Genomic DNA, 556,491 nt, shown 5'->3' on the forward strand with positions numbered 1-556,491 from the left:
GAGGCCAGGAGTTCAAGACCAGCCTGGCCAACATGGCCAAACCCTGTCTCTACTAAAAAAACAAAAAGTTAGCCAGGCATGGTGGTGCAGGCCTGTAATCCCAGCTACTTGGGAGGCTGAGGCAGGAGAATCTATTGGACCTGGGAGGCAGAGGTTGCAGTGAGCTGAGATAGCGCCACTGAACTCCAGCCTGGGGCATACAGCGAGACTCTGTCTCAAAAAAAAAAAAAATTAGCACAGATTTATTACTGTTGTCCCACTGTATTCTCAGGGGATTGGTCCCAGGACCCTAGGGATATCAAAATCCTTGGATGCTCAAGTCTCTGATAGAAAATTTATTAATATGCCAGGTGCGGTGGCTCACGCCTGTAATCCCAGCACTTTGGGAGGCCGAGGCGGGTGGATCACCTGAGGTCAGGAGTTCGAGACCAGCCTGACCAGCATGGTGAAACCCCGTCTCTACTAAAAATACAAAAATTAGCTGGGCGTGGTGGCGTGCGCCTGTAATCCCAGCTATGCAGGAGGCTAAGGCAGGAGAATCTCTTGAATCTGGGAGGTGGAGATTTCAGTGAGCCGAGATCGCACCACTGCTCTTCGGCCTGGGTGACAGAGTGAGACTCTGTCTCAAAAAAAAAAAAAAAAAAAAAAGAATTGCTTCATATTTGCATATAATCTATGTATATCCTCCTGTATACTTTGTAATCTCTAGATTACTTATAATACCTAATACAATGTAAATGCCATGTAAATAGTGTATTATTTTTAAAATTTGTATTATTTTAATTGTTGTATCGTTATATTTTATTCAGTTTTTTTCCCCCATTTTTTTTTTTGAGGTGGAGCCTCACTCTGTTGCCCAGACTGGAGTGCAGTGGCATGATCTCGGCTCACTGCAACCTCTGTCTCCAGGATTCAAGTGTTTCTCCTGCCCCAGCCTCCTGAGTAGCTGGGACTACTGGTGTGTGCCACCATGCCCGGCTAATTTTTGTATTTTTAGTGGAGATGGGGTTTCACCATGTTGGCCAGGCTGTTCTTGAACTCTTGACCTCAAGTGATCTGCCTGCCGTGGCCTCCCAAAGTGCTGGGATTACAGGTGTTAGCCATCACACCCAGCCCTCCCCAATTTTTTTTTTTTTTTGAGGAGTCCACCCTGGCCAACATGGTGAAACTCTGTCTCTACTAAAAATACAAAAAATTAGCTGGCCGTGGTGGCACGCACCTGTAATCCCAGCTACTCGGGAGGCTGAGGCAAGAGAATTGCTTGAACCCGGGAGGCACAGGTTGCAGTGAGCCGAGATAGTGCCACTGCACTCCAGCCTGGCGACAGAGTGAGACTCCGTCTCAAAAAAAAAAAGGAGGAGGAGTCTCCCTCTGTTGCCCAGTCTGGAGTGCAGTGGCACTATCTCGGCTCAGTGCAACCTCCGCCTCCTGGTTCAAGCAATTCTTCTGACTCAGCCTCTGGAGTAGCTGGGACTATGGACACATGTCACCATTAGCCTGGCTAATTTATTTGTTTATTTATTTGTTTATTTATTTATTTTGAGATAGAGTCTTGCTGTGTCACCCAGGCTGGAGTGCAGTGGCACGATCTAGGCTCACTGCAACCTCCACCTCCCAGCTTCAAGCGATTCTGTGCCTCAGCCTCCCGAGTAGCTGTGATTACAGGTGCCTGCCACCATGCCCGGCTAATTTTTGTATTTTTAGTAGAGATGGGGTTTCGCCATCTTGGCCAGGCTGGTCTTGAACTCCTTACCTCAGGATCCACCCACCTCGGCCTCCCAATTAAATCCCTTGGCTGGGATTACAGGCATGAGCCACCATGCCTGGCCCTAAATATGTTTTTGTTTGTTGGTTTGTTTGTTTGCTGAGACGGAGTCTCGCTCTGTCGCCCAGGATGGAGTGCAGTGGCACAATCTCGGCTCACTGCAAGCTCTTCCTCCCGGGTTCAAGCCATTCTCCTGCCTCAGCCTCCCAAGTAGCTGGGACTATAGGCGCCCGCCACCACGCCCGGCTAATTTTTTATATTTTTAGTAGAGATGGGGTTTCACCGTGTTAGCCAGGATGGTCTTGATCTCCTGACCCCATGATCCGCCCGCCTCGGCCTCCCAAAGTGCTGGGATTACAGGCTTGAGCCACCGCGCCCGGCTGGCCCCAAATATTTTTTATCCACAGTTGGTGGCATCCACCGATGCAAAGCTCCCGAATACACAATACACAGGGCCAATTGTATTTAGCTTTTTTTTTTTTTTTTTTTTTTTCTGAGATAGAGTCTCGCTCTGTCTCCCAGGCTGGAGTGTAGTGGTGCTATCTCCACTCGCTGCAACCTCCGCCTCCTGGGTTTAAGCGATTCTCCTGCCTCAGCCTCCCGAATAGCTGGGACTATAGGCGCATGCCACCATGCCCAGCTAATTTTTTGTATTTTTAGTAGAGATGGGGTTTCACTGTGTTAGTCAGGCTGGTCTCGAACTCCTGACCTCAGGCGACCCACCCACCTTGGCCTCCCAAAGTGCTGGGATTACACGTATTAGCCACTGCGCCCAGCCCGTATTTAGCTTTTAATAAACATGTGTGCCAAAGTCAGTTGGGAGAAATCCCACTTGTATAACTGGCCTCTTGACACACACAGACTCAGCTACACATATTCATTTTGAAAGTAATTTTTTCATAGTTTGGAATCATTCAAGCTGGCTTTGAGCTCTGTTGGGGTCTCCAACTCCATGATGCAACATATTCCTGAGATTAAGCAGTTATTGCAGAATAAGCAATGATGACACAGTGATTTTAAAGGTAAAGAAACAAAACTTAAGTTACTTCAATTCTATGTGACCACTTGTGCTAATTTATTTATTTATTTGTTTGTTTTTCGAGACAGAGGCTCACTCTGTCACCTAGTCTGGAGCGCAGTGGTGTGATCATAGTTCACTGCAGCCTCAACCTCTCAGGCTCAAGCGATCCTCCCACCTCAGCCTCTCAGGTAGCTAGGACTATAGGCACGTGCCACCACACTTGGCTAATTTTTAAATTTTTTGTAAAGACAGGGTCTCACTATGTTACCCAAGCTGGTCTGAACTCCTGGGCTCAAGCGATCCTCCTGCTTCGGCCTCTGAAAATGCTAGGATTACAGGGGTGAGCCACCATACCTGGGTCTTGTGCTAATTTAAAACTTACAAGTATTATTAAAACTCAATGATGGGCCAGGCGCAGTCGCTCATGCCTGTAATCCCAGCACTTTGGGAGGCCGAGGCAGGCAGATTGCTTGAGGTCAGGAGTTTATGACCAGCCTGGCCAAGATGGTGAAACCCTGTCTCCATTAAAAATACATAAATTAGCCAGGTATGGTGTCGTGGTGTCGCACATCTGTAATCCCAGCTACTCGGGAGGCTGAGGCAGGATAATCACTTGAATCCGGGAGGCGGAGGTTGCAGTGACCCAAGATCCTGCCACTGCACTCCAGCCTAGAAAAAAAAAGATAAAAACAAAACAAAACAAAAAAACTCAATGATGACCAAAAGTTTGTGTTTAAAATTGAAAACAGTGAGAACTGAAAAGTGTAATATTTTTGTTTGCTAAGAGCAAATTTTAGTAATCCCATCACTTTGGAAGGCCGAGGCAGGTGGATTACCTGAGGTCAGGAGTTTGAGACCAGCCTGGTCAACATGGTGAAACCCTGTCTCTACTAAAATACAAAAAATTAGCCAGGTGTGGTGGCACATGCCTATAATCCCAGCTACTCGGGAGGCTGAGGCAGGAGAATTGCTTGAACCTGGGAGGTGGAGGTTGCAGTGAGCCAAGATCGCGCCACTGCACCCCAGCCTGGGCAACAAGAGTAAAACTCAGTCTCAAAAAAAAAAAAAAAAAAGAAAGAGCAAATTTTAATTCAAACATGAAGTGTTTTACCAAATTTAAATAATATATTTAAAAGTTAAAGTTAATGAGCTGGGCGTGGTGGAAGACGCCTGTAATCCCAGCTACTCGGGAGGACTAAGTAGGAGAATCACTTGAACCCGGGAGGCAGAGGTTGCAGTGAGCCAAGATTGCGCCACTGCACTCCAGCCTGGGTGACGAGCAAAACTCCGTCTTGAAAAAAAAAAAGTTAAAGTTATCCTTTTCATTTTTTCACTTTTTTATTTTTATTTATTTATTTTTTTTAGATGGAGTCTCGCTCTGTCGCCCATGCTGGAGTGCAGTGGTGCGATCTCAGCTCACTGCAACCTCCGCCTCTCGAGTTCAAGCGATTCTCCTGCCTCAGCCTCCTGAATAGCTGGGACTACAGGTGCCTGCCGCCACACCCGGCTAATTTTTGTAGTTTTAGTAGAGACAGGATTTCACCATGTTGGCCAGGCTGGTCTAGAACTCCTGACCTCAAGTGATCCACCCGCCTCAGCATCCTGTCTCTATGACTTTGACTACTAATTTGGTAACTCATGTAAGTGGAATCATACAATATTTGTCTTTTTGTGACTGGCTTATTTCACTCAGCATAATGTCCTCAAGGTTTACCGGTGTTGTAGCATGTGTCAGAATTTCATTCCTTTTTAAGTTTGAATAACATTCCATTGTACGTATATATCACATCGTGTTTTCCATTCTTCTGTCTGTGGGGACTTGGGTTGTTTCCACCTTTGGGCTACTGTGAATAATGCTGCAGTGAACATGCGTGTGCAAATATCTGTCCAAGTCCCTATTTTTAATTCTTTTGGGCATCCATCCAGAAATGAAATTACTAGATCATATGGTAATTCTATTTTCAATTTTTTGAGAAATTGCCATACTGTTTTCCATAATGGCTGTATCATTTCACATTCCCACCAGCAATGCACAAAGATTCCAGTTTCCTCACATCCTCAAAAACACTGGTTTTTGTTTCCTTGGGATGATGATAACCATCCTAATGGGTATGAAGTGGTTTCTCATAGTGGCCGTGATTTGCATTTCTCTTTTTTTTTTTTTTCAGGTAGAGTCTCGCACTGTCGCCCATACTAGAGGGCAGTAGCACGGTCTCGGCTCACTGCAACCTCCGCCTCCCGGGTTCAAGCAATTCTCCTGCCTCAGCCTCCCGAGTAGCTGGGATTACAGGTGCTTGCCACCATGCCCGGCTAATTTTTTTTGTATTTTTAATAGAGACAGGGTTTCACTATGTTGGCCAGGCTGGTCTCAAGCTCCTGACCTTGTGATCTGCCTGCCGTGGCCTCCCAAAGTGCTGGGATTACAGGCATGAGCTACCACCCCCAGCCTGTGATTTGCATTTCTCTAACGATTAGTGATACTGAGCATCTTTTCCTGTGTTTATGGGCTATTTGTGTATCTTTTTTGGAGAAATGCCTATTTAAATTGTCATTTGCCTGTTTTTTAATTGGGTTGTTTTTGTGTTGTTGAGTTTCAGGAGTTCTTCATATAGTGTGGATATTAATTGCTTATCAGATATGATTTACAAATATTTTCTCCTACACTGTGTGTTGTCTTTTCACTCTTTTTTTTTTTTTTTTTTTTTTTTGAGACAGTCTTGCTCTGTCGCCCAGGCTGGAGTGCAGTGGCACGATCGCAGCTCACTGCAGGCTCCGCCTCTCAGGTTCATGCCATTCTCCAGCCTCAGCCTCCCAAGCAGCTGGGACTACAGGCACCTGCCACCTCACCTGGCTAATTTTTTGTATTTTTAGTAGAGACAGAGTTTCACCATGTTAGCCAGGATGGTCTCGATCTCCTGACCTCGTGATCCACCCGCCTTGGCCTCCCAAAGTGCTGGGATTACAGGCGTGAGCCACCGTGCCCGGCTGTCTTTTCATTCTCTTGATAGTCCTTTTTTTTTTTTTTCTGGAGATGGGGTCGCACTCTGTCGCCCATGCTGGAGTACAGTGGTGTGATCACAGCTCACGTTAGCCTCAACCTCTCAGGCTCAAGTGATCCTCCTGCCTCAGCCTCCCAAGTAGCTGGGACTACAGGCATGCACCACCATGCCTGGCTAATTTTTGTATTTTTTGTACAGATGGTGTTTCACCATGTTACCCTGGCTTGTCTCGAATTCCTGGGCTCAAGTGATCCTCACGCCTCAGCCTCCCAAAGTGTTAGTGAGAGGTGACAGCGTGCTGGCAGTCCTCACAGCCCTCGCTCACTCTCGGCGCCTCCTCTGCCTGGGCTCCCACTTTGGCAGCACTTGAGGAGCCCTTCAGCCCACGGCTGCACTGTGGGAGCCCCTTTCTGGGCTGGCCAAGACCGTGCGCCCGCACTCCTCAGCCCTTGGGTGGTCGATGGAACTGGGCACCATGGAACAGGGGGTGGCACTCATCAGGGAGGCTCGGGCCACACAGGAGCCCACAGAGGGGGTGGGAGGCTCAGGCATGGTGTGGGACTGGCAGGCAGCTCCACCTGCAGCCCTGGCGCGGGATTCCTGGGTGAAGCCAGCTGGGCTCCTGAGCCTGGTGGGGACGTGGAGAACCTTTATGTCTAGCTCAGGGATTGTAAATACACCAATCAGCACCCTGTGTCTAGCTCAGGGTTTGTGAATGCACCAATCGACACTCTGTATATAGCTAATCTGGTGGGGCCTTAGAGAACCTTTGTGTGGACACTCTGTATATAGCTAATCTGGTGGGGACTTGGAGAACCTTTGTGTCTAGCTCAGGGATTGTAAACGCACCAATCAGCGCCCTGTCAAAACAGACCACTCAGCTCTACCAATCAGCAGGATGTGGGTGGGGGCCAGATAAGACAATAACAGCAGGCTGCCCCAGCCATCAGTGGCAACCCGCTGGGGTCCCCTTCCACACTGTGGAAGCTCTGTTCCTTCGGTCTTTGCAATAAATCCTGCTACTGCTCACTCTTTGGGTCCACACTGCCTTTATGAGCTGTAACACTCACCGGGAAGGTCTGCAGCTTCACTCCTGAAGCCAGCGAGACCACGAGCCCACCGGCAGGAACGAACAACTCCAGACGCGCAGCCTTAAGAGCTGTAACACTCACCGCCAAGGTCTGCAGCTTCACTCCTGAGCCAGCGAGACCACGAACCCACCAGAAGGAAGAAACTCCGAACACATCTGAACATCAGAAGGAACAAACTCCAGACACGCCACCTTTAAGAACTGTAACACTCACCGTGAGGGTCCACGGCTACATTCTTGAAGTCAGTGAGACCAAGAACCCACCAATTCCGGACACGTTAGAATTACAGGCATGAGTCACCATGCCTGGCCTTCCCCTGTTTTCTTCTAAGAGTTTTATTGTTTTAACTCTTAAGTTTAGGTCTTTGATCATTTTGGGTTCATTTTTGTATGGCAATTAATTTTTAAAAATTCACTTCTGTGAAAACTTGTTCAAGAGCAGGATTCATCCTAGCACTTTGGGAGGCCAAGGCGGGCAGATCACTTGAGGTCAGGAGTTCGAGACCAGCCTGGCCAACATGGTGAGACCCAGTCACTACTAAAAAATACAAAAATTAGCCAGGCGTGGTGGCACATACCTATAATCCCAGCTACTCTGGAGGCTGAGGCAGGAGAATCACTTGAACCCCGGAGGCGGAGGTTGCAGTGAGCTGAGATCACGCCACTGTGCTCCAGACTGCGTGACAGAGTGAGACTCCATCTCAAAAAAAAGAGAGCAGAATTCAACCCCTGAGCCACCTGTTTGCCACCTTGGCTTTAGATGCTTTTTTTTTTTTTTTTTTTTTTGGTCTGAGATGGAGTCTTGCTCTGTCCCCCAGGCTGGTGTGCAGTGGGGCAATCTCGGCTCACTGCAGCCTCTGCCTCCTGGGTTCAAGCAATTTTCCTGCCTCAGCCTCCCAAGTAGCTGGGATTATAGGTTCACACCACCAGTCCCGGCTATTTTTTGTATTTTTAGTAGAGACTGGGTTTCCACCATGTTGGCCAGGCTGGTCACAGACTCTTGACCTCAAGTGATCCACCTGCCTCGGCCACCCAAAGTGTTGGGATTACAGGTGCGAGCCACCGCACACGGCTAGATGCTGGTATTCCTCAGGGTTGATCATTTTCTCTTCTTACTCACAGTTCTGAAATTAATCACATCAATTCTGAGGACTTAAATTATTGCCTTGGTGAGAGGCTGTATGGTGTGGTTAAGAGCATAGATCCGGAGCTGGACTACTGGAGTTGGAACCTTAGCTCTGGCACTTAGTTACTGTGTAACTTTGATTACTGTACACAACTGTTTTTTGGTCTTATGTTGTCCAAGGCACTGCCTGGGATTACAGGCATTAGCCACTGCACCCGACCTGCACACAACCTTTTGTTCCCTCATCTGTAAAATGGCAAGAGTGAAGGCACATACCTCATAGGGTTGTTGTGAGGAATCAATAAGTAAATGTACATAAAGATCCAACAGTAAGTTCTCAATAAGTGGTAAATAGCATTCATTGTCTTTTTTTTTTTTTTTTTGAGATGGAGTTTCACTCTTCTTACCCAGGCTGGGGTGCAATGGCATGGTCTTGGCTCACTGCAACCTCCACCTCCAGGGTTCAAGCAATTCTCCTGTCTCAGCCTGCCAGGTAGCTGGGATTACAGGCATGCGCCACCATACCTGGCTAATTTTTGTATTTTTAGTAGAGACTGGGTTTCACCACGTTGGCCAGGCTGGTCTCGAACTCCTGACCCACCCGCCTCGGCCTCCCAAGGTGCTGAGATTACAGGCATGCGCCACCGCACCCAGCCTCATTGTCATCTTTAAGCTGATGTCATCTTAGGCTTTCAAGTAAGAATCCATCCAGTCCAGGCCAGGCACGGTGGCTCACGCCTATAATCCCAGCACTTTGGGAGACTGAGGTGGTGGGGCGGTGGGGGTGGATCACCTGAGGCCAGGAGTTCGAGACCAGCCTGGCCCACATGGTGAAAACCTGTCTCTACTAAAAATACAAAAAATTAGCCGGGTGTGATGGCTCATGCCTGTAATCCCAGATACTTCGGAGGCTGAAGCAGGAGAATCCTTGAATCCAGGAGGTAGAGGTTGCAGTGAGCCAAGATCACGCCATTGCACTCCATCCTGGGCGACAAGAGCGAAATTCTGTCTCAAAAAAAAAGAATCTCTCAGGTCCAGACTTCTTTCCTGAGGTTGACAGCACATCAACTGGATGTCTTGCTAGTGTCACCACTCAACAAGTCCAAAACTGACATCTCTGACATATCTGTGACTCCGTCCCCAGTGCCCTCACCCTAACCCAGGCTGCTATCATTTCTGCCATCCTGAAAAGAGAAACAAGGTCTTCAATCTAGTCTCCGTACAGTAGCCACAAGCCTGTTCAGGACACTCCCCTGCCTAAATTCCTCCCGGGGCCTTCTCATTGCTCTTAGAATAAAAGGCACATTCTGTCTGGCGGCTTCCTGGGGGCTTCCTCACCCTGTCGCTCTCTTCCTCTCTTCTCTGTATTCCCACCCTCCTGGACTTGCCTCCTCACCTCCTCTCCGAGCCTCAGGGCCGTTGCACAAGCTGTTCCTTCTGCCTGGAACGCTCTCTCCTGCTGTCCCACTTTAGTTGGCTGATGACTGTTCAAATCTTAAATATCATGTTTTCCAGGAGACCTTCTTAAACCCCAGTGTTCTTTACCTACCCTAGCACAACAAACACCTCATTGTAACTGTTTATCTATTAAATGCGCCTCTGCCAAAATATGAGTCAGAAGAACAGGAACATTTGTTGTGTTCTCCACTGTGTCCTTCCCTAGCCCAGTGCCTGGCATGCAGTAGGTGCTGTCTGTGTATAATACATAGCTGATGGAGAGAAATGCAAGACGTGGGAGCCAGAATTATCGCAGGAGTTGGGGAGACTAACAGGGAAGAAGCATTTTTCTGGTGCAGTGTGAGGCAGGCAGGGATGTTGCCAAACGTCCCGGAAGCTGGGCAGGAATCAGGCACTGAGGGCTTTGTATCCTGATAGGCTGGGATGCTTGTTCTTCCTCCTGTGGCATGGAAAACCACAGAAGGGTTTTCAGTCGGGAGGTAATATGACTGCAGGTGAAGCACCAGCCAGCCAGGGTGTGGCAGCAGGTGGGCAAGATTGGAGACAGGGAGCCAGTTAAGAAGCTGTGGCAGTAAAAAGTGCCTGGAAGGAAACACTGAGAACTGGGGGCTGAGCGCAGTGGCTCACACCTGTAATTCCAGCAATTTGGGAGGTTGAGGCGAGAGCATCGCTTGAGCCCAGGAGTTCGAGACCAGCCTGGGCAACATAGCTAATCCCTGTCTCTGCAAAAAAATCAGGAAATTAGCCCAGCATCGTGGCACGCACCTGTAGTCCCAACTACGTAGGAGGCTGAGGTGGGAGGATCACTTGAACCACTTGAACCCAGGAGGTCGAGGCTGCAGTGAGCCAAGATCTTGCCACTACACTCCAGCCTGGGGGACAGAGCAAGACCCTTCTCAACAGAAAAAGGGGGGAAAAAAGAGAAACACTCCAATTCCCCACTTAAAGCTACTGGAAAATAACCTGGAAGATATATCTGGACAGTGCTGCTGGATTGCAAACATCAAAACACAGGTCCCTGTTATAAAGGAGGATTTCAGAAAACCAATAAATAATTTTTTAGTATGTCCCAAATATGGCATTGGACATACTTACATTAAACAATTATTTATTGTTTACCTGAAATTCACCTTGCATTGGGCATTCTGTATTTTATCTGGCAACTATACCCACTGACTTTTCTTCTTCTGACTATACTGCTAGACTCTTCCCCAAATTTTATCTTGAATGATTTCTTTTCTTTTATTTATTTATTTTTTTTGAGATGGAGTCTCGCTCTGTCACCAGGCTGGAGTGCAGTAGTATGATTTCGACTCACTGCAACCTCCACCTCCTGGATTCAATCAATTCTCCTGGCTCACTCAGCCTTTGGAGTAGCTGGGATTACAGGCATGCACCACCACGCCTTTTTTTTTTTTTTTTTTTTTTTTTTTGAGATGGAGTCTCACTCTGTCACCCAGGCTGGAGGGCAATGGCATGATCTCGGGTCACTGCACCCTCCACCTCCCAGGTTCAAGCAATTCTCCTGCCTCAGCCTCCTGAGTAGCTGAGATTACAGGCATGAGCCATCATGCCCGGCTGATTTTTGTATTTTTAGTAGAGACGGGGATTCACCATGTTGGCCATGCTGGAGAATGGTTTATATTACTTTAAAAATTTCTCCACTTTGGGAGGCCAAGGCAGGCAGATCACTTGAGGTCAGGAGTTCGAGACCAGCTTGGCCAATAAGGTGAAACCCCATCTCTAGTAGAAATACAAAAATTAGACAGGCCTGGTGGCACAGGCCTTTAATCCTAGCTACTCGGGAGGCTGAGGCAGGAGAATCACTTGAACCTGGGAGGCAGAGGTTGCAGTGAGCCAAGATCATGCCATTGCACTCCAGCCTGGGTGATAGAGCAAGACTCAATTAAAAAAAAAAAAAAAAAAAGGCCGGGTGTGGTGGCTTATGCCTGTAATCCCAGCACTTTGGGAAGCCAAGGCAGGCAGATCACCCGGGGTCAGGAGTTCGAGACCAGCCTGGCCAACATGGTGAAACCCTGTCTCTACTAAAAATGCAAAAATTAGCCAGGTTTGGTGGTGGGCGCCTGTAGTCCCAGCTACTGGGGAGGCTGAGGCAGGAAAATCGCTTGAAGGTGGGAGGTGGAGGTTGCAGTGAGCTGAGATCGTGCCATTGCACTCCAGCCTGGGGGACAGGAGCAAGACTCCGGCTCAAAAAAAAAAAGTCCCTCAATTTAATTATTATTATTATTATTATTATTATTATTATTATTATTATTCTGAGACAGAGTCTTGCTCTGTCGCCAGGCTGGAGTGCAGTGGCGCGATCTCGGCTCACTGCAACCTCTGGCTCCCTGGTTCAAGCAATTCTTCTGCTTCAGCCTCCAGAGTAACTAGGATTACAGGCACATGCCACCACGCTCAGCTAATTTTTGTATTTTTAGTAGAGAAGGGGTTTCACCATGTTGGCCAGGATGGGACTTGATCTCCTGACCTCGTGATCCACCAGCCCTGGCCTCCCAAAGTGCTGGGATTACAGGTGTAAGCCACTGCGCCCGGGCATGCCCAGGTAATTTTTGTATTTTTTAGTAGAGATGGGGTTTCACCATGCTGGCCAGGCTGGTCTCGAACTCCTGACCCCAGGAGATCTGCCTGCCTCGGCCTCCCAAAGTGCTGGGATTACAACACTTTTTTTTTTTTTTTTTTTTTTTTTTGAGACGGAGTCTCACTCTGTCGCCTAGGCTACAGTGCAGTCGCGCGATCTTGGCTCACTGCAACCTGCTCCTCCCGGCTTCAAGCGATTCTCCTTGAATCGCTTCCCAAGTAGCTGGGATTACAGGCGCCTGCCACCATGTCTGCTAATTTTTGTATTTTTAGTAGAGACTAAAACCAACATGATTGGTCAGGCTGATATTGAATTCCTGACCTCAAGTGGTCTGCCCGCCTCAGCCTCCCAAAAGGAATGGAATCTTAAAAAAAAAAAAAACAGTGATGGGAACAGGATCTCACTATGTTGCCCAGGCTGGTCTTGAACTCCTCCTGACTGAACCTCCCAAACTGCTGGGATTACAGGTATGAGCCACCATGCCTGGCCAAAAGTCCCTCAACTTTCTGTTTTAAAAATTGCCACCAGACTTTTCTGCAATGTCACCTGAAGGGTTCCTGGTCTCACACAATGCCCACCCCTAAAACACAGCAGCCTAGGCCACCACGTTCTGCCAGGCGAGGTGTGTGGTAGGAAGAGGGCAGGCAGCTCTGGCCTCAGGCACAAAGGGCTGAGTCCTGGGTCCTGGGGACAGGCACTGGCAATTGAATCTGGACACTGAGCACTGGGTCCTAACACAAGAAATCATTTCCTGGCTCAGGGCAGTGATCTCTGGGTCCTAAAAACTAGGACCAGAGCAGAGACCATAGGTCCCTTATCTCTGGGCGGAGGGTGCTGGGCTAAGTGGCAGTCACCCAAGGCAGGGCCAGGGGTAAGGAGATGCCCAGCCCCCAGTTGTTTTGTAACAGCTGCTGGACTGGGCTGGAGGGGAAATTTAAGGAACCAGGGGGTGAGGTAAGGAGGAAGAGGTCAGTGGGCAGGGCAAGGCCACTCGGGCATGCTGGATTGGTCCCAGGCCCTGGAGGGCGAGAGAAAGACAGTGGCTGGATCTCTAGGGCTCTCATTGGCAGACACTGGGGCCCCAGGAACTAGGGCAAGAAGAGTGGTGAGGATAGCAGGGAGTGTGTGCTACCCCCTACCCCCAACCCCCCTCTTTGTACCCTCCCCCCTTTGTCAACCTCCTGGCTCCGCTCCCAGGCCGAGGCAGCTGGAGTGATTAGTGTGGGTGAAGGAGTACAAATGCCAAAGGCTTGTCTCACGTCTCAGAACACAGGGATCCAGCCAGAGTGGATGGCACAACTGAGTGAGAAATGGAGACCGAGAGATAAACAGAAATAAACAGGGACAACACCAAAGAGATAGAGGAGAGAAGCAGGGCGGGAGACAAAAGAAGAGACCAAAGGCCCACACAGAGCAAGGGGGTTGTGGGGAGGGAGGGTTCAGTAGCTACAGGGCAGGCTGACCTTTTCCTGTCTCTTCTCTGACCCCGTCCTGTCTGAGTTCCCCTCCGCTGTGTCCCTATCCCAGGCTTTCTCAACCTCAGCACTGTTGACATTTGGGGCAGGATAATCTTGGATGGTGGGGGTGGGTGGGTGGGTGGGGGGTGTTCTGTGCCCTGTAGGATGTTTAGCAGCCTCCTTGGCCCTTATCCACCACATGCCATTGGCACTCCCCCAACTCCTCTGCTCTTGTGACAATCCAAACTGCCTCCAGATATTGCCGGATGTTTCCTGGGAAGGGATTGCTCCTGACTGAGAACTGTCCCCAGGTAGGTTCATGTTCTTGAGAAGAGGCTACCCCAGGGTGTCTGGCTGGTTCTCCCTTCGGCCCGTGTGCACAGGGCCCCCTGGCTCTAGCATGGCTTAAGTTGCCCTAAGTCAGAAGCCGGGGAAACTAGGAGAGCCACTGAGACTGAAGAGCAGTCTAGGTACAGCAGTAACGAAGTCCCTGCCCTCATGGAGCTTCTGTTCTTATTCCACCCAAAAGGCATCCCAGGTGTGTTTTGGGATGTGCTAGGGGTGTTTCATGAGTGGGTGTGCACTCTCGTCTCTAAGGGAGGAAGAAGAGATGGGCCCCCAAGTATGTCTGGACAAGATACAGGTAACAAATATGCATTTTATTCCATGATGCTTAGATGTAAGAAATGTCCCATTTATCCAGGCATGGTGGCTCACACCTGTAATCCCAGCACTTTGGGAGGCTGAAGCGGGCGGATCACGAGGTCAGGAGATTGAGACCATCCTGGCCAACATGGTGAAACTCCGTCTCTACTAAAAATACCAAGAAATTAGCCAGGCGTGGTGGCGGGCACCTGTAGTCCCAGCTACTCGGGAGGCTGAGGCAGGAGAATGGCATGAACCCGGGAGGCGGTGCTTGCAGTGAGCCGAGATCGCGCCACTGCACTCCAGCCTGGGCAACAGAGCAAGACTCTGTCTCAAAAAAAAAAAAAAGAATTGTCCCATATATTTAATTCTCTAAACCAGATGATCTGCTCCAAAAACCCCCTGCCAGGCTGGCTGGTGAGAAATTCAATCACAGTCATGTTTTGGGAATCTCTACCCAGTGGTGTGCTGGTGAATGTTTACAAATGGTTTGGGGTGCATTAGGGAGGGACTTGATTTGTCACATTTGCCAACTTCCATGATGTAAACACTCCCACCATGGCCAATTTCAAGCTGCCAACATAATGTCAGTGCAGGTGGAGCAGGGAGGAGTGAGCAATGGCACACTGTCACACAGGGTATTCACCCGGCAGATGCCAACAACTTTAAAAGGATTGATAATAGTAAACTGGGCCAGGTGTGGTGGCTCATGCCTGTAATCCCAGCACTGGGAGGCTGAGGTGGGTAGATCATCTGAGGTCAGGAGTTCAAGACCAGCCTGGCCAACATGGCAAAACCCTGTCTCTACTAAGAATACAAAAATTAGCTGGGTGTGGTGGCACAAGCCTGTAATTTCAGCTACTCAGGAGGCTGAGGCTGAAGAATTGCTTGAACCTGGGAGATGGAGGTTGCAGTGAGCCCAGATGGTACCACTGCACTCCATCCTGGGCGACAGAGTAAGACTCTGTCTCAAAAAAAAAAAAAAAAAAATTAGCCAGATGTGGTGGCACATGCCTGTAATCCCACTTACTCGAGAGGCTGAGGCAGAATTGCTTGAACTCGGGAGGCAGAGGTTGCACTGGGCTGAGATGGCACCACTGCACTCCAGCCGGGACAACAGAGCGAGACTCTGTCTCAAAAAAAAAAAAAAAAAAAAAAAGGCCAGGCTTGGTGGCTCATGCCTGTAATCCCAGCACTTTGGGAGGCCGAGGCGGGTGGATCACGAGGTCAAGAGATCGACACCATCTTGGGCAACATAGTGAAACCCTGTCTCTACTGAAAATACAAAAATTAGCTGCGTGTGGTGGTGTGCACCTGTATTCCCAGCTACTCGGGAGGCTGAGGCAGGAGAATCGCTTGAACCCAGGAGGCAGAGGTTGCAGTGAGTTGAGATGGCGCCACTGTACTCCAGCTTGGGAACAGAGCAAGACTCCGTCTCAAAAAAAAGTAAAATGTAGGAAAGTAATTAGGACATGATGCACTTTGAGTGTTAGTGGCCTTGAATATGCTATATTAAATTTTAAGTTTATAATTAATTTTTTTTTTTTTAGGTGGAGTCTTGTTCTGTTTCCCAGGCTGGAGTGCAGTGGTGCTGAGGCAGGAGAATAGGGTCTAGAGGCAGGAAACCTAAGGCTGATTCACACTGACTTCCTAGAGCTAAATCAAATGGAAACACTTCAGCTATGACAGGAAATATCCTTTCCATTTACATAGGGGTACACCAAGTAACCAATGGAAACCTCTAGAGAGTATTGAAACCCCAGAAAATTCTGTAATAGGGCTCTTCAGCCCCTTTGTCAGCCTGCCCCCACACTGTGGAGTGTACTTTCATTTTCAATAAATCTCTTTTTTTGTTGCTTCATCCTTTCCTTGCTTTGTGTGTTTTATCCAATTCTTTGTTCAAGACGCCAAGAACCTAGACACCTCCAACCGGTAACAGTGCGATTTGGGCTCACTGCAATCCCTGCCTCCCAAGTTCAAGTGATTTTCCTGCCACAACTTCCCGAGTAGCTGGGATTACAGGTGTCCGCCACTACGCCCAGCTGATTTTTTTTGTATTTTTAGTAGAGATGGGGTTTCACCATGTTGGCCAGGCTGGTCTCGAACTCCTGACCTCAAGTGATCTGCCCTCAGCCTCCCAAAGTGCTGGGATTACAGGCATGAGCCACTGCACCTGGCCATAATTAAATTTTTTATATTGCCCCCACCCCTTTGAAGCCCTGAGTATAATTCCTGGGGAGTTATCCAGTCTTGAATATTTAGAGAAAGACTCGCTGGTCTTCAGTCAATTCTATCCTTTTGGATCGGTTTGGCTTAGCCATAGAGGCCTGTTGCTGTGACTCCCAAGACCACTTCGTGCTCCCACATCCGTCCCCTCCCCACAAACAGCAACTTTGTGCCTAGCAGAGGTCCTGGGAGATCTGAATGGGAGTGGTGCAAAGTTGCTATTATTCAAGAAAAGACAACAGCAGCATCAAAGACACCCAGACCCATGTTCACTTTCTCTGGCTTGGGAAGACTCATCAAGGCTTCCTGATGGGTCCCGCTTCCGCCCCTCCCAAGCTGGGAGCCTTGTGCTGTGGAGTAACCCAGCATAGTAACCGGCTCCTGGAGCTGGGCCTTGGTAAACAAGAGCCCTGGCTGGGGGATGTCTTTTGGTGCCTGGCAACCTCTGCTTTTGGCCTGGCAATCCCAAAGCCTGTAACAACCGCAGTCCCCACCCCAGGCAGGAAGGAGTAAACACTCGCAGCAAGGAGACCAAAATGCAAATTACAACCTCAAGACGTTTCTCTGCTGCATTGACAGACCAGGCTAGTAGCAACAACCACCTGAGGCTCTGAACTAAACAAAAAGAGGAGTTCAGGCTAGGAAAGGAGACATTCTGGCTAGACTTCAAGAAAGACTGAAGACTTTTTTTATTTTTATTTTTTTGAGACAGAGTCTCACTCTGTCGCCCAGGTTGGAGTGCCGTGGCACGATCTTGGCTCACTGCAACCTCAGCCTCCCGGGTTCAAGCGATTCTCCTGCCTCAGCCTCCTGACTAGCTGGGACTACAGGCACCCACTACTATGCCCGGCTAATTTTTGTAATTTTAATAGAGACTGGGTTTCGCCATGTTGGCCCGGCTAGTCTTGAACTCCGGACCTCAGGTGAGCCACCCGCCTCAGCCTACCAAAGTGCTGGGATTATAGGCATGAGCCACCGCAGCCAGCCAAGAAAGACTTCTTAGCCTACCTGGAAGGAGACTAAACACAGGCACTGTGAGGGTAAGTCGGCTCCCCTCCAGGCTGCCCATGTGAGCACCCAAAGCTGACAGCCTCCCCCACGCTCTCTGAGCTTCCTCTCATAGTTCCCACTGCCTCAGGATGAAGTCCTGTTAATGGCTGAGTGCCTGGACCTTCCCTGTAAGGTAAGAGTTGTCATATGGATGAGAAAACTAAGGCTCAGAGAGGATAAGTCACTTGCCTGAAGGCACACAGCTAAAGCAGTAGTCAAGGGTGGGAATGTGAAGTCAGATCTGGCATCAAAATCTGTGTGCTTTTCCGGCTGTTTGACCTCACCTCTCATCTCCATCTCACCCCAATCTACCTTTTGCAGCCTCCCCCACCACTATCTCCATCACCCCTCTGCCCCCCGGTGTAAAGAAGGTGGGGGAAGGAAAGCACGAATTTATTGAGGAACTGCAAAACAACAGAATTATGTTAGTTATTACTGAATAAACCATAGTAATATTCTCTTTTTATTGTGTAGTTTTCTTTTTGGCATGTCCATGTAACCAACATAATAATTTTTTTTGTTTGTTTTAAGATGGAGTCTCGCTCTTTTACCCCAGGCTGGTATGCAGTGGCACGATCTCGCCTCACTGAAACCTCCACCTCCCGATTTCAACCAATTCTCCCGCCTCAGCCTCCTGAATAGCTGGGACTACAGGCATGCACCACCATGCCCAGCTAATTTTTGTACTTTTTGTAGAGACGGGGTTTCGCCATGTTGGCCAGGCTGGTCTTGAACTCCTGAGTGCAAGTGATCTGCCTGCCTTGGCCTCCCAAAATGCTGGGATTACAGACGTGAGCCACCATGTCCAGCCTTTTTTTTTTTTTTTTTTTTTTTTTTTTCAGAGACAGTCTTGCTCTGTTGCCCAGGCTGGAGTGCAGTGATGGAATCGTGGCTCACTGCAGCCTCGAACTCCTGGGCTCAAGTGATCCTCCCACCTCAGCCTCTCAAGTAGCTGGAACTACAGGCACACTGATACCATGCCTGGCTTATTTTAAAATTTTCTGTAGAGATGGGATCTTGCTATATTGCCCAGGCTGGTCTCAAACTCCTGGTCTCAAGTGATCCTCCCACCTTGACCTGCCAAAGCACTGGGATTACTGGAGTGAGCCACTGCATCTGGCCCAACATAATCATATTTTAAAGCTTAGTGTTACTGAACTTTTCCTCTCTAAGCAAGATGAAGAGTTTCTCAACCTTGGCACTACTGCTATTTTGAGCAGGATTATTCTTCGTTGTGAGGGATTTGTCTTGCGCATTGTAGGATGTCTAGCAGCATCCCTGGCCTCAATACCCAGTAGATGTCAGCAGTACTCCCCCATGCTCGGGGTTGTGACAACCACAAATGTCTCCAGACATTGCCAAATATCCTCTGGGGGATAGAATTGTCCCTGGTTGGGAAACACTGAATTAGACCAGATAATAAAGTGCCTGTTTCAACAAAGCAGGTCTTAGGAGTAAATAAAACGTGCCAGCAAGTAGCTTGGAGGAGATAGATCAGTGAGGTCCAGGCTCTTGCTTCTGATGCAAGAGGGGCTGGGGAAGCAGCTTCTAAAATCTGAATCCTAGTCCTCAGCAGGGCCTGGATGGATCCTCTGAGGACTGACCTTTGACTTTCCTGGGAATAACTGGCTTTGCAGGGGCCTACCACTATCCAATTTAATTCTGAGAGGAGTCAGTGATGTTACATTCACTGCCACCCCAAAGGGGACATCCCAACTGCAAAAGGAACTTGCTTGGAGTCAAGCGTGGAAAAAGAGTGGCAACAGTTAGTGGGTGCCACATCCTGCTTTTCCACAGGTGGAGGTAGAGAGGGAAGTGGGAGGGGCTGCAAGTATCTTCTAGAACAGTGCTACTCAAAACAAAGTGTGGTCCATACACTGGTTTTTTTCTGGTCCCCAGTGAATTGAGAGTGTTTAAAAACTTCTTTTTGGCCGGGCGCAGTGGCTCACGCCTGTAATCCCAGCACTTTGGGAGGCCGAGGCGGGAGGATCACAAGGTCAGAAGATCGAGACCATCCTGGCTAACACAGTGAAATCCCGTCTGTACTAAAAACACAAAAAATTAGCTGGGCATGGTGGCAGGCACCTGTAGTCCCAGCTGCTCGGGAGGCTGAGGCAGGAGAATCACTTGAACCCGGGAGGCGGAGCTTGCAGTGAGCGGAGATAGCGCCACTGCACTCCAGCTTGGGCGACAGAGCGAGACTCCATCTCAAAAAAAAAAAAAAAAAGAAAAAAATTATTTTAAAATTATAGGCTGGGCACAGTGGCTCACATCTGTAATCCTAGCACTTTGGGAGGCCGAGGTGGGCAGATTGCCTGAGGTCAGAAGTTCGAGACCAGTCTGGCCAACATGGTGAAACCCTGTCTCTACTAAAAATACAAAACAATTAGCTGGATGTGGTGTCGTGCGCCTGTAATCCCGGCTACTCGGGAGCTGAGGCAGGGAAATTGCTTGAACCAAGGAGGTGGAGGTTGCAGTGAGCCCAGATTGCTCCACTGCACTCTAGCCTGGATGACAGAGCAAGACTCTGTCTCAAAAAAAAAAAAAGTATATATATATATATATATATATATATATATATCATATATATAAAGTGTCAGCTTTGGAAACAAAAAGATGGGAGCCTTTGGCAGTGGTTCCCAAATTTATCTGTGCACTGGAATCACCTGAATCAACTTCAAAAAAATAGTGATGCCTGTGATCCATCCAGAGACTGTGATTTGCTTAGTTTGAGATGTGGTCTAAGTGTTGGAATTTTAAAAACATCTTGAGATGGGCCAGGTGTGGTGGTTCATGATGTAATCCTGGCACTCTGGGGGGCCGAGGAGGGAGGATTGCTTGAGCCCAGGAGTTTGAAACCAGCCTGGGCAACAAAGTGAGACCCTCTCTCCACATAAAAAAAAATTAAAAACCCGGGCATAGTGGTACGCTCCTGTAATCCCAACACATTGGGAGGCCAAAGCAGGAGGATCACTTGAGCCCAGGATTGAGCCCAGGGGTTCGAGACCAGCCTGGAAAGCATAGAGAGACTCTGTCACTATTAAAAAAAAAAAAAATTAACTGTGCCTGGTGGCACGCGCCTGTGTTCCCAGCTACTAGGCAGGCTGAGGTGGGAAGATTGCTTGAACCTAAGAGGTCAAGGCTGCAGTCAGTTGTGATCACACCACTGTACTCCAGCCTGGGAGACAGAGTGAGTCCAGGTCTCAAAAAGAAAAAAAAAAAAAATCAAAAAATTAGCAGAGCTTTGTGGTGCATGCCTGTAGTCCCAGCTACTTGGGAGGCTAAGGTGGGAGGATCACTTGGGCCCAGGAAGTGGCGGCTGCAGTGAGCCATATTCGTACCACTTCATTAAAGCTGGGGCAACAGAGCCAGACCCTGTCTCAAAACAAACAACAAAAAAGCAAACATCCTGAGATTACTCCAATATCAAAACAAGCTTAGTAACCGCTAGACTAGGGTATTCCTGAGGGTGGATACCCACTGACTGGTGAGGGAGTAACCATTTTCTGCTCAAGCTCAGCAATGAGGGGCTGCTTCTTGCCAATGATCAGTAGCAAACAAGCCACTGTTCCCCTGACTAGAGTGTTTGGTTTGCTTCTGGAAAGCAGAGATGGAGGTGACGCCCCCTTGGTCAGTCTGAGCAATGGCAAAGTTAACTGCTCCTCTCTTCCATAGGTGGCCCTTCAAGCATAGAGGGTCAGACAATGCTGCCGGTTCCAGTCTCTACTGATTTCCCTTTCCAGCTTCCTTTCTGTCCTGAGAGCCTCTTGTACACAAGAGATAGCTCTAACAACTCCTCTCTTAGTCATGACTTCAGTGTAGAAGAAATCCAACCCCAACCAACTCATTTATTGGCTCATGGCATGGAAAAGTCCATAGGTGCTGCTAATGTCAGGCGTGGCTGAATCCAAGAGCTTAACTGGTATAGCTGGGATTATGTGTTTCTCAACTCATGCTCTGCTCTCCAGCTGTGTTGGCTTAATTCTCAGGATGGCTGCCTCTAAATGGTGGCAGAGATGACCATTAACAAGTCCAGGTTGGTGCTTTTCCAGTTTAGCAATGCCAGGAGAAAGAGAGGGCCCTTTCCTCAGTGGTTCAGCCACGGTCTCAGGCTAATGCTCATTCCATCTGCTATCCCAGTTTAAGCCACCTGCCAATCACTGGGGGCCAAGGAAATGAAATGTACTTATCAGCCAGTCACCTGCTCACCTTGAAGTGAGAGTAGGGGAGGGATAGCTTTTCTTTTTTTCTTTTCTTTCTTTCTTTTTTTTTTTTTTTTTTTTGAGACTGAGTCTTGCTCTTTCGGCCAGGCTGAAGTGCAGTGGCGCGATCTCGGCTCAATGCAACCTCCACCTCCTGCGTTCGAGCGATTCTCCTGCCTCAGCCTCCCGAGTAGCTGGGATTACAGGTGCGTGCCACCATGCTCGGCCAGTTTTTGTATTTTTAGTAGATATGGGGTTCACCATGTTGGCCACACTGGTCTCGAATTCCTGGCCTCAAGTGATCCACCAACCTTGGCCTCCCAAAGTGCTGGGATTACAAGCATGTGCCACCACACCCAGCAGGGACAACTTTACAATGGATTATCAGAGTGCTGCTACCAGAAGAAGAGGAGTGGAAGGTGCTGAACTGGCAGAGCAACAGATGCCACTCTGCTCCTAGGTCAGCAGAGGGATACCATGTGCAGAAATTACAACAATGCAAGGCAGAGTCTGACAAACGCAGTTGGTGTTGGAGTACTCCTAAAAGAAGCAGATTCTGAACTGATGAGATAGGCCTTTGATAGGTGGGGCTGCTGGGGAGGAAGGGCATGAGCAGGAATGAGGAAGCAGGAAGTCCAGAGTATGGTCAAGGCAAGAACACATGACTGGAACACTGTGTATGAAGAAGCTAAGGCTGGTACGACATGGAGGCCAGATGCTAGAGGTTTAGAGCTTGTCTTTCATTCTGATGGCAATGGAGGGCCTTGGAAGGTGATGGTGAAGCTGGTGAGATCATCAGAGGTTATACCATGCAGGGCCTTGTAGATTACACTGAGGGTTTAGGGTTTGATCCTGAGGGCACTGGAGACAGGGGTTGATAGGATCAGAGTTGTACTTGAGGAACAACCCTCTGACTACCTTTTGTAGGATGCCTCTCTGCTTGGATGGAGAGAGAGGCCTGGGAGATCTTATCATAGCCAACACTTCATATTCCTAACTTTGGCCCAGGCACTGTTCTAAGACATGTTCTGTTCTTTGAGACATGTAAAGGCCTAAAACAGGATGGTAGAAGATTCAGTAGATGTTCTGGGGGCAGAATACAGTGGATGTTGTGACTGATGTAATATGGCAGATAAGATAGAAGGAGGAAGCCAAGATTCCTCTGAGATTTTGAAGCTGGGTGATCAGAAAGACAGAAGAACTCCTGGCCGGGCGCTGTGGCTCACGTCTGTAATCCCAGCACTTTGGGAGGCTGAGGCAGGTGGATCGCCTGAGGTCAGGAGTTCGAGACCAGTCTGGCCAACATAGTGAAACCCCGTCTCTACTAAAAATACAAAAAATTAGCCGGGCATGGTGGCGTGCGCCTGTAATCCCAGCTGCTCAGGAGGCTGAGGCAGGAGAATCGCTTGAACCCAGAAGGTGGAAGTTGCAGTGAGCTGAGATTGCCCCATTGCACTCCAGCCTGGGCAACAAGAGCCAAACTCTGTGAAAGAAAAGAAAGAAAGAAAAAGAAAGAAGGAAAGGAAAGAAGGAAAGAAAGAAAGAAGGAAAGAGAAAGAAAGAAAGAAAGAAAGAAAGAAAGAAAGAAAGAAAGAAAGAAAGAAGGAAAGAGAAAGAAAGAAAGAAAGAAAGAAAGAAAGGAAAGAAAGAAAGAAAGAAAGAAAGAAAGAAAGAAAGAAAGAAAGAAAGAAAGAAAGAAAGAAAGAAAGACAACTCCTAACAGAAACAGGAAAAAACTAAGGAAAGTCCATACATGACACACCTACTGCTGTCAATTCCGTGCTTAGCCAACTGCTGGGTTCTAGGAAGACAAAGAACAAACTAGTTGTTGCCTTTCAGGAGTTGGCTCTCCGTAGGTGGCACAGATGGGTGATTTCAACACATTGTGATGAGTGTGGTGAGACCTGTATAAGCAGCATGGGCTAGGGAGGTAGTACCTAGCTGCTCAAGCCAGAAACCTGGGGGTCGACTTTGACTCCTGCCCTTTCTCAGCCAGCCAGTCACCAAGACCAGTAGATATGATCTCCTAAATGTCCTCTGTTTTTTGAATCTTCCCACTTTTCTTCATCCCCACTGAGAATACACTAGACCATGCCATTGTCTCGTCTCATCTGGAATACTGTGATATAACTTCCTCACTGGTCTCCCCACTTTCACTCTGGTTTGCCCTAATCCGTTCTCACACTGTACCATAGTAATCCTTTAAAAAAGGAAATGTGGGCCAGGCTCATTGGCTTATGCCTGTAATCCCAGCACTCTGGAAGGCCGAGGTGGGTGGATCACCTGAGGTCAAGAGTTCAAGACCAGACTGACCAACATGGTGAACTCCATCCTACTAAAAATGCAAAAAAATTAGCCGAGCATGGTGGCACATGCCTGTAACCCCAGCTACTCAGGAGACTGAGGCAGGAGAATCGCTTGAACCCGGGAGGTGGAGATTGCAATGAGCCGAGATCACGCCATTGCACTCCAGCCTGGGCAACAAAGCAAAACTCTGTCTCAAAAAAAAAATAAATAAATAAAATAAAAATAAAAAAGGAAATGAGAATCACGTCCCTCCCCTGCTTATAAACCTTTCAATGGCCTGGGCGCGGTGGCTCACGCCTGTAATCCCAGCACTTTGGGAGGCCGAGGCGGGCGGATTATGAGGTCATGAGATAGAGACCATCCTGGCTAACACGATGAAACCCCGTCTCTACTAAGAATACAAAAAAAAATTAGCCGAGCATGGTGGCGGGCGCCTGTAGTCCCAGCTACTTGGGAGGCTGAGGCAGGAGAATGGCATGAACCCGAGAGGTGGGGCTTGCAGTGAGCCGAGACTGCGCCACTGCACTCCAGCCTGGGCGACAGAGCGAGACTCAAAAAAAAACAAAAACAAAACAAAAAAAACCTTTTAATGGTTTCCCATTGGTCTCAATAAAATCCAATCTCCTCAATCTGGACTGTCAGACCCAGTGGGATCCGGCTCCTTAGGACCTCATTGACATTATTGTGCTTCTCCTCCTATTACACTCCAGAGTCAATGGCAGACCTAACAACATTTAGGATGTGCCACGTTCCTTCAGGCCACAGCGCTTTTCCCTGTGTTTTTCCTTCTGTCTGGAATGCTCTTCCCCAATTCTTGGCCTGGCTAACTATATCGTTTATGGGTCATTCCCTTAAGGAAGCATCTCCTAAACTTCTAGCCTAGAACAGGACCTCCGGATTCTATACCAAGTCAGCAAGCCTTTTCTTAAGGGGTAAATCGTACATGTTGTAGGCTTTGCAGACCACAGTCTCTGTTGCAACCACTCTACTCTGCAGTCAGAGCAGCCATAGGCAATAACATGAATGCATTTATGGATGCTGAACTTTGAATTTCATATACTTTTTGCATGTCACAAAAAGAATATTTTCTTTTTTTTTTTTTGAGACAGAGTTTTGCTCTTGTTGACCAGGCTGGAGTGCAACGGCACGATCTCAGCTCAACGCAACCTCTGCCTCCCGGGTTCAAGTGATTCTCCTGTCTCAGCCTCCTGAGTAGCTGGGATTACAGGTGTGTGCCATCACGCCCGGCTAATTTTGTATTTTTAGTAGAGACGGGGTTTCTCCATGTTGGTCAGACTGGTCTCAAACTCCCGACCTCAGGTGATCCACCCGCCTCAGCCTCACAAAGTGCTGGGATTACAGGCATAAGCCACAGCGCCCAGCCAATAAAATTTTCTTTCTTTTTTCCCAACCATTAAAAAATGTAAAAATAGGCTGGGCACAGTGGCTCACATCTGAAATCCTAGCACTTTGGAAGGCCTAAGCAGGAGGATTGCTTTAGCCCAGGAGTTTGAGACCAGCCTGGGCAATACAGTGAGACCGTGTCTCTACAAAAAATTAAAAAGAAAAAAACAGCTGGGCGCTGTAGCTCACGCCTGTAATCCCAACATTTTGAAAGGCTGAGGTGGGTGGCTCACCTGAGGTCAAGAGTTCAAGACCAGACTGGCCAACATGGTGAAACCCCGTCTGTACTAAAAATACAAAAATTAGCTGTGTTTGGTGGCGTGTAATCCCAGCTACTCGGGAGGCAGAGGCAGGAGAATCGCTTGAACTGGGATACGGAGATCGCGCACTGCACTCCAGCCTGGGTGAAAGAGTGAGACTCCGTCTCAAAAAAAAAAAAAAAAAAAAAAAATGCCGGGTGTGGTGGCTCACACCTATAATCCTAGTACTTTGGGAGGCCGAGGCGGGTGGATTACAAGGTCAGGAGTTCAAGACCAGCCTGGCCAAAAACAACAACAACAACAAAAAAATAGCTGAGCATGGTGGTGCATGCCTGTGGTCCCAGCTACTTGGGGGCTAAGGTGGGAGGATTGCTTGAGCCCAGGAGGCTGCAGTGAGCTGTGATCACGCCACTGCACTCCAGTCTGTGGGACAGAGCCAGACTCTGTCTCAAAAACAAATAAGTAAATAAAAATGTAAAAATAATCCTAGTTTCTGCCCATACGAAAACAGGAGATGGGCCAGAATTGGCCCACAGGTTGTAGTTTGCTGACCTCTGTTCTGTGCTATCATAGCATATACCATATACTCTTCCTGCATTGCACTCATCCATTAGTAATTAATTATGCATGTGATAGACTTCTTAATGCTACCTCCCCAGTTGGAGGTAAGCTCTGTGAGGGAAGGGACCACATCTGTTTTGTTTACTCTTTTTTTTCCTGATCATCATAGTACAGGGCCTGACCCATGGTATGTGCCCACCAAATGAATGAAGTGATACAGTTTTCTCTGCTTTGAGAGGAACTCAAAGCCTCATGGAGAATGCAGACATACAAACAATTAACTACACACTTAACTAGGTAATGCTGTACTGGAGGGAAGAAGAGTTCGGTTTCTGGCAGGGTGGATTTGAGATACCAGTGGGAAATCAGGGTATGGTGGCTCCTATATATCTGGAACTAAGTGAGTTGACTCTAAGATGTAGATAAGGGAATAAGATGCTTAAAAGAGATGTAAAGCTACCTGAGTATGCCAGGTCACTCAAGGAGAGAGGTCACTCAGGGAGAGAGGCTGAATGAGGAGAGGAGAGGGCAGAGACTGGAACCTTGGGGTAAGTTTCTGGGCCAGGGAAGGGGCAGCGGTTGGTAGAAAGGTTGGAAGAGATCCAAGATAGATCTTGTTTTACTGTGCTTTGTAGATATGGCATTTTTTTTTTTTATAAACTGCGAGTTTGTGGCAACCCTGTGTCAAGCAAGTCTATTGACACAATTTTTCCAAAGGCATGTGCTCACTTTGTGTCCCTGTCACATTTTGGTAATTCTTGCAATATTTCAAACTTTTTCATTATTATTATATCTGTTATGGTGATCAGTGATATTCCTATCAATTAACATCAGTTATGTTACTATTGTAATTGTTTGGCAGTGCCACATACTGCACCCATATAAGTGGTAAACTTAGTAAGTGTTGTGTGTGTACTGACTGCTCCACCAACTGGCCATTCCCTGTTTCTCTCCTTCTCCTCCAGTCTCCCTGTTCCCTGAGACACAACAACATTGACATTAGGCCAATTAATAACCCTACAAAACGCTACAATGGCCTCTAACTGTTCATGTCTCTCACTTTAAATCAAAAGCTAGAAATGATTAAGCTTAATGAGGAAGGGATGTCAAAAGCCTAGACAGGCAGAAAGCTAGGCCTGTTGTGTCAATTAGCCAAGTTGTGAACGCAGAGAAAAAGTTCTTGAAGGAAATTAGGCCAGGCACAGTGGCTCACGCCTGTAATCCCAGCACTCTGGGAGGCCGAAGTGGGTGGATCACTTGAGGTCAGGAGTTCGAGACCAGCCTGGCCAACATGGTGAAACCCTGTCTCTGCTAAAAAAAAATATATAAATTAGCCAGGCGTGGTGGCAGGCACCTGTAGTCCCAGCTACTCGGGAGGCTGAGGCAGGAGAATCGCTTGAAATCAGGAGGCAGAGCCTGCAGTGAGCAGAGATTGCATCACGCAGTGAGCAGAGATTGCATCACTCAGTGAGCAGAGATCACATCACTGCACTCCAGCCTGGGCAACACAGCCAGACTCTGTCTCAAAAAAAAAAAAAAAAAAAAAGCCAGGCGCAGTTGCTCACGCCTGTAATCCCAGCACTTTGGGAGGCCGAGGTGGGTGGATCACAAGGTCAGGGGATCGAGACCATCCTGGCTAACACAGTGAAACCCTGTCTCTACTAAAAAATACAAAAGAAAAAATTAGCCAGGCGTGGTGGCAGGCACCTGTAGTCCTAGCTACTCGGGAGGCTGAGGCAGGAGAATGGCATGAACCCGGGAGGCAGAGCTTGCAGTGAGCCGAGATTGTGCCACTGCACTCCAGCCTGGGCGACAGAGCCAGACTCTGTTTCAAAAAAAAAGGAAATTAAAAGTGCAACTCCAGGCCAGGCGTGGTGGCTCACGTCTGTAATCCCAGCATTTCGGGAGGCAGGGGCAGGTGGATCACGAGGTCAGGAGTTCGAGACCAGCCTGGCCAAGATGGTGAAACCCTGTCTCTACTAAAAATACTAAAACTAGCCAAGTGCAGTGGCGGGCGCCTGCAATCCCAGCTACTTGGGAGGCTGAAGCAGAATAATTGCTTGAACCCAGGAGGTGGAGGTGGCAGTGAGCTGAGATCACGCCACTGCACTCTAGCCTAGGCAACAGAGCAAGGCTCCATCTCAAAAAAAAAAAAAAAAAAAAAAAGTGCAACTCCAGGGAATAAATGAATTTGATAAGAAGGCAAAACAGCCTTATTGCTGATACAGAGAGAGTTTTAGTGACCTACAAAGAAGATCAGATCAGTCACAGCATTCCCATAAACAAAAGCCTAATCTAGAACAAGGCTCCAACTCTTGTCAATTCTGTGAAGATTGAAAGAATTGAGGAAGCTGCAGAAAAAAGTTTCAAGCTACCAGAGTTTGGTTCGTGAGGTTTAAGGAAAGATGCCATCACCGTTACATAAAAGTACTAGGTGAAACAGCAAGTGCTGATGTAGAAACTGAATCAAATTTTGCAGGAGATCTAGCTAAAATAATTGATGAAGGTGGCTAAACTAAACAACAAATTTTCTCTTTTTTATTTTTATTTTTTTAGATGGGATCTCACTCTGTTGCCTAGACTGGAGTGCAGTGGAGCAATCTCGGCTCACTGTAACCTCTGCCTCCTGGGTTCAAGCGATTCTCCTGCCTCAGCCTCTCAAGAGGTTGGGATTACAGTCACCCGCCACCATGCCCAGCTAACTTTTTTTTTTTTTTTAAAGTAGAGACGGGGTTTCACCACATTGGAGAGGTTGGTCTCGAACTCCTGACCTTTGGTGATCTGCCTGCCTCGGCCTCCCAAAGTGCTGGGATTACAGGCGTGAGCCTCCGTGCCCGGCCCCTGACAGATTGTCAATGTAGATGAAATAGCCTTCCACTGGAAGCAGATGGCATCTAGGACTTTCATAGCTAGAGAGCAGAAGTCAATGCCTGGCTTCAAGGCTTCAAAAGACAGACTGATTCTCTTTTTTCAGGCTAATGCAGCTGGTGATTTTAAGTTGAAGGCGATGCTCATTTACCATTCTGAAAATCCTAAGGCCCTTAAGAATTACGCTAAATCTAATCTGCCTATGCTCTACAAATGGAACAACAAAGCCTGGATGACAGAACTTTTTTCTTTTTTGGGATGGAGTCCCACTCTGTCACCCAGGCTGGAGTGCAATGGCGTGACCTTGGCTCACTGCAACCTTCACCTCTGGGTTTAAGTGATTCTCCTGCCTCAGCCTCCTGAGCAGCTGGGATTACAGATGCACACCACCACGCCCAGCTATTTTTTGTATTTTTGTACAGATGGGGTTTCACTGTGTTGGCCAGGCTGGTGTCAAAGTCCTGACCTCAAGTGATCTACCCATCTCGGCCTGCCAAAATGTTGGGATTACAGGTGTGAGCCACTGTGCCCAGCCCTAATGTTGTTTTTATGCCTGCTAACATGATGTCCGTTCTATAGCCCATGGATAAAAGAGTAATTTTGACTTTCAAGTCTTATTTAAGAAATACATTTTGTGGCCAGGTGTGGTGGCTCATACCCATAATCCCAGCACTTTGGGAGGCTGAGGTGGACTGATTACTTGAGGTCAGGAGTTCGAGACCAGCCTGGTCAAAAAATGGTTTACGATACAATCAACTCTTGTTGTAAATGTTGTGAAGGCTGGGTGCAGTGGCTCATATCTGTAAATGAATGACAAGAATGAATAAATGAACCCAGCACTTTAGAAACCCAGTGCAGGAAAATCACTTGAGCCCAGGAGTTTGAGACCAGAATGGGCAATATACTGAGACCTCGGCTGGGCACAGTGGCTCACGCCTGTAATCCCAGCACTTTGGGAGGCTGAGGCGGGTGGATCACCTGAGGTGAGGAGTTCGGAACCAGCCTGACTAACATGGCGAAAACCTGTCTCTACTAAAAACACAAAAAATTATCTGGGTGAGGTGGCGGGTACCTGTAATCTCAGCTACTCGGGAGACTGAGACAGGAGGATCGCTTGAACCCGGGGGCGCAGAGACTGCAGTGAGCAGAGATCGCACTACTGCACTCCAGCCCAGGCAACAGAGTGAGACTGTCTCAAAAAAAAAAAAAAAAAAAATATATATATATATATATATATATATAGTGAGACCTCATCTCTACAAAATAATTTTTACAATTTTAGCTCAGCATGGTGGTATGCACTTGTAGTCCCAGCTACTTGGGAGGCTGAGGCGAGAGGATCCTTTGAGCCTGGGAGATGGCGGTTGCAGTGTGCACATATTGTGGGCCACTGCACTGCAATCTGGGTGACAGAGTGAGACCCTATCTCAAAAAAAAAAAAAAAAAAAAGCTGCGAACATTGTTGAAGTGACAACACAGGATTTAGAATATTATGTAAAGTTGGTTGATAAGACACCAGCAGTATGTGAGATGAGTGAGTCCAATTTTGAAAGAAGTTCTGCTGTTAAAATGCTATCAGAGCACTGCACGCTACAGAGAAATCTTTCATGAAAGAAATAGTCAACTTTTCATTTTCTCAGTGGATGAAAAGGGAAAAAAAAAAGAAAGGAAGAGTAAATGGATGGGGCAAACTTCATTGCTCTCTTATTATCAGAAACTGCCACATCCACCCCAACCTTCAGCAGCTATCACCCTAGTCAGTCAACAGCCATCAGCATAAAAGCAAGACCCTCCACCAGCAAAAAGTGACCACTTGCTGAAGGCTCAGATGACAGCATTTTTATTGAGACAGTTTTGCTCTTGTTGCCCAGGCTGGAGTGCAATGGCGCGATCTAAGCTCACTGCAACCTCCGCCTCTTGGGTTCAAGCGATTCTCGTGCCTCAACATCCCGAGTAGCTGGGATTACAGGCATGTGCCACCACGCCCAGCTAATTCTTTTGTATTTTTAGTAGCGACGGAGTTTCACCGTGTTGGTCAGGCTGGTCTTGAACTTTTTTTTTTTTTTTTTGAGACGGAGTTTTGCTCTTGTTACTCAGGCTGGAGTGCAGTGGCACGATCTCGGCTCACCGCAACCTCTGCCTTCTGGGTTCAAGCGATTCTCCTGCCTCAGCTTTCTGAATAGCTGGGATTACAGGTGCCCGCCAGCATGCCCAGCTAATTTTTTGTATTTTTAGTAGAGACCAGGGTTTCATCATGTTGGCCAGGCTGGTCTTGAACTCCTGACCTCAGGTGATTCACCAGCCTCGCCCTCCCCAAGTGCAGGGATTACAGGCGTGAGCCACTGCGCCTGGCCTTGGTCTCAAACTTCTGACCTCAGGTTATCCACCCGCCTTGGCCTCCCAGTGTTGGGATTACAGGTGTGAGCCACCACGCCAGGCTGACAGCATTTTTAAGTAATATTCTTTATTAAAGTATATATATTTTAGGTCATAACACTAGTGCACACAATAGACTACAGTATGATGTAAACATACTATATAACTTTAATATGCACTGGGAAACTTGGACTAACCTTACTGCAATCTTTGCTTTATTGTGGTGTTCTGGAACTGAACCTGCAATATTTGAGATATGCCTGTATTTCTTTTTTTCTTTTCTTTTTTTTTGAGACGGAGTCTTGCTCTGTCGCCCAGGCTGGAGTGCAGTGGCATGATCTCGGCTCACTGCAACCTCCACCTCCTGGGTTCAAGCGATTCTCCTGTCTCAGCCTCCTGAGTAGCTGGGATTACAGGTGCCCACCACCACGCCCGGCTAATCTGTAGTATTTTTAGTAGAGAACGGGTTTCGCCATGTTGGCTGGGCTGATCACGAACTCCTGACCTCAGGTGAGCTGCCCGCCTCGGTTCTCCCAAAGCGTTGGGATTACCGGCGTGAGCCACCGCGCCCGGCCTATGCCTGTATTTCTTAAAAGGGGAGCCAAAATTATGTATTTTGGTATCCATCTAGTTTACTACCGTGTTCCCAGTATTTTACACTGGGCATTGTATACAGTAGACACCCAGAAAATCTTTGAATTTAAAATTACATTGGTTCAGCCCCGTGGCTCACGCCTGTAATCCCAGCACTTTGGAAGGCCGAGGCAGGTGGATCACTTGAGGTCAGGAGTCTGATACCAGCTTGGCCAACGTGGCGAAACCCCGTCTCCACAAAAAGTAGAAAAATTAGCCGGGTGGTGGCATATGCCCGTAAAATCAGCTACTCAGGAGGCTTAGGCAGGAGAATCGCTTGAACCTGGGAGGCAGATGTTGCAGTGACCCAAAATCGCACCACTGCCCTCCAGCCTGGGCGACATAGGGAGAATCTCAATAAATAAATAAATAAATAAATAAAAATAAAATCAATTAAATTAGAACGTTTTAAGAAGCACTGCGCAGTACGTCGACCACAAGAAGTGCTCAAAGAAGGAAGAAAGAGTAAGCCGTGTGCAAGGAATGCTGCCGAAGCCACTAAGGGCAAGGGCTGATGTGGCGTGGTCTGCTACTTGAGTTGAGCCTTGCAGCTTTTCTCTTAGGAAGAGCATTAGATTTCTTTATTAATTGATGTGTACTGTGTCTACTTTTCTCTGGAGGTGCAGAAATCCATCAAAACTGATCTCGGCTCTCAAAGAGCTCACAGTCTTGTCGGGGAAGGCCCCGATACTTACAGAGTAAGATGCAAACTTACTGTGGGAACACAGGCATAGGGAGGAGCTAGTCAACTTTGAAAGCATCACAGATGACCTATGAGATGGGTCTTAAATGTTCAGAGACACTAGAGCAGAAATTCCGGAGGAAACCAGCCTGTGCAAAACTGATAAACGCAGAGATTCTCAAATTTGTAGGTGGGTAAGAATCACCCGAGAGATCGGTTTAAAATGTAGACTGCAGGGAGACACTCCCCGGTAAACTTTTGGTTCAATACCCCAGTAGCACCCATTTTAACAAACTTCCCAGGACGACAGTCAGAAAATCATAGTTACAGAAGGCAGGCTGGGGAGAGGCGGTTTCTGGGTCTCCGAATGAGGTCACACAATTAAAATTAAAAAAACGAAACCAAACCAACCCCTCCATTTGCGTTGCGCTTTCAGGGTGCTTGAGGCTTTCCTGTGCCTTACTTTGTCGGAGCCTGGCAACATCGCTGTGGGGTAGAAATTACAAGTCTCATTTCACAGGGGAGGAAACAAGTTTAGAGAGGAGGGATGAATTTGCTCAAGGTCACAAAGCGGAAGGGAGCGCAGCAGAGACCAAAAACAGGGAGACTCGACTTCCAACTCGGAAGCTTTTCAACAAGGCAAGCTGGCCCGGAGTGGGTGGGGCTCAGACTCTCCCTCCAGGCTGGTTCCAAAATGGTGGGGGCAGTGGCGTCAGCAACGCCCCCGCCCCTTCCGTCCACCGCCCTCCTCCATCTCCAGGCCACCCAGGCGGGGGGAGGGGACGGCCCCGAGCAACCCACGTGACCGCCGACAACCGAGCGCGTGACGCAAAGCGGCGGGCCCAACGCTCGCCTTGTCTTTTGGGAAACGTAGTTCTGATGGCAGCCAAGTCGGCCAGGAGAGGAGGGCGTAGGACTACATTTCCCAGGAGGCAGCGGGTCTACGCCGTCGCCGTCGTCGGAGAGCGGAGACGCTGGGCGCGCTGTGGGGCGGGGGCGAGGTTCGGGCTGGTTGTTCCGTTGCGAGCTGCAGCTGCGATCTCTGTGGTAGGCCCAGGTGAGTGAGCGCCTCTGATGGAAGTTAGGGCAGCTTAACCGGCTCTAGTGGTTTCGTCTCTTATCTTTTTTCCCCAGCTGCTGGTCAGGGGCTCGGGGAAGGCCTGGCGTGGAGTCGCTCCCCCCAGCTTACACCCTGGCCTCTTCTGAGCGGGCTCCGTTCCCTCCGGCTCCTCCCCTTCCCCGCCCTTTAGGTCTTCCCCTGGCCCCGGCCTAGCTCCCAAGGCTCTTGGTCGCCTTCTCTGCAGAGCAGCTCCTACGCCGCTTTATCTTGCAGTCGGCCTGGGGGCGGCCACTCCCTACTCCTCCCGTTTTGGTCGTATGAACCCCGTTATTTGGATTTCTTTTCCCGGAACTCCCGAGTGCCCTTCCCCCCACCCAGTCCCCATTGGCCTGGTTCGGTCTTCTCCTAGGGCGCATGTGGCTGCCACTCAGTAAATGTTAGTACCGCTTCCGTTCTTTCCAGCCTGGTGGCCAAAAACGGGATAGTCCAAATTTGTCTCCTACGGGAATATTAGAGTTCTCACTTTTTTCTTGGGCTGGAGCTGAGGCCGGCTTGCATTCCAGTGGCAATCGGCGTGAGTTCTGCTTATATGAGGTGAATTATTTTGCTTCTCTTAGCACCTAAGCAACTTTTATCAACTGTTGTCTTTGACTTTACAAATCTTAGGGGTGGAGCATGGCAGCAGAAGCTGGGGAGCAGCAATGGTGCACAGAAGTTGGAAGCCATCAGTGGCAGTACAGTGTTTATGGGGAATTTGTTACTTGGGGTGAAGGGAAAGCCTCTGAGAGTATAGAAGGACCTGGCAAGAGAGAGGCAGTGAAGCTTCTGTTGGGAGCATAACAGAAGTATCCTGAACCAGTTGGCTTGGGTTTAAATCTTGGCCCTGCTATCTTTTGATCTTAGGTCAAGAGTCTTCATCTCCAGCTGCCTCAGTTTTCTTATCACTAAAACAGCAGTAAGTAACAGTGACCCCTTTACAGGGTTATTGTGGAGACTAAATGAGATAAAATAAAAATCACTTAGCCACTGTTAAAAAGTAATATCATCATTTATAGGTTTTTTTTTTAGAGTGTGCGCCGAGAGAGATGAGGCGTGTATCACACCGTTATTTTTCTTCTGTTTCAGATGACCCTGACTTTTTTCGTTTGTGGAAGTACTGTTGTAGTCTGTTCTGTAATTCTAGACAGTCTGACGTGTGTATTATGATTTAGAAGCTTGTTAAATAGCCAAAACCGGCTCCTGCCATGAACAACTTGTGGAGCAAATCGGGCTCAGTTTGTTCTTTGCCGGGAGATGTATTTTGTGAGCCAATGTTCATACGTTAATGATAAGTTTTACTGCAGCCATTTGGGCTTAATTGCATTTTGTAAGAGAGTTGTGTTGAGGTTTCTGTAAGAAGTGATTTGATTAAAAACCTCTATATCCAGTGTAATTCCATCTCTTTGTTTTTTAAACGTTTTAACACCAGAGAAAGATCTCCAATTTTGGAGACTGATGTTTTTAGTTTTGTAGACTAGGTACAGTTCAATTTTAGCAGTGGTGATGGTAGTAGTAGTACCACCTTAGTGTATTTATTTAATACCAAATATATAGGTACTTTTAAATTTGGTTTAGCCTGCAAAATATGGATTACAAAAAGAGTGATCTATTTTGTTCCGAGGAATTGGAGGGAGGAAGCTTGGAATATTTCTGAGATTAGCACAGAGATGGGAAATGTTGATGACTGGGAGGGTACACAGACATACGATTTATTATTATTATTATTTTTTGAGACAAAGTCTCGCGCTGTCACCCAGGCTGGAGTGCAGGGGCACAATCTCGGCTCACTGCAACCTCCGCCTCCTGGGTTCAAGCGATTCTCCTGCTTCTGCCTCCTGAGTAGCTGGGATTACAGGTGTGTGTCACCACGCCTGGCTCATTTTTGTATTTGTAGTAGAGACGGGGTTTCACCATGTTGGCCAGGCTAGTCTTGAACTCCTGACTTCAGGGGATCACCTGCCTCGGCCTCCCAAAGTGCTGGGATTACAGGCGTAAGCCACCGCGCCCGGCCACGATTTATTATTTTTAGAATGGATAGTCCTAACCACTAAGCATTTTAGGGCGCTACCCTGTTTCTGTAGGGCATATTGACATCCTGAATGCAAGGAAGTCTGGTTAATGCTATTCTCTCAAATACAGGGTTTTGGTGGATTTTTTCACACATATTCTATAAACATCTAAGATCTGTTCACTGTTTGACTCTGGTTGATTGGGTAATTTATTCAACAAATACTACTTGAGAGCCTGTCATTTACCAGCTTCTGTTGTGGGCCTGTGAATATATTAGGGTGTGATGACAGATGAGGTCTTGTCTTTTGGAAACTTAACAGGATTGTTGGGGGCGGGGAACACAAAAGGTAAGCAAATAAACTACAAATTGAGAAAAGTAACATAGAGGTGTCCAGTTCAGGACTCTGATAGACACTGAAAAGGGGGAGACCTAAGGGTGGTCAGTGAAGTTCTTTTTGGGGAGAGTGAGGAAACCAATTTGTAGGATGTCAAGGAGAGGGTATCCAGGTAGAGGAAACAGTAAGTGCACAAACTGGAAGATGGGAAGAATTTAGTGTGCTTTCAGAACTGAAGGGAGGCCAATTGTGTTTGACACTTTGGAGAGTGATTACAGATGAGTTGGAGAGAGAAGGTTATTAGGGAAGCCATTGAAGCCTTCTGATGGTAGGAAGGATTGCCGTCTCTCTCTTTAATATGTATAGACACATACATATATAACATTATTTACAACTTTTTTTTTTTTTGAGATGGTGTTTCGCTCTTGTTGCCCAGGCTGGAGTGCAGTGGCGCGATCTTGGCTCACTGCAACCTCCACCTCCCAGTTCAAGCGATTCTCCTGCCTCAGCCTCCCAAGTAGCTGGGATTACAGGGATGTGCCACCACGCCTGGCTAATTTTGTATTTTTAGTAGAGACAGTGTTTCTCCATGTTGGTCAGGCTGGTCTCAAACTCCCACGCTTAGGTGATCCGCCTGCCTCGGCCTCCCAAAAGTGCTGGGATTACAGGCATAAGCTACTGCGCCCAGCCTACAACAGATGGAGGGAGGAAGGAAGGGGTTTCAGGGGTGATTTATGTTTTAAAATCATTTCACAGAAGTATGGAAAATGGATTGTGAGGTATGTTAGTTAAGAGACCGAAGATGGTAGTTACCTGACAGAGCAAGAAAATAGAGATGGAAGAGCAAGAAGCAGAGATTGGAGGGTAAGTAGGTTTAATAGTCTCTGTAGGCTGCAGTGAGCCATGATCATGACACTGCATGCCAGCCTGGGCAACAGAGTGATACCTGGATTCGAAACAAGTAAACATATTCTGCATGGCAGGACACTCTTTTTGTTTTTGAGACGGAATCTCGCTCTGTTGCCCAGGCTGGAGTGTGGTGGTGCGATCTCGGCTCACTGCATCCACCGCCTCCTGGGTTCAAGCGATTCTCCTGCCTCAGCCTCCCAAGTAGCTGGGGTTACAGGCACCCGCCACCACACGTGGCCTCTTTTTTTTTTTTTTTTTTTCTGTTGGTGGAGTCTTCCTCTGTTGCCCAGGCTGGAATGCAGTGGCACTATCTTGGCTCACTGCAACCTCTGTCTTCCAGGTTCAAGCAGTTCTCCCTGCCTTAGCCTCCTGAGTAGCTGGGATTACAGGCGCCTGCCACCATGCCTGGCTAATTTTTGTATTTTTTTTTCTTGAGACAGAGTTTCTCTCTTGTCACCCAGGCTGGAGTGCAATGGCATGGTCTCGGCTCACTGCTACCTCTGCCTCCAGGGTTCAAGCGATTCTCCAGCCTCAGCATCCCAAATAGCTGGAATTATAGGCATCCGCCACTATGTCCAGCTAATTTTTGTATTTTTAGTAGAGACAGACAGGGTTTCACCATGCTGGCCAGGCTGGTCTCAAACTCCTGACCTCAATTGATCCGACCGTTTTGGCCTCCCAAAGTGTCGGGAAAGGTGTGAGCCAGCGCATCTGGCCTAATTTTTGTATTTTTAGTAGAGACGGGGTTTTGCCATGTTGGCCAGGTTGGTCTTGAACTCCTGAACTCAGGTGATCCAACGGGCTCGGCCTTCTAAAGTGCTGGGATTACAGGCGTGAGCCACCACGCACAGCCTGCAGCAGGACATTACATCCTTAATCTATGGCCGGTGGACTCCAGGGAGCCCATGAACTCTGTAAAATATTTTTGAATAGGGGTGCATTTTCTCAAGGAAAATGTGTTCTCCTTCTACCATATTCGTTAGAGTTTCAAAAAAGTTAAGAAACAATGTTCTAGACCATATAATGCAGCTTTATAATCCATAAAAATGTAGGCTGGGCATGGTGGCTCATGCTTATAATCCCAGCACTTTGGGAGGCTAAGGTGGGAGGATCCCTTGACCCCAGGAGTTCAAGGTATTAGTGAGCTATGATTGCGGCACTGCACTCCAGCCTGGGCGACAGAGCCAGACCCTGTCTCTAAGGAAGAAAAAGGTAATTGCTCAAGGCTTACCAAGGCAGTAAGAGACATGGGTACCCTTTCTAAAAGATTGACTTTATTAATTTTTCAAGGGAACTAATTTTTTTTTATTTTTTGAGATGGAGCCTCGCTCTGTTGCCCAGGTTGGAGTGCAATGGTGCGATCTTGGCTTGCTGCAACCTCAGCCTCCCAGGTTCAAGTGATTCTCCTGCCTCAGCTTCCCAGGTAGCTTGGACTACAGGTGCCCGCCACCACACCCGGCTAATTTTTGTATTTTTAGTAGAGACGGGGTTTCACCGTGTTAGCCAAGATGGTCTCCATCTCCTGACCTCGTGATCTGCCCGCCTCAGCCTCCCAAAGTGCTGGGATTATAGCGGTGAGCCACCGTGTCTGGTCTACAGTTTTTTTTTTTGTTTTTTTTTTGTTTTTTTTTTTTTGAGAATAAGTAGTATGTTTTAATGATGTGCTGTAGAAATTTTAGTTTCTTTTTGTCTAGAAGATAGGGGCTGGTTTTGCTCATAGTGAGGAAGCTGAAATTTGGTGAGTCCAATTTGACAAAAATTCATTTTCTAATGTTTTCTTTCTTTGAATTTTGTTTACAGTACATATTTTAAGTGTTCCAGAAATGGAGCTTTTTGTTTGTTTGTTTGTTCGTTTGTTTGTTTGTTTTGAGATGGAGTTTCGCTCTTGTTGCCCAGGCTGGAGTGCAGTGGCGCAATCTCAGCTCACCGCAACCTCTGCCTCCTGGGTTCAAGTGATTCTCCTGCCTCAGCCTCCCGAGAAGCTGGGATTACAGGCATGTACCACCATGCCCAGCTAATTTTGTATTTTTAGTAGAGTTGAGGTTTCTCCATGTTGGTCAGGCTGGTCTCAAACTTCTGACCTCAGGTCATCTGCCTACCTTGGCCTCCCAAAGTGCTGGGATTATAGGCGTGAGCCATCGCGCCCAGCCTTTTTTTTTTTTTTTTTTTTTGAGACAGAGTCTGTCTCTATTGCCTAGGCTGGAGTGCAGTGGTGCCATCTCGGCTCACTGCAACCTCCACCTCCTGGGTTCAAGCGATTGTCCTGCGTCAGCCTCCCGAGTCGCTGGGATTACAGGTGCCCATCACCACACCTGGTTAATTTTTTTTCTTTTTTTTTAGACGGAGTTTTGTTCTTGTCCAGGCTGGAGTGCAATGGCTCGATCTCAGCTGACCGCAACTTCCACCTCCCGGGTTCAAGCGATTCTCCTGCCTCAGCCTCCCGAGTAGCTGGGGTTACAGGCATGGGCCACCATGCCCGGCTAATTTTGTATTTTTAGTAGAGATGGGGTTTCTCCATGTTGGTCAGGCTGGTCTCAAACTCCTGACCTCAGGTGATCCGCCCGCTTCGGCCTCCCAAAGTGCTAGGATTACAGGCATGAGCCACCGCGCCCAGCCCTGGCTAATTTTTTTTGTATTTTTTAGTAGAGATGAGGTTTCGCCAAGTTGGCCAGGTTGGTCTTGAACTCCTGACCTCAGGTGATCCACCTGCCTCGTCCTCCCAAAGTGCTGGGATTACAGGCTGGAGCCACCGCGCCCGGCCTAGAAAAGGAGCATTTTAAGTGTGCTTTCCTTCAGTGATTTATTTTGTCAGATGTATACTCATATCTTTTGTAGTGTATTTTTCAGGTAATAGTGTTTCTTTGGAAGCGTAGGATGTGCTTTCTGCCACAGAGTTGAGTTATACCACTGAAAATACATGTATTTAGGCAGATGTTTTCAACCTCTGCCTAAAAAGTTTTATGGACTAAATCCAATCTGCAGATATATTTTCTTTGGCTCATACAGTGTTGTACATTTGAATTAGTTGTCAACATTTAAAAAGGAGATTTTGTGTAAAAATGTGGATTCAGGCTGCTTTTGAAAAAGCAGATCTGGCAGCCATGGATCTGCTTTTCTGTTTTGCAGCAACCATCTTTTATAGTTGGGGCATGTCATTTCCAATTTGCCCTAGACCCTGCCAACAGTCTGACATGTAGCCCTGACCTGGACAGAGTGTTAGTTGGTATTTACTATTTTATACCTTTCTATTACTTGTCTATTTTCCATCTTTTATTACCTGTTCTGGATATATCATAGAGGTCTCTGATACTCCCATTCATAGTCACTTTGCTGTCTTACATTATCATTGACCTTTTTTTTCTGTCTTGGTACCTTATATCCTTCGTTTGTTTCTTCTTAAAAAAAAAAAGATTTTAGGCAGCTTTGAAAGATGGAGTTGAAGCAATGCAGGGGGAACCCCCAAAACACTGAATTACTTTGTTTCCAAACTGAAGAAAAACAGACTTTTGGAGAGCATAGAGGCATTGGTCTCACCCCTGCCGGTGCCTTGTTTAGCTGGTATGTGTTCAGTGTACTCACTTTTGTTCTGCTTGGTTTGCTTTATAGCATCTGGAATGTTGTCACTGCATAGCTTGGCCTGTCTCAGAAGATAGAAGGCCAAGCAGAGTTGTTGAATGTCTCATTAATAAGACTTTTGGCTCTTGTCCTGAGACATAACAACTAAGGTTATTCTATTGTTTTTTAAAATAATATACTGCTGTGAAGTCCATTGTATTGTTTTCAGTAGTGCCATGTGATTTTTTTGTGTGTATGTGAGGTTAACAACTCAATTTCCTTTTTCTCGATTTTAGTAAAAAGGATGGCATGAATAAAGGATTGATAGAGGAATGCATAGAGGTGAGACTGTATTGTAAAGTTAACGAGGAAGTTTCTTTACTCAGGGTCTTTCCTTTATAGCAGGGCTTCACAGAAGATGGTCCCAGTTTATCTAAAGACTATGTCCTAGAGTCTTGACTAATTCCTTTGGCTTGAAAGACTATCGGCTATCAGAAAAAAACTTTTAATATGAAAGTGATTGAGGAATTGGTCAGATTCCGGTGTTGGGTTGCCCAATAGAGAAAAAGATTTAGTGGCTGGGTGTGGTGTGGTTCACGCCTGTAATCCCAGCACTTTGGGAGGCTGAGGTGGGTGGATCACTTGAGGTCAGGAGTTTGAGACTAGCTTGACCAACATGGCGAAACCCATCTCTACTAAAAATAGAAAAATTAGGCAGGTGTGGTGGTGTGCGCCTGTAATCTCAGCTACTTGGGAGGCTGAGGCAGGAGAATTACTTGAACCCGGGAGGCAAAGGTTGCAGTGAGCTGAGGTTGTACCACTATACTCCAGCCTGGGCAACAGAGGAGACCCTATCTCGAAAAGAAAAAAGTTAAATTTTTAAATATAAGAAATTCTTGTTTCAGGCATAAGATGACCCTTTACATAGCCTTGCTTTGTATACTCATAAGTTCTTATTACTTAAGTGTTAAAGAGTTGCTGTATCACCTTGGCTTTGGCAGTTTTGATGTATCTTTGTACACATGTATCTATTACATTGGGAAATGTCCTGAAAGAGGCCTTTCTTGACTCCTCTATAATAGTACTCCTCTTCAAAAACTGTTGCTGTTTCCCTCCCCAACCCTACATTATTACTATATGACATGATATTTATTTTTAATCTATCGTGTTTCATCCTTCACGTCTTTAGAGAGTAAGAGGGATTTGTTTTATTCAATGTTGAATCTAGTCACTACCTAGGACATTGAGTTACGTAGAAGAGGCATAGTAAATATTGAAAAAAGGATGAGTTAATATGGGAATAAGTAAATAACTGGCTTGATGGCATTCTCTGAAGTGCTCCCATTGTCAAGTCCTAGTTCACTCAGGTTCTGTTAAGTTAGCAGTTGAAAATAATTTGTACAGTGGTAGGTGAGTAGATTGCCAAGGGGCAAGAGGGTACTTTCTGGAGTGATAGAAATATTCTGTTTTGGTCGTGGTGGTGGTTACACAGTATGTTTTGTCAAAACTCATCGAACTGTATCTTTTTTTTTTTTTTTGAGACAGTCTCACTCTGTTGCCCAGGCTGGAGTGCTGTGGCGCGGTCTCGGCTCACTGCAACCTCCCAGATTCAAGCAATTCTACTGCCTGAGCCTCCTGAGAAGCTGGGATTATAGGCACATACCACCACGCCCAGCTAATTTTTGTGTTTTTAGTAGGGACAGGGTTTCACCGTGTTGGCCAGGATGGTCTTGAACTCCTGACCTCAGGTGATCTGCCCCCTCGGCCTCCCAAAGTGCTGGGATTACAGGCGTGAGCCACTGCACCTGGCCATCGAACTGTATTCTTAAGATGTGTACATTTATTGTGTGTGAATTAAAAAGTTGATTTGGCCTGGCGTGGTGGCTCACGCCTGTAATCCCAGCACTTTGGGAGGCTGAGATGGGCGGATCACGAGGTCAGGAGATCAAGACCATCCTGGCTAACATGGTGAAACCTCGTCTCTACTAAAAATAAAAAAATTAGCCAGGCATGCTGGTGGGCGCCTGTAGTCCCAGCTACTTGGGAGGCTGAGGCAAGAGAATGGCATGAACCTGGGAGGGGGAGCTTGCAGTGAACGGAGATCGTGTGACTGCACTCCAGCCTTCCAGCCTGGGTGACAGAGTGAGACTCCATCTCAAAAAAAAAAAAAAGTTGATTTAAGGCTGGGCACAGTGGCTCATAGCCTGGGCATGGGCAACATGATGAAACCCCACCTCTACAAAATAAAATAAAATAAAAAATTAGCCGGTGTGGTGGCATGAGCCTGTAGTCCCAGCTACTTAGGGGGCTGAGGCAGGAGGATTGCTTGAACCCAGGAGGTTGAGGCTGTGGTGAGCCAAGATTGCACCACTGCACTCTAGCCTGGGTGACAAAGTGAGACCCTGTCTCAAAAAAATAAAAAATAAAATAAAAATTTGTATTCAAAACCCATTCTATCAAGGCTATTCTGCAGAACTGCAGGTAACTATAGTAAGTAGGTTGTGATAATGATAGTTTTCTGAGTTGTCCTCCTCCTTCAATCAGAACAGTTGTGCATTTATATTTTATACTTTGAGGCTCTGCTTAACATTTCATTTTTTCTTTTTCTTTTTATTTTGAGATAGGGTCTTGTTTTGTCACCCAGGCTGGAGTATGGTGGCGTGATCACGGCTAACCTCAGCCTGGACCTCTTGGGCCCAGGGAGTCCTCCCACCTCAGCCTCCTGAGTAGCTAGGACTATAGGTGCCCACCACCATGCCTGGCTAATTTTTGTAGTTTTATAGAGACAGGGTTTCACCATGTTGCCCAGGCTGGTCTCGAACTCCTTCCTCAGCTTCCCAAAGTCCTGAGATTACAGATGTGAGCCACCACACCCGGCCAACATTTTATTTTTAAAAAGATAAAACTGATAAGTCCCCTAATACCCTTCTACCCTACCCCAGGGTTTATTCAAGCAGAGCACACATTTTGTGAAAGCCCTGGTGGGGCAGGGAGGTGTCTTCATTTCTTCCCCCCTGCTCACAGACAGATGGTGGTTGAAAAAATTCAGACATTACAGAAATAGGAAATGTAGAAAGTAAAAGTTTCTCATAATGTCATTCTTCAGGCCAGTGTTTGGATATATAGAAGAGATTTTTACTGTTATGGTATGTCGTATGTATATATATTTTTTCCTTTGGTACTAGATGAAGGTATTTCTGAATAGTAAAGATAAAGAGGAACCGTGGAGGAGAAATAGGGATGCACTTCTTGGGTTTGTTTATTATGAAAGCTTAATATTTAGCATCTTGCTTCAGAAGAACTTAAATTGTAAAAGCCTGTTCTGATAATTCATCTTTTCCTTGGAAATTTAGAAGGTGACATTAATTCTTGGGTTAATGGTGAATGCTTTGTCTTATTCATTGTGTAGAACCTAGCTTGCCTCTTCTCTTCCTTTATTTCTGTTTCAGTCTTTTTTTTTTTTTTTTTTTTTTTTTGAGATAGAGTCTCGCTCTGTCGCCTAGGTTGGCGTGCAGTGGCACGATCTTGGCTTACTGCAACCTCTGCCTCCCGGTTCAAGCAATTCTCCTGCCTCAGCCTCCGGAGTAGCTGGGATTACAGGCATCCACTACCGCGCCTGGCTAATTTTTGTATTTTTAGTAGATTCGGGGTTTCGCCATGTTGGCCAGGCAGGTTTCGAACTCCTGACCTCAGGTGATCCACCCGCCTTGGCCTCCCAAAGTTCTGGGATTACAGGCGTGAGGCACTATGACCAGCCTGTTCAATTTTAAATGGAGGTAGAAATCTCTGTCTAGCTGCAGGGGGGGTTATTGTGATGGTTAGATGATTAACCCAATGACAGGCACGTGGTAGGTATTCAGCACATGAATATCATTATAATTTTCTTTTTTCTGTGAAGATTTTGACACCATAGATAATAATATTATTGTATATGGAAACAAGAAGATAGATTGTTTGGTAACTATTTGGAAAAGGAAAGTAGTCATAAGAAGTTAAGTCTGAAAAGACAATGAGAAACACTCAGAACCCTCAACCCCACAGCAGTTGGAAAGAACAAAGGATACCAAAAAGGCAATATTTTAAGATAGTGAAGGATGGTGTAATTATTCAGTAAATGGTTCTAGAAAAATTGGTTGACCATTTTGAAAATTAGATTATTAATACTGACAAGTCTCATATGAAAACCAGAGAGATACAGATGAAATTGAGATACCATTTTCTTCCTGAGATTTCCACCGTGACAAAAAAATATGATGATTATTGTTGGTGAAGGTTTGGGGAAATTCTCAAACACTGCTGGTAGCAGTATAAATTGCTGTAGACTTTTCTAGAGGACAACACTATGTACTTCAAGGAACACACCTTAAGGATTTCCTATTGGACAGGTCCTTAAAGATAAGAATAATCATTACAGTATTATTTATGTAAGTGAAAAACTGATAGCAACCTAAATATATGCCACCATGGGACTGCTTATGGTACATTCATATAGTGGAATGCTAGGTAGAAAAGAGATGGAGACAGGAAAGTCATGTTTATTGACATAATACAGTGAGTTTCAAAAAAGTCCAGGATTAATGCTTTTGTTTGGTTTAAAAACCTTTATGTCGGACTGGGCGTGGTTGCTCCCACCTGTAATCCCAGGACTTTGGGAGGCCGAGGTGGGCAGATTGTGAGGTCAGGAGTTCAAGACCAGCCTGGCCAACATAGTGAAACCCCGTCTCTACTAAAAATAAAAAAAAAAAATTAGCTGGGCATTGTGGCAGGTGCCTGTAGTCCCAGCTACTTGGGAGGCAGAGGTTGCAGTGAGCCGAGATCGCGCCCCTGCACTCCAGCCTGGGTGACACAGCGAGACTCAGTCTCAAAAGAAAAAAAAAAAAAAACCTTCATGACAGACTGGGCGCAAAAACCAAACCTTTATGTCTCTCCATTTCCTCCTTGATCAGTGTCTATTAAGTATATGTTGAGCTCTAAAAATTTAGTTCATCAGTCATACTAGCTATATAGAACTACATAGATATAGGACATTTCATTCTCAGAAAGTTCTAGTAGAGAGACAGTGCTGGTATACATTGCCCTTTTTCTTCCTTTCTTCCCTTCCTTCTTCCCCCTTTCCTTTTCCTCCTTCCTTCTCCCCACTCCAGTCTTCCTTCCCCTCCCTTCCCCTGAGCTTAACTGATCCTCCCACTTCCCCCTCCCAAAGTGCTGGGATTACAGGCTTAAGCTACCACTGCACCAGTCTACCTTGCCTCTTCATATCTTTGTCAGCATCTTCTGCCGGGGCCGGCTAGTACATGCAGTTTTCCATCCTTAGATTTCACAGAAGAGTTTCCGAATTTCCTTTGTCATTTATGTATCACCATTTTCATATTAACTAATTAAACTCTACCTCTCAGCCCACAATGGACATGTTCAGAATGCAGAGAGAATGCTGTTACCTCTATGCTGAAAGTAAACAATTTGGGGACAATTTTACTGAACCTCTTAGCTCTGGAGTATGCATATATATAACTTTGAGTTTCTGTTCTTTAAAAACAATGCTGGGTGTGGTGGCTCACAGCTGTAATCCCAGCACTTTGGGAGGCCGAGGCGGGCAAATCACCTGAGGTTAGGAGACCAAGACCAGCCTGACCAACATGGAGAAACCCTGTCTCTACTAAAAACACAAAATTAGCCAGGCGTGGTGGCGCATCCCTGTAATCCCAGATACTGGGGAGGCTGAGGCAGGAGAATCGCTTGAACCTGGGAGGTGGAGGTTGCGTGCCATTGCACTCCAGCTTGGGCAATAAGAGTGAAACTCCATCTCAAAACAAAAAGCAGCTAGGTAGGGGCCGGGCATGGTGGCTCATACCTGTAATTCCAACACTTCAGGAGGCTGAGGCAGGTGGATCATCTGAGGTCAGGAGTTCAAGACCATCCTAGCCAGCATGGTGAAATCCTGTCTCTACGTAAAATACAAAAATCAGCTGGGCGTGTTGGCAAGCACCTGTAATCGCAGCTACTTGGAAGGCTGAGGCAGGAGAATCGCTTGAACCCAGGAGGCAGAGGTTGCAGTTAGCCAAAATTGCTCCACTGCACTCCAGGCTGGGTGGCAGGAGTGAAACTTCATCTCAAAAAAAAAAAAAAAAAAAAGGCTGGGCGCGATGGCTCATGCCTGTAATCCCAGCACTTTGGGAGGCCAAGGCAGGCAGATCACTTGAGGTCAGGAGTTCAAGATCAGCCTGGCCAACATGGTGAAACCCCCTCTCTACTAAAAATACAAAAGTTAGCCAGGCATTGTGGCGGGCGCCTGTAATCCCAGCTACTTGGGAGTCTGAGGCCGGAGAATTGCTTGAACCTGGGAGGTAGAGGTTGCAGTGACCCAAGATCATGCCACTGCACTTCAGCCTGGGTGACAAAATGAGACTGTCTGAAAACAAAACAAACAAACAAAAAAAAACAACTAGGTAGGAAATAGGTTTTTTTTGTGTGTGTGTGTGTTTTTGGAGACAACCTTGCTTTGTCACCCAGGCCTCAGTACAGTGGCATGAACATAGCTGACTGTAGCCTCAAACTCCTGAGCTTAAGTGATCTTCCTACATCAGACTCCTGAGTAACTGGGACTGCAGGTGTGTACCACCATGCCTGGTGATTTAGCAAAATTTTTTTTTCTTTTTTTTAATAGAGACGGGTTTCACCGTGTTAGCCAGGATGGTCTGGATCTCCTGACCTCGTGATCCACTCATCTCGGCCTCCCAAAGTGCTGGGATTACAGGTGTGAGCCACCGCGCCCGGCGATTTAGCAAATTTTTTGTAGAGACAGGGTCTCGTTTTGTTGCCCAGGGTAGTCTTAAACTCCTGACCTCCAGCCATCTGCCCACCTCAGCTTCCTCAGAGTGCTAGGATTATATGGGTAAAACATCGTGCTCAGCCTGAACTAGAATTTAGATTAAGTACCACATTTGATGTTACTTGATTTTTCTGTTTGTGGGAAATTTGGAAATTAGGCATTAAGTACTTGCCTATGAGTGCTAGGCATTTATTGGAATGGAAATATGTGGTATGAAAAATCTTTTTTGATTCGTATCATTTTCAGATTTAATTCCTATCCAGATTATTTTTTTAGGGGTAGACTAATTTATTGCTTAGATTGGGGCTTCAAGTGTTGCCTTCAGGATACTGGATATTTATGATGAGTGAGCTAAAGCTTGTTTAGTGTCTATTTTGGGGCTATGGTAGGCAGATCTCTTCCCACTGGTTAGTGTTATTACAGCTGTTGTGATGATCTCATTGAATGTAGCTAAAATGGACTTTTAGTCAGCAACACTTTTAGAAGATTTAGTGTAATGAGTGAGCTTTTCGGGCTTTTGTTTTGTTTCGTTTTTTTGGAGACAAGGTCTTATTTCATTGCCCAGGCTGGAGTGCAGTGGTGCAGTCATAGCTTACTACTGCCCCTCAAACTCCTGGGCTTGAAAGGTGACTCCTGATCCTGAGAGGATCGAGTGATCCTTCCACCTCAGCTTCACAAGTAAGTAGCTGGGACTGTAGGTGCATGCCACCATGCCCGACTGTTCTTTCTTTCTTTCTTTATTGTTTAATTATTATTATTATTTTTTGAGATGGAGTCTTGCTCTGTCGCCTAGGCTGGAGTGCAGTGGCGCGATCTCGGCTCACTGCAAGCTCCGCCTCCTGGGTTCACGCCATTCTCCTGCCTCAGCCTCCCAAGTAGCTGGGAGTACAGGTGCCCACAACCACACCCGGCTAATTTTTTTGTTAGCCAGGATGGTCTCGATCTCCTGAGCTGGTGATCCGCCCGCCTCGGCCTCCCAAAGTTCTGGGATTACAGGTGTGAGCCACCATGCCCGGCCGTGTTTTTTTATTTTCTGTAGAGGCGGGGTCTCCCTGTGTTGCCCAGGCTGGTCTTTTTTTTTTTTTTTTTTTTGAGTCAGCTTCTCGCTCTATTACCCGGGCTGGAGTGCAGTGGCTCGATGTCAGCTTACTACAACCTCCGCCGCCCCTGCACCGGCTTTCAGCGATTCTCCTGCCTCAGCCTCCCAAGTAGATGGGATTACAGGTTTGCGCCACCATGGCCAGCTAATTTTTGTGTTTTTAGTAGAGACGAGGTTTCACCATGTTGCCCAGATTGGTCTTTAATGCCTGTGCTCAAGTAATCCTCTCACCTCGGCCTCCTAAATTGCTGGGGTTACAGGCATGAGCCACCTTACCTGGCCAAACTGGCTTTTACATTTCATCATCCCTGTAAGGCCTTTGTTTCCCTGGTTCTGGGTAGGTTAATCACTCTGTATCAAGTGTATTCTAGCAGGGATGGCAATATCTTTGATTTCTGTTTTCCTCCAACATTTTATTAGGAAAGATTTCAAGCATACAAAAAAGTTGAAACAATTGTACAGTACAGTGAGACCTATATGTCCATCACCTAGATTTTACATTTGTTAGCATTTGCTTAATTGCTTTGTCACTTCTTTCCACTAATCAACTCATTTTACTTTTTTCGTGGTAAAATATGTATAACATAAAATTTTATCATCTTAATCATTTGTTTTTGTGGCTACATTTCACAATTTATTTACATTTTAAGATAAACCTTGAGCTCAGAATGACATATCCCTATGTGTTTGTTTTTTAGTTGACTTCACGTAAAGGCATGGTTTGTTACACAAAGAATATAAATATTTACCATGTCTGTTACATGTAACACATAAGAACAGCTTGTAACAGAAATTCATCAACCCCCCTACATTAAGGTTCTCCAGAGGGACAGAACCAAAGGGTATATGTATAAATAAAAGTGAGTTTATTAGGAAGAATTGGCTCTCACAGTTACAGGGTGAAGTTCCATGATAGGCTGTCTGCAAGCTGGGGAAAGAGAGAAGCTGGTCACGTGGCTCAGTCCAAGTCTAAAAGCCTCAAAACCAGGGAAGCCAACAGTGCAGCCCTTAGTTTGAGGTGAAAGGGCCCGAGAGCCCCTGGGAGGCCTCTAGTGCAAGTCCTAGAGTCCAAAGGCTGAAGAACCTGGAGTCTGATGTCTAAGGGCAGGAGGAGAGGAAGCCAGGCATCTGTCACAGCATGAGAGAGAGAGCAGACTCAGCAAGCAATCTACTTATCCCCATTGTTTAGCTGTGCTTAAAGCTGATTGAATGGTGTCCCACCCACATTGAGAGTCCAGCTGGACATGTGGGCTGGTTCCTCTCACAGTCCACTCACTCACATGTCAGTCTTCTCTGGCAACACCCTCACAGACGTACCCAGGAACATTGCCTCAGCCATATAGCTATTCCTCTGTCCAGTCAAGTTGACACCTAATATTAACCATCACAGCCCTTAACATTTTTTTTGGTATAAATATAGGTATCAAAATAATCCTGGACATATTTTGGATTTTTTTTTTCTTGTGTATATTTTGGATACTTCTAGAAGTCAGCACCTGCACCGCTTCAAAAATTAACATAATTTGTGATAATATTTATTTTACCTGCTACTTTAAACAATTTTGGCTGCAGTTTTTCACTAAGCAAAATAGGTAAAGTGTGCCATTTCTGTTTTTTCCTTCTTAAGATTTTTACTTTTCGGCCGGGCGCAGTGGCTCACGCCTGTAATCCCAGCACTTTGGGAGGCTGAGGTGGGCGGATCACGAGGTCAGGAGATCGGGACCATCCCGGCTAACACGGTGAAACCCCGTCTCTACTAAAAATACAAAAAAATTATCCGGGCGTGGTGGCAGGTGCCTGTAGTCCCAGCTACTTGGGAGGCTGAGGCAGGAGAATGGCGTGAACCCAGGAGGCGGAGCTTGCAGTGAGCCGAGATCGGGCCTGGGCGACAGTGCAAGACTCCGTTTCAAAAAAAAAAAAAAAAAGATTTTTACTTTTCAGAAATACGTGCCGCTGACACCTGACACCTCTCACCACACTTGTTTTTGTAAACCTGAATTCTCTTTAGAGTACTTCAGGTTTATGTTTAAATGACAGTGCCCTAATGAGAAAAAAAATTGTGCTGTATTTTTCTTCCCATTATCTGAAATGATAATGGGTGTATATATATATATATATATATATATATATATATATATATATATACACATATATAAATAAATATATATTCTTACAAATGTCCAGGTCATGTTTACCAGCAGAAATTCTTAATGTGTGAGTATTTTGCATTGTGATATTTAATTAAGACATTAACATGAGTAGAAGGTTGACTGAAGTTTAAGATCCGCTAAAATTTTTTTTTTTTTTTTTTTCAGACAGAGTCTTGCTCTGTTGCCCAGGCTGGAGTGCAGTGGCGTGATCTTGGCTCACTGCAATCTCCACCTCCTGGGTTCAAGCAGTTCTCCTGCCTCAGCCTCCAGAGTAGCTAGGACTACAGGCACCCACCACCATGCCTGGCTAATTTTTGTATTTTTCTTAGAGATGGAGTTTCACCACATTAGTCAGGCTGGCCTCGAACTCCTGACCTCAGGTGATCCACCCACCTCGGCCTCCCAAAGTGTTGGGATTACAGGTGTGAGCCACCATGCCCGGCCAAGATCTGCTAAAATTAATTGTCATGGTTTTACTTCTGGTGGCTGTGGAAGCTACTTATTTTCTTTGGATGTCATTAGATGTCTTAGCTCTTGAAGTAAGTAGAACTTTAATGTTGTATGGATTTTGCCATTTTGCTAACACTGGTATGCTCCATGCATCCACAGTCCCGCTGGAATTAATTTTTCCATTCATAATAATTTTTGTTATAAACCTAACTGATGGAGCTTCTGGGTATTTAGGTCTACATTCTACTTCAGGTTATATATTCTGCTTTCATTTTTTTGTTTGTTCATTTATTTGTTTTTTGAGACAAGGTCTCACTGTCCCACAGGCTGGAGTACAGTGGCACGAACATACGAACTCCTGGGCCGAAATGATCCTCCTGCCTCAGCCTCCAGAGTAGCTGGGACCACAGGTGTGCGCCATGATGCCTGGCTAATTTTCTTTATATTTTGTAGAGACCAGGTCTTGCCATGTTGCCCAGGTTGATCTTGAACTCCTGGGCTGAAGTGAGCTTCCCAGCTTAGTCTCTCAAAGTGCTGGGATTACAGGTGCGAGCCGTCTGTTTTGATTTTTTTTTTTTTTTTTTTTGAGATGGAGTCTTGCTCTGTCGCCCAGGCTGGAGTGCAGAGACGCGATCTCCGCTCACTGCAAGCTCTGCCTCATGGGTTCACGCCATTCTCCTGTCTCGGCCTCCTAAGTAGCTGGGACTACAGGCGCCAGCCACCACGCTCGGCTAATTTTTTGTATTTTTAGTAGAGACGGGGTTTCACTGTGTTAGCCAGGATGGTCTGGATCTCCTGACCTGTGATCCGCCTGCCTCGCCCTCCCAAAGTGCTGGGATTACAGGCGTGAGCCACCACGCCCACCCTCTGTTTTGATTTTCTAAGGCATATAGATAGATTTGTCAGTCTTTACCTTTATGGTTTGTACTTATAGAATTTTGTTTGAAATCCTTCCTCACCCTGAATTCATACAGATATTCTCTTCTGTTTTCTTCTAAAAATTTTAAAGCTTTTCACAGTTAGTGTTTTTTTTTAATTGCTTATTTTATTTTATTTTGAGATAGACTGGGCATGGTGGCTTGCACATGTAATCCCACCACTTTGGGAGGCTGAGGCAGGAGGATTGCTATGATCATGCCACTGCATTCCAGCCTGGGTGACAGTAAGACCCCATCTCTAAAAACAAAAATAGAATGCTGATTGTGGCAAGCTGCTAATGTTGCTTATAAGTGGTTTGGGAATAAGATGCATTTTGTGAGGAACTTTCTTTTTTTTTTTTTTTTTTTTTTGCTCTGAGCCCAAATGAGGGTTTCTTTTTATTTTTTTATTTTTATTGATCATTCTTGGGTGTTTCTTGCAGAGGGGGATTTGGCAGGGTCACAGGACAATAGTGGAGGGAAGGTCAGCAGATAAACAAGTGAACAAAGGTCTCTAGTTTTCCTAGGCAGAGGACCCTGCGGCCTTCCGCAGTGTTTGTGTCCCTGGGTACTTGAGATTAGGGAGTGGTGATGACTCTTAAGGAGCATGCTGCCTTCAAGCATCTGTTTAACAAAGCACATCTTGCACCGCCCTTAATCCATTCAACCCTGAGTGGATACAGCACATGTTTCAGAGAGCACAGGGTTGGGGGCAAGGTCACAGATCAACAGGATCCCAAGGCAGAAGAACTTCTCTTAGCACAGAACAAAATGAAAAGTCTCCCATGTCTACCTCCTTCTACACAGACACGGCAACCATCCGACTTCTCAATCCTTTCCCCACCCTTCGCCCCCTTCTATTCCACAAAACCGCCATTGTCATCATGGCCCGTTCTCAATGAGCCGCTGGGCACACCTCCCAGACGGGGCGGTGGCCGGGCAGAGGGGCTCCTCACTTCCCAGTAGGGGCGGCCGGGCAGAGGCGCCCCTCACCTCCCGGACGGGCGGCTGGCCAGGCGGGGGGCTGACCCCCACACCTCCCTCCCGGACGGGGCGGCTGGCCGGGTGGGGGGCTGACCCCCCCACCTCCCTCCCAGACGGGGCGGCTGGCCGGGCGGGGGGCTGACCCCCCCACCTCCCTCCCGGATGGGGCGGCTGGCGGGCGGGGGGCTGAACCCCCCACCTCCCTCCCGGACGGGGCGGCTGGCCGGGCGGGGGGCTGACCCCCCCACCTCCCTCCCGGACGGGGCGGCTGGCCGGGCAGAGGGGCTCCTTGTGAGCTTGTGAGGAACTTTCTACTTAAGAATGACCAAGTGGCCTTGTGGGAAGGAAGAGGGTTGCCATTTGTTAATGGTGTTTATAAATTGCTATTGGATTAGTATAAGCTGCAAAGCAGCTACTAATTTATTTTCTTTAACTAGGAGAATCATAATATGGACATTTTGGATAGGCATCTTTTTAATTTTCTAAAGATTTCCAAAATTGGTAATGTTATTTCTAATTAGGAAGTTTGGTTGAAAATAAGTTTCTGAACTCTGTGTCAAATCTAGTAGCTACTTCCAATTTGTAATTAAAAAAAGAAAAAGTCTTCAAAGGTTGAATGTGCCTTCATGGATTCTCCAGCATGAGCAAACTGAAGTATCCAAAACTGAATTAAAAATTTCATCTAAATTATACCTTCTTCTTAGCTTTACTATACTTAGTGTCAAACTGATTTCTTAGATTTCGTAGTCACTTAGTTTTGAAACCTTGATTCCTTTCCTCTTCGTCACTTCTACGTCTAGTCAGTTATTTGTTGAATGCCATGTATGTGTAAAGCAGTTTCAGATTTCACTCCTGTGAGTTCTATTTCCATTGCTATTGGATGCCTAGTGAGGAAAGCTCCTTTTCTCATATCTACCTGTACAATTTTACTTGTGGGTTTTTTTTTTTTTTGAGACAGAGTCTCGCTCTGTTGCCAGGCTGGAGTGCAGTGGCGCAATCTCAGCTCACTGCAACCTCCGACTCCCTGGTTCAAGCAATTTTCCTGCCTCAGCCTCCTGAGTAGCTGGGATTACAGGCACACGCCACCACGCCCAGCTAATTTTGTTTTGTATTTTTAGTAGAGACGGGGTTTCATGATGTTGGCCAGGATGGTCTCAAACTCCTGACCTCGTGATCCACCCGCCTCGGCCTCCCAAAGTGCTGGGATTACAGGCGTGAGCCACCACGCCTGGCCAGAGCCAGGTTAACTACTAAGTCTTCCTCCTGAAAACCTTACTTTGTTCCTCTAGTTGTAAGTGGCCTTTGCCATTGTACCACTCTGGTGGTGCTGAGTTCTGACATGTATTATATAGATCTCTGCATGTGACACCCCCATCCCAATCTTTTTTTTTTTTTTTTTGAGACAGAATCTCACTCTGTTGCCCGGTCTGGAGTGCACTGGCACAATCTTGGTTCACTGCAACCTCCATATCCCAGGTTCAAGCGATTCTCCTGCCTCAACCTCCTGAGTAACTGGGATTACAGGCCTGCGCCATCACACCCGGCTAATTTTTTTGTATTTTTAGTAGAGACGGGGTTTCACCATTTTGGCCAGGCTGGTCTCGAACTCCTGACCTCAGGTGATCTCCCCACCTCAGCCTCCCAGAGTGCTGGGATTTTAGATGTGAGCCACCACGCCTGGGTCCTTTCCCCAATCTTACAGGTAAACAAACTCCTTAAAGACCTTAAATATGATAGGTGCATGTCTTGCTGACTGAATGATTCTGTTCCAGGGTCTGTTCACCTCAAATGTGATAGCTTCCTAACTTTGTCTTGCCCATCCTGATCCATCCCCTTATCCCAACAGTTTGCCTGCTTAGAAACATGCAGTGGCTTCCCATTTGCAGAGATAAAGTTTACTTTTCTTTTTACTTGGCATTTGAGGCTAGCTATGTTTTGGTTCTTCCCCTGGGTAAATGTGTCTCTCATTCCTTGTCTCTTGATCATTGCATTTTAATAGCCCTTGAACAGTTATATTTGCTTTTCCAGCTAGGACTTTTTATTTTTCGCTACTTCCTCCCCACACCCACCAAAATCACGTATTTTTCAGTCAGTAGCAATTTTGAATAAATTTAAGATTATAGTACATCTGATAATAAGAGGTAACCTGAGTGCATATCTGTGCTTACAGTCGTTCTAAGTACATTCCATGTATTAACCATTTAATTATTCCCTACAATCCTAGGGGGAGGTATGATTATAATCTGCATTTTACAGATGTAAGTGAGGCAAGGAAAGATGAAACAGATCCAGGATTGCACAGCTAGTAAAGGGGATAGAGCTGGATTCAATCCCAGAGTCTGGTTGTAGAGCATGTAAATCTTTGTCCATTTTTTCATGGAACTCCAAGGCACCTGGGGCTGGCAGACTGGTGCATGAGAGGATAAACAGTATTATATCTGTGAGAATTTCAAGCACAGTATATAGGAATATGTATAGAGTAAGACCTTGTCATTGGAGAAAAGTGGAGCGATCTTGGCTCACTGCAACCTCTGCCTCCTGGGTTCAAGCAATTCTCCTGCCTCAGCCTCCTAAGTAGCTGGGACTTCAGTTGCACACCACCATGCCAAGCTAATTTTTGTATCTTTAGTAGAGACGGGGTTTCACCATGTTGGCCAGACTGGTCCCGAACTCCTGATCTCAAGTTATCTCTCCGCCTTGGCGTCCCAAGGTGCTGGGATTACAGGTGTGAGCGACTGTGCCCAGCCTTTTTCTTTTTAAAAAATAAATAACATGGGCCGAGTGCGGTGGCTCACACCTGTAATCCCAGCACTTTGGGAGGCTGAAGCAGGCAGATCACGAGGTCAGGAAATCGAGACCATCCTGGCTAACATGGTGAAACCCTGTCTCTACTAAAAATACAAAAAATTAGCCGGGAGTGGTGGCCGGCACTTGTAGTCCCAGCTGCTCGGGAGGCTGAGGCAGGAGAATGGCGTGAACCCAGGAGGCGGAGCTTGCAGTGAGTGGAGATCGTGCCACTGCACTCCAGCCTGGGCGACAGAGTGAGACTCTGTCTCAAATAAATAAATAAATAAATAAATAAAATTACAGGCATAACTGCATATTTATCAAAATTGTATCAACGGTTCTTTTTCTAATTCTCTGAAAAAATTGATAATATACATTGTTCACATTATAACTTTTGCAAAAATATTGAGGGCTTCAGTTTTCTCAAGGGCCTTTCTTAGTCTTTTTTAAAAAATTACTTTTTTGGCCGGGTGCAGTGGCCCACGCCTGTAATCCCAGCACTTTGGGAGGCTGAGGCGGGCGGATCACGAGGTCAGGAGTTCCAGACCAGCCTGGTCAACATGGTGAAACCCTGTTTCTACTAAAGATACAAAAATTAGCTGTGTGTGGTGGTGGGCGCCTGTAATCCCAGCTACTCGAGAGACTGAGGCAGGAGAAGCTCTTGAACCTGGGAGGCACAGGTTGCAGTGAGCTGAGATGGAGTCACTGCACTCCAGCCTGGGCGACAGAGCGAGACTCCGTCTCAAAAAGACAAATTAACTTTTTTTTTTGAGTTGGAGTCTAGCTCTGTCGTCCAGGCTGGAGTGCAGTGGCGTGATCTTGGCTCACTGCAACCTCGGCCTCGTAGGTTCAAGCTATTCTCCCACCTCAGCCTCCTCAGTGACTGGGATTACAGGCGTGTGCCACCATACCCCACTAATTTTTTGTATTTTTAGTAAAGATGGGGTTTTACCATGTTGGCCAAGCTGGTTTTGAACTCCTGACCTCAAGTGATCCACCCGCCTCAGCCTCCCAAAGTGTTGGGATTACAGGTGTGAGCCACCACACCCAGCCTTAAAAATTAACTTTTAATTGTCAAGTATGATATACAAGAAATATGTGTACATTGTGGAATGGTTAAATCTAGCTAATCAACATATGTATTGCCTCATTTTTTTTGTGTGGTGAGAACACTTAAAATCTCTCTTGGCGATCTTTGAATATACAGTACATTATTATTTACTGCACTTACCATGTTGCCCAACTTATTCCTCTTAACTGAAATTTTGTATCTTTTGACCACATCTCCCATCTTCATCTTTTTTTTTTTTTTTTTTTTGGGAGATGGAGTCTTGCTCTGTCACCCCGCCCAGGCTGGAGTGCAGTGGCACGATCTTGGCTCACTGCAACCTCCACCTCCCAGGTTCAAGCGATTTTCCTGCCTCAGCCCCCCGAGTAGCTGGGATTACAGGCACACGCCACCATGCATGGCTAATTGTTGTATTTTTAGTAGAGACAGGGTTTCACCATGTTGGCCAAGCTGGTCTTGAACTCCAGACCTCAGGTGATCCGCCCACTTTGGCCTACCAAAGTGCTGGGATTACAGGCATGAGCCACGGTGCCCAGCCTCCTTCATCTTTTAATATTTAAAAAAATTATTCTTTTCTTTCAGGCCTTCATTTTTGTTCATCTCCTCAGTTGTTAACTGGTCTGACCCTGCCATATCTTTATTTGTTGGTGGCTTTGACTGAGTTTTGAATACTTTTATTGTAGAGATGGGGGTCTTGGTTTGTTGTCCAGGCTAGTCTCGAACTCCTAGCCTCAAGTGATCCTTCTACCTTGGCCTTCCTAAGTGTTGGATTGCAGGCCAGACCCATTGCACCCAGCCTCAGCCTCTTTTTTTTTTTTTTTTTTGTGAGACAGTTTTGCTTTGTCACCTAGTCTGGAGTACAGTGGTGCAATCATGACTCACTGCAGCCTTGACCTCCTGGGCCCAAGCGATTCTCAGCCTCCCGAGTAGCTAGGACTACAGGCATGCTTTATTTTTTTGTAGAGACAGTCTCATTTTATGGCCCAGGCTGGTCTTGAACTCCTGGCTTCCAGCATTTTATATTTCTTTGTATCCTCTGTAGTTGTGCTAGTTTCAGTAAATTCTTATGTATGTGAGGGCTCACTTGATTTATACTTGTGTCTTCACTGTTGCCATGCTTGCTCAGATGTTTATTATCTTGGGGCTCAAACTTACCTATTGAGCAAACATGATGAAATCTACCATGTACCAGGCATTGCGTTAGGTGTTGGAGGAGATACAAGATAAATATAAGGCACAGTCCCTATTCTTTTTCTTTCTTTCTTTTTTTTTTTTGGAGACAGTGTCTTGCTCTGTTTCCCAGGCTGGAGTGCAGTGGCGTGATCCTCAGCTCACTGCAGCCTCTTTCTCCTGGGTTCAAATGATTCTCCTGAGTAGCTGGGACTGTAGGCATGCACCACCACATCTGGCTAGTTTTTGTATTTTTAGTAGAGATGGGGTTTCACCATGTTAGCCAGGCTGGTCTCAAACTCCAGACCACAGGCTGTCCACCTGGGCCTCCCAAAGTGCTGGGATACAGGTGCAAGCCACCGCACCCAGCCAGCACAGTCCCTTTTTTTTTTTTTTTTTTGAGATGGAGTCTCGCTCTCGCCCAGGCTGGAATGCAGTGGCGCAAGCTCCGCTCACTGCAAGCTCTGCCTCCCAGGTTCATGCCATTCTCCTGCCTTGGCCTCCCGAGTAGCTGGGACCACAGGTGCCCGCCACCACACCTTGCTAATTTTTTGTATTTTTAGTAGAGACAGGGTTTCACCGTGTTAGCCAGGATGATCTCCATCTCCTGACCTCGTGATCCACCTGCCTCTGCCTCCCAAAGTGCTGAGATTACAGGCGTGAGCCACTGCCCCCAGCCCCACAGTCCCTATTCTTAAGGGACCTTCATGTTTAGTGGGAGAGACAGTTAATTACAATACAGGATGATAAGGGCAATAGTAGAACCTGGAATGAGATGCTCACTGACTCCTTCTGGAGAATTAGGGGAAGGTTTTACAAGAATTTACATTTGAGCTGTTGCTGGAAGGTTTCGAATAAGCGAAGCAGGTGGTGAGTGTGTGTGTGTGTGTGTGTGTGTGTGTGTGTGTGGTGGAGGTTGAGACAGGAGTGGTGGTTTGGTGAGAGGAGGCTATTCAAGGCAGTGGGACGAGCATGTCTAATGGTGTGGAACAGGAAAGTTCATTCTAAAAATGTAGTTTGATTAAGGGTAGAAGCATAGGAGTCAGTGGTAGAAGGTGGAGCGAGTAGAGCAGGATTGCAGTGTGCTTGTATTGAATTTTATGCAGTAAGCAGGAAGGACCTTTAATTGGAGGAATGACATGATCATATTTGTGACAGGTTATTCTGGCATCAAATTTGGTCTCTTGTTTATAGACGAAAGCAATCTAGAGAAGTTGGTTATCCTGGTGTAACGCCTTGGGTTAAATGGGTTATTAATCAAGTTTGGATGAAAATTTTTACAAAATTCGGCAATTACATAAGGTAGACTCTGGATATATTATCGACATTTCCAACTCTAAAATTAATAATTTTTTACTGACTGAAATTTCCTTCCAAATAGGCCCTTAGTGAATTAGGCATACTTTTTTTTTTTTTTTTTGAGACAAAGATTTGCTCTGTCGCCCAGGCTGGAGGGCAGTGGCGCGATCTCAGCTCACTGCAACCTCCGCCTCCCGGGTTCAAGCAATTCTTCTGCCTCAGCCTCCCAAGTAGCTGGTACTACAGGCGCCCGCCACCACACCCAGCTAACTTTTGTATTTTTAGTAGAGACCAGGTTTCACTATGTTGGCCGGGATGGTCTGGATCTCCTGACCTTGTGATCCGCCCGCCTTGGTCTCCCAAAGTTCTGGGATTACAGGCGGTATATTCTTATAATCAGAGATTTAGCATCCTCTGTGTTCTCTAGTAGAGTACAATTTAGCCACGTAATAGTGAGATTATTTAGGAATGTTTTCTAAGACTGACTTTATAAGACACATTAAAAAAATATACCTTAGAGGCTGGGCACAGTGGCCCACGCCTGTAATCCCAGCACTTTGGGAGGCTGAAGCGGGCGGATCACTTGAGGGCGGGAGTTCGAGACCAGCCTGGCCAACATGGCGAAACCCAATCTGTACTAAAAATACAGAAAATTAGTTGGGCGTGGTGGTGCGCGCCTGTAATCCCATCTATTGGCGCAATCTCAGCTCACTGCAACCTCCACCTCCTGGGCTCAAGCGATTCTTGTGCCTCAGCCTACTGAGTGGCTGGGACTGTAGGCGTGTGCCACCACGCCCAGCTAATTTTTGTATTTTTAGTAGAGATGGGGTTTTACCATGTTGGTCAGGCTGGTCTTGAACTCCTAAGCTCAAGTGATCCGCCCACCTTGGCCTTCCAAAGTGCTGAGATTACAGGTGAGTCACCGCACCTGGCCTGAATGTTCTTAATGTCACTGAACTGTACATATAAAAATGGTTAAAATGGGCAGTTGTATGTTATGGCACTGGAGATATAAAAAGGAATTTGATCTGATACCTGCCCTCAAGGAGTAGTTTACTTTAGTAGTAGTGCATGACCACTGGTTTTCAAGGAAATAGAGGCTCAAGTGATAAGGAAATGCTGGTAGCTTATAAAAGTTTTGTAATGTGATAAAAAGATAAGTTCTGGGAAAGTAGTCATTATGAGTTCTTGACAGTTCAGTCTGATCTACTGGACCGGGATAACTCAGATGGGAAAGTTACTTTTCCCCAACCTCTCTGCACAGCCCGAGAGCATGAGTTTAAAAACCATTGGTCTAGGTAGAAACGTTCAGGTGCATCAGTTGGCATGTTTGATTCCTCTCTGTGTTGTACATTGAGACCTTGAGGCACAGAATGATAGGGTTATTTAAGGAGCAGACTCATTCAACCTGGAATTAGGCATAGGCTTGGGTTTGTCGTTGACAGAGCCTACTGCTCTTTTTACAGGTTTTCAAGATGGAATTAGTGTCTTATGTTCCGAGTTTGCTATAAAGCTAAATTCTGAATTCGCATGAGAATGTAATTGTTTAATGACCACATGACTACCCAAACCAGCTTGTTGAAGTCGTGTCTTTTCACTGTCATTTTGATACTGGCCCAATTAACAATATTTATTGAGTACTCCTTTGTGCCAAGCACTTTTCTGAGAACTTTATACATATATTAATTTATTCGGTGTTCAACAACACTGTGAAGTAGGAACAGTTTTATAGATAAGGGACCACAGATAGTGAGATTTAATTAAGTCACTTATCCGGGGTCTCACAACTAGTAGTTGGTGGAGTTGGGAATCAAACATAGGCTTCAGAGCCAGATGTGCTCTTATTATTTATTGAGGAGTTCAGTTGCTTTGGAAATTGCTTTGGGATGACTAATTACTGACTTTTATTTGTTTTACTATGAGTTGCTGGGCATAAATATTAAAAAATATCAGTTCCTACCATTTGGGAGTCTTACAGTTTTGAGAATTACTATTCATGAGGGTTTATTTTTATTTTTATTTATTTATTTTTGAGACGGAGTTTTGCTCTTGTTGCCCAGGCTGGAGTGCAGTGGCGCTATCTTGGCTCACTGCAACCTCCGCTTCCCGGGTTGAAGCAATTCTCCTGCCTCAGCTGCCCAAGCAACTGGAATTATAGGCATGTGCCACCATGCCCCGCTAATTGTGTGCTTTTAGTAGAGACGGGGTTTCACCATGTTGGTCAGGCTGGCCTGGAACTCCTGACCTCAAGTGATCCACCTGCCTTGGCCTCCCAAAGTATATGTTTACAGGCATGAGCCACCGTGCCTGGCCAAGGTTGATTCTTAGTGGCCATCTGCACTAAATGCATTTGTTAGACAAATGATGAAGAAAAGGGGTTGATAACCTTTCCAAAGGGTCAGATACTTTAGGCTTTGCTGGCCAAGAGGCAAAGTTGAGGCTACTCTGTGGGTACTTACATGACAAGAGAGAAAACAACTTTGCACAAAGTTTTTATTTCAAAATACAATAATCAGGCTAGGCACCGTGCCTCACACCTGCAATCCCAGCGCTTTGGGAGGCTGAGGCGGGCAGATCACCTGAGGTCAGTTCGAGACCAGCCTGGCCAACATGACGAAACCCTGTCTCTACTAAAAATACAAAAAAATTAGCCAGGCATTGTGGCGCAAGCTTGTAATCCCAGCTACTTGCAAGGCTGAGGCACAAGAATCTCTTGAACCCGGAGGACAGGGGTTGCACTGAGCCAAGACCATGCCACTGCACGCCAGCCTGGGTGACAGAGTGAGACTCTGTCTCAAAAAATATATATAGATAGGCATATATATATATATATATATATATATATATATATATATATATAAATGTAAATAATGAGTATAATTTTTGTAGTAACAGGGCTATAAGAATGGAATTCTGCTTTTGGGGAGTACAATTTCACTTAATTGGGTTTCCAAGTTAGCAGTGCCTTTCAAAATTGATGGCAAATATTTATTTGTTAATGCTGATCTGTCGTGAAGTTTTATGTGTGTCATCTTTGAAAATGTCTTCACACAGATTGGGTACTGCCAAATACATTAATCATTGAGCATGTGATTTTAATTGAGCAGATTTATCTTTTGGAAGGCACAGAAATGTGTTAGATTCTTGATATTTGTCTTTTAGCATACCATAACATTGCAGATAAATCGCTTCCAATTGAAGATTAGATGGAAGCTCCTTAGCTGCACAGTTAGACAGATTTTGAAATATGGAGATTTAGTTTACACATGCATTAAGGTTGGAAATATGCTGGAACTGTAGTTTGAGCTCAGAAGATCTGCTTCAGATTTGTGTGGGTATGGAGATATCACTTCTTGTTCAACTTTTGACAGTATGAGAAGTGAATAAAGTAATTTGACATTTCTTGAAATTGAAACATTTATTGTCATTAGTATTATTTTATTACAGTATGTGTTTCCCATAGAAGTGCTGTTTTGACTTCTAATTTTGTTTTATTTCTTTGAGACAGAATCTCCCTCCGTCAGCTAGTCTGGAGTGCAGTGATGAGATCATAGCTCACTGCAACTTCAAGCTCCTGGGCTTAAGCGAGCCTCCTGTCCCAGCTTCCTGAATAGCTGGGACCACAGGCGTACACCATTGAGTCAGGCTAATTTTTTTTTTTTTTTTTTTAGTTTTTGTAGAGACGGATCTTGCTGTGTTCACTAGGCAGGTCTCAAACTTCTGACCTCAAGCTGTCCTCCTACCTTGGCCTCCCAAAGTGTTGGGATTACAGATGTGAGCTACTGTGCCAGGTCTTTGTAATTTTAAACTGTATTCATTAAGAAACATTATCAACTCTGCAGCAAAAGCTAACTTCAAAGCTATTTGGTATCCGCAACAGTAATAGTGGTTAAGGGTGGTTCTTGTTGAAAAATTTCATACTCAGCCCTGAGCTTTTCAAGAAACATAAAATTTTTCTGCTTCTAACTCATCAAACTGCCGTGTGGTAGGGCAAGTCAGGATATTCACCTTCTTTTTCTCAGCACTGCACTCCAGCCTAGGTGACGGAGACCACGTCTCAAGAAAAAAAGTCTGCAGAGAAACTGCTGATAAATAACCTTACATTTTCACAACGTTTGCCAGTTTTTCCAACTAAGTCCTTTTCTTCTCCACAGATATTTTTTACCGTCATTTGCTTTCTTGTAAGTTGGGAATATTGGTAAGATCAATGTATGTTATATTCTTGGCATATCTGTGGTGTCATTTCATAATAAACACAATGATTTGCTATCAAATTCAATAACAAAATGATTCACACTTCACACTGTGCCTTAAAAGGGTAACATCAACATCTGCTTTTCTTGTTTTGATGTGATGGATATGCACTGGTAATTAAAAATAATAATAAAATGTGATACTGCCTATGCATGGTATGTGAAATGCTGTTGAGTTATAACTGTGTCACTGCAATTTGTAGCAGAGCAAAGCAGTGAGACCACTGAAGGCAGTCCCTGTTGCAGCTACTCAGATCTCCTGTCTTAGTGTGCAAGTAGCCATATGTAAATGAATGTGACTGTTCCTATAAAATTGTTTATGGGTGTGTAAATTGGAATTTCCCCAGCCCAGCAGCTAATCTGGGGGAAAAAAAGAAGTTGGAATGTTGTATAATTTTAACCTCTAATGAAGTATTTTTTTGATAAAAAAAAATTTTTTAAAACAGAAACCATTCTTAGCTCATGGATGGTACAAAACCAGACAATGGGCTAGATTTGGTCTGTGTGCCTTAGTTGCCATCCCATATTACAGAAGGCTCTGTATACATGACTTATTTGGAAGTGATCTGTTTTCTCTCCAAACCCATTTATAGTAATTTCACCAGTCTTGGATCAATCTTGGTTTCCACTGATACCATGAAACCTACTTGGAGCAGACATTGCACAGTTTTCTGTGGTAAAAACTAAAGGTTTATTTGCTAAGCTGTCATCTTATGCTTAGTATTTTTTTTTTACAGTGGGGAATTGCTGAGATTACATTTTGTTATTCATTAGATACTTTGGGTTAACTTGACACTGTCTTCTTTTTTTCGCTTTTAATTGCTATCATCATGCTTTTGAAACAAGAACACATTAGTCCTCAAGTATTACATAAGCTTGCTTGTTACGCCTGGTGGTTTAAAGGACTATCTTTGGCCTCAGGTTCACAAGAGTGGGCAAAGTGTTTCCTTATGTTCTGTAGTTCTCAATAAAAGATTGCCAGGGGCCGGGTACTGTGGCTCGCACTGTAATCCCAGCACTTTGGGAGGCTGAGGCTGGCGGATCATGTGAGGGCAGGTGTTCGAAACCAGCCTGGGCAACATAGTGAGACCCTGTCTCTATTTAATTAAAAAAAAGAATGCCAGGCCAGGCGCGGTGGCTCATGCCTGTAATCCCAGCACTTTGGGAGGCTGAGGTGGGCGGATCATTTGAGGTCAGGAGCTTGAGACCAGCCTGGGTAACATGGTGAAACCCTGTCTCTACTAAAAATACAAAAAAAAAATAGCTGGGTGTGGTTGTGCATGCCTGTAATCCCAGCTACTAGGGAGGCTGAGGCAGGAGAATTGCTTGATCCCAGGAGACGGAGGTTGCAGTGAGCTGAGATTGCACCATTGCACTCCAGCCTGGGTGAGGGAGTGAGACTCTGTCTCAAAAAAAAAAAAAGAAAAGAAAGAAAGATTGCCAGGGGTACTTGAGGTGAGATAAGGAAAAAAAAATTCAGTCTTGTGTACCATAGGAGATACAAATGGTATGGTCCTAGAATGTTAGCGTTTACCCTTTGTTTGGATTTGGAAACTATATCGTCGTTTAAGGTCTACTAATGTGTGGAACATGGGAGCGTTCTGAGTGACACGCTGGTCTAAGGCACTGTTGTCCTTTATCTGGATCATTATTATTATTTTATTCTTTTTTGAGACAAGGTCTTGCTCTGTCACCTAGGCTGGAGTGCAGTAGTGTGAACATGGCTCATTGCAGCCTCTGTCTCTTGGGCTCAGGCAGTTCTCTTGCCTCAGCCTCCCATAATGTTGGGGTTATCGTTGTAAGCCACCACACCTGGCCTGCCTGGATTATTATTATTATTATTATTGTTATTATTGTTATTATTATTATTATTACTTTTTGAGATGGAGTCTTGCTCTGTCCCCCAGGCTGGAGTGCAGTGGCGCAATCTTGGCTCACTGCAACCTCTGCCTCCTGGGTTCACGCCATTCTCCTGCCTCAGCCTCCTGAGTAGCTGGGACTACAGGCGCCCGCCACCACGCCTGGCTAATTTTTTGTATTTTTAGTAGAGACGGGGTTTCACCATGTTAGCCAGGATGGTCTCCATCTCCTGACCTCGTGATCCGCCCGCCTCGGCCTCCCAAAGTGCTGGGATTACAGGCATGAGCCACTGCGCCCGACCCTGCCTGGATTATTTTGGGCATTATCTACTAATTTCTTCTATTTGTGACCCATTAAAATCTGTTCTCCACGCAGCAGCGAGCATGTATCATTGCAGTTTGTGGTATTTTGAAACATAATTATGCTCCTATTTTATGCTCTAAACACTCCAGTGGCTGCCCTCATTACCCAGAGGAAAACCAAAGTCCTTACTTTGATTGCAAGGCCCTGTCCATTCAGCTGTGTTTCTGACCTGATCTACCAACAGCTCATTGGTAACCGTTTGCATTGCAGACATTCTTTTTTTTTGAGACAAGAGTTTCGCTATTGTTGTCCAGGCTGGAGTGCAGTGGTGCGATCTCGGCTCACCACAACCTCTGCCTCCCAGGTTCAAGTGATTCTCCTGCCTCAGCCTCCTGAGTAGCTGGGATTACAGGCACCAGCCACCTCGCCAGGCTAATTTTTTGTGTTTTTAGTAAAGACGGGGTTTCTCCATGTTGGTCAGGCTGGTCTTGAACTCCCGACCTCAGGTGATCTGCCCGCCTCGGCCTCCCAAAGTGGTGGGATTACAGGTGTGAGCCACCGCGCTTGGCCAACATTGCAGACATTCTTATTTTTGTCTCTTCCTCAGACAGTCAGGCATGTTTCCTCCCCAGGGTCTTTGCATTTGCTGTTTCCTCAGATAAGGCCCAGTATACTCTTTTTCTTCCGTCTCTGCTCAGCTGTCTCATGAGAGAGGCCTTCCCTTAATGCGTGATATAAAATTGTATAACTTTTACTCCTCCAGGTGCCCTCATCTGCTCACTAGAATGTCAGTTCCAGGCATGAAGGGACTTTTAAATTATTGAACCTCCAGTGTTTAGAATAGTGCCTGGCATGTAGTCAGTACTTAATAAATTATTTGTTGAATAAGTGGACAATTAGTAATGTGTAGAAGGGAAGAGGGTCTATTGTGGAGTCTCCTTGCTAATACACTGCTGTTTGGCCAAAGGAGGTTCAGGAGATAGAGGCTGACAAGTATGCCTGTGGCTGGCCAGATGACATGCAGGACAGGCTAGGCAGGAGGAGGGCAACTGTGGTGGCAGGGGGTGACTCAGGGTTTCAGGTGTCTCTTCGCTGTCACAGAGTAACTAAAGGCCAGAGCCTCAGATTTGCTTATTCACTCATCGCAACAATGGGGAATTGAAGACTTGTTGGAATGATAAAATTCTTGCCAATATCCAAGAAGAGGTTAATTAATAGGAAATATGATGGAGTAATAAAATGGGAGATTTATGTGTGTGTACTTTTGCCATCTGGTTAGAATTAGAGGGAAAGATGGATGTATTGGAATAGATTGTGTTTTTTTGTTGTTTTGAGACAGAGTCTCGCTCTGTCACCCACGCTGGAGTGCAATGGCACGATCTCGGCACACTGCAACCTCTGCTTCCCGAGTTCAAGGGATTCTCCTGCCTCAGCCTCCCGAATAGCTGGGATTACAGCCATGTGCCACCATGCCCGGCTACTTTTTGTATTTTTAGTAGAGACATGGTTTCACCATGTTGTCCAGGCTGGTCTTGAACTCTGGACCTCGTGATCCGCCCGCCTCGGCCTCCCAAAGTGCTGGGATTACAGGCATGAGCCACCACGCCCGGCTTGGAATAGGTTGTTTTTTAAATTCAACATGTTACAGCATAAGAGCAGTTTGCAGTCCTGTAGCAGACATGGGATTTCCCTCACTAGCTAGGCAGAGCTGACTGATGTGAGCCCTCTGTGCCTCTGGAGTGAGGAATCAGGGGAAGAAGTTTTGGCTGATGTAACCTAGGCTGAATTAGAAGAATACATAGCGAGAAGACATGAAAAAGTATTTTGAGTGAGTTTTTTAAAGTGCTATATTTGTACTTACATTAATAAAGAAACACATACCGACATTGTTATTTGGTAAAGGATCTGAATACTAAGCCTCATCTGGATAAAACAGTATTATCCTGTTAGTAATTTTTTTTTTTCTTGAGGCGAAGTCTCACTCTGTCCCCCAGGCTGGAGTACAGTGGCGCGATCTCGGCTCACCGCAAGCTCCACCTCCTGGGTTCACGCCACTCTCCCACCTCAGCCTCCTGAGTAGCTGAGACTACAGGTGCCTGCTGCCACGCCTGGCTAATTTTGTTTTTGTATTTTTACTAGAGACGGGATTCCACCATATTAGCCAGGATGATCTCGATCTCCTGACCTCGTGATCCGCCCGCCTTGGCCTCCCAAAGTGCTGGGATTATAGGCGTGAGCCACTGCCCCTGTAATAAGAATAACAACAAAGTTTTGATAAGGCAGGAGTGAGGACATCTAATTACCTACATGAGCTTGCTGGTCTTGGAACTTGTTTTTCCTGTTTGTTTTGGAAAACGCTGGACATAGCTTTGATGTATGACCATGTTCATAGATCTGGGAATAGACAACTGGAGCAGAAGGGAATTTTTGTGCTTTTATGGGTAGGTACGGAGAGTTACTTTACCTTGAAATGCATTTGTTAAATTCATTTTAATATACTTCTGTTCATTGCTTTCTTATTTTAAACATCTGATTTTTGTCAGGTTCACCAGGTTGAGTTTTGTGGAGCTTGTGAATTAGTCTTGCATAATGAAAACCTTAGCACCTGAAATATTGCCAGTGAAAGTATCAGGTTACAGTAAGGAAGGCTTTTGCTTTCCATACTGTAGGAGGTTAGATGAATGAAAACCTGTCAGACAGAGGCAGACCATCTCATACTTTGAGAGAAAAGCTTGGGTCCTTTTGGAGTAAAGCTGAGGGCTAAAGTAGGGTTTGTGTTTATAGATTTTGAGCATCAGTAACAGAATCTGCATTTGGGTAGCCATTTTATCACTACTTATTTTCTCTCATTTCAGAAGTGTATGCTGACTTGTAAAGTGAAGAAGCCAGTGGTGCTGCGGGTGTTCTTTTGGGGTAGTGTCTGGGATCCAGTACGAGTTGAATCATTGTTCAAATAAGGTAAAAGCATGGTGGTAAAAGAAACTAATAACTTCACTAATTTGTAAAACCAATCTTACGTTAAGAATTGATTATTTCGAGACCAGCCTATGCAACATGGTGAGATCCTGTCTCTACAAAAAATAAAAAAATTTAACCAGGCCTGGTGATACACATCTGTGGTCCCAGCTACTTGGGAGGCTGAGGCAGAAGGATAGCTTGAGCTCAGTAGTTGGAGACTGCAGTGAACCATGTTCATGCCACTGCACTCCAGCCTGGGTGACAGCAAGACCCTGTCTCAAAAAAAAAAAAAAGAAAAGAAAAAGAATTGATTATCCAGATGATTCGTTAATGGAAGTTCTGGGTTCTTATGAAACAGTATTCGTTTGAAAAAGGCTGTCGGTAAACTTGACATCTGTAATCATTAATATTTTGGGAAGCAGTCCCTTTTCATGCTTATGTTACTTGGATATATACTTGTTTTAATTAAAATTGGGGGCCAGGCGTGGTGGCTCCTGACTGTAATCCCAGCACTTTGGGAGGCCAAGGCAGGTGATCACTTGAGGTCAAGAGTTCGAGACCAGCCTGGCCAACATAGTGAAACCCCGTCTCTACTAAAAATACAAAAATTAGCCAGGCATGGTGGCAGGCACCTGTAATCCCAGCTACTTGGGAGGCTGAGGCAGGAGAATCACTTCAATGCAGAAGGTAGAGGTTACAGTGAGCCGAGATCTTGCCACTGCCCTCCAGCCTGGGCAACAGAGCAAGACCTTGTCTCAGAAAAACAAAAACAAACAAAAGCTGTATATATTTGCAAAAACACTATAGTAGACATACCAGACCATCAGCTCCCTAGGGCTCTTTATGAAAAACAGCAGTCCTTCCCCACTCCCCTTCCCAGCCCCTTAGAAGCAGTCATTTTCAACTCTCCAGTTCCTTTTGGTATATCTCTCTAAATAATAAGCCTCTTTTGCTTTACAGTGTTTGTTATTATTTATTAACTTCACTCCTTAAATAGTGGTCGTTTTTGGTAGGCTTACCTGACCACCTCACATGCCAACATTAATTGTCACTCTGGGGCCAGGCACCTGGCTCACGCCTGTAATCTCAGCACTTTGGGAGGCCGAGGCGGGCGGATCACAAGGTCAGGAGATCGAGACCATCCTGGCTAACACGGTGAAACCCCATCTCTACTAAAAATACAAAAAATTAGCCGGGCGTGGTGGTGGGCGCCTGTAGTCCCAGCTACTCTGGAGGCTGAGGCAGGAGAATGGTGTGAACCCAGGAGGCGGAGCTTGCAGTGAGCTGAGATCGCACCACTGCACTCTAGCCTGGGCTACAGAGCAAGACTACGTCTCAAAAAAAAAAAAAAAAAAGGCACTCTGGTTATAATATAATTTTAGTCATGGCAGTATCATGGTTTACAACATTATTATGATTACGTAGCGCTTATTCACAGCCCAGTCATTTTACATGTTGTGTTTACTTTTCCTTTTTTGTACAACTATTTGTTTTCTGTTTTTAATAATCTTTTTGTCTATTTTGCTTAGTTTCTATGTCTTTATCAGTAATTTCTCCCTAAACTCTAACCATAAGTGTAAATCTTCCACAATACATTTAAGCATTTTGGCTATATTATAAATTTTATCTTGGGCTAAGCGCAGTAGCTCACACCTGTAAGCGAAGCACTTTGGGAGGCCGAGGAGGGCAGATCACTTGAGGCCAGGAGTTCGAGACCAGCTGGCCAACATGGTAAAACCCCATCTCTACTAAAAATACAAAAATTAGGCCGGGTGCGGTGGCTCACGCCTGTAATCCCAGCACTTTGGGAGGCCAAGGCGGGCAGATCACGAGGTCAGGAGATCGAGACCATCCTGGCTAACACGGTGAAACCCCATCTCTACTAAAAATACAAAAAAACTAGCCAGGCACGGTGGTGGGCGCCTGTAGTCCCAGCTACTCGGGAGACTGAGGCAGGAGAATGGCGTGAACCCGGGAGGCGGAGCTTGCAGTGAGCTGAGATCGCGCCATTGCAATCCAGGCTGGGCGACAGAGCGAGACTCCATCTCAAAAAAAGTAAAAATAAAATAAAAAATTAGAGCCATTTCTGTAAGCAGTTCATATGCTATTCCAAAAGGAAATCCCAGAGAGACGAACTACACTGATCACATGTATCTGGACTAAGTTCTGGTTGAGTGTGTGGATCTACCTGAGGTGGAGTTGGTGTCTCTAGATAGCTTCGAGTAGTATTTTAAATAATTTTAAGTGGAAGCAACCGGTCGGGTTCTCCTTGATTTCTTTTGTAAACTTAGATGATTAGTATGATCCAAAATGGTAGTAGATCTTTAAATCATTTTTGGTCTCTTACGTAGAGTTGTGTTTGTATTTAAGACATCTCCGCTGCTCCCCCAAACTCATGTGGAGAGTTACTGCAACAGGAAAGGCTTAGTGGGTAGAGACTAGAAATGGCAAGTATAAATGACAAATCTAAAAGTGACTGGACAGTACTAGATTGGGTTCTCAATTTGAAGATATAATCATCGTTGTTCTCAAGGACAGTGCTGCTCAAAAGAAGAATGTGAGCCACATGTCATTTAATACATTTTAGTAGTCACATTTAAAAAAACAGATGAAATAAATTTGAACGATATGTTTTATATAATTCAATATATCCAGTACATTCTTATTTCAACATATAAGTGATATAAAGAATGGTGAGATATTTTACTTTCTGTTTATACCAAGCCTTAGAAATCCCATGTTTATTTTATACCTGTAGCTCATCTCAGTTCAGATCAGCCACATTTCACGTGCTGAGTCTACATATGTATTGGATGGTACAGTTCTAAGAGTTCATACTTCTGAAGGAACAGATAAACTAGTATGATTAAGTTAATGAATGATGGCCTGCCACATTCCAAACATAATACAAAACAGTGATATAGTAATATAAAACAAAATAAATCTAACACACACGTTTTTTTCCTCCTCTAAACCTCCATGTGATCATCTTTGGGAAGATGATTTGATCTTAAAAAGACCATTGTCTGTAAAAGCTGTCAAACAGCTTATTTCTCCTACTGTAGTTCTATCCAGGCTTTATGTAGAACTCTTTGTAAACAGTGGATGTCTGTATATCAGTATGGGGGTGATCTGCAAAGAATGTCCATGGCCCACTGGCTCTGAATCCCATTCTCAGTTTCTTCAATTAGAATCTTGATGGATGGATATTTTTTTAAAGTTCTGTAGGTGATTACAGTATTTATCAGTGTTTAGCCCAAGGCTTTAATAGTAATGCTTCTATTTTATTTTATTTTATTTTATTTATTTATTATTATTATTTTTTTTGAGATGAAGTCTTGCTCTGTCTCCCAGGCTGGAGTGCAGTGGCGCGATCTCGGCTCACTACAAGTCCACCTCCCGGGGTCACGCCATTCTCCTGCCTCAGCCTGCCAAGTAGCTGGGACTACAGGCGCCCGCCACCAGGGCCGGCTAATTTTTTTTTTTTTTTTTTTTTTTTGTATTTTCAGTAGAGATGGGGTTTCACTGTGTTAGCCAGGATGGTCTCTATCTCCTGACCTCGTGATCTGCCCACCTTGGCCTCCCAAAGTGTTGGGATTACAGGCGTGAGCCACTGCACCCGGCCTATTTTATTTATTTTTTGGAGGCTCTGTCGCCAAGGCTGGAGTGCAGTGGCTTGATCACGGCTCACTGCAACCTTGACCTCCCAGGCTCAGGTGATCCTCCTGCTTCGGCCTCCTGAGTAGCTGAGACTATAGGCACAAGCCACCATGCCCAGTTAATTTTTGTATTTCTTGTAGAGATGAGGTCTTACTATGTTGCCCAGGCTGGTCTCAAACTCTTGGGCTCAAGTGATCCACCCGCCTTGGCCTCTCAAAGTGCTAGGATTTCAGGGGTGAGCTACTGCACCTGGACAATAATTCCATTTTTAAAAATAGTTAAGTGTCATGATTGGCTGCTTAATTTAGCTTAGAAAAGATTTATCATAATGAGAGCTGGAAGGAAACCACAGGTCGTTAGTTAATATAGATTATAGTGTCTTTATTAAGTTAGGAAAGCTGAGAATTTCTCTTAAGAATTGAGAAGAAAATATTCCCCAATGGTAACATACTCATTTAAAATGGGGGCTAAAATTACTGTTACTGTCCCTGAGAGACATAGGAGAGGAGCCTCTGGGGTGAATTGAATATTTTTTTTAAGCCGCCAGCTGTGCTATTCATTTTGTTTCCCCAATGATTAATTGCATAGATGATCCTGAGCTTAATAGACACGCATTGACTGAATTCTCAGAGGAGTATCTCAAGTTGCTTACACTGGGGATGTTTTGATGAAAAAGTTCTAAGTGAACTTTTAGCTTGCTGTTGATTTTCCCTGCTAACATCCAGCATCGAAGAGATTTGTCTTCCAAAGGTGAATGTGACCTTTTGACTTAGGTCTTTCTTGATAATACGACCTTTCCTTCTAGCACACCTCTTCAGTGTGACACATGCTAATTTAGCCAGGAAAGATATAAAATGCTTTATTGCTGTGTAGGAAGATACCTGATCACTTATTACTTGTAGGCAGATTTGGTTTTTGTTTGTTTGTTTTTTTGAGACGGAGTCTCGCTCTGTCGCCCAGGCTGGAGTGCAGTGGCGCAGTCTCAGCTCATTGCAAGCTCTGCCTCCCAGGTTCACGCCATTCTCCTTCTTGTAGGCAGGTTTTAATAAATAGCAAGAAAATAGAATCAGTTATGAAATCTGTTTACTCCCAGGGAAGTTCCTAAATCTCTCCCTCCAACCACTCTGGTTCTGTGGCTAAACATAGTTTAAGGTGTTTACTCACTTGTGTGTCAGGCACTGTGTATGTGCTTCCTTAATTCTCCTGGCAGTCCTGTAAGGTGTAGGTCACATTTGGAAGATGGAGAGAGTTAAGTATTTTGTCCAGGAATGGGTGGCAGAGCCAAGATTGAACCCAGTTCGTTTTTGCTACCAAAGCCTCTACTTACTGCCGAACCTGGCCCAGTATTACAAAGTGACTTGTCCATTTAGGACTGAGCATTTTAGAATGATAATTTGCTTTAGTGTATTTCCTCACCTAACACCCACCTTAGTGCCCCTCTTGAAGTAACACTGTATTATGGACATATGGACAGCCCAGAATGGAACGTGGATTCTAGTCTCAGTTGCTTATTGTGTGTTGAGATTATGCGCAGATTTGCTAGTTATCTATCTCTTTTGGTCTTAACTGTGAAATATTGGTAACATTACCTTTATCTTTTTTTTTAATATCTATTTGAGAATAGTTGAAGATTTATTGAAAATTGTGAAGATATACAGAGTTTATATTTGCTAGGGCTGCTATAATAAAGTACCACAAATGGAGGCTTCAACAACAGCAGTTCTATTGTCTCACAGCTCTGGAGGCTAGAAATTCAAAATCAAGGTGTCGGCAGGATTGGTTCTTCTAGAGAGCCATGACAGAAGGATCTGTTCCAGGCCCCTCTCCTTGGCTTCCCTGTGTCTCCGCATATCAGGTTCCAAATTTCCCCTTTTTATAAGCATCGTATACCTCACTAAAGACCCTTAACTTCAAATGAGGTTACATTCTGAGGTACTAGGGGTTAGGACTTCCCATATATGATTTGGATGGGTAGATGGGTCACAACTGGACCCATAACAGTTCCTATGTACCCCATGCCCAGTTTCCACTGTAAATAACATCTTACATTAGTATGGTACATTTGTCCCAATTAATGAACCAGTATGAAACTTTATTATTAACTAAAGTATCATCCTTGTTATGAGCACATAAGAAAACTTTAGTTCAAAGAGAAGCAACTTGGAAAAGGTCTTACTAGTAATCTTTTTGACTTTACTCTGGTGCCTTTTTACACTGTTAACCAATACAAACGAAAACCTCCAAAGTCACAGTATGAGCCTGAAAAGATTAAAAAATAATTTTCTACTTACAGTTAGGTGTACAAGACAGGAAACTTTTTTTTTTTTTTTTTTTTTTGCTGCATCTAGTGCACATGGCATGCATGGCACAGTAAGTGTTCAGTAAATCTTGATAAGATGAGCAGAAGAATGCCCTTGGTACTTGTTGGGCCATATTTTTGAAGCATAAACTCCAATTTTACCAAATAACTGTAAAGTATAGCAATTGTGAAATCTGCTTTAATGAGAAAGCAAAAATTATTTATTTTTTAAATTTTAAGTTCTAGGATACATGTGCAGAAAGTGCAGGTTTGTTACATAGGTATACATGTGCCATGGTGGTTTGCTGTACATATCAACCCGTCATCTAGGTTTTAAGCCCCGCATGCATTAGCTGTTTGTCCTAATCTAATGCTCCCCATCCCTTTGCCCCCTACCCCCTAAAAATTATTTTTAAAATTGTGAAATGGTCCAGATGTGGTGGCTCACACCTGTAATCCCAACACTTTGGGAGGCTGAGGCGGGCGGATCATTTGAGGTCAGGAGTTTGAGACCAGCTTGGCCAGCATGGTGAGACCCCGTCTGTATTGAAAATACAAAGATTAGCCAGGCATGGTGACATGCACCTGTAATCCCAGCTACTCGGGAGGCTGAGGTAGGGGAATTGCTTGAACCTGGGAGATGGAGGTTGCAGTGAGCTGAGATTGCACCACTGCACTCTAGCCTTGGTACAGAGTAAGACTCATTCTCAAAAAAAGAAAAAAAAAAAAAAGCCAAGCATTGTGGCGTACCTGTAGTCCCAGCTACTCAGGAGGCTGAGGTGGGAGGATTGCTTGAGCCCAAGATGCAGAGGTTGCAGTCACCTCTGCAGTAAGATTGAGCTACTGCACTCCAGCCTGGGCAACAGAGCCAGACTCTGTCTCAAAAATGACAAACAACAACAACAACAAACAAGAAAAATTCCAGTTCCTGTGTGGAAATCATCCTTGAGATAAGCAGTGCCCCTCTGCCTGCTGTATTTTGGAACCCATGGAAAATACATTTCTCATTGAATTTTCTCCACCTCTCTAAGTTACTGAGAAGTAATGTGGTCCTGTTCCTTTAAAAAGTAAATGATGGAAGGAGTGGAATTTGCCATATGATATGAGCAGAAACTAATTCACTCGCTGAAAAGGGGGAAGGAAATGTGATCTCTTGCTGGTTCTGATGGAAAGAAGCCAGCAGCACAGTGTCCCTCACCCCAGTAGGATTCTGTAGCCAAGCTCTAACTTGCTCTGGAACCTCTCATTTCCAAGTGAGGTTGGTACTACCTGAATTTGCATTGTCTCAGATGCAAGTGATAAGTTTAAGTACAGTCAGAGAAGGTAGGTGGCCAAGTCCCTGGACAGTTGATACCTATTTTCAGGCAGATTGGCTTGTTGTAAAAAAGGAGTAGATTATAATACGAATATTTATTTATTTATTTATTTATTTATTTATTTATTTATTTATTTTTGAGATAGAGTTTTACTCTTGTTGGCCAGGCTGGAGTGCAGTGGCACGATCTTGGCTCACTGCAGCCTCCGCCTCCTGGGTTCAAGCAATTCTCCTGTCTCAGCCTCCCGAGTAGGTGGGATTACATTTGCATGCCAACACGCCCGGCTAAATTTTTTTGTATTTTTAGTAGAGACGGGGTTTCATCATATTGGTCAGGCTGGTCTTGAACTCCTGACCTCAGGTGATCCACCCGCCTCGGCCTCCCAAAGTGCTGGTATTACAGGCGTGAGCCACCGCGCCCTGCCTATAATAAGAATCTTAAATAATTTCTTCTGCAATTAATTTCAGAGTCACAGTGTATGTGTATGTGTGGGTGAGGGTGATTCTCCTTTAAAAGCAAAGTTTCTTTACCACCTAATTCCATTTTTTAGGACATGGCTGAAGTAGTAAAAAAGGAATGTTCCCCTCTATTCGTGTATAATTTTTAAGTTTTTTTGTCAGCAATACAGCTGTTCCGAATCATCATTTTACTGATGAAAAAATAGAGGTAAAAACACATGCACCAAATAAGAGTTTGTGGTTTATTCAGTAGGAGCCTTAGTTTTGGTAAATTTCTCTCATTTAGGGACCCTGAACACTTGTTTGGCAGCGGTTATGTTTTTCAGCTTCTTACCTACTAGTGTAGTGAGATCAGTTCCACCCAATTCCAGGGGTATTGATACTTTGTGGGGAGAAGAAAGAGGGAAGAAAGCAATTAGTAATAGTCAAACAGGAGGCCAGAGCAGATTCTTTTGTTATTTGTTAACTGATACTAGGGCTTGAAAGGAGGTAAGTCAAGAAGAGGTAGGATGGGCTCCCTGCTGGATAGACGGGAGCCCATATTCCCCGCACCCACTCACAGAATACGGGGCATCCGGGGGCTTTCGGAGACTGAGTTCTGTTAGAAAAGGTCTGTTTTACAACTGGGAATCCAAAACATCCAAAGTGAATAGCAGTACTTTTAGAAAGGAATTACCCTAGGCCGGGCACGGTGACTCACGCCTGTAATCCTAGTACTTTGGGAGGCCGAGGCAGATGGATCACTTGAGGCCAGGAGTTCAAGACCAGCCTGGCCAATATGGTGAAACCCCATCTCTACTGACAATACAAGAATTAGTTGGGTGTGGTAGCACGCAGCTGTAATCCCAGCTACTCGGGAGGCTGAGGCAGGAGAATCACTTGAACCCAAGAGGTGAAGATTGTAGTGAGCCGAGATCATGTGCCACTGTACTCCAGCCTGGGCAACAGTGCGAGACTCTGTCTCAAAAAAAAAAAGAAAGGAATTACCCTTTTTCTTGCACTGAAGGTGACAGAAAAAAGGTCAGCATCATTTTTTTTTTTCTGTGCAGTTTAGTATGAATTTTCTGAGAATCAGATGACTCAGTGTGTTTTTTATCATCCAAAGAAATACTAGACTAGAAAAGGAAGAACAGAGATTGACATTTTGGACATTTTGGAGGGCTTGGAATTGAACCTCCATGGATAAGAGCCGGTCCAGTATTTGTTACATTGGCAGTGTTACACCAGGCTTGCCATTCCTTAATTGCTGTACTTTAAAGTACTTCAGAGGTTATTTTGGGGGAAACTGTTTTGTTTTTAAGGATAGACCCACCTTGCTGTGTCCTCCAGGCTGGAGTGCAACGACACAGTGGTAGCTCACCTGCAGCCTTGAACTTCTGGGCTCAAGCGATACTCCTGTCTCAGCTTCCATAGTACGAGGGACCATAGACACAAACCACTGTGCCCAGGAGAGAAACTTCTTAATGACTACTTAGAAAAGTAATCCATGTGTCCAATATGAGTTAATTTTTTTTTTTTTTTTGAGACGGAGTCTCGCTCTATCTGTCACCCAGGCTGGAGTGCAGTGGCACATTCTCAGCTCACTGCAAGCTCCACCTCCCAGGTTCAAGCGATTCTCCTGCCTCAGCCTCCCGAGTAGCTGTGACTACAGGCGCCCGCCACCACGCCCAGCTAATTTTTCTATTTTTAGTAGAGATGGGGTTTCACCATGTTGGCCAGGCTGGCCTCAAACTCCTGGCCTCAGGTGATCCACCTGCCTCGGCCTCTGAAAGTGCTGGGATTACAGGTATGAGCCACCGCGCCCAGCCGAGTTAGTTTTTTAATCTGGAGAAAACAATACACAGAATTGGGTATTTTGTCTTGGCAGTTACCTTGACAAGAGCTAAGGACCAAGTATTGTTTTTCCTGAGGGCATGGACTTTACTGGCATCCCTTAACCCTCCAATTTCTGAACACACAGGAGTGTTTTTGCTGATTTTTGTTGGTGGTGATGGTGAAATTTGCCAGGCTGGTTCCACTGGTTCTGCAGATGCCAAACAAACAGTTGAAGCGAGCTCACTTTTTTTTACAGTGGATTTCGGACACCATAGAGTTAGAAGCTGCAGCCTTTTGGGGTTGCTAATGAAAAAAAGTAGCTTACTATGTATTTTCTCCCCTCTCGTGATACTTTTCTCAGTGGTTATGAAGTATTCTCATGTCTAAAAACAAGTTGATGGAAGAGCCTCCACTGGGAATGACATTTTGGACTACTTCATGTCCTGTAATTGGGGGAGAGTTTAAGGTTGTACTTTGGAGTTTACTTTAGATGTGTTTGAGTTTGAGTTAGAATGTTATTTGCTGTAACTGATTCTCTTTTTAGATGTATTTGCAGAGCACACACGTGGAAAAGCACATAACCCAGGCTGTTGTGCAGTGGAGCAATCATTGCTCACTGCAGCCTGGACCTGGGCCCAAGCCATCCTCTTACCTCAGCCTCCCAAGTAGCTGGGACTGCAGGAGCTCACCATCATGCCCAGCTAATTTTTTTTTTTTTAAATCTTCTGTAGAGACAGGGTCTCACTATGTTGCCCAGGCTGATTCGACATCCTGGGCTCAAGCAGTCCTACCCCTCAACCTCCCAAAGTGCTGGGATTACAGGTGTGAGCCACTGTTTACAGCTGCATGTCTCTTTTTTTAAATAAAGTCTTTTTTAAGGAGGAAAATACACAAAAGGAGCTGCAGAAACTGGCTTTATCTATCCACACTTGTTCGGATTTTGACCAAGAATACAGTCTGCCTGCAGAGTATTGATAATGTTTGAAGCTGGATGATGGAAACACTTGGGTTCCCTATACTGTTCTTTCTACTTTTGTGTATGTTTGAATCAATACTTCTATAATAAAATAAACAGGCTGGGCACATTGGCTCATGCCTGTAATCCCAGCACTTTGGAAGGCTGAGGAGGGAGGACTCCTTGAACCCAGGAGTTTGAAACCAGCTTGGGCAACATGGCGAGACCTTGTCTCTACAAAAAATACGAAAAGTTAGCCAGCTGTAGTGGCACATGCCGGTAGTCCCAGCTACTCAGGAGGCTGAGGTGGGAGGATCGGTTGAGCCAGCCAGGGAGGTTGAGGCTGCAGTGAGCTATAATCGAGCCACTGCACTCCAGTCTGAAACAACAGAGTGAGACCCTGACACACACACACACGCACACAGGCACACGCACACGCACGCATGCCTGCTCTCGCAGCTATAAGACAGGCCCTTTTAAACCTTCTTTAAAGTCATAAAAAGGCAAAGTAGATTTACTGTGAGAAGATTTCCAAAATGGACATGGACTCTAAATAATTAAAAATACAGTTCTATTTGTTTAGGTTTTTGTTTTTTTTTTTTTTTTTGAGACGGAGTTTCGCTCTTGTTGCCCAGGCTGGAGTGCAGTGGCGCAATCTTGGCTCACTGCAACCTCTGCCTCCTGGGCTCAAGTGATTCTCCTGCCTTAGCCTCCTGAGTAGCTGGGATTACAGGCATGCCCCACCACGCCTAGCGAATTTTGTATTTTTAGTAGAGATGAGGTTTCTCCACGTTGGTCAGGCCGGTCTCCGACTCCCGACCTCAGGTGATCCGCCTGCCTCGGACTCCCAAAGTGCTGAGATTATTACAGGTGTGAGCCACTGCGCCCAGCCAGGTTTTTTTAATATCAGAAAAAAGCAGGTAGATGTTTGATTTCATATTAAAAATAAAATAATGTACACAACTCATGGAATGTTAACTTTTTTTTTAGAATAATGGGGGAGAAATCTCTGCCTAAAAAAATTAAAGTAAGAAGCAAGTGCTCCTGCCCTTTCTTCCCGTCTCATATCCCTCCTTCTCCTGTTCCCTTCCTGTTAGCTTCTTTCTGCTCTGCAGAAATAATCACTGATAACAGTTTGCTGTATGTCCTTATATAGATATGTCTTATATGTATGTCTGTAACTACAGATTTCATATTTTTAAAGTAAGTTCTACCAAATTCCACAGAATTCAGTATTTAAAGTTTTAAGAATTTCAGTACCAAGTTCCAGGATAATTTTGTTTTCATAACACAGGCAAATTTTTTTTTCCCCCAAGATGGAGTCTCATTCTGTTGCCCAGGCTGGAGTGCAGTGATGCGATCTCTGCTCACTGCAACCTCCGCCTCCCGGGTTCAAGCGATTCTCCCGCCTCAGCTTCCTGAGTAGCTGGGATTACAGGTGCATGCCAACACACCTGGCTAATTCTTGTATTTTTAGTGGAGACGGGGTTTCACCATGTTGGTCAGGCTAGTCTCGAACTCCTGACCTCGTGATCTGCCTACCTTGGCTTCCCAAAGTGCTGGGATTACAGGCATGAGCCACTGTGCCCAGGCTTTTTCTTATCTTTTTTTTTTTTTTTTTTTTTTTGAGATGCAGTCTCTTTCTGTCGCACAAGCTGGAGTGCAGTGCAGTCTTCGCTCACCACAACCTCCACCTCCCGAGTTCAAGCAATTCTCCTGCCTCAGCCTCCTTAGTAGTTGGGATCACAGACGCATACCACCACACCCGGCTAATTTTTGTATTTTTAGTAGAGAAGGGGTTTCTCCATGTTGGTCAGGCTGGTCTTGAACTCCCAACCTCAGGTGATCAGCCCGCCTCGGCCTCCCAAAGTGCTGGGATTACAGGCGTGAGCCACCGCACCCGGCCTAATTTTTGTATTTTTAATAGAGATGGGGTTTTCCCATGTTGGCCAGGCTGGTCTGGAACTCCTGACCTCAAGTAATTCACCCCCTTTGGCTTTCCAAAGTGCTGGGGTTACAGGCCTGAGCCACTGTGCCTGGCCCTGGATAATTTTTTTATTTTTTATTTTTTTTGTAGAGACAGGGTCTTGCCATGTTGTCCAGGCTGGCCTTGAACTTCTGGACTGAAAAGCAAGCCTCCTTCCTTAGCCTCCCAAAGTGCTGGGATTACAGGTTTGAGTCACCACGCCCAGCCTGTATCTTTAAATGTTTTAAACAGTTAAATTAAATGACCATTCTCCCCAGAGGGACATCACCCCCACTTTTTAGGAGAGTACCCAATGCACATTTGGATATTCTTTTCTATAAATTGAAGACCTTAGAATTGAAATTAGTATTTACTGATTTACCTTACTTAATAACTTGAGAGCCACTTAATAGCAGAGTACATGTCATGAAGGGGTCTCTGATTTGATTTATTCAGGGATGGGGTGGAGTATGAGGCCTTGGCAGAGTGTTACTCTAGAGATATCACAGCTGCCCTCTATTCTGTTTCTGTGTCTTTTACTCAGGAGATGATGACCTCCAGAGAAAAGAGTAAAATAGTAAACATGTTTCATATTTCACCTGAGCTCAGCTTTCCTCCCATAACTGTCCAGAGGCATTCAGAACGCAAGTCAGGCCCACCCCACTGCTTTGTCTAAAACGCTTTATGGGTGGTGGTATTTCTTTCTTGGTATTTTTGTCTGTCTTATCTCTATCAGTTGATGGCTTGTTCACCAAGAATTTCCTACTTCTTCCCTTTAGTGACTGTTGAAAGCATGGCTCTCCTGACTGGATGTTGGTGGCAGTGAAGTTTTGTTCAAACGTGGCACTAGTAAATGAAGTGTGTCTCCCTAACGAGATCAGTTTGGTCTTATGTGCCTTTGAATAAGGTGTAGAAGGGATGAGAATGATCTCAATTTCTAGGTTAGCAGAACTGTGATACATACATAATTTTATTCCTTGACTGTATTGTTAATATTTGATAAACTGATTTTTAAAATTATTGTTCCTTCTTGTGAAGAGAATGGAGATTGAAGAGGAAGCGTGAAAGTGTGTTTATTCATTTAACAAGTACAAAGTGTCCACTCTGTGGCTAAACGCAAAGCACTGAAGATGAAATGGAGAACAAATCAGATGTGGTCTCTGGTTCATTTTGTAGCCTCCTGGGTTTGGTATCCTGAATTGTTAAACTTATTTAGTTAACTCTTTTTTGTTACCTAACAGTCATCGAATGTAGCATTATCTAATCTGGAAAAGCATGCTGTCTTCTCAGCAGAGTAGAGACTTCGTCCTGAGGCCTGGTTAGAGGGATAAGGAGCGCAGGCTCACATGGAGTCAGTTCTCGGGAACTTTTCCCATTCTTTTAAGACAAGAAAATCTCAGTAGACACATTTCAGTGAAGTCCAGCACCTTCTCATTATAAAAATAGTCAACAAAGTAGAAGGGAATTTCCTCAATATGATAAAGGGCATCTATGAAAAATTTACAGCTAACATCATACTTAAAGGTGCAAGACTGAATGCTTTCTCCTTAAGATGAAGAACAAGACCAAGACAAGGCTGTCCACTCTCACCATTTTATTTACCATTGTGTACTAGACGTTCCAGCCAGAGCAGTTAGGCAAGAAAATGAAACACGAGGCATCTAAATTGGTGAAGAAGTAAAATCATCTCTTTTTGCAGATGGTGTAATCTTAAATAGAAAAACCTAAGGATTCTACTAAAAACCAATTAGAGCTAATAAATGAATTTAGCAAGGTTGCAGGTACAAGATCAGTATACAAAAATGAGGCCAGGCATGGTGGCTCACACTTGTAATCCCAGCACTTTGGGAGGCCGAGGTGGCAGATCATTTGAGGTCAGGAGTTTGAGACCAGCCTGGCCAACATGGCGAAACCCCATCTCTATTAAAAATAAAAAAAAATCAGCTGGGCGTGGTAGCACATGCCTATTATCCCAGCTACTGGGGAGGCTGAGGCAGGAGAATTGCTTGAACCCAGGAGGTGGAGGCTGCAGTGAGCCAAGATCACGCCACTGCACTCCATCCTGAGCAACAGAGCAAGACTCCACCTCAAAAAAAAAAAAAAGACTGTGTGTGTGTGTGTGTCACACACACACACACACACACACACACACACAGACAAAATGAGCTGTATTTCTATACAGTAGCAATGAACAATAAGAAAATGAAATTGTTAACAAGTGAAAATCAATCGTAAGTAATTTCATTTGCAGTAGCAACAAAATAATATATTTAGGAATAAATTTAACAAAGGCCAGTGTAAAACTTATATTCAGAAAACTGAAACATTGTGGAAAGACATTTCATGTTCATGGATTTGGAAGACTTACTATTGTTAAGATGGCAGTATTCTCCAAATTGATCTACAGATTCAGCACACACACTGTCAAAATCCCAGATGGTCTTTTTGCAGAAATTGGCATGCTGATTCTAAAATTCATATGGACATGTACCTAGAATAGCCAAAACTATTTTGAAAAAGAGAAAAGTTGGAGGACTCACTTTTTTTTATTTAAAAATGTACTATAGCTACACTAATTAAGACTGTGGTGTTGACATAAGGAGAGACAGACAGGTCAGTAGAATAAAATTGAGAGTCCGGAAATGAATCCTTACATTTATGATTAATTGGGCTTTTTTTTTTTTTTTTTTTTTTTTGAGTTGGAGTTTTGCTCTTGTCACCCAGACTGGAGTGCAATGGTGCGATCTTGTCTCACTGCAACCTCTACCTCCCGGGTTCAAGTGGTTCTCCTACTTCAGCCTCCTGAGTAGCTGGGATTATAGGCACGCGCCATCACGCCCAGCTAATTTTTGTATTTTTAGTAGAGACGGGGTTTCACCATGTTGGCCAGGCTGATCTCAATTTCTTGACCAAGTGATCCACCCGCCTTGGCCTCCCAAAGTGCTGGGATTACAGGCGTGAGCCACTGTGCCCGGCCAATTAATTGATTTTTGACAAGGGTGCCAGGACAATTCAGTGGGGAAAGAATAGTCTTTTTTGGCCGGGCGCGGTGGCTCACACCTGTAATCCCAGCACTTTGGGAGGCTGGGGCAGGGGGATCACGAGGTCAGGAGATCAAGACCATCCTGGCTAACACGGTGAAACCCCGTCTCTACTAAAAAATACACACACACACACACACACAAAATTAGCTGGGCATGGTGGCAGGCACCTGTAGTCCCAGCTACTTGGGAGGCTGAGGCAGGAGAATGGCATGAATCTGCAAGGCGGAGCTTGCAGCAAGGTAAGATCGCACCACTGCACTCCAGCCTGGGCGACAAAGCGAGAGTCTGTCTCAAAAAAAAAAAAAAAAGTCTGGGTGTGGTGGCTCACGCCTGTAATCCCAGCACTTTGGGAGGCCGAGGCAGGTGGATCACGAGGTCAGGAGATTGAGACCATCCTGGCTAACATGGCGAAACCCTGTCTCTACTAAAAATACAAAAAACTAGCCAGGCGTGGTGGTGGGCACCTGTAGTCCCAGCTACTTGGGAGGCTGAGGCAGGAGAATGGTGTGAACCCAGGAGGCGGAGCTTGCAGTGAGCTGAGATGGCACCACTGCACTCCAGCCTGGGTGACAGAGCAAGACTCTGTCTCAAAAAAAAAAAAAAAAAAGTCTTCTTTTTTTTTTTTCTTTTGAGATGGAGTTTCACTCTTATTGCCCAGGCTGGAGTGCAACAGCATGATAAGAATAGTCTTTTCAACAAATGGTGCTAGATCTAGATAGCCACATGCAAAACAACAAAGTTGGACTAGGTGTGGTGGCTCATGCCTGTAATCCCAACACTTGGGAGGCCGAGGTGGGTGGATTGCTTGAGCCCAGGAGTTCCAGACCAGTCTGGACAACATGGGGAGACCCCGTCTCTACAAAATACAAATATTAGCCAGGCATGGTGACACATGCCTGTAGTCTCTGCTACTCAGGAGACTGGGGTGGGCGGATCACTTGAGCCCAGGAAACTGAGGCTGCAGTGAGTTGAGATTGCACTACTGCATTCCAACCTGAGTGACAGAGTGAAACCCTGTCTCTAAATAAAGTTGGACCCATACTTGACAACATTCATAAAAATTAAATCATAATGGATCATAGACCTACATAGTGCTAAAACTAGAAAACCCTTACAAGAAAACCTGGGAGTAAATCTTTGTGACCTTGGGTTAGACAAAACCTGCTTAGACATGTCACACAAAGTACAAGCAACAAAAGAAAAACAGAGTTCAGCAGAGTAAAAAAAAAAAAAAAATGTGCTTCAAGGCTGGGTGTGGTGGCTCACACCTGTAATCCCAGCACTTTGGGAGGCCAGGCAGGCGGGTCATGAGGTCAGAAGATTGAGACCATCCTGGCTAACACGGTGAAACCCCGTTTCTACTAAAAATACAAAAAATTAGCCAGCTGTGGTGGTGGGTGCCTGTAGTCCCAGCTACTCGGGAGGCTGAGGCAGGAGAATGGTGTGAACCCGGGAGGCGGAGGTTGCAGTGAGCTGAGATCGTGCCACTGCACTCCAGCCTGGGCAACAGAGCCAGACTCTGTCTCAAAAAAAAAAAAAAAAAAGGTGCTTCAAAGGACAGCATCAAGAAAGTGTAAAGCTGGGCATGGAGGCTCATGCCTGTAATCCCAGCACTTTGGGAGGCTGAGACAGGCAGATCACCTGAGGTCAGGAGTTTGAGACCAGCCTGATCAACATGGTGAAACCCCGTCTCTATTAAAAATACAAAAATGAGCTGGGTGTGGTGTTGCACCAATGTAATCCCAGCTACTCGAGAGGCTGAGGCAAGAGAATCACTTGAACCGGGGAGGTGGAGGCTGCAGTGAGCCGAGATCACGCCACTGCACTCTAGCCTGGGAAATAGAGGGAGACTCCATCTCAAAAAACATAAATAAAGAAAAAAAGTGAAAAGAAAACCTACAAAATGGGAGAAAATACTTGCAAGTCATACATCCAATAAGGGACTTGTATCCACACTTTTTTTAATTTTTATTTTATTCTTATGTTTTGAGATGGAGTTTCATGCTTATTGCCCAGGCTGGAGTGTAATGGCACGGTCTTGACTCACTGCAACCTCCGCCTCCCAGGTTCAAGTGATTCTCCTGCCTCAGCCTCCTGAGTAGCTGGGATTACAGGCGCCTGCCACCACGCCTGGCTAATTTTTGTATTTTTAGTAGAGATAGGGTTTCACCATGTTGACCAGGCTGATCTCGAACTCCTGACCTCAGGAGATCTGCCCACCTCTGCCTCCCAAAGTGCTGGGATTGCAGGCATCAGCCACTGCACCCAGCCTCACATTTATTTTATTTTATTTTTTGAGATGGAGTCTTGCTCTGTCACCCAGGCTGGAGTGCAGTGGTGTACAGGCAGCTGCCACCACACCTGGCTACTTTTTGTATATTTAGTAGAGATAGGGTTTCGCCATGTTGGTCAGGCTGGTCTCGAACTCCTGACCTCAGGTGATCCACCCACTTCAGTCTCCCAACGTGCTGGGATTACAAGTGTGAACCACCACGCCTGGCTCACATTTATTTATTTTTTATTTTGGAGACAGATAACGTGCTTTGTCACCCAGGCTGGAGTGCAGTGGCACAAACATGGCTCACTGCATCTTCAACCTCCCAGGCTCAAGCAATCCTCCTGCCTCAAGTCTCCCAAGTAGCTGGGACTGTGGGCATGCACCACCATGCCTGGCCTTAAATTTATGGTCAGTTGGTTTTTGAAAAGGGTGAAAAACCAAATGAGTTTTTAGATGTATGGTCAATTGGGTTTTTTAAAAAATTATTATGATTATTATTTTGAGACGGAATTCAGCTTTTGTCACCCAAGCTGGATCGCAATGGCACAATCTAGGCTCACTGCCACCTCTGCCCCCCAGGTTCAGTCGATTCTCCTGCCTCAGCCTCCCAAGTAGCTGGGATTACAGGTTCCTGCTGCCACACCCAGCTAATTTTAGTATTTTTTTTAGTAGAGAGGGGGTTTAACCATGTTTGCTGGGCTGGTCTTGAACTCCTGACCTCAGGTGATCCACCTGCCTTGGCCTCTCAAAGTGCTGAGTGGGGTTACGGTCGTGAGCCCAGCCCCCCTTTTTTTTTTTTTTTTTTTTAAGACGGAGTCCTGCCTTGTTGCCCAGGCTGGAGTGCACTGGCGTGATCTTCGCTCACTGCAACTTCCACCTCCTGGGTTCAAGTAATTCTCCCTGCCTCAGCCTTCTGAGTAGCTGGGATTACAGGTGCCTGCCACCACATTTGACTAATTTTTGTATTTTTAGTAGAGACGGGGTTTTGCCATGTTGGCCAGGCTGGTCTCAAACTGCTGACCCCAGGTGATGTGCCTGCCTCGGCCTCCCAAAGTACTAAGATTACAGGCGTGAGTCACTGCACCAGGCTTCAATCGGGTTTTGACCGTAAATGTAAGGATAAATTTTTTTAAACACAATTGTGTTTTAAGTAAAACGCATCTGTTTTCAAGATCAAGGACCATTGATCTGCTTGGTAATTAGACAAGTAGTTTGAGTCAAGAAGGCTTGGGCTTCTGAAAAGGATGATGGGCTTGTGCTACCCTCTCAAGTGTCTCTGCAGAACAGTTTGAAAACAAATTCTTTCTCCTAGTGACAGAATTATATCTGAAATCAATTCAAAAGGCTGTTTGAAATTCTGTCCTTGTGCCAGGCGTGGTGGATCACGCATGTAATCCCAGCACTTTGGGAGGCCGAGGTGGGCGGATCACGAAGTCAGGAGATCGAGACCATCCTGGCTAACACAGTGAAACCCCGTCTTTACTAAAAGTACAAAAAATTAGCTGGGCATGGTGGTGGGCGCCTGTAATTCCAGCTACTTGGGAAGCTGAGGCAGGAGAATCACTTGAACCCAGGTGGCAGAGGTTGCAGTGAGCTGAGATCATGCCATTGCACTCTAGCCTGAGCAACAAGAGCAAAACTCTGTCTCAAAAAAAAATAAATAAATAAAAATAAAATAAAATAAATACATAAATAAAATAATTAGTTTCAATTCATGTTAAAGAGGAGGCTCCGGGAATGGGAGTCGGGGGGCGTCACAGTATTGCAGCTCTTGAGTGCACTTGTCAATTCTGGTAAGCTTAATATGTGCAGAATTGTTAAGTTTGGCTCTGTTTGTATTTACATGGCAGCTTTTCTTCATCTTAATGAAAATTAGCTTCTTAGTTTTCTAGTTTCTGAGTGTTGAAATGAGTGTTTCCTTTTCCACTAACTTGTTGCCCTTTTTTATTCTTTTAAAGTCTGATAATATCCACCTGTTGTGTAAGTCATCTGGATGGATTTTTATTTCTGACCCAAGTTAAAATAGAATGTTAGACAGTCTGTTACTAGGCAGACATAGATAGATATCCCTGAACTTGTGACAGAAATAAAGGTCTCCATTTGGCAAGAGTGAACCCAGAGAACCCCAAAATAATGCTTAAGAACAACCAAAAAAACAAAATGTATTTTTATTTTTAATATTCTCATTGTAAATTGTTTGTTTATACCTCCACCTCCCACTCCTGAATAACTTACTCCTTTATTCTGACTTCATATAGTGACACTACTGCCAAAAATAGCTCCAAATTGAAATATCTTTGACCTTGCTAGAGCTTGCAACAGTGTGATCTTTTTGGCAGGATTAAAACCGTGGGTTCTTGGCATCCTCATCTAGCAGTCTTTTACTCATCACCTTTTGTCTCTGACTTCTTATTAGTTTCTCAGTTCTCCTCTAAATTATGTCTCTAAGATTTTGCTTGTTTCCCCTGTGAGATGGAGCTATAGCAGCTTCCTAGGCGTTTTTTGTCTTTTGGAAAGTTCTTGAAATTCAAGTATTTTATTTGAATATAACAAAAATAAATACTACCTTTCAGTTTATCTATATCTTGTCACCTTTATCAGATTGTAAACTTGGTAAGGGTGGACACTTGGCATTCATTGGTTCCATAAGTTCGTTAGTACCCCTTGTATGCCAGACACTGCTCTAGACAGGCAATATAACATAGTGGTTAAATGTGCCAACGGTGAGGCTGGGCGGGGTGGCTCACGCATGTAATCCTAGCACTTTGGGAGGCCAGGGCAGGAGGATCCATTGATCTTAGAAGTTTGAGACCAGCCTGGGCAACACAGGGAGACCCCATCTGAATGAATTAATGAATGAGCAAGTCGATCGTGGTTTGGATTTTGGCAGTATGACCTTGGGCAAGTTAATTACTTTCTCTATGCCTCAAAATTCTTATCTGTAAAACGGGATTAAAAATGCCCTCCTCAAGGATAAAATGAATTAATAAAAACACTGGTTAAGCATTTGCTATTCTGGGCGTTGGGTATACAGCACTAAATAAAGAAAGATGAGGTTTCTGTTGTTATAGAGCTTACATTCTAATTAAAGACAGAATAACAAGTAAACAAGATAGTTTCACATACTGAGTTTTGCTCTGAAGAAACAAATAAGATACATACTGGACCTAGAGAATGACTGGTGGCTATTTTTGACTGGGTGGTCAGGGTGAACCTCTGAGGAGATAGCTTTTGAGCTGAGATCTTCAAATTCTGAGGGGTAGGAGGGGAGAAATATTTGATTATTATTTTCCCTTCACAGACAAGAGGCAGCATTACTTGGCAGAATCTCGCTAGGCAGCAAAGTGTGATAGAATAGGCCCTGGAGTTTGGGCCTGGTTTGGCTATTAATTAGCTTTGTGATCTTTGATAGATTCCTTACTCTTACTGTCTTTGATAGACATGTACTTTAGCACTTAAAGTTTTTACTGCTGGGAAGATGTCCAAGGCGCTAATAGAGTATAAAGGAGAGAAGTATACCTTGTAGACCAGGCGTTAACCTCTCAGGGCAACTTAGAGGCGCTCTTCTTTCCTGGAGGGGGAAAAAAGGAAAAAGACTATTTGTTTCTTGGTGGGAAAATGACCCTGAAAGAAAGTTGACTCTTTATTTTTATTTATTTTTTTTTTTGAGACGGAGTTTTGCTCTTGTCGTCCAGGCTGGAGTGCAATGGCGCGATCTTGGCTCGCTGTAACCTCTGCCTCCTGGGTTCGAGAGATTCTCCTGTCTCAGCTTCCTGAGTAGCTGGGATTACAGGCACCCGCCACTACTTTTAGTAGAGATGGGGTTTCACCATGTTGGCCACGCTGGTCTTGAACTCCTGATCTCAGGTGATCAGCCCACCTCAGCCTCCCAAAGTGCTGGGATTACAGGCGTGAGCCACCGCCCCCAGCTGACTCTTTTGTAATAAAGAGCTGGAACAAATTGATGGTTCTTTATGACTAGATGTGCCACATACTCTGTAACTAAGTTAAATTGCATGCGGTTTCTTCTCTTGGAACTAGGAAACCTGTCTCACATCTCCTCATTACTTTTATTAACAGCTGACTTTAGTCTCAAAGCTTCTTTGCTTACTGAGAAAAGACTGCATGCACCAAAATTAATAAGCACCCTCATTCTTGGTCATCTCTTACAGTATTACCCAGTTAGGGTTACATGTCAGGTTTTCCATTTGCTGCTGTGGCTTGGTCTGTTTGGGATTTGTACTACTAAGAAATTCCTTTTGATGAAAGAGCAGAGTGGTTTTTAAAAATCAGTCATTTCATCTTTTTTTTTTTTTTAATGTTACTTTCTGTTTTTAAAGTTTATTTTATTTAAACAGTTGTTTTTTTTGTAGAGGTGGGGGAATCTTCCTATGTTGCTTAGGCTGGTCTCAAAATCCTGGCCTCAGGCCATTCCCACCTTAGCCTCTGGAGTAGCTAGGACTACAGGCCCTTACCACTACATCCAGCTAATTTTAAAAGTTTTTACTTTGTAGGCCAGGCACGGTGGCTCACGCCTGTAATCCCAGCACTTTGGGAGGCCGAGCCGGGCAGATTACCTGAGGTCGGGAGTTCGAGACCAGCCTTACCAACAAGGAGAAACCCTGTCTCTACTAAAAATACAAAAAAATTAGCCGGGCATGGTGGCCCATGCTTGTAATCCCAGCTACTTGGGAGGCTGAGGCAGGAGAATTGCTTGAACCCGGGAGGCGGAGGTTGTGGTGAGCTGAGATTAAGCCATTGCACTCTAGCCTGGGCAACAAAAGCAAAACTCCTATCTCAAGAAAAAAAAAATTTTTTTTTTAACTTTGTAGACACGGGATATTGCTATGTTGCCCAGGCTAGTCTTGAACACCTGGACTTAAGCAGTCCTCCTCCTACCTTGGCCTCCCAGTGCACTGGGATTACAGGCGTGAGCCACCGTGCTCAGCCACTTTCTCTCTTTTTTTTTTTTTTGGAGATAGGGTATTGCTCTTTCCTCCAGAGCTGCAGTGCAGAGGTGTGATCACAGCTCACTGTAACTTTGCACTCCCTCCTGTCTTAGCCTCTCAAATAGCTAGGACTACAGGAACGCACCACTGTGACTGGCTAATTAAAAAAAAATTTTTTTTTTTTTTTTGTAGATATGGGGTCTTCTCAAGTTGCCCAGATTAAAAGAAATGTGTTTCTAAAATGTCCAAAGAGGTTCACATTTGCAAAGGAACTCACTCATTTGTTCTAATGCATTTTCTTACATTAGGTGTAATTGAAAAGTGATCCTCTCTTCAGAGATGTCAAAAACAAACAAATCCAAGTCTGGATCTCGCTCTTCTCGCTCAAGATCTGCATCAAGATCTCGTTCTCGTTCATTTTCGAAGTCTCGGTCCCGAAGCCGATCTCTCTCTCGTTCAAGGAAGCGCAGGCTGAGGTAAGGGGGTGTGACTTTGTATATTGAGATAATCATTGCATCAGTCGATGTGGATGTTTGAAGATCTTTTGTTAGACTTTTCCTGTGAGTGTCAAATGGACTGGGGGGTTGGCTTGAGGTGCAGGGTTGGGCTATAAGATATTCCAGGTCTCTTTAAACTACAAATCCAGATCAGCTTTGACTGCCATGCTGATTGCCTGATTCCTTTCCTCTGCCAGCACATAGTATTTCCCACCCACTTTGGAAGAAAGAACATTTTATTTTTATTTGAGCTGCTTGCTTCAAATCTCTATAGCTGATTATTTTTCACCAAATTATTTTTGAAGGCTTGAACCAAAGTTTATGTGCATCACTGCAAAGAAAGGATAGCTAAGAGGATTAATAATATGAACAACATGGCAAGGAAAAGAAGCTTCAACTCACTAAAATAAACTTACAGAAACTTATCAGGAGTAATTTGTATACAATGTGCCAATTACTAACAAGCTGCATCTGTTTAGTAAATGTATCTTAAAACTTTTTAAAAATCGCTATTGAAAACATCACTTTATCTTACTGAATATGAGCACAGTTCTTTTGAATTTATTGCCAGTATTTCCTAATTCAGTCAGTTTTCACACCTTCAGGTGGATTTCCCTATTTTAATTATGTCTTGGAATAGGATGCCAAACCTCCAGCGTCTTTCCTCTCTTGGTGTGTTGTGAGTTGGATTTTTCATTCTTTAAAAGTGTTTAAACTTTCTTTTGTGGATAGATAAGAAGCTTTCAGTAAATAACAAGTTTCTATATGTGAGTTTGGGAAATATTGGTGTATTTAAATTGGTGTGCTGAAGAGGAATCTTTGTACATTTTCATTCTTTTTCCCACAAGTACATTAGCAAGGAGATGATTTGTCATGTTTGACACTTGGAACCCCTGCTGTTTATTTCAGATGAGTATCTAGAATCCTTGTCTTAGATGAATTGATTAGCTGTTTATTTCAGATGAGTATCTAGAATCCTTGTCTTAGATGAATTGATTACGACATTTAAAATAAACCTCAGAAGTCAGTGATTAAACTTTTACTCTTGATGATTTCCAGAGCCCTATAGTACTTCTAAGGGGTCTATTAAACAAAGGATTAGTAGTTTTGTTTTTTTACCATTTAACAAAAACAAGGTAGATATTAAATGGAGTCTATGAGAAGCCAGCCTGAAAAAGCAGGTATGCATAAATATTGAAAAGGGAAACCCTAAATTTATTTACCTCAGGAAATTGCTTTTAAAGCCATGGGACCAGCAAGACTCTTAGTAACTCCTACCCTGTACCCAGAATCTTGATTTAGGGAGTTTAAACCTCAGTTTTAGCTCATTTGGTTATGAAAGATACCTTTTTAAAATTTAATCTAGTAACTAGAAGAAACTAAATAATTGGTTCAACACCAAGAGGCTATGCAACCAAAACTGAGAGACAAAATTGAATTGAAAAATGTTAACCAACTCTGAAGTATTTATGACAGCTGGAATTCCGGGCAGTTCTTTTCTCCTTGTTCTGCAAATCATTTGGCACTTGCTCACTGACTTGGCAAATGAGGAAAAAATATTTTAGGAAGGCAGTATGTGCTGGGGTAGGTCTAGAGACACTTTACATGCTATCATATACCTAGAAGAGACTTTTCTGGAGGAATTTCTCCACTAGAAAGTATGCTTTTATAATTGATTGTAATCTGACTTCTCTGTTTTTAGAAACAGATAAATTTGCCACTGGATGTTCAGTTTTTATTTCTGGCTTATCTGTTTCATGGTTTTTTCTTTTGTTTTCCCTCTCCTGCAAGGAAAGTATCTATCCAGAGAGTTTGAGAAACCATGCCTTTAAATTAACTAACTGCTGAGTTCTACAGAATTGGAGAAAATTGATTATTTCCTTGTATTTCACAGACTGTATCCTTTTAAGTGACATCTCTTAAATAACTTCATTTGCAATCTGCAGAGACTCATTTTCCTGCATCTGTGCAATGACTGTGAGTTTTGGATGCAGTATGCCCAGGGCCCTCACTAGTAATTGGTAACAGAAGCAGCAGTAGCCTGTGAGGATGGGAACATGAATTAAACCCTCCTTAGTGCTGGTGGTGGATCACCTCCCTCAAGCATAGCCCTTTAATCGGGTTGTATTCACTTTCATAATCTGCATCTGCCTCTCCCTTCTTTTCTTATATTGTTACTGTTTTCAAATGAAAAGTGTGGAAGGTAAGTTTTTTTTTAATTGTACTTAATTACAATAACAACCAGCAGTAAGATATATCTTTGCCAGTTGCTCTTATTCATGGTGTAGATAAAAAAATCTGAGTACAGTGGGCAATAAATAGTGGAAAACCAATCCCACTTTATCTTTAGATTAAATTGAATGTACTTTCTTCTTAAAAATACTGTTTTGTTTAGTTGTTAAATCCTGAAAAGAAACTAGTATATTTGCTAACTGGAGTTATTTGGAAAAAACAAAAATGCATCTGTTCCCAGTCAGATATGAGAAAGCCTGCTGATTAACTGAAGAGTTTTTATTCTATATGTAAAGAAAATATTATTTGAAAGAGTTTTCTAGTAAATTTTACTTATTTGTAGCCAGCTGCTTAGGAGTAGTGGTTAATGTCAATGATCTATATCATAGTAGATAGGAAAAGTGGATCCAAGAACCCCAATGGGTTTTTACACCAACATACGTAATTTTTGGCTTTTTGATGGAAACAAAGTTTCTCATCATTGACAAGCCTGACACTCAGGAATGTACAGTTAGGTTACTATCAAGTCTCTGTGGTTCTGGAAATTCATCTTGCTCTACCAGAGTTATATATTGTTAAATGGAGAAGAACACAACACTAGCCTTCTGTGCACACCGGGGTGGGGGTGTTTTTTAGTTACTCTTTGCTAACTTCATGCGTCCTTGGGTACTTTATGGTCCGATAGTGCCCTCTTGTGGCACCTAGTTAAGATCATGTAGCTCAGCCACAGAAATATGACCTAAGTAGTCAGACCATTTCCATTTTAAAAAACAATATTTTATGTTTTGCTTATGTGATTTTAGTAAGTTCTTTTAAGCTTTGAGCAGATGCATTCTCCCAAGTTTTCTTTGGTGTGTACCTGTTGTAACTATACTTTTAACGATCCCAAGCCTTAGTGGTATCTTAAGAAGTTCATCCCGCACAAGGGGGAGAGAGCTGACTAGGATAGGGTGTGGAGTGTTACCACATTGTAGATAGGGGTCAGAGTACCTGTCTAGGTACCACAGCTCACAGTTTTTCTCTCGTTTCCAATGACCTGGAGCCCTGTTAAAATCCCCGTGCCTGTGAAACTGTAAGCTATTATTATGGTATATTAAAATGGTCTTTGTGTGGTTTACTACCTTAAGAAAATGTTGATAGTTTTTCAGTCACTGTAGAAGTACACCTCCATTTTAAATGTGCTGCAATATGAATGAAGTGACCTGTGTTTCATCACTTGTTCAAATGATTCTTATCCATGTTTTTGTACTTAGTAAGGGCCATACGTAGTGGGATTAAATATTTGTGCCCTTGCTTTGAAAACAAAACTGAAAGTGAATGACACATAAGGGCAGGGATTTCAGAACAGATTTTTCTTGAATAAAAATGCTTGTGTCAAAAATTCAAACATTTGTCTCTTTCCTTTCCATTCCAGTTCTAGGTCTCGTTCCAGATCATATTCTCCAGCTCATAACAGAGAAAGAAACCACCCAAGAGTATATCAGAATCGGGATTTCCGAGGTCACAACAGAGGCTATAGAAGGCCCTATTATTTCCGTGGGCGTAACAGAGGCTTTTATCCATGGGGCCAATATAACCGAGGAGGCTATGGAAACTACCGCTCAAATTGGCAGAATTACCGGCAAGCATACAGTCCTCGTCGAGGCCGTTCAAGATCCCGGTCCCCAAAGAGAAGGTCCCCTTCACCAAGGTCCAGGAGCCATTCTAGAAACTCTGATAAGTCGTCTTCTGACCGGTCAAGGCGCTCCTCATCCTCCCGTTCTTCCTCCAACCATAGCCGAGTTGAATCTTCTAAGCGCAAGTCTGCAAAGGAGAAAAAGTCCTCTTCTAAGGATAGCCGGCCATCTCAGGCTGCCGGGGATAACCAGGGAGATGAGGCCAAGGAGCAGACATTCTCTGGAGGCACCTCTCAAGATACAAAAGCATCTGAGAGCTCGAAGCCATGGCCAGATGCCACCTACGGCACTGGTTCTGCATCACGGGCCTCAGCAGTTTCTGAGCTGAGTCCTCGGGAGCGAAGCCCAGCTCTCAAAAGCCCCCTCCAGTCTGTGGTGGTGAGGCGGCGGTCACCCCGTCCTAGCCCCGTGCCAAAACCTAGTCCTCCACTTTCCAGCACATCCCAGATGGGCTCAACTCTGCCGAGTGGTGCCGGGTATCAGTCTGGGACACACCAAGGTCAGTTCGACCATGGTTCTGGGTCCCTGAGTCCATCCAAAAAGAGCCCTGTGGGTAAGAGTCCACCATCCACTGGCTCCACATATGGCTCATCTCAGAAGGAGGAGAGTGCTGCTTCAGGAGGAGCAGCCTATACAAAGAGGCAAGTATCTCATTTCCCCTGCCTGGTTGTGTTTTTATCTCACTAGCTGGCAGTTTAATTGTAATGTGATCTAAGTTAGAGCTCTGATTAATGGTAAAAGGTAATCCCTATTTCCTAGACTTTTCGTTAGTAAACATTAAAAGCATCACCCAAGGAAACCTTTAGGTTAACTCTAGCTTTCCTACCTTCCTGAATTTGTATTGCAGCATAAACTTTCTTTAGACTACTCTGCAATGATGTTTTCACATTTAAAATTTGCCTTGGATTCTACCAATGTAAGCCAAAGAACAGTAGAGATTTGTGGGTCAGCTATCAAAAAAAAGTATGGTCTTTGCCAAAATGAATGGCCATTGGAGCTCTTAGACCCTCTAGCACCCACCATCTACTATGTTCGATCTGCATCAGCCTATCATGGTGAAGAGCTGCACCCTCAATACCCTCCAGTTGAGGAGACTGGGCAGAATGGGAAAGGCCAAGGCATAGTCCAGGAAGGCCTTGTTTTAAAACCACAAGGTGGGTGTATGTCCCAGTAGAAGCCAACACGGCTGCGTGTTAGGAGAGGACATGACAGTGCTTCCGTCTTTCTCCCCTGGGGGACACGGTGAGTTGGAACATGAATCTTTGTTTGTATGGTTGGATGGATTGGGATGGCAGAGAGGTTACAGGGAAGTTGCACTGGGACCAGGTTGTGGTCAAGAGGGACTAACCCAGCAAGTGGCTCCCCCTTTTTTTTTCTTTTATCGTATTTAGCATGTTTTTTGATCCCTTGATTCTTCTTGGCTGTATTAACACGACTTTGACTTGATTAAGCTTTCTGCATTAATGGTACAGATGAGATGTTTTGAATCTGTACTTGCCTTCAGTAAGTCTGTTTTATTTTATTTATTTATTTATTTATTTCAATAGGTTTTTGGGCGAATAGGTGGTGTTTGGTTACATGGATAAGTTTGTTAATGGTGATTTCTGAGGTTTTGGTGCACCCATCACCTGAGCAGTGTACACTGTACCCAGTGTGTAGTTTTTTATCCTTGCCCCCTCCCATCCTTCTCCTTGAGTTCCCAAAGTTCATTATGTCATTCTTATGCCTTTGGGTCCTCATAGTGTAGCTCCCAAGTAAGTCTATTTTAAAACATAAGTTTTGTTCCATGCCAGGACTGTGAATCTCTTTAGAAGACTTGAGCATGAGCTCTGCTTTTCCATAAGAAAGAGAATGATGATTTTTGCTGCTGTCACCCTCTCCCCCATTAACATGTATTTTGTTTTTATTTGTGTTCACAGTATATTTCGTATTTAGATCTTCTAGGTGACTTGAAGCAAATTTGAAGTCTCTTTTTAGACTTGTATTTCCAAATGTGAGTTGTATAAAAGCAAAACAGTCCAAGGTTGAACATTCTATGTTAACTTTGCTGAAAGCAGATTTTAAGTGACTGAGTGAAGGTTGGGTAAGACCTTAAGTTATTTTTTGCCCTAGATCACATTACAGGTAAGTAGGTTTTTGTTTTTGTTTTTGAGTATCCTAAAAATAACTTTTGTTGTTCTCTTTGGTTGCTTTTGTAAGACACAACTCCATGGATCATATATTTTTCTCTTAATTGGCAAGTTCATAGAACTGTGAATGGCAGTTTTCAGAAATTATTACGAAGTAACCGCCTAGAAAGTCCTTTGGTAATACAGGAATCCATAAGACATGTTTTTTTCAGAGAATCAAAAACCAAAAACGGTAAGGCACTATTTTAGAGCATGCTGTTAAGAAGCCTCTTGTGTCTCTCTCTTGTGTTTTTATAAATAGGTATCTAGAAGAGCAGAAGACAGAGAATGGAAAAGATAAGGAACAGAAACAAACAAATACCGATAAAGAAAAAATAAAAGAGAAAGGGAGCTTCTCTGACACAGGCTTGGGTGATGGAAAAATGAAATCTGATTCTTTTGCTCCCAAAACTGATTCTGAGAAGCCTTTTCGGGGCAGTCAGTCTCCCAAAAGGTATAAGCTCCGAGATGACTTTGAGAAGAAGATGGCTGACTTCCACAAGGAGGAGATGGATGATCAAGATAAGGACAAAGCTAAGGGAAGAAAGGAATCTGAGTTTGATGATGAACCCAAATTTATGTCTAAAGTCATAGGTGCAAACAAAAACCAGGAGGAGGAGAAGTCAGGCAAATGGGAGGGCCTGGTATATGCACCTCCAGGGAAGGAAAAGCAGAGAAAAACAGAGGAGCTGGAGGAGGAGTCTTTCCCAGAGAGATCCAAAAAGGAAGATCGGGGCAAGAGAAGCGAAGGTGGGCACAGGGGCTTTGTGCCTGAGAAGAATTTCCGAGTGACTGCTTATAAAGCAGTCCAGGAGAAAAGCTCATCACCTCCCCCAAGAAAGACCTCTGAGAGCCGAGACAAGCTGGGAGCGAAAGGAGATTTTCCCACAGGAAAGTCTTCCTTTTCCATTACTCGAGAGGCACAGGTCAATGTCCGGATGGACTCTTTTGATGAGGACCTCGCACGGTGAGATATGCTCCTTCTTGATCCTCAGTGCTTTAGTGGCCTAAGTGGTGTCGCCTAGCCTTTCTCCCTGGGGACATTCTGCTGTATTCCCCCTTCTGTCTTAAGCTTCAGTGGTGATACTTTCATGTCCACCTGTGTTCACTGGAGAGTATGTGTCACAGAGTGATTGTGTGCTTTTGAAGGGGGGCAGTATCCCTGGGGTGATGAAGTATCTCTTCAGTCCTTAGTGACTGGCTCACTCTCTGTTCATCACTGCACCCCCAAGTCCAATGCTGTTTCTTGTATTTAAGATAGCTTTGCCTGTGAAGCCATCCTGGATCCACTTCTTCGTTCCTAGCTGGGTTGCCAAAGTCTATAGTACGGCCCTTCCCCATCAAATAACGTAGCAATTTTATTGTATTGTATTGTATTTTTGAGATAGTCTCTCTCTCTCTCTTCTTTTTTTTTTTGAGACGGGGTCTCCCTCTGTCACCCAGGCTGGAGTGCAGTGGCGCGATCTCCACTCACCGCAAGCTCCGCCTCCTGGGTTCACGCCATTCTCCTGCCTCAGCCTCCCGAGTAGCTGGGACCACAGGCCTCCACGCCCAGCTAATTTCTTGTATTTTTAGTAGAGATGGGGTTTCACCGTGTTAGCCAGGATGGTCTCGATCTCCTGACCTCGTGATCCGCCCACCTTGGCCTCCCAAAGTGCTGGGATTACAGGCGTGAGCACCGCACCCAGCCCAGAATCTCTCTCTGTCACCCAGGCTGGCGTGCAGTGGTGCACTCTCAACTCACTGCAACCTCTGCTTCTCAGGTTCAAGCGATTCTCCTGCCTTAGCCTCCCCAGTAGTTGGGATTACACGCACCTGCCACCACACCTGGCTAATTTTTGTATTGTTAGTAGAGTCTGGGTTACACCATGTTGGCCAGGCTGATCTTGAACCCCTGACTTCAGGTGATCTGCCTGCCTTAGCCTCCCAAAGTGCTGGGATTACAGGCATGAGCCACCGTGCCTGGCCACAATTTTAGGGTTAAGGAAGGCAATACATCTACCCCTTGTCCCCTGAACTTTAGGAAAGAGTTGGGAGGCCAAGGCTGACTGGTTTTTTACTTGGTGTAAACTACTCAGGCAGCTGGAAGTCTATGTGAACAGCATTCCAGCCACACCCCACTCCCGCTTCATGACATCACCTCCCTGAATGGCCTTGGCTGGTCATGCTAGCTGATCTTTTTATTGATTGATTGATTGAAATGGAGTCTTGAACTCCTGGGCTCAAGTGATGCTCCTGTCTCTGCCTCCCAAAGTGTTGAGATTACAAGTGTGAGCCACTGCACCCAGCTGTAGTTTATCTTTTAAAATACTTTCTCATTTGTTGGGTGTGTTAAAACCAGCAGTGACTAAGGTTTAACACTTCACTCCACTTGAAGATTCCAGTAAGAAAGAGAAGAGAGAGATTTTGTATATACTTTTCCATAGTTACAGTGCACTGAGGGTTACTTTCAACTTCGGTAGGAAGAAAAGAAGTTTATAGATAGATTTAAAACTCTTCAAAAAAGTATTTTTATGGTTTTAATGTTCTTCCTGTGTATTGTGTTCTAATTGGGCCTCCCCATATTTCTTTTTCAGACCCAGTGGCTTATTGGCTCAGGAACGCAAGCTTTGCCGAGATCTAGTCCATAGCAACAAAAAGGAACAGGAGTTTCGTTCCATTTTCCAGCACATACAATCAGCTCAGTCTCAGCGTAGCCCCTCAGAACTGTTTGCCCAACATATAGTGACCATTGTTCACCATGTTAAAGGTGAGTCCAGACCCTGGCCTGCTTCAGGCTCGTGTTCCACACTTAGAAGAAGGATGAATGATGGGTGGATAAGGAGTTTTGGGGGACCTTGTATCTCATCTAAAGGGCCTTTGAAGCTAGGGGCTGGCTTGAAGGAAATTCCATTCAAGAAGCAGTTTCCATATTTTAATTGCAGAGCTTAGCATTTTGAAATGCTAGTAACCTGTGACCAAGAGAACAGGTGAAATCCTTAACACAAAGATTTAAAATGGTTGAAAACTGAGAAGCCAATAGCAAAATGACTTTTCTAGCATCTCTGTCTTCTCCCCTCTAAGTGATCTCTTATGGACCTTCTGGTGTGAATTTCTTCCCCAAAGTATTCTATCATCCCCCTGGGCAAATGGGGTTGGGCAAGTTAGGGAATGACTAAGAGAAGTGATGGAGAAGCTGGGTTGGGCCAGTTGCAGGTTCCATCTGAATATAAACTCAAGCAAGAGTTGGTGCTGTGCTTCTGAGGAGAATAAGCTTCAAGTTTCTCTGTCCTAAGACATGGGAGCTACAGTGGAAATCTAGTGCCCAATATGGGACCGTGTTTGAACCAGCCATTTTTCCTTCCTCTTCTCAGTATGTTTGTTGTGTGGATTTAACTACTTTAGGTGCATCTCTGTGGTTACGGGTTCCTGCAAAAGAGTTAAAACATTGTGTCTGCCTTTGGTAACATAATGTGTTTCTTTGTTTCTTTTTTTTTTTTTTTTTTTTTTTTTGAGACGGAGTCTTGCTCTGTTGCCCAGGCTGGAGTGCAGTGGCGGGATCTCAGCTCACTGCAAATTCGGCCTCCTGGGTTCACGACATTCTTCTGCCTCAGCCTCCGGAGTAGCTGGGACTACAGGCGCCCGCCACCATGCCCACTAGTTTTTTGTATTTTTAGTAGAGACGGGGTTTCACCGTGTTAGCCAGGATGGTCTCGATCTCTTGACCTCGTGATCTGCCCACCTCGGCCTCCGAAAGTGGTGGGATTATAGGCTTGAGCCACCATGCCTGGCCCATAATGTGTTTCTTTTAATCCCAACAGAGCATCACTTTGGGTCCTCAGGAATGACATTACATGAACGCTTTACTAAATACCTAAAGAGAGGAACTGAGCAGGAGGCAGCCAAAAACAAGAAAAGCCCAGAGATACACAGGTAAGGACCATGGCCTTATACTGGAGGTTGTAATAAAAGACTTTGTATCAGACATTAAACTCACCTTGTTAAATTCTGCTGCTAATGCACCTTTAATACAAAATTTACAGTAACATCCTTCAGACTCTAAGAGAGCTATAGGCATTTATATTTGAGAGTGTACAGGACATGCTTTGGGACAACAGTCTCTCACATTGGGCCTGAGGAAAACAGCTCTCTTGACATAGATTAACTCCTATATTCTTGGAAGCTGGCAAATGTTGCCTGAAATTACTGTGAGTTTCTGTAGGTAGAGTAAATGCTAGTTTCTTTTCTTGTCTTTTTTTTTTTTTTTTTTGAGATGGAGTGTTGCTCTGCCACCCAGGCTGGAGTGCAGTGATGCAATCTCGGCTCACTGCAACCTCTGCCTCCCAGGTTCAAGCAATTCTCATGCCTTAGCCTCCCAAGTACCTGGGATTACAAACGTGTGCCACCATGCCCAGCTGATTTTTGTATTTTTAGTAGAGACAGGGTTTCACCATGTTGGCCAGTCTGGTCTTGAACTCTCAACCTCAGGTGACCTGCCCGCCTCAGCCTCCCAAAGTGCTGGGATTACAGGCGTGAGCCACTGCGCCCAGCCTAATGCTAGTTTCTTTAGGTAAGCCTGTATATTAATATTTCATGGTAGTTTAATCATGGGTAGTTGGATTCTTCTGGAAGAATTTGCCTGGGGGCTAGAGGCGGGAGCTTGTAGGATTATCTCACAGAATTTTAAAGCCCAGCAGGTTTAAAGACTATTACATTTGGTTGTGGGAGTCAGTTCAGTGGATAGGGACTAGAAACAAAGTTGGCCTTATCTTTGAGGCTATGGGTGAGTCCATCTTTCTGTGTGTAGCAAAACCAGGAGAGAACAAAAACCTCTAACTTCTGTTACACTGTGGGAACCTGGGACTGTGTGTGTGTGTGTGTGTGTGTGTGTGTGTGTGTGTGTCTGCCTATGGGAGAGTATAAGTATATAAGAGTAAAAGTAATAGATACATAAGTCATGAAACGTAAGGAAAAATAATGCCTGTGAATCTATTAGCCAACTTAAGAGCTAGAATATTACCAGTATCATATTCACACAATGGAATACTATATCGTTTTGTATTTTCAATTTTAGGAGAATAGACATTTCCCCCAGTACATTCAGAAAACATGGTTTGGCTCATGATGAAATGAAAAGTCCCCGGGAACCTGGCTACAAGGTGAACTGTTGATTTGATCAGTAATTCCAACAAAATGAGTGCGTTGGGCATGAACTTGACAGAAATGTGTTTGTTTAAATTACTCTCTACTTAAGTTTGTGTTTTTCTTTTAAGGATGGGCATAATTCTAAAAATGAACTACAAAGGGTTAATTTTTATTAAATGTATCAACAACCTTTGTGAAGTGGTTAGAATATGGTAAATGACCCCAAAGTCTATTGAGGTGAGCTTGAGAAAAAAAAGAGAGGAGTTTTGGAACAAGTGCCCATGATGAGAGAAGAAACTTTTTGTGATATTTTTCTGCTTGTAAGTATTATCAAATCAACTGTATACATGCACTATTTCCAACCATGATTTCAGAAAGACATGCATGTCAGAGAAGAGTGAAATATTCATGTCTTAACTTAAGTAGACTGTTTTTAAACAGCTGGTCCAGTTTTTTTTCCTAACATTGTACCATATCTATCATCTGTCAATTACTGTTACTTTAAAGCTAAAGATTACTTTGATGGCCCAGCTACATTTGCAATGATGTGCACGTAAACACTGTTAAGAGGTTAAAGCTTGTATACAATCTGTTACTGTGAAATAACTAAATTGGGCTTTAAAAAAATCTTAGTATTTATTGATCTTCATTCACATATACAGTTGAAATTTAAAATAACAGATGGTTATTCCAATGCTGCTGAAACCTTTTCTAAAAAATACTTGTTTTGTTGGTTGAATGTGATGAGAGGCGCTTCTGGGCAGTCTCTCTTCTCTCCCACCCGTCTTTCCTCCTCCGAGTACCCCTTCTCCAGCTTTGTACTAGCCATGTAAAACCCAAGGTTTTCTTTAAAACATCAGAAGAGATCTCGTCCTCCATGCCCCAAAAAAGCCAACTCATTGGAGGTGTTACCCCTGGGAGCAGTGTTGCATTTGTCTTTTTGTCTTTTTTTGCTCTTTGGAGGATGCAGAGGCCCAGTTCCCTCTGTTAGGAAACAAATTAAGTGATAAAACAATAAACGGCCGGGCAAGGTGGCTCAAGCCTGTAATCCCAGCACTTTGGGAGGCCGAGGTGGGTGGATCACCTGAGGTCGAGAGTTTGACACCAGCCTGACCTACATGGTGAAACCCCGTCTCTACTAAAAATACAAAATTAGCCGGGTGTGGTAGTGCATGCCTGTAATCCCAGCTACCTGGGAGGCTGAGGCAGGAGAATCACTTGAACCTGGGAGGTGGAGGTTGCAATGAGCCAAGATCCCGCCATTGTACTCCAGCCAGGGCAACAAGAGTGAAACTCTGTCTCAAAAAAAAAAAAGGAAAAAAAAAAAAAAGAATAAACCTAGTTTCTGCCACTCCTGCTGTTAAACTTTTTTTTTTAAAAGTTTAGTAGTTCACATATGTAAACTATTAATGCAGAATGAACTGCTCATTTCTTCCTCCCTGAGTTACCTCCATGAGACAAATCCTAGTGTGGGATGTCCCGGAACTACCATGCACCTTTGCCCCACCGAGTTTCCCAAGAATTGTTGAAAGCCTTTGCTGCAGTGGTCTGAGCAGGTGTGCTGTTGCTGCTGCAAAACATACCTTCATAGCTGAACTGCTTAGGAAGCCAGCAGAGAAGTTTTTTCCTTCCTTCCTTCCTTCCTTCCTTCCTTCCCTCCTCCCTTCCTTCCTCCCTCCCTTCCTTCTTCCCTCCCTTCCTCCCTTTCTCCCTGTTTCTTTGGTTTCTTTCCCCCTTCCCCTTCCTTTCCCTTTCCTTTCACCTGATAATACCAGTTTATGAATTCCCCATAGTTTTTGATATTCCCTTTCTAGAGAAATTTGTCAGTATAACTCAGGGTTTTGAAGGCTGCTTAAGTCTTCCATTGTCTCTCTTTGGACTCAGTACTCAGAGATAATTCCAAGTGGAGGATAAGCCATGGGTGGATACTACAGTATAGGTAGGGGAAGGTGAGCTTTTCTACTCTTAGTGGTGGCTAATCCTGAGCCAGCCCAACCACCTACTTTTCCAGAGCTAATTTTAGCCTTCTCAACTTTTTTTTTTTTTTTTTTTTTTTTTTTTTTTTTTTTTGAGAGATAGTCTTGTTCTATTGGCCAGGATGGAGTGCAGTGGTGCGATCTCAGCTCACTGCAACCTCCACCTCCTGGGTTTAAGCGATTCTTCTGCTTTAGCCTCCCTAGTAGCTGGGATTACAGGCACACGCCACCTTGCTCGGCTGATTTTTGTATTTTTAGTAGAGAACAGGGTTTTGGTTGTTGCCCATGCTGGTCTTGAACTCCTGAGCTCAAGTGATCCGCCTGCCTCGGCCTCCCAAAGTTCTGGGATTACAGGCGTGAGCCACTGCACCTGGCCAGCCTTCTCAACTTCTAAACTAGCCAGAGTCATTACTGGGCCAGAAAGGAAACAAAGTGAGATCAATGCATAGCATTTTCAGAAGGCCAGCATCATTGTTTTGGAGGACTGGCGTGGGTTCTGTGAGGGATCCTTATGGAGTAACTTCTGTGGGACATCCTGCATCCCTTCCAAGCTTGGGTGAGATGCCTCACATTTCCCAGTGCTTCCTCTGCACCCCTCCATTGGAGTAAAAACCACAGTTTGTGGGATGGTTGAGTTGACAGCTCTGAATCCCAGAAACCTTAATTTTGGCTTATCTTTTGATAGGCTGAGGGAAAATACAAAGATGATCCTGTTGATCTCCGCCTTGATATTGAACGTCGTAAAAAACATAAGGAGAGAGATCTTAAACGAGGTAAATCGAGAGAATCAGTGGATTCCCGAGACTCCAGTCACTCAAGGGAAAGGTCAGCTGAAAAAACAGAGAAAACTCATAAAGGATCAAAGAAACAGAAGTACGTAAGCCCCTGTTACCCCTTCCAGACTCTTAAGTTTCTTGTCTGTCCCCTTTGGGCTATACACCAGAACTTTCAAATCAGAGGAGTTTAGGGTTAGTAATTATAGCAACCTGTTTCTTCTTTTAATCCATGTAAATGTCAGGTAGGGTCCCTAGTTTGAAAACAATTTCTACATCAAAATAGTGTGATCTTTGTCCAAAGAAGGCTTCATGAGAGAAGTTAATCTGTTAAATTGACCACAGGGATGGTGTGGAGAATCATTAGAATCATTTGGGAATTCCTTTTGCAGTTTTAGATGTACCTTTTTCATCACACATTTTCATGGGGAAGTTGTATTTTAGAAATGGCCCAAAGTCATTGTCAAGTAATAACACTGTTTAGTCAAAGAAACAGGGTGGAACTAGATAGTACATGATTGTTGATCTTAAGTGCCTTTTAAACTAGTTTTACAGACAGTTCCAAGAGAGGTGTTCCAGGTACTCCTTAAACAAAGGTGGCATTGTTGAACTTTGTGTGGCAACATTCATGCCTATGTCCTGATGTTTCTGTTTACGTTTTTGAATGTTCCATGACTTTTTAATCATGTGTCACGAAAAGTAGCACAGTTGAAGCCCCATACCTTCTGGTAAGAAGCAACACTTCTGCTGATTTTGAACTTTAGCTGGCAAGCATTTTTTTTTTTTTTTTTTTTTTGAGATGGAGTCTTGCTCTGTTGCCTAGGCTAGAGTGCAGTGGCGCAATCTCAGCTCACTGCAACCTCCGCCTCGCGGGTTCAAGCAATTCTCCTGCCTCAGCCTCCTGAGTAGCTGGGATTACAGGTGCCCACTACCACGCCCAGCTAATTTTTTGTATTTAGAGATGGAGTTTCACCATGTTGGCCAGTCTGGTCTTGAACTCCCGACCTCATGATTCACCCACCTCGGCCTCCCAAAGTGCTAGGATTACAGGCATGAGCCACCATGCCTGGCCGCGTTTTTATATCAGTTTTTCATAACCCCTTGAGATAAATTGAACAGTTGGTGTGATATCCATTTTGCCCATTTGAAAGATAAGCCAAGCTTAGAATAATGTGCCTTACGATCACAAGTATTGGCCGGGTGTAGTGGCTCATGCCTGTAATCCCAGCACTTTGGGAGGCCGAGGCAGGAAGATCACGTGGTCAGGAGTTCAAGACCAGCCTGGCCAATATCGTGAAACCCTGTCTCTACTGAAAAAAAAAAAAAATTAGCCGGGCATGGTGGCGTGCGCCTGTAATCCCAGCTACTCGGGAGGCTAAGGCAGGAGAATCGCTTGAACCTGGGAGGAGGAGGTTGCACTGAGCCGAGTTCTCAGCACTGCATTCCAGCCTAGGCGACAGAGTGAGACTTCATCTCAAAAAAAAAAAAAAAAAAAAATCACAAGTATCAGCTGACCTCAAACACGGATCTTTTGTTATACTTTGTCTCCCATTCCAATGTGTTACTTATGCATTAGGAGCCTTGGCAGCTTTTGGGGCCGCCCATAGATAAAGAACCTGCGAATCCTCAGCAGGGAATGGAAGTGGTAGTACAGTAGTGCCTGGGCCGCCACTTAGAAGTGGAACATGAACCCCTCAAGCATTTCAGAGTTGAGTCTGAATTACTAACTCTGATTTCCTCTCCCTGGAACACATGCCTACCTCTGACTTGCGATGTGACTTTGAACAAGTCCCCTGCAAACCCCGGTATTCTGTGATTTATTTATTTTTATTTTTTATTTTTTTGGACGATCTTGCTCTGTCACCCAGGCTGGAGTGCAGTGGCACGATCATAGCTCACGGCATCCTTGAACTCCTGGGTTCAAGTGATCCTCCTGCTTCAGCCTTCCAACTAGGCTGAGCTAGGAGTACAGGTATGCACCATGATGCCCGGCTAATTTTTAAAAATTTTTTGTAGAGACGAGGGCTTGCTATGTTTCCCATGCTGGTCTTGAACTCTTGGCCTCAAGTGATTCCCACCCACCTCCTTGGCCTCCCAAAGCATGGGATTACAGGCATGAGCTACCACACCTGGCCCGTTTTGAGACAGGGTCTTGCTGTGTCGCCCAGGCTGGAGCGCAGTGATGCAATCACTGGCCTACTGTGGCTTTGACCTCCTGGGCTCAAGTGATCTACCCATCTCAGCCTCACAGTCAGCTGGGACTACAGGTGTACACCATCATGCCTGGCTAATTTTGTATTTCTTGTAGAGTTGAGGTTTTGCCATGTTGCCCAGGATGGTCTAGAACTCCTGGGCTCAAGCAATCTGCCTGCCTTGGCCCTCTGAAGTGCTGGGATTACAGGCATGAGCCACTGTGCCCAGCCAGAACTTTTTTTATATAACTGAAGAATGACTTACCCAGGTGACACAGCTAATAAGAGACAATGCTGGCCGGATGCGGTGGCTCACGCCTGTAATCCCAGCACTTTGGGAGGCTGAGGTGGGTGGAGCATGAGGTCAGAAGATTGAGACCATCCTGGCCAACATGGTGAAACCCTGTCTCTACTAAAAATACAAAAATTAGCCGGGCATGGTGGTGGGTGCCTGTAATCCCCACTGCTCAGGAGGCTGAGGCGGGAGAATCGTTTAAACCCAGGAGGTGGAGGTTGCAGTGAGCCGAGATCGCACGACTGCACTCCAGCCTGGCGACAGAGTGAGACTCCATCTCAACAACAACAAAAAAAGACAATGCAAAGACTCAAATTTGAGGCCTTTTGAGAGTCTTTTTTTTTTGTTTTGTTTTGTTTTTGAGGTAGAGTCTCGCTCTGTCACCCAGGCTGGAGTGCAATGATATGATCTCGGCTCACTGCAACCTCTGCCTCCTGGGTTCAAGTGATTCTCCTGTCTCAGCCTCCTGAGTAGCTGGGTAGCTGGGATTACAGATGCTTTCCACCACACCCAGCTAATTTTTGTATTTTTAGTAGAGATGGGGTTTCGCCATGTTGGCCAGGCTGGTCTCGAACTCCTGACCTCAAGTGATCCAGCCGCCTTGGCCTCCCAAAGTGCTGGGATTACAGGAGAGAGCCACTACGCCCGGCCAGAGACTCTTATTTTTGAAAACCTCTTGAAATAGCACGGATGTTTAGTGGGGTCAGAGTTGAAGTTACATGAATCCTATCACAGTAACTTAGATTTCCCCTTTGTATGAATAAGTGTGTGTGGGTGAGGAGCAGGGAGCATGATGCCTTTCATAATGGAAGACTGAGGGAGGGAAGGACAATGATAGGTTACTGACATTTGGCTGGCTCTGCTACTCCTCCACTCCTGGGATCCTGGCCTTGCTGCCCCCTAGAGGTATTCAGTAACCTCCACTATCACATGGCAGGGCTGGTACTGACTTTAGTACATAGATAATGACTCATCGTATTAAGCTAATTTGCCCTAGTCTGTAATTTCCCCTAGATGAAGGAAAGGGAAGGGAAATAACTCTGGGAGAGTTGCGCCAGATCCTAGGCTTAGTCACACAACCTGTTTGAGCTCAGTGGGAGGTAATATGTGGAGTCGTGGTATAATTAGTCAGAGCTAGGTTAGAATCCAGACTCTGCTCGCTTCTCTCACCTGAGCCTCCTACCTGTAAAATGAGGGAAATAATACTGAGTTGTATTGTCCTTTACTGCATGCCAGCTATGTTGGTGTAAAGTGTTTAAACACAGTGTTTATTTAGAGAACCCTGTAAGACAGGTAGCATTCCTGTAAGAAATAAAAGTAATAGAACGCACTAACAGATGATAATATACAAAGCTATTTATCTGGCCCAGTACCAGATACTTTGGAGCTCTCAATATAGTGTTAATTTCCTTCTCCCTTATTAATTCATGCCTGTATCTTAGACTGAGCTCCTGGAGGCCATGGACTGTGTTTTGTTCCTGCTTCTATGTATGTCATATGTTTATCACAGACTCAGACATAGATGTGTCACTGAACATGACTGACAGAATTGAGAGGAAGTATCTTGGGTGGGTAGGTTGGGGGTGAGCTGGCTTTATAAGGTTACTCATCATCAGTTTCTTCCATCACAGGCATACTTTTGATTGCCCTGTGCTTATCCATGAGGCCCCAGCCAAGCAGTGTCCCTTAGAAAGATGATTGATCACCCTGGCTCTTCTCTTTTCACAGGAAGCATCGGAGAGCAAGAGACAGGTCCAGATCCTCCTCCTCTTCCTCCCAGTCATCTCACTCCTACAAAGCAGAAGAGTACACTGAAGAGACAGAGGAAAGAGAGGAGAGCACCACGGGCTTTGACAAATCAAGACTGGGGACCAAAGACTTTGTGGGTCCAAGTGAAAGAGGAGGTGGCAGAGCTCGAGGAACCTTTGTAAGACCTTCCCCTCTCCCCCTTTCTCTGAGACCCTTGCTCCTACCAGCTTTGATCACGTTTCATCAGAATACCAGTTTTGTTGCCTTTGACATAAGTAATCCAATCCAAAGACCCTGGAATCTTTGGTTCTCCTTCCCACATTTCCTGGCCTTTCCATTTTTTGTTACTTTTCTGTTCATAATCACTTAGCTAGAAAGCCTCTTATGGCTTCTGGTCTCAGAACTTCCCCCACTTAACCTTGACTACTGCTGTTTATAGGGAGGCCCTTGGGGCAGGTTTGTCCTCTGTGTAGGCTGCAGACTTGAGATGAGCAGAAAGGGAATGGCTGGAAACCAGCTGACCAGCATATGACTGGAAGACAGCTGTCTATTCCACACCAGAAAAATGTTTGAACAAAAAGCAGGGGGGTTTGTTCCCCATTCCTGGCATGATCCTTTGTTCTTTTTCCCTCATTTATTGCAATAGCAGTTTCGAGCCAGAGGAAGAGGCTGGGGCAGAGGCAACTACTCTGGGAACAATAACAACAACAGCAACAACGATTTTCAAAAAAGAAACCGGGAAGAGGAGTGGGACCCAGAGTACACACCCAAAAGCAAGAAGTATTACTTGGTATGTGTCTGGGGATAACCAGGAAGGGTTAGAGGGCCTTTGACACACAGAGTAGCTGATACCAAGCCTTAATTAGTTTGTCCAAAACTGCGATTAAATGTACGTGCAGGATTATTGCACTGGGGCATGTGTACTTGCATAGTGCTAACTAGATGGGTGTCCTCTAGAGAGGCAGTCCTGGTCTTCAAAGGGTTTATCACTGAAGATGTTTGTGGATTCCAAGATAAGCAAGAAGCATTGGTCTTGTCTTTTTAGTCTATGAACTTGTTTTACTGCTCACCCACCACCAACCTCAGCCTCCCTCATTTCTGTGGATACAGCCATAACCCTTCCCTGATGCCGCTGTCCCTCTCTGCCACTCCTTCATGCAAGAATGACAAGAAAGACCGCTCAGGATCTCTTTGAGGAAAGGGATGTCTCTCCAAAATGAAATGCCAGTGGGGCTTCTCTCATCTAGGCTGTTGATCATTCCTGTGCACTCTGGGCCTCCCTCAGATTAATACTTTTATAGGCTGAAGTACCTGGCCTTGAGTGAGCTCTCTTGGCCTTGATCTGTAACAGCAGACTAAGATCCAAGCTGGTGTGAGTGTTATAACTAAGGTAAAGGAGCAGCTGAATCTCCATCACTTGCCAAAATGGCTGGAATGGATCTGTATTGTCAGTTGGACAGCTAGGAAACAGGTTGTGTGTGGATGGCTATGCGTGGCCACCATCCCTTTTCTAGGGTTGCTGCTGCTGGAAGCTGCTTTGAGGCTACTAGAGGACCTTTGAACTTATCTCTAGGGAATTGTAGTTGGCTGGGCCCGGGTTAGGTGCTGGAGTGGGACTGCTGTAGGGAAAAGATTAAAGGCCCTCTCCCTTGCTCCTATCTGCCACCTGAGAGAGTATTGCCAGCCTGATTCGTTTAGTGTGAACAAGCAGCCATGGTCAGAAGAAGCTGACACCTGCTGAGCTGAGCTCCAACAGCCTAAGACCCTAGCTTTTGTGGGGGGGTGGTTTAGACTCTGAAGTCATGGGGCTGATAAGGTAATGACTGCTGGTTTTCAAAATGCTTTCTCCTTCATTGTTTGATTGGATCCCTCCTTCTGTCTCATGAGATTGTCAGAGCAAGGATTGTTTGAAATGTAGGTTAATCCTTTCCTTGAACTAAGTGAAAAAGAAAAAATGAAATGTAGGTTAAGTGTTTTTCCTACCCCGTCACACTGCCTCCTTGCATAAAACAGGGGAGATACAAAATGAGAGTGTGGAGGTGGAGGATCAGGAAAGCCCCAGCCCCAACATTGGATTCTGAGCATTTGGAGTGCAGTGGTATGATCTTGGCTCACTGCAGCCTCTGCCTCCTGGATTCAAGCAGTTCTCCTGCGTCAGCTTCCTGAGTAGCTGGGACTACAGGCGCACACCCCCATGCCTGGCTAATTTTTTTTTTTTTTTTTTTTTTTGTATTTTAGTAGAGACGGGGTTTTCACCGTATAGCCCAGGCTGGTCTCGAAATTCTGAGCTCAGACAATCTGCCTGCCTCGGCCTCCCAAAGTGCTAGGATTACAGGCATGAGCCACTGCACCCAGCCGCATTGCCTCCTTTCTTAGCTGCCTAACAACCCAGTTCACATGGAGTTGCACGTTTTGGTGTGATTGGCTTTCTCAAACCCACCCTTTGAGAGAGGATATACTAAATCATATGGAGTTGCTTAAAGTTCCTAAGCTTTAAGCACGTTTGCAGAGTGGGAGGTGATAATGATAGGGTAGATAGGAGAATTAAATGAGATAGTACATAAATGTCTTACTTCAGTGCTCAGTGACGTTTTTATTTTCTTTAAACTATTAAGGGTTCTTGCTCAGTGAATCATCATCATTGTCAATCATCGTTACAATGCCCAAGCTGTTACCTTAAAATTCCTAAATCACCCAACTGATATTCTCATGGATCTGAACCACTGGCATTTTTGGAGTGGGGGACAGGGAGAAGTGCAGAAAAGGATCAAAAGGCTGGGTTAGGGCACAGGTTCTTTTGGGAAAGGCACATTTGGGTGCGTGCAGAGAAGAGAGCTCTGGCCACATCTTGTTCACTCTGGCACTGATGGCAATTTTCTTTCCCCTCAGCATGATGACCGTGAAGGCGAAGGCAGTGACAAGTGGGTGAGCCGGGGCCGGGGCCGAGGAGCCTTTCCTCGGGGTCGGGGCCGGTTCATGTTCCGGAAATCAAGTACCAGCCCCAAGTGGGCCCATGACAAGTTCAGTGGGGAGGAAGGGGAGATTGAAGACGACGAGAGTGGGACAGAGAACCGAGAAGAGAAGGACAATATACAGCCCACAACCGAGTAGGGGCCACCCTTGACGGGATTCCTGCCCAGGGGAGAGAGGCGCTGGGAAGATGGCTGGTGAGGAGCTTAACAGAGGAACCTCAAGAAGATTCTGAAAATCCTACCCCCACCCCCCACCAGCCGCACAGATTGTACTACCGCGAGAGGCATCCCTGGCGCTGTCTCCCACTGGACAGAGGAGGCTGGCCATGGGGCCCAGGGGTCAGGCCCAGCTTTTGAGCAGAATACAACGCATTGGGCTTTAGCTGTTTTTCTCATTTGTTGGTGTGTGGGGTGGGGGCAGGGGTAGGGCGGGAGAGCGATGCTTGGATTTTTGTTTCCTATTAGAAACCAACAGTTTTGTTCTAATTTCATTTCATTTGGAGCTAAGATGACTAATTTGATGATTTTCGATCTCTTTTCCCCTGTCCTGATTTTAAAAGCCCCCTCCTTTTTTTTTTTTTTTTTCTTTTTTTAGGCATATGTAGTAATATTAGAAACATTTAATTTGGGAAACTTTGATTCTTGAAAGAGAAAACAAAAGCATGTGAATAAACTTTGAAGTGTTCACCTCAGTTTGGGACCAAACTGCTTGGATCTTTGTAAAAACCGGTTTTGTATGTCAAGGAGGAGTTTAAGGCCTTTCCGACCACCTTGTGTTCCCCTTTTCTGCGCAGCCATGTATCACGTGGAGTTGCTCCTTACCACACCTCACGTGCCCCTGAGCCCTATTTCCTGATTTCTTCTGGGCTGGACTTCCCCGTTCTCCACCAGCAGCTCCAGTATCCCAAACTTTCTAGTCCTGCTGATCCTCCCAGCAACGGGGTGGAAACTGGAGGGCAGTGTCTGGTCTGTTTTCTAAGAAACTTATGAATTCTATTATCTTTACAAATATGAGAAAATTTTTTCAATATTTTTTATTAATCTTTTTATAAAATGAAAAGAAACTCCTATGATCGATTAAGGAAGGTGGTTATGGCTGGGTGGTTCAGGGGTTTTTTTGGGTTTCTTTTTTTTTTTCTTTGTCTTTTTAACCTTAAGCTGTTTAAGTTGAAGCATTCTCAGATGTTTGGGGGGAAACATCCTCTTAAAATGGGTCCTTGTGCTTGCCTTCTGGGGAGGCGGTCCTGAGCAGGTGAATCATAAGGCATTTATGCATATGTTATATGCGGACTGCACCCACCTCTCCCCCCCAGCCTTTGCCTCTTGCGTTGTTGTGCTGCTTTCCCCTTACTTTGCTACATTTCTATAGTTAAGTTGGTTTTACTTGAATGATTCATGTTTAGGGGGAAAATGAAAATCTCCCTTAAAATTTGTTTCAACTCCTCCTGCAAATAAAATAAATGAAGTGGCAGATGTAAACGGGTTCTGTTCATTGTCATCCTGAGTGTGTGTGTGTGTTGAGGGTGGTAGATAACTTCCCACGGCAGTTTCAGAAAACCTGAAAGACAAAGGGCCTGTGGGGCCTTGCGCAGGCTGCTGGAGTCCCAGACAGACACAGTCCTTCCTGGGAGGAGCATTGTGTACCTTGGACACCCCAGGAGAAACAGATTTTTTCCACTGGTGTCATAGGCAAGGACTTTGGCTTCCTTCATCATGGTGGTGGGGCAGGGATCAAGGGATGTGGTTAGTAGGCTCAGCCTTCTACCTGAAAGAGCCTATCCCACATGGACTGGCCATAGGGTGGGCCCTAACCTTCAGACTCCTGCCGGCTGGGGACTCAACTGTGAGCAGAAATCTTGGAAGCTGGTAAAATTCATTCTCCCGGCCTAACTCCCAGGGAAAACCTGGAGGTGTTTTCTGAAACCAAACTAGACCTCTGGCCCCAAAGCAGGGGTCTTTGCTGTGTCCTTCCTATATGGGGGTAGAGAGTGGGTACGGGGCCAGAGAGGAGTACGCCTTGAAGGAAAGCAGACTGGAAGTGTCCACTCAAAGCTATTGCTGGTACAAGGGCAGCCACTTCATTCACTCAAGGCCGGTTTAGAGCGGTTGCTACTTGCTGGGGGGCCCCACCCTGGTATGTGCCTCTCCCCACCTTTTCCCCTCAAGCCAAAAGCTTGTGAGCTGGGGAAGGGTGGGCCTGGAAAGGCTCTGTGCAAATTGTAGCTGGGAGCCTCCGGGCAAAAGCTGAGGGAAAGGGAGAGGCGGCTGGCCTAAAATTTAGGTGGGCGGAAGAACCTGTGACGGAGCTGTGACCGCTGCACAGGCCAGAGACCCTGGAGTCCTCCTCACCCCGGGGTTGGGGGCCGGACCTGCTGAGCCGGGCCGCCCCCTCTCCACACCCACTCCCAGCACCTGGCCCGACCTATCGGCTGGCGGCTACGCCTCCTTTACCCTACTGTCTTGCCTCAGGTCGCACCCTGCGCGGGCCCAGTACTCGGCCGTCAGAGGGAGCTGCCAGGCTCTGGAGGGCGCCCCGGAAACCATGGGTAAGTGCGGAGGCTTTGAGGTGGCCTCTCTCTGCAACCGTGGACATAGCAAGAGCCCACACCACCCCCCGACCCCCGCTGCCCTCTACGGTGCTTGGGGACACGCCCGCCCTAGCCAGGCTGCCCGGCTGGGCCTTTCTGAGCCGCACGCCGGCCCCGTCTTCCGCCCGCAGAAGTCCTCGTCCTGGCCGGATACCGCGCGCAGAAGGAGGACGAGCTGAGTCTGGCGCCCGGGGACGTGGTCCGGCAGGTGCGCTGGGTGCCCGCGCGGGGCTGGCTTCGCGGAGAGTTTGGGGGCCGCTATGGCCTCTTCCCCGAGCGCCTGGTGCAGGTGAGGCCGAGCCAGGGGCGGGCTGTGGGGTCTCAGCGCGCGCCCCCCGGGAGCTGAGAGCGCCTTCCCCGTGCCCTGATTCCCAGGAGATCCCAGAGACCCTGCGGGGCTCCGGAGAGGCGCGGAGGCCGCGCTGTGCGCGCCGCCGAGGTGAGCGCAAGGGCGGGGACGGGCGCCGGTGGGCGGGTGCACGGAGCCAGTGCGACCCCGGCGTCTCCGGCTCTTAGTGACGGGCGCGGCTCTGGGCGGGACCTCGGGGCCGCCCTGCGGTCTGTGATTGGTTCTCGAGTGCAATGCTCCGCCCTGGGGCGGGGCTGGAGGGACCAAAGGCTACGTGCGCGCCTTGCGCTTCCCCCAGCTCCTCTGACTGGGGCGTCCGACTGGAGCTCAGCCGCGCTTGTCCGGTGCTAGGTCATCCTGCCAAACACCCGAGGCCCCAAAGATGGTGCAAAGTGAACTTCAGCTACAGCCCAGAGCAGGCGGACGAGCTGAAGCTGCAAGCTGGGGAGATCGTGGAAATGATAAAGGAGGTGAGGGGTGAGGTGATGGGACCGTTTGGGGGAGGATGATGGAACGCGCCTCCCTAGTGAGCGGGGTGGGAAGTGAGGGTGTGGACGGTGGGAATGGCGACGGTGCAGATACGGGGAAGCGCGGGAGGGAAGGAGGGAGGAAGGGGCGCTTGGGCAGAACCAAGGGTGGCAGATTATCCTAGGGACTCTTGGGGCAGAACCAGACGCCTCTGCGTCCTCCCCTCTCCCCAGATTGAGGACGGCTGGTGGCTGGGGAAGAAGAACGGGCAGCTGGGAGCCTTCCCATCCAACTTTGTGGAATTGCTGGACAGTGGGCCCCCAAGTGAGACCTCGACTCTGTGACCCTGTGACTCGCAATCTCCAATGACCCTCCCAGTGGCATGAGCCTGTGATTCACATATCCTGACCCTGTGACCCCTCTGACCCTCTCCCATGACCTAACCTGTGAATTAGCACCCTCCCTAACCTCACTGTCCCCCACTAGGCCTTGGTAACCCAGACATGCCTTCAGTCAGCCCTGGTCCCCAGCGGCCTCCCAAGGTAAGTTGGCTCAGAGTAGGCACAGAGGTGGTGAGTTCCTCTTGGGGTGGTTGGAGGCTCATCTAGTTCCTCCCTGCCCCTTCCCCCACTAGCTGAGCAGCCTGGCCTATGACAGCCCTCCAGACTACCTGCAGACAGGTGAGCACCCATCCAAAGGGTCCCCCACTCCCTCAGCCACTCCCAAGGTTGTGACTTGGTGGGCCAGCTAGGCTGATGGAGGTGGGGGCTGCTGATGGATGGGGGAGGCTTGGCTTCAGAGGACAGTGGACTGACCTCTTCCCAGTCTCCCACCCTGAGGTCTACAGGGTCCTGTTTGACTACCAGCCTGAGGCCCCAGACGAGTTGGCGCTGCGGAGGGGGGACGTGGTAAAAGTACTCAGCAAGGTGTGAGACGAACAGGGTGGGGGGGCCCAGGGAAGCCGGTGTTGAGAAAGGGTAGACCTGCACATGTACCCCCTGAATCTAAAATAAACGTTGAAATTATATCCATAAGAAGGAGTGGGACCCCGGAAAGGACCTTGGGGGACCTGGCTCACCTCCCCACTGGCGTGTTTCTTTTCCAGACCACAGAGGATAAGGGCTGGTGGGAAGGAGAGTGTCAAGGACGAAGAGGAGTTTTTCCAGACAACTTTGTACTCCCACCACCCCCAGTGAGTACAGAGCCAAGACACTCAGGTGGCAGGGGCAGGCTATTTTGGACAAAGGTGGGGATCATGGGCACTCTCCGGACCTAGCTGGAGGGTCACTAAATGAGGGTGGACCTAGACATGTGGGGGCTCCTTTTGGATTCTAATACCGGTTGAGTATCGCTTATCCAAAAGGCTTGGGACCAGAAGTGTTTCGGATTTGGGAATTTTTGCATATACATGAGATAGCTGCCGGGTACGGTGGCTCACGCCTGTAATCCCAGCACTTTTGGGAGGCCGAGGCGGGTGGATCACAAAGTCAGGAGTTCAAGACTAGCCTGGCCAACATGGTGAAACCCCATCTTTACTAAAAATACAAAAATTAGCTGGGCGTGGTGGCATGCATGTGTAATCCCAGCTACTCAGGAGGCGGAGGTTGCAGTGAGCCGAGATTGTGCCATTGCACTCCAGCCTAGGCAACAAGAGCAAGACTCTATCTCAAAAAGAAAAAAAAAAAAAGATAGCTTGGGAATGGGACCCCAACCTAAACACGAAATTCATTTATGTTTCATATACACCTTAAGCCATAGCCTGAAGGTGATTTTGTGCAGTAGTTTTAATAATTTTGTGCATGAAACAAATTTTGACTGAGACCTGTCACATGAGTTAGGTCAGGTGTGGAATTTTCCACTTAAGGCGTTATGTTGGTACTCAGAAAGTTTCAGATTTTGGAGCATTTTAGATTTTTTTTTTTTTTTTCTTGAAGACAGAGTCTCGCTCTATTGCACAGACTAGAGTGCAGCGGCAGGATCGCCACTCACTGCAACCTCCCCCTCTCAGGTTCAAGCGACTCTCCTGCCTCAGCCTCCAGAGTAGCTGGGATTACACGTGCATGCCACCACATCCAGCTAATTTTTGTATTTTTAGTAGAGACGGGATTTTGCCATGTTGGCCAAGCTGGTCTCGAACTTCTGTCCTCAAGTGATCCACTCCCAAAGTGCTGGGATTATAGGTGTGAGCCACCACGCCTGGCCTGCATTTTGGATTTCTGATTTTTAGATTAAGGATGCTCAACCTTTACTTCTTTTCGGCATAGATCAAGAAGCTGGTCCCACGGAAAGTGGTATCTCGGGAATCAGGTGAGTGCCCGGGGAGCCTGGGATTGGGGGGTGTTCTCTGGGAGACCCACCAGTCCAGTTGCTTATAAACACCCACAGCACCCCAGTGGTCCAGTATGCCCCTATAGGAGCCCCCTCACCTGTGGGTCAAAAGCTGGGTAGGAATGTACGTGAATCAATGTGTGGGTCAGTTTGTGTGTGTGTTAATATGTCAGTGTTGCTCTGTGTGTCTTGAGAATGTGGCTATTGGTGGGTATAGATTTGTTTCATTTTGTAAGGAAACATATGAATATGTCTGTTCATATATAAGACTGTGTATGTTCATGTGTCTTATGTGTCAGTGAATAGCTCTCTGTGTGTCTGTGGGATGTCTTTTTATTTATCTTTTTTTATTTATTTTTTTGAGACGGAGTCTCACTCTGTCGCCCAGACTGGAGTGCAGTGGCTCAATCTCGGCTCACTGCAAGCTCCACCTCCTGGGTTCACACCATTCTTCTGCCTCAGCCTCCCAAGTAGCTGGGACTACAGGCGCCCGCCACCACGCTCAGCTAATTTTTTGTATTTTTAATAGAGACGGGGTTTCACCATGTTAGCCAGGATGGTCTCAATCTCCTGACCTCGTGATCCACCCGCCTCAGCCTCCCAAAGTGCTGGGACTACAAGCGTGAGCCACTGCGCCCAGCCTTATTTATCTTTTAATGTAATATTTGATACATGTCAAAAGTATATATAACACATATGTTATAAAATTTAACACCCACGGGCCAGGCACAGTGGTTCATGCCTGTAATCTCAGCACTTTGGGAGGCCAAGTCAAGTGGATCACCTGAGGTTAGGAGTTCAAGACCAGCCTGGCCAACATGGCAAAACCTTGTCTCTACTATAAAAATACAAAAATTAGCCAGGCGTGGTAGGCATGCCTGTAATCCCAGCTATTTGGGAGGCTGAGGCAGGAGAATCACTTGAACCAGGGAGGGGGAGGTTGCAGTGAGCTGAGATCATGCCACTGTATGCCAGCGTAGGTGAGAGTGAGACTCTGTCTCAAAAAAAAAAAAAAAATTAACACCCACGAACACCCATGGTATGTCACCTAAACCTAAGGACTAGAACATTGCCTGTTGTTTGTGTCCTCCTCCTCTTTCCTATTCTACCACTTCCCTCACCCCAAAGGTAACCACTGTCTTCAATTTTATGTTTATGGTTCCCCCAAGTTTTTAAGTTTTCTTACAAAAGTATGTGTCTAAACACTGTATCACTAAATTCATTTTTGTTTTTGAGCTTCATAAAAATGGTAGCATGTTTATAGTCTTCTGAGACTTGCTGTTTTTTTTGGTTTGTTTGTTTTTTTTTTTTTATGGAGACAGAGTCTCTCTCTGTTGCCCAGGCTGGAGTGCAGTGGCACAGTCTCCCCTCACTGCAACCTCTGCCTCCCAGGTTCAAGCGATTCTCCTGCCTCTGCCTCCCAAGTAGCTGGGACTACAGGCACCCACCACCATGCCCGGCTAATATTTTGTATTTTAGTAGAAACGGGGTTTCACTGTGTTGCCCAGGCTGGTCTTGAACTCCTGAGCTCAGGCAATCCGCTTGCCTTGGCCTCCCAAAGTGCTAGGATTACAAGCGTGAGCCACCGTGCCTGGCTGAGATTTGCTGTTTTTTGTTGTTATTGTTTGTTTGTTTGTTTGATTGTTTTTAGACGGAGTCTGCACTGTCGCCCAGGCTGGAATGCAGTGGCGCAATCTGGGCTCACTGCAAGCTCTGCCTCCCGGGTTCACGCCATTCTCCTGCCTCAGCCTCCCGAGTAGCTGGGACTACAGGCGCCTGCCATCACGCCCAGCTAATTTTTTGTATTTTTAGTAGAGATGGGGTTTCACCGTGTTAGCCAGGATGGTCTCAATCTCCTGACCTCACGATCCGCCCGCCTTGGCCTCCCAAAGTGCTGGGATTACAGGCATGAGCCATCGTGCCCGGCCTAAAACCTTTAAAATGTTGCTTTTTATATTAGTGCTTTTATTCATGTAGTAGTGATTTTAATGAGTGATACAATTATACCTTTTTCCCTATGGACAATGAGTTGTTCCAGCATCATTTATTATTTTCTACATGTGAGTTTTATACAATTTGGGGGGTTTCTTTTTTTTTTGAGAAAGGGTCATTGGGTCTTTGTTGCCCTGGTTAGAGTACAGTGGCAATTGTAGCTCATTGCAGCTTCAACCTCCTGGGCTTAAGCGATTCTTTCACCTCAGCCTCTCTTGTAGCTGGTACTACAGGTACAAGCCACCATGTGCAGCTAATCTTTTAATCTTTTTGTAGAGATGGGGTCTCACTGTGTTGCCCAGGCTGGTCTCGAACTCCTGGGCTCAAGCAATTCTCCTGTCTTGGCCTCCCAAAGTGCTGGGATTAGAGGTGTCAGCCACGGTGCCTGGCTTAGTTTTATACATAAAACTATAATTTTCTTTTTTTTTAAATTTTTTTTGAGACAGAGTCTTGCTTTGTCACTCAGGCTGGAGTGCAGTGGTGAGATCTCGGCTCACTGCAAGCTCCGCCTCCCGGGTTCATGCCATTCTGCTGCCTCAGCCTCCCGAGTTGCTGGGACTACAGACGCCCGCTACCACGCCCGGCTAATTTTTTGTATTTTTAGTAGAGACGGGTTTCACCATGTTAGCCAGGATGGTCTTGATCTCCTGACCTCATGATCCGTCCGCCTTGGCCTCCCAAAGTGCTGGGATTACAGGCGTGAGCCACCGCACACGGCCATAAGACCATAATTTTCATAAGATTTATTCCCAGATATTCTTAGGTATCTCAGAGTTTTTATTGTGTCTTTTAAAAAATAGACATTCTTCTGTTTATTGCAGGAATACAGAAATGCATTGATTTTTGTATATTGTTTTTATAGCCAGCCATGGTGCTAAACTCTGATTATTTCCAGCAATTCATTTGTAGGTTCTTACAAGTTTCCTGTGAAGACAGACATATCATTTGTGAATAATAATTTTTGTGTCATTCTCTTCACTCCTGCCTTTTAATTTCATTTTGTTAATTTATTGTAGTTATTAGGATCTCTCATACAATATTAAATAGAAGTAGTGATGGTGAACATCATTGTCATGTTCCTGATTTTGAATCTAGTTTTCCCTTTTCTTCTTTTTACTGTCTTTTGAGACAGAGTCGCATTCTGTCACCTAGGTTGGAGTGCAGTGGCGCGATCTCAGCTCACTGCAACCTCCATCTCCCGGGTTCAAGCAATTCTCCTGCTGCAGCCTCCCAAGTAGCTGGGACTACAGGTGTGCACCACCACATCCAGCTAAATTTTTTTGTATTTTTAGTAGAGACAGGGTTTCACCATGTTGGCCAGGCTGGTCTCGAACTCCTGACTTTGTGGTCTGCCCGGCTTGGCCTCCCAAAGTGCTGGGATTACAGATGTGAGCCACCACACCTGGCCTATCTGGTGGATCTTATATAAGATGGGAATGGGCCAGGCTTGGTGGCTTACGCCTGTAATCCCAGCACTTTGGGAGGCTGAGGCGGGTGGATCATGGGGTCAAGAGACGGAGACCATCTTGGCTAACACGGTGAAACCCCGTCTCTACTAAAAATACAAAAAATTAGCCAGGCATGGTGGCACATGCCTGTAGTCCCAGCTACTCGGGAAGCTGAGACAGGAGAATTGCTTGTTCACCCAGGAGGCAGAGGTTGCAGTGAGCCGAGATCGCGTCACTGCACTCCAGCCTGGGTGACAGAGTGAGACTCTGTCTCACAATAAATAAATAAATAAATAAATAAATAAGATGGGAATCATCTTTCCTTGCAAGCTGGTAAAACTTGTCTGTAAATTCATCTTGCCATATTTTTTTTCATTATGGGATTATTTTAAACAACTTCTTCAATTTCTTTAATAGTTAAAGAAAAGTCAGGGTAAAATTCTTGAATCAATTGTGGAGTTACGTGTTTTTAACTATTTTATGTAAGTTTTCTAATTATTTGCATAAAGTTGTTCATAGTATACTCTTTTATTTTGGAGAGACAGGGTCTTGCTGTGTTGCCTAGGCTGGAGTGTGGTGGCACAATGGGAGCTCACAGCAGCCTCAAACCTCAAGTGATCCTCCCACTTCAGCCTCCCGAGTAGCTAGGACTATAGGTGTGCACCACCACACCTGGCTAGTTTTTAAGTTTATTGTAAAGAAAAGGTCTTGCTATGTTGCCCAGGCTGATATTGAACTCCTGTGCTCAAGTGATCCTCCTGCCTTGGCCTCCCAAAATACTGGGATTACAGTTGTGAGGCACTTCACTCAGCTGTTTTTGTTATCTTTTTAATGACAACTGTCCTAGTGGGTATGAAGTGGTATCTCATTGTGGCTTTGATTTGCATTTCTCTGATGGCTAATGATGCTGAACATATTTTCTTTTTTTTTTTTTTTTTTTTGAGACGGAGTCTCGCTCTGTCACCCAGGCTGGAGTGCAGTGGTGCGATCTTGGCTCACTGCAAGCTCTGCCTCCCGGGTTCACGCCATTCTCCTGCCTCAGCCTCTCCGAGTAGCTGGGACTACAGGCGCCCGCCACCACACCCAGCTAATTTTTTGTATTTTTAGTAGAGACGGGGTTTCACTGTGTTAGCCAGGATGGTCTCGATCTCCTGACCTCGTGATTCACCCGCTTTGGCCTCCCAAAGTGCTGGGATTACAAGCGTGAGCCACCGCGCCCGGCCCGATGCTGAGCATATTTTCATGTGCTTATTTCTTTTGGAGAAATGTCTGTTTGGATCCTTTGCCCATTTAAAAAATTGGATTATTTGTCTTTTTACTATTGAGGAAGAGTTCTCTATATATTCTAGATAAAAGTCCCTAATCATATATATGCGTATATATATATATGGTTTGCAATATTTTCTCCCATTCTTTTTTTTTTTTTTTTAGTCTTGCTCTGTCACCCAGGCTGGAGTGCAGTGGCATGATCTCAGCTCACTGTAACCTCTGCCTCCTGGGTTCAAGCGATTTTCCTGCCTCAGCCTCCCAAGTAGCTAGGATGACAGGCGTGCGCCACCACACCCGGCTAATTTTTTGTATTTTTAGTAGAGATGGGGTTTTGCCATGTTTCCCAGGTGGTCTTGAACTCCTGACCTTGTGATCCACCCACCTCGGCCTCCCAAAGTTTTTCTCTCATTCTTTAGGTTGTCTTTTCACTTTCTTCGATGGTGTCCCTTGATGTACAAAAGTTTTAAATTTTGATGAAGTCCCATTTATCTATTTTTTTGGTTGGCTGTGCTTTTGAACCAATGTCAAATCCCAAGATTACACTCCAAATTGAGCTGCCTTCAACTTAGCCAGTTAAGCTGCTGATCCTCACAGTTTGCCCTACCCTGCAGAACATCCATGTGGACCAAGCTGAGGGGCCTGGGATGAAAACGGCCCTAGGCAAGAACATTATCAAGCATACAAAATGCTCTGCAAATTATCCCAGCACTTTGGGAGGCTGAGGCGGGCAGATTGCTTGAGGTCAGGAGTTTGAGAACAGCCTGACCAGCATGGCGAAACCCTGTCTCTACCAAAAAATACAAAAATTAGCAGGGCGTGGTGGCGGGCACCTGTCATCCCAACTATCTGGGAGGCTGAGGCACAAGAATCGCTTGAACCTGTGAGGTGGAGGTTGTAGTGAGCCAAGATCACGCCACTGCACTCCAGCCTAGGTGACAGAGCGAGACTCTGTCTCAAAAAAAAAAATCCTTCGCAAATTATCTCATGCCTTTGGATAATTTCCAGAGCATTGAAATGGTTGTTGGATTTTTCTTTTTCTTTTGCGGGGGGAAGGAGTCTCGCTCTGTCTCCCAGGCTGGAGTGTAATGGCATGATCTCAGCTCACTGCAACCCCTGCCTCCTGGGTTCAAGCGATTCTCCCGCCTTAGCCTTCTGAGTAGCTGGGATTACAGGCACCCAACATCATGCCCGGCTAATTTTTTTATTTTTGTAGAGAGGGGGTTTCACCATGTTGGCCAGGCTGGTCTCGAACTCCTGACCTCAGGTGATCCGCCCACCTCGGCCTCCCAAAGTGCTGGGATTACAGGCGTGAACCACTGCACCCGGCCTGTTGGATCATTTTTGTCCAGCTTCATAGTTGCCTTGTGAAGAGAGGATTTGTCCACCACCTCATTCAGCCAGAGCCAAATCCTGCTTCTGTCATTCCTCCCTCCTAACATTGCTGTCACGCTGTTCATTCCTTGTCTCACTGCACCTCTAGTTTACAAATTCTCTAGCCTTTTGGCTCTGTTTACTCTGCTCTGTAACCCTGTACCAGTAACATAAGCAATATACATGTAAATAAGTGGATTTATGTTGCATTTCTTTTTCAAGAATGCTATTTTTCATCTCTAGTAATTCCATTTTCTGTGTGATAATTTTCCAAACCTGCATGGTTATTCCTGATTGTCCTTTGTTGCATGCACATCCTGAACTTCTTCAAATGTTTTATACGTATCTATGCAGTGTTCTCTACCTGACAGTTCCACTATCTGTTGTGTGTTGTGTCTGCTGACTCCATTCTTGGTGACCTGCCCTCTAGCGTGTTTTATGACCTTTATTTATGAGCTGATAGCTGGATTTTAATCTGTGGGACTCTTGCAGGCCTTAGTAGAAGAAGACTTCTTCCAGCGAGAATTTGCTTTTATTTTTTGTTTTGTTTTGTTTTGTTTTGAGATGAAGTCTCGCTCTGTCGCCTAGGCTGGAGTGCAATGATGCGATCTCAGCTCACTGCAACCTCCTCCTTCCGGGTTCAAGCAATTCTCGTGCTTCAGCCTCCCCAGTAGCTGGGATTACAGGCACGCGCCACCACGCCTGGCTAATTTTTGTAGTTTTAGTAGAGATGAGGTTTCACCATGTTGGCCAGGCTGGTCTCGAACTCCTGACCTCAGGTGATCCACTTGCCTCGGTCTCCCAAAGTGTTGGGATTACAGGCGTGAGCCACCGCGCCTGGCCGAGAATTTGCTTTTACTTCTCCCAGTAGCCAGAGAACACCACCCACCAGAAGCTGCTTCGGTCCTCCTGAAGAAAGGTAGCACTGCTGTGTGGTACTGAGCTTGGGGCCTGTGGTGAGGTGAGGGAGCAGAGCCCAAGGCCCTGGCTTCACATCACAGGGCCCAGGCTCAGTAGCCACAGAGCAGAGCTGCCCTCCCTCCCTCCGCCTTTCTGGCTTCAGTTCTCTCTCTTTTTTTTTTTTTTTTTGGAGACTGAGTTTTGCTCTTGTTACCCAGGCTGGAGTGCAATGGCGTGATTTGGCTCACTGCAATCTCCGCCTCCCAGGTTCAAGTGATTCTCCTGCCTCAGCCCCCCACGTAGCTGGGACTGAAAGCACTGGGATTACAGGCGTGAGCCACTGGGAGTGCTGGGATTACAGGTGTGAGCCACTGCACCCAGTCCAGTCCTCTCTTTTGTAGACCTCCTTTACCTCTTTTAAGTCCAATGGTGCCTCAAAATTGTGTCCTCAGCAGGATATAATTGCTTCCTAGTGGGAGCACCCTACAGAGCACCTAATCAGCCATACTGTAAGAATGTAAGAAGTCAAAGTTAACATTTACTGAGCTTTGACCATCTGGCTGCCAAACAGTCTTCTAAGCACCTCGCATGTATTAAGTCACTCAGACCTCACAACCACCCTACAAGGTGTGTGTTAGTTGTCCATGTTTTATGAATGAGGACATTGAGGCATAGATCACTTAGCAAGTTCTCATACAACTAGCAAGGAGTGGAGCTGAAATTCAGAGCCTGGTGTCTGGCTGTGGGATCCATGCCCCCAACCACTGTCAGATTTGTGGATTTGTATACGTATCTGCGTGTGATTATATGTAGGAGTTAACATCAGCACTTGTGCACATGCCAGAGTGGCTGTTTTTCTATGGATCTGAATGTCACTGTGTGTAACTGCCTTCAAGTGATGCTGATGTCACCTTAGTGTGCCCTTCTCTGGCCACCCCATTTAAAATGGTTCCTTCCTCTGCCTAGTGTTTTTTTGTTTTGTTTTTTTGAGACGGAGTTTAACTCTTGTCGCCCAGGCTGGAGTCCAGTGGCGCGATCTTGGCTCACTGTAACCTCTGCCCTCCCAGGTTCAAGCGATTTTCCTGCCTCAGCCTCCGGAGTAGCTGGGATTACAGGCGCACGCCACCATGCCTGGCTAATTTTTGTATTTTTAGTAGAGACGGGGTTTCACCATGTTGACCAGGCTGGTCCTGAACTCCTGACCTCAAGTGATCTGCCTACCTTGGACTCTCAAAGTGCCGGGATTACAGGTGTGGGCCACCGCGCCTAGCCCCTTCTGCCTAGTCTTGTCAGTCACGCTTAATAACTCTCTAACACACTATGTATTTTACTCCTTGTATTTATATCTGCTTCCCCAATAGAACACAAGTTCAGTCTGGCTGCTGTGGGAAGAACACACTCTAGGTGGGATGGGTACAGCCAAATCCCAGGTTGGAGGCTGTTGGAATGTCCAGGTGAAGGTGGTGGTGACTTGATCTAGAGCACTTAGTGGTGGAGGTGGTGACAAGTGATTGACTTCAGGAAATATTTGGACAGTAGTGTGGACAGGATTTGCTGATGGTTTGGATGTGTCTCATAAGGAAATAAAAGGAGTCATTTGTCATCCAAACAAGTGGGTAAATGAGCCAGATGGGGACTGTGGGGAAAGGGGTAGGTTCAAGGGGCATGGGTTTGGGAAGCAAGAGATTGGTTTGGGATATGTTAAGAGTGTGATGCCCATCAGCTCTCCAAGTGTAAATATTGAGAGGGAAGTCAGATATGAGTCTGGAGTCAGAGAGGAAGGAGCTAGAGATGAAAATTTGGGAGTCATTGACTTATTGATGAAAATTAAACCCATAAGACTGGGTGAGATCTCTTAGAGAGTAAATGAGAGAGAATATAAAGAATTCTGAGAGTGGGCTGGGCGCGATGGCTCACACCTGTAATGCCAGCACTTTGGGAGGCCTGAGGCAGGCTGGGTCACTTGAGGTCAGGAGTTCGAGACCAGCCTGGCCAACATGGTGAAACCCCGTCTCTACTAAAAATACAAAAATTGGCCGGGCGCAGTGGCTCACACCTGTAATCCCAGCACTTTGGGAGGCCAAGGCAGGTGGATCACGAGATCAGGAGATGAGACCATCATGGCTAACACGGTGAAACCCCATCTCTACTAAAAATACAAAAAGAAATTAGCCGGGTGTGGTGGAGGGCACCTGTAGTCTCAGCTATTCGGGAGGCTGAGGCAGAAGAATGGCGTGAACCAGGGAGGCAGAGCTTGCAGTGAGCCGAGATCGCACCACTGGGCGACAGAAGCAAGACTCCATCTCAAATAATAATAATAATAATAATAATAATAATAATAATAATAATACAAAAATTAGCCGGGTGCAGTGGCGCATAGTCAAACAAGATTAACCTCCTGCCCATAGTCCCCTGCACACAGCACAAGACAGGGCTAGCGACTGTCAGATGGATGAGTGCTCCACTCCTCTCTTCCCAGCTCCTATTAAGGAACCAAAAAAGTTGATGCCCAAAACATCCCTCCCCACAGTCAAGAAGCTAGCAACAGCCACCACTGGGCCCAGCAAAGCCAAGTAAGGAGCAGGATGGGGTTGGGGGAAGGAGGAGGGTAGGAGGCAACGCCCCTCCCTGTGCCCCACCCTGAGGGCCTGATGAAGATATGTTCCAGGACATCTCGGACACCCAGCAGGGACAGTCAGAAGCTCACCTCCCGAGACTCAGGCAAGGGCTGCCTTCCTCCAGTGCGGGGAGGACTGGAGGACAGGGATGGGGTGGCTGTGCGGAGGGACAGAGGTGGGAAGAGACTGAGGGTCAGAGTAGGCTTGGGTCCCTGAGGTTCTGCTCTCTTAGGCCCCAATGGTGGCTTCCAAAGTGGGGGTTCGTATCACCCTGGCCGAAAGCGATCCAAAACCCAGACTCCCCAGCAACGCTCTGTGTCCAGTCAGGTGAGGGGCGGGAGACATGGGAGAGTGGGGATGCTGGGCAGAGGCTGGTTCCCAGCTGTGGTGTGCACGGGTGAAGTCTCCCAGGCCAAGGGGAACCAGACTCAACCTCAGCTGAGACTTCACCTCCCATCACGGCAGGAGGAAGAGCACAGCAGCCCGGTAAAGGCCCCCTCTGTGAAGAGAACCCCCATGCCGGACAAGACTGCCACCCCAGAGAGGCCCCCAGCTCCAGAGAACGCCCCCAGCTCCAAGAAGATCCCGGCTCCTGACAAAGTCCCCTCCCCAGAGAAGACCCTCACTCTAGGGGACAAGGCCTCTATCCCAGGGAACTCCACCTCGGGGAAGATCCCAGCTCCTGACAAAGTCCCCACCCCAGAGAAGATGGTGACTCCGGAGGACAAGGCTTCTATCCCAGAGAACTCCATCATCCCAGAGGAGACCCTGACTGTGGACAAACCCTCCACTCCAGAGAGGGTCTTTTCAGTGGAAGAGTCCCCTGCCCTAGAAGCCCCACCTATGGATAAAGTCCCTAATCCAAAGATGGCCCCTCTGGGGGATGAGGCCCCCACTCTAGAAAAGGTCTTGACCCCAGAGCTTTCTGAAGAAGAGGTGTCCACCAGAGATGACATTCAATTCCATCACTTCTCTTCGGAGGAAGCCCTGCAGAAGGTCAAGTACTTTGTAGCCAAAGAGGATCCATCATCCCAGGAGGAGGCCCACACGCCAGAGGCACCCCCACCCCAGCCTCCTTCCTCAGAGAGGTGCCTGGGAGAGATGAAATGTACCCTAGTTAGAGGGGACAGCTCCCCACGCCAGGCTGAGTTGAAGTCTGGGCCAGCATCCAGGCCTGCCCTTGAGAAGCCCCACCCCCACGAAGAGGCTACAACCCTTCCAGAGGAGGCACCTTCCAATGACGAGAGGACCCCTGAAGAGGAGGCGCCCCCCAACGAGCAGAGGCCTCTGAGAGAGGAGGTGCTCCCCAAAGAGGGAGTGGCTTCCAAAGAGGAGGTGACCCTGAAAGAGGAATTGCCCCCTAAAGAGGAAGTGGCTCCAAAAGAGGAGGTGCCCCCCATAGAAAGAGCCTTTGCCCAAAAAACACGTCCTATCAAGCCGCCTCCAGACTCCCAAGAGACGCTCGCGCTCCCCTCGCTGGTCCCGCAAAACTACACGGAAAACAAGAATGAAGGAGTTGATGTAACGTCGCTGAGGGGCGAGGTGGAGTCTCTAAGGAGGGCGCTGGAGCTGATGGAGGTGCAGCTGGAGTGAGTGGGCAGTGGCGGGGGTTGTGGAAGGTAGGGTTCCCCCTAGCCCTCACCTGCGCAGCCCCTCACCTCCAGCCCTCACCTGCCCAGCCCCTCACCTCCGCCTCGGCCCGCAGGAGGAAGCTGACCGACATCTGGGAGGAGCTGAAGAGCGAGAAGGAGCAGCGCCGGCGGCTGGAGGTGAGGCGCGGGTCCCGGCGGGAGGGGGCTGACGGCGAGTGGCCCCCTGACAAAGTCTCCACCTCACTCCCGACCAGGTCCAGGTGATGCAGGGGACCCAGAAGTCCCAGACCCCGCGCGTCATCCACACGCAGACGCAGACCTACTGAGGGTGGGCCTGGGAAGGGACCGCGGCCTGACCTGGCTGGGGCCACCCACGTCCTTGCACACGACTTTGGGAAACGCGAGAAAGTAAACTCTGCCTAGCACGGCGCCACGCCGGTCTGGTCGCTGGGGGCGGGGCCTGCGCGGGGGCAGGGCCTGGGCCTCCGCATTCCTGACGGTCCCTCCCAGGCACATCTGGCCAACATGTGGCTCCCATTACCGTTCCCAAGGCCTGCGCGCGGCTATTTTTATCCACCGGATGGTGAGGGGCGGGGGAGGGTGTCTCCTTCGGACTCCAGCCGCGCACTGGAGAAATGGCGGGCAGGAGGGGCCCAGGCGGGGTCGGGCTCTTGACGCCCGGCCTAGATTCCGGAATCCAGCTGTGCGCCGGGGAGGAGCCGGGCGGGCCTTCTCGCCAGCTCGGACCCCTCCCAGCTGGCCTCCCTGTCCGCTCAGAGGGACTCCTGCCCTCTCGCTTGAACGCACCTCGGCGCAGACGTGAAGTCCACCGTCCAGCCCAAGCACGCATGCTTACACCGGGGCTAGCAGCACCTTAGCCTCGAGGTCAGGGTCCTGAGGCCTGGTGTGTGTGTCATTGCAGTGTATGAACCCAGGGCACTGTGGGGACAGGGCGACGTGTGTCCAGGCGTTTGCCGGTAAGGAATGCGTTTTGAATAAGGAATGCGCGCGCGCTTGCTCTGTGTGTGAGGCTGGGTGCAGGCCTGTGGGCTTCTGCTTTTCTGCTGGCTGTGAAGTGAATGCGGGCAGGTGTGCTGTATCGTCGGGTTGGTGGGTGGGGGTGGTGCAGCTAGGGTAAGGGAGTCAAGCTGGGCCTCAGTCCTGGGGCCCCTGCGTGGCAGGAGCCTGGGGGTCGCTGGGGGCAGGAGTAACAGAGGGAGAGACTGAGTCACTGAGAATGCAGCTTTCTTTCATTTGGTCACTTCACCTCTTCATCGACCCCAGAGAGGGAGTGGGGACCCTGCATGCTGCCCCCTCCCCGCCCCCGGGGTCTTCTGGCAGGACTGGGGAAGGGAGCCTCTCAGGGGGTGGCGGTCCACGCCCAGTAGCACCTGGGAGCTGTGGGGGCCGAGGCAGTCCGAAGGTGTGGGGTAGCTCTGAGCTCATGTGCAGGTCCGGTACCCCGAGCGCCTTGCAGCGGGAGCCGGGGCCCATCAGTAATAGTGCATGCGGCCCAGGGTGCCCGTGGCCGTGGGGCTGGGCCCCAGCGTGCCTGTGCCCAGCAGGTCCGGCTGCCCGGTGCGCCAGATCTCCCGCAGGATCCGTTCGCGCTCCTCCAGCCGCTGCGCCCGCTCCAGCTCCTCCGCCGACGTGAAGACGTTGACGTTGAGGGGCCCGTCCGGCTCTGCGGACAGCTCGGGGCCCGGCAGCGTGTCGTCGGGGCCCAGCCGAGTCACCGTGTCCTCCTCGTCCTCGTCGTCGTCCTCGGGCTCCAGGGTGCTGCTGCGGGGGTCCCGGCGCTGAGCCGGGCCCCGGGGCCGCGGGCGGGGCGCCCACGAGATGCTGATGACGAGCAGGCAGAGGGTGAGCAGCAGGCCGAAGCAGACGCCCAGCACGAAGTAGAGGCCGAAGCTCTCGGGGTTGGCTGCGGGGCACAGGGCGGGGGTCACGGAGAGGCCCGGACGGGTGGGGGTTGTCCCACTTCCGAAAGACCCCAGGTTCTAGGTGTGGGGGCGAGGCCTGTAACCCCTACTCGAAGGGCATTAGGGAACCGCCAGCGGGCAAGAGGGCGGGGAGCGGGGCGGAGGGGACGGACAAGGCGCTGGGGAGGGAAGGGGATGGTGGTCAGGGAAGGGTTCAGGCCCCCAGTCTTCCGGCGCCCGCCCTCACCGCGGATGTGCGCGTAGGCAGCCAGGCTGTTGCTGAGCAACTCCATGTCCCTTCGCGGGGCATCCATGCTGCTCTGGGGGGCAGCTCCCCTACCAGCCTGCGAGGTCAGCAAAGTCAGATCCTTCTCCCAGCCTGGAGCCCACCCCGACCCCTTCCGCGGGCAGCTCCTCTCCCGGGAGCCGCGGGCCCAGGTTCCACCCTGGAGAGAGCGCTTCCCTAACTTCGTGGCGGCCCGGGGCCCTGTCGGGGGGAACCCCTCTCCCGGGCGCGGACGCCCCTCCAGTCCTGGGAGCAGCGCCGGGGACCGCGGGAGGCCCCGCCCCCTGGTGAGGTCCCCAGCTGAGGCCCGGTTCCGCCGTCCCGGGGCGGGATGGAGGATAGGGACGCTGAGCCTCCACGCCCCAGGCGGGCTCCGGGAAGGGAAGCTGCCTCTCTCCTCGCCCGGCCGCCCCGCGGGGACCCACCGGCCCGGGGCCAGGCCCACTCACCGTCAGCGCCCCGCTTCCCGGCTGCCCGGCCCCAGCGCGTCCCGCGGCCGCATACACTGGGTCCGGCCGCCCCCGCCCGCTCGGGTCCCGCCGCCCCTCCGGCCCCGCTGGGCTCCCAGGCCGCGGCAGCACGGGCGGGACACGGACCGAGGGACCAGCCGGCGGAAAGTTTCCTCCGAGGAAAGAGGAGGGACGGGGCGGGGCGGGGCGGGCGGGGAGGCGGGGAGGAAAAGGGCTGGGAGAGGAAGGGGAGAGGAGCGGGCAGCCGGGAGGAGGGAGAGCCCGGCCCGCGGGCCGTCCGTCCCCCACAGGAAACCGCCGGGGAGGCCGCGGCAGGGACCCGCCCCCAGGCCACTAACAGCAACAACAGAGAGGCTGGAGCTCTGCCTGCGTGCGGGCCAAGGGCTAAACCTTGGACAGGTTCTTTCACTTACTCCGCCTGACAACCCTGCGACGTGATACCATTATCCCCACTTCGCAGATCAAATAAACGGAGTCTTGGAGAGATTGAATTGACTTTACCAAAACCGTCAGGATTTGAATCTGCTGCTCTCTGATCCTAAAGCCTGAGCTAGAAACCACCGCTCCCCCTCCTAGGAGGCCCCTTCCAGGCAAAGCTGCTTCTCTTCCCCAGACCCATGCTGGACTGGAAGGGAGGGGACTGTCCACCCCTCCTTCCAGGGCCCAGGCTTGAATGTGTCCCCTGGCCGAGCTCTGGTCTAGTCACGCAGGGTTAATGATTGTTGGACTCCAGCTTTGAGCCAGGGCCCGGCCAGCAGTCTCGCAGACCCCAGCGTGGGGCCTCTGTGCCTGCGAGCTCCTGCGCTCTTGTGCACCAAGCAGCTTGTGGCGGCTTGTGGCAGATCCCACCCCATCCCGTCCCCCACCCCAAGGCTAAACCTGCCTGTGCTCACACACGCATTTCCCACCTGGGCTTGTGCATGCAATGTGGTGTGTGATCAGTGTGTGTGGCGGGGGGCTTCCTTCTGCCCTGTCTCCACGGGGCCCCCCCATCATGGACCTCCCCTCCCTTGCTGGAGCTAGAATGAGGGGGAGGCCGCCTTGGCGGGAGCCTTAGAGAGGAGGAGGAAAGGGGGAGAGGAAATTGCAGACATAGCTGAAGGCGCTGCCTGAGGCCTGTGGGCCAGCGACCCTCTCCCTGTCCGGGCTGCAGACCCCTACTCCCCCAGTCCCGAGACTGGGTTCAAGTAGAGGGCAGATCTAGATGGGGGAGGACTAGGACTGACTCCTATGGGGATGGAAAAGGGACTCCTGGGTGTCTTTGTGACTGTTTAGTGTGTTCTGTGAATGTGCGGGCAGGTATTTTTGCCCACATCTGTATATTTGTCTATTAATGTGATGTATTTGAGTATTGTTGTGGGGGCGGGTATGTCTGTATATAAATCTGTGCAGCCACTAGTCAACAAATACTGTGTATGCCTAGCACTTCCTAGTCTAGTCCACAGCATCTGTGGGTTTAACCAACTTTGCATCAAAAATATTCAAAACCAAAATTGCATCTGTGCTGAACATGTACAGACTTTTTTTCTTATCATTATTTCCTAAACAATAGATATATTTAATTTTTTTTCTTTGAGACAGGGTCTCACTCTGTCACCCAGGCTGGAGTACAGAGGTGCTATCTCAGCTCATTCACAACCTTTACCTCCTGGGCTCAAGTGAGCCTCCCATCTCATTCTCCCAAGTAGCTGGGAGGGACCACAGGCGTGCACCACCATGCCTGGCTAATTTTTGTAGAGATGGGGTTTTGCCATGTTGCCCAGGCTGGTCTTGAACTCCTGGGCTCAAGTGATCCACCCACCTCAGCCTCCCAAAGTGCTGGGATTACAAGTGTGAGCCATCATGCCGGCCAATAGTGTATTTTCATAGCGGTTACATTATATTAGATATTATAAGTAATCAAGAGATGATTTAAAGTATACAGGAGGATGTGTATAGGTTAAATGCAAATACTGAACCAATTTATTTTACATCAAGGACTTGAGGATCCTTGGATTTTGGTGTCTATGGGAGGGAGGTCATGGAGCCAATCCCCTGAGAATACTGAGGGACAGTTTTTTTTTTGTTGTTTGTTTTTGTTTTTGAGACGGAGTCTCGCTCTGTCACCCAGGCTGGAGTGCAGTGGCGCGATCTCGGCTCACTGCAAGCTCTGCCTCCCAGGTTCATGCCATTCTCCTGCCTCAGCTTCCCAAGTAGCTGGGACTACAGGCGCCTGCCACCACGCCTGGCTAATTTTTTGTATTTTTAGTAGAGACCGGGTTTCACCATGTTAGCCAGGATGGTCTCGATCTGCTGACCTCGTGATCCACCTGCCTTGACCTCCCAAAGTGCAGGGATTACGGGCGTGAGCCACCGCGCCCAGCCCTGAGGAATAGTTTTAATGGGGATTTAACAATAAACAGAACAGACACAAATCCTTGCCCTCATGGAGCTGACACTAAATTGGAGAAACAATAGAAGATAATCTCAGATGCTTCTAAGTGCTGGGGGGCATGACAGGATAGGGTAATGCGATGGACAACACCTGGGAGTGGCTCTCACAGGGACATCCACAGTGAGACCTGAATCCTAAGGAGGAGGCAGCTGTGCCAGGATCTGGGGAGAGTGTCTGGGCAGGAGTAAGAACATGCTTGGGATACCTCCCTCCAAGGGAAGAAAGCCACGCAGATGGTGTGTGGGTGCAGGGGAGAGTGGCAGGGGCTGCCCGTGCAGGGACTCGATGGCCTTGTTGATGAGCTTTTTCTTTCTTTCTTTCTTTTTTTTTTTTTTGAGACGGAGTTTCACTCTTGTTGCCCAGGCTGGAGTACAAAGGCGCGATCTCTGCTCACTGCAACCTCTGTCTCCCGGATTCGAGTGATTCTCCTGCCTCAGCCTCCCGAGTAGCTGGGATTACAGGCATGCACAACCACACCCTGCTAATTTTGTATTTTTAGTAGAGATGGGGTTTCTCCATGTTGGTCAGGCTGGTCTCGAACTTCTGACCTCAGGTGATCTGCCCACCTTGGCCTCCAAAGTGCTGGAATTACAGGTGTGAGCCACCGTGCCCGGCCAGGAGCTTGGTTTTTAATGTAAGTGTGGTGGGGAGCTCCTGGAGCGTTGAGCAGGGGAGTGTCATGGCCCTGTGACACATTTTGGAAAGATCCCTGTGGTGGCTCAGTGTAGGGTGGGCCACTGTGGGCAAGAAGGGGAGCAGGGAGGGTGGTGAGTAGGCTGGCAGCTGTCCAAGCCAGTGAGGGCGGGGCCGGTGGAGAGGCGAGAGGGCTCAGACTCAGGTGGTGTTCTGAAGGGAGTTCCTGCACTGGACTTGAATGTGAGGGAGAGAGGAGTTTAGAACACTTTCATACTGGGCTGGGGCACCTGAGGAAAGCCCATGTGGGGAAGCAGGTTTGGGGGTAGTCAGTTTCACTGTAGATAGGTTAGACTTGAAATGTCCATTAGATATCCAGGTGCAGGTGTTGGCAATGCAAGTAGAACCCCCAGGAATCTGGCTGAAAATGATATTTGAGAGTCCTTACCACATAAGATGGATTTACCACCCCAGAAGTGGATGAGACCGAACATCTGGGGTAAGGGGGCAGAGAGAGAAGGGTCTGAAGCTCGAGCCCATTGAGGGGTCTCCTGGAGGTGAAGTCAGCAAGGAGAACCAGGCCAGAACAGGGATGTGATCAGCCATGTGTGATTGGGCTGAGAGGTGAAGATGAGGCCAGAATTTGCCCACTGCCTTGGCCGAGATTTGAAGACCATCAGCAATATTGAGTTTCTGTGGGTTGTATTCCTGTTTCTTCAAGGGGTGTATGTCAGTGACTGTTTGCACAGGTAGCTTATTTATGTGCAGCATTGCTGGGAGTGCATGAGCATGTTTAATGCCTGCCATCCACGGGAATATCGGTGTGTGCTACAGTGTGCTTGTATGACTACGTGTGTTGTGTGCCTCAGTGCCTCAGTTCATGTGGCACAGACCTGTGTCTGTGAGAGTCCACATGTGTGCTCCTCTATGTGCAGTCTAAAATTTTGGATCTGTTTCTGTCAAGCTGTTTCCATGCACCTCTGTGCTACGCAGCTCTCTGTATCTCTGCCTGCAGGCAAAAGTATGTTTGTGTCTGGGTTGGTATGTGACATATGTGTTTGGAGTGGGTCAGGTATGACTCAGCCCTAGTGGAGCAGGATGAGGGTTGAGATGATGGTTGCTGGTTGCTTCAGAGAGAGGGACGCACATTAACCAGAGTGCTGTCTTCTCCAGGGGCTTGCCGTGGCCAAGCCAGGCCAGGTGGGAGAAGCGGCAGCCTTGCCCTGGAGGGTTTTGAGAAGCACTGCTCCTGGAGGCCCTGGGGAAGGTCCCTGAAACCTTTGGCCAATGTGGCTGTCCCCATGGTCCACATGCCCTCCCCACCCCCTGCCTAGCTGCTTGACTGCCTGCTGCTCCCCAGCCCACCAGCCTGTCCGTGGGTCAGCCCAGCCACCCGCTTCGGATCTCTGCACGTGTGTCACCTGCTGTTCTGGCCCTCATCCCAACTATCCACCTGCCCATCTCCTCCCTACCTCCTCGCTGCCTATCTGCCCAGGACTTATCTGCTGTCTGCTCACCTGCCTGCTTGTTGACTGCTTCTCTGCCCTCCTATCTGCCTGTGAGACTAGAGATTTGTCACCTTGGAAAGCACGGAGAGTACTGCTAAGATGAAACACAGGAAGGACAGGCCTTGATGGAAGGTTGGGGGGCCGAGAGATCCAGAGCCTATGGGAGGGGACTTGTGAGTGCTGGCATATTCAGGACCCAGTGCAAACCCAAGCACAGCTCTGCTCCCGGCCCCAGTGGCCAAACTGAAGGCTTGCCCTGGCTATTCTGCCGTTGACATGGGCCTCACCCTACCACGGGGATAGGTCTTGGATGGAGGGAAGAGGGAGACTCACCGGGGGCCTCCTGAGTCCTTTGAGTGTCCCCATGACCCCAGCACCTGGGACAGCTGCTGGAAAGAGGGTACTGGCAAAAATTTGCTAAATGGACAATCATAGGCCCAGTGTGGTGGCTCACGTCTGTAATCCCAGCACTTTGGGAGGCCGAGGTGTGCAGATCACTGAAGTCCAGGAGTTTGAGACCAGCCTGGGCAACATGGCGAAACCCCATTTCTACAGAAAACTACAAAAATTAGCTGGACACGGTAGCACACACCTATAGTTCCTGCTACTCAGGAGGCTAAGGTGGGAGGATCGCTTGAGCCCAGGAGATCAAGGCTATGGTGAGCCGTGATCGTGCCACTGTACTCCAGCCTGGATGACAGAGGAAGACCCTGTCTCAAAACAAACAAAACAACAGCAACAACAAGAAAACAATAATAGGGACATTGAGTACCCTTTCTGGCACCTGGCACTCTGCCAAATGCTATGCACACTCCGCCCTTCAGTCTTCCCAGGAACCCTGTGCAGTTTGTAGCGTGGCTCACATTTGCCAAGAAGGAAGTGAGGCTCAGCGAGGTTAAGCAGTGCCTGTGGAGTCACATGGCTGCAAGTAGTGGCCTGGACTGGACTGCAGAGCCCATGCTCCCCACCGCTTTCCATGGGGCAACTCTAGGCCATCATTCTCCACCCCTCAGACCCAAAGCTGCCTTTTCATAATGCTTGCTGTTGCTCCCTTTATGCTCCTGAAATGAAATTTATGGCTAATATGCCAGCCTTTACATCTAATTAAAAATCATCCAATGGTTTTTTTGTCCTTATTAATATATAAGAAATAAAAGGTAATGATAATGTGTTTGTGAAGTGCCCAGTTGCTGGGGAGGTCACAGCTCTGTGTACAGACTGATGCTCGGGTGTGGTGGTGTCAACGTCTGAAACGATGAATTTGGTAAAGTTCTGAACACAATGAAGTGCACGTTTCCTTCTCTTTACACAGTAGTTGCATTCCTGGAAAATTCAATGTATAGTAGAATGCATACACTCTTTGTGTTTATATGCAAAATGGAGTTAGAGCCTTGGCTCTGGTAATGAAAAACAAGCCTTTCACTTATGTTGTGCAGGATGTAGAATCTGCCTTCCTTCCAGGGCTGTCTGGAGTCCCTGGCGCCACCCTTGTAACTGCCAGTCATTGTGATGACCAGTCCCCTCATCCCTTCCCCCACAGTGGCCACAACAGGAAAGATTCCCGCCCTTATTCATGGAGCTCAGCGTTTGAACAGGGGAGACGGGCATGATCAATAATTGGATATATGTCAGGTTGTGATGAACACAATGAAAAAAAAAATGAGTAAGGGGTTAGAGAAGTCCAGGTGGACAGGTGAGGGAAGGCCTCTCTGAGGAGGTGGTATTCTGAGCAGACACCTGAATGAGGCAGGGAGTCATGGAAATACCTGGGAGAAGAGCCTTCGAGAAAGAATAACCAGTGCAGAGTGTTAGGGTCACCCCGACCAGTTCCCCTCCTTTCGCATAGGTCTTACAATACAGTCCTTTGTGACCTCCGCACAGCTCCCCCAGGGCTAAAGGCAACCCCCACTGCCGCCCTGCACTGACCCTTCCAGTAACTGTTTGTCCAGAAGACTTCAGCTGAACTGGCAAACAGTTCCAGGATGCGGTCAGAACACCTGCTAACCAAAGCTGGCAAAAACATCACCAGGATGCAGTCAAGACACCTGCACCCCCAACTCGGTTCACACACCCCGACCCAGTTCCTCGCCCTGTAAAGCCCTGCTGCAGTCTGTAAGCAAGGCTGCCTCCTCTGCCTGTCAAGGAACAGCCTGGCAGGACAAATAAAAATTGCTTGCCTGTCTTTGGGTCTACTCGTCGTTTCTCTTGGCTAACCTTTTATTTTGGTGCCAAAACCCAGGAAGGTGGTAGAGTTCGGCCTCCCTTTCTCTCTCTTTCCTAACCACCACCCCCACTTCCCTTGGCTGAACTCCCCCTTCCCAAACCTGCCAAAGACCCAGAGGACTTCTGGGACCCTCCCATTGTTGGTGACTTCATCCATCACTATAGTCTGCAAAGGGGTGAGTAAGAGAGACCCTTGCCATCTACCCGGGACCCTTGACCGTCTCTGTCTTCCCAAAAGACCCAGTGCTGGGCCAAGGGCTCCCTCCGGCCTCTAGGCCTCCGACTCCTCTGTTTCAGGGACGCCTGACTGGGTGGTTGCCTTCTGTATACTAAACAAGGCCCACAGGACTGGGGACGTCCTCTCCCCCGGTCCTTGCCACCGGCAGTCTCTCTCCTTCCTCAACCATCTCCTCCATTCACCATGGGAGCCTATCAATCTACTCTGTCTAAAGCAACCCCCCTGGGGTCACTTGTGCAACCTTGAGACTCTCAGTTTTTGTGCAAAAGTTTGTCCCAAGAGGCTTATTTTCTATTGTGATACGGCTTGGCCACAATATAAATTAGACATAGGCTCCCAGTGGCTTGAAAATGGTACTTTCTATTTCAATATACTCAGGGACTTAGACAATTTTTGCCATTGCGATGGAAAATGGTCTGAAATTCCTTATGTTCAGGCTTTCGTCACCCTCTGTAACCGCTCTTCACTTTGCCAATCCTTCTCCGATTTCCAAATCCTCCTCACCCGCTCTAAGCCCAATTTACTCTCAGCAGACCCCCCCTTCACAGCAAGCGACAACTCCTCCTTTGACCCCGCCGGCTTTCCACCTCCCTGGCAACATCATAATCCTCCATCAGATCATCACGATCCTCCACCATACACTCCCGCTCCTGCCTTATCTCTTTCCCCTCCCCTCTCTAACCACCCAGCTTCTGAATCTGATTCCTCCCCATCTCTCCACCTCATACCCGCTCTCGAACTGAGCACGTCCAACAACCAGTCTCCATACTTCCCCTCCGAGAGGTTGCCAGAGTTGAAGGAATCATTCGTGTCCACGTTCCCTTCTCCCTCTCTGACCTTTCCCAAATTGAAAAACATCTCGGGTCGTTTTCCTCCAATCCCGACACTTATATTAAAGACTTCAAATACCTTACCCAATCTTAAGAACTCACTTGGCATGATCTCTATATTGTCCTCTCTTCCACTATCTTCCCAGAAGAGAAGGAAAAAGTGTGGCTCACATCTCAGGCACATGCTAATGATCTTCAAGCAAGGCTTCAAGGATAGCCCCCATTTCTTTGGGCAAGCCCTACCCCAAGACCTTGCCTCGTTAAACCTATCCCCCAGCCTCCTTCTCCAGTATGTAGATGACCTCCTTCTCTGCAGCTGCTCCCTAAAAGACTCCCATGTCCACACTGCCACCTTTCTCAATTTTCTTGCTGTTAAAGGCTATAGAGTGTCCCCATCCAAAGCACAGCTTTCCACCCCTAGTGTGACCTACCTAGAAGTTCAACTCTCTACCGGGTCCCAAGCCATGACCCCAGCATGAGCAGCCTTAATGGGCAACCTATCTCCATGTTCCTCAAAAAGTGAAATTCTTTCCTTCCGAGGGCTAGCAGGCTTTTTCAGAATATGGATCCTCAACTTTGCCCTCTTAGCTCACCCCCTCTATGAAGCAGCCAAAGGCCCCCTAAAGGAGCACCTAAATCCCTACGACAACATAGCCCCTAGCTTCCACAAACTTAAAACCGCCCTTATAATCGCTCCAGCCCTATGTTTGCCTGATATTTCCCAGCCCTTCACCCTCTACACAACTGAAAGCCAAGGAATAGCCCTTGGCATACTTGGCCAACCAGAACGAAGTCCTCCATCTTTTGCCCCCATAGCCTAGCTTTCCAAACAGCTGGACAATACCATTTGAGGATGGCCAACCTGCCTCAGAGCTCTAGCGGCAGCTGCCACCCTGGCCATAGAAAGTAAAAAGCTAACATTCGGTCAAGATACCACCATCCACAGTCCACATAATCTATAAGACCTCCTTTCCTCCCAAGCATTAAGCATTCTCCCCCGTCCCACATCCAGCTTTTTCATGCCCTATTTCTTGACAACCCCGAGTTCTGTCCTGCCAAAAGTTCCCCCCTTTAACCCCGCATCTCTAATTCCATTATCTTCCTTGCCTCCTTCCCACTCCTGTACTGAAATTCTAGACCACCTGCAACCACACTTCCCTAACATCTCCTCTGAGCCTCCTATTGACCAACTATTGGTCAATATAATGACCAACTATACCCAGATGGCTCCTCTTCCGGAGCCACCGGCTCTCCCAAAATTGCTAGGTATGCAGTAGTTACCTTAAACCAAGTAATTGAGGCTAAGCCCCTACCCCTAGGAACCTCCTCCCAAAAAGCAGATCTCATAGCTCTCACCAGACCCCTTACCCTCTCCAAAGGCAAATGAGTCAACATTTACACAGACTCCAAATATGCCTATCACATCCTCCATTCTCATGCCGCCATCTGGCAAGAGAGAGGATTCCTTACTGCCCAAGGAACCCCCATCACTAACGGCCCCCTTATTTACCAACTTCTTCAGGCCTCACACCTCCCAACTAAAGCAGGAGTTATGCACTTTTGAGGACATCAAACAGGATCAGATGAAATCTCAAGAAATAACAGAAAGGCCGATAAGGCAGGAAAAGAAGACTCCCTTTCTTCTGTCCCTGCCCCCCTCCTCCTTGTTACCCCAGCAATCCAACCCAACCCAAGTACTCTCCCACCGAAAAGGCTTCACTACTACAGCAAGGAGCCTCCCTTCAAGAGGATTAATCAAAAATCAAGAGTTCGTCCTCCCCCAAGAGGAGACCAAGGAAATTCTGACTTTTTTTTTTTTTTTTTTAGACGGAGTCTTGCTGTGTCGCCCAGGCTGGAGTGCAGTGGTGCGATCTCGGCTCACTGCAACCTCTGCCTCCCAGGTTCACGCCATTCTCCCGCCTCAGCCTGCCAAGTAGCTGAGACCACAAGCACCCGCCACCACACTCGGCTAATTTTTTGTATTTTTAGTAGAGACCGGGTTTCACCATGTTAACCAGGATGGTCTCGATCTCCTGACCTCGTGATCCGCCCGCCTCAGCCTCCCAAAGTGCTGGGATTACCCGCGTGAGCCACCGCGCCCGGCCTAATTCTGACATCTCTTCACCAATCCTTCCATATTGGTGCGCACCCCCTGTACCTGCTCTTTCGCCCTTATTTCTCCTCCCCCCGTATATTCACCTCACTAAGAGACATAACCTCAAACTGTCCTATATGCTCTGTTACTTCCTCCCAAGGGGCCTTCCGCTCTCCCTCCATCCCTACACATCAGCTCAGAGGAACACTTCTAGGGGAGGACTGGCAAGTGGACTTCACCCACATGCCTCCCGTCAAAAAAAACCCAAATATCTTCTTAGCCTCATGGACACCTTCTCAGATTGGGTAGAAGCATTTCCTACCCCGTCGAAAAAAGCTGCAGAAGTCTCTCAAATTCTTATAACAGAAATCATCCCTAGACTTGGTCTCTCTCGGTCCATACAATCAGACAATGGCCCTAGCTTTATCTCCCAAATCACCCAACAAGTCTCCCAGTCCCTTGGGATCCAGTGGCGCCTCCATATCCCATACCGAACCCAGTCATCCAGAAAAGTCGAAAGGGCAAATGGAATTCTCAAGACTCAGTTAACCAAAATAACTCACTCTTGAAGTCAAAAAACCACGGACCTCCCTTTTACCCATAGCACTGGCCCGCATCAGAGCCAGTCCAAAAGCCCCCTCCTTCCTCAGTCCCTTTCAAGTAATGTATGGACACCCTTTCCTCTTACAAAACATACCCCCACTAACTCTCACCTCCCAATACTCTCCCTCATCCGTCATCTCTTCCGCGAGCAAGCTGACCAGGCCCTCCCAAAACCCCACCAAGGTCCCGCCGACCAAACTCTCCTCCCAGGAGAGTATACTTCCTAAAAACCGTCACTCCAACAAACTTTAAACCAAAGTGGGAAGGCCCTTTCCAAGTTCTTCTCACTACCCCCACTGCAGCCAAGCTGTCAGGACGTAACTCTTGGTACCATCTTTCCAGGTTAAAAAGGGCTCCTGCAACTGACCTGCCACCGACTGTTCCCTGTAAATACTGTAACCAGCTGTTCCCTGTAAATACTCCAGCACCCTCCTTGGACCAACCTGACTCAGCCTTACACCCATCCCAGAAGACGCCAACCCACCCCCTCCGCCAAGAAACATAACAGATAAGTTACCACCCCTTACTGTTAAATATCGAAACCCTCATTAATGGGAATCATTTACTGCACTGCCCTTATAGGAGTTGCCTTACTTACTCTGCTCTTTGCCGTAGGAAGAGATACTGTAACACCCCCAGGGTGGAACTCTAGCTTCATAATCCTCCTCATAGCAGAATAAAGGCCACTAATAAGTGACTGCCCCTCCTAAATGTCCTGCCTTTGCCCTGTCTTGCCACTTCACTCTCTTTCTTACCCAGAACAACCCACCCTCACAGCACTCCTTAACTGGGTAACTGATCTCACCTTCCAAAGAGCCCTATTCGTGAGTTTAGCCCAGGTGAGACCAATTTCTTCACCTTCACTCTTATCCTTTGCCTGCTTACTCCTCCTTCCCTTCTCCTCCTCACTACGACTCCATCTACAACGAACCATCCAACAGGCACACACAATACTTAATCAAACCAATCCTGACCTCGCACGTAACTGCTGGTTTTGTGTCCATTCCTCAGAAACCACATCAAAAATTGCCTTCCTGGTCCCACTTAAAGATTGGACCCTTACCAACCTGACACTCCATCCTCACTATCGAAGCTTCGGAGGGGTAAATGCACTTAAAAGTTATAAAACCAACCTCACCCGCTACACCTCCAGGAGCAAACTTATCTTAGGGACACTTACATCTGATGCCAAATTAGACCAACAGGCACCCCTTTGTATACAGCACGACCTTCCCTCAGGAACCCCTTTAGGCACTCTCCCCACCGGCTCATGTAACTACACCCTACAACTCAGCCCACCTGCTGGTATCCAGCCGCTAACAGTATACAATCCCACTCAAATACTCAAAATTTCTGGTCCCCCAAAAATACAAACCACTAATCTCAACACAATAAACTCAGGTTTCTGCATCAATCCACACAAACCCTGTATGATAATTGCAGGATGGACTCCATGCCCTAGCCCCCGCCCAGCCTCCAACTGTCCACAACTCAGGTAGCCAGAGCCCCCACTGGGGAAAAACTTTTAGTGGACACATAATATTTCCTCCTACACTGGGAAAACAAAACAGTAGGGCTAGCCAACTAACCTCAACCCATCCCTTCCAACCACTCACCGGGGCGGCCCTGTCTTCCTCTCTCTCCGCTTGGCGATCAGAAAACAAGATCCTAAAGCCCCTCTTTGCCAAAGACCTCCAATTTTGCCTTCCTAGCCAGGGCATATTCTTTCTCTGTGGCACTTCCACCTAGCTCTGCTTACCCACTAACTGGACAGGAACCTGCACGCTAGTCTTCCTTAGTCCAAAAATAGACATAGCCCCTGGGGATAGACCCTTACCCTTCCAAATTCAAACATTATCCCGCAGACGCTGAGCCATACAGCTTATACCCCTGCTAATAGGGTTAGGCATTATGGCAGCTGCAAGAACTAGAGTCGCAGGAATTGCAACCTCTACCTATTACTACAAATCCCTATCCAAGGACCTCTCTGATAACACTGATGACCTAGCATCCACTGTATCAACCCTCCAGGCCCAACTAGACTCCCTAGCCGCAGTAGGTCTTCAAAGCCGCAGGGGCCTCGATTTACTTACCGCAGAAAAAGGAGGTATCTGCGTCTTCCTAGATGAAGAATGCTGCTTCTATTTCAGTCAGGCCTGGTTCAAGATGCAGTTAAAAAATTAAAGGACCGGGCTCAAAAATCAGGGAAAACAGTTCTTCCCCCTGGCCCTCCTGGCCCCTATGGCCCTTCAGCTCCTGGGCCTCCTGGCTACTCCCACTCCTTGGACCTGTCATAATCATTCTCCTTCTAATCTTTGGGTCCTGCCTCTTATGTCTCTTTACCCAGTGTTTTCTTAATTTTTTATTTATTTTATTTTATTTTATTTTTTTGAGGCAGAGTCTCGCTCTGGCACCCAGGCTGGAGTGCAGTGGCGCAATCTCTGCCCACTGCAAGCTCCGCCTCCTGGGTTCACACCATTCTCCTGCCTCAGCCTCCCAGGTAGCTGGGACTACAGGTGCCCGCCACTATGTCTGGCTAATTTTTTGTATATTTAGTAGAGACGGGGCTTCACCGCGTTAGCCAGGATGGTCTCGATCTCCTGACCTCGTGATCCACCTGCCTCGGCCTCCCAAAGTGTTGGGATTACAGGCGTGAGCCACGGCGCCCGGTCTCTTTACCCAGTTTTTACAGAAGCGCATCCGAGCCTTCATCCACAGAACCATACAAGACATGATGCTACTCCAAGAATACCAACAATTTCAAAGCCAGAACCCAAACCAACCCCTACCTTCCAGCCTCTCCCCCTAACCACCGCTCCCTCTCAGCTAGAAGCAGCCTGATGAGAACAACGCCCCCTTTTCTATCAACTATTAAAAGCTGGAATGTTAGGGTCACCCCGACCAGACTGTTCTCCTCCTTTCGCAAAGGTCTTACAATACAGTCCTTTGTGACCTCCGCATAGCTCCCCCAGGGCTAAAGGCAAACCCCCCGCCACAACTGACCCTTCGAGAGTAACTGTTTGTCCAGAAGACTTCAGCTGAACTGGCAGACAGTTCCAAGATGCGGTCAGAACACCTGCTAACCAAAGCTGGCAAAACTATCTCCAGGACGCAGTCAAGACACCTGCACCCCCAACTCGGTTCACACACCCCGACCCAGTTCCTCGCCCTGTAAAGCCCTGCTGCAGTCTGTAAGTGGGGCTGCCTCCTCTGCCTGTCAAGGAGCAGCCTGGCAGGACGAATAAAAATTGCTTACCTGACTTTGAGCCTACTCATCCTTTCTCTCGGCTAACCTTACACAGAGGCCGTGCGGTGGAAGCATGCTTGGCTTGTTCAGGATCAGGGGGCCCAAGCAGCAGGAATAGAGTGAGGGGTGAAGGGCTGAGAAGGTGGGGAGGTACCCAAGTGTGCAGACTCATGGTGTAGAGCCTTACAAGCCACACAGACCTTTGGATTTTCTCCTGCATGGAGGGTAAGCCATCAGAGGGTTGTAAACAGAAGAGGGACACAGTCAGGTTTTTAAAGGCTCACTCTGGCTACCACGTGGTGCCTGGACTGTGGCAGGGGAAGAGTGGGAGACCAGGAGGCCAGAGATGGAGGCTTAGGGTGGTTGCAGTGGAGCTGTGACAAATGGTCAGATTCTGCCCGTGTTCTGAAGGTAGGGCCAGCCAACAGGAGTAGCAGTGGATTGGACATGGGGTGTGAGAGAGAAGGATGAGAGGGAGGGAGGGAAGGAGGGACGGAGGGACAGAGAAAGTCAGGCCAACTTGGCTTCAGAGCCTGAACAATCCAGCCACCAAGACCATTCCTCACTCCCTTTCCACTTCTGCTAGTTTGACAGGTCCAGCCAGTGTCCCTGGCTCTTCCCAGGGACACTGGAGACCAGGGTGGCCAAAGGGGATGCCAGCTTCGCAGTTCTCATTTGGTTTGACCTTTCAGGAGCACGCGAGTGGTCAGTGTGGCCGCACTGGTCCCACCCATCCTTCTGGTACTTTCTTTTTCCTTTGCTGCCACAGGGCTCATAGTGAAACCTGTGAGGAACAGCGATCCAAGAAGTTCACTTTTGTTTTCGTTAAATTGACCAACTCACAGCCAAGAAACAGTTTAGATCAATACACCAAACTGTTCAGGAGTGCCAGAGTGTACAGGCCCAGACCCAGGTGCTGAGGAGGTAAGGGTGAGCAAAACGAAGCCCCTGCCTGTAGGGCGCTTGCTGTCTAGTGTTTTGCTGAATGTAAGAGTGACACGTGTAGGTGTCCAGGAGGTATCTGTGCCCTGAACAGAGGCTTAATGGGTGGCGGGACAGGAGTGAGGCTGAACATAGAGACAAGGTCCAGAGCTGAGAGTGGCACTGGTGGGCTGGGAGCAGGGGCACCTCCCAGCAGAGCATCCAGGATGGGTAAGGCATGGGCCAAATGTAATGGGCAAAATCTTTGGACAGCTGGCTGCTGGGGCAGGTGTGGAACTGTGAGGTGGAGGAGTGAGGGGCCTGGGGCTGTGCTCTGAAGCACTGCAGAGGATCAGAGCCTTCTCACATCTTGGAGGTGCCCCTCTTGGTCTGTGGACCCTTGACTGGGAAGGGGCTCTGCCTGCACAGATCTTGTTCCTTGAGTGGCCTGGGTATGGGCTCCTGGACACAGAAGTGTGTCCGCGTGGGTGCTGTGGTGTGCCGGGGGAGGGGCCAGCCTACCTCTAGCTTCATTGCTAGAATGAAGTGCAATCTGCAAAGTCTAAATTTTTTTTCTTTTTTGAGATGGAGTCTCACTCCATTGCCCAGGCTTGGAGTGCAGTGGCGTGATCTCGGCTCACTGCAACCTCCACCTCCCGGGTTCAAGCAATTCTCTGCCCCAGCCTCCTGAATAGCTGGGATTACAGGCACCTGCCACCATGCCTGGCTAATTTTTGTATTTTTGGTAGAGACAGGGTTTCACCATCTTGGCCAGGCTGGTCTTGAACTCCTGACCTCATGATCCACCCGCTTCGGCCTCCCAAAGTGCTAGGATGACAGGCATGAACCACCGTGCCCGGCCCAAAGTCTAAATTTAAGCAAAGGAAGGAAGGAAAGAAAGGAAGGAAGGAAGCCCTTGGCTTCCTATTGAGGAGAGGGAGGGGGAGGGTGGAGCAGGAAGAGGCCTGGCTGGGCCTTCTCCTTCCCTGGCTGCCCTGGATGGGCACATGGGCAGTCTGTCTGGGGCAGCAGGCTCCCCTACCCCAGATGGAGTTCAGCAGAGAGGATCAATACCCTTCAGCTGCTGTGGTGCTGGGATGCCCCGCTGCCTCCTGCATGCAAGGTCAGAGGGTGAGCCAAGCCAAGCAGGGAGCTCTCACTTGGGCAGTGGGCAGATGCACAGGTCTCAAGAGACTGCTGGGCACTTCAGGTTCCCCTCCCCCGCCAAGACAGTGGTGCCAGGTGCCACCCGCTGGCTGCGGGGAGCAGGGAGGGGGCACACTCAGAGCTGCAGGAAGCCAGTTGGGAATCCTGCACCACTCAGCTGGGATGGAGAGGGATGGGGCTGGGTCGGGGCTGGAGAGGCCGAGATGTAGGCAGGGAAGGCAAGAAGGCAGGAGACGCAGGCCACAGTGGTTCCAGATCAGGAAGTTTTATTGCTGACATGCAGGAAGAGTCCCCATGTAGTACAAAAATATGTCTTTATACAAACTTTTTTGTGACTTTTTCCGTTTCTTTACAATAGGACTTCTCTCAGTGTGTGACACCCAGTGAGGGCTGACCCATCCTCCTCTCCTTTGCTTCACCAGGAATGTCATCAGACACATGGCTTGACCTTGGAAGGGCCCAGTCTGTCTGACAGGGCTTTGCAGACCCGGCGGCTATTGCTTTGAAAAGGAGGAGAAAGACCACGCACGGGCAGCAGCCTGGAGGGACCCGGTGGGCTGCTGAGAGGGGGCTCCGCTGCGACGGGCCCTGGCCCAGCTTCAGGCCCTCACAGGAGGACAGTCAAGGGCTGGGAGCCCTAGGCCGGACTGCATTTCCGCTCCCGCAGGAGACTTTCTATGAAATAAATATAGAAAAGAGGGCATCCCCCAGCCCCACAGCACAAGACCCTGGCCCTCAGCGCTGGACAGCTGAGACAGACGCAGGCTCGCTGCTCAGGGGGAGTAAGTGCTGGGCTCCAGTAGGCTCCCACAGGCCCACTGAGGCAGAGGCATGAGTCGCCCAAGTGCTGGATGGGGCATGGGGAGAAAGGGGCGTGGGCAGCCCTGCTACTGCTGGCAAGAGGTGGCCCCATTTTTTCCAGATGGGGAAACTGAGGCACAAGGAGGTTTGGGAACTTGCCCAAGGTCACTCACAGTGAGTCAGCTTTTTAGGGGGAGGAGAGCGGCTCACACTCTGGGAAACACAGTCACCTCCCCACTGGGGAGCAGGGCCAGGCAGGAGGGGCCTCAGGGCCCATGACTGCCTGGAGGGGACACTCAGCCTCTCTGAGGACATATGGGGGGTAGGCCTCTGGGGAAGGGTCTTTGCTTGGCATCAGGCAGGGCCAAGTCCAGTAAGGGCAAGGGGAGGGGGCATTCTGGTGAGAACAGCATTTCTGGCAAGACGGGCATCCACTTCAAAATCTCGGCTCAAAAGGGCAGCAGGGCTGTTCTCAAGCCAGGCAGGCAGGGTCCCCCAATCCCTACAATTCTCCTGAGTCCCTCACCACCATGGAGGACCCTTGCTAGGGTCTACCGGGAGAGTCACCACATCTATTATGAGGCAAGGGCACTGGGATATGTTCCCACCATCCCCTAAACACAAGAGTAGGCTAGGGGAGCGTGCAGGCAGCCCCCGCTCACGGCCAGGCCTGCAGCCCAACCCATGGGCCCCTTCGCACTGGGAGTCCACGTGAGCTCAGTACCACGGGGAAGGATAGAGAAGGGAACAGGTTAACGCGCGTGTACAGCACCTCAGAGAAGCCACTGAGACGGGAGAGAAAGAGCCAGGTCTAGAAAGGCCTCCCATCACCGGCAGCAGAGAGGGACTGGTGGGCTGAAAGGGGACAGGGACTGGCAGGAGGGGCTTCCCTGCCTGGGGGTGAGGAGGGAGCTCACGTGTGGGCTGTGGATTCCTTGCTGTCCAGCCAGGCTGGGGGCAGGGAGTGGCCATGGACTGAGCCACCTAGAGATGGGAGAGAAGTTGGTATGGTAAAAAAATAAATATATTTGAGTTCGGTTTAAGATGAGGTGAAGGTTTTCCAAAGCTTGGACTGAGGGGCCTGGATCAGAAAGAGAGGGACGGAAAGAGGCTGTGGCAGGGGCCTGGGAGAGCAGGGAGGAGGGGAAGCTCGCTCTGGGGCCTGCAGCGAGCTGCACTTTCAGCTTATTTGGACTGTGGGGAGCAGCGCCCCAGGTCAGTTGGTGGCCGCTGGGGAAGGCCCTGGAGTGGGGTGAGCAGGCTCCCTCCTCCCTCTTGCTCAGTCCAGAGACAGCATGGTTAAAGAGACAGAGGTAGATTAAAACATCGTGATTAAAAGCAGATTAGTTATCTAGGCTTCTCAGATTTAAAAACCAAACAATCGAGCAATCATCCCAAAAGGTAGCTTCGTGGTACCTCTGCTGACCCCACGTGTGACCTGGGCTGTCCCTGTCCCTGCCCTGTCCCTATTGTGGCCCGGGAGAGTCCAGCACTACAGGGCCCAGCCCTGACAGCCACGCCTTTGGCTGGGGCTGGAAGAAGTGGCAGCAGTGCTGGTGGCCCCGGCTGAGGCTGTTATTTCCGCAGGTAGCGCTGCGCCAGGATGGCCGTGTCCAAGGAGGTCATGGGCTGTGCGTCGTGGCCCAGCCGTCGCACCGGTGGTGCGCTGCCGAACTGCCGCTTGGGTACCCAGCTCCGGGCGTCATGGATGGAGCTCTTCTCCTCGGCCAGCAGCAGCTGCTGACGCATGTAGTTCTCAAACTCGTACTGGGAGCACTCCTCCGTCACCTTCGCCTTTGAGGCGGGGAGGGTGGGAAGGAGACAAAGATAAACCCAGATGAAGGCAGCGCAGCAGACAGGAGGGCAGGCAAGAGTGCTGGCAGCCTGGCTCCTGCAGTCACCCTTCCAGGCACCACACCCTCAGGCCTCAAGGCCGGGGGTGGGAGTGGCGCTGAGGGTGGGTCCCTGACCCCCTCCAGCCAACCTCAACTCCCCTTGCAGGCCGCCCTGCGGACCCGGGACTGACGCAGACTCATGCTTCCTAACTCACTGGCTGCGTGAGAGGTCACTTTACCTCAGAAGCCTTAGCTGTCTGGCCCCTCGCAAAGGTTCTCTGAGCCCTGAGGCGGCTAATGCACGTCAAGAGGTACGAGCAAGCCCTGGGCTGGGGGCGCAGCACCTGGAGGAGCCACATACGCAGGGCCCCATGCTGAGCTCCCTGGGATGGTCTAGGCAGATGGTAACAGAAGCTGAAGTGGTGTCCCCGTGCCAGTCACCACAGGAGACAGCAGGGCTTCCGGATGAGACTTGGGTTCAAGGCTTAGCTCCACTACTTCTAAGCTGTGTGGCTTTGGGAAAGTCCTCTCTAACCCTGTTTCCTCTTCTGTAACATGGGGCTAAGAACACAGGCCACGCAGGCCCGCAGTGAGGGCTGAATGAGGTGCCCTCGGGGTAGGCACTCACTGCGGGCTAGTGATGATGATTTTAGCCAAACAGCTAAAGGGTGGAAGCTGGAGGTGGGTAGGGATTGGAACTCTCTTTCCTCGGGGGCCAGGAGGCTCTGGGAGGCTCTCCCAGGCACGGCCCCTCCTGGTCCTACCTGCACACTGCTCACTGTGGAGCTCCAAGGTGGGCCAGGGAGGGAAGGTCCTTCCAATATCCAGGGCCCAGCAATGCTGTTGCTCGGCCAAGCCCTGCCCTCCAGGGGGCACCCTAAGATCACCTGCCCTCTGCTGCCTGGTGCCCAAGTCTCTGCCCCCACCCTAGGCCCAACACTTTCTCCAGTGCAGGGAATGGGGAGGAAAGAAATAGGGAGAAATGAATCATCTGAAAAATGAAAAGCAGGAAGGGTGAGAGAGAACTCTGAGTCAGGGGGCAGAGAAATGTGACTTGGGCAGCAGGAGGAAGCTGAGAGGGCTGGCCTGGGCCACTTGGGCACTGGCTCCAGCTCGGCTGTCTCACAGGTCTCTCTGGCCAAAGATCTCCAGCTACACCAAGCCCAAGGCAGGCCCCAGGCAGCTCAGGCTGAGGACTGAAGTCTCCCTTTCCCACCCCAAGGCTGGGGAAGAAGACCAAGGAAACTCTGTGGCCTGCGGGTAGCTGCCACCTCTGCCCTTGCCCTGCCTGCCCCCAGAAGCCTGTCCCTTGGGGCTGGGTAATGGCCCATCTGCCCTCCCCAACTCACCTCCTGGGAGCTATCCGCATTGCTCATTTGGTCATCAATGTCAGGAACCACTTGCAAAGGCCCACTCAGAGATGACAGGGACTGCCTGCAGGGAGGCAGACAGGTCAGGCTGGCCCCAGAGAGACCAGGTCCATTGATCCCAGACTTAACTGGAGTCAGACACACCTGGGTTGTGTTCCTGCCATGAGAGACTGCTTCTCTGAGCCTCAGTTTTCTTATCCCATAAAGGGGGACAATTTCTCCCTTACAGGTGGTGGTGAGAACTCAGTGAGGCAATGCCCATGCCCCGCTGGCAGGGCCTGGGTAACTATGGCAGCCCATAGTTGCTCAACCTTCAGTTCTGCCTATGCCCTCCCAATCTTGTCCATGCAGAGAATCTGGAAATCTGACTCTAACTGGCAGAGAAGCAGGCTGACTACTGGCTGCTTTTCTGGGTAGGATGGGCAGAGGCCCTGAGGACGCAGCCTTGTGCCCGGTCAAGTGCCTGTCCACTTACCATGATGCAATGATGGCACTGAGGGCCTCCAGGACGTCGGCGGCGGCCAGGCGCTGCTGGGGGTCAAGGACCAGCAGCTTCCGGATGAGACACACGGTGTTCTCAGAAACCCGTCCATCCCTGAGGCAGGGAGTTGGGGAGGAGGGCTCAGTGGGTGGTGCTGGGTCTGTGGCCAGGATGCCCAGGCTCACTGTGCCGTTTCCCTGCCTTAAGCCCATCAGGCTGGCTGCCCCCCCCACCCCCCGGGAGGCAGGACTCACTCAGGAATGGTATACTCGGCAGCCTTGATCTTGCGGAAGAGCTCCTGCGGGATGCTGTCGTAGAAGGGGAACTGGCCATACAGCATGGTGAAGAGCACCACGCCCAGGGCCCACATGTCACTGGGCTTGCCACGGTACGGCCGGCCTACGGGCACACACATACCACACTGTCTTCAGGCCACAGCACCACCGTGGCTCACCAGCCTGGAATCCCACCTGGGACCCTCCACCTGCCACCCTCACTTCCAGTCCCCCCAGAGTCGTCCTCTGAGCTCCTGCCCGTGCTCCCCGCTCCCCTGTTCCTCAGGATGCACCTCTCCTGCCCCAAGGAGAGGGCTCACTCAGCACCTGCTCACAGCACCTGCCCCGCCCGGCCAGATGGCGAGCCCCTGGGAGCCAGGCATGGGTCTGCAGCCCCAGCACCCAGCACAGCAGCTCACAAGCAGGGGGTCAAGAACACTGGCACAGCAGATAACTAGCTGGCTCCAGATGAGCTGGCCGCTCCTCCTGTCACCGTCCCCACACCCCACCTGCCTCCTTCACAGCCCGGATGACTACTTGCAGGTCCCCTCCTTTGTCTACTTGTGACTCCCCGTCTCCCCTCTAGAAGGGAAGTTCTCAGGTGCAGGTGCCTCCCTGCGGTGTTCACTGCTGAGCCCCAGTGCCCAGCACGGACCCAAGTATTTGCTAAATGAAGGATGGCCACTTAATTCACCTCTCTGTGAGAGTTTCCTCATCTGTAAAGCGAAAAGGAGCAGGCATCTAACGGAGCACCCGCTTTAGGACAGCATGGGAAGAAACACTTTTATTTCACTAACTGTGCTCCACAGCTTGAGGACACTGAGGCCCAGTGATCTGCTCTGTCCAGGGCCACATGGCTGCTCAGTGGGCCCACATCTGACTGTCAGGCTCTGCTGCTTGCCTCCTTTCAGGGCAACCTGTCCACCCACCCAGCAGCAATACAGCCATTGTCTGACCCACTCCCCCAAATGCAAAATATGAAGACCACTGGAGCATTTGAAAGCTCTTGGCCCTGCCCACTCCCTGCGATGCACCCTCTGGTATACCAGCAGGCTGTGGCAGCCTGGACCCCAGAACACAACTCCGTTCTCCGTGGGTGTGGAAGAGACGCTGCCAGGCACCCTAGCGTCACCTCCCTGGGCAACCAGGGCCCAGTGAAGGGCAAGCAGTTTAACCGGGAGAGGGTGTGCCATGTGTGCATGGCAGTGCCATTACAGGCCTCAGCCTGCGTCTTCAGAAGGTACCACGGCACCTTCAGGATGGCACTGCCGCCTACAACAGAGGGCTGTTGTGGGGAATAAGCACCTGCCCTGGCTGGTATAGCAGGTAGTTCTGTGGAAGATGAGCTTCTCCCAAGCTCTTTCCAGGCTGTGTCATCCTAGGCTCTTTCCAGCGCCCGGTGCCAAAGAGCAGCTGCGGTGACTGTGTGGCTGACCCCATGGCTGACTCAAGGACAGCCCCCTTTTCCTAGAACTTGCTCCACCAAGTGGGGTTGCCAGTACAGAATCTATTACTTGTACCACCATTCTTAGCTCTGTATGGTTCCAAAAAAGGTGCTGCCTCTCCTCCCGTGGCTGGAAGATGCTTCCTGTTGAGCTGTCCTGCTGGCTTAGGCAGGAAGGATCTGCTTCCAGGACCTGTGTAGGGTTCCCTCAGCCCGAGCCTCTGTCCTGACCTGGAGGTATGAATGGCCCCTCCCCAGACAAACTCGCTGGGAGCCTGACCTGGGCAGGCGACCTTCCCTGGGCTTTGGCTTCTGAGGGGACACTGTACCCACAAGCTTCCCTTTCAGCAACGATCATGCCAAACACTAGGTTAAGGGCATTACATATATATATATATATATATATATTTTTTTTTTTTTTTTTTCCTGAGACAGAGTCTTGCTCTGTTGCCCAGGCTGGAGTGCAGTGGTGAGATCTCGGCTCACTGCAAGCTCCGCCTCCCAGGTTCACGCCATTCTCCTGCCTCAGCCTCCCGAGTAGCTGGGACTATAGGCACCCGCCACCACGCCCGGCTAATTTTTTTTATTTTTAGTAGAAACAGGGTTTCACTGAGTTAACGAGGATGGTCTCGATCTCCTGACCTCGTGATTTGCCCGCCTCGGCCTCCCAAAATGTTGGGATTACAGGCATGAGCCACCGCGCCTGGCTGGTTAAGGGCATTATTTAATCCCTCAAGTACTACTACTGCCATCCCTATTTTACAGATGAGAAAATGGAGGCTCAGAGAGGTCTGTAACTTCCCCCAAATTCACATGGTTATTAGCCAGACTATCACCTCCATGAGGGCCAGACCAGGCCTGCCTTTTCACAGCTCCATGCCCCATGCCCATGCTGGGCACATGGAGAATAAATGAAAGGGCAGACCTGGGTCGGAAACCCACATGGTAGGGCTGGTACTTCAGCTTCTAACCCAGGAGGGAGGAGGCTGAAGTCAGAAGGAGATTGGAGGCCGTGATCACACAGCTGGTTCAACAGCAAGGCCAGAATGAGAACCCAGGTCTCTGGTCTCCCAGTCGAGGATTCTCTCTGATTCAGTCAGATTCCTTTGTTTCATCCTCCAAGACTGGCACGAGTCTGGAAGAACCAGAAGGATAGGCTGCTGGCAACAGCAGGGAGGGCCACAGAGCCTCAGACTGCAAATGAAGGCCACTCTAGGCTGGTGCTGCAAGAGAGGAGTCCCATCCAGGGCTAGCCCACAGCCTGAGCCCTGCAAACAGGCACAGCCCCACTCACAGGCTGGGTGGAAGGAGGAGCCTGGCTCTATCTCCTATGGGGATGCTTTGGGGATTACTGTAGAGGGTGCCAGACTGTGCTGGGCCATGGGGGTGGTGCCCCAGGAGTTAGGGTATACCCCTGGCACCCAGTTCCCTCTAGCAGAGGCTGTAGTGACTCTAACCAAAACCCCCAGGTCTGGGGAATGGTGCTACTGTCTTTGCACACGGGCAGCCCTGGGGACAGGCCTGGCTCTCCAGCAGAAGCGGCAGCTGGGGGAGCCTCCGAGGGAGTTGTAAGTGCTTGTATTACAGCAGCCTGCTCACCAGGATGTGTGTGAAGAGCTGGGACGAGGCTGGCTCGGCCACTGCACGGAAAGGGCGCACTCATGTGTGGGGTGGGGATGAAGGATCTTGGAGACAACCCCAAGTTCTCCATGTTGGAGGGATGGGAGCTGGTGTAAGCCCCGGTTCCCTAAAGGATTTGGGCCAAGGACAAGGGGGAAAGAGAAAGCAACAGAGTCGACAGTGAAAGAGTTGCGAGAATGGGCTTTAGTGGGAGGCAGCCCTGGGGCTGCGCCTCCATTTTCCAGTTTACTATTTATTAGCTACGACTTTGGACAAGAGATGTCATCTCTCTGAGCCTCAATTTCCTCATCTGTGAAAAAAGGACTTAAGATAGATATTGGCCTCACAGGGTAGCTGTGTGGTTTAAACAGATAACGCGAGTCACGCTCAGCACAGTGTCTGGAACTTGGAAATCAGATCAGTGGGCAGTAACTTTATGAGTTTTTTTTTTTCTTTTTTTTTTTTTGAGATGGAGTCTCGCTCTGTTGCCCAGGCTGGAGTGCAGTGGCACAATCTCGGCTCACTGCAACCTCCACCTCCTGGGTTCAAGCGATTCTCCTGCCTTAGCCTCCTGAGTAGCTTGGATTACAGGCAACCGCCACCACGCCCGGCTAATTTCTGTATTTTTAGTAGAGACAGGGTTTCACCATATTGGCCAGGCTGGTCTCGAACTCCTGACCTTATGATCCCGCCACAGCCTCCCAAAGTGTTGGGATTACAGGCATGAGCCACTGCACCCGGCCTGTGAGTTACTTATTTGTTTCGTGTATTATCTGTCTCATCCCCACTAGAAAGTCAGCTCCATGAAGGCAGCAATGTTTGTCTACTTTGTTCCCTGTTGTCTCCAAAGTGTCTAGAACAGAGCTTTGGGCCTGGGTGGCCCTCAGCAAACAGTAACAGAATGAATGAACACAGACAAGGAGAGAGGGCTCTGAAACACAAACTCACAGCAGCACACTCAGTTAAGAACTGTTCAATGGCTTCCACTCGCACTTGAAGTAAAGGATGACATCTCTTACTGAGGCCTATGTCAGGCCTTGCCTGATCTGGCCCCTGCGCACCTCTCTGGCTTCCCCTTGAACCAGGCTCACTTTCTGAGCAGCCTGCAATTGCTCCAACGTGCTGTGCTGCCTCTGGGACCCTCAGCCTCAGCCTAGTCACACATACCCAGGGAATTCCTAGTTTCCCTTAAGATCATAGCTCAACTGTCACACCTTGTGGGGAAAGTCCTCCAAGCACCCTTCATCCACTCTCACAGCAATCCCGTTCCTCCCTAGCACTAACCTCAGAGGAATTAAACATGCATTCATGTTATCATTACGTCTTCCACCTCCAACAGACCAAACATTTTGTATGGGGAGGGACAGTACTGGTCTGGGCCCCCAGTGAAGCCCCAGCACCTTGCCCAGGGCCTGCCCACAAATTTGCTGAGTGGACTGTCACAGAGCCTGGCTGTATTGAGCTTAGAGGCCCAATGTCTGGCACACACACGTACCGCTGAGCACGTCGGGACTGATGTAGGCAGGGCTCCCTCTCTGGTCCTTCAGCAGGTCCCCCTCGCTCACCAGATGCTTCCCGAGGCAGAAGTTGGTGATGGTTATCCGATGTGTCCTAGGAGTGGGAGACAGAGTGAACAAACCTCAGTGTCTATAGCAACAGGCACAAGACACGCAGGCAGGACACACCTCACTGGGCCAACACCCAATCCTGAACAGTAGGAGGTAGGCTTCTCGTCAGAGGGTGAAGCAGCTGCCCCGACCCCCTCTCCAGGGAGCAGAGCAGAGGAATCAGGCCCCAGACTTTTCTGGCCACCAGCCGAGCTGTCCCAGCAGGGATCGGCTTCTCTCCCAGGTATCTGAGTGTTGCACAGGCCATCCCTGGACCTGCTGCCCGGGCTGAATCTCGGGGTACAGCTTAGGGCTTAGAACAACTTTCAGAGATTTCTCAAAAACAGCCTCACGTAATATTCTAGACTGGGAGTGACCTGAGATTTAGTTCAATTTCCTCATTCACACATGAGGAAAAGGAAGTCCAGCAGAGGTGAGTGACTCCACCTTGGAAGGTGACCCAAGGGCTGGCCCCGAGCCACCTCCGAACCACGGAATATGTCAGTTCTCACTTGGCCCCACAACCACTGCAGAGGAAGAAACTGACAGTGGCCAATGAGGGGGATTTTCTCACGGTCCTGTTTCAGATGATACAACAAAGGCACAGGGAAGTGAAAGGACTTGGCCAAGGTCATGCAGCTGGTGAGCAGAAGAGCAGGATCCAAGACCAGGTCTGCAGGGCCCCAGAGCTGCACACACAACTGACAGCTGCCTCATGCCCAGATGTGTCCCTGGGCAGGGCCCCAGGCCCCGAATGACTTTTCCTTCTGTTCCATCAAAGCTGACTCATCCCTTACCTCGTACTTGTGACTCTGCCCTGGCTAGAACATCACAGACCCTCCCTCTGAAAGGCGTGGGGCAGGGCAGCTTTGGGCTCTGATCCTTTGGAGAAAACTCACATGTGGACAAAAGGAAGTGCCCCGAGAGGACCCTTACACCTTACACCACACTGGGGGCTGGGAGGGTGGGCAGGCCCTGTCTAAGAGGCCTGGGAAAGGTTTCCTGGCCCACTGGGGCAGGCAGTGAGGAAGGATGCCTCTCTACCCAACTGCCCTGCTCCTGTGTCGGCTGGCTGGGTGGAGAAGCTAGGGGGAGAAGCTGGGAGGACAACAGGAAGGAGAGCTCCATGGGGGCCTTGGGCTGCCTCTCCCTACAATCAGCTCTCAGAGGCAGAGGGCATGTGTGGCTGCTGGCGGATTTCCCCGGGAGCCGCATCCAGGCGGCTCTGAGAGCCCTCGGTGATCTCGGGGAATTCTGCTGGCAAAGGGCTCGATGCAAAACAAAGGCCAGCCCGTCCTCTGGATTCCCCACGGAAACGCCAACTCCAGCGCCTATACAGGTCCGCCCTGTCAGCTGCCATAGGAGTCTGACTGGTGGCCCGCAGGCGGCTAGAGCCTGATCGCACAGGTGAAGGGTCACTGCAAAGGGTCACTTGCACGTCAAGGAGTGGGCTGCTCTAGCTCTGAAGCTCCAGTGCCGCTGCCCTGAATATGGGGCTGCTCGGGCCTCTTGTCCAGAAGGTTCCCACAGAGCAGAGGCACTGTGGGTTTTCTCCCCTGGTCAGAGATGGCCGCGGAAGCTGCAAATGCATCCTGTGGGTCTCTGAGGCTCAAGACGCTGAGAGGAGGACAGCTCAGGAGAAAGTACGGTGGGTTTGGGAGCCAGGTTCCTAGTCCTGGCTCTGCCACTTCCTTGCTCTGTGAATCTCTTGCTAAACCTCAATTTCCTCATGCGTACAACAGTGAAATCCCAGCACCAAACTCCAGAACTGGGTTAGGATTCAGCAAGATAAGATAATCTCATGGAGGGCACTTAGCCCAATGCCTGGCAAATAGTAGAAGCTGGTGTCCTCTCATCTCCGATGGTTGGCACACCTGGTAGGAAAAGACTCTGTCTTGGAGGCGGTAGGGGAGAGGTGCCATGGTGTGACAACAGGCCCCGGAGAGCACATGCCAGTGTGGCTGAGCTTTCAACTCAACACTGCTGGTGGGACTTTCCCACCCTCTGCCAGGGCACGGGCAGGCACAGCTGAGGCTCTGCAGGGCTGAGCGGCAGGCGCACTGGAGTCTCTCCACAGGAAGTGGCACGGGCAGCTCCAAGTCCTCCTGAGGTTTGGCAACACTCCCCTGCCCTGCCACCACCACCCAAGTGGGGGGTGCATGGCTCCCCGGGAGTCCCAGACCCCCTAGTCTGGTCCTGACAGGAGGGGGCAATGGCAGAGTGGGACGGAGGGAGGGGACGTGTGTCAGTAGGATCGGCTCTGAGTGAGTCACGCTTTAGCTATGGCCCTCTGGGCTGCCACAGTGTTTTTCTCCTTTTCTAGGAACTTGGTATGTTGCTTGCCTACCAAAAAGAAAGGAGGAAGGAAAAAGACCCCACAGCACCTCACATAACCCCAGAAGAGGATTTCGAATTTCGATCCTTTTAAAATCCAAAGCGGGGTGAACTTGTTGTTGCAGCTGCCTTGCCAACACCTCCCCCTGTCTGCTCCTTGAGAGCTCTCTGCTCTGCTGAGAAGGCCTCCAGCTGGTCCGCCTACTGCTCCAGTGGAGTTATAGCCTGGCATGATGGGTGGGAAGGGGCTGGAGTGGGCTGGAGCTCCTTCAGGTCAACTGAACGAGGTGAGAGTGGGGCCCCAGAGCGGAGGGTGTGCCAGAGGACACACACGGAGCAGTGAGTCTCTCTGCACCACACTACCCTGCCACTCTGGAGCGCCCATGACTCAAGTAAAAGGCAGCCAGAACCTCTGTCTGCCCTGAGACACAAAAAGGGGGATTTATCAGATTCAGGAAGTACAACCAGGACACTGGGTATGAGTGAGGCATTGGCATTCTGCACCCTGAGGAGCACGCACTCACACTCACAGCAGAGCTGCTACAGCCACGCCGGCGTATGCAGGGAGGTGCGACCCCTCGACTACACTCCCAGGACCAAGGGGCCCTGGGGAAGTGAGAGTTGGAAGCAAATCCCCCAGTGACACAAAGGGCCAGGAGTGCTGGTGTGGTTAGCAGGCATGAGCCCGGCAAGTTCCCATGACAACCCTGGGATGTTCATTTACAGCCAATGAATGGCTGCTGTGGAAGGTCTGGGAGCTCTCTAGTCCAGCTGGAGGGCACATGGGCTCTGCAGCCAGATGGATTTAGGTGCCCAAAAAATATGCTCTCTCTTTGTGAACAGTAAGCCTGTAGTCCACAGCAGGATGGGACTGGCCCAAGGCCCCAGAGAGGGCCAGGGGAAGGGGCAGGACCCAATTTCCCAACTTTATGACAACTGGCTCTCCACAGCCCAGGGCTGGTTTGCTCGGGGCTCCCCACCACCTCCTCTCATGATGCAGAGCTATGGCTGGGGGACCGCTGGGCCCTCACCAGGGGTGTCCTCGTTGGCCACTCAACATGCAGCAGGCCTCATCTCCAGAGATGTGAGCCCATGGGTCCTGTTCTCCTGTCTCTCAGCGACAGGCTCTCCAGTCCTGGCTACATTAGCACTGGGGTGTGCCCGTGATGCGCCAAACCCCATCATATTACGCAGCCTCACACCCACTGATTTGCATCTCAGGCCAATCTTCCCAGGAAGCCAGGATGACCTTCACTTTCACAGATGAGGAAATGGAAGCTCAGAGAAGTGCTTGGTACCTCAATATATGAATTCAATCAGTAAGTACCCAGAGGACCACACTCTCACGGTCTCCAAGATAACGAAGAAGTGGCACTGGGAAGTGAGCCAGGTCTGACCCCCATGTCAGTGCTGCTTCCGTCCTCCTCAACTCACTCACTCAGCCAGTCCAGGGTTCAAGCAGCTCTGGAATTTCCTGTTTCCCTCCCTTCCCCCTGCAGAGCATAGCAGGGCAAGGTTCTCATCCCTTCACTTTCTCAGCCTGGCAAATCCCAACTCATCCTTCACGAATTGACTCAGGTGGCAGCCACTGTCCCTCCACATGTCCCTTGCCCTCTGCACGCCAGTCCTCCACACATGATACCATCTTCTGGTCAGTACACCATCAGATGGTGGGCTCCAGAGGGTAGTGGGAACCACTGAGCGTTTCTGTCTGCAGCCCCAGCACCAGGTGGTGCTAGTCGAAGGATGGAGAATGCTTAGCAGCTGAGGTGCACAGCATCGTCCCGATGGCCTCTCAGGCTGGAGCTATGGGATCTGGAACCCCCAGCAGTAATTCCCCATCAGTTGAGATGGGGCACAAGGCAATGCCCCCTCCCCGGAGGCCAACCTCCAGGCAGCTTCTTTTCCTCTGACCACTGTGGCTTTGGCCTCTTTAGAGGACAGTGGGCCTCGGGCCCTTCCTGGGCTGGGCTGGCCACATCATGGAATGAATCACCCACCACAACACTTCTGCTGTGAGATTCAGGCTGCCTTTGTAAGCCCTTCAACCTGCTCAATGCCGAGTTGAGAGGTGACAGAGGGGAGCTCAGAAATAATGGGTGGGGGCGGAGTGGGGGAGATGTGCCCTTCTCAGCCCTGCATTTCAAGGATCATGGTAGCCCACAGAGTGGGCCCACTTCCTGCTGGTCCTGGGTTCCTACATGGTTGGTGGTCCCTCTAACATGGTGAGACAGTGGTAGCACTGTCCCAGATCACTCCAAAGAGGCCCAGGACCCTCTGTCGAGGCGGGATGACAACCTGAAACCAGGGCCGTGCTTGGTGTCCCTCTGCTGCTGGTTCACCCCAACAAGGGTGGGCCGCCAGATCCCCTCCAAGTCTAAGGCATGCTCTCCTTGCTGCTGAGAGAGCTGGTGGCATTTTACAGGTAACCACTCACAGCTGCATCCCTCTCCAGGAGGCCCTCTTAGCCAAAAGAAGCTGCCTTGCCTAAGAGAATGCCCCTCCCTAAGGACAGCAGACATTCAGTGACTGATTGCTGTGGGGGCACAAAGGCCAAGCGCGGGCCATCTGCAGGCCATCCCACTCTCGAGTTTTTCAGGCTGAGGCCCTGCTGGGACTTCACTGCGGTTCAGCTTCTCCCTCTGCCTAATTCCACCCCCTCACCCTGAGAGCACTTCACAGTAAACCTTCTGCACGTAAACCTCAGAGTCTGTTTCCTGAGGAAATTGACCTATGGCAAGGCATCATTTTGCTCGTTCCTTCACCCCATTTGTCCATTCAAAAAATATATATATTTTTGTAGAGATGGGGTCTTCATTATGTTGCCCAGGCTGGTCTCAAACTCCTGGGCTCAAGTGATCCTCCCGCCTCAGCCTCCCAAAGTGCTGGGATTACAGGCGGGAGCCACCGCACCTGACCATTTAGTCCATTTTTATAGTAATTTTATGAGTACCCACTAGGAGCCAGGTGTGACAAATAAATGGACAAGGGAGATCTAAAGTTCTTCCCAGAGCTCCCTTTCTGTGGCTCAAAACTCCCAGTCTCAGCAAGCCCCCAATTCCCATGTTCATCCCATCCCGAGCCCTGGGATTCCTGGAGGAAGTGGGTTGTTTTGAGTCGGAATCCTCATGAGGACACTTCAGGGCACTGGAGAGTTGCAATGTGTAGCCTGCCCCAGCCCCGGGGTAACTGTATGGATGTAGAGACAGGGATCTTACCTCTTGTTGAGCACCATGTTCCCCAGCTTCAGGTCTCTGTGCACGATATTTTTCTGTAAAACAACAGGCGTATGGTTTACATTGTCAATGTGAGAGGTGGGGTCAGGGCCCACCCTGTAAGATGGGGGCTCTCCAGGTGTTCGAGAAGGCAGGAAAAATTCTATGATGTGTCTCTTTAGGCTCCAAGCACAGGCAGATCAGGACAGTTCTAAGTTCGCGTGACCTGCGCGTCTGGATGGGGAATGAATGTGCACCTAGTCAGTGTCTCCCCATCTGTGGCAGCTTCTTTAGCTCTTTCTCCCCTCAGGGCAGTGGCTGGTGGCGAAAGTCACTCATTTTTTCCCCTCCATTAGACATTCCATGGACAGGATGGATCTGGGGGTCGGGGAGGAGCTGTCATGGCTTTGTGACTAAGTACCACAGGCTCGGCCCACAGAAGCGGCACACCGGGAAGAGGCTCAGGCTCTCCTATCCTTTGTCCCAGCGTGCCTGACACCTCTAATCCTACAAAAAGCTCAGATGTGCTGTAGTTGCTTGGGTGGGTATCTCACTGTCATCACTACATGGGGGTGGACACCAGGCCTCTTAACTGATGGGGAATTAACACAGTTGGCTGTGGTAATTACCACAGCTGGGCTGCAGGTCAGCCCTCACCAGGAAGGTGGCCTGCAGGGTGGCACTGTGCCTCACCCTGTGCACCTGCCATTCAGTCACTCTTCTTTTGGACACTCCCAGCTGCAAAGCACACCTGGGTGCACAGGACAGAGCTGCCTTCTGCTCAGCAGCAGCAAGAAAGGTGGCTTTCTGTGGCCAGAAGGCGCAGCAGCAGGGTGTGGCCTCACCTGGTGCAGGGCCTCCACCACGCGGACCACGTCGTAGAAGATTACCACAGTCTCCCTCTCGCTGAGCCTCTTCTCCTTGATGACGTAGTGCTGCAGGTTGATGAGGTCAGCGGTCTTATCGCTGAAGTCATGAGCACAGAGGCAGTCCAGGACGAGGCAGATGCGCTTCTTCATCTTCTTAACCATCCGGCTGGATTCTGTGTCCTCAACGATTTCACAGGTGCGGTCCTGGGAGGCAAGGGGGTAGCGCAGGGCTTGGCTGTGAACTTGGCAGGGCCAAGGCCAGGGCCTGGGACTCTCCTCTGGAGTGGGACACTCAAACCAGTGAGGGAGCCTGGAATTAGCCTGCATGTGCGGGCCAGAGAGGACTGAGGCCTGGGCAGCCTAGACCATGGGGCAGGTCAGCACTGTGCAGCCTCTTGTGTGCCAAATGCCAGGACCAGCAAGAGGCTGAAGCTAAAACATCTCAGGTGAAGGCTTAATGCTTTGATCATAATGCAAAGGATTCAGATCAGGTCTGGGCATTTAGAGCCCAAGGGCCCTCTTAGCCCAGTGCTCAAGCAGCAAAAATGGGAATCCATGGCACCCAGATTCCAGTAATCACCAACAGAACCCCCTTTTGATATCTAAGATGGCGGAAGTTAGAAAGAGGTCAATCTTGGCAGGCTCCAGAGGCCATACAGGTTCTGTGTATCCAGGACACCTGTTTTCCTCAAGTGCCTTCCTGCTTTCCTCTTTTCTCAGAAAAGAGGACTGTCGGGATGCAGTACTCCCGACAGTCACATGATGGCTAAGAGTGACTCTGACCTCAGACTGCTGGGTTCAGGCCCCAGCCACCTTGTCTTAGCTGTGGGACCTGGGGCAGTCTGCTTACCCTCTCCAGGTCTCTAGTTCCTCATCGGTAAAAGGGAGCTAGTAATCTTTCCCCCACAGCCCAAGAGAAGTAAATAAGACAATCCATGTCCTGTGCTTAGGTCATGCACTGCCAGGGCTCAGTAAGTGGGTACTGCCACCAATGTTGTGGCTGCGAGATGGACACAATGGTAGCAAACTCTAGACCCATTTTCCTTGCTGAAAGGTATTTCGAGTAAGACAAAAAACAGGGGGACTTCATCTGACCAGCTTGAGGAAGTCCTTGGTGTCATGCGGGGTAGACTGACTGTCCCCTCTGGGGAACTCCTGAAGGACTGAATATCCACATTTCTTCTTTTTCTTTTTTTTTTTTTTTTTTTTTTTGTGAGACGGAGTCTCACTCTGTTGCCCAGGCTGGAGTGCAGTGTCACGCTCTCGGCTCACTGCAAGCTCTGCCTCCCAGGTTCATGCCATTCTCCTGCCTCAGCCTCCCGAGTAGCTGGGAATACAGGTGCCCACCACCATGCCCGGCTAATTTTTTGTACTTTTAGTAGAGATGGGGTTTCACCGTGTTAGCCAGTATGGTCTCAATCTCCTGACCTCATGATCCGCCCGCCTTAGCCTCCCAAAGTGCTGGGTTTACAGGCATAAGCTACCTCGCCCGGCCTCCACATTTCTTCTTAAGAGCAGGACCACACCTCATATTTGCTTTTCCTAGCACAGTGTCTGGCACACAAACAGTACACTAGAAACACTTCTGATCACCCAGGTTCTCTCATCCAAAATGACATGAACTAAGGCCAAGCTTCTGAAGATATCACAGACAAAATACCAAGAAACCACAATCACCCTCAATTTGATTTCATGTTTATGGGGATACTCTAATTTTTGGAGTTGCCTAAAAATACTCTGAGTCACCTCTAATTGCAAATCTAAGAACAAAGACCTTGCTGGGGTGTATACATGGGGATGGGAAGTGTTTTCCCTTTGTTTTATTTTAGGAACTCAAGCTGACAAGGAGTTTTTATGCCTGAACAGCAATGATGATGACAGTGTTCCAGCAGCAGCTCAGTGCTTGACACAATCTCATTCATCGTCCCAACCACCAATGGAGGTAGGTACTGTTATCACTATCCCCATTTTATAGATGGGGAATCTGAGGCCTAGAGACCTTAAGTGACTTGCCCAAGGTCATACTAGCTGAATCCAGGACTGTCAGCATCAAAATGTGACTGCTCTCTCTGGCACTGTGTGCCTCTCAAACAGCAGGTCTGTCTTAGCAAGAGCTGGTCCTGGCCAGCAAACGGCTGAGGGCTCAGTGGATGCTCAGCTGAGGAATGGGGCTGTTCCCAAGCCTGTGAAGGAGGCCTCCCAGTCATTCTGAACCCAACTCTTCATTTCTGGAGATACAACTTCAGTGCTGCCCCAAGAATGGTTCTTGTCAGGTACACACTGTTAATCAATACCTTTCCTAAGGGATCTGACCACCTGTTCTTCTGCCTGCTCAGGCATTTCAGTTTGTCCAGTAAATGTCTCAAAAAAAAAAATTTTAAAAAAAAGGACAAGGGGGCCCTTTTGAGATGGAGTCTCGCTCTGTCACCCAGGCTGGAGTTCAGTGGCACAATCTTGGCTCACTGCAACCTCCACCTCCCGGGCTCAAGCGATTCTCCTGCCTCAGCCTCCCGAGTAGCTGGGACTACAGGTGTGCGCCGCCATGCCCAGCTAATTTTTGTATTTTTAGTGGAGACGGGGTTTCACCTTGTTGGCCAGGATGGTCTCGATCTCCTGACCTTGTGATCTGCCCACCTCGGCTTCCCACGTTGCTGGGATTACAGTTGTGAGCCACCGTGCCTGGCCTGGGCCCGGGTGTCTTTAAGTGACTTCTTGCTTTCCTCTTTTCTCGGAAAAGTGGCTCTTCAAAGAAAGCCTGGCTGCTGTTAAGATGCAAACTGTGTGCATTCCTGGCTAGGCTATAACCATCCCCACAGGAGCACAGCTAGTGTGGCCCAGCCTGACTTCCAGCCCAGCCCATCTCACCCACCCTGGAAGTCCTGATGTACCTAGCATGGCAGGGACACCCAAGGGTCACGTGAGCTGCTCGTATGGCTGTGGCCCCAGCAAGTGGCAGCCCACAGAGCCAGCCAGAGGTGAGCGCGAAGGGTGAGGGGGAAGGCCGCTCACCTGGAAGAGGCCGTGGTGGTGCACCACGCCATCCTGCGTGTGCAGGAGAGACAGCAGTGAGTACTCGGTGTGCAGCAGCATCTTGCCCTGCCGCTCTTCCTGGCTCTCTATGCCTTGGTCCCCCCTCTCCTCCAGGGTCAGGATCTTTAGGAAAGCATAAAAATAAAACCAAAACCAGAACACCTCACTTTACACAGCAGAACAACCAGAACGGGGGAAGCAGGGGGCTTTTTACCACATGACATTTGTGCACAATGCACACACAAACACACCAAGTGAAATCGTTTTTCTTAATATGATGGTGATGTAATTTATGCACAGACAAAACTCTTTAAATCAGAAGTTGTTCTGAGGGAGACTGTGAACTTGATTGCTTCTCGGGAAGAAATGGCGCTACTCTTGTTCACAATGACGCAGGTGTGAAGGTGGAGGAGGGAGGAGTGGGTTGGCATGACAGGCCCTGTTCCTGAGGCACCCTCACCCCCATGTCTCACTTACCTTCAGCTGATAGAAGTCATCCGTGCCATCTTTCCTCGCCAAACACTGCACTATGCTTGGCACCGGTGAGTTGCCCAGACGGGGACCTACGGCACAGAGAGCTGCTGGTCTACTTTTCAGAAGCCCTGGCTGTCACGACGCCAGGTCACCACGTGGTCTTTTACTAGACCTTCTATTCAGGAGGGCACCATAGCTCATGTGTACTGGACTGACCCTCCAAGGTCTCCTGGTGGAGAGTTTTCAAGGTCTCCCCTCCAAAAATAGAGGGGTATGTGTGCTCTGCCTGGAGCACATCCAGCTTTTGCAAACACATTTCCCAAAGAGAGGTTTTCAACCCTGGGTGCACGCTGGAATGTCTAGTGAGCATCTATTAAAAACAAGAGATCCAGGCTGGGTGTGGTGGCTCACACCTGTAATCCCAACACTTTGGGAGGCTGAGGTGGGAGGACTGCTTGAGCCCAGGAGTTTGAGACCAGCCTGGGCAACACAGTGAGACTTCTTCTCTACAAAAAATAAAATATTGGCTGAGCATGGTGGAGCATACCTGTAGACCCAGCTACTTGGAAGGCTGAGGTGGGAGGATCGTTTGAGCCCAGGAGGCTGAGGCTGCAGTGAACTGTGTTTGTGCCACTGCACTCCAGCCAGGGCAACAGAACAAAGCCCTGCCTCAAAAAAATCAACAAAACCCAAGAGATCCTGGATCCCCTGAAGAGCAACTTCAGGGTGAGGATCCAGGAAACTAGAGCCGCAACAGGTTCCCTGGAGATTCTGATACAGCCATCTGGCCCCTGTCCAAGTGCCAGCTTTGGGGACTTTCTGTACTTCTGGAGATGCACAGTGCTCACTGTCCCGTGACAGCACCTTGCCCAAGCTTTGAGAGTGGAAATCTGATGTCACAGTGCCACTGCTGCGTGAAAAACTCTTAACGAAGCTCCGCTGCTCTTGGTTTTCCTTTTTACCAGTGCAATGTTCACAGACCCACTGCTCTTAACATACCACCCAAACTCCTTTGTCTGGCCCCCAAGGCCTTGCATGATTCAGTTCCCGCCCACCTTTCTAACAGGATGTTCCATTCCCTGTCCCATGCCACACTCCAGCTCCTAATGTTGGGCTCCTAGTTCCCAACATGGTAAGCCCTTTCCTGCTGCTGGGCCTCTGCAGTGCTGTTTCTTCTGTCTGCAATGTTCTTCCCCAGCTTTCCCCACAGTTGCTGCTTCTCCTCCTCAGGTGTCAGCTCATATGGTGTTTCCTCATAAACAGGCCTTTCTTGCCTGCCCTACCTACGGGCCCTTCTCATCTCACGTCATCGTGGAACTTCCTTCAAGGCACTTGCACCACCGGTGATGACTGGTGAGTTGTTTACTCTGTTTCTCTGTGAGGGCAGGAACTTGTCTTATTCACTGCTGCATGCCTGGCAAACAGCACAGGCCTGGCAAACAGCACAGGCCTGGCACGTAGTAGGTACACACCATTAAGTATGTACTGAATGACTGGAGCTGGAACTATCCTGAGCCTGTAAGTCCAAAATGCTGTCCCAAAGTAAAACTCACGCCCAGTCTCTGGCTGCAACCCTGACTATAAGCAATTTGGACTGCTGGTCCTTATGCATCATGCAGAAATGCTTTGCTGCTCCTCTGGCCAACTGCCAACACCTGTGCCAGGATTTCTGTGCCAATTTAAATAAATTTGGGGGGCTATACAAAATGCTTTGTGAAATTATGCCATCCAAGAATGGCATAAAGCAGTGCCTTGGATGATAGATCTTGGGTTTTCATTTTATTTTATTTTATTTTATTTTATTTTATTTTATTTTTTTAGAGAGAGAGTCTCGCACCGTTGCCTAGGCTGGAATGCAGTGGCGTGATCACGACTCACTGTAACCTCAAACTCCTGGGCTCAAGTAATCCTCCTGCCTCAGCCTCCCAAGTAGCTAGGACTACAGGCATGTGACACCACACCCAATTAATTTTTATATTTTTCTAGTAGAGATGGGATCTCACTATGTTGCCCAAGCTTGCAAAGTCTTGAACTCTTAGCCACAAGTGATCCTCTCACCTCAGCCTCGAAAAGTGCTGGGATTACATAAGTGAGCTATTGCACCTGGCCAGAGCTTGGGTTCTAATGCAGCTAATGACTTCTAATGGGTGTGCTTCCTGTGAGCACGTCACCATTCTAGGGGCACACATAGGATTCTCTGGGGGGAGAGTCGGAGCCTAGCTATTGGCTAAGGCTGATCTAAGGCTGGTATGGCTAAAACACTGACAGCCCCTGGTACAGAGTGACCCAAGGCTTGGGTCTTCCACTGATATAAACATATTCTGTTTCAAGTAGTGAAGCTAGGGACCAAGCCTGGGGCAGGGCAGGACCACACACTGCTGTGGGTGGGCCACCTCACTCTGATGTCTGTAGGTCAGATCATGCGAGCCAATGTGCCCTGCCCCTGCCTCCCAGCCCACCCATTTTTCCCAAAGGTCAGAGGCTTACCAAGGATGAATGGTCCAGCTCTCTTTGCATTATTTCCAGAAATCCCACTTCCTAGAGCCTTGGCCCTGGCCGACGTTTCCCCAGCTCCTCTGTCTGATGCTCTCCGCTTCATTCTCAGCTCTAGACAAGACAGAAAGACCCCTTCTCACTGAGTAAGTCAGCGAGTTTCCTTATGCTAACCCAGCCTGCAGGCCTTTGACTTGGGATGCATCACACAGCTGCCGCTGCTGCCTCCAACTCCTCCTGCTACCAGGGGAGCATCCAAGGCTCCAAGTGACAAAGAACCACAGCTCCTTTACTTGGGATTAATTAGATGCTAAAGGTGGACATCCTTTAAGGCAGCATATACAGGGTACAGAGGCGGGGAGCCAACACACCACCACCAAGTGGCCAGTTAAATTCAGAGAGGAGAAAACTGGGCTTTGTGCAGATGCTAATGCCAAACAGAGCCCCAAGAGACTACCACAGAGACAGAGAGGAGAGCCAGCCCCATCCAGCTGAACCCCAGCCCTGAGGTGAGCAACTGTTCCCAAAGTGAGACCTGCCCTCCAAATACCTACAGCCTAATGACCCGAGGTGCCCATTCCTGGCCCGTATCTGGACAGTGGGCCCCAGGAATGGGATGCTTGTTACACGAGGCCTGGGGGCTTCTTATGCCCACGGAGTTTGATGACTACAGCCCTGAGAACCCCTCTCCCCATCTTTCCTTGACTCTCTGGTCCTCTCAGATGAAAGAACCCCCCAAAGTTGTCAATGGCAGGGTTTACTTTCTCTTCCCTCATAAACTCAAACTTTTCCTGAATTACTTTTCAGAAAAAGAAAATTCATTGTGTATTTAAGAGTCAGTTAAAGAACACTACTGAAGATCACTGAGCACTCTGATTTGCCTGATAATCCCGAGATCCTCCTGCGTAAAAATGAAAGGCGGACATTGGGGCCAGAGGCTAAAAGACACCTCTGGACACAGATTTAAAAATAACAGATAAAAACACAAAAGAGGAGTTGTCTCTTCCAGCTCTCCAAAGTCAAACACCTTGGCAAAGCAGGATCCGGGGGGGACAAGGAAACAGATGTGTACAGACGAGTTCCACATGGGGAAGGTCAGGGTCACAGGATGCCCAGTGTGGGTGCAGGGCTCCGGGAAAATTTCCCTAAGGATACAGGAGTGGGCCAGGCAAGGGGCAAGGACCTTCATGGTAGGAGGGCCTCAGTGAGCAAACATGCCCAGGTAAGAAATGGCATGCAAGCCACCAACGCCAGGTAGTTTGTGTTGCTGAAGCATCCAACGCGAGGCAGGGAGTGGTGAGAGGTGGCCCAGGATAGAGGCCTGACACCCACCTTAGGAGTGTAGCCTTTACCCTTCCATAATGGACTCAAAAACACAGAACTCCAGCCTGTTCCTGTATTTTTCTTCATATAAAAGTAACTGATGTTCTCTGCAGAAACATTAGAAAATACGCATGTGCAAAAATAAGAAAATAAGGTACCCATGACCTTACCTCCCAGATATAACTGCTGTTAACATTCAAGCATGTTTTTCCTGTGTGTGACTGTGTGTATGCTTATATAAAGTTTTATTATTACAAACATGTGGACCACACTGTAATGCTATTTTATGTTTCCTTTTTTCCCACCTAAAATACATTAAGGGAGGTCTGGCGCATTGACTCCATGCTTTTAATCCCAACACTTAGGGAGGCCGAGGTGGGTGGATCACCTGAAGTCAGGAGTTCAAGGCCAGCCTGGCCAACATGGTGAAACCCCGTCTCTACTAAAAATACAGAAATTAGCTGGTCCTGGTGGTGCACACCTGTAATCCCACCTACTTGGTGGCTGAGGCACGAGAATCGCTTGAACCCAGGACACGGAGTCTACAGTGAGCTGAGATCACGCCACTGCACTTCAGCCTGGGCAACAGAGTAAGACTCTGTCTCAAAAAAAAAATTAGCTGGGCATGATGGTGGGCGCCTGTCTCGGGAGGCTGAGGCAGGAAAATCGCTTGAACTGGGGAGGCGGAGGTTGCATGAGCTGAGATGGCGCCATTGTACTCCAGCCTAGGGGACACAGCAAGACTCCATCTTAAAACAAACAAAAACCATTAAGGATAAATTGTATAGTATGTGAAATACATCTCAATAAAGCTGTAAAAAACAAAACAAAAACCCATTAACATCCCTGCATCACAATATTCTTTTGCAACATCACTTGAGATAGCTACACAGGCTCCTTGGTACAAATATACAGTGATTTCTCTGACCATTCCCTATTTATGGACATCTAGGTTCTTTCCATTTAAAAAGAATTAGCCGGGCGCAGTGGCTCACGCCTGTAATACCAGCACTTTGGGAGGCCGAAGCGGGCGGATCACCAGGTCAGGAGAGCGAGACCATCCTGGCTAACACTGTGAAACCCCGTCTCTACTAAAAATACAAAAAAAAAAAAAAATTAGCTGAGCATGGTGGCGGGCCCCTGTAGTCCCAGCTACTTGGAAGGCTGAGGCAGGAGAATAGTGTGAACCTGGGAGGCGGAGCTTGCAGTGAGCCCAGATCACACCACTGCACTCCAGCCTGGGTGACAGAGTGAGACTCTGTCTCAAAAAAAAAAAAAAAAAGAATTAATAGTCACGCACATACAAGTATACATCTTGTCAGCCAAGCGCGGTGGCTCACACCTGTAATCCCAGCACTTTGGGAGGCCAAGGAGGGAAGATCACGAGGTCAGGAGATCGAGACCATCCTGGTTAACACGGTGAAACCCTGTCTCTACTAAAAATACAAAAAATTAGCCGGGTGTGGTGGTGGGCACCTGTAGTCCCAGCTACTCGGGAGGCTGAGGCAGGAGAATAGTGTGAACCCAGGAGGCGGAGCTTGCAGTGAGCTGAGATCGCACCACTGTACTCCAGCCTGGGTGACAGAGCAAGACTCCGTCTCAAAAGAAAAAACAACAACAACAACAAAAATATACATCTTGTCATACTTATCTGTCTCCCTCTGGATAAATTCCAAGAAGCAGAATTGCAGAGTCAAGTGGGGCACATTTAAAAAAAATCCCCATTAGGCTAATACAAGGGGGACATGTTTTTAAGGTATTTGACAGATGCTGCCAGGCTGCTTCCAGGATGGCTGTGCCAATTTACAGTCCAGTGAGTTCCAGAACTTACACCAGGACTGAGTTATTTCCTTACTCTTATAAATGGCTAATTGGGTGGCCAACAAAAAGCATAGCATTTTAAAATCCGTAATTCTTTCATTATTTCTGAGGTTGAATTTGTTTCATATGCTTACTGGCTGTGTCTATTATTTCTTTTATGAATTTCCTTTATATTCTTTTTCTATTTTTTACTGCTATGTATTAGTGTTACTGATTTTTAGAAACTCTTTCTATGTAAGGATGTAACTGACATATAGCTTTTTCATCTTTTTTTTTTAATTAAAAAAATAAAAAGAAATGGTTAAGGGCTGGGTGCGGTGGCTCATGCCTGTAATCCCAGCACTTTGGGAGGCTGAGGCGGGAGGATTGCTTGAGCCCAGGAGTTCGAGACCAGCCTGGGCAACGTTGCGAGACCCATCTCAATAAAATTAATATAACATTTACATTTTTTAAATTAAAATTAAAAATAAGGTTGACTTTTTATGTAGTTAAATATTTCTGTCTTTTCCTTTAGTTTGTTTTTGCTGATACTCCTGGAAGCCGTCTCCTACTCTGAGGACAGGTGTGTCTTCACCAGTAAGGTGAAATCCTCACATGCTATTGTTTTGGTCCTTATTCTTTTTTTTTTTTTTTTTTTTGAGACGGAGTCTCGCTCTTGTTGCCCAGGCTGGAGTGCAATGGCATGATCTTGGCTCACCGCAACCTCCGCCTCCCAGGTTCAAGTGATTCTCCTGCTCAGCCTCCCAAGTAGCTGGGATTACAGGCATGTGCCACCACACCCACCTAATTTTGTATTTTTAGTAGAGATGGGGTTCTTCCATGTTGGTCAGGCTGGTCTCGAACTCCCGACCTCAGGCGATACGCCCGCCTCGGCCTCCCAAAGTGTTGGGATTACAGGCATGAGCACCGCGCCCGGCCTGTTTTGGCCCTTATTCTAAACCCTAGGAGACTGACTATATGTGGTGCACCAGAAAGTAAGAGGGATGATCCATTGCACTGCAGGTCTAATCTACCAGGCTCCCAATTTGTTTTCAGAGCTGTGCCACTGGGGAGCACAGCCATGACTTAATTTTGAGAATAACTAGGATTGTGTAACTCACTGAGCCCCAACAGTCCCCAGATGGAGCAGAAGCCACAGTTAGGCTTGGCTGGGCCTTCTGCCAAAGAGGCTCATGCTGGAAGCAGATTCAGTGTCATTCACATAAAAGCAGAGAAGGGTAAAACTGCTTCTAGAAATATCTTTAAAAGCTGGGCAGTAATGTGTCTGGCACTGTGTTCCTGCTCTTTGCTTGCCTAACTCCTACGCATCCTTCTCAATCTAAGTATCACTTCCTCAGAGAAGTCTTCCTTGATAACCTCATGACCAGTGGGTCCCAGTTAGTCTCACTCATGGTGGTCTGTAATTTTCCTCCATAGTACTTTCCAGATTTTGTAACTATGTATTTATTTGTGTTTATATGCTTAATGTCTGCCCCCCTCCACCAGAAAAATTCCACCACAACTAAAAATTTCACAAGGAAAAACAAATGTATAAACATATATATAAAACCACTGCAGCCCACTGCCAGGCCCAGCAGATACTCCATGAGTGAACGGATACCTTCCCTCCAGCTGGTGACAGTCATTGCCAGGGTCGGCGGCCCTGGGCCTGTCCTGCGCTGCCCACTGCCTCCAATAGTAAGTTGGTATCACCACCCTTCTGATCCTGTTCTCTGTCTTCCCGGGAGCAGTAAGCCACCTCTTTCTTTCCCAGGTCCCTGGAGACCACCATGGAGGCGCGTAACATCTGTGTAGACGCTGCCTACGCGCCTACGCACAGGCATGGTCTAGACAACAGTTTGCAGGGAGCAGCTGCAGCACAGACAATCAGTGGGCTCAGCCTGACCCGCCCCTCCCCCATCTCAGGATTCGACTCAAGCAAATGGCGTGGGAACTGCTCCAAGACACAGGCCGACAGAAGGATGGCAACAGACGCGCAGGGAGATGAAAAAGATGCTTGTGGGGGAAGAGGGAGCAAGGCTGCCTCCCTTCCTGCCACCCCTTCATGCTACCCAGAGTTGACTGAAGCAAAGGAAGCGTCATGAAGAGGCAGGCCCAGAAAACCGGAAGCTGCTGCAGGCTTACTAGTAGGGTGAGCAAAGACACAGCTCCCAGGGACAGACCCCCCTTTCCCTGCCCCATCCTCCAATCATCTGGCTGTGCGTCCCTCCAGAGACACGCCTGCAAGTGGTCCACAAACACTCCTCTAGAGGGCCTGCTCAGAGGGATCCCGGCTTCACAGTGAGATCTGTGATGATGCCCCAGCTACTCTGGTCTCAGGAAGACTGGGAGCCCAGGTCCCCCCAGACACCTGGTCCTCAGGCTGGGGTGCATGGTCCACTACTCGGTGCCCCAGGAACTCAACAGTCCTTGCTTAGCAGTCTCCGGAGCTTTGAATCTGTTAACTCTTCTACATTCTTCTTCTTCTTTTTTTTTTTTTTTTGAGACAGAGTCTTGCTCTGTTGCCCAGGCTGGAGTGCAATGGCGCAATCTCTGCTCACTGCAACCTCTGCCTCCCGGGCTCAAGTGATTCTTCTGCTTCAGCCTCCCAAGTACCTGAGATTACAGGCATCTACCACCACACCCAGCTAATTTTTTTTTTTTTTTTTTGTATTTTTAGTAGAGACAGGGTTTCACCATGTTGGCCAGGCTGGTCTTGAACTCCTGACCTTAGGTAATCCGCCTGCCTTGGCCTCCCAAAGTGCTGGGATTACAGACATGAGCCACCACACCTGGCCAACTCTTCTACATTCTATCCTCACAAGTCAGCACCAGTCCCCTTAGAACCTGAACTCAACAGGAAGCTCAGAGAGGCAACAATGAGGGTGAGGGGAGGAGGCCAGGAAAGAGCAAGAGAGCCCAGCTGGCACTCCGCCGTCCGCAGGCTGTAGCTGTGCCTGATTCTGAAAGCAGGGGGTTCCATTGCTTTGCCAAGCCTGGGGAGCAACTGTGGGCCTCAGTGTGAGAGGGCCTCACCTGTGGGACAGCTCCCACTGCGTGGCCTGAGTAGGGGGTACCTGATCTTACTCTGTCAATTTGGGGCTAAAGTCATCTCACCCTAAAGCTACCAGGCAACGTGAGCCCAGATCTCCCAGCAAGGCAGTGAAAGCCAAGCCATCAGAGCCACATAAGGGTTCCAAGGCTGAAGATGCCCGGAGTCCAGTGGTATAGTGTGACCAGGTCCAGGAAAGCTGGCAGGGATAGCTCTACCCCATGGTTCCACCTGGTAGACACACCAATCTCCATAGGGATGAGGGGTACAAAGATGGCACTGAGCAGATGAAACGCCACCACTGATCTCCCCAGCTCAGTCTGTCCTCATGTCTACCCAACTACAAAGGAGCTGAAGCCTGGCCAAGGCATGGAGGGTCCCCCACTCTACACTGAGAAGCATCCCCACAGGCAGCCACATAGGAGCGCACACATGCTGGCAATTACCTACTTGACATACAGTAAGGGACTGTCCAGGATGAAGAGTCCGCCAGCCTCCCTGAATGGGTCTGTGGTCATGCTCCAGTTGGAGGTGAAGTGTGGGTGGTGGGGAGGAGTCTGGAATTCAGACCTGGTGCCTCCAGCTTAAGATCTCTTGGAGCAGGATTGCGGGAGGAGAGCAGAGCACATATATTGTGCTGTAAAACTTTTACTGCCGAAGGACATAGCTTCTGGGTGTGTGCACTGGTCAAAACAATTGAACAGCACAGTTAAAAGACATGTGAAATCACTGTGTGTAAATATACCTATATTTTTTAAAAGGCAAGCTGCAATCTTAACCAACTGGTCAAAGTTACTATCACCAATAACAGAACAAACTGGCATCACACACCTCCTAACATGATGCCCTTAATAAACATGTACTACTCATGCTATATATATATTTTTTTTCGAGACAGGGTCTTGCTCTGTCACCCAGACTGGAGTGCAGCTTCCACCTGCCAGGCCCAAGTGATTCTCCCACCTCAGCCTCCTGGGTAGCTGAGACTACTGGCACACATTACCATACCTGGCTAATTTTTAAAATGTTTTGTAGAGAGGAGGTCTTGCTATGTTGCATAGGCTGGTCTCGAACTCCTGGGCTAAAGTGATCCTTCCACCTTGGCCTCCCAAAGTGCTAGGATTACAGGCGTGAGCCACCACCCCCAATCTACTCATGCTATTTTTTTTTCCAAAAATGTATAATTTGAATCTAATCATGAAACAAACCCAAATTGAAGGACATTCACAATAGGCCTGTATGTTTCAAAAACATCCATGTCAGACAGTTAAAGAAAAGCTGAAGAATGATTCTAGATTAAAGGAGACTAAAGACATACAACAAAGAAATACAATGGGTGATCTGGGAGAAAAAAGGTATAAAAGACATGATTGGACAACTGGTAAAATCTGAATATAGACTGTTTATTAGATAATAGTATTGTATCAGTTAAATTTCCTGAACTTGCAAATTGCATTGTGGTTCTACAGGAGAATGCCCTTGTTCTTAGGTGATACATACTCAAGTGTTTTGGGGTGAAGGGTCATGAAGTCTGTAACTTACTCTCAGGTCCCCCGAGGCAGAGGAGAAAATCCAGCCTGCTCGAATAGCTCCCAAGACCTGATTCACAGGTTCAGAGGGACCTGTGGCTTGTGGGTACACAGCCCACAGTGGCAGAACTTGCAGTCTCATATATGTTGGGCAGAGCCAGCCTGGCATGAACAGGAATTCAGTCTTTTATGGCCCCCTCTCTTCAACACTGTGCTATTATCAAAGAATTGGTTGGGGGGGCGGGGCCTCCATGCAATCTCCAGGCCTGCCACCTGGTGGTGTCTTTCTGTAGTGCAGCTTCACAGGGTTTTTCTGCACCAGGTGCAGGATGGTGGGGCCCTGCTCTCCTCAGGCTGATCAGGAAGGATGCACTCCATGGGAAGAGCTCACCTCAGCCACCTGTGTAAGTGGGGCTGGGCAATCAGATCCCAGGAGGCTGCCGTCTCTCTGCCTGCTGTGGAGGTCCTCCAAGGGCTCCATGCTCTTCAGGAAGAACCCCAATTCCTCAGTGAGCCTAAGCAGACCTAGAATACTTCTCCAGCCTCACTGCCTTTATATGCACCCTAAATCCAGCCACACCAAATGACACAATCCCGAGTATGCCATGAACACCCCTGCCCCGCCCAACTCTCCCTGGTTGGCACATCCTTCTCCCTTGGTCCTCACTGAAATGTCACCTGCTGCAGAAAGTCTTCACAGAAGGCCTCCTGCCAAAGCTGGCTGCTCCTCCTCCAACCCCCAGAGCACCTGAGTACACCTCCGTCCCCTCCCACTGTGCTGCAACCATTGGTTTATCTGTCTGACTCCCCCATCTCAGGCTGTGGGCTCCCTTGAGGGAGCAACTCCAATCCACCGCTGCCTCCCTGCACCCAGCCCACTGCCTGGCGCAAAGCTGGAAGAGAACACAGTGTGGGGCTGTTTGCTGGGCATCTATAAGGCACCATGGTCCCTGCTGGGGCAGGAGACAGAGGCAGTTGAATAAAGAGGTACAAGGTGTGATTCACAGGAAAACTCTGTCCAAGGAGGGGCCAGTGGCTGGAGTGGGACCCTGAAGAAAGTACAGATGGTCAGACTAGCCAGTATCTGCCAAGTCATGGCTGGAGACAGGGTGCCACAGCTGTAGGTAACTGGGGCTGCACTGGATAGTCTGTCCAGGAAAAGTCCCATGTCAGAAATGCATGAGGCAGAATGGGGACTAGGCTGGCTGATTACCGGGGGTTTTGCTTAGACAGCATTTGCTGCTGGAGAGCAACCCCTACTGAAGAATTAAAACTGTTCATAACATGCCTGCAGCTGTGCAGAAGCCCTCACTGATGAAGGGATGGACCAGGCCCTGTGCGGGAGAATCCCCCAAATCCAGCCAAACGATCTGCTTTCCTGCGGCAAGATGTGGGGAGTGTGTGAGTGGCAGCCTGGCCTGTCCCTTCACACTGGTGACAGGTCCTCCAGGCCACTCCAGGTTTGTGGTGTGAAAGTCCTTCTGCTGGTCAGAAAAATTCCAACCACTTGCGCTTCTCTGAAAAGAGAACTTCTGGCCTAACCATGCATTTATCTGACTACACCTGGGGTGAAATGACAACACTCTAGGTGAGTGATGTGAAATCTGAATGCGCGATGCAACTGAGGTCACCACCCACGCTCTGCAGACCACCCGTGCACACTAGGTGGCTGCCAGGTCTCTTGTAGATTCCTGCGCACCTCTCTGGGTGGTGAATTTCAGACTTAAAACCTGCAAGGGCGGCTCACACTCTCAGATTAACTATCAGAACTAATTTTTACACATGGCTTTATAGTTTACAAAGCATTTGTGAATATAATGATCCCTCAATATCCATGGGGGATTGGTTCCAGGACCTCTGACAGATACCAAAATCCAAGGGTGCTCAAGTCCCTAATATAAGATAATGTAGTATTTGCATATAACCTGTGCATATACTCCCGTACTACACTTTTTTTTTTTTTTTTGATGGAGTCTTGCTCTGTCACCCAGGCTGGAGTGCAGTGGCAAGATGTCGGCTCACTGCAACCTCCGCCTCCTGGGTTCAAGTGGTTCTCATGCCCCAGGCTCCTGAGTAGCTGGGATTACACGTGCATGCCACCATGCCAAGTTAATTTTTGTATTTTTAGTAGAGATAGGGTTTCACCATATTGACCAGGCTGTTCTCAGAACTCCTGGACCTCAAGTGATCTGTCCACCTGGGCCTCCCAAAGTGCTGGGATTACAGGCGTGAGCCACCACACCCAGCCCCATATACTTTAAATCATCTCTAGATTTATAATACCTAATGCAACGGAAATGCTGTGTAGTTACTATACTGTATTAAGAAATAATGACAAGAAGGGCCGGGCGTGGTGGCTCACGCCTGTAATCCCAGCACTTTGGGAGGCTGAGGCGGGTGGATCATGAGGTCAGGAGATCGAGACCATCCTGGCTAACATGGTGAAACCCCGCTTCTACTAAAAATACAAAAAATTAGCCGGGCGTGCTGGTGGGCGCCTGTAGTGCCAGCTACTCGGGAGGCTGAGGCAGGAGAATGGCGTGAACCCAGGAGGCGGAGCTTGCAGTGGGCCGAGATCAGATTGCACCACTGCACTCCAGCCTGGGTGACAGAGCGAGACTCCATCTCAAAAAAAAGAAATAATGACAAGAAAAAACAGTCTGGCTGGGTGCCATGGGTCATGCCTGTGTAATCACAGATCATGTGATCCTGCCACTGTACTCCAGCCTGCGTGACAGAGCAAGACCCTGTCTCCAAAAAAAAAAAAAAAAAAAAAAAAAAAGGACTGCGTGCGGTGGCTCAAACCTGTAATCCCAGCACTTTAGGAGGCCGAGGCGGGCAAATCACCTGAGGTCAGGAGTTCGAGACCAGCCTGGCCAACATGGTGAAACCCCATCTCTACCAAAAATACAAAAAAATTAGCAGGGCGTGGCAGTGTTTGCCTGTAGTCCCAGCTACTTGGGAGGCTGAGGCAGGAGAATTGCTTGAACCTGGAGGTGAAGGTTGCAGTGAGCCGAGATCACGCCACTGCACTCCAGCCTGGGTGACAGAGCAAGACTCCGTCTCAAAAAAAGAAAGAAAGAAAAAAATGTCTGTACATGTTTAGTCCAGACACAAGCATCCTTCTTTGTTCCTGAACATTTTTGATCCGCAGTTGGTTGAATCCACAGACGTAGAACCCACGGATGTGGAGGGCTGGTACATAATGATAACTGATCACCTCCCCACAACACACACACACAACACAAAATTTTCTAGAAAAAGAAATTGAGCCCGGGCACGGTGGCTCATGCCTGTTACCCCAGCATTTTGGGAGGCTGAGGTGGGAGGATCACTTGAGCCCAGGAGTTCAAAGCTGGCACAGCTGGTAGACCCAGCTACTTGGGAGTTTTAGCTTGCTTAGTTTGGAGGACTGCTTGAGCGCAGGAGTTTGAGGCTGCGTGAGCCATGACAGCACCACTCTAGCCTGGGGGACAGAGTGAGACCTTGTCTCAAAAAAAAAAAAAAAAAAAAAAAAAGAAAGAAAGAAAAAGAAAAAAGAAATTGAGACTCAGAGCTGCCTGAAGTCACCTGGCTAGCTGTTGGAAGAGGTGGGATATAAACACAGCTTTTTCAATGCTGAATCCCATATTCTTTTTCCCTGACTGCACTGCTTCCTCAACTGCCCCTTCTCCACCCAATGTCTGCATGGTTCCAGGCATGCCAAGCACAGACTTACTTATAAACAATCATTCTCCTGGAACCAGGGTGCTGTCAAGCCAGAAAGCTGCAGGTGAGCAGGGAGGGAGAGAGGTCATGCTTCCCTCAGAATGAGGCATTTCAGGGGCTGCCGAGCGGGGCCTCTCTGGAGAAAAGGGCTGAGTCAGAGGTGGGTTACTGAGATATCCCTCCACCAGCCAACAGGCAGCATCCCCCACCCTTCCCTGACACAAACACTCTGGGCGCCACCCCTGATGCACTTAATACTCACATGTAGATGCTTCTACCAGGGATACCTACAGACCTGCTCTCCATCCACAAAGGCAGTCCAGGAAACCCAGAGGAATTCACAGCTCAGAGAACCAAGGGTTTCAAGCCATGGACAAGTTACGCAAATGCCAACTGGGATAGCAAGATGGATTTGGGGGTCATGGAGGTCCGGGCTCAAATTTCAACTTCTGACACTCACTTATTTTGTGACTCTACACTAGTCACCTACCCTTCAGGGGCCTCAGTTTCCTCATCTGTAAAACAGAGATGGTAATATGCCTTCACAGGACAGCTGAATGATGCTGTGGCTGGCGGTGTCACCAGGTCTTTGCTGGGTGAAGGGTGGGTGCTCCCTGCTCCGTGCTGAGGCCGCTTCCCTGTGGCAAGTCTCTGCAGGTATGTCTTTTTTTCATTATCATTTGATGGGCACCCACCGCTTGCCAGAAACCATTCCCAGTGTTTCCCAGATTCTCTCTTTAACTCGCACCACTTTCTGATGTGGATTCTCCCCTTCTATTATTGAAAAAGCAAAGCCTAAAGACTGTGGCCCAGGTTGAGGCTCTGGTGAGGGCTTTTCCACTGAGTCTGAATGACAGCCATCCCTGAAGAAGGCATGCACCCTCTCCCCGGGAGCTTGGTGGCTATGAGCAATCTCCTTAGGAACCCATTGGAAGCCATTTGCTTTGTGCTCAGGACAGATGCTGACAGGCTGGGGAGGCGGATAGAGAGGAGGATTAGTAATCCCTCGATTTCAGCCAGGACTCCCTGACGACAAAGATTCATGCATGTGCTGTCATCTTCACTGCTCCAAAACAGAGCGATGATTTTGTTCATTTTTAAAACGCAGGACATGTATAGCTCCAATTTGTCAAGAATACATAATATCACATCATTTAATGCATAATATCACATCTCCAAATGCTGCACTTTATTGCCTTGGGGGTTATAAGTGAACTGGCTGCTTCTAACCAGAGCTCTCTTTGTATAGGATGACCCCACCCCCTGAGGCCTGCTCTGCTCCCAGCCTGTGGGAGAGTACCTGCTGCAGCCAGAGAGGAAGTGACTCAGCCCAGTGGGAAGTGGGAGGGGCGGTCAGCAAGAGGGCCCTGCGCCCAGCCTGCTCCCCCAGCACATCCTCTGCCACCGCTGCCTTTCCTCAGCAGGACTCCAATGTGCTGAGCACAGCAGGCCTGGGGGCCAGGCAGGGCCTGAAAGTCCAGGGTCTGCAGCTTGGTGACCTAGCTCTAGTCTCCTCCAGGAAGCAAGGTTCATGAGTTAGCCCCACATAAGGAGACTGCGTAATCAGTGACATCCCTCCTCACCCCACTGCCCCGAGGAAGTCCCCACTGGGCTTTTCTGTGACCTCCTTTGGAGGCTGCAAAGAAAGCCTAGAAGCTAAAGGCCCCTGGCCAAGGGGGTGCATCCCAGAGAAATTCTGGAAGAAAAGTCTCAGGGCTGTGCACACAGAGGTAGAGAGAAGCTTTCTCTGCAGGCTCTCCTGGGGAAAAAATACATGGAGTTAGAGACCGGTCCCCATAGCCCTGAACCAGACCGGCTGCTCCTGGGAGCAAAGGGCTTCACCAGCAGTCACACTGAGAGCCACCAGAGCAGAATCCAGGGCAGCATTGCCAGCCCTGCCACCAGCTCTCCCCTCCCAAGGGCCTCCGGAAGCAGCTGATGTGACAACAAATAATCTGTCACTGTGTGTGGGTGTCAGAGGAGGAAGGGACAGACTTACAAGCTCTTTCTCTGGGCCGTACTGGCTTGGCCTCTCCATCCAGAGAGGTAGCCTGGGAAAGCAGCCAAGCACCCTGGCTTAGGGATGTTTGCGGTGGCCCCTTGGCTCTTCAGGGTGCCTTCTGCCATGCGCAGTGACGGCAGACTGAGTCACTGGCAGGTCTTCCCTGTCATACTGGCCTGCTCTGGCTCATTTGGACTAGAAGAGGAGATTGCAACAAGGGAGGTCCTGGCATGGGCATGTGACTAAGAGTCCCTTCAGCTCCAACCATCAGTTGTTGCTTTGTGCAGTGACTCAGTCCTGGAATAAGGCCTGCCATGGGGTCCCATGTGGAGTTCAAGTTCTTACCACCCATGATAGCCCAAATCAGGCAAGGAGAAAGCAGCAAGCAACCGCAGAACAACTGGTTGATTCTAAAAGCCACCATTCTGTCCACTGTGTGACCTGGACACATGCTTCTCTGCTCTGCAGTCTTCTCATCTGGAGGACAGGGACAGCGCTACTCCCAAAAAGGGTTCCCTTCAGGATTGCCAGGGCCCAGTACATAGGAGGCACTAGACGCTTAACTTAGAAATGTTACGTTTCCTGGCCAGGTGTGATGGCTCACGTCTATCATCCCAGCACTTTAGGAGGCCGAGGCAGGTTGATCACCTGAGGTCAGGAGTTTGAGACCAGCATGGCCAACACGGTGAAACCCCATTTCTACTAAAAATACAAAAATTAGCTGGGCATGGTGGTGGGTGCCTATAATCCCAGCTACTCAGGAGGCTGAGGCAGGAGAATCGCTTGAACCCAGGAGGTGGAGGCTGCAGTGAGCCGAGATCATGCCACTGCACTCCAGCCTGGGTGACAGAGCGAGACTCTGTCTCAAAAAAAAAAAAAGAGAAATGTTATGTTTCCTTCTTTCTATCCCAGATTTCCAGAGTGATAGAGAGGAAAGCCCAGCCAGGCCAGACCTAGGTGCTGCGCTTCTCTTTATACTGTTTTCAACAGCAAAAATCACCACAATTATCCTGTGAGAAAGGCAGTCTGGACTGGGGCCAGCAAACTGCCTTTCCTTAACTGCCTCTGTTAAAAATTAAATTAAATTTCATAACTTTAGGCCAGGCGCGGTGGCTCACGCCTGTAATCCCAGCACTTTGGGAGGCTGAGGCGGGTGGATCACCTGAGGTCAGGAGTTTGAGACCAGCCTGGCCAACATGGCAAAACCCTGTCTCTACTAAAAATAACAAAAATTAGCTGGGCGTGGTGGTGCTTGCCTATAATCCCAGTGACTAGGGAGGCTGAGGCAGGAGAATCATTTGAACCCCAGAGGCGTAGGCTGCAGTGCGCTGAGATCGCGCCATTGCACTCCAGCCTGGGCAACAAGAGCAAAACTCCATCTCAAAAAAAAAAAAAAATTCACGACTTTGACAGCGAGCAATACAATTCACTTTCTGAAGTTTGACTGAATGTTGAGGGCTATGGCTGCTCAGAGGGGCAACAGGCTGCCTGGTATGATTAGAAAAGCCAAGAGCAGGCGATCCCTTCAGAGTGCCCCTCTGTTGGCTTCACCTGCTCTGAATCACCAAGAGCTGGACACGGCAGATCACGAGGGCCAGCAGCCACCAGTGAAAGACTATGTCCATGCATTGAGGGCGTGTTCATTACCTGTCTGCTTATATGTAGGTCTCGAGAAGGGTCTGGTCCACCTCAGGCCTCCCAGGCTCTGCACAAGCCCAGAAGGTATGCAGAAAAAAGGTGTGAAACCATAGCCAACAAAGAAAAAGAAAATGTACCTGCCTTGGGCCCAGCAATGCCAGTTCCGGGGATGGATCCTGCAGATATACTCACACAGGTTCACAAAGATAATGTGCTCAACAAAAGTCCCTATAGAGCCACGTGTAGCAGCAAAAAACAAAACCATAAAAATCAACACACACACACACATGCCCCCAAGGCAGGAAACTATCTAAATGGCCATCCAGAGAGGACTGGTTAACTAATTATGTTCAGCTAGACAATGGATACTATGCAGCCTTTCCGACTAGGTCCACACCTGCTGATAAAGATGTCTATGTTACCAAAATAAGCACACTGCAGGAATATATGTACAACATAATCCTACTTGGGTTAAAAAAGATTATACACACTTTTGAATACGCATAGGCAACTTCTAGAAGAAATTTTTTTTTTTTTTTTTGAGATGGAGTGCAGTGGTACAATCTCGGCTCATTGTAACTATCACCTCCCCGGTTCAAGCAATACTCTGCCTCAGCCTCCCGAGTAGCTGGGATTATAGGTGCTCACCACCACACCTGGCTTTTTGTATTTTTAGTAGAGACGGGGTTTCACCATCTTGGCTAGGCTGGTCTTGAACTCCTAACCTCATGATCCACTCGCCTCGGCCTCCCAAAGTGCTGGGATTACTGGCATGAGCCACCGTGCCCAGCCTAGAAGAAATTTAAGTGGACACCTCCAGTCAATAGAACTAAGGGCCCAAGGAGGGGAGGGAGAGCTTTATTTTATATTCTCCCATATTATTTAACTATTGTACCATAAACTATTAAACTAACAATACTTTTTTAAAATCTAAAGATTTTCTGAACCCATTAGAATTATTAAGAGTAGTAGTGGAGCCAGGCGTGGTGGCTCACGCCTGTAATCCCAGCACTTTGGGAGGCTGAGGTGGCATATCATGAGGTCAGGAGTTCAAGACCAGCCTGGCCAACATGGTAAAACCCCATCTCTACTAAAAATACAAAAATTAGCCGGGTGTGGTGGCACTCGCCTGTAGTCCCAGCTACTCGGGAGGCTGAGGCAGGAGAATTGCTTGAACCTGGGAGGCGGAGGTTGCAGTGAGCCAAGACCATGCCATTGCACTCCAGCCTGGGCAACAGAGTGAGACTCCGTCTCAAAAAAAAAAAAAAAAAAAAAAAAAGTAGTAGTGGAATCAGGGGAGGCTGAGCCTCAGAGAAGGCAGACTTGAGAGAGTATGGCCTGGGAAGAGGTGTAAGCATAAGTGCCCTGGATGTGTGAGCTTGTGTGCCAATGCAATGGTGCAGCAAAAGAGTGAGAGGCAGAAGGACAAAGACAACACCCCTGCAGCTCTCCAGATAGGCTGCAAACATGCCTATAAGGAACTTCCTGCCTGCCCCCTGGCATCCATAAGGGCTGAAAACTGGCTCAGGATGCCTCTTTTGGTACACTCACAGGTTCACTGCCAAGAGCTCACCTGGGCCTTGCTGGAGCTGGCCCCTGGGTCCTGCCTGCCTGCCATGCACTAGGCTGAACGTGGTAGAGGCTATAAAGCCCTGTGTCTCATGACTACCTTAAGGGCAAGAATTGTTATGCCCATTTTACAGAGGAGGAAGCTGGGGTTGGAGACAGGAAGTGACTTGTTCAAGGTCACTCACTTCAGGTTCTGAAGCCACATCTGATCTGAGCCTAGGCCCTTAACTGCATGGTTGCAAGTCTCCTTGCCCACTACCCATAGGGCAGGTCAGGGAGGGACCTGTCTCAAGGCAGTGGCAGTTTCCATTTTTCAGGCAAAAAAAGGGACTGGTTCAGCTTTGGGGCTGGCTCTATGAGTCCAAGATTCTATGTGGGCTGGACTCCCTGGGACCAGAGCCTAGCCAGGATGGAGGAAGGGAACATGGGCTTTAGAGTCACACAAATGTGAGTTGGAAATCCCAGCTCTGCCCTTACTGGCTGTGTAATAGTAGACAGTCTTTTTACCCCGCTCTGAGCCTGAGTGTTCTCTGTAAAATAAGAGACAACCCTTACTTCCTTAGATTCAATAACGTATTGCAGTATTACAAAGGACCTGGGAGGTGGTGGGGCTTTTTTTCTTTTTTTTTTGAGACGGAGTCTTGCTCTGTCACCAGGCTGGAGTGCAGTGACACGATCTTGGCTCACTGCAACCTCCGCCTCCTGGGTTCAAGCGATTCTCCTGCCTCAGCCTCCTGAGTAGCTGGGACTACAGCCGTGCGCCACCACGCCTGGCTAATTTTTTGTATTTTAGTAGAGATGTGGTTTCACCATGTTGGCCAGGATGGTCTCGATCTCCTGAACTCGTGATCTGCCCGCCTCGGCCTCCCGAAGTGTTGAGATTACAGGCGTGAGCCACCGTGCCAGCCGGGCCTCCTTTTTTTGCTGGTTTCCTTCCTGTTTTTTCAGAAGGGACCACTCCAGGAGTCAGAAAAGAACACACACTATGAAACTTACCCCAAACTCAGTAATGCTGGAAGCGCCATACTTATTGCAAAAAGTAGCAGGACTCTTGCTCCCCAGGGTTGGCAGATGCCAGCAACAGGATTCCAAAAGCCCCACGGAATGCTGGGCTACACCAGGCCCAAGGTCCCCAAGGCGCTGAACCGAGCTTCTCCCTAGAAGCACTGCTGTCCCCTCAACACACCTCACATCAGCTCTGCCCCAGAGAGAAATGACAAGCACATCAGTCCTGCTCTTGCCAATTCCCACTACAATGACCAGTCCACTCTCTCTTCCTTCTGGACCCTTGCATCCAGACTTCCTAAAGGCTGAAGATCTTCTATCTCTTTTGCCAAGTAGGTGGCAGTGTGTAAACATATTTAGAGGGGACAGCTTTATTCTGCATGCCAAGACCCCTTCTCAGTTTTTCTACCTCTGGTGCTTTCCAACAACTAGAGTTCCTTTGAAACCGTCAGGCCTGTAGACTGCTAAGTTCTGGGGAGCCTGAACTCACACCCAAGACTGACTGTCATGGCCAGGAGAGAATGAACACCGTTGGGTTGTAGCCTCTTTTTTTTTTTTTTTTGAAACGGAGTCTCGCTCTCTCACCCAGGCTGGAGGGCAGTCACTGCAAGCTCCGCCTCCTGGGTTCACGCCATTCCCTGCCTCAGCCTCCCGAGTAGCTGGGACTACAGGTGCCCACCACCACGTCCGGCTAATTTTTTGTATTTTTAGTAGATACAGGGTTTTACCGTGTTAGCCAGGATGGTCTTGATCTCCTGACCTCGTGATCTGCCTGCCTCGGCCTCCTAAAGTGCTGGGATTACAGGTGTGAGCCACCGCGCCCGGCCTGGGTTGTAGCCTCTTTAGGGAGTGGGAACACCTGTGTTCCCCTCAGGACGTACGACCTCAACCCAAAAGAACAGATTCACTTGCTGGGGGAAAAATAAGGCTGCCCCAATTTATTAAAAGGAGACCTAGAAATTCTTTAACAATAATAATAATAAAGGATAGTCTTTGAGGCAGCAATTCACTTCTAGAAATTTATCCTGCAGATGATACCTAAGGTGGGCAAAATCATATGTATGAAGAAAGTCACTTCAGCAGAAGTGTTTAGAGAGTAGAATGCAGAAAATAACCCAAGTGTTTGTTAGCAGAGAGCTTGTTGAATAAATTACACTCACAGTGGGACACATCATAGCCACAAATGACCCAGACCTGCATGTGCCAAAGTGGAACTATCTCTAAGATAGTAAGTAAATCACAGCAAGCAATTGCATCCTTTCCCCTCTAGGATCTTGATTACAGAGCCTGGGAGGATATGCGGGGGCTGCTGTGGGCCCTCGACTACCTTCGAGGTCAGAGTCTCACCTGAGCAGGTGGAGGAGAAAGAAGTGCTCTTGTTTCAGATCATTTTCTCGTTTACTTTCTTTACACCACAAACCCAAGGACAAATCATGTAAAAAAATCTCCCAAATTCCAAAGGGCCTGTTTGAAGGCCCGCCCACCAGCACACCCCTCACTATAGTCCAATCCAGCTGAGGGACAGCTTCTGGCTCCCTTAGAACTTCAAGGGTCAAGGACACTGGGCAGCTTTCTCTCCCTTCCCTGAAGGTTCTGAGCAAGTCCTGGGTGGCCTCTGGCAGATATCAGTCCTTCCTGAGAAGAAGGACTGAATCTGCTGAGCCAGCTTCAGGCAGCAAATCCAATTTCCAGACCTCTCTCTAGATAAGATCTCCAGGGGGCACTGAGAAAGCCTCTCTCCCCTGAGGGTCTCTGCTGTTCAGGACCCCATCAGTGGGCTGTAGTATGCTGAATCGGGGTGGATATTGCCAGAGGGAAGGGTTGCTCTTAGGGCTATTGGAAGGCTGAAGATTTATCGCTTTATAGATGTGAAACATGAAGAGGTTCACCTCCCTGGTTAAATCTGGGCAGAGGAAAGGTGAAGGAAGGAAAGCTGCCCTTCTCCCAGGTGCTGATTCAGGCGAAAGCAAAGGGAAGCCTGGCCCAAGTCCAGACAGGGGTCTACAAGACCTTCCAACTGATCCTCTCCCGAGAGGGTGTGCCCAGGGTTTACTGAACGAAGCTGGCAGATTTCACTGGCCATTATCTTCTCCTTGAGCCATCCCTATCTCTGCACTATCATTCACTCTGTCACCCAAACCAAGGACCTCAAGGTTACCTGTCACCATTCCTCCTCCCTCTGGCATCACTTCCAAACACTCCCAGAGTCCAGTTGATTTCCCCCCAAACAGCTCATCTCTGCTCTTCTTCTCAACCCTATTGCCTCTGCCCTGATCCAAGCCCCTCTCAGCCCTTGCTGGGATTACTGCAACAGCCTCCTATGGGGACTCCAACCTCTCCCCAACCCACTCCATCCTCCAAAGCAGATGCAGGTCTAATGGTATGTTTCCTCCACTTAATGCAAGGCATCCATCACCAACAGAATACAAAATTCAAGCATCTGCGCCCTAGTGCCTGCCTACCTCTCAGGCACATCCTGCAGTCAGTCCCTTCACACTCTGGGCTAGAACTCCTGTGGTTCCTAAAGTGCCACACAAATTACCACATATCCGTGCTTGTGCCAGGCTGCTCCCCCTGCCTGGAGGGCTTCATAGACCCCCAGAAAACTCTATTCATTCTTCACGATCCAATTCAAGTTCTTTTTTTGAGACAGGGTCTCACTCTGTTGTCCAGGCTCGAGTGCAGTGGTGTGATTACAGCTTACTGGGAGTTGGGAACTCCCAGGTTCAAGTGATCCTCCCACTTCAGCCTTCCAAGTAGCTGGAACTACAGGTACATGCCACCACGCTTAACTAATTTTTTTCTTTTTTAATTTTTGTAGAGATGGGGTCCCACTATGTTGGCCAGGCTGGTCTTCAATTTCTGGGCTCAAGCGATCCTCCTGCCTCGGCCTCCCAAAGTGTTGGGATTACAGGTGTGAGCTGCTGTGCCCAGTCCCAGTTCAAGTTCTAAGGGCTCTCTGAAGTTCTCCCCAGTCTCCTCCTCATCCTAGAGCTCGATCACTTCTTCCACTGGGTTCCCCCACATGCTATAGACTTCTGTGAGAGACTTGCCAAACTGTGCACATGTTAACTGGTTAGGAGCCTGCCCCTAGATCACAACCTCCTCCATGGTAGGGCCTGCCTCTCCATCCTCCTCCTGCCCCCAGGACCCAGCAGAGCCCCAGCCACACATGGGAGCTCATGTATGTGGAATCAGGGCTCTGTATTTTGAGCTACCACACTCATCAGTGTGTGTGATGCCTCTTGATGCTGCTTATTCAGGTACCAGACTAGGGTTGCTAGCAGGGACACACAGAGAAGAAATTCTAAATACATTTACTCCCATGTATACTTTTTTTTTTTTGAGACAGGGTCTCACTGTGTCACCTAAACTGGAATGCAGTGGTGCAATCTCGGCTCACTGCACCCTTGATCTCCTGGGCTCAAGAGATCCTTCCACCTCAGCCTCCCTAGTAGCTGGGACTACAGGTGCGTATGACCATGCCCAGCTAATTTTTGTATTTTTTGTAGAGACGGGTTTCGCCATGTTGCCCAGACTGGTCTTGAACTCCTAGGCTCAAGCGATCTGCCCATCTCGGCCTCCCAAAGTGCAGGGATTACAGGCGTTAGCCACCGCGCCTGGCCAACCCATGTATACTTTAAAGTACTATTTTTTTCTCAGCAGTCCTACTTCTATTTTTAAAAATAGTTCTTTTAAAGAGCCAAACTGAATCATCTGCATGGCTCCCATACAGACTGGGTAAACTCCCCTTAGATTTTCTTTTCAGAAAGAATAAAATAAAACTCTGTGATCTTGTGATCCCTCAGGACACTTCTGACAGCTCAATGGGACATAGTTCTAGTTGCCATGAATTGCTGCAACTAATTCCTAAAAGTTCTTTCCTGTAGCCTGTAATAAGAGCTAACATTTACTACTCAGTGTCTGTTAAGTACTCATCCTGTAACATCTTACTTACTCCTCACAACTGCCCTATTACGAAGGTACTCTTATTGTCCCCATTTTACAGATGAGAAAGCTGTGGTGGAGAGAATAAGTAATCCCTAGTGACCAGCAGGGATAGAAGTAGAACACAGATCTGTCTGATGGCAGAGCCAAATAAGCTTTTTTTTTGAGACAGAGTTTCGCTCTTGTTGCCCAGGCTGGAGTGCAATGATGCAATTTTGGTTCACCGCAACCTCCGCCTCCCAGGTTCAAGAGATTCTCCTGTCTCAGCCTCCTGAGTAGCTGGGATTACAAGCATGCACCACCACGTCCGGCTAATTTTGTATTTTTAGTAGAGAAGGGGTTTCTCCATGTTAGACTGGTCTTGAACTCCTGACCTCAGGTGATCTGCCCACTTCGGCCTCCTAAAGTGCTGGGATTACAGGCGTGAGCCATCATACCCGGCCTCAAATAACCTCTTAACTATTACAATCTACTGCCTTCCCCAAAGGTCAGATTAAAAGCACAAGTTAGCAAACACAGCACCCTTTACAACTGGCCTTCTGAGAGGGCAGTCTTATCTCTCCAGCTGCTCAAGCAACCTACAATCCCAGGAAGAGAGGGGCACATGTGCCAGGCACTTCTGCGCCAGGCAGAGAAGCCCAGGCCAATGCAGGAGCTTGCCATCTGGCACTGGTTGCACATGGTGCTTCCTCAGCAAAGATCCATCGCCCCAGCACCAACTCTCCTCTCTCAGAAGCCTAGGTTTGTCTCCGAAGAGTTCTCCAGCCCTTCAGTCGCTCCTGTCCTCCTCCTTCCCTCCTCTACTGGGACTCCAGTGAAATCTTTCTAAAATATGTAACCAATCATGTCATTCCTCTGCTTCAGACCTTTTCACTTGCTCCCGGCTGCCCTGGGCATGATATCTCAAATTGCTAATATGGCATTCTTTCATGAACCTATACTGCTTCACTTGCACCATATCAACTTCCATACCACTAGATTGAACAATCTGAGATTTCTGGAATAAACTATGAGTTTATTTGTCTATCTCGCTCTCAAAGTATTCATTCTCACCTGGCTAAGCCTCCCCTCCTCTCCTTTTAGACTCAGCTCCAGCATCACTTCTGCCAAGCCTTTTCATGGCACACTCCCGTCCCCACCCCACCCCCAAGGCTGAGCTCACAGCTTTCTCCCTTTCTCCACTGGGCTCCCACAGTACTCTCTTGCTGCTGCTATTAGCTTCTTCTTCTTCTTTTTTTTTTTTTTTTGAGACAGAGTCTCACTCTGTTACTCAGGCTGGAGTGCACTGGCTTGATCTCGGCTCACTGCAACCTCTGCCTCATAGGTTCAAGCAATTCTCCTGCCTCAGCCTCCCGAGTAGCTGGGATTACAGGCCTGTGCCACCATGCCCAGCTAATTTTTCTATTTTCAGTAGAGATGGGGTTTCACCATGTTAGCCAGGCTGGTCTCGAACTCCTGACCTCAGGTGATCCGCCCGCCTCGGCTTCCCAAAGTGTTGGGATTACAGGCATGAGCCACGGCGCCCAGCCACTACTAGCTTCTTTAGACCACATTTCAACCATTTGTTTACAGGTCAATTTCCCTTAATTAGACTGTATGCTCCTTGAAATAAAAATAGATAACATTTATTGAATTCTTATTACGTGGCAAACATGGTTGTATGTTTTACATGTTAACTTTTTACTCTTCATAATATCTCTCTCTGTTATCATCCTTGTTTTATAGACGAAGACACTGAGGCACAGGGAGACTAAGCAATGTGCCCAGGTACACACAGCTGGAAAGTTGCTGAGCCAGAATTTGAACTCAGGAAGTCTGGCTCCAAAGCCTACTCTTAACCACTATGCTGTCTAGCACTTGCCTCTAGGCAAGGACTCTTGTTGTGGTCATGTGAGAAATGAATGAATGAATGAATGAGGACTGTCTAGATTAACCCAACCAACAACTTGCACAGCACGGCCATTAGGAAGCACTAAAGGAGCTCACAGGCACTGTTTACAAACAAGATTATTTTGGCCCTACAATTACACATTCTGCTCTTCCTTATCTCACGCAAAACTACTCAAAGAGGGAAAGGCGCCCAGCCCAGTATGCCTACCCTCTTCCCCACTGGTTCTCAAAACCAAAGCAAAGCCAACCGGTTTCCTCCAGTGACTTAAAACAGAGCAAAGTCTATCCTGCCACACAGAGGGCGGCTGTCATCTCTTCCTTCCGCTAACAAAAGGGCTTCAAACCTGGGGATTGGGGTGGGCAGAAAACTCGGCATCAGGAATCCGAATGTCCCTACCTAACTGGCTGGAAGGCGGGGCCAAGTGGCGTGGGAATGGGCGGGCCTGACCGGCTCGGCAGGTGAAACACTGACCACAGCAAGCTCTCCTTGGAAAAGGCCGGCCAAACGTGGCCTTGGCAAGCAGGTAGCTGTGACTCGTACCTGAACGCCGCCCGGGATATGAAAATTCCCCAGCAGCGGTAGCGCCCGTGCCAGAGTGAGGGCTCTTGGAGGAAGCCCTGGCTGGCCCTCCCTGGGGACTCGTTCTAACTATCAAGTCACCCTCGGGATTAGGAGGGAAACACGGAGAGGCAGAAGGTGTCTTTTTGGAAAGATCTGGCTGGATTCACACGCCGGTTGCTTCACTCACTGGCTGGGTGACTCTAGGCAAAGCTGGCAGTGCCCACTTCCCAGAGCTGCGGCGGGGACTGAAGCTCCCGCGGCCTCCCGGTACCCGGCGCGAGGCAGCCCTCGCCCCTGCCGCCGGGGAAGGGCAGAGCCCCAGCGGAGGAGGGGGCATTCGCCGGGGCCATTTCTGCTGCACTCAGATGGCTTCAGGCTGTCACTCCGATTCCACCGCCGCGGCCGCCGGGGCCCGCCCCGCCTACCCGCAACCCCCACCCGGCTCCCCGCTCCTGGACCCCTGCCCTCACCTTCGCCGGGTGGTCAGAGCTATTCGCCCATAGTCCGTAGCCCAGAGCCGGGGCTGCTCGGCTCTCCCTCCCGGGGGGCCGGGGCCGGGCTGGAGGCGTGCGAGCCTCTCACCGCCGCCTCCCAGCGCAGCCACCCGAGCCGCCGCCGCCGCCGCCGCCGCCTCCCTCCATGGCTGCGGCGCCGCCACCTGACAACGGAAGTGACGCACCGCCCCCCTCCTCCCCAGCCTTAGCCGCGGCCCCGCCCCCCCGGGCCCCGCCCTCCGCCTGCGTCTCCAGCCCCACGGCTTTCGGATTGGGGCGCCATCTTGACGATGGGCGGAAGACTTCAGGCAAGAGGCCAGAGTCCGATTGAGGATTGGTTCAGGGTGGGGTCTGGGCGAAACCTGTTACACGATTGGAGGCCGAGGCTCTAATGGGGCGGTACTTACTGCTGATCTATATCTGCGGCGAGGCTGGGACGGAGGCACCGCCCCGCCCGACCCCACAGAACCTCGCGGGCCCTACACTCCCCCTGCCGAGGTTGAAGTCCCCAGCGGTTGGAAGATCGGCCAATTGTAGTGTATTTATCAGAAAAGTGACTCATCCTTGATCCTCATTTCCCGGTTTGTGGAACTCTGTGAGGAAAGCCCTGCAGTTAGGCTCAATAAAAGACAGAAATTCCTGTCGCAGCGCTCATAATTCATTTCCCTCTAGGTCTGTCGCCTTTGTAGAAACCCCGAGGATGGCAACCTTCAACCTGGAGATCCCTGAAGCCTTGACCAGGGAGGTTTACAGTGAAGCGTTCCTATTAGCGACTACAGCTATCTAACCTCAGTTCCTCCTGCTGCAGTTTCGGTCCCTTTCTCCTCCTCCTCCAGCAACCACGCCCTCCATGAATCAGCTTCTTGCACCAGCAGATGAGCCCTTTAAAGGGATTGCATCAGGCAAGTGACTCACTGGGGCCCTCTAAGAGCCTGGCTTCCCTCCCTTGGCATGCAGAAGCAGCTAGAAGGGCTCAGTGGCAGCAGCACCAGCGGCCGTAGCCCCACTCCCTTGTCCCAGAGGTGTGAGTCAGGGTGTTTGCTGCTTATGATGTCTAACTCTTGGCTGTCTTTCCAGCTGTCCCCTGGGTCACTCTATATCCATGTGTGGGCACACGTGTCTAAGCTTGTGTGCACTGCTGGGTTTTCCTAGGGTGTGTGGCCACTTGTGTGTATGTGCATTTGTCATCTCCACATAGGCAGTGCCAGGACACAAGAGCTGATATGAGTGAAGTCTGGCTGCCTCTACCTGTGTCCTTTGTCTCTGAATGCCTGGTGCCCACTGAGCTGCTGATAGGGCTGACTAACAAGAGTAATCAGGACAGCTCCCACCGTTGTGCCACACTCTGCATGGAGCACTTGAGACAGTATTAGGTAGGAGGCTGTTTACAGCTGAGGAAGCCAGTGCTCAGAGAAGGAAATTAATGTGCCCAAACACACACAGCTAATAATGGCAGGGCTAGGATTCAAATCAAGTCTGATGGATTCCAAAAAACTTGGCTTTGAATCCCTGCTGCATCACTTACAAGCTGGGTGACTATGTGCAAATTGCCCAATCTTCCCCTTCTGTCCAAACAGGGATAACGCTTGGGGGATCACTGTGAGGACTCGGAGTTATAGAAACAGCTTTTTGCAAGACCCAGCGAGCACTCATACTCATCTCAGTTGAAGGGCTTCAATGAGGTGGGTGACCAAAAGACAGGCATAAAGAAGGCCCCAGCCCAGCAAGCTCCACTCTCTGACAAAACAAAAAGCCTAGGGATTCCGGAAGCCCTGACTCTGACAAAAATGAGTTCTGGGTTTTCCAGAGCTCTAATTATCAGCTAGATGAATCACTCTGCGCTGACACCACCATTCCTACCCCCAGGAGACTCTCAGCTGATTGAAAATCCAGGATTTTAACAAAGGAGAGGAGGAGGAACAGAAAGCTAGGAGGAGAAGAAGTAATGAATAGAAACCAAAGGTGCCAGCCAGAGGAAATGAGAAACTGTCATCAGGACACTACCATGAGGAGAACGCTGGGACACACACACACACACACACACACACTCACACTCACGCTGACATACTCTTGCTGGCTCTCCAACTCTAGGCTTACGGCAGACGGTGCTGCCATAACAAAGTGACGCCTGTCACAACAGCATGAGATGGTGGCTTGACAAGGTATAGGCAGATCTGCCTATCACAGAAGGAGGGAAAGAGACCTTCAACCCCCAGGGGCTTCCTCAGGCTTCTGAACCCTCGTCTCCATTACTGGTTGGCTCTGGCTTCTCTTTGTCACCAAATCGCAAGGCCTAAATCTGGCAAATTTTGAGTGTCAGACCTACACCCTGTGGCTAGGTACCACCACTGTGGTGAACAAAGGCACCTCTTATACTCTGTCATCAGTATGATGCCAAGAGTGCTGGGAAACAGAATAGCACAGCAGTTAAGATCATTGAGTTGGAGTCACACAGACCTGAGTTCAAATCCCCATTCTGTTGTTCACCTTGAGCAGGCCACATAACTTCCTTGAGCCGGTTTGCTCAAATGTAAAATGGTGCTATTAATATATGGGGTTTTTATAATGATATAATAAGATTACTTTCAGGGCTGGGCGCAGTGGCTCACTCCTGTAATCCCAGCACTTTGGGAGGCCGAGGTGGGTGGATTGTCTGAGGTCAGGAGTTCGAGACCAGCCTGGCTAACATGGCAAAACCCCGTCTCTACTGAAAATACAAAAATTAGCTGGACGTGGTGGCTGGTGCCTGTAATCCCAGCTACTTGAGAGGCTGAGCAGGGGGAATCACTTGAACCTGGGAGGCAGAGGTCGCAGTGAGCCAAGATCGCACCATTGCACTCCAGCTCAGGCAACAAGAGTGAAACCCCATGTCAAAAAAAAAAAAAAAAGGATTATTTTCATTCCACAAGATTGATGGAGTGCCCACTATGTGCAGAGCACTGAGCTAGATGCTGGAGATTCGGCATAACCAGACAACAGCTCTGCCCTTGTGGAGCATCAGAGCACCCAGCACAGGGCAAGTAGTAAAATTCAACAAAGAGTAGCTATTTTTCATTTATTTTATTTTAGAGACGGGGTCTTGCTGTTGCCTAGGCTGGAGTGCAGTGGCACAATCACAGCTCACTGCACCCTCAAACTCCCAGGCTCAAGAGATCCTCCCACCTCAGCCTCCTGAGTAGCTGGGACTTACAGGTGTGTCCCACCATATCCTGCTAATTTTTAAAAAAATTTTTATAGAGACAGGGTCTCACTGTGTTGCCAGGGCTGGTCTTGAACTCCTGGGCTCAAGTGATCCTCCCACCTCAGCCTCCCAAAGTGCTGGGATTATAGGTGTGAACCACTGCACCTGGCCAGTAGCTATTTTTCATGACCATTATGGTGCCCATCTTGGCACTCTGCCTCTAACTTAGCCATGGGACCTGGGGAGAGCCCCTTTCCCTCTCTGAGCCTCAGTTTCCTCAGCTGTAAAATGACAGAGTTGGACTGGGTCAGTAGCAGCAGTTCCCAACTTTCCCACCTTCAAAGCCTTTTTTAGTCTTTTTCCCTCTGCCTCCACACTATCCAGAATCTGGTGGGACAGTAACACTTTGCATTGTTTTTCATCTTTTCCTTGGTGTTCTCCCTCCTTCTCTTACACAGATAAGTTACTCTGTATTCATTACTTCGGGAAACAAATGATACAACAGAATGCAGGGCCTATTTTTAGCTTCTGAATTCCAAAAGCTTAGCTTTCAGGGAGGAATGGACAGAATTTCTGTGCAGACACACATTTAGAAAACTATAACGGGGATCTGGGAGTCTGAGATTGAGGAGGGGGGTCCCTGAGAAGAGAGAAGCTTCTCCTCAGTCTTGTAACTGGGAATATCATCTGGGTCCAAGGGATTGAGAAGCAGAGAGGAGCTGTGCTCCTTTTCCTGGGTGGGGCACCAGGGAAGTCACAAAACCCTCTGGAGAAATGGCTGCATGCTGCATTTTGGACAAACAGGGCCTAACTCACCTAAGACTCAAGAATTTCCTAGGCCTAACATGGCCTGGGGAAAGCAGAAAAACAAAACAAAACAAAACAAAACTCTGCACACCTGAGAGGGGTATGGGTTACACTTGGAGGGGTCTTTTGGTGGGGGGATGGGGAGCAACTCAGCAGCAACCTTCATGGGCTGATGACAAAAGGTCACAACCAGATGAGAACATCTCAGTGGATGCTAGTGTGACTGGATGACCAAATCAGACTATGCTTCCCATGCTTTGGCACCTTGAAAGGAAGAGCCCTAGAATTCCAACAGAATGCCAAGGAAAATGGGGGAACTGTGAATTGACCGCAATTAACTTTCTGCCACTCTGGCTGAGTAGGGCAAAATACAGGAATTCAAGTGAGTTAAAGAAAATTCAAGTTCTGTTTCTTGCACACCAGAAACTGGAACCAGCTACACTCTGTCCACAGGCCTTGTGTCATATGCCCCACCCCCTCCCATTTCTCCACTCTCATCTGCCTCCCTCTCCCCCAATAGCCACAGTGTTACTATTATTGTCCCAAATCCCCAAGCTTTCCCATCCCAGGACCTTTGCACAGGCAGTTTCCTCTGCCTTGTCCTGGCTTTTTAAATGACAGGCTTCTTCTCAGTTTAACTACTTTCCTGCTGGGTGGGGTGGCTCAAGCCCTTAATCCCAGTGACTGGGGCCAAGGCAGGAGGATTGCTTGAGGCCAGAAGTTTGAGACCAGCCTGGACAACATAGTGATACCCTGTCTCTTAGGGAAAAAAAAAAAAGTTACGAAATTAAGACACCACAGGTGTGTGGTGGCATGCACCTGTAGTTCCAGCTACTTGGAAGGCTGAGGCTTGAGCCCAGGAGTTCAAAGCTGCAGTGAGCCATGATCGCACCACTGCTCTCTTGCCTGGGCAACAGAGCAAGACTCCCTGTCTAAAAAAAAAAGATTTCACTTCCTCAGACTACATTTTCCAAAATAAAACTACCTGTTATTGTCTCTCAAAAGGCCCTGTTTATTTCCTTCAGGGCACCTGTAAATATTTTTACTTTTTTAGTTTATCTGTTTCCCTCACTAGAATGTTCACTTCCTGAGGCAAGACCCTTGTTCATCTTGATGTTCCCCAGTTGCTACCACTGTGCCTGGTACATAGCTGGTGCTCAAGAATGACCTGTGGAATGGCTGACCAGTGGCAGTTGGGGAGTTCCTGGCTTCCCACAGGCTGGTGGGCACTGGGCTCTCTCAACCCCTTCCTGGGCCCCTGATAGCCTTTTCCAGCAAGCCAAGACCAGATTACAAAAGACCCACCTTTGGGGTTTAAAGTCTCAGCTGTGCTCTAACCGAGGGGCTTGGCAAAAATGTGTCTCTGCAGGGCCTGGTTCCCCTCATTATCATCTGTCTTCCCAAGACCTTGCCTAGGAATGACAGAGGGCCACTGGGGTCTGGCACATGACACTTAAGGAACATGTCTTGAGCCTGTCTTCTCAGCAACCCACACTAGCCTTACTGCTTCCCTTGCTGCTCTGCTGAGGACGGAGAAGCCCTTGGTGTGCCATCACAGCCTCAGAGCTCGACCTTTCCTGCATCCCTAAGCCGAACCCCCAGCTAAGCCCTCTTCCATTTCTCACACACGGGCACACATGTGGGAGAGGTCTGCAAGGGAAGCTGCTGTGGGACTCCCACCAGTTCCTCATCTCTCTCCCCACTTGCGAGGGTATGGTGACGTTCCCACAGCGAAGGCCTTCCCTCTGCACCTGCCCTCTGGTTTCTCTTTCCAGCAGTCACTTTGTGGTGTCAGTCAGTCCTCTTAACTCCAGTTGTCAGAGGGGCCGGAAAATTCAGAAGTTTTCTCTGCTAGGACCCTCCGTTCTCCCTGAAGGCAAAGGGCAGAGTTAAGGGGATTCTAGACCTGTAGGCAATAAAATAAATACAGTATGCAAAAGAATCACGGTGGATGGGTGGATGTGAATGCAGATTCCTGGGTGCTAGACTCCAATTCAAGCTTGGGTAAGGAGGAGCCAGGTAAGTGCATTTCCTACACACATCCCAGTTGGTCCTGATGAGGTGGTCTGCAGACAACACCTGACACAGACTGAACTCGAATGTGAATGCAGTGCCCTTGGGCTGCTAACGTCCACATGAACATTCCTCTCAAATCTCCCTCAAGAATGGTAGCATCTTAAGGTCAGGGGCCCTGCTTTATTCAAAACTCTCTGCCACAGCAGTTCTCAAGCTGGATTTCATCTTTGGTTTTTTTTTTTTTTTTTTTTTTTTTGAGACAGTCTCACTCTGTTGCCCAGGCTACAGTGCCATGGCGTGATCTTGGCTCACTGCAACCTCTGCCTCCTGGGTTCAAGCAATTCTTGTGCCTCAGCCTCCTGGGTAGCTGGGACTACAAGCGCATGCCACCACGCCCGGCTAATTGTTCTATTTTCAGTAGAGATGGTGTTTCACCATGTTGGCCAGGCTGGTCACAAACTCCTGGCCTCAAGTGATCCATCAGCCTCAGCCTCCCAAAATACTGAGATTACAGGCGTGAACCACTGTGTTCAGCCTCATCTTTGTTTTCTTTGACCACCTCCCCCACTAGGATATAAGCTCCGATGCAAAAAGGTTCAAATCTCACCTGATAATGTGTGCTTGGCCAGACCCGGTGGCTCATGCCTGTAATCCTACCACTCAGGGAGGCTGAGGCAGGAGGATGGCTTGAGACCAGGAATTCAAGACAGCATGGGCAACATAGTGAGACCTTGTCTCTGTTGAAAACAAAACAAAACAAAAAGATGATGTGTGCTTAGCAGAAGGCCTTGGCACATGGCAGGTGTGGTGTGGATATCTGATGAGTTCAAACTCTCTGGATCCACAGGAGAAAGTCACTTTCTTTCTTTTTTTTTTTTTCCTGAGATGGAGTCTCCGTCTGTTGCCCAGGCTGGAGTGCAGTGGTGCGATCTCGGCTCACTGCAACCTCCACCTCCTGGTTCAATTCAAGCGATTCTCCCACCTCAGCCTCCTGAGGAGCTGGGATTACAGGTGTGTACCACCACGCCCGGCTAATTTTTTTTGTATTTTTAGTAGAGACGGGGTTTCACCATGTTGGCCAGGCTGGTCTCGAACTCCTGACCTCAAGTGAGCCACTTTCACTAAGACGGTTGTTTGCCTGTGGCAGGCCTAGAATGACAACAAGGCAGCTACTACAAGGACGTGGGTTCTAACCCTGAGAACCCAATAACTCTCAGATTAGAGATGGAATTCCTGCTCCCACAGGTGCAGGAATGTGTGTGCCGAGCTCCCACACCCCAGGGGAGGAGGGCCCAGGATACTGCAACCTCTCTGCTTCAGGAAACAGCAACAAGACTAACAGCCTCTTCAACAAGGACTCTGAATAGAAAAGCCATTTTCCACCTGACCAGACTGAAGTACTCTCCTACCATTCTAAAACTGCTACATATTAGAATTGCCTGGGAAATTAAAAAAACTCATAGCCCTCAGACCATACCCCATACCAATGAAATATGAATCTGTGAGGGTGGGACAGGTGATTCCAACGTGCAGCCAAGCTTGAGTCTGCCCCCGACTACACAGGACGGCCTGGGAGCGCAGCACACAGAAGGGAAAGCCTGGGGCACGGACCTGTTTGTATCCAAGTTGGGTTTCATGAGAAAATGAACACAACTGCATGAGAAATGGAGACACTTAGAGGTGGCTCAGGCTGAGCATGTTTAATTATCCTCACTGGGAGAGTTGAAAACTACTTGACAGGTTCCATAATCAATAAGTCAGAGATTCAGATCATCAAAAAGGGGGATTGTCACCTACCCCAAGGCCACATATAGGATTCTGGGTCCCAGAGTGAGTCTGGGAGGTGGAACCCTGTGAAAGGCAGCTTTGACAGGTGGTGTCTGTTGGACACCAGCTTCTGGCCTGGCCCTGCTTTCTTCTCGGGTACCAGACAGGGTGTGAGGGCAGGGAACTAGCTCCGGAGATCACTGGAGGACTCCGAGTTGGGGCCAGGGCTTGCTGAGGGCCTCACTTACAGTTTTTTGGGGGAAATTCCCACCGGCCTTGGCCCTTGCCACCAAAGTTTCGCACCCGATGGATAATCTGCAGCTGCTGCTCAATGGTCGAGGTGATGTTCACGTCATCTGGGATGTGGACGTAGCGGACATTGCGGCCTGTCACAAAGAGGTCATCCAGCTTGACCTGATGCCCCCAACGGTCCGTGTAGGTGACTTTGGCCAGGCGGATGTTCATGAAAGCATCGACATTGTCTATGCGTCCGTGGGCCACGCTCTCATCCCGCAGGTCCACAGTGGTTACCCGGCCCTGGAGGCCCTGCAGTAGGATGATCAGGCTGTTCTCAGAGATGGTCCGCTCCTTCACTGAATGGCTCACCGCCATTCTTCCACACCAGCTGCCTGCTTGCTGTGGACAGGAGCACACAGATGGCAGCTATAGCAGGGTAGGGGGTACAGTTGCCAACTCACCTCCACCAGGTTCTCAAACAAAATTCCCAGCACAGACCACCTCTGCAATTTTTGTATCTGTGGACACAGATGCTTCCCGCACATGTCTCATAGAATCCTCACACCAACTTGCAAGCCAAGGATTACTTATGCTCATTTTATGAATGAGAAAAATATGGCTAGGATGGCCAGGCGCGGTGGGATACACCTGTGGTACTAGCTACTCAGGAGACTGAGGTAGGAGCTTCACTTGAGCCCAAGAGCTCTGCTGACCTGCTTGGGCAACATAGCAAGACCCCAACTCTGATTTTTTAAAAAAACCTACAAGAAGGCTGGGCATGGTGGCTCACGCCTGTAATCCCAGCACTTCGAGAGGCTGAGGCAGGCAGATCACGAGGTCAGGAGATTGAGACCATCCTGGCTAACATGGTGAAACCCCGTCTCTACTAAAAATGCAAAAAAAATTAGCCGAGTGTGGTGACAGCGGGCGCCTGTAGTCCCAGCTACTCGGGAGGCTGAGGCAGGAGAATAGCGTGAACCTAAGAGGCGGAGCTTGCAGTAAGCCAAGATCGCGGCAGAGTGACTCCGTCTCAAAAAAAAGAAAAACCTATAAGAAAACGGTGAGCATTGGCCGGGCGCGGTGGCTCACGACTACAATCCCAGCACTTTGGGAGACTGAGGCGGGTGGATCACCTGAGGTCAGGAGTTCGAGACCAGCCTGGCTAACACGGTGAAACCCTGTTTCTACTAAAAATACAAAAAATTAGCCAAGCGTGGTGGCACATGCCTGTAATCTCAGCTACTCGGGAGGGTGAGGCAGGAGAATTGCTTGAACCCAGGAGGCAGAGGTTGCAATGAGCCAAGATTGCGCCATTGCACTCCAGCCTGGGCAACAAGAGCAAGACTCTGTCTCAAAAAATAAAGAAAATGGTGAGCATTTCTATTGGGTCAGAGACAAGAAAAGGATGCCTTTTATGGCTTCTAATCAACAGTAAAATGTAGGTAATGGTCAATGCAATGTTCAAAAAACGATTACGGAAAGAAGGGAAAGAATTTAGAGAAACAATAATTATAAAGGAAGATCACTGTCCTTGTTGGTCAATTATAAATTATATGATTATCTACATTGAGAATGCAAGACAAATTATTAGGACTAACAACAAAAGTCTGTATCATTCCTAATAATACATTAATTTTAAAAAATCAATAACTTTAAAAAAAGAAAAATATGGCTAGGAGAGGTAACTTGCCCAAGGTCACAGTAAATAAGTGGAATTGCTGGAATTCAAATCCGTAGCCACAGGCCGGGCGTGGTGGCTCCCCGCTGTAATCCCAGCACTTTGGGAGGCCAAGGTGGGTGGATCACTGGGGCTAGGAATTCAAGACCAGCCTGGCCAATATGGTGAAACCCCATCTCTACTAAAAATACAAAAATTAGTCGGGCATGGTGGTGAGCACCTATAATCACAGCTGCTCCGGAGGTTGAGGCAGGAGAATCGCTTGAATCCGGGAGGTGGAGGCTGCAGTGAGCCAAGATCACGCCACTGCACTCCAGCCTGGGTAACAGAGAGACTCTGTCTCAAAAAAAAAAAAAAAGAAAATCCATAGCCGTCTGGCTCCAAACCTCACACCAGGTGTGCATTAGAATCATCTGGTGAGTTTTTAACCCAACCTCCCCACCCCAGAGATTCTGATTCGTTTGGTTAGAGGGGTGGGCCCAGGTATCCTATTTTGTAAAAGCTCCCGGCTGGGCGCGGTGGCTCACGCCTGTAATCCCAGCACTTTGGGAGACCGAGGCGGGCGGATCATGAGGTCAGGAGATCAAGACCATCCTGGCTAACATGGTGAAACCCCCATCTCTACTAAAAATACAAAAAAATTAGCCAGGCGTGGTGGCGGGCGCCTGTAGTCCCAGCTACTCGGGGGGCTGAGGCAGGAGAATGGCGTGAACCTGGGAGACAGAGCTTGCAGTGAGCTGCAAGTGGAGTGCCACTGCACTCCAGCCTGGGCAGCAGAGTGACTCCATCTCAAAAAAAAAAAAAAAAAAAAAAAAAAGAAAGCTCCCCAGATAACTCCAAAGTGCTGAGGGGTACTGGTTAGAAATGCGCAATCTCAGGTCTCTCCCCAAGCCTGTTCTGAGATAAAATCCACTCCTTCACTGAGTGGCTCACTGCCATCTTCCACGCTGGCTGGAAACAGACTGCATTTTAACATGACCCCCTACGTGAATTAGATACACGTTAAGGTTTGAGAATCATTGGTTGACACCAGTAGTTCTCAAACATTAGTGTGTATCAGAATCATCTGAGGGGCTTGTTAACTCAGCTTGCTGGGCCCCACTCCCAGTTTGACTCAGGTCTGAGGTGAGGCCCAGAGATAAAGTCATTTTGAACATGTTCCCAGGTGATGCTGATGCTGCTGGTCAGGGGCCCACACTCTGGGAACTATTGGTCTACACCATGCAGCTGTTATGTAAGTAGAAATTAAGGTAATGAGGCCGGGTGCAAGGGCTCACGCCTGTAATCCCAGGATTTTGGGAGGCCAAGGCGAGTGGATCACCTGAGGTCAGGAGTTCAAGACCCGCCTGGCCAACATGGTGAAACCCAGTATCTACCAAAAATACAAAAATTACCTGGGCATGGGCGCACCTGTAATCTCAGCTACTTGGGAGGCTGAAGCAGGAGAATCGCTTGAACCCAGGAGGCAGAGGTTACAGTGAGCCAAGATTGTGCCACTGCACACCAGCCTGGGTGACACAGCGAGACTCTCAGAAAAAAAAAAAGAAAATAAATCTGGATAATGAATTGGGGAAAAAAACCCCCAACCGGTATTATATAAGGTACATAGGTTTTGAAGGTAGAGAAACCTAGGTTGGAATCCCCACTCCACCCCTAATTATGAAAACCTAGAAAAGTTAATGTCTCTGAACCTGTTTCCACATTTATTAAACTACAGGAGAAACAAAGCTACCAGAATCACACTCCACTAAAGGTACTCTCCTTTGATTTCAACATGCCCTGATAATGTATTAGTGCACTATGTCTTACCTATCCCTTATTTTCAGACCTGAGTTAAAGGGGGTGGAACGCTCTCTCTTTACGACCTCACTCAGCATCCCGTCCAGGGCTGTGCATTGTGGCACTGAGCGTGGCAAGCCAGACTAGGCCAGTGACGAGGGGGCCTGGGAGCTAGGTCCCTGGGCATGGCCTAACGACCAGCCACCCGGCTGCAGCCTGATGAATCTGCGATCAAGCAAAGGTATGGGGCTGCTGCTGCGACTGCAAAGAGCAGTCACCGGACCTCGAGTCAGGCCCGGGTTCTAGAACAGGCTTTGCCACCTCCTAGGAGGGCGATCACTTAGCAAACCACTTAGCTTCTCCAAGCTAGCTAAGCTACCGGTAAAACGGGATGAGCACCGCTTACTCAGAGCAGCGGGAGCGGGTCTGGGGAAAGGAGCTATACTCGGTAAATGGGGAAGAAAACGCTTCCTGGGCTCCGGCACCTCCTTCCGGAGGTCCTGGCATCCCCCGCATTCCGCCCCGGGGCTCCCTGCACCGCCGACCCGGACCCACCACGCGACATTCCTTCCGCTTTCCCCGTCTGGGTCGCCGCCGAAGCTAGCGGGCGCCTGGACTGGCTGCCTCCCGCCGGCTGCAGCAGGACGGAGAAACCATGCCGGCGACCGGGCCGCTCTGTCCTCCGGGCGCAGAGTGCGTCAGTGCTCTGCAAGTCACCGCGTCACGGAGAAACTACAATCCCCAGAATGCTTCGCGGCGCGGGGCTCGTGCTCCGCAAATCCCGGCCTGCGTCATTGGAGTCTCTTTCACTAGAGTCGTTCATTCATTCCGCACGCATTCATTGAACCGGCGACCTGGGCCAGGCTCCTTCCCAGGCTCCGGCATGGAGCAGTGACCAAGATCAAGTGGCTCCCTGAGCTGATGGCGCTGCAGGGGAGAGAGTCTTAAGAAAACAAAGAAGAAAAATAGGGAAAAATTTCTTCAGAAGATTAAAGGTGTGATGTGATGGTGACAAGGTGGTCTTTTATTGGATTGTCAGGGGTGCCCTGAGAAGGTGACATTTGAGTTGAGATTAGTGACATGAAGCCAAGCTTGTGAAAACTATGGGAGGAGCATTGCAATTAGCGGGAACAGTTTGTTAAGTAAAATTTATAGGAGGCAGGGCCGGGTGCAGAGGCCCACACCTGTAATCCCAGCACTTTGGAGGACAAGGCGGAAGGATCACTGGAGCCCAGGAGTTCGAGACCAGTCTGGGCAACAATGGGGAGACCCTGTCTCTACAAAAAATAGAAAAAATTAGCCCACCGTGGTGGCGTACACCTCTGGTCCCACCTACTTGGGAGGCTGAGGCAGGAGAATTGCTTGAATCCAGGAAGTGGAGGCTGCAGTGAGCTCAGAAAGTAACACTTCATTCCAGCCTGGGCAACAGAGCAAGACTCCGTCTCAAAAAAAAAAAAAAATTGGAGGCCATTGGTTTGAACAGGGCTCCTGCACCAAGCCCAACAGAACCAAAATGGAGTCACTCATGCTAAAGTTCTACATCACCAAGTGGAAACTAAGTTGTTTATCTGATATTCCGATAAATCAGAAGAGTGAGAGATAGCTAGATCTCCAAACCATCCTGTTTTAGCTGGCAGGATAAGGAAGTCCCCTCTGCTTTAGCCTTCAAAGTTACAAGGAAAGTAACTTTGAAACAACCAATCTTTTTGTTTTCTGTTTCTGCTTTCCTCAGCCCTTTTCTGGCTGTAAAACCAATCTCCTCTGCTCAGCTCATTTGAACACTCATTCCATTTTATAGAATGAAGTGTTGCCCGATTCTAGAGTTGCAAATAAAAGTCAGATTTAACAAATTTGGCAAAAAAAAGTCAAATCACCAATTAAAAGTTAAATTTTTTCTTTTCACAGTTCATGCAAAGAACCTGGGGGAAATGACCTTGACAATTTAGGAACACAGGAAAGGCCAGGGAAGCTGGGGAGAGTGGTATAACAAGAGGCCAGAGAGGAAGCAGGAACCAGAGCATATAGGGCTTTGTGAGCCAAGGTAAGGAGTTTAGATTTCATGGTTAGGAGTGCAGCCTCCGGATACAGTGCCTAGGTTCAAATCTACTCCTGGCTAATTGTGACTTTGGGCAAGTTAGTATCTTCTCTGTGCCTCAGTCTTCTCATCTAGTACTAGAAGTGCTATGACAGGCTATTGAAAGGGAGCGAAGTGATTTGATTTACTTGTAGAGACAGGTTCTCACCCTGTCATCCAGGCTGGAGTGCAGTGGTGTGATCATAGCTCACTGCAGCCTCAACTACCTGGGCTCAAGTGATCCTCCTACCCAAGCCTCAAGAATAGCTGGGACTACAGGCACACGCCACTGTGCCCCACCTGATTTACATTTTTTAAAAGTCACTCTGTATAGCCTTGGAAAAATTACTTTCTTCCTCAGCCTCAATTTGCTTGTTATGAAAACAAAAAATTAGGCCTTTCTCAGAGAACTGTAAGATTTAAGTGACCTTCATTAATGTGTGAAAGCATCTGGCACAGAGAAGAAGCTCAGTAAATTAGGCTTCTTGGCTGGGGGTGGTGGCTCACACCTGTAATCCCAACACTTTGGGAGGCCAAGGCAAGAGGACTGTTTAAGCTCAGGAGTTTGAGACCAGCCTGGGCAACATAGTGAGACCCCATCTCTAAATTTTTTTTTGTTTTTGAGATGGAGTTTCACTCTTGTTGCCCAGGCTGGAGTGCAATGGCCTGATCTCGGCTTACAACCTCCGCCTCCCGGGTTGAAGCAATTCTCCTGCCTCAGCCTCCCAAGTAGCTGGGATTACAGGTGTGCACCACCACACCCGGCTAATTTTTGTATTTTTAGTAGTGACGGGGTTTCTCCATGTCGGTCAGGCTGGTGTCGAACTCCCTACCTCAGGTGATCTGCCCACCTCGGCCTCCCAAAGTGCTGGGATTACAGGCGTGAGCCACCGAGCCCGGCCAAAAATGTTTTAAGAAATTAGCTGGGTGTGGCCGGGCGCGGTGGCTCACGCCTGTAATCCCAGCACTTTGGGAGGCCGAGGCGGGCGGATCACGAGGTCAGGAGATGGAGACCATCCTGGCTAACATGGTGAAACCCTGTCTCTACTAAAAATACAAAAAATTAGCTGGACGTGGCGGCGGGCGTCTGTAGTCCCAGCTACTCGGGAGGCTGAGGCAGGAGAATGGCGTGAACCTGGGAGGCCGAGCTTGCAGTGAGCTGAGATCGCGCCACTGCACTCCGGCCTGGGCGACAGAGCGAGACTCCGTCTCAAAAAAAAAAAAAAAATTTAGCTGGGTGTAATGGGTGCACCTATAGTCCCAGCTGTCACAAGAACCTTAGGGTGTCACTCTGCCATCTGGAAACCTCTGTGGCTAGCAGCGCCTGTGCTTGACTTTTGCTTGTGCCTGCTGGGCTCGTTCTGCCTGCTCAGTCTGGCAGGCTGGGCTCAGCTTGCACTACGGGCTCGGATCCCACGCCTGCCAAAGGCGTGCCAGGTGTGGAGCAGTGAGGGATGTGTGAGCGAGTGAGCACAGGGTCCGACCACTGCACACAGCCAGATAGGCCGGCTGCTGCAGCGGGTGGGCAGCTCCAAGGGCCAGCACTGGCAGCTCCAGGCGCCGGCACAGGCTTTGGCTCTGTGCAAGGCTGCGGCTGGACCAGACATACCGTAAGTGGCTTCTGCTGTGGGCACCAGCATCTGGACAAGGGGAACACAGTGGTGGCCGAAAGCTCAGAGACACCAGGAACCACAGAGCCACAAAGAGGGTGTTACAGTGTGTCACAGCCCTGGCTTGTGGAGCCCGGAGGTCTGGGCCCCAAGAAGGGCTGCAGCTCTTCACCACACGAGGAGCAGGGGCGGGGCATCTTGGGGGGCGGGGGCGTGTTTCAGTCCATATGTGTTACAGCTCTTTCAGTCCTACCGCTCAGTGCTGCCCTGCTCTGGCCCGTGGTTCCTGGGCTGGCTAGGCCCAGCCACCGCTTCCTGTCATGTGGCACAGCTACCCGCTGGTGGAGGGTGGGCCCCCGGAAGGGTCACCACTCTTCACTCCTGCAGTCTGGGAGTGTGTCACCACCCGCAGCTCAGCGAGCTGGCCAGGAATATGTTATACTCCTTTTACTCCCGCTGTTTGGCAGGTCCCAAGTTCTTGTTTCGCATCCAGGAAGAATGAGGTTATGTGGATAACTGGAGGGTAAGCAAGCTGGAGGGAGCTTTATTGAGTGATAGAACAGCTCTCGGGAGACCTGAAGTGGGTGGCTCCTTTCCGCAAGCAGGTCCTGTGGAGTGTCTGAGACTGGCTGAGTCTGGGGTTTTCATGTGCGAAGAATGGAGGAAGTGCATGCTGGTTGGCCCATGGGTGGCCATGGGTGGGCCTGGAAAAAGTACCATCCAATTGGCTGGAAGGCATCAATGAAGTTCTTACTCCTGTCCTGGGTTCCACCTGGAACTGGCAGCCCCACCCCCAGGCTTCAGGCCACCCCTGGCTTGAAGGTGGGGCTTCACTGGGCATCTGCCCCTTCTGCCTAGGAACCTGATTGCCTCCTGGCACTATTAACGTGCTGTCTGCTGGTGCCCAGATTGCCTGTGCTGGTGGGAGCCTGCAGGCCTGCACCAAGCCACCCTCAGTCCCCTGGCCTCCATCACATGCTTATTGGCACCCAAAGTCTGGGGGGGTGCTGAGGCAGCGGGGGTTGGTGTGTCAGTGTCGCCCACAGTGCACGCACATCAAGCTGGGTCACAACAGTGCCCGGGCTTAGCCACAACTTTGCTCTGCACTGGAGTGGGCGCCAAGAGTGGGGAGACTCCAGGGAGTGGGAGCAAGCACTTCTGAGCCTGCGGGGGCAGGGGCTTTCTGGGCCCTCAAGAGCACAGGGATGCCCGGGTCTGGAGCCATGGCTGGGTTGCTGCAGCTGTGCCCAGGAGTGAGGGCTCCATGCCCCGTCAACTTGGTAGGGTGTGGGGCTCCTGCTGGCATCATCTGTTTCTGGCCCCTGCTGGCTCCACAGAGCACGTAGCCCCAGCTGCACCTCTGCCTGGCATGAAGTGGTTGAAGCTGGCTGCTCCAGATGGGCCGCTGCTGCCATCACAGCTACGTGGGAGGCTGTGGCTGGAGGATCTCTTGAGCCCTGGAGGTTGAGGCTGCAGTGAGCTATGACTGTGCCACTGCACAGTGCACTCCAGCCTGGGTGACAAAGACCCTGTCTCAAAAAAAAACAAAAAACAAACAAAAAAAAGAGGCTTCTTTCATTCCTTCACTCTCTCATTCATTGATTTCCATCTCTCCTAGGAGGCTTCCCTTTTTATCAGCAATCACAGTTGGGCTCTTCTTATTCTAAAAATAAAATTGTCTTTCTCCTCCATGCAATCTACTGTTTTCTTACTTTCCACAGTCAAACTTCTCAAAAGGCCCTTATGCCAGCCTTTCCGCAAGTATGATCACTTTTCCAGCTATCTATGTGAGACTGGATTTGCTTCTCTTCTTTTAAATATTCAGTCTCCATAGAGACTGTCAAAAGTTGCCAATGCCGACTATATTGCAAGTTTTCATGGCTGGGTGTTGGGATTTTTCAGTGAGCGAGAATTGTGCCGCAGATAAACCTCATTGTTGATAATACTGCTACTTACATAAGTTTTAAACTTATGTTAGTGAGTTTATGTTTATATATATATATATACACACACACACACACACACTTTTTTTTTTTTTGAGACAGAGTCTTGCTCTGTTGCCCAGGCTAGTGCAGTGGTGTGATCTTGGCTCACTGCAATCTCCATCTCCCAGGTTCAAGTGATTCTTCTGCCTCAGCTCCCTAAGTAGCAGGGATTACAGGTGCGTACCACTATGCCTGGCTAATTTTTGTATTTTTAGTAGAGACAGGGTTTTACCATGTTGGCCAGGCTGGTCTCGACCTCCTGACTTCAGGTGATCCACCTGCCTCGGCCTCCCAAAGCACTAGGATTACAGGCATGAGCCACTGTACCCAGCCTATATTTTTTATATATATATATATATATATATATATATATATATATATATATATGTAAATGTATGTTAGTGAGCTTATATATTTTATGTATATACAAATGTATGTTAGTGAGTTTATATATTTTATATATATACAAATGTATGTTAGTGCATTTATATATTTTATATATAAATGTGTTAGTGAGTTTATATATTTTATATATACAAATTTATGTTAATGAGTTTATATTTTTATATATAAATTTATGTTAGTAAGTTAATATATTTTATATAAAATTTATGTTAGTGAGTTTATATAGTTTATAAATTTATGTTAGTGAGTTTATGTAACTTATATACATACATATTTATGTTAGTGAGTTAATGTGAGTTTATATAATTTATATATATAAATTTGTTAGTAAGTTTATATATTATGTATATACAAATTTATGTTAGTGAGTTTATATATTTTATATATATAGAAATTTATGTTAGCGAGTTTATGTTAGTGAGTTTATATAATTTATATATATAAATTTATGCTAGTGAGTTTACATATTTTATTTTATTTATTTATTTGTTTATTTATTTATTTATTTATTTTTTTGAGACGGAGTCTCGCTCTGTCGCTCAGGCTGGATGGAGTGCAGTGGCGCCATCTCGGCTCACTGCAAGCTCCGCCTCCTGGGTTCACGCCATTGTCCTGCCTCAGCCTCCCGAGTAGCTGGGACTGCAGGCGCCGGCCACCAGGGCCGGCTAATTTTTTTTTAATTTTTAGTAGAGACGGGGTTTCACCGTGTTAATCAGGATGGTCTCGACCTTCTGACCTCGTGATCCACCCGCCTCGGCCTCCCAAAGTGCTGGGATTACAGGCGTGAGCCACCGCGCCCGGCCAACATATTTTATATATATATATATAAATTTATGTTAGTGAGTTTATACATTTTATATATATATAAACTAATGCTGGTGAGTTTATATATTTTATACATGTATATATATAAATTTGTGAGTTTATTATATATTTTATATATAAAATATGTTAGTTTATATATTTATATATAATGTAAATTTATGTTCATGAGTTAATTTCTGAATGAATTAATATTACATTTTTATTTTAATTTCCAATATGACAGAAAATACATATAACCCACATAATCTGTCAATCATTTTGAAGAGTATGTAGAGGTTCCAAGACCAAGAAGAAGTTTGAGAACTGCTGCTGTACAGTGAGGCTTCCACTTTCTTTCTTTTTTTTTTTTTTTTTTTGAGACGGAGTCTGGCTCTGTCGCCCAGGCTGGAGTGCAGTGGCGGGATCTCGGCTCACTGCAAGCTCCGCCTCCCAGGTTCACGCCATTCTTCTGCCTCAGCCTCCGAGTAGTTGGGACTACAGGCGCCTGTCGCTACACCCAGCTAATTTTTTGTATTTTTAGTAGAGACAGGGTTTCACCGTGTTAGCCAGGATGGTCTCCATCTCCTGACTTCGTAATCAGGTCCGCCTTGGCCTTCCAAAGTGCTGGGATTACAGGCGTGAGCCACTGCGCCCGGCCGAGGCTTCCACTTTCTCACACCAATGGCTCTGCTTACTGGAACCTGGTTTCTACTCCCAAGACCCCAATAACTTTTTCAGCAAAGGTTGCTAATGATATCCCTGTTCCTAAAACCCATATCCCCTCTTGTAGTCCTCGCTTCTGGCATCCCCCTCAGTGCTCGAGCATTCTGATCACCCTCCTCCTTGGTATTTTGTTTTTTCTGGGCATTGTGTCATTTATCTTCACCCATTTCTCTGATTGCTTCTTTTCCATTTATCTCTTTCTCTCTTTTTAAGCCCACTTCATTCTCCTGTCCCCTAACGTGCGTGTTTCCTCTGGGGCTGTATTTCCTCTACCTGAGGGTAGCTGTCTTGAGCTGTCTCCTCCCATGCTGTTGAGTCCGGGTCTGTGCCCCAGCCCACACTGCTCTCTGGATCTCCATTTTCCCATGTCTTACACTGCTTATTCCCCAGATGTCTTACTGCTACTCAAAACCCAGTAGGTCTATTGAGAAAAATTCATCAAGTCCCTTCCAAATCAGTTCCTGCTCTGAATTTTTCCATTTCTGCAGTTGCTACCACCATTTTTCAGCTACCTAAGTTGGGCACCTTGAGTAACCTTGATAACTTCTATAATTTTTTCTTCCTTGCCTTTTTTTTTTTTTTTTTTTTTTTTTGAGACAAGTTATTGTTCTGTCACCCAGGCTGGAGTGCAGGGGCATGATCTTGGCTCACTGCAACCTCCACCTCCCAGGCTCAAGTGATCCTCCCACCTCAGCCTCCAGAGTAGCTGGGACTACAGGCATGCACCACCACACCTGGCTAATTTTTTTTGTATTTTTAGTAGAGACAGGGTTTCACCACATTGCCCAGGCTGGTCTCAAACTCCTGAGCTCAAGAGGTCCTCCTGCCTCAGCCTCCCAAAGTGTTGGGATTACAGGCATGAGCCACCTCACCCAGCTGATAACTTCTATAATTTCTTGATTCCCCCACACCTGTCACAATCACTCAGTCACTAGCCCTGCAAATTCTTTGAAGTATCTCTGCCATCATTTACTTACTTTTTTTTTTTTTTTTTTTTTTTTAATAGAGACAGGGTCTTGCTCAGCTGCACAGCCCAGAGTACAGTGGAGTGATCATAGCTCACTGCCGTCTCCAACTCCTGGACTTAAATGATTCTCCCTTCTCAGACTCCTGAGTAGCTGGTACTGTAAGTGCACACCATCATGCCTGGCTAATTTTGAGATGGGGGTTTTGCTTTTGTCACTCGGGCTGGAGTGCAATGGCGCAATCTCGGCTCAGTGCAACCTCTGCCTCCTGGGTTCAAGCAATTCTCCTGCCTAAGCCTCCACCTCCCGAGTAGCTGGGATTACAGGTATGAGCCACCACACCCAGCTAATTTTGTATTTTTTAGTAGAGATGGGGTTTCTCCATGCTGGTCAGGCTGGTCTTGAACCCCTGACCTCAGGTGATCCACCCGCCTTGGCCTCCCGAAGTGCTGAGATTACAGGCATGAGCCACCACGCCTGGCCTTAATTTATTATCAAAACCATCTCACTGGTCTTTGTGTTGCTTACAATTTTTTGCCAACAGATTCAAAACGCAGTTCTGATTCTATCATTTACCTGCTAAGAACACTTTCAATTTACTAGCAGAATAGATTCTAATGCTGACATTTAAGTAAGCCCTCCATAATTTGATTTTATCTTCTAGCTGGATCTCTGTTAGGTTCTCTGCCCAAACTCCCCAGTCTTCCTCCCTTCCTTCCTTCCTGCCTTCCTTCCTTCCTTCCTTCTTTCCCTTCCTTCCTTCTTTCCCTCCCTTCCTTCCTGCCTGCCTTCCTTCCTTCCCTTCCTTCCTTCCTGCCTTCCTTCCTTCTTTCCCTCCCTTCCTTCCTGCCTTCCTTCCTTCCTTCTTTCCCTCCCTTCCTTCCTTCCCTTCCCTTCCCCTTCCTTCCTTCCTCTTTCTTTCTTTCCTTCCTTCCTTCCTTCCTTCTTTCCTTCCTTCCTTCCTTCTCTCTCTCTCTCTCTTCTTTCTTTCTTCTGAGACAGAGTCTTGCTCTGTCGCCCAACTTGGAGTGCAGTGGTGTGATCTCAGCTCACTGCAACCTCCACCTCCTGGGTTCAAGCGATTCCCTGCCTCAGCCTCCCAAGTAGCTGGGATTACAGGCACCCACCACCATGGCTGGCTAATTTTTGTATTCTTAGTAGAGACGGGGTTTCACCATCTTGGCTAGGCTGGTTTCAAACTCCTGACCTCGTGATCTGTCTGCCTCGGCCTCCCAAAATGCTGGGATTCAGTGTTTCTTAAAGTGTGGTAGGAGAATGGGTTGCCTTAACACTATCTGGAATGCTTGTTAACCCAATCCCAGACCTATGGAATCGGAAGTAGGGCCTATGCATTTGCACATCTAACAATGTGCACTAAAATTTGATACCCGCTGGCCTACTCTCTAGTCAGACTCAGCCACTCAGCAATCCACAGAGGAACCCGACACTCTCGCCTCTGCCTTTGCTACCTGAGCTGGGAGCGATGTCTCTCTTCTGACCCCTATAGCATATTGCTCACACCTTTCCTAGTTTGCTTGTTGCATGCAGATTCACCATAGTTGTTTACATAAATCTTTTTTTTTTTTTCTTTTTTTGAGACAGGGTCTCACTGTCGCCCAGGCTGAAGTGCAGTGGCGTGATCACGGCTCATGGCAGCCTCAACCTCTCCAACCTCTCGGGCTCAAGCGATACTTCCACCTCCACCTCCTGCGTAGCTGGGACTACAGGCACGTAACACTATGCCCAGCTAATACATAAATCATACCTCCTCTGCTAGTCTCCTGAATGTTGGGTCAGAGAGAAGACCTTAGGAGGCCCAGATGCTTCACACTGTAAACTGCAGTGGTATGAGGAACACTAGTTTTATGAATGTGATGAAAAAGTGATCAGGATCTAAATGAAGATGGTCAGTTGCAGTGGGAATGGAAAGGAGGGATGAATGTTAAAGACCCATGAAAAGAGCCAGTCAGAATCCTTGGAGGCTGATCACATCTGGAATGTGGGTGGAAGGAGGAGGAATCAATTTTAACACTGAGGCTGAGCACGGTGGCTCATGCCTGTAATTCTAGCACTCTGGGAGGATGACATGGGCGGATTGCTTGAGCCCAGGGGGCTGAGACCAGCCTGGACAACATGGCAAAACCCCATCTCTACAAAAGTTTAAAAAACTAGCCAATTAGCTGGGTGTCCCTGCTACTCAGGAGGCTGAGGTGGGAGGATCACTTGATGGAGCCCAGGAGGTCGAGGCTGCAGTGAGCCGAGATTGCGCCACTGCACTACAGCCTGGGCAACATAGTGAGACTCTGTCTCAAAAAAAAAAAAAAATTGCCGGGCCTGGTGGCTCATGCCTATAATCCCAGCAGTTTGGGAGGCCGAGGCGGGCGGATCACAAGGTCAGGGGTTTGAGACCAGTCTGACCAATATGGTGAAACCCTGTCTTTGCTAAAAATACAAAAATTAGCCAGGTGTGGTGGCGGTGTAGTCCCAGCTACTCAGGAGACTGAGGCAGGAGAATCCTTGAACTTGGGAGGCAGAGGTTGCAGTGAGCCAAGATCACGCCACTGCACTCCAGCCTGGGTGACAGAGAGAGACACTGTCTCAAAAAAAGAAAAAAAAAATTAACACTGGGTATCCAGAGAGATTGTTAGTAATAAGAGGGGCAGAGTTGGGGTTGCTGCTTGTGGAGGAGATCTCACTGTTTGGCTACTCAGCAACTGAACTCCTTCCCTATGTTTGGGGAAATCTGACATTCTATGGACTTCAGTGGGAGAATCTCATCACAACAGATGATTTAAAGGCCAGATATTGTCTTTGATTCTTGTCTGCTATGATGTGGGCTTGTGACATAAATTCAAGTATTATCAGAGTTTACATCGGGAGCAAGTGACACAAACCAGCAGGAACTGTTCAGGCTCTGTCCTGGTGTATGCGTCATCCAGAGCTGCATTCCTGATGGTGGTTCCAGTGCTGGAATTATTCCCTCCACTGCCCACACTTCCTTGGTTCCTGGACATTTTCTGATGGTTCTCCCATCTTCCTGACAACTCTTGAGTTGCCTGATGTCCTTTCAGTAAATTCCTTTTCTATTGAAATAGCTAGAACTGGTTTCATTTTTTTGTAGCCAAAACCCTAACTAGTACAAGGTGCACTTGAAATGAGTTCATTCCAGGAGCCTTGAATTTCTCTGTTTTTTTTTTTTTTTTTTTTTTTTTTTTTTTCTGAGACAGAGTCTCTCTCTGTCACCCAGGCTGCAGTGCAGTGGCGTGATCTTGGCTCAGTGTAACCTCCACCTCCCAGGTTCAAGCAGTTCTCCTGCCTCAGCCTCCAACGTACCTGGCATTACAGGAGTAGACCATTACACCCAGCTAATTTTTATATTTTTAGTAGAGACAGGGTTTTGTCATGTTGGCCAGGCTGCTCTCGACCTCCTGACCTCAGGTGATCTGCCTGCCTCTGCCTCTTAAAGTGCTGGGATTACAGGCGTGAGCCACCACGCCCGGCCTGTCTAGTCTCTCTCTTTTTTTTTTTTTGAGACAGAGTCTCACTCTGTCGCCCAGGCTGGAGTGTAGTGGCACGATCTCGGCTCACTGAAACCTCTGCCTTCTGGGTTTAAGCAATTCTCCTGCCTCAGCCTCCCGAGTAGCTGGGATTACAAGCACCCGCCACTGTGCCTGGCTAATTTTGTATTTTTAGTAGAGATGGAGTTTCACCATCTTGGCCAGACTGGTCTTGAACTCCTGAACTCGTGATCCACCCACCTCAGCCTCCCAAAGTGCTGGGATTACAGGCATGAACAACCGTGCCCAGCCTCTCTGTTCTCTTTAGGTGAGCTCTGTTGTGGTTCTGTTTCCAATTGTCAGAGGATCACAAAATCCTGAGAGTTAGGGTCGACTCCCAGGTCACCTGCTCCAATTTACCACCCAGTACCAACATACCCTTTATGACATTCTGTGATGCTCCCCCCTAACCTCTATCTGAACCACTCCAGTGACAGCAACTCGCTTCTTTGCCAGCTGATCTACTTCACGGTCAGGAAGCTTTTGGTAACTTCTACCCATGTGCTTCCAGTTTTTTAAAACCTTTTTTTTTTTTGTATTTTTATTGAATTTACAAAAATGTCTGTCCAGTTATGACAGTAAAATGGGAAACCACAATGACAAACGGTGGCATGAAAAACAACACACACCCATCAGGAATTATATCAAACACTTTCCTTTTTATTCATTCAGAAGGGAATCCAATGCACAAATGTCAAATGTGAGCATTGTCATTTTTTTTGTTGTTCTAAGAAGGGAGAAAGACACTTATTCTGGCAGCTGCTTCTAGTTCTTTTCTATGGAAAACTGTCCTATTTTGTATTATATTTAATTAATAAATTTTCAAGGTTTTTTTTTTTTTTTTTTTTTTTTTTTTTTTTGAGATGGAGTCTCATTCTGTCACCCAGGCTACAGTGCAGTGGCACAATCTTGGCTTACTGCAACCTCCACTTCCTGGGTTCAAGCAATCCTCCTGCCTCAGCCTCCCCAGTAGCTGGGATTACAGGTGTATGCCACCACACTTGGCTAATTTTTGTGTTTTTAGTAGAGATGGGGTTTCATCATGTTGGCTAGGCTGGTCTTGAACTCCTGACCTCAGGTGATCCGCCTGCTTCAGCCTCCCAAAGTGCTGGGATTCCAGGCATGAACCACCATGCCTGACCTCTTCATGCCTTTTGAAAGTGAAGTAAATGTACTAAATCAATGAAAATGACTGCATTTTCAGACACCGGAGTGTGAGGTGATGTGGACCATCCATGGAAAGAGAGCCTGCAGCACAGGTGGGCATGGGATGACAACACAGAGGTTAAGGGTTGAAGGTAGTGACATTTTTGAAAAATAAGTGATGCAGAATAACTCTCAGAAGGGGTGTAAACCCTGCCGGGCACATCAGACATTGGGATCAGCAATGGGATGAGAATAAGGAATAGGCTGAGGATGAGAAATGGAGTGAGAGTGAGAGGTAAGGCGAAGGAGTGGGAAAGGAATGGGAAAGACAGCCAAGGATGAAATAATGATCCTCTGCCATTGACTTGGCTATTTTGACAGACTTTATAAAATGGCTGTGTTGAACTCTGTATCATACAGAGCAGTCCTCAATCAGAAGGCACTGAGGGAGAGAGAGGATGTATGGTCAGAAAGTGATGTGATTAGACCGGGCGCAGTGGCTCACGCCTGTAATCCCAGCACTTTGGGAGGCCGAGGCAGGTGGATCACGAGGTCAGGAGATTGAGACCATCCAGATTAACACGGTGAAACCCCCTCTCTACTAAAAATACAAAAAATCAGCCGGGTGTGGTGGCGGGCGCCTGTAGTCCCAGCTACTCAGGAGGCTGAGGCAGGAGAATGGCGTGAACCTGGGAGGTGGAGCTTGCAGTGAGCCGAGATCGCGCCACTGCACTCCAGCCTGGGCGACAGAGTGAGACTGCTTCTCAAAAAAAAAAAAAAAAAAAAGAAAGTGTTGTGATTAGAGCCACAGAGGTGAACGGTTGAGAGAGTTTTAGGAAGAAAAGGGTGTTTAGCAGGGCCAAGAGCTTTCAAAAAGCCAAGAAGCCAAGCGTGGTGACTTATGCCTATAATCCCAGCACTTTGGAAGGCCTAGGCGGGAGGATCACTTGAGCCCAGGAGTTTGGAGGCTCAGTGAGCTATGATTGTGCCATTGCACTCCAGCCTGAGCAACAGAGTGAGACCCTGTTTCAAAAACAAAACAGAAAACCAAAAAGCCAAGGAGCATGGTGATGAGAAAAGGCTATTGGATCTATTAATAGCAATGTTGGCACCTGGAGACCTGAGAGTTGAGATCTGTGCAGTGCAGTGCTGGCCCCATAGCCGAGAAGCTGATGAGTACGTGGTGAGGAACAGAGGAGAATGGCTAGAACAATGAAGATGGAGAGAAGCAGCCCCTGGAGAAGTAGGGGCCGAAGGAGTACCTGTGTTACCAGTTGAGGGTAACCAGTACTGGTTGAGGGTAACAGGTTGAGGTAACCTGACTGAATTGTCCAGGTTCTTGGCATTTTGAACAAAGAATTGGACAAAATGCACAAAGAAAGCAACGAGAGAAGAAGCAAAACAGAAGTACAGATTTATTGAAACAAAAGTACACTCCACAGAGTGGGAGTAGGCTCGAGCAAGCAGCAAGAGCCCTGGTTACAGAATTTTCTGGGGTTTAAATATGCTCTAGAGGTTTCCCATTGGTTACTTGGTTACACCCTATGTAAATGAAACCTGCCCCACGACCAGTCAGATTGGTTGTGGGAGGGGACCAATCAGAGGTACTTTCCATTTTTCATCTGTGAGGCAGTGGAAAGGGGGGGTTGCAAAGGGAGTAGCTTCTGATCCTTTCCTTACTTGGGCGTGGAGAGGTGGGGTTTTCGTTTTGATTCAGTTCTAGGAAGGCAGCGCAAATTGGCCTTAGGTTCTTGTCTCCTGCCTCCTGCCTCAGCTGGGCACGTTTGTACAGGAGGAGGAGAGCCTTAGCAGCCACTCAGATAAACACCTGAAGCAGAATATACTTGAGGTAGGGAGGAAAGATGAGGGACACATGCAATATTAATCAATATAAAACAAATATTAGCTTCTTGTCAGTTGTAACCTAAGCTGAGAGGTCTTGAGGATATCTAGAAAACTGGGGTCAAATGTCCTTTGCTGACACGGGGCCCCCTGCTGGGAAACCTGCTGGCCTCAGTGTTTCAAAAGGAAGTGAGGGAGCTCTATAAAGAAAATGAAGGACACAGTGATCTGAGGTGATTGTGCACATCTAGGCCCTGCGGCCTGCCTCTTGCACTGCTGGCACTGCTGGCACTGCTGGCACTGCTGGTGGTGTGTGGCTCCATCGGGCCTAATGCAATTGAGGTTTTTTTTTTTTTTTTTTTTGAGACAGAGTCTCGCTCTGTCCCCCAGGCTGGAGTGTAGTGGTACCATCTCAGCTCACTGCAAACTCTGCCTCCCGGGTTCAAGCGATTCTCCTGCCTAAGCCTCCGCTTCCCAAGTAGCTAGGATTATAGGCATGTTCCATCACACCTGGCTGATTTTTGTATTTTTAGTAGAGACAGAGTTTCACCATGTTGGCCACGCTGGTCTCGAACTCCTGACCTCAGGTGATCCACCTGCCTTGGCCTCTCAAAGTGCTGGGATTACAGGCGTGAGCCACCACACCTGGCCATGCAGTTGAGTTTTCATGCTGTCTTAGGAACTAACAGAGAAGGTAATGTTATTTTTGTCAGCAGAGGCACCACTGGCCAGAAACAAAAAGAATCTAGAATGTACACATGTATGGAGGTGGTGGTGGTGAAGTGTTAAGGTAATCAAATAATCAAAAACAATTTCCATTGACCCTTGGAATGAATCTTGACATTCTCACTTGCAAAGGGGTAAGTTATGATCTGAGAATTTACTTCACACCAAATCAGGAAGCTATGCAGGGAAGATTCAATGTGGAGGTTTCCTTATCCCAAGCCTGTCCTGTAATTCTCTCTACTGTCACCTGTCCAGGAATTTAGCAGCTGAAAAGGAGTTATCCAAGGCATAATTTGGAGAGAATAAGAGGTAGGTAGAGGTAGTATTAGTTTTCTGATTTTAATTTTGGTCTTTAAGATTAGGTATTATGCTAAATACATATTTTCTAAAATTTGCATTTCTCTTTCTATGGTTTCCTGTAGCTTGAGATGGTTCCAAAATGGACAGTGTGGCTCTATACTGAATGTAATCCAGAGTGACAGACCAGATGGTTATAGACTAGATGGATGTGGATGAGGGAATCTGATCCACTTTAGATCTGGGCATCTCCAGGATCTGGTTATGCTGAAGCCTGTTTCTCTCTTATTGGGATATCTGAGGGAAGAATTTAAAAATTCTTAGAAGGGCTGGGTGCAGTTGCTGACGCCTGTAATCCCAGCACTTTGGGAGGCCGAGGCAGGTGGATCACCTGAGGTCAGGAGTTCGAGACCAGCCTGGCCAACATGACAAAACCCTATATCTACTAAGAAAATACAAAAATTAGCCAGGCATGGTGGTGCATGCCTGTAATCTCAGCTACTTGGGAGGCTGAGGCAGGAGAATTGCTTAAACCCAGGAGGTGGAGGTTGCAGTGAGCTGAGATTGTGCCACTGCACTCCATCCTGGGCGACACAGCAAGACTCTGTCTAAAAACAAAAAATTGTTAGAAGGCTGGGCGTGGTGGCTCACGCCTGTAATCCCAGCACCTTTGGAGGCTGAGGCAGGAGAATCGCTTGAGACCAGGAGTTTGAGATCAGCGTGGGCAACATAGTGAGACCAGGTGTGATGGCACGTGCCTGTAGTCCCAGCTACTTGGGAGGCTGAAGTGGGAGGATCGCTTGAGGAGGTCGAGGCTGCAGGGAGCTGTGATTGTGCCACTACACTCCAGCCTGGGTGACAGAATGAGACCTTGTTTCAAAAATAAATAAAAATTGTTAGATACTCACGGGGACTACATGGTGAAATGGGCCCATAGACTGTTCTTTTGGATAAACGTAGACATTGATCCTTCTGCTGTTAAAGCTTGAAACTTGTATTTGTTTTATCTAAGTTCCTTTCTCAGGAAAGGACCTTCAGGCCCCTAAAAAATGGGATCAGAGAACTGAAACTTACCAGATGGGGGCACCAGATGCCCCCTTGCCCCTCCCTAGTTCTTATTTTGTTACACATTGTTACATTTCTTCCTTGCTATGTAAACCCCTAGCTTTAGTCGATCAGGGAGATGGATTTGAGACTGAGCTCCCATCTTCTCTGCAGCACCTGATTAAAGCCTTCTTCCTTGAAAATACTTATCTCAGAGATTGGCTTTCTGTGCGGTGAGCAGCAGGACCTAGACCAAACGCCTGGTGTTTCGGGAACAATGGGATGACTTTCTTCTTAGAATTCAGAGATAAATACATTTTCCTTCTTTTTTCTTCCTCCTTTGCTCTGGATTTTTATTACTTCTTTCTTCTGGGAGCCATTAAAGTCCTTTGGTTTTTGGCTTTTCTGCAGCATTGCTTTACTTAATCAACAGGGCATTCTAACACCCTAAGAACAAGAGTGGGGTGGTTTGAAACTTAGTTGAGAAGAGGCTACAGTCACAGAAGAGCTGAAAGAGAGCAGATATACCCCAAAGCAGCGGGGGGAGGGCAGCCTGGGTAAGACTCCCATTCTCAGGTCCCACCTGGGGCAGGGCCCAGGAAGCTATAAACTCAGGAACTTATCTGTGCAAGCTGAGTTTGAATTCTTTTTCTTTTTTAATAGATGAGGGACCCGAGGCTTGGTGAGGGTTAGTGGTCTAAGATGACATGGTGAATTGGGGGCGGGGATGGGGCCAGAGTGCAGTGTTGTGATTCTGACCATATGCCTTCCCCTTAAGTTCACTGGGCATTGGTGGATTACATGCTTATGCCCCTTTGCCATGGTTTTAAATGAATATGTGTGCTTTTAGTACTTTGTCCACATTTTAGGCAGAAAATAAAATCTTTTTAGAATCTTTATTTATTTTTATTGAGATGGGGTCTCATTCTGTCACCCAGGCTAGAGTACAGTGGCACAGTCATGGCTCACTGCAGCCTCGACCTCCTACTTTTTATCTACTTTACCTCCTACTGACTCCCATGCTTTCTCTGGAAGTCCTGAACCACCATGCAAATAAACTTGTTTTTCTTTTTTTTTTTTTGAGACGGAGTCTTGCTCTGTCGCCTAGGCTGGAGTGCAGTGGCGCGATCTCGGCTCACTGCAAGCTCCGCCTCCCAGGTTCACGCCATTCTCCTGCCTCAGTCTCCTGAGTAGCTGGGACTACAGGCACCCGCCACCACACCCAGCTAATTTTTTGTATTTGTAGTAGAGACGGGGTTTCACCGCGTTAGCCAGATGGTCTCGATCTCCTGACCTTGTGATCCGCCCACCTCGGCCTCCCGAAGTGCTGGGATTACAGGCGTCAGTCACTGTGCCCGGCCATAAACTTGTTTTTCTTAATATCTGTGCAAGTCTAGAGACATGAAACTCACAGATTGCCTCATCATGGAGCTGTCATACCAGAGATCTGCATCTTGTTTATTTACTGATAGGACAGATACGTTTGAAATCACCAGCATCGCTCTGGGATAGGTGGAGGGAGGAGGCTGCGGCTGCTTCTCGGCACCTCACGGCCCACCTCCAAGGCCCTGGGACACACTCAGAGCAGTGACATTCTGATATGTGACAGCAAGGTGGGAGCCGGACTCAAAACAGGTCAGAACCTTCCCATTCATCTGTCACCCAGTCAGGCCCCCCTGAATGGTGGCCAGATTGCTGAAAAGAGACTAAAACGAAAGGCACTTTGTACATCTGATGCAACAGGTGTTTTATAGCACAATATGCTTCTCCTCCCCAACAGACTTTTCGTGAGTATGTGGAGGGGGAGGGTGTCTTTATAGGTAAGGAAGTGTAACTTTAATGGGTAGGGAGCAATTAACATTTATTTGGTGATTTATATTCTTTTTTTTTTTTTTAATTGAGACAGAGTTTCGCTCTTGTTGCCCAGGCTGGAGTGCAATGGCATGATCTTGGCTCACTGCAACCTCTACCTCCTGGGTTCAAGCGATTCTCCTGCCTCAGCCTCCTGAGTAGCTGGGATTACAGGCATGCGCTACCAGGCCTGGCTAATTTTGTATTTTTAGTAGAGACAGGGTTTCTCTATGTTGGTCAGGCTGGTCTCGAACTCCTGACCTCAACTGATCTGCCCGCCTCGGCCTCCCAAAGTGCTGGGGATTACAGGCATGAGCCACCATGCCCAGCCCTTGGTGATTTACATTCTGTATCTAAACCCTTTGCCTTTGGAAAAGCCAAAGGGCAGCTTCCATTACATTCTAGAATGATGTTCACCTTGGTCCGTCCCAGGTGTGAGGGGATGGAGAGGTTCCTGTAGTTGGCCCAATCTCAGGCAATGTCCAGCTCAACTTAGTTTCTCTCCAGCCCTCTGCCATTCTGGATATTCCTTCCATAGGATTGAATGGGTCTGAACCTGCCAGTTACTCAGTCCTGGGAAGGAGCCTATGGCAGAGGGCTGCTGCGCCTTTCTGAAGCAGTAAGGGCAGCCCTGGCTGGAGACATTTTACATGGATTCCAGTGAGACTTGGCCTCCTGCTGCATCCTGCAAAGTCTGCTCCCGCCCAGGGAAGCGGCTCAGCTAGAATGCAGAAGGGAAAGGTGCATACCACACGTGCCTCCCATGCACCCAATCTAGGGTGCTGTTTGGTGACTCACGGTGATGCAGAGGAGACCGATGTCACAGTGCATCCTGCCGGGTATCTTTTTTTTTTTTGAGACATAATCTCGCTCTGTCACCCAGGCTGGAGTGCAGTGGCGCGATCTAGGCTCACTGGAAGCTCTGCCTACCAGGTTCATGCTATTCTCCTGCCTCAGCCTCCAGAGTAGCTGAGACTACAGGCATCTGCCACCATACCCAACTAATTTTTTTTGTATTTTTAGTAGAGATGGGGTTTCACTGTGTTAGCCAGGATGGTCTCGATCTTCTGATCTCGTGATCCGCCCACCTCAGCCTTCCAAAGTGCTGGGATTATAGGCCTGAGCCACTGTGCCCGGCCTATGCTGGGTGTCTTTAGAAGGCAAAGCACACTCAGGGGTAGAGGAAGACCCTGGGGGTAAGGAGTACATGTCATGCTGAAAAGAAGAAAATATTCTCTTGGTATACATGTCAGTATGGGATAAACTGACACCGCATGGATAGACGGACGTGCGGGAAGTACAGATGCTGGCATGTCCTGCCTGGGGCCAGCTGAGTGTTCCCTGTCACGGCCTTGCTTACTCTTCCTCTGAGGTTACAGTTCCTAGTGAGCCATGGAGAAGAGGGTCTTTTACACTGAGCCCTCACTGTTTATGGCAACTGCCTCGAACAGTCATTGATTTCAAGCTTGCCTACAGGCAGAATGTATCCCAGAAAGCCAAGGATTTTGTTAATGTTTACAGGCCTTTGTAGATCCCCACAGGAAAGCTGAAATAGTAATCCTGAAAATGACAGTAGGGGTGACCCCTTACCCACTCTGGGGCTCAAACCTATGGCTCAGGAGGCTTTTGGTGGCTGCCACAGAATTAAGAATAAAATGGGAAAGGTCAAGTTTAAAAGTCAGAATATATTTCACTGAAAATATGTGTATGTGTGTGCCTTCAAGAGTGAGTGCTCCTCAAGGGAGACTCACACAGTTCCTTACAACATAAATAAGAAATAGACGTAATGGCTTCACTCAGTAGAAAACTAGCAGCATCATTCTGGGCCATGGGGCATTCCCCAGGGGTCACCATCCAGCAGCCTCTCCCTGGGGGCAGAGGACGCCTGGTCAGAACAGCTATAACTCATCCATCATGGCGAGCAAATCGTCCCCTTTGCTGGTGCTCAGCCTTGGCTGCTCCGTGATCTCAAACTCCCCCATGATTCGAGCCAGCTCCTCGCTCCGTTGCTGGTCCTATGAGGGAAATGAGAGGTAAAAGGGCATGAAGAGGCTGTGCTGGCAGGCCGCCTCTTTGTGCACTAGGCACTTAGTTTTTTGTCCCATGACTGATATGTTTCAGTTGCGCACCTGTTTGTCAGAAAAGGGATTGTAGTTACAGGCTGATCAGAGAGAAGAAGAGGGTCTATATATTTTTTTTCTTAATCAACATGTATGTGACCAAGCATCCCTGGCTGCTACAGAATAGCAGATGGGTATAGTTAAGAAACAACTTTAATTTGAGCAGGGGGAATGACAATACAGCACTTAACAGCTATATTGTAGTCTGAATCCTGCTTGAAAAAGAGGGTCTCTGAAGTTCAACGTTATATAAGATGAGGAAAGGAGGAAGGGAGGCTGGGTACGGTGGCTCACCTTTGTAATCCCAGCACTTTGGGAGGCCAAGGCGGGTGGATCACTTGAGGTCAGGAGTTTAAGACCAGCCTGGCCAACTTGGTGAAATCCCACCTCTACTAAAAATACAAAAAAAAAAAAAAAATTAGCTGGGCATATTGGCGGGCACCTGTAATCCCAACTACTCGGCAGGCTGAGGCATGAGAATTGCTTAAACCTGGGAGGTGGAAGTTGCGGTAAGCTGAGATCAAGCCACTGCACTTCACCTGGGTGACAGAGCGAGACCCTGTCTCAAGAAAAAAAAAAAAAGATGAGGAAGCGAATACGATTGGACCCTGTGTTATCCCCTGTACGTACCTGGGTGGCTTGTATGTTGATAACTTCATAGGATAACTCTTCTGGCCTGGTTAGCGCTGCTTGTCTGGATGAGATGGTAAAGAAAATGGGTGCAACATTAGGGTTCTTTCCCTGCCAGCATGGCAAACTGGCTCTTGATCAGTTGGCAACCTATTTTTTCTGCCTCATCTGCCATTTCTCTTAAACTTTCTACCCCATCTCCCACCAATGTACCCTACGACCTAGAAAGTCAAGTTCTTTTATCTCTCTGTGACTTTGCACATTATAAGCCCTGCCAAGAATGTTTCTTCCCTTCCTCTGCTTGGCAAACTCCAAGACCTAGATCAAATGCCAGCTCCTTCAATCTGCCAGTGCAAAGTCAGTCACTGTCCTCAATTAGCGCATTCATGACACAGCACTGAAATAACTTATATCTGTACACGTTCACTCTCCCACTAAGCTGAGAGCTTCCTGAGGACAGGCTCTAGGTCTTACATCTTTGCATTCCCAGGACTTTACATAGTACCTGTCACACAGAATTAAACAAAAGAAGTTATTAATAGTTCAATGAAAGGTGACACTCACGCCAAATACTTGGTTTTGAGGAGGATCACATGAGATAATGCATGCAAAAGTGCTCTGTAAACTGTAAAGCACTATAAATCACCGTGGGTGATTTACTATTGCTGTTGGTTTTGGGTTATACTGTCTAATACAGGGAAATCAAGCTCCAACCTCACTCTGGTTTCTTAACACACTGTCTTAATCTGGTCATCCTGGCTTCTAACACTGCTTATTCAGCTGTTCTCTGATAAGTAAAACATTATAACTCTTTTTTTGTTTTGTTTATTATCATTTTTTAGAGACAGGGTGTTGCTCTCTCTCCTAGGCTGGAATGCAGTGGCATGATCACAGCTTGCTTAACCTTAAATTCCTGGGCTCAGACGATCCTTCTGCCTCAACCTCGTGGGTAGCTGGGACTACAGGTGCGCACCATCACACCGTCTCTTTTTTTTTTTTTTTTGAGACAGAGTCTTGCTGTGTCTCCCAGACTGGAGTGCAATGGTGCAGTCTTGGCTCACTGCAACCTCTGCCTCCCGGGTTCAAGTGATTTTCCTGCCTCAGCCTCCCGAGTAGCTGGGACTACAGGTGCGTGCCACCACACCCAGCTAATTTTTTTTTTTTTTTTGTAGAGACGGGGTTTCACCATGTTAGCCAGGATGGCCTCGACCTCCTGACCTTGTGATCCGCCTGCCTTGGCCTCCCAAAGTGCTGGGACTACGGGCGTGAGCCACTGCACCCGGCCCCATCTCTTTTTTTGAATGACTCTGGAAGATTCAGGCCATTTCATCCTGGTGGGCTATTTAGATTATTAAATTTGTTGGTATTTTATTTGTGATATTTACACAAATATTTATAAGTGCCACTGGTTTGTAATAGTCATTTTGTGTTCTTGTCATGCTTGGGATTTTTATATGTCTTTAACGAAACAGGTTTAAAACATACTCCTCTTCTTCATCGGTGGTAAAGAGATTCAACCGGAATCCGGGCTCAGGGCCACTGGGTTTCTTAATCTCCATCCCTCCCATCAGCCTGGCCAAGAAATTCAGCTCTTCTTTAGCAAGAGGGTTTGGAGCAATGCTTTCCTGCAGAAACAGTTGCATGATTTTTAGCCACATGAAGGCAATCACATTTCCTGCTAAAACCTCAGAGACACAGGTAGGTATTATAAAATAAGGTAGAACAATTGCTATTTAAATTATTTCTGGGTCCAAATAAAGTGTAGAAAGCAGCCTTAACCAAAAGAAAAACAATCACGTCAGTAGCAGAGGGAATGTAGCAACTTTGCAAACCAGAGATTTTCATACTTTCCGCAAGAGTGGAAGCCCCAGGGATCCACGTTTCTCCTCTCACTACCTTCCTCCTTGAAGAAGTGTATGGCTTCCTTTCCTGTCAATCGGTTTCCCTCAGCATTTACAAGTCGCCTCAGTCCAGTCTCCTTCCAGAGGCGCTGCCACACTGCCCTCAGGTGGTGACGGCCGGGAACACACCCTCGAGTCCATTCCCTCCTCTCACAGTCCTCATCCTGCCTCATCCTGTACCCCTCTTCCTTGTAGCCTGGCCTCCCCTGTTCTGCCTCTCCCCTCACTCCACCACCAGTTACCTAAATGCAGTTTTTGTCTCATTTCTCCCTGGCTTGAAACAAAGCCCTCTGCCTCCTGTCGAAAGAACAAAGCCCAAATTGTTTACCACCCTTCCTGGTCAGGCCCCAGGGTCCTGTCCAGGCGAGTCTCTGCCAGCAAGCCTCCATGATACTGTGATCCGTTACGTAAGCCTCGTGGGAGACACCGCCATCCTCCTCCCGGGAACACTCTTGCCCCTCTGTCACCTTGGTCCGTGTGCCCATTTCTCCCTCTCTGCTGTTTCATAGTTTACCTACTCTAGAGCCCCACTTCAATATCCCCGCCTCTGAAATGCCTTCTTGATCCCTGTGATCCCTGTCCACTGGACAGACATGAATTCCTCTGGCACAGCACTTTGTGCAGGATCCCCAGCCAGCCCTTCCTCCACCTCATTTGAGTTGTTTCTTTCACCGTCTTTCCCAGGGTACCACAGGCCCCTTCAAGATGGGACCACATCTACGTCAGCTTCGTGTCCCTGGGTCCCCAGCCCATAGAAGCAGTTTAATAAATGTTTGCTGAATAATTTAATATTCTGTGATCTCTCCTACAGCTAGCTGGGAGCTAGTTCAGCGAAAACTTCTAAGGATGGAATTCAGAGAAACTAAAACCCCCCACTCTGACTTAGCTACCACGGTGCTATAGAGGGAAACATTAAAAAGAAATGTTTTAATGATCAGAATACACACGAGTGCTGATGTCAGCAATCACGGACCTAATGGCACTGGTACTACGCTACTGCATATGTCCTGGTGTGTGGTTCCTCTTAATTATGGTGGCCGAGCCAAGCCTAAAATTACCTAATTAGTGAGATCACTGGAAGTCTCCATGAAAAGCTACAATTAAAACCTGTGTACTCGTAAGGTGGAATGGAGAAGATTGCACACAACAGGGGAAATGTTGGCTAGATCCGAAATCTAAAGCGTTCTCACCTCTCTTTATGTAGACTTCCGTATCTAGAGAGAAGCTGTGAGGGTAGGCAAGGAAGGCAGAAGCTCACCTGGGTCCATGAGGCTAAGTTCTTTGATGATCCAGACACATGAGTTTCCACAGGCTGATTCACGCTGTACCTGGTGTGTCAACAGAAAATGGTGACATTATCCAGCCCCTTTCCACGGACTTCTCTCTAACTCGTAAGCATAGTTTGTAGCTTTTATTCTGAGACATTAAATAGCATCCAGAAAGGTGCTGTGGGTACAGAATGCAACTGAGTGTGTGTTAACCATTCACATTTCACTTCTTCCTAAAGAAAAACACCTGGGGAGGCTGGGTGGCAATGCCTCCTCTTGTGAAGAGTAACACGCATCACTGAAAATATATGCAGCTTTACAGAACGGATAAGTCTTTCTGGATTTCCACTGCAACACAGATTTTGGCTAGTTCTCTTGCATGGCTATTGAACATCATGTATCTTTTCATTCTGTTGAGTTGCCTTATGTTTGGCGTTCCTGGGTGCCCTTTGAAATGTCAGGCCTCTGTATGCAGTGTACCTAAGGGGAAATTACTCCTATTGTCGGCAGGGATTTTCATAGCAGAAGTCTGGCTGTTTCTCTTTTTTTTTTTTTAAATGAAGTGACCTCCCTTGGACTTGAATTCACTCAGAGAAGAATTTGCTTACATGTTAGTTCCCAGTTTCAGGACTCGGTCTCCATAAAGTTCAAAAGAACCTTCTTTGGGTGCAGGGACATAGTTTCCACCATGCTTGAATTCTATCCTCTTCACTTCTTCACCTTTGTTGTTGAACATTCTACAATACAAAGTATGACATGATGGAATGTTCTCCAAGCTTAGGTAGTCCTGGAGGCTTCTTTATTCTTTGTACTACAGAACAAAAAAGGAATACATGCTCTCCTTCAAGATAAAGGTGCTGGTTGTAATAATAATAATAATAATACAATAATAATATTTATTGAGCATATGTATGTGCCAATTGCTTTGTAAGCACGTTAGAGCACTATTATCTTATTCATCCACACAGTAACCATTTAACAGATGAGGAAATTAGTCCTGGGGAACTGGGTAACTTGCCTCAAGTCCCTCTACTAAGTGACAAGGTGGGGATTAGAACCTGACTTTTTCAATAGCTGTTTTACTGAAGAAAGAGAAGGGCTGGGCAGACTGTGAGTGGCTTGGCAGTGCGGCATTCCGTGTGCGGCCCATGTGCTGATTTCCTAGCACCCCAAACATAGCTCTGATCATTGTTGGGAATTCACCTGATGAGTCCTGGAACTTCAGTTCCCCAAGGAACAGGCCCGGACACCGGCAACACAAAGCGACCGTTATTATTCTGAACTTTGTCCTTTAGAAACATGGATACCTGGAAAAAAATACATTTATTGTCATTTTTCTTGGTATATTTTCATAGACATCAATATTCTGAGGGTGGAAAGTGCGTAATGGTTTGGGAACATGACCTATGAGTTTATAACAATAAGAAGGGAGAGGCTGGGCGCAGTGGATCATGCCTGTAATCCCAGCACTTTGAGAGGCTGAGGCAGGCGGATCATGAGGTCAGGAGATAGAGACTATCCTGGCTAACACGGTGAAACCCTGTCTCTACTAAAAATACAAAAAATTAGCCGGGCGTGGTGGTGGGCACCTGCAGTCTCAGCTACTCAGGAGGCTGAGGCAGGAGAATTGCTTGAACCTGGAAGGCAGAGGTTGCAGTGAGCCAAGATCGTGCCATTGCACTCCAGCCTGGGCGACAGAGTAAGACTTCATCTCAAAAAAATAAAAAAATAAAAAAAAGAAGGGAGAAAAAATTACACTTGCAGAGTTAACTGTATTTTAACAAACAGAACTATTTTTTTTTTTGAGATAGGGACTCACTTTGTCACCCAGGCTGGAGTGCAGTGGCACGATCTTGCCTCACTGCCACCTCAGCCCCGCCAGCTCACGCGATTCTCCCGTCATAGCCCCCAAGTAGCTGGGACCACAGGTGTGAGCCACTGTGCCCAGCTAATTTTTATATTTTTTTGTAGAGATGGGTTTTCGCCATGTTGGCCAGGCTCAAAATCCTAAGCCCAAGTGATCTGCCTGCCTCGGCCTCCCAAAGTGCTGGGATTACAGGCGTGAGCCACCGTGCTCGGCTACAAACAGAACTACTTTTGAGCAGCGCAGCAAACCTTCCAGGTGAGTCCTATTACCCCCATTTTAAAGACGAGAAAGCTAAAGTAGAGAGTGAAGTGACTTGCCCAAAGAGAGCTAAGAGGCAGGGCCAGGATTCAAAACCAAAGGTGACTCCAAATTCCACCCGTATGCCTTGGTTCCCTGCCTACTTTCCATGCAGCTGCAGGCCTTGAGCTGTAAGAACCTCATATGGCCACTTTCTACATGAGGCAGCTCAGAGGTTAAGATGCCTCCTCAAGGTCAGCCAGCTGGTAAGGGGCAGAGCTGAGGATTCAAACTCCTGTGATTCTGACTTTGGAGCCCGAACCTTATCCACATGCTGGACTAGAAAGAAGGATGGGGCTGGGGCAGGGGGATCCAGCTGACATTTAAGTTTGAGGATCTTTTAGGTGACTGAAAACACATTACACTTATTCCTTCTCCTGGGTTCGTGTACTCTGTATAGAGGTTTCGGTCACTCACAGATTAAATCTCATAAAGATAGTAGCAGTTAATCAGTTTTACTGGGTCTTGGCTTCCTTATCTGTAAAATAAGAGATGAGCTTGAAGATCTTTTCAACTCTAATATTCTATAAGGTTATATTAGTAATATAATCAAGAATAAGTATCTTAGGCTGGGTGTGGTGGCTTACGCCTGTAATCCTAGCACTTTAGGAGGCTGAGGCGGGTGGATCACCTGAGGTCAGGAGTTCGAGACCAGCCTGGCCAACATGGTGAAACCCTGTGTTTAATAAAAATAAAAAAATTACCAGGGTGTGGTGGCTCATGCCTGTAATCCCAGCTACTCACAAGGACAAGGCACGAGAATCGCTTGAACCCCAGAGGTGGAGGTTGCAGTGAGCCGAGATCATGCCACTGCACTCCAGCCTGGGCAACAGAGCAAGACTCTGTCTCAAAAAAAAAAAAAAAAATGGAAAGAATAAGCATTTGTTGTGTGCAAGGCAGTGAAAATGCAAAGCGATAAGAATGTGTGAGCTGGCAGCTTGGCATACTGATGTTAGACTCTGAAGGCTTAAATACTGGACGGGCCACTTCTGGGTTTTTGGGAAATTACACAACCTTTCTGTGCATCAGTTTTCCCTTTGGTAACCTGGGGGTAATAATAGTAATAATAATAGATAACTCGGTGGGTTACTGTGACAACTAAATCAGACAGTGTATAAAAAGTAAAGCCGGCTGGGTACAGTGGCTCACGCCAGTAATCCCAGCACTTTGGGAGGCTGAGGCGGGAGGATCATGAGGTCAGGAGTTCAAGACCAGCCTGGCCAACATGGTGAAACCCTGTCTCTACTAAAAATACAAAAAATTAGCTGGGTGTGGTGGCATGTGCCTGTAATCTGGCTACTCGGGAGGCTGAGGCAGGAGAATCGCTTGAACCCAGGAGGTGGAGGTTGCATTGAGCTGAGACCTTGTCACTGTATTCCAGCCTGGGCAACAGAGCAAGACTCTATCTGGAAAAAAAAAAAAAAAAGCAAAGGCTGACACATAGACTATGTGCTCAATAAATGGTAGCCAATACTCTTATTATTACAAGTCTATTTGGACACAGGACACAAGCATAAAATGGAGAAAATAACACTTTAAAGCAGGACATGCTACATAGCAGGTGCATAGAAGCTTGCTGAGGAGAATGACTGCTGGCATGCCGGGAGTCTGGGGGGAGGCAGGCGTGACTGTGGGTCTGGAGCTGAGCCTGGAGGAAGAAGGTAGGTGTAGAGACACTTCAGAGATGGAGATGAGCAGGTGTGAGTCACGTTTTCAGGGGAACATGTAAACTGGTTTGGTCAGAGGGTTTGCTGGATGACGTTTAAGACATTTTTAACCTCAAGATTCTGTGACCAAGGGATGTGAGTACAAGAAAGGAGAAAGAAAATTTAGAGGGAGAATTGGGAATATTTATATGTGCTAGAAACTCTGTTAGTTTAATCTTATGAGGTTGACTATGGCATGGTAGATCTGAAATGTACAAATTTAGGTCATGTGTGTGTCTGTGTTTGGCCTGAGACTCTGCCAGTGGCTGGAGAGGACTGTTAGGTCTGTTTGCTTGCTCAGCCCCTCTGCTGGCCTTTTCTTCTCCCTCCACCCTTTCCTTTCCGAGGTGATCTCGTCTCCTCCCATACTCCAGGGCTCACCTCTGAGCTCATGGCTCCCAGATCTCAAGGTCCCACTCCAGCTCCTTCCCTGGCACTGACCCATCCATCCCATTGCCTGTCACACATTTCCATCTATGGGTCCCCTAGGATGTACCTCAAATTCCCCCTGCTCAGAACAGGGCCCATCTTTGTCTCTTCCTCAACCCTTCAGTTGCCAAGCCTTTCCTCTCCACCCCAACTATTGCTCCCTATGCAGGCCTTCACTGTTTTCTGCCTGCCCCACTGCAGAAGCCTCCTGTCTGGTCTCCCTGCCTTCCTTCTCGCCTGCTGTATTTTTTTATTTTAATTTTTTAAGGCAGCATCTTGCTCTGTAGCCCAGGCTGTAGTGCAGTGGTGCGATCTCGGCTCACTGCAACCTCTGCCTCCCGGGTTCAAGTGATTCTCCTACCTCAGCCTCCTGAATAGCCGGGACTACAGGCATGTGCCACCACACCCAGCTAATTTTTGTATTCTTAGTAGGGACGGGGTTTCACCATGTTGGCCAGGCTGGTCTCGAACTCCTGACCTCAAGTGATCTGCCTGCCTCAGCCTCCCAAAGTGCTGGGATTACAGGTGTGTGCCATGGTGCCTGGCCTCTTTTTTTTTTTGAGATGGAGTCTTGCTCTGTCGCCCAGGCTAGAGTACAGTGGCATGATCTCGGCTTACTGCAACCTCTGCTTCCTGGGTTCAAGCGATTCTCCTGCCTCAGCCTCCCGAGTAGCTGGGATTACAGGCGCCCGCCACCATGCCTGGCTAATTTTTGTATTTTTTAGTAGAGATGGGGTTTCACCATCTTGGCCAGGCTGGTCTCGAACTCCTGACCTCATGATCCACCTGCCTTGGCCTCCCAAAGTGTTGGGATTACAGGCGTGAGCCATGGCGCCTGGCCTTTTTTTTTTTTTTTGACACAGAGTCTTGCTCTGTTGCATAGACTGGAGTACAGTGAACATGATCATAGCTTACTGCAGCCTTGAAATCCTAGGCTCAAGGAATCCTCCGGCCTTGGCCTCCCAAAGTGCTTGGATTACAGGTATGAGCCATCACTCCCAGTCAGAATATTATCACGCCCAGCTAATTTTTGTATTTTTAGTAGAGACGGGGTTTCACCATGTTGGCCAGGATGGTCTCGATCTCTTGACCTTGTGATCTGCCCGCCTTGGCCTCCCAAAGTGCTGGGATTACAGGCGTGAGCCACTGCACCCAGCTGAAAGCCTTTTCATTATAATGAATTTTATCTTGTCGGAACTGGGAAATCAATATGGCTGTTTATGTTACTACCAATCCATAAAATAATACCCAAATATGCAGCCCTGATAACAATATGATACAGAATTTTTAATATTTCAAAATTGTTATTTTAAATTTAATGAAAAACTTAATCTTATTTGTACTTTCATATTTTTTATTTTAATCAATGACAGAGATCTTAATTTATATTGATGTTATTATTGCTTCATCCATAGCAAATACAATTCTTCATGAGAGTTAAAAATAAGGCCGGGCGCTGTGGCTCGCGCCTATAATTCCAGCACTTTGGGAGGCCGAGGCGGGTGGATTGCCTGAGGTCAGGAGTTCAAGACCAGTCTGGCCAACGTGGTTAAACCCCGTCTCTACTAAAAATACAAAAAAATTAGCTGGATGTGGCGGTGTGCACCTGTAATCCCAGCTACTCGGGAGGCTGAGGCAGGGGAATTGCTTGAACCAGGGAGGTGGAGGTTGCAGTGAGCTGAGATGGTGCCACTGCACTCCAGCCTGGGCGACAGAGCCAGACTGCATCTCAAAAAAAAAAAAAAAAAAAAAGAAAGAAAAATTTGGCATCAGAATTGAAATCTATTTATCTTCCTTTGTCCATGGAAGGGAAATACAATAAGGCACTAAATACATTGCATTTCTTCCCCTTTTTAAAATTTTATTTTGCCCAGGTACAAAACTCAAAGTTCTCAAAAGGGTATACATAATGGAAAGTCAGTCTCCTTCTCCTGTCCTCCATATAGTTCCCCACTCCTGGAAGGCAACACTGTGCACTGTGAACAGTTTCTTGCATATGCTTCCAGAAGCACTCTCTCTGTATATGCACAAACAAATACATATATGTTACATATGCTGTTTCAGTTAATCCAACAAAATTAGGTATTATAATTTTCATTTTTCAGATGAAGAAACTAAGACTTAAGAGAAGTTATTTTGCCCAAGGTCATGGAGCTAGTCCTATAGTTGGGATTCATTTTCTTAATTAAAAATTGTTTTATTTTGGCTGGGCATGGTGGCTCATGCCTGTAATCCCAGCACTTTGGGAGGCTGAGGCGGGCGGATCGCCTGAGGTCAAGAATTTGAGACCAGCCTGGCTAACATGGTGAAACCCCATCTCTACTAAAAATACAAAAATTAGCCAGGCGTGTTGGCAGGCGCCTGTAATCTCAGCTGTTTGGGAGGCTGAGGCAGGAGAATTGCTTGAACCCGGGAGGTGGAGGTTGCAGTAAGCCGAGATTGTGCCACTGCATTCCAGACAGAGTGAGACTCTGTCTCAAAAACAAAACATTTTATTTTAAGGACAGAGTCTCACTATGTTGCCCAGGATGGTCTTGAACTCCTGGGCTGAAGTGATCCTCCTGCCTCAATATCCCAAGTAGTTCAGACTACAGGCACTCGCCACTGTGGCCAGCTCTGGAGTTGAGATTCAAAGAGAAAGGTGAAGCTGGGCACAGTGGCTCACACTTGTAATCCCAGCACTTTGAGAGGCCAAGGCAGGCAGATTGCTTGAGCTCAGGAGTTCAAGACCAACCTGGGCAACAAAGCAAGATTCTGTCTCTACAAAAAATACAAAAAATTAGCCAGGCGTGGTGGCATGCTCCTGTAGTCCCAGTTACTCGAGAGGCTGAGGTGGAAGGTCACTTGAGCCCAGGAGATTGAGGCTGCAGTGAGCCATGATTGTGCCACCATACTCCAGTCTGGGCAACAAAATGAGAACCTGTCTCAAAAAAAAAAAAAAAGAGAAACATGTCTGGCTCCAGAGCCTGGGCTTGTTTTACCATATCATACCATCTTTCCCACATCAGTTGGTTAAATTGTGGCAGGAAACAAAGCCCTGTCCAAGAGAGACACATTCAAAATTCAGAAGCTTAGAATTTTTTTTTTTTTTTTTTTTTTTTTGAGACATGGTCTCGCTCTGACACCTGGTCTGAATCATGGATCCACCATGGCTCACTGCAGCCATCCTCCCATTTCAGCCTCCTAACTGGGACTATAGGCATGCGCCACCATGCCTGGCTAATTTTTGTTTTTGTAGAGATGGGGTTTTACCATGTTGCCGAGGCTTCAGAAATGTGTTTTTATTTTATTTTTATTTATTTATTTATTTTTTTGAGACAGGGTCTCAGCCCAGGCTGGAGCACAGTAGCATGATTTTTTTTTTTTTTTTGAGATGGAGTCTTGCTCTGTCGCCCAGGCTAGAGTGCAGTGGCACTAACTCAGCTCACTGCAACCTCTGCCTCTCAGGTTCACGCGATTCTCCTGCCTTAGTCTCCCGAGTAGCTGGGATTAAAGGCGCCTGGCTAATTTTTGTATTTTTAGTAGAGACGGGGTTTCACCATGTTGGCCAGGCTGGTCTCAAACTCCTGACCACGTGATCCACCCGCCTCGGCCTCCCAAAGTGCTGGGATTACAGGCGTGAGCCACTGCGCCCAGCCTAGTAGCATGATCTTGGCTCTCTGCAGCCTTGACCTCCTGGGCTCAAGTGATCCTCCTACCTCAGCCTCCCAAATATCTGGGAATACAGACACGCACCACCTTGCCCAGTTAATTTTGTATTTTTGGTAGAGATGGGGTTTGTCATGTTGCCCAGGCTGGTCTCAAACTCCTGGGCTCAAGTGATCCGTCCACCTTGGCCTCCCAAAGTGCTAGGATTACAGGCATGAGCCACTGTGCCTGGCTAGAAAATGTGTTTTTAAAAGTTAGGATGTAGAATTGCCTAGCTATGTAGGCAAGGCAGGAGGAGAGGGGCCCAGTTGGGAAGCATAGCCCACAAGAGTATGAGGGCCTGAGCCAGGATGGTGGCAACAGGGATGGAGAGGAAGGCGTGCCAGGGCATGGTGGCTCACACCTATAATCCTAGCACTTTGAGAGGCTGAGGGAGGAGGATCATTTGAGCCCAAAAGTTAGAGACCAGCCTGGGAAACATAGTAAGACACTGCCTCAAAAAAAAAGGAAAAGAGGGTGTAGATATTGACAAGGCCGACTCTATTTTTGTTTGTTTGTTTGTTTTTGAGACGGAGTCTCCCTCTGTCGCCCAAGCTGGAGTGCAGTGGTGCGATCCCGGCTCACTGTAACCTCCGCCTCCTGGGTTCAAGCAATTCTCCTGCCTCAGCCTCCTGAGTAGCTGGGACTACAGGTGCTTGCCACCATGCCCGGCTCACTTTTGTATTTTTAGTAGAGATGGGGTTTTACCATGTTGGCCAGGCTGGTCTCAAACTCCTGACCTCAGGTGATCTGCCCACCTTGTCCTCCCAATGTGCTGGGATTACAGGCGTGAGCCACTGCGCTCCGCCGACTCTATGGGTCTTAGAAGCAATTGGATGAAGATCAGGGAAGGGGAATCAAAGGTGACATTCTGGTTCTGAGTCAAGTGAGTAGGAGAATGGTGGTGGTGCCCTCAAAAGAAATGAGAAAGTCAGGGCAGCACCTGAACTGTGGAGATTAGTTTAGCTACAGACAGCAAGTTGTAGGCACTGGTGGGCATCCTGGTGGGAAGTTTCAGCAAGGTGGTGGAGATGTGAGTCTGGAGGGCAGGGGTGGGGCCAGGGTAGAGTAGAGGTTAGACTCAGGAGTCACAGGCAGAGGAGTTGGTAGACAAAAGGGTGAGGAAGGAGATGCCTAATTAGCAGGAGGTGGGTAGAGACAGGAGTAAGGTTTGGAGACAGATGGCGGGAGAGGAAGGAGTAAGAGGCATTGAGATGGGAGAGGGAAGGGAAGGGAAGCCCAGGATGGTACAGAGCCATGAAAGACCTGGAAAGGTGAGAGTTCCATGGAGGAGGGGCAGCCTTCTGACAGTGTCAGTACTGGAGAGGTCAAGGAGGATACAGCTCAACAAAAGGTTTTGCAGTTGAGATCAGGCTGTTGACTTGACAGCATATTTCCTCTGGAGAAGTAACAGAAGAAACTATATTTCCAAGAAACTCACAAGGTAATCAAAAAAGAATGGCAGCATCACTGTCTTCCTTGGTCCATTTAAAAACTGCTGAGATGTATTATCAATATCTTTATCATTAGAGAGGCAAACCCTGAGGACATCACTAACTGGGCAAAATCTCCGTCCTTGTTTGCCCTCATGACTACCAGGGTTGTTTCCCTGGTACAGCAGCTCCTGAGTGTTCCCAGGGCTGCCTATTGACTTACTCGGATGTGCAGGTCTTGGAAGAAGATGAGGAGTGTCTGCCGGATCAGCTGGAACTCCCCTGCAGAGAGACCACCATATATCTGCCAAAGGCAAGCAGAAAGCAGCACTTCACTTTCCAAGAGGGATGAGTAGTACGCACCGGCAGGGCAGATGGGTACTCAGGGATGGGAGCCAGATAGGTAAGGAGAGGACTGGGCTGCTGGGCAGGAGGGGCAGCGGGGAGACCAGCAGTGCTGCCTCTCCACGGTGACAAAGCCTGTTACCCCACACCTGAGCAGGGGTACACTTCCTGTCTCCCATTCTCCACAGACCTGGAGAGCCTGTTCCCCAAGATTTAGCAGAACATCCACCACCAAGTCCCTTTCCGAAAAGTGAGGAGAAAATGGCTATGCTCTGTATATTGCTTTTCCAATTGTGAAGGCATCAGTAAGAGGACATAAGATGATGATGCCTGTTACATTACCAAAATGGACACGGATTGCTTTTCAGAATGTTCTGGGAGAGTGGCAGGCTTTGCCATTCCTCATCCTGTTCTCTCTGTCATAGATCTACCTGTTCTTAACAGAGGGATGAGAAAAAGTACTGGGGCTGAGAGGCGAGACACTGATGGCACTCTTACTTCTGTCAGCTGCCGCAAAGTCTCGTCCACTTGCTGCAGGATGGTTGGGGAGTCTCGGATGAATCCCTTGATGGTATCCAAGTGATTGAAAGTGACCAGCAGCACATCCTTGGGTCGGGGACACAGCAATACTTGATATTTGAAAGCCATGGTCATCAGGTCATAGAGCTGCCAACCCACACACAAGCAAAAGAAATGGGATCATATCAAAATCAGGTGTGAGAATCTCCAAACAGTGATTCAGTCAAGCATTTACTGAAAACCAACTCTGGGCTTGCCATACAGCTCGGGGGACCATATCACTTATCACCCAAACCAAGACACTTCTGAGAGTCAAGGCGGGTGCTTTTAATAATTAAGCCAGGAAAACAGGAGTAAGCCAGCACATTCCTGGGCAAACCAGGATTTCTGGTCACCTGATGTGTATTGTTAATGGGATACGTCTGAAATAATATTGGCAGCAGCGGAGTCCCAAAGTGAGCACTGGATCTGGAGAAAGAAAATGCAAATTTAAGTACTCCTTTCCTCCTAACTTATTGTATAACCTTGGCCAAGTTTCTTAACCTCTTTGGGCCTGAGTTTTCTCATCTGTAAAAAAATACTCTCTAATTTCCCAATGTTGCAGAGGTGCTGAGAGCAATAAATGAGGCAATATGTGTGCAAGTGGCAAGCATAGAGTTCTACAACTTTATAAGAATCATTTTAAATGATGAACTATGTGGATATCAACAAGCCATCTCCACATAGGTGTGGTATGACCATACATGAAAGATCAGAAGGGAGGAACTGGTGGGGACCAAAGTGGTGAAGGCAGGCTTTGTGGTACAAGTGGCCTTATATAGCCCTCGAGGCAGCTGCAGGATTTAAATTGGCTGAGGGCAGAGGAAAGACATTCCAGTTGAGGGAAACAGTACATGTGAGGGCCTGGAGGCAGCAATGAGTATGTTATTTTTCTGGGAGAAAGAGGAGAATGGCCTGAGGACAGTTTGTGTTGGGGATGGCAGGTAATAAAGCTGGGTAAGTATGGCAAATGAAGATGGCAACAATAGAAACTGGGGACTGCAAGAATGGGGAGGGAGGGAGGGAGGTAGGGGTCAAGGGCTGAAAAACTAACTATTGGGTACTATGCTGACTACCTGACTGATGGGCTCACTTGTACCCCAGACCTCAGGATCACGCAATATACCCATGTAACAAACCTGTGCATGTACCTCCTGAATATAAAATAAAAGCTGAATTATTAAAAATAGAATAAAGTTTTTGGGGAGATACACAATATAATTTAGACTAGATGTAGTAGAAGTTAGGGGGTTAAAGTTTTCTGGGCTGACATGATCAAAGTGGTGACTGAACGAGATCTGGCAATGATGAGCTGTGACAGAAGGGAGAGACTAGTTAGGGGGAGTAGCTAGCACCTGGTTCCTGAAAAGATTACAATAAATATCTACTGATTGCATGAATGAAAGAAATGTTGTTGGAGCAATCCAGACTTAAGGCCTGGAAAAAAGATAGTGGGAACGGAGAAGTCAGGGAAAGGAAGATCACGCGATATTTAGAAGGAAAAGCTGTCAGTAGGTGGTGACTGCCTAGATTTGGGGGATGATGATCAGGGTTGTCCAGAAGGACTGCACCTTTTCAGCCTAGTGCGGGTGGGGAGGGATGATGCTATTGATGGAGGAAAAGACGTCTGAGGGATGTGGGAGCGGAAGAGCCAGGAGAGAAGATGGACGGTTAACTTAAGGACATGTCTGGGGCAGGATTGAAACGATAAACAACTACCATCTGAGTGTCATGCCAAGCACGTGTATATATATTACCTCATTTGATCCCATTTATTCTTCACAAGAACTCTATGAGGTAGGTATTAGCCCAGTTTAATAATGAGGAAACTTGCCTAATTTCATATTGCTGGTAAGTGCAGAATGATATTTGACCTCAAGACTATCAGATTCTAAGGCACTTGCCAGGACCCTGCTACACAATCCCATTTCTCCTACCTGCAGCCAAACATTTCCACTTAGAAGGTGGCATACAACCAGAATAGCTAGCCAGATGCAGTGGCTCACGCCTGTTATCCCAGCACTTTGGGAGGCCGAGGTGGGTGGATCACCTGAGGTCAGGAGTTCGAGACCAGCCTGGCCAACATGTTGAAACCCCATCTCTACTAAAAATACAAAAATTAGCCGGGTGTGGTGGTGCGTGCCTGTAATCTCAGCTACTCAGGAGGCTGAGACAGGAGAATTGCTTGAACCTGGGAGGCAGAGGTTGCAGTGAGCCGAGTTAGTGCCACTGCACTCTAGCCTGGGTGACAGAGTGAGACTTTGTCTCAAAAAAAAAAAAAAAAAAAAAAGAAATTAAAACAAGCCCCAGAAAACAGGAATAGCCTGGTGTGTGTGCATGGGGATTGGGAAAGTACAATACTGGAGATACAGATTTGAGACTCTGCCATCATTGTCAAACATTAAGTGCTCGTATATAGGAAACCATGCTAGAAATAAAGAATAAAAACAGGTATAAGATGAAGGAATGCCAGTTCAGAGTAATTCAGTAAATTGGGTCTCACAGCTAGTAACTGGTAGAGCTAAGGCTTAAACTCAGCTTTTTTAATTCTAAGTTCTGTGTCCTTCCTCTATGGAAATTTAAACTTCCTTTTCTTTTCTTTTCTTTTTCTTTTTTTTTTTTTTTTTTTTGACATGGGGGTCTCACTCTGTTACCCAGGCTGGAGTACAGTGGCGTGAACACAGCTCACTGAAGCCTCAACCTCCCCTGCTCAAGCTATCCTCCTGTCTCAGCCTCCTGAGTAGCTGGGACTACAGTTGTGTGCCACTGTGTGACCAGCTAGTTCTTCTAATTTTTAGTAGAGATGAGGTCTCACTATGGTTTTTTTTTTAATATGTTAAAAAATATTAGAGACGGGTTTTTGCTATGTTGCCCAGGCTGGTGTTGAACTCCCAGGCTCAAGTGATTCTTCCACCTGGGCCTCTCAAAGTGCTGGGATTACAGGTGTGAGCTACTGTGCTCAGTCTCTAAACTTTTTTAAAGGCAGAGAGAGAAGAGCAAGCAGAACTGAAAATATAATTAATATTTATTGAACAGCTATATGCCAGGCCTAGGTATGTTTCTCACTTAATTATCCTAATAATTGATGAAGTAGCATTTATTATCCTCATTTTACAGATGAGAAAATGAAGGCTCAGAGAGTTAAAGTAACTTTTTTTTTTTTGTTTTGAGACAGAGTTTTGCTCTTTTTGCCCAGGCTGGAGTGCAATGGCGCGATCTTGGCTCACTGCAACCTCTGCCTCCCGGGTTCAAGCAATTCTCCTGCCTCAGCCTCCCAAGTAGCTGGGATTACAGGCACTTGCCACCATGCCCAGCTAATTTTTTGTATTTTTAGTAGAGACGGGGTTTCACCATGTTGGCCAGGATGGTCTCGATCTCTTGACCTCGTGATCCGCCTGCCTCGGCCTCCCAAAGTCCTGGGATTACAGGCATGAGCCACCGCGCCTGGCCGAGTTAAAGTAACTTTCCAAAGGTAAGTGGCAAGAGGTAAGAGGGCCCAGTTAAAGGCAGTCTGTCTCCCTGAGTCTTCTAAGTACCAGTAATAAGTGAGTGCTGACTCTGCAAGTCTAACTCCCACCATCAGTCATCATGATTTTTAAAATTTTTCTTTCTCTCTCTCTCTATTTTTTTTTTTTTTTTTGAGATGGAGTCTTGCTCTGTCCCCCAGGCTGGAGTGCAGTGGCGTGATCTCAGCTCACTGCAAGCTCCGCCTCCCAGGTTCACGCCATTCTCCTGCCTCAGCCTCCCGAGTAGCTGGGACTACAGGCGCCCACCACCACACCGGGCTAATTTTTTTTTTTTTGTATTTTTAGTAGAGACGAGATTTCACCATGTTAGCCAGGATGGTCTCGATCTCTTGACCTCATGATCCACCCGCCTCAGCCTCCCAAAGTGCTGGGATTACAGGCGTGAGCCACCGCGCCCGGCCCTCTCTATTTTTTTAGAGACAGGGTCTTGCTATGTTGCCAAGGCTGGTCTTGAACTCCTGGGCTCAAGCGATCCTCCTGCCTTGGCCTCCCTAAGTGCTGGGATTACAGGCATACGCCATTACACCTGGTCTTTTAAAATTTTTTTGTAGAGATTTGGTCTTGCTGTGTTGCCCAAGCTGGTGTTGAACTCCTGGCCTCAATCCCAAAGCACTGATATTAGAGCTGCAAGACACTGTGCCTGGTAGTCCTCTTTCACATGGTGGGAGAAGTTGTAAAGGAATTATTATTATATTTTACATTAACTAAAGACCAAACTTTAAAGATTTCATTAGTTTCCCCCTGACATCCTATTTCTGTTCTGAAATCCCATCCAGGACACCACATTCTATTCTGCTGTCCTGTGTCCTTGGGCTCCTCTTGGCTGGACAGTTTCTCTGACTCTCCTTGACTTTGGTGACCTTGATAGTTTTGAGTACTGGTCAGGTATTTTGTAAGCATGACCAACCAACAGTATTTGTGTGATGTTTTTCTTATGGTTAGCCTGGGGTTTGGAGTTTTGGGGAGGAAGACCACAGAGGTGAAGTTCCATTTTCATCACATCATGTCAGGGTACATACTGGCAACCTGACTCATCACTGTTGATGTTACCTTGACCATCCGGTTGGGGTAGTTTATCAAGTTTCTCTACTGTAAAGCTAATTATTTCTTCCCTCCTTTCCATACTGTACTCTTTAAAGTGCAGCCCCCACCTAAGGAGGGGGAGTTACACTCTCCCTCCCTGAGGGCAGAGTATCTACATAAATCATTTGGAATTCTTCTAAACAGACTTGTCTGTCCTCTGCCATTTATTTATGTGGAATTATTATTATTATTATTATCATTATTATTCAGAGGTAGATATATTCTTGAAGGAATTATTATTTAAAAAATCACAGCATCCCAATACTTTGTTTCCCAAAGAAATAGATATGTTCACATTATGAGTAAAGACTGTTTTTGAACTTGCTCTAAAAAATATCTGGTTTCTACATTGCAGAGCTGAGATTTGTGAAGAATGAGGCAGAATTAAAGTTTTGGGGTTGAGTGCTTTTTAAAAATTGTTTATTTATTTTACTTATTTATTTTTGAGATGAAGTCCTACTCTGTCGCCCAGGCTGGGGTGTAGTGGTGTGATCTCATCTCACTGCAACCTCCGCCTCCTGGGTTCAAGTGATTCTCCTGCCTCAGCCTCCTGAGTAGCTGGGATTACAGGTGCATGCCACCACACCCAGCTAATATTTGTAATTTTAGAAGAGATGAGGTTTTACCATGTTGGCCAGACTGGTCTCGAACTCCTGACATCAAGTGATCCGCCTGTCTCGGCCTCCCAGTGCTAGGATTACAGGTGTGAGCCACCATGCCCACTCAGGGTTGAGTGCTTTTATTGTGTTAAGGCATGTATTCCTGGGGTTCATAAATATGGGCATGAAAGCCAGCACTCTTGTCTGGGTGCAGTGGCCCACACCTGTAATCCTAGCACTTTGGGAGACTGAGGCAGGAAGATCACTTGAGCCCAGGAGTTCCAGACCAGCCTCGGCAACAAAGTGAGACCCCATTTCTACAAAAATTTAAAAATTAGCCAGTGTGGCCAGGCGCGGTGGCTCATGCCAGTAATCCCAGCACTTTGGGAGGCCAAGGCGGGTGGATCACCTGAGGTTGGGAGTTTGCAACCAGCCTGACCAACATGGAGAAAACCTGTCTTTACTAAAAATACAAAATTAGCCTGGCATGGTGGCGCATGCCTGTAATCCCAGCTACTTGAGAGGCTGAGGCAGGAGAATCGCTTGAACCCGGGAGGCGGACGTTGTGGTGAGCCGAGATCACGCCATTGCACTCCAGCCTGGGCAACAAGAGCGAAACTCCATCTCAAAAAAAAAAAAAAAAAAAAAAAATTAGCCAGTGTGATGGCATGTGCCTGTAGTCCCAGCTACTTGGGAGTCTGAGGCAGGAGAATTGCTCAAGCCTGGGAGATCAAGGCCGCAGTGAGCTATGATTGTACCACTGCACTCCAGCCTGGACAACAGAGTGAGACCCCATTTCAAAAACAAAAAAACACCCAAAACAAATCAAACAAATAAAACCCAGCACTCTCTTTGGGCAGGTGGAATGTCATAAACAACAGAGGGGTTGTTGTGGATGATTTCTGAGGTCTTTCCCACTCTGAAACTCAACAACTACTAGTATTTACACATGCCTGTTTCTTGCAAGGACCATTGCATACATCATCTCATGTGACCCCAGTCTATGATCATCCACAAAAGGTACAAAAAATGCAACCAAGATGACAAAGGCAGCTGTCTGCTCACCTTATCCATGCTGGCCTGGTTCAGTTTCATAATGGAGGCATGAGCCAGGCGCTCATAGACAGTCCTCAGGGCCTTCTTGGAGTAGAGCTCTTGAGGCTTGAATAATTCCTCCATAAACTTTCTATTGAACATGGTGGAGATGATGTCATTCAGAACTGCAGAGACAAGAGAGAACACAGCTGAGCAAAGTACTGAAGCAAGCCTATCCCGAAATGCTCTTTGTGTGCAGGTACAGGAGCTGAGCGTGTACAGTACAGAATTGGGATGCTGTATGCTTGGTGAGATCAGCTCCCTGAGGGGACCACACAGGTGTCCCGGTAGAAAGCAGGGCTCTGAGAGTGCTTTATGACACCATTTCAGGGAAGACATAAATGAAGACAAGGCACTAATGTGTTGTGCTTCAGAGATTATAAACTCCTTATATAAATATTATCTCACTTGATGATAAGAGGAATATTTCTTCTTTCTTTAAAAAAGATTACTGGCTGGGTGTGGTGGCTCACGCCTATAATCCCAGCGCTTTGGGAGGCCAAGGCTGGAGGATCACTTGATGCCAGGAGTTTGAGACCAGCCTGGGCAACATAGTTAGACCCTGTCTCTACCAAAAATTGAAAGCAATTAGCTGGGTGTGGTGGCGGGCCTGGAAGCTGAGGCAGGAGGATCACTTGAGCCCAGGAATTCAATGCTGCAGTGAGCTCTGATTGTGCTACTGTACTCCAGCCTAGGCAACAGAAGGAGATCCTGTCTAAAAAAATAAAATAAAATAAAAATAAAAATTCCTATAATTTTTAAAACCAAATCTAAACATTTTTACTTAAAATTAAATATTATAAAAATGGGACCAACAATGGTAATTGACTCTTAATAATACCTCCTGAAAATAGACAAGTCTACCCACTGGTTAGAGATTAAAACACTTGTAATGTTGCTATAAGACATGTACTTTGAATAGCACCATTTTTGAATGCCTTAATTTCCACATTTGATCTATAATCTTGATACTACAGTGTAGTGCTATATCTCACACTGCTGTTCAAATGGAAAATTTCCCTCTGGTGAGAAAGAAGTGTACAAACTAAAGTGTCTATAGTTTTAGGTCTTCATTCATCTAGATATTTTGCACTACTGAAATGAAATATCACTAGTTAAGGGCCAAGAAAACCCTCAGGTATGAGAAATAGGAAGAGGTATGGTTGAACATAGATTATCCTTAATTAAACCAGTTATCCTCGCCTAAATGTGAGCATATGTGGATACTGAGAATATACACTTACAGAAATTCAAATTTGAAAGAAAACTGGGTTACTTAAAATAATTATACAAAATCACTTATTAAACATGAGTGGTTATTATTGAAATATAGAAATTCCTTCTTCTTTTGCTGAACACAAAGGACACTCCAGATGACTGCCTGTGGCCATGTCTCTTTAGAGCAGAGGCAAGGTAGAGCAGTGAAGTGATTATTTTAGGCACTCTCAACCTGTAAGTAATTGACAGAAGTACCCGGAGGGCTCAGGCCCGCATTTTAAAGCATTTCAACACATTTTATGGGGGAAGGGGGAGCTGAGGGCTGGTTGTACTTAAATCTTAAATGGAAGAGCTACAGAGAGAGGGGAGAGGGGATACATCCCCAACACACACACCCCCGGTGACACAAATGAACTGACTGTGGCTCCATACAGAAATGCTAAACTCACACTTGACCTTTAGATTTTACACTAGACTTGATCCTATTACTCAGTGAGGGAGAACCAAATCCATTACCAACACAGGATGTCCCTGACATCTGACAATTTCAAACCATCCCAGCTTGCCCTTGATGTGCCCTAACATTTCCCCACCGTGGACAGCTTGGAGAGACATAGAACTCTGTCAGGTTTGCCTCATGCCTGACCACCTCCATTGCACTGAAACAAGAAAGAACCTGCAATAAACTGGGTTTTCTAACCTTTTTCTTACCATAGCCTACATAAAATGTAGCATTTGCAAGGAAACAGGCACAATTGAAAAGCCACACATAAGTCCTCAAAAGAGAGAATATGAAGAATTTTCCACAGACTTACGTAAGCCAGGGAGGAGGAGTGCCAAAGAAGAATTCAAGTTGAAGCATCACATCAACTCTGGTTAGGTTAATGCTTACAAAGGGCTGCTATTCACCTAGGTGCTGAGTCATTTCTCTGGGGTCTTTGAGCCCTTATTAGGAGCTAGGGAAATAGCTTACACCCAGATAAATCAGTTCTGGACGAAAGAATACCCCAAGGTGATTGTTAGCTACTCGGGCAAAGTGAAAAGCAAAATGAAGTCTTTCCCCGTGGGAAGTGAAGAAGCTCTGGAGCACCATGGCTCCTGGCGCCAGCATCCAGACAGTTCACCTGCTGGGAAGAGGACGGCGGGGTCTGTCCTTGTGGGCAGAGCAGTGAGTACAAATGCCCCCAAAGAGGAAATGGCAGTTTAATGGTTGGGCCACGACACCTAGGGCTCCCTCTTCTCGTTTCACTCTTTGGAAATAAGATGGAGGCACACGTTAACATGTTTTTGTCTTACAATTTGCTTCACCCAGCCCTTGGTTGAGGCAGACCTATTAGGTACCAGACAGTGAAATAAACACCACAGGCACAAAGAGGAAGGAGATGTTATCCTGGCCCTAGAGAAGCAGCACATCATCTTTAGGTTAAACCTGAGAAATAGTTTTTTTAAAAAATTTAATTAGCGTACGGGCGCGGTGGCTCACGCCTGTAATCCCAGCACTTTGGGAGGCCGAGGCGGGCGGATCACGAAGTCAGGAGATCGAGACCATCCTGGCTAACGCTGTGAAACCCCGTCTCCACTAAAAAAAAATACAAAAAATTAGCCGGGCGTGATGGCGGGCGCCTGCAGTCCCAGCTACCGGGAGGCTGAGGCAGGAGAATGGCGTGAACCCGGGAGGCGGAGCTTGCGGTGAACCGAGATCGCGCCACTGAACTCCAGCCTGGGTAACAGAGCGAGACTCCAGCTCAAAAAAAAAAAAAAAAAAAAAAGTAATTTGTTTTTTATTTTTTTCCCTTCATCCTAACATCCCTGAAGAAATAGTTTTAATCAGACCCGCCCATTAGTCTAAGTGTTGGTTTTTGGCATGCAAATGAGTTCTGCATACTTTTCACGAGGCCGGAATATACTAGGAGCCGGATTTCAATAGGAAGAGGCTAAGGGGGGCCGGGCGCAGTGGCTCACGCCTGTAATCCCAGCAGTTTGGGAGGCCGAGGTGGGTGGATCACCTGAGGTCGGGAGTTCAAGACCAGCCTGACCAACATGGAGAAACCCCATCTCTACTAAAAATACAAAATTAGCCAGGCGTGGTGGCTCATGCCTGTAATCTCAGCTACTCAGGAGGCTGAGGCAGGAGAATTGCTTGAACCTGGGAGCGGAGGTTGTAGTGAGCTGGGATCGCTCCATTGCACTCCAGCCTGGGCAACAAGAGCGAAACTCCGTCTCAAAAAAAAAAAAAAGGAGGCTAAGGCAGGGGAGGGAAGGGATTTTTCACAGGAGCCTCAGAAAGTTGGTAATTGGGTTCTCAACATAGCAAGCTTCTAGTCCTGGGTTCAGATTATGAAGCCAGTTTCTGTTCATTATTTTTGAACATTTATGTTAAAATAAATTTCAATGATTCAATTATGTATATGAAAAGCTCTCAAAATCCACACTTCATACCTGAAATTCTGCTATGCATCAAGGGAGGGACGGGTCAAAAATTGCTCAAGAAGTGTCAAACGATGGTTGTGAAATGTAATAAAGTGTACCAAGTACTTCAATTGGGCTTTTTTTCGAGACTGGTCTGATGAAATAATTATCTTGATGAAAGCAATCAAGTTTTTACCAATTACCTCTGCTCTAAATTGACTTGTTTATGGGAATATGAAATTTGGAGCCAAGAATTTAGAGAGAGGCTAGGAAACCCTCCTGAATAGTTACCATGTTTCAATCCTTTCTATGTCCCAGGCACTGGGCTTAGAACTTTATATGCATTATCTCATTTAAACTCCAAGACAACTCTGAATTATTATCCTCATTTTTTTTTCCTGCCAGACCACTTATCGTTTTATATTATCCTCATTCTATTAAGGAGGAAAACTGAATCAGAGAGTTTAAAGTCCAAGGTCACACAGCTGGTGATGGAGCTGAAATTAGAATTAGGTCTGTTTGATTTAATGCCTGTGCTTTTAAATATTATTATTATTATTATTATTTTTGAAGTGGAGTCTCGCTCTGTCGCCCAGGCTGGAGTGCAGTGGCAAGATCTCGGCTCACTGCAACCTCTGCCTCCCAGGTTCAAGTGATTCTCCTGCCTCAGTCTCCCAAGTAGCTGGGATTATAAGTGCCCACCACCATGCCCAGGTAATTTTTGTATTTTTAGTAGAGACAGGGTTTCACCATGTTGGCCAGGCTGGCCTCGAACTCCTGACCTCAAGTGATCCTCCTGCCTCAGATTCCCAAAGTGCTGGGATTACAGGTGTGAGCCACTGCACCTGGCCTCTTAAATATTATACAGGTTGTCTTCCCAGCATACTTGGTGTGGTGAGAGCATTTAAAATATTGAGGAGGATGGCTGATGATAGGCACACACCACACCCAAATGTCAAATGACAGAAGGTATCTGAGATTTATTTAAAGGCTGAGAAAGTCTAAGGCTTTATTCTGAGGAGTCGACAACTTTTTCAGGTTTCCTGCTTGCAGTAGGTAAGGGGAAACTGAAGCTTTTGCATGATGAGGCCACACTGCATGCATGATGTCATGCCTTCTGCCCACAGTCCTGGCAGCCATGCAGTTACATGCTTCAATTTTTCTCGGTTGCTCTGTGAGCTTAGGAGAATGGCTCAGGGAGGGTCACTCATGTTGAAGCACAATTCTTTGGTTACATGACAAAACAAAGTTGTTTTAAGGACTACCAAATAGGATGACATACCCCAAAGTATGGCTATTGCCCCAGCTGTCCCAGCAAAGCTTGGAACTGAGAAAAGGAGACATATCCCTCAAGTACAGTGTGGCTTTTTGGTCAGAGTTTGCTTAGTTTTCATCTTAACATGCTGTATTTCTTCCTCTTAAGTAAAAGATTCAAATGTATAACCAATATCTCAGCTAAAGACAAACTCATGCCTATTTTCTTACTTTGACTTTGAAATGTTTCAAGCGGTCCCATTTTAAGCCCTGCTGATAAAGGCCTGAGTGAACCTGTGGATGCACACTGAACACATGCAGCCCGGAGATAGCATACCTCGTTTTCTGTCCACCTCTGTCCATTCATCTACATGAAGCATACAAAAAGAAAACACCAGTTCATGAAGCAAGAACATTATTTTCAAGGAGGCTTTAAACATACCAATTCCAATGATCTTATCTATGAAACTTTACTTTTCACGTTGGCATTTAATGTCTAATGTGAGCACACTGCCTTCTATTTGAAACCTTTAAAAGGATGATGGATAAACAACATATTTCAAAAAAGCTCAAGAAAGGCTATGTCTTACAGAGACTGGCCTAAGAAGAGAGTAAACTGAGGAGGATTAGCTATCCTGTGGTTCATCTTGAAAGGCCCAAGAAGCCCCGCTCTCTAATGCTACAAGAATACATATCATTCAGTAGTAGGCTTTTAAAGACGCTAGCCTCCATGAGGAAGAATAATTCCAAGAACAGGCAGAGAAAAGAGTTTCTTTGTATACAATCTGAGTTTTCTTTTCTTTTCTTTTTTTTTTATTAATGTAAGATTTCCCTTTCTAGAGGACAGATGGAACTGCTCAAATTAGAAAACTTGAAATGTGAATTAAAAGGAAAATGTCAGCATTTGTTTCTGTTTTACTTTTTATATATATAGATGCATGATTTCCATGTAAAAAGAAGCGAATAATGATGGGACCACTATGAAGAAAGCTTCTGAGGACAAAGGCAGCTGGGGAGATCCCAAGAGGAGACCAAATAAGGAAAAATGCAGTTGGCTAGAGAAATCGGTGAGAATCAAGACTCTATGGGTTGAAACCTGGCTCTACTTACTGGCTATATAAACTTCAAGCAACTTGTTTAACCTCAGTTTCCTTCGTAAAATAGGGATCATAATAGCACCTATCTTACAGGCCTATTGTGGGGATAAAGCATAACACACATCAAATACTTAGCTGGCTTCCCTTTGAGTTCTGTTTCCTCTACTGAGGGACATTAGACACCACCCATAAAGGATGGAAGATGACTTTTTTCCTTTCCTTAATTTTTGATGGAGATTTCAATCTAGAAGAACCACCCCTAGATAAAAAAGTTCTATACACATCTGTATTTCAAAAACATTTTGGCGAGGCACAGTGGCTCATGCCTGTAATCCCAGAACTTTGGGAGGCCAAGATGGGCGGATCACCTGAGGTCAGGAGTTCGAGACCAGCCTGGCCAACATGGTGAAACCTCATCTCTACAAAAAATACAAAAATTAGCTGGGTGTGGTGGTGCACACCTATAGTCTCAGCTACTTGGGAGGCTGAAGCAGGAGGATTGCTTGAACCCAGGAGGTGAAGGTTGCAGTGAGTGGAGACTACGCCACTGGGCGACAGAGCAACACTCCATCTCAAAAAACAAAAACAAACAAACAAAAACCCCAAAACCATTTTGTAATTAATAGTTTCTTTTGGAAACATTTGCCACTAGATTGTGGTATTAGGGGTGATTTCTGAAGTTATAATCAAAGTATACACATGGCTTCAATACATAATACCAAAAGCTCCCAAGAGAGCAGTCTGAAAGCATGGCCAGTGCCATGTCCTAACCGGCTGCAAAGGGTTTCCATTGCAAGATCACACTCCTCTGGGAAAATTCACCATCTTCCCCCATCAAGAGTCATGGGCTTTTGAAAAGAAAATATTGGGAAAGCAGCACCAAAAGTTTGGCAGATACTGTTTTCTTTGGCACAATGTCCACATCTATCTTTCTGTGGCATTTATTTATTTATTTATTTATTTATTTTTGAGACAGGGTCTTACTGTGTTGCCCAGGCTGGAGTGCAATGGTGCGATCTCGGCTCACTGCAACCTCCACTTCCCAGGTTCAAGCGATTCTCCCGCCTCAGCCTCCCGAGTAGCTGGGATTACAGGCACCTGCCATCATGCCGGCTAATTTTTTATTTTTAGTAGAGACGGGGTTTCTCCATGTTGGCCAGGCTGGTCTTGAACTCCTGACCTCAGGTGATCTGCCCACCTTGGCCTCCCAAAGTGCTGGGATTACAGGTGTGAGCCATCACACCCGGCCTGGCATTTATTTTTTATTTGTTTATTCTGAGAGGGAGACTTGCTTTGTCGCCCAGGCTAGAGTGCAGTGGCGTGATCTCAGCTCACTGCAACCTCTGCCTCCCGGGTTCAAGCGATTCTCCTGCCTCAGCCTCCTGAGTCGCTGGGATTACAGGCGCCTGCCACCACAACAGGGTAATTTTTGTATTTTTTGTAGAGATGGGTTTTCACCATGTTGGCCAGGCTGGTCTCGAACTCCTGACCTCAGGTGATCCACCCACCTCGGCGTCCCAAAATGCTGGGAATATAGGCGTGAGCCACTGCGCCCGGCCCCTGCAGCATTTATTTAACTGGTGGTATAGTGTGATAGACTTGTGGGAATTCAAGGAGGTGGAGTTTTAATCCCCTTGCAGGTGTGTTTGGGGAATAGTGGTGCTGCAAGGGGGTCATCTCTGAAGGACAGTGACTCTCGCTGATAAAATGGAACTGGCAGATGCTCCCGAAGGCAGGCAGGCTGAACGCCAGCAGGGGTCTCTGTAGTGCTGTGTGCTCCCCTACTCCTTTCCTCCTGAGAATACAGGGAAGAGAAACACCCTCTTTTTCTATTATTTCTCCAGATGACTTATTTGTGACAACTCCACTTTAGTTCTGTTTTGAGTGGGGGCAGGCCCAAGGCTATTCAGAGCTAGTCGTTAAACTGGAACTAGAAAAATAAAACCAGAGTCTCACTGCCCTTTGGTTGCTTGTGCTACACTGTGATTGGCATGTCTTGGAAAAATCACTTTGTGGCCACATGCCTCAGTTTCCTCTCCTGTAAAATGAGGAATGTAAGCAAAAGATAATAAGGTCTTATTTATAAATATTTTTAAGAGGCAAAGGTAGCTTTTATTATTCTCGCCATTGCTTTAAACAGGAGACAACATTCAATATGCAACACTCGATAGTTGCCTCATAGAGAGAGCACTTCCTTTCTGTTGAATGCTAAACTAGAGGCTGCGTTGTGGGGGAAGCTGCAACATCTGCCTTGGCCTTGTGGGAACAGGGATGGCCTCCAGGAGACCAATTAGTCGTATAAGATAATGAAAACATCTAGAAGAAATATGATTTCCACTCAAAGCTTCGAAGAGGACTAGTTTACCAAGTCTAGTGTTTTATAGGCTCCTGTGTACAGGGATCTGTTACAGGGGCTCTCGCTCCTGTGGCCACAACAACTTTAAATGGTGGAATAGGTGGAAGACATGAGTATTTCTCAGCCCGTTGAATCCTATGCTCTCTACCCTGTTTTCTCACTCTATCTTCTACAGATCTCCAACAGCCAACTATTTTGTCATTTATTTGATAAAATCAGTGGGTATATTGGATATATATTTTTCAGACTCCTCCCTCTCCTCCTGACCTACCAACCCCCACTAAGATTCTGATATAGTCCCCAAGGTATGGCAGCAGAGTATAGTGGTTATAGTAAGGGGACTAAGTGGTTATAGTAAGGGGACATTGGCTGAGTATGAGGACATTGGTTATATGAGGGGACATTGGTTATAGTAAGGGGACATTGGCTGAGTATGAACTTTGGAGCCTGATGCCTTGGGCTCAAATCCTTTACTTTTCCTCCTACCAGCCATGTAACTCTGGGCAAATTAGTCTTAGTTTCTCCATCTGTAAAATGGGGATAGTAATATTACCTATGTGTTACAATAGTTGGGAGGATTAAGGTGTTTAAGAGGAGCCCTTGGTACAAAGTAAGTGCTTGATTTTTCATTGTTTTATTGTTGATTGCTGTCACTAGAATCAGTTACTGGAGTGGACTGATCAATAGCCCTACCTCCAGTGAATGTCCAGAAGGGCTGCATCAGGCTCCATATAGTATCTCACATAGTGTTTGACACTCAGTCAAAATCTGTGGAATGAATGAGTGTGCGAATGTAAATTACTAAAGATGGCCGAAACTCCCAAAACCATATTTAGCAAAAGCAGAAAAAAGGCTATAACTCCTAAAGGTAAAGCTGTCCTCTAGTATTCCAAGGGCCTTGTCCAGACCTCCTCTTGAAAGATACCTATTACTCATTGTGTTAAACATATTAAATACATTATTTCATTCAATCCTTACAACTTTGCTTTAACATATATGTATTATTACCATTTTATGGAGAAACAGGTTTATAGAGGTTACACCCAAAGGGCATGCAATTAGTTAAATGGTAAAGCTGGAATTGGGATCCAGGTCTGTAAGACTCTAGAGAGTATGTTCTTAATTGCTAATTTACACTATCTTCCAAGATGCAGACTACCTACCAGTCTGAGGACTCCAGCATGTCACCTCATTGGTGCCACTAGCCTGAATGAAATCAGATCACACAGGCACCAAGGAAAACAGAACCCTCTCAAAGGAAAAATGACAATGCTATATAAAACTGCCAATTTAGATAATCAGTTCAAAAAACATTTTGTGATCACTAATTTATTCTGGTCTAGGAATTATGGTAGGTGCTGGAGTACAAAGATGAATAAGACAATCAAGCGGGAGATAGACATATACACAGATCATTTCAGTATAGCATGGCCAGTGGTAAGGTACTGAGGAGCAGGCATGGGGTGCTATGGGAGCACAGGCTGCTATGAGAGCATGCACAGGCCCTTTCTGCATATGGGGAGGATTCCTGAAGGAGATGATTCTTAAGCCGAATAATGCAGGATTGAAGGGGAAGAATGTAGGGATGGGAATTACTAGCACAGAAATACGAACAAACATGGTTTAAGCGGAGATCTATGAGCAGTTTGGTATTATTGGGAAACAGGAGGCAGGCAGTGGTGGAAGAAGGGACTGCAGAGGAAGACAGAGATCAGATAAGGAAGGGCCCTGAAATGGCCTGTGCAAGGACTTGGTCTTAACCCAGATGGCAGTGGAAAGCTGACAAAGGGTTTTAGGCAGGGGCAAGTTTGGACAGATACACATTTTAGAAAGCTCATTGGCGGCAATGTGCAGAATGAATGGAGGGGGTATGTTATAGGGAGTTATTTTTAGCTCTTTATGCATGGACTTGCACTCAGTCACACACACACAATAGTTAATATCTGAATATGTATGCTTAGCATCTGAATATGTATGTTGAACATCAATTGAGCATACAAAGATTAATGGAGAGAATGTTTTAATTGGCGGCCATGTCAATTGCCTTTTCAACTTTTCCTCCTCCACTTTGAAATATAATATTTCCTTCATACTTAATCCTAGGAAATTTGGTATAAGCAAGTTGTTTGCCGAGAAGGGAGGAAAAGAGGAAAAGGAACAGAGTGGCAGAGTGTTCTGAGTCGTCATTTTTCTGGGGATTAGTGTGGTGTCCATGGGAGGCAGATTTTGCATTTTCGAAGCTCTCATATAATTATTTTCACAATTGTATTCCCCTCCAACACTTGTGAGGAGATTTATAACTTTCTTATTTTTTTCATATTTATCTATATTATTTTAGAACACCAAATTTCTAGAAATACTTCTGAGATGAGTAAGACCAATCTCCAGCTTATGTGGGAAGATACTACCATAAAGAAATTAAGAATCTGAACCTGGGCTGGACGCGGTGGCTCACGCCTATAATCCCAGCACTTTGGGAGGCCGAGGGGGGCAGATCGTTTGAGTCCAGGAATTGAAGACCAGCCTGGGAAACATGGTGAAACCCCATCTCTACTAAAAATACAAAAATTAGCTGGGTGTGGTGGTGCATGCCTGTAATCCCAGCTACTTGGGAGGCTGAGGCACGAGAATCGCTGGAACCCAGGAGGCAGAGGTTGCAGTGAGCCGAGATCGTGCCACACACTCCAGCCTGGGCGACAGAGCGAGACCCTGTCTCAAAAAAAAAAAAAAAAAAAAAAAAAAAAAAAAATCAGAACCTGTTCCTTGGGGGTAAAGAGGATGCTTGGACTAGCAAGGGGTATGATACTAGATGGTGGGCAGCTGGGACTCCTACATTTGGAAGGCACTGATTGACAAGAGAGACTGGGAAATCACCTCTCCCATTTGAAGAGATGGGGAAATTAGGGAGGTCAGGCACCCTAGTGTCCACTGGGAGTATTAAGTTCCTCTGCTGTGAAAAAAGCTTTTGGGGGGATTTGACTCCCGAGGGGCTCCAAATGGATGTGGCTTGTAAGAAAGGTCCCTGGTTATAAGAGTGAAGTGTGTAGGGGTGCGGGTCTGGCTGTGGGTGTTAGGGCGATGATGAGAGGGCCGGGCTGCTGGCTGCGGGTCTGGCTGAGCGGGCCGGGGGCCTCTCACCTTTGCGGGCCTTGTCTCCCGGGATGTTCTGGGCCCGCAGCCGTTGGTCGAGGATGTAAAGCATCTCCCCGCCCAAGTTCAAGAAGAGCAGCGGTAGCGTCCGCACCGACATGGTGCTGGAAACGAGCTGGACTGGTGAAGAGCCCCGGGGTTCGGTAGCCAGTGGCCTGAAGGCCAGGCCGCAGCGTCCCAATAGTCCGGTTGCTGGGGCAACGCCGTGACGGGAAGAGCGAGCCAATCAGAAGGCGGTTTGGTGGGAGGTGCCCTGAAGACGGGAGCTAATTGGTCTGGGTGGTGGACCGTCCCGGGGGGATTGGTCCGAGCCAGAGGCCGGCGCGGCGTTGGGCGCGGCTGGGGAGCTGTGCTTCTGAGAGTAGGTTTCCCTCGAAAGGGCGAGGGCCGGGCCAGGGCTGGGGGTGGTCTCGACACAGCCAGCCCGGCGCTTGGGACCCCGGCCGCTGGCGCGGGGCCTCAGGTTCCTATAACAGAGGAAAGCCCAGGCAGAACGGCATTAGAGCAGGCTCGGGTCAGACGGACCTGGGTTGGAATCACGGCTCGTGATTTCTTGCTGTGTGACTTCGGGCAGGGTTTGAGCCTTGGCTTCCTCTTACGTAACATGGAGCTGGCACTCACATCACAGGGCGGCTGAGAGGAATCAGTCAGATCATGGAAAGGCCCCGAAAGCACTCAATAAAAATGGTAACTGACTTTTCTTTTAGACGAGGGAAGGATCAGAAGTCCTGAGTCGTTTGCATCGCCTCCCAAAAGTTTACTTGAAGTGAAGCCCCTCCTGGTTTCATACTCCATGAAGCAAACCAGTCCCGTCCGTCCCCGTGTGTCCAGTTCCCAGAGGATGCGCCTGGGGGCTCTGGGAAGTTCCCTCCTCGACGCTGTTCCGAAGGCCTCCCAACCATTTCTTTTTTCTTTTTTTTTTTTTTTTGAGACGGATTTTGCCCTTGTCGCTCAGGCTGGAGTGCAGTGGCGCCATCTCGGCTCATTGCAACTTCCGCCTTCAGGGTTCAAGCGATTCTCCTGCCTCAGCCTCCCGAGTAGCTGGGATTACAGGCGCCCGCCACCATGCCCGGCTAATTTTTGTATTTTTAGTAGAGACGGGGTTTCACCATGTTGGCCAGGCTGGTCTGGAACTCCTGACCTCAGGTGATCTGCCCGCCTGGGCCTCCCAAAGTGCTGAGATTACAGGCGTGAGCTATCACGCCCGGCCCCAACCATTTCTCTTTGAGGGCAGCGACTCCCTTCCTTACCTCCATCTTAAGCTCCAGGATTACTTTTTGCCATCTGCTGTATATTTTTACTCTGATGAACAACCATTTCTGTAAATTTCAGTACTTCCAAAACCTACTAATTATCTTTCCCTCCAGCTACTCAAACTTGAAACTTGGGCCTTGGCTTCCAAATCTGTTTCCCAGGGTCTTTTATCAGTCATCATATTATGCTTTTTCCTCCAACACCTTTCTTACATTCATCCCTTCATTTGTTTTTCTGTCTGCATTGCTATGTTCCTCTGTATCACTGTTCTTTTCTCTCTTCTACCTTGCACTGGCTGCTAAGCTAAATGTCAGAAGACATCACTTTTTTTTTTTTGAGATGGAGTTTCACTCTTGTCGCGCAGGCTGGTGTGCAATGGCACGATCTCGGCTTACTGCAACCTCCGCCTCCTGGTTTCAAGCGATTCTTCTGCCTCAGCCTCCTGAGTAAGCTGGGATTACAGGCATGGACCAGGGCACCATGCCCGGCTAATTTTGTATTTTTAGTAGAGATGGGGTTTCACCATGTTGGCCAGGCTGGTCTCGAACTCCTGACCTCAGGTGATCTGCCCGCCTCGGCCTCCCAAAGTGTTGGGATTACAGGCATGAGCCACTGCGCCCGGCCAGCATCACTGTCAACATGACACATCCCTTCAGTGGTTTCCTACTCTTTGCCAGATCACAGTCTAGATGCCTTGGCATGGCATTCCAGGCTCTCCACAGGCTCCAGCTACCTTTTTTTTTTTTTTTTTTTTAAAGAGATAGGGGTCTTACTTTGTTGCCCAAGGTTGGAATGCAGTGGCACCCTGGTGGCTCACTGCAGCCTAGAACTCCTAGCCTCAAGTGATTCTTCCACCTCAGACTCCTTAGTTGTTGGGATTTCAGGTGAGAGCCACCATACCCGGCCAACTACCTTTTTAAAGCCATCTCCTGCACCTGGCCACCTCCTCTCCCCCAGTCCAGTTGAACTTGTCAGCAGGCTGCCTCTTCCTCATTACCACACCACTGAAAAGTCTTGTCCTGCCATAACTGAGCCCAAGTCCTTCCCATATTAACATTCTCCTTCCATCCCTGCTAGTCTGTTTTCCTTCCTTTCCTTCCCAGTGAAGTGTTTTGAACGAGTTGACAACACTCACAACTGGAACCTCCTTAACATCCTCACTCCCCACCTCATTGCAACTGGTATTATGCTCCCTGAACCCCACTGAAACTGCTTCACCATGAATACTTTTTGGTCCTTCCCTTAACTGATATCTCAGCATCAGGACTATACAGTATCCCATGGCTGGCAGCCCAAGGCTTTGTTTAATTTGGTTATTTTGCCTGCTCTGTGCTCTGTTTTAAAAGGGAATACAGGCCAGGCGCAGTGGCTCACACCTGTAATCCCTGCACTTTGGGAGGCCAAGGCCAGCAGATCACTTGAGGTCAGGAGTTCAAGACAGGAGTTCAACACCAGCCTGGCCAACATGGTGAAACCCCATCTCTACTTCGCTGGGTGTGGTGGCACACACCTGTAATCCCAGCTACTGTGGACGCTGAGGCAGGAGAATCGCTTGAACCTGGGACGGGGAGGTTGCAGTGAGCCAAGATCACACCACTGCACTCTAGCCTGGGGGACAGAGCAAAAACTCTGTCTCAAAAAAATTAAAATAAATAAATAAGAGGGAATACAACTAGGATAGGAATGTAATAAACACCTTAGCATCATTACTTCATGTTAGGCCTTCATGCATTTTTGTTACCTGCCTTGCTCCCAAAAGCATTTGAGTTTGCTGTAGTGTACTCTTCCCTTAGCTTCTCAGACCTTTTTCTTGGTCCCTAAGCAGTGTGGTATAGTGAACAGGACATAGGCTCTGGAGTCAAGACAGAGCCAGCTTTGAATCCTAGACCTTTCTCTTCCCAGCTATATGAATTTGGACAAGTTACCTAACCTCTCTGAGTCTCAGTTCTCTCATGACTCTCTCATCTCTCATGGCTAAAATGAGGATAATTAGCCAATGTGCAGAGTAAAGGTGGCTGTGAATATTAGATAATGTGCCTAAGGAAGCAGTTAAAACAATGCCTTTTGACCGGATGCAGTTGCTCGCGCCTGTAATCCCAGCACTCTGGGAAACCAAGGCATTTGGGAGGGCAAGGATTGCTTGAGGCCAAGAGTTTGAGTAACCTGGGCAACATAGTGAGACCCTCTCTACAAAAAATAAAAAAATTAGCTAAGCGCAGTGGCTTACACTTATAGTCCTAGCTACTTAGGAGGCAGAGGCAAGAGGATTGCTTGAGCCCAAGAATTTGAAGTTAGTGAATTATGATCAGGCTACTGCACTCCAGTTGGGGCAACAGAGCAAGATCCTGTCTCTAAAAAAACAACCAGCCAAACCAACCAACCAACCAACGAAAAACACACAAATGCCTTTGCAGTAGGGCCTGATCCATTAAAATGTGTTCCTTTTTCTTTCCTTCCCCTTGGCTAGCCCCCTTAACTGTTAGTACCTGGCCCTCTGACACACTACCTCTAAGTAGCCGTGGCCACTTGGAAGTCCTGGCCCATTAAAGGCCTTCCCTACAATTCCTGGAAGTGATATCTGAATAGTGGATCTTCAGTTCTGAGCCTCTCATTTCTGCTTCTGCAGACACCCAGGCTCTGTTCTACCCCTACTTCACCTTCTCCTCCAGCTCAGCTGCTCCTTCTGACTTAGGCTAAGCTCTCAGGGATCATCCTTCCCATCCAGACATGGTCCTTTTTTCTTATACACTCCATCCCTGGGCAGTTTCACTTATGCCCATGGGCTCAATCACCCAACAACTCGCAAACCTCTCTAGTCCAGACCTCTCTACTGAGTCCTAGATCTAAACTTCCAACTGCTCTTTGGATAGCACTTTAGCACACCTTTCTCCCTTTTTGGCTTTCCTCAGTGGCTTCCCTTCCCAGAGTGAAGTCCAGTGTATTTCTCCAGTGTTATGGGCCGAATGTGTCCCCGACCAAATTCATATGTCGAAGCCCTAACTCCAATGTTACAGTATTTAGAGATGGGGCTTCTCAGAGTTAACTAGGGTTACATAAGGTCGTGAGTACGGCCCTCATGATGGGATTAGTGGCCTTGTAAGAGTGAGCTCTCCCCACTGCATGGACCAAGGGAAAGGCCATGTGATGACATTGAGAAGGTGGCTTTTCCAAGCTAGGAAGAGTCCTCACCTGAAACTGAATTGGCTGGTACTCTGATCTTGGAATCCCCAGCCTCCAGAACTGTGAAAAAACGAACTCAAAATAAAAATCCTGTGAAGTCACCTAATCTATGGTATTTTGTTATGGCAGGCTGAGACACCCAGAAAGCTCTACATCACCTGGTATTTGCCTACCCCTCTGACCTTGTCTTCTTACTATTCTCTTTGTTCTGTTTTAGACACATTGTCTTCCTTGGGTTCTTCAAACATACCAAGCATGCTCAGGCTTCAAGGTGTTGGCACTTAACTTGGTGTAAATGGATGGGCTTTATGGGGAACGGGGATCCATAACTCCCTAGAATTTATAAGCAATGCTTTTGCATATGCTTCCTGGGGATAGGACTTGTAGTTTTGATCAGATTCTCTACGTGAACACTGATATCCTCCAGCCCCAGTACACTGCTCTGATCTCTCCTCCTCCCATCTACCATCCACACAGCTGTTGCTTAACTATCTAAAACACAGACCTGTTAATTGCCATCACTCCTTCAGTTTTAAAACTTGAACTGTCTCCCCACTCCCTAGTGGACAGTGTACAATCTTCTCAGCCTAGCATATAAAGCTTCTCACACTTCAGCTTCAGCTTACCTTTCAAGCTTTATTTCTCATTCTCCCCGTTCTCTGAATACAGCATGCCTCTCTAGACTTCCTTGCCTTTGTACTTGCAATCCCTTCTGCCCAGGAGGCCTTCCCTTCCTGTCTCTATATAGTGAATTCCTACTCATCCTTTAGGACCCAGTCCAGAAGGCAGCTCCTACAGCAGTTCTTCCTACCCAGCCGGCCACACTTCCACTGTGCTGTCACATGCTCTGTCTTGCCTCCACTGACACACATCACCTGGATGACAGGTACTTGTTTGTATGAGTGTGTGGGAGGCATGTCATAAGTGTGTATCCTCTGGTGGGTGAGGCAGGGACTCTGCCTCAGAAAACTCTGGGATCTCAGAGCTGAATGAAAGAATAAATTCCTTCTCCTCTTCAGGCCAAAAAGAGCCCCATCATCTCTCCTATCATTCTTCAAGACAGAAAGAAATGATTGAACAGAATTTATTGGCTGTCTTTGAGTGTCTTTGGTATGGCTTTGGCAGGGCTGTCTGGGTTCCTCCGCTTTGCTTGTTTTTGGGCTGCTGCTGCAGCCTTTAAGGCTCTTCTTCGCTTCTTCAGCTTTTGAGTCTCCTGGAAAACCTGGGGATGAAAAGGGGCAGAAAAAGACCTTGTAATCCTGTGCAAAACCTCAGACTTGGAACAAGTGGGATGGGAACTATTTCCCCCAGATGGTAACCCCAGCCTTTCTCCATGGGGTTGGTGGCCTGTGACCTCCCTGGATCCATTCCAGGGCCTGGGGCCAGTTCCATGCCTCTAACAGAAACAGATGATCCCTCCCTTCTGCTTCCTCCATCCCAGTCCCTGAGTGGGGCCAAGCAAAGCCGCAATTCTGACTCGTACCCGAATGCACAGAGCCTTCTTGGTCACGAATCGGCGGTGGGCTCTTCGGTAATACAGAGGGGGGAAGGTGTACTCAATTCCCAGCCCCCAGCATATCTTCTCAAAGACATCATAGTTGGTGTTACGGAGGTTTTTGAGCATCTTTTTCCTCTGGTCAATGCTCATTAGCAGATAGCGTTTGTGGGCTTTGTCCTGCAAGAGATTCTCATTACTTTTAGTATTATATAAGTGTTACTGTTGTTCACAGTAACAAACAATGGTCATTTTATCATTTCACTGAAATTTCTCAGTAATCTTATGCAAATATTAATGCAATTCTGAAGGAGGTATTATCATTGTTATTCCCATTTTACAGATGAGAAAACAAAGGTTTAAAGATGTTATCTGATTCACAAAAGGTCTTTAGAACTGTGAGTGCTGAGATAGGGTCTTGAATCTCTATCTATTGGTCTGACTTCAAACCTCATGCTCTTTCTCCTACACTACCCACTCAGACTCTCCATAGCTTAGCAAACTGTCAGCTGGGGTAGAGAGGAAGGAAGGCCTTGTGCTCTTCCTGGAAATGCCTACCCACAGCTGGCTGCTGCCCTGTGAAGGACCTCTGCAGTAGGGCTGCTGTCCCACACCTCAAATAAGCAAAACTGTGATCTTTAAGAAGCAGGCTCCAGGGAACACTGAGGTGCCAGGCATGGTGCTGGACCAGTCTGTATTCACAATCATTTGTTTATTAAAAATAACAGCATTTGCCTAATTACAGCAGCTCTGTGCCAGACACTGTGCTGAGATATGGTATAATGGTTAAGAATATGGCTGGCCATGGTGGCTCACACCTGTAATCTCAGCACTTTAGGAGGCCGAGGTGGGGAGATCACGAGGTCAGGAGATTGGGATCATCCTGGCTAACACGGTGAAACCCTGTCTCTACTAAAAATACAAAAAATTAGCTGGGTGTGGTGGCATGCGCCTGTAGTCCCAGCTACTCAGGAGGCTGAGGCAGGAGAGTTGCTTGAACCTGGGAGGCGGAGCCTGCAGTGAGCCGAGATCGCACCTCTGCACTCCAGCCTGGGTGACAGAGCAAGGCTCCATCTCAAAAAAAAAAAAAAAATATATATATATATGGGTCTTGGAGCAAGACTGCCTTGTTTCAAGGTCTCAGTACATCACTTCCCAGTGCTATGCCTTAAGGAATAACTTAATCATTCCATGACTAGATTATTCCTCGTTAAGATGGGAAAAAAAAGTCATGAGAGTCAAATAAGAAGATGCATGTGAAGTACTTAGCACAGGGCCTAAAGACTTTATATGCATCACATTGGCTGTTATTATTATTTCACATAATCCTTGCAATCCTGTGAGCAAGTATTTGTATGATCTCCATCTTATTGAAAAGAAAACTGAGGCTGAGACCTGTACTTCCCTAATATCACACAGCTACTTAAGTGGAAGTGGCAGAGCTCGGATTTGAACCCAGGGCAATCTGACTCCATTCATGCATTCAACAAATATTTACTGAGCACTCAGCATGTGCCAGACACAGTGATCATGCTCTCAAGTTTGTGTTCTTAACCCCTGGTGACACTCAGCATGGCCTTGTAAGGCTCCAAGTCCTCTGGAGGCAGGAGGGAAGCATTTTCAGTGGCTTCTAAGCCTCCTTCTCTGGACCCAGAGCCCTTCCCCTCCGGACCCCTTTCCCCCAGGCTGCTGCTGTTTAACTGTGAATGACGTCCAGAGTTTACCTTTCGATGTTTCTCCAAGTGTTCTTCATAACTGCGGATCTTGACAGACAAGGCAATAACTGAAACCACAAACCACAGAGGATGAGAGTTGGGCACAGAGGAAGGAAGGGCCCAGGCCTGGTTTACGTTTTAAGAACTCAAGGAATAACAATCACCAATGCTCTGTACAGCTCTCTATAAATCCCAAATCACTCTGAATTTCAAGATTTCAAAGGCTTATCTTAGACATTACCTTCCCTTAAAAAGCAAAATCCAAGGAAGGGACATCCCTTAATATTATAAAGATATCATCCAAAAATCATAGCAAATAGCATTCTTTTTTTTGAGACGGAGTCTCGCTCTGTTGCCCAGGCTGGAGTGCAGTGGTGCGATCTCGGCTCACCGCAGCCTCTGCCTCCCAGGTTCAGGTGATTCTCTTGCCTCAGACTCCAGAGCAGCTGGGATTACAGGCGCCCGCCACCACACACGGCTAATTTTTCTATTTTTAGTAGAGACGGGGTTTCACCATGTTGGCCAGGCTGGTCTCAAACTCCTGACCTCAAGTGATCCACCTGCCTTGGCCTCCCAAAGTGGTGGGGTTACAGGTGTGAGCCACCGTGCCTGGCCGCAAATAGCATTCTTAATGGTAAGACTAGCCATTCAATTCAGGAATTAGACCAGGATACAGTGCTATCATGGTTAACAATTCAACATTGTATTAGAGGTCCAAGCCAATGCAGTAAAGTATTTTGGCACAAATAAGATTCTAAAACTGTCACGGGTCTACTCCTTGCCTCTCCCCTTCCTGCTGCCACCTTTATCTCCATGCTTTGACTAATGAATTTTCAGAATTATCAGCTCCCACTTGTCTCTCAAGAACCCAGGATATCGTTCATTCAGGCATCCTCTTGTTTAATTTACCCCCTGTACTGCAAAGATGGGGGCAAAAGCAGAAGCTGGCCCCAAAGAGAGGCTGTCACGACAGCAGGCCCTTCCCAGTACATACTGAGTTCTGGGAGCACTGCAGAAAGTGCAGTGGGAACCCTGACCCCGACCACATGGCTCCATCACAGCAACTTAGGTGTAGAGTGGAACAACACAGAAAGATAGGCCTTGGTTCCTGAGGGGTTCTCTAGAGCAGGCACTATGCTAGAAGCAACTGGCATTCAGAAAACTGAGTAATAATGGAAAGGCAGAAGTGACATCTGTGGGCTGGGCGTGGTGACTCATGCCTGTAATCCCAGCACTTTGGGAGGCTGAGGCAGGTGAATTACTTGAGCTCAGGAGTTCGAGATCAGCCTGGGCAATATGACAAAATCCTGTCTCTACCAAAAACACAAAAATTAGCTTGACATGGTTGTGCATGCCTTTGGTCCCAGCTACTTGGGAGCCTGAGGTAGGAGAATTGCTGGAGCCCCAGAAGTTGCGCTGTAGTGAGCCATGATCACACCTGCCACTGACTGCATTCCAGCCTGAGTGACAGAGTGAGATCCGGTCTCAAAAAAAAAAAAAAAAAAAAAGAATCAAAACTTGTGCTTAAAGACGACCCCAGTAACCACCTTGCCAGTCCAGGCCATTTGTTCCTGCCAACCTGGGGATTTCAGTAGTGATAATGCAGAAACAGGTGAGGAAAGATAAGCAGGCCTTTTGTGGCTGAGCTGGTCCCTAGCCCAGGGCTTTAGCAGGGCAAGGGAAGCTGAAACTCATCTTCTCAAAAGAGGCTATGGAGGACCCTTGAGTCCAGTTCTCAATGGGGTTTTAGTATCCAAGATGAACTCACCAGACTTTAATCCCTGGCAGAGGGAGAAGAAAAGAATGAAGGGAGAAGAATGAAGGCAGGAGGGTGGAAGAGGAGGAGGAGGCTATAATATAGGCCAATGGCAAAGGAGAGAAAGTGTGCAGATCCTCTGCAGGTCCACTAGTCTACCTCACTTGCTCTCAGTGGGCAATGAAGAGAAACTGCACCCAGAGAGAGGGGGAAATGGTGGTGCTTTTCACTCACATCTAATGAGGACTACTGCCAGTTCTAGCCTGAACCAAAGTAGCAACATTATTCCCTTGGGAATGCACCATGGTGTCTGTCTGGCACAAGAGGGTTCAAAATGTTGGTCTTATTTTTTTATTTTCGAGACGGAGTCTCGCTCTGTTGCCCAGGCGAGAGTGCAGTGGCGCGATCTCGGCTCACTGCAAGCTCCGCCTCCCAGGTTCACGCCATTCTCCTGCCTCAGCCCCAGTAGCTAGGACTACAGGCGCCCGCCACCATGCCCGGCTAATTTTTTGTATTTTTAGTAGAGACGGGGTTTCACCGTGTTAGCCAGGATGGTCTTGATCTCCTGACCTTGTGATCCACCTGCTTGGCCTCCCAAAGTGCTGGGATTACAGGCGTGAGCCACCGCGCCTGGCCTAGTCTTACTATTATTATCACACATCGTGAGCTTTAGTTTCCAAGGTGTGTTTACATCCCCTAGCTGCCTCTCACAATGCTGCCATGAGGTGGGTAACATTACCTCTGCTCTGCTCTCCCTTATTCCCCCATTTCCAGATGAGGAAGCAGGGGCTCCAAGAGAGGGTTGGTGACTTACCCAAGCTCACACAGTGGTACAAGGTCCAACTGGGTGTTGACTCCAGCATCAGAGCTTGGGATACAGGGTCCAATTTTCATTGCCCTAGGTCCTTCATGTCTCTCCCTTTCCCCAGCCCATGTGCATGTGCTTGTAGACAAGAGCCCTAGATCAGGTCCCAGCTAGCAGGCTTCCCTACACCCCCACTCCCCAAGGGTCCCCGACCAACTTCGAGCCTCCAGGGATCTGGTGTCCTCTGGGTTTGCAACAATCTTCTTCATAAACTGTTCTTGCTTGATTTTTAGCATCTCCTTCTGTTGAAGACAGAGACAGAGAAAATCTGTGGAGTCTGCCACCCTCTAAGAACTAGCCCTCCTCCCCCCAAGGGCCCTGGCTACAGTTATAGCAACTAGGGCCATAAGGCTCAGGGCCTGACTTCACTCTGCTCACTGTGGCCTTGACCAACCACATGGCTATCCACATCCAGGTGAGCCCAAAGCCAAAGCCACTGACAGAGGAAATGACTTGTTGCATGAATGTCCCCAAAGCTTGCTCATTCATTTATGCTCATTCATTCATTCACTGAGCACCTGTTTGTCAGGTGCTAGGGGTATGGTGGGGGAACAAAAGTGTCCCTGCCCTGAAGATGCTCTGTCTAGGGATATTGACAAATGGAGGCAGAATGACAGTGGGCTAAGTGCTGTGACTGGAGAAGCATGAGATGCGGGGTGCTAATCAGGGTAGAAGGGAGTCCCAGAGGAGAAGACTGCGGGAGGCTGAGGCTTGGCAGAGGCTGCTCACCTTGTTGGCCATTTCCAAAGACAAGAGTCTTTTCACGACATCATCAACCCTGTGGATAAACCACAGCAATGAGACAGACATTGGGGGAGAAGAGAGGAAAGCAATGCTGGTTTCATTTTAGTTTGAAAAGCAAAGATGATTGAAAAATTCCTTCTGTAGCAAATGAATCTCCCTGGAGGTGGGGAGCCATTTCCCAGGGATTAAAAGTCAGTGTGGATCTGGCTTGCTGGGCTGAAACTACAGAAACTGGGGCTGTCAGCTCGACTGTTCCGGTCTCATCACAGGGAGGGCAAGGAGAGGATTTCCATTTTAGCTACAACATGGTTCAATCTGTTTTGAGACATTTCAAGTTAAATTGCACAGTGGGAGGGACTGACCAGCTCCCACCACACTGCATAGGAGCTGAGCAGAGGGCCTCTGGCTTTGGTGTCAGTCAGCCCTGGATTCAAACTCTAGCTCTGCCCTTTAGAACTGTATGACACTGGACAGCTTGAAAATCTATAAAATGGGGACATACAGCTTTTGTGAGGAACAAGAGATGAGAGATTTCTACAAAGACCTGTGAAGTATGTTAGCTCCTTGGAATCTAGTGGTACAGGGTGTTCATCTAGAGTACAAAAAAACCCCCAAGTAGCCGAGCTCCATGAGTGCCATCTGCCTTGCTGACCACCCACCCTCACCACACCTGGACACCTGGGCCCCTGCCTCCTTCTAGATCAAGCTTCAGCTACAGCAAGCCAAGTCTCAAAGCCACTGTCTTTCCCCACTCCCCGACAATCCTCCCAGGGCCCCCTGCCTCCTCTACTAGGTTTCTTCCTGCTTACTTCTCAATTCCAGGGACATTCTGGTAGTCTTTGAGCAGCGTAGAGGGAGGTGGGTCATCATCCAGCCTAGACTGGGCTGTCAAGTAAATATGGGGATAGAAAACACCCAGAGTCAACTCTCGCTGCCCACCCTCCCAGACCTGGCTCTTTTCACCCACTCTCCAACTCCAGAAGGGACATTCAGGGTCTCAAGCAAAGCACTGGATATCTCTCGGCTCAGTTTCTCCTTTGCAAACTCCGTGGGCACCTGCTTTGATATTTCATGTTGCGAGTAGGTGGCTTTTCCCAAGACCCTACACTGTGCCTGCACCTTTCACACACCTATCTGGCTCTACAGTTCTCAGATCCCCCACTAGGATGGGTCCTCCTGTGGATAGGACAGAGTTTGACTCCCTTGGAATCCACCATAGTCTGGCCCATGGCTCAGCCTAGACTAGGCACTCAACAAACACTTGCTGGCTGACTGCATGTATGAATTAAGGGGGTTGAGGAAAGGCAGCTAGCTGTACGATGCCTGAAATGTAAGCACCAAGTAGAGATCACAGGAAAACCTCAGTCTTGGTGTGTGCACCCCTGCTATCCCTTGGAGATGAGGAAGAGGCATAGAGTAGATGGACTTATCCTCTCCAGTCAGACCCTGCTATGCAAATAACATTAATGGGCCTCTTCTGTCTGTAACAGCTCAAGTTGATTCTGATAGGGAGGCAGAAAAGAATTATATTAAAAATATATTAATAGCAATAAATTCTACTTATTTTATTTTTTGTAGAGACTGGGTCTTGCTATGTTGCCCAGGCTGGTCTTGAACTCCTGGCCTCAAGTGATCCTCCAGCCTTGGCCTCCCAAAATGTTGGGGCCATGTCCAGCCAATAATTTCTTTCTTTTTTGTTTTTTTGAGATGGAGTCTCGCTCTGTCACCCAGGCTGGAGTGCAGTGGCACGATCGGCTCACTGCAACCTCCACCTCCCAGGTTCAAGCGATTCTCCTGCCTCAGCCTCCTGAGTAGCTGGGATTACAGGCGCGCGCTACCACACCTGGCTAATTTTTTTCTGTATTTTTAGTAGAGACGAGGTTTCACCATGTTGGCCAGGCTGGTCTCGAACTCCTGAACTCAAGTGATCTGCCCACCTTGGCCTCCCAAAGTGTTGGGATTACAGGCGTAAGCCACCGCGTCCGGCCCCAGATAATAAATTCTAATATATACTATCAATATATTTAATTGAGCACAGCGTTAAGGGTGCTTTTCGTGTATTATCGCTGAATCCTAACAATCCTTGCAAATGGATACTTTCACACTCATTTTAGAAATAAGAATCAGAGAGAGGAAGTACCTTGCCCCATATCATTTACCTAATAAGAAGGATCTTAACTACTATGCATACTGAGTTGCAATGGGAAATTACATCCTGCATCTCAGAAGCGCAGACACAAAGTGCCATACTCTAGGTAGGCCTGGGTGGTGCCAGCCATGCACTCCCTCTGGGAAGCTCATTTTCACTCATTCACCTGGAAAGCTCCTGCTCCCGCCCTTCACACCCCTCTGTCCCCATACAGGCTGCAGGCCTAGGGCTTTGTGTAAGGTGGACGTGGGGTCTTTTGCTCAGGACCTCTGGCTCACCTCATCTAGTGGCTCTAATTCGCCACATCGGTCCCCTTACCCACCCCAGCCTTCCAGGAGGTCTCTCTTCCGCCCCAAGTCCCACCTTAGGAACTCCTACCTGGTTTCCGGACGACATATCCGCGCGCGGCCTGGAGGAGGAGACCTACGCAGAAAAGAGAGGGCTGAGGACCATCTCCTTAAATAGCCCACCCCTCAGTTCCTTTCTGTGCCCCTCGCATTGCCCGTCCGCCACGGTCTATGCGCTTCTGAACCTAACCGCTGCCCCATTTCTTCCCTACCCCTTGTCTCTCACATCTTGTTTCACCTCTTGCGCAACCACCGCCCTTTCCCCCTTATCCTGACCGCTGTATATCTCCCCTACTCCTGTGCTTCCTTATTCCCTATCTTCGCCGAACCCTGTTTCCCTACGCCCGCCGTCCCATTTCTCAGCTCCTCACTTCGAGGCTGCAGGCCCCACTGGTTGAAAGGAAACTTGGCGCTCCCACCGCCCGGCAGCCCGGGTACTAGGACCTGGGTAACTGCCCGGGTCCGAATCAAACTCAGCGTCCTCCACGCGACCCTCAGCATGGTGACCTCTAACCCCCGCGGGGCCCGCGCCGCGGCCGCCGTTCGCTTTGCGGCACGGACCGGGTTACATGGGCGCCGCCATGCTGGCCCAGGATCGACCAATCGAGGCAGTTGCAATACCGGAGCAGACGAAGACCGAGAGAATGGATTAGGTGGCGTGACTCTGATGACGCAACGCACGGGGCGGAGCTCAGAGACCGGGTTCCCGCTGCGCGTGATCGGGCCGTGGTGGTTGTGTGCCCACGTTTAGCAGCGTGCTGGGGTGCTGTATAAATTCTAAAATGCCACTTTTTGGAGGGCATGCGTTCCGTCCTTAATCTCATTCCTGGCCCTCGGGCCAGGGTTATTTTGGGAGGTCCATGGCGCCTGCGGTAGCCTTCTACCCCCAACCCAATCCCCTCTCCACCCCACCTCACCCCTCCCTTAGACAAGGATGGGACCGTGTAAGAACTACTACTGGGTTTCAGCCATGTCTCTGGCAGCCTCGTAGCCTGGAGACTAAAGTCGCTGAGTTTGGAATCGCACAGTCCTGGTCTGGAATCCTAACTCAGCCATTTACTCAACATGTGATCTTGTGGGCAAGTCACTTAACCTATGTGGGCCCTGTAGGGATAGTAATAACAATATCTCTCTTTTAGGTTGTTGAGAGGATTAACTGAGTTGTATGCAGACCACCTGGTATATAGTGAGCATTTAGTAAATCTTTACGGTGACGTTATTTGTGAAATGAGTGGTGTAAGGGTGGATACAAATTAGAAGAAAAAGAAAATTTAATTTTCCCTGGCGCAAAAAGGGAAAAGACTCCTTCCCCTCACTTTTCTGAGAGCATTTACTTTAGAAAACTTGTAATTGTGAATACTTTCTCTACTGCTTTGCGATGAATGTAAATCTTCTTAAAAGGTAAATAAACCTCTTGCCAGTTTTACAACCCCGGAATGTTTTTCTCAAGGACCTGGGGGCCAACCCTTTGAAATGTAATAATTAAGGAAGATAGTGCTCTCTCTCAGTTCCTGTGGGAGGGTAGGAGCCTAACTTCAGTTGGTGCCTAGCTCTTAGTTGCAACCTACCCTTTGTTATAAAGATAGGGGAAATCGATTTTTCCTTTGGATAAAGGCAATTAGCAGACACAGGTGGCTTCCCACTTACCAGGTAAATTTAGAGTGAGGTGCAGCCAAGTCCTCTTGCTTGAGGACCAGTTATTGTTTATCTTGAGAAAATGGATACAGTAAGTTGTATTCACTTTGCTACATAAAAGAGTAAGATTTTTGTCTCTTTGCAGTCTCTTTAGTGGATCACCAGTGTATCACATTCCGGTTTAATGCTTATTCAATAATAACACTGTTTTCTTTCTTTTCTACCCTTGTGAAGAGGTTTTCTGCGTTGGCAGGGGATTTTGTCTTTAATTTTATTTCCCCAACAGGGGTTAGTTTTTCCAAAGTCTCTTCACCGTGTCCCACCGCACTGTCACTCCCCCCGTGTAACCCATGCCACTGTGCCCTAAGGATCAGTTTTCAAGTCTCCACCACTAGAATGCAGCTCTCTGAGGGTGAACTGAGCTGAGTCGTTTGCATAGGGCCTAGATACTGAGAGCTAGCAGAAGGAAGCAAGGGAAGGAAGGAGGGAAGGAAGGAAGGGAAAGGAAGGAAGGGAGGAAGGAAGGGGGGAAGGAAGGGAGGGAGGAAGGAAGGGAGGGAGGAAGAAAGGACCAACTCTGAGAAGTTTCCCCCTGACTGCTGGGCCCTGAAAAATAAATAACAGAGACTCAGGTACACCCAAGAGTGTCTATAAACAACAACAAAAACTGCAAACCAAAAACTAGTTTACAATACTGAAGTTATAGGAAACAAGCACAAAAGGCCATTGGGTGGGGCTGGATGGAGCATGATCTGGTCCTTAAAGTATGCAGATCGCCTGGGAGGCCCAGCCTATGGAGATTGGGAGGAGAGGGAGATGCTGGTGACTGGAGATGGTGAGAGCCTGGGCTGGGGTAGTTTTTAGTCATGGGCTTATGGACCCTCCCCTCTTCTCCAGCTAGCTCAGGCCTTTAAGAGGCAGGCCCAAGAAGGGAACCCCAGGAAGCCCTAGAAGCTCCCCAGCGCCTCCATCCCATGGACCCGGATCCCCTGCAGGAGGGGGAAGTTGAGCAGTGGCCCAAAGACACAGTCGTCCTCCTGGCTTGGGGCTGGGGTTACCAGGGTCCCCAAGGGGCTGGCCTGGAACCAGAGGTTCTCATAGGACTTGGGGCTGGGGGTGAGGCCCGCCAAGAGGGGCTGAGTGGAGTCACAGCGGAGATAGTGCCCTGGCCCTGGGCTTGTGGGGCTGCCCAGCAGCTGCCCATAAAGGACCTGATCGCTGGTGCCAGACTGGGATTGGGGCTGGGTGGAAACTGCTCTTGGGTCCCCCTGGAGCACATAGGTCTGGACCAGAGTGGGGAGGCCACAGGTCTCTGAGCTGTTATGGGACTCCCAGGGCACCGGCTTCTTTTCATCCTCCTCCAGCACTGTGAGCTTGGTGATGGGTGGCGTGCCAAGGCCGGGCAGCTGGAAGGCATCCTGCACACAAGGATGTGGGGTGAGAGCACGGCTCATTTCAGATGTCTGCCCCAGCCACTGTCCCTGTCTGGGTCCGGGCAGCTGTGGGGACATTCAACTGTTGTTACTGGTGGAACACAAAGGGTACCACTTGCAAAGCACTAGTATGTTCCTCACACATGCCTGACACATGCCATGCACCGTTCAGACTCAGCATGGTCAGTTTTTCCATATCACAGGGAGGTGACTGAGGCTTTGAGATGGACAGAGGTGGGATTCAAAGTTGGGTCTGCTTCAGTCCAAAGGGACGAGATGTTGCCGGAAGTGACAGGAAGGCCTGAGTACTTGGCTTCAGAAGGTGTCCCTTCACTGAGCCTGGGCCGACATCCCCATCTCATTTCCCTCTCCCTCCTGGATTCTCACCTCCTCCATGATTGTGGGCACCCAGGAGCCCAGGCTGCTGTGAGCTGGGTCTGGGACACTTGGCCAGAGGGGATTCTTCCTGCTGGAGAAGGGGGCAGGTGGAGGCTGAGTCAGACACACCCTCCGATCTTTCCATTTTTTGTCCCACCCACCCCACCTGAAGAGGTGCAGCTGCCCTTAGTGCAGAGAGAAGAAGCTGGGGGCTGGGACTCTCAGACATGGGCCCCAAAGTTTGGGAAGGCTGGAAGGGACTTAGATGGGCCCATCTGGACCTGAGGTTCCCTGTGGGTGGGGGAAGCAGGATCTCAGGTCTCTCAAAGGGACTCACTTGGGGCTGCAACAGAGCCAGGCAGTTCCACAGAGGCAGGTGAGCAACAGCAGGAGGCCGAACAGGCCCAGGATGATGTGTAGCTCCGACCCCTCTGCAGTGAGGGCAGGGCCGGAAGAAGTTAGAATGCATGTTGGGAAGGCTGGGTCTCCTCCCTCCGACCAGGGGATTCAAAGTCAGTCCCCAGCTACTCTCAAAATCAGCATCCTTTGGGTGGGGTACCCTCCAAACAGCCATCTCTGCCCAGCCCCCGTCTCCCCTTACCTGGGGTCAAGGTCATCAGGGTGAGGACTGTACTGTTGGTGGCCCCAGCCTGGCTGGCAGCCATGAGGTGGATGTGATACAGACTGGCGGGCTCCAGGCCATGGAGGACAAAGCCACGGGAGGAGGCATTCAGGATGGCGGCTGGGAGGGGTGTACGGTCAGCATAGGCCTGGATGGTAAAGCTGCCTCCGTGGCAGCTGAGCACCCCCTTCCAGGCCTTCTGGGGCTGTGGGGGAACTGAGGATAGACTCACAGAAGGACTGGTTCTGAGCGTTGGTCCAGAAGATGGTGTAGTGGGTAAGGGGGCTCTTCCCCAGCTCAGGGGGCTCAGGCACCCACTCCAGCTGTGCCCAGGTCTTGCCAATGTGCTTTAGATGCAGCTCTGGGGCATGGGAGGGAGCTATGGGAAGAGAGAGGTGCGGGGGCTGAAGGGAGTGGGGCAGAGCAAGAGCCCGGTTGGACTTCTTGTGGCTTCCCAGACACTGTGGGGTGGGTGAGAAAAGAGTCCAAGGGGACTCATGCCCAAGCCTCATTTTTCCCAGGGATTTAATCCAGATTCCATCTACTGCTAATAAGTGTCTGAGCCAGGATTTGAACCTGGCTCTGCTTGACTCTAAAGCCTCACTTTCTGATTTCTACCAGGCCTGATTTCATCTGATTTACTCTCTGATTTCTGCCACTCACTCTCCGAATTTATGCCAGGTCCTCTGTCCAATTTCTTTTTGTTTTTGAGACAGGGTCTCGCTCTGTCACCCAGGCTGGAGTGCAGTGGCGCCATCTTGGCTCACTACAGCCTCGACCTCCTGGGCTCAAGCCCTCCGATCCTCCCACCTCAGCCTCTCAAGTAGCTGGGGTTACAGGCATGTGTCACTGCACCCAGCTAATTTTTGGTTTGTTTGTTTGTTTATTTATTTATTTATTTATTTTTCTGTAGAGACAAGGTTGCCTAGGCTGGTCTCAAACTCTTGAACTCAGGGGATCTGCCTGCCCTGGCCTCCCAGAGTGTTAGGATTACAGGTGTGAGCCACTGCACCCGGCCCCTCTGTCCAATTTCTGTTACATATAACACCTTATTTTTGTCTGGGAAATGGTTTGATTTTTGCCAGGTTTGCTCCTTGAATTGTGCCAACTCCCTACTCAATTTCTATCCCAGCACCTGATTTCTGTCCAGCTGTAGGGATCCAGTGTAAGCCAGGGGATTGGGAGAGATCCTCTCCAGGGCTGGAAGTATGGTAGGAAGGCAATGTTCCCTATACTTCTGATTGCTGGGGACCAGGCAGAGCCTTGGGAGAGAGAGGAGAGGATTCTGGAAAGGGGCCTGATAGTTGACAAACCCATTTCTTGAGAGTAGGCATAGACATGCTGGGAGGGTCCCATGGTGTCCTGGTACAAGGGAGTCACGATGATCTCATAGAGCTGAAAGGGCCTGATGTTCTCTGTAGAGAGAAAATGGGGTAGGCACTTCTGTTAGGGCCTAACCTGTGCTAATGATCAGGAGCTAGCCTCAGACCTCTAGTGAGGGCTAACCTGGCCTCATGATTCAGGGTTAACCTCCACAATATCTTCTTTAGATCATTTGATGAGAATTAGGGAAGAAAAGTGGAAGAGAGAGCTAGAAGGGTGGCAGAGTCAGGGCTATAGAAAAAGGATCAGGTTAGACTGTAGGAAGAACTTCCTGATTATGAGGATATGAAATGAGAACAACGAAGGATCAAGAAAGGCTGGAGAATCCATGTCTCTTGGGCAGTTCAGGTTGTCCCATGCCTATTGTCAGATAAGCACTGCCTCCCTTTGTCCCTGGCCCTGCCCAACTTTCCAGGCCAGCCTCACCCTTCAGCAGAAACCCCGTGGCTCTCCCATTCTGTTCCATCCTCCAGGTCTTGTTGCTATTGCTCGCGCTGGGGGGGCCCAGGCCCCACTCAATCACATAGCCCTGAGGCCATGGATTGGGGGGCTCCCAGCCTACCCAGAGGCTGTGAGGGTCTCGGGCCATGGCATGGAGTCTGGTCAGAGCTGGGCCTGGAGACAGGGTGGGAAATGGTGGAATGAAGGTGAAAAGAATGCAGGCCCTTGAGCCAGAAGCCTGGGTTCAAATCCTGGCTTTGCTATTTACAGGCTGGGTGACCTTTGGTAGGTCAACATCTTAGCCTCAGTTTCCTCATCTGTAAAGTAGAAATGATGATAAAAGTTCCTAACTCATAGGGTCTTAGTGCAGATTAAATGACTTGATGCACGAAACAAGCCTGGCATAGCGCCTGGCATGGAGTAGTTCTTGTTAGTGATAACAGCTAACACTCTATTGTTCTTGGTATGTGTCAGGCGTAGTCCTTGATATATTTTATTTTATTTTACTTTACTTTACCTTACTTTATTTTATTTTTTATGCAGAGACTTGCTCTGTCGCCCAGGCTGGAGTGCAGTGGCGCCATCTCGGCTCATTGCAACCTCCACCTCCCAGGCTCAAGTGATTCTCCTGCCGCAGCCTCCCGACTAGCTGGGATTACAGGCAACCGCCACCATGCCCGGCTAATTTTTGTATTTGTAGTAGAGATGGGGTTTCACTATGTTGGCCAGGCTGGTCTTGACCTCCTGACCTCAGATGATCCGCCCGCCTCAGCCTCCCAAAGTGCTGGGATTACAGGCGTGAGCCACCATACTGGACTCCTTGATACATTTTAATTCACTGAGTCCTCTAATAGTCATACCCAGGAAGTACTACTCTTTTCCCCATTTTACTAATGAGAAAACTGAGAGACACAGAGAGGTTAAGAAACTTGTCTAAGATCACACAGCTAGTAAGTGGGAATATTAGCTATGATTATTGTTATTGTGATTATTAGTCCCACCTTGCGAGGACCAATGTTTAGGGAAAGCAGTGGGTGGTGGCAGCTGATTTCCTGAGAATGAGCAATGAACTCATAGACCAGGTTCCAAGTGGAAAAGCCTGGGGCTTTCTCTCTTGGCTTTCTTGGCAGAATGGGCTGTGAGTGTGTGTGTGTGTGAGAGAGAGAGCTTAACCTGGTCTGGCTAATGATAATAACAACAGCAGACACATGCAGAGCAGTTACTTTGTGCCAGGCACTTGTCTTAACTCATGTACACCCCATGGCACCGCTCAGTAGGTGCTGTTATCATCCCCATCTGCTGGATGTGTAAACAGAGGCCGGGGATGGGAGGTAACTTACTCAGGTCACACTGTTAGCAAGTGATAGGACTCGTTTTTTGTTTTTTTTTGTTTTTTTGAGATGGAGTCTCCCTCTGTTGCCCAGGCTAGAGTGTAATGGCGTGATCTCAGCTTGCTGCAACCTCTGCCTCCCAGGTTCAAGCAATTCTCCTGCCTCAGCCTCCGGAGTAGCTGGGATTACAGGTGCCCGCCACTATGCCTGGCTAATTTTTGTATTTTTAGTAGAGACAGGGGTTTCACCATGTAGGCCAGGCTGGTCTTGAACTCCTGACCTCGGATGATCTGCCCACCTCGGCCTCCCAAAGTGCTGGGATTACAGGCGTGAGCCACTGCGCCCGGCCAATAGGACTAGATTTAACCCAGGCAGTCTAGCCTTTGAATTGATGCGCTTGACCTCTGTGCTCTTCTGGCTGCCAGCCCCCTTTACCTCTGCTTTCTGAGAAGACCACCGGAGTGGGACGAGAGGTCCCGGCTGAGTTATAGGCCACAAGGGCCACCTCCTGGGCTTCTGAAGGCAGGTGGAAGGTGCAGCTGAGCTCTGTGGTGTTGCAGAGGGGCAGGATGGCCCCAGCCTGGCCTGAGGGTCTCCAAGAAACCACATAACCTTGGATCCGTCCGCTGTCTTCCTCCAGGGGCACTGGCTGTGGGGCACAGGAGGAAAAAGAGAAGGGGATGTGCAGCTCATCTTGAGTCAAGGAGAGCCTCTAGGTGGGGTGGATGGATCATACAAACGGAGCCTCCCCAGGCTGGGGTCCAGGCTTCTCACCCCCCTCCCCTTTTCCCTCTGTTCCCTTGTGCTAGGTTCTAGGAAGGAGGGCAGGAAGAAACAAGTTGGTGGACACAGCAGGCTCTTAACTATTCACTGAACCACACTGTGACGTGCGTTACAGTCTGTCCAAAAGCTAACTCAGCTCCCTAGGCACATGCAAAGTGCATGCAAATCACATATAAATGCGTCCACGCCTCCCAGACCTGTTGGAGTCCTAAGCCCCGGTTTGTAGGGATCTGTTTGGACTGCGGGAGGTGTCGAGGTGGAGGGATGGCCTTCAGAGGGAGTCACCTTCCAGAACAGCTGCACTGTCCTGGGGTCCAGCTGCCTCTGCCGCCACCATGTGTCCAGTCTGACAGTGGGGGCTGTGGATGGAACAAGAAGAGGGGGTGCCAGTTGGGGAGGGGCCTGGGGCCTGGACTGGATACTGTTGGCTGCTCCCAGCCTCTCATCACCTCCTTACCCCGTTCGGTAGTTCTCAGCTCCAGGCTGGGGCTCCAGTCGCTCCAGTGGCCAGGCAGGGGCCAGCGGATGCAGCGTATCTGCAGGGTGTAGGCCGTGGCTGGGAGGAGCCCGCAGAGCTCATACTGAAGGGCCTCCAAGGGGAGGGGGCCCACCTGGTGAGGGGTGGACAGGACTCTGAGCCTTGGATCGCTGGGCCATTCTAGGGCCAGCTCGAGCCCGACTTACCCTGCCCCCTGCCCCCACCACCTCAGGCTCTCCAGGTTGCCCTCTGCCTCACCAGTGCCCAGCTGGCTTCTCCACGCTGCGGCTTGTGGCGCAGCTCACACTTCTGATTTATGTGCAGGCCTGGCTGCCATGGCTCCCAGCACAGCTGTAGGCAGCCTGCCTGGGGAGGGGCCGCTTCAGGGCTGGGGTCCATGGTCCGCAGCATGGGGGGCTCCAGTTTCACTGCAAGGAGTGGGGCTGTCAGAAGGTCTCCCTATCCCACCCTAGAGGGCTCTGCCTTAGCTCCCTCTTGTCTCCCTGTCTGTGGTTCACCATCTGTCCACGTTGCCAATGACACGTTTCTGTGGTTCGATCTCTATGTGTCTTTGTTTCTCTCTAGGTCTCTGTTTCCGCTCTTGCCCCAGGGCCTTTGCACTGGTTGTTACTTCTGCTTGAAATGTTTTCCCTCCAGATATCCAGCGGCTTGCTCCCTCATTTCCTTCAAGGATCTGCTCAATTGTCACCCTCTTAGTGAGGCCTTTCTTGACCAGCATATTAAAATAGCCAGTGCTCCCCTTCCCCCCTCTCTCTCTATGCCCTTCTCCTCCTTTAATTTCTCCTTTCTGCTTATTGCTATCTGAAATTCTATCTTATTTTCCCCCCCACTTGAATCTAACATTCTGAGGGCATTTTTGATGCTTTGTATCCCCAGTACCTAGAGCAGTGCCTAACATGTAGTGGGTGCTTTAGGAAACACGCTGAAAGCATGACTGAATGTGTCTCTTTGCCTCTGTGTCTCTTCCTGTCTCTGGGTCTGTGTCCCCATTTCTCTGTCTCCAGCTGCACCTTTCTTTGTCTCTGTCCCTCTTCTGTGCCTCTGTCTCTAGGTCTTCCAGTGTCTTCTTGTCTGTCGCTAGTTCTGTGTTTCCCTCTCCATTCCTCTCAGTGTCTGCCCATTTTGGGGATCCCCTCCCTCCCCTGCATCACCCACCAACATCCATGGGATCAAGACACAGTTGTGGGGACATGCTGGTCCCCAGCGCATTCTCTGCCTGCACCCAGATGCCCATATTCTGGTACAACAGCAGGTGTTTGCGTGGGATGCAGCAGTGGCTCTGCCCGTCCTTGGGCACGCAGTCCAGGATGGAGTCCCCTTGGGTCTGACAGTTGCCCCGGCTCCTGCCAATAGTCCAGGCTTGGGTGCCAAGCAGAGGAAGAAAGCGAGGCTCCCTTCTCCCTCCCAGAGGCATGCCCAGCATCCTACCCATGCCCTACCCCAGAATCCAAAGGGAGGGGACCAAGGTGGGGGCCCCTCCTCACTTGAAACTCTTCAGAGTGAAGCTGGTGGGTAGGTGGGTCTCAGGTCCTGGCTCCCACTGGCAGATGAGGCTGCTGGTTGTGAGGTTCATGAGGCAGGAGAGGTTGTGGGGTATGGCTGGAGGGTCTGCATGTGGGTGGGAAGAGTGTGAGGGCTTTGGGTGGGACCACTCAGAAAGCTTCCTCTGGGACCAGCTGGCCCTGTTGCCTTGCCCTGGCTTGGTTCCTCTGTTGTCACCTTGTCTGTCCCCCTGTCTCCAGGCAGAGTGGCTCTGGAAGGGCAGCCCTGGGGGAAGCTAAGTTGCAGGCATGCACCGGGGCAAGCATCACAGACTCCCAGCAGCCCAGTGGTGGCCCACTTCCAAGGCCCCCAACTCTAGACCCTTTGTCAGTGACAGTGTAGTGTTTGAGTTTTCATCCTGGTCCTGCCATTCATTAGCCCTGTGATCTTGAAGTTATTTAACTGCTCCATGCCTCAGCATCCTCATCTGTAAAATGGGGATAATGGTAAAATCCCACCCCCTAGCGTTATCACAAGGGCTAAATGACTCACTCTACATGAAGTGCTCAGAACAGTGCCTAACTTACAGGAAATGCTATGTAAGTGTTAGCAGTGGCCATTACTGGTGCTTTTTTTTTTTTTTTTTTTTTTTTTGAGACAGAGTCTCACTCTGTGGCCCAGGCTGGAGTGCAGTGGCGTGATCTCGGCTCACTCGGCTAATTTTTGTATTTTTAGTAGAGACGGGGTTTCCCCATGTTGGCCAGGCTGTTCTCAAACTCCTGACCTCAAATGATCCACCTACCTCAGGCTCCCAAAGTGCTGGGATTACAGGTGTGAGCCACTGCACCTGGCCCATTACTGATTCTTAAACAAGAACCTCGGTCTTTGTTTTTTCCTTATGCCTCAGCTTGGCACAAACTCCATCCTGCTCAGTTTGAAAGGAAGTTTGAAACTGGGGTGGGGGACAAGCCCAGCTGGTAGAGGATGTTCTCCCTGGAGACACCCTCAGATGGCTGAGGACTTGGGCTATGTAGAGTAGTGGTCACAACACTGGCTTTAGAGCCACACTGCCTCCATCCTTATTAATGTGTGATAAGGGCAAGTCACTTACCCTCCCTGAACCTCAGTTTCATCATCTGCAAAGTGAGGCTACATAGTAGTACCAACTGGTACTACTGTTACCTGATATCATGCCCATAAAGTGCTTATTAGATAAGAGCTCAATAGGTAGTACTCTTTTTTTTTTTTCTTCTTTTTTTTGAGACCAAGTTTCGCTTTTGTTGCCCAGGCTGGAGTGCAGTGGTGTGATCTCAGCTCATTGCAACCTCCGCTTCCTGGGTTCGAGCAGTTCTCCTGCCTCAGCCCCCCGAGTAGCTGGGATTACAGGCACCCGCCACTATGCCTGGCTAATTTTTTTGTATTTTTAGTAGAGGCGGGGTTTCGCCTTGCTGGCCAGGCTGATCATGAACTCCTGACCTCAGGTGATCCGCCTGCCTCGGCCTCCCAAAGTGCTGGGAATACAGGCGTGAGCCAACGTGCCCGGCTGGTAATATTCTTATTAGTATTGGCAGGAGGGTGTTGGAGGCAGAGTAGTTGGATGGCTGGAAGGACTTACAGCCTGCGCGCAGCTCAACCTGGTCCAGGATCTGCAGGCTGTTGCCCCAGTTCAGGCAGCAGGAGAGAAAGGCCTGAGTGTGGTTGAGGTGGGGCAGGGTGATGATAGATTCCTGGGTCCCATCAGACAGACGCTGCTGCCTGCCCCCGGGCTGAAGCTCTGCTCCCAGTCTCCACAGAATCTGTGGCTCCGGGTCCAGATGGCTGCAGTTCTGCTTGATGATGCAGGAGGCTGTGATGGGATCCCCCAGGTGGACGATGGGGGCTGAGACACTGATGTGCCCGCACTCCTCCAGACCTGGGGTGGAAGAGAATGGGCCAGGAACGACGCCTCTGCCTAGCAGAGCTGGGCTATAATCTAGGCCTTTGTACTCCTAGACTCAGAGGCCTCACCTTCCTGTCTCACCCTTCAAGATATGGGGGCTGGAAATGGAAGGATGGGGACGGAGACTTCGAGAGGCTACGGGGGTGACACAGAGATAGTGATGTGCTGGTAACCGTTTATCAGCCAGCTTGGCAGAGAAAAGCAGACCCTGGTTTGTAGTGTGTGCCTTTCCGCGGTGTAAGTGCTCTCACTGTAGCTGATTTCAGCCTATTGATGTGACATCATTGATCGGGGAGTTGGGAAGAGATGTGCACAATTAGTTTTTGCAAGCCAGCACCAGCACACCACCAGATGGAGACTGTTAACTCCCCAGTGCCCTCCCCAAGGATGGTGCAAGCAGTGATTAGAGTGATAAGAACCCATAGCCACAGCAATCTTTTCACAATTCAAATCTGATTCTGCTACCCCATCTCCATCGCAGCACTTCAATGGCACATTATTGCTCTGAAAGGCAGTGTGGTGTGATGGATGAGTGTGGATGTTGGAACTAGACTGCCTAGGTTTAAATTCTGGTTCTATTGCTTATTAATTACATGATCCTGGTATATTTCTAAGACTTCCTGTGCCTCAGTTTTCTCATCTGTAAAATGGGGATAAAAATCGTCCCTACCTTAGTGTTGCTGGAAGGATTACATGCGATAACATATGGAAGGCATTTAGAGCAGTGTCTGGCATGTGAGTATTTGCTGCCATCATTAGGATAAACACTCAAATCCTTCAATAGCTCCTGTGGCCTGGCCCCTGCCTGACCCTCTCAGTTCCAGCTTATACCGGTCTCTCAGCTCCAGCTATTCTGGCTCATTCTTGCTATTCTTTGAAAACTCCAAAATCTTTCTAATCTCTGGATCTTTGTCCCTGCTGTTTTTTTTTTTTTGTTGTTGTTGTTTTGTTTTGGTTTTCTTTTTCTTTTCTTTTTTTTCTTCAAGTTCTTGCTCTGTCACTCAGGCTGGAGTGCAGTGGCACGATCACGGCTCAGTGCACCCTTGACCTCCTAGGCTCAAGTGATCTTCCCACCTCAGCCTCCTGAGTAGCTGGGACTACAGGTTCATGCCAGCACACCTTGCTAATTTTTTGATTTTTTTTTTTTTTGGTAGAGATGGGGTTTCACTATGTTGCCTAGGCTAATCTTGAGCTCCTGGGCTCAAGCAATCCTCCTGCTTCAGCCTCCCAAAGTGCTGGGACTACAGATGTGAACCACTGTGCCCGGCATGCTGTTCTTTTTGGAGGGACTCTTCTTTCTCTCTCCCACCCCTGTTTCACCTGGTTAACGCTTAGGCATCTTGAAGAAACCAGACCAGGCACTAACGAACTGGAGGAGGCCAAGGTCCCTGTACTTCCTCAAAGCTCTTATTATCCTTCATAATTATAGAGTCTTATGATTATTTACTTATCTATCACTCCAGCTAGACTATAAATTCTGTGAGGCCAGCAGACCTTGGCTGTTTGCTTATTACTGTATTCCCAGTGCCTAGTACAGAGTAGGACCTTGGTGAATATTTATTATTATTATTATTTTGAGAAGGAGTTTCGCTCTGTCACCCAGGCTGGAGTGCTGTGGCACAATCTCGGCTCACTGCAACCTCCGCCTCCCAGGTTCAAGCGATTCTCCTGCCTCAGCCTCCCGAAAAGCTGGGGCTACAGGCACGCACCACCATGCCCGGCTAATTTTTTTTTGTATTTTTAGTAGAGATGGGTTTTCACCATGCTGGCAGGCTGGTCTCGATCTCCTGACCTCGTGATCCACCCGCCTCAGCCTCCCAAAGTGCTAGGATGACAGGCATGAGCCACTGCGCCCGGCCGATGAATTTTTTTTGATAAATAAATAAACAAACAAATCAACATACACTTTGCCCGCAATGCTTTCTGTCCTCTCTCAGGTGTTCTTAGGCCCGTTTTACTGATGGGGATGCGAAGGCCCTAAGAGGAGAAGCAGTTTGCCCAGGGTCACAGAGCAAGTTCATGATTCTCAACAAAGGGCTTCTACTGCTTCACAGGCTCAGGATTTCTTTTTTTTTTTTGAGACGGAGTCACTCTGCTGCCCAGGCTGGAGTGCAGTGGCGTGATCTCGGCTTACTGCAAGCGCCGCCTGCTGGGCTCACGCCATTGTCCTGCCTCAGCCTCCCGAGTAGCTAGGACTACAGGCACCCGGCACCATGCCCGGCTAATTTTTTGTATTTTTAGTAGATACAGGGTTTCACTGTGTTCACCAGGATGGTCTCGATCTCCTGACCTTGTGATCCACCCGCCTAGGCCTCCCAAAGTGCTGGGATTACAGGCGTGAGCCACCGCGCCCGGCCCAGACTCAGGATTTCAGGCTGGAAGAAACTTTACAAGGTTGTTTGCTTCAAAACTCTACCTGATGCTCTGCCCTCTACAGCAGGGCTTGAGTGGCCTATTTTTGTATAGCCTAACAACTAAAGATGTTTCTTACATTTTAAAAGAGTTAAAAACAAGCAAAGCAAAAACCAAATAAAAACATGCCACAGGGCTGGGCGCGGTGGTTCATGCCTGTAATCCCAGCACTTTGGGAGGCCGAGGTGAGTGGATCACCTGACGTCAGGAGTTTGAGACCAGCCTGGCCAACATGGTGAAACCCCATCTCTAGTAAAAATACAAAAATTTGCAGGGCCTGGTGGCAGGTGCCTGTAATCCCAGCTATTCGGGAGGCTGAGGCAGGAGAATCGCTTGAACCCGGCAGGCGGAGGTTGCAGTGAGCTGAGATCCCGCTACTGTACTTCAGCCTGGGCAAGAGAGTGAGACTCCATCTCAAAAAACAAAAAAACAAAAACCAAAAAACATGCAATAGGCAGGGCGTGGCGGGTCATGCTTGTAATCCCCATACTTTGGGAGGTCAGGGCAGGTGGATTGCTGGAACCCAGGAGTTTGAGACCAGCCTGGGCAACATGGCAAAACTACATCTCTACAAAAAAATACAACAACAAAAAAAAATTAGCTGGGTGTGGTGGCATGCCCTGCACTACCTTGGAGGCTGAGGCGGGAGGATCACTTGAGCCCAGGAGGTTGAGGCTGCAGTGAGCTGCGATTGTGCCACTGCACTCCAGCCTGGGCAACAGAGGGAGACCCTGTCTCACAAACGAACAAACAAACAAACAAACAAACAAACAAGGAACAGAGACAGTATGTGGCCTGCAAAGCCTAAACATTACTGTCAGAAAAAGTTTGCCAACCCCTGCTGCACAGCATCTTTATCAATCCTGGCTTTAGCTTGCATACCCCTGGGGATGGGAAGTTCTCTACCTCTCAAGACAGAGTTTCCATGGTTGGAAACCAAGCTCTGCCTGGGCTTCTTTATTTCAGGATGAAACCTGTCCCCTTGTAGCTTCCATCCTGATCCCTTTGCTGCCCACCAAGGCTGCATAGGACCCATGGGTTGCTTCTGACAGCTTGGTAGAGATTTGCGGACAAGATCTGCGCCTCACTGGCCTTTTCCAGGATGACCAGCCCGGGTCGTCTCACCATTCCTCTTGGGTGGTGGTTTGCCTGTGGAAGTCTGTGGGTGGGAGACCAGCTACCCCACATCTGTGGCTCAGACTTGAATCTTGTGGGATTCTCTGGGAATCCCAGGAGCCATGTGGCAGTGCAAGGAAATTCCCAATATCTCTCCTTGTAGCTTCCCCTCCCCACTGCACCCTCATCCTTGGCCATACTCACTTCCGGGGAGCAGCAGGATGATCAGGGCAGCCCAAGTCAGGCTGCAGTTTCCCAGCCTTGCCATAGCACCAACTTGATGTTCACCTGTAGGCAGAAGGGTTGTTTAAGACCATGGGCTTTGGAGTCAGAGCTGATCTTAATCCTTGTCTGTCACTGTGCAGCTTTGACTAGGTTGCTTGACTTCTCTGAGCCTTCGTTTCTTTGCAAAATGGAAGTAACAGCAGCCTATACTGCATGGGACTTTGAGAGGAAGACACAAAATGATGCAAGTCAAGGGCTTTTCACAGTGCCTGGAACATAGGAAATGACAGTGACAGCCACAGTTATTATACTTGCCTTCCAGGAAAGAGCAGGGAAAGGAGCAGTGAGGAAGAGCATTCTTCCGCCTTCCCAGCTATCTAAGCTAGGCTACCCCTAGAGAGCAGAACCTGAGATGAGGAATTGCATGCTGGTAGTTTATTTTGAGAAGATCCTAGCAGCAGATAAGGGACTGGGGAGAATGAAACAGGGAAGGAGAGAAAGCCAGCACAAAGTTACATCATCATGTTGGTCACCTCTATGGACAACTGGGGCTCTATCCTGCTGGAACCTTCCAAAGAGCCATGTAGAACACTTCTCAGAGCTGTCCACTGGAGGGTCAATTTATCCCTTGGATGGGAGGGAAGATGGAAAGATTTACCCACTGACTCCTGCCCCCCATTGGTCAAGGGATGCCTCTTGGGGTGTTCATTCCCTGGCACATCCAGGTTGGGCATGCATGAGTACTAGGCAGGTTCTCCTGGGGAAGCCATGCCAGTGTTGTCAGGGACACTCCCTGGAAGAAAGGGAGAACTCTATGGAGCAGCTGAGGCAAGGGGCTGTCAGGTTATGCCTGCAGGAAGCTGGCTGCCTCAGCCATGTGGGCTGAGAGAATATCAAGTGGGGCACCCGAAGGGTCCAGTGTGCCCCCAATTTTGGGCACAGACCTCTGGTGGCCTTCTGGGGTCAGGCATCATGAGGTCACGGCCATAGCACCTGGATGGAGGGTGCCTTGGCTCCAGTCTTAGGAAGTATGCAGAGGTTTCTACCACTTGGGTGGGTGTCCAGCCTCATCTTCACCCTGCTCCCATTGGGGTCTTGGAGCCAACACCTGATCCTCCAGCACGAGTTGGTGCTCTTGGTGGCAGATCAGTGGGAATCGCTGGTCAGCTTGCACGTACATATCTGGACACATACACGCAGGTGGTGTCCCAGCAGATCCCTCGTGCTCAGCAGGGAGAAAGGTAGGAGAATCCTTTTCTCTTCCTCCCAGACAGAGGTGTGGATAAGAACTGCCCAGATACCCAAGGTTGTTACTGCTCACAGGGGTCTTACCCAAACCCCCAGTCTATCCATGTATATATTGCAGTATCGGAATACCCAGTGACTGCTAGCCCGTAAGTCTCCTTTGTGCAAATCAGAAAGAAAGCACCCCTTCCTCTGGATGGATGCAGCACCACACTAGGACCTGGCAACTAGGGAACAGCCTGGATTTCGGCTCCAGTTACTCCTCAGTTTTGTGCAGTGAGAAACCTGTACAAGTATCCCGAGCATCTGTCTACCCATCGGTGGTTGGTAACCTTCTTACTATAGCATACCAGTTTGATTATCCCCCCGCAACACTGGTTGGGGAAGATTTAGCCTCCAAGGCCCAGATTTTGGGACACTGGTTTTCATCTCCATGTGCTTTTGATCCTATCCCAGCCCTGTTGCCCTAGCCAGGGTCAGCTTCAGGCCCAGCCTATGCCCCGTGCAGTACCACCCTATCCGCCTCCACTGGCTCCTGTCCAGAGTAGACAACCTAACCCCAAGAGGCCCCGGCATCCTTCCCCTGGGTGCTGGGTGTTGGCCTGCTTGGCCTCAGTCTCTGGTCCTCCACTGCAGCCCTGGACGTCCCCCAGCCTGGTTAAGTGGGCCTAGGACCTGTTGGAGCATGGTCTCACTCTCTGGGGGGCCGATATGCAGAGAGGTTTGGAGCCCAGCTCAGATTCAGGTCACCTGACTTGATCTCCAGCTCCGCCACTTACCAGCTTTGTGATCTTGGACAAGTTACTTCACCTTTCCGAGCCGAGCCTCAGTTTCCCCATCTGTGGGAAAGAAATAACATTAGCACTCACTCCTCAGCGTTGTTGTGAGGATGAAATGAGATTATTTTGGTAAAGGCATTTAGCCCTGTGCCTTGCATGGAGTTGGCACTCAGCAACCATAGGTTATTTTCACGAGCCATAAATAGCAGGTCAGCAGCTCACAGAATCCAGCACAGTTCAGTTTTCCCCTCACCCCTGCCTCCCTCACAGCCTGTGTGGTCACACCTCCCAGGACTGCCACCTTGCTTTTGTCTGTGCCACACTGCGCAGTTCCAAAGCCCCCTTTCTGGATCCTCTCCTCCTAACTCCTGGGCCCCCTGGCCCTCCTGTCACTGCGGCCATCTCTGCTGGGCTCTGCAGGTGCTCACTCCTGTGGCCCAGCACAGCTCGATGTCTCCTGGGCTGGCTGCCTTCACATTCCCTCTTTCTGTTTCTCCCTCATCACGCTCAGCCCTCTCCCCTCACACTCTCTTCCCCACTTCACACCCCTCGCTCCCTTGCTGTTTCTACTCTCACCTCGAGATTCTTTCTGTGGGAAGGGTGGGGAGGGAGGAGGGGGCTGGGAATAAACAGAGGGGAGAGGCATTTCCAGATATGCTGCAGATAAAGAAAAAGAGAGAGCAACAGGAAGAGTGACAGAGTGAGGCGGTGACTGAAATCCACACAGACTGAAACGACAGAGAGACTCGCCAAGAGGACGATTGAGGCCAGAGAGATATCGAGAGACAGAGAAAAAGGGCCCAATGTACGCCGACCCAGAGAGTGGGCGGGGGGGGGGCACTCGGAGGCCTGGAGCCCGGGAAGCGTCTGTTACCGAGAGTTTAAGATTCAAGAGATAGCAGGAAATATGCGAGACAGAGAAACTCAGAGAGATAGCAAGCCAGAGAGAAGCTGAGGAGGAAAGATGGAAACAGAGAGTGAAATAGAGACCCAGACGGGGAGGGGTTGCGCGGCTGGAACTCACAGACACACACGTCCTGAGAGACAGAGGCATGGGGAGGGGAGAATGATTATGCCTGTCCCCAGCCCAGCTCAGTGTCCCCAAGGAGATACTTGGCTGTGAGTGACTTCCCTGGTGCAATACCCCCAAAAGTAGGGGCATCCTGTGAAAAGAGACTCAGTGTCCAGGGCTGGGGTTCCAAAGGACGAATCCCGGGCCCCAGGCCTAGGACCCCGGACATGAACACTTGGCAGAGCTGTGGGGAGTGGCCCCAGGATTCCAGCTCTCCATCAAGCCCAAGGCTCAGCCCCTCTCTAGGGATCCCCTACTCACGTTGGCACCTCTGGCCCAGCCCCTGCTTGGCCTCCTTGGTCTCTCTTCTCGTCAAGAGAAGTTCCTGAAACCAGCTGCAGTCCAGCTTCTCTCCCCGAGCTCTGTCGTTAATGGCTCAGCCTCTGACAGGCCCGGGGGCTGGGGATTGCAACACCTTCCGAGCCTCCCTCCTGCCCTCCCTTGCGCCTTCGAGGGCACAGGCAGCCCCTTCCTCCCAGGAAGGAGCCTGTGAGGGAAGCTGGTGAGGCCCGGGCAGCCTTCCTGCCTTGGGGGTCTTAAAGGGCTGGGGAATGTGGCAACGATGTCCCCCTCCCCTGCCTCCGGATTTCCTGAGCTCAAAGCTTTGAGGCTGGGCAGGGCCCAGGCTCCCACCTGGCTGGGTGCCATCCTTATGCCCCCTGCCCTGGGGGAGCATCACTTGGAGGCAGGCCCTGGCTGGAAGGCTCACCCGGCCCTAAGCCTCTTTTCAGCTCTAGCCTTGGGGACCACATCTTCACAGTACTCAGAAGGGTGTGTTCCAGGTTCCAGGGAATTGTGTAACCCAATACTCACTGCTCCCCTCTTCATTACGTATTCTGTGCATTGCCCATAGACCAGGCAGATGGAGAAACAGGAATTCTGGGGGCAAGACAGGAGGACGTCTTGGTGAGGCACGGGGTCTTTATATGTTCACTAAAAATTAGGAATGTTTACCCACAATGGTTCTGCAACACTGAATATTTTGTAATTGAGTGAAATAGACTACATTTTATGTCTTTTATTGTCTGTATTCATGATTCTTCTAAAACTACAAATAATTTTCTTTGCATTTTCTGAGAAAGGTTCAAACTGCTCATAGTTTATTGGATTCATAACCCAAAAAAGGTTAGGTGCCAACAGACCAGCAGACTGTCCTTAACATATAATCCTTTTGAGGCATCTGGGTCTGGTGTGATGCTGCAGACCAGGGCTGTAGTTCTAGTTCCAAGTCAAATGACCTGACTGCCTGCTGCAACCCTCCCAAGATATCCCACAGGCTCTGCTCGCTCAGTGAGTCCCATGGACTCTCTTCTTTCCAAATATAACCAGAATCCTGGGTATTCACTGTAAAGTTCAACTTGGCTCTACGTTTGAATATTTTTATGATAATATTTGGAAAATATAAATATAACTGAAACCAATACTAGCCAGCTCCAAGCTACCCTCATCTATTGCCTAGATAATCGCAATAGCCCCCTGCCTGCTCTCCTGCTTCTATTTCATCCTTGTTCCCGCACCTGTCTGTAATTCCTTCAGCAGCCAGTGCGATATCAATCAAACAGAAGTCTGATCAGCCCATCCTCGTCCCAACCTTTCCAATGGCTCCTGTCTCATTCAGAGTCAAAGTCAAAGCCCTTTGGATGGTCTACAAGGCCCTACAAAACCTGGTATCCCTGTTACCTCCTGGATCCCTCTCCTGTTATTCTCCCCCTTGCTGCCTTGCTCCAGCTACTCTGTGTTCTTTGCTTCTTGAACTTGTTATGCTGTCTCTTGCCTCAGGGCCTTTGCACTTGCTGTTTCATTTGCCTGGACTCTTTCCCCCGCAAATAGCTACATGGGCTGGTCCCTCCCCTTCTTCAGGTCTTTGCTCAAATGTCACTTTCTCATTGAGGCCTTCTCTGAGCACCCTTTTCAAAATTTGCAAGCCCCTTCCCTCCCACTCCCTATCTCTCTCTCCCCCAAATCCCTTTTCACCATCTGATATTGGCTGTCTCAATCCCCACTAGACTGAAAGTTCCATAAGAGCAACAGTTTTTATCTGTTTTGTTCAAAACTTTATCTCCAGTGTCTATAACACTGCTTGCCACACAGTAAGGCCTCCATGCGTGTTTGTTGAATGAATGATCAACTGGATGAATCTTCCCCCACTTCACCAAATCTGTCTCTAATCCCCACGTACCTTGTCATGGTGAATTAACCACCATCCCCTCCTCTCCCTAGTCATGCAGCTCAGGGACTCAGGAGTCATTCCTTACAACCCTTTCTCCACATTCCCATGTCCAGTCAGTTCTTTTAGTTCTTTTTTTTCTTTCTTTCTTTTTTTTTTTTTGAGACAGAGTCTCACTTTGTCACCCAGGCTGGAATGCAGTGGCGCGATTTTGGATCACTGCAACCTCTGACTCCCAGGTTCAAGTGATTCTCCTGCCTCAGCCTCCCAAGTAGCTGGAATTACAAATGCCTGCCATCATGCCTGGCTAATTTTTGTATTTTCAGTAGAGATTGGGTTTCACCATGTTGGCCAGGCTGGTCTTGAACTGCTGACCTCAAGTGATCCGCCCACCTCAGCCTCCCAAAGTGCTGGTTTTATAGGCGTGAACCACCGCACCTGGCCTTCTGGTCATTTTAAATTTATTTTTTATTTTTATTTTCATTCTTTTTTTTTGAGATGGAGTCTCGCTCTGCCACCCAGGCTAGAGTGCAGTGGCGCGATCTCGGCTCACTGCAACCTCTGCCTCCCAGGTTCAAGTGATTCTCCTGCCTCAGCCTTCTGAGTAGCTGGGACTACAGGCACGCACCACCACGCCCGACTAATTTTTTTGTATTTTTAGTAGAGACAGGGTTTTGCCATGTTGGCCAGGCTGGTCTCGAACTCCTAGCCTCAAGTGATCTGCCTGCCTCGGCTTCCCGAAGTGTTGGGATTACAGGCATGAGTCACCGCGCCTGGCCCCAGTCAGTTCTTAATGAAGGAGAATGGGCCTTTTGTTCATCATTCAGAGAACTTGCTCCTGGAGCAGGTGCAGGGACACAATGGTGAGACACAGTTTTAGTTCCTGCCTTTATGGAGCTCCCGTCTCAGCCTTGCCAATGGCCCTGCAATCCTTCTCCTCTCCCTGTCTTTCTTCAGAGGCCCGTCGTCACATCCTAACTCCTGAACCGGACATGCAAGTTACCCTCGCCTCCCTCTCCTGCCTCACCAGCCCCTGCTTCCTCAGATCCAGCCCGTCATGCTCCGGTCATGCCAAATTCACTAGTATTTCCCTGCCTGCCCCAGGCTCTGGAACAACCCTGTGCCTTTCTTCTGCGGAGCGCCTGTCACCTCCTGCTGGCTGAGTCCTGTTCCTGACCCAGTTCAAGCATCCAGCCTGAGCTCAGCATCCCTCTGGGCTTCCACACCTTAGTCAAGCTGAATTAGGGGCCCTTCTCCCCATTCATCCTGTAATACTGTAGTAGGCTGTTGGCCGCCTGCCTCCTCCATTATACTGTGAACTCTTTGAGGGCAGAAACTGTATTCTCACCTCTGCCTCTCTAGCCTCAGTACAGTGCCGGACACACAGAGGATACTCAATGCATATCTGTTGGGCTGCAGAACCTTGGAGATGGTGTTTACCTCTTCCAAGCCTCTGTTTCCTAATCTGTCACAGTGATAATAACTCCTCCCAGGGATTTTGTGATAATTAAATTAGCTATCAGAAATACAATGCCTAGTATGGTAACCAGCGCATAGTAGGTGTTCAATAAAGTTGCTTTCCTTTGTTCCCTTCTGCATAATTCAATATTTAGGAGGGAGATTCTACTATTCTCCTTTGTGCTCCATTCTCTGTTGAGGACCTGCACCAGGAAATGGAGCTGCAGCAGCCAGAATAAAAGTTAGATTTAAGGAAATGAAAGTTAGATTTAAGGAAGAGCTTTCTTTAGAGTGTACTGAGGTTAAGATGATGAGCTGAGGAGTCAGGCTGCTTCAATTTGCCACTTGCTGCCTGTGTGACTCCAAACAAATGTTTAATCTCTTTAAGCCTCGGTTTTGTCATCTGTAAAATGGGGCTAACAGTATTGGCTTCATAGGATTCTTGAGAGAAATCAGTGACCGTAAGGCTTGTGGAACACAGCCAGGAACACAGTAAATGCTTAATAAGTGTTTACTATGGTGCACTGAAGAGCACAAGACAGACGAGGAGTCATCCCCTCTACCCGCACCCAGTGTCGGCTTTGTGGATACTTCCTCTTCCAGCTGTCCTGCCTCCCGCCCCTCCTCCATCAGACAAGGCCTCTGTGTGTTGGAAACCCTGGGTAAGGGAGTGCTGGTGAGGGAACCCTATTCTTGGCAGCCTAGCTACTGAGCCCCGAGTTGTTTCTGTTTCTGTTACTGCCTGTGATGTGTGGGGCTTCTGGGTAGGTCAAGGAGCAGCTTGTTTCAGAGGGGCCGGGGCGGGGTCCAGGTGGGCAAGCTGGGGTGAGTGCCCGGAAGTTGAGGCTGTGGTGCTCAGCTGCCAGGGCCGGGGTTGGCTGGAATACAGCAGGCAGCTAAGATTGTGCAAACAGGTCATTGTGCAAACGCGCCCCTGTGTGTGACCTCGATTGTGCAAACAGGTGTTTACTGGAGGCTGCTCCGCTTGGACAGCCCACTTACAAAAAGCCCTTGAGCTGTTGACTTAGAAAGAAACTGGACACTCCTTCTTCCCTGAACCCACCCTGAACTTTCCGCCTCCTGGCCTTTGCTCAGGCTGTTCTCTCTGCCTCGAGTGCCCTCCCTCACCTCCACCTCAACTTGCTGAAATTCTACTCATTCTTCAAGGCTCAGAGAAAATGCCACTAAGTCTTTTTTTCTTTTTCTTTTCTTTTTTTTTTTTTTGAGACAGAGTTTCATTCTTCTTGCCCAGGCTGGAGTGCAGTGGCGCGATGTTGGCTCACTGCAACCTCCTCCTCCCAGGTTCATGCGATTCTCCTGTCTTAGCCTCCCAAGTAGCTGGGATTACAGGCGCCTGCCACCATACCTGGCTAATTTTTGTATATTTAGTAGAGAAAGGGTTTCACCATGGTGGCCAGGCTGGTCTCGAACTCCTGTCCTTAGGCAATCCGCCTGCTCGGCCTCCCAAAGTGTTGGGATTATAGGCGTGAGCCACCGCACTGGGCCACTAAGTCTTTTTTCATAAGCTTTCTCCTCATTTGTAGAGTGTGTCCTGTGGTATACCTTCAGTGTCCTGATGATGTTTTACCTTATGGCGCTTTCCAGATCTGTAACTTCAAGGATCTTTCCTTATTCATCCCTGAAAGGTTGGGAAGCTGAGGCCCAGAGAGGGAACGTGACCTGCTCATGTCCCACAGCCATTTTGAGGCTGAGCTGGGCTCTAAATAAGGCTTCTGCATTTTCTGCCACACTCACCACCACTCTTTCAGGCCCCATCCACCTCTGACCTCGGACCTTTGCTCTAACCACTTGGTTGAGGTGGGAACTGAACAGATGGGTGGGACTTGTATGGAAGAGGGGAGGTATGCTGGGCAGGGGAACAGTGAGAACAAAGACATGGAGGCTGGAATGGGTGCCATAACAGAGGTAGAAGGTGGCCCAGGCCTGGGAATGACGGTGGTGGTGGTGGTGGGGAGGGAAGGCCTGCATTCTAGACCCACAGATGATATTGATGCTGCATGACCCTGAGTAGCACCTCATAGTCCTGCCTCTCAGACCCCCAGCTCCCCTTGAAGCTCCACACACATCAAAACTAAACACGCCTCCCAGCTGAGCTCCTCCATGTTTTCTCCTAAAAACCTGCTTTTCTGTCCTGGTGAATCCAGAAACTTAAACTGGTCCTGAACACCTCCCTGCTGGTCACCCCCTACATCCAGTCTGTCGCTCCTTCCAGTGCGATTTGTCCCTTCTCTCCCACCTTATGGCCCCTGCAGGAAGCCAGTCCATCATTGTTGTCTCCTTGGATGACGTCTCGGCTTCCTCCTGGTCTCCCTGCCTTCATTCCTGGGATACACCCTTGCTATACTTAGCTGGAGTGCTTCTTCCAAATTGTGAATTCCAGTATGTCACCACCCAACAGAAAATTGGCTGGACGCTGTGGCTCATGCCTGTAATCCCAGCACTTTGGGAGGCCAAGGCAGGTGGATCACCTGAGGTCAGGAGTTCGAGACCAGCCTGGCCAACATGGTGAAACCCCATCTCTACTAAAAATACAAAAATTAGCCAGGCGTGGTGGTGGGCACCCGTAATCCCAGCTATTCGGGAGGCTGAGGCAGGAGAGTCACTTGAACCCGGGAGGTGGAGGTTGCAGTGAGCTGAGACCATGCCACTGCACTCCAGTGTGGGTGACAAAAGCAAAACTCCTTCAAAAAATAAAAAAAAAAGGCATCCATCCATTGGTTCCTCGCTGTCCATGGGCTAAATTTCTAAGTCTTCCTCATGTCCTTTGAGGCCCTTCAAAACCAGACCCTGAAGGGGTGGCCTGCCCCTCCACACCTGTGGGTGTTTCTCATCGGACTGACAAAAGAGAGAGACACAGAAACAAAGTATAGAGAAGGAAAAGTGGGCCCAGGGGACTGGTGCTCCAGAGGACCCGCGAAGGCACGGGTCTCTGAGTTCCCTCAGTATTTATTGATCATTATCTCTACCATCTCTGAGAGGGGGTTGTGGCAGGACAGTAGGGTAATAGTGGGGAGAGGGTCAGCAGGAAAACATGTGAACAAATGTCTCTGTATCATAAATAAGGTTAAGAAAAAGGTGCTGAGCTTTGATGTGCACATACATAAACATCTCAATGCATTAAAGAGCAGTATTGCCACCAGCATGTCTCACCTCCAGCCTTAAGGCGGTTTTCTCCTATCTCAGTAGATGGAACATACAATCGGGTTTTACACCGAGACATTCCATTGCCCAGGGAGGAGCAGGAGACAGATGTCTTCCTCTTATCTCAACTGCAAAGAGGCCTTCCTCTTTTACTAATCCTCCTCAGCACAGACCCTTTACAGGTGTCGGGCTGGGGGACGCTCAGGTCTTTCCCTTCCCACGAGGCCATATTTCAGACTATCACATGGGGAGAACCCTTGGACAATACCTGGCTTTCCTAGGCAGAGGTCACTGTGGCCTTCTGCAGTGTTTTGTGTCCCTGGGTACTTGAGATTAGGGAGTGGTGATGACTTTTAACAAGCATGCTGCCTTCAAGCATTTGTTTAACAAAGTGCATCCTGCATAGCCCTAAATCCATTAAACCTTGAGTCGACACAGCACATGTTTCTGTGAGCACAGGGTTGGGGGTAGGGTTACAGATTAACAGCATCTCAAGGCAGAAGAATTTTTCTTAGTACAGAACAAAATGGAGTCTGTTATGTCTACCTCTTTCTACATAGACACAGTAACAGTCTGATCTCTCTTTCTTTTCCCAACATTTTCCCCTTTTCTTTTAGACAAAAACACCATTGTCATCATGGCTTGTTCTCGATGGTCGCTGTCTCTTCGGAGCTGCTGGGTACACCTGCAGACTGGGGCCTGCCTCTGGGGAAGGATTAATATGAAATTTACAATAGTAGTACTTCCGATGGTCTTAACCCACGTGACAGGGTTAAGATTTGTGAGGCCATCAGCAACTCCCGCGATTACCTCAGTTCCTGGTACCAAATTTAAATGGGCTTTTGATGCTTCGAAAATTTGTTCTTTTAATTTGGAAATGTCTAAAGTGGGATTATCTTCTCTTCCCTGCAGATGGCGTCTAACCATGTCCCAGTGATGCTCAGACTCATTATAAACTCGGGGTGTAATACAAAAATCTGATGTATCCCAGTCACACTGTAACTGGAAACGATGTTCTAGGCTCATGAGCCTATCTCCCATCAGGATTATCCATCCATGTGACTGCCTGAATTAAGGGCGGGAAAGGCACATAGGCCCAGTAGGTATAATTAGCTGCAGCTGCTCCTGCAGGCATGGGGAGACTTACCACAGTTGATACAATCATCAAAGCTGCAAGCAGCATGTTCTCTGGAGTTTGTGTCACCTTTGTGTTCTCTAGGCTTTTTTTTTTTTAGTTAACTGTGTCAGCTTCTTTAATTGTGCCCAAGTCGGCGCCTCCACCTTCTTGGTGGATGGCAACTTCATCTGTTCTTCTGACATCACCATTCTGTTCATCTTGTGAGTTGATGGTGCTTGATTGCAGTGTCTCCGTCTCCGTGGAGGCGCTTTTCTTTGCATCTCCAATGGGTTCATTGTAGAACTTCAAATGTCTAGTGGGTATCCAAACAGGAAGCTGATTTTCTCCTGGTGAAACACAAGCAAAACCTCTCCCTTACGTTACCACCTTCCCTATTTCCCATGTCTTATTTTTGTTGTCTTTCCACCAAATCAGTTTTCCTTCATATGGGCTCTTCTTTTTAGTAAGATGTTGTTCTGCAGAAGTAGTAGTCTGATTTCTATAAATGTTTAAAAAATTTAAAGTATAGAGGGCTAGATTAAGTTGCATCTGAGGAGTGGTACACTCCTTACTGTCTTCCCCTTCTTTCTGTTTAACTAATTGAGTTTTGAGTGTTCTATTAGTTCTTTCAACTATGGCCTGTCCTTGGGAATTATAGGGAATTTCTGTTGTATTTAGGTTGCAGTGAGCTGAGACTGTGCCACTGCACTCCAGTGTGGGCGACAAAAGCGAAACTCCTTCAAAAAAAAAAAAAAAGAAAATCATCCATCCATTGGTTCCTCGCTGTCCATAGGCTAAACTTCTAAGTCTTCCTCATGTCCTCTGAGGCCCTTCAAAACCAGACCCTGAATCCTTCCTCACCCTGCAGCCTCATCTCTCTCTCTTTTTTGTCCAGGTCCTAATCCCTGGAACCTGTGAATATGTCACCTTACATGTCAAAAGAACTTTGAAAATGTGATTAAGCTTAAGGATGTTGGGATGAGGAGATTATCTTGGATTATCTGGGTAGATCCAAGAGCCTCATCTCTTGATACTCCCTTTCCCAACTCCTCTTCTTCATTTTTAAAAAAATTAATTAATTTTTTATTTTTTTTGAGACAGAGTTTCGTTCTTGTTGCCCAGGCTGGAGTGCAATGGCTCAGTCTCGGTTCACTGCAACCTCTGCTTCCTGAGTTCAAGCGATTCTCCTGCCTCAGCCTCCCGAGTAGCTGGGATTACAGGCATGTGCTACCACGCCCTGGTAGTTTTGTATTTATTTATTTATTTTTTGGAGACAGAGTCTTGCTCTGTTGCCCAGGCTGGAGTGCAGAGGTGCAATCTCGGCTCATTGCAACTTCCACCTCCCGGGTTCAAGCGATTCTCCTGCCTCAGCCTCCTAAGTAGCTGGGACTACAGGCATGTGCCACCACATCCGGCTAATTTTTTGTATTTTTAGAAGGGATGGGGCTTCACCGTGTTAGCCAGGATGGTCTCGATCTCCTGACCTCGTGATCTGCCCGCCTTGGCCTCCCAAAGTGCTGGGATTACGGGTCTGAGCTACCGCGCCTGGCCCTCTTCCTCTTCATGAACCTGACACTTCAACCATTCCAGTTACTATCATCGTCTAATCATGTGCTGCTTTTTTCATGGCTCCAGGCCTCTTCTCATAGTTTCCCTCTGCTTCAGAATGTCCTTCCCTTATTTCTATGTCTGAAGAAATCTCTTTCATCCCTCAAAATCCAGCTGGCATGTCACCTCTTCTGTGAAGGCTTCCCAGATTTCCCAGGCTGCATTAGGCGTTGCTCCGAGATGCTCTGTGAAGCCTGGGATGGATCCGTTACCTCAGTACCCAACATGAGGTCTGGCATGGAGGAGGTGTCCATGAAAGGTTGCTGTACAGTTTGGATGTTGGACCTGGATTTTCAGGCCTTGGGGCCCCTGTGGCCATCCAGTTACCTACTGAGAGATCTGGAGGTCTCTTCCAACATGTGGCAGCCAGCACTGCATTCTCCTGCTTCCCTGGTGCTCAGCTGAGCAGGATTTCCTTCCTTTGATTGGTGCCCCAAAATGAGAAATGAATTAATTAGGACGTCGTTGATACCGAATACTGGTGGGCAAAACACCCCAGCCTCTCTCCCCAGGCTGCAGAGAGGCTGGGATGGCTGCCCAGATGCTCTCCCGGGGCCTGCCTCTGGGGAAGGAAGCAGAATTCTAGCTTTGAGTGGGCAGAAGAGAAGACTTCCCCTCCCTCTTATCCCCTGCTTGTGGTCTTCTGGTCAGGAGGGCCTTATCTCTGCTCTCCGGGCCTGGCCTGCCGTGGTATGGCTGGGGAGGGGCATGGTCCTGGTGGTCGGGGTGATGCGGAATCAGAGACTGAAGGGAGATGAAGCTCGTATGCTTATCTTGGCTCAGAGGAAACCTATTCCCTCTACAACCCTGTGGCAGGAGGATGGGGATGGGTGCGGGAAAGAGTCCCTAGGCCAGGCCAGTTACTGCCCTATTAGTGGGCTTCCTTGGGTGAGGGAGCTGGACCCATCTTTCTGGGGTCTGAGGCCCCCTTTCCCATCGGGCAGCTGGTTTATGTCCCCACAGCACTGGGGTGGGCAGGTGGAAGGGAGAAGACAGGGCCATTTTTCCTAAAATTCTTGCCAGGAAGAGTGGCCAAGAGAAGTCAAATGACCTGTGTAAGGACAGAGAGAGGCAAAGGCAGGTTCAGAGATTCTGGGATCAGAGCCTAAGGCCAGCATTCTCCCCTGCTTCCTGGGGAGTCTGACCTGGATCCTGAGAAGGAAGAGGAGTTTCCAGAGGTAGCCAGTCTGCTCCTTTGGTCCCATGTCCTCTGCCATTGCAGCCTGGAACCAGGGGACACAGATGGGGGCTCCTGCCCATAGATAAGCCTCTAGGTTGGGGGGCACAAGGGAGTAGAGGGATGGTGGCTTTTGCAGCCTCCTTGTGGTTATACTGTTCTTATGAGTGGTCTAGACTGCTGAGGTGAGGCTGGATGTGTTATCTCTATCACATCTCTGACCTCCCAGGCTATTCTATGTTTCCTGGAATGTCCAGTTTATTCAATTCATGCACTTATTTATTTACCCACTCCCGTGCCCCATGAGCTCTTCTTTCTATTCACCCTCTCACTCACCCATTTATTCACCCATCTACTTACCCATTCATTCATCTATGCACCTACCCATCCATCCATCCGTCCGTCTGTCTGTCCATCTGTCTGTCCATCCATCTGTCCGTCCGTCCGTCCATCCATCCTTCCATCCAACCATCTAACTATCAACTCAGTCATCCATCCATCATCTACGCATCCATCTGTCCATCCGTATATCTATCCACCCTACCATCCATCCATTCACCCACTAATTCATCCATTTATTATCCATGCATCCATCTGTCCATAAGTCTATCCGTCCACCCACCACTTATCCATCCATCCATTTACCCATCATACTCATCCATTCATTCATCCAGCCACCACCCATGCACTCACCTATCCACCCATTCAGTCATTAATCCAGTAAAAAATTTTGAGCACCTACTACCAATCAGGCCCTGCACTTGGACCTTAGGGTAGTGTGTAAATAAAACCCCAGGCTGTAATGGTCTGTGGCAAGCAAACTTTCTCACAGGACCTCTGAATGCCTGCCATCCCTAAGGATACCACACTATCACCCTGCAGCCCTTATGAATGGAGGCAGCTCCTTCTCCCAAACTCCAGGAACCAGAAATGACAGGATCCAGAAATGTGGTTGGATTTCCTCTTGATTCCAGATGTGTTACATGCAGATGTGACTCCAGTATCCTCATTTAAGGCTCTTGCTCTATGAAGCTGCACCACCTTCTACGACTCCCCATCACCCTCCTGCTGGCCTCCAGTTACTTGGCTTCTGTCTTTTTTTTTTCAGATGGAGTTTTGCTCTTGTCACCAAGGCTGGAGTGCAGTGGCACGATCTCATCTCACTGCTACCTCCGCCTCCCGGGCTCAAGTGATTCTCCTGCCTCAGCCTCCCGAGTAGCTGGGATTACAGGTGCCTGCCACCATGCCTGGCTAATTTTTGTATTTTTGGTAGAGATGGGGTTTCACCATGTTGGCCAGGCTGGTCTCAAACTCCTTACCTCAGGTGATCCACCCGTCTCGGCCTCCCAGAGGGCTAGGATTACAGGCGTGAGCCATGGCACCCGGTTGGCTTCTGTCTCTTGACATGAGTAGCCCCTCACAGTCTTTCTCTCTACTCCCATCCTGCCACCATCTGGGGGAACTTTACTGGCCACAAGTGTGCTGTGCTGACCCACTGGTTTTCAATTCCTTGACTGGGTTATCTCTAAGGGCTTTTCCATTTTAGACACCCAATATCTTGTTTACATCATGGACCTTGCCATCACCTGGATCTGCTCAACCTCTAGAACCTTCCACTCCAACACCTCCTCTTTGTCCATGGGCCTCCCTCCGTCCATCTCTCACCCCCTCACCCCCACAGCTCCTGCTCTCTAAACTCGGAGAGGCCTCCAGGCTCTGCTCCCTCTATTTCCTCATCTATCACCTCCTCCTCACTTCCCTTCCTTTCTCTCCCCCTCGGGATCCCGGCATTAATTCACTGAAGATTCTCTTACCTGTGCTCCAGGATTTGTGCAGTCCTGTCCATCCATCTCCCCGCCCAGCAGAGCTTCACGGGTTGGATTATTTCTTTTTGGACTGGGTCTCATCCTGTCACCTAGGCTGGGGTGCAGTGGCACAAACATGGTTCCTTGTAGCTTCGACCTCCCTGGCTCAAGTGATCCTCCCACCTCAGACTCCTGAGTAGCTGGGACCTCAGGCACACACCACCAAGCTTGGCTAAATTAAAAAAATTTTTTTTTGGAGAGATGGGGTCTGGCCATGTTCCCCAGGCTGGTCTTAAACTCCTGGACTCAAGCAATCCTCCTACCTTGGCCTCCCAAAGTGCTGGGATTACAGGTGTGAACCATCTTGCCTGGCCTGGATTGGATTCTTAAGGTAAACTTTTTATTGACAAATGATGTATATACACCATTGTAAAATTCTAATTGCAATTTTTAACCTTACCATAAGTGTATATAACTATATACACATATGATTTTAAGTGCTTAATTTTGACATAACTGAGGTTTATATAAAATTTGCAAGGGCTGGGTGCAGTGGCTCATGCCTGTAATCCCAGCACTTTGGGAGGCTGAGGCGGGTGGATCACGAGGTCAGGAGATTGAGACCATCCTGGCTAACATGGTGAAACCCTGTCTCTACCAAAAAATATAAAAAATTAGCCAGGCATGGTGGTGGGCGCCTGTAGTCCCAGCTACTCGGGAGGCTGAGGCAGGAGAATGGCGTGAACCCAGGAGGCGGAGCTTGCAGTGAGCTGAGATCGTGCCACTGCACTCCAGCCTGGGCGACAGAGCAAGACTCCGTCTCAACAACAACAACAAAAAAATTGCAAGACTAGTGGGAGAAAACTCCTGTATACCCCTCACCCAAATCCTTAAAATGTTACCAACATTGCATCAAATTTGCTTTCTCTCTTTCTGTGTGTGTGTATACACGCGTTCACAGGTATACACTGTGAACTGTTTTTTTCTGAACTGTTTGAGAGTAAGTTGTATGTGTGATCTTCCTTTACTCCAAGTTCTTCCATTGCGTGTTTCCTAAAAAACAAGGACATCATCTTACATATGACCACAGTACAGAAGTTACCACTGCTACAATATTACTAGCTGATCTACGGATTTTATTCAGATTTCAGATCTTATTCAGATTGTCCTAGATATAGATTTTAAAATGTATTATGTAACATTTGATATGTAAGAATGCTTGAAAACGATGAAATGTAATAATAAAATGGTCATCTGTCAACCAATCACCAAACTTAAGATCTAGAACAAGGTCAAGAAACTACGGTCTGCAGGCTAAATCCAGCCCACTGCCTGGTATTGTGGCACAGTCACATCCATTCATTTACACCTTGTTTATGGCTGTTTTGGAGGTACAAAGCTGCAGAGTTGAGTAGCTGTGACAGAGACCTTATGTTCCATAAAACTAAATCATTTACCACCTGACCCTTTACAAAAAAGTTTGCCAACCTCTGGTCTAGAGCAGAGCTGTCCAGTAGAACTTTCTGTGTGATGGAAATATTCTATAAATCTGTGCTGTCCGATACGGTAGCCACTAGCCACATGTGATTAGCATTTGAAATGTACTAGTGTGTCTGAGGAACTGAGTTTTATTTTTTTAATTGTTTAAAAAATTAAAAAAAATTTTTTTATATTTATAAAATAGAGACGGGGGTCTCACTGTCTTGTCCAGGCTGGTCTTGAACTCCTGAGCTCAAGCAATCTTCCTGCCTTGGCCTTCCAAAGTGCTGGGATTATAGGCATGGGCCACCATGCCTGGCCCTGAATTTTAAATTGTATTTAATTTTAATTAATTTAGATTAATTAATTGACTAATTAATTATTTTTTTTGAGACAGGGTTGAGCTCTGTCCTCCAGGCTGGAGGGTAGTGGCGCCATCATGGCTCACTGCAGCCTTGACCTCTCAGGCTCAATTGATCCTCCTACCTCAGCCTGTAGTAGCTGGGACTACAGGCATGTGCCACCATGCCCAGCTAATTTTTGTATTTTTTGTAGAGATGAGGTTTCACCCTGTTGCCCAGACTGGTCTTGAACTCCTTGACTCAAGTGATCCTCCCACCTTGGCCTCCCCAAGTGCTGGGATTACACATGTGAGTCACCGTACCTGGCCAATTAATGTAAATTTAAGTCAAAATGTCTACATGTGGCTAATGCTATCATATTGGAAAGCATAGTTCTAGAATGTCACTTGTATCTTTTCATCCACTCGTAAACTCCTTCCTATTGTACTTCCCTGTCTCCTCACTCCCAGAGACAACAACAATGGATTGTGTTTATCATTCCATTTCTATTGCAACATATAATTATCACATTTGGTTTTGAACTTTATAAAAATGCTATCATTCTGTACGTAGTGTTTTGCAACTTGCATTTTTTCATTCTGACTTACATTTCTGCCATCTTGTGATGGGTAATTGAAGCTTACTCACATTTCTTCCCTGTATGGTTCACTGTGTACCTATACCAAAATATAGTTTTACCCATTTTCTGTTAATGCCTGTTGGGATGGTTTTCATTTTTTGTTACTGGGGACATTCTTGTACATTTTTTTCTGGTGTCATAAGTTCATGAGTTTCTTTAGAAGAAGAATTGCTGGGCAAGTAGAATATCAAATGTTCAGACTTACAAATGGTATCATCTTGTTTTCCAAGATGTTTGTTTATGCTTATTTATGTTCCCACCAAGCAGGGTATAAAAGTTCCTATTGATCCGGATCTTTACCAACCATTGGTGGTGTCAGCGCCTTCTTCATTTTGCCAACTTATTGGGTGTAAAATTGTATCTCGTGTTGTCGTAATTTGCAGTTTTCAGATTATTAATGAAGTTGATCTTCTTTTCATGTGTTGATTGGTCTTTTGTGTCCCGCTTCTGAGAAATGCTCTTGTTCATGTCTTTTGCTCATGTTTTCAGCTGGGCTGTCAGCTGTGTATGTTGCAAATAACTACTCCCAGTTGGTGGCTTGCCTTTTCATTTTCTTTATTATGTCTTGACAGAGAAAATTGCTTAGTTTTAATGTAATTGAGTTTATGAATATATTCTTTATGGTTGGTACTTTTTATCTTGTTGAAGAAAGCCTTTCCTATTCTGAGGTCATAAAGATATTCTTCTATATTTTCTTTTATGAGTTTAAAAGTTTTGCCTTTCCTGTTTGTTTTGAATCCACCTGGAATAGATATCACTTATGATTTGGTGAATGGATTCGATTTTATGCTTTTCTGTGTAGATATTGAACAATTCATTTATTGAATAGCTCTTCCCTTCCCCAGTGATCTGCAGTGCTACCTCTGTGTCATATATCACATTTCCATATATTTGTGGCTCATTTTGAGGCTCTTCATTCTATTCCATTGGTCTACTTCATCATCCCTGTGTCAATCTCATTCTGTCTCAATTACATTACATTTATAAGTCTTGATATCTGATAGGGCATGCTATCCCACCTTGTTTTTCTCCCCAGTTTTGCCTATTCTTGTGCCTTTGCTCTCCCTAAGGTATTTTAGAATTAGCTTGTCAGGATCCACACAAATTCTGTTGTGATTTTGATTGGAGTTGCATTGATTTTATAGATCAATTTAGAGGAAATAGATATATCCAAATACTGAGTCTCCTTATTCATGAAGGATTTTTAAAAGTTATTATTTATTGTCTCTATTTATTTTTTCTTTTTTTGAGATGGGGTTTGCTCTGTCGCCCAGGCTGGAGTGTAGTGGCATAATCACAGCTCACTGCAGCTTAGAGATGAGGTCTCGCTATGTTGCCCAGGCTGGTCTCCAACTCCTGAGCTCAAGTGATCCACCCTCTTTGTCGTCCCAAAGTGCTGGGATTACAGGCAGGAGATATTGCACCCAGCTGTGTCTTTAACGTTTATAATTCTTTCCATCCAGGTCTCACATATCTTTTGTTAGCTTTATTCCTGGTTACCTTATTTTTTGTTGAAATTGTAGATGATATGTATTTTTAAAATGCATCTCTTAAATATAATTGCTTTAACTAAAGGTATTTTTCTCCTTTCCTCTTATATATTGTTTTTAAAATCTAGCGACTTTGTTAAATCTCTTATTCTAACATTTTATTTGTAGATTTTGGGGTTTTTCTATTTCTTTCTTTCTTTTTTTTTTTGAGATGGAGTCTCGCTTTGTTGCCCAGGCTGGAGTGCAGTGGCACGAAATTGGCTCACTGCAACCTCTGCCTCCCAGGTTCAACCAATTCTCCTGCCTCAACCTTCCAAGTAGCTGGGATTACAGGCGCCCACCACCATGTCTGGCTAATTTTTGTATTTTTAGTAGAGATGGGGTTTCATCATGTTGGCCAGGCTAGTCTCGAACTCCTGACCTCAGATGATCCGCCTGCCTCGGCCTCCCAAAGTGCTAGGATTATAGGCATGAGCCATCACGCCTGGCCTGATTTTGGGGTTTTCTAGGTAAATAAACATAGAATCCATGAATGATGCACATTTTTTCCCTTCCAACCTTTATATGTTTTATTTCATTTTTTTTTTTTTTAGTTTCACTGCATTGGCTAGAACTACCAGTCTGGCTTTGAAGAGAAGCAGCAGTGGTGAGCATCTTTGCCTTTTCGTTATTTTAAAGGGAATGATAATGTTTCCCATTAAGAATAAAGTTTTCAAGCTGGGCATGGTGGCTCATGCCTGTAATCCCAGCAGTTTGGGAGGTTGAGGTGGGAGGATAGCTTGAGTTCAGGAGTTCAAGACCAGCCTAGCCAATACAGCAAGGCCTCATCTCTACTAAAAATAAAAAAATTAGATGGGTGTGGTGGTGTGTGCCTGTAGTCCCAGCCCCCACTCTGGAGGCTGAGTCAGGGGGATTGCTGGAGCCCAGGAGATGGAGGTTGCAGTGAGCTGTGATCACGCCACTGCACTCCAGCTGGGTGACAGAGTGAGGCACTGTCTCAAAAAAAAAAAGACATTTTCCTTCTATTCTTAGTTTTCCAGGAGTTTTAAAAAAAAAATCATGAAGGTTAAATCATATAAAATACTTCTTCATCTATTAAAATGACAGTTAATAATGTATTGCACATTTCAAAATTGCTAAGAGAGTAAATTTTCAATGTTCTCACTACAATAAATGATATGTATTTAAGGTGATAGATATGTTAATTAGCTTGATTTAATTATTCCACATTATATTTATAAATCATAATATCAGTTTGTACTCCATAAATATATACCATTATAAGTTGTCAATTTACAATAAAACATTTAAAAATTTTTTAAAAAGAAAAAATAATGTAGTGTTTCTCATGTAGTCTGTTAATGTGATGAGTACATTTATAGCTTTATAATATTGAAACTTCCTTGCAGTTCTAGGATACACCCAACTTAGCCATAAAATATTGTCATTTTTATGTACTGGTGGATTCAAGTTGATATTATCTTGTTTAAGACTTTGGTGTCTATGCTATTGAGTGAAATTGGCCTGTAATTTTTCCTTTCTCACACTCTCTTTGTTAGATTTTGGAATCTAGGTTGTACTGTCCTCATGGAAGGGGCTGGGGAGTGCTCTGTCTTTTTCTATTCTCTGTAAGGGCTTTTTAAGTTGGAATGATCTGTGCCTTGATACACAGTTGATCACAGTATTTCACTTTCTATCTTTCTAGTATCTTCTGTATCTGTAAATATGTTGCCTCAAAATTTTTTAATAAGAATTTTTGGTGACTTCTCTCTTTTATTTTCCATCAATCTTGCCAGAGGTCTGTCTTTTATTAGCCTTTTTGAGAAACCAATTTTTGACTTTGTTGTGTGTGTACATTTTTTTTTTTTTTTACTGCACCTTCACTTTGATGTAATTAATTTTTCTTCTTAGTTTTATTATTACTTCCTGTGGACTTATTTTATGGTTCTTTTTATAAGCTCTTAAGTTGGGGCTTCATTTATTAATTTTTGGGCTAAACTTTCAAGGCTCTATATTTTGTTAGAAGTGCTGCTTTGGCTCTCTCTGTTTCGATAAGCACTGTTTTCTTTCTCTCTTTCTTTTTTTTTTTTTTTCTTTTGAGACGGAGTTTCACTCTGGTTGCCCAGGCTGGAGTGCAATGGCGTGATCTCGGCTCACCGCAACCTCTGCCTCCCTGGTTCAAGCGATTCTCTTGTCTCAGCCTCCTGAGTAGCTGGGATTACAGGTGCCCACCACCATGCCCAGCTAATTTTGTATTTTTAGTAGAGACAGGTTTTCTCCACGTTGGTCAGGCTGGTCTCGAACTCCCGACCTCAGGTGATCTGCCCACCTCAGCCTTCCAGAGTGCTGGATTATAGGCATGAGTCACCGTGTCTGGCCGATTAGCACTGTTTCCATTATCATTCTGCTTTAAGTGCCTTAAAATATATAGTTATTTCTTTGACTTATGAATTACTCAGAAGAAAGCTTTAAAGTTTTCAAATGTATGTGAATTTTAAATTTATCTGTTTCTCACTGAGTTCTAATTTAAATGCAGCACAGTTAGAGAAAATGATGTGTGTGATGATGATTCTTTGGAATTGAGTCTTGCTTGATAACCTAGTACATGGTCAATTAAAATAATTTTTATAATCTCAGTATTTTGGGAAGCAGAGGTGGGAGAATCCCATGAGACCAGGAGTTTGAGACCAGCCTGGGCAACATAGTGAGACCCTGGCCAGGCATGGTGGCTCATGCCTGTAATCTCAGCTCTTTGGGAGGCTGAGGTGGGCGAATCACGAGGTCAGGAGTTCAAGACCAGTCTGCTGAAACCCCGTCTCTACTAAAAATATGAAAATGAGCCGGGCGTGGTGGTGCGTGCCTGTAATCCCAGCTATCCGGGAGGCTGAGGCGGGAGAATTGCTTGAACCCAGAAGGCGGAGGTTGCAGTGAGCTGAGATCACACCATTGCACTCCAGCCTGGGCGACAGAGGGAGACTCAGTCTCAAAAACAAAAACAAAAACAAAAACAAAAACAAAAACAAAAACAAAAACATAGTGAGACCCTGTCTCTAAAAAAAAATTAGCTGGGCATGGTGGTATGTGCCTGTAGTCCCAGCCACTGGAGAGGCTGAGGTGGGAGGATTGCTTGAGCCCAAGAGTTCAAGGTTACAGCGATCTATGATTGTGCCACTGTACTCCAGCCTGAGCGACATAATGAGACTCTGTCTCTGAGAAAAAAAAAATTAAAAAAATTAAAAAAAATGTGTGCTTGAGAAGTTTAGTCTCTAGATGCAGCGTTCCATAAACTTCCATTCCACCTTGCTTGCTATATATTATTCAAATCCTGCTTGACTAATTTTCTGTCTGCTTGACCTGCCAGTTATGGAGACGTGAGTCTTCAAATCTCTCTCCATGAGGGTGGGTTTTGTATTTTCCCTGCAGTCTCATCAACTGCTGATTTATAATTTTTGAGGCTACTTTACATGTAGATTAAGAATTGTGTCTTCCAGAAAAAGCTAACTTTTCTATCCCTTTTAAGATGCTTTGCATCTTAAAGTCTGTTTTTCTTCTGATTTTAGTGTAGCTCTCCCAGCTTTCTTTTTTAAAAAATGTCGTAAATTTTTTTTAGAGACAGGATCTCGCTCGCTCTGTCACCCAGGCTGGAGTGCAGTGGTGTGATCATGGCTTACTGCAGCCTCAAACTCCTTGGCTCAAATAACCCTTCCACCTCAGCCTCCTGAGTAGGTGGAACTATAGACACACACCACCATGCCTGCTAATTATTTTTTATTGTAGAGATGGGGGTCTTGCTATGTTGCCCAGGCTGACCTCAAACTCCTGGCCTCAAGCAATTCTCCCACCTCATCCTCCCAAAGTGCTGAGATTACAAGTGTAAGCCACTGCATTCGGCCTCCAGCTTTCTTTTGATTAGTGTTTGTGTGGTCTTTCAATCTATCTCCTTATGTTTCAGTGTTTTAGATATGCCACCATATGCAGCATAGAGCTGGATTCTAAAAAATCCAATCTAACAATATGTATTTTAAATAGCACACATAGACTTTTAGTTTATTGTGATTATAGATACATCTCGAGTTATTTTTGTTATCTTTCTTATCCTATTCCCCCTCCCCCTATTCTTTCTCTTCCTACTGGTTCTTCCTTTGGATTTATTGAGTTTGTTTATTTTCTTACTCTATGCTTTTCTACCTCCTTTATTGATTTGGAATTTATATACCCTACTTGTATATTTCTATTGAAATAGATAGATTGCTTCTATATTTCTGTTGAAATAGATAGATTCTATTGATTGCTTTTGAAATTCTATCCTGCATACCTAAAGAAATCTCAGATTATGAGTTTCTCAACCACCTTCCTAAATAATAGACTGAACTTTGAACCCTTTGGCTGTGATCTTCCCCTACAGGTTTACATACTCTCTTTTTGGTGCAGTTTTTGAATTATTTCCTTACTGTTCCCGTCTGTTGTCATTATTTTATATAATATTTGTATAGATTTATTTGTTTATCAATTTCTTTGCTTACTATTCTTTTGTGCATACCAGTCCTTCCTTCTGGGGTAATTTCCCTTTTTCTTGTAGCATATTCTTCAGTAAAGATTTGTTGTTGGTAAATGCTTTTTGCTTTTCTTTCTCTGAAAAAAATCCAGATGTTTCCATTTCACCGTCAGCTTTGGAAGATGGTTTTGCTAAGTTCACAATTCTAGGTTGACAGTTATTTTCTCCCAGAACTTTGAAGCTCGTCCCTGTCTTCTGGCTTTCACTGTTGCTTTTGAGAGGTGTGCTGTCATTTAATTATCCTTCCTTTGTGGGTGGCATGTCTTTTCTGTGTGGCTGCTTTTAAGATCTCTGTCTTTGGTGTTATGCAGTTTCTCCACACTGTGATTAGCTGTGAATTTCCTTTTATTTATGTTGTTAGATGTATGTTACGTTCCCAGTGTCTGTGAAGTCATGCCTTTCATCAGTTCTGGAAAGTTCTCAGCCATTATCTCTTCAAATATTGCCTCTCCCTCTTTCTCTCTCTATCCTCTTTCTGGGACTTTTATTCTACCTGCTATTGCTTTTAACCTGTCTTTCATATTGTCCATTTGCTTGTCTCTGTGCTGAAAATTGTGTAATGTCTTCAGATTAATCTTCCAGCTCACTCTGTCTCATCAACTGTGTCTAATATGCTGTTTAACCCATTTGTTGAATTTTTGGTTTCAACAAGTTATTTCATTTCTAAAAGTTCTCTGCTGTTCTTTTCCAGATCTATTTTTAAAAATTATCTCTTGTGATTTGATCACTTTTGTGATTTCATTTTTTATTTCTTTAAAATCTTCAATTATAGTTATTTCATTTACTGTAATTATGATAATTACAATTTCTGTTATCCTTAGGGATCTATATCTACTGTATGTTATTTCTGCTAACAATTGCCTCTTGTGTGTTTGGTGATTTTTTTTTTAATTGTGGATTTATATGTATAGTTGGTCCTCTGTATCTGTGGGTTCTGCATCTTGGATTTAACCCATCGAGGATGGAAAATACTTGGAAAAAAAATTCCGCTAAGTTCCAAAAAGCAAAACTTGAACTTGCTGTGTGCCAAGTACTATTTTCCTGTGTGCCAAGTACTATTTTGAATCCATTAGAACAAAGTGATGTGTATGCATTGTATTAGGTATTATAAGTAACCTAGAGATAATTTAAAGTATATGAGAGGGTGTGTGTATGTTATATGCAAATACTATGGTGTTTTGTTCTGTTTTGAGACAGACTCTCACTCTGTCTCCCATGCTGGAGTGCAGTGACACAATACAGTTGCTCACTGTAGCCTCCACCTCCCAGGCTCAAGTGATCCTCCCACATCAGCCTCCCAAGTAGCTGGGACTACAGGGGCACAGGTGCACACCACCACATCCAGCTAATTTTAAATTTCTTCTTATGTATGTATGTATGTATTTATTTATTTTGTATTTTTAGTAGAGACGGGGTTTCACCATGTTAGCCAGGATGGTCTTGATCTCCTGACCTCCTGATCCACCCGCCTCGGCCTCCCAAAGTGTTGGGATTACAGGCATGAGCCACTGCGCCTGGTCTAATTTCTTTTTAGAGATGGGGGTCTCACGATGTTGTCCAGTCTAGTCTGGAGCCCCTGAGCCCAATCATCCTTTCACCTCGGCCTCCCAAAATGCTAGGATTACAGGCATAAGCCACCATGCCTACCCCACTGTCACTTAAGATAAGGGACGTGAATATCCACAGATTTTGGTATCTGTAGAGGTCCTGGAACCAATTCCCCATGGATACCAAGGGATAACTGTATATTCTTTGGCAATCTTGAGTGCCTAAGTTGGGGATGCTATCCTTCAGAGAGGCTTTGTTTGCTGCCTGGTGCTATGTTGTGGGTAGCAATAATAGTGCTTATTATATAGGATTGTTAGAAATATTAAATAGGGCTGGGCATGATGGCTGACTCCTGTAATCCAAGCACTTTGGGAGGCCGAGGAGGGCAGATCATTTGCACTCAGGAGCTCAAGACCAGCCTGGCCAACATGGTGAAACCCCATCTCTTACTAAAAATACAAAAATTAGCCGGGTGTGGTGGTGCACACCTGTAATCCCAGCTACTCAGGAGGCTGAGGCATGAGAATTGCTTGAGCCTGGGAGGTGGAGGTTGCAGTGAGCCGAGATTGTACCACAGCACTGCAGCCTGGACGGCAGAGAGAGACTCTGTCCCCCGCCCAAAAAAAAGAAACAATAAATGAGATACTAGATGCGAAGCACTCAGCTCGATGCCTGACACATAGTAGCTGCTCAAAAAATATGTTTTTTTTTTCCTGTTAAGGATTGAATTATTTGAGGTTAGGAGCCCTGTTATTTTTTATTTTATTTGTTGAGATGGAGTTTCACTCTTGTCACCTAGGCTGGAGTGCAATGGCGCAGTCTCAGCTCACTACAACCTCCGCCTCCCTGGGTTCAAGTGATTTTCCCACCTCAGCCTCCCGAGTAGCCAGGATTACAGACACATGCCACCACGCCTTGCTAATTTTTGTATTTTTAGTAGAGACCAGGTTTCACCATGTTGGCCAGGCTGGTCTCAAACTCCTGACCACAGGTGATCCACCCACCTCGGCCTCCCAAAGTGCAGGGATTCCAGGCGTGAGCCACTGCGCCTGGCCAGAATTCTGTGTTATTTATTTCACTGGTCTCCATTCCACCCAGTGCAACACCTGGCACAAAGGGACCCTTAATAGAGATCTGATAAGTGAATGTGTACATGACATCTCACTTTTCCAAACAGAACTACCCTTCTTGGAGCATTTCTAGTTTCCATAGCCTGGGGTTCTGCAGCCCCCACCCCGCCCCTGGAAGTATTTTGAAAGCTGTCAGAAGACCAACTACAGTTGTCTATTCTCAAAAGATAAAATCTAGCCAAGAGCTGAAACATGTAGAGAAAATTCTAGCTTTTCTGAGCTCTAGCCAACAGGCAGTCCATATGCTGGGGTCCCTGAGTCTGTTATCTCCAAGCTCGCCTGACACAGTGCCTACCCTGTGCTTACACTGAAAATTCTCCATCTGTTCTTTTTGTCAAATTGTTTAGAAGATTTAGAAGATTTTATGATGTCACACCATGTCCCGATATGAAGCCCCATGTGAGAAGCCTCTTTCAGAATTTGTTCCTGGAAATATTTGTCCCTGTGGAGGAACTGATCTGCTTCCTCTTTTCTGATAGTAAGAGTGTTTCAGTTTTTGCCCCGGCTGCCAGGAAGCTCAAGTCCAAATTTCCAGATTAATCACAGCATCTATGGCAACCCTTAAGATTGCTATTTTTTCTCTTGAGCAATAAGAATCCATTGAATGAACGAATCTTTCCTATTATAATGCCATTTCATGTCCTTTTGGGAAAAAGATGAAGCATACATATTTTTCAAAATTATGACAACAGCATGGTCAATGGAAGCCATGTAGGATACTATTGAGAGCTGCAGCTCTGGAGCCAGAATGACTGTGTGCAAATCCTAGCTCTGCCTTTCACTCACTTAGGGCTTGTGTGCAAGTGTCTGGTGGAGCCCCAGCCCTTCAGCTAATGTACCAGGGAGCAAGTAACTAGTTGCAGCCCCCTCTGGGCCTCAGTACCTTTATAAAATGAGTTCTTAGAATTCTGAAGTGAAGCAAAGGATGTTAAAGACAAAGAGAAAGCCTTTGGTGAGGAGCAGGTGACTTAGGCAAGAGCCATTTCTGGGCACGGAAGGGGAGGAATCAGGGGTCACAGGTGCTGACCTCATGGGGCAGGGGAGGGAGGGGAAGGGGAGGCAGAGAGAAAGTCCAGAGCTCCTGCTAGACAGGGTGTGGGGAGTGGGCATTTGGAGTGAGTTGCCCCTCCCAGCCTGTGCCCTTCAGCCCTCCTGGAACTCCTGGCTGGGCCACTGTTTCTTGCTGGGGGTGGATAATGGAGAGTCAGTCACTCCTCATCTGGCCTTGGGTTTGGTTTTTGATTTTGCTACAGCTGCACCAACGGCTCTTTCAGTGGTGTGGCCAAGATATGTGGGGGTGGTGGAGGGGATGGACTTGGGGGGACAGGTACATGGAAAGGTAGAAGGCAGTCACTGCCCTTGAGGGCAGTCTGCAGTCTCACTGGGCAACCCAAGGCAGTCTCTGGAGGGACCAAGCAACAGACACCATAGGCTGAGTCCCTAGGTGCCCTCAGGATTTGGAGGAGACGGGCAGCTAAGCAAAGCTGGCTTTTTGAAGGAAGGCTTCTGGTACAGGTGGGAGAGGATGTGGGGCAGTAGAACAGAGGGGAGTGGTCCACGCCAGGCTCAGAGGGGACAAAAAAGCTGTGGTGATGGGGTAGGTGATTTGTTTCAGGGGCAGTTTGGGGTGTGGTCCCTGCTCCCTGAATGTGTGGCCCAGAGTAGGTGCCCTTCGAACCTGCTGAGCACTGAGATGGAGGACTGTGAACCCCATTTGGTAGGGGTTCATTTAGAAAGATTGCTGGTATTGGGGAGGGCAAGTTGAGGACTGACAGAGAGAGCGAGGCCTACATCATTCTGCTCCTGTTTCAACAGTCCCTCCCCTATTGCCAGTGCCCCAGCGGAGGGGCTCAGTCCCATGCCCCAGACCTTCCAATGGCTCCCCATGGCTGCAAGCTCTTCATGGTCTGATGGTGGATGGGGATCTAGAGAAACCAGGAAGACCAGCATGGGACACTCCTCTGACTGGCAGCCTGGTGGGGTGGGAGTGGTGGGGGGTGGTGGAGTAACTCTGAGAAATCGAGAATGGGATTAGGAGTCCCTTTGGGCCCAAGCCTGGTACTGAGAAGGCAGAATTTTTCTAACAGGTGACATGTGGGGGAACAAAACCATCAGAGAGGTCCTTGCTGGGGCAGAGATTGGGCGCTCCAGGGCAAGACACAGGGGAGAAGAAAAAGAGCTGGGTGTCAGAGTGGATCTGAGCAGTGTGAGCCACTGCACTGCAGAAAGACAGTGAGGGGGAGCGTGGGGCAGGGTGTGTAACATGAGGAGGACTTCACCTGCCCAGAGAATTGTGGGGGCAGGGATAACATAGGAGCTCAGAGTCCTCTGTTACCCTGCTGTCTGGAATTTTCCATAATAAAAAGTTTTTTGAAAAGAAGAGCGCACATTTTGCTACAATCACTGTCATTATTTCTAGGCCACTGAGATGTTCCATCAGCCTCCAGAATGTCCCGGGGGAGCCCCCTGCAGCATCTTGGTAGCCTGTCTGCCCTAGACAGGGTCCAGGTGGCCTCCCCTGGAACTGGAGTGATGCTTCTTGAAAAATGTTTTCTTGGGATGGAGAAGGCCTTTCTAAGCAAGGCACAAACTCAGAAGCCATAAAGGAAAGTACTTTCAGGTTTGACCTCATAAAAATAAAAATCTTCAATAAGACAAATAACACCATAAACAAAGTTAAAAGACAAGCAACAGACTAGGAGTTGAAGGGTAAAAAAGAAAATAGCCTCAATATTCCCCACAAACATCTCTCCGTATGAGGAGAGAAGTCAAGAGGAATAATTCCTCTGAGGGAGGTCTTGGTGCAGTGGTGTCTCCACTGGAACAACTATGAATTAATACAACAAAACTTCCTCTATCAGCCAGAAATGAAATCACCCTTTTTAGGTGGACCACCTGCATTAGTCAGTTTTCACACTGCTGATAAAGACATACCCAAGACTGGGTAATTTATAAAGAAAAAGAGATTTAATGGACTCACAGTTCCACCTGGCTGGGGAGGCTTCACAATCATGGTGGAAGGCAAAAGGCACGTCTTACATGGCAGCAGGCAGAGACAGAATGAGAGCCAAGCGAAAGGGGTTTCCCCTTATAAAATCATCAGATCTCGTGAGACTTTTTTTTTTTTTTAAGACGGAGTCTTGCTCTGTCGCCCAGGCTGGAGTGCAGTGGCACGATCTTGGCTCACTGCAAGCTCCACCTCCCGGGTTCATGCCATTCTCCTCCCTCAGCCTCCTGAGTAGCTGGGACTACAGGCGCCTGCCACCGTGCCCGGCTAATTTTTTTTTGTATTTTTAGTAGAGATGGGGTTTCACCATGGTCTCGATCCCCTGACCTCGTGATCCACCCGCCTCGGCCTCCCAAAGTGCTGGGATTACAGGCGTGAGCCACTGCACCCGGCCAAATTTTTTTTTTGTGCTTTTAGTAGAGATGGGGTTTCATCGTGTTAGCCAGGATGGTCTCGATCTCTTGACCTCGTGATCTGCCCACCTCGGCCTCCCAAAGTGCTGGGATTACAGGCGTGAGCCACTGCGCCCAGCCCAGAGACTTACTACCGTTGAACAGTATGGGAGAAACTGCCTCCACGATTCAGTTATCTCCCACTGGGTCCCTCCCACAACACGTGGGAATTATGAGAGCTACAACTTAAGATGAGATTTTGGTGGAGACACAGCCAGACTGTATCACCACCTCAACAGGGAAGAGTTTGTAGTTCATTTTTCATGGCTTCCCATTTAACAGATTCCTGGGTAGGTTTATGGGGCCAATAGCCTGACACACCTCACATAGAGCCCTGCAATTCACTAAGTGGCTAGTACCTCCTGCCACAAGCTAGTTCCAGTGGAGAGTTTGCACGTCTCTACTCCCTCCCAGACATGATTCTCGTTAGTTGATTCCCTGCCACCAGCACAACATGAATAATGCCATCCCCACTGCCTGCCCATCTTCTAGTGATCAAAAGCCCAGCTTGAAGGAAGCAAGGAGGATGGTTCCATGCAGGGGACACTATGGGCAGGAGAAGGGGTGGTGGCAAGATGTGCACATTCATGGTCATTTGGATGGCCCTCGGGATCCTCAGGTGCCCTAACAGCCCAACTGTGGCACCTGTGATGGATACAGTGATCCTCCCCTCCAGCCACCCTGCCAAGTGGCCGCTGATACCCTTAGGGTATGAGTGCCTGGCGAGTCCTGCCAGGCTGTCCTCTAGGGAGGCCAAAGAGCTTAAGCAGCAGGGACTTGACACATGCAGACAGCGTGGATTCCACTCAAGTGAGGACTAGAAGGATGGAAGGGTGATGGTTCCACTCACTTCACGGGCATACTGGAACTGAGGGTTCTTAGGTCCAGCAAGCTCCTGGGCTGTCAAACATGTCAGTGTAGGCTCGGGAATGGGGGCGCCACCGCTCTGTCCTGCTGGACTCATTCACAGGCCACTTATGGAATCCCCAGGGTAAATGGGGCTCTTGAAAGAGTGAGAGTTGGCTGGGCACGGTGGCTCATGCCTGTAATCCCTGCACTTTGGGAGGCCGAGGTGGGTGGATCACCTGTGGTCAGGAGTTTGAGACTAGCCTGGCCAACATGGTGAAACCCTGTCTCTACTAAAAATACAAAAATTAGCCGGGTGTGATAGAGGATGCTTGTAATCCCAGCTACTCAGGAGGCTGAGGCAGGAGAATTGCTTGAACCTGGGAGGTGGAGATTGCCATGAGCCAAGATCGTGCCATTTGCACTCCAGCCTGGGCAAGAAGAGAGAAACTCTGTCTCAAAAAAAAAAAAAAAAAAAAAAAAAGAAAGAGCGAGAGTTTCAGGAGTGGTCAGACAGCAGCTGCTCAGAGCTGCCAGACCCCCTCGTGCTCCCATCTGTTCTCAGTGTGCGGATCAAAGGGAGGAGGGACAGGGGCCCTGCTAGAAGGCTCAGGACCCTCCTTAGGTGCACTGCCATGTCATTGTGGGCACTGGGGCAGACAAAGTCACACAATGAGAAACTGTGCCAAGGGTGGTGGGAACAATGGAGATGCCCCCAAATACCATCCTTTGACCTTATGAGCCCCACAAGATGACTTTGACCATCTAAAGAGGGACAGAACTCCAGTGAGTTCAGCCTCAGTTTTTCTGTTCCCAGGTGGCAGAGAATGTCAAGCACAAATGGGAAGAAGCCTGACTTCCTCTTTTTTTTTTTTTTTTTTAAGACAGGGTCTTGCTCTGTTGCCCAGGCTGGAGTGCAGTGGCACAATCACGGCTCACTGCAGCCTTGACCTCCTGGGCTCAAATGATCCTCCTGCCTCAGCCTCCCCAGCTGGGATCATAGGCACATGCCACCACACCTGGCTAAATTTTAAAAAGGAATGGAAAACTAAACATCGTATGTCCTCACTGATATGTGGGAGCTAAGCTATGAGGACCCAAAGGCATAAGAAGGATACAACGGACTTGGGGGGAAGAGTGGGAGGGGCGAGGGATAAAAGACTATGAATAGGGTGCAGTGTACACTGCCTGGGTGATGGGTGCACCAACATCTCACAAATCACCACTAAAGAACTTACGTAACCAGACACCACCTGGATCCCAAAAACTTACAGGGAATTTTTATTTTTATTTTTATTTTATTTTTTGTGGAGACGGGGTCTCCTTATGTGGCGCAGGCTGGTCTTGAACTCCTGGCTGAAACGATCCTCCCATTCTCAGCCTCCCAAAGTGCTGGGATTGCAGGCATGAGTCACCGCGCCCAGCCAAAACCCGACTTCTAAAGGCAGAGGCCCACGTGAGAAACTCTTTGAGGGAGTGAGCCACAGAGGATGAGTCCTTACATTTCTCATCTGTGAGAGTCAAAGCCCATGGGTTGAGGTGGATTGCTTGCCTACAATGCCCAGGCTTGTCCTTCCGGGATTCAGAAGGCATGTGCAGTACCTCCTGTGGTGTGAGAGAGTCGTCCTTTGGTGTGTGGGTTCCCGACTGGCATTCTCAGCTGGAGTGCCCAAGTCTGGGGCCACTGTTTTCATCTTCATGGCTACTGGGAAAGTGTATTTGCTTGGGGGCTTAAACAAAAGGAAAGTTTCTTTCTGTGTCATGTAGAAGCCCATTTGGAGCAGCCCGGGGCTGGAGAGGGGCTCTGCAGTGTCCGGGGCACAGGCTCCTTCCAGCTTACTGTTCTCATCCCCAGGGTGCGGCCTCATTCCTGTGGTTGCAGATGGCAACTCCAGAAACAGCTTGGAGGATAGGGTACAGAAGGGGTGCAAAAGGCCAGCCCCAGCCTTCTTTGCAGTAAGGTTCCAGAAATTGCCACACAACACTCAGATCCAGGTTGGGCATGGTCGCTCACACCTGTAATCCCAGCACTTTGGGAGGCGGAGGCAGGAGGATTGCTGGAAGCCAGGAGTTCAAGACCAGACTGGGCAACATAGTGAGACCCCATATCTACAAAAATAAAACACAAAAACTCCCCAAATTAGCCAGGCAGGGTGGTGCACCTGTAATCCCAGCCATCTGGGAGGCTGAGTCAGGAGGATCACTTAAGCCCAGGAATTAGAGGCTACAGTGAGCCATGATCATCCCCACTGCACTCCAGCCTGGGTGACAGAGCAAGACCCTTCCCCCAACCCCCCCAAAAAACCCCAAAGAACAAAACACTCAGATCCAGGGGCATGGTGACATGACCAGACCTAGTTGCAAGAGAGTCTGGGACATGTGGGTTTTATGTGGGAGGAGAGCACATGTGTCAACTGGGCGAGTTTAATGGAATTTTGATAAATAGGTAGAAGACATATTCAACAAAAAGAACAATGGGACCTGTTGCCACATTTTTTATTCATGTGATGTTCATATATTGCTTGCTATGTGTTAGTCATTCCAACTAAGCCCTTTCCATGTATTAACCTGTTTAACCTTTTCAAGAGTCTGTGGAACAGTTAGCAGTGGCTCCTGTTTTTTTTCTTTTTTAGTTGGAGTTTTGTTCTTGTTGCCCAGGCTGGAGTGCAATGGAGTGATCTTGGCTCACTGCAACCTCTGACTCCTGGGTTCAAGTGATTCTCCTGCCTCAGCCTCATGAGTAGCTGGGATTACAGGTGTCTGCCACCACGCTCAGGTAATTTTTTTTTTTTTTTGTATTTTTAGCAGAGACAGGGTTTCACCATGTTGGCCAGGCTGGTCTGGAACTCTTGACCTCAGGTGATCTGCCCGCCTCGGCCTCCCAAAGTGCTGGGATTACAGGCGTGTGCCACTGCGCCTGGATGGCTTAACCCTTTTGAACGGAAGTGCCCACCTAGGTGGATGGGAAAATAGGGGAACTCACGGCTGGTAGGGGAGTCTTTCCTCACAGTGAGAATGAGGAAAGGCCTCCAGATCAGGGAGCCAAAAAAGCCAGCAAGGATCCTTCTCCTCCCCTTGGCCTCCAGGCAGAGTGGCCACACTGCGAGGTCCTCTGTTTTGGGTGGCAGTGATGTCTTGGGGGACTCAGCTGAGAACAGGGACTCTGGTGTCCAGCCTGGATGACCACCCCTTTTTGCTCTTTCCTCCCAGGGCCTATGGGAGAGGCAGTGGACATTCTGTGCAGGGTGCTGAGATGATATCTTGCAGACAGTCTAACGGGGTGGGAGCATTTTTCTTCTCTTCCAGAGCCCTTTCACCTGTCCTGGTCGGGTGGTGGTGGCAGCAGCGGCGGTAGAGAAGCAGCAGGAAGAAATGGAAAGATAATCCTTTACTTCCATCGAGGAGCCAGGACCCTTCCTGTTTCTAAGGGTCAGCTTTCCCTCGGCACTCAGGGAGCGAGTGTGTGCGTGTGCACACCCATATTGGGAGGAGTGGGGGTTGTGGGGGGTTTCTGATGGTCCTTTAAATTCTCTCTTTTGGGCATTTTTGTGAGAGGAAAGAAGCAGAACTAGGGTTGTGTGTGGGGCAGCTCTACAGAGGGAAGGACCAATCAGGGGACAGAGAGACAAACCCAGAGGCCATGAACAGCTGGAAGCCATGACCACTCTTAGGCGGGAGAGACAAAGGGCGGAGGCCAGGTTCCTGGAACTCAGGGGCTGAGTTAGCCTTGTGGTGAGCCTGGCAGCGAGGAGGAAAACAGTGGCTGTCAGAGGTGCTACCTGAGGTGGGAGGGAAGCTGGGACATGCCCTGGCCCTTCCTCCCATCCTCCAATCTCCCACCAAGGCCTCTTTCTGATTGGCCAAATCCAGGCAGAAGCCCGTAGACCAGGACCCTGGGACACACAGCCTGCAGGGGTCAGCCCCCCACTGCAGAGTACAGGAAGGGCAAGGAGGGGTTCTGTGGGCCAACAGGTCTGGCCCACATGGGGAGAAACAGGAGGAGAAGCTGGTGGGGAGACTGGGGGTGCGGGCTATCTCCCGACTATGCTGCAGAGCAGGGCATTACCTGTGGGCTGCTGGAGCGTCCTGCCAAGGCCTAGGACCAGAGGACTGACTCGGCCCCGTGTCCGCGGTGTCTTGTGAGTGCCCTGCTCCCTGGTAGGGGATGAGCTCCCTGCTGGGCACGCAGTCCTTACACAGCACGAGCATGTGATCCTCTGGGCACACAGTCCTTACATACCACGAGCGCGTGATCCTCCAGGGCACACAGTCCTCACACACCGCGAGCGTGTGATCCTCTGGGGCACGCAGTCCTTACCTATCGTGAGTGTGCGATCCTCCAGGATGCCCTAAACCCTCAGGGGACCACAGGGACCTGGTGGGTCTGGGAGAGGTGGCAGAGGAGCTCCTGGAGCTGCCTTTGTGGCTGGAGAGGGGCACAGCAGTTGGAAGGTACCTCTGTAGTGATGTGGAGGGAGGCAGTGGACAACACACAGAGGCGATTGTAGGTGGCCCAGGCCATAGGATGAGAGAAAATCATGGATCTGAGAGATTTCAAGGAGGGAGAATCAGTAGGACTTAGACACTGATTGGTTGCGACCAGGGGAACATGACATGGGATACATTTTCCATCAGATAGGAGGAGGAAATAATGATGGTCCCAGGTACCCATGTGTGATGTGGGCAGCCACACCCCCGGGAGCTTCTAAGGGGCAAGTCCCTATGTCACACATCATGCCTGGTTCAGAGAAGCTTCCAGGGAGAGCAGGCTCTGGGGGAGGGCCAAGTGGGGCTGTGGAGGCTGCCTCCCACCCTATTCTGGGCTGCCAGATCCCTGAAGTCAGGGGGCAGGTGGGGGTGCCCAGAGGAGCCCCACACCAGGTGGAAGGGTGTGAGTAAGCCCTTGGAGCTCTGGGCCCAGTCTGACAAGGGCGAGGCCTGCCACTGGCCTGAGTCTGGGGACGAAGGCTTCAGCTGGCCAGATGCCTGTGCTCCGGTCTGGTCCCTGAAGGTCTCCAGCATCCTAGGACACCCTGACCCATGCTCCTCAGGCACAGGGACCCAACTCCACTGGTCTGTAGGCCTTGAGCCTTTGCTGCCTGATCTGCAGCTATGCTGATCAGTCCCTCCCCACTCCTGCTCAGACCTTGGCCCTGATGGACATTAGAGCCACTCCCCTCGTGACCTGCCTCTTTCCCTGCCCAGGTTCTCAGCTCACTGTAGGGCTTGCTTGCCTTTCCTGGGAAAGAGGAATTACCAGTAGGTCTGAGGGCAGCACAGCTTCCTCCTGGATGTGAGAAAGCAGATATCAGAGATGGCACCATTGGACTATGAGCCCTGGGCCCAGGACAGACCTGGGCCTCCACCTTGTCCCATCACACCCATTTCACAGACCTAGAGAGGGGATGTCATTTCAGGTCACCAGATGGTGCTGGGGCTAACCCATCCACAGACCTGGCCCTCGGAGGAAATGAGTCTCCCTGAGTTAGTGACTCGCGAAGGGGTCCCTCTTCCTTGCAACGTTCCCAGCTACACCCCGACTGCCCCAAGTCCAGGCTCTTCCTCCGGGCAGGCCTTTTCTTGTGTGCTCCCTGGCCTGCATGCCTTAGAACCCCCTGACCTCCAGGCACTGCCTTTAGCTTCTCCCAAACCAGACTGTGGCTCCCCATGTTAGAAACTGGGTGATCCCCTCTTTTCTGAGGTCCCCAGTCCACAGAAAAGTCTTTCAGACTTGAATGAAAGATGTTTCTTTTCCAGGGCTGGGCCCAGACCCTGGGGCTTGGAGGGAAACATGCAGACTTGGAGAGCTGTGACCTGCCCCATGAGCCTGGTCACCACCTTCCCCTGGGCCTGTCCAGGAGATTCTGGTGGGGTCTGAGACAGGAAGAAGGACCCAGGGTTCCAATCTAATGCCTTCCTGAAGCTCCAGTCTCCACATCCCAGCTGGCCATTGGGAGAAAGAGACAAAGGTCTCTTGTATCGTCCTCCTAATGGTCAGCAGGTGGCGCTGTGCCCCCAGCTTTGCAGGCCTCAGGTCCTGGTTCTGCAAGTTTGCTTTGCCCAGGCGGGGGTCTGGGCTGCAGTCCTGGAGGGCCCCCTGAATGCTGCCAGAGTTCCTCTGTGGCCCCCTTCCTGCCTCTGCTGGTGGTATCTGGTGGGGTGAGATGCCTCCCAGGCCTCAAGAAGTCTGAACACAGGTTCCTGGCGTGTTCCTTGCCCCAGCTCATGCTGTCCCGAGAAGCCTCTTGGCTGCCCAGGTTGTCTGTTCTCTGTAGTGGGCACTGTGTCAGGCGTGGCACACCCATCAGCTCCTATATTCACCAGCAACTGTGTGAAGTGGGTGCCCGTTGTACAGATGAGAACACCAAGGTCAGGAAAGGCCAGCAAGTCCACTCAGCTAGCATGTGGCAGGGCTGGGTGTGCCGCCCAGGCCTGTTGGACGCCCACGTGTGTTGTCAACCCCTGCACTGGATTGTAGCTGCGTTCCAGAGGAATTATAGCTCTTAGGCTAAAAGTCCCAAATCAGGAACTCTCCTAGCCTCCCTCACCCCAACACTGGGATTCTTTGTCCACCCACTCGAGGCCCTAAGCTGAGCCCCAGGGAGCAGTCTAAGCCTGTGTGATCGGGAGTGTCGCAACCTGACCACTCCATTCTGCTGTGGGTGCAGGGGACGGGGACCAGAACGAGAGAGCAACCCTGGGAACCACATGGTGGAAAGGAGTGCCCAGCTCCTCTCTCTGTCTGCTCTTTTCACACCGGGCCTCTTCCTCACCCTGCTTCTCCTTAGCTCTGCCCTCTTCCCCTTCCTCAGCTGTCTAGATGCATCTCCCTCCCTGACTCTGTCCCTAGTACCCTCTTTTACTCTGTCAGCCTGTCTTTCTCTCTTTTCATGTCTCGTCTTTCTCCAACAGAATCGGAGTTAAGTGACAAAAGAAAAATGATCCCCTCCTGCCAGGGTTATTAAAATCATGTTCTACAATTGAGCCGCCAGGAGAGCCCGACTAATGACGGATGATGAGGCCATGGCGTCCCCACAGCTGGGAGTGAGGTGATAGGCCCGGCTGTGGGATTACCACCAATTACTCTGGGCAGAGTGAGCAGCGCTTCTGTTCTCCTTCAAATCACCTCCCTCCTGCTCCTGGGAGATAAAGTCTCACCCCTGGCGGGGAGGCTGGAGCTGGGGTGAGGGGAAAGAGCTGGAGCTGCCATATAGCCCCCAAGGTAACTTGCCCAAGGTCACACAGCCAGTAAGTGGCAGAGTGGGTACTTGAACTCCAGACTCCAGTGTTTTAAAAATTCATTAGGCAGCCTCCCCTCTGTGAACGGGGCATGAGAAATTATTTTGTTTGCCAGAAAATGATAGTCCTTGGTCAACTAGACTTGGATCCTACTGGGCCACAAAAAGAGTAAACAAGGCCAGGCATGGTGGCTTACGCCTGTAATCCCAGCACTTTGGGAGGCCGAGGCGGGCAGATCACTTGAGGCCAGGAGTTTGAGATCAGCCTGGCCAACATGGTGAAACCCCATCTCTACTAAAAATACAAAAATAAGCCGGGTGTGGTGGAGAGCACCTGTAATCCCAGCTACTTGGGAGGCTGAGGCTTGAGAATGACTTGAACCCAGGAGGCAGAGGTTGCAGTGAAAACACATTGCAGCAAAGTGAATTTTAGTTAGACACTAGGAAGGACTTCCCCAAGGAGTGGGCTCTAAAATAGATGACTGAGAGTCTGTAGTTTCTTCCTTGGATGGTCTTTCACAACAAGAGGGGCCCTCTTGGCAGTCTTTCTAAGCTAGACAAGGTGCTGGTGCTATGGAATCCATCCAGTGGAATTTGAGGATGAAACATGCTGGAGTCAGGGAGGCTTGACAAGGTAAATTGCAGAAGAGATAAGGAAGCCTGTATGTTAGACCCAGCCCTAAAGCCCAGAGCCCTGCTCATATGTTAGACCCAGGTCAGAAGCCCAGTGTGGGTGGGGGAAGCCAGGGCCCTTCAGGCCGGGGTTGGTTTACTGAGTCAACTCAGGTATAGACGCTGCTTCGTGTGGGCAGGGGGTCACAGCTCACAAAGCCCTCCCATGTGCAGCTCATTTAAATCTCCCATCCACCTGTTGGGGCAGACAACTGAGAAATTATTATCCCCATTTTGCAGGTGGGAGAATGAGTCTCCAAGAAGGGAGTTAGTCAGCCAAGGTCACACAGAGACAAGGCCCTCGTGCTGTGGCTCGGACCCCAGACCTTCCCATGTCACCAGGCTGTGAGACCAGTGGGGGCTGTAAGCTGCCCCGCACCCTAATCTGCCTTTCTGTTCCAGTCTGACCAACTGCTCTTTAGCTCCCTCCACCTTGGGGTGAAGCTAGTCGGGGGAGGGCTGGTGCCAGCGCCACAATCCGTACAGGACGAATGAGTATCTCTTTCCCATCTGGATTTTATTATTTTTCAGTTTATCCTGGTCAAAAAACGCAAGATGAACGTCTGGAGGAAAAAATATATAATCTTTGAGAAAATTGAAAATATATATCATTGTTTGGGGTTGGGGGCTCAGGGGCCCTGGAGGTTGGCTCTCCCTGGCTTATTCCTGGGCCTGGCTCAGCCTGTCTTTGCACACAGCCTGATTGCAGGCTCCGGGGGATCTCCAGGGGAACTCCCTCCCAGACTTCGGGGCTCGGTCTGGGATCTGGTCTCGTGTGTGTGTGTGTGTGTGTGTGTGTGTGTGTGTGTGCGCGCGCGCTCACGTGCAGGGGCTGCTGGGGAGGAGAAGAGAGGTCTCAACTTCCTTCCCTGGGGATATGAGCATTTTCTGGATACTTCTGGAATCTCCAGATTGTTCCCTGTAGGAGAAATAGCCACTTCAGCCATAATAGCCAGGGTGTACCGAGGCTTTACTATGTACCAGATACTCTTCCAAGTACTTCCCATGTCTTCTAAGGACTTTTCATCTCTTTTATTCCTCACACAAACCCTGTATTTAGGTACCATCTTCTCCTTGTAGCTGAAGAAGCTTAGGTACAGAAAGCTTCAGAAACATGCCCAAGTTCACATAGCTGGGAAATTTCAACCATTCAAATCCAAGTAGTTGAATTCCAGAGTTCAGTTCTCAACCACGACTCTATAAAGCTTTTCTTCACTGGAAAGAGAAAAGGAAGAAGGCAGGGAGAGGGCGAGAATGTGCACATAGGAAGATGTGAACACGTCTAATGCGTGTCCCTGGGCTGGACTGTGTGTGGTACACAGCTGCAAGTGTCCTGCGTGTACTTGGCTGTAGTTTCATGTATCCACACCTTCATTACCCACCTACCCACTCATGTTCATCCATCTGTCGGCCCGTCCATCCATCATCTGTTTTTTTTTTTTGAAATAGGGTCTCACTCTGTCTCCCAAGCTGGAGTGCAGTGGTGCAGTCTTGGCTATCTGCAACCTCTGCCTCCCAGGTTCAAGCGATTCTCCTGCCTCAGTCTCCCGAGTAGCTGGGACTATAGGCGTGCATCCCCACACCCGGCTAATTTTTGTACTTTTAGTAGAGACGGTGTTTCACCATATTGGCCAGGCTGTTCACGAACTCCTGACCTCATGTGATTCGCCCGCCTCGGCCCCCTGAAGTGCTGGGATTACAGGCGTGAGCCACTGTGCCCCAGCCCATCATCAGTTTTTAAGTGTGGGGTCACAGGTGTGTGGCTACTTCCAGGTGTGTCTGTGCACATGCATGCATAATTGGAATGTGTGTGATGGGTGTCAGGACATATTCAGATGTACAGACCTGTGACCGCCTCCCACCCCCTCTCCCAAGGCTCTTCCCCCAAACCTGAAAAGCCACAGGATGGAGGAAGAGGCCCAGCCTCAGCAGGCCTGCCTTGGTCCCTGGCTCCCCTCCGAGCCCCAGCGGAGAGTTAATTAAATCCCTTTCCCAACAAGGGTGGTAATTAGTGCTAATGGTTCGGCTTCCACTCAGAGGCTGGAGAGGTTCCTGCTCCGTGTCTGTGTGTGTATGTGTGTTAGGGGGTGGGTAGCAGGGCCTTCTCAGTTCCAGAAACTTATGGGGTGTGGAGAGGGGCTTCTGAGAACTCCCCAGTCTTTTCCTGCTCCTGTCTCCTGATCTTACGGGCTCCAGGAGGCTGGGAGTGTGGTGGGTCTCCCGCCAGCCTGCCTGGGAAGAACCTGGTTGTGGTGCCCTTAGCTTGAGGCCTGTGGCTCTCTAGGAATCTGTTTGTGACTGAGGGTGTGCTTCTGTGTGTGTGTGTGTTTGTGTCTGTGCGCGTGCACAAGGGACACTCTGAACCATGCTGTGTGCATATAAATGACCATATATATAACAGTGATATATGAATGGTGCCCCCTGGAATTGTGCAATGTGGTAGCCCTGATTCACAGACCCCAAGTTGGCATGTCCATGATGTGTGCAATGACTCTGTGTTTCTGGGTGTCCTCTGTGTGTTTCGAGGTGTACCTGAAGGTGGGTGCCAGTGAGTGTGGGCCTATGTGTGTTTACATGTGACAAAATGCAAGGAGCAGCAGGGCCGCTGGCTTCTGGGGCCTGACTGACACCCCTTGCAAATAAATGTGACAATGAAATACAGTCCTGGAATTGCTTTGGATGCTCCGTCAAGCAGGCGACGCAGAATAGGTGAAGCTGTAAAGTGTTCCCTGGGGAGCTGTGTGGCTGAGTGACAGCCCCGTGCTGGCTCCTGCCTCTCTGCCTGGCTCTCCCTTGTGAGACCCTGGGGCTGAAGACACTCATCCTGACCACAGCCTGGAAGACTCGGGAGAACCGGCTTCCACAGCCTGTGAGGAGTGAAGGGCAGAGGGGACCTGGCAGGGCTCCATCCCTTCACCATTGTCTCATCGCTCTCTTCAGGTGGAGTGCCCAGAGTAGGGCTGTGTCCCATCCCCGTCATATGCACTCAGACTGGGCTCTCTCAGGACAGGGTCCTGTCTCCCCCCTCAGACTGGGCTGTCTCAGGACAGGGCCCTGTCTCCTCCCTCAGACTGGGATCTCTCAGGAAAGGGCCCTGTCTCCCCTCTCAGACTGGACTCTCTCAGGAAAGGGCCCTGTCTCCCCCCTCAGACTGGGCTGTCTCAGGACAGGGCCCTGTCTCCTCCCTCAGACTGGGATCTCTCAGGAAAGGGCCCTGTCTCCCCTCTCAGACTGGACTCTCTCAGGAAAGGGCCCTGTCTCCCTCCTCAGACTGGGCTCTCTCAGGACAGGGCCCTGTCTCCTCCCTCAGACTGGGCTCTCTTAGGAAAGGGCCCTGTCTCCCCTCTCAGACTGGGCTCTCTCAGGACAGGGCCATGTCTCCTCCCTCAGACTGGGCTCTCTCAGGACAGGGACCTGTCTCCCTTCTCAGACTGGGCTCTCTCAGGACGGGGTCCTGTCTCCCCCCTCAGACCCGGCTCTCTCAGGACAGGGTCCTGTCTCCTCCCTCAGACTGGGCTCTCTCAGGACAGGGTCCTGTCTTCCCCCTCAGACTGGGCTCTCTCAGGACAGGGTCCTGTCTCCTCCCTCAGACTGGGCTCTCTCACGACAGGGTCCTGTCTCCTCCCTCAGACTGGGCTCTCTCAGGACAGGGCCCTGTCTCCCCCCTCAGACTGGGCTTTCTCAGGACAGGGCCCTGTCTCCCCCCTCAGACTGGGTCTCCAGAGGGCAGAGTTCTGCCTTCCTCTCCGGGGCTCCCTTGAGTGGGGATGTTTCTCCTAAGATTGGGAGACCGCTCAAGAGAGGGCCGAGTCTCCCTGTGAGGCCCGAGCCCCTGAGCACCCTCCGCTTGGTTTATGCGTGTATCGCACACTCATGCATGCATATCTGGCTGCAGATTTGGAGGTTGCAGAGCTGTCTGCATGAGCCTTAGCTCTGGAGACCTGGGTTCAAATCCCACACCTGCTAACTTCATTAGCCATGATCTCAGGGAGGTAGTAACAGCTTCCACAAAGTCAGGGCACTGCTTAGGGCTCTGGTTAGGGGCTGACAGGACACTTTTTTCTTTTTTTTTCAATCACAAAAGTGCCTTCTGCTCGTTAAGCCATGTGCCCTCCCAGGTGGCACCTCATTCTAATAGTTAGGCCAGGGGTGCCTTGTTAAATTCTCCCCAAATAGCAGGGCAGGCTACCATGGCCCTGCACAGAGGGTGTGGCGTGCCGTGGAAAGTGCTTGCTCAGTGCCCGGCCTGCTTCCAGCACCCATGGAGCCAAACACCACCTCTGCCAGGTCTCCTGGTGGTGGCAGTGAGTGCCAGGGTCCTCTCTGGGTCTGCCAGCTGCATGGGGGACACTTTGGTATCTTTGTTTCACCCCTTTATCTTTTTGGGTGTCCACTTGTTCTTAGAGCCAGAGGTTGAAGTGTGTGTGTGTGTGCACATGTGCACAGGCAGGGGAGGTTGCAGAATGAAGTTTGCATGAGCCTTAGCTTTGGAGACCTGAGTTCAAATCCCACAGCTGCTAACTTCACTAGCTGTGACCTCAGTGAGGTAGTCACAGCCGTCCAGGGGAGGGCTGTGGAGAAGGCACAGAGAGAGACTATTCCTTTTCCTTGTCCGTCAAGCTAGGTCCTCTCGGTTCTCTGTCAGAGACGTCACGGGCCTTCCACCGCACGTTCTGGGACTCTTCCTGCATCTCTCTCTGTGCTCGGGGATTCTAGGTCATGTGCAGAGACTGTATACACACAGGGAAGCTCTTGCCATCTGTCTTGCCTCTCAAGCAGCAAGCCCCAGGAGGGGCTGTGGACTGGGACAAAACCTATCTCATCTCCTAAGGAGGCCACAACCTGTCCTCGGGCAGTGGGACCCCCACTGTAAAGAGCCTGCAAGGACTGTGAGCCCCATGAGAGCCCTGACCGTGGCTTCTTCATAGCGACATCCCTGCTTCCTCGCACTGAATAGCTGCTCAATAAATATTTGCTTCATGAGTGTGTTATGATACAGCATCCATCAGCATCTGTGGCTTCTAGCATTGTGTGTGTCATGACAAAAATTAAGGCTGAGATTGCATGGCTGCTGGTAGAATGTTCTGGAGCATTTATAGACAGGTAACATATCCCACGCGATAGGGGTCAGTCCTGGCTCCAGACTGATTAGCAAAGAAAGGTTTTCACACAACTTTTCTAAGCCCTAAAGAAACAAAAACTTCCATGTCTCCTTCTACCGATTTCATCTCCATCTCCATATGACTTTCTGGGCAGGAGAGACAGTTTGGAGCTATAACTTTTGCTCTTCATCCTGAAGTGTCTTGGCCCAACCTTGAATCTTCCAAATAGGCCAGCAGCTGACCTTTGACTTGAATATTCCTGAATTTGAGACTATGGATAACAGAGAGAGGGAAATGGACATGACCACTTCCCCTAACCATAGCCTTGCTTACAGACAAGGGTGTCATCATTAAGCCTCGGTCTGGAGGCCTCTAGATGGAACAGAGGTGTGTATTCTGGCCAATTTAGTCAGAACAAAGGGAAGCCATTATGCAAATGTCTGATCGTTTAAAACCGCTCTGGCTTTCCTGGAAGAGAATGGGGGAGGAAGCCACGTTTGAAAGTGTCTGCCCACGCCTAGGTCGCTGCTAATTTCATTTTAATATTACACCATTGTATGATGAATAACTACGTACCTCAACAGAGCGAAGGGAAGACAGAACGAAAGTGCTCACGGGGAGGCGGGGAGCAGAGGGGTCGATAGCACAGATGTTGGCTCTTCCGCTGAACAGCGGGCGGCCTCAGGCACAGGACTCGGCCACTCAGTGCCTCAGTTTCCTCATCTGTAAGACAAGAATGGCACTTCCAGGGCTTTTGAGTATGAAATGAGATTATGCATATACAGTGTTCAGTTCATCGTGGGGCAAAATATTAGCTAGTATTATATTGTTACATTCAGGTGTCTGCATGCATGTGTGTGTGTGATGAATGCTTTCGTGTGTGTGTTTGTGAGGAACATTTGTGTGTATTTGTGTATGTGATGAACACATGCATGTGTACATGGATATGTGTGTGTGTATGTGATGGATGACTCTGTGTGTGTATGTGACAGACACGTGTGTGTGTATGTCAGTAACACTGCCTGTGTGTGTGTCGTGATGGACTTATGTGTGCGCATGTGATGAATACCTGTGCGTATGGGTCTGTGATGTGTATGACACCTCCGTGTGTGTGTACACATGACAGGCACCCACGCGTGGGTGTGTATGTGATGGACAGCTGTGAGGGGCCAGCACGGGAGGATGTCTGTGCACGTGGAGGTATGAATGTGAAACAGTGCGTACTATTCACATAGTGAAATAGTGGAATAATGTGAAAGGGCAGAACATAAGCCAACAGCACGTGACTGAGAACTGGGTCCTGTGAGTCTGATTTCCATCTCTACCACACACTTAATATGTCTGTGACACTGAGCAGGCCCTGCTGCCTATTTTCTCATCTGCGAACTGTGATAAAAGTGATAGCGATAACTGTAGTGATGTTTAGTGAGTGCTTACTATGCGCCAGGATAACAAACCTCATTCTGGCTACTCCACAGGATCGGTATTAGATGCAAGGGTGGTGCAGAAGTGCTTTACACACCAAGACATCCTGGCACACAGGAAGGGAGGCCACTGTGGATGTGCACACGTGTGTGTGTGTGTGTGTGTGTGCAGAGCACAGCGTCTTTCTCTGTTTCAAGGCCGGGCTGAATGAACACACGCCTGTGTATGGACAACTGCACCCACCTGGGTGTCCATATGTACCCCCCCTACATGGCCACATCTGTGGTTTAATGTCATACCTGTGTTCACACATGTGCACCCAACTCAGTGCATGCTCACCTCCATGTCCCCACACGGCACATGTGCGGGCACGTGCAGCTCTGAGGCTGCACCTGTAATGAATGGTGGGCCCAGGCAGCCAGGGACAGTGAGTGAGGCCCAAGCCCCTGAGGTGGGCTTTCTGCTTAGCACTGATGAGATTAGAAAGTACTTATAAAAATTATCAGGGCACGGTGGCGGGCACCTGTAATCCCAGTTACTCGGGAGGCTGAAGCAGGAGGATGGCATGAACCCGGGGGGCGGAGCTTGCAGTGAGCCAAGATCGTGCCATTGCACTCCAGCCTGGGTGACAGAGTAAGACTCAGTCTAAAAAAAAAAAGAAAGTAACCCCACATCTGCGCTGAAGGAGCTGACCCTGAACCGGTAACTCCTAGACCCTCCAGCCCCTTTGCTAAGCAGGAATTCTCTCCATAACCCTCTGACAAGCACTTGCCAGGTTTTGTTTGTGCACTTCCAGTGATGGGGAGCTCATTTTCCCCCAGAGTGACCTTGACAAGATGCCCTTTCTGGCTGCTGCCCTGAGTTGGCCTCAAGTCATTTTGCCCATGGTTTCTCCTTCTGCCCTCTGCGGCCACACAGCAGCAAACCTGTTCCCATTTCTAAACTGTTTCCCCAGCCTCCTTTTTTGTTTTTTTTTGAGATGGAGTCTCACCCTGTCACCCAGGCTGGAGTGCAGTGGTGTGATCTTGGCTCACTGCAACCTCCACCTCCCGGGTTTAAGCAATTCTGCCTCAGTCTCCCGAGTAGCTGGGACTAGAGGCAAGCGCCACCCTGCTTGGCTAATTTTTCTTTTTTGTATTTTTAGTACAGATGGAGTTTCAACATGCTGGGCAGGCTGGTCTTGAACTCCTGACCTCATGCTCTGCCCGCCTCGGCCTCCCAAAGTGCTGGGATTACAGGCGTGAGCCACCACGCCCGGCCAGCTGTTTCCCTTTACCAGCAAGCCTCCACTACTTCTTTTGTCACATGAGTTGTAGCCCAGCCTATACAAGCGAGGCAGACTTTTAAAGAAAAATGTGAACAACTCTATTATTTCTCTTGATTTAAAAATGTAATACATGGTCATTAAAAAAATTCAGACAATACAGGAAAAGAAGAAGAAAGCAAAACCACCCATCACCCCAGCAACCAGAGATAACCAGGGTTCACGTTCTTTAATTTAATTTTTGAATAGGCAATACATTTGCAGGGTTCAAAATTAAAAATTATAAAAGGGTATTATTCAGTAAAAAAATTTCCTCCCACATCTCTGTTCTCTGGCCTTAGTTTCCCTCCCCACAGATTTAAAAAGTCTTTAATTTCTTATGTATATTTCCAGACGTATTTTAAGATATGGAAGGCTATTTTAAGATCTTTTAAGATATTATGTTTATTTTAAAAGATTTTAAATAAATTATTGTTATTATTATTATTATTATTTCTTTTTTTTTGAGACGGAGTCTCGCTCTGTCGCCCAGGCTGGAGTGCAGTGGCGCGATCTTGGCTCACTGCAAGCTCTGCCTCCCGGGTTCACACCATTCTCCTGCCTCAGCCTCCCGAGTAGCTGGGACTACAGGCGCCCACCACCACGCCCGGCTAATTTTTTTTATTTTTAGTAGAGACGGGGTTTCACTGTTTTAGCCAGGATGGTCTCGATCTGCTGACCTCGTGATCTGCCCACCTCGGCCTCCCAAAGTGCTGGGATTACAGGCGTGAGCCACTGCGCCCGGCCCTGTTATTATTTTTTGAGATGGAGTCTTGCTCTGTTGCCCAGGCTGGAGTGCAATGGCATTACCTTGGCTCACGGCAACGGCATTACCTTGGCTCACTGCAACCTCTGCCTCCCAGGTTCAAGTGATTCTCCTGCACAGGAGGCCTCCTGGATAGCTGGGATCACAGGTATGCACCACCACACTGAGCTAATTTTTTGTATTTTTAATAGAGATGGAGTTTCCCTATGTTGGCCAGGCTGGTCGCAAATTCCTGGCCTTAAGTGATCCACCCACATCGGCCTCCCAAAGTGCTGAGATTACAGGCTTGAGCCACTGTGCCCGGCCTAAAGGCTATCTTAACGCACACATGGACTCCCTCTTTCTCTCTCTCTCTCTCTCTTCCCTCCCCAGCCCTCACTTGTGGTTGCCCCCTTGTTTGCTAAACAGTATATGGCTGAACTCTCTTTTTTCTTTTTTTTGAGATGGAGTCTTGCTTTGTTGCCCAGGCTGGAGTGCAGCAGCGCGATCTTGGCTCACCACAACCTCCGCCTCCTGGGTTCAAGCGATTCTTCTGCCTCAGCCTCCTGAGTAGCTGGGACTAGAGATGCATGCACCACGCCTGGTTAGTTTTTGTATTTTTAGTAGAGACGGGGTTTCACTATGTTGGCCAGGCTGGTCTCAGTCTCCTGACCTCATGATCTGCCTGCCTCGGCCTCCCAAAGTGCTGGGATTACAGGCATGAGCCACCACGGCCGGCCAGAACTCTCTTTCTGTCGGTTTTCAGAGGGCAGACTGTTTACCTGCTGCTGTTTCCCTTCATGCTCTTGGTCTAAATGCATTGTTCTGGACTTTGGGGGTCATTTTCCATTCTTCTGTTGGCCCTTCCAGCTTAATGGCATCTTTTCATCTTCAGATGTATTTGTCATGCAAATCCGCAACGACCCTTTCCAATGACACCGCCTCTGAACCATTTAATCAACACACAGCACAGCTTCAATCAACATATGATCATATTTTACCCAGCCTGCATTTTACAGAAATCAACATTGCTCTCTCGGGAGAGTGCCAAATGCGTTTCTGAAATGTCTCTAGTGCTCTTGGACTCATCATTCCAGAAATGTTGTTCGAAGTGGACATTAGCAGGATGTAACCTTTTAAAGTGAACCACTGTTGATTCCTGGTGATTTCTCTTTTCTCCCTGAGGTGTTAACAAATGACGATGATCACCCAAAGGTGAACACAGCGAGTGCTCTCCACCTGCCAGGCAAGGTTTCCAAATCTTTACATACGTTATGTTGTTTACCCCGGCAAACAACCTTATGAGGAAGGTACTATTGCCATTCTCAATTTACAGGTAAGGAAACACTCTCAGAGAGGTGAAGTAACTTGCCCGAGGCCGTACAGCTTGTAGGAGGCAGAGCCATGTTGCTTTGCTAGTGTTATCACATCAGCAGAATAATGTGCTGCAGAGTTCTACCAGGGACTGGCCTGAAGGTTCTGCCCCAGGCACGACCACCATCTTGTAGGGCCTGCTTGGCACAGTGATCCAGGCCTCTTGATGGAGTCTCCTCTTCACTGGGCTCCAGAGGGCGCTTCACTCTCTGAATGGCCCACACTCCTCCCTGGTGAATCTTCTTAGGGCAGTTTTGTGGAAAGAGTTTTAATTCACTGGAACTGCAGCAGCAGGTGTGAGTCTGGCAGTCACAGCCAACAGGACTTATGGGGACTGGGGATAGTGTAGTAAAGGGTAATGATTAAGAGTACAGGCTCAGGGTGAGGCCTCATGGATTCCAGATGGATTCCATCCCTTCCTGCTGTGTGTCCTTGGACAAGTTACTTAACCTCTCTGAACTCCAGTCTCTACATCTCTACAGTGGGGAGAATTACAGACGATGTGTGGAAAATGGCCAGTGTCAAGGAGGTGCTCTGTAAATGCACCATCATCCCAGCCTCATTTGTCAGACTTCAGTGGCCTGGACCCCCTCTCTTACCAATTTCCTCAATTAGTTTCTCTCCAGTGGCACAGTTCAGGTTCTGGACTGGGCAGGGCGTTGCTGGTGCTGGATAGGTGGGTGGGCTTGGTTACTGGCCACCCTTGAGGTTACTGGTGTGGGTTGGGGTGGGACAGCCAGAGACCCATGCAGTGACAGATGGGGGAGCTGAGACCTGGAGAGAGGAAGTCTGCGTTGGCCTGCTCTGTCCTCTGAGGAAGGGGGGTTCCCTGGCCCCTTCCAAAGGAGACTGGTTCCCAGATGCACCCCTGCTGGCACTGTGACTGTGTGGTCTTTTTGGGCTTCTGTGTCTGTCCTGTGGAGACACTGGCCTTTTGCCTGGCCCCTTCTCAGACCAGGGGATCCCTTGGAAGGAACCACATGTCCCTCAGACTAGACTCCTCCAGCCTTGACTTTACCTCCATTCAGACCAGGGCCTCCAATGACAAGGCCTCTCCCCTCAACAGAGCCTTCCAGAACATGTGCAAGGCTGCCCCCTCTGACAGGGGCTATTCCAGGGCAGGGCTGTGCTGTCCCTGTCAGAATGGGGGGTGCCCAAAGAGAGGCTGTGCCTCCCCAGACCAGGACATGAGTTGGGTCTTCCCCCTTAGGAAGCTCCTTGAGGGTCAGAAATGTATCTCTCCCTTCACGGTTGAGATGCTCAAAGAGAGGTTGTAGCTTCTCCTCCACAATCTGGGGCTCTCCAGAGACAAGGGTTGTGTCTTCCTCAGAGGAACTGGGGTTCCCCTGGGATCAACTTGTGTCTCCTCCCTCAGACTAGACCTCCCCAGCCTGTTACCTCTGGGCTGGACTGTCTCTTCCCTCAGACTAGGGCTCCCAGGGTGGGGCATTTGTTGCCCTGTGGCTGCTCCCCCATGCCCTGGCCGAAAGTTCAGTGCCAGGCAAGTAATTGAATTCTTGCACATTAACAAGTCAATTACGGAGTCTTAATGAGTCCTGAGTAATCTCAGACCTGCATGTTAATTGAATAGCTGTCCCGGTTCTAATCCACTGGAAGTTAATCATTAGGGAATTAGGAAATGTCAGCTGGGAACTTCATTAAGCTAGTGAGGGTGGGTTCTGGCTGGGAAAGAGAGGGATCCAGGGATGCAGTGATGGAGGAGAGTCCTGAGTCATAGGATGGGGTGGCCCATCAGGGGGTGGGGGTGGGGCACATGGCTGCAGGGTCCCAACCTCCTCTGAAGATCAGGGTCAGGAGTGACCCCACCCTGAGTCCTGGGAAGAACCCCTACTTCCCCTGTTCCTCATCCCCGGGCTGGTCCTGCACAGGCCTCCCCGCCCCCGCCCTGCCTCAGTCTCCAGTCCAGGAAAGCCCAGGAAGAGGCAACAATGCCCAGAAAGTGCTGAGTGCACAGCAGGGCGGGCACGGGAGGGCTCAGAAGCAGGAATTCCCTCACCCTTCCTGGGTTTGCCACACCCCTGCCCTGCCGCCAGCTCTCCTACCCCTCCTCTGCCCTGCTGTGTACCCCGGGAGGCAGAACCTGTGGAGGGCAGAGCCCCCTCTGGCTTCCAGTTGGGTCTGGCTAATGGGAGGCTTCTGTGAGGGGGCAGCCCAAGGCTTCCCCATCCCTGTTGCCCCTTTAACCCTGCCCACACCTCTGCAACCAGGGCAGGTGTGAAACCCTCTCTCTGGAGCCCTGAGCAGTCTGTTCCCAGCCAGAGCCCTGATTAACACACCTGCCAGAATGATCCTGAGCCAGGGAAGGGTGTGTGTGTGTGTGTGTGTGTGTGTGTGTGTGTGTGTGTGTGTGGTGTGGTGGGGGGGATGGGCTGGGGGCAATGCTAATTGGATACAGCCTCGCCCAGTATGAGGGCAGGTGCCCACCAGGGGCCTGGCATCTCCGTGTCCAGTGAGGAGGCAGCAGCAGGCTGGGGTTGGAGTTTGGAGGCCACACCTGGGACAACACTCCAGGTGAATTCCGGGCAGAATGCTTCGCCCTGACTGGCATCTGGCCTCGGAGTCCTGAAAAGTCCCATTAGGAGGAAGCTTTGGGTTCCAAGTGTTGGGCAGAGAGAAATCTTGATTTATACAAAGACTTGGGCTGGGCTCTGGGCTGTAACTGGGAAGCTGGGCAATTCTGGTGATGCGACTTGGGATGAGAGATGGGGCCTTGGGCTCTAAGAGTTGGGGGTCCTGGGGTCAGAGGTCTGTGCAGTAGTGAGCTCTGGATGGGTTGGTGGGTGTTTCATCCAGGGTTCTCCAGAGGAACAGAACCAATAATTCCAACTGGTTATGTAAGTATAAACAATTACTTTTTTTTTTTTTTGAGATAGAGTCTTGCTCTGTCGCCCAGGCTAGAGTGCAGTGGCGTGATCTCGGCTCACTGCAACCTCTGCCTCCCAGCTCCAAGAAATTCTCCTGCCTCAGCCTCCTGAGTAGCTGGGATTACAGGTCCCTGCCACCATGCCCAGCCAATTTTTGTATTTTTAGCAGAGACAGGGTTTCACCATGTTGGCCAGGCTGGTCTCAAACTCCTGACCTCAGGCGATCCACCCGCCTCGGTCTTCCAAAGTGCTGGGATTACAGGCGTGAGCCACTGCGCCTGGCCCCAATTACTTATAATAAATCTTTTTATATATAATATATATTATACATAGAGATTATTTTATATATAATAAAAATACATAAGAGATTATTTTATGTATAGACATATATAATATAAAATATAAATATATAGAGGTACATAAAGAGACATATAAAGATATACGTAATCATATATGTAAAAATATTTATTATAAGTAATTGACTTGTGTGATTATGGAGAGTAAGAATCCCCAAGATCTGCAGTCAGCAGGCTGGAGACCCAGGAGAGATGATGGTATAGTTCCAGTTTGAAAGCTGGAAGGCTCAGAAAAAACCAACCAAACAAAAACAAAGCAGAGAAAGCTAGTGTTTTAGTTGGAGTCTGAAGGCAGGAAAAGACCCACGTCCCAGTTCTAGACAGTTGGGTAGGAGTTCCCTCTAACTTGAGGAAGAGGCAGACTTTTTGTTTTCTTCAGGCCTTCAACTGATTAGATTCGGCCCACCACACTGGGGAGGGCAATCTGCTTTACTCAGCATGATGTTGTGAAATACAGATTTGCTCTTCATCCAGCTTCCTGGCACACACGTCTAAAACCCTTGGAATCTCTTAGGTGATAGGTGCCTCCTTGAATGCTAATGAGATGTCTTGTGGCTGGGGGTTCAGACACTGATAGCCTCAGGATGGAGGCTGGTTGCCACGGAACCAACCACATGATTGGAAGGTTGGCATTTTCAGTCCCATCTCCAACCTCCTGGGAATGGGAGAGGGGCTGAAGGTTGAGTTGATCACCAGTGGCCAATGATTTACTCAATCATGCCTAAGTAATGAAGTCTCTATAAAGGCTCAAAACGACAAGGTGTGGGGAGCTTGCAGACAGCTGAACATGTGAAGGATGGTGCACCTGGGAGGGCATGGAAGCTTTGCAGCCCTTCCCACATGCCTTGTCCTATGAATCTCTTCCATCTGCCTGTTCATCTCCTGTGTAATATACTTTATAATAGATCAGTAAACATAAGTAAGGTATTTGCCTGAATTCTGTGAGTTACTCTAGCAAATTAAACCTGAGGAGGGGACTGTGGGAACCTTGATTTATGGCTTTTTGGTCAGAAGCACAGATGAAACGATCTGGGGCTTGCAATTGACATCTGGAGTTCAGGCAGTCTTGTAGGACTGAGCTTTTAACCTGTGGGATCTGACACTGTCTCCAGGTAGATGGTGTCAGAATTGAATTGAATAAGAGGACTCCACTGCAGAAATGGTTGTGTGTGGGGATTTTTGATGCCAGAGGTGCAGTGTTCTGTGTTAAGAGTATTTTGTTAACTGTGTGTGAGAGTAGAAAACACAGTTTGGTTTTTTCCTATCTCAGACACTCAGTCTACCAGCTAAAATGTTAATCTCATTAAGAAAACACCTACCTTTCCACCCCCACACACCCAGAATAATGTTTGACCAAATATCTGGGCACCCTATGGCTCAGTCAAGTTAACACATGAAATTAACCATCACAGTGGGTCACTCCAGGCTTTGAGCAATGAGAGTAAAAGTCCTTCCCAATTCAGCAGTCTCCAAAAGTTGGGCAGAGAAGAAAAGCCTGGCCCAGGAAGGATCCTAAAGCCAGTGACCACCACTGCCCACTGCATACCCCATCTCTGGCCCCCTGTGTTCAACCCCGACTTAGCCCTGGGGGCAGGTGCATTGGAAGATATAGGTGGTCAGTTCCTGCTCTCATGGTCTGGGAAGCTATGGAAGGAGAAGTCATCTGGGATCCCCCATTCTCTAAGGCTCCAGCTGTGAATCTGGGTAATATGCATGCCCCTTTATCCCAGCATTCACGTGCGTTTTTCCCTAGTCAGTTTTCTTTACCCTGGACTGGACAAGTTGAGGTTTTGAACAGCTATTCTGGGCTTAGAATGTGGCCCCATCAAGTGTCTGGGTCTCTATGGTGGGTTAAAGATGGCCATGCATTCTTTGCCACTCCTTCCATAAGAGGTGGAATGTATTTTCTTTCTCTTTGAATTTAAGCTGGCCTCTGACAGCTTTTACCAATAACAAAAGTGATGCCGTGTAATTTCTATGGCCAAATCTTATGAGATCTGCGACTTCTACTTTTGTTGCTTGTAACACTTGCTCTTAGAAGGCAGCTGCCATGTAAGAAGGCTGACTATCCTACTGCCATATTGTGAGGAAGCCTAAGCTAGCCACATGGAATGAGAGAGACCATGTGGAACAACTTTGAGGCACTAGACAAATGAATGAGATCTCCTTGACCTTCCAGCCGAATCCACTTGTCAGCTGAATGCCGCCAGTAAATATCCCAGCTGAACTCACACACAGCAGAAACACCACTCTGCTACCAGATAACTTGGTGTATTGGGACTTCTGTGAGGCCAGCACTGGCAGTCCCAACTGGGACATGGCTATCATAGCCAAATGGTGATTCTCAGACCACTGCCAACATGCACTGTTGTTGCGGGCGTATTTTTCTCTCCCCTGGGGATATAATTAGGGTAACTTTTCTGGCTATATCCAAGCTGTGGCTATATCCACGTGTGGATGACTTGGATCCACATGTGATGACCCATGCAGCCTGAGCCTAGCATAGGGTGCTTCACCAGACAAAGAGTCATCAAAAGTTTTCTTTTCTCACCACCTCCATTTTGTGATCCTATTCCCATAGGAGATCATGAGGTTTTGTGTTAAAAGCGCTCTGCAATCCATGTACCTGAAGATTGTAGCTTTGCCTGATGGCTGGGTGGCTCCAAAATAGCAAATGCAAGTCACTGGCTGAGCTGTGGTCACAGCGTCTCAGAGTCCTCGCAGTCAAGCTCTTTGATCCACTTTGGAGTTTGCTGGGGCTTTGCGGGATTAACTTCTCTCTCTTCTGGGCTCCCACGGTGCTCTGTGGGAACATCTATTTCTGCTTATTTTATTCTCTGGTCTTCTCCCATCAACTCGTATGTGCCCATCAACTTCCCTGGCCCAAAGCTGGGGGGAAGAGTGATGGCTGGCTCCCTTTAGTCATGGATTTTTAGCTGAGCTCTGGCACCTCGATGTTGGTAGGGACTCTTCCCTACCCTGAGCCTGATGGCTAAGGTTGCTATTTCACCAGGCCAGCTCACTGCCTTGAAATGTTTTAAAGCCAATCTCTCATTCTGTATGGATTTCCCACCACAGCCTTGATTGGATCCTTGTTCGAATTTGGTTTGTCCTAGTTGATGACTTTAAGGGGCCATCAGCAGTGTCTCTGTGAGCAACACTTGGTTTTGTCTCTCCCAAAGTCCCCAGCACACTCTGGGCCTATGCAAGGTGGCAAATGTGCCCTTGTGGGCGAGGTCGTTGCTGATGCTGATGGTGCCAAGGACTGTAAGCCCCTGGCCTATGGTTTCTAGAATCCATGTCCCTTTGGGAGAGCCAGAGTTGCATCTGCAGCCCCATATGAGAAGGCCACCACCCGTTCCAGGCTTGAGTCCTTTTGCTGCTGACACCAGCCATGCTTGAGCCTGCACGCACTCAGACCCGAGACTGCATTCATCTGGCTTGGGGAGAGGAGCTCATTTCCAGCTGCACTTTCTACCTGAGCTTCCATCTTTCCTCTCTCCTGGTCACGTTTGTTTGTTCAGCCCTGTGTAGATTGGGCAGTTAGGGCAGCTGTGAGTCAGACAGAAGCAGAGTGGCTTTCTCTGTGCTGTGGAGGACAAGCACGCTGGCCCCGGGCACGGCCCGCTGGGTCACCCAGCTTAGCCTGGTATGCCTTCCCAGCGAACTAACCTGCTGCTTATCTAGAGTTCCTGCTAAGAGGCCAGGAGATCCCAGTTCTCTAGTTTTTAAAAAGAAATCTGCCTTTCAACAGGCAATCAGCCAGTCTTCCTGAGTTTGAATTCTGTCTCTATCTCTCTCTACTGAGAGAGGTTGAGTGATTTCAGACAACCTCTCTGTGCCTCAGTTTCCTCCTCTATACAACTGGGAGAATAACAACACCCATTTCATAGGACAGGCAATGAGAACAGTGCCTGGCAGCTAAGTTCTCAATAAATGTTATTCTCCCTGAAGGCCAGCTTCTAGATCTATGTCCATAATGGTCTGTTTTCTACCTGCTTTCTTCCCTTCTTCTCTTCTTTTTTTAAAATTTTTATTTTTTTTCACCATGTTGCCCAGGCTGGTCTCACACCCCTGGGCCCAAGAGATCCACCCGCCTCGGTCTCCCAAAGTGCTGGGATTATAGGCGTGAGCCATCGCACCTGGCCTCTTTTATCCCTTCTTTTCTTCCTCATACAACTATTTAATAATAATGATGATGATTCTGTACCTTCTCCTTGTTGCCAGATTGGGGATCTTGGAGCGAAGGGCACCAGGTCCCTGTCCTGTGTATTTACAGGGCAATTGCAGGCAGTGGGCTGTGGAGAAGTAAATGATGTGCCTAGGGCAGGTGGAGCACAGAGGCAGGTGGCTAAGGGCTGCAGACATTTATGGGAAGGCCTTCATTGTTTATGGGAAGCTCCATAGAGTGAGTAGATTTTGAGCTTGTCCTTAAGGGCTTCCTTAGGTTAAGGTGAGTAGGGAGGTGACAGGTGACTGTAGGCAGAAAGAACAGGAGGTGGGGAACTACGGCAGGTGTCAAGAGCAACTACATAGAATAGAAGACACCAAGCTAGTGGACAGTTTGGGAGCGGGTCTGAAGGACCTTGAATACCACGTTAAAAATGTGGCTTTTACTCCCACTCTTTGGGGAGTCCTTGCAGGCTCTTGAGCAGACAGGGAACAGGGTCACAGTAGGGATCTGAGAAGGTGAATCTGGCATGTGGGAAGGATGGAGGTGGGCTGGAGGGGAGTTTGATCAAGGGCTTCCTGTGCTGGAACAGAGGTCTAAGGGGTGGGCCCAGAGGAAGCTCCTGCTGTGGTTTGAATAGTTATCCCCTCCATACTCATGTTGAAATTTAATTCCCAGTGTAGCAGTATTGAGAGATGGGACATTTAAGAGGTGATTGGGTCATGATGGTTCTGTTCTCATGAATGGATTAATCCATTCATGGATTAACAGATTAATGGATTATCATGAGAGTGGAACTGGTGGCTTTATAAGAAAAGGAAGAGAGATCTGGGCTAGCACCTCAGCCCCCTTGCCATGTGATACCCTGTGCTACCTTGGGACTCTACATAGAGTCCCCACCAGCAAGAAGACCCTCACCAGATGTGAGGACCTTGGATTTCTCATAACTGAAATAAATAAATTCCTTTCTTTTATACATTTTGCAGTTTTAGGTATTCTAAGTAGCAGAAGACAAACTAAGGCACTCACCCTTGCTGCTTCCAGGCCCACCGGGGGCTCCTGGCCTTCTGTCTGTGTGTGGGGGCTGGGTTGGAGTCATTCTACCAGTGGAAAGAAAACTGGATGGCAGGCCCTTGGGTGGGGCTGGGGGATTTGGGCCATGGTGCTGGCTGAGGGGCCACTGGGAGAGTGCCCTGTGGGCCAGGTCTCTGCAGGCTGATAAGGGACAATTCCTGCTTGGCTCAGAAGGAACACCTCCTTCTGACTTCTTGCTTTGGGGTGTGCAGATGTGCTGGGTTTTGATGGCACTTGTGTCCATTGTGCATGTCTGCATAACTGAGTGTGCACATGGATTAAGTTTTTGCTCCCATATGAGAGCAAAAACTTAACCCATGAGCACACTGACAGGGTTTTTCTAATCTCTGTATCCCCAGTGCCAGACTTAAGGGTGTCTATATATGGTTTTTCAATGAAGAAATGAATATTGAACTTACCTAAGCCTTATGCTAGCCCTTGGAGGTAGTTACTCTTGTTATCCTCATGCAGAGATAAGGAAACACGTTCAGAGAAGTTAAGCAACTTGCTCAAGGCCACAGAAATGGTAAGGTACTCAGCCGGTTTGCAAAGCCAGGCAGTCTGTATGAAAGTCTGTGTCAATATGTATAATAATGGCAGCACACACTTATTATTATGTGCCAGATACTGTTCTATGTTCTTCTATTACAGATTAACTCATTTAATCCTCACAACAACCCATGATGAGTAAATTGAGGTTCAGAGAGGAGAGTAAACTAGCCCAAGGTCACACAGCAATGAGAAAAATGAGAAACAGAATTGAGATTTTAACCCAGGTTAGTCTGCCTTCAGAGGTTTCACTTTTCACTGGCAGACTCCATTGTCCCACAGGTGTAAGCATGTTTGTGTGTGCACACATGTGTGTGCATATGTGCAGATCAAGGAGAGCAAATCCAGTGGGTGGAGGGACAGGAAACTTTATGAAGGAACAGCATCCCCAGCCGCCGAGGGAACACTCCTAGTCCTACTCTCTGTCTAGGCATTGGGGAGGGGCAGACATTAGGAATGCCCCTCTCGCCCAACAAATATCTACAGTTGGGATGGGACTGCAGGTGGGGAGGAGACTGTGCCCAGATCACTTAGATGACCTTGGGCAAGGTCCTACAGCCTTGCCCCTGTTGGGCATGGGTGCCCTCCAAGTGGCTGGAGAATGCCAGCCTCCTTGGTCTTGGGGTCCCTCCCCCAGACCACTGCTCGCCCCTCCCCTTTCTTCCTGTATAGCCTCCCATTTCTCTTCTTCCTCCCGTTCTTTCTCCCCTGCCTCTAGTCCCCTAAGTAACGCAAAGGGAAACTGCCATCTGGAGTTCCATCTTGTCAGATGTCTGGTGTTGGCTGTGTCTGTCTCCCCCCTCAACACTGTTTGAATCCCACTGCAAATAGCTTTTAACGCCCAAAGAGAAATCTTTATTTTCCTCTCATCCCATAACAACTTACCTTAGGGGATTGAGATCAGAAGGAAGGACAGGATGGGGATGGGTAGAGGGTGGGAAGGACAGAGAATGATGGAGTTCATGGAAACATATTTTTATATTTTCCCAGATTTCTGTCTCTACCTCTATGGTATATGCAGATTCAGCACCTGCCCCTAACCATACCCCGCCTTGGCCATCATGATGGTCATCATCATGATCATCACCACAATCACTGGTATCAATGAAAATAGTTATTGAGCATGTATGTATCAGGCATTTGGTGTTGTATGGTCACATGGTATTTTATTTTATTTTATTTTATTTTATTTTATTTTATTTTATTTTATTTTTGAGACTGAGTCTCACTTTGTCATCCAGGGTGGAGTGCAGTGGCACAATCTCGATTCACTGCAACCTCTGCCTCCCAGGTTCAAGTGATTCTCCTGCCTCAGCATCCTGAGTAGCTGGGACTACAGGCGCCCGCCACCATGCCGGGCTAATTGTTTTTTGTATTTTCAGTAGTGATGGGGTTTCACTATATTGGCCAGGCTAGTCTCGAACTCCTGACCTCAGGCGATCCACCTGCCTCGGCCTCCCAAAGTGCTGGGATTACAGGTGTGACCCACAGCACCTGGCCAGTCACATGGTATTTAAAACACCATGAAAAACCCTCCAGTGGCTCCCTATCTTGTCTGCAATGAACTCTGAAGTCCTTCTCATGGCCACAGGCACCTCTCTAGGTTAGTCTCCTGGCATGCCTCTTGCTCACTTTCCTCAGCAATATTTGGTCCTCAGACACTGTGGGCATGCTTCTGCCCCAGGGCCTTTGCACCCACCCTTCCTCCCATCTGGACGTTACTCCCCTGATAGCCACATGGTTCTCTCCTTTACTTCATTTAGATCTTTGCTCAAATGTCACTTTACAGAGGTAAAGACTCTGGACAAAATATAAGCACTTCTCATCACTGTCTACCTCCCTTCTCCTGCTTCATTTTTCTTCAGAGCACTTATTACCACCTGAAATACTGTGCTATTTGTTGTTGTTTATATGTTGCCTGTTTCCTTAAGAGAATTAAACTTCTTAAGGGCAGGGGTTTTGTTTTGCTAATCTCTGTATCCCCAGTGCCAGATATAAGGGTGTCTGTGTGTGGTTGTTCGATGAAGAAATGAATATTGAACTTATTTAAGCCTTATGCTAGTGCTTGAAGGTAGTTACCCTTGTTATCCCCGTGTAGAGATAAGGAAACACATGCAGAGAAGTTAAGCAACTTGCTCAAGGCCACAGAAATGGTAAGGGGCTCAGCTGGTTTGCAAAGCCAGGCAGCCTCACTCCAGATCTCTCATTTTTACCACTATTTTCTGTTTGCACCTGATCTTGGCATGGGTTGACCTCATGCTATTCTCTATTGTGGTCAGGTCAGGGGCTGGCTGAGTGGCCTACAAAAGGCAGGACTTTCATGGACTTTGCTCCTGCACTGCCTTGCATGGCTTTTCACTCTTAGCCTTCCTGGAGTCCACATCGCTCTGGTGAGGATCCCAAGACAAGCACTGGAGGTGAGCTGCCTTGCAGGGAAGAGAGAAGGTGTCACCACCTCACTGCCCGATTCACTAGCCTGGTCCTCCCCTTGTCTTCATTACACTGAGACAAAACAATTCTTTCTTAAGAAAAGCCACACCAGAGTGGGTGACACTGGGGCCAGTACAGGTCACAAGAGGATTCAACTCAGGTTTATTTTGCCCAAGGAAGCCTTCCATGATGTTAACCTTTACCATTTGTAGCAGACATCACTGAGGTTTGTGTATATCAGGTTTGTCTTTCTTTCCTCCACGCCTGGAACCCCACACTATCCAGCCCCCGTGCAGTTAGACAGGGCCTCGAGATAGTCCCAACCAATGAAGTGAGTGGAGAGGACGTGTCTCATTCCTGAGCAAGGCATTTAAGAAGCTGGGCGCTCACTCTTCCCACTCCGGGGCAATCTTGGAGGTCCCACGTTCCAGATGGCACAGCTATAATGGCAGGGTAGCACTCTGTCAGTCCAGGTCCCCGAATTCCACTATGGGAAGCAGAGGCTCTCTTGCTGAACCCGGTCGAACCTGCACTGTGGGCCAGAAAGAAATCTTTGTTGTGTTATGCCACTGAGATTTTGGGGTAAATGTGTTCCTGCAGCTTGGCCCAGCCATTCCAGCTAATACACCACTTCTGATCTGTTTTTCATATCTTCAATATTAGTGGCCTGTCTCATTCACCACCAGTGGGAGTGGAAATTGGTACAACCATTCTGGGAGATGATCTGGCAGTATGTGTATATGAAAAGCCCTAAGTAAGTGTATTGTCTTTGACTCAGAAATTTCACTTCTAGGAATTTATGCTAAGGAAATAATTGAACAAGTTCAGAAAGTTGTATGGATGAGGAGAATATTCATCACATAAAATGGTGAGAAATTGGGTCAGCCTAAATATCCCACAAAAGCAAATTGGTTAAATAAATTGTGGTCTGGCTCTTACGATGGAATCCTAGCTGCTGCCGGTGGTACATATTTATTGACATAGAGAGAGCCACACTCTGTTGCAGTGCAGTGTATGCATAATGTGAGCCCATCTTTGTTAAAAAAATATATTTGCAGGCCCGGCGCAGTGGCTCACGCCTGTAATCCCAGCACTTTGGAAGGCTGAGGTGGGCGGATCACGAGGTCAGGAGATGGAGACCATCCTGGCTAACACGGTGAAACCCCGTCTCTACTAAAAATACAAAAAAATTAGCCGGGTGTGGTGGCGGGCACCTCTGGTCCCAGCTACTCGTGAGGCTAAGGCCGGAGAATGGCGTGAACCCGGGAGGTGGAGCTTGCAGTGAGCCGAGATCATGCCACCGCACTCCAGCCTGGGTGACAGAGCGAGACTCCATCTCAAAAAAAAAAAAAAAGATATATATATATATACATTTGCACGAAGACAGTCTAGAGGTTAGTCAGCAAACACTTGACAATGGTAATTTCTGGGTGTGGAATCTCAGGTGATTTTATGTTTATTGTTTTTATTTTGCTTCTTTTCAGAATTTTTTCATCAGCGATTTTGTATCATATGTATAATTAAAAATTAAATGGGAGGAAAAATCACTGTGGATTGTGGACAGGTGAACCTCTAAGTCATGATTTCCTTATCTGAGAAATGGGCGTATCATACCCACTTCATTGGGCAGTGGTGAGGATTCAGTTAGATCATGTGGCATGAAGCACCTGGCACCTACTTGGCGCTCAAAACCCATAGCCTTTGTTATCAGTTATCGGTGAACTAAGGAACCCTTAGAGGCTAGTTGGTTCATTCGTTCATCCATCCATCTATCCATTCACGCAACAAGCATGTCCTGAAACCTACTGTGCACTTGGACATGTACTGAATAAATATAATAATGGCAAGAAGACAGCAAATACTTGAATGGTACTTAGTGGTGCCAGGCACCATTACAAGCACTTCACACTGATTCATCTATGCAGTAACCCTATGAAGGGGTACCATTCTTAGCCCCATTTTATAGATTATGAAACTGAGGCACAGAGAGGCCAAGTAACCTGCCTGAAGTCACAGAGATAGTAGGAGGCAGAGTCAGGCAGTCTACACTCTCAACTGCTGGACTATACCATCCGAGGAAGATGGAGGTGGTGTCTGCCCCTCTATGGGGTCCCATCTTGCTCCCAAGCCAGGAGTAGCAGGGATAATGCAGGAGGGGCCCTGGCTGGGAGAGGTGCAGGTCTGAGATACTGGAGAGGTGATGAGCAGGTGATTAGGGGATTTCTATTAGTATGAAGCCCCTGCCTGAGCTGTGGATGCAGGTGGGACTGTGTTAGCGGAGGGAGCAGCCTCTGACCTTGCCTCTACCTGGCTCTCTCAACCCAGGCTTGGCTCACAGGAAACTCAGGCTCCAGGTGGGTGGGGGCACCAGCCCCTGGGAAAGCTGGGTGGGAGCCAGTAATGGCAGCATGGCCCATATGTACTGTGCACCCCATGGACCCAGTGCTGGGTAAACACCTTCATGCATTATGTCATTTAATCCTCATGGTGACTCTGTGAAGTAGGCGCTATTTTATAGAACAGGAAACGGAGACTTGGGAAAGCAAAGCGCCTTTCTGAGAGCCTCACAGCTAGTAAACGGGAAGCCTAGATTCAACCGAGGGTCCTGGGCTAGGGTCTTAACCACTCTGCTAAACATCCCTTGGGGCCAGGGCTCCTCCATCTCCCATCTGCCCTCAGGGGGTTGTGGACACCGTGGGGAGCTGGAAGACTTCGTATTTCAGGGACACCTTTGGCAGCTATTGCTGCCCTGACAGCTGTCGTGGGTTGGCTGGCCCCAGCCATGAAACTCTGTCACATCAGGGCAGAAGCAGGAGAGGAGCTGGAGACCTCCAGGGCCAAATGGGGACCCACAATGGGAGTAAGCTAGTGGGAGGAGAGCCCCTCAGGAGTCCCAGGGAACAGGCTGGAAGGGAAAGAACGAAAGGATCACCTATGCTTTGGGCCATCCCTCGGGCTGTCCCCCGTGCTTGGCATTGCACTCAGATTTTCTCCTGCTGTCCTCACCACAATGTTGGGAGGATGGAATTATTACTCCCATTTTACTGATGACGAACTGGAGGCTGTGAGTGGTGATGGTACTTGCCCAGGGTCCTCCAGTGAGCTGGGACTGGTACTTGAGTCCAGGTCTGGGTCCTTATGATTCTAAAGCCAGGATACTTTTCTCTGCACCAGCTGTTTCTGCTGGGATCCCACTGACCCTGGAAGGCAAGTTCTCAAAGGAGGATCTACTGTTTCACCAGAAGGTGGAGCATGAGCTGAGGCTGGGGTGACGTGGAGGGACAGTGGTCCCTAAGCAGTGCCTGGGTGTCTGGGACTCTTCTGGGGCAGGAGAACATTTAATGGAACATTCTTAGACCATCCCCCGCTTTGGCCCCACAGTTTTGGCCCTTGCCCCAACTTGGCTCTCTGAGTAGTGGCCTGAGCCCTGGGGGATCACTCCAGCCCCAGCAGCGGTGGGGGCACTCTGTGCTCTCTTCTATGATCTACAGGTCTGTCTGACCTGTATGGTATGGGATTAATTCTGTTGTTAAAAAAATTCCTTGGCGCTGTATCTTCTCTTCTCTCAGCAGAGTCTCTGAAAATAATCACCCGTCCTCTCCATCACCCACTTCCTTCTTCTCATTCTCTCTTGAGCCCGCTCCAGTGAGACTTTGTCCCCCATCGGTCCACTGGGTTCCCAGTGGCCTCTAAGTTGCCAGTTCAGTCATCAGTTCTCAATTCTTGGTGGCATCTGAGAGCTGATTATCCTCTTCTCCTTGAAACACTCTCTTCACTCAGCCTCCAGGGATCCCTCTCCCCCTTGTCCTTTCACCTCCCTGGCTGCCCCTTCTCAGTCTCTGGGAGGTCCTCCTCCTCCCAACCTCTGACTGGTGGATGGCTCTGGGTTCAGTCCTCAGACTGTTATATTTTGGGGTCTATGTACATGTTTTCCTGGGTGCAGGGAGCTGGACCAAGTGAAAGCTCATCCTTATAGATACATTATTTACTACTGGCTCATTCCTCTCATTAAACAAACATGGAGTGTTTAATTCTGCCATATATATATATGCACAATATAATTCTGCCATATATATATGCACAATATAATCTGCCATATATATATTCTAAAATGTATATGGAATATACATTATATATATATTCTAAAATGTATATGGAATATACATCATATATATTCTAAAATGTATATGGAATATACATCATATATATTCTAAAATGTATATGGAATATACATCATATATATTCTAAAATGTATATGGAATATACATCATATATATTCTAAAATGTATATGGAATATACATCATATGTATTCTAAAATGTATATGGAATATACATCATATGTATTCTAAAATGTATATGGAATATACATCATATATATTCTAAAATGTATATGGAATATACATCATATATATTCTAAAATGTATATGGAATATACATCATATATATTCTAAAATGTATATGGAATATACATCATATATATTCTAAAATGTATATGGAATATACACTATATATATATATGCGATTTTAGAGAACAGGAAATGGAGGCTCAGGGAGGCAAAGTGCTTACTGAGAGTCTCACAGCTAGTAAATGGGAAGCCTAGATTTAAACTGGGGTCCTGAGCTAGAGTCTTAACCACTCTGCTAAATGTCCCTTGGGGTTGGGGCTCCTCCATCTCTCATCTGCCCTCAGGGGATGCTGGAGACCCCGGGGAGCTGGAAGACTTCCTATTTCAGGGACTCTCTTGGCAGCTATCGTTGCCCCTGCAGCTGTATATATATGTGTATATAAAATATATATATATGTATTATATATACACATATATAATATATATTATATATACACATATATAATATATATTATATATACACATATATAATATATATTATATATACACATATATAATATATATTATATATACACATATATAATATATATTATATATACACATATATAATATATATTATATATACACATATATAATATATATTATATATACACATATATAATATATATTATATATACACATATATAATATATATTATATATACACATATATAATATATATTATATATACACATATGTAATATATATTATACACACACATATAATATATATTATATACACATATATAATATATATTATATATACATATATAATATATATTATATATACACATATATAATATATATTATATATACACATATATAATATATATTATATATACACATATAATATATAATATATACACATATATAATATATATATTATATATGCACATATTAGATATATGTGTATATATTATATACGTATATATTATATATATGTGGACTTTCTATTTTGTTTCTTGGTTCTATATGTCTATCTTTACTCCAATATCACACTGTCATAATTATTGTAGCTTTATAATCAATCTGGAAATCACATAGCATTAGTCATCCAACTTTGTTCTTTTTAAAAATTGTTTTTACAGTTCTAGGTCCTTTGCATTTCCATATACATTTTAGAATCAGTTTTTCAACTTCTACAAAAAATCCTGTTGATTTGATTTTGAGAGGGGACAGCCTTACCTTAATCCCAATCTTAGGGAGAAAGTATTCAGCCTTTAGCCATTGGTATAATGGTACGGTAGGTTTTTCCGTAGATGCCCTTTATCAGGCTAAGGAAGTTCCCTTCTATTCCTAGATTAATTTGGGGGGAGAATTGCCATCTTAATAATATTGAATCTTCCAACCCATGAACAAGATATATCAGTTTATTTAAATCCTCTTTATTTTCTCCTCACCCATATTTTGTATTTTCAAGGTATGGGTTTTGCATATTTTTTTGTCAGATGTATCCCTAATTATTTAAGAATTTTTGATGTTATTGTAAGTAGTATTGATTTTTGGATTTCAATTTCCAAATGTTAGTTGCTAGTACATAAAAATACACTTTTTTTGCTATATTTTTCTTTCTTTCTTTTTTTTTTTTTTTTTGAGACTGAGTCTCACTTTGTCACCAAGGCTGGAGTGCAGTGGTGTGATCTAAGCTCACTGCAACCTCTGCCTCCTGGGTTCAAGTGATTCTCGTGTAGTTGAGATTACAGGCATGTGCCACCATGCCCGGCTAGTTTTTATATCTTTAGTAGAGACAGGGTTTCACCATGTTGGCCAAGCTGGTCTCAAACTCCTGGCCTCAAGTGATCCACCCACCTCAGCTTTCCAAAGTGCTGGGATTACAGGCATAAGCCACCATGCCTGGCCTTCTATATTTTTCTTTTATCTTACAATTTTGCTAAACTCACTTATTAGTTCTAGTAGCTTTTTGGGGTAGATTCATTGTATATTCCACATAGATAATCATGTTATCTGTGAATAAAGTATTTACCTCTTTTCAATCTGAATGCTTTTTTTTTTTCTAAACTCTTTGTTTTGTTTGGCTTCATTGCACTGGCTAACATCTCTAGTACAGTGTTCAGTTTATGTGAAGAGAGTGGACATACTTACCTTGCTCCCAATCTTAAGGAGAGAGTCTTCAGCCTTCAGCCATTGAATAATGATACCGTAGATTTTTTTGAAGATCCCCTTTACCAGTTTAAGGAAGTTCTCTTCTACTTTTAGTTTGTTCAGTTTTTTTAAAATCATAAATGAATATTGGATTATGTCAAATTCTTTTTCTGCATTTATTAATCTGATCACATGTTTTTTCTTTTTTTGTGTGGTAGACCAAATAATGGCTTCCTAAGGATGTCCATGTCCTAATTCCTGAGACCTGTGAAACTAACATGACAAAAAGAACTTTGCTTAGATGATTAAATTAAGGAACTTGCCATGGGGAGAGTATCCTCAATTATCCTGGTGGGCCCACTGTAATCACAAGAATCCTTAATAGGTGGAAGAAAAAGAAGAAGATGGAGAAGAAGAAAAAGAAGAGGAGGAAGAAGAAGAAGAAGAAGAAGAAGAGTAAGAAGAAGAGGAAGAAGAAGAGGAAGAAGAAGAAGAAGAAGAAGAAGAAGAAGAAGAAGAAGAAGAAGAAGAAGAAGAAGAAGAAGAAGAAGAAGGAGAAGAAGAAAAAGAAAAGAAGAAGAAAGCATGTGCGAGAGAAACAGAGGGACTTGGAGATGTTATGCTGTCAGCTTTGAAGATGGAGGACGGGGCCATGACCCAAGGAAGGGAGACAGCCTCTAGAAACTTGCAAAGGCAAGGAAATATATTCTCCCCTAGAGCTTCCAGGATTAATGCAATCGTGTATCACCTTGATTTTAGCCTAGTGAAATCCATTTGGACTTCTGATTTCCCAAACTGTAAGGTAATTTTTTGTTGTTTAATCCACAAAGTTTGTGGTAATTTGTTCTATAACAGAAGGAAATTAATATGAATTACATTGATCTAATTTTCAATGTGAAACCAACTTTGTATTCCCAGGATAAACCTCCTTGGTCATCATGTATTATCCACTTTATATATTGTTGGATTTGATTTGCTAAGATTTTGTTTAGAATTTTACATATATGTTCAAGAGGGATATTGGTCTGTAGCTTTCTTGTAATGTCTTTGGCTTTGTCATCAGAGTAATGTTGGTCTCATGGACTGAGTTGGAAAGTGTTCTTTCCTTTTTAATTTTCTGGGAGAGTTTGTGTTGAATTGGTGTTATGGCTAAAACCCAAAGTGTTTCTCCTACTCTCACACACGACTCAACACAATACTTCTGACACCAGATGTGTGTGGGTTGTTTCTCCACACACCACGCATTCTCCAGTGGACCCCAGCTGGAAGTCCTCTAATTCAATTCAATTCTGACACTGTCTACTTGGAGATAGCTTCAGACCGCCCAGGTTAAGGGCTCAGTCCCACAAGACTCCCCCTCACCACAGATGCCAATTGCAAACCCCAGGTATGACCTGTGCTTTTGGCCACCCAGGGGTTCTCAGGATTCCTTCCTTAGATTTGAATAATTTGCTAGAGCTGCTCACAGAACTCAGGGAGACACTTTACATTTACCAACTTATTTTAATGAATTTTTGAAAATTTAAAATTATTTTTAAATTAAAAAAAAATTTTGAGACAAGTGTCTCACTTACACAGTCTGGAGTGCGGTGAAGTGATCATAGCTCACTGCAACCTTGAACTCCTGGGCTCCTGTGATCCTCCTGCCCCAGCCTCCTGAGTAGCTGGGACCACTGGTACATGCCACCATGCCCAGCTCATTTTTAATTTTTATTTTTTTGTAGAGACAGAGTCTCACTACGTTGCCTGGGATGGTCTCGAATTCCTGTACTCAAGCGATTCTCCCACCTCTGCCTCCCAAAGTGCTGGGATTACAGGTATGAGTCACTGCATCAGGCCTATAAAGGATGTTACAAAGGATACAGATGAACAGCCAGATGGAAGAGATGTATAGGGCAAGGCATGGGGGAAGTGCATGGAGCTTCTATACCCTCTCTGGATATACCACCCTCCAAGAATCCCGTGTGTTTGGCAGTCTGGAAGCTCCTCCAAACATTGTCTTTTTGGATTTTTATGGAGGCTTCATTAAACAGGAATGATTGATTAAACCATTATTCCATTGGTGCTTAACTCAACCTTCAGGCCTTCTTTCCTCCCTGGAGATTGGGGGTTGGGGCTGAAGTCCCAACCCTTTAATCATGCTTTGGTGTTTCTGAAGCTGTCATTCTGAAGCTGTCTAGGGCCTGCCAGCCACCAGTCATCTTATTAGCATATGCTATGGTCTGAATGTTGGTGTACCCCCAAAATTCATATGTTGAAACCTCACCTCCAAGATGATAGTACTAAGAGATGGGACCTTTTTGGAAGTGATTAAGTCATGAAGATTACACCCTCGTGAGTGGGATTAGTGCCTTTATTAAAGAAGTTGGAGGGAGGTGCCAGGTCCCTCCTGCCCCTGGCACCGTGTGAGGACACAGCGGCGATGTGCCATCTGTCCTGCACAGAGTAAGCCCTCACCAAATACTGAATCTGCCAGGACCTTGATTTTGGACTTCCCAGCCTCCGGAACTGTGAGAAATACATTTCTTCTATTTATAAATTATCCAGCCTAAGGTATTTTATTATAGAAACCAGAATGGACTGAGATAGCATACGAAAGACACTCTTGCCATTCTGGAGATTCCAAGGGTTTTAGGAGCTAAGTGACAGGAAATGGTACAAAGACTAATATATATTTTACAATATCACAGCTTCCTTAAATGTTTCCTAAAATTCCCCACTGAAGTCACCTGGTTCTGAAAGTATCTTTGTGGGAAAGTTTTAACTACAAATTCAATGTATTTAATAGATAGTCTTTTATTCCTTTCAATATTCTTAGAATCTGTAGTGATATAATTTCTCTCATTCCTGATATTGGTAATGTTTTGCCTTCTCTCTTTTTCTGTGATCAGTCTAGCTGGAGTTTTGTCAATTTTATTGACTTCTTCAAAGAATCAGCTTTTGTCTTTGTTTGCTCGATTATTTTTCTATTCCATTGATTTCTGCTCTAATCTTTATTATTTATTTTCTTCTGCTTACTTTGGGTTTAATTTGCTCTTCCCCGCCCCCGCCCCCCCACCCAGTTTCTTAAGATAGAAGCTGAAGTCTTTGCTTTGAGACTGTTCTTTTCCACTATTGGTATTTATTACTATCAATATCCTAAGTACTGTTATAGAGGCACCCCACTAATTTTGTGTTTTCATTTAGTGTTTTATTTTCACTTTCATTCAGTTCAAAATACTTTATAATTTCCCCTTTCATTTCTCCTTTGACCTCATGGGTTATTAAAAGTGTGTTCTTTAATCTCCAAGTATTTGGCTGGTGATTTTTACATATCTCTGTAATTCCAATATAATTCTATTATAGTCAGAACTTCATTTGTATGACTTGAATTATTTTAAGTTTATTGAGACCTTTTTTATGGCTAAGAATATGATCTATCTTTAAAAATATTCTCTGCGCCCTTGAAAATGATGTGTATTCTGATGTTGGGTGGAGTGTTCTAAAAATGTCAATTAGGCCAAGTTGTTTTATAGTGTTATTAAAATCTCCCAAATCCTTAGTGATTTTCTGTCTGCTTGCTTTATCAATTATTGAGAGAAGAGTCTTGAAATCTCCAACTGTATTTGTGGATTTGTCTATTTCTCCTTGCAGTTCTATCCATTTTTGCATCATGTATTTTGGAGCTATTTAATTAGATGCATAAACATTTTGAATTATGCCCTCTTCATTGACTGACCCTATGATCATTATGAAATGAACTTTTTTAATCCCTAGTAATATTTTTATAATCTGAGATCTATTCTGTCTGATATAGTGCAGCTATTACAGCTTTCTTTTATTTGGTGTTAGTAGGCTACACTTCTTGACATCCTTTTACTTTTACCCTATTTCTGTCTTTATATTTAATATATGTCTTTGAAAGAGTACATAGTTGGGTCCTGATTTTTTTTTATCCAATCTGACAATTTTTACTTTTTAATTGGGGAGTTTGGATCATTTACATTTAATGTGATCATTGACATGGCTAGGTATAAGTTTATCATCTTGTGATTTGTTTTATATTTGCCCCATCTATTCTTTGTTCCCCTTTTTATCTTTTTCTGCTTTCTTTTGGGGAAAATGAGTATTTTTTGTGTTTCCAATTTATCTCTATTGTTGACTTATTAGCTATAACTTCTAATATTGTTATTTTAGTGGTAATTTTAGGGATTATAGTATGGATCTTTAACTTATCACAGTCTACTTTCAAATAATGTTATACCACTTCAGGTATAGTGTAACAATCTTTCAATAGCATACCCCTACTCTTCCTCTCTCATTCAGTATTCTATTGTTGTCATACATTTAATTTACATATATAAAAAATAAACTGGCTGGGTATGGTGGCTCATGCCTGTAAATCCCAGCACTTTGGGAAGCTGAGGCGGGTGGATCATTTGAAGTCAGGAGTTCAAGACTAGCCTGGCCAATATGGTGAAACCCTGTCTCCACTAAAAATACAAAAATTAGCCAGGCAGTGGTGGCACGTGCCTGTAATCCCAGCTACTCTGGAGGCTGAGGCAGGAGAATCACTTGAGCCTGGGAGGCGGAGGTTGTGCTGAGCCAAGATTGCGCCACTGTACTCCAGCCTAGGTGACAGAGCGAGACTCAGTCTCAAAACAAAAACAACCCCCCCACAATATATATTTTTATTGTTTAGATAGCCACTTATCTTTTAAAGTGCTTGAAATAATAATAAAACATATTTACCCATGTAGTTACCACTTTTGGTGCTTTTCATTCCTTGGATCCATATTTCCCACTGTTATCATTTTGCTTCTGCCTAAAGGACTTCCTTTAATATTTCTTATGATGAAAGTCTGTTGGTGATGAATTCTTTATGCTTTGTATATCTGAAATAGTCTTATTTTGGTTTTGTTTTTGAAAGTTATTTTTGCCGGGTTTGGAATTACAGGCTGACACTCTAATCACACATATATTAGGTTGTTTAATGTTGAACCACAGATCATTGATGTTCCCTTTTAAAAAATTTGATTTTTTGCCGGGCACGGTGGCTCATGCCTTTAATCCTAGCACTTTGGGAGGCAGAGGTGGGTGGATCTCGTGAGCCCAGGAGCTCGAGACCAGCCTGGGGAACATGGCGAGACCCCATCTCTGCAAAAATACAAACAACTAGCTGGGTATAGTGGTGTGTGCCTGTAGTCCCAGCTACTCAGGAGGCTGAAGTGGGAGGGTTGCTTGTGCCTGGGAGGTGGAGGCTGTAGTGACCTGAGATTGCACCACTGCACTCCAGCCTGAGCAACAGAGTGAGACCCTGTCTCAAAAAAAAAAAAAATTGATTTTTCTTTCTGTGTGTTTCATTTTGGGTAGTTTCTATTGCTGTGTCTTTATGTTCACTAATCTTTTCTTCTGCAATGTCCAATCTGCCATTCCTCCCATCCAGTGTAATTTTCCCCTCTGTTTTTGATCTCTGTAAGTTTGATTTATGTCTTTTTAATATCTCAATCCTCCACTTAATTACTATTATTAACATCTATGTACATTCTGAGTCAGTTTCAATTAATTAATTAATTAATCTTCATTATAGAGCATATTTCCCTGCTTCTTTGCATACCTGATAATCTTTGATTAGATGCCAGACATTGTAATTTTTACCTTTTTGAGTATTTTTGCATTCCTTTGGATACTCCAATTACATATACATTAGGAGTTCTTTATATTCTTGGTTATTTTTGCATTTCTACAAATATTCTGAACTTTGTTCTGGAATGCAATTAATTTATTTGCAGGAAGAGTTTGATCCTTTTAGGTCTTGCTTTGAAGATTTGTTAGGTGGGACCAGAGCGGCATTTAAATTTAGGGCTAATTATTCTTCATTGTTGAGGCGAGAATCTTCTGAGTATTCTACCCCATCTCGCACTAATTATGAGGTTTTCTAGTCCTGGTGAGAATAGATGTTATTCCAGGCCTTGTGTGATTGCTGGGTACTGTTTCCTCTATACCTCTGGATGATTACTTGTTCAGCCTTGGGTATTTTCCATATACACATGTGCTGATCAGTACTCCGATGAATACTTGAAGGGGACCCTCTGCAGGTTTCTGGGGTTCTGGCTGTCTTTGTAGGTCTCTCTCCTATTGAGTGCTCTGTCCTGCAAATTCTTGTCTTTGTCTTTCTGGACCCCTAGCTCTATCTTCCCAATTTAGGATGTTTCCCAGGCACTACTTCCATTCCTACTTCCTGTGATGCAACAGAGAAACTCTACCAAGACAGTATGCTGAGATGATTTTAGGGCTCACCTTGTTTGTTTTCTGTCTCTAAGGGATACTATCCTTTGTTTTCTGATGTCCAGTATCTTGAAAACCATTGTTTTATATAGTTTGTGTGTGTTTTATTTGTTTGTTTCAGGCGAGAGGATAAATCTGGCCTCTGTTGCTTCATCTTGGATAGAAGTAGGTGCCTCTCTCCATGGCTTTAAACACCATCTATATGGTAATGACTGCCAAGTTCACCCCTGAACTTCAGACTCCTATATCCAACCTGGGATAGTCATGGCCAGCACCTCAAACTCACCATGCCCAAAATGGAACTTTTCACTGTCCTCTCATCAAATCTTTCCTTCCTGCCATCCCCATCTCAGGAAACGTCACCTAGATGTTCAGGCAAAAAACCTTGGACTTATCTTTTTCCTCTCTTTCTCTCACATTCTATATAGCTCTACCTCAGTAGCTCTTTTTGGCTTGAACTTCAAAATGCATCTCAAATCTGAGACCCTTCCATTACTCCCACCACTGGTTAAAGCTCCTGTCACTATTCACCTTGAACCTTGCAATAGCTTTCTAGCTCCGAACCAACTGCGTTCACGCCTCATCCCTCCTGCCGTCTGTTTTTCCTTCAGAATCCAGTGAGCCTTTAAAACTTTTAGCCCCCTCGTGATTGTTCAAAACCCTCCACTGGCTTCCTAACACAACTTAGAACAAAGCCCTAGACCCCTGTCGTAGTGCACAGGACACTATCTGATATGGCCTCTACCGCCTCTCTTGCTTGCTCCACTCTGACCACCCAGGCCTTCTCGCTGTCACTTGAACATGCCAAGGACCCTCCTGTGTCAGGGGCCACTTCCTTTCCCAGTGCCAGAATTGCTTCTCCCTACACATTTCCCCATCTCTTCATCAATCTCAGCTCAAAATCATCCCCCTAGAGAGCTCTCCCATAGCTGTCTGATCTAAGATAGCTCGCTCCCTGCTGCTGCTTCTCCCCTACTCTGCTTGATTTTTCATCATAGAACTTCTCTCCACCTGACACCCTACATATTTACTTGTTTGTGCATTTATTATCCCTCTTTCCGTGGAATGTAGCCTTTATGAAGGTGAGGGCTTTGTCTTGGTCGCTGCTGAGTTCCCTGTGCCTATTACAATGCCTGGGGTAAAGTAGGTGCTCAATGAAGCAGATTGAGCGAATGAATGAGTGCTCTTCTTGGCCACTAGGTACGATCGACAGGCTGTGTGACTCTGGACAAGTCCTTTGCCATCTCAGGGCATGTCTTTTTTAGGTGGGTGCTGGCTAAAAGCCCTGGCGTTTGCTGTTCAGTTCCCCACCACGCTAGGCGCCACACTGGAGGGGCTGGGCGATGCTGGCCATCCCGCGCTTGGAGGCTCTGGGCTTCGGATAGTCACGATTACCACCAGAGGGCGCTCGATGCTCAGATTACGGACCAGGGGCTCTGGGTAGGTAGACGCGTCACTGAGACTGTATTTAGGACCTGGGTATACAGGTGGTGTAAATGTGTTGGGGAATGGGGAGGCATTTCTAGGAGTCCTGACTCTGGGGTTCAGGATGTGGAGTCTCAGTTCTGCAGCTCACCCTCCCATGCTTGCTCCGCACCCACAGACAGACCCTGGGGAAAATTTTCACCTGTGTCTTCCTGGGGAAGGAAAAAACGGAGTCCACTAGCATGGAAACTGTTTGGGGGGGGTGCTCAGTGGCTTTCCACATGTCCTAGATCCCAAGATCTCCTTGTGGCTTTGGGTAAGACAAGTAAACCTCCTGGCATCACTGAGCAGGGTGGCCCTATTGTCCTTGGGGTCCCTCCAAGGAGCCAGAAACCTGGCAAGCCCGACCCAGCCTCCCAGCCGCCTTTAGGGCTGAGTCCTTCGTTGTCCCTCCACAGGTCAAGGAAGACCCCCTTCCCCAGACTGTAGATGGTTTCTCAGGATCCCAGGGCTCTCGCAGGGCAATCTCAGGCAGGAGTGAGGAGATGCCTTCTGAGTGGAGAGGCTCACCTGTGAGCAAGCTCATTTCATTCTCTCAATTAGTCGCAGTGTTTTTGCTATTGACTCACATTGCAAATGGGGATACCGAGGCCCAGAAAGTAGGAAAGACAGTGAGAGGTCACATATCAGCATGTGGCACATTTGGTTCCACTGCTCCCTCTGTTTTGTGTGTGCTCAATGCCTCTTTGGGCCATTCTCTTTCCAGAGAGTTATCTTTCCCAGCTCAAACACAGCCTCTGAGCCTTTGTACTTGCTGTTCCCTTTGCCTGGAACATCTTTCCCCACGATCTTCAGGTGCCTGGCTCCTTCATGTCACTCAGGCAGCAGACCAGATGCCACCTCCTCAGAGAGGACTTCCCTGACTATACCCTGTCTCTCTCTATCTCACCAGCTTGTCTTATTTCCTCTACAGCACTTAGCACCATCTAAAATTAATCAATTTCCTGGTTTCTGGTCTATGCTATGTTTTCCCCATCAGAGTGAAAGCTTCACTGGGACAAGGACCCTGCCCAAACGCGTTCCCAGTGGGCCACATTTCACCTATGGCACACAGTATGAGGAGACCCATGGATATTGAATGAGTGAGTGAGGGGGAGGGAGAGTTGCCTGTCACCCATGCGGGTCCCCAGACAAGGTCTCAGTAGCACAGAGTCACACCTGACCCCTTCCTGAAGGTCCAGGCTTCATGATGCTCTGGGGCCGCTGTGCCCACTTCTCTCTGGGGTTCTTCCTTCCCCATCTGCACCCCGATGAGAGGGATGCTCCTCAGACAGGCAACCATGGAGTGTTTGATTTAAGAACAGCCAACACCAATATGTGGGAGAAGGAAGGAGGGGAGCAGTGGACCCTGAGGGTGGGCTGCAGCCTATGGTGGTCTGAGGAGTGAAGCTTCCAGGATCTGGGGTACAGTTGGCCACACCTGTGATTGCAGAGGTGCTGATGCCTTTGTGTTTCAAAACTCAGGCTAAGTGTGTGCATGGACTGTTTAGCCATAATGACTGCCCTCTGTGAGATGGTCAGAGGACCTGTCTTGCGAGGAGCTGCAGAGGGCATCCACTTCACTATGTGTGAGTGCCAAGTGCTCCTAAGCACCAAGAATGCTGACTTGCAGGATGGCTTGGTGACTGGGTGGAGAGCAGACAATGGATGCAGCAGGAGAACGAGTTGTGTTTTGGGCCAAGAGGATCTGGATTTGAATCCTGGCTCAGTCACTTCTGTGCTGTGTGACCTTGGACAAGTGACTTCCTCTCTCTGAGTTAAGAAGAAATGAACTCTGAGAACTGTGTTTTCCTGGGACTAGCTCTGAAACTCCACCCTCCCAGGCTCAGCTTTTCTGTCTAGGGTTCCTGGTCACCATTCAAAGCCCAGTATAAAGCGCCCCTCCTTTGGGAAGCTATATCCCCATCCCATACCTGGAGGTTCAGGTTCCTCTTCCTCTGGGGTCTCTCTATTCTGCCTGTATCTACAGCACATTGGTGTTGTCTGTTTTTATGTCTGACTCCTTCCCATGATGCTGGAGACCCTGGCAGGCCGGCAGTTGCATTGTTCATTTCTTCATCCTTCCTGCCCAGCATGGGGATGGCACACCGTAGGTGTGGTGGTGATACTGAGTGAGTTGGGTCCCTGAGACTGGGTTGATTTCTCTGCTCAAGGATCCCTCAGGATAAACTTGTCATCCTCATCACCCCAACATGACTCCTCGTCTAGCAATCCCTGCCCTCTTTACCACTTCAGTAGGGTTGCCCAGAGTGAGATAACATCACCAGCAGCACCTAACTTACCGTGTGCTAGGCATGGTGCCACACACTCACGTGTGTTATCTCACCCAGTCCTCATGGCCACACTATGATACTATTTTCATACCCATTTTAGACATGAACAAACTGAAGCTCAGGGAGATGAAATAGCTTGCCTGAGGTCACTTGGCTCACAAGTGGTAAAGCTGGTGGTGTACTGGTAAATGTTGAATAATCAGCTCTCCAAACAAACATGTACAAGCTTCCATATGTGGAGTTTACTAATTTCTGTGATGCTCCACAGAATTTCAAGTTATCAACATGACATCACTGAACTTGGAGTTGGGAAGAGATGCCCACAGCTGGTTCTTATGAGCAGGTAAGAGCTTGCTTCAGCACGTCATGGGGCAAACCCAAGTCTGTTTGATCCTGACCAATCAGCATTCTGTCTAGATTCCTAAGATCTGCTATTAAGTGATAAAAGTAAGGTGCATTAGGGTACATATCAAAGGGAAAAAAGAATATATATATATACACACACACACATATGAAAGAATATACACATATTATGTGTAATTTGCTTGTGTGTGCAAATCTAAAAGGATTTGCCAGGAACTGATCACATCATTGGTTTTCTCCACTGGGTAGTAGCTGGAAGGCAGAGTGGGAGAGAGATTTTCTCTGGGTATTCTTTTGTACTTTTAAAAATTCGAGCCATATGGGTGTATTAACTATTCCAAAAAAAAAAAAAAAAAAAGAACAAACACGCAACAAATCCAGATGACCAAGCAACCAACCAATCAACCACAAACAGACTTTGGGCCTGCAGCTCTGTCCTGGGCTGGTCTGCGGGCCTGGAGCTGGGCAGGGGTTGCTGAGTGGCTTGATCAGGGCTGCCCACCAGACCACACTGCCTTTCGGCAGGCCTTGGTCTGTGCAGCCAGGCTGGTGTGTGGGGATGATGGGGAGGCTTCCATGCCTGGAGTCTTCCGGGAATATGAGGGATGGGTGCACTTGTTTTAATTCTCACCCGTGCAGCTTGGTCACTGAGACCATGGCACTGCATTCTAAACTCAATTAGAAATTTAACAAACCTTATAAATCCTCCCCAGCCTGAGCCTTGTAAATCTCTGGAGCGGGCCAGCTTAGCACTTATCCATCTCCGGCTTAATGACCTCCCCAGCCTGGCCTGGGAATGATTCAGGGCTGGTGACAGGTCTAATTAGTGAGCACGAACTGTAGCTCCAAGTATAGTGAGGAGGAAGTGCGTGCTTGGTCTCTGCCCCCGTGGCATTAGAGAGGTGAGTGAGTCTTAGTCCTTAGTCCTCATCCAGCCCAGATCTTGGGATACTGGCACATGGGAGGAAGGGGCAAGAAGGGTGTGGCAAGTGTCTCTTTGATTTTGTGTGTGTATGTGTGTGTGTGTGTGTTTGAGACCAGGTCTGGCTCTGTTGCCCACGCTGGAGTGCAGGGGCATGATTACAGCTTCTTGAAGACTCAGCCTCCCAGACTCGAGTGATCCTCCTGCCTCAGCCTCCCAAGTAGCTGGGACTGCAGGCATGCACCACCACGCCTGGCTAACTTTTAAATTTTTTATAAAGACAGGGTCCCACTATGTTGCCAAGGCTGGTCTTGAACTCCTGGGCTCAAGCAGTCCTCCCACCTTGGCCTCCCAAAGTGCTCAGATTATAGGTGTGAGCCACCATGCCCGGCCCTCTTTGACTGTTAATATAACCCTGTTGATGGTGTGTCCCCCATGTAATTGTTCGGGGAAGGCTGTTGTGTGGCCTCTAACATTACTGCATCCAGGGCCATGTGGGAGCCAAGTAGGCTCCTAGGGAGGCAGTGAGTTTGTAGGTATATCTGAAGTCCTGTTGATGGCATGGGTGGTGAGTGCTTGGAGGGTGGGTTCTGATCTTCTTGGGCCTGACAGAATTGTGTTCCAGAGATACACATATGAAATCAGAGAGGGTCCAGTTAGCCCCATTTTTACGAGCTCAGGCTTCAGATTTAGTGAGAGGATGGATTTTCCAACCAAGCTAACTAGGCTTGTGAGGTAGTGAGCTCCCTGTCAGTGGACAGAACACTTGGGATTCTCTACCATTAATGGAAGACCAGCTGTGTGCCCCATCAGACACCAAGTCTGCCGGTGCCTTGATCTTGGGCTTCTAAGCCTCCAGAACTGTGAGAAATAAATGTGTGTTGTTTATAGGCCACTCAGTTTATGAGATTTTTGTGATAGACGTTCAAATGGACTAAGACACTGGGGGTGGGTTGGGTCTGAGGCCCTCCTTTTTTACCCATGACTTTTCTTGCTTAAATGCAGGAAGCAGACGGACATTGGGGTTGCGTGGGTGGGGACGCTGGGGTGACAGATGCCACCTCTCACACCACCAGCCCCTCTGAGCCTCCCACCCCCGCCCCCAACCCCAGAACAGTAACCAGCAGGAGGCCTGGGCAATTGTTTCCAACCAAGCCTCCTCCTCAGTGGCGGGAAAGGGAAAGTCATATTTTTATCTATAACTCACAATGAATAAAAATTTAATTACACTGAAAAATTTAAATTTCATAAGAAATAAATATTAATCCTGGAGAGTGACTTTTGTAGGAAGATAACTTTCAAATGTCGTCAATCTGGAGGTACTGGGGTCTGAGAGGGAGGGGGAGCCTCCAATCAGGCTCTTGGTCTGGGCTGGGGGGTCTCCACTCCTGAGACTGAGGGTTCAAGGACTCAGATCTCCACTTAGCAAAGAGCCCACCTCTCCCCAGCTATGGGGGCAGCAAGGTGGCCACTCTGAAGGTGTGATATCTTCTCCTCTCCATTCGTGCCTCGGTACCCATCAACTCCCTCCCACTTTCAATGGTAATTCATCAGCTGCCATGCGCAGACATTTTTCTAGGTGCTGGGGACAGTGCAGGGAAGGAACCAGATGTCATCCTTGCCCACGTGGTGCATAAGGTCTTGTGAAGGAGGCAGACATGAAATCAGTAGCCACCAATACCACTGCCCAGTGAGTGCTCTGCCGAGCACTGCACCCCGACCTCCACTTGGTTTACCTGACGATTATTGTTATTTGCTTAAAAAATTCAAGTAAAATGCACAAACATAAAGTGCGTACAACATAAGCCCACAGCTCAATGACTGATGACCGTTGTATGAATACGCACTCTCCGGGTTAAGGAATGTAACACTGGCTCCCATGCTGGGGATTTGACGGAGGGGAAGGCCCTGCCTTGGGGACCTTCACAGACTGTTTGATGGATGATTCTTGCTACCTGGCCAGGGAGAGAATGATCTGGGGGTACGGTGGCCTAATATTAGTAATGACATCTCAATACGTACTGAACATTTATCATATGCCAGGCTTGATTCTAAGTGCTTTGTGAGTATTAGCTCATTTAACCCTGACAAAGAAATCCCCATGAAGTAGGTGCTGTTATCACCTGTTTCATTTTATCAATGAAAAAACTGACACACAGAGGGTAAGTAACAAGTCCAGAGTCACCCAGCTGATGGGAGACAGAACCTGGTGACACCTGAGTCCCTGGCTTAGAGTCCCCAGCCTCTTCTGTGATGGGAGAGCCCGGGTTTTGAGTACAGGACACTTGGGATCTGGTGCCCTGGGGAACCTCTGCAAATCTTTTGATGTTACTCCTCATTCAAAATGAGATCTGCTGTGCAGCCTCTGGCAAATGTCTCAATCTCTCTGAGCTTCAGGTTCCTTCAAAAAGGTTTGGAGAAACGTAGAGAAAAATCCTCATTCTGTGCCTCCCAGGGTTTGTATGGGGTGGGAAGAGGTAACAGAGGTGGATATTATAACCTGGTCATAATCGCGGTCAAACTAGTCCTAACAGTGAGCCACTCTGGGCCATGCCCTGTGCTGATGCAGATGCACCAAGCACACTTAGTGAGGCAGGCCCTGTTATTATTCCCATGGGTGAGGCATGGCACCAGGGTCTCGGGAGGAGTCTGAGGACGGTGAGGTGGTCACCTAAGCTTCCTTGGGGAGTGCTGGGTTAGTGAGGTGCTGCTCTGAGCATGGGAGTGAAGGCAGGATATGGGACGTGCTTTCTAGTAGGGGTCCCACGGGAGCAAAGGCACGGACATGTGGATGCTGTGTTGCGGGCTGGAAAAGTGTTCTCTGATGGGCTAGGGTGAGGCCGGTGTAGATTCTGAGCTGGCCACCCCAATGGAATCACTTCTCCATTCCACAGTTGCTGGAGCCGAGACCATCCTGAGTTGGAGCTGCAGAGCCCGGGTCTACGGATGTGCCGCACCTAGGCGGAGGAATGGGAAAATAGGCCCAGGAACGTGGACTTGGCCTGGGAAGTAAAGTCCTTGACTTTTGAAGCTGAGACCAAGGGTAAAGCAGGTAGCTAGCCCAAGTGCCAGCTTGGGGCAGTGGGATGATGACAAGAGGGCCTTGTCCTGCAGTTGTTAGCGATGTGCTGGGCCGAGACAACCATAGCCCATGTGTGGCAAGAGGAGTGTGGAGGAGGCTGGGGCCCAGGGGTCTGATTTGCACATGAAGACCCTCCATGGAGACTGGTGCCAGAGACCTGCACTTCTCCAGGGACCAAATGGACCGGGACTCCTTAGTATTGGGAAATACCTTAGATTTTTATTTGGCTGGCCCAGGGCCCAGAATGACAGTTCTTTAGGCGGCAGATGGGAAATTCATCTTTTGCAGCAAAAACAGCGGAAAGCTTCACTACTCCCCAAACACCAGACCCAGACACTAATATTCACATACACACATATCCAGAGAAGGAGATGCATGCAGCCGTCCGTGTACAGTGTGCATGCAGACACGAGGGCTCATGGGGACACGTGTGCACACACATGCTTGTACAAGGTGCTTGGACAACCATAGAGACACCCGCGTGCTCCTGCATCCCTGGAACCCACTCTCCTGGCTGTGTTCTGCTGATGGAATGCTGTAATATTTTTCTATTAAATGTTGCATTTGTTGTGCCTTTTAGTAGCTTCCCTCATTAAAAATGATATTATCCCCATAAATAAGCCAGCATCTGAGAAGAGTGCCCGACTCCATTTCTCTTCCTAATTGAGACACTTAGCTTTGATTTGCACGCCGGCACGTACCGAGCGGATTAATTTTCAATTAATGCTCCTAGGCGGGTGGCTACAGGCAGTGTGGGCTCAAGCAGCCCAGTAGCCTGGGAATAGGCACAGTGGGAGCCGGGGACAAGGACAGATGGGGACTGGGAGGACCTAGTGAGGGTTTTTCTCCAGCATTTCCTGGCCACGTGAAAGAGGCCCCTGGGCTGTCTGGAGCTTTATGGTTTTGTTCTTTGTGGGAAAGAGGTCCCTGGGGGCATCATGTATGGGAAGCACCCTAGTCCTGTACCAGGAGAGGGCCCCAAACTCTAGCCCTTACCTAACAGAGGCTACAGGGTCTTTTCAGTGCTTGGCTGTTATAGGCCCTACTTGGTGGGCCTGGCAGCTTAGAGTAAAACTGGTTATGGTGGCCTCAGTTTTGTCATATGAACATTTATGAGACATAGGCCCTCAGCCCCTCTCCCCCAAGTATAGCCACCTGCACGTCGGGCGCCAAGTCTGTGGCCTGATGTGCAGGTGGCTCTACGTGGTGGGGAGGGGCTGAGGGCCTCTGTCGCATAAATGGTTAAGAGCCTGGGTTCTGGATCCAGACAGGCCTGGAATCACAGTCCTATTCTGCCACTTCCAGCAGGTGCCTTTAAACCATTTTATCTTCTCAAGACTTAGTTTCCTTATCTGCAAAGTGGGGATAAGATCAAGTGCTAAAAACGTTATGGTGATTCAACGAAACAATGCAAGTAGTGCTTGGTGCTCAACAACGCTTAGCTCTCCTTCCTCCTTCTGCTCTTCCTCTTCTTGCTCCTTCTCCCTCTTCTCCTCCTCTTCCTCCTCCTGCATGTCTATCCATAAGGTGAATTTCCCACCTATACCTGCCACTCTGTCTGCTCAGATCCTTTGCTTTAGATCTGTACCTGCAAAGAGGAGCCTGCTTGCCCCGCCTGGGGGCAGCCGTCACTGGGAATCTGTCCTAATGGCCTTTCCCCTTGGTGTCTGTGGGTCTTTGGTGGCTCAGGGTCCTGACATGCTTCTTGGTGCCCTGGGAATGCCTCCACTGCAAGCTTGTGGTCCCTCTGGGCTGCAGCCTCCTGTGGTTTGGCCTTCTTGTGGAACCCATATAAGAGTGAGCAGCTGCATTTCAGTCTCTGCTCGTTGTCACAGTAAAAGACACACTAGTCTGGGAGCCAAAACATGGAGAAATCCCTGGAATGTTTATCAAAGTCTTCTGAAGAACACTAAAGAAGATTCTGTTTCTGTTTATAAGAAGCAGCATTGCATCTTTTTTATTTTTATTTTTTAGATGGAGTCTTCAGAGTCTTGCTCTGTTGCCCAGGCTGGAGTGCAGTGGCACAATCTTGGCTCACTGCAGCCTCTGCCTCCTGGGTTCAAGTGATTCTCTTGCCTCAGCCTCCTGAGTAGCTGGGATCACAGTTGTGTGCCAGTACGCCTGGCTAGTTTTTGTATTTTCAGTACAGATGGGGCTTTGCCATGTTGGCCAGGCTGTTCTCGAGCTCTTGACCTCAAGTGATCCTCCTGCCTTGGCCTCCCAAAGTGCTGGGATTATAGACGTGAGCCACTGCGCACAGCCAGCAAAACCCTAATTTTTGCTATCATCTCTCTCTCTCTCTCTCTCTCTCTCATATCTATCATGCATGGCTGCTGTCCCTCAAACCTGTCCCCTTCCTCTCTCAGGACTCCCACAAACTCCCCCTTCCCACCAAATCCAGCCTGTGCTGGCTGTGGTCCAGAGGTTGCAAAATGGTGACCCAAGAGCCTATCTTGCTCATAGACATATCTTATTAGGTCTGAACAATCTTACATATATATTTTTTGAAATACTGGGCAATATAAAAAAGTGGATTTTTTTTGGAAAAGGTAAGCAGCATTGAAAAAATGGGGGATTTCCCGTTGAGTGTGAACTTCCCACTTCACTTGAAGAATCAGCTCTGGTGACACGGGCCCACCTCACTCACTTTGGACACCTACCTGGCACCTGTTGGCATCTGAGTGCGTGACCCTTGCTCTTGTCTTCCTCTCCCTGCACCCCTTCTAGGCCTGCTCACTTTCTCACATTTATATTTTTTTCTTCTGTGGCCCTTGTGAGGTCATTCCCTGAGCCTGAAGCCAGTGCAAGTCCTCCCAGTTGCCGGTCCCCGAGGCTGGAGCTCCTCCTTCTCATCCTGGCTCCAGGGCCTCTTGCCAGTCCACTTAAAAATTCTTCTCTTCCAAGCTAACCATCCCCAGCTCAGAGCGCTCCCATCAAAGCGAGAGAAGTTTCCAGAACCAGCATCTCTCTCTTCTAGATATGGCAACACCTGCTTTCCAAACTACAGTTTCCTCCCTTGCTGAGGCCAAGGTTTCTCTTGAAGAAACCTGTATTTCCTAATGCCCTCTGCTCTTGTATCATCTGAGCCCTCCTGCCCATCCTCAGGACCTCACTCCTGGTGTGGCTCACATAATTCCAGGTCATTGACTTCTTAGGCAAACGCTGGAGAGATAGATGGTCTAGCACTGGGGCCCAGTGGGCAGACTATGGCCAGGTGACCTGGGTCCTAACCCTGGTTCTTCTGCTTAGCATTGTGATCGTGAGGAACTTATTCCATTTCTCTAAGCCTCAGTGTCCTCTGTGAAGCAAGGATGATAATAATAATGCCTGTCTCACTGGCTATTGTGCCAACCAAATGAGATAAAGCATTAGCACCTTGATACTCAAGGTGTGGTCTTTGAACCAGCAGCATCAGTATCACTTTGGTACTTACTAGAAACACAGAATCTCAGTCCCCATCCCAGACCTGCTGAATCTGCATCTGCATTTCAACAAGATGCTCAGGAGTTCCCTGTGTGCAGTCAAGTTGGAGAAGCTCTGGGTTAGTGTAACTTTTGGTATAAGGTAATGGTAGCTGTCACGACTGATAGTCTAATAAGAATCCCTCATACTAAGGCAGGTTCTGGTTGTGGAGAGAAGACTGTGGGCTCCAATCCTGTTCCTGCAAATTAGTATTGTGTGCCCACTTCAGCCTTCCTCCCTGTCTCCTGATCCCTGTCTATTAAAATGGAGATAATTATGCCATTTCTTGGAGTTGATTTGAGAGTTAGATAAGATTAAGCAGAAGGTGCTTCAGAGGATTGTGGAAAGTGATTCCAAGATATTGAAGCTCTGAAAGCATCTTTGCACATGTTTTATGGGCACTTCCTGCTATTGTTCCCACCTCACTTTATTTTTATTTTGTTTATTTTGTAGAGACAGGGTCTTGATCTGTTGCCCAGGCTGGAGTTCGGTGGTGTCATTGTAGCTCCTGCAGCTTTGAACTCCTGGGTTCAAGAGATCCTTCCACCTCAGCCTCCTGAGTAGCTGGGAGTACAGACGTGTGCCACCACATCTGGCTAATTTTTTGTTGAGATGGAGTCTTGCCATGTTGCCCAGGCTGGTCTCGAACTCCTGGCCTCAAGCTATCCTCCTACCTTGGCCTCCCAAAATGTGGGGATTTCAGGCATGAGCCATCACGCCTGGCCTTGTTCCCATTTTATAGAGTGAGAAGTTGAGGCATTTCAAAACCAAGGGTTTGTCCAAGCTCATGTAACCAATCAGCTACAGAACTGGGTCTGGTTCTCAGGCCCTGAGTCCATGACCAGTGCAAGACCCCTTAGAGATCTAGATCTGCCAGATCAGGCTGCCACCGGGGTCCTGGAACCTCTCCTCTGCTTGTCCCCCATCTACAATCCTCCAGCGGTCCCTCTCACTGTATTGCGCTGTTGGCTGGTTGCTTCTTGCTTCTGTGTTGGGGACGATAGTGGCTGCAGACCAGGGAGGGGTTGGGGAAAGGAAGGATGGGGCAGCTCTGGGAACTGGCGGTTAATTAAAACGTCCTCAGAGGCGATCAATTCACAGTCAGTGGCTTGAATCCGCAATGACCCAGCACCTCTCTGGCAGAGCACATGGCCTTCCTGGGGGTGGCAGGCAGGAGGTATGACTGTCCTCCTTCTGGTCCTTGGAGCCCTGGCAATGGGCAGTGCTGTTGATGCTGCCTCCAAAATATTCCCATCTTGTTTCCATAATAGCTTCTGTCACCGCTCTTGACAGGCCAGCCATTAAGTCTTTGGCAAAACTGTAAGAATTATTAACATATGAGGTTTTATATTATTTGACAGCTGTCGGCTCCTTTAGAATTTCCATCACCCTGTCCCCTCCCTTCCCTCCCATCCTTTCCCTCACCTTCCCCCTCCCCAACCCATAAGGATGGGAGGGGATTCTCAGTCACTGGGGAACTGGGAAGAGACAAGTCGCTCAAGCTTCACTCACAGTCACTTCTGCACATCTGTGGAATGTTCCTTGTGACCCCTCTGCTCTTAACCTGGAAACTTCCTCAGCATCGGCCACACCTCGTGTACACCCCCAGCATCAATGGCTTCAGTGACGACTCTCTGCTCTCCACCTACCTCCTAACTCTGCCTCCTGAGCCCAGACAGACACACAGCTGTCTCCTGGACATCTGTCAGATAGATGCTCAGTATTCCTGACCCAGCATGACCCAAACCAAACCCCTCCCCTTGCCCCGCCCCACTTCTTTCTCTGGAGTGCAATACTCCCTCATCTGATGCCCCGCTCCATCATCCATCCCATTCCCCAGGCCAGAAATCCAAGGGTCACCCTGGTCTCCTCTTCTTCCATGACCTCAGGGGCTCAGGCCCCCTAGCCCTGTCTATTCTGCTTCCTAAAAGCCTCTTGAATTTACTCTCTCCTCCCCACCCCCATTGACCCCATCTAGGGCTCACTGGCAGATGTCCTGCTCAGATTCCCTTGGGCCCTCCCATCAGAGTGCTTACCTGTCCCACGCCAAATGCCTGTAGCCTTTCTCTGGGGCTGCAGCTCCTCCCTCCACCCAGGCAGGCAGGAAGTGCTGGAGAGTTAATGCCCCTCCCTGCTTCTCAGGGCTGCTCTCAACCAATGGCTGCTGGGAGTACTTGGGTAGGATATCTACTGCTCTCAACCAATGGCTGCTGGGAGTACCAGGGTAGGATAGTACTTGGGAGTACTTGGGTAGGATAGCTCTGAGGCCCATGGTCTACCCTGTGGATCACTGAAGTCTCTGTGGAGTGAAGCTCCATTCCCATGGTTGCAACCAGCTTGATCAAGGCCCCTTTGGCCTGCTGCCTTCTTTCCCTTTCCCTCTTGGTGTTTCCTAGGATCTCCTCTCAAGCAAACTGCTTGCACTCAAATCCTTGTCTCAGAATCTGCTTCTAGGGGGACTCAAATGAAGACAGGACTCAGTCTCTGTCTGTCCTGCGTGCACATCCGACTCTGCCAGGCTCTTCTCAGGACTCTGCGGGTTGGGGGTGGGGTGGGGGGTGTCCCTAATGCTTCAACTCTTGCTGCTACTGAAAGGGAGGTCTTCCTAATGCCCATGGGCCTCGATCCAGAAAACCTGACTATAGAAAGTATTTGGGGACTGTTATTTACGTTTGAAAAGGAATTGCCACAGGCCTCAAATGGTATGCTTTTCTGGTACTTTCATTAAATAAAGTTTAGCATTAACACAGCTATAAAATAATAAAGATATAGGGCATCCGTGTTAAAGAGAAAATATATTCTCATATCAAAATATATCACAAAGCTATGCTCAACAAAACTTGTACTGGTTAGCACAAAAATTAACCAATTAACAGATATGCCAGAAACAGGACCCTAATGAATGATAAAAGTGGCATTTCAAATGAGTGTAGAAAAGACAGATTAGTCATGAAATGATGGTGGACACTTGGTTAACTATTTTAAACTCATCTACTTCATGCAAATTCCAGGTGGATCAAAATGTTCACATTAAAAATGAAATCATAAAAGAACTAGAAGAAACAAAGGTGATTATTGCAGGATGAGTTGGGCTTTTCCAAGCATAAACACGAGGGGAAAAATCACAGATAAGCCTGTAAGAACTGACAAAATAAAAATAAAGAATCTCGAAGTGAAAAGGCAGATGAAGTGGGAGATATATTGGCAGTATATACTGCAGATTAACAACAACAAAAATCAATTGAATGGGGTTTAGGTGAATCAACAGTTTTTGTTTGCTCAGGGCACCTAGTGTCAAATACTTAAAAAATCAGTCAGATCTAGAACATACCCTGAAAAGGCAAATAAACATCTGGTCACCTGCTTGTCAAAGTGCTTACCTTTATGAGGAGGAAGTTCTTCCTGATGTCCAGCCTGCCTTCCTCTTGCTGGCAACAAGAGCCTCTTCTCTCTTTCAGTTCTTAGGGGAGTGGGAGGGCTTTTCCTCGAAATAAGTTCACACACTATGTGTGGCCTCCAGGGTTTCCAGGCCAGGATGTCTTGGCACCTGCATGTATTGTCAGAGGTTCAGCCACACTTGAGGTCCAAGAGGGAACAGACTTCTCAGAAGGACACATCAGATTGTCAGCTTGGACGCACAGGCTCACAGCTGGCCTGATCTCATGCTGTCCTCCTCCCTGTCCCATCTCCATCCTGAGCACACCCTGATCTACTCCATCCTGAGCCCCATTCTAAGCCCCATCTGGATCCCACTCTTGTCCCTTACCCTTCCCATCCCAGACCTTGGTGGGGGCCCCCATGGCCAGGTCTGGCTGGGTTGCATGGCCACTCTGAGCCAGGCCGGCTGTGCAGGGAACAGATGGGCTCCCTGTAGAAGCGGCAGCGGCGCAGAAGCTAATCCACTTTTATCTCGTTATGGTGACAGCCACCCTGTTAAATGGAATGGACTATTGATTCGGGGCTCACTTCCAGCCCGAGGATTTTCCATCACAGGCCTGAGTAGAATAGGAGAAAAGCAACACTTATAAACTTGGGTGCCAGTCAGGGAGAGGCTGGGGTGGGGGCTGGAGCTGGGCAGGCGCAGGCGCCAGGGCTGGCAAGCCAGGCCTCCAGGGTGCTGGGGAGCCAGGCTCAGACCTAGCATCTGAGGGAGCCTCTCCTTCCCTCCTCCCTCAAGGCAGATAGGGGGACAAAGGTGCAAAGGTGCATGACACAAATAGCATGCATGTTCACACAACACTGATGCACACATACACCCAATGCTGATGCACATATACACACAATACTGACACCGACAATGCTGACACAGATATACACAAGCATGCTGATACACAGCAACACTTCTACCCATCACTGACACAGATATACATACGAACCCACTGTCGACACACAGCTACACACTCAATGCTGACACATGTGCAGACACACAACACTGATACACACCCAACACTGATAGACACACTCATGCAATGCCAGCACACACATACACACAACACTGACACACATATGCATACAATGCTGGCACATCCAAACACACAATGCCGAAACAGAGCACACCGTGCTGACACATGTATATGTATTGGCATGGGCACACTCACATACACACTCAACACTGACACACACATGCACACAGTGCTGACTCCTATCTATACAAATCACGGACACAGATATACACACACACACCACGATCCTGTGTACTCATACAACACTGATGCACACGTATACACACACAATACACAACCATAGAATGCGGATGCTGATTACATGAGTACGCAGGCACACAGCAACACATACACCCATCACTGACACACATATGAACCTACTTTGACAAAAATCTACACAAACAGTACTGACGCACGTACACCCGACACTGACAAAATACACATATGATGCTGCATACATATACACACAACACTGACACACATACTTACCCAGCATGGACCTACATATACCGCCAAGGCTGTCACACATATATGCCCAATGTGGACACAAACATACACACACAATGCCAACACAGACACGCATATACAGATGCTGATACCATGTACGCACAGCACTGACACACAGATGCTGACACACATATATCCACAGTACCGACACCTCCTAACACTGTTCCATACATAAACACACGCTCACTGGGCCTCATACTGCAAACACACCCAGTACCCACCAGCATCCACACCCAAGAGACGCATGTGCCATGCTGGTAACCTAATGCCAATAGAAACAAACACAATAGTGATACTGGCATAGAAATTTGTCACCTATTACTGACACATAAGTTAATGATGCACACACACAAAACACACACCTATACATAATATTGAGGCACACCTGTGCGCACACACACACACACACACATGCACACATTGGCAGCCTCCTGTGTTCAATGCCTGATCATTATGGATCGCTAGTCCTGCTTCGCCCTGGGGGTGCTAGGCCTGGAAAGGAGAGTAAACCTCGGTCTCAGCTTTTGAGCAGCTTTGCCTCTAGTTGGGGAGGAGGGGTGCTCACATAGAATATAGAGCCACATCGTAATTACAGCAGACTCATCTACAGCACTTATCATATGCCCCTCACTGAAACACAAATCTTCACATAGAAAACACAAATCCTCACAACAACCTTTGGCTGTAGGTTCTATTATTAGCCCCAGTTTGTAGATGAGGGACATGGGCACAGAGAGATTAAGTGACTTGCCCAAAGTTGCACAGCTCTGAAATGGTAGAGCTAGGATTTGAACTCAGGCCTTCAGGCTCCAGAGTCTTCAGTGTAACTTTTATAAAGACCGTTTCATCACACCTGATTCTGGCTGAAAAACCCCCATGTGCCACTGTTTTAGGCCTAGACCCACCTGCATACACAGACACACACCCACAGTACCTGCGTGGCCCATTTGGAATGAACTACCCAGGGAAATCCACCCCCTGTTGGCACCTGGTCACTCTGCTGTGACGGCTGCGTGCCTGCAGGACTTTACTGTGACCCACCCCAGAGGGGAGGGGCAGCTCATGCTGGAAAAAGCCCTGGAGAGGAGTTCTGAGCAGCAGGGTTGGGAACTCTTTGCCAGGGGAGGAGATGCCTGGGCCGGCAGGTGTCCCATGGAGGAGGCCAGCTCTCCTGGGCCTTGTCTTCAGTCGACCGGTCCCCCTTCCTCTGCTTGTGCTCTAGAACGTTCTTCCACAGCCCAAGCAATGGCTGCTTTATTGCAGCTGGGTTTTCCCAGGGACCAGGGCCTGGGGGAGAAACACTGCCAAAGAACAGATTTTCTCAAACAGAGAAGAGGGGAAAGTGAGTCAGGAATCGAGACAGCAGTGAATTGGGCCTCGAGGTCTTGCTTCTTCAGATACATTCTGGAAAGGTGCAGCCGCAGTGACAAAGAGCCGGGAACTAGGCTGGACTGATCACATTCAATCCCTGTTCAGCCCGGACCACTTCTGCCTGACCGCAGGCAGGTTGTTCTCTAGTCCTCAGTCTCCCCATCTGAAAAATGGAGCTAAGAAGGTCATCTGACACACTTGTAATTGGGGGCCTGGGATGACGCCCTCCAAGGGCCTGCTCCATTTGGACACCATGGGACCCGAGAGTTCAGGGTCATTCACAGCCCTTGGGGGAGTCTCTGAGGGCAGTGGTGGAAGGTGAGGCCCACAACCCCCGTCGCCTGCCCGCCTGCTCCATTGCCTGTGGATTTGTGGGGGGCGGGGGGTTAGGATGGGAAAAAGTGCTTCCACCTGTGACCCTCCCCTGACTGTGGCCTGGAGGCTGCAGGGTCACAGTCTGGTCAGGCCTTCCCAAGGCATTTCTGAAAAGTAGGATGTGGTCCCAAACAGAAAATACATGGGGACTTGTCCACTGCCAGTGTCTCTACTGCTGTGCCATTAGCCAGGTGTCCTGCCTGCCTCAGCCCAGCTGTCCCCTCACCTCAGCCCAGCTGTTCCCACCTCAGCCCAGCTGTCCCTCACCTCAGCCTAGCTGCCCCCTCACCTCAGCCCAGCTGTCCCCCACCTCAGCCTAGCTGTCACCACCTCAGCCCAGCTGTCCCCATCTCAGCCCAGCTGTCCCCCACCTCAGCCTAGCTGTCACCACCTCAGCCAAGCTGTCCCCTGCTTCAGCCCAGCTGTCCCCACCTCAGCCCAGCTGTCCCCACTTCAGTCCAGCGGTTCCCTCACCTCAGCCCAGTCCCCCACTTCAGCCCAGCTCTCCCCTCACCTCAGCCCAGATGTCCCCCACCTCAGCCCAGCAGTCCCCTCACTTCAGCCCAGCTGTCCCCATCTAAGCCCAGCTCTCCCCTCACCTCAGTCCAGCTGTCCGCCACCTCAGCCCAGCTGTCCCCACCCCAGTCCAGCTGTCCCCTCTCCTCAGCCCAGCTGTCTCCTCACCTCAGCCCAGCTGTCCCCCACCTCAGCCCAGCTGTCCCCACTCCAGTCCAGCTGTCCCCTCACCTCAGCCCAGCTGTCCCCCACCTCAGCCCAGCTGTCCCCACCCCAGTCCAGCTGTCCCCTCACCTCAGCCCAGCTGTCCCCACCTAAGCCCAGCTGTCCCCACCCCAGTCCAGCTGTCCCCTCACCTCAGCCCAGCTGTCCCCACTCCAGTCCAGCTGTCCCCCACCTCAGCCCAGCTGTCCCCACCCCAGTCCAGCTGTCCCCTCACCTCAGCCCAGCTGTCCCCACCCCAGTCCAGCTGTCCCCCACCTCAGCCCAGCTGTCTCCTCACCTCAGCCCAGCTGTCCCCCACCTCAGCCCAGCTGTCCCCACCCCAGTCCAGCTGTCCCCCACCTCAGCCCAGCTGTCCCCACCCTGGTCCAGCTGTCCCCCACCTCAGCCCAGCTGTCCCCACCCCAGTCCAGCTGTCCCCTCACCTCAGCCCAGCTGTCCCCACCCCAGTCCAGCTGTCCCCCACCTCAGCCCAGCTGTCCCCTCACCTCAGCCCAGCTGTCCCCACCTCGGCCCAGCTGTCCCCACCTCGGCCCAGCTGTCCCCCACCTCAGCCCAGCTATCTCCCCGGCTTTATCCAACTACTCTCTCAGTATAAGCCTAGATGCTCCTGAACATGAGTCACAGTGTCCTCCCATAGGAACCTGGAGCCCGGCGGCTTCCCCACATGAGCTTTGCCATTCTCTCACATCCACCCACCTGTTCCTCCATCAGTTCAGGGGTTTCCTGTGCCCGCCAGCTCTTCCCTTTGTTATGCCAGTGGCCCTGCTCTTGCCCCAGACCAGGCATTCCCGCCCCTTTGCTCAGCTGCTCTCCGCCAGCAGCCGAGCTCATCCTCCTCAGGTCAGCCTCAGCGCTGCCTTCCACATCTCCGCAGCTCTTCTCCCATCACATCAGTCACGCTGTCTCCGTCGCCAGAGCTTCTCCCCTTACGTGGGTGCACTCATTCTCTTTTCTGGGCACCCTCTCAGTGAAAAGACTTTATTGGGTTCCCCCGGCAGCTTCTCTGGCATTGCTAGAGAGTGACCCCTGCTCCACCCCTACTTTCCTCAACATGGGGCCAGGGTCCTGGGTTGTGGTGTCTAATCCTAGAGTCATACCTGGCTCTTCCCTGAGAGGGACAGGGTACGGGGAGGAAGCAGCCAAGACTGGAAGGAGAAAGGAGGGTTCAGGCATCCCTGTCCCCTGAAGACAGGAGGGACCCCAGCATTGTCCCCAGTCCTTCTCGAAGCTGGGGGCAGGGTGTACCTGGTATGACCCCATTCCCAGAGCAGCAGGAGGGAGCCCAGGCATTCCACAGTCACCCAACTCCAGATAGGAGAGGTGCCCCCCAACATCGCCTGCCCGATCGCCACGGGAGCAACTCCTGGAATCATCTTCTCCACCCTCATCGGAACCCCCAGAGGAGAAAAGACAGATCCTGATTCAATATGCAAATTCAAGCAGATGGCGGAGCTGGGTGATGGACGGGCTGTCAGGAGAGCACGTCACCATGAGACATGTGTCTGTGTGATTAGTGTGGGGACACTGTGTGGGGGAGGGGCCTGGGGCTGTGTCGCTGCCTCTGGGGAGTCTGATGGGGAGTGTGGGAGAAGGGTGGACGAGGAAATGGGGTGACTTTCCACCACGGGCCAGTCAGGACCTCTCTGTGGCCAGCTCACCAGGCCTGTCCTGGCCCCTCTCAGCCAGGATGTTAATTCCACCAGGTCAGGGCTGGAACAGGAGGGGATGCATTAGTATAATCTGCACCTGTATCTCTGCTCTTGCCATCGGCCAAACAATAAAAGACACAATATTTACACAACTTACCGGGGGAAGCAATATTGGGCCATTGATTTTGTGTCCCTCGGATTTTCATGGTCTAAACCTTAATGGTTTTTAATCATAAAATATTAGTGCTGCAGGGCACTTAGCACTGGCACCTTGCTGGTGAGGGATGGCCTCCTCCCCTTCACGGCTCCAAGGGGAGCACCCCTTGGAGGAGGGGCCGATATCGCCCTGCACACACACCCAGGGCAGCAGAGCCTCCCACGTGCCTGGTGTGGAATTGGCCCAGGCCTGGGCACAGCGTGGGAGCCCCTGGAGGACAGAGCATCCTACCAGTCAGTCCCCCTAGTTCTAGAGGCAACCAGCTCCTCAAAACTGATCTGCCTTCATTAAGATTTCTTAAAAATAAAAGCTTCTGCCTTTGTTTCTCTCACTCAGATACACTTTTCACCCCATCTCTGCTTGAGGACCCCACCCCCCTGTCCTGTCTCCTAAGTGGGGTGCTGCACAAGGATCAGACCAGCTCCTATTCATTTCTGTATCTTTGGTGCCTGGCACAGTGCCTGGAACAGCATTGGTGCTCAGTATTGGTTGAATGAATGAGTAGATGTGTTAGACTCTAAAGGCAGGTTTCAAAAAGGAATTTTCCATTGACTCATTCATTCATTCAACAAATATTTATTGATCACCTACTATGTGCCTGATCTCAGAGATGAATCAGACCCAGGTCCTGCCCCCACTATACTAGATGCTGTACAGGGGACATCCCATATGCTAGGGCCTGGTGGGAGCTCAGGGAGGGGATCCTGGAGGATGAGATAGAAAGGGCTTTTCAGCAGGGAATCTGAGCCTCCTGAATGAAGCTCAGCCTCCTCAGGGGACCACTTTGAAAGCCCAAACTTGTGAGATGTAGAGATATGAACAGATCGCATGTCTAAGCCCTCTCTCATCCCAACCAGGGAGGGCTTCCTGGAAGGGGCTTCCTTGAAGAATAAGGTTTGGATGTTGTGAGTGTGTTTGTGGGAGCAGGAAGTCCTGCTGGCTCTCTGGGAGAGGCTGATTCCTCTGGTGCAGAGGAAGACATGGGTGGGAGGTGATTGTTGCTGTTGTTTATTTGTACCAAAAATGAACACATTGCATACCCCACCCAGCTTCCCCCATCCCCAGCGCCTACGGGGAAGTCAATAGCAATGGATTACACAGCGAGGGGAAGGCTGAGAGCACAATTGGAAGAAAGATAAAGATAATTAAAACTAATTCCAACTGTTCCCAGAGAAATCAATTTCATAACTTCAGTGTGTCCCTAAGCTTGTTTCTGAGGCTCTGCAGCACTGAGCACAGGGCATGTGTTTGAGTGTGTGATGTGCAGACACTGGTATGTGTATACACGGGTGCCTGTAATGCATGCGTGCATGTATGTGGCTTCATGCACATGTGTGCATGTTTGTATGTACATATGCATACTTTGTGTATGTTGGGGGGACACACAGGTGTGTTGGGCAGCAATTCCTCTAGGTCTCCATGTGGTACCAGCTTATGGCCTCACCTTTGATTCTGGAGGAGGAGGGGTGGAAAGGGTAAGAGAGTTAGGGTGGCTGGGTAGGGTTAGGTTACCCTCCCCTATACCAAGGCCTTAGACACCACCTGTCTAGTCCAACTCCCCCTTATACACATGGGGAGACTGAGGCCCGGAGAGGGGAGGCTTGCCATGGGTCACGCAGCAGGTGAGATGCAGCAATGGAACGAGAATGCTAGTCTCCTGGGTTTCCTCTACTCTAAGGACTTGCTGGCCACTGGGACAAGGACAGCCAGGGGTGGAAGGAGTGGTAGATCTGATTTTATATGGCTGGGAAGCTCCCGTGTGAATAACCCCTTAATTATCTAATTTCTTCATTCTTCTAACATAGGCTGAGCACCTGCTATGTGTTAGCCCTGTGGGTTCTCTAGCTTGTCTAGGGGACTGGGGGTTGTCATAGCTGGCTCTGAGAGAGGTTGGTTCCTCTGGGGGAGAGGGCTGCTTGGCTGTGGTGACTGGTGGATGGTGGCCTCTCCTAGTCCCTTATGGGTAAGTCTCTGAAGCAGTGCTCAGGACAGGGCCCCGTCTAAGAAGCATGGGCTGCCAAATGGCCTTCCCTGGCTGAGGATGGTTCTGTTGGCATTGCTGTCACGGCTGGTGACTTCTCACAGGGACCTCATGGTTTGCCTCTCAGGGACTTCCTGGTGTAGCCAGGAGTCCTGCCCATGCCCCCCAGCCCCTTGGTGAGTGTGCCTTGGGCAGCGTCTGATATGTCCCTGAGTTTCCCAGGACCTGGCACAGACCCCAACACACAGTAGGTCCTCCCCCAGCACAGGACTGGCAAACGAATTAGCGAACCTTTGAGGACTGAAGTGATCCCCTCCAGAAAACCAAGCCAGGAAGTTTATCACTCTAAATGAACGGTTCCCTCTACCTACCTGTGCCTGTGTCCTCGACTTTTAAATGGGGCACTATTATCCACATGGCAGCTTCAGTGAGTGTGAGACGTGGTGGCACATCACTTCGTTTCCCCTTCTTACAGGCCCTGAGCTTTCCCGTTCATTTTCCCTTCTTATAGCGACTTCATTTTCCTTTCTAACAGGCCCTGAGCTTCCGTGAAGAGGGTCACTCCATGAGCAAGGAGCCAGGGAACAGCTCATGGCCATACAGCTTCCTGGAAGTAGGGGGTGGGTGAGGTGACGCTCCCAGCGCCTCCAGGCAAGGTGTTTGGGCACTCCATCCTTGGTCCAGCCTTCCATGGTGGGCCTTGGGGGTGGGGATCCTAGAGGGCTCCTGGGCAGCGCATCGGTTCCTGAGGTGCCCCGGATGACCTCTAGATGGCAGCATTGGCGAGCGGGAGCCAGATAGGAGCTGATGGGGGTGGGCTGGGCCTGTGGGCTAAGACTGCAGCTCCTGTCCTTAAGCCCCCACCTTGTCCCATGGTCTGAGAGCAGAACGTGGGTGGGGGTGGGGTGAGGGAAGAAGGCACCTTGGGAATTCCTGGACTGGGGAGTCAGGCTGGTCCTTTCTCTTCCTGAGATGGTCCTTCTGAGAGCTGGATTTCCAGCTGTTGAATCTGGAAGTCAGCAGCTGGGCAGGACACTGTGGCTGGAACCTCTTCTCTTAAAGACCCTCACACCCTAAGGAGTGGGACCTCCAGGGGTGTGGGCATGAGGGTTTCTTTGGCAGCAGGGCAGTGGACAACCATGCGGCTAGGATGCCCAGCAGCCCCAGTGTGAGGAAACCACTTTCTGCTCTGTTCTACCCTTCTCAGCATCCCCTCCTCTCTCTCCCTTTCCCCAGGAAGCCGGAGAGGAACAGATGGGAACTGTCAGCAACTCGTTAGGGTTACAGATGGGGTGCTGGGGTCGGGGAGGGAGGAGGGGAGTTGGAGGGGGCAGAGTTCTTGGCCAGGTCCCTGTGGAATCCCAGGCAGGGCCCGCTGTGGGAGGGCACTCTAGTCTTTCCTCTCAATTCCTTTCCAACCTGGGGAGAGGCCTGGGAGAAATCCCAGGCTCTCCTGGCGGCTGCATCTGGTAGTAATCTGAAGGTGAGATGGGAGTTCAGGGGCTGAGAAGCTTGCAGGCATCCTTTGTTTTTTCCAGGGCCTGGCCTGCTGGTGCGGGCTAGATGGCAGTGCTCCTCCTCACTGCTGTCATTCCAGGGCAGCTCTCAACTTCCCTGGGAGGCTAGGGATAGATTTGATATAGGGTGGGAACTTACAGCACCCCCAGATCACAAGGGAGAGGGGACTGAAGACCATCTTTGGTCTGCAGGTGCTCTGGGGAGGAAACAGTGGGTGAGTGTAGACTGTGGGGCCCTGAGCCACCTGCCATGGCCTCAGGTGCTGCGGCAGGCAGCTGTTTATAGAAGGAGGATATTTGGGATAGGTCACTGAGCCTTGACTGCCCAGCTAGCCTCTGGTGTCTTGGCCACAAAACACTGAAGCAGCTGCACGGTGCAGTGCCTCAGTGCTGCAGTGCTGCAGTGACAGAGGAGGCCTGAGTGCGGGTGTCTGGTCTGCTACCAACTCCCGGTGACCTTCACCAACTCATTTTCCCTCTCTAAGCCTTAATTTCACCATCTGGTAAATAATAATAATAATAACAATAATAATAATGGCTCCCTTCCATTGAACACTTACACAAGATACAACATTTTGTGTGGATTATCTTATTTAATGCTCACAACCCCCCTATGGAGAAATGAAGACTCAAAGGGGGTGAGTGACTTGGCCAAGGTCACACACCAAGGGGCAAGAGATCAGACCCAGCACTGCCCGAAGTCAAGGCCTCGCTCCTCCCCTGTCCTTTCCATAGGGCTGTCTGCTCTTTCTCTGGTGGGTGGGGGCAGAGGGCTGACACACATTTCCTTTTTTTTTTTTTTTTTTGAGACGAAGTTTTGCTCTTGTTGCCCAGGCTGGAGCGCAATGGCACGATCTCGGCTCACTGCAACTTCTGCCTCCTGGGTTCAAGCGATTCTTCTGCCTCAGCCTCCCGAGTAGCTGGGATGACAGGCAGGCGCCACCACGCCCGGCTAATTTTGTATTTTAAGTAGAGACAGGGTTTCTCCATGTTGGTCAGGCCGGTCTTGAACTCCTGACCTCAGATGATCTGCCTGCTTTGGCCTCCCAAAGTGCTGGGAATACAGGTGTGAGCCACTGCGCCTGGCCCCGAAACTCCTATCCTAACGTCTCTCCAGGAGGCTTAGGAGTGGGTGAGTGGAAGAGTGGTTATCGTAGAATTCTAGATTTAGCCAATAAAAATCCAGGATGCCTAGTTAAATTTGAATGCCAAACAACAAGTTTATAAGTGTGTTCCATGCAATAGTTAAGACATACCCATACTAAAGAATTACATATTGTTTATTGGCAACCCTGGCCAGTAGAATGCATTGCACTGTGCGTTTACTAATTTCCAGGAATTGTTCTGGAGATTGGGAGATGAGGGCTGGGTGGAAGAGAGCAGAGATGTGTATGGGTCACACCCAAGCTTTGCCACTCACTGCTAGGGCTGCCTCTTCGGGCTCAGTTCCTTCATCTGTCAAATGGGAAGAAGGACCGTCTCCTCTGCCCTCCTAAGGGATGATATAAGTATCCAACACCCAGTTAGTTGTGAGTGTCTTTGAATAATCCAGACAGCCTTGCCAAGATGAGCCCTGGTCTGGTTACTGGTGGGTGCCAGCCTGAACCCAGCCTTGTCTCCACCTCCTAAGCACCCACTGGTGAGCCTCCTTGCCCACCATCACCCCCAGCTCCACAGAGGCCCACGCGGCAGGCTGGTGTCCATGAAGGATTCTCACTTACGATTCACAGGAAATCAGTAATCACTTAAACCTCCTGTGTGTGGGGGAGCCCTGGTCAGTGATAGGCCTGAGCGGCCTGTGTTTTCAGCCCAGTGCCACCATCGTCCAGCTGGAGAAGCCCCTCACTTCTTAGGGCCTCAGTTTCCTCAACTGTGGTGTGGGAGAAAAGGATGGACATCTCCGAGTTCATTGTGAGAGTCCAGAGAGATGGCAGACAGTAGACACTCAGAACACGCTGGCTCTGCCCTGTCCCCAGCTTTATCTCGTGGCCAGGGACTCAGATCACATAACCAACAGTCAGGCCCAACTCACTTGTCACCTTCATCTGCTGCAGACGGATGATAGGGTGGATAATCCGTATTTTGTAGTGGTCTTGGCTGAGGCTTGTCTGCTGGGGTAAGTGATGGGGACACTCATATGTGCTCTCATAAATACCTGGGCACAGATCCACATGCATTCAGCCCACACACGAGATACACACACCCACACAGACAGGAGGCTCCTCTAACACATCTCCTCTCGACCCTCGCCTGACTGAGCTTCGCCTTTTCTCTGTGAAACACACAGCCTGATGTCCATCCCACGCAGACCTTGCCATCCACAAAGCTGCTCTCTAATGAACTAGCCTGCGGGCCTCTGCTCCCTCAGGCTGAGTTACAGGCTTACAAAGAGTCAGTTGTATTTGTTTCCAGATTGGTTTATGCCACTAGCCCTTGTTATTGAAATTCTACAATTTAATTAAATAATAAGTACTCCACAATACTGTGAGCACACAAAAAGTTGTTGTTTCTATAAAATGAAATTGAAGTCTCTAGAAAGACTCTATAAAGGTGAATTGCTTAAAAAATTGCTGTCAAATTAGGTGTGGATAAGCAACTCTAAGATAAGATTGGGAACAAAATTGTGAAGACCTAGAAGATGTGGCACTCATATCACTTTACAAGAGTCTTCTTACCTTCTTGCTCCACTTTAGAGAAATTGAAATAGGAAATTGAGAATGAAGTGTGGGTTTGGTTTACCCAAGAAAGAGGACACAGCTCCAATCATTAGAACCACAGGCAAACCAAAGACTTTGTCCTGCTTTAGAGAAAATTCAAAAGGCAAAAAACGTATATGCTTTTTGAAATAAAATGTTGATGTTGTGTATTTTTTTTTTTTGGATATGGAGTCTCACTCTGTCACCCAGGCTAGAGTGCGGTAGTGCGATCTCGGCTCACTGCAAGCTCTGCCTCCCGGGTTCACGCCATTCTCCTGCCTCAGCCTCCCGAGTAGCTGGGACTACAGGCACCCGCCACCATGCCTGGCTAATTTTTTCTTTTGTATTTTTAGTAGAGACAGGGTTTCACCGTGTTAGCCAGGATGGACTCGATCTCCTGACCTCGTGATCCACCCACCTTGGCCTCCCAAAGTGCTGGGATTACAGGTGTGAGCCACAGCATCTGGCCCCGATGTTGTGTATTTTTTAATGATTTCCCCCAGAACCAGTATTTTGGATTATCCTGCTACCCAAACTTAACGGTATTAGTTTAACCAGAAGGCTTTTTCTGTCAGTACACATTAGTACACACACACACACACACACACACACACACACACACAGAGTCACACACCCTCATAAGCATATCCATGTACACACATTCACACATATGTACCCCTGCACATTTACAACCCTGCACACACATATATACCCATGGATACATGCACTCACCCAAACCACATACTCACACACAGACACATGTGTACGCACATTCTCACACTCCCAGGCTGACACATGTCTACTCAGAGGCACACATGCCCATCAGTAACTCACACATACCTGAGCGCACAGGTGCATACATACACAAGCTGAACCCTTTCCCCCCTGCAAGAACAGCCAAGGCAATAAGTAGAGGCTGGTTTTTAATCAGAAATTCACCCTTTGGTGTTTTTCTCACCTTGGCACGCTGGGGGATTGGGAAGGACAATGAGGAGGGAGGAGGGAGGCTGGGGAGGGAGCCGGTGGGAGGAGTTAGGCCTGGGGCTAGATTCCTCTAGCTGGCACCCGGCTGGGGAGACATGTGGCTGCTGCAGGTGAGCTGGGTTTGAGCTGCATTATTGAGTGCCCTGTTCCACTTTTATCTAAAATGTAGCAAGGACTGGCTGAGAAGGTGGCCCTTTGGGAGGGCCAGGAGGGTGGTGGGAGGAGGGACTCCCGAAAAAAAGGAAGGGGATGCAATCCCACCTACTTGGGAGGCTGGGGCAGGAGAATTGCGTGAACCCGGTAGGCAGAGGTTGCAGTGAGCCGAGATCGCGCCGTTGCACTCCAGCCTGGGTGACAGTGTGAGACTCTGTCTCAAAAAAAAAAAAAAAAAAAAAAAAGAAAAAAAAAAGAAGGGGAAGGGGAGCAGGCTTTGCGGGGATTCAGGGTTGGGCTAGGCCTGTTCAGCCCAGCCTTCCCTTGCTAGGTCTGATGAGATCCATCTGGGATGTTCTGATGTGGGGCTTCTAGACCTGCATCAGATCTCTGGGCGCTAGCTCAGACCTGCTGCATCTGAATCTCTGTGAATCAGGCTAAGGAATCTGCATTTCTAAACTTCCCTTAGTACTTTGATAAGCAGCCAGGTTTGGGAACCTTAGTAGAGAATACTGCACTTCCATAGAAAGACCTCTGTCTTTGGGGATCCCCAGAGATGTGCTGTCTCTCTGGTATCCTCAAGACTCTGTGTGATCCTGGCCAGGAGTGGGGAGCTTTCTAAGAAAAGGGTAGAAAGTCCTGGAGTTCTGGGAGCTGGAGGTAATCTCATTCTTGGGTCCTTTATTTTCTAAAAGGGAAGACAGAGACCTGCAGGAAACAGGACTTGCTCAGGGTCATCAGAGAGTCAGTGGAGTTGCTGGGATTTGAATCTGAGCTATCTGATTCCAAAGCTCATATTTTGTACATCGGTCAGGATCGGCCAGATTGTATGTTGCCTTAACAAACATACCCAAGTCTCAGTGGTTTAAAACAAAAAAGATTTATTTATTATTCCTGCAATGTGTCCAGCAAGGGTCAACAGAATCTCTGCTCATCTTAGTCACTCAGGACCTGGCTTGCCTTTTGTCAGTTTTGGGGCAGAGGGAACAAGCACTCAGAAGGGTGCGTCGGCACTGAAATTCTCTGGCCCAGAAGAGACCACACCACTCTGTTCCCAGTCATTGGTCAGAACTAGCTGCATGCCTCACTTCCACCTACAGGAAGTGAATCTCACCACCTGCCAGGAAGGGGCAGAACTGGAAATATTAGGTGTATTGCACCAGTCACGTCCAGTCTCTGCCAACTGCACGTGACCCTGGGGTCCAGGAGCCCCACTATGTCCCTGATGGGAGCCGTCTAGAGAGCCAGCCTGGGGCAGCCCTTCCCCTCCCCTCTTCAAGTCAGTGCTAGCCTCTCCAGCTCTGTCTCTGTCTCTGTCTCCTCCCTTCCCTGCTCATCTCCTCTTAGGCCCACCTTCTCCATCTTATGCTCCGATCCAGGGGTTTTACGTTCCAGTCCTGGCTTTGCCTCTAACCCACTGTGCAGGGGGACGCAGGATGGGTCTTTTCTCATCCGGTGGGCCTCAGTTTGCCCATCTGCACATTGGGACTCTGCCTGTGAATCTTGGCCCCCACTGCTTCTGTGGAAAGTGTTTCTGGAGGCCGCTGCTTGTTGAGACAACAGACCTAGGGGAACAGACTTTATTTTTCCTCCTTTCCTGTCCCTGTTTTAGAAGATCCCACATATGTTGGGCCTGAAGGCATCCTACGCGTCCTGGGAGCTGAAGGGGCTGCTGCTTCTGCCAGGAAAATTCCTTCTCGAAGGTGGGGAGCTCTCCCCAGAATGAGGCCAGGCCAAACCTGTTCCCTCTCCTCCTCATCACGTCCATGGGAGTGGGGGCAGGTCCCAAGGCAGCCAGCAAGGGAGCCTTGGCCAGTGCATCAGACTAGCGGCTGGGCAGAGAATCCTGGCAGCTCCCCTCTCCCGCTCACCTGGAGACAGCCCGAGAAGTGAGCTTCATATCTTGAAGGGTTTAGATTTGATGTCTGAAAGGGCTTCCTGGCAGAGGCAGTGGCTGCACGGGGGAGTGGAGGACAAGGGAATCTTTTCTGATATAGATTTAATTTTTAATTAGCCTACAAAGCTTAAACATTTCTTACATTTTTAAAATTTGTTTTTAATGTTACAAAAATAATACATTCTCACTATAAAAAACAACACACAGAAGTGTGTAGAGAACAGAGTGAGTGTTCCTCCCTCCCCCAGGCCCATCCTCCAGGGGCAACCAGAGTCGGCAGCTCAGTGTGTGTTCTTCCAGGCCTTTCTCCACATACATACAAATGAGGCCAGAAGGTTTTAGGATCCATCTTTATAAAAATGGGATCATGTTTTTGTTTATACATAGAGTTCTGCAAATCACTCACCCACTTACCCACCCACCCACCCACCCACCAACTCATTCATTCACCCACCCACCCACCTACCCACCACTCACCCACTCACCCATCTACCCACTCACTCACTCCCCCACCCACCCACTCACTCCCTTTCCCCCCTGCCACAGCTAACGCAGTCGCCCACTCACCCATTCACTTTTGAGACATGCACTGGCCCCTGCTGCATGTCTGACCCTGCATTGGTCCCTAGGGCTCTTCTGTGGGCCTCCCTCCCTGGATTCCCTAGCTTAGCTGACGGGGAGGGCACTGCTATCTCTTACTGAGTGCCTGCTGTATACCAGATGATTTCCTACATGTTTCTAACCATTCTAGTGCTACCTGGATTAAATGCCACCTCCTCCAGGGAGGCTTCCCTGGGTGGGGGTGAGTGCTGGTCTTTCTCTTGCTGCTGTGAACTCCTGTGCTCTTTTCACTCCTGTATGTACCCCCTTCAGAGCAATGGCCTGTTCGTGCCTCCCACCTCCCAGCAGACTGTAAACAGCTCCCTGAAGACAAAGATTGGGGTCTGGTTCAAATCTGTACCTACCATTTCTAGCACATGGAAGACACTGGCTCCAAAAATGAGTGCAGCTTCCCGTTAGCCCCATACAGACTCAGGACTCAGGATGGGACCTAGAGTGGGAGGTTCCCCTCCCCAGGCCCTGCGTTCTTTAGAATGGGGACAACTCTAACTGCCTTCCCCCACTTTCCATCCTGTCCCAGCCAACAGATCTTGCATAGATATCCAGGTGGTCTCAGAACCTTGTCAGAGAGAGTGGTGAGTTTCTGCATATCCTTGTCATAGTTTGAACATCTTTTTGGATGGGAAACTCACCACCACTCACATAACCCCTTCCTGTCTGCTAAGAAAGCCTTCCTTGCAAGGAGCCAAAGTCTGTCCCTGATACTGGTAATCACATCCAGTCAGCTCAGGATGGGCCCTGGATGCTGGCCAACCAGCTCACCCCACCTTTCACAAATGAAGGCATTGCATCCAGAGAGGTTAAGCGACTTGCTCGAAGTCACACAGCAAGTGAATAGAGGATTGGAATCCCTGCTCCTCTCCCCACCAAAGGTCCTGGTTCTGACCTCTGGGCCTCACTGACCCGTGGGCTTCCTTTGTCTCAAGGGTTGGATGACTGAGGCCCTGACGTGGGAACCTCTCCCATCCTGACCACCCCTCTCCAGACTGTTCGTGTGTCGGTCCCTGGGGCAGAGCTGATTGGCCTTGAAAGGCTGCAGTTCGGCCCCACCCCCCACCTTGCCTCCTCCTTCCCCAGCTCCTCTCATTTTTCCTCTGAAAGGAAAGAATTAATAGAAAATGTAAGTGAGCAATCTCACAGACGAGGCGGGTTTTCATTATTTGCGGCTGGGGAAGGCAGGCTGGGGCGAGGATCCCAGTGAAGCATGGATTCTGCCAGGAGCCTCGGGAGATAATTGAGCGGTGGAGGCAGAGGCGGCGGGCACTGGGTGGGTGCAGGCTCGGGAGCTGTATTATCATTAGAATTTACATGACACATTAGCCAGAAGTGGCAGCGTTCATCTTTCTAACCAAATCTCATTTACCAAATGAGCAGCCGACACTTGCTTTATCAGCTGGCTCCTTCTCCATGCAGCTTTTTGCGCAGAGCGCTCCGAGTGGCCTGCTGTCCCTCTGGGCGTAAGAAGGAGAGGCTACCGGCAATTACTGAGTTCCCACTGTGTGCCAGACACTTGTTTACATGTTATTGAATCCTCCTAATTCTGCCTACCCTCATAATTCTCGGTAGGCAGTGTTATTCTACCCATTTACGGGCAGGAAAACTGAGGCTTAGAGAGGTGAGGCTATGCTTTAGTTTTCCACTGTTCTAGCAATAATAATAGTAAACTTAAAAGGGTGGACTCTGAAGCCAGACTTCCTGATTTCGAATCTTTGCTCTTCCACCTGCCAGCTGTGTGGTCTTGGGCAAGTTGCTTAACCTCTCTGGATCACCCTGTCCTCAATTGCAAAATGGTATTAATAATCGTACCTATATCAGGGCTATCGTGAGTTCTAAATACAGCACTGAGAGCAAAGTGATGAACATTGAGTGAGTGTAAACCCAGTGAGCACCTTGACATGCATTAGTTGTTATTATGATTCTTTTTACTGCTTGCATTTATTGCGCCCTCACTAGGTGTGTTGTGCTAGACACTCTCCATTCAAGACAGCATTTGATCTTCCCAACAACACAGCACTTTTTCTGATGAGAGACATGAGGATCAGAGAGGTGAATTGGCTGGCCCAAGGTCACTCAGCTCCTGAGTGGTAAAACTTTTTCCTGAGCTGGAATCGGGTCTTTTTGAGACCAAGACAGATGTCCTTCTGTCTGTACCAACTGCTTTCCTGCCCAGAAAGGGAGTTTTCCTTCAGAGAAGGATGGCGAAGTCCTTGATGCTCCTCTCTGAGCTGCTCCCCTCAGCTCTGCCTCTGGCCCCTCCTCTCTGCCCCAAGGGACCTGTGGAGGTGGGGGTGGGGGATGGTGGCTGCTTCTGCCCCAGGAACGTCTTCTGCTGAGCACATCACTCTTGCCGGGAAGGTAGGGAGGGTTAACGACAGGGAACCCCTGATTGAACACCTACTACGCGCTGGGCCCTGGGGTGAGACAGAGATGAATGAGATGCAGCCTCCAATGACAACACAAAGGGTATCACCTGACAGAACATGATTAATTGCAGAAGGAACTGCACAGACAACGGCTAGGGCTGGAGTTTGCAGGCAGAGAGCCCCGTTCTGAACAGGGAGCCGGAGCCTCAGCGCGGTGACGAAGCACTTATTCATTCATTCGGCAGATATTTGTTGAGTGCCCACTATGTGCCAGGTTTTTTTCTAGGTGCTTGGAGCTATCACTAAGAACAAGCCTTTGCTTGTCTTAAAAAAAGTCTTTGCTCACCTGGAGTTTAAAATCCCATGGGGATGACAATGAAGCTAATTTCAGATGGTAAATGCTCTGAAGACAATGGAAAAGGCTGGTGAGGCAGATGGACTGGGGAGGCGTTGTTAGATGTTGAAGTCAGAGGAGGCTTCCCAGAGGAGGTAGCGTTTGATCAGTGACTTGCAGCTGGAGGAGCCGGCCATCTAGGCAGGGGAGACAGCGTGGGGGCGTGGCTGGAGGGTGTCGTGGGAGGGGAGGGGAGAAGGAGATGAGGTGGGAGTAGGGACCCTACCTCTTCTCTGAGCAGCCTTGCTCCTCCCCAGGTTGGCCTCTTTGCGTGTCTTTGTCTCCGTTGTCAATGTCCTTTTCTGCTTGAAGGTCTTGTGGATGCACCCTGAGGGTCACAGCCAGCTCCTGGAACCAGGGTTTCCTCGTCCCCATCTCCGCCCTCTGGCCTCACCTGCCGCTGCTTTCTCGGCTCTGCACTCCAGACTTCAGGCTCTTCACACCACTGTGCCTTTGCCCAAGCTATGCCTTCCATTTGGAATTCCTCTCTGTTTCAGCTTGGCAAACTTCTGCTCCTCCTTCTAGACACAGCTAAAACGACACCTTCCCAGAGAGGGTTGACACCCCCTCCTCTGAATCCTTCCATCCCAAGGCTCCCTCTCTTAGAGCACAGGACACATTGCAGTAAAACCACTGTTTCCCGGAGGTGGGCCCTATTCATCAGTGTCTGTTGATGAGTCCAAGAAGGAGGTCCCTTTTTTGTCTATGGCTCTTTAACTTCTGAGGGGACTCCTGGCTGGGGTTGCAGCTGTCACCTTTGGGATCTCTCTCTGACTCTCTCTGAGGCTGAAGGGGGAAGAAAGAGAATTTGCTCTCTTTGTTTCCTCCTCTCCCCCATGGGGAGGTACCCGACATACTGGCCTAGGCTGGGGGTGGAGCAGCCCCCTGGCTTGGGAGTTTGCACTTCTCTGCACCAGGAAATGACTTGGAGATGCTCTGTCAAGCACAAGATATAAATTGCAGGCAGTTTTTAAACGTTTGGAGAGATTGCTTTTTGAGTGGCAACCTGCATCTGTGCATATCGGAGGGGGCGGGGCAGGGCTTCATTTACTTTTCTCTATTCTCTCTCCTCCCTGGGGCTCAGTCCCTTCTTGGCCAGGCAGGACCCTGGCTCAGGCCTGGGGTAAGACGTAGGGGGCTCTGGACACCATGGGGCCTGGTTGCAGGGGTTCCCCAGGCCCAGCCTCTGACCTCCTTCTGAGGGGAGCTGAGCGAGGGGTTGGCAGGCCCTGGCCAAGGAGTCAGTGGACAGGCCGGCAGACAGGTAACAGGCTTACCTGCTGGTGGGCGGTGTCCCCATCCCCACTCCCCGCTCTCAAACAAGATAGGCTAAGGGGACTTGCTTTCAATGCTTCTCTGCTAGACTGACTTTCAGGGCATTTGATTCGACTGCATTTCCTTCTCTTTAAGCCACACTCATCAAATCCCAGAGAGGCCCCAGCTCAGCCTAGATGTTCTCATTTTCTAGACCTTCTGGGGCCATAGGCTGGGCTTCTGTGTCTGGCTGTGCAGGCTACTGAGGCTTGGGGTTAACGGGAGATAATCTGTCAACCAGGATGATTGCAATGAGGCCAACTGCTGACCCCAGAGGCAATTATTCATTTGTTTCTTTGTTCATTGATTCATTCATACAAGAAATGTGTTTGAGTGTTTACTCAATACTAGGTATGGCTTAGGAGCCTGGGAATAGCAGGGTGAATTAACTGGAGTAGGGGCTGCCGTCATGGAGTTTACATAGGAATTTGTTCCTTAGCTTCAGTTCAGCTTTCTCATTGTTTCACAGTGATAGGAACAGTGCTCCCCACACGGGAGGTTTGAGGAATCAGTGACGGTGAGGCTGTAAAAGCCCTATGAGGTGCAGGGAGGGCTTCATAGGTGAGAACCACACCCTGCTTCTGGTGTTGTCCTTATTAGCCCTGCACCCTTAGGAAGCTTCCTGAACTTTCTGTGCCTCAGTTGTAAACCGAGAGTGATAGTAATGAGGTATGGACATGGAGGGTTGTGGGGAGGATTGAATGGAAGCCACGCCTGGCACAGGGTGAGGGCCACGGGGTGTTTGCTACCCTTTGCCCCTGTGGTATGCTGAGGGAGGGAGGAGCCAGGGGGCATTCCACGAAGGCAGGGCCATATCTCCCCCTCTCACTATCAAATCCCAGGCCCCAGCTCAGGGCCTGGCACACAGTAGGCATTTGGTAAGTAATAAAGGGCACGCCCGTCCCCAGTAAGTGAGTAAAGGGCATGAGATGCTCTGCTTGAGGAAAGACCCAGCTCTGTTCTCAGGGAGCCCCAGTCTAAGGGAAGGAGTCCTGGTGTGAGGGGAGCCGTGTTCCAACCCTGGAAAAGCCCCGGGCTGAGGAGAGACATGGCAGAAACTTCCGGTCCCAATTCTCTCATTCTGACTTCCCAGATGGATCACCCCTGACCTCTCTTGGAGCCCAGTCCCAAACCTAGCACAAAGCTGAGTGAGGACTTCCAAGTCAGCCCTGGTGGGGCTGGTGCTCCTGGCCCCTCCCTGCCTGTCCCTGCCCCTCCTTGCCCATCCTCCCTGCTCATCCTTGTGCCCTGTGCTCCTGTTGGGTCCCTCGAGGGATTCTTGCAGGCCCCAGAAGCTTCTTCCAGACAATAACCCTGTCCCTGCTCCTGGGGACATGAGGTCCCCATCCCAGGAGGAGGAGAGGGGAAGCAGAGCTTCCTGGGCAGGGGTCAAGGATTTGCAGTCAAAACCCATAGGGAATCAGTTTGCTGGGAGGTTGAGGGTTGCTTCCAACCCCAGTAAGGCTTTGGGCCATGCCATGGTCCCTGCTCAGGTGGCCCTGCAGTCATGTCCCCTCACAGAAAAGCATCCCTGGGAGGTGGACTCAGCTGGACACAGGGCAAGGGGCCCTTGAAGGGTAGGGGCCTCCTGGGCAGGCATGGAGCTGGGTTGAGGGCAGAGGCCATGCAATTCCCCCTCCCCACCTGGAAGAGGGAGCTGCCAGCTCCTCCGCAGCAGTCAGAAGGGCTCCCAGAGGACCTGGCCTCCCCAACACGCTTGGAGAGCTGGTTACGGTTTGAGTTAATGCTCCTTAGAAGGAGCCGATGGGTCCCTCCGGGGCCTTTCGGGAGATTACAGATCGCATTCAAACCAATCCACCCTGGAGAGGAAGGGGGAGAGGGAAGGCGAGTGCACTAAATCAGCCATCTGAGCCCAGGAAGCCAGGAAACCTGGAGAGGGCTGGAGGCAGCACCAGAACAGTGGTAAGGCAAACAATTCCAGAGAGCAAACTGTGTGCTAGCCCTGGTCCTAGTAGTCTAAGGGATCAGCCTCACCTTGGCCTATCGGGTAGGTGCTATTATCGTGCCTATTTGACAGATGAGGAAACAGACTCCAAGAGAGGTTAAGCCACTTGCATAAGGTCACAGGGCCACTAAGTGGGGCATCAGGGATTCGAACCCAGGCAGCCTGGCATCCCAGCAGCACTGCTTACCACAGTGCTGCAAGGTAGAGCAGCACCTGGCACTACATCAGGAAGTGGATACAACCAGGAGCTGGTGCTGATGTTGAGACCTGGCTGAAGCTGTGTGGACAGGCGCTGGCCTGAGCTCATGCCTGCAGAGAACACTCCCTATTCTTCTTTGTGTCCAGTGGGCTTGTGGGGGAGACATGGAGCTCACATTCCTGGGATCCCTTCCTCTCGTTGGAGTCTCAAGGGATAGGGGGTCTGAGAGATGGTCCACCTTTACCACTCCTGGCTCACCCTGCCTGGATGGTTGACCATTCACTCGTACTGAGGCCCAGGACAGAGTCTGCTTCTCCGATATTTTTTGGGAGGAGATATTCAGGTCTGGGCTGTGCTCTGCTCTGAGGGGGCTGGTGGGAGAGGGTTGGGCTTTCAGGGAAGGTTCTAAGGGGCTGGTAGCTGCAAGGGCATTTACATCAGGAATAGCACACTCTCAGTCATGGGTAGCCCTATCTCCTACTCCTGGGCCAAGGCAGATCTCCATCTGACCTCAAGCTGGCTGTGGGATATGACAAAAGTTCCTAACCCGGAGCTGGAGGGAGGGTGGGTGGGTGTGGCCGCAAAACAGACAGCCGAAAGACACTATCCTGAGAGACCAAAGAGCCTTCTCCAGCCCTCCTGTCCCCCGGAGTCTCAGGTACCTGAAGTCCCAGGCCACTTTCTTGCTTAAACATTTTCAATGATTTGTAATTGCCTGCAGAATAAAGCTCAGTTTGGGCTGCATCTGATTTCCAAAGTTCTTTCATCTTAGCCTGTTGCGGCCAGTCAGTGTACAAGGAGTCTCAAGGGAAGAGCCGGGACAGGGCTGGGAATGTGCAGCCTCCAAGGGCCCCTTGACAGTGTCGCTATGGAGGTATTCAAGGTTACATTGTTACTTCTCTGGGACACACACCCACTCAAGGCCTGGCCAGAGGGGCGGGCTCATTTGTGTGGTTCATTAGGGGATGAATCCCTTCCTTTCTTCCCCTATGGGCTGGGCTTCAGAGTCCCTTTCTCTGTACTTTTTGCTGCCTTATCCCACAGAATCCTGGATTTGGCAGGGTAACTGATACAATGAAAAACGGCAAATTGCAACTTCGGGGTGTAAACAAAATGCAGCATTATTTGTTTCTCCCACTGTGCTTTTGCATTTTATCCTCATGGCTTATTGTTTCACTTTCAGGTAAGAAGGCCATTAAAAAGTCACTTTTAGGCATAAAATAGGTTTCAATTACAAAATAAGGATGTATAGTCCCAGACGATAATCCACATTTCACATCTGATTTAAAGTCGAATCTTTTCCCTCTTGTGGAGGGAATCTGGCTTGTGACCAGAACAGCTGACAGATTGCAGGGGACAGGGCATGCTGTAACTGAGTCCTCCAGGGCTGGGGAAGGGGATGGAGGAAGGGAGGAGGGCAGTGAACTTCCTTTCTCATTCATTCTTGGGTGCTGACTGACGATACGCATCTCCGTCCGTTTCCCCTCAGCTTCCACGTCTCTAATGGGCCCTCTCCACACAGACTGTTGCTGTTGAGTCCCAGCTCTTCCTGGAAGTCCCCGTGGGCATGACTCAAAATGGTCCCGAGCTGTTCTCTTTCTGGGCTCAGCAGTGAGCACACAGCCTTTGTCCCCTCATGCACTGGGCATGCAGACACCCCCAGGGCAGCTGCTTCTCTTCTGCCATAGTCTCTTGCCTATGGTAGGAGTTAGACCCCAGGATGGAGTCTTAGTCAGGCCCCACACTTCATTAGGCACTGTCTGTTGCATCTTGGTGCCTCCGTGAAAACTTCTTTTTAAAATCCCAACGCGTTACATGTGTCAGAGGACAGTTCCGCCTCCTGCCTACGACAGAGGGTTGGTAACAGGGTGTCCAGAACCAGCCATATCCAGCTGCCTGTGGCGCCCCCCTCAGCCCTTCCCTGCACATTGGCCATCAGGCAATAAGACTGATAGGAAATTGTCAATCTGAGTAAACTATAGAATATCGAACCCCAGTTCTATCCTCAACTTGGTGTGTGACCTTGATAGATGTTGTGGCTTCTTCATGCTTCAGTTTTGTCATCTGTGAAATGGGCACACTAGTATTTACCTCATAGATTGTTGAGAAGAATAGATGAGACAACCAAAAATACTTCGAGCAAGATGCTTGGCACACAGTAAATATCAATAAGTAACAATTTATTATTGTTCTTATTATCTACATACTCTGGAATTTGGGGGGAAGTGGGGAATAGTAAGAGCATGGGCTATGGAATTTGGAGCAAGACAGATCTGGTTAGACTCTGGCTCAAGTTTTGTGACTGGCCAAATTACTAACCTTCTCTGAGCCTCAGTTTCCACAGCTATAAAATGGGCTGCCACTCTCCCAGTTTGCCTCAGGGTTGTTGTGGGGATTTATTGAGAAAAAGTTGATAATGCTCTGAACTCAGAATTTAGTTTATACTAGGCAATTGATAAAGCGCAGCCATTGTATTCTATTACTGACGGGATACTGGGTTTTCCCAGAGCTCTAGGAAGTGCCAGTCCTCACCGATGCCCCTTTAAATCAGCCACGCTGCCCTGACTTTATCTGTGCCACTTTAATCACCAAGGAAACAGTGGAGGGACCCAGATATCACTGAGAAGCCCTTGATTGAGAATTACTGCACCTCACAGGCAGGAATCTCTCCTCCGTTGCCCTTGTCCTGGTGTTGCATGTTGGAATGCAGCTCTCCATGGTCAAGACCTGGGAACTCAGCCTCAAATTAAATGCAAACAGATGGATATCTCTCATCTGTGTTTTACTCCGACTCTCCAAGCCATCCTGGAGAATAGGGGAGCTGCGTCTCGGGCCTGCCTTGCTAATGAGCAGGATCATTTTCTGTACCCTCCTCTTGCCATAAAAAGAGAAGAATTGCTTTTCTGTTTGGCAATCCAGTATCAATATTTCCAGAGTGATATGACAAATAAAACAACCCCAGGCTTTATGAATCTTCTGATAGCTTGGGGAGACTGTGGGAGGATTGCTGGGAGTGTGGCTCCCCTCTTCCTTGGTCTCACCCCCTACCCATGCAGAGCGACCCAGAGAGTCAAGCTGGGTTAGAGACTCACAGGTGGAAAAGCCCCTTGGAAACAGACGGAGGTCCAGACAGAAGATGGATGTGCCCAAGTTCGCAGGACAGAGCTAGTACTAGAAACAGGTTTCCCAGCTCCCTGTTCCATACTTTCCCACTAAACTGAGATTTCCAAACTTTTAAAAAGTTACAGAATCAGGCCAGGTGCAGTGGCTCATGCCTGTAATCCCAGTACTTTGGGAGGCTGAGATGGGTGGATCACGAGGTCAAGAGATAAAGACCATCCTGGCCAACATGGTGAAACCCTGTCTCTACTAAAAATACAAAAAATTAGCTGGGCATGGTGGTGGGCACCTGTAGTCCCAGCTACTTGGGAGGCTGAGGCAGGGGAATCTCTTGAACCTTGGAGGCGGAGGTTGCAGTGAGCCGAGATGGCGCTACTGCACTCCTGCCTGGCGACAGAGTGAGACTCCGTCTCAAAAAAAAAAAAAAAAAGTTGCAGAATCTAATACAGAAATTCAACACAGAAAACAGATAAAGCAGAGATGCTCCGGTTGAAGTGTGTTTGGCAGAGGGGCAGGAGCTCAGCCTAGTGTCCTCCCACACCGTGGTTGGCCCTTGAAACTCATTCAAGGAACCCTAGGGTTCTATGGCACCCAGTTAAAAAAATTCTGCAGATTCTCAACATCTGCATTTGGGGAAGAACGTTTGGAAGTTTGGACTCTAGTCTTTTTGAAAACAACCAGAATTTTGGGATTCTGCTTTGTTGCCTCTCCTTCCCCGTGAGCATTTGCTAAGAAAGGACAGGGCCAGGTGCGGTGGCTCATGCCTGTAATCCAGCACTTTGGGAGGCCGAGGTGGGCAGATCTCCTGAGGTCAGGAGTTAGAGACTAGCCTGGTCAGCATGATGAAACTCTGTTTCTACTAAAAAAAAATACAAAAAATTTAGCTGGGGTGGTGGTGCATACCTGTAGTACCAGCTGCTTGGGAAGCTGAGGCAAGGATAATTGCTCAAACCCAGGAGGCAGAGGTTGCAGTGAGCCAAGATCGCACCACTGTACTCCAGTCTGGGTGACAGAGCAGGACTCTATCTCAAAAAAAAAAAAAAAAAAAGAAAAAAAAGAAAGGATGGGGAAGCTGCCGTTCAGTTTCAGAAGAAAGGGTCAAGAAGAGACAAAGCGTCTGAGTGGGATGGGATGGAATCTTCTTCTGGGACCTGACTTCTCTCTAGCTGGGTAGGGTCAACATTTCCTCTCGGTGAGCAGTAGGAGCCAGTCTGTGAGGGACTGCCTCCCCTCCTCTGGATCCTGGAAGGGGAAAGGACTCCTGGGTTCTCAGTCCTGTGCTGTTGGGGGCAGCTGTATGTCTGCTGGCAAGGCAATTCACTGGTCTAAGCTAAGCCTGTTCACCTCTGAAACAGGCACGACGACATGACCTGGGTTGTTGTATGATTCAGTGAGCGAAAGGGCATACAGGTGACTGACCAAGTTCCTGGTTCATAAGAAGTGCTCTATAATTGTTAGTCCTTAACTTCACGTGTTCATTTTTTATTCAACAGATGTTGATTTGAAGCCCTGGGCCCTGGGCTGGTTGCTAAGGCTACGGAGCTGGCTGGAATGATTGCTGGTTGGAAGAGGTGGGGCTGCACAGGGTTCCTGGCCCTTGCTGCTCGTACCTGTGCTAATGCCCTCCCTCCTTTGTCCTCAGCCCCTTCTTACCAGAGCAAAAAGGGATTACGGAGTCCATTGGTTTTTCAAGTCTTTTTTTTTTTTTTTTAAAGCAAGAAGCTGTTTGTAAAAATAAGTAATAATGATGGAATTCTTACTATGGGAACAATTTTAGCTCCTAAATATCCTGTGATTCTACCATTATGTCCATTTTGCAGCTGAAGCAATTGCTTCAGGAGGTTAAAGAATGTTCCTAATGTCAGCCATTCTACATGGTGGCTCACGCCTATAATCCCAGCACTTTGGGAGGCCAAGGTGGGTGGATCACCTGAGGTCAGGAGTTCGAGACTAGCCTGACCAACATGGTGAAACCCCATCTCTACTAAATTCAAAAAATTAGCTGGACATGGTGGCGCATGCCTGTAATCCTGGCTACTCGGGAGGCTGAGGCAGGAGAATTGCTTGAACCTGGGAGGCAGAGATTGCAGTGAGCCGAGATTGTGCCATTGCACTCCAGCCTGGGCAATAAGAGAGAAACTCCACCTCAGAAAACCCCCCAAAAACAAACAAACAAAACAAACAAACAAACAAACAAACAAAAAACCATGTCACAGAGCTTATGTGAAATTCTGATACATGAGGAGGATCTAAACAGGCCTCAAAAAAGAAACTGGGGCTCCAGCTTTCCCTTTAACCCCTCCCTGCCACATAGTCCTAGCACGTAGTTTAAGCACTGTGGATGCAGGTCAACTTTCTCATCTGCTGAAAGAGGGAAGTGAGGAGCCTTGGTCAAGGTCATTCATTTAACCCAGTGGCAGAGCTGGCACCTAAGCCCAGGGCTCTGGACTCCCGGCTCAGGGCCACATCCTTGGCTGCATCAGGGGACATGGAGCATCATTTTGGCTATGTGAGATGATCTCCTTGGCCCCTTTTAGTGAGATCACTTCTGAGCGCTCTTCTGTAGTGGGGCTGGGCTGGGCTGGGCTGATCTGGGCTGATCTGGACTAGGCTGTCCTGTAAGGGAGGCTGAATAGAACCCTCCTTGAGGGGAGAAATGGCTCACTTCTTGGACTCCCAGGCAGCCCCTCGTTCAGACTTCTTTTCTTTTCTCTTTGAACTTCCCCAAGTTACAAACCACACAATTAAGGGCTCTCTAGTAAGCCATCCATCTTGTCCCATAAAGAGAGAGCTGCAAGCCTCCCGCCGGCTTCCTCCTCCTCTGGGAGGGGATCAATACCTTATCTCAGTCGGGCCTGTGTAGAGAGGAAGGAGGGAAATGAAAGCACTTAATTAAGGCGCAGAGGAGCGGAAAGGGAACACTGCGTCCTCCCTGCTCCCATATCTCCCCTCTGAAGGCAGCGGGCAGCTGCAGAGTCCATGAGACTTAAGTCTCGTCTGCTCAGGCTGCAGCCCCCGCTGCAGGAGGCCGAGGAAGAGGTGTTGAAGTTAAGAACTACAGGGGGCCCTAATGTCTGGGCCCAAGCTACAGCTTGCCCCAAATGCAAATACCCCATTTTTTTTTTTTTGAGATGGAGTCTCGTTCTGTCACCCAGGCTGGAGTGCATTGGCATAGTCTCGGCTCACTGCAACCTCTAGCTCCCGGGTTCCAGCGATTCTCCTGCCTCAGCCTTCCGAGTAGCTGGGACTACAGGTGCGCAACAGCACGCCTGGCTAATTTGTGTATTTTTAGTAGAGATGGGGTTTCACCATGTTGGCCGGGCTGGTCTCGAACTCTGACTTCAAGTGATCCACCCATCTCAGTCTCCCAAAGTGCTGGGATTACAGGCATGAGCCACAGTGCCCGGCCCCCATTCTTTATTGTCCAGCCCACTGCCATCCCAAGCAGGCGCGGCCCTGGCTGTGGACGGTGAGGAGGGGTAGTAAGCAGCAAGCATCCTGCCTGAAAGTGCCCTCCGGGGCCTAAATTTCCTCCACGAGAGTGTATTCTGTCAGCTAAGGAAAGCTTTCTTGGCTTTATGTGCCTTGATGACTATAAATGCTTACAGGAGGGAGATCCTCTTCTGTGCTGCAGAGAGAAAGCAGCTCGGTTCAGGGTCCACATTTCCCTTCCTGTTAGGCCCTGGGAAGTACTTAAAAACAGCCCTCCGTGCACTGGGAAGGTGAGTGCCCACATGGAAAAGCATCATGCACTTGAAAGACCTATTGCCAGAATTTTCTGGGCTGTTCAAAAGTCCCTCTGCCACCCGAGGTTCTTCCTTGCTATCCTGTGTGACTCTCTCCTCTGGGAACCTGGCTGTTGACACTCGGGCATCTCTTGCCTCCTTGGCTCCTGGTGCCTTCTGTCCTGACTGATGCCAGACTGTCAGCCTTCACAAGCCCTGTGGCTGCCTGGCCTAGATGTGATCCTTGCCTCTGGCTTTTCCAAAGGTGACTCTCATCACACCTCTAGCCTTTCACATCCAGCTCCAGGACAGTGGGTGGCACCTTCTTGGCCCCGTGACCCAGACAGTCCTGCCCCCAGGGGGAGTACTGATGGGGTGAGAGTCATTTCCAGAGGATCCGGAGCTTGGGTGGAGGGTCCCCAGCCAAGCAGTCCTGTTCTGCCCTTCCCTGGGAGGCCTGAGGTCCACCTGTAGCCACCACCCCTCCCTGCCTACTCCAGGGATTCAGTGGTGGAGAACTGAGGGTGTTTGAGCCACAGCTGGGGGAAAGTTGACTGTTCCCACAGGGTGGGCCCTGTTTCCTCATCACCCATGAGGGCCAGGCTTAGTGGATCTACTCAATGGGACCAAAGGGGATGTTCCCAAGGGGAGAGTCCTCAGTGTCGGTGCGCCCCTGAGAGCAAAGGTTTTTGAGATAATTTATTAATTTGATTTTTTTTTTGAGGCAGTAAAAGGGGGAATGGAAAACTGATCCCATCCCAGGGGACGAGCCCTGTCAAGTTTTAAAATTAACGTGAGTGTGGTGTGTAGAATTGTTGTCCGCTGCTGGTCACCCACAGGTGTAACTACAGTGTAGCTCTGACCTTGACCTCTTATTCCTCCTCACCAGGGTATGGGCTGAGCCTTAGTCAGAGGTCTCAAGGCTGGTTTCCTTCCCAGTGCCCATCTCAGCCTCCCCTCCACTTGTCTCTTGGGGTGTGGGTTTCTCTCTTACATTGTTCACTCCTGCGTCCCATCTGATGTGACCAGGCTGCTTCCTGCTAAACTCATCAGGGGCCTTGCTGTCCGTCTGCCTGTTCTTGTTCTGGGTATAATCTTGTATGGGCATCTCCCATGTCCACCTTTCACTCCAGCCATTGCTACCACCACCAACTTCAAGCTATTGTACTTAACAGCACCTGGGGCAGCTATACCACACTTCTCTCACTTCCTGCCCCAGGGCTTCCCTGTGCAGAGTTTAAGATTCCTGTAGGGACACACTCAGCACCCACGTATATACAAACCTGGGCGTGGGAGTCGGTGAGCCAGCTCATACCAGTTTGCAAGAGCTGATTGTTAGATATTCAGAACATTTACTAGACAGGTGCTAAACCAGCGACAGCTTGAAATGAACTATGGTGGGAGTATTTACACCCATGGCAATTGGCAAATAATACAAATCAGTCTCCCCTTCACCCCAAGAGCCGATTTACCAGCACACTACTGGACGGCATGACCACTCATCCTCTGGGGCCACCCTTCACCAATGGGTAGTGGATAAATACTCTCCCCTTTCATTCTTCAGATGGATAATTCTGAGGTGTGTTCTACACAGCACAGAAGGGTCTCAGAAGGCCCCCGCAAAATTGAGCTCCAGTTTCCCACAGCAATGGCTGGTCAGATAGTGACCTTTGTCTTGAATTTTCGTATTTCTCTGTTTTATTCTCTTCAGCCTCCCACTCCTGTTTCCTGGCATACTTTCCAAAATAAATGAATGGGATGCAAACCTTTGTTTCAGACTTTAGTTTTGTGGGTAGGGGCACAAGCTAAGACTATTTCTTTAAGTACAGACTATATTTGCCTACCTGATGTGCCATCTCTCTGCTTTTATTCCCTTGGTTTTTATTTCTGTATCTAGCTGTGATTGTACAGAGTCCTCCCAAAGCAATGACTCCTGCATTGCCTTGGAACACCTTCTGTAGAAGTGGAAAGGATTTTAAAATATTCTGTCAATTTAGGCAGCAAAAAGAACATCTTCTGGCTGGGGTACTCTCTGCAAGTCTCTTGCCTGTTATTCTAGCAACTTTCCTCTATGATTGATTTCAGTTTCCATTTGCAAGTATAACCACTACCTGTGTCTTCTCCTTGTGATCGATTTTCTCTATAGTATTCCCCCATCACAGCTACCCAGGAACCTTAAAGCTGAAGGTACCATCTTAAGTAATTTGGCCAGCCTTCCCCTAAACAGATTTTACATGTCATCATCTTGTTTCCAGTTTCTAACCCAAATCATTGGTCCTGATTGACCTCAAACTGATATGTTGCTGATTGTTGAATGTTCTGACCTGTGACTCAGTTTCTCATTGTTAGCAGAATTCCATGGGTTGCACTTAATGGAGCAGATTGGGTGAAGGTTGGAGAGCTTTCTAATGAACTGGGTCATGAACAGTAGCTGTGGTGGTCCTTGTGCTTTTCTCCTTGAGATGGTCATGCCCCATGAAAATTAGATTGGGCCAGAGTGGAAGGGGGCTGGGTATTCTTCCCCTACTTGTCCCTCTACTAGGGCCAGGTCCATTTGACCCACACAGTTCCATGAGTTATCTGCCCCATGTCATCAGTCCTTGATGGGGGATGGAAGGAAGGATGAATAAAGAAGAGGTCATGGTCACCAAGACCCGGAGGGAAGACACAGGGAGGAGAGAGAAATGGTTATGGTCGGTAGAACAACCTTCCATCCAGGAGCAGGCTGACTGAGAAGATCCCACTGGGCCATCCAGGGGATTGGTACCGTCAGGAACCTCCCAGATGCTCCACATCAGGTGCTCCTAGGAGTTCTCTCAATTCTGTCTTATGCCTCAGATGTGGCCTTGAGTTTGTACATCTTTCATATTCCATCTGCTGAACTAAGGAGAGGATGGCAATGTATGGAGCTAGCCTCTCTTCTCTCCCTCTCAGGAACCTTCAGCCCATGGAAACTGGCAAATTTGCAGACTGGTACATTTTTTAAGAACCTGCTGGGAGACCCTAACAGGAGAAGCAGAGACCAATGTTCTGAGACTAGTGTTTGTGGCTTCTCTTCGTAAAGAGAAGGCAGGCTATTCTCTACCTCCTGATTCCCTGACTTTTGAGTCCCTAGAACTCAGGCCATATGACAGAGACCAGTTGGGTGCTCCAAATACCCACATGCTACTGCTTATTCTCAGCCTTCCTTGCAGTTAGGTTGGGGCCATGTGACTGGTTCTAGCTGATGAGATGAGTGCAGAACTGATGTAAGTTTCCTCCAGGATGGCTTTTGAAAACATCTCATGAAAGTATCCAGTCCTCTTTTCCCTTTCTGTGGCAAAAATGAAGGCCACACCTTGAGGATGGCAGTGCTACATGACAGAGAAGCTTGGATCCCTGAGTCGCCACTGGAGGAAAGCCACTCGACCCACTGGGTTAGGCAGAATTTTGGCCCCAGTGATCTTTTCTCTTGATTTTATATAATATGTTATGTTCCATGGCAAAGAGGACTTTGCATGTGTAATCAAGATTATTAATCAGATGACTTTAGACAGGGAGATTATCCTAGATTATCTGGGTAACCTCAGTGTAATCAGATGAGTCCTTAAAAGAGGAAGAGGGAGGCCCAAGAGGAAGTCAGAGAGATTTGAAGTGTGAGAAGGATATGACACCCCATTGCTGAATTTGGAGATGGAAGAGGCCATGAACCAAGTAATATAGACAGCCTCTAGAAGCTGAACCTGACTCCTAAGTGACAACCAGCAAGGAAATGGGGGCTTTAACCCTATAATCTGCCAACAACCTGAATGAGCTTGAAACTGACTTCCCAGAAACTTCTGATACAAGCCCTGTTGGCTGACACCTTGATTTTGGCCTTGTGATACTCTTAAGTAGAGGAACCAGTCAAACCCCAGCCTGGACTTTTCACCTATTATGAGATAATACATGAATATTGTTTTAAAAGCCACTAATTTTTGTGGTAATTTGTTATGGCAGAAAGAGAATACTAATACACCCACCTAGGACTTTGTGTGCATAAGAAAAAATCTTTTGGCTGGGCATGGTGGCTCATACCTGTAATCCCAGCACTTTAAGAGGCCAAGACAGGAGGATCACCTGAAGCTGGGAGTTTAAGACCAGACTGGTCTCTCTTTAATGAGACCTGGACTCTAAAAAAATTAGCTGGGTGTGGTGGTGCATGCCTGTAGTCCTAGCTACTATGGAGGTTGAGATAGGAGGATCACTTGAACCCTGGAGTTTGAGTCTGCAGTGAACTATGATCATGTCACTGCACTTCAGCCTGGGTGACAGAACAAGACTCTGTCTCTTAAAAAAAAAAGAAAAAAGAAGTCTTTTAAGCCAGAGAGATATCATAGCTTGCTTCTTGAAGTAGCTAATGAAGCTTCCTCTGACTAACACAGGCCCTGTGGCTACCAGGGTGCAGGGACCTCCATCCTGGAGGCAGAATGGATAAGAAACTGGGTTCTAAGGCATCTGAATGCCTGTTCAGGCCTCCTGGGAGTTTCAACAGAGAAAGTTCTCAATCAGCAGTGAGGCTGAGGTCTCATGAGCCCTGGGGAGCAGGAATATGGCCCAAGAAGAGAAGTCTAGAGGAGAGAAAGGTGATTGTCCAAGATTAACAGCAAGATATTGGCAGAGCTGGGGCTAGAACCCAGGCCTCCTGACCCTAAACCTGGGCTGTTTGCTCAGGCTGGGTGTAAATGAGCTTTTGCATGTGCAGGTTTGCTGGCTCCATGAGTGCCTGCCCTGCTGGATTCCTCTTCTCCAGCTCCTGGCTCTCCAGGGTTAATGCTCCGCTCAGAGGCTGAGAAGTGCAGCCTCTCTACTTTGGTAATTGAAATCAATTTCTCAGCCTTATCTTTAGGAAACCTATATAGTCTAGACTGCAATCTGAAAGCTTGGGCTCAGGCAACTTTTAAATGAAAACCCCTCTGCGAGGGGGGAGAGGGAGAAAAGAACAAGTGGCTCACCTTGCTCCGCAATTTCTTGAGAAGCAGATGAGTGTGTAAGTGATGTCTCTCTTTTTCTCGGGGTATTTGGCTTTGGAGTATGTGAGAATGTGTTTAAAGATGTGTGAACTTAGATGTATGTGAGTACGTGAGTGTGTGATGGCGTGAAGTGTGTTGGTGTGCATGTGTGGGGATGGGGGATGCGGAGGTCGATTTAGGTGTGTGTATGCATGTGTGTGCGTGTGTGTGCATGCATGACTGGATACAAGTGTGATGGCGATGGCCTTCTTTTTGTTTTTGTTTTTGCCTCTGAGATTGAGAACATAGGGATGAGGGAGGTGGATGAGAGTGTGTTCATGAGCATAAATGTGTGTGTGCAGGTGCCCAGAGTAAATTCATAGGCTTGTAAATATGTGTGAGATCAGAGGATTTATGAGTATTTATGTTTCTTATTTCAGAGGGCATTTCCCAATGGGGCCTTACTTCCGAATTCTCCCTGGCAAGGAATAGTCTCTTTTAATGCCTTGAGTGGCCTTCTGGAGCAGCCTCTTACCCCTTAAGCCTTCATCCTACCCCTCTAGCTTTCCCCTGTGCCCATGGAGGAGAGATCCTGCATTTGCTTGCCCTGGATAGGTTTCTCCAGAGTCTCCCCAACCACCTCCCTGAAGCCTCCCCTGCCTCCCTCGGGATGGCTTCTCTCAAAGGGTTGATGTGCCAATGGACACGGAGCCTTCTTTGGTTGATCCACTGGCCCAGCCATCCTCAGCACTCTGCATGGGTCCCTAGGAAGGCTGGAAGCAAGGTTAGGAGGATTTTACAGCCTCTCCTTGCAGCCTCTAGGTGAGGCCTCCGAGGTATCAACCCAGTGGGTGGATGCTCCTTTGTCAGAGCTGTGGTTCTAAACACAGAGGCCCATGCAGGTGAAGGCAGCTCCCCCTGTCCCCACCCCCACCACAGCAAAGGATCCTCCGCCCTCTCCGAAGCCCCATGGATTTCTCATTTGAAGTCAATCAGCCTTGAAATCCCTCCCAGTGCCTGCAGAGTAATTATGGGGCTGGTAATCAATGCCAGACACTTGGCTGCCCAGGGTGGGAGTGGCATAGGTATGGTTTTTCCTGGGCTCCAGGAAAAACTGGAAGTGGTAGTGACAGCCGGGATCAGGAGGGCCTGGCCCAGGAATGGATTTGCCCCATTTGGGGTTCCTGCCTCCCACTTAGATAGGGGAGATTTTGGGAGGTTGGCATTTAAGCAACTACCTCTCTGAAAGGTGTAAAGGCAGAGGGTGGCTGTGGCATCAGAAAGGATGAGCATTTTGTTAGCTTGAGGATAAGGAAGAAGCCTGAGGGGTCTGTATGGAAGTGTGGGGGATGCAGGTGAATGCAGCACAGGAGTGGGCAAACTCATCTTGGGTTGGTGACAAACGAGCGTCAGCCTAGGAAGTATCTGAAATGGGCCCCTCTCACCTTTCTCACTTAGTTCAGGTCCCATTTTAAGATATCCAGACACTAAGTGCTCTGGTAAGTGACAAGGATGGTGGTGGTGCTAGGGGTGGTGAAGGTAGTGATGGATTGAGTGACAGTGGGATGAGGAGGTGAATGGTGGTGTTGGGGATTACGCTGCCATCAGAGGTGACTCGAGGAAAAGGTGGTAGTGATGATTATGGGGAGTTACAGGTGATGGTGTTGATGTTTTGGGAGTAGTGAAGGTGATGGGGATTGTGACTAAAGGGACAGTTTTGTTGGTAGTGATGGTGGCAGTGGCGCGGATGTGAGAGGTGATGTTGGTGGTAGTAACTATAGTGTGATGGTTACCACCCATGGGGGATGGGCAAGGCGGAGCCAGTTTGAAGCCTATGAGTTGTCCATGGTGGGAGGAGACATTTTAAGGTACGACTGGCTAAAGCTAGGAAGAGGGTCACCAGTTCAGCAGTCCAGGGGTGTTGAAGGCCCCTTTGGGGCATGCAAGTCTGTGAAGGCAAATCTTGGATCCCAGGGAAACAGCTGAGACAGAATCAGGATCCCAAGCAGGGAGCTGAGCAGGCAACAGGGAATCCAAGGATCAATTATATAAGAAGGCAAAGCTTGGATCCCTGCTGTTGGTGGGAAACAGCTCAGATGGAATCAAGATCCCAAGCAGGGAGCTGAGCAGGCAACAGGGATTCCAAGTACCAATTGTAAAAGAGATTGGAAACCAGACTCCTTCACCATATCCAAGGGTCAGGGAGATGCTCTGGTTGGGCTTTGGGAATTAGAGAAATACAGATTAGCACCATGGACAGAGAACAATGATGATGGATAGGGACCCATCAAACCCATGGCTTTATTACAATCTATCTGTGTGGTTTGGCTTAAAGCAGAATGTAGAATGGAGAAATCCCGCCCCGTGGAGACAAACTCAAGGTTCCCCAAAATAATAGATAAGTGCGTGGGAGGGTGGGTGTAGGGGGAGGGAGTCTACAGATCCTAACAGCATTGTACCTGGCCTTAAATACACTGGAAAGAAGGGGAGCCTTGAACCCAGATGGAGAGCCCAAGCAGTAGATGAGAGGACACTCAAAGTGAGATGACTGGGAAAGTAGAACAAGCATTGGCTTGGTAACCAGACAGACCAGGGTGTGAATACAGATTCTTATTAGCTGTATAATCTTGGGCAAGTTACTTAGCCTGAGATTTTGTTTTCTCCTTTATAGACTGGAAATAATAATACCTATCTTGAAAGGATGTTGAGAGGATTAAATACGCTGATGTGTGTCAAGGCAAAAAATAGGTGCTCAGTAGAGGTGGCATCCTCAATTCCTTCAAGGTCACCTTCCTTCACAAATGTCCTCAAGCCTATCCAGGAGTGGAAAAGTGGATCTGCTGTGAGATCTGGAATGCAGAGAGATAGGCAGGAGCCAAGGGACAGACTCATATTGTCTCCAGGAAGAGCTGACAAGAAGAGCTCCAAGTCAGCAAAGTTGAGGGGCCCATCCTTGCAGCCATGGTCAAGATGCCAACCTGAGGATGGGGAGGAAAATGTCCCCTGTTCCTCTGGGGCTTAGCAGCCTCAGCCCTGGTGTTCTGGGCTTTAGCAGCCTTTTGCACTCTTAGGTGTCAAAGTCAGATCAGTGACTGAGGACCCGGGTGCCTGACTGAGTCTTTCTTGTTCAAAAAGACTCAGAACCTTGTGTCCTGGGGCAGGCTGAGGGTGCTGCATAACCCCTAAATGACAGCACCTGCTCCTGCCAAGTAGGTAGCTGTGGGCTTACATCTGGGTTTCCCTTTTGTAGCATTGCCCTGTGACAAAGGGCTCAGGTTGTGAAAGTGACAGGCCAGGGTTCAAGTCCTAGAGCTGTCTCTTTCTACTTGTTTGACCTTGGGTAATGTCCTTAATGTTGATAAGACTCAGTGTCCTTTCTTGTAAAATGGGGGTGGTGTTACCAATTCTCAAAGTGGCTATGAGAATTGAGTGTGGCAGACACTCATCCAAGTGGCCGCCATAATCCCTGCCTTTTGGTGTTCATGCCCTCACTGTAATCCCCACTCTCGAGCATGAGCTGGATCTATGACTTGCTTCTAACCTAGAGAATATGTGAAATGGATAGGCCATCACTTCCGTGATTGTATTTAACATCACAAGGCGGTAATGCCATCTTGCCCTGAGACTCTTTCCTTTGTTAGCTTTGACAAAGCAAGTGTCTGTGTTGGGAGGCCCATGTGGCAAAGAGCTGAGGGCAGCTTCTAGCCACCAGCCAGCAAGAAATCAAAGCCCTCAGTCCTGCAACCTCAGGGAATTGGATTCAACCAACAAATATGTGAGGCTGGGAGTAGATCCGTCCCCAGTCAGCCTCCAGGTGAGAGCCCAGTCCTGGCTGGCATCTTTACTGCAGCCTTGTGACACTTCTGGTCCACAGACCCCATGAGAGAATAAATGTGTGTTGTTTTAAGCTGCTGAGTTTGTAGTGATATGGTTACACAGCAATAGATGAATATAGTGAGGAACAGTCTGTAAAGCACTGAGTCCAGTGCTGGCATGTGGAGGTGCTCTGTAAGGAGTTGTGTTATTACTGTTGTATTGTTAGTCTGCTGATTACTTGCCTAATGCTGTGTGGGGCCTGGCTTTGCCCTGCCCCGGTCCCTAGTGGGGCCAGGTTCCATGGCTCTGACTAGCCCTGCTGGTTCTCATACCCTGGTACAGAAAGAAAGATTCTATGACTCAAACACACACACACACACACACACACACACACACACACACACACACACACACACCCCAGAGCCTTAGGCCTTGGTCTCCCAAGGATTGATATCCCAGCCCAGTCCACATGATTCTGAATTGCACCAGCTGGCTGCATGGACCTAGAGATTGCTGGAGTTTTGAAAGCAGCATCGGTGCACTTTGGAGCAACATTCTCCTTAACCATAAATGAGAAAATCACTCACTGTATGTCTCTTCTCTTAGAGGAGTCGGAAGGAGGGAGGATGAGTGGTTGAAGATGGGCAAGTACAGGTGGGAATGTGTGTGGGAGAAGGAGTTTCTGTAGCAACTCGGGTGGCCCAAGGACCCATTACACAGGAGAGGGAGGCAGAGATGGGGCAGGCACAGGGGTTTCTTACCACGAACCAAAGCTAAGAGATGCAGAAGCAGAGAGACCTATAGACAAAGGACAGAGAGAAATGGAGAAACACAGAGACAGAGAAGCAGATGGAAGGAGGGGGAGAGAGGAACAACCAGAAATAGGTCAGAACAGAGTGACACACACTGTGTATATGCGCGTACAGTGACATGCACAGGAAGACACAGGGACACACGACTGACAGGGGACAAAGACTCACTCAGAGAGAGAAACTGCAGAGACACAGACGTGGGCACACACTGACATAGAACCCAATTCACACAAGGAAACACAGACATGTGAACCCAGACTCAGAGGCAGCACAGCGAGAAATGCAACCAGACACACAGAGAGGCACATCCACACAGAGAAACAAACGTGTGTGTGCATGTGTGAAACACATACACACACATCCACCCACTAGGGAGTGGAGCATGTGCAGAGACAAGGCCAAGCAGCAGTGCACTATTCCTGGGCACAGGGCTGGCTGAGCTAGGCTGGCCCACCCCAGTAAGTGGCTGCTCTTTCACATCCCCTCCAGATGGGGCTGCACAGTGGGGGATGGGAGCATTTCTGGGTGATGAATGGGGGCTCAGAGACCTGCTTCTATTCCTGGGCCAGCTGACCCACACCCCACTGTGGAAGGTTCCTGGTTCTGTTGGTGGAGGTTTGTTGGGGAGGGGCTCGAAGGAGAGGAGGGTGAGGTGCAGGGTCAGCGTGGGCCTATCCATGGCTGCCAGAGGCCGCCCCCACAGTCCTGCTGCTCCTGTGCCCCATGCAAGGGCCAGACATGAATGTTGGTATCCGTCCCCACCCTGCTACATTCCCTGCATAGACACCAGGAGGCCTTCTCTCAGGCATTGCCTCCTGAGGCTCTTTAGAGGCCACTGTACCCAGAAATGAGGCCCCTGGGTGACCCCAGGACAAGCCTCAGTGCCCATGCTTAGCAACAGCACCTTGAGGGGCTGGCGTCAGGCTTAGGGTGACTCTGTAAATCAGAGCATTTTAATGCATAAAATCTGGAAACACGAGTCTATGAATTGTAATCGAGCATGACGAAATCTCATCAACAGAAGTAAATATGAAATGCGGGGCGATGGGGAGATGCACAGATGTGGTTTCTGCATCCTGACCCCACACCCCAGCTCTGGCTCACAGCTCCACCCACAGATTTATTCTCTGCACACAAGAAATTAGCTCGAAGTATTTCTGTTGGTTCAGCTCAGCTGCTGCACTCTTCCTGTCTGTCCCTCGAGGAGCTGGAACATTCTCCTGCCCTCCACCTTCAAGGCATGAGCCATCTTAACTTTGTTGTCCATTGAGGCATAGACTTTTGGCTGGAAAACAGTCTGGAGAGGCCAATTTCTCTGCAACAACTGCAGACCTGGAGCTAGTAATAGTGGGCATCTGTTTACCATCTGTATCTGTGCTAAATGTTATTCCTGCCCCACTTTCTTGCAGGCCTTCTCAGAGCCTTTGCTCTGCTAATCTATAATGCAAAATTCCAAGGAGGGCTGAAGCAGGCAGGGTTTCACAGACTTATTTGGCCATAGGCAACTTTCTAGCCATAGTTCATCTTGGCCTCAGCATCTCCTGGGCTAATATTCCATTTGGATAATGTTGGTATGAGGCCTGTAAGCTCATTACCTGATTGCAAGGCCATTTGGGTCCCAAACAGGACCTCAGCCCAACTTGGGGGCAGAGGTGTCTCAGCCTTCGGACCTCCTTTTGGAGAGAGCAGTGACTTTGTAATCTCATGACAGGTTGGGGCGGGGAGATGCCAGGGAGTGGCTTCTTCTAAAGAGCAGGAGTGAGCTCTGTCCCTAGTTAGGCTGATCTTGCCTTGGAGTGAGTCATACCAGTGTGTGTGTGTTCATGCGTGTGTACATGCACATATGTGTGTATGTGCACATGTGAGCCATGTACAATGATAACTCAGCACCTCTGAGATGCAGACCAGATGCTGCATGTGGCATGTGGTGGAGAGTACAGGACCCCATCTTGGGAAACGCCCATCGGCAGGAGAGCTGAAATCCTTACATTAAAAAGTCCTTGGTCTGATGGAGTTCTGGACTTCAGGGGCCCCAATCTTTATTTAAGGAACCTGCAATCCCACTGGGAAGAAAACAGCCCACAGAAAAGCACACTCATGGACATACACACATGCATATATGCACCCCAATATACAACCACATGTACATATAGACCCAGACATACGTGTGTGTGATATATGTATATATATATATATAAAATACACTGTGGAGTGCAGAATTCTAAGATGGTTCCCAAGAGTCCTACCCCCTTGTGTACATGCCCTGTATAATCTCCCCTTAAGTGTGGGTGGGACCTGTGAACAGGATGGGATATTACTCTTGTGACTAGGTTATGCTTTATGGCAAAGGTCAAAGAATTTTTCAGATAAAATTGAAGTTCCTGATCATTTGACTTTGAATTAATCAAGAGGGACATTCTCCTGGGTGGGCCTGGCCTAATCAGATGAGCTGTTAAAAGAGGCTCTGGAGGTCAGAGAGAGAGTGTCTTCTGCTGCCCTTGAAAAAGCTGCCATGAGGGCTACAGCTATAAGGAAACATGATCTGCCAACAACCACGTGAGCTTGGAAGAGGACCCCAGGCCTCAAATTTGATTGTAATCCTGGCCAACACTTTAACTGTAGCCTGTGAGACCCTAAGCAGAGGACCAGCTAGGCTGTGTCTGGACTCCCAACCCACAGAAATTGTAAGATAATAATTGGGTGTAGTTTTCAGCTAAGTCGCGTTGATTTGCTATGCAGCAGTAGAAAACTAATGCGCAAGCATTCCATTCGGTGAAAGTCACAAATATACCCGAAGATATCCACATGTACATAGGTGTATATACATGCAGACATTCACATACTTCCATTTACATGTACACCACACTCACTATACTTATATTTACATACATAAATATGTATACAGACATAAGCACATATGCATTCTTAGGTACACACACACACACACACACATATATACACACACGCATCCATCCATAAACACAGAGGCATGTAAACAATCTATACATCCACATTTACATGAATATTCAGGCACAGGTATATGCACATATTATACACATAATCATAATGAGGACAAACATTTATTGAATGCTTTCTATGTGCCAGGCACTTGCCTAAGTTCTTCATATTAACTCACTTAATTGGTAATCCTATAGACGTGCGCATGTGTGATATATGCAGCCGACCTGCATAACACCGAACTTCTGCAAAATACTACACCACCATATACTGCAGGGGCACGAAGTGAAGAGCTCTCAGCTGGGTCAGTTTCTCAGGGAGGTTTCTGGCAGAGTGTTTTTCTTTTTTCCTTCCTTTAGTGCCTGACTGGTGGGTAAGTCCAAGCAACTTCACTCTCCTTCCCTCTGCCAGGAGGGGCCTGGAAGCCACCCACATGCGGACTGCAGTCTTTCCACTAGGTGGTGCTAGACTAGCATCTGTGGGCTTGATGGGTGGAGTCCTGGCCGGCTCTGGGGAGCAGAGCTTAACCATGGATGAAGAATAGATACAGGAAAGAAAAAACTTCTGGCCATAACACCCCCATTCCCCATCTGTTCAATATATTCTTGGAGCCCTAGGACCATTGGTGTCTACCTCAACCAGGAGCCAAGCCTCAGGTGACAGTGCTGACCAGGTGCTGGCTTTGCTTGACACCCTGCTGAGGACATCCAGATTTTATTAATTTATTTAACAAACCCTTATGCACCATATCGTGTGGCCTAGCCACTGTTCTAAGTTCTTTACAAATATTAATTCATGTAATCCTCGTAACCATCCTATGACATAGTTACTATTATTATTACCATTTTACAGATGAGAAAACTGAGGCACAGAAAGGTTAGGTAATTTGCCCAAGCTCACACAGCTAATAATTGATGAGAGGGAAGGAGACAGGGCAAGGATTCTTCATCCCATTTTAGAGATGGGGAAAGTGTATAGCCCAGTACCAATCCCAGAGAGTCAGTGGAGGAGCCTGACCTTGAACTCAGAACTTAAGTTTAGCGCAGGGCATTTCTCCCTGGGCCCTGAATTGTATGGAGATAAAGGCTGAGGCTGCTGTTGAGTTGGGGGTTGTGACAGGAGCAGGAGACACCCTCCTCGGCATGCTCCAATGACCCCTAGGATTTGGAGCTCAGGAAGCAACTTCCTGGTCAGTGGGGATCTCTTTGGGTTTTCACCTGGATTCTACATAAAGGAATAAAAGGTAGGGCCAGCTCCCAGCTGATGCCCAGCCACGGGTGAGTCTGTAGACTCAGATGCTGGAACGGGCCTTTTACAAGATACACAACCCATTCTACACTCAATTGCGTCCTATAAATCAGGTTAACCTTTTCAACGTGGCTCGGAGAAAATTAATTACTCATATCGGAGCACATGACCTTTTTCCTGGGCAGGATGAAATGAGCTGCTCTGAAGCACTGGGCTCCTTATTCTCCACACTGCAGCATCCTAGCCTTTAGGTACCCATCCAATGACCTACACAATCAACCAAGGATGGCAGTTACCTGTGTACTTCCCAAGGGTGACCATAATGGGCTATTCAATGCTCCTCCCAGGGACTGGGTCCTCCTCATTGGGGCTGATGATGGGAAAGGAGCACCTCCTTGGTCCTCACAAGCTCTGGCTTCGCTGGGCAGAGGGAGGGAAAAAGGGAAGGGAGAAGCATTTGAAGGGTTCTTTATTCCCTGGGAGAGTTTTTTTTAGAAACCAAAGAGAACCCCCACTGGGTTTTACATGGTAGGTTTGCCACTCAGGGAAAACCCCTACCTCACCCCACACTCTGACAGCATCCAACTAGCTAACCAATATTGACTAATTGGTCCATCCAACCATCCAAGCAACCAACCCATCACCCACCTAACCGACCAGTAGAAAACCATGCAGAAAGTCTGTATTAAATTCTTTGTGCAGCCTTGGGAATGTGGGTGAAAAAGAACACAGGTCCTGCCCTCTAGGGGCTTATAGTTCAGTTGGAAACAAAAAGTGTAAAGCAGGGAAGAAGATTGTGTAGAATCATTGAATAGGTAAGGGCAGGCTCTGGATTAATCTTGGAACTTGTCTGTTCTTGTAGGGATTGGGTAGCTTCTGTCTTTTCAGTACCTATAGTTGTCAGCTGCTGGCAACAGAGGGTGGGTTATTCAGTAATGTGTAGTTGTCCCTAACTATTATCTCAGCCACTTATGCATGTCCTGGTCCAGGGTTTTGCCTTTCAATTTGGACAGATTTTCTACTTGAATCCTGGCAGTCCTTAGGCAAGTTACCTAACCTTTGATTTTGTTTTCTTATCAAAAAATGTGTATAACAAAACCTACCCACAGGGCAGCTGTGAGCATTCAGTAAGATAATGCTTGCAGAGTGCTTAGCACAGTGCCTGGTACATAGTAAGTGCTCATTAAATATCAGTTATAATAATTATTATTATCAGTTGCCAGAATGATTCATGGCAAACCAGTGAACACAGTTCTTAACCCAATGCTGGCGAAAGCATGTGTTTTAAAGTAAGTGCTCTCAGGGATACATTGAAAGTTTTCTGTCAGTCAGCTTGCTTTTAGGGATTCTGAGGCTGAGAGGTCTTTGTCTGTCTTGAAGCATGTATGGTGGAGGGGCCTGAACCAATGTGCTTGTGCTCCTAGCTGTAAGCAGGACCCTGAGTCTCTCACCGTTTTGTTTCATCTAAGGGAAGGACATTCAGTGATCGGACCTCTGAATGCGAGAAGCCTTTCTTCTCATTCTCGCCATGGTCTGGGGCTCTAGATCCCATTAACAGGATCACCTGCCTGGGAGGGCATGAGTGACTGTTTCAACCCAGTTATCTGTGGTCCCCAATCTGGGAGATTTCTTAGATGGTGATATGCAGGAGGGTGGGGCTGGGGTAGGTGGAGACGAGGGGCTGAATGAAGCCAGAAGACTCTGTGGACCGCAGTCTTCAATGGGGAAGAGATGCTGTTACGGGCAGGGTATGGGATGGTGGGCGCCAAATTCTAGGATGGAGGCAGCCAGGTGAGAATGGGGCTGTGGGGGACAGCATCCAAGGCTTCTCTAAGCTGTGGAGGGTACGAGTCTAATGAGGAACTAAGGGTGCTCTTGGGGATGGGGCTCATAAGGTGCGCTCCCCCAGGTCCCATCCTCAGCCCTGGTGATCCCACGGTTCCTGTAGCTTTGGCATCACTCACCTTACGATGACTCTGACACAGACTGACCCACCATCAGCTGCATTCTTGAGTTCCAGGCCTGCACATCTGAGTCCAGCAGGACACCACACCTGGCTGGCTCGGGGCGCCTCACTCACCAGCCCGATGCTGACCTTTGTCCTTTAGACTCGTTTGTCTGAGAACTGCCAGGCATACCCGAAGGGTGGGTTTCTGTGTGACTCCGCCTCCACGGCCATTCATCACTGATTGGACCAGCTTGGACAACTGACTCAAGTGTGGTCACTCAGATTTCTCTCCCAGTCTTGGAAATGATTGATACTGGTCAGTCTGGGGTGCTCTTTGAACTGAGGCACTCTAAGCTCAGGAGTGGAGGCAGCCATCTTTGGTTAGACCTGTGCATGTAGAAGCTGAAAGAGAAGGAAGGGGAGATAGAAAGAAGACAGAGGGAGAAGGTCAGGGCTCCCATCAGTTTTGCAGTCCTTTTGAGGCCGGGTTCTGGTCCTGTCCTGGGGTTTCATAAAACACTCCTATATCTGATAACACTCTGCTTTTAAAAAATCCTGTGCGTGTCCTTCAGGTTCTGTTTCTACCCATCCAAAACCCTTTCATGCCGCTGTTAGGAGAGGCTCCTGCCCTTGCCAGCACTGGGAGGGGAAGGAGGATGAAGGGGCCAGGGACAGAAAGAGACAGTAACGGAGGCCCAATCAAATGTGTGTGACAGGGTGTTTTACAAGGAGTGTGAGTAGGACAAAGAGATCAATAGTCTGTGGGTCATGTTTGTGTGTGAGACATGGACACACACACTGACAGAGAACTAGTGAGTGAGAGAGAGACATAAAGTTGATCAATGACACACACCTACGTGCAGAGGGAGAGAGAACAAGGGAAAGGCAAGATACGTGCCCCCAGCAGAGGGAGCAGCGAGGAGACCCACGGAGGACACCACTGGGGCACGCAGAGAATAAAAGTACGAGGTTTTCCCCATTGCCCACTGGCCCCAGAGGCTGCCCGCCTGCTACCTGTGGGGATTGAAGTGTCTGTAGATGGCCAGGCTATAGCAGGTGACTCAGACAGACCCTGCGCCTGTGCCTTTCTGCCTCTGTGGCCACAGGGCCCAGCTGGGCAGAGGTCCACTTCCAGTCTGGGGAATTTTTCTTCTCTCTGGCTGCCTCCTTCCCATCCACCTGGCTGGATGGCCTCAGCTGCATGGAGCTGGAGCAGAAGAGAAACCTGTGCTCGAGCCCAGACACTGATCTGTCTCTTGCCGTCATCCTGACCCCAGACATCTGCACAAATGGACACAATGACATATGCACAGACACACTCATGCAGACACAGACACACACCAACATACACACACGGACACACTGATACAGTGACATCTGCACAGGCAAACACACTGGCATATGCACAGACTCACCACACAGACACAGGCACACACCAACACACACACCCAGACATACCGATACACACAGTGACATACACACAGGTACACTGACACACACACACAGACACACTGTCATACACACAGCCATACATATATGCATCAACACTCAGGCAGACACACTGACATACACACAGACATACATATATGCATCAACACTCAGGCAGACACACTGACATACACACAGACACACTCACACAGACACAGATGCACCCTGACACACACACACGGACATACTCATACACACAGTGACATACAGGTACACTGACACACACAGACACACTGACATACACACAGCCATACGTACACACACTGACACACACACAGATACACTGACATACACAAGCACTAATGTAGTCATCACACAGACACAGACACACAACGACATACACAGACACACACTGACATACAAACAGCTGTGCACACACACATATACACTGACATACACAGCCATGCTCACACATACACACACACAGTGACATATATGGAGCTATACTCACACACACACACATAGACACAGATACACAGGTGCAGACACACGTAGGTACAAAAGCATAGAGACATACATATGCCGACACGCTCCAATATACACAGCTTTGTAGATTCACACAAATGTATAAGAACACCCACAGAAATGATGATCCAGAAATATACAAACCCAGATACAGAAATGCACAGACACACAAATGCAAGTAACAGATATGCATAGAGAGTCACAGATACCCAGACATTCACAGATGCATGCAGATAGATGTGCAGACCTTCACTGAATGCCAAGGCAGACATGGGTAGCACAGATACACGAACATAAACACACAGGTGCAGGTGCACCCAGGCACACAAACATGCGCAGACACACAGCTCCATGCAGACATGGCCATGGGCCCTGGCGTGAGCTGAGCTTGATGGCACAGGGGGTCCTGGTAGAGGGGGTCCTGCTGGTGGGCCCCCAGGTGTTGTTGTCTGGTGATCCTCTCATTTTACAATTGGGGAAAGAATTATGGGGGAGGAGGGAGGTGACTGGTCTCCAGCATGGTGTGTGGTGAGTGGGCTCCAGGACAGGGAGGGGCCATGGCAAGGCTCCTGGCAGGTTGGGAGCAGTAGAACCTGAGGAAGCTGGGCTCCTGCTGCAGGCTGTCAATCAAGCCTGGCTGTCACTGGCCTGAGTCTGGCACAGAGAATCTGGGCTTGCAGGAGCCTCCTTGGAGCTGTGGCCTTCCCAAACTCCTACCCAGAACCAGGAGTCCTTCGCCTGGTCCTGGTGATGTGGCTGTGTTAGTGTATGTGTGTGCAAGTTTGTGTATCTATGCGTGTGTGTTTGTGGGTCCGTGTGTGTGTATATGTATGTAGGTATGCCCACAGTTGTATAGGTTTACGCATGTGAAGGCACATGCACAAACACACATGTTTATATGCATGCAGACACACGTTTATAGGTTTGATGTGTTTGTATATTGCAGGAGCATCTATGTATGCATAGGTGTGTGCATGTGCATGCCGACATAGATGTGTGTACAAAGTCTGTGTACGTTTATGGGTGTGGATGTGCACAGCATGAGAGGGCTGTATTCTGAGCTGTCATCGCTGCCACTGTGCTCTGCATATCTCAGCCTGGGGCAGCTCCAGATGTTGTTCCAACATTCCTCATTTGCTGCAGAAAATCAAACAAACACATGAAAAATTAACGCCATTGTTAGCCAGGAATTCTCCTGAGCTGAGGAAGCTGCCTCTAGCCAGCCCAGCTGCAGCAGATGGTGGAGACTCCTGGGCTTACCTTGGGCCTTGGTGCTGGTGTAGACAGGATCACCAGGAGGCTGGCAGAGGCAGGTTGCTGTGGGTTGGGTCCTGATGTGACTGCAGAAGGCTGTCAGCGCCTCAAAGGAGGGTCTGTCTTTCCTACCCATCCCCATCCTAAGGGTCTCCTAAGGTGTGGCCCCAGGGCAGGAGGGCAGGGGAAAGCAGGAGGAGATGCACATGCATGGGGCACCTAGCATATAGTAGGTGCTCACTAAATGCTGTTGATGACTGAACTTTATGTACACAAGCCGTATACATAAAGTTTAGTGTAGACTTTATGTATCCTGAACTTTATGTATACAATGCTCACAACAACAGCATTTGACAGATCAGGAAACTGAGGCTCAGAGAAGTTATTTAGGTTGCCCAAAGCCACACAGCTTGTGAATGGAGGTACTGGGATTCAAACCCATCTCTAACACCCTCTCAAATCCAGGGTTTTTTCACTATACTGTCAGTGTGATACACATGGTGGTAGATGAAAGATGGCTGCAAAATTTCCACCACTTTTCCGGTTGAAAGGTGGAGTCTAATTCCCCTCTCCATGAATCTGGGCTGGGCTTAGAGACTCCCAAGGCTAGGCGATAAGAAGCCTTGTAGCTTCTATTCCATTAGGAAATTGTCTCTCTGAGCCACCATGCAAAAAGTCATCAGACTGTCCTGCTGGAGAGGGCATGCTCAGGTGTTCTAGTTGAAAGTTCTGGCTGAGTCCAGCTTTCCTCATCTCTGCCAAGGCACTGGAAGTGTGAGTGAAGCCAGCTTGGACCCTCCAGACTATACAATTCTCCAGCTGAATATTGCCACTTCTATTGACACTCCGTAGAACACAGGAGAATTTTCCAGCCAAGCCCATCTTGGATCTCCAATCCACAAAACCATGAGCTGTGATTAAATGATTGATGCTTTAGCCACTTAATTTTGGAGTAGTTACACAGCAACAGACAACTGGAGTAGACACATACTCACATCAGCACACACACACCACAAACACACATGCTCAGATACACACACACCACAAACACATGCTCAGATACACACTCAGAGCAAGAACATCTCTCTCTCTCTCACAGGCACTTGGGTCCCTGTCTGATTTCAGTTCTTCCAGCACCCCCACCCCCCACATCAGGCTCCTGGGTGTAATTACATCCATGTTTTCTGGGGGTGAGAAGTGCTCACATCCAGATAAATGACAGTGGCTCCTCATTATCCATCCAGTTTAATTGTTTGTGGGCTTTTCTGATTTGAATTCTTCCCAAGGAATCAGAATGAGTAATTTTATATGGAAATGTATAAAAAAACAATAATTACCAGTGGGTGTGGAGTAGTAAACAGTTCTGCTGAGTGGGTCCTATCCATGCTTGGCTATGCCTTTCACGTCCATCCGCTCCAGCCTCGAACCTACAACCGGGAGCTGGATGAACTGGGCTGCTGGGCAGACAGGCAAGGGAAGGAGCAGAATGTGCTGGAAGGAGGCAGAAGGCTTCTGAAAGTGTCGCGAAAGAAAACAACCAAACACAAAAAGAGCTGAGAAAGGTTGTTTTAGTCCTCAGGTTCCTAGAAACTACCTCCCAGACATCACCCGAAACCAGCTGGCCTGGCTGTGTGTGTACAAGTGCACGTGGGGATCTAGGAGAGTGAGTGGGTGAGGCGTGCCGTCCTGTATGCGCAGGCTGTGTCTATGGGTGTGAGACGGTGTGAGTGGCACTGTGTGTTACAGGTGGGGGCACATGTGTACCAGTGTCTACATGTGAGTGTGTGACTATGGCTGTGGGTGCATGACCACCCATGTAACAATGCATGACTGTCCTGCGTGGTTCTCTGTGGGTGATTACATATGTTCATGCACATGCATGCCTATGAATGTGAGTGTGTGGGACTGGGGAGAACCACATGGCTCTATGTGCTGTGTATGGCCAAGTGGTTCCATATGCCTGTGTATGACAGCATGTCTCTTGTGCCTGTGCAAGTGTGTGTGTGTGTGTGTGTACGTGTGCCTGCCACCAAAGTGTGTGTGCGTATGTGTGCATGTCACCAGGCCCCTGTGTGGGCCTGATGCTGTGTATTTTGGTGAGAAGCCATACTCCTGTTAAGGCAGCATGGTGGTGGTGGAATTTACTCATAGTTGGAGGTCATTTCTGATGTCGGGCACTTGGGTGTGCAATAACAGTCGTTCAAAACATATTTTTTTGAGCATTGATGTTGGAGATACAGTGAGGAACAAAACAGGCAAAGAATCTGCATTCCTGGAGCTGGTAGTCATGTGGAAAAGACAGGGAGGAAATAATAATTATAAGATAGTCTAATAATTACATTATCATAATTTGATAGTTTCTATGAAGGCAAAGAAGTCAGGGTTGTATGAGACCTTAAGGGTCCTCATTTAGCTTGTGGGGGGCAAAGGTTAAGAAGGGCTTCTTTGAGGAAGTAACATTTAGGCTGAGGCCTGAAGAATGAATAGGAATTGGCTAGGCAAAGGGGTATAGTAGATGGGTGTGGGGAGGAAGAGTGTTAAGGAAGAGGCAACAGTATGTGAAAAGACTCTGACGTGTAACAGAGCAAGTTTCTTGGAGAAACTGCAAGAAGGCCAGGGAGGAGGCTGGAAAAGTGGCAGGCACCAGATCTTTGGGGCCTTCTGGGTCATGACAAAGGCTTGGGACTCCTACAGGCAACAGAAGGCAGGGAGAGTTCCCATGTGATCATGGCTGCTGTGCTGAGAGCTGGTTGTCAGGCTGCAAATAGTGGAAGCGAAAAAAATCAGAGAGGAGGCCGATGCATTGGTCCAGGCAAGGGTGGCATTGGCTTTGCCCAGTGGTGGGAAGTAGTGAAGATGGAGAGAAGTAAAGAGAATTCAAGGTCTATTTTGAGGTTAGAATTGACAAGCATTGGTGGTGGGTGGCACATATGAGGGCAGGAGAGGGAGGTGTCCAGGATGACTGCAGGGTTTTGGTTCTGGATTCTGGCTTGTTGGAAGTGCCAGTGGCTGAGATGGTGAAGCAAGAGGAGGAGCACATGCTTAGATGGACGGAGGAGTGAAAAATTCTAATTTGGGCATGTCGAGTTTGAGATGCATTTGAGACACAGGGGTAAAAATGTCCAGGAGGCAGTTGTAAACAAAAGTCTGGAGTTAGGAAGGAAGGTTTAAGCTGGAGACAGGGGTTTATGTAGAGTGGAAACCAGAACTGGGAGGAAAACCAGCTTTGGTGAGTAGATTGGGGACAGAGGGGTGCCTTTCTTTGCTTTGATTGCAACGTCCACTGTTTAGGGACAGTTGGACATGGTCATTAAGACTCTGAACTCTGCTTCTGGGTATATATCTTTTGATTTGAAAGCAGGAACTGGAGTAGATATTTGTATACCCACGTTCATAGTAGCATTATTCGCAACAGCCAAAAGATAGAAGCAAATGTCCATTAACAGATGAATGGAAAAAACAAAACGTGGTGCTGACATACAAAAAAGTGTTATTTAGCTTCGAAAAGGGAGGAAATTCTGACACATGTGGTAGCATAGATGAACCTTGAGGATATTATGCTGAGTGAAATAAGCCAGACACAAAAGGACAAGTACTGTATGATTCCACTTCAATGAAGTGCCTAGAGTAGTCAAATTCATAGAGACAGAAAGTGGAATAGAGGTTACCAGGGGCTGGGGGGAGGGAGGAGTGACGCGCCATTGTTTAGTGAATACGTGAATACGTGTTTCACTTTGGGATGATGGGAAAGTTCTGGAGATAAATGGTAGTGACAGCTGTACAACAGTGTGAATCTATTTAATGCCACTGTATCAAACACCTAAAATGATACATTTCATGTTATGTATATTTTACCACATTTAAAAAATAAGATTCTAGACTCTGGAGCAACCAGACTACTGTATTTGAATCCCAGCTGTCTCACAAACAAGCTGTGTGATGTTGGGCAAGTTGCTGGGCCTCTCTCTGATTTGGTTATCTCATCTGTCAAATGGATACCTTAATAGTACCTATCTTAAGGGCTGCTGAGGGGATAAAATGAGTTAATATATGTGCAGCGTTAAGAATGTATCACATGCTTTGTGAGTTGGCTGTTATCCTTAATAGCAGCAGGCCAGAACCTGGGGGTGAGCCTCTGTTACTGTAGTCTGTAATCCCAGTGCTTTGGGAGGCCAAGGTGGGTGGATCGCTTGAGTCCAGGAGGTTGAGACGAGCTTGAGCAACACGATAACGTTCTGTCTCTACAAAAAATTAGCTGGCTAATAATTAGCTGGCTAGTAATACAGTAGTCTGGCGGGCTCCAGAGTCTAGGAGCTTATTTTTTAATTGTGGTAATATATACATAACATAAAATGTAACATTTTTAAGTGTTTGATAGAGTGGCATTAAATATATTCACATTGTTGTGCGACTCCTGGCCCCTGATTCTCTCCTGGCCTTGACTGGGACATGCAGAAGTGTTCAGGTCTCCCTGCATCCCCCAGCCATTTTCTGATCTATTTCCTATAAAGAGCCACTGCGATCTCCGCTACATGAATCTGACGGTGCCACTCCCAGCTACAGGGATAGAGAGCATGTGCTTTTCATTGCCTAAAGGCCCTGTTTGCTTCCGACCTATCCTCTCCAACCATGTTGATCCCCAGTCTGTTCTCTGTCCTTCTCTCCACATGGCCTTTGAAGATGCTGGTTCTGACTTCTTAGAAGGATCCTCCACCTCTTACCCAGATCTCTTGATCCCCATCCCCTGAAATCTGCCCTGTCTCTTCTCCATCGGGCCAGGCTCTGGGCTGGACACTGAGGACATGCAGGTGGGTAAGACATGGGCCTGGATGAGGAGAAAGGACACAATGGCAGTGGATGGAATAAGGAACAGTGGAGCGGAGAACCGTGGGGAGAGAACCGTGGGGGGAGAACATGTCCTATCCCCAACATGACTTCCTTGAAAGAAGTGCTGACTCGGCTAGACTCACATGCTGTGTCCTCCTTACTAGTAGGCAGGGTTCCTGTAAATGGGAGGCCAGGTGCATGGTACAAACTCTCTCTTCTGGTCCTCATGGTGGGATTAAAAGCTGAGCTGAGCAGTGTCAGCATTATGGGGTGGCTTTGGGGGAACTTCAGCACCCTCCATCTCCATCAGCATTTCCCCTCTGAAGTGGCATGGAATAAAATTTGAAATCAAAACGTGTGCTTATTATTCAAATGTGCCTTCAGAATAAGTCCTCCAGCTGCCTGTTCTGATTGAGATGTCAACCCTAACCCATGTAGAAATCCTGGAACCAAGGCTGGTGCCAGGCATCAAGCCTCAGTTTTTTTTTTTTTTTTTTTTTTTGAGATGGAGTCTTGCTCTGTCCCCAGGCTGGAGTGCAGTGGTGCAATCTCGGCTCACTGTAACCTCCGCCTCCCGGGTTCAAGCGATTCTTCTGCCTCAGCCTCCCAAGTAGCTGGGTCTACAGGCCACCATGCCCAGCTATGTTTTGTATTTTTAGTAGAGACGGGGTTTCACCGTGTTGGCCAGGATGGTCTTGATCTCTTGACCTCATGATCCACCTACCTTGGCCTCCCAAAGTGCTGGGATTATGGGTGTGAGCCACCACGCCTGGCCAAGCCTCACTTTCTTTTCAAACAATTCTCCTACAGAGTCTCTGTTGTTTGGGGCTTGGCCACTGTTTTAGTTGTCTATTCTGCATCACAAATGACCCCAAAATTGGTGGCCTTGAAACAGTAAACTTTTTTTTATCTTACAGTCTTCTGGGGTTCATTAATTTGGGAATGGCTTAGCTCAGTGGTCCCCAAACTTTTTGGCACCAGGGACTGGTTTCGTGGAAGACAATTTTCCCACAGATAGGTCGGGGAGATGGTTTTGGGATGATTCAACTGCATCACATTTATTGTGCACTTTATTTCTGTTATTACATTGTAATATATAATGAAATAATTCTACAACTCACCATAATGTATAATCAGTGGGAGCCCTAAGCTTGTTTTCTTGCAACTAGACGGTCCCATCTGGGGGTGATGGGAGACAGTGACAGATCATCAGGCATTAGATTTTCATAAGGAGTGTGCAGCCTAGATCCTTTGCATGTTCAGTTCACAATACGGTTTGTGTTCCTATGAGAATCTAATGCCACTGCTGGTCTCACAGGAGGTGGAGCTCAGGCAGTCATGTGAATGATGGACAGTGGCTGTGAATACAGATGAGGCTTGGCTCACTTGCCTGCCGCTCACCTCCTGCCGTGTGGCCCAGTTCCTAACAGGCCAGGGGGTTGGGAAGCCCTGGCTTAGCTGGTGTGGCCCTGGGCCCAGGCCTGTCATGTGGTTGCAGTCAGGACATCAGCTGGGGCTGGAAGATCTGCTTCCCAGACAGCTCACTCACATGGCTGTGGGCAGGAGGCCACAGTCCTCACTGGCTATTGGGAGGAGGCCTTAGTTCCTTGTTACACAAACCTCTTGATACTTAAATGTCCTTATGACATGTCAGTTAACTTCTCCCAGAGCAAGTGATCCAGAAGGAATGAGTGAGGAGGAAGCCACAGTGCCTTTTGTGACCTAGTCTCTGAAGTTGCTCACTGCCAATGTCACTTCATTGTATTCATTAGAAGCAAGTCACCAAGTGCAGCCAACTCTCAAGGGGAAGGAAATCTGGTTCCATCTCTCTATTTTTTTTTTTTTTTTTGAGACAAGTTCTTGTTCTGTTACCCAGGCTGGAGTCAGTGGCCCGATCATGGCTAACTGCAGCCTTGACCTCTTGGGCTCAAGCGATCCTCCCATCTCAGTCTCCGAAGTAGCTGAGACTATAGGTGTGTGCCACCATGCCCAGGTTTTTCTGTAGAGACAGAGTGTTGCCGTGTTACCCAGGCCGGTCTTGAACTCCTGGGCTCAAGTGATCCACCCACCTCAGCCTCCCAAAGTGCTGGGATTGCAGGTGTGAGCCACTGTGCCTGGCTGGCTTCATCTCTTGAAGGAAGGAATAGCAAGGATTTCTTGGACTTTTTTTTTTTTTTTTTTGAGATGGAGTCTCTCTTTGTCGTCCAGGCTGGAGTGCAGTGGTGCCATCTCGGCTCACTGCAACCTCCGCCTCCCGGGTTCAAGTGATTCTCTTGCATCAGCCTCCTGAGTAGCTGGGATTACAGGCGTGTGCTACCATGCCCAGCTAATTTTTGAATTTTTAGTAGAGATAGGGTTTCGCCATGTTGGCCAGGATGGTCTTGGTCTCTTGACCTTGTGATCTGCCTGCCTCAGCCTCCCAAAGTGCTGGGATTAGAGGTGTGAAACACTGTGCCTGGCTGGACATTTTAAAAAACCACTACAGCCACTAATGTGGTAGGGTTTAGATTTAGGGTTAGGACACTGGACACTGACCCAGCTAAGAATGAGTGGCCATTTTGCTGTTTTTCCTTGGGTGTGTAGTTTGAGGAAGGGATAATTAACAGAACAAAATGTACGCATTCCTAGGGCCTCCAGTCAAACGCCACCCACTAAATCAAAACTTCATTTAGAATACTAGTGCGAATGACTAACTCTGCCTTGGTGAGGGGGAGAGAGAGAAAACCAGGGAGGGCTTTGCGTAGGAAATAACACTGTAACATCGGGTCTTGAAAGAGGAATAGAAGTTCTTGAGGAAGACAATTCATGAGGCAAGTGGGGCAAAGTAGGAAAATACAAGCTTTGAAGTAAAAAGTGACATAAGTTCAAATTCTGGCTCAGTTACTCGCTGTGTGAGCTTTTGCAAGTCACTTCCTCTCTTTGGGGCTGTTTCCTTACCTGTAAATTAGAGATTATAAAACCACTGATGCCGCTGGGTTATTGTAAAGACTGGCAATTGTGCATATGAGGTGCTTGGCAGGCTGTGGGTATTCAATACACAGTAAGCCAAAATCCTTGTTTGCAGGCACCCATATTCAGAAGTCTGGCCCTGAAAAGGTCTGATGTGTGGGGAGCATGGATGGCAATTCTGTAGGCTCAGTCATGTTCACGGAGCTCAAGTTCTTTCCTGTCTCCTGCCTCAGCCCAGCCAAATTCACTGCAGTCATTGACTCGACCAGCCACTAATGATTAACTTACACATGGAGGAACCTGGGTTCCCGCCAGGCTCAGGCTGCAGGCACGGCTGAGGGAGCAGGTGAGGAGGGGGTGGTTTTCTCTCCCTTGTCTGCTGTCCCCAAGTCAGTTCTATGGGCAACTGACATCCATCTGAGGGAGTCTCAGAACCGCAGAGATGAGTCTTGTCTGAGTGCCCTCCTGTCAGCCCCATCGCTGCCCTGCTGGCCTGCTCTGCTGGCCCTGGTGACAGCCGCATTCTGCAGGCAGGTGTTAGGATGGAAGAGATCAATGCCTCACACATGTGGTGGGCAGGGTGGGTCATCGGAGGGCGAGTTAGGTGGTTGGAGGGGAAATTGCCTGGGTTTGCTGGGCAGGTTCTGTGCTGACTCCGTATCAGCTTCCCTCCCTGGCGTATGTGTGCAACGGTGACTCCACGGCCTGGCTGCAGGTGGTGCGGAGTTGGGCTTTTCCTCTACAGTTCATCCTGGGTCTTAGAGGGACAAAGTGGGAAGAGCTGGGAGCTGTGTTCCTTGGGCTTCATGCTACTCATGCCACGTTTTTAGGGGATTGGGGGTGTATTTCATCATTATACTCTGAACCCTCCAGAGAAATTCATTGTACGTGTTGTCTTCCTGTAAGACAAAGCAGGGAGCTCATTGGAAAGGAGAGCTAGAGACCTTAGTGAAGATCCCAGCTCTCCTTGGGTGATCTTAGGCACATTATTTTACCTCTCTGAGCCTTAGTTTCCTCATCGGTTGAAGGGGGATCCCAGGCTGCCAGGGCTGTGTAAGTTCAGATGAGCTAATGGCTGTGGATGAGTTTCAGCTGCTGTGGGGATGGGCCATGAAGGCAAGAGTGGAGGGTCTCTATGCTCACTGGACTCCTGGAAGGGTCTGAATCCTTTTTGATGGGATGGGCCCTTTCTTATCAAGGGTAGGGTCTACAGAGTCTTTGGTGCCAGCCCCTTGTTCACACAAACCCTGTGAACACAAGTCCCAGGTAGGCATGTTTTTAGAAAGAGGCTGCAATTAGAAGCCTTGAAGGCAGATGTTCTTAGAGAGTAGGACCTGGACCAGCAGCATCCACTGGGAGCTTTTCAGAAATGCAGATTCTCAGGCCCCATCCCAGACCTTGTGAATCAAGCTCAGGCATTGTGGCCAGCCCTCCCCTCCAGGTGATACTGATGTGAAATGTGAGAACTGCTACGCCTTCCACATGGTTCCCCCTCCTTCACAGCTGGGGGCTCCTCCAGGGGAGGGGGCTGCAAGGCCTGTACTGAATCTCCCTGCTACAGAGAACCCTGGGCATGATGCGGGTCTCTTTCCTCTGACTGACTGAAGACATCCTGAACCTCACCAGTGGGGTTGATGTCAGGATATTTGCATAGCTCATTAGCTCTACTCTGGGCTTCCTCTTAATTAGTTTTGCAAAAAATCTGCATTTAAAAAACCTAAACTCATCAGAGACGAAACACAGGTCCTTGCTAAGTTTGTCTTTGTGCTCGTGTGTGTACGTGTGAGCACATGAGTGTGTGCTGAGGGAGGGTGTGTTGTGGGAGTGCGAGGGGGTGTGCTTGTGCGTGTGGGTTTCAGCGACTGTGAAGGTGCCTATGTGTGAGTGCCGTGTTGTGTCTGTGCTCACACAGCCTCTTCATCTCCAGGGGTCCCCACAAGGCCGGTTACTCCTCCCTTTCTCACAAGTCACTATTTCTAATGGAGCCAAATTGCAGGGAAACATCAGGCTTTCAACCTTCCTCTGCCCTGGTGTTTTGCTTGTCTGGTGCTCATTGCTCAGCACCAGCTTGCCTAGTGTCCCCAGCTCTGGGTCTTGTGGCAAGGACAGTCCTGGTCAGCTGAGGAGCCAGGGAATAGCAGTGCCCCCACTACTGGGCCATCCTTTGGGTCCAGTCTGAGGATTTGAAGAGCCTGTCAGGTGTTGCCTTATCTGTGTGCCATCACCTCGTGCCTGGAGCCTCCACCCCTCCTTGTTCCACCTGGGGCCCCTCTGCTCCTCTGATTGGGCTGCAGATCCTCAGGCTGCCACCCCTACCCCCATCCTTACCCCTACCCCCACTCTTTGGAGAATCAGCCAGCAACAAGGCCACCTATGGGACTGGGGAGAAGTATAGTTTTGTGGTGAAGGGGTTGGGGGTGTCTAAAGATGCTTAGGCATAGAGTCTGGGGGGACTCCCCTATCACCCTGTCCCCACTCCCCTACTGCAGTCTCTGCTGGGAACAACCCTATTTGGAGCCCAGTAAATTTATGGCATAATCCCGCATGGAAATGCATGGAAATGCTGCCAATTACCATTAAGCCAAGAGAGGAGGCTGCATCCCCTGGCATGCCCTCCCCAGTTGGCTGTCTGCAGGCTCCCAGCCTTCCAGAAACCACAGGGACTAAGGAGCTAGCTGGGACGGCCTAGATTGGTGGAGTGGGACCATTTGTATAAAACTCTTTATTCATCTCACCTGGCCTTGAAGGTTTGCAGCCGGAACGGCGCCTTTGCATTAAACCTGAGCAAACCAGGGAAATGTCATTCTCTGAGTCTCAGCAAAGCCGACAGCTGATGCGATTTATCTAGCTGAGATCAGTTCATCAAATTTGGGAAGAGCTGAGCCGCTGGAAAGACGGGGGAAATCTGATACAACTGTGTCTGCTTAAAATGCAAAGGCTTGTGGAGATTTTGGAACACTGTAAGGAGAGTCTCAGTGAAGCCAGGAGGAACGTTTAGCAGGCACCGAGACGGAGGTTGGGGGAGTGCTGAGGGCGGGGGAAGTTCCTGCTCTATTGGGGAGGGTGGAGGCTAGGCGGAGGCCGTGTGCACCTGCAATCTCTGCCCTGTGCTGACCCCTGTTGTCCTAGGTCAGATCCACTCCAACGAAGAAGGAATGCCACCTATGATGCGAAGATTCAAATTGGCCTCTGGAGCTTTGGGGTGTGGGTGATGTGAAACATGGCCCCATCCTTGAAAAACTCACAGTCTAATGGGGGAGGCAGACAGAGACATGACAACTTGTAAACATAATGAAGTCTATGTCCAGGGTCCAGGGTTTATAACAGAGACTAAAGGTGCTGATAAGAGACCAAGGGCAGGAGAAGGTCAGGGTGATGCACTCAGATAGGCCTGGCTCAAAGCCTGGTCTTTCCACCTATGTACCAGCTGTGTGTCCTTGCATGAGTCACTTAACCTCTCTGAGCTTCACTTTCTCATCTGTGGAATGGGTGTAACAATTCCTGCTTCTTAGGGAGCTGGGAGGGTTGATGAGATACTGTTATGTAAAATGGTTGGCATCAGGCTTGGTGCACAGCAAGTGCTCAGTAGTGGAGCTAGCATCCCACTGCAGGATGTGGGAAGGGCTCTGGGAGGAGGTGGGGATGCCAGCTAGGCCATGAAGGATGCAAAGGACTTTAGTTTGTGGAGAGGGTGAGGGAATGCTCGTAATTATGAAGAGAGGCATAGGACCTGGCTGGCTGCTTGTCACTATCCCCACCACAGTCCTGGTAGAGGAAGAGGGAGAGGCTCTGAGGACTGGGGTGATGGGGGTGCCTATCTTAGTAGAGCAGGGCCTCTCCCCTCCCCATCAGCCCCATAAGCCCCTGGCCCCAGTAAGAGGGTGTTGTGCCCCTCCCCCCGTTAAGCCCTCCCCTCGCTCCATCTTGCTCTCCTCCCCGCATCTTGCTCCCCTCTCCATGAGGATTTATCAGTCCTCCTGCGATAGGCTTAGCGGGGACCAATTTCCTGCTATCAGTCAGAAGGGGTGGCATTTGTAGGGCAGCGCCGAGGCCTGGGAGGGGAAGGAGGGACCCACCGTGTTTTTCCTCTGTGCCTGCTTGTTCTGGGCTGCCCTCCATCCTTCAAGTCTGTCTGCTCTTCTCTCTGGCTGGGGCTCTGCTGCCAGGAGGATGAGGAGAGATGAGGGGACGAGGTGAGGTGGGGCTGGGCTAAATGGAGGGGTTGAGCCGGGGGCAGGGGTGGCAAGGCAGTGGGGGCCATCGTTCAAAAGGGCACCGACTTTTGTATAAGCAGGTGCTCCTGAAACAGGTCATTAATATTCTGGATTCCTTCAACTCTGTGGCTCTGTGTCATTCACAGCAGGAACATGGGGGCTCGTGACAGACTCCAGTCCCAATGGGAAACTGATGCAGCAGCTCGGGTCTAGGAACAGGTAAGCAGAGGCTGTGACTCAGGCCTCCTGGGCTCATGGATTTCAGGGGTCCAGGCTGTGGCAGTCCTCTCTGCCTTAACAAGAACATTATTAATTTAGAGTTCTGGGTTGGCCTCAGGACTGCAGCTGGCCATTGCCAACAGCCTCCTCCAAGAAGCTTGCCTGGATGCAACCAGGCTACCGAGGCCTCCTTTTGGGCTAGGAGTGATAACTGGGTCTGCAGGGCCTCTGCAAGTCCCTCTCTTCTTAACTAGACATGGAGCTACAATCTATTGAGCATTTATTATGTGTCAGGCCCTGGGCCAGCACTGGATGTATATTAACTCATTTAATTCTTTATCGACCTGGAAAGACAGACATGATTAAAATTACCTTAACTTTTAGGGTAGGCAGGTAGGTAGGTAACCACTCAAGGTCTTCTTTCAAATGTCATCTTCTCAGAGACTCCTTCCCCGACTGCCTATTTCTCTATCCCCTATTCCAGTCCACCCCTGGCCTTCCCCATCTCATCATTTTCTTTTATTTTCTCCTTGTTTATCATCTCCCTCCCCTACTAAAGTGTAAGCTGCATGAAGACAGAGACCTTGTCTGTCCTGTTCCCTTGTGTGTCTCAAACAACGAATGTTTGTTGAATGAATGAATGCTACGTAGCTAATATGGACAGAGCAAGGATTCCAACTGGGTTGTTCGGTTCAAAAAACACGACCTAGGCTGAGGCAGGTGGATCACCTGAGGTCAGGAGTTAGGACCAGCCTGGTCAACATGGTGAAACCCCGTCTCTACTAAAAATACAAAAATTAGCCGGGCGTGGTGGCACGTATGTATAGCCCCAGCTACTCGGGAGGCCAAGGGAGGAGAATCGCTAGAACCTGGGAGGCGGAGGTTGCAGTGAGCCAAGATCGCGCCACTGCACTCCAGCCTGGGTGACACAGCAAGACTCTGTCTCAAAAAACAAAAACAAATAAAAAACCCCACAACCTGCTTGTGGTCCCTGCAGCAACACTGACTGTCTCTGTCAAGGCTAAAGCAGTGTCCAGAGGAGGGGTCATCCCATGTAGAGGAAGCCTAGACTGGGGTCCCAGTGAATCTGTCTCAGCTCGATGGCAGCCACGGAATGAACAGTGTTAAATCTGAGATGCTAACATTCCCACCCCAGCCCCTCCTGTGGTCAGTGGATAGAGACAGAGACTAGTTTTGAGTAGCTGGGGTGGAGGTAGGGGGCTGGGAGAGGAGTGATGACTTTCTTTGCATTCAGCTGGGCTTCTTACCTCATCTGGGCCTGCTCTGGATTTGCTATCTAGACTGAGCACAGCTGGGGTAGCTGGGGGGCTCTGCACAGCTGGTGCTGCTCCTTGAGCTCAGATGTTTATTAGGATTGGGGGTTGAGGGGAGGGATTCTATTTGAGAATGACGGGGACGGGGAGAAGGGCTTTCCGGAGATGAGTGGCAGGAGAGATAAGCCTGATGTGTGACTTTCTGATGCTTGGTTGGTTTGAAAATGAGTTCTGGGCCCAGATATGGGATTGACAGGGGGATCGGAGAGGGCTGTGAGTCAGGAGACCGGGTCCTAGTGCCAGGGGAGGAGGCAGCTGGGCCCTGGGTCACCTTGGCTGGTCTGCTGGGGAAGGATGGGTTGCCAGGCTGGTGTGTTTTGGAATCAGCCTCGGTGTCTCCAAGTGCCTGGGCTTGCCTTTGCTCCTGTTCTCAAAAGAAGCCTGAGTGCTTGGAGCTCACAGACCAAGGGCCAGAAATTATACTAGTGTCAGGTGGCCAGGACTGAACATCCTCCATGTGCCTCTCCATATCCACCCTCTCCCCATCTTGTGCTGCAGAAGGCTGGTCCGTGCCCACATCTCAGGGAGCTCCTTTGTCCCTCTGCTGGTTGGCTTGGCCAATGGGAGACATGGGCAGGGAGGAGAAGGGTGACCATAGCTTTCATCCCCTCCCTCCTTCCCTGCCATGTGGTTGGGGGTTGATTGCAAGCCTCTACCGAGGCCACAGCTGCTGTCATGCAGCCCTCCCCCTATAGCTACAGTCTTCAGGTTCCCTTCCCTTTTAGGCCTGGGCTGTGACAACTCTCCACTCTTGCAGGCCCTGAGATCCTACACCACCCCTTATTGACTTTGCTTCCTGCCTATGCCTCTGTAAATAGTCTCTCTCTTTTTTTTCTTTTGAGGTAGAGTCTCACTCTGTCATCCAGGCTGGAGTGCAGTGGCCCTATTTCGGCTCACTACAACCTCCACCTCCCAGGTTCAAGTGATTCTCCTGCTCAGCCTCCCAAGTAGCTGGGATTACAAGTGTCTGCCACCATGCCCAGCTAATTTTTGCATTTTTAGTAGAGATAGGGTTTTGCCATGTTGGCCAGGCTGGTCTTGAACTCTTGACCTCAGGTGATCCACCTGCCTCGGCCTCCCAAAATGCTGGGATTACAGGTGTGAGCCACTGTGCTTGGCCTGTAAATAGTCTCTTTACTAATTTCTATTCAATTTGAATGTGACATCCCTTCCCTGCTGGGATCCTGACTAATATATCATCCTTGTTCCAAATGGTTGCACCTAAGCGTGACTGGCAGTCCCGCAGATCTGTCTCTTGCTTCAGACAACAGTATTTTCATGGAGCAGACCCGGGACTCCCCTTCTTCTAGCCTCGATTGCTCCCAATCTCCTCTTCAGTCACAACCTCTGGACCATCTTCTTGGCCACTCTCTGCTTCCTGGACCAGCCAACATTGTTTCTGTGGTGAGCTCCCAGATTCATTAGAATTATTTCACCCATGTGGAGGCTGCCAGCAACCGCCTGGTCCACCCACATCTGCAGGCTTCCCGGACCTACCTCTTTCTGGGCTTTCATTTCAATCTTGATGATGTGGCTTAGAGGGTGTGGGACAATGTCGAGTTGGTGGAGGAGAAGCCTGAGGGCTCTGAAAACTTGAAAATTTGAAATTTTCTTGGAAACGCAAAACCAGCCCTGTGGTGCCAAACCAGGACCCTGGCTGTACCCTCTTCTAGGACATGCAGAAGCTATCCCATGATGAGAGGGGTGAAACCCTGGACTGCATGGTAGATGTCCTGGCTCTGTAGAAGAACCTGAACCAGGCCCTTTTACATCTGTGTTCCCTGGGTTCTGTCCACACAGGCCCCACCTCTCCGACTTCCTGGAGAGCCAATTTCTTATCAAGAAGATGAGCAACCACCTAACCCACCTCTGCAGGCAAAAGGCTCACCCTCAAGCAGGACAGGGACCTTCTGGAGCCCAGAGGCCTTTCAGGGGCCTCTCTGCACCCCTCTGGTAGCAGGGCTTCTGCCTGAGCTGCTTCCTCCAGCCATTAGGCAGCTTTTTAGCCATCCTGGAGCCCCTCGTCCAAGGCATGGACCAAATAGAAACAATAAAGCTTTTTGCAGCAAGGAAAAAAAGTGCTCCCGTGGGTATTCCCAAAGTGCTCATCAGTACAGAGATCATGGAAACAGGTGTGTTGCCTGGATTTCCAAAGGCTGCTTTCCTGCCTATGCAGGTTGGCCCAACCTCAGGGCAAAGGGAGAGCCTCACTACTAGGGGTTAGGAGACATAGGTGGCAGATCCTCGGCCTTTCCCTTCTGTCTTCTCAAGATCAGTTTTCTCATCTATAAAATGGGGGTAATGATAAGTGTGGTGACCACTAGGTGCCTGTATATGCATGACCCCATTTGTCTTCCTTGAAGTCCTGTGAGATGGCCTCTCTTCACATCCCTAGCTGATGGGCAGGAAACAGAAGCTCAGAGAGGTGAATTGCCTGGCTCAAGTTCTCACAGTCTGAAAGTGGTAGACTGGAATTTGAACCCAGGTCTCTCTGTGCCCTACATCCCTTTGCTTTCTCTGCTCATCTTTTTGAGGCATTTGAGACAGAGGGAGGGTTCACTTCTCATTCTTTTTAATGGCTACCTATATCTCATTGGATGCACACCCCACTATTTAAGCAATCGCCTATGGATGGACATTGAGGTTTTTCTTATTTAAAAAATTCTTTCCGATAATGATACTAGGAGTAATTTTGCACACTCACCAATTCACACACGTGCATGCATATCTTTTTGTGTAATTCCTAGAAGTGTAATTGCTATGGCAAAGGGTATATTGATAGATGTTACCAAATTGCCTATCTTTCCATAGAGATTGCACAGGCAGCAATGTGAGATGGCAACTTCCTCTCATCTTCACCAACACAGTATGTTAGTAAGCTTTTTGATCTTTGCCAGTCTGATTGGTAAAAGGTGTATCAGGTGATTTTATTTCACATTTTTCTTAGAGGTGAGGTTGAGCATCTTTTCAAATGTTCAAGACCTATCTATTTTCTTTGCTGGGAACTATTTTCATATCTTTGTTCATTTTTTCTACTGTGTTACTGGTCTTTTTCTCAATAGAATTGTAAGACGTTTTTACACAAGTGGGAAATGAACCCTTTATCTGTGATAAGCACCAGATATTTCTCTTGGTTTGTTGTCTTTTGACTTTGCTAATGGTGATTTCTGCCATGAGGAGATTTTCTATTTTTATATATACACATTTAGCAGCGCTTTTATTTTTTTGGCTTCTGGGTGTCTTGTCAAAGGCCTTCTCACATGAAGATTATTTTTAAAAACTTCCTCATGGTTTCTTCTAGGCTGCTTATTACTTCATTTAAAAATATTTAGGCCGGGCGCGGTGGCTCACGCCTGTAATCCCAGCACTTTGGAAGGCCGAGGCGGGTGGATCATGAGGTCAGGAGATCGAGACCATCCTGGCTAACAAGGTGAAACCCCGTCTCTACTAAAAATACAAAAAATTAGCAGGGCGCGGTGGCGGGCGCCTGTAGTCCCAGCTACTCGGGAGGCTGAGGCAGGAGAATGGCGCGAACCCGGGAGGCGGAGCTTGCAGTGAGCCAAGATTGCGCCACTGCAGTCCGCAGTCCGGCCTGGGCGACAGAGCGAGACTCCGTCTCAAAAAAAAAAAAAAAAAAAAAAATATATATATATATATATATGTGTATATATATATATATATACACATATATATATATACATATATATATTTAAATCCTTGAATTTAAACAAATTCATCTGGCATTTATCTTGGTATAAAGGGTGAGAAATGGACCTAATTTTAATTTTTTTGTCAATGGCTGCCCCGTTGTCCTAATAACATGATTGAATAGTTCATCTTCTCTTCAATGACCTGCCCCCTCCAACAGCTGTATTGAGGTATAATTGACAAATAAAAATTGTTTGATTTATGGTGTATGTTTTGATATGTTTCAAAATGACTGAATCAGACTAATAAACATATCCATCACCTCACTTTTTTGGTGGTGAGAGCTCTTAAGCACTAATCTCTTAGCAATTTTCGAGTATACAATAGCACACAATACATTGTTAAATATATAGCTACCATGCTACACAGTCTATCTCCAGAACTCATTCATCCTATTTCATTGAAACTTGGTACTCTTTAATCAACATCTCCCAATTCCTCCCTCTCCCTACCCAAACCTTGGCAACCACCATTCCACAATCTGCTCCTATGAGTTAAACTTTTTTAGATTTCACATACAAATGAGATCATGCAGTATTTGTCTTTTTTGTGCTTGACTTATTTCATTTAGCATAATGTCCTCCAGGTACAACCACATTACCAAAAATGTCAGGATTGCCTTCTTTTTTAATGGCTGACTAGTATTCTATTGCATACAGATACCACATTTTCTTATTTATTTATTTATTTTTTTGAGACGAAGTCTCGGTCTGTCGCCAGGCTGGAGTGCATTGGCACAATCTCGGCTCACTGCAACCTCTGCCTCCTGGGTTCAAGCGATACTCCTGTCTCAGCCTCCTGAGTAGCTGGGATTACAGGTGTGTGCCACCACACCCAGCTAACTTTTTGTATTTTTAGTAGAGATGAGGTTTCACCATGTTGGCCAAGCTGGTCTCGAACTCCTGACCTCAAGTGATCTGGCCACCCTGGCCTCTCAAAGTGCTGGGATTACAGGCGTGAGCCACTGCGCCCCGCCCAGATACCACATTTTCTTTATTCATTCATCTGTTGATGAACACTTATATGGATTCTATATCTTGGCTATTGCAATAATGCTGCAATGAACATGGGAGTGCAGATGTCGCTTCAAGATCCTGATTTCAATTCCTTTGGATAGATCCAAATTTCTTTGAAATTGCTAGATCCTATGTAATTCTATTTTTAATTTTTTGAGGAACCTCTATGCTGTTTTCCGTAATGAATGGCTATGCCAATTTGCATTCTCACCAATAGTGTACAAGGGTTACCTTTTCTCCACATCCTTGCCAACACTTGTTACTTTTGTCTTTTTGATAACAGTCATCCTAACAGATGTAAAGTGATATCTCATTATGGTTTTAATTTGCATTTCCCTGATGATTAGTGATGTTGAGAATTTTTTCATATACCCATTGACCATTTGTATATCTTCTTTTGATCCTTAATGATTTTGAATGCTCACATTTTAAAATTTTTCTGTGCTTTTTGTTTTGTTCCATTGACATATTTGTCTGCTCACAACTTACTACCATACTATTCAAATTATTGCAGATCTATAATAAGTTTAAATATCTGATAGGGCTAGTCTCCCCTCTCATTACTTTTCAGAATTTTCCTGGCTATTTTTTCATTTTCTTGTTTTTAAATATGAACTTCAAACTTACCTGATTACACATAACATTCTTATTGGGGATGAGTGCAGTGGCTCACATCTATAATCCCAACATTCGTGAGGCTGAGGTGGGAGGATCACTTGAGCCTAGGAGTTCGAGACCAGCGTGGGCAACATAGTGAGATCCCATCTCTACAAAAAAAAATTAGCCAGGCATAGTGGTGCAAGACTGTGGTCCCAGCTACCCAGGAGGCTGAAGTGGAAGGATTGCTTGAACCCAGAATTTTGAGGCTGAAGTGAGCCATGATCATCACTGCACTCCAGCCGGGGTGACAGAGCAAGACCTTGTCTCAAAAAAAAAAAAAATTCCTTTTGGTATTTTTACTGGAAAATGTAAGTGTCATAGAATAAGAGAATGCTGATACAACTTCATGATGTTGATTAGTCCTATCTAAGAATGCGATATGCCTTTCCATTTACTCAAGTCATCTTTTGGGTTCCTCAGCAGCATTTTAGGGTTTTTAAAAAATATTTTGTATACTCCTAGGCATTTTATCTTTCTCATCATCTGTTCTTCCAACATATGCCCCAACTGGTTGCCACTGTAAAATATGAAGGCCATTGATTTTTGCATACTAATTTTATAGCTGGTCACATCATTGAATTATCTTATTTTTGATAATAGTTTTTAGTTGATTCTCTTTGGTGTACAAGGTATACAGTCATATCTTCTGCAATCAATAATTTTAATTTCCCTTCTCAATTTTTATATAGTTAAATTATTTTTTCTTACTTTATTGCAGCAGCTGGTACCTACAGAACAAAGCAATGTAATAATGAAAATATTGGATGTCCCAGTCTTGTTCCCGACTTTAATGGGAATGCTTTTAGTATTTCCTCATTAGGAGTTAAGATGGATATATTTTATCATGCTAAGAAGTAGCTGTTCTTATTTCATAAGAGTTTAAAGAAATTAAGAATGATTGCTGATTTATGCAGATAATCTATGCTTAAATCCTCTAATATGGTAAATTAATAGATTTTCTGACACTAACCTCCTAGCATTTCTTAAACTCCACTTGACAGATATATTATTTTTTTTCTGCGCTGCCAGATTCTGTATGCTACTGTTTTACTTAGAGTTTTTGCAGTGAAATTTATAAGTGAGATTGTTCTTTTGTGTGTGTGTGTGTGTGTATGTGTATGTATATGTATGTGTGTGTATGTATGCGTGTGTGTGTGCGTGTTTGTATGTGTGTATATATGTGTATGTGTGTGTATGTGTATGTGTGTGTGCATGTGTGTGTGTGTGTGCGCGCACATTCTTTCAGTTGGGTATTAGTATTAATGTTACACTAGCTTCATAAAAAATCTAGAAACTTTCCTTCTTTTTCTGTGCCCTGTAACAGTTTAAATAGCACTAGAGAGATCCATCCCTTAAAGATTTGGTTGAATTCCAGGGTGCCGACCTCAACCTGCTGCTGGTACCTGGGAAGTGGGTCTCGATGACTCAGATAATTCTGTGACCTGTGCAGTTGGTCCAGCAGGACAGTTTCAGGGTGCTGACCAATTTCAGAGGTGCAGACTCCCAGGTCCTCTCTCCCACCATCTTGGATCTCCATGCTGGGCGGGCCTACAAACATTCCAAATGAAAAGGGCACAGTGAAGCTGGGTGGGCAGACACAACCCAGGGCAAATAGGGCTGGATTTGGAGGAGAGCATTTCCTCGGGCTGGCCTTAGGTGTATGGTAGACTGCTGAGGTTGGGCTGGGCTCTGAGCACCCTTTACCTACCTTCCCTCTCTGGGTAGTTGGGTCTGCCCAACCCACCATCTACAATGGTAGCCTGCTGTTCTCTCTGTCTTTGGGTCTCCAGGTGGTCATGAGGCCTCTGCCTTTTCACGGTCATTTTACCATCTGCTGTGGCACTTTGTGACCAGTGACCAGCCACACGTGGGCAGCCTCCAATCATTTCTGTGTCTTGGCCAAGGATGCTTCTTGCCGACACTCCTAAACAGTACGTTATAAGCTGCAGGTACTTCTCCCCACCTCCTCCCCGCCCTCCCTGCTGCTCCCACCCCTTTAGGCCTGCTGGCACAGCTTAATTTCCAGCCCTGGTATTTCTTCCTAGCCCGTGACAACCTCAGGTGGAAGCAATTTCACCGTCTTGTAACTCACCAGGTCATTATAATTAGTATCCGGGCACCCAGGGCGAGGGCGGAAGGAAGGAAAGGAAGAGTTGATCCAGCCAGGCGGAGAGCAGCCTTTGTAGGGCTGGGGGCTGGGCACCACTTTCTCCAGCTCCAGCTTGTAACTCAGATTTTCTCAGGGCTCTGATTCCACCAGCACCCACCTCCCCTCTGTGTGTGTCGGGTGGGAATGGATGAGGAATCAGGACTCTCTGGCCTGAATGAGGGACCCAAGAGCCTACACCTGAGGCTGGGGTGGGATAAGGGGCCCTGAAAGGAGAGGGCACAATACTTCCCACCTCCCCCTGCCCTAAAGGACCCAGTATTCCACCATGCCACCCCTCCCTGCCTCTGGGTCCTTCAGAACCAAAGCCTACCAGAACTGGTGATGGTGGCAGTGGGGTAGACATGGGTATAGCCCAAGGCACTGCCAAGAGTCTGTGTGACTCCCAGAGAAGCTCACAGGGTGAGGAAATATGACTTATCAGGCCACAAAATTTCTCATGTTGGTGAGGGTTTTTTGGTTGCAACAGAAATGGACATAAGCAAGAAAGAGGGTTTATGGTCAGGATGTTGGGCTGTTTGTCTCAAAGTTAAGAGGAGATCAACCAGCTTGGGAAGAGTCAGGACTGAGGTAGCCCCAAGGAACCCAGAAATAGAAAAGGGTGGGTCTTCAGCTTATGCAGCTAGTGGGAATCAGTTCCCATAACACCCAGTCTCTGCGTTTCCAAGTGAAAAGTTCAAATTCCTCATAGAGACCCATTTATTCATTCAATATTCATTGAACCCTCTGGGGCTGAGGGTCCATTTGACCAACTGCAGAGGTCACAGAATCAGTAGTGAGAATCAGTTCCCATAACCCTAAGTCTCTGTGTTTTCAAGTGAAAAGTTCCAAATTTCTCATAGAGACCCATTTATTCGTTCATTTGTTCATTAAATATTCATTGAGCCCCTACTGTGTGGTAGGCAGAATTCTGGGCACTAAGGATACAGCAGTGATCCAAGGAGACAAAAATACTTCTTTTGCATCCTACGTTGTAGTGGGGGCAGAATCTGATTGGCTCGGTTTGGGTTAGGTGTCCACCTCTAAGCCAGTTGGCTGTGGTCAGGTGGGGTTCATGACCTGGGAGTGGATTCCACTACAATGATCAAATAGCTTTTTAAGACACAGATCAGCTCTTGATTGACACTGCAGAAAGCAGGCAGTGGGCTTCTGAGAAACAAGGCATGGTTGAGTCCATTCAGTCACCGAGACAGCAAGCATTTGCTCTGGGCAGCCTGGGTGTTCCCCAGGAGCAGCTTGTTCATCCCGTGTACCTCAGGCTCTCTGGATCCTCCACTTCCAAGCAGGAGGAGTGGGGCTGGGGAAGGTCCTCCCACACCATCAGTTTTCTCCCTGCACCAGACCTGCCTCTCCAGGACCTGTGGGAGAGGGTTGGACTTCTCCCCCTTCCGGTGTCCTCTGTACCTGCCCTGACTGGAAGGTTCCACAGACAGGGATCAGGCTTGCTCTTTCTGCTGTCCGCCACGGCAAGAGCCAGCCCAGGGGCAGTCGTGGTGAGGGTTGTGACGTGTCTGTTCCCCACACTCCATCTCTGACCATCCCATACCCCTAGGGACCCAATCTGTTTAGTTCACTGGCCCTCCCCTGATTCTGCAGCTCAGAAAGGAGGCTCACAGGTCCTTTGCTCCCCCTTCTCTTCCAAACCCTGGGTTTTCCTGCCTGAGCCTTGGGAGCCTTGGCTTAGCTGTGCCTGGTTTCAGCAGAAAGTGCCTGGGATGGCTGTGTGGACTCTCCAGGAAATTCCCGAATCAATCACTGGGGGCTTCCCACTTCAGACCCAGTCTGTAAGGTCCAGGGCCACCAACCCTCCTGGTCTGGAGCCTTGTAAGGGGACCGTTGATAACAATACCATTATTCTCCTTAGCTGGGGGCAGGCTGAACCCTCACTGAAGCAGGCTTGCCATTAGAACCCTGCAGAAACAAAGTAATAGCCTGCACAGAAAGCCATTTGTAATGTTGCTATAATTCCCATGATTCATTAAACAGGAATGGAAAATGATAACATTTCCCCTGGAAAAAAACTCCTCCTGGAGTCGCATGCTGGGTTCGCTTGGCTCAACTATTTTATTGACTAAGCATCTTGTTGTGCTGATGTGAAGAGCACACAGGCCCAGCACCATCTAGTTTTACATTCCCTGAAATGGAAACAGGGGAGGGGGTCCTGCCAGGGCCTGGAATTGACCTTGGAAATGGAACCTCTACACTGTTTGGGTGGCCATCTGGTATCCCCTGCAGGCCTGGACTTTCTGGGGCCGAGGGTCCATTTGACCAACGCCCCTTCAGCATCCTCTCCTCCAGGAGGGGTGCAGCATGGGAGGGTTGGGTCTGCCTGTGTCAGAGCTCTAAGCTGGCATTGCTCAGCCCCGTGGGATGCCTGCCTTGGGAAATGCCATGCAGTTTCCCAGCCATCCTACACACGTGACCTGTGATGCCCAATGGCTCCCTCATCTCCTCCTTTTCCTTTAAATGGTCTCAGACCACCAGGCCCTCCAGAGTCCCCGACAGAGAGGCCTCTGACACCCAGCTTGCTTCTGGCTCCTCTTCTCCCTCCGCTACTGCTGCCCTAGTTGAGGCCTTACCATCTCCTGCCCACCCAGCCATGCCATGCTCTGCTACTCAGCTGCTGTCCCCAGTCTCCCCAGTGAGGCCTCTATACAGTGGCCAGAGCGATTGTTCTAAAAAGCAAATATGACCATGTTTACCATCTTGCTTAGAAGCTTGGCGGGCTCCCCACTCTCCCATGGGCTCTATCCAGAATGCATTGTGTGGCATTCAGGTTTGTTTCCAAATTGGCCTCAGTTGACCTTTCCAGCATTATCTCCAGCCACTTCCCACCCTTGCCCCACCATGCTCTCCAGGCTTTAGCAAGCCCTCATGGTCACATGGGGCCCCCAGGCCACATCATATGTGTTCGGGCCTTTTCTTTGCTATTCCCTCAGCCTAAAATGCTCTTGCCTTCCTTCGTTTCTTGGGAAATCCTGGCTTCCTCCTGGAACAAGCTGCTCCTGTAACTTTCCCATCACAGTTAATGGTGCTGCTCCCTTCTGGTTGTTCAGCTCCAAACCTTGGTGTCATCCCTTTCTCCTTTCTCTCAGCCTCTGGGTCCCTGTGTCTGACCTGTCACCAAATCCTGCTGGCTCTAACTTCTAAAGATAGCAAGACTGTGACTGTTTCCCAGCACCAACTTCCTGGGGTGTGCCTGGATTCTTGTGGCCAATACAGAGTACAATGCAGGTACATTGCCGCTGTGGGCACTTGGAGCTTAATTCTGCTGGACACAATGTAGAACATGTCTTGAAATTGTCCCAATCAAGGGGCGAAGAAACTGGGGTGTTTGTTCACCAGCTCACATCAGTCATTGGCCATCACTCACTTTGAGCACTTCCACCCGGCCCTGTGTATGGTTGGAGCATCCACCAGCCAGCTGGTCACTGGGGTTGCAGTGAGCTGGGGGAACATGGACAGGGCCCTGGCCACATCTGCTCTATTGCAGGATAGGTCCCGTCTGCCTCTGGCATTTCTTCTCTGGGCGCTCGTGTCCTGATGCGTGCATCCCCTGGCCTCTCTGTCACCCCCATCGCATTGGCTCCACTCCCGCAGCTCTTCTCCCCTCTCTCTGGCCTGCTCCCTGCACAACCCAGTGTTGCCGTCCCTGATCTCTCCCATCCAGCTCCCCAGCAAGTTTTCCAGCTCCTGTCTCTGCTTGCTCCAGGCCATCTCTTTCCCCTCATGCTGCCAGCACAGGCTTTCAAAACTCCCCTGTTGCAGCACTTCTCATGCTGCACAAGTGTTGTCAGGTTGACGCGACCTGCTCACCAGTTGATGTCCTCTGTAGTCTGAGCTCAGGAGGGTGAGATCTGAGGATCCTGCCCGAGTCACTTAGTAGGTGCTCAGTAAATGTTGATTGCACTGAACTGGCAATGCAAATTCAATCATGTCTCTCCCCAGCTTAATAGCCTTCACTGGCTCCCCAGTGTCTCTAGTGGAGAGCCCAAACTCCTCAGTCTGATGTACAAGGTCCAGCATTGCCTGTCCCTGCTGACCTCTCCAGATTCGGGTTCCAGAATGTTCTCTCCCAGGCCTCCATCTGCCCATGCAGGAGCCTCGTGCATTCCTTCCTTTCCTTGATTCTAACAGGGTAACAGACTCAGGGTCTGCAGGGGTGAAGCAGGCTGGGTGTATGGCAGCAGGGAGTGGCGGTGACTACAGCGAACTATTGAGAGCTCATGTCCCACCTACCAACATTTATGTTCCAATGCTTAGAGAACTTGGTGCCTGTCAACCCAGCCAGGCTCTGCCCATGCAGCCTGTTTGTTGGCAGTACCCTCCTCCTGCCTTCCTCTTGTGAAATCTGGCTCCCCCTTCAGAGTCCAGTTCCAATATCACCACCTCCATGAAGTCTGCAAGGATTTTCCAGCTGGAAGGACTCTGTCTACTCTGTGCTGTCACTACCTTTGGAATGTCTAGTAGACTATGTGTGTTCCTTTTTAAAAAATTGAGCACTTATCCTGTATAAAGCCTCATCCAGGGGACTTCTACGTACTTTATCTCATTTAATATATGTTTTTCATTTAATATTTTTGTGACTGAGAAATTCAACACATACACAAAAAATACCTAATATGTAAATGTACAATATAACAAGTAATGATAATGAAACTCTCCATGTAAACACCACCCAGGTCAAGAAATAGAACTTGGCCTGGTATGGTGGTTCACACCTGTAATCCCAGCACTTTGGGAGGCCTAAATGGGAGGATCACTTGAGGTCAGGAGTTCAAGAACAGTCTGGCCAACATGGCGAAACCCCATCTCTACAGAAAATAAAAAATTAGCCAGTCGTGGTGGCACATGCCTGTAGTCCCAGCTTACTTGGGAGGCTGAGGCAGGAGAATTGCTTGAACCCTGGAGGTGGAGGTTGCAGTGAGCTGAGATCGCACCACTGCACTCCAGCCTGGGCAATAGAGCAAGACTCTCAAAGAAAAAAAAATAAAAGAACTTATTTGATTGATGAGGAAACATGGGCCCCAGACAGGTGAAGTGATTGCCCCTGGTTACACAGCCAATTAGAGGGAGAACTGGGATTTGACCTTGAGGATGTCTGGCCCAGGTGCATGATTTCATCACATCACAGCTATCTCACTCATGACTACAGTGCCAGATTTAGCAAATAAAAATACAGGATGCTCAGTTTAATGTGAAGTTTAGATACATACTGAATAACTTTTTAGCATAATTATATCCCAAATACTGCATGGGGCATACTTATCCCAGAAAGTTATTTGTTGTTTATCTGAAATTCCAATTTAACTGAATGTCCTGTGTTTTAACTGTCCACCTTATGGCTCACATTGCTTGGTCTTTCTTGTGTGGTGGTCATTTGAGTCTGTGCCTGTCCTTTCTCTCCTGAGGCTCTTACAGGGCAGACCTGTCTTGTTTATGTCTGAGTTCCCCATGTACACCACAGGACAGGCTCAGGGCATTCTCAGTAAATGCTGCTTGTATGGATATGACACAGATTCTTATCTCTAAGCAAGACTCTGGGCAGTTTCTGTTGAACTTGGCCCTGCCTTCTTCCTTCACAGATCTTGGATGTTTTAGAGAAAGGAGATGAGGCTGGGTGCAGTGGCTCACACCTGTAATCTCAGCACTTTGGGAGGCTGAGGCGGGCAGATCCCTTGAGCCCTGAAGTTCGAGACCAGCCTGGGCAACATAGCGAGACCTGATCTCTACAAAAAATATGAAAAATTAGCCGGGAGTGGTAGTGCATGCCTGTAGTCCCTCAGGAGGCTGAGGTGGGAGGATTGCTTGAGCCGGGGAGTTAGAGGCTGCAGTGAACTGTGATTGTGCCACTGCACTCCAGCCTGAGCAACAGAGCAAGATCCTGTCTCAAAATTAAATTAAATCAAATTAAATTCAATTAAAAAAGAGAAAGGAGATGAAAAGCAGTTGAGTCTCTCCGTCTCTTCCACTTTGACCCCTGTCCTAGCCGTGGCTGTCTGTTCCTGAGACTCAAGCTCACTCTCTGAGGACCAGCTGGGGTGGCGGGATCTGGGGTTCCTGATCTGAATGTGGCCCTCTACCCCAGGAGCATTGAGGGTCTTAGAGGTGAGGAGTATTGTTCCCATTACGTAGATGAGAAAACTGAGGCTCAGCAGGGTGAAGTGGTTTGCCAGAGCTGGTTTGTTTGTATTTATTTATATTTGAATGGGATTTTCACAGCTCGGTGGAAGTAGGATTTAGTTCCAGGTCTTTCTGACTCTTGTTCTGTCCAGCTCCCTCTCCTGCCCCATGACTGTGGATTCCCAGTCTCCATATCTCTTCCTGGAGAGAGAAATGAGTCTTGGGCTGGTGGTGCTTGGGATAGGGAAAGTTGGAGGCTGTTCCCACAGACTTCAGTGGGGAGGGTCTAGGGACACTGGGCTGCTCTCAGTCACAGACACTCCTGGGTAGGAACTCCAGGGGCCTAACTGCCCCCACCCATGCGCTTCGGGGTAGGCAAGGGGGTGGGCTGGCTAGGGGCTGGCTTCTTTGCTGTTGATGTTTCAGGGCAGACCCCAGGCTCAGATTGTTGTCATTGCTTCAGTCTTATTTCACCTCATTAACAAAAAAAACCAAGTCATTGATCAGCTTCCACTTACTGTGTAGCTGGGCCAATTGCAACCAAGTCATTGCTGTTTGGCTTTGCAGCTCTGCTAGCTCTGCTAGCAGCCTCAGGGCCCTCTGTCTGCTTCCTAGGATATGCTCAGGGCCTTGGCCATGCACCAGCCCCAGCCCTGGTGTCAATCTCAGTCCCAGTTCCAAAGTCAGCTCAACCCAGTTCCATCCCCAGCCCCAGGCCCAGTCCATCTCTAGCCTCCAGGGGTCTGATGGCTCCGGGATCTCTGGCCACAGTAGCCCAAGAACCTTAGGCTCACTTTCTCTGGGTTCATCTGAGGACTCACTCTGCCTCCTCAGTCCCACCACACAGCAGCCAAGTCTGCAAACAGGAGACTGCTGACTGCTGTGTCATCCCTGCAAGGGTCTGTCTGTGCACCCTGAGGCCGCTTCCAGCTAGCTCTGCCAGGGTGCTTTCAGATTCCCAGCCTTCTCTGCAGGCGGAGGGGCTGGAGCTGGTCCGGGCATCCTCCTGGTGTGAAGGTCACCTCTCATCCGCAGCAGGCTGCCTTGTGATATTGCCCTGACGACCAGGGCAGCACTGGTGCCTGGGTGGTGTGTGGGTGTGGATGCGAAGACCTGAATGTGTGCACGTCTATGTCGTGTCTGCATGTGCTTCTGCACCTGCACTGCTCAGCGCACACCTGGGTTCCTATCTACTCCTGAGTCCCAGACATAGGAGGGACACACACAGTCTCTGGGGAGACTGGAGTGTACCCAGAGAAGAGGTGGGAGGGAGCAGAGAGGGAAGATGCTGGGCACCGTGGAGGGCAGGCTCCATGGTCGCTGAGCTGTACCAGCTCTGGGTACAGAGGGCAGTTCTCTTTACCCAGCTCAGGGTTGTGGGCGGAGATGAAGTGTGTCCTGGGCTAAGACCACTGTGGCCTCCCATCTTGAGCTGTTCCCTGGTAACCAGAAGCCGTGAAATGAGGTGTTTCAGTTCCCTGAGCCAGAAATGGGCAAACCACAGGGAGGGTGATTTGCTTTTCAGATACAGCTGTTCTGGCCACAGGCTATGCACCTGAGCAGCCACTGCTCCCCACCCTATCCAAAATGCTGGCTGGCCTGAGCCAGGGAGGCCTGGGCAGGCTTGGGCACACAGCCCCCTGCTCATCCCTAAGCCCTGGGAAAAATGAGGACAGGTACACCATCCCATCCCCCAGCTCCCACAGACCTGAGGACCCTGTGGCCTCCCACGACCTGGGCAGCCCCAACCTCAGGGCATCAGCATGTCACTTCTACTCACTCAGACAATGGGTATTTATTAAGCACTTCCTTTGATTTAGGTCTTTTTCTGGGTGCTGGGGAACATAGCATATAAAAACCCTTGTACTCCTAGAGCCATCATTCTGGGAGGCGGGGGAGATGGACTACAAAAATTAATAAGTGAAATAGAGAATATGTGAGACGTGACAAGTTTCAGGAAGAAAAATGAAGCTGGGATGCAGGGTAGGGAGTGTTAAGTGTTGCAACTTTAATTAGCAAGGCCCAGGGAAGAGATGTGAGCCAGGACTCAAAGGAGACACGAGAGGGAGTTGTGCAGGTTCCTAGGGGAGGAGAGGGCTAGGCGGGTGCTGGCTGATTCCCCTGGCTTGAGGGCACATGGTGAGGTGAGACTCCTCTGTTGGGGGTTTAGAGCTGGAGAGTGAGTGATAAAATCAAAGACCGACAGATTCATCATCTCACAACCATGTACTGAGCGATGTTACCCGCCATGATCTTTTCCAAACATCTCCGCAATGCTGTCTCAAGAATTTCATGATAACCCTGGGAGGTCCGGAGTAGGATTATTCCAATTGAATAGAAGAGGGAACTGAGGCTCGAGGAGGTCACATGTCTGTTCAAGGTGACAGACTGAGCCTTGATTGGAATCCAGATGGGTCAGACCCCTAATCCTATGCTCTTAATACATCATAGTCTCTTGAAAATGAGAATAAAAGAGCTACCATTTCTTACACCTAGCCCCACTTTGGGGAGATTTGAATTTAGTCACCCATGGTTTCCTCTGGAAGGTAACCCCTAGAGTAGAACTTTCTGGGTGCTTGCTTCTTCCTGAATTTTCCCTTTCTCTCCACATTTAGGGGTTCTTTTTTTCCCATGGACCATGCACACTTGGGCTGCTTGGAGTCTCTGTGGGTCCACACCAAAGTCTGCCTACCATCTTGCTTCCCCCAAGAAGTCTTTCCTGATTGAGCCTTTGATACCTGGTGGCTGCCTGTCTCTCTGCCCAGTCCTGACATCAAATAGCTCCCTGGCCCTATTTTGCTACTTGCCTCCTGTAATGGGCTGAACTGTGGCCTCTTCCCAACCAAATTCACATGTTGAAGTCCTAACTGCAGAATGTGACTGTATTTGGGGATAGGGTCTTCAAAGTGATTATTATGGTAAAATGAGCTCATTAGGCTGGGCCCTAATCCAGTATGACTGGAGACCCTATAAGAAGGGAAGATTAGAATGCAGACACCTACAAAGGGAAGGCCTTGTAAAGACACAGGGAGAAGATGGCTCTCTACAAGCCAGGGAGACTGGCCTCAGAAGAAGTCAGCCCTACCCACACCTTGATCTTGGACTTTCATCCTCCGGAACTGTGAGAAAATAAATGTCTGTTCTGTTGTTTAAGTCTGTGATACTGTGTTATGGTAGCCCTAGCAAACGAAGACACTGCCTTCTCCCTTTCTCAAACCCCTGCTCTGGATGGGAGGGCAATGCCTCCTGGGCTACCTCCCCGATGCTAGGATCACAGCAAACCCCTACCTCTGTGTTATCGGCCCTGGTCCCAGGGAATAGAGGTCAAGGCTTGCTGACATCCCATCCACCGACAGCCCGTCAAAGTAGCATTCCCCCAGCTGACACTCCAATATGCAGCTCTTCCACCACACTGCCCTTCTGACACACAGGCGTTCTGCCACCCTGTCATTCTGATGTGCTAGCCATCTGCCTCGCTAACATTTTGCCACAGCAAAATTCCACGGAACTGACATGGAGAAACAGACTTTGGCCGCAGCTGCATCCTGCCACGCTGCGTCTTGCCCCCTGGATGCTCTTGGGGCTTGAATATACTGACCCCTCCACATGCTGACCTTCCTGTTGGAACGTCAGGGTTGGTCAACCCTTCAATTTCACTGACTAATGAGCATATTGTTCATCTCTCTTTCTCCGTGTGTCACTAACATGTTCCAGCCGCCTGCCCACCACCCCATAATCCGTTCTGCTTGTCCTCACTGTAGCCCTCTGCACAGACCTTGCCCCATCCTGCTCCCATCCCCTCAGGCCATGTCCCCACTCCCTCCCCCTAAGTGCCCCCATGAGGCCCCAGTACACTAGACAGGCCTCAGGCTGCTCACACCACCTTCTGGGGAAGCGTTCGCCCCCATCGCCTGCTGGGCATGCAGAGGGCCACAGGAGCTGCCCCAGCTCACAACCAGCCATAAATGGGCACTTTATGTAAGACAGGCCTTTCCATAGTTTGGTCATGACCCATTGAATTGCTTTTAGTCACAATGCTTCTGACACCAAATGCGTGGTGTCTTCCAACACCAGTAATTGTTTCTCTGATTCTCTGGGCACCAACTGGGTGTCTAACAATTTAATTCAATTCTGACAGTATCTACCAGGAGTTAATGTCAGACCCCACAGGTTAAAGGACTCCTTCCTACAAGACTGCCCCACTTCAGATGCCAGTTGCAAGTTCTGGTCCTCCTGTACTTCTTACTGACTGGCTATAAATTGGGGGTTCCTTTGACCTCCACCTCAGGTTTGATCCCTTGCCAGCATGGCTCACAGAACTCAGAAAGGCATTTTACTTATGTTTACCAGCTTATGATAGAGGATACAACTCAGGATACAGCATCCGCATGGAAAAGATGCATGGGGCAAGGTATGGAGGAAATGAGCGTGGAGCTTCCATGTCCTCTCCGGTGTGCCACTGTCCTGGCATCTCCCAGCAACCTGGGGTTCTCCAAACCCAGTCATCTAGGGGTTTCTATGGAGGTATAATTAGGTCGGCATGATTGATTAAATCATGGCAGTTGGTGATTAAACTCCCCTTCCCAGAGTTCGGGGGTGGGGCTGAAATTTCCAACTTTCTAATTATGCCTTGGTCTTTCTGGGGACCAGCCCCTTTCTGAAGCTAGCTAGGGGTCTCCAGCCACCAGTCATCTAATTAGCATACAAAAGACACTCCTTTCACTCTGGAGATTCCAAGGCTTTTGGGAGCTGTGTGCCAGGAGCTGTGACAAAGACCCAAGTATTTGTTTTGGTATCAAATCCATCACTTGTGTAATTTCAACAAATCCCCTTTTCCCTGAAGTAAGGAATGAGTCTGTCTGCAGCCACGGAAAGACCCCCAGCTAGTCTCCTTCTTATACTGACTTTAGTGTCTCTTTTAGCCTTTTCTCGCTGCCCCATATCTACCCCCTGCAACCCTGGAATCCTGGATTTTAAACTCAGCTATCTGTGTATTAGCTGTGTGACCTTGGGCCAGTTCCATTGCCAATCTGAGTTTCAGTTTCCTCATCTGCAAAACAGGGACAGGAATAGCAGTATCCACCCCACAGGGTTGCTGTGAGACCCCAGTAGGCTCAGAAGGATGGAGTCACATGGTCCAGGCCACACAGAGAGGGCAAGAGATCTGCAATTCAAACCCATGCCTGTGTGACTGCAGAGTTCATGCCCAATGAACTCTACCTTCACCCTGAGCTGCTCCATTTTCAAGGTTTGGGGTTCTATAACCCCCCTTTCTGAGCAGAGCTTGTCTCTTACCCTCTCACTTCCTAGAGATGTCTCTTGGGGGCCTACAGTCATTGAATGTGCCCCCTGCCCCTAATCAGGGTCCATCAGACCAGGTGTTTGTCTCAAGATTGGCCACATCGTTATCTCCCACACCCTAGGACCCCTTGTCTGTTACCTTTCTGTCCCTGGGCCAACCTGAGGAAGACCTGGAACTGGTGAATGAGTACTGAACTTAGAGTCAGGTTCAGGGATTCAGGGCTGCATGGCCTTGGGCAGCTTGCCTAATGTTTCCGGGCATTTGTAGGTGTGGCTGATCATGCCTCCCATGCATTAGATGAGATAAGGGGTAGAAGATACTTTACAGACTTCAAAGTGCATGCAGGGGCTGCTGTGCATCCCACACAGTCACATGCTCCACTTTGAGCTGGGTTAGGGCCTGGACCCCTGAACTGCTCAGGGATCCATCACTCATCTATGAGGAACTCCTTCTCAGAGGGGAAGTGGTTTCATGTCGCTGGATCAGGGGCTCCCAGGGGATAGGCTATGTCTGAGCTATCCTGTATCCAGCCTCATTCTGCACAGGGTCTGACATGGGTCAGAGTAGTGTTTGTGGGTTTGAGTTTCAGCTCTGCCACCAACTTTACAACCTTGGACAAATCATATCACCTTTCTGAACCTCTGTTTTTTTGTTTAAATGTATTCTTAGTTTGTTGTGAAGATCTATCAAGAGAGTGTATGAGCATAAGTGGGAGCTAAGCTATGAGGATGCAAAGTCATAAGAATGATACAATGGACACTGGGGATTCGGGGGAAAGGGTGGGAAGGGGGTGAGCAATACAAGTCTACAAACTGGGTTCAGTGTATACTGCTTGAAGATGGGTGCGCCAGAATCTCACAAATCACCGCTAAAGAACTTACTCGTGTAACCAAATGCCACCTATTTGCCAAAAACCTATGGAAATAAAAAGAAAGAGAGTGTATGAGGGCCATTTATAAATGCTGACTAGTAAAGCCCCTTGCCCCTGATCTTGCATTTGCCCCCAGGCCCTCTGACCACCTTACTGGCCTCTGGTCATTAACCACCTTCTCCTCCTTCTCTCTTGGGCTTGGCCCAGCCCCCATGCATGTCCTGGATCCTGCTCCCTCCATCAGTTGAGCCTCCACCCATCAGTGCATCTCCAGTCTGTTATTTTTTAAAATTTATTTTATTTATTTTTTGAGACGCAGTCTCGCTCTGTTGCCTAGGCTGAAGTGCAGTGGTGCGATCTCAGCTCACTGCAACCTCCGCCTCCTGGGTTCAAGTGATTCTCTTGCCTCAGTCTCCCGAGTAGCTGGGAGTACAGGCATATACCACCATGCCCGGCTAATTTTTGTATTTTTAGTAGAAATGCGGTTTTACCAGGCTGGTCTTGAATTCATGACCTCAGGTGATCCACCCGCCTTGGCCTCCCAAAGTGCTGGGATTACAGGCGTGAGCCACGGCACCCGGCCATGTTTATGTTCTTTACCTATAAAACAATTTCCCTCAAACACAAAGTTTCTTGAACATAGCACCGCCCCCTCCTACATAGCTTAGCTTTCCCTCAGGGTCAAATTTCTAGAAGAAATAGTCTAGAGGTAGTTAATCACATTCTGGCTTAACTTGCAGCTGTGTGTCTTGGGCAAGCTCCTTCATTTCTCTGTGTCTCAGTTCCCTCATCTGTAAAGTGGGCTTACTATCCTTTACCTTACCAGCATGTTAGGAAGATTAACTAGATCATCCATGCTAAGCACATAGTGCAGTCTGGTACACGGTAGGGGCTAATTAAATAATTAGAGCTAACTGAATCATTAGTTGCTACTATTATTGTTGTTGTTATATCCTTACCTTCCATGTTATCCTCAATCAGCTACAGCTTGGCTTTCTCCTGCCACACCCATCACCTGACCAAAAACCCTCTCTGGTTGAATCACCAATGACTTTCCAGTGGCCATTCCCCATCTCCCTTCCCGGGTATCCTCCCAGTTTCTCTGCAATATTTGACACTGGTTTGAATCACCAATGACTTCCCAGTGGCCACTAACTTCCCAGGCACCCTCCCAGCTTCTCTGAAATATTTGATATGGTAGGGAATGATCAGGACAAGGTTGAAGACCCACAGAAGTCCTGCGGGGAATGTCAATCTGTGGCCAGTGGGAAGCTCATGGGCCAGCCTCACACGAATGAAGAAGTTGATACGGGGCTTGGGACATTGTTGGTGCTCAGTGTTTGCTCATGAGTAGATGGGCCCTCCCAGGAAGAGCTCTGAAAGTCAAGGAACCAGGCTCCCATGAGTGCCAACGTGTTTGGAAGTTGGTTCTGGGTTGAAACTCGGCCATTCAGAAGATGTTCATAAGGAATTTGGACTGGCACCCCCTCGAGGGCCAGGACCACGTTTCCTTTGATGAGTGCAGAGTAGTATCCACAATTGTCTGTTGAGTATTAACAGAGGGACAGGGCTGAATGTTCACATGGAACCAGCTCCGGCCCGTCTGTGTAGTTATGAGGAGGAGCAGGGGTTAATGCTCCCATGGAGTGAGCACACAACTCCGTCTCTGCACTTCCAGGGAGGAATCTTTTTCCTTTTTAGCTCAGGCAGCCCAGCGCCTGCATTGCACAGAGTTGCCTGGTTTGATCTCTTATTTATTACAGAGAATATTCTCTGTTATGGTGAGTGTAGCGGGAGGGAGTTCCAGCGGCCTCAGTTTTTCCTGCTGACTTTGCAGCCAGCCTTTTGGGGACCTCTAGCACCTCTAGTGGCCACCCTGGTACTGCATTCAGTCTCCCACTCATCAAACGTATTGAGCACCCATCACGTGCCAGATCCCAAGCCAGGTATAGGAGAGGCCAGAAGAACAAACATGAAAACTGCCAAATAGACTGAATAATGGCCCCCAAAGATATCCATGTTCGAATCCCTGGAACCTGTGAACATTACTCTATATGGTAAAATGGAATTTGCAGGTGTGATTAAGGATCTTGAGATGGGGAAATCATTCTGTATTATCCACACGGGCCCAGTGGTATCACAAGGCTCCTTAAAAGGCAGAGGCAGAAGGAGGTTGGGCACAGAAGAGGAGATGATGATGGGAGCAGAGACTGAAGCGATGTCCTTGCTCTGTGAAGATGGAGGGAGAAGCCACAAACCAAGGAAAACAGGAAGCCACTAGAAGCTGAGACAGGCGAGGAAACAGACTCACCCCTAGAGCCTCCAGAAGGACCCAACTCTGCCAACACCTTGACTTTAGCCCGGTGAGATTGATTTCAGACTTCTGACCCCCCAGAACTGCAAGAGAATACATTGGTGGTGTTTTAAACCATTAAGTTTGTGGCAACTTGTTACAGTAGCCATAGCAAACTAATATAACTGTCTTAAGGTACTCAACAACTAGGGGAGAAAATGGACCTTTGCACAGGGATTGGTGTTGTAATAGGTACAGTGGGAGGGGGAGGGGCATAACAGAGGATGTGATCCACCCTGCAGGGTTGGGGAGGTGCTGTCAAGGCTTCCCTGAGGAGGAGCTGCTTGCTGAGCTATATTGCAAAGAATGTGTAAGGATTCCCCAGATGGGTAGTGGTGGAAAGGGAAGGAGGAGAGGGCTTTAGGAACAAAGAACAGCAGGTGCAAAGGCCAACCTGGAGTGTGGAATAACAAGGCATATTTGGGGAGCTGTGGGAAGTTAGGGAGTGGACCGAAGTTCAGAGAAATAAGAGATGAGGCTGGAAAAGTGGCCACGGTAGCTCATGGAGGGTCTTCAGGTCAGGAAGTTGAGACTTGACCCTGAGGGCAATGGGAGGCTATTGTCGTGAATCACATGAATGGCTCCAATTCTTCAGCCCTTCCTGTACCCAGGCTGTTGCTAGGTGTCTTTGTACATTCTCCCATCAAGGTGAGATGTATATTTTTCTGCCTTGTGATACTAGTTCAGCATGTGTCTAGCTTTGGACAATAGAGTGATGTGGATTGACCAAGTGACAATTCTGAGCCTAGGTCTCAAGGGACCTTGCATGTTTCTGCTGGTTCCAGGAGGGATTGTGCCCCAGTGAAGCCCAGACTAGAGACAAGCCCCCAGCTCACCTGCAGACCACTAATGACTCCAGTCAAGGTCAACTGATGCAGCTGACCCACAAATGCATGAGCTATTGTATAAAAACAAATGACAGCTCTTCAAAGCCACTGAGTTTTGGAGTGGTTTGTTATGCAGCAACAGCAGCTGATTGACCCATCAATGAGGGTTCATAGAAGAGTGAAGAGTGTGACATGGCCAGATCTGCACTTTAGGAAAACCTCCTTGGCGTTGAGTTGCTGGAGGATGGATTGCAGGAGGTGAGTCTGCAGGCAGAAATCCAGGTGAGAGGTGGTGAGGGCCTTCCCTAAGGCAGGAGCAGGGGAAGGAGGAGACAGATACGAGCAGTGTTAAGGAGGCAGACCATACAACAAACCTAAATTACACATTAGAGTGGTCAAAGGAGGGAGGAGATTTGGAAGTTGCCAAGATTTCTGGCATTGGAAATTGCATCAGAATAAGGTACACATGCGGATAAAGTGATAAGGTAATGACAAGCTTTTTGTGTTGGTTTCCAGTGCTATTGCCAGGACAAAGTTACAATTACAAGTCTGGGGCTTGAAGACACAGACTAGGGAACCATCAGAGAATTAGTGACAGTGAACTAGTGATGAGTTAGTAAAAGTAGATGAAGTGTTTACAATAAGCAGAAAAGAGGGTGAGTTTTGGGTCCTGGGAACCCCCACCATTTATGGAGCAACTGGAGAAAGAAGAGTCCAGGAAGGTAATAGAGAAACAGTCAGAGAGGAGACAGGAGAACCAGGGAGGAGCTAGATTGCAGAAACCCCAGGGAGGAAATGAATGGTCAGCAGGGTTGTGGGCACAGTGCCAGGGAGGATGAAGACCCAGGAGGCTGAGGGGTAAGCCCAGGATGTGGTCATGGGTCACTTTGCTGAGAGAGGTTTTGGAGGCTGGAGGCTGGCTGGTGGGAGATTGCGAGGGGCAGGGAGTGGAGAGTGACAGTTAAGGAACACCCTGATGTGAGGGGGGCAGGTGAAGCGTGGGCTTGGGACAGTGCTTTTTCTCATGATGGAGGGACCTGAGCATGGCTTGTTGTCAAGGGTTCTGAGCAAGTGAAAGAAATGGTCTGATTTAGAAATTTTATTTTATTTTATTTATTTTTTATTTTTTTTTAGATGGAGTCTCGCTCTGTCACCAGGCTGGAGTGCAGTGGTGCCATCTTGGCTCACTGCAACCTCCGCCTCCCGGGTTCAGCCACTCTCCTGGCCTCAGCCTCCCGAGTAGCTGGGACTACAGGTGCACACCACCACGCCCAGCTAATTTTTGTATTTTTAGTAGAGATGGGGTTTCACCATGTTGGCCAGGCTGGTCTCGATCTCTTGACCTCATGATCCACCCACTTCGGCCTCCCAAAGTGTTGGGATTACAGGCATGAGCCACCGTGCCCCACCTGATTTAGATTTTTTAAAAGATCATTCGGGATGTTGTGTGGCTACTATATCCTAGGGTAGTAAGTTGTGGGAAACAGGGAGACCAGTGAGGAGACTAACTTGACAGTGCAGGAGACAGATGACGGTGGCTCTGACCAGGGTGCTAGTTGTGGAAGTACACAGCCGGAAGAAGCGGCCAATTTGGGATTTTGTTTTGTTTTGTTTTCTACGTTAGGACCAGAAGAAATTGGCTATGGATTGGATTGTGTGCACATGCATGTGTGTGTGTGTGCATGTGTGTGTGAGTTGTGTGCACATGCATGCACATGCACGATGAGAGGAATGTAGGATGACTTCCAGGTTTTCACCTGAGTAACTGGGAAGAAAGGCTGAGGGAAGAGCAGAAACAGGTTTTGCTGAGGGGGAAGTTTGTGGACTCATTTTTGTCTTAGAGACTGTGAGTTTAAAATGCTTTAGAAACGCAAACGTAGATATTAAGGAAGCTGTTGAAAGTGCACATCTGGTGTTCAGAGGAGACGTTTGGGCTGGAGATACAAATTCGGAGTCATCAACGTACTCGAACATTTAAATCTGCATGGCTGGGTGAGAATTTCCTGAGAGAATGGAGTTTCTTTTGCTCAGTGTCATGTTCTCTGCTAGCCTCTAAGTGTTGTGAAAGCAAGGCCCTTGTCTGCCCCCTCGTGCATGGCTGCTTGCCCGTGCCTAGAACAATGCCTGGCATAGTAACTGCTCCACACATGCTCATTTGAGGAATGAGAGCAATGAGTGTCATAGGATGCGGGAAGTTCAAGCTGCTGAGAGATCTGAGTATATCAGCCTGTGAGCGGGAAGCTGCCTTGTTACAACTCAGGAGGGAATGATCAGGAATCATTTCTGTTTCCCACTTGCCACACCTTTGCTCCTGCCATTTCCTCTGTCTGGAATTCCCTGTGACCCCCTGCATCCCAGACCCACAAGGATAAATCCTGCTGACCCTACCCACTGAGTCATTACGAATGCCCTGAGCTCTGCCATCCAACTCCCTCTTACTTGTCTGGTCCACAGGAGTTTGGGAGAATTCTCCAAACCCCTGGAGTTTCACTAGGTTGGCGGTCACTCGATAGAACAGGAAATGAGGTGGGTCTGGCAGGCCTCCTTCCAAGACTTGCCTTCCCTGTGCACACAAACTGACGTCCTAGGCTCTTGCTGGGATGAAGACCAAGTTAGGAAAATGCTCCTTTTCTACGTTTCCCAAAATGAAGACATTTTGCTTGTTTGGAGTTTTCTTGCCCTCTTCTGTCCTCTAGGATTTCTTGGCTTTCTTATCCTCTCAGACAGGAGTCTTTCTGGGGTTTGGAGATATGTCTTAAGCACCTGCCTGTTACATTTCATTCCCCTTGAAGCTTTGGGGGTTCCTGTGGTCTGTGTAGCTCTCTGCTTGGCCAGCGCTCCCCTGCCGTCTGTGCAGACACCCTTTACATCTGGGCTTACCAGGGAGCTGCTTCCTGAGACCCCTTCAGATCTGCCTGTCCTTCCCTATTGGGACTACTCCAGGTCCTGGTTGACTGTGACATTTCTGTTCACCGCTCTGGAGCTGTCTTCCCCTTTGAAGATCCAGACAGGGGCTTGCATCTTTCTATCAGGAAGATTCTTTAAAATCTGCCCTTTTCTAGACGAGGTGCATCTGTCAGACTAAGTTCTGCTTTTCTCCTCTCTGGCCCCACAGGGGCCGGCATGGCTAAGTCCCTTTGTTCCACTCACTTTTGTTTCCCCAGGGGTGAGTTATTGGCCAAAGTCTCTCCAGAAAAACAGTTTTTCTTGTCGATTCTTTAACTGATCTGAGCCTGGCTTCTTCATTTCATTGCACAATGGAAATGGTAGCACCTGCCTGCTAGGGTTGTTGCCAGGATTAAATGAGATGATATATTTGAATCTTCTTCGCTTCCACATACAATGGAAATGATAACACCTGCTTGCTAGGGTTGTTGCGGGGATTAAATGAGATGATATATTTGAAACTTCTTCGCTTCCACACACAATGGAAGTGATAGCACCTGCCTGCTAGGGTTGTTGTGAGGATTAAATGAGATGATGTATTTGAATCTTCTTTGCTTCCGTATACAATGGAAATGATAGCACCTGCCTGCTAGGGTTGTTGTGAGGATTAAATGAGATGATATATTTGAATCTTCTTCGCTTCCATATACAGTGGAAATGATAGCACCTGCCTGCTAGAGTTGTTGCAAGGATTAAATGAGATGATATATTTGAATGCTCCTAGCACCGTTCCTGACCTTGAGCTGGCACTGAATAAAGCCCATCACTCTTCGCCCTCCGCTGCCTCCCTTTGATTCCTGGCATTTCCTTTCCTCTCTTCCTCTTCCTGTGAGTTATGAAACTGACAGGAGTCAACTACATCTTGCCCAAGCTGCTGGGTGGAGGATGGAGGGTGATGCCCTTCTCTCCCATGGCAGCTCCGGCTGGCTCTTCTACAGGGGAACCAGCCATCTGGGTTTGCCTAGAACTGAGGGGCTTCCTGAATCATGGGATTTTCCTCAGAAAAGTCCCAGGCAAACCAGGAGGCATTGTCACCCTACTTACTGGCCCTCTCCCTCATCATTTTAGAGGCCAGGAGCAGGCTCCATGTGTACTATTTCTGACCTCACCTTGCATGGGGCATGTAGGTGGTGCCTTCCAAATCTGATGGTTCTAGCCTTGGCAAGGGACAGCAGTTCTTGGCTCTGCCAGCAAGCTTAGTGTTCCTATCCTACCCCCTACTCAGTCAGAGGCCTCCCGTCTTCACTTCTTTGGGAGTGGTTCAGAGCTGCAGGCAAGTGGCTCTGAAACTATCAAAGGCACCGGTGTTGACTCCTTCACACCATTGGTTACTGACACTCCCAATCATTTTCCAGCAGTCGCTGACACCACGGTGCCATGTGCAAGTCAGTTCCTATGCATAGCCCCAGGAACTCATCTTCAGTCTGGGTCTGCTGTGATAGAATCAATACTCTTCCAGTGTTCTCCCTGCCAGCTCCTGGCTGGTCCTGGAAAGCAGGTCTCTGAGAGGCAGCTGTCATTTCTGCTGCATCAGCATGAGGCTGGGCCTCTTGGGCCGGGCATGGGGCTCAGGCTGCTGCCCTGGACCATTCATATCAGGAAGCCAGGCCCCTAGCCCACTGGTCTGGCCTGTACCTGCTGGTGGTACAGCTCCTGGGGAAAGAGTCTATGTGAACAGGTACCTGGGCTCCCCTGGGCATGAATGACCTGTGGGTTTTGAGTCCTTTGATGCAGAAAGACTTGGTGTTTATTCCCAAGTCTGCCATATACTCACTGTGCAACCTCAGGGACATTCGCCATCCTCTCTGATCTTGCTCCCTTATTTATGAAGTGGTCATACCTTGAAAACAAGATCACCAAAGGAAGAGCACCCAGCACAGTGCGAATGTGGTGCCAGGCAAGAATCTGGTAAGCGCTGCTCCTTTCTTTCCCTATTTCCTTTCCTGTGGGACTTTGGTTGTTTGTCTGTTTCTTATCTCACTGGTATTACCATATCTGCCAGCATCAAGTGTAGTTGGGATAATAATAAGCAAAGACAGTCATAATTTGAGTTTTTTTTCCAAGGCCTGGAACAAGTTAACCCAATTTGACATGGCCTTTTATCTATCTATCTATCTATCTATCTATCTATCTATCTATCTATCTGTGTATCTATCTATCTATGCATCTATCTATCATCTATCTTAGAGATGAAGTCTTGCCATGCTGCCCAGGCTAGATTTGAACTCCTGGGCTCAATGGATTCTCCCCAGCTCCAACACAGCCTTTTAAATGTGGATCAATCACATCCCAGCTTAATTAGAGCATTGGAGGTGGGGCCTAAGGGCTTTGGCTGACTCAGTCATGGAAGGGAAGAGACGCCTCTTTTCACACCCTCACCTCTTCCTTTTGCCTAAATGTGGGTGGCAGACTGGCCTCCAGGCAGGGCATGGCCTCAGGGTGCTGCCTCCAGTCCCCATTTTCTCCTGATGAGCTGGTATCCTGGGAGAAGCTTCCAAACTTTTCTGAGCTTCCGTTTGGTCATTTGTAATTTGTAATTTTGGGGGATATTGATGTCTACCTGCTAGGAGTTTTGGTAGGCTTCAAGAAGCTAGCAAGCACTAATGTTCATTGCAAAAAACAAGGTGCTGAGTGCCCAGGAGTGTGAATGAGGTGACTATGTGATGGTTGGGGGAAGTGTTGGGTCTGTGGCCTGCTTTTCCTTAGAGTCATAGTGGTGGTGGCGAGGGGACATAGGATGGGTGAGGTTTTTTTTTTTTTAAGATGGAGTTTCGCTCTTGTTGCATAGGCTGGAGTAAAGTGGTGCAATCTCAGCTCACTGCAACCTCTGCCTCCCGGATTCGAGCAATTCTCCTACCTCAGCCTCCCAAGTAGCTGGGATTACAGGCACTTGCCACCATTCCTGGCTAATTTTTGTATTTTTAGTAGAGACAGAGTTTCACCATGTTGGCCAGGCTGATCTGGAACTCCTGACCTCAGGTGTTCCACTCGCCTCGGCCTCCCAAAGTGCTGGGATTATAGGCATGAGCCACTATGCCCAGCCTGGTTGGATGAGTTTTGATGGTAGAAGGTGGGGGCTAGGAAAAGGGCCTAAGGGGAGAGGGACTGCTGTAGACAAAAGGCCCACTGTCCAGTCATCTGGGCAGCTTGCTCTCGCTGCCTCGCCGTCCTCGCCCTGCCTGATGGCATTGATTTACTGGAAAGTTTTTAATGGGTTATAATTGGAAAAGGCCTGGGTGAAATTTGCATATTGATTTGACATTTAAGTATATGATTAAATAAAAGCTGACTGAGGTCATCACTTGACTAAATTGGCTTAATGAGTGTTGATTACCCTGTGCATGTTAATTTCATTTACCCTGATTACTCCATCTATCTTTCTCAGGGATCTATTAGCACCTTTGACTCAATTGTACTCGATGGAACAAGAAGCAAGGCAGGGGTCAGTGGGGGGTGGCCCTGGTCCATCTGCCTGTCCATCTGGCTGTCTGCTGAACCCCAGAGGTTCTGACCCCCTATAGCATTTTATTTTTCTCTCTCTCTGGCTCCCACCCTAACTTCCTAATCACAGAATCTGATCACCACCTCTTTCTAAACAGGAGTGCCTCCACTTTAGAAATCAGGTGCTGGGGAGGGCAGGGAGAGGGGACAGGTTATGATACTGAAGAGAAGATGAGAAGCCTCTCCTCTCCCTGTCACTCCACCCTTCCCTCCTGACACACACAAAAACATACCTTCCTCCTTTGAGCCTTTGGGGCCCCAAGGACTGGTCTGTTCCCTCTTGCACAGGAAGGACAGTGGCTCTGAAGGCAGGGATCCCTAGAGCTGGGTTTGATTGGTGCCTTCTGTTTGCCCCTCTGGACCCATTCTCTGCCCCCACCAACTCTGCTCTGGTCCGTCCACCCTGCTGACCTGTCTGGCCCTGACAATGAGCTCCTTTGCCCTCTGGTTTTCTGTGGGGTTCAGCCAATAGGGAGCCTAGCAGGAGATTGGAGGGAGGGAGGAAATGGGGGTTGGGGTAGTTATTTCCCGGCTCCTCCCTGCTGGCTGACTAAAGGTCTCAGTCTCCATGGCCAGCCTTCTCCACGAGGCTCTCTCTGGGTTCCATGGCCATCTGTCCCCTTGCTCCTTCAGCCCCAGGGTGGCAGCAGAGTCATGATCCCCTTTCCCCATACAAGCCTGAGGGAGCTGCAGTAACCCATGGCTCCCCTACACGCTGCCCACACCTTTGTAAATAGACCCTTCATAAACTCTCCTTCAATTACCCAATTTGAGTGTGCCATCTGTTTCCTGCTGAGACCCTAACTGATACAGCAGGCAACAGATTTTCCCATTCAAAAATCGGGACAAACATCCCGACAAGTCCAAGCATGGTTGTAGGACAGAGGACCAAGCCTAGATCAATCCAGCAATACCTCCTTTACCCTGTACCCTGGGTCCCTGGGCACTGGTGGAGGATTCACTTACTCAGGACCTCCACCATCAGAGCCCTTCTGCCTCCTCCCGGCAGCCCATTCTTCTCACTGGCTGCACCAACCACCTTGACCTTCCCGAACCCCCTGGTCCCTGCTTTTCCGCTGACTCTCAGAAGACACACCCCCCTCCAGCTTCCTTAGAAAAAGAGGCTGTTAGTTGGGAATGTGCCTTAATGCTGTGCTCTTTCTCACCCAGACACAGTTCATCTCTTTGTTCTCATATTTTTTGTTTCCTTCTGTCCGAGACAAGTATCCCCACCTTTGCCTTGTATCCCTTCCCATCCGTTTCTCCACAGACTTCCCTGAGGTGCCACAAGTTCTTTCCTCTCTATTGTTTCTTTCCCTTAGTCCAAAAATGCATCAAAGTTTCTCCCTCATCCTCTCCATCCTCTTCTCCTTCACAGGCAAACTGCACTCATTTTCATGGCATCTTCTGCCCTTCTGTTCCCACCCTCCATGGTGAGCTGCTCCTGGCGCCTCACCAGTGACCTCCATGGTAACTTCTCAGACCCAGTCCCCTGGGCTGAGGGTTGCCAAAAGCAAAACCCCTCTCTCCTTTCCCATGTCGGCCTGAAGATTATGTTCCCAAATTGCCCAGCTTGGAAGCTGGGAAGATGATGAGATGTGATGTTCTGACACACCTGCATGAGTCAAATCAAGGGCCCATCGGGATACGTCTGAGCCTGGGGCCCACCTTCATCCCACTAGGCTCCTGGACATGATGCCATCAGCTCTGCCCTGTTATCTAGACTTCTTCCCCTTCCCATTCACTCTCTCCAATGTCTAACAGGCCACACGTTCAACTGAATCTGTCCCTTCCTTTCCATTCCAGACAACACACCCCAGTCCCGGCCTCATCATCTCTTACTTGGGTTGTTACTGCAGACCCTTGGCAGTTCTCTCCAAACCATCCTGCGTTCACAGCAACCAGAAAGACGGCTCTGAAGTGCAAATCTAATCCTGCTATGACCCCTCTGCTTGAAACTCTTGGTGGCTCCTCATCTCCTTCCAGTGCAAGGCCAACCATTTTTTGCATGGCATACACTGTGGGAAACCACACTGGGTCCAGGGAGCTGCTATTTATCCTTTAAGGTCCATTCATTGGTCTTCTTCTTGGTGAAGCTGTCCTGACCCCATCCCAGTAGAGCCTGCTCCCTCCTCTGAGCCCTGCATCACCTCATTCTTTTCTCTGCCAGAGCATGCATGATGGGGTGCCATAATGATCGGTGTCTTTGTCAGCTTCACCCACTGTCTGGGAGCTCAAGACCATGTCTAATGTGTCCCTGTAGCCCTGACAAAGCCTGGCAGAGAGAGTAATTCATTCATTTAACAAATATTTATTTGGGCTTCCTATATGCAAACTGTTGTTTAAGGATAAGGTACTGGGGTACTGCAGTAAACAAAAGCAGACAAAAATCCCTGCCCGCATGAGCTTACATTCTAGTGGAGGGAGAGACAGAACAAACAAGATGATTTTAAAGAGATGAAAGTGCCATGAAGAAAACATTGCAGGGCGATGCATTGGAAACTGGGTAGGAGCAGAGTGGTGGCTAATTTAAGCTGAGTGGTCAGAGAGTGCATTACTGGAGAGGCAGTGGTTGAATCAGACAGGGAGCCAGCTCTAGAGGTCCAAAGGCCCTGAGGCAGAGGTGAACTAGGAACAGAGAAAAGATCAGCATACCTGCAGCAGTGGCTTGGTGAAGGAGGGCAGCAGGGGAGTGGTCTACTTCGGAGGTAGATGTATTTTATCACTGACATTTTTAGATTGGTCTCTGTGCATGATAATAATAACATGCAGATTAATTCTTTGTTGGTTTTGTTACCATGGTAAGAAAATTGGCACCTTGGGGAGTGAGTCTCCAACCACTTAGTGTGCAGGTGAGTGTGTGGAAGATTCTCTGCAAGATCTGAGAGTGTTCAGCTAGAGGTCTGGCAGGAGGACCTAGCCACATTCCCACTTTGTGTCCTTGGACAAGTTGCTTGACTCCTCTGGGCTTTATCACCCAACCTCCTGCTTCTTGCATGGATAAGTGTGCCTTTGGGGCCTTCTCCTGTTACCCAGACTGGAGTACAGGAGCAAGATCATGGCTCACTGCAGCCTCAATCTCCCAGGCTCAAGCACCCCTCCCACCTCAGCCTCCCGAGTAGCTGGAACCAGAGGTGCGAGCCACCACGCCTGGCCAATTTTTATAGTTTTTGTAGAGACAGGTTTCACCATGTTGCCCACGCTGCTCATGAACTCCTGACCTCAAGTGATCTGCCCGCCTCGGCCTCCCGAAGTGCTGGGATAACAGGCATGAGCCACCACCCTCAGCGGGCTTTTCAGGCCAGTGCACAGAACTCCCTGCATGCCTCTCTGTCTCTAGACTGGTTCCTGGGGAAATTCTGATGGGTATACCCATTCCACAGACCTCTTCTCCACCCACCAGTCCACCTGGATCTTTCTCTGTATATGTTAGGTGGAAGGGTAGAACCCCTAGGCTAAGGGCAGTGGATCCTGGGGCTTCCATTGTTTGTCCGGTGGAATCCTAGGCTAGGTAAGAGGGAGGTTATTTAGCCTAAATTTCAAGGCTCTAAGAGGGGATGTGGCTTTCTCTCGATCATAGCAAATCAGCAGAAAGAGCAGAACTTAAACTCTGCTCTTTTGATTGAAGTCTATTGCTTCTGTCATCTCCCCCAAGGTGATTAGTGGACCTGGGTTGAAGTCTTCTCTGGAGGATGTGCCCAGCCTCCCAGCCTCTGTTTGTCCATCAGTAATGGAGGGGAAGTCATGCTTGCCTGCCTTCCTTGGGGGTTGGCTGGTGTGTTAGTTTCCTAGGATTGCTGTAACAAATGACCACAAACCAGGTGGCTTACACACACACACACACACACACACACACACACACACATACACACTCTTATTCTCTCACAGTCCTGGAGGCTGGAAGTCTGCAATCAGTGTCATCAAGGTCATGCTCCCTTGGAGGGATCTAGGGAAGAATCTGTCCTTGCTTCTTCCTGGCTTCTGGTCACTCCCAGCAGCCCTTGTCATTCCTTGGCTTGTAGCTGCATTACTCGAGTGTCTGCCTCTGTCTTCTCCTAGCCTTCTTCCCTGTGAGTGAGTGCCTCTTTCTCTCTCTCAATCTTCCTTTCCTTATAAGGATACAGTCTTTGGATTTAGGGTCCACCCTAATCTAGTATGACTTAATCTTAACTTGATTACATCTGTAAACACCCTATTTCCAAATACAGCCACATTCACAGGTGCTGGGAGTTAGGACTTCAGTATCTCTTTTTGGGGAACATCCATTCACCCAACTACAGTTGATGTGAGAAGGGACAACAACAGGAAAAGGCTTAGAACTGAAGACTGGGAGGCAAGACCAGGGCCAGCCTGAGGCAGGAGCCAGGCAAAATTTGGCTTCTTTTGTGAGGTCCTGTCCTGGGGGTGAGGGGACTAGGGCTTCTAGCTCAACCCCACACAGTTCAGCAATGGGTAGGATGACTCAGAGATGGGGCTGCCAAGCTTGAGGGTGTCCTAGAAATGCAATCCTGTGCTCCTGGCATATTTTCCTCACCTTACGGGGCTGAGAAATACAACATTTTTGGGAACTTGAAAAGCTTGGGTTAAAAAAGAATAACCCAAACCATTTATTTTTCTTTATAGGGAAAAGTAGAAAGTTTGGGAAATTTTGAAACATATGCAATACTTATTTTTGTAGCACCCTTTTCATATCTAAAGTCACTCTCTTAATTTAGGAGTGCAAATGCAACCTTATGTAATTTGGTTTGCTCAATAAAATTATCATGTTTGGCAAATTCAATAAAAAATTATAGCTTGCTCAGACAATAATGATAAATTTGCTAATTGAATGAAGTTTTCAATGTTTTAGGCTTTGTAATAAATGGAACTCTGTGCAGCTGCACTTTAAGCATGAGCTCCACTGAGATGAGCAGAAAACAATATCAGTGGCTGGGCGCGGTGGCTCACGCCTGTAATCCCAGCACTTTGGGAGGCCCAGGTGGGCAGATCACGAGGTCAAGAGATCGAGATCATCCTGGCCAACATGGTGAAACCCTGTCTCTACTAAAAATACAAAAATTAGCTGGACGTGGTGGCGCGTGCCTGTAGTTCCAGCTACTCAGGAGGCTGAGGCAGGAGAATTGCTTGAATCCGGGAGGTGGAGGTTGCAGTGAGCCAAGATGGCACCACTGCACTCCAACCTGGTGACAGAGCGAGACTCATTTCAAAAAAAAAAAAAAAAAAAAAAAAGAAAGAAAGAAAGCAATATCAGTGAACCAGGAAGAATGATGAACGCATAAGCACACACATGCGTGTATGTTGTACACAATAAAGTGACATATTTAATATTAGCAATACTACTAAACAACACATCTATGACTTATTAGGTGCCTGCTATATTCCCTTTTCACTTAATCCTTAAAATATCCTCATTTCACAGTGAGGAAACTGAGGATCAGAGCGGTTAAGCCACTTGCGCAAGGTTCTACAACCAGTAACTGGCTGTTCTCAGATGCATGAAGAGTTGAACCTCAGTTCACTTATTAATAAAGATCGACTCCTGTCATCAGCACTGTCCAGGCCACAGAAGTTTCTGTTCCTTGGATTTAGTGTTGTTTACTGTGTGAGGCAACTGTGGTTTCCTTCAGCATTAAGAAGTAAGCTGAGAACATGAGGGTACCTAGGGACCCTACAGGAACTAGCGTAGGGACAAGGCAGGGGTCTTGGGCCCTGGGAAGCAGTGTGAGGATGCAAGACAAGGGAAGCCAGGCCTCAGGTAGTAGGTAGGGCCCTGGGACCATGGGGAGGGTGGCTGGAAGGGAGTGACACAGAGGAGGTACTGAATCCCTGGGCCAGGGGCTGCCTGTGTTAGTCTATAAAAGGCCAAGGATGACGCAGGATGTGTGCCAGGGGTGAGCCAGGCAGGATCTATTCTCGAAAACCTACTCTAAGCTTAAGAGATGACTTGGCTCTCCAAGGGGCTAGAGCCAAGCTCTAGGTGAAGGAGAAAGCCAGCTCCAGGGGGAAGCCAGACACAAGGGGTGGAAGGGAGCCAAGATCAAACAGACCAACATCCCTGAACACACCTTTGTCCCTGGATGTGTCCAAATAGGCCTCAATTCTGGGCTCTCACTGTCCTCAATCCCTGCATCTGTACCGTTATTATTTCATTTTGTAGCATCTCTGGTGGCTTTGAGGAGGGAGGGTCCCCAGCATCTCTGCCTCTTCCTTACCTAGGCTTTCCTGCCTTGTCGCCTGGCAGCGTCAGCAGAACTGACTTTCTCACCACTGGGACCTGCCTGGCAGGTTGGGGGACATGACTCTGCTTTCATTTCCCCCTCCATTGCCCTGTTCTCTGACCCCGGGTGGCCTTTCCTTCGTGAGGAGGTAGCTGGTTTCCTGGGTGACGACAGGAGTGGGGAGTGTGGGAGAGGGAGGGAGGCTGGCATTCCTGCTGCTGAGGGCTTAGAGGAAGCATATGCCATCCCGGCTGCCCTGTGAATTATTCAGCGGCCGTGAGAACTGACTTGCTCCCCAGTCTGCTGTCTCCTCCCAAAAACTTCCTGCTGCCTCCTCCTTGGCAAACCCACCTCTGCCTCAGTCTTGGGGGCTTAAATTGCTGTCTGAGGCCTCTGTCCTCAGGATGCTCATTTCTGGGTATCTTTGAATCTCTCCCCACTTCCTGTTTCTCCCCCTCACCTTTGAGCCACTATGATAGATGATTTCTTCTCTACCAACTACTGTGCTAAGTGCACAGATGTGGAAACTGATAGTGGCCAGGTGCAATAACCTGCTCAAGATAATACAACTACGAAGTGGCGGAGACAGAACTTAAACTCGGGTCTGACTCCAGCCTGTGTTCTTGGGTCTTGAAATGGCCCTTGGATTGATGGAGAAGATACTTTCTAGAATCTGCCCCCAGGCTGCCTTGAGAGCTGGCGAGGGGGTGTTGGATGGGGTAGGTTAGGCCAGCTCAGGGTTCGTCCATGCTGGCTGTGGACTGTCCTACTTGCCCATGCATCTGCCTGGGTACCTGGCCCTTGGGCTCCCAGAGCATAGCGCAGCCAATGAAGCAGCCTCCTGCCTCCAGCCTGCTGCAGGTCTGGCCAGAGCACAGGCTGCTTAGAGGTCTCCTGGTGTAGCCCCCTCATCTTTTGGAGGAACACAGGCAGGTCAGGGCTGGCCTAAGTGCCTCACTAGGGGCCTTCAAGTCCCTCCCCTGCACTCTGGTCATTCTGGGGAGAGTAACACTGCTGTGGGTGGGGCTTCAGCACTTGGAAAGGCTGCCAAGAAAGGAACCGAAACGCTTAGTGGAACCACAGGCAAGACATGCACCTCGCACTGAGTGTGGGGAAAGGGTCGAAGGTGCAGTGACTGGAGATGGCAGCAGTGGTGGTGGCCGAGGGATAAGCCTCTGGGAGGGATCTGGGAACCTGGCAGAAGTGCTTCAGCCATCCAGGTGTGGACCCTCATGGTCTGGCTCTCTGTGATGGGTGCCAGGGCTGTGATTCCCCCAGGCCGGGACTCTGAGGTACATGCAGACCAGCTATGCTTAGAGGCTGGGAAGAGGCTGCCTTTCCCTTGGCTCACTCCATTTGACCCAAACACACATTGACAATTTTGGTCTAGTTCGTGGGGCCTCCTGTAACCAGGGACACCTCCGTGGGAGGTTTCGTGCTGGGATGCCAGGTGGGACAAGGCCCCTGCTCCAAGATACTTCCACGGTTGGTACCTAGACTCTTCTCCTCCTCCTCTGGGTTCCTCTGCTGCCTGTCAACCACTCAAAGCTGCCAACCATTGTGCTTCCCACCCAGTTCAGGGATCAAGTCAAGAGAGTCATCTTCACTGAAATTCAAAAATGAGCCACTACATGAGTGACTCAAGTTCAGGTTGGATAGTAGTGTCCACCCAGGAAGCCAGGTGCCCCCAAAACTTTGCACTTTGGTGGCTTTGGTTGTGGCTGGGATTAGATCTACTATTGGATGTGGACAGCATGGGAGGTTGGGTGCCTTGAGCGAGGGCCTCACTGGGTCAGGTGTGTTATCCACTCTCTTTCACCTGATGGCTAAGGGGCCTCCCTGTCTATCCACACCAAGCCTGGGAACACACTTTGACTGATCGAAGTCAGTAGGAACTTAGTTTCCTCCAACTCCTGCCTCCCCCTGGCCTGGCTTAGGCCATTTTCCTGCCCCTTCCAGGAGTCCTCCCTGTACCTCTCCTCCCTCTGGCTCCTCAGAATCCTCCTGGAGATGCAGTTCCCCTATGCTGGGCCTGGGCTCTGGGATCTCACCATTTCCCTTTTCCCTGCTGCTCAGCCAGGGCCCCTACTCTGGCCCCTGGGCCCAGGAGAAGGAAGGCTCTTTAGGTTCCAGATGGCTTCTTTGCCTCTGATCCCTCGTAGTCACTGGAAACTCTTTGGCCGCCAAGAACCCTCCACAACCAACCATGAAGCATCATCCCTGATGACTACCTCATGCTCCCCTCCAGCCCGGGATCAGTGCCTTTCCCTTTTCCTCTGTCTTTTCATGCCCACCTCCCCCATTAGAAGCTGTTCTAGTCTTTCAGGTCATCATGCATACAATCTGGATAGCTGCCATTATGTGAACTGTAGTGTCTGGGCTAGAGTCACCTTGAACAAAGAGCCTCTCCATGGTTGTGGATAATTGTGGACCTTTAATGTTTTCTCAAATACATGCATTGCAAAAACAGAAGACAGAAACCAAAATATATGTATGCAATACATATTACATATATAACCTATAGACATATAGAATGCGTGTGTAGTAGAATTTATTAAATAACAAAGTATAATGAGCTAATCTAATTAATGACTACATATAAAAAGTGATAGCTAATTTAGAGCAAGATGTAGAAATAGCCCAACATTTAGGTAAATCGGGCATCCTCATTAGCCCTTAACTGCTAATAATTAAGCTTAATTTTACATTGACTGTTAACTTCTCTCATTCTCAGAGCAATTTAATTTTGGCTTCTTGGAGGCTTCTGTGAGCCCCCTGAGACCTCTGGTCAGCTGGATGAGGTGTTAAACCCTGATACTTTTCCTTTCTGCGGCTTTAACTGCCACAGGGAAAGAACCTTATCTGTGATTGCTTTCTGCAAATCCCCTGGTCCCCTTTGTCTGTGCTTGCAGCCCCTACATCTTCTCCTTTTCACAGAGAAACTCAATAGAGAGAGAGATCATGCTACGTGTATGCATATTTTCCTAGGGCTGTCTTTTTTTCCAATTAAGAAAAGCATTTTCTCACCCTGACCCCTTCTTCTGGCCAAACTCTGCCACCTTTGGAGCTATATCTTGTCTAAAATCTGTTTGCTTCTAATTCTTGAGGTCATCCATTGACCTCATGTCTCTGTAATACTTTGGCTTATGTGACCTCTTCTCTGTGGAACATTGCTCTCTGTTACCAGGGTTTAGAGTTAGGGCAATGCCAAATTATGTCAGACTTAAGCTTTTTAAAATATAATGAGAACTGTGTAATGACATTTAAAAAGGAAAACGTATGGTTTCCTCATAGGGAGCTGTGACGTGGGGAATCTCTGATCTGGTAAGGGATGGACTCTCATTGAGGGGGTCTTGGGACTATCAAGTACACAGGCCACAGGCTCCCGCTCCTTTCTGCCCCAGGGGAGAAACAGAGGAGCTGCTCTTGTTGCTGTTTGCAACCTTTAAGACCCAGGTCAGGAGGGAAGCAGGGTAGGAGCTAGGAGCAAGAGAGGAGAGAGGGAGGGACAGAGGCTCAAAGCTCAGTTCAATTCAATTCGACTGAGTCCAAGTGCCAGGCTTGGTACAAAGTGCTAGAAATTCAGAGGATGACCAGCTATGTCATTTGTGGGTACAATGCAAAATGAAAATATGCGGCCCCTTGTTCAAAATTTATTAAACATTTCAAGATGATGACAACAGAGCATTAAATCAAATGCAGGTGAGAGAGGGGTAGACACATCCTAAGGTGCCCTGGGGTTCCGAGGAATACAGCGTGAAAAACACTGAACGTAAAGCCTGAGACAAGGACCTGGGTCCAGGTGATTTACCTGACCCCAGGAAGCAGGAATGAGGGAGCAGGGAGGTGAGACAGGGAGGAGGAGAAGCCAATGTACGAGTAAGCTGTTGGGGTTGTTTCTGGGCATTATGGGATTATGATCCCACCAAATCTCCTGGGAATGCCCCAGAATCTCTGCCCGAAACACTGAGAGCTGAGGCATTTCTCCATCAACTCCCAACCCCATTGGTTGAAGGATGCCCCTGGGGGTGCTAGCTTTCTTGCATTTCTTTCTTCTTCTGTTTTTTTTTCTTTTTGAGATAGGGCCTGGCTCTGTCACCCGGTTTTGAGACAGAGTCTGGCTCTGTCGCTGGAGTTTACTGGCATGATCACGCCTCAAGTGATCTTCCTGGCTCAGCCTCCTGAGTAGCTGGGACCACAGGTGGATGCCACCACGCTGGCTAATTTTTTATATATTTTTTGTAGAGACAGGGTCTCACTTTGTTGCCCAGGCTGGTCTCAAACTCCTGGGCTCAAGCGAACCTTCCATCTTGGCCTCCCAAAGTGCTGGGATTACAGGTGTGAGCCATTGCACCTGGCTCTTTCTTGCATAAATTGAACTTTCCCTACAACCATGCTATTTCCCAGGCTCCTGGAAGGTTTTGGGGCAGACGTAGAAAGACATCCAGAATGGCTCTTTGAGGTGGAACTCTTCAGTGCAAGATGAGTCGGAGCTTGCAGACAGCTGCCCTTCACAGCCGTCAGATGTGGGCCGATAGGAGGTGACACTGAGCTGAAAGGTGTCTGCTATCAAGACTTGAACAGAAAGGGCCTCTACACGTTGGAGATTTTTTTTCTGGCAGCTGGTGAGGACTGGGTCAGAGAGTGAGCAGTGGTGCTGAGGTTGTTGCCCCAGCCCCAGGAAGAGAGAGCAGGAAGTGCCTTGTCCGAACCCCCAAGCCCCTTGAAGGCCACATTCCTCCCTTCCCCTGCTCTAATAATTAGTTCCAGGTTCTTGTCCTCCTGGGGCCTAGTTATTTCCCTGCTGCAGTAATGAGGTGTGGGGTGGGGGCAGTGGGGGCCAGAACTGAGCTGATTAGACCTCCCAGGCCAGCAGCGGTTGGGCTGTCTGAAGTCGCTGCCTAAGCAGTAAAGGCACCTTCCCATTTGTCACCAGCATTAGAGCTCGCAGGATGACCTGTCCACTGCATTCTCATGCCCGGAGTTCAGGAGAACGGGTCCCGGACGGCCAATGCGGATTTCCAATTTAGAATTTCTGTCCATTTACCAGGGAATTACCCCTAAAGAACACCATTTATGGAGCTGACAAAGGCCAAATTAGATTTTGGATTCTGTAGCTGTGTGTGGGTGACAGGCTGAGGGGAATGAAACAGCAAGGAGGAAGCTGCAGACGCCACGTTTGTGCGAGGAAGCGCTCGCTCGTCCTCTCTCCGACAGCCCCTTGAGTCTTATTTCTCTGTCTGCAGTGGCCTCTGCCACTTGCTCTGTTACCCTTTCTTGGCTGCTCTCTCTTTCTGGGCCTCCCTTGGCCTGTGTCTGTCACTCTACATTCTGAGCATCCTCCCGTTGTCCCCGCACCCCCCCGCCCCCTGCCTTTGTTTCTCACGGCTGTGTTTCTTGGTCTTTAACTTCCAGACTTTTTTCTTGGGGGCTCTGCCTCATCCTCTCTCCATTTTTGGTGGCTGTTTTTTATTCAGCGGATGGAGGCCCCTGTTCTATATGATCAGAGGGCTGTGGCAGAGACAATGGGATATGTTCATCAAATCCTATTTCATTCTCTCCCTGGGTAAATTGGAAGACTACATTTCCCAGCCTGTTAAAAGGGATAATGCTTAAGTTGGGGCTCAAAAGATAAAAAGAAGCCAGCCAAGTGACGAGTGGAGGAGGTGGGAGAGGGCATTCCAGGCAGAGGGAACAGTTGGATCAAAGCTCTAAAGGGGCAACAGCTGGATGTGGGGACGGACAGAGACCAAGATGACTGGATTTGTTTGGTGGAATTGTTGATGCCAACTCATCACTCCCCTGTTGTTGCATTCCACACCCACATACTTGCCATGGCCTTACGTTAGCAGGAGCACACTTCTCCATGGTTTTAATTAGGGCTTGACCATGTGACTTGTTTTGATTAATGAGATGTTGGGAGACACCTTGAATTGTAGAAACTTGGATTGTTCCTGTGTGGTTGGGTCTGTGGTCCTGTGCTCTGCTATTGCTCAGAGAAGGAGATGTCCCAGGATGCCCCAGTGGCACATTGGTCACTGAAGAATGAGAGACATGCATAGGAGACCTGAACTCAACTGGTGGCCAGGAGCCAAGATCAGCCAAGCCCAGACTAGATGAGCAAAACCCCAGCGAACCCACAGACATGCTTGTAAGCCACTGAGTTTGGGGCATTATTGTGGCCCTGACTAAACTGACCCATGGAAGCTGAGGGAGCCTTGGGGACTGGGGATTAGGATGAGGCTGGACAGGTGGGCAGGGCCAGTTTATGCAGCATCTGTCAAGGCATGGTCGGGAGTTTGGATGGGAAGCCTTTGAAAGGTTCTACTTTCTAGGTATAGGATATGGTAGGGGTTATTGATACCATTGTATAGATGGGAGAAAACATTTTACATTCCCAGAGAACTTAAGCAAGTTGACCACTATTACAGAGACAGGAAGGTGACGGAGTGGTATCAGACCCCAAATCTGTCTGAGCCATGAAATGGTTGTCTGAATTCCTCCCCTTGCGTCAAGTCTGTTTGCCTCAGTTTTATAGTGTGACATGCTTTGATCCTGTCTCCAAGGTTTTTGGTGCTGATTGCTTCTTTCTCCTTCCTTCCCATCCTTTGCATGACTGTCCATGTGGCCAAAGGCCCTTCTGGTAACCCCTGCTCTCATAGTCCCTCGCGATCCAGCAGCACATCCCCTGCTGCCCCACTGGCCCAGAGCCCCTGGGCAGCCATCCTCTCCTGATCTCACGGGTCCTCCGGTTTCCTGGTCCCATGACATCACTGGCCAGCACAGTCCCTGGCCCTAAGCAGACTCTACACCTGCTGCCTCTCCTTGCACTCTAGGACTGCCAAGTGGTGCTGAGGATAATTATAGAGTATGGTTCCCAGGTCAGTGAAAAGATCATGGGGTTCGGCACTTACAGACTCATGTTCAAATACCAGCTCCTTAGCAGCTGCGTGACCTTGGACAAGTTACTCAATTCCTTTGAATCTCAGTATCTTTGTCTGCACATAAGGGATAATGGGGCCCCTGTCACTGGACTCTTAAGAGAATGAAGTAACTTATAGGCAGACACTCAACAGATGGGAGCTATTGTAGTTGTTGTGGGCAATGAGAATGATTTCCAACGCCACCTGGGCCCTCACTGCTCCTTGGCTGTCATTATACCCATCTCTGTCAGCCTATCACATCTCCCAGTTGCCCTCACCAAACCTTTCCACCCTCCCCCACCTCCATCCTCCTTATACCAGTCATGCTCTGCAGACAACCTCAACTTGCCCTCTACTGGGTAGATCAAAGTCATCAGATGTGGGTTCCCTAGATTTCCATCCATCTCTGTCAGTGTCCTCCCCAATCCTACCTCAGAGGGAGGGGCTCCATCCTCTTGTCACATCCTTCCACCCCTCCAGAGTGCCCTAAATCATAATGCCTTCAACTGGCTCCAAGACCCTTCTCCATCAATTAGCTTCGTACGTCTTACTTTCTTTGTTCATTTACTCATTCATTCAACATCTCTCCTCTTTCTCCAACTCTGCATTAAGCCCTCAGTCTGCATATTTGCTCACACTTTTCCCAACTGGAAAGCCCTTTAAATACTTCCTCAGCGATTGCCCCATTTTCTTCCCCATTTCCCAGCAACGCTCCTTTCCTGCTTCCTCACCGTGCTTGCTGTCCTCACCAGCTCCATTTCGGCTTCCGTCTCCACTAAACCACTCTTGTCAAGGATACCAGTGACCCACTTACCAATTCCAATGACACGTCTCGGTCCTTATCTTACTAGATCTCTTGGCAGGAGCTGACACTGTCAACTGCTTTGTTCTGCTGCCTCTCTCTTCCCCTGCTTTGAAATGTCTACTTTGTCCAGATTTCCCCCACCTCTCTTGTTAGTCCCTTTCTCTGCTTCCGGCAGCTCCCCTCAGGGTTTGGTCTTGGCCCTCTTCTTTGGAAATGACACCTAGCCATACAACATTAACTCCTGTGTGACCTCTACCTTGCCTTCCAGATCTGTGTCTTCAGCCCAGACCTAGCTTCTGTGCCCCAGGCCCATCTAGACAACTTTCCACTGGGTGCTTTGTGGGGTGCCCAGACCCACCGTCCTGCCTCCTCCTAACCTGCTCTGCCATTTGTGCTCTGTACGCAGGCTAGTGGGACAGTTCATCATATTTCTGGGGTCAGAAATCTCATCTTTGCCTCTGACATATCATCCGTTGTCGAGTTCTGTCAAGTCTACCTTCCTAAGATACCTGGCTGAGACCTCACCTCTCTCTCCTACATCTCCCAGGAACCTTCTCTGACCTCTAGAGAGGCAGGATCCCTGGCCCTTAAGCATTTGCAGTTCACTGTACTTCTCCTGGGCAGCACTTCATCACACTTGCAATTAAATAACTCATCATATATGTATTTATTTAACGTCTATCTTCCTGCCAGACTGTGGGGTCTGTGAAGGCAGGGGTTGTCTCTCTCCTGGTTATCTCTGTGTCCCTATACCTGGCATGGTAACTGATACATGTTAGGGACTCAACAAATACTTGTGGAGTGCCCAGACAGCAGTAGGGAGGAATTCTAGATTGGGAAGAGGTGGGACAAATGTCCCGGCATTAGGTGCCCACGTGGGAAAGCACAAAGTAAACCAAAGTGCACCCCTGAACCTTATTGCCTGTGCTCCCCTCCCCGCAAAGCCTCTGAAGACAGCAGCTATGGAGGCTTTTGTTCTATTGACAGGAGGCGAAGCAGCTACAAGCTCCTTAATCACCTCTTCACAAACATGGGGAAGCCTCATTAATCCCAGTGAGCAGATGATCTATTGTTCCCAGCTCAGGTCTCTGGAAAACTGGCCTTTCTCTGCAGATGCAGAATCCACCCCCACCCAACTGGGCAGGAACATTCTGTCCCCTTTTCTCATGTAGATGAACTGCTAACACTCTGTCCCCTTCTCTCGTGTAGATGAACCACTAACATTCTGTCCCCTTCTCTCGTGTAGATGAACCACTAACATTCTGTCCCCTTCTCTCATGTAGATGAACCACTAACATTCTGTCCCCTTCTCTCGTGTAGATGAACCACTAAGCCTTGGGAATTGTACCCTTGGTGGGGGTTCTTTGCCCAGGTGAGCCCTCAGTGTACACTGAGACCAGGACCAATCTTCCACAGATGGCCTCTGCTCACCTACCACATAGACAAAAACTGGAAAAGGTTTGGTCATAGCAGTGCTGCAGAGGAAAGGGGTTCTCATGTGGTAGTTGGTGTGTGTGTGTGCATGTGCATGCAATTTGGTAGTATGAGTGGTTACGTTCATCAACTCTGGAGACAGACTGGGTTAAAATCCCAGCATTGGCACTTGCCAGCTGTGTGGGCTTGGGCAAGTCATTTGTTTCCTCCATATCTCAGTTTTCTCATTTGTGAAGTAGAGATAATGATAGTATCTACTCACAGGGTTATTATGGGGACAGGTATGTTAATATATGTAAAGGCTTGGTTTCAGTCATCCTCTATCTGAACTGAAACACTTTAGAAGCTATATTCCCTCTCCTCACCCTGAACTAGGAGACCAGAGGCTTGCTATGGAAAGCATGGGGTGGAGGAGCAGGTTCTCATTGACTGCTCTTTGACCAGTGGTTTGGGGGCTCCTTAGAAGTGAGACTCAAGGAGTTCAAGACCAGCCTGGCCAACATGGTGAAACCCCATCTCTACTAAAAATACAAAATTTAGCTGGGCGTGGTGGCAGGTGCCTGTAATGCCAGCTACCTGGGAGGCTGAGGCAGGAGAATCGCTTGAACCCAGGAGGCGGAGGTTGCAGTGAGCCAAGATCGCACCACTGCACTCTAGCCTAGGGGACAAGAGCGAAACTCCACCAAAAACAAAACAAACAAAAAAAAAAAAAAAAAAAAAGGAGGTGAGACTCAGATATCCCCAGCTATGCCCTGCTGTGTAGCTGCATGTCCTGCGTAAGTGGCTGTGATTAGAGGCTGGGAACTCTGGGCTCTTATCCCGATTTTGCATCTGACTTGTGTGAACCTGGGCAATTTGCTTTCCTTCTGGGCCTCAGTTTCTCTATCTGCACAATGAAGGAGCTGGCCTAGAAAGGAGACGGATTTTATTTCATATGCCATTTCAGATCAACTGGTGGTAGCTGGAGATGTGGATGGAGAAGGATTCTGAAGCTGTGCCCAGGCTCTGTAGGAAAGAGTGTCTGTGATTGATGAGTGATATCTGCAACAGACATGGGATACAGAAGTGATGGGCAGCATTTCTTGTATTTGCCATCCCTCAGCTAGATGCTTGATTTTTAAGGGGTCCTCCTTGATCTAAAGCTGTTCAGTGTTGTGCATGTTCAGAATGAGACTCATTAACAATCCAGACATGATCTTGGCATTAGTTCCAGGAAGCCCTGCTCATTGAGCTTCAGTGTTACCTGGGTTTGAGGAGGAGAGGGGTCTTCTATAGCTCTGTCCCAAATACCTGTAAATATAGCTGGTGGTCACCATGAAGGGGTGAGAGATGTTGGCTCTAGAGAGTGGAACCTAGAAGGGGACCGGGAAGCATGTGAGGGGTGATGCCTAGCCAGGGAGGTGGTAAGGGTGGCAAGCATGATGAGATGCCATGGAGCAGCCAGGCATGGGTGGATCATCTGTGAGTTTTAAGGCCAGAGGGGGAGTAGTCAATGAGATCAAGGGAGACAATCTTACAAGTGTGCCTGGGGCAGGCTCTGCCCAGAGTAGGATCAGTGCTGGGGCTGGGACACAGGAAGCCTCTTCCCTAGGAACTACTACTTCCTATAGACTCCAGCTGAAGGCCCCGGCCATATTGGCCTCACTCCTGAGAGAACTCATGTAGAACTGGACGTAGGAAACAGGCAGGAGACAAAGGCCAAGAAGAATTGGCTGGAATCAGAAGCATTGGAAGCTCCGAAAGTGGAAGGTGATTTTCTGAGTTTCCTTGGAAACCTGAGTCCTTATACTGTTCAAGGTTGGGAGGAGGTGAGTAGCCAGGTGTGAGTAAGGGGCTCCATTCCTGGTGGTCGTGGTTTTGTTGGAGGGCATTCATAGGCCTGAGGGTTTCCCAGCCTGCAGGCAGTTTTAGAATCGGTAAAGTTCAAAAGCACAGAGCTCATCAACAATTAAGCTCATGTAACCATTTCTCTCTTTGTCAATTCATTGAAATTTAGGAGAATGAATTTTATTCTTCTTTAAATTTATTGTCTGCTAACTCAATCAAGGTTCTTTTAGCAACTTAATTGTTTCTGTATTGCTCCTAACTCAACAAAAATGTCAGAAAATGAAGTTGATAGTTTAAAAAACCTTATTCTACATCCAGCAAGTACCTTCCCTATCGTTAACAATGAGCCATTTTCTGTACTTGGCCTCTAAACACAGAACAGTCTATAGAGTTACACAGCTGCTGTCACAAATAGCTAGTCAGACAGACCTGGGTTCAAAGTTCTTCCCCTGCCCTCCACTGCTGCATGCTGGTGGTATGACCTTGGGCAAGTAACTTAGCCTACTTGCACCTGAGTTTCCTCACCTATAAAATGGGTATAATAATACAGACCTGCACAATGTCATATTGTATGATTAGTAAGGTAATTGTATGTAAACCATGCAGCAGAAGAGGGTCCAACACCTAGAATGTGCTTAAGGAATGGTAGCTATTGCAGTTTTATTATTGGAGTAAATGCATATTCACGGTAACATTTAGTTGCAGTTAAGCTTGACTTCAGTAATAAGTGCTTTAACACCTGACACAATAACATAAATACGGTAACACAGATTTACGGTAATACCGTTAGAGTCCTACACACAATAACAGAATCGTTGCATGGAAACAGTAACATACAAATGTAGTAGTGTAATTGCAATAATGTTTAGCCACAGTTACATATGCATATAATAACCTTTAGCTATACTAAGGATGATACATAACAAAGTGACAGCTACAGTATCAATATACAGTATCACACAACTATAGTAATATATATATGTTACAGTAATATATAGATGCATCAACTTAGAGTGAAAATACTTAGGGTAAGTCACAGGTAGAGTGACATTCCCTATAAGATATAGATAACTACAGAAATACATAGATCCTATAATATGGTTAAATTTTCTTATAGGAATTATAATGTGTACATCCAATAACATGTGGATAGAGTAATACACAGAGTCAGACCTGTAGGAACATTGATAAACAGCAGGCAATGTTGCTTCCAGCATTCTCTCTACAGTTGTTTTTCAGGTTACAGTTTTTCTGAGAATCTTATGAAAGCTATGGATGCTCTTCTTAGGAAAAAAAACCTTCCCAAATGCATTTATAAGTGGCAAAATTCTGTATCCGTGTAGCCCTAGCTCTGGTCTGATATTTAGTGTTCAGATGTCCCAGATTCAAATACTTGAGAATCAGAGCAAGGAGAAATAATCTCTTAAGAGATCAGACTTCTGTCCACATCCAGGCATAGTCTATTCCTGCTTACTGGACTCTGATTTGATTTGATTTTTTAGGTGACCTACTCTTCTGTACTGTTGGAGCAAAGAGGGCATCTCTTTTTGATCATGGTTTTGAGGTCCAGCTGCTCCTGCTGGCTAATCTGACTTCTGCTGAGGAGACCATCTTTGCCTGAGCAAAAGTCCTTTTTGACCAATATCCTGTAAAGCCCAAAAAAGTCAGTTCCAAACAGCCTATGCATAGGCTGGTCAGTCCTTTTGTATGGAGATGTTGGTGGCAGTTGCAACCTGGCTGGTGCTTGGGGCTGCAGTGGAAGATGAGTAATTATTTAGGGGCAGCTGGTGTTCACTAAAGTCAAACTGACAGACCACCTTCTTCATAGTTACATTCCCCTGGACTTGCTATATCAGTTAGCTATTGCTGTGTAACAAAATATACCAGAGCTTAAAAAATACACATTTATTATTGCTCATGAATTTATGGGCGAAGTGGGTGGTTCTTCTGATCTGGGATAGGCTTGGCTGGCTTTGGCTGGACATACTCATACCTCTACAGTCAACTGGCTGGTCTCAGATGACCCTGGCTGGGAGAACTGGCTCAAATAGGTGTTCTGTCCATGTATCTCTCACATCCCTCTAGCAGGCTTGTTTACAAGGCAGCATCAGGATTCTGAGAGAAAGAGAGAGAAAGAGGGAGGGAGGGAGCTGCGTGTGCAAGCCTGTTGAGGCCACAGCTTCAACTGGAGCACTGTCACTCCTGCTGCATTCTATTGATCAAAACAAGTTACGAAGTCAGCCGAGACCCAAGGGGTGAGAAAACAGACCCCAATTCCTGATGGAGGGAGCTGGAAAGTCAAATTGCAAAGGTTTTGGTACAGAGAAGAATGGAGGATTGGGGAACAACTACACCTGCTTTGCAGGGAGAGTTGCTGGGGCCTCTGCCAAGTCCTCCTTTGGATCCCTCAGCAGGGCCAAAGCTGAATCTTGGGCTGATTTCTGACCCTGCACACTTCAGACTTGGCTCCACATGGGCAGTGGGGCCCATTTTCTGGTCTCAAACCCTCATAAATCCCTCCTTCTCTTGGGTGATTGGAACATCTGACCCAAAAGGGCTTATCCACTGGCTTCTAGTGATCTGTGCCTTGCAGGATTTCTCGAAACAATGAGGTAGGCCATCACATTTCTCTACTGGGAATTTGAAATCTGGGCCCAGAGGTGATGAAGAGTCAGTGGTGGGTAGAAACTGAGAGATCATGATGAGAGAGGAGAGCAGACTCTCAGAGAGAGATACAGAAGAGAGAGACCATGTAAATACAGAAAGGAGGCAAAGGGAGAAGTGGACTGGCCCCAGGTGCTTTCCTGTTTCCAGAAAACTTGCCTGAACTTTGTTTTCTGTCCTTGAATTCAGTGAAAGCTCTGTTTCCTTATAATATGCCCCTCACTTTTGCTTAAGAAAGCCTGACGGGTTCTATTCTTTGCAACCGAACACTGTTGATTAAGGATCCCCTTTAGGGGAGAAGGCCAGACAAAGCTTCCATGGGGGACCCCAGCTTGTTGGCATCCATCCCATACATCCCAGAGCATTTTCTCTCTTGGGTCTTGCTGACAGCCCAGGCTCAAAATAATTAGCTTTCGATGTCTAGCCTCTGCCCCAAATCAGAGAGACACTTGATATTTGCAAAAGAAAGTCATTGACATTCATTCCTGAATGTCCCTGAAGCTCCACCTCAGGGAGAGAGCCACATAGTTCACCCACCACAAAGATGATTTTCCCTAAACTAGGGGTGAATGTTCTGCCTTTTACTTTTATATAGGGCTGGTTGAGAAACAGACACCTGAAAAGAATTTCTACACTTTCTTTTACACTCCTGTTGAAAACATTGTCTTCTACATGACAGCCTATGTGATACATTTCTTTAAGAATTCAGTGATAGGTAAAAGTTATGAAGAACATTTTATGAGAGAGAGGCCTCTGAAACTCAATCCTTTCTATTTTGTTTTTCATGGTTACAGGGAAGCTCACACCGAAATTTACCATTCAATCACTTGCTGACAGTTGCCAAACATGCCGATATTGATTTCATATATATATGCTACCATTGTTGCAATGAACGATCACAAACTTAATGGTTTAAAATAACACATATTTATTATTTTACAATTCTGGAGGTCAGAAGTCTAAAATTGTTCTTAAGGGCTAAAATTAAGAGGTTAGCAGAGCTGCATTCCTTCTGGAGTCTCCTTGGGAAAAATCTGCTATCTTGCCTTTTCTAGAAGCTACCTGCTTTCCTTGGCTCATGGTTCCTTCTCACGCCTTCAAAACCAACAGTATAGTATCCCTCAATCTCTTTCTATATCTGACTCTGATCCTCTTGCCTTCCTCTTGTAAGAGCAGTTATGATTATATTGAACCTACTGAGATATTCTGAGATTATTCTTTCTAAATAAAATCAACTTAATTCCATTTGCAAAGTCCCTTTTGCCATCTAAGGTAACCTAATAACAGGTTCTGGGGATTAAGATGTGGACACCATTGGGAGGGGCTATTATACAGCCTGTCACAATATGTATCTCAGCCCCCCTGTCCCATTTATGGGACAATTCTGAGGTGTGTTCTACAGCCTCACAGAGGATCCCCGGCAGGATTGAATCCCAGTTGCTCACAGCAAAACCCACTCATGAACATATCTTTATTGGTTCTCTTCCCTCCTTGTGTTCCTACTTCCTCACACACTCCTTGGGATCACCTCTGATAAATTATTTGTACCCAAAGTGTTGTTTCAGAATCTGTTTTGGAGGAAACATGAACTGAAACAAGAACCATATTAGCCTAGATTTATCGGCATATTTTCCTTTCCTTCTTTCTCTGGAGTCCTCTGAATTTTCTATTTTTAATACTTATGTAAAAAAACAGGATAATATAGAAAAGAATATGAGCTTTGGAGCCAGAAAGACATGGATTCAAATGTGAACTCAATTTCTTATGAATTGTGTCTTTTAAAGCACTACAGGTTTCTGAAGTATCTTATGCATCGTCCAAAATATTTTTTTTCCCTGACTAGCGTGGTATTAAAGTGCATTTCATGTTGCTCTTTAAAACTAATAGATAATCCATGCATATACATTCTAGTGTGCAGAATATGTGCTTCACCAGAACATAGATTTCATGATCTGCTGAGATACCAGAGGTTTCCCAGTGCATGGTGTTTAATGAGGACCTCTGGTTTTGCATTATTGAAGCCCATGTTTCCCATACACTTAAAATTATCAGAGTATCTGTTCACAGGTTTCTGATGCTTATTGGGTAGCATGGTACCCCTGTTATATGCCAGTTGGGGAAGGGTCTACGTTGCGTGCTTCTCCTCACCTGAGACTGCAGGCTGTGTCTGTGGTCCTGATGTGGACTCAAGTCCTACAGGAGCAGCTCTCTTCAGTGTGGGGTTCTCAAGATGATCCTTTGGAAGTGCAAAGAAAATATTAAAATGATGATTTATCTATTTAAAAAGACCCAAGTTCAGTGTTACTAGTATTTAATATGTGGATTGATATTGGTGTCCTGTTATATGTTGGGTAGTCATGGTACATGGAAGGGCCAACGTGTGCTGAGGGAGGAGTGGCGTTTCACAGAGCAATAAGATTAATGGTGGTATCTACCTTCATATGCCACTCCTAGCCATGGAATTTCAGTTTACATGTGGCTGATTAAGGGATTCATGGATTATGAAATTTAGTTTGACCTTAAGCAAAGTTTTAATTGCAGGATAATTTATATACAAAAAGGTATACAACTTTTAAGGGTACAAGTCAATAGATTTTCACAAAGTGAACACATCTCTTATAATCATATAATCCAGATTAGAAAGAAAGTTTCCAGCACCCCTGAAGCCACTTCTATGACGTCTTCCCATCACTACCTACCCCTCGGTAACCCTTATCCTGATTTCTAGCACCATCTATGAGTTTTACATGTTTTTGAACTTTGGATAAATGAAATCATGTGTTTGAATGACTTTTTAAATTCAACATTACACTTGTGAGGCTCATCCAATCACATTGTTTTGTAGTTTGTTCATTCTCATTGTTGCACAACATTACACTGCATGCACACATCCATTCTCCTGTTAATGAGCACTTTTGGTGTATCCACATCCTGGATATTATAAATAGTGCCACTAAGAACATTCTTATGCATGTCCTTCTATGAGAAAATGTAATTTTAACTAAAATAATCCTCACAAAATGGGAAGATGGCTTAAAAACTTCCTGCAAAAATATCATGAGTTGAAGATAATACTAATAAATGCAAGCCCATCAAACAGCCAGAAAATGGAAAGGATGATATTTCTACTCCGAATAGAAAGTTTTGGATGAATGACAATTATTTAATCATACCCAACAAGAAATTAGCAAAAAAAGGAGGAAAAATTTAAGAAGACTTTGCTATGTACATGTGACCATTCATGATAAACCTTGAGAAATTAGCTAATGAGAATGTGAAGTGTCTGCAGTTAGCATGTGTGGATGTCATTGGCTCCATGCACCAGACATTTCTGATTCTTTTTTAAAAGATTGTTTCATTTTTCAAAAATTTCAATAGGTTTTTGGGGAACAGGTGGTGTTTGGTTACATGAATAAGTCCTTTAGTGGTGATTTCTGAGATTTTGGTGCACCCATCACCTGAGCAGTGTACACTGTATCCAATGTATAGTCTTTTATCTCTTACCCCACTTCCACTTTTCCCCCCTGAGTCCCCAAAGTCCACTGTATAATTCTTATGCCTTTGCATCCGCATAGCTTAGCTCCCATGTATAAGTGAGAACATACGATGTTTGGTTTTCCATTCCTGAGTTAGTTCACTTAGAATAATGGTCTTGACATCCTGGCTAACACGGTGAAACCCCATCTCTCTAAAAATACAAAAAATTAGCTGGGCATGGTGGCAGGTGCCTGTAGTCCCAGCTACTCGGGAGGCTGAGGCAGGAGAATCGCTTGAACCAGGGAGGCGGAGGTTGCAGTGAGCCAAGATTGAGCCAGTGCACTCCAGCCTGGGTGATAGAGTGAGACTCCGTCTCAAAAAAAAAAAAAAATAATGGTCTCAAACTCCATCCAGTTTGCTTGCTACGAATGTTATTATTTCCTTCCTTTTTATGGCTGAGTAGTATTCCATTATCTATATCTATATCTATATCTATATCTATCTATATATCTCCAGGGAATATATATACCACATTTTCTCTCATTCTTTTTGATTGATTGACTTCCTGGCCTGCTTGGAGTTAAGTGTGGCCATGTGACTTGTGTTGGTCATTGAAATATGAGAAGGAGTGATGGATGTCACTTCCAGGCAGAAGCATTAACAGCCAATGTGCTGTTTATCATCTTCTCTTTTCCCTTTGCCACAAGGACTGGCAATGTTCTGGAAAGAACCTCAGTCAGTCTGGGTCCCAGAGTGAGGCTGTGCTATAGCTGACCTGTGATGTGCACGTAGCATGCAACAAGCTTCTATCGTTTTAAGCCACAGTTAGTGGGAATATTTGTTATCAGAGCAAAACCAAGTCTCTCCTAACTAATATAATAATATCCTTTAAAATGAAGCATCCGGAAAACAAAGACAAACCTCTAATATTGTTTTCCGATGATATCCAAGGTTATGTGATGCTCCCGCTGGTTCTTTACATCAGTTCTCATACTTTGTGGCAAATGTTTAGATGCCTCTTTTGAGATTTTTTTTTTTAAACAGTGAAAGATAAAAAGCCACATATCATCAAGAAAATGCTTGTTCTTCCTGCCTCAGAAAAAAATGGATGAAATAATCCACAGAACACAATCCATGGACAAACTAAAATGCATTCCCTTGTCAGCAAATGTAGTTGGAAGACGCAAAGTGAGTACTGCCAAACATGTGAAGAAACAAGTACTAGAACAAATTATGCAGTGTAGGAGATCTGCTCTACCATCAAATGAAGGCACTGATATTTCTAGCATGTCTCAGCTTATGGTATACACTGGATTTGGGTTTCAATAATGAAATACACAAAGAATTACTTTTTTATGAGATGTACTGAAGAAGATACAGTTTTAATAACCAATGACTTACTTAATGAAAACAGTTTTTTTAAATGAAAAACAATATAAATATAGCCACTGAGAGAGTGGGTGCTTAACTGAAATACATGAAGTAGTCTGGATTAAAGTTATCGAGAGTACTCCAAATGTAAAATTCATCAAAAAACTAACTGTTGAAGCAAATAAATTGAGGCGAGAAGTGTACAAAATAATGCAGATGTTATTGATGAGACTATATTATCAAAATAAGATCTTTAACATATAGTAGAATCCTTACAGTATTTTATATTGAGGATATAGAGGTTTGATTATTTTTAATGAGATATAGAAGTTTGATGGTTATCTTGTGGAAAAATACTGAAATGTGGAATTTTAAGACGTTATACATTTTTCTTTTTTTTTATTATACTTTAAGTTTTAGGGTACATGTGCACAATGTGCAGGTTTGTTACATATGTATACATGTGCCATGTTGGTGTGCTGCACCCTTTAACTTGTCATTTAACGTTAGTTATATCTCCTAATGCTATCCCTCCCTCCTTCCCCCCACCCCACAACAGGCCCCAGTGTGTGATGTTCCCCTTCCTGTGTCCATGTGTTCTCATTGTTCAATTCCCACCTGTGAGTGAGAACATGCGGTGTTTGGTTTTTTGTCTCTGCGATAGTTTGCTGAGAATGATGGTTTCCAGCTTCATCCATGTCCCTACAAAGGACATGAACTTATCATTTTTTATGGCTGCATAGTATTCCATGGTGTATATGTGCCACATTTTCTTCATCCAGTCTATCATTGTTGGACATTTGGGTTGATTCCAAGTCTTTGCTATTGTGAATAGTGCCGCAATAAACATACGTGTGCATGTGTCTTTATAGCAGCATGATTTATAATCCTTTGGGTATATACCCAGTAATGGGATGGCTGGGTCAAATGGTATTTCTAGTTCTAGATCCCTGAGGGATCGCCACACTGACTTCCACAATGGTTGCACTAGTTACAGTCCCACCAACAGTGTAAAAGTGTTCCTATTTCTCCACATCCTCTCCAGCACCTGTTGTTTCCTTTTTAATGATCGCCATTCTAACTGGTATGAGATGGTATCTCATTGTGGTTTTGATTTGCATTTCTCTGATGGCCAGTGATGATGAGCATTTTTTCATGTGTCTTTTGGCTGCATAAATGTCTTTCTTTTGAGAAGTGTCTGTTCATATCCTTCGCCCACTTGTTGATGGGGTTGTTTGTTTTTTTCATGTAAATGTGTTTGAGTTCTTTATAGATTCTGGATATTAGCCCTTTGTCAGATGAGTAGATTGCAAAAATTGTCTCCCATTCTGTAGGTTGCCTGTTTTCTTTTCTTCTTCTTCTTTTTTTTTTGATGGAGTCTTGCTCTGTCACCCAGGCTGGAGTGCAGTGGGGCGATCTCCACTCACTGCAAGCTCTGTGCCTCCCGGGTTCACACCATTCTCCTGCCTCAGCCTCCCGAGTAGCTAGGACTACAGGCGCCTGCCACCATGCCCGAGTAATTTTTTGTATTTTTGGTAGAGACAGGGTTTCACCGTGTTAGCCAGAATGATCTCAATCTCTTGACCTCATGATCCATCCGCCTCGGCCTTCCAAAGTGCTGGGATTAGAGGCGTGAGCCACCGTGCCCGGCCATACATTTTTCTTTTACAAAAAAAGAAGTGTTTTAAACTTGCTGACCATTTAAATAAATGGCTGTCAAAAGTATGCTATACAACCAAACATTAAATAAATAAATAAATAAATATACATATATATATATATATATATATATATATATATATATTTTTTTTTTTTTTTTTTTTTTTTTGAGATGTAGTCTCCCGCTGTCACCCAGGCTGGAGTGCAGTGGCGTGATCTTGGCTCACTGCAACCTCTGCCTCCCGGGTTCAAGTGATTCTCCTGCCTCAGCCTCCTGAGTAGCTGGGATTACAGGCATGCGCCATGACTCCCAGCTAATTTTTGTATTTTTAGTGCCCACGGGGCTTCACCAGTTGGCCAGGTTGGTCTCAAACTCCTAGGCTTAAGTAATCCTCCTGCCCTGACCTCCCAAAGTGCTGGGATTTACAGGTGGGAGCCACCACACCCGGCCCAAACATTTTTTAAGTGAATTTTTAAATTTTGAAATGATTTTATATTACAGAAGAGTTGAAGAGATAGTACAGAGAGTAATTGTATGCTCTGTGCCCAGTTTCCCATAATGTAACTTCTTACATAACCACGATACATTTGTGAAAACTAAGAATTAACACTGTACATTGCTATTAACAAAGCTCCAGACTCTGGATTTTACCAGATTTGCCACGAATGCCCTTTTTCTGTTCCAGGATCCAATTCAGGATACCACATTGCATTTAGGTGACAGAGATCTTGAAAGAAAAAAAAAAAAGCACACACATTTTCTCTGTCTCTCCGTGGTACATTTGACATGTGAATAATGACTCAAAGAGAAATTACTTTCTGAAAGTAACTAGTGCTATGGAGAGAGCATTTTTTTTTTTAAAACAAACGTTTGGAAATGTCATTGTTTGGTGATTTTTGTGATAGAAAATGTTGTACATATATCACCCATAGCAACTCCTATGTATGAAAACTTTAAAAACTTGGAAACAATATTTTAACCTGTTTAAAAACTTCCAAAGTGTTTCAGAACTGATTTGCTAAAAATATAAAAATATAACACCTTTTGATTAGTTTGCAAGAATCACTGATTGACATCAGGGAAGATGGAAATTTGCTTGCTGAATTTCAACAAAAAACTTTGCATAGTTGGTGGATGAGAATGTAAAATAACTATGAGTATTTAGTAAGCACAGCCAGCATTGTTGTTTTTCCATTTAGAACAATGCATCTTTGCAAGTAATCTTCCTCCCTGACACCTCCAGTAATTAAAACCAAGTATCAAAATAATCTGAATTAAGAACCAGGCCTTTGACTTGCCGTATCACACAGCTTTGCTTTTTAAAAATGAAACATTTTCAATCACATGGTTCCCATGTAATCTTTTTTAAATTTTTATTATTTATTTATTTATTTATTTATTTTGAGATGGAGTTTTTCTCTCGTCGGCCAGGCTGGAGCGCAATGGTGCAATCTCGGCTAAATGTAACCTCCGCCTCCTGGGTTCAAGCAACTCTCCTGCCTCTGCTTCCCGAGTAGCTGAGGTTACAGGCATCTGCCACCATGCCCAGCCAATTTTTGTATTTTTAGTAGAGGTGGGGTTTCACCATGTTGGCCAGCGTGATGTCGAACTCCTGACCTCAGGTGATCCACCCACTTCGGCCTCCCAAAGTACTGAGATTATAGGCGTGAGTCACCGTGCCTGGCCTTCATTTAATCTTTTAGTGAGAACAAAAGTGCTTTGAACCATTAATATTAATAACTATGTACAATAAAATGATTTAAAATATTTTATCTTTATCTTATCAATTTAAATCTAAATAATTTTAATTATGTTTTACAATACACGTAAAACATTAGTGCAGTGATACAGAAATATACTTTATAAATAAACATGCCAAATGCAAGCATGTACCCATTTTAAAAGAACTGGCAGGGGTGGCTGGAAAAAACTGTTTGGGATGTGGACACCTGTGGAGCAGGTGCCTGGTAGATGCTGAGGAGGGGAGAGCTCTGTGGATGCTTGGAGGGCTGCCTGGGGCAGGGTGGGTCAAAGCCACCAAGCTTCCATGGTATTAGTTAGACATCAAGGCTCAGTGCCAGGGAGACAGTCAGGACTGTCACGAAAGCAGAGGTCCAATCCCATTCCAGGTGTTGGGGAAGGAAAGGAGTCTAGAATTAAACTGGCAACCTCAGTGTCCAAAGACATACCCCGAGCACTCATGTGCCCACCAAGTTGCAGCCCTCCCCAATGCCTACCTCTCATAACTGGTCTGGCCTGGGGTTCCCTGTGGACCTTGGTGCCAACACCCAGTGTCTTCTCTGAGTCCTGACACTTCAGGTTGTTGCCTCTATGTTGTCTCTGCCCAGACCAGGCAAGCTCCTCTCTGCCCAGCATCCTCTCTCACATGGCCCTTCTCATTGTCTGCTGGGGGTTCTATCATGGGAGCTCACATCCTGCTTCTCTTTGCCTGGCAGACCCCCAATGTGTGGGTTGAATGGTGGTCTCTAAAAAGAAATGTCCACATCCTGCCCCCCAGAACTTGTGAACGTGACCTTATTTGGAAAAAGGGTCTTTTTACACATCATTAAGTTACAGATCTTAAGATGAGATTGATCATATTGGATTGCCCTGGACAGACTCAAAATCTGATCAATGTCTTTATAAGAGACAGAAGAAGACACAGACACACAAAGGAGGGGAGAAGGCCACGTGAAGAGGAAGGTGGAGATTGGGGTGATGCAATCATAAAGAAGGTCAACAGCCACCGGGGGCCGGGAGAGGCCTCTCATCTCCTAGAGCTTTCGGAGGGAGCACAGTCCTGCTGACACCTTGACTTCAGATTTCTTGTTTCCAGAGTGGTGACAGACTAAATATCTCTTGTAAGCCACCTAGTTTGGGGCAGTTTATTAAGACAGCCCCAGGAAATTAAAGTACACACTAACATTTTTAGCCCCAACTTGGACCACTGGGAAGCCACCTCTGGCTTCTCTAGTCTGGGGCATAGCCACTCCTTTGGGCTTCTCCCTGGCAAGTGAAGAAGGTATAAGTTCTCCTGTTAGAACGTATTTGTATGTGTTAGAAATACATCTGTCTATCTGATTCTCTCTCCCCTGAGCTAACCCAGAAAACTCTGCAGCCTCTCTGATTCCCCAAAGCTCCCAGGAGCACAACGCTGTCCCAGATGAGTGAGTTTCACTGGAGGTTTGAGGGTAATGAGAGTGGTTACACAGGCCAGCACATGACTTAAAATCAAACCCACACTCTTGAGCCTCAGCCATTCCTGGTAATGTTCACTGGCTATGTCTCATCTTCAAGCCTATCAGTTTCCACCATGTTGCTCAGACTCCTGGTCTCTCAAAGCCCTTCTTACATCTCTTCTCCTATATCTTGGGGAGACTCTCATCATCTTGGATGTCTTCAGCTGAGTTCACCAAGAAGGAGACCTGAGGTAAGGATATGAGTGCAAGTCATTTTTTTGGAGGTGCTCCCAGGAAGCATGGGTAAAGGAACAGGGAAGACAGAAGGGAAGGGGAGGGAAAGGAAAGGAAGAGAAAAAGGGGAAGAGAGGGGAAGGGAGGGAAGAGAAAGGGAAAAGGAAGGAGAAAAAGGGGAGGGGAAGGGAGGGGAGGGGAGGAGAGGGAGGAGGGGAGGGGACGGCAGGAGCCCCGACAAGCCCTGAAGAGACTTATGTTTCTTCATAAAGGAAGGGATATGGGAAGGGGTATGGGAAGGGGAAAGGATGTGGGAAGGGGAAGGAGTATGGCAAGGGGAAGGGGTGTGGGAAGGGGAAGGGAAATGGGAAGGGGAAGGAGTATGGGAAGGGGAAGGGGTGTGGGAAGGGGAAGGGAAATGGGAAGGGGAAGGAGTATGGGAAGGGGAAGGGGTGTGGGAAGGGGAAGGGAAATGGGAAGGGGAAGGAGTATGGGAAGGGAAAGGGGCGTGGGAAGGGGAAGGGGTATGGGAAGGGGAAGGGGTGTGGCAAGGGGAAGGGGTGTGGGAAGGGGAAGAGGTGTGTGAAGGGGAAGGGGTGTGGAGAGGGGAAGGGGTGTGGGGAGGTGAAGAGGTGTGTGAAGGGGAACGGGTATGGGAAGGGGAAAGGGTGTGGGAAGGGGAAGGGATGTGAGAAGGGAAAGGGGTGTGGGAAGGGGAAGGGGTGTGGGAAAGGGAAGGGGTATGGGAAGGGGAAGGAGTATGGGAAGGGAAAGGGGTGTGGGAAGGGGAAGGAAGGGGAAGGAATATGGGAAGGGGAAGGAGTATGGGAAGGGGAAGGGGCGTGGGAAGGGGAAGGGGTATGGGAAGGGGAAGGGAAGTGAGCCAATACAGAGTGCTGATGAGCCATCACTGTGGGCAACAGGGGCTCCATTTCACTGGGACATTTCACTGGGACATTTCACTGAGGTGTGGAACACACCTCAGAGTCGGCCCACCTGAGGGTCAAAGAAGCTGTGTTTAGCCTCCAACTTCCGTCTGCTATTGGCTGAAGGCTGCTCCCAGTGGCAGTGACTCCCTGGCAGGTCCAACCTGCATCTCAGGCAGGCCCTGAGAAGGCTCTCATTTGGAGGGGTTCAGAACCTCGCAGGGGCTGAGCATGGAGGGCAGGGGCACAAGGGCACCAGCAGCATCTGTCCCAGTGGAGCAGGCAGGGTTGCTATCTTGCCAAGCCTGCTGAGTCCATGCTCTTGGAGAAGGGGAGGTAATTTTCCCTCTAAAAACAGCCATCAAGGCCATCAAGGCATGTTGCTAAACAAAGAACAATCCACCCTGGAGAAAAATTATGCCTCTTTCCCAAAAGACAAAGGGTGTGTACACAGTGGTGGTTTGAAAAAAAGCAGTTGCTTCTGTATACCATGGGGTAGATACTATTATTACCCCCACTTGATAAATTAGGTAACTGAGGCCAAGGGAGGCAGAGACGGAGTAACAAAAGCCAAGATTCAAACTCTGGTCTTCCTAATGGAATAACCACACGCACTCCCAACTGCTCCATGGGGCCTGGGAGTAGGGCTTGGGTTAAGTGTACGAACGCACAAAGCTTTGCCATTTATAATCACCTCCTTCTCCCCCATCCTGTGTGCAGGGGGAATGGGGCTGCTCTTGTCGTGGCCATTTTACTGAAGAGTAACTAGAGGCATGGATAGTTTTAAGTCATGTGTCTAAGTTCCCATAGACTTGAACCAAGTCTGTCTGACAACAAGTTGTTGAAACTGCCCCCTTTAACATCCTTGAAACACAAGGTTCCAAGTGCTGATGGCTCCAGGCAAATCCGTCCCCACCATCAAAGTCTGCAGCTGCACCATAAGGGGAATCAGAGAGAGGCGTGATCTTCAGAGACAACAGGCAGGGTGCCATCCTAAGTGTCCCCACCATCACCACCCTCATTCCCATCATCCACGAGTGGCAGGCACTGCCTAGCCTTATGTTGTTGAGTACTCACTAGATTCACAGAAGGAAATAGGATCTGAAGAAGAGATGGCCATGAGCCAAGAGGAAGGGCTTAGAGCAGTGAAGAGCACAAGCTGCCTAGGTTTGAATCCCAGCTCTGCCATCTGCCAGCTGTGTGAGCTTGGGCAAAGTACTTAAATGCTCAATGCCTCAGGTTCCCCATCTATAAAACAAAGATAATGCTGTCTATCTCAAGGGTTGCTGGAAGACTAATGTATAGAGAGAAGCTAGAATGTAGGTTGTGCCATGGAATTATTAGCAATTATTAAGTTGGTATTTATGGTAGACTCCAGTCACTTTGGGAATCGTGGGGGCTAAGCAGAGAATCTGAGGTAGAAGACAGGTCATATGGAGTTAACTTGAGAGTAAGGTTGAGGGGAGAATGGTTGGGACCTCCCCAGGCACACGGTTAAGAGCAGTATAACTAATGCAGAGCTCATCCTAGTGGGACAGGCCTCCTTAAGCCCTCCTCCCCAAGGGCACCCCTGGATTGAGAACTGAACATGGATGTCCTGTGGGTGACCAGCCTCTGTAGGTAGAAGTGTAAGCATAGCCAAGAGTCGGCCTTTGGAATCTGATAGAGCCAGATTTGACTCCCAATTCTACTGCAAGTTATTTTGCCGTTACACCTGTGAAACAAGAATGGCAAAGGCTTCCTTTGAGGGTTGACGAGTAGGTGGCCCTGGTGACCACTCTCCCCTTGAAGTCCTCTCCTCTGACTGCTCCCTTTCAGACTCCAGCATGACCTCCTCTTCATGCCCCGCCTCTCAATACCAGCATCCCTGATGGTGCTGTCCTGGGCCCTCCCCCCTGCTTGGTCTCCCACCATACCTCTGAAACGGTGTCCACACCGTGTCCGCACCACAGCTTCAATTACCAACTGCAGCACAGGCCATTCGAAGTCCACCTCCCCTGCACAGACTTCCATCTCGAGCTCCAGATCCTCTTTCGAACTGTCCACTGGACATCTCCGTCTCCCAAGCAAACTCAACATATTCAAAACCAACTCATCATCTTTTTTCCAACCTGCTCCTCCCATCTCAGTAAACACCATCACCTTCCGCTGAGCCACCAGGGCTAAAACTTGCACCCCATCTTCCACCACTTCCTCTCCCTTGGCCAAAAAACTCTCTCCAATCCATCCACCACCCTAGACCAGGCCACGGTCATCTCTTGCCTCCATCTGCATCCATCCTTCATCCTGCAGCCAGAGGGATCTTCCCAAAGCACAAATGTGAACATCTCCGTGCCCACACTCTTTCATGACTCACCAGTGTCCTCAGGATCAAGGCCAAGCTTCTGAGGCTGGAGTGTGTAATTTTCACCACCTAGGTTCTGCCTCTCTTGCTGGCCTTATCTCTTACCTCCCACTACAGATACACCCTGGAGCTAGGAATTCAGCTTGGCTGCTCCTAGGATATGCCTACCCTAGCACCCTGCCAGGTAGGGCCGGATCTGAGTCATCCCTGCAACTTCTATGGCCAGCAGGGAGAATGAATAACCTGCACGGTGTCTTTCCAAGTGAGAGGGTTTATGAAGACTGGGAGGCTTGGAGGTGGTGACTGGTGGGGCAGGTGCGGGTTCTGAGGGACGTAGTCCTGGCACTTTGTCTTGAAGGAGGGAGTGCTGGCACAGGAAGGACAGGTGCTGTCAGCAAGAATGCCACCTCCCTCTTGTGACCTTTACCAAAGACATTTTCTCTGAATGTCAGGTTCATTAGACACAGGATGGGGAGTGGAGGAATTGCTCTAAGACTGAATGAGAGACAGGACAGACAGATAGACGTTACCTGGATTGTGACAAACCAGCCTATAGAGTGAGGAGACACTGTCTCTACAGGCATGTGCTCCCTCCAATTCGAGGGACAGAGCCATGCTCATCCTCCTCAGACTGAAGGTCTCTGGGTCAGGGCCATGTCTCTTCTTCAGAGTGGAGTTCCCACCACCTCCCCTCACCTCCATATTGTTCTCTGCCCCGGGGTCCCAGGGAAAACAGTACCAAGAATGGGGCCTCAGTCCATAGTGCTCATCAAATGGCCCATTAAGATGTGGTGTCCTGATTCTCAGGAGGGGCAGCTACACTTACTCCATCACCCTGCCCCTCCCTGGGACATTCAGAATAGGTCCCTGGACTTGAAGCATCTTTTCCTGCCCAACCCTATTTCTCTAGCCCAGTCCGTCATCTGAGGATCTGTGTGTCTGACTCAGAAACCCACTCTCGGTCTGCCTCATATTAGACATTAGAGAAATAGATCAGATATTTTCCCCACCCTCAAGGAGCTCTAAGTCTCATGAGGAAGACACGCAGATATACAAATATTACCAAGTGGTGGGCTCGGTGTCATGAAAGAAACAGGTCCGAGGTAGAGACATGCTGTGGAAGAGAGTCCCTGTAGGTGGAGAGTCATGAAGGGCTTCCTGTGACAAGATAACATCTGAGCTGGGCTTTGAAGGATGAATAGGAGTTTGTCACTTTGTGTGTTCTTTCTAGGAGACTTGGTTTCTGAAAACAGAATAGTCTGCTTCTGTGAGCTGTGAGCTCTCTGAAGAGCACAAGGTGACTCTGAGTCCTTGTCCTTCAGGCCACTTTCATTGCTGTGCAGCATGGTCAGGGCACTGGAGAGCAAGGAGCCCTAAGATCTCACTCCTGCTCTCTGCCTCCTGGTTTTCCTCCACAACGCTCAGCATAATTGATGGCGCAGTGAGGCATGCTGGGCACCTTCTGCTCCCAGACTAGCAGCTCTCTCCTGGTCTGCTGCCCCAGAGCTCCCAGGAAATGGGCTCCCATGCCATCGGCTAGGGTTTCATGTGTCAGTGCCAGGCACGTGTTGGGTTAGGGGGAGTCAGGGACAAGACTCAGAATAGCGGGCTTCTCCTGTCTAGGAGCTTCCAGGCTTCATGCACACATACACGTGCCACCCTCAGAACCTCATCCCCCATCCACCCCGTCTCCACCTCCCTGAAGACCTTGGTCCCCTCCTGGGGATAACTGACACCCTGACCCCACAGTTCTGCCCGGAAGCTCTGCCTCCTCTTCCTCTTCCTGCCCTCTGAGAGGCTCCTCTGCCTTCCTGGAAGCCGCCATCTCCCATCCTGAATGTGGAGCAGCTCCACCCGGCGCCTGGCTCGGCACCCTCACAGCTCCTCAGCTGCCAACTCCATCTTCACGCCTCCCAGAGGATCAGCTGTCAGCTGGTGCTGGAGATGGGGGAGACAGAGACAGGGAGAGATGCAGTGCCAGGAAGGGAGAGATGAAGAGAGGAGAGACAAAAGGAGGAAGGCAGAGACAGGGGCTGGGAAAGAAGGGCAAGAGAGAGAGTCAGAGGCCCCGTGAAGGGGAAGTGGAGAGGATAAGACAGGTAAGGGGGAGACATAGAGAAAGGGAAAGGCTGGAACAGAAGAAGGCAGCAACCCTGAAGGCGACTCATCTGCCGAAGTCCATTCCTGCCATTAGAAGTGACTGAGACACAAAAACGCGGGTTTTTACACTCTATGCAGAGAAGACAGGGAAGACATGGCCTGCAGTGCACCAGAGGAGGGGCTGGTTTCCAGGGAGGTGGGGGAGCAGGAAGAGCACTTACAGCTTAGCACACAAGCAGCACAAATACACTCGCATGCACGCACACAGTGAGAGAGATATACATATACATACGCATGCGCACACACATACAAAGATATACACACAGAGGTGCGCACACACACACATGCATGCAAACGTAGACACACACAGAGAAAACCAGAGATACACATGCACACAAGCAAACATAGACACATACACACGCATACAGCACAGACACACTCATATACATACACACATGCAAACACAGACACACACATCAACACAGACACACGGGCTCTTCAGGGGCTGAGTGGCTTAATAGCCCCACTATGGGGAGGCTCAAACCTGTCTGTGGTCTGGAATGAGGGTTCTCTTCTCCTCCACAGAGGTCACAGAGGCCAGGTCAACCCAACTTCCCACCTCCACTTTAGAGGGTGTGTCCACGCAGGATGCAGGGTATCCCTAGCCAAACAGTTTCACACTGATCCGAGTCCAAGCACCCATCATGGTGGAGCTGTCCCCAAGCTCTTTTGTGCAGAGGATAAGGAGGCACAGATAGTAAAGGGACCTACCCAGGATCCCTCAGCCTAGCTGCATGGGGCTGGCCCTGGAGCCTGGGGCACCTGATCCTTGCCTCCATCTGGCTCTGCGGCTTCAGGGATTGCAGTGGGAACTGGACAGGCTGTGGGCACAGGAGGTCTCCTGCTACTCACACCCCCCTCCCAGGAGAAACTTCTTTTCCAACCCCCAGCACAGGTCCCAGCCAAGTGGAGCCCGGACCCACTGCACCCTGAGAAGAGTGCAGCCTGGCCCTCTCTCGGCCTGTCTCAGGCCAGGTGCTCTCTAGGCTGGGTGAGGCTGTCACTGCCAGCAAGGCAGGTGAGTGGGAGGCACACCCAGTCACTCAGTCTTATCCCCTACCAGCCCGGATGAATTCTGCTCTTGGACCAGCTTTACAGGGGGTTATGAGACACTGGAAAGAGGGGACCCTCTACTGCTAGAGATGGTACAGAAGGGAAGAGGGGGCTTCGAGGTGGGAGAGAACCCAGCTGGAGGCAGGAAGATGAACAGGGTGGACCATGGAGAAACTGCACCAGAAGCCAGCCCAGAAGACTTAGAAATGCAACCTAACAAGGTCTTTCTGATGTTACCTGTGGAAGGCCCCATGCTGGGAGCTGGCGGGGAGAGATACTGATGATAACGGGCACCCATTACTGACCACCCACTGACCCAGGCGTGTATGTCATAACTCTTTTGACCATCACAATGCCTTGTGTACTGTTATTAACCCATTTCACAGGAGAGAAAACTGAGCCTCAGAGAGGTGAAGAGCCAAGCCTGAAATTCCAACCTGAGCAGCATCAAAGTCCACCTTTTTCCTTCAACACTTTTCTGTCTCCCTGTGTGCACAGAGAGACAAACAAAGAAGGAACAGATTAGAGTAGGAATTGCCCTTAAGCAGAGATTACATGTTTGTTGGGAAAAGATTTTTCATAAACTCATGTAGATGTAAGTTTAGCCTCCATGCCTGAAGCTAAGGTTACAGAAGAAGCCAAAGAGTGCAGTAGATTGTAGAATGCCAGGCTCGGAGACCACACTGCCTGGATTGAACCCTGTATCTGCTGCTTCCTGGCTGTGTGGCCTCTTCCCTGGTCCCCAAAATGGGGATAGCAAAAGCTTGTACTTGCAGATGTCTCATGAGGTTTAAACGTGGTGATTCTATAAAGTACCTAGAACAGCTCCTGGCCCATAACAAGTGCTTGATAAATGGCAGCTACTGGTGTGGCTCAGGGAGACGTTCTTCTGCTTAGCTGAGGGAGGAGGGGAACAGATGGGGAAGGGTTGGAAAGCAGGAGGGGAGACAATGGGGGAAGGAGCAGTGAGAGAGCACTGTGCACTGAGGGACCCCCCCACGACACCCCACTCCCACCACCACTCAAGTGTGGGCACATCCTGAATGCTTGGTGAGATCGGATTTGTTGTAAAAACCAATGAAGTAGCAGCTGAATTCTTCAACCCAGGTGGACTCAGAGGAAAGGGATGTGAACCAGAGACCTCAAGTCTCCCAGATCTCATAGCAATCCCAGGGAGGGAGTGGGACTTCTCCAAGACATAGAGATTGGAAAGTTCCCCCAAGTCATCACTCAAATGCAAGAACATGGAGGCACCCAGCTGGCATTTGGGTTATACAAGCTAGTGAGGTTTGTACGGTGTCAAGGCGTTGGTGTAATAATCATCTCGGCTGATACTCACTACATGCCTGTATTGTTCAAAGCATTTTACACACGTGATCTTTCTTATTTAAGCTTCAAAACAATCCTATGAGGTTGGCACCGTTATTAGTCTTGTTTTACAGATTGAAACCAGAGAGGTTAAGCAACCTGCCTAAGGTTACACAGTTAACCACCGGTGAGGCCAGGAGGCAGACCCAGAAAGTCCAGCTCCAGAGTCCATATTTTTAGCCATTACTCCTATTACTTCGTGAGGAGAACCAATGGGAGAGAGCCACACTGGGCTTCCAGGAGAGTGCCCCCCGAGCCTGCCTCATCTCAGGTCTGCAGGCATGGTCACAGCACAACGGTGATAACCCAGCCAGGAGCCCTCATATTCCTGACTCTGGGCTCAGCATCAATCAGAGGCTCCAGTGAGCTCAGGGTCTGCACCACTCCCTACTAGGCACCGATCCATGTGAAGTAACAAGTGCCAGGATTGGGGCAACAGTGCCAACCTCAGCCAAACCTGTCACAGGCCGGCAGCTCTGAACCTACCAGGCATCATCCCTCCAGCCTGAGCCACGCTCTCCACTGAACACTTGGCTGACCAAGCCTGGCCCACCTCTCTCAGCACCCCTCTCCTGGCTCCATCCCACTGCTCAGATAATGCCACCATCTGGGGCCCATCTGCAGGGAGCCTGCCTGGTTGTTAGAGAGGGGGCATCTTCCATCTGCATCCTGTGGGAGCATCTTAGGACTCCATAAATCTCAGATTGGGCAGAACAGCACCTGCCAGCAAAGGGCCAAGGCATAAAACACAATCCTCTTAGCATCCTTCTAGGGAGGACACAGGCCATGCCACTCAGGGTAACTCCAGGAAGATTTGTGCAATCAAAAAGGCAACTCGTGGTGGAAGGAGCAAGGGCTTTGGAATGGGATCCTTCATTGGAAGGGGCTTCAGGCAAGCCGATTCAGCGATCTGAGCCAGTTTCTTTATCCGTAAGATGGAGATAATATAGCACAGATGTCACTGGAACTCCATCTTAATCATTTGCATATCCTTTACACCTAGAATAGGGCATGGGAGGGCCAGGTGCAGTGGCTCACGCCTGTAATCCCAGCACTTTGGGAGGCGAGGCTGGCGGATCATGAGGTCAGGAGATCGAGAACATCCTGGCTAACACAGTGAAACCCTGTCTCTGCTAAAAATACAAAAAATTAGCTGGGTGTGGTGGCGGGCTCCTATAGTCCCAGCTACTTGGGAGGCTGAGGCAGAGAATGACATGAACCCGGCAGGCGGAGCTTGCAGTGAGCTGAGATAGTGCCACTGCACTCCAGACTGGGTAATAGAGCGAGACTCCGTCTCAAAAAAAAAAAAAAAAAAAAAATAAAAATAAAAGAATAGGGCATGGGAAAGATGTTTGTGGAATGAATGAATGCAACCAATCCGATGGCCATTCTGCCTTCATTCTTGCTAGCAGCGCCCCAATTCAGGCCAGATGACAACTGTGCCTGATGGCTCTGGAAAAGTCATGGCAACCCTGTGTCCCTTCGTGGTGACTGCTATGGGCGGGGTGGGTGGGGTGGGTGGGTGTGTGACCTAGTTCTAGCCAATGGAATACAAGGAAAAGTCTACTGGGAGTTCTGGGACAGATTTCCATCCCTGATCAAAGAAAGGAGGTGTGTGAGGAGAGCATGCTTGCTCTTGAAGCTTTCTTCCTGCTGTCAAGATTGTTAAGGAGAGTGAGGGGTTTGGTGATGAAGTAACCAACTGGCAACCACAATTGGAAAGAACAACATCATCTGAGGATGGCAGGAGAGAAAGAGAAGAGCATGGATCCTCAATGATATTATAATACACTGGGCTGCCAAATCAGCCCTGGGAACTCCTACCATGAAAGTTATAGTTAATTAACAATAAATGTCCACTAAGTTTGAGCCACTTCTAGTTCCTATGCAGACGCTTGCAGCTGTAAGCATTCCTATCTGACACAGTGACCAGTGAAGGAATGAATGAATGTCTTGTAGCCTGAACAATGCTATGCAAATGTTTGTTATTGTTGACAACATTAATACAGTAACACCTCATTTATTTAGCATTATCAGCAGTGGGCTTTGCTCAGAAGGAAAGATTCAAGATAATTGAAGTTTATCTCCTTTAGGCACCAAAGTATTATTTTGATTTTAACTGATTTTGATTTTTAAAAATCTGAAATGTATCACACTCCTATCTATCTCTCCCCTCTCTCTTTACCTCCCCCCTCCTCCTGTACATACACCCACACACAGGATGCTGACAAGAATTCATTTAACTTGGCTTGGACATGGTGCTCACCAACAAATGCACATCGCCAAAGTGAGAAGAACCTAGCAATTGCCCTGGAGCCCGCAGAGGTGGGGGTGAGGGTGGGGTGGGGTTGCTTAGTCTTGCTCTGATTTCCGGAGTCATCACCCCTTCCAGCCATGTCCCATCAAGCTGCCAACTGTCACAGAATGACTGCCTCTTAGAACTCTCCCCAGCTTGGACAGATTTCTCAGTCCTGAGCTGTAAAGCCAGACCACCATCCTTGCTATACTTGTGTGCAAAATGGATTCTTGCAGCAAGCTCTGACCAAGGGACTGCCCTAAGGTGTCCAGGTGAGGAAGGCCAGGCTTCCACCCCAAAGAAGGGATCGTTCATTTACTCAACAAATAGTTACCGAGCACGTATTCATTGAGGCAATAGAGACGACGAATGCAAGCTTTGGAGCCAAAGACCTGAGTTTAAATCTTGCTCCTGCTATTTACAAGCGGTGTGAACCCGGGCAGGTGACATCCCCTCCCCAAGCCACAGTTACGCTTATCCATATAATGGAACTAAAAATAACCCTTCCACATAGGAATGAGACTAGGAATAAATAAGTTACTGTGTCTAATGCCCTTAGAACAGCGACTTTTATTTGTAAAAGTAAAACAAATGTAAGCTATTGTCACCATTTTTACTATGCACTGGGCTTTTTTTCTGTGGACCAGAGCAACAATGGTTAACAAGAATGGCATGGCCTCTGCCCCAGGAAAGTAACAGTTAATCAAGCTTCTACTGACAGGAGGCAAGATCCCAGTGAGATAGAGACTCAGCCAAAGGAGAAACTGGATGTGAATGATATTAAGGAGAAACATGTCTCTTCAGGGCTTGTTGGGGCTCCCGGATTTCCTACCATATGTGGGATGCTTGCGGGGACCGTTTTACTCAAATATTACATGAAGGGTGAGCCTTAGGACCGGATCATGTAGGGACATCTGGTGCCTGGCAACTTGAGTTTATGTGTGGGAGGCACCTAGCACAGTGCTTGGCTAGGCTCCTTCCGAGAAAGGAGGTTTTCTGTGCAAAGCCAGGCACTCACAAGGGAACGGACGCTTGGCCTCGGAGAGCTGAATTTGAAGCAGCTGAGCTAATCTGCCAGGTCTCTGGGAGCCCTCTCCACTCCTCACTCTCTCCTTTGTTAAGCAGAAAATGCCAGTGCAGACTGCTGTTCCTCTGGCTATCCTTCTGGATGTTCTTTCTAGAACATTCAAATCTCAGATACTGGGGGCACTTGATTTCTAATGTGTGGCCAGGCATACACAGTCATAGATAAGACTGTGAACCAAAGTTGCTAAGTGATCAGTAGGCAACCATTTTTGGCTCTCCCTTTTGTGTTATAGCTGCAGTATTTTCCTTTCTGCCTCAGGGCCCTTGCACATGGTGCTCAGAATGTCATTCCCCCAACACCTCTCTTCTTTGCCTACTCCTGCCCATCCTTCAGATCTCAGCCCAGGCATAGCTTACTAAGGAAAACCATCCTGGATGCCAGGTTCCTTTCTTACAGAACTGTGTATTTTCCTCCAAATCTCAATCTATGCGATTATGTGAATAGTAATAGCGTCTGTAAGCCAGAAAGCACCATGAGGCAGGGATTGTGCCTGAGTTTTTTCTGCACTGTACTGCCGGCATCAGCACAGCTGGCCAGAGGAGGTGCTCACCAGATATTTGCTGAAGAAATAAATGAAGGTGTTCTTAGTCCCTGGGTAAAGGGATGAACTTGGTCCCCATCTATGGGTTCCAGGGCTAATGAGGCCCCTTAATGGCCATCTTGCCATTGTCCGGCCTCCAGGGGAGCCATTCTCCTGCTTAAATTGTGAATGATCCCCAGCCCTGGCACAACTTTTCCCACTGTGTGACTGGGCAACATTACTTGTGTGGGGATGCCAGTATGCATTCCATGACCAAGGGTCACATGGGATGTACGTTTGGAAAATCAGAAGGTAAATTCCTTCCCTCCTTCCCTCCTTTCCTTCCTTCCTTCCTTCCTTCCTTCCTTCCTTCCTTCCTTCCTTCCTTCCTTCTGTCCTTCCTTCCCTCCTTCCTTTTTACTTCCTTCCTTCCCTCCCTCCCTCCCTTCCTTTTTTCCTTCTTTCCTTCTTTTTTCCTTCCTTCCTTCCCTCCCTCCCTCCCTTCCTTCCTTTTTTCCTTCCTTCCCTCCCTCCCTCCCTTCCTTTTTTCCTTCTTTCCTTCTTTTTTCCTTCCTTCCTTCCCTCCCTCCCTCCCTTCCTTCCTTTTTTCCTTCCTTCCCTCCCTCCCTCCCTCCCTTCCTTCCTTCCTTCTTTCCCTCTTTGTCTCTTGTCTTGTCTTTTCTTTTCCTCTTCTCTTCTTTTCTTTTCTTTTCTTTCTCCTGTAGTGTTTGTCTGGCCTTTTAAATGCTAATGAACACAGTGCGTCTCCAGGAGGAAGGGTCTCCTCTGCAGCAGGCCCTGTGTATTTCACCCTGGGATTTATTGATTTCGCATAGGAAACTTGGGATTTAAGGTTAGAGGTAATTTTGGAGGAAATGTTGGCCTACAAAGTCCAAGTTTTTTAGCCTCATGCTTAAGGTCCCTAAAGACTTGGGCCCTGCACCATTCCATGCCCTTTACATTTACTCTTTGCTCCAGCTGCCCAATGAAGCACAGTTTCCCAATTACTGTGCTCTCTTGTGCCTCCATTCCCTCTGTCAGGGCAAAGGGAACCCTGTTGCCCGCTGGCTGAACTCCTATTCATCCCTCAAGGCCAAGACCAAGTATCACCTCCTCTGTGAAGCTCTCCCTGGCCTTCCTCTGTGTTCCCAGAGTCGCCAGGAGGTTTTTCTACCAGAACATGACCAGAATCTACTGTAAGGAACTGCTGACATATCTGTTCTCCCTTTAAAGTTCCCAGTGTCAAGGTCAAGGCCACATCTTATGGCCGTGTCCCCAGTGACCGATATAGGACCTGCATGTTTATTTGCATAATGTTTATTTGCTGAATAAGGGCATGAAGGAGAGTTAAAATGGAAATGTTTTTTCAGTCTTAAAAACAGTAGCAAGAGGGATGGCCTAGCCTCAAAGAGTACATAAAAGGTCAAAGAATGGGGTGAAAATGGGGATGAGGTGAGGCTCAGTGGGTGCTGCACATAGTATCTGCCTTAATGAAGGTCATAGGCCAGACTCCACTGGCCACTTCTAGGTCCTCCCCTCACAGAGCCTCTAATGGACATTGAACAGAGCTGTCCACTCTTTCCTTCCTGACATATTGACTCCTCTGGGCCTCTAGGATACCACATTCCAGCTCACTGGTACCCCCCCGACCTTGGATCTCCAAATGTTGGAGGGCCCAGGGGCTCAGTCCCTGACCTTTTTTCTGTATTCATTCCCTCTCAAGTGATATCATGGAATCCACTGGCTTTACCTGTCATCTCTCTGTGGATATCGCCTGTCTTGCCCTCGCCACTGAGATCCAGATGCATTTACCCAGCTATCGATCCAAAAGCTCTACTTGGGTGACTAATAGGCACCTGAACTTAACAAGACCAAAGCAGGATCTTTGATTATCCCCTCCCTGAAATGTGTTTCTTCTCTGGTCTTTCCATTTCAGAAAACGGCATCATTACTCACTTAGTCGCTCAAGCCAAAAACCCTTCAGCAGGTTAATCCATCAGTCAGGCCTGCAAGCTGTATTCCTAAACATAGCCTCAATCTACCCCTTTCTGGCCATCTTTGCTATCATGCCACTGTCATCTCTCATCTGGACCACTGCAACAGCATCCAAACTGGTCCCTGTTTCCTTACTTTCCTCCGTAATGCTTCCCATTGCCACAGACCACAGGGATTTGGAAAGAGTGGGGGCTTCAAAGTCAGAAAAACCTGGGTTCATATCCTGGTTCTACCATGTATTATCTGCGTGACCTCGAAGAATTGACTTACCTTCTCTGAGCTTCAGTTTCCCATTCGTAGAATAAGGATTAAAGCAACTAACTTGCTTTGGTGATGAGGTGTCCATGGGGTCTTCTCTTCTACAGTTGAAATAATGAAATGGGGCTGAATTTGAATTTACTAGGAAAACACAAAATCAGACTAAACATTATGGGAGAATTGCATTGGGAAATATGCACGTGGTAAGTCTTGTGACCATCATAATTGTACCTATTATGTGTCATGCCCTGGCTCAGGTGATGCACATATACTAATGTTTGCTTTTTAAAACAACCCCATGAGACACACCCATGTGGGAGACTCAGAGTAGTTAAGTAATTTGTCCAAAGGCACACAGCTTGCAAATAGGAGGGCCAAATTTTGCACCCTGGTTCCCTGACGCTGGAGAAGCCCGTGCTTTCACTTTGTATGGTTAGATCAGATGAGATCAGGCACATTCAGGTGGTGTGACTGTAGCCTGCATGGCTAGATCAACGTACAATACAGCCTCACCCACGTGGAGGCAGAGAGCCCCTGACTTGGAGTTGGACTTGGGCTTGAGTTTAGGCTCCGCTGTTTGTAAAAAATACGCCTCAGCCAAGCCACTAAATCTCTCATAATATCTATTTCCTTGTGAGAGAAAAAAAAAGTGTCAATACAACAGTATTACCATATTGGAAGGTGCGTTTGTCCGTTTTGTGTCACTATAAAGGAATACCCAAGACGGGATAATTTATAGAGCAAAGAGGTTTGTTTGGCTCATGGTTCTGCACTCTGTACAATCATGGCGCCCGCATCATCTTCTGGTGAGGCCTCAGGAAGCTTTTACTCATGGCAGAAGGTGAAGGCGGAGCAAGTGCGTTGGCTGGCCAGGGAGGGTGCAAGAGAAAGAGGAGGAGGTGCCAGGCTCTTCTTAACAATCAGATCTCGCGATAACTAACAGAGTGAGAACTCACTCGTTAGTGTGGGAGGGCGCCAGGCCACTCATGAGGAATCTACCCCCGTGACTCAAACATCTCCCACTAGGCCCCCACCTCCAGCATTGGGAGTCACATTTCCACATGAGATTTGGAGGGAACACACATCCCAACTGTCTCAGGTGGTGTGAAATCAAATGCACTATTATGTGCTAAAGTATCCTGGAAACTATAAACACATAAATGGTTCTTTCCTCGCATAGTATTTATGGAAAATATGAGCCCAGAGAGGCTGCGCTGCTCTTTGGGGCTCAATCCTACTTCTTCGTCGGCTCTTTTACATCCCGAATTACTATGCTGTCCCCATAGTTCCTCTTGTTTTATTGACTTAGTTTCTCTATTAAACTCTCCAGGCTCTCTCCTCCGGTCTCCGTCTTTCTCTCCCACTGCTCCAGCCTCCTGGGAACCCTGCCTAGAGTCCACACTTGGAAGAAAATATCTGCAGCAGCAACTCCCATTGTACATTATGAGTATTCGCACCCCTAGGGAAGACAAGAGTGTTTTTAACCCACATGTAATAGTAAAGATTTTCTCGAGTTCCCATTTCCGGAGATACATTTTTTTACCTGGGACTGGAGTTGGGAGAGGCTGCTACTCTTCGGACCTGCGGCTTCTTCTGCTTCCTGATTCGAGTCCCTGTGATAAAAGGCCCCAACCCATGAGGGGCGGGAGGAGTTGAGCGCAGCGATGCCTGTGGCCAGTTGGGGGCAGCAGAGGGCAGCAGAGCAGGAATCACGAGGTGCTGGCAAAGAGGGCGGGTGGTGCTGCAGCTGCAGTGAGAGGCCCTGGGTGGAACGCGTGGCCACTGGGTCTGCTCTGCCCCAGATCTCCAGGCCACACTTTCTGGACTGGCCTGGATTAGACAGCAAAGACGTGGGAACTGCTTCCAGAAGGCCAGTGGAGAGAACATGTCGGTAACAGTGTGACAACATGGTGGTTCCAAGTGACAGACTCAATTTGAACCAGACAAGGCAAAAAGAAGACTATGGCTCACGGAGCCCGGGTTTCAGGGACAGTTGCAACCAGGAACTCCAATGCTATCAGGACCATCTCCCTCCTCTCTCCGTGTTGGATTTATCCTTTCCGCCTGCAGATTTGTTCCTTCCAGGGACCGGAACCACTGCCACCAGCAACTTTTGGCTCAGATGTTCTGTGATCTGTTGTTTTCCCTCAGTTCTGATGGGACAAACCTCAGGGGAGGACCTTCCATAGTCTCAGCGTAGTGCAGTCATGCTCTCCCCTGTGGCTGGGGGTGGCGTCCTCTGACTGGCAGCCAGGGCTGCATCCGGAGCACTCTCCAGGTGAAGGGCTCTCTCTGTGGAGGAATAGATGGGCGCCATTCACATCAACACAGCCTGCGGCGGTGTCCAACACCTTCCCTTCGGCACAACGGCACCAGCCTATGTCTCTGATTTGTGAACTGACTTTCAGAAATCAGGGTGGCAACTTCACCCACCCCTACTCTTCCTGAAATGAAGGGACAGTGTCCTAGGAGGACCGCAGCGTGTCTCTCCATCTTTTTTTGTTTGTTTGTTTTTTGAGACGGAGTCTCTCTCTGTCACCCAGGCTGGAGTGCAGTGGTGCCATCTCGGCTCACTGCAACTTCTGCCTCCCGGGTTCAAGCGATTCTCCTGCCTCAGCCTCCTGAGTAGCTGGGATGACAGGCGCGCGCCTCCACGCCCGGCTAATTTTTGGATTTTTAGTGGAGACAGGATTTCACCATGTTGGCCAGGCGTTTCTCCTGACCTCAGGTGATCTGCCCGTCTCGGCCTCCCAAAATGCTGGGATTACAGGCATGAGCCACCGCGTCTGGCTGTGCCTCTCCATCTTAAATTCACCTCTCTGCCGGTTGCCTTGGTGAAAGTGGATTCAAGGAAGGGGTCATCATGAGAGAGTGCCTGAGCTGAAGGGCAGGAGAGGAGAGGAGGGGTCTGAGCACCTCAGCGAGGCCTCAATTAGGATCAGCAAATAAGAGATTGTTGCAAATGTTCTGCAAGATGCATTGTATAGAGCGATTCACTGTGTGCCTGACATTTCCTGATAGCCCTGAAAGCTAAGCAGGGGCTGCTTAGCATTGCAATAAATGTCACCACCTGAACATTATTAGTGGTGTCTTCTGACCTGCCGGGTTATCTGGTGAGTCAAAGATGACGGGGTCGGGGGGGGGGATCTGTGGAGATTTTAGGAGATCCGAGTAGTGTCCTGGAGCCCCCAGAGGAGGAGGCAACAAAGGATGGGGAGAGTGGTGCCACACACATCTGGGTGCAGGATCTGCTACGAGTCTGGTGGTTGGGGAGGCGTGGGGAGACAGGACTGAGGGACCTGGCCAGAACTTCGGGCAGCTTTTACCCAGATTCCTTACATGTGTAAAGCATTCAAATGCACCACCTTGTTTGACCCTACCAGCCTTTGGTTCCATTTTACTGTTGAGGAGACTGAGAGAGAGAGAGAGAGAGAGACAAAGACTTGTTTAGAAATCCCAAAGTCAGTCAGCAGAGTTAGGACTGGGACTCAGGTTTCCTGGTGCCCAAACCAGGCCACTCTTTGTTCTCTGGAGGGTGGAACAGAGGCAGCTGGAACAGGAAAAAAAAGAAGGCAGCTGCTGGGACACAAGCATAGACATCTGGGGATGGAGGTCATCCAGCAGGCGGCACCCGGGTCCAGGCCTTGCAGCACACTGCAGGGTGCGCAGGGGAGCTCTGTAAAGTGAGTCCCTGGGGCTGCCACACTGAGAATTCCCCATTGCTGAATGCCCTTGGAGCAAATGGGTGTGTATTGACTTTTCCTGCGGATGATTGCATCCTGCCTTTGGGCACCTTCTGCACACCCAGGTCTATCTCCTGAGCTCCAATCTACATCTGCATCTGGAACATCCCCATTAGAAAGCCCGCAGGCAGCTCACACTCCCTACCTCTCAACCTGTCCACTCTTCCTCCATTCCCCCAAACTGCCCCTTCTCTGGGGTCTGCCCTCTCTGTGAAAGGCATCTCCCCCAAATCATTCAAGTCAGAAATCTGAGCATTGCCCTCAAGCTCCACTCCCCGTCTGCCCTAAATCCAGTTAATCATCAAGTCTCCTGGATTCCTCTTCCTTAATATCACTCAAATACACCCTGGCACAGGTCCCATCCTGTGCCAGGTAAGCCAGACCATGGAAGCTGGAAGGGCTTCTCCAAGCAAACTTCTTCCCAGGAGATGGCAGGGGTCTCCACTTGCCGGTGCTGAGGTTGAGGCACGAGGAGAGATGCACCCACTGGGGAGGGGGCAGCAGACTTGGCATCCTTTGATGAGGGAAAGTGAGCACGGAACAGAACTGTTGACAGACTCCAGGCTGCTATATTGGGAAGATTTGACAACACACACAAGGAGAGAGTGAGGGTGCGTTGATGGCTGGTGAGAGGCGCGGGGGCCAGCTGGGGACGTGCTGCCACCACCCACGCAGGAGGAAGTTGGGAACAGATTGCTTGGGACCTATGCCAGCCTCCTGAAGAGCCATCCACTTCCTTCCCTCTCTCCTGGCTCTGGCACCTGCCGAGCAATCGGGGAAGGGGCTGCCTGGTTGTAGCCAGTCTGGCCAGCGACATGGGCTGTGAGGGTGTGTGCTGGGATGAGAATCTAGCTTTGCACGGAGGAGCCTCTGCCATTTGGCCTGATTCCCCCACCCCATCCCTTCCCATCCAACATCAGTCTGCATCTTTCTATTCCCATCCTGTCTCTCTCCCTTTCCTATCTCCCACCCGTATTTATCAGTACAGGACATTTCTTCAAGTTTTGTTTGTTCCTGTCTTACCTTGAGTGGACGAGGAAACAAGAGAGTGAATTTTATTTATTTTAGTGTTTGGGGTGATAATTAATCATACTCTGACTCGCCTCCCCGTCCCCCAGCTGATTAGGGACCAACTAAACAATTACATAGGAATGGGGCAGATGGAGTTCAAAGTATCAACTTTACCATTAATACTATCAATACCAGTTAATACTATCTAGAACCATCTGTGCAGTGAGAGGGGATTCCTGGCTACAGTCATGGAGAATGTGGCTTGGAAGTGTGGTCATAACTGGGCCTCCAAGACCTCCTTCTCCACACTTAGCATCCAGAAACAAGCAGAACTGGACAACAGCAGGTCTCTCCCAGGGGGTAGTCTCAGGGGCCAATCCACCTTGCACGTTCCTTCTCCCCAGTCTCCCATCAGATGAATCATTCCCTATTGCGTCAATAGGGATCTTTCTACTTCAATACCCCTGGACACATGTAGGATTGCATTTCCTGACCCCACAAGGTTGAGCAAGACCTGGCTGTAAAGTAAAAATGTAAATGATTTCTAAGTATTAGTATCTTCCTCCCTGCCCAGATGATATAGAGAAGTTGAGAGAACAGTGATTAGACTCCCACATCACTGACTAGGAAATAAGAAAATGAGAAATAGCCTCCTTTGAAAGGGCTAGAAGTGAGAGTTCAATTCATTGAACACGTGCTGGTGGCTTGGAGAGAATTGAAACTGGCCATCTTTAATTCCTCTGATTTTAATTTATTTATTTTAGGGACTGTTCTGCAACACCACTTCATTTATTCCCACCCTATCTCCTGGAGTCCTCTGAAATGGGATCTCTATTCTCACTGGACCAGCTCTGTCTCCTAGGGCAGGGAGTGTGGGGAAGATAATAGATTCTAAGAGACTGGCAAGTTTCTGCCCTTCCTCCATCTTCTCTTCCCCTCTGTGAAGAGCATTAGGAGTACATCTGTGAGGGACCCAGCACGTGGGATGGGCTGAACTTGTCTTGTTGGCCCCCCATCTTCCTGCCTGGGTCCCCTTTGGCTCTCCCTGCCTCAACTCTCTCATTGTCGCCTGGCCTCCTTCTCAGTTCTCCCCATCACATGCCCACCCGGCTTCCTGACCTGGCTGGAATCTGAGTATGTTCACAATGACCTATTCTCTGGAAAACTGCTGGTGCTGGTGAGGTCGGTGATCACCTGCTTCGTAAGCTTTTTTTTTTTTTTTTTTTTTTTTTTTTTGGAGAGGAGTGCAATGGCGCGATCTTGGCTCACTGCAACCTCAGCCTCCCGGGTTCAAGCGATTCTCCTGCCTCAGCCTCCTGAGTAGCTGGGATTATAGGCACCCACCACCATGCCTGGCTAATTTTTGTATTTTTAGTAGAGACAGGGTTTCACCATGTTGGCCAGGCTGGTCTTAAACTCCTGACCTCAAGTGATTCGCCTGCTTCGGTCCTCCCAAAGTGCTAGGATTACAGGTGTGAGCCACCACGCGTGGCCAGCCAGGCACTTTTGTCCCTCATGCCTCTCAGTGACAAGGGGTCTTAACTGCCATTCAGAGACCTGGGACAAAGTCCAGCGATGAACGAGTTCCTGGGAGGAAGGACTTGAGCAGAACTTGTTGATGGCATGTGTGTTGGGGGTGGGGCCACAATCTGTGAAGACCCCTAAGCTGACCAGTTAATAGTATCTAGAACCACCCGGGCAGTGAGAGGGGATTCCTGGACTTAGGGTATTAGAGTCAGATGTCTGACCATGTTTTGACTCTGACAGTTAGTAACCGTATGACCTTGGGCAAGCCCGTTCACCTTGTGGGGCGTCATTGTCCCATTGTGCAATGGGTGCCTGTGGCCCAAGTGACTCCCTGCAGGGTCCACCGATGAGAGCATGGCTGAGAGGAGCCCTGGAGCGCCAGATGCTCTGCAATTGCCATTGACACTAGGGACTGGCAATTCTCACCAGTCATCACCTCTGACATTCTGGAAGACAGCCGAGTCAGGTACCCAGGGCAAGGACAGGGCTTCTATCTGGGGCACCCTGGAGGACTTTGTGGAAGAAGCCTACCTGCTGGTTGGGCCCGGAGGAGGGTCAGGATTTCAACAAGCAGAGACAGAGGCATTTCATGCCAGGGGTAAGGCTCATGTGGAGGTTGGCAGGCTGAGGGGGCGCTACCTAGAGGTGGGCATTGAGGCATGTGGGTTGATGTATGAGGTTCCTTGGAAGAGCAGATTTGCAGAAATTCTGGCATCTCAGGCCAGGGAGGCTGGAGAGCTCAATGTGGCCAACTCATTGTTTTCACAGATGAACAAACCAAGACTCAGAGAGGGGCAGGGGCATTAGTGCTCCACAGCGAATTGGACAGCTCAGAACTGGGATCCATGGCTCCCGATTCCTCCAATTCCAGAGGCCTCGAATGCCCAGCTAAAGCACTGGATTTGATCCTGCTGCCCCTGGGAAGGATTGGATGCCTTCTGAGTGGGGAGGCATTGCTGAGAGACAATAGTGGACAGATGGGTTGTCTTTGCCTCGTGTCTTGTTGCCCCTGGGTGAGCACGGGCCCTTTCGGCCTATGACACAGACATCCCGGGGTCTGCTCGGTGTTGTGCCCTCCTCAAGTCTGGATACTGAGGTGAACCGTGGGCCCGCCTCTAGATTGGATGTCCCCAGTCCTGGCTGCATGTCAGAGTCACCGGAGAGCAGAACAAAAGAAAGATGCCCAGCCCAGCTCAGGGCTGTGAAACCCACTCTCTACAGGCGACTCCCTCCGGGCCAGCCTGGTCCTCAGGGTTCCATGAGGAGATCACAAAGTCCTCCTGGAGGAGGAGTCTGAGAAGAACATGCTGGAAGTGTGACTTGTTATAGCTGTATTTGAGGAAGCACATGACGAGGGCAGGGATGGGCCACGTGTGTCAAACACCCCAGCCCAGACCTGCTGAGCTGCACATTTCCATCCCATCCCATGCCCTGTCGGAGGCTCCTCACCCTTCGGCAGATTCTAATGATACAGCAGGCCCTGCCATCTCCATCTGCCATGAATTGCTAACTATTGCTGCCTCTGTTATAGTCATTAGCAACTCAACATTAATATCCCCCACGTCCATCACTGCAGTGATTAGGATCCTGGACTTGCGGGGTGCCTCACTGGCGGGGGGGTGTGAGCTGGATCCCCAGGGCCTGGCTGCCCTGCCCTGAGTGGGTGGGGAAGGAAGGGGACAGGCCAGCTTGTTAAATCTAATTACCTGGCTCCAGACAGCCGGCCCGAGCTCTTCTGAGAGCCGGCTCTGCCCACCGTGTAATCCTCTGCCTGCCTCTCCGCCATAACGAGCCGGCCCGCCACCAGCTGCCACGCGGCTAGATGGGGCTGAGTTTAATTGCTACCCCAAATGTCAGCCCTTTCAAACCCACAGTATTTCATCACTTACCTTTAAAGAAGAGGGGAAAAAAATCAATTTGGATCGTGAGTTTTGGCAGCAAAGCCTGCAGAAAGGGCTGCCCAGTTCTTCAGGGGAGCGGCTCTTTTCATTAAAATAGCTATTTTTAAAACTCTCTCTCTCCCTCTCTCTCTCTCTTTAACACGAGATGAAAAATCCCAGCTACAAGAAGAAACCCTTTCATGAAGGAATAATAATATAAAAAAAGAGTGTAAAAAAGCCCACTTCTAAAATGGGTCCCCTTTTTTTTAACCTCTCAAAGGTTAAAAAAAGAAAAGAAAATGGTTTTATTCTCAAAGGGCTTTCACACGTGTGATCTCGTCTCAACCTCACGGAAGCTTGGAGTGCTGGGGGAGGGCAGGTGTCATTGTCCCCATTTTACAGATGAAGGAATGAGGCCCCAAGATGAAGGAATAAAGGCTCTGCTGCGGGGAGGGTGGTCATGCATCTATTTAGGGTGCAGGAAAAAGAATCCCCATTTTCTACTTTCCTGACTGGACTCTTCTTATGGGACCACGTGTCCTGTCCCCAGATACACCCACATGCCAAATTCAAGCTATTTACCTACTAGTCAGAAAGTAGAAAAAGGGGACACTAAAAAAAAAAACAACAACAAAAACAACCCACAGAGACTCGTTGGAGTTTAACACTCATTTAACTCTCCGTGAGATCACAGCCATCCTTTCTTCCCTGGGGAGAATTTTCTTCCCCATTCCTTTAGAAGAAAGGAACGTAATTCTTTTGGAGATTACATTCCCTGTAAACTGGTTTCTTAAGCTCCCGCCTGAGGAAGTGTTCCAAAGTCTGCAGACTAATTAACCCCATTGTTCAGAATTAATCACCTCAGGAATATTTGGAGTCAACAAGAAATGTATCAATTGGGCTCTTAATAAACCTAATGAAACGACTCAACATAAAGGCATATGAAATAGACTTTTAAAACATTAGCATAAACCACCAGCCTCTCAGAGCTCTCGGCAGCACAATCAATCTTAATTGACACTTTATTAGCACCAAGAATTGCTATCAACTTGGCAGGTCCCCCCATATTGCCTGCTGAAATAATAGATGAAGTGTTTTTTCTTTCTTTATTTTTTTTTAAAGAAAGGAAAAAAGAGAAAAGTGGCTTGCAGATTTTGGTGAATGAAGACAGAGGAGAAAGTGAATCAGAGTCGTAGGGTAGAATGGAAGTGACTGGGTCCACAGCTTCTCCCTGGCTCACTGGGAGTCCACTGGAGGCAGGGGTTTCAGTCACCATATCCTGCAGGGTTAAGGAACTGTCATTGACACATAGCAGGAAGCTGCCCCAATTGTCTGCTTGACTGTGTTTACCAGGAGAGGCATAGCTGGAGTATTTGGGGGCAGGGTGGGGCGCAGGGAGTCTGGGCCCAGATGGAAATGAGAGAAACAGAAAGCTGTGAGAAGGAGCTTGGAATTGTTTTTGCATTTTTGCTTCTACTGGGATGAAACACTTGCTCCCAAAGGTTGGGGACTGTTTCTAATCCTGTATTCTCCGGTCCCTCTTAATTTCTAATATTTCTGTCCTAAGCTTGGAATAAATGTCAGAGGAGCCCAAATTCTCTCTAGCAATCTCAAGTCAACCATGAGCCGGGAGATAAAATCCCCTGGGGTTTTATTTCAAGGGACTTCACACCATTTGGTTGTCTGTCCTGGGTGTCTATGACTACTGTCCTGGGTGACTATGTCCTGGGTGTCTATGTCTATGACACGGCCATCTTCTCCCTTCCCTTCCTCCTCTTTCTTCTCCTTCCCTTCCTCCTTCTGTGATTCTTAGGGACACAGTTTTAGGGCTTAGCTCAGCTGGGCAAGGTGGCCCCACACTTTATGGTGTGAGTCCTGCTTGCTTGGAGCAGCTTGGGAGGAAGAAGGCTTAGGAGGAACATGGCACTGGCCGCCGCAGAGCATGAAGCCCAGGGACAGAGAGTCTGGGAAGTGTAGAGGAGGCAGCTCGTGTTTGATTTAAGACCGACAGGACAGGCTGGCAGGTCTGGTTTCATGCCCCCAACTTGGATTAGAGTTCTGCCTGTGCAGCTATTACTAATATAACACAGGCTCTGGGGCCAGTCTGCATAGATTTGAATCCTGGCTCTGCTGTTTCTTAGCTGTGTAACTTTGTGTGCCTCAGTAATTTCATCTGTAAAATGGGATGATAATAGTATTAGCTTCTGAAAGCATTGTTAGAAAGATTAAGTAAATACTGTAAAGTTCTAAGAACCATGCCTGGCATAGAATAAGCACTATATCAGTACTTTCTTCTTGATATTTATAAAAGAAACTAGAAGACAGTAGTAGTTAGCATTTATCGATCACTGATTCACTATGTGGCGTGATGAAAAGCTTAGGGTGGAAGGAGTTGTGATAGGGGAGAGTGAACAGGGTCAAACGCTCCAGATTGATAAGATACTGCCCACTGAGACATTGGTGAGCAATGGATCCAGACTTGTTGGGATATGAGGTCGGGTGACCTTAAGGCCAGGCACAGTTGCAAGCACTTCACACGTGCTCTCTTATTTTGTTCTCACAGAATCTGATGACGTAGGTACAATATTTACCATCATTTTACACACAAGGAAGCTGAAATACAGAGTAATAACTATTTTGCTCAAGATTATATAGTTAGTAAGTAACAGAACTAGGATTCAAACCCTGGCAGTCTGGATCCAACATCTGTAACCTTGATCAGTTAGCCATGCACTTGTTGGGCCGTGGTGCTTCAATTTTGAAAGACAAATTCAAATCCAACATCAAAGAACATAACCAAACATAACCACAACCGTTTCTCTAAAATTCCTGCCAGAGCTCAAGTCTGAGAGAAGAGGACTCTGGGATCTTTCTCTGAAGGTGATTTAGTTTGTTCTTCCATCATAATGGACAAACTGATCCTAAAACTCCTATGGAAATGCAAGGGACTCCAGGTAGCCAAAAACAATCTTAAGAAAGAACAAAGCTGGAGAGCTCACAGTTCCTGATTTTAAAATTTACTACAAAGACATAATAATCAAAATGATGTGGTACTAGCACAAGGACAGACACATAGATCAATAGAATAGGATTGAGAGTCCAGAAGCAACCCCATACATCTGTGATTTTTGACAAGGGTGACAAAATCACTCAATGGGGGAAAGAATAGTCTTTTTTTATTTTTTTTGAGATGGAGTTTCCCTCTTTTTGCCCAGGCTGGAGTGCAATGGTGCAATCTCGGCTCACCACAACCTCCGCCTCCTGGGTTCAAGCAATTCTCCTGCCTCAGCCTCCCAAGTAGCTAGGATTACAGGCACGTGCCACCACGCCTGGCTAATTTTGTATTTTTAGTGGAGATGGGGTTTCTCCATGTTGGTCAGGCTGGTCTCGAATTCCCAACCTCAGGTGATCTGCCGGCCTCAGCCTCCCAAAGTGTTGGGATTACAGGTGTGAGCCACTGTGCCCTGCCAAGAATAGTCTTTTTAATAAATAGTGTTGGGACAATTGATTATTCACGTGCAAAAGAACAAATTTGGACCCTTACCTCCCACCATATAAAAAAGTGAATTCAAAATGCAAAGACCTAACTGTAAGAGCTAAAACTATAAAAACTCTTAGAAGGAAACAAAAGTATAAATCTTAGTATCTTGGATTAGGCAACAGTTCCTTAATTATAACACCAAAACCACAAGCAGCAAAGGAAAAACTAGATAAACTGACTTCAACAAATTAAGAATGTTTGTCTATCAAGGGATACTATCAAGAGAGTAAATAAACAACCTACAGAATGGGAGAATATATTTGCAAATTATATATCTGACAAGAGTCTAGTATCCAGAATATGTAAAGAACTATTACAACTCAACAACAAAAAGACAAACAACCCAATTTAAAAATGGGTGAAGGATTTGAATAGACATCTTTCCAAAGAAGATTTACAAATGGCCAATACACACATGAGAAAATGATCAACATCATTAGTCATTAGAGAAACGAAAATCAAAACCACATGAGATACCACTTTGCACCCACTAGGATGGCTTCATAAAAAACAAAGTGGAAAATAACAAGTTCTGGCAAGGATGTGGAGAAATTGGAACCCTCATACAGTGCTGGTGGGAATGCAAAATGGTGTAGTCATTGTGGAAAACAGTTTGGCAGTTCTTCAAAAAGTTAAACATATAGAGGTACCATATGATCCAACAATTCCACTCCAAGGTATATATCCAAGAAAATTGAAAACATATGTTTCCACAAAAACTTGTACACGAATATTCATAGCAGCAATACCCATAATAGCCAAAAAGTAGAAACAATCCAAATGTCCATCAAATGATGAATGGATAAACAAAATGTGGTCTATCCACAGAATGGAATACTCATCAGTAGTAAAAAGAATGAAGTACTGATACGTGCTGCAACATGGATTAGCCTTGGAAACGTTGTGCTAAGTGAGAGAAGCCAGACATGAAAGACTACCTACTATATGCTTCCATTTATATTAAATGCCCGGAATTGGCAAGTCCATAGAGACAGAAAGTAGATCAGTGGTTGCCAGGGGCTGGAGAGATTGAGGAGTTGGGAGACACTGCTAACAGGTATGGGGTTTCTTTTCGGAGTGATGGAAATGTTTTGGAATGAGAAAGTGAGGATGGTTACACAACATTGTGAATATACAAGCCCCTCCCCCACAGAATTATACATTTAAAAATGGTTAAAATGGCAACCCAGCACTTTGGGGGGCTGAGGCGGGAGGATCCTTGAGTCCAGGAGTTTGAGACCAGCCTGGGCAACATAGTGATACCCTTATCTCTACACAAAATTAAAAAAAAAAATTATCTGGGTGTGGTGGTGTGTGCCTATAGTCCCAGCTATTTGGGAGGCTGAAGCAGGAGGATCACTTGAGCCCAGGAGTTTGAGGCTGCAGTGAGCTGTGACTGTGCACTCACGCCTGAGTGATAGAGCAAGACTCTGTTGCCAACCCCCCCAAAAAACCAGTTAAAATGGTGAACTTTATGCTATGTGGATTTTATCTCAATTTTAAAAATTGCAAAAGAAAAGTACAAGAAAAATGACCTGATCGTGTCAGTCCTTTGCCTGAAACTCTGTCACTGGCTTCCTGTCCCTTCTGAGGCCTGCCTGTGCTGTTCCCTGCCACCTCCCAGTCTCATTGCAGCCCACTGGCCCCTTCCCTTTGGATTCCAGACTTTTTTCCTTCAATATGAAGGGAATGTGCCAGGCTTCCCACCCTCCTCTGCGCCTTTGCACTGGCTGTTCCCTCTGCTGGAAACACGCTTGTTCCACCCTCTCCATCTCTCAAGGAACATTCCATGCCCTTCCAAACCATGTCAACACATCACTCCTTGTTCTTTCCTTCTGAACATTTGCCCCTATTAGCATGTTTATGTGAACGTGCACACACACAGAGACAGATTATTTGACTAATGTCTTCATTTCCTACCAGACCCTAAGCCTTACTCACCATTTTATCCCTGGTCCTTCACATGGTGGCCAGCCAGCCACACAGTTGCTAACTTAATCCTCTGTTGGTCCCGCCTGCTGGGGATTCAGGGACCAACTTCACCAGGCCCTTGTTCTTCTTGGCAGCACCATTGGTCCCGCCTGCTGGGGATTCAGGGACCAACTTCACCAGGCCCTTGTTCTTCTTGGCAGCTCCATTTCCTTCCTCTAGCCCAGGGTTTCTCAATCCTGGCTGTTCACTTGGATTACCCAGGGGAGTTTTAAAGAATGCCCACAGCCAGGCTCCAGTCAGACAATTTAGTTTCTGGGGTTGGGACTTGTGCAAGGGTAATGTAAAGGCTGCTCAGGTGTCTGATGTGCCGCCCTGGTTGAGAACTGCCCCCTCCAACCTCATTTCTGTCCTCTCCAAACCACTGCAGAGTGGGAGGGATTATCCCAGCTTTTCTTCTCATCCTGCTCAACTCAATCCATCTTCATTTATTCTGAGCACCTACAATGTGTCAAGTCCTGTGCAAGTCCCCGAGAGCACAAAGACCTAAGACACCATTCCTGGAGACAATGTGTCCCTCTTTGGTGTTTTCTTAAGGGCACATAAATACCAGCTACTACCAAGAAACAAAGTCAAGCAAAGAAAGCAGCAATACATTTCTGAGCTAGCAGAAGGAGTGGAAGTTTCCAGCTCACAGTTATTGCTGGGGACGCCTCTGAATGTTGCTATGACATCTCTTGGCCTGAGGCTTCCTCAGCACCTTGTCCCTGCCTTACTTTTGCCCACAGCGAGGGGCTTCTCCAGTGTTCTTACCCAAATGGGTAAGACAGAAAACCCTAGGGGGTGGCTTCAGATGTTCAGAAGGCTAGAGTAATACACGTTTGCGACTCTAGCCTGGTTCGGCCTCAGGAGGCTTCCATCTCATGCAGAAAACCCATAGGGTGGCTCCAAGTTTCTTCATGGAAAGGACTGGGTTAACAACGTGTTTGGAAGCAGTTTGGGGTAGGGCTAGGAGATTTGTGTTGCAGCTACATTTTTATGGAAAGCACACAATTTTAACTTAGGTTGTATTAAAGATGACTTTATTTATAATTCACATGAGGCAGAGAACATCAATTGTCCCTGTTGGAGAATATTTCTATTATTATTATTTTACAGTAGCTCTGAGGGTGAGATACTGGTGAAGATTTTGGTGGGTCAAAGCCATCCCTTGGCACTGTCTCTAAAGAGAGTTCTCCAATCTTCCTGGGAAATGTTGTCTTTAACTATTCTGTGAGCTTAAAATGAGAGCAAAGCTCACATCCTTTAAATCCTGGGCATGGCATCGGCAGGTGGAGCAAGGTGACAAGAGATTTGACCTCAGTTTCCACTGTGACTTACTGTGGGATGTAAGAAAAGTAAGCACCTCAGTTTCTTCATCTATCAAATGGGGATAGTAACTAGAACCTATCTCTTTGGGTTTTGGGAGACCCAATGAGATGATACATGTACAGACATGCCTCGGAGATATTGTGAGTTCAATTCCAGACTACTGCAATAAAGCAAATATTGCAATAAAGCAATTCACATGAATTTTTTGGTTTTCCAGTGCACATAAAACTTATGTTTACACTATACTGTAGTCTATTAACTGTGCAATAGTATTATGTCTAAAAACAATGGATATACTTTAATTTAAAAAACTTTATTGCTGAAAAAATGCTAGCAATCAGCTGAGCCTTCAGCGAGTTGTAATCTTTTTGCTGGTGGAGTAGAGGGTCTTGCCTTGATGTTGATGGCTGCTGACTCATCAGGGTAGTGGTTGCGGAAGGTTGTGGTGACTGTGGCAATTTCTTAAAGTAAGACAACAGGAAAGTTTGCTGCATCCAGTGACACTTCCTTCCATGAAAGATTTCTCTGTAGGATACCATGCTGTTTGATAGCATTTTACCCACAGTAGAACTTCTTTCAAAATTAGACTCAGTCCTCTCAAACCCTGCTGCTGCTTTATCAACTGAGTTTACATGATATCCTAAATCCACTGTCGTCATTTCAACAATGTTCACAGCATCTTCACCAGGAGTAGATTCTATCTTAAGAAACCACTTTCTTTGCTCATCCATAAGAAGCAACTCCTCATCCGTTAAAGTTTTATCATGAGATTGCAGTAATTCAGTCACATCTTCAGGCTCCACTTCTAATTCTAGTTCTCTTGCTATTTCCACCACATCTGCAGTTACTTCCTGTACACAAATCTTGAACCCCTCAAAATAATCCCTGAGGATTGGAACCAACTTCTTCCAAATTCTTGTACAAGTTGATATTTTGACCTTCTGCCATGAATCATGAATGTTCTTAATGGCATCTAGAATGATGAATCCTTTCCAGAAGGTTTTCAATTTTCTTTGCCCAGATCCACCAAAGAAGTCACTATCTATGGCAGCTCTAGCCTTACAAAATGTACTTCTTAAATTATAAGACTTGAAAGTCAAAATTATTCCTCGATCCATAGGCTGCAGATTGGATGTTGTGTTAGCAGGCATAAAAACATTAATCTTCTTGTACATCTCCATCAGAGCTTTTGAGTGACCAGGTGCACTGTCAATAAGCAGTAATATGTTGAATCTTTTTTTTTTTCCAGAGCAGTAGTTCTTAACAGTGGCCTTAAAATAGCTAGTAAACCATGCTGTAAGCAGATATGCTGTCATTCAGGCTTTGTTGTTCCATTTATAGAGCACAGGCAGAGGAGATTTAGCACAAGTCTTAAGAATCCTAGGATTTTCAGAATGGCAAATGAGCATTGGCTTCAACTTAAAGTCACCAGCTGCACTGGGCCCTAACCGGCTTGTCCTTTGAAGCTTGGAAGCCAGGCATGGACTTCTTCTCCCTAGCTGTGAAAGCTAGATGGCATCTTCTTCCAACAGAAGGCTGTTTCAACTGCCTTGAAAATCTGGTAGCCACCTTCATCAATGATCTTAGCCAGAGCTCCTGGAGAACTTGCTGCAGCTTCTACATCAGCACTTGCTGCTTCACCTTGGCTTTTATGTATGGCCATGGCTTCCTTCATTAAGCTTCATGAACCAACCTCTCCTAGCTTCAAACTTTTCTTCTGTAGCTGCTTCACCTCTCTCAGCCTTCATAGAATTGAAAAGAGTTAGGGCCCAAGGGGAGGGAGAGAGATGGGAGAACATCTGGTCAGTGAAGCAGTCAAAACACACACAACATTTATCGATTAGGTTTGCCATTTTTTATGGGTATGGTTTCTGGCACCCCAAAATGATGAATATAGTAACATCAAAATCCCTAATCCCAGATCACCATAACACATATAATAATAATGAAAGCATTTGAAATATTTAGGGGGCACAAACCCCATCATGAAGGCAGAATTGCAGAGGGACTTCAGAGACGGACTATCACTTGCCTAGTTCTTAAACTCTCTGGGCCTCAGCTTCCTCATCTGTAACGTGAGGAATTGTAGTACCTTAACCTGTAAGGTTGTTGCAAGGCTTAAAATGGTGCCTGGTATGTACTAAGTGCTTAATATATGTTAGTTACAGTTATTACTGAGCCTAGGTCCTCATGGGAGCAGTGTAGAACTTCCCATCTCCTCCCCCACATTCCCTCACAAGAGACTGGGCACTCTAGAAGAAAGGGACTATGGCTTGTTCATGTTTGCATTCCAATGCCCATCACAGGACCTGCCACACAGCAGGTGCCCAGAAAATGCCATTAAGTCCCAAGACAGTCTTACAGGATTGGGATTGTGAGTTCTACTTTACAGAGAAGGAAACTGAGGCTCAAGGAGGAGCAGAAACGTGTCCTAAGCCATGTGGGGTTGCCAGTGAAGGATCTGGGTTTGACTCCAAGTCTCTGGCTCTTTCTCCTCTACCAGGGGGGTGATCCAGGCCTTCCCAGTTCAGTGGCCAGTCCCACCCAGCCCTGAAGCACCTACCCAGCATGACAGCTCACTGCTCCCCCCGTGGGGAAATGGGCTTGGCAGAGCCACCCCTACTTGGGGGCCCAGCATGGCAGCTCCATAGCAACCTGAGAATGCAGCAGTGGGGTGGGGAGCTGATCCCGGAGGAGAGGGATAAGAGGGGGGAGCTCCACAAACAGGATCTAGAACAATTCCCACACCTGTCTGAAGAGTTTCCTCATGCTGGGACTTTGTAATCAACCTCTCCCCATCCCCGACCCTTGATCTGTTCTCTGCCCCTGTAGTTTTTCCTTTCTCAGAATGTTGTACAAATAAAATCAACAGCTTAGAATCTTTTGAGGATGGCTTCTTTCACTCGACATAACGCATTTGAAAGTCATCCGTGGTGTTGTGTGTATCAATAGGTCGTTCTTGTTTACAGCTGAGTAATATTCCATTGTATGGCTGTACTACATTTTGATTATCCATTCACTTGTTTAAAGGACATTTGGTTATGGAAAAAGAAAATTTTAAAAAAAAGGACATTTGGGGTGTTTCCAGTTTCTTGTAATTATGAAAATTTATGTAATTTATGTAATTATGTGCTGGTATCAACATCTGTGCACAGGTTTTTGTGTGAATGTAAGTTTTCATTTCTCTGGGAAATAAATACCTGGGAGTGAGATTGCTGGGTCATATCACAAGCATTTTGAGAAACTAACAGGCTGTTTTCTAGGATAACTGTACCATTTTGCATTTCCACCAGCAATGTATGAAAATTCTAGTTGTTCCACATCCTGTCTAGCACTCAGTAATTGGCAGTATTTTTTTTACCTTTGCTATTCTAAATAAGATGCACAACCCAAGCATGGAATTGTGACAAAAAATCTTAATAAATGGTGTCAGTGGCTACAGAAATCAGAATAAGGCTTGCTAGAGTGAGCTGGAGCAAACAATTACATCTCAGACACTAGAATGGTGGTGGAGGTGTGGGAGGAGGATGTCCTGGAGTGATGGAAGGAACTGGGTTGTTTAAGATAAATTCAAGGGGGACCTGGGATTGTGGAGTGACTCTCCGGGGTCAGGGCTGCAAAGACTTCAGACTATCAAACTGCATCATCCCTCCATTGCACCAAGGCAGAGACCGAGGTCTGGTTGTCAGGGAAGGGTCTGCCTAGCCACAGGAAGTACAGTGGCTTCTTAATAAATTTGTGAATGACAAAGCAGCAATTGTCTTCAGGCTTCCCCTGGGGCTGGGGTATGGTGTGGTGCTCGCCTGGAGGTAGCAGGTGCACTGATTGACCTCTCCTGGGTCATTTGGACAGAGGGCTTCTTCGTGAGGGACACAGCTCAGAAACAGCTCCTTGTGGCAATGCCTGGCCCAGAGGGACCCCTGTGCCCACTCTAAGAAGGAGGACAGGCTGTGGGACCGGGAGGGTGGGAACTGGGGAGTGTCACAGGGTTGTCTGCTCCGGAGGTATTAATTGTTCCCATTGCATGAAAAGCTGGTCATTTCCCTTCTTCTGTGTGACCGTCAAGTCTCTGAAGGCATGGCATCCTCATTAAAGCCCCCAGACCTGCCCCACAGGGGACAGACAGCACTGACTAGGAAAGAATCCAGCCTGTAGCTCCCCTAGGCCTGTAGCTGCCCAGCCCTCACTCCACTCACCCCTCCTGCCTCTGATGTTCAACAGGGAAAGGCCCCACGGAGGCAGGGTTGAGTGGATGGACTATGGCCCTGGATTCTGGGGCTGAAGGAGGTGGCGACCCATGATTTCCTAATGTGTCTGAGCCAGGGTGTGACTTGGCCTTGACCTCAGCTCCCGCGGTGAGTTGGGGAGCTCTTTGACTTGTATCTCACACGAGGAAGGAGGGGAAAGAGGAGAAAACCCCTATTCAAGAAGCTCATGGCCATATACATTGCTCAAGGGGGTGGCCTGTGCCAGTGATTGTAGCAGCAATGGCCATCTGCCTGTCTCTAAATCTCACTCCACTGCCCTGCCACCGTACCTGGAATTCTACCATTGGGGTCAGGCCTTTGATTAAAGCTGTGACTCTGGAAGAGCCCTGTGAAAATGTATCCACATTATTTAGAGAGGGCAGGCATTGTTTTGTGTTGCCTGATTAAATTAACTGCTGCCACTTAGAGAGTGCCTACTGCAGGGTTCCGAGGGGCTGGGACATGAGAGGGGTAACTTGTGATGAGTGAGTGGGGGAATGGAAGAAGAGAGATTGGTGTGAGCAAAAGGCACCGCCTGATCATGGTGGGCAGCATGTGCTGGAGGCAGAGGTGGCCCAAACTGGGGGGAATAAGTGGGGAGGTTGGTGGGGGAGGCAGACTGACCACAGGGCATTGAAGGACAGGGGTGTGGGGCAGAGGAGGGTGGCGTGGGATGGGTCTGAAGCCTCCTCTTTGTCTGGTGTTTTCTGAATGACTGACACAGTTTGAGAAGACTTTGTGATCCTGAGACGTTTAGATGCTGCCATGGAGCTGCTCTTTGGGGCATACGGGAGAGTCCTCTAGGATTGTGGCTCTTCCTCCATTACCTTCTTTCAAAGCAGACTTTGGCTTCAGGAGCTTGTGACCAAGGAAAAGGGCTCCTACATTTTCCGGCACTGGCAACATCAAAGGTGACCATGCCACCTCCTCCCAGTTAGTGCATTTGGTGCTGAGGAGGTACATTGTAGTATAGACAACAAACATAGTGATGACAATGACAACATCTTGACAATGTCTTCATCAAATGCCATTGCTGAGTGTTTACTTCCCACCAGGTGCTGTGTAAGCAGTTCACGCGCATTTCATGTAATGCTCACAAGGACCCTATTGTCACCCCAATTTATGGAGCACGAGATGGAGGTACAACTTGCCCAGGAGCATGTGGTGAGTACAGAGAACAGCTGGAATCCAGATGTAGACCTGACTGCAAAGTAGATGCTTTTGACTGCCACTCAAGGTCAAATGGAACCAAAATTGTCACCCCTTTAATTCAGGTGGACAGAGGAGTATGACATGAGGAGTTCCTAGAATTCTAGGTCTGCGCTGGATGGGGAATAGGGGACCTGGGACCAGACCTTGCCCCAGAGAATCCCAATCCATATGGGGGAGATGGGGTGGGGGAGGCAGACTAACCACAGGGCATTGAAGGACAGGGGTGGCACTCTAGGGGGATGGTGACAGTGCTCTCTGCTGAGCAGCACCTACCCTTGGTTGGGCATTCACAGTGGGATTTCCCTGTCTTGTCCCCATCGAATTTTATCCAAGGAGTATGTGACTGTAAATTTTTCCAACTCTGCAGCCACCCGGCCCTGGCCCCAGCCTCGGCCAGTGGATGCTGCTGAGCAGACATCAGATTTGTCACTGGGCAAGTCCCTGAGCCAGCACAGCTGTCAATGGGGAGGAGTGGCTCTGCATGGTGGCCGTGGCAAGTTTACCCTTGAGTGCGACAGGTGCAGATAGAGACCTCAGAATTTGTGGCTCTTCCCTCTGAGTGATGGATGGATCTAGCTCCTTGAGCCTGGGCTCCACCACTTGCTGTCAGAGATTAGTCCAGCTCAGTGGGGTGGGGAGTGAAGCAGAGGGCAGGATGTGCCTCTGAACACCGTTGGGACCACTTTCTTGGTGGGCAGGGCTGGGCGTGAGTGCAGTGACCTTGCCCAGGATGGAAGAAGGGGGCTTGAAGGTTGTGAGCTTGATGTCTGCTGCTCCCGGCTGCCCCCTGACAGCTTCCACTCCGTCCCTGCACAGCAAACAACAGCAGGGCATGACTCTTGCTTCCTTTCTCTCTTGCTCTCTTGCTTTCTTCCAATGATCTTCCAGTGATCCCGTGACAAATATTTATGGAACATGCACCCTTTGCAGGCACTGTGCTAGGTTCTGGGAAAAGAGTTGTGAGCAAGACACCTAATCTCCCTGTCCTTAGAGTCACATGGGGGCAGAAGCCAACAAACACCTTAAGAGACGAGAGACACCTCAGGGAATTGCGAGTCCTATGCAGAGAATTCGGAGTGGTGAGGGAGAGTGACCAAGCAGCCACTTTATGTGACCAGGAAAGTGTCTCTCAGGAAGTGACACTGAAAGATAACACAGTGCCAGCCATGTGTGGTTTCAGGGAAAAGCCCAGTAGGCAGAGGGAACAGTTGATGCAAAGGGCTGAAGGCAGGAATAAGCTCAGAGGTTTCCAATTTGAGAGCAAAGTCATTTTGGCTAGAGTGGAACACGTGCTGGGGACATGGCACAGAATACAAGGCCAGGGCTACTTCTTCACAGGGCCTGAGTCAGCATGAGGAGTTTGAGTTTTATCCTGACTACTGGGGGATGGGCAGCTATTGGGGATTTAAAGTAGGGGAGAGGCAAGATTTGATTTATGTTTTGAAATGATCACTCTGATTTCATTAGAGCAGATGCCACTAGCAAAATTCAAACTTGCTGGAGTTCTCCAGCTGACAACACACACAGCCTGCCTAGAATATCCAATGCTATTTGTCCTGGTGCCATTCTGACCATATAGAATGCACTGTGTCTAAAATGATTTTAAATATGTAAAGTTTTGTATTAATGTCATTGTACACAGACACATATCTCATGAGTATTTCTTTATGAGACATGTGGACAAGGACCAATCTTATCCAAGCAAGATACAGAGCCTTGAGTGAAATTGGCACCATTACAAACCATCCTGAGTCCATCAGTTACAAAAACTGCTCCAAATAAATTGAGTAAAGTAGGGAAGCTAAATGCAAGAACCTTAGAAGCGTGGGCCCATTGGCTCAAAGGGATATTAACAGATTGGCATTTGAGTGTTGATGTTTGTCGAGCTTTGGGCAGCATCGTAATTCAACACATGGTTTGGTGTGACAACGCCCAGTGTGATATGCTGAATCTGAGATGAGCATGTCATATATAAAAGAGAGAAGAGCTAGCCCAGAGCTTAGAAAGGAAAAGGAGACTAAAAATTGAGAAATGTGTATTAGAGCATGATAGGAAGGAATTTCAGTGTCCTGGAATCGAATTGGAAAGAACAGCATGAATTTAGGATGTTAGCATTCTGCTTAATCCCCCAAATAACCCAGGTTGCCTCTGGGCTGATGCATGGGGTCCTGGTGTCATGACATAACTGTGTAGTCCCACTGACCGTGGATTAGTCCTTTAAGTCACTTTGTATCCCAAGGAAGCAAGGGCTTCCTGAAGGATAAGGTGTGCTGGATCTTGGAGAGGAGATGTCTTGGTTTTGGAAGGCAGTGATGCTTTTTTCTTTTCTTTTTTTTTTGAGACGTAGTCTCGCTCTGTCGCCCAGACTGGAGTGCAGTGGTGCGATCTTGGCTCACTGCAAGCTCTGTCTCCCGGGTTCACGCCATTCTCCTGTCTCAGCCTCCCAAGTAGCTGGGACAAGGAAGGCAGTGATGCTTTTAAAGATGCCTACAGGAAAATTAGAATGAGCAGCCAGCCCAAAGAGACTCCTTCTTACCTCCTGTTAGTATGCCCAAGCAGGGACAATCTAAGCATAAAAGTCAGTAATTACGGGCAAATGGCACAAACCAAGTCTGTAAACGAGCCTGAGTCCATAAGCCTGTTGAAAAATGAAAGTTAATGTGAAGTGTGCCAGAAGAAGTTGGAAGGCACACCATCAGTTTTTCCATATGGTTTACTGAGAGATATTGATTAAGTCACATGGCTAGAGGCTCACACCTACATGTGGCCAGCACCTAGGTCTCCGATCCAAATTTTTGTCAACTTGTTCCAATAATTGCTTAAGAGATTAAGATGCAGAATCATGCTATTCCTTATGATGTTTATTTGGTTGTGCCCAGTGTTGGATGTTTGTAAAAAGCCGGGGTGGAATGCAGTGAGCTGCAAGCCTTATTTCAAACACTTAGGAAGCACCAGTATACACAGACCCACAAGATCCAGATTTTGTCATTATAAACCATTGCATGGCACATCCACATTGTCCTTTGCCCAAGTGACTTTGTCACCAGGGAACAGGTATATAGCACACCCAAAAGAAATCAAGATGTCTTGAGAAAAGGTGAACAGGATGGTCTTATTGTCCTGAGGCCAGGACCACTGACACTCCAGGGTCATATTTAGGGTCATGTACCAACAGGTACATGAGTACACGTGTGGTTTTTTGACCTTTATAAGTTAAAAAAGTGAATTATTGTAAAATTTAAAATGAGAAAGATTTTACACATAATCCTGATTTTTCCATTTCTTTTGAAAAATTGAAAGATCTTCATAGGAGGCTGGAGGTGAGTAGGGACCTCCCTCTAGACGGAGGCTGCTACTCCAGTTAACCCCAGTCACCACCACTCCCAGTCGTCTCCTATGTAGATTATCTTCTTGAGCTCCATAGATATTTGAGTGTTTGATTTCTGCTAGTGATAGCAATGGAGGACAGAAACAGTGAAGGCCCTATTATTGCTGCTTTATGGCTAAGGAAACTGAGGCCTTAGAGAGCTCAAGTAAATTGCCTGAGGTCACAGGCTCTGGGAGGAACTACTAGTTGGCTGCCATATCATGCATCCTCCTCTTCCTCATTACTAACAGAACTCTATTAGACTTTTTCTTTTTGAGACACAGCCTCTCTTCCTGTGTTCCCCAGGCTGGGTTGAGCTCCAGGGTTCAAGCGATCCTTCTGTCTCAGCCTCCCACGTAGCTGAGACTACAGGTTCACACCACAGTGCCCAGCTCACAACCCAATGTGGCCTGGTGATTAAGTTCTGGCCAATGACATGTAGGCAGCATTATAAGGACCATTTGAAAAAGCATCCTGGCCAGGTGTGGTGGCTCACACCTGTAATTCCAGCACTTTGGGAGGCCAAGGTGGGCAGATCACTTGAGGTCAGGAGTTCAAGTCCAGCCTGGCCAATATGGTGAAACCCCATCTCTACTAAAAACACAAAAAATTAGTTGGGCATGGTGGCAGATGCCTGTAATCCCAGCTACTCAGGAGGCTGAGGTATGAGAATCGCTTGAAACTGGGAGGTGGAGGTTGTGGTACACTGAGATGGCACCACTGTACTCCAGCCTGGGCGACAGATCGAGACTCCATCTCAAAAAAAAAAAGGCATCTTAAGTTGGAGGGAGATGTATTCTTTCCCCTTTTGTCCTCATTCCTCATGCCTGGAATGCTGATATAATTAATGGCTGGGGCCCTGTCAGCTATATTGGGTCATGAAGAGACTCTGAGAATGGAAGCTGTGAATTTCAGAGCAGAAAGACAGGAATTGGATTTTCTGATGAATGCGTGGATCCACCACACCAGTCTTGACCTATGTGTTTCATGATAGCTAATAAACCATGTGTGTTTTAAGTCAAGTCTTGCTTACTGTAACTAATACAGTGGTAAGGCCAGGATTCACACTCAGTCTGCCGGACACCATTGCCTGGGCTCTTAGGCACTGCAGTAATAGCCAATCGCAGACATTCCCTATTGCCTGAAGCTGGCCTAACCACCCTCTTCTTTGCCTACTGGTATTGGAGGAGCAATTGAACCACATGCTTGGTCTGGCTAATGGCAAGTAGCAGTCTTCCAGTTCTACAGAAACTACAAAACTGACCCAAACAAGGGCAGTTTGGGAGTTCTTGGTTGGGAACTGCAGTTCCATATGTCACCTCACTATAAGAACAATAGCCTCTGAGCTTCTGTTCTGGGCTGCCCTCCAAGGCCAAATGACAGATAAACAATAACCAAAAGGGAGTGGGTTCTTCAGGGAGACCCCAACAGTCTGCTGAGGCTGTCACCAGCTGCTACCTTATTTTTATTAATATATAGTGTATTCCTGTAGTGACAAGTGTCCTTTTAGTTCAAAGTAATGGATCTCTCTTGCTTAAGTGGTTGGGATTATTAATTTTGCTCTTGGACAAGAAAAACCCACATGAGGCTGGGCATGGTGGTTCACGCCTGTAATCCCAGCACTTAGGGAGGCTGAGGCAGGCAGATCACGAGGTTAGGAGTTCGAGACCAGCATGGCCAACATGGTAAAGCCCCATCTCTACTAAAAATACAAAAATTAGCTGGATGTGGTGGCAGGCACCTGTAATCCCAGCTACTTGGGAGGCTGAGGCAGGAGAATTGCTTGAACACGGGTGGCAGAGGTTGCAGTGAGCCAAGATTGTGCCACTGTACTCAAGCCTGGGAGACAGAGCAAGACTCCATCTCGAAAAGGAAAAAAAGAGAAAAAACCCACCTGATAGATATTGAGATGTCTCTGGGGGCTGTGAATGAAGATGGCCTTCTGGTTGGAAAATTCGCAAGGTTTATGCTCAAGTCTGTCCAGTCTTAAAACCGATGATGATGATACTAACATTGCTTCCAGCCATGACACCATCTTCCTTCTTGCCTTCTCTTCTCCCAAGAATGATCTCAGCTCCTTCTTCCCATCACTTCCCCTCCCTTGGTCTCCTCACCTAAGTGGCATCTGCTTCCACCCCCACCACTCCCTGGAGGCCACTCTGGCCAACGTCACCACCCACGTCTGGGTGCTAACCCAATAACAATCTAATCAGCTGCCAGCACAGCCAGAATAAAAGCAGGTAGAAGAATGTGGAAAGACTAGACTGACTGAGTCTTCTGGCCTCCATCTTTCTCCCGTGCTGGATACTTCCTGCCCTCGAACATCGGACTCCAAGTTCTTCAGCCTTGGGGCTCTTGTACCTTCGACCACAGACCGAAGGCTGCACTCTCGGCTTCCCTACTTTTGAGGTTTTGGGACTTGGACCGGCTTTCTTACTCTTCAGCTTGCAGGTGGCCTATTGTGGGATGTCACCTTGTGATCATGTGAGTCAATACTCTTTAATAAACTCCGATTTATATATACATCTATCCTGTTAGTTCTGTTCCTCTAGAGAACCCTGACTGATACAGATTTTTTTTTTTTTTTTTTTAGTTTTTTAATGTGATTGGACCTCTCTGCGGAGTTTGGTGCTACTGCCACTCCCTCCTTGAATATTCTGCTCTTCTGACTTCCTGATAGTAGGATCTTTTGGTTTTCCCTCCGTATCTCAGGGCAGTCCTTTGGTCTGAAGCTCATGTGCCCTTGTTCCTCATCTTGGTCCTCTCCCTGCCTCCCTCTCCTCCTTTCTCCTTCCCTTCCTTTCTCATCTCACTGTGTGCACGGTCCCCAGGCTCTCTCTCCAGTTCCCTACATTTATCTCACATGCATGCAGCGGTGATGCCTGACTTAGATTAGCTTCCTCAGAAACAGACTCCGAGATGGAGATTTGCTGGCAGAAAGCTAAGTGGGGAGCATTCATGGGAACAACACCTGAGGGGGATGAAGGGCCAGGACAGCAAGGGCGGGTTTACACTGAGATGTAATTCAACCAAAGGCCTTGGCGATAGGCCAGGGGGACCCTGGACCTCGGGGGGTCCTTCAGGGATCTCCTGAATTGAGGCCAGAACTTAGCTATTGTGTCCCTGCAGCAGACAGTCACTGGATGTGAGCTGCCCCTAGGGAGGGGGCATCACCTTGGGTGTGGCTGCTTCCTTTTACCAAAGGGAATTCCTAAGACTGGCCCAGCTACAACTGACAGCAGCCGATGTTGCCTGCAGCTGGGGAAATGACTGTTTCCGTCCTGATCGGGGGATCTGGGCAGAGTCACAGGATCCACAACACAATCCCAAGTCTAAATTTATAGTCCTGACCGTTTTCTGAGCAAGCACTAGGCTTACCTATCCACCTCTGCTGAATGTAATTCCCGCCCTGCAATGGCTCCCCAATCGCAGCCTGCTGCTCACACCGCGGCTTCCTCGTAGTCTCTCCCCACTGCCTGGGACATGCACTCACATGCTATATTTATCCATTCTACATGTGTTTAGGAAGTGCACCCCTGCCAGGCGCTGTGCTAGGACCTGGGGCACTTGCCAGGGGCTGGCTGACTGGAATTCAGCTATTGGGCTAGAGTCAACCTGTCTCATTCAGGGAGACTGAGTAGGCAGCTCTTGATTGATGGAAGGCAGGGTGGGTGGCGCAGAGTCCACAAGGACCTGGGCAGGGCCAGGCTCACTGGCTCTGAAACCTCCTTGTGTCCAAGCAGTGGGATGAGGGGGAAAGCAAGATCCAGGGGGGTGGTAGCAGGAGCTAGTCTGAGGGCCTGGGGCAGAGGCTTGGACGACAGGTCAGATGTGTGCAGGGCTTGGGGGAAGTGGAGCAGGGTGCCTCCTACCCCACGCAACCCCTGCCTGGCTCCCTGGAGAACCACAGGCACTTCTCTGCTGCGGCCAGCTCCCCAGCTGCAGAAATTGACCTGTAGTCCCCAATGCCTCAGAAGGGCCAGCCTGTGCCTATCTAGGTGCCCACAAACACACCTGAGCCCACTGTGCACACATACATGATGATACTTCTGATTCCCCCAGAGGCATGCACATAAGCACATCCATGTTCCCCACACACATGCACATGGATGGACATACATGCAACTCCCGTACATACCTGTGGCTCTGTGTCCGCACTTGAAACCCCATCTGCCCTGGCCCACACAGGTGAGGCCCATTTTCTCACTGGTACACACACATGTGCAAGGACACTCACAGACATTCTCATGTACTGGTGCGGGCACACGCCTTTGCATGCTAGTTTGGAAAGCCTGAGTGACAGCTGTCACAATGCGGCTTTGTGGGCACCTTCCGGAGGAGTCGCTGCTGCAGGGCAGGAAGAATTATGGCTCTGGTTGCGTCAGCCACCGGAGGGGAGAGGTGAGGCTTTTCTCTTTTCTCTTTTTGGGGCCAGCCTTCTGAAGTGCCATGAATAAGAATTCAGTTGCCTTTCCTCCCCAGAGACCAGGTTGCTCTCTAAATACCAAGGCAGGAAAGTGGAGACTTAAAAAGGTCATTACCAAACATCGAGAGGGTGGTATTTAGCTGGTGAAGCAGCTCCTGGAGAAGAGACCTCAGACCCCAGCAGGAAGCCTTTATTTTCACCTTCATTTGCTTCCCTGAGTCTGAGAGGTGGGGAGGAGCAGGAGGCTCCATCCTCCAGGGTTGAGCTGCCCCTTGAGCTGGGGGGACACACCCCCAAGTGCGGGAGTGGGGCCATTTGGGATCACAGAAGGCTCTAGATGGGAAGCAATGGTAGCCCTATAGGTGCTGATCCTGGGGGTGCGGGGCCTAAGGGAACTCCCCACTTTTTCTGGGAAGGAGGTGGGAGGAGACAAGGCAGGGATTCAGTTGCCACCTAGCACTACAGAGGCCTGGCAGGGGCCACAGAGGCCCATCTCTTTGCTTCCAGACCTAGGCAGAGAGGTTTCTGGGACAAGACAGTCATTCCTCCCTTTGGGAACACCTCCGTCTCTCCATTCTTTTGTAGCTAAAGTGGAAAAAACACAGATTACTTAACAGCTTGACAGCACAATTCCTTTTAGGGTCTTTGTTTAGGGAAATACCTTGCTAAGCTACCTGGGCTAGAAGGTGAGGTCCTGAGGGCAGCAAGTTGACAAGAGCCAAGGCAATAAGAACAACTAATTGGCTCAACTGTTCTGCATGAGAAGGTGAGAGGAACTGGTTTTTCTGCAGAGAAAATGGGAGAGAGAAGAAAGGCTGGGAGTGGGGGCGGGGAGGTCAAGGGAGAGCCGAGGAAGGAGTAGGAGACTAGGGTGCTGGGTCTTCTCCATTCGTCCCTCCAGGTCCTGTGCCCACCCTTGTCCACCCTGATCTGGGCCCCTGGCCTGACCTGTGTGAACACCTCTGACCTCAGGGCTCTCCTCTGCCTCTGGCCTTCAGTTGGGTTTGGCCAATAGGCAGCACTGACAGGAGATCAGAGGGTGGGAGGAGAGAGAGGTGGGGCATTTACTCCTTGCCTCCCTTCCTGCCTGGCTGCAGGTCACAGGCCCCCGAGTGGAGACCCCCTTGACTATGGTTATGCACACAGTCCTGCCTCCTTCCTCCTGGCTCAGCCAGGCTTGTTTACTGAAATGCTGAGGTGACGTCACTAAAGACGGGGTAAGCCTTTGGGACAGGATGCTACTGTTTGCTTCTAGCTTGGTATGGCCACGAAGAGAGGAAGGGCTGGCACAGGTGGATGGCCATGGGGCCATGTTTGGGGCATGTAGTGGGGAAGGGATCATTAAAAGGAGGCGCATGGCCCTGACGTGGGGCCTTCTGTGTGACAAAAACCTTGAGTTGCCAGGCTCTACTGCCTGTGACTGGTGAACTGCCCCCTGCTGCTCAGGATCAGGTGGTGCCTGCTCCTGGTCTACTTGTGGCCACCAGGAGAGGGGAAGTGGGGTGCAGGTAGGAGAGAGGAGCTCCAGGACCCGTGACTTGCGAATGGGTTTATTTTTCTGGTTCCTGCAAGACAGTGGGGATCGGGGGAAGACAGGCAGAGGGAAGGCTTTCAGGACCCATTTTTTTTTTTCCTGACTCATGATGCATAATGCAATCAGATGACATTTAAATATTCATGTCATAAAAGAGGATGCAGATGCAAGTGTGAGACTGGTGGGCTGGGGCGGAGGGGAGGGAGAGAGGGGTGAAATCCACATGTGGCGTTTTGTGGAACCACAGGATCTCCGCGTGAAAAAGGGTATTTGGGATCATTTAGTTTGACTCTTACCTGTGGTAAGAATCTCTTTATGGCATTCCTGATGGTGGGCACCCTCCTCACCAGGCTCACTCTGTCCTAAAATGAGACTTTCCATCATGGGGCAGCAATCCTTGCCCCGGGGAATTCTTCCTTAGACTGAGCTAAAATCTCTCCACTGCTACCCTCACTGGTCTCCCCCAGTGGTCCTAGCTCTGGCCCCAGAGACCACCTATGATGTGGTCACTCCAGTGTCCCCTGACAGCCCTCAGAGATCTCCAGCAAGTGATTCTGTCTTCCCAGCTCTAAACCAAGCAACCTAAGCCCTTCTGCTCCTGCCCACAGCTTTGTTAAGGTGCTGCTCAAGAGACCTCAAGAGGAAAGGAAGGAGAGAGCGTGCATCTGCAGATGAATGCTCATCCTGAGTGGGGGCTGAGCCCCTTGGACTGTCCTCATGTCTGGACATTTGCCACCTAACTAGAGAGTGGATAATGCCTGGCTCTTTGGGGATCCAGTGAGGGAGTGGGGTGGAAGGGAACCAATGCAAGTTTGGGAATTAGGAGATTTGAGGTCTTGATCTAACCTGGATACTTCTGGCTGTGCAAAGTCATTTCACCTCTCTGAGCCTCAATTTCTTCATCTGTAATGTAGGGACACCTCCCTTATGAGGTTTCATGAGGATTAATGGGAGCTGGGAAGAGCAGTGTCCCTTGGCTGAAAGGGCCAGGACACTCCACTGGGTTTGGGGTTCTCTGGCTCAGTGCTTGAGGCAGAGGGAGAAGAAAGCAGATACTTGAGGTTCTTGGCCAGCCAGGGTCCATCCTGGCAGACTCCAGATGACAGCTACTAAGTGACGTGGCTGGAGGATTGATGCACCTGCTCAGGGCTGGGCAGGAGGTCTTCGTGGTAGTGGCAGTGGCCCCAGCTGTAGAGTGGAATAGATGGGACAAAGCCCAGAGCCATAGGGTATAGTTTTTCTCCCCCACTGTCTTTGCGATTTTGGGGAAAAGTCCTAACTTCTCTGACCCTTACTTTCTCTATTTGAAAATAATAGGAAAAAAATGGCCAAATCCTTCTGGTAGATGTTCTAAAGATAAAAGAGGCATTAATTGATTGAGTTTAACAGGAAATGAACCTGAGTGGGCAGGGCTTCTCAGAATAACAGGATGGGTAGGGGGTAGGGTCATAGGTGCTCCCAAGAGCCATGGGGAGCCATGGGGGATGGAGGAAGCTGTCAACAGGACACTGGCCTGGCCAGATCTAGCATTATCCCTCCCAACCTGGAGGCAGCAGTCACACCCTGTCCCATGCCTTTAGAACCCAGGGCAGGACAGGACATTGAGGGCAGTAGTCCAATGGCCCACCATTGTATGTGGGAATCCCCACTACAGACCCCAGCTGAGATTTTTTTTTTTTTTTTGTGACAGAATCTTGTGTTGTTGCCCTAGCTGGAGTGCAGTGGTGCGATCATAGCTCACTGCAGCCTCAATCTCCCAGGATCAAGCAATCCTCCTGCCTCAGCCTCCCAAGTAGCTGGAACTACAAGTGTGTACCACCATACCCAGCTAATTTTTTTTCTTAATTTTTAGTAGAGACAAGGTCTTGCTATGTTGCCCAGGCTGGTCTCAAACCCCTGAGTTCACCTGACCTCAAAGTGTTGGGATTACAGACATGAGCCATGATGCCTGGCCCCAGCTGAGATTCTTGGCTTCAACTTCCTGACTGAGGTGGAACTCACCACTTCCCACAGTACGCCATGGCATTGCCAGAGGGGCTGATAGGAACTCTCCTTCATGCTAGAGTGGGTTTTCCTTTCCCCACTGACCCCTCAGCTTTCTTGACCCCAGACAGGCTTGAGAAGGTTTAAGAAGCTTCTGGCCTTGAGGCTGCAGGAAATGGACATCACAAAACAGAGCAGTGAACAGCTGCAATGAAAGAAGGGCCCGAGCTAACCTCCTGTCCCTGCTCAGACACCTTTCCTGTTCTCAGGGATAGCTGAAAGCCCTCGCTACTGTCCCAAGCTCCCTCCTGTCCCGGTCTCTCCAGGCAGAGGCCCAGCCTCTTACTTTCCTTCTGTTGAGGTCTTCCTGGGACTGAGTCTCCCTCAGCTCCCTGTCCCACCACACTGCTCTATGTCTGTCTCTGTCCTCACACTGTTCCTCAGACGAGCTGCTCTTCCTCTCACTATTTGGTCAACCTTCCCTGCACCCTTGACTCCTCCCCCAGCCCCTGTACCCTTGTCTGCATGCCTCCACCTTCTCTCACGGGCCTTTCTCCATGAGGAACTCCTCTCTCCTGTATCACAATCTCTCTCTCTTTACTGCCTTGCCCCCTTTAGCCCAGAAACCTCCTGAAGGCTCTTCCATTGTAGAAAGAAGCCAGCAAACAGACATACAACAACCTCCCTCCCTAGGCCTGGTGGCTCCTTTGGCTCTGACCCTGTCTCTCCCTTGCCTTGAATCCAGGCTTCTTGAGCAGTCCACACTTCTCTTCTCCCATACCTGTGTAATTGGTCTTCTGCTCCCACCAAGACCTTTCCAAGGTCATCAGGTGACATCCTTGATGCTAGGCCTGATTGGACACCCTCTGGTCCTTATCTTGCCTGACTTCCTTGCAGCTTTTGGGACTGGCGATCACACTCACTTTCTGTGCACATGCCTTTGGCTTTGAAGACACCACTCTTGCCCAGATTTCTGCCCAACATCTGGCCCTAGCTTCTCAGGTCATCTTTCTCATAGCTGAGTATCTTCAATATTGATGCACTTGGTCTTTCTTTCTGCTCCTCACACTCTCCGTGGATGAGACCATCCAGTGGGTGACCATGATTGCATCTGTATGCCATGGACTCTTGAATCTCCATCTCTAGCCAGGACCTTTCTCCTGAGCACCAGACCTCATATCCGACTGCCCACTGGACGTCTCTATTTGGATGTCCTTCAAGCTCACCATGTCCAATACAAAGTTCATTGTCTTCCTCCCCAGGGCTCTTTGTGTCAGGGAATGTCACCCCTATCAGCCATCACCCAAGCCTGTGGTCCCCCATCGACTCCTTCATTTCTCTTGCTCTTCTACTTCCCTCCAATGAGTAGGTGTTTCCAGGTCTACTTTCAAATATCTCTTGACTGTGCCCTTTCCTTTCTATTTGTGAATACTATTGCTCTGGTCCAGGCCAGCAGTATCCCTTGCCTGGATACTGACACAGACCCCTACTGGTGCCTCGGCTTTCATTTACTCCCTGATCCCAGCAACACTAGCAGTGCTTGGCCCTAGGGAGGAGGTGAGGTGTCTGGAGAGGTCATTGGGACAGGCCTCTAGCCTTCCTATCTCTTGGACCTTGGCTGAACCTGGGCAAATCTGGAGTTCTGGTTCCTTGTGAACCAGGGCCTGCCCTGGGGGTAAGGAGTACGACTGTGTATGCGTGTGTGTGCTTGCACTGTATGGGTAGTGTGTGTGTGTGTTTGTATGTGCAGGAGAAGAGGGACGATCAAGGAGGAACTCCTGGCTGGGTGCAGTGGCTCACATCTGTAATCCTAGCACTTTGAGAGGCTGAGGCAGGTGGATCACCTGAGGTCAGGAGTTTGAGACCAGCCTGACCAACATGGTGAAACCCCATCTCTACTAAAAATATGAAAATTAGCTGGGCGTGGTGGCAGGCATATGTAATCCTAGCTACTCGGGAGGCTGAGACAGGAGAATTGCTTGCATCTGGGAGGTGGAAGTTGTAGTGAGCCGAGATCGCGCCATTGCACTCCAGCCTGGGTGACAAGAGTGAAACTCCTCTGTCTCAAAAAAAAAAAAAAAAAAAAAAGGAGGAACTCCTATCCCCACAGCCCCCAAAGATGTTTCCCTAGAGCCTGTCTCCTGCCCGCAGCCTGCCCACGTGGGAGGACAAAACTCTTTCTGGCTGACTGCCGCCCATGTTAGCTGAGACAAGAGTTGTACATCTCAATTTTTATCACATGAAAATGAAATAAAGAACACTAGAATAGATCCTGAAGAGGCAAGATTGAAGAGATGACTACTTCTTTGCTGTAGAGACCCCTCGTCCCCTCCACACCTCCCAGTAGAGCTGTTCCTGTTGAGATACCATCACTCCCTCTCCTTGGGGCTTTCAAAGCGGGTGTCATGGCTCTTACATTTTAAAACATGGGAAGAGTTAAACGCACGACAGCAGCAAGAAAAGCAGCTCTGAAATGCAGCGAGTGTGTGGTGCCAGCCCGCGCGGCACCGCCTTCACAGCCTTGCCTTGACTAGACAGAAGATGTTTTCCTTCTCGATTAGGAAAAATCCACAGCTTCACGCCTGCATGGGAGGTGGCAGCGCTGGAATTAGCACTGGGGGAGGGGAGGTGACAAGGTGACAAATATCTCCCTTGCCTTGGTTTCAGCCTTGGCCTGGTCCAGATAAACATTTTGGCTTCCTTTGGGTCTTTCTTTCCCTCCCTTCCCTTATTTACCCAAGCAAAATGAACTGGAGCTACTTCCTACTCTGTGCCAGGCCTTGTGGAAGATCTGAGGTCACAGAGAAATAAAATGTGGTCCCTGCCCTGGGGGAGCTCAGAGCTAGTCCCAGAGAGTGACGGTAGAATAGATAAACCCAGGTGCCAGTTAGACTCTTCTTGCCCTTAAGATCCAGGTCAGCTCAATTCAAACCCTCATACAACAGACTGTACACTAAAAATCTCCTGAGGTTCCCGCACATTCCTGGAGGGCTTCTCACAGGTGGTGGTTAAGAGCACAGACTCTAGTCAGACTGCCTGGGTTCAAATCTTAGCTCTATCTCTTGCTAGAGCAACTGACGCTACTCAATTGCTCTGTTTCCACATCTGTAGAAGGCAGATAATAATAGTACTGACTTCATCGAGTTGTTGTGAGAATTAAATGAGTGAGTTCCTGTGCAAATGCTCAGAGCGGAGCCTGGTGCATGGTAAGCACTATGAAAGATTAGCTCTTATTCTCACTGTCATTTCTAGCTCTCAGCTCTTGTTTGCATTGAATTAATGCAGTTTATGCATCTTCTTACCTCCTGCTGGTGTTGTCGGTTCCACCCTGAGTCAGCCCAGACATGGACCTCAATCCTTTCCTTTGTGTTTCATTAAAAAAATCAGCCTCACCCCTAAAACAAAGCATAGCTGGGCACACAAAGTCTCTGTGGGTAGCAGACATTTCCAAAGGATGGGAGAAGGGATTTATAGATTGCAAAACCGCCAGCAGTGTAAAAGTCCATCTTTGATATTTCCATTCCTAGAAGTCCCTCAGCTTCCACCACCTGAGCTTCCACCTCCTGTTACATTGTTTTATTATTTTCTCCTTTGCTCTTTCCCTCTCTCCCCTACCTCCCAGTTCTCACTTGTTTCCCATGCAGAGCATTTTACCTATCTCTTTCAGTTCCTTGTCTCTTGTCAAATCATACCCTTAGGATGTTACCTCAAGTGCCTTATCAAGGTATTTTCTTATACAAAAACATTTGCTTCCCTAAGAGGAAATCTGGTGTTGGATGTTATATCAGCCAGGATCCAGCCAGGAAAACAGAAACCTCGAAACGTTTAGGACAGAAGGGATTGAATGCAGGGCTTCGGTTGCCGACAGCAGAAGGGTGGAGGAGCCGAACAGTGTGGCTGCTCTGGTAGGTGATCTATTGAAATGTTCCTGCTGGTGAAGAGCCGCCGTCCCCCCTGTGCTTCCCCCACCCGTCCTCCCCATAATCCAGTCACTAGAGCGTTCACCCCGTCACAGCAGGGAGCCTCCGGGATCTGCTCCAGGGTGTCTTTCTCTGATTGTTAAATATTTGGAATGTCACTGCCAGTCTGGATGAATGGGGCCATGGTGAGTGGTAGCAAAGGAGTAGCAAAACCTGATGTGGAGACTGCAGAGGATGGAGCAGGTGGGATGAGACTGGAGGCAGAGGGGGAGTTAGGAGGCTCTGTGGTCAACAGCCCAGGGGGAAAATCTGACCATCTCATTGCAGTTTGTTTCTTGGCAGCACTCCCTCCTCACCAGCGATGAGATCTGGGTGGGACATCAGCCCCATCTTTTTATGGATAGGGAAATTGAGGCCAAGGAGACTGAGGTTTGCCACATCACAGAGCAAGCAAGGACCAGAGCTGGGGCCCCCAGACTCCAGCTGAGGGCTTTCCTCACCATGCACATCCCCAGAGCTGGGTTGTTACATGGCATATCCAGGTCAGGAGGAGGAGAGGAGAAGCGAGGAGGACCCGAAGGTGAGCAGAACCTGCTGGAGGGAGACGGTGGGGACCAATGAGTTCTCTGCAGGACAAAGCAAAGCTGGAGGGGCCTTTGAGTGACTGCAAAGGGAAGCCACAATGGAGCAGTCAAGGACACACACGGCCCCACTTCTGTGAAAGGAGGAGATGAGCTGTAATTGGGGGTGGTGAGAAGTGTTTCCAGGGTGGCAACAGGGGAAGGAGATCAATGCTCTCAAAACAAACCTAGCACCAGGGCCCTGCTCTCTGCGTGTTAACTTCCACTTATCTCATCAATGCACAGACTGTTGGAATGGAAGACTGTCAAATGGAGACGGAACATCTGGTCCTTGGGTGAGTCCGGGTCAACCTGGTTCTTGCTTGAAAGTAACAGAAATGAACTGTGGTCAATTTAAGCAAAAGGGCATTGACTGGAAGTCTTTGAAGTTATCCCAGACCCAGGAGGAGACATTAGGACTGGCCTTAGGCACAGGCAGGAACTAAGATGATGATGGTGAGCCCGGGAAACAGAAGGTGGTCTTGAGGCTGGCACAGGCTGGGGGTATGCAGCTGTGGCCAAGGCTGACCTTCAGCCTCCTGCTCTGCCAGCATCCCTCAAGAGTCACCTGGGAGGGGAACTGAGGCCCCATGTCCACTCCCTGGCTGTGCTAGGGTCAGGAGAAAGAAAAGCTCAGCTTTCAGGCCAGAAAGTAGTTACCTGGAATCTTCTTCCTGCTGAGACAATACTCAAGGTGGGAGAGGTCACTCCCTGCCCCCACCCCTCAAATCCGGGTGATGTTAGAAAATGGGCTTTGGGGAATCAACATCCAATAAATACTGGCTGGCTAGGGTTCTTCGGGCCTTCCCTTCTCCCTGGGGTCCCCCTCCACCCTGTACTCCCCATCCCAGTCCCTGAGCGCTCTCCTCCCTCCCTCAAGTTCTCCCAGGGACAGTTTTTCATTTCAGCTGCTGCAATATCTGCTCCGGCAATCATCTCTCCCTCTCCACTTTCCTTTGGCAGCTCCTTGCTGTTCACTCTGCAGCCAGGACATATTTAAAAGAGAGAAACTTTAAATTAAGTTTGGGAGCGTCTAAATGAAAGAAAACAAACCCTCACCATTATCACAGGAAAGAAAAGGGCTTCTGGCTCCTGGTGGAGAATTGTAGACTTTCCTTCATTTTGAAGCCAGGAAGAAAATCAGGAGGTTTTTTTCCTCTACCTCACCCCCGGACACCCTGCCAGCCTCCTGCCAGCCATGCACCAGGTTAATGGAATACGGAGCATTAGCCTCGCTCTCTGAGTGCAGGATTGCTTGCCCCCTGGACTCAGATGGGAATTGCTTATGGGCTCTGCAGGCTGAGAGGAAGGGGGCTCCTGACTCAATGATTTCATTCTCCCTGCAGCATCCTGAATCTCTCTTTTGGAGGAGGGGCAGTGTACTTGAAGGAAGGAAGGAAGGAAGGAAGGAAGGAAGGAAGGAAGGAAGGAAGGTGGGAAGAAAACAGGCAAACTCTGGGCCCTGGGCAGGCTGCTTAACCTGGGAGGTCTCAGGAGGAGTGGCTGTCCTGTCCTGGCCCTGAGGATCTCCTGGGGTGAACTCTGTCAGGAGGGCCTCTCCTATGCTGTGCTTGGTGCTGCCGGCATGAACGAAGACCCATGTGGTATGACTCACTGCATTGCTTCCTCTGCCCACTTCTTCCAGGGTGGGCTGGGATTGAGGGCAATGACACTTACTGGCCACTGTGCTTCACCTGCCAGAGACAGAGGTTCACGTCTTCCACTCAAGGCCTCTCTCTCTCCCCCCGCTCACCTGTGGCTTTAGGCTCTTGGGAGGCTAGAGCTGTTGGGTTCATCTCAAGTGAGCATTTCCAGGGCACCCAATGTGTTGAGGCAGGTCTGACCCTCTTGGTCAGGGGCTATTCCTCTCCTGGAGAGCAAGAGGTGGATGGTTAGGCCGGTTCTGCACCAGGTGTTGGGACAAGCATTCTTTTCTACTTCTTTCTTTGTCTCCTGTTCTTGCCTGAGCTTTAGGGGCAGGCATTTGGGGTGCAAAGGTGGGGGAAGGTGCCAAGGAAGCTGCCAGGTCTGTCTGCTGTTTTCAGCTCAGAGCCACCCAGGATGCAGACTGAGGTTCCAGAGCTCCTCCTGATCCAGCTTAGGCCCTCAGACAGCAGCTGGGGTCTGGGGCTGAAGCCTCAGCCTCGGGAAGTCCCTCATTATCCCCTCCTGTCCAGCCCAGGCCCTCAGACAGCAGCTGGGGTCTGGGGCTGAAGCCTCAGCCTCAGGAAGTCCCTCATCATCCCCTCCTGTCCAGCCCATGGGAGAAGCTGGCTGCTTGGAGTTCAGAAGTTCTGTCTCTATCATCTGCCTGAAACATTAGCTCCTATTGCACTTACTACAGGCCAGGTTCAGCACTGTGAGTTCCACTGACATTGTCTCTTATTTTTTATTATGGTAAAATACATATAATATAAAATTTACCATTGTAACCATTTTAAGTGTGCAATTTGGTGCCATTAAATACAGTCACATAATTGTGTAACTATCACTAATATCAAGTTCTACCACATTTTCATCAACCCATACCCATTCAGCCATCCCTCCCCATTCCCTCTTCCCTCTAGCCCCTGGCAAACACTAGGATGCTTTCTGTCTCTACGGATTTGCCTATTCTGGGTATTTCATGTGAAAGGAATCATGTAATATGTGGCCTTTTGAGTTCATTTTCTTCCACTTAGCATACTGTCTTTGGGGATCATCCATGTTGTGGCATGTAGCAGCCTTTCCTTTTTTATGGCTGAATTATATTCCATTGTATGGATATACCACATTCTGTGTATCCTTTCATCAGTTGATGGACATATATTTTTTAATGCCTTTTGGCTATTATGAATAGTGCTGCTATGAACATTCATGTACAAAGTTTTGTTTGAGCACTTGTTTTTGATTGTCTGGGTTATATATCTAGGAGTAGAATTGCTGGGTCCTATGATTATTCTATATTTAACTTTTTGAGGAACCACCAAACTGTTTTCCGTAACAGCTGCATGACTTTACAGTCCTACTAGCAATGTTTGAGGGCTCAACTTTCTCCATATTCTTGCCAACACCTGTGATTTTCTGCTTAGAAAATTATTATAGACTTTTTTTTTTTTGAGACAGGGTTTCGCTGCGATGCCCAGGCTGGAGTTCAATGGCGAGATCTCTGCTCACTCTAACGTCTGCTTCCTGGGTTCAAGTGATTCTCCTGCCTCAGCTCCTGAGTAGCTGGGATTACAGGCATGTGCCACCAAGCCTGGCTAATTTTTGTATTTTTAGTAGCCATTTTGATATGAAGGACAGTGTAGTTTTTCTTTCTTACAATAACTTCATGAAGCAAGCACTTTTAATTACTCCCATTTTACAGATGAGGAAATAGAGATCTGGAGAAGGGAAGTTCATGTGTCCAGGACACACAGCTTGTGAGGACCAAGTCAGGATCTCAACTCAGGTCTGCTGACTCCAAAACCAAGGCCCTTCCTCACAAGGCTGCCCTCCATCCCACTTCTACTAACAGCAGACTGCCTTTGATGTGGGAAGGAACAGAGAGGCCCCATTAATAAGGTGAACTTGTGGAAGGCACTTAATGTCCCTGAGCCCCAGTTTTCTTATCTGTCAAAGGGAAATGTTGATGCCTGCTCCAGAGGGTCCGTGAAAATAGTCCATGGGTGTGAAGTGCTGCATGGTTGAGAGGATGGCTCTTATTTGCGGAGGGCTCCAGACCATCATCCCAACACACAGAAAGCAGAGATTAAATCAGCGTTCACAGGCAGACAGATAGACAGACAGGGTTTTTTGAAGGACAGCACTGAGATTTGGAGGAGATGGAGAAGCACTAGCACTTATTAGTATTAGGGTGCAGAAAGTTTAATACTTAAATACATATCTAACATGAAAGGGTACACGTGTGTACCCTTTCACATTATTTGGATGATAAAAGCAATCCATGTTTTTTTTTGGAAGCCCAGAAAATTTAGAAGAGCATAACGAAGGAAATAAAAATGATCCAGAGTCTCACCAGTTAGAAACATGTATGGTTAACATTGCCTCATGTTTTCACATCTTCTTTCCCTAGACACGATGCAGCATGCAGGGGGCTTCTCAGCCTGTGCAGAGTGTGTCCTGCTCTGGAATTCAGCCATGCTCTGGCATAGCTGATGAGCTGGTGACACAGGGCCACCACCATCTCTTCTGGGACTGAAGCGCCTCCTGGAAGAAAACTTATCCTGCGGTAAGAGGCAGCCAGGCAGGGCCAGCTCTGGGTCTGAATATCGGCTCCACCATGGGTGGGTGGGTGGACTTGGGCCCATTTTCCTGCTTCCTAATCTATAAGACGTGGGATAATAGTGGAGCCCAATTCACCAGCTGTTTAAGATGGTTGCATGAAATAACAATACCTGTAACAAGGCACAAGTGACAGCATTTTCATATCTAGAAGCTATCAGCGATTTCTCTGTATAGACCAGAGACAGAAATGGAGTAGAGCTGTACAGGCAATCTATGTGAGGCTTCCTCAGAGTAATGCAAATATAAGGCCAGCAAGCAAACTTACTGAGGTAGGAAGACATTTTTCTCTGTGTGTGTGTGTGTGTGTGTGTGTGTTGCATAATAAAAGAGCTGGTACCCTGGATGCTCAGGTGGTGCTGGCAGGATTTACACCTGTGCATGGACTGGTTGCGCCAGGCAGGCAGGTCTGGTCTTTAACAGGAACATTCTGTTTCTCACTCTATTGGTGTTTGGAAGCAAGTTTGACTCCTTAGGGCTTTGAATAACACAGAGGCAATGAGGATTGAGGCCTTGAGATGGAGTCACTGAACTGTGCGATTAATATTGGTGGGCATTTAAATAATTGGAAACTTACTAACAGATGTGTCTGCATTTTTACCCCCACCTGCTGAGCTGGGCCCTTGCTGGTAATAGGCAGGTTAAGTACTTTGAGGGCTTGGCACACAAAATGTATACAATGAATAGAAGTGGTTATAAGCTGTAGGGCCAGATGGGAGAGGTGAGGCTGAGCATATAGTGGGAATTATAACTCAGGTTTTCCCTTGGGCCTGACCTATGAACGCCTATGTGTGCCCTTGGGAAGATAGAGGGGAATTAAGCAAAAATGGAAAGAACACTTTGACTAAAAGCTCTATAAGTCCTTGGGGACATTGACAGAGCTCTTGGCATACGCCCTTCCCCAAGAGAAGAACAGACGAAAAGCCTGCCTGCCTGCACCTGTTCCCTTCTTCTGGGAGCTGCTTCATCTCCTATCCCATGCCACCCTGTGGTTTGAGTGGGAGCTACCAATCACGGTATTCATCCTTATAGTCACACAAGTGATCACATGACCCAGGTCCATCCAACCAGGGACTTTCCCTGAGAATTTTTATTTGGAACAAACAGAGAAAAGCCATTCACCCTTATAGTCACACAAGTGATCACATGACCCAGGTCCAGCCAATCAGGAACTTTCCCTGAGAATTTTTATTTGGAACGAACAGGGGAAAGCCAATCCTTTAAAGGCAACAGCATGAGCTGTCATCCTCCAAATTATTGTGGGCCTGGTGGACCTCCCCCACCTTGTGGGAGAGAGCAATCTGAGTAGCAGGAGGCAGAGCTAATCCATCAAGAGAAGTGGAGGTGAGAAATGGAGTGGTGGGGGTTGTTAGAGGGCATTCAAATCCTGGTTGTGGTCATTCCTATACTCCAACTACACCCCGTTACTTCCCATGGTTTGGACATGTCACCCAAGATGCTCTTCTTTTCATCTGGCTACCTCAAGTTGGGATTCCAGAACTTGAAGGTCCTGTAGTACTAGGTGATTCCACGTGCATTGATAGTAGTTTGGCTGAACATATTGGGAGCCTGGTTGGGGGTAATGGCACCTGCTGAGAATGGCCATGCCCAGCAAAGGTGGTGTTATCTCATAGAAATGGCAGAGACACCCAGGAGAGAAGGCAGTGCTGGGGAAGATGCAGTACCCGGCAGAAGCAGCAGAAAGTTGGGGGTGGGTGGAAGTGGGCACAGAATTGAGCAGTCTTATTGGTGAAATCTATCATACATACATACAATTGATGCAGTCTAGTATTCTTTTTATTTCCACTTGCCTTTACACCTAGGGCATTTTCCCTTAAAATTAAATATGAGTGGAGAACATGATTTTTAATGACCACATAGCATTCCATCATATGAATCCAACATAATCTACTTAACAAATCCCCTAGTGTTGGAGATTGTAAATCAATTGTCTTCATATTTTTTGTTTGCTTTAATTTTTTTTTGTTATTGTATACTATGCTGCCAGGAACCTCCTTGGAAATAAATCTTTGTGTACATTTCTAATGGTTTCCCTAGGAGAAATTGTTATAAATGGAATTGCCTTATCAAAGAGTATGGACATTTTAAAGCCTTTGATCCATATAAATAAATTGCCTCACAGAATGATTGTGACAATTCATACTCCCACCATAAGGTAGAACAGTTTCCTTTCCTCTGAACCAGTGCCAGCCCTAAGTACTATGATTTTTTAAAAGCTTGGTTAAGATGACAGGCAAAATATATGTCTCATTGTTTTAATTTTGATTTCTTTTATTACTAGTGATATGGAAATTTTTCATATATTTATTGGCTATTTGTAGTTTTCTATTGTACCTTTCTTATTTATGTTCTTTCCTCCTTTTTTTAATGGGGTTTCCGGATTTTCTTATTGATTTGTAAGAGTTATTCACCTTGTCTGTGATGTATGTTACAAATATTATTTCCTAGTTTCCTAGTGTGTTGTTTGATTTTTAATTTTGTTTACGATATTTTGATATATGTAATGGTTTGATTTTTTTTCTTTTCTTTCTTTCTTTTTTTTTTTAGATGGAGTCTCGCTCTGTTGCCAGGCTGGAGTGCAGTGGCGTGATCTCTGCTCACTGCAACCCCTGCCTCTCAGGTTCAGGTGATTCTCCTGCTTCAGCCTCCTGAGCAGCTGGGACTACAGGCACGCGTAGTACGCGCCTGTATTTTTTTAGTAGAGATGGGGTTTCACCATGTTGACCAGGATGGTCTTGATCTCTTGACCTTGTGATCTGCCCGTCTCGGCTTCCCAAAGTGCTGGGATTACAGGCGTGAGCCACCGTGCCCAGCCTGATTTTTATGTTTTTAGATTAGTTATTCTTTTTTTGTGCTTTCTTCTTTCCAAAGAAAAGAGTGCTTTGAAATACTTTCCTCACTCCAAAGTCAGGTAAATATTCACCCATGATTTCTTCCTGTTCGTCTAAAATCTAATAGATTAAACTTCCTTATCCATTTAGAATTTATTTTGATGGAGGTGAGGTAAGGATCAGATTATTTCCCCCTCCAAATGGTAAATAATTTGTCCCAACACCATGTGTTAAAAAAAATCTATTCTTGGCCATAATTAAAAAGTAAAAAAAAAAAAAAAAAAAATTGGCGTGGATGTGGTGAAAGGGAACACGTTTACACTGCTGGTGGGAATGTAAATTAATATGACCAGGATGGATATTCCTTACAGAACTAAAAGTAAATCTACCATTTGATCCAGCAATTCCACTACTGGGTATCTACCCAAAGGATAAGAAGTCATTATCTGAAAAAGACACATGCACACACATATTTATAACAGCACAATTTGCAATTGCAAAGATATGGACCCAACCTAAGTGCCCATCGGCCAATGAGTGGATAAAGAAAATGTGGTATAAATATATGATAGAATGCTACTTAGCCATTAAAAAGTATGAAACAACACTGTTTGCAGCAACTTGGATGGAGCTGGACACCATTATTCTAAGTGAAGTAATTCAGGAATGGAAAACCAAATGTCACATGTTCTGACTTATAAGTGGGAGCTAAGCTATGAAGATACAAAGTCATAAGAGTGATATAATGGACTATGGGGGCCGGGTGCAGTGGCTCATGTCTATAATCCCCACACTTTGGGAGGCCGAGGCGGGCAGATCACCCGAGGTCAGGAGTTCGAGACCAGTCTGGCCAACATAGTGAAACCCCGTCTCTACTAAAAATCCAAAAAAAAATTAGCCAGGCATGGTGGTGTGTGCTTGTAATCCCAAGTACTCAGGAGGCTGAGGCAAGAGAATCGCCTGAAGCCAGGAGGCGGAGGTTGTAGTGAGCCAAGATCGCACCACTGCACTCCAGGCTGTGCGACAGAACGAGACCCTGTTTCAAAAAAAAAGGACTGTGGGGAGAGGGGTGAGGGATAAAAGACTTCATACTGGGTATGGTGTACACTGCTTGGGTGACAAGTGCACTAAATCTCAGAAATCACCACTAGAGAACTTATCCATGTAGCCAAAAACCACCTGTACCCCAAAATCTATTGAAATAAAAAAAATAAATTATTTTACCACTCATTTGGAAGAGTACCTTATCACCTACTGAAGTTTTTTAAGTGCTAGGATCTGTTTCTAAGCTTTCTGTTAGGTTCCTCCGGTCTATTTGATCATTTTTGGACAATAATGTAATTAAAAAACCCAAACCATGAGTCCTTTTTTTTCCATGGGGAAGTTTAATTCAGTTGTATTTCTTGTCAAAATTGATTATATAATTTTGCATTCTCATTGAGTTTAATGCTTTTTTTCTTTTTAAAGCTTTTGTGTGTTGTTCACTGCTGTATCTTCATTGCCTAGAATAATGCCTGGCAAAGAGCAGGAACTCAATAAATGCGTATTAAATTAAGGTATATGTGAATTTAGTAT

The 556,491-nt window shown here is 48.2% G+C and overlaps 8 protein-coding genes, 5 long non-coding RNA genes, 1 other non-coding gene and 4 pseudogenes across 64 annotated transcripts, besides 75 other annotated features; 7 read left to right on the forward strand and 11 right to left on the reverse strand.

The window, feature by feature from the left end:
* On the forward strand, window positions 1,199–1,454 carry RN7SL131P (RNA, 7SL, cytoplasmic 131, pseudogene; annotated as a pseudogene).
* Window positions 16,921–114,641, forward strand: THRAP3 (thyroid hormone receptor associated protein 3). 20 transcript variants are annotated; one of them, XM_047436226.1, is made up of 14 exons: window positions 33,727–33,789; window positions 34,255–34,386; window positions 34,696–34,747; window positions 68,666–68,768; window positions 91,817–91,984; window positions 95,652–96,554; window positions 98,344–99,048; window positions 100,658–100,830; window positions 101,882–101,993; window positions 103,135–103,219; window positions 105,867–106,054; window positions 110,170–110,368; window positions 110,837–110,980; window positions 113,080–114,641. In XM_047436226.1, the coding sequence occupies exons 5-14, from the start codon at window positions 91,848–91,850 to the stop codon at window positions 113,299–113,301; spliced, it is 2,868 nt and encodes a 955-aa protein (XP_047292182.1). In that variant the 5' UTR covers window positions 33,727–33,789; window positions 34,255–34,386; window positions 34,696–34,747; window positions 68,666–68,768; window positions 91,817–91,847; the 3' UTR covers window positions 113,302–114,641. The 20 variants fall into 20 exon arrangements, 18 of the variants coding, with proteins under 18 accessions (XP_047292183.1, XP_047292182.1, XP_047292202.1 ...); XM_047436246.1 differs by having other exon boundaries at window positions 110,840–110,980; XM_047436215.1 differs by lacking the exon at window positions 34,696–34,747 and adding an exon at window positions 48,035–48,147.
* Window positions 24,374–24,494: a silencer, noted in NCBI's record as "fragment chr1:36680691-36680811 (GRCh37/hg19 assembly coordinates)". NCBI's record gives its function as "represses an EF-1alpha promoter that drives an FKBP-Casp9 reporter gene in an ReSE screen in K562 erythroleukemia cells {active_cell/tissue: K562}" and the evidence as "EXISTENCE:reporter gene assay evidence [ECO:0000049][PMID:32094911]".
* Window positions 32,524–32,693: an enhancer, noted in NCBI's record as "active region_747". NCBI's record gives its function as "activates an Ori minimal core promoter by ATAC-STARR-seq in GM12878 lymphoblastoid cells {active_cell/tissue: GM12878}" and the evidence as "EXISTENCE:reporter gene assay evidence [ECO:0000049][PMID:35858748]".
* Window positions 32,904–33,203: an enhancer, noted in NCBI's record as "active region_748". NCBI's record gives its function as "activates an Ori minimal core promoter by ATAC-STARR-seq in GM12878 lymphoblastoid cells {active_cell/tissue: GM12878}" and the evidence as "EXISTENCE:reporter gene assay evidence [ECO:0000049][PMID:35858748]".
* Window positions 32,904–33,644: a biological region, named in NCBI's record as "H3K27ac hESC enhancer GRCh37_chr1:36689434-36689961".
* Window positions 33,117–33,644: an enhancer, noted in NCBI's record as "H3K27ac hESC enhancer chr1:36689434-36689961 (GRCh37/hg19 assembly coordinates)". NCBI's record gives its function as "activates a minimal SCP1, AML or CMV promoter by ChIP-STARR-seq in naive H9 embryonic stem cells {active_cell/tissue: H9 hESC(naive)}" and the evidence as "EXISTENCE:reporter gene assay evidence [ECO:0000049][PMID:30033119]".
* Window positions 33,354–33,473: a silencer, noted in NCBI's record as "silent region_658". NCBI's record gives its function as "represses an Ori minimal core promoter by ATAC-STARR-seq in GM12878 lymphoblastoid cells {active_cell/tissue: GM12878}" and the evidence as "EXISTENCE:reporter gene assay evidence [ECO:0000049][PMID:35858748]".
* Window positions 33,604–33,813: an enhancer, noted in NCBI's record as "active region_749". NCBI's record gives its function as "activates an Ori minimal core promoter by ATAC-STARR-seq in GM12878 lymphoblastoid cells {active_cell/tissue: GM12878}" and the evidence as "EXISTENCE:reporter gene assay evidence [ECO:0000049][PMID:35858748]".
* Window positions 33,604–34,173: a biological region, named in NCBI's record as "H3K27ac hESC enhancer GRCh37_chr1:36689962-36690490".
* Window positions 33,645–34,173: an enhancer, noted in NCBI's record as "H3K27ac hESC enhancer chr1:36689962-36690490 (GRCh37/hg19 assembly coordinates)". NCBI's record gives its function as "activates a minimal SCP1, AML or CMV promoter by ChIP-STARR-seq in naive H9 embryonic stem cells {active_cell/tissue: H9 hESC(naive)}" and the evidence as "EXISTENCE:reporter gene assay evidence [ECO:0000049][PMID:30033119]".
* UBE2V2P4 (ubiquitin conjugating enzyme E2 V2 pseudogene 4) lies at window positions 51,182–51,440 on the reverse strand (annotated as a pseudogene).
* Window positions 57,612–57,906: an enhancer, noted in NCBI's record as "tiled region #14041; HepG2 Activating DNase unmatched - State 5:Enh, and K562 Activating DNase unmatched - State 5:Enh". NCBI's record gives its function as "activates a minimal TATA promoter and a strong SV40 promoter by Sharpr-MPRA in HepG2 and K562 cells {active_cell/tissue: HepG2 | K562}" and the evidence as "EXISTENCE:reporter gene assay evidence [ECO:0000049][PMID:27701403]".
* Window positions 57,612–57,966: a biological region, named in NCBI's record as "Sharpr-MPRA regulatory regions 10257 and 14041".
* Window positions 57,672–57,966: an enhancer, noted in NCBI's record as "tiled region #10257; HepG2 Activating DNase matched - State 5:Enh, and K562 Activating DNase unmatched - State 5:Enh". NCBI's record gives its function as "activates a minimal TATA promoter and a strong SV40 promoter by Sharpr-MPRA in HepG2 and K562 cells {active_cell/tissue: HepG2 | K562}" and the evidence as "EXISTENCE:reporter gene assay evidence [ECO:0000049][PMID:27701403]".
* Window positions 66,894–66,953: a silencer, noted in NCBI's record as "silent region_659". NCBI's record gives its function as "represses an Ori minimal core promoter by ATAC-STARR-seq in GM12878 lymphoblastoid cells {active_cell/tissue: GM12878}" and the evidence as "EXISTENCE:reporter gene assay evidence [ECO:0000049][PMID:35858748]".
* Window positions 69,983–70,139: a silencer, noted in NCBI's record as "fragment chr1:36726300-36726456 (GRCh37/hg19 assembly coordinates)". NCBI's record gives its function as "represses an EF-1alpha promoter that drives an FKBP-Casp9 reporter gene in an ReSE screen in K562 erythroleukemia cells {active_cell/tissue: K562}" and the evidence as "EXISTENCE:reporter gene assay evidence [ECO:0000049][PMID:32094911]".
* Window positions 78,692–78,986: an enhancer, noted in NCBI's record as "tiled region #2392; HepG2 Activating DNase matched - State 5:Enh". NCBI's record gives its function as "activates a minimal TATA promoter and a strong SV40 promoter by Sharpr-MPRA in HepG2 cells {active_cell/tissue: HepG2}" and the evidence as "EXISTENCE:reporter gene assay evidence [ECO:0000049][PMID:27701403]".
* Window positions 115,652–139,520, forward strand: SH3D21 (SH3 domain containing 21). 13 transcript variants are annotated; one of them, XM_017002340.2, is made up of 18 exons: window positions 115,652–115,708; window positions 115,882–116,039; window positions 116,126–116,189; window positions 116,451–116,569; window positions 116,801–116,891; window positions 117,054–117,109; window positions 117,202–117,247; window positions 117,393–117,493; window positions 117,673–117,759; window positions 118,832–118,874; window positions 128,355–128,448; window positions 128,544–128,596; window positions 128,726–128,820; window positions 128,959–130,082; window positions 130,199–130,262; window positions 130,340–130,345; window positions 131,008–131,062; window positions 137,004–139,520. In XM_017002340.2, the coding sequence occupies exons 1-18, from the start codon at window positions 115,705–115,707 to the stop codon at window positions 137,162–137,164; spliced, it is 2,421 nt and encodes an 806-aa protein (XP_016857829.1). In that variant the 5' UTR covers window positions 115,652–115,704; the 3' UTR covers window positions 137,165–139,520. The 13 variants fall into 13 exon arrangements, 12 of the variants coding, with proteins under 12 accessions (XP_016857829.1, XP_016857833.1, XP_016857830.1 ...); XM_017002344.2 differs by having other exon boundaries at window positions 128,959–130,071; XM_017002341.2 differs by lacking the exon at window positions 130,340–130,345.
* Window positions 115,693–115,742: a silencer, noted in NCBI's record as "silent region_660". NCBI's record gives its function as "represses an Ori minimal core promoter by ATAC-STARR-seq in GM12878 lymphoblastoid cells {active_cell/tissue: GM12878}" and the evidence as "EXISTENCE:reporter gene assay evidence [ECO:0000049][PMID:35858748]".
* Window positions 115,900–116,700: an enhancer, noted in NCBI's record as "H3K27ac-H3K4me1 hESC enhancer chr1:36772217-36773017 (GRCh37/hg19 assembly coordinates)". NCBI's record gives its function as "activates a minimal SCP1, AML or CMV promoter by ChIP-STARR-seq in naive and primed H9 embryonic stem cells {active_cell/tissue: H9 hESC(naive and primed)}" and the evidence as "EXISTENCE:reporter gene assay evidence [ECO:0000049][PMID:30033119]".
* Window positions 115,963–116,402: a silencer, noted in NCBI's record as "silent region_661". NCBI's record gives its function as "represses an Ori minimal core promoter by ATAC-STARR-seq in GM12878 lymphoblastoid cells {active_cell/tissue: GM12878}" and the evidence as "EXISTENCE:reporter gene assay evidence [ECO:0000049][PMID:35858748]".
* Window positions 116,503–116,552: an enhancer, noted in NCBI's record as "active region_750". NCBI's record gives its function as "activates an Ori minimal core promoter by ATAC-STARR-seq in GM12878 lymphoblastoid cells {active_cell/tissue: GM12878}" and the evidence as "EXISTENCE:reporter gene assay evidence [ECO:0000049][PMID:35858748]".
* Window positions 130,427–131,311: an enhancer, noted in NCBI's record as "H3K27ac-H3K4me1 hESC enhancer chr1:36786744-36787628 (GRCh37/hg19 assembly coordinates)". NCBI's record gives its function as "activates a minimal SCP1, AML or CMV promoter by ChIP-STARR-seq in primed H9 embryonic stem cells {active_cell/tissue: H9 hESC(primed)}" and the evidence as "EXISTENCE:reporter gene assay evidence [ECO:0000049][PMID:30033119]".
* EVA1B (eva-1 homolog B) lies at window positions 131,314–133,438 on the reverse strand. 3 transcript variants are annotated; one of them, NM_018166.3, is made up of 3 exons: window positions 133,177–133,438; window positions 132,255–132,351; window positions 131,314–132,009 (listed from the first exon to the last, which is right to left on the reverse strand). In NM_018166.3, exons 2-3 carry the CDS (start codon window positions 132,319–132,321, stop codon window positions 131,579–131,581), a joined length of 498 nt encoding a protein of 165 aa, NP_060636.1. In that variant the 5' UTR covers window positions 132,322–132,351; window positions 133,177–133,438; the 3' UTR covers window positions 131,314–131,578. The 3 variants fall into 3 exon arrangements, 2 of the variants coding, with proteins under 2 accessions (NP_060636.1, NP_001291691.1); NM_001304762.2 differs by lacking the exon at window positions 133,177–133,438 and adding an exon at window positions 132,743–132,929; NR_130899.2 differs by lacking the exons at window positions 132,255–132,351; window positions 133,177–133,438 and adding an exon at window positions 132,743–132,929.
* Window positions 132,127–132,316: a silencer, noted in NCBI's record as "silent region_662". NCBI's record gives its function as "represses an Ori minimal core promoter by ATAC-STARR-seq in GM12878 lymphoblastoid cells {active_cell/tissue: GM12878}" and the evidence as "EXISTENCE:reporter gene assay evidence [ECO:0000049][PMID:35858748]".
* Window positions 132,127–133,196: a biological region, named in NCBI's record as "H3K27ac-H3K4me1 hESC enhancer GRCh37_chr1:36788515-36789399".
* Window positions 132,198–133,082: an enhancer, noted in NCBI's record as "H3K27ac-H3K4me1 hESC enhancer chr1:36788515-36789399 (GRCh37/hg19 assembly coordinates)". NCBI's record gives its function as "activates a minimal SCP1, AML or CMV promoter by ChIP-STARR-seq in naive H9 embryonic stem cells {active_cell/tissue: H9 hESC(naive)}" and the evidence as "EXISTENCE:reporter gene assay evidence [ECO:0000049][PMID:30033119]".
* Window positions 132,407–132,456: a silencer, noted in NCBI's record as "silent region_663". NCBI's record gives its function as "represses an Ori minimal core promoter by ATAC-STARR-seq in GM12878 lymphoblastoid cells {active_cell/tissue: GM12878}" and the evidence as "EXISTENCE:reporter gene assay evidence [ECO:0000049][PMID:35858748]".
* Window positions 132,517–132,876: a silencer, noted in NCBI's record as "silent region_664". NCBI's record gives its function as "represses an Ori minimal core promoter by ATAC-STARR-seq in GM12878 lymphoblastoid cells {active_cell/tissue: GM12878}" and the evidence as "EXISTENCE:reporter gene assay evidence [ECO:0000049][PMID:35858748]".
* Window positions 132,967–133,196: a silencer, noted in NCBI's record as "silent region_665". NCBI's record gives its function as "represses an Ori minimal core promoter by ATAC-STARR-seq in GM12878 lymphoblastoid cells {active_cell/tissue: GM12878}" and the evidence as "EXISTENCE:reporter gene assay evidence [ECO:0000049][PMID:35858748]".
* A 9,391-nt stretch (window positions 139,521–148,911) lies between the features above and the next one.
* Window positions 148,912–195,208, reverse strand: STK40 (serine/threonine kinase 40). 3 transcript variants are annotated; one of them, NM_032017.3, is made up of 12 exons: window positions 195,007–195,208; window positions 177,132–177,368; window positions 170,505–170,624; window positions 168,021–168,106; window positions 167,523–167,666; window positions 164,490–164,717; window positions 163,648–163,700; window positions 157,984–158,099; window positions 153,404–153,548; window positions 153,144–153,263; window positions 152,648–152,732; window positions 148,912–151,257 (listed from the first exon to the last, which is right to left on the reverse strand). In NM_032017.3, the coding sequence occupies exons 3-12, from the start codon at window positions 170,614–170,616 to the stop codon at window positions 151,039–151,041; spliced, it is 1,308 nt and encodes a 435-aa protein (NP_114406.1). In that variant the 5' UTR covers window positions 170,617–170,624; window positions 177,132–177,368; window positions 195,007–195,208; the 3' UTR covers window positions 148,912–151,038. The 3 variants fall into 3 exon arrangements, with proteins under 3 accessions (NP_114406.1, NP_001269476.1, NP_001269475.1); NM_001282547.2 differs by lacking the exon at window positions 177,132–177,368; NM_001282546.2 differs by lacking the exon at window positions 177,132–177,368 and having other exon boundaries at window positions 168,021–168,121.
* Window positions 158,711–158,840: an enhancer, noted in NCBI's record as "active region_751". NCBI's record gives its function as "activates an Ori minimal core promoter by ATAC-STARR-seq in GM12878 lymphoblastoid cells {active_cell/tissue: GM12878}" and the evidence as "EXISTENCE:reporter gene assay evidence [ECO:0000049][PMID:35858748]".
* Window positions 166,957–167,457: an enhancer, noted in NCBI's record as "H3K4me1 hESC enhancer chr1:36823274-36823774 (GRCh37/hg19 assembly coordinates)". NCBI's record gives its function as "activates a minimal SCP1, AML or CMV promoter by ChIP-STARR-seq in primed H9 embryonic stem cells {active_cell/tissue: H9 hESC(primed)}" and the evidence as "EXISTENCE:reporter gene assay evidence [ECO:0000049][PMID:30033119]".
* Window positions 178,378–179,046: an enhancer, noted in NCBI's record as "H3K27ac-H3K4me1 hESC enhancer chr1:36834695-36835363 (GRCh37/hg19 assembly coordinates)". NCBI's record gives its function as "activates a minimal SCP1, AML or CMV promoter by ChIP-STARR-seq in primed H9 embryonic stem cells {active_cell/tissue: H9 hESC(primed)}" and the evidence as "EXISTENCE:reporter gene assay evidence [ECO:0000049][PMID:30033119]".
* Window positions 179,047–179,714: an enhancer, noted in NCBI's record as "H3K27ac-H3K4me1 hESC enhancer chr1:36835364-36836031 (GRCh37/hg19 assembly coordinates)". NCBI's record gives its function as "activates a minimal SCP1, AML or CMV promoter by ChIP-STARR-seq in primed H9 embryonic stem cells {active_cell/tissue: H9 hESC(primed)}" and the evidence as "EXISTENCE:reporter gene assay evidence [ECO:0000049][PMID:30033119]".
* Window positions 181,364–181,927: an enhancer, noted in NCBI's record as "H3K27ac-H3K4me1 hESC enhancer chr1:36837681-36838244 (GRCh37/hg19 assembly coordinates)". NCBI's record gives its function as "activates a minimal SCP1, AML or CMV promoter by ChIP-STARR-seq in primed H9 embryonic stem cells {active_cell/tissue: H9 hESC(primed)}" and the evidence as "EXISTENCE:reporter gene assay evidence [ECO:0000049][PMID:30033119]".
* Window positions 181,928–182,491: an enhancer, noted in NCBI's record as "H3K27ac-H3K4me1 hESC enhancer chr1:36838245-36838808 (GRCh37/hg19 assembly coordinates)". NCBI's record gives its function as "activates a minimal SCP1, AML or CMV promoter by ChIP-STARR-seq in primed H9 embryonic stem cells {active_cell/tissue: H9 hESC(primed)}" and the evidence as "EXISTENCE:reporter gene assay evidence [ECO:0000049][PMID:30033119]".
* Window positions 182,728–183,927: an enhancer, noted in NCBI's record as "P300/CBP strongly-dependent group 1 enhancer chr1:36839045-36840244 (GRCh37/hg19 assembly coordinates)". NCBI's record gives its function as "activates an origin of replication core promoter dependent on BRD2, BRD4, P300/CBP, MED14 and CDK7 cofactors, with strong dependence on P300/CBP, by STARR-seq in HCT116 cells {active_cell/tissue: HCT116}" and the evidence as "EXISTENCE:reporter gene assay evidence [ECO:0000049][PMID:35650434]".
* Window positions 183,092–183,386: an enhancer, noted in NCBI's record as "tiled region #4421; HepG2 Activating DNase unmatched - State 1:Tss, and K562 Activating DNase matched - State 5:Enh". NCBI's record gives its function as "activates a minimal TATA promoter and a strong SV40 promoter by Sharpr-MPRA in HepG2 and K562 cells {active_cell/tissue: HepG2 | K562}" and the evidence as "EXISTENCE:reporter gene assay evidence [ECO:0000049][PMID:27701403]".
* Window positions 188,076–188,575: an enhancer, noted in NCBI's record as "H3K4me1 hESC enhancer chr1:36844393-36844892 (GRCh37/hg19 assembly coordinates)". NCBI's record gives its function as "activates a minimal SCP1, AML or CMV promoter by ChIP-STARR-seq in naive H9 embryonic stem cells {active_cell/tissue: H9 hESC(naive)}" and the evidence as "EXISTENCE:reporter gene assay evidence [ECO:0000049][PMID:30033119]".
* Window positions 194,366–194,415: a silencer, noted in NCBI's record as "silent region_666". NCBI's record gives its function as "represses an Ori minimal core promoter by ATAC-STARR-seq in GM12878 lymphoblastoid cells {active_cell/tissue: GM12878}" and the evidence as "EXISTENCE:reporter gene assay evidence [ECO:0000049][PMID:35858748]".
* Window positions 194,716–194,785: a silencer, noted in NCBI's record as "silent region_667". NCBI's record gives its function as "represses an Ori minimal core promoter by ATAC-STARR-seq in GM12878 lymphoblastoid cells {active_cell/tissue: GM12878}" and the evidence as "EXISTENCE:reporter gene assay evidence [ECO:0000049][PMID:35858748]".
* Window positions 194,936–195,315: a silencer, noted in NCBI's record as "silent region_668". NCBI's record gives its function as "represses an Ori minimal core promoter by ATAC-STARR-seq in GM12878 lymphoblastoid cells {active_cell/tissue: GM12878}" and the evidence as "EXISTENCE:reporter gene assay evidence [ECO:0000049][PMID:35858748]".
* LOC124904012 (uncharacterized) lies at window positions 195,475–200,022 on the forward strand. The gene is made up of 2 exons (XR_007065779.1): window positions 195,475–195,611; window positions 195,703–200,022. It is a non-coding gene; the product is annotated as an uncharacterized LOC124904012 (long non-coding RNA).
* Window positions 195,522–196,721: an enhancer, noted in NCBI's record as "P300/CBP strongly-dependent group 1 enhancer chr1:36851839-36853038 (GRCh37/hg19 assembly coordinates)". NCBI's record gives its function as "activates an origin of replication core promoter dependent on BRD2, BRD4, P300/CBP, MED14 and CDK7 cofactors, with strong dependence on P300/CBP, by STARR-seq in HCT116 cells {active_cell/tissue: HCT116}" and the evidence as "EXISTENCE:reporter gene assay evidence [ECO:0000049][PMID:35650434]".
* Window positions 195,546–195,655: an enhancer, noted in NCBI's record as "active region_752". NCBI's record gives its function as "activates an Ori minimal core promoter by ATAC-STARR-seq in GM12878 lymphoblastoid cells {active_cell/tissue: GM12878}" and the evidence as "EXISTENCE:reporter gene assay evidence [ECO:0000049][PMID:35858748]".
* Window positions 195,686–196,055: an enhancer, noted in NCBI's record as "active region_753". NCBI's record gives its function as "activates an Ori minimal core promoter by ATAC-STARR-seq in GM12878 lymphoblastoid cells {active_cell/tissue: GM12878}" and the evidence as "EXISTENCE:reporter gene assay evidence [ECO:0000049][PMID:35858748]".
* Window positions 200,023–202,719: 2,697 nt separating the features above from the next.
* On the reverse strand, window positions 202,720–207,192 carry LSM10 (LSM10, U7 small nuclear RNA associated). Its single transcript, NM_032881.3, has 2 exons — window positions 207,051–207,192; window positions 202,720–203,437 (listed from the first exon to the last, which is right to left on the reverse strand). Exon 2 carries the CDS (start codon window positions 203,411–203,413, stop codon window positions 203,042–203,044), a length of 372 nt encoding a protein of 123 aa, NP_116270.1. The 5' UTR covers window positions 203,414–203,437; window positions 207,051–207,192; the 3' UTR covers window positions 202,720–203,041.
* Window positions 206,337–207,049: an enhancer, noted in NCBI's record as "NANOG-H3K27ac-H3K4me1 hESC enhancer chr1:36862654-36863366 (GRCh37/hg19 assembly coordinates)". NCBI's record gives its function as "activates a minimal SCP1, AML or CMV promoter by ChIP-STARR-seq in primed H9 embryonic stem cells {active_cell/tissue: H9 hESC(primed)}" and the evidence as "EXISTENCE:reporter gene assay evidence [ECO:0000049][PMID:30033119]".
* Window positions 207,050–207,761: an enhancer, noted in NCBI's record as "NANOG-H3K27ac-H3K4me1 hESC enhancer chr1:36863367-36864078 (GRCh37/hg19 assembly coordinates)". NCBI's record gives its function as "activates a minimal SCP1, AML or CMV promoter by ChIP-STARR-seq in naive H9 embryonic stem cells {active_cell/tissue: H9 hESC(naive)}" and the evidence as "EXISTENCE:reporter gene assay evidence [ECO:0000049][PMID:30033119]".
* Window positions 209,479–210,075: an enhancer, noted in NCBI's record as "H3K27ac-H3K4me1 hESC enhancer chr1:36865796-36866392 (GRCh37/hg19 assembly coordinates)". NCBI's record gives its function as "activates a minimal SCP1, AML or CMV promoter by ChIP-STARR-seq in primed H9 embryonic stem cells {active_cell/tissue: H9 hESC(primed)}" and the evidence as "EXISTENCE:reporter gene assay evidence [ECO:0000049][PMID:30033119]".
* Window positions 210,076–210,671: an enhancer, noted in NCBI's record as "H3K27ac-H3K4me1 hESC enhancer chr1:36866393-36866988 (GRCh37/hg19 assembly coordinates)". NCBI's record gives its function as "activates a minimal SCP1, AML or CMV promoter by ChIP-STARR-seq in primed H9 embryonic stem cells {active_cell/tissue: H9 hESC(primed)}" and the evidence as "EXISTENCE:reporter gene assay evidence [ECO:0000049][PMID:30033119]".
* LOC124904013 (uncharacterized) lies at window positions 210,547–216,830 on the forward strand. The gene is made up of 2 exons (XR_007065797.1): window positions 210,547–210,702; window positions 216,664–216,830. It is a non-coding gene; the product is annotated as an uncharacterized LOC124904013 (long non-coding RNA).
* Window positions 210,653–210,742: an enhancer, noted in NCBI's record as "active region_754". NCBI's record gives its function as "activates an Ori minimal core promoter by ATAC-STARR-seq in GM12878 lymphoblastoid cells {active_cell/tissue: GM12878}" and the evidence as "EXISTENCE:reporter gene assay evidence [ECO:0000049][PMID:35858748]".
* RNU4-27P (RNA, U4 small nuclear 27, pseudogene) lies at window positions 212,005–212,143 on the reverse strand (annotated as a pseudogene).
* Window positions 216,831–227,189: 10,359 nt separating the features above from the next.
* OSCP1 (organic solute carrier partner 1) lies at window positions 227,190–259,735 on the reverse strand. 9 transcript variants are annotated; one of them, XM_011540680.3, is made up of 12 exons: window positions 259,542–259,735; window positions 257,097–257,171; window positions 253,288–253,317; window positions 248,040–248,194; window positions 241,706–241,873; window positions 241,086–241,166; window positions 232,647–232,750; window positions 232,052–232,180; window positions 231,434–231,503; window positions 229,760–229,899; window positions 228,275–228,338; window positions 227,190–227,539 (listed from the first exon to the last, which is right to left on the reverse strand). In XM_011540680.3, the coding sequence occupies exons 2-12, from the start codon at window positions 257,122–257,124 to the stop codon at window positions 227,423–227,425; spliced, it is 1,086 nt and encodes a 361-aa protein (XP_011538982.1). In that variant the 5' UTR covers window positions 257,125–257,171; window positions 259,542–259,735; the 3' UTR covers window positions 227,190–227,422. The 9 variants fall into 9 exon arrangements, with proteins under 9 accessions (XP_011538982.1, NP_001317422.1, XP_011538983.1 ...); NM_001330493.2 differs by lacking the exon at window positions 257,097–257,171; XM_011540681.4 differs by lacking the exon at window positions 253,288–253,317.
* Window positions 227,732–227,862, reverse strand: SNORA63C (small nucleolar RNA, H/ACA box 63C). Its single transcript, NR_145725.1, has one exon. It is a non-coding gene; the product is annotated as a small nucleolar RNA, H/ACA box 63C (small nucleolar RNA).
* Window positions 230,522–231,021: an enhancer, noted in NCBI's record as "H3K27ac hESC enhancer chr1:36886839-36887338 (GRCh37/hg19 assembly coordinates)". NCBI's record gives its function as "activates a minimal SCP1, AML or CMV promoter by ChIP-STARR-seq in naive H9 embryonic stem cells {active_cell/tissue: H9 hESC(naive)}" and the evidence as "EXISTENCE:reporter gene assay evidence [ECO:0000049][PMID:30033119]".
* LOC107984940 (uncharacterized) lies at window positions 245,083–258,849 on the forward strand. 2 transcript variants are annotated; one of them, XR_001737976.2, is made up of 3 exons: window positions 245,149–245,237; window positions 253,885–254,017; window positions 258,742–258,849. It is a non-coding gene; the product is annotated as an uncharacterized LOC107984940 (long non-coding RNA). The 2 variants fall into 2 exon arrangements; XR_007065813.1 differs by lacking the exon at window positions 258,742–258,849 and having other exon boundaries at window positions 245,083–245,237; window positions 253,885–254,091.
* Window positions 255,652–255,946: an enhancer, noted in NCBI's record as "tiled region #11440; K562 Activating DNase unmatched - State 8:EnhW". NCBI's record gives its function as "activates a minimal TATA promoter and a strong SV40 promoter by Sharpr-MPRA in K562 cells {active_cell/tissue: K562}" and the evidence as "EXISTENCE:reporter gene assay evidence [ECO:0000049][PMID:27701403]".
* Window positions 259,861–260,130: a silencer, noted in NCBI's record as "silent region_669". NCBI's record gives its function as "represses an Ori minimal core promoter by ATAC-STARR-seq in GM12878 lymphoblastoid cells {active_cell/tissue: GM12878}" and the evidence as "EXISTENCE:reporter gene assay evidence [ECO:0000049][PMID:35858748]".
* On the reverse strand, window positions 265,002–273,668 carry MRPS15 (mitochondrial ribosomal protein S15). The gene is made up of 8 exons (NM_031280.4): window positions 273,430–273,668; window positions 273,090–273,134; window positions 271,372–271,447; window positions 270,548–270,596; window positions 269,976–270,060; window positions 267,207–267,265; window positions 265,471–265,662; window positions 265,002–265,209 (listed from the first exon to the last, which is right to left on the reverse strand). The coding sequence occupies exons 1-8, from the start codon at window positions 273,557–273,559 to the stop codon at window positions 265,072–265,074; spliced, it is 774 nt and encodes a 257-aa protein (NP_112570.2). The 5' UTR covers window positions 273,560–273,668; the 3' UTR covers window positions 265,002–265,071.
* Window positions 272,676–273,579: an enhancer, noted in NCBI's record as "H3K27ac hESC enhancer chr1:36928993-36929896 (GRCh37/hg19 assembly coordinates)". NCBI's record gives its function as "activates a minimal SCP1, AML or CMV promoter by ChIP-STARR-seq in naive H9 embryonic stem cells {active_cell/tissue: H9 hESC(naive)}" and the evidence as "EXISTENCE:reporter gene assay evidence [ECO:0000049][PMID:30033119]".
* Window positions 272,676–274,481: a biological region, named in NCBI's record as "CDK7 strongly-dependent group 2 enhancer GRCh37_chr1:36929292-36930491".
* Window positions 272,975–274,174: an enhancer, noted in NCBI's record as "CDK7 strongly-dependent group 2 enhancer chr1:36929292-36930491 (GRCh37/hg19 assembly coordinates)". NCBI's record gives its function as "activates an origin of replication core promoter dependent on BRD2, BRD4, P300/CBP, MED14 and CDK7 cofactors, with strong dependence on CDK7, by STARR-seq in HCT116 cells {active_cell/tissue: HCT116}" and the evidence as "EXISTENCE:reporter gene assay evidence [ECO:0000049][PMID:35650434]".
* Window positions 273,574–273,823: an enhancer, noted in NCBI's record as "active region_755". NCBI's record gives its function as "activates an Ori minimal core promoter by ATAC-STARR-seq in GM12878 lymphoblastoid cells {active_cell/tissue: GM12878}" and the evidence as "EXISTENCE:reporter gene assay evidence [ECO:0000049][PMID:35858748]".
* Window positions 273,580–274,481: an enhancer, noted in NCBI's record as "H3K27ac hESC enhancer chr1:36929897-36930798 (GRCh37/hg19 assembly coordinates)". NCBI's record gives its function as "activates a minimal SCP1, AML or CMV promoter by ChIP-STARR-seq in naive H9 embryonic stem cells {active_cell/tissue: H9 hESC(naive)}" and the evidence as "EXISTENCE:reporter gene assay evidence [ECO:0000049][PMID:30033119]".
* Window positions 275,327–292,598, reverse strand: CSF3R (colony stimulating factor 3 receptor). 6 transcript variants are annotated; one of them, XM_047446753.1, is made up of 18 exons: window positions 292,095–292,598; window positions 290,762–290,821; window positions 289,271–289,364; window positions 288,717–288,800; window positions 284,661–284,957; window positions 283,048–283,171; window positions 282,719–282,906; window positions 281,801–281,970; window positions 281,522–281,675; window positions 281,350–281,423; window positions 280,717–280,930; window positions 278,936–279,124; window positions 278,440–278,541; window positions 277,359–277,505; window positions 277,106–277,246; window positions 276,842–276,935; window positions 276,514–276,595; window positions 275,327–276,192 (listed from the first exon to the last, which is right to left on the reverse strand). In XM_047446753.1, exons 4-18 carry the CDS (start codon window positions 288,778–288,780, stop codon window positions 275,641–275,643), a joined length of 2,592 nt encoding a protein of 863 aa, XP_047302709.1. In that variant the 5' UTR covers window positions 288,781–288,800; window positions 289,271–289,364; window positions 290,762–290,821; window positions 292,095–292,598; the 3' UTR covers window positions 275,327–275,640. The 6 variants fall into 6 exon arrangements, with proteins under 6 accessions (XP_047302709.1, NP_758519.1, XP_005270550.1 ...); NM_172313.3 differs by lacking the exon at window positions 289,271–289,364 and having other exon boundaries at window positions 275,327–275,484; window positions 275,905–276,111; window positions 292,095–292,197; XM_005270493.1 differs by lacking the exon at window positions 289,271–289,364 and having other exon boundaries at window positions 275,327–276,111; window positions 276,514–276,592.
* Window positions 275,512–276,374: an enhancer, noted in NCBI's record as "H3K27ac-H3K4me1 hESC enhancer chr1:36931829-36932691 (GRCh37/hg19 assembly coordinates)". NCBI's record gives its function as "activates a minimal SCP1, AML or CMV promoter by ChIP-STARR-seq in naive H9 embryonic stem cells {active_cell/tissue: H9 hESC(naive)}" and the evidence as "EXISTENCE:reporter gene assay evidence [ECO:0000049][PMID:30033119]".
* Window positions 290,100–290,885: an enhancer, noted in NCBI's record as "H3K4me1 hESC enhancer chr1:36946417-36947202 (GRCh37/hg19 assembly coordinates)". NCBI's record gives its function as "activates a minimal SCP1, AML or CMV promoter by ChIP-STARR-seq in primed H9 embryonic stem cells {active_cell/tissue: H9 hESC(primed)}" and the evidence as "EXISTENCE:reporter gene assay evidence [ECO:0000049][PMID:30033119]".
* Window positions 301,912–302,206: a silencer, noted in NCBI's record as "tiled region #4345; K562 Repressive DNase matched - State 5:Enh". NCBI's record gives its function as "represses a minimal TATA promoter and a strong SV40 promoter by Sharpr-MPRA in K562 cells {active_cell/tissue: K562}" and the evidence as "EXISTENCE:reporter gene assay evidence [ECO:0000049][PMID:27701403]".
* Window positions 325,871–325,960: an enhancer, noted in NCBI's record as "active region_756". NCBI's record gives its function as "activates an Ori minimal core promoter by ATAC-STARR-seq in GM12878 lymphoblastoid cells {active_cell/tissue: GM12878}" and the evidence as "EXISTENCE:reporter gene assay evidence [ECO:0000049][PMID:35858748]".
* Window positions 326,001–326,050: an enhancer, noted in NCBI's record as "active region_757". NCBI's record gives its function as "activates an Ori minimal core promoter by ATAC-STARR-seq in GM12878 lymphoblastoid cells {active_cell/tissue: GM12878}" and the evidence as "EXISTENCE:reporter gene assay evidence [ECO:0000049][PMID:35858748]".
* Window positions 332,891–333,391: an enhancer, noted in NCBI's record as "OCT4-NANOG-H3K4me1 hESC enhancer chr1:36989208-36989708 (GRCh37/hg19 assembly coordinates)". NCBI's record gives its function as "activates a minimal SCP1, AML or CMV promoter by ChIP-STARR-seq in naive and primed H9 embryonic stem cells {active_cell/tissue: H9 hESC(naive and primed)}" and the evidence as "EXISTENCE:reporter gene assay evidence [ECO:0000049][PMID:30033119]".
* Window positions 333,392–333,892: an enhancer, noted in NCBI's record as "OCT4-NANOG-H3K4me1 hESC enhancer chr1:36989709-36990209 (GRCh37/hg19 assembly coordinates)". NCBI's record gives its function as "activates a minimal SCP1, AML or CMV promoter by ChIP-STARR-seq in naive H9 embryonic stem cells {active_cell/tissue: H9 hESC(naive)}" and the evidence as "EXISTENCE:reporter gene assay evidence [ECO:0000049][PMID:30033119]".
* Window positions 343,669–344,169: an enhancer, noted in NCBI's record as "H3K27ac hESC enhancer chr1:36999986-37000486 (GRCh37/hg19 assembly coordinates)". NCBI's record gives its function as "activates a minimal SCP1, AML or CMV promoter by ChIP-STARR-seq in naive H9 embryonic stem cells {active_cell/tissue: H9 hESC(naive)}" and the evidence as "EXISTENCE:reporter gene assay evidence [ECO:0000049][PMID:30033119]".
* Window positions 344,170–344,670: an enhancer, noted in NCBI's record as "H3K27ac hESC enhancer chr1:37000487-37000987 (GRCh37/hg19 assembly coordinates)". NCBI's record gives its function as "activates a minimal SCP1, AML or CMV promoter by ChIP-STARR-seq in naive H9 embryonic stem cells {active_cell/tissue: H9 hESC(naive)}" and the evidence as "EXISTENCE:reporter gene assay evidence [ECO:0000049][PMID:30033119]".
* Window positions 363,024–363,223: an enhancer, noted in NCBI's record as "active region_758". NCBI's record gives its function as "activates an Ori minimal core promoter by ATAC-STARR-seq in GM12878 lymphoblastoid cells {active_cell/tissue: GM12878}" and the evidence as "EXISTENCE:reporter gene assay evidence [ECO:0000049][PMID:35858748]".
* Window positions 363,364–363,413: an enhancer, noted in NCBI's record as "active region_759". NCBI's record gives its function as "activates an Ori minimal core promoter by ATAC-STARR-seq in GM12878 lymphoblastoid cells {active_cell/tissue: GM12878}" and the evidence as "EXISTENCE:reporter gene assay evidence [ECO:0000049][PMID:35858748]".
* Window positions 381,492–381,786: a silencer, noted in NCBI's record as "tiled region #1123; HepG2 Repressive non-DNase unmatched - State 21:Repr, and K562 Repressive non-DNase unmatched - State 22:ReprW". NCBI's record gives its function as "represses a minimal TATA promoter and a strong SV40 promoter by Sharpr-MPRA in HepG2 and K562 cells {active_cell/tissue: HepG2 | K562}" and the evidence as "EXISTENCE:reporter gene assay evidence [ECO:0000049][PMID:27701403]".
* Window positions 398,258–398,758: an enhancer, noted in NCBI's record as "H3K4me1 hESC enhancer chr1:37054575-37055075 (GRCh37/hg19 assembly coordinates)". NCBI's record gives its function as "activates a minimal SCP1, AML or CMV promoter by ChIP-STARR-seq in primed H9 embryonic stem cells {active_cell/tissue: H9 hESC(primed)}" and the evidence as "EXISTENCE:reporter gene assay evidence [ECO:0000049][PMID:30033119]".
* Window positions 400,630–400,799: an enhancer, noted in NCBI's record as "experimental_7558 CRE fragment used in MPRA reporter constructs". NCBI's record gives its function as "activates a minimal promoter by MPRAs in K562 erythroleukemia cells, with activity observed for both the introgressed and non-introgressed 1:37057032 or rs12405687 variant alleles {active_cell/tissue: K562}" and the evidence as "EXISTENCE:reporter gene assay evidence [ECO:0000049][PMID:34662402]".
* Window position 400,715: a transcriptional cis regulatory region, noted in NCBI's record as "Neanderthal adaptively introgressed variant 1:37057032 (GRCh37/hg19 assembly coordinates) or rs12405687 in the experimental_7558 CRE". NCBI's record gives its function as "modulates activity of the experimental_7558 enhancer by MPRAs in K562 erythroleukemia cells {active_cell/tissue: K562}" and the evidence as "EXISTENCE:reporter gene assay evidence [ECO:0000049][PMID:34662402]".
* FTLP18 (ferritin light chain pseudogene 18) lies at window positions 439,619–440,096 on the forward strand (annotated as a pseudogene).
* Window positions 475,022–475,071: an enhancer, noted in NCBI's record as "active region_760". NCBI's record gives its function as "activates an Ori minimal core promoter by ATAC-STARR-seq in GM12878 lymphoblastoid cells {active_cell/tissue: GM12878}" and the evidence as "EXISTENCE:reporter gene assay evidence [ECO:0000049][PMID:35858748]".
* LOC107984941 (uncharacterized) lies at window positions 485,525–511,605 on the reverse strand. Its single transcript, XR_001737977.2, has 3 exons — window positions 511,500–511,605; window positions 489,708–489,795; window positions 485,525–487,010 (listed from the first exon to the last, which is right to left on the reverse strand). It is a non-coding gene; the product is annotated as an uncharacterized LOC107984941 (long non-coding RNA).
* On the reverse strand, window positions 495,992–504,251 carry LOC105378648 (uncharacterized). 2 transcript variants are annotated; one of them, XR_947188.2, is made up of 4 exons: window positions 504,201–504,251; window positions 503,395–503,511; window positions 502,458–502,688; window positions 495,992–497,492 (listed from the first exon to the last, which is right to left on the reverse strand). It is a non-coding gene; the product is annotated as an uncharacterized LOC105378648 (long non-coding RNA). The 2 variants fall into 2 exon arrangements; XR_007065829.1 differs by lacking the exon at window positions 495,992–497,492 and having other exon boundaries at window positions 501,180–502,688.
* Window positions 513,093–513,182: an enhancer, noted in NCBI's record as "active region_761". NCBI's record gives its function as "activates an Ori minimal core promoter by ATAC-STARR-seq in GM12878 lymphoblastoid cells {active_cell/tissue: GM12878}" and the evidence as "EXISTENCE:reporter gene assay evidence [ECO:0000049][PMID:35858748]".
* Window positions 518,443–519,227: an enhancer, noted in NCBI's record as "H3K4me1 hESC enhancer chr1:37174760-37175544 (GRCh37/hg19 assembly coordinates)". NCBI's record gives its function as "activates a minimal SCP1, AML or CMV promoter by ChIP-STARR-seq in naive H9 embryonic stem cells {active_cell/tissue: H9 hESC(naive)}" and the evidence as "EXISTENCE:reporter gene assay evidence [ECO:0000049][PMID:30033119]".
* Window positions 539,314–540,025: an enhancer, noted in NCBI's record as "H3K27ac-H3K4me1 hESC enhancer chr1:37195631-37196342 (GRCh37/hg19 assembly coordinates)". NCBI's record gives its function as "activates a minimal SCP1, AML or CMV promoter by ChIP-STARR-seq in primed H9 embryonic stem cells {active_cell/tissue: H9 hESC(primed)}" and the evidence as "EXISTENCE:reporter gene assay evidence [ECO:0000049][PMID:30033119]".
* Window positions 540,026–540,739: an enhancer, noted in NCBI's record as "H3K27ac-H3K4me1 hESC enhancer chr1:37196343-37197056 (GRCh37/hg19 assembly coordinates)". NCBI's record gives its function as "activates a minimal SCP1, AML or CMV promoter by ChIP-STARR-seq in primed H9 embryonic stem cells {active_cell/tissue: H9 hESC(primed)}" and the evidence as "EXISTENCE:reporter gene assay evidence [ECO:0000049][PMID:30033119]".
* Window positions 553,117–553,249: a transcriptional cis regulatory region, noted in NCBI's record as "candidate enhancer chr1.4865 targeted for multiplex CRISPR interference". NCBI's record gives its function as "positively regulates AGO4 gene expression with high confidence in K562 cells {active_cell/tissue: K562}" and the evidence as "EXISTENCE:mutant phenotype evidence [ECO:0000015][PMID:30612741]".

The sequence above is a fragment of the Homo sapiens genome, chromosome 1 (assembly GCF_000001405.40).
Source record: "Homo sapiens chromosome 1, GRCh38.p14 Primary Assembly".
Classification (NCBI taxonomy): Eukaryota; Metazoa; Chordata; class Mammalia; order Primates; family Hominidae; genus Homo; species Homo sapiens.

What these genes read in the sequence shown, in the direction of transcription:
- THRAP3 (XM_047436227.1), top strand. Translation starts at nt 91,848, where the DNA reads ATGTCAAAAACAAACAAATCCAAGTCTGGATCTCGCTCTTCTCGCTCA. An exon ending in GGAGCAGCCTATACAAAGAG is followed by an intron (nt 96,555 to 98,343) that starts GCAAGTATCTCA and finishes TTTTATAAATAG; the next exon opens with GTATCTAGAAGAGCAGAAGA. An exon ending in TTTGATGAGGACCTCGCACG is followed by an intron (nt 99,049 to 100,657) that starts GTGAGATATGCT and finishes TTTCTTTTTCAG; the next exon opens with ACCCAGTGGCTTATTGGCTC.
- SH3D21 (XM_017002340.2), top strand. An exon ending in GTCCCCAGCGGCCTCCCAAG is followed by an intron (nt 117,110 to 117,201) that starts GTAAGTTGGCTC and finishes TTCCCCCACTAG; the next exon opens with CTGAGCAGCCTGGCCTATGA. An exon ending in GCTCACCTCCCGAGACTCAG is followed by an intron (nt 128,597 to 128,725) that starts GCAAGGGCTGCC and finishes CTGCTCTCTTAG; the next exon opens with GCCCCAATGGTGGCTTCCAA.
- OSCP1 (NM_001330493.2), bottom strand. Translation starts at nt 259,653, where the DNA reads ATGTCGGTGCGGACGCTACCGCTGCTCTTCTTGAACTTGGGCGGGGAG. An exon ending in ACCAGGCCAGCATGGATAAG is followed by an intron (nt 241,874 to 248,039) that starts GTGAGCAGACAG and finishes GTGGGTTGGCAG; the next exon opens with CTCTATGACCTGATGACCAT. An exon ending in ACCACCGATGAAGAAGAGGA is followed by an intron (nt 228,339 to 229,759) that starts GTATGTTTTAAA and finishes CATCTCATCCAG; the next exon opens with ACAAGCAGCGCTAACCAGGC.
- MRPS15 (NM_031280.4), bottom strand. Translation starts at nt 273,559, where the DNA reads ATGCTGAGGGTCGCGTGGAGGACGCTGAGTTTGATTCGGACCCGGGCA. An exon ending in CAGATCCCTGGAGGCTCGAA is followed by an intron (nt 267,266 to 269,975) that starts GTTGGTCGGGGA and finishes TTGTGGTTTCAG; the next exon opens with TTATTGCCTTGTCTGTCAAG. An exon ending in ACTTGGAGAAACATCGAAAG is followed by an intron (nt 265,663 to 267,206) that starts GTAAACTCTGGA and finishes AATCTCTTGCAG; the next exon opens with GACAAAGCCCACAAACGCTA.
- STK40 (NM_001282546.2), bottom strand. Translation starts at nt 170,616, where the DNA reads ATGAAGCGGAGAGCATCAGACAGAGGAGCTGGGGAAACGTCGGCCAGG. An exon ending in GCCGAGTATACCATTCCTGA is followed by an intron (nt 153,264 to 153,403) that starts GTGAGTCCTGCC and finishes TCCCTGCCTCAG; the next exon opens with GGATGGACGGGTTTCTGAGA. An exon ending in AGTGCCATCATTGCATCATG is followed by an intron (nt 152,733 to 153,143) that starts GTAAGTGGACAG and finishes GCCTCCCTGCAG; the next exon opens with GCAGTCCCTGTCATCTCTGA.
- EVA1B (NM_018166.3), bottom strand. Translation starts at nt 132,321, where the DNA reads ATGGATGCCCCGCGAAGGGACATGGAGTTGCTCAGCAACAGCCTGGCT. An exon ending in TGCCTACGCGCACATCCGCG is followed by an intron (nt 132,010 to 132,254) that starts GTGAGGGCGGGC and finishes TGTGCCCCGCAG; the next exon opens with CCAACCCCGAGAGCTTCGGC.
- LSM10 (NM_032881.3), bottom strand. Translation starts at nt 203,413, where the DNA reads ATGGCGGTGAGCCATTCAGTGAAGGAGCGGACCATCTCTGAGAACAGC.
- CSF3R (NM_156039.3), bottom strand. Translation starts at nt 288,780, where the DNA reads ATGGCAAGGCTGGGAAACTGCAGCCTGACTTGGGCTGCCCTGATCATC. An exon ending in TGCCTACTCTCAAGAAATGG is followed by an intron (nt 277,506 to 278,439) that starts GTTTGTCAACTA and finishes CTCTTCCCATAG; the next exon opens with CTCCCTCCCATGCCCCAGAG. An exon ending in TGCCCACAATCATGGAGGAG is followed by an intron (nt 276,193 to 276,513) that starts GTGAGAATCCAG and finishes ATGTCCCCACAG; the next exon opens with CTGCCCGGACCCAGACAGGG.